At 44.4% G+C, this 576,716-nt stretch overlaps 3 protein-coding genes, 1 non-coding gene and 2 pseudogenes across 12 annotated transcripts; 5 read left to right on the top strand and 1 right to left on the bottom strand.

Moving 5' to 3' along the window:
- The first annotated feature begins 37,293 nt into the window (after nt 1-37,293).
- Nucleotides 37,294-37,723, top strand: LOC133072800 (baculoviral IAP repeat-containing protein 5-like; annotated as a pseudogene).
- A 24,106-nt stretch (nt 37,724-61,829) lies between these two features.
- Nucleotides 61,830-61,934, top strand: LOC133073163 (U6 spliceosomal RNA). Its single transcript, XR_009696872.1, has one exon. It is a non-coding gene; the product is annotated as a U6 spliceosomal RNA (small nuclear RNA).
- A 28,413-nt stretch (nt 61,935-90,347) lies between these two features.
- Nucleotides 90,348-121,481, top strand: SYPL1 (synaptophysin like 1). The gene is made up of 5 exons (XM_061165229.1): nt 90,348-90,522; nt 112,578-112,699; nt 113,897-114,104; nt 118,066-118,254; nt 120,073-121,481. The coding sequence occupies exons 1-5, from the start codon at nt 90,454-90,456 to the stop codon at nt 120,196-120,198; spliced, it is 714 nt and encodes a 237-aa protein (XP_061021212.1). The 5' UTR covers nt 90,348-90,453; the 3' UTR covers nt 120,199-121,481.
- A 51,791-nt stretch (nt 121,482-173,272) lies between these two features.
- CDHR3 (cadherin related family member 3) lies at nt 173,273-225,465 on the bottom strand. The gene is made up of 18 exons (XM_061166529.1): nt 225,223-225,465; nt 218,809-218,974; nt 215,379-215,476; nt 204,460-204,554; nt 203,608-203,712; nt 198,250-198,398; nt 197,309-197,498; nt 190,945-191,116; nt 189,602-189,704; nt 188,383-188,481; nt 186,711-186,937; nt 184,585-184,756; nt 182,792-183,042; nt 180,624-180,805; nt 178,520-178,533; nt 177,035-177,066; nt 175,306-175,354; nt 173,273-173,577 (listed from the first exon to the last, which is right to left on the bottom strand). Exons 1-18 carry the CDS (start codon nt 225,454-225,456, stop codon nt 173,273-173,275), a joined length of 2,643 nt encoding a protein of 880 aa, XP_061022512.1. The 5' UTR covers nt 225,457-225,465.
- A 17,182-nt stretch (nt 225,466-242,647) lies between these two features.
- LOC133072211 (GTP-binding nuclear protein Ran-like) lies at nt 242,648-243,637 on the top strand (annotated as a pseudogene).
- Nucleotides 243,638-314,443: 70,806 nt separating this feature from the next.
- Nucleotides 314,444-566,723, top strand: ATXN7L1 (ataxin 7 like 1). 9 transcript variants are annotated; one of them, XM_061165220.1, is made up of 13 exons: nt 314,444-314,652; nt 315,185-315,253; nt 410,768-410,872; nt 517,829-518,051; nt 535,397-535,680; nt 538,869-538,951; nt 539,827-540,083; nt 549,383-549,578; nt 553,197-553,318; nt 554,780-555,085; nt 557,515-558,454; nt 561,546-561,620; nt 563,247-566,723. In XM_061165220.1, exons 1-13 carry the CDS (start codon nt 314,472-314,474, stop codon nt 563,283-563,285), a joined length of 2,880 nt encoding a protein of 959 aa, XP_061021203.1. In that variant the 5' UTR covers nt 314,444-314,471; the 3' UTR covers nt 563,286-566,723. The 9 variants fall into 9 exon arrangements, with proteins under 9 accessions (XP_061021203.1, XP_061021202.1, XP_061021204.1 ...); XM_061165219.1 differs by having other exon boundaries at nt 563,244-566,723; XM_061165221.1 differs by lacking the exon at nt 315,185-315,253 and having other exon boundaries at nt 563,244-566,723.
- The last annotated feature ends 9,993 nt before the right edge of the window (nt 566,724-576,716 follow it).

Genomic DNA, 576,716 nt, shown 5'->3' with positions numbered 1-576,716 from the left:
CACAAGCAAGAAAAGACAGTGTTCTCTGCACTGAAATTAGTATTCTCGTGGAGCAGGAAAAGCGAGGGGTGAGGAGCCAGTGAGATGGGTAGAGAGAATAAAAGGCACGAGGAAAGATACAGAAAGGCAGGACAAAGGGAAGTAAAACTGGTGTGCGTGTGTGTGCACGCACACACACACACGAGCACAAAGATGGGGCAGAAAGGAAGAGAAAAGAGAAAGGAGGAAGATACAGGAAGGCAGATATTCATGACCATGACAACATTTTCTAAGGCAAGAGATAATTCAAGCCAAATCAATTAATAAATCCTAGATTAAGAAAAAAATGTTTTAATCTAGGCAAAGGGTTAATAGTGCAACATGCAAATGCTCTTACATATTGACAAGAATACAAACAACACAATAGAGACAGAAAGAGAAAATCCAAATAGCCAAGTCATGAAAAGATGTGGGAGTTCACAAGTGGTTGGGGAAATGCAGATGGTTATTTTATATCCAAGCAGCTGGCAAAAATCAAAAAACCACTTACTTATGGCTAAGTAGGATGAAGGAGAAGTGATTTCTTTAAATCTGCATGATAAAAATATCAATTGTCAAAGAACTTTGAAAAGCTATCTTACACCATCTAACAAAATTTACCTACCATCATTTAGTCCAACTGTTCTATTGCCTGGGACTAGATGCCCTAGAGATAAAATCCCCTGTACATAATGACATATGTTCAAGAATGTTCACTGCTACATTGCTCATGGTAACAAAAACACTGGTAACAAAGAGGAAGTCCATAAACAGGGTACTGTTGAATAATGTTAATACATCCCGCCAGCTTAATATGCCTTAAACATCAATCAAGGAGAATGAATAAAAGCCTTACCACAGTTGGATTGCAGAGACTGAGTGTTGTTGGATAAACTACAGTAAGACAAAATGTCTATAATATTGCTCCATTTTTGTAAAGCATAAACATTGATAGAAACTCTTCTGTCTGTGTGTCCATGTGTTTGTGTTTACATGTGTGTAGAGAGTTGGCATAGAGTCAGCACACACTGATAGAGCCACTGGTATTTCAGCTGGTGTTTATTCTCATTGGTTGCTACTGTGCTTATTTGTGCTACATATTTTGAATGTCACTCATACATGTATGTGATCATGTTATTGCATATAAGTACACAAGAAATACGGGGCTTCCCAGGTGGCTCAGTGGTAAAGAAACTGCCTGCAATGCAGGAGACACAGATTCAATCCCTGGGTTGGGAAGTTCCCCTGGAGTAGGAAATGGCAACCCACTCCAGTATTCTTGCTTGGAAAATCCCATGGACAGAAGTATCTTGTGGGCTACAGTCTGTGGGGTTGCAAAGAGTCAGACACGACTTAGTGACTGAGCATACATATAAGAAATATGGAGAACATACAAATAGGAACATTCTAAAGTGTTAACATGAATTATGTGGGAAGGAAAACAGGGCTTTGGTGGGATGGGGGAAGAAGGGTAGACAATCTAATAAGGAAAAGAAAAATAAAGAGAGTAGTTTAAAAAAAATGTGTAGCATGATCATAATTATGTTATCTACTGATGTAAAATTACATGCATATATGTTTTCATGTATACACACTTTCCTAAAATATAATTATTAAGAGTTTACACAAGTTGATTATTTTTGGAATAATGTTGTTTAACAAACCAAATCCCAGAGAAGCTACACAGGCTTAAGAATCCTGCCAGAAGAGGGAGTGAGAAGTGTGGAGTAGGTAAACCCATACAGGCAGAAGTAAACCTCTGATGAAACACGACCAACAAGCTCTAGACCCCACCTGAATGCAACAAGTAAAGGCTTAAAGAGGTATCTGCTTACTGCAAATGCAAAAGCAGAAATGAGGAACCCCAGGATCAAGGAAACATGTCATCACCAAAAACTCCAGTCACCCTCAATTAGTGAGACTCTACGACAAATGATGCTGGGAAATCAGGACAGCTACACGTAAAAAAAAACAATTAGATCATTCTTTAACATGATACACAAAAATGAGCTCAAAATGGATTAAAGACCTAAATATGTGATCGGACACTATAAAACTCCTACAGAAAAACACAGGCATGACATTCTGGGACATAAATCAAAGGATATCTTTTTTATCTCTTTCTTAGAATAAAGGAAATGTAAACAAAAATAAATAAATGGGACCCACTTAAATGCATTTCAACAGCAAAGGAAAACTTAAACAAAATGAAAAGACAACTGACAGACAGGGAGAAAATACTCCCAAATGATGTGATCAGCAAGGGATGAGTCTCAGAAGCTGACAGACGAGTCACAGCACTAAACAGCATGAAAACAAGCAACCCAATCACAAAATGGCACAAAATCTAAATAGATTTCTTTTCCCCAAAGAAGACATACACATGGTCAAGAGGCATATGAAAAGATGTTTAAGATCACTATCAAACAAATGCAAGTCAAAATTACAATGACATGGGATATCACACCAATTTAAATGGCTGTCACCAAAAAACCAACAAAAAGTAAATGCTGGAGACAGAGAGCAGAAAATCCTCCTACAGTGCTGGTGAAAGTTTAAACTGCTGCAGCCACGCTGGAGATCAGCATGGAGACTTCTGACAAAAAACTAAAAATAGACTGTCACATGACCACACACTTTCACTCCGCAGACTTAACCGTGAGGCAAAACAACACACGCAAACCAATGTTCACTACAGAACTGCTTCCGAAAGTCAAGACATGGAAACACTTATATATCAAAAGATGAATGGAAAGATGTGGTACACATACACAAAACAAACTTACTCAGAAATAAAAATGAAGGAGAGAATGTCATTTGTACCAACATGCCAGGACACAGCCGAGATCACATTAAGGGAAGGAACTCAGACACAGAGAATGTGAAAACCAACGTGGTGTTCCAGATGAGGAACCATCAGCGAGGGGAATCCATCAGGACTTCGGAATGATCAAAGACTGAAGCCTTACTCACAACAGCCACGACATGGAAGCAGCCATAACATCCATCCACAGAGAGTGGACCAGGAAAATGTGGCACATGTCTAAGAGGGAATGCTATTCACCCACTAAAAAGAAGGAAAATATGTCATTGGCAGCTAGCAGGACAGACCCACATATTGTCATACTGAGCAAAATAAGGTAGGTGTAAAAAGCAATTATTTCCAAGGTCCACAGCATCTCCGTGGACCTGAATGAAGTTACTGTTCCGATAACTGCACACAATATGGAGCATCCAATCTCGTCCAATACAACAGAGACATTCATTTGGCACATAAATAGAAAGCCTACTGGATTCTGCTGAAGGCCAGATGACCTGGGCTGGGGTCCCCTGCTTGCACCCCTAACAGCCTTGGGACCCAAGGCTGCATGGTCATGAGACTGACGGAGCTGAGAAACTTCTGCCTGAAACTGAGCCCCCCGGACCTGTCATGCTTCTCCCCACTGGATGAAGCCACAATCTCCCGATGGGGGTCCGCCCCCCAAAGCTAAAGCAAGTCTGGTGCACCCAAACGATGGGGACCCTGTGGCTAGAAGAGCTCTCTAAAGATAGAGTCTCCACCTCTCCTAGGGCGGGGTTCCCACCTCCAGCCTCCTTCCTAAAGACTTGCCCCACCTCCGGATGACAGCACCAAAGCCAGGCAAAATTCCAGGGCTTGGGACTGGTGGGAAGCGGGGCAGGGGAGGGTGAAGGCTAAGTGGGGAGAAGACATTCACGGAGGCCCAGGTGCCCCTTGAGCACACAGGGAAGTGACCCAGTGCTGCCGCCTTGTGGCCATTTCTGGTAACAACAACTTGAAAACCCCTGCCTCTGGGAATTTCAAACTCAAAGGACTGTGGAGCTAGAAATGACTCCAGCCCTCAAAGATTGGCCTGGGGTGAGCCATCCAATCACAATTCGAAACAGGGCACGCTTTCCAGAAATAAATCTCAAAGGGTAAACTTAACAAACCTCGTACATGGGGGTGGGGGGGACTCCATCAGATAAAATACTCCTCTCCATGGCTCATTCCCTAGAAAACTGCAAATCAAAGCGGCAAAGAATAAGCTCGAAGCTCATACAAAAGCCATTATCAAAACGGCTGCAAACAATGAAACCAAGAGAGGACCTGGATAAAAGGGAACACTCCTGTGCCTCTGCTGGGAGAAATGAATAGGTAAGAGCTACAGGGGAGAACAGCATAGAGGGTCCATCTAATCCTAAAGACAGAGAGAGCTCCTGATCCTGCAATCCCCAGTTAGGCTCATATATGGAGGCTTATCAAGGGAGAAAAGTCTAATTGAGAAAGACACAGGCACCGCAAAGTTCACTGCAGCCCTACTTAGAACAGCCATGACAAGGAAGCGACCATGATGTGCATCCACAGTGAATGGACCAGGAACACGGGGGACACACACAGGATGGAACGCTACTCAGCCTAAAAAGAACGAAAATATGCCATCTGCAGCCACGTGGATGGACCCAGAGACCAACATATTATGGAACTAAGACAGATGGAAAAAACAATATAGCCAATGACATGCCTTATATGTGGCATCCAAAAAGAAATCATACAAATGAACATATTTACAAAACCGAGACAGACTCACACACATACAGAATGAACTTATGATTGCCATGGGGGAAGGATGGGGGGTGGGGGGAGGCAGGATCCTTAGGGAGCTGGCATCGACAGTACGCATGGCTCTATTCAAAATAAATAACCAGCACGGTCGTACCGTGGAGCACACTGAATTCTGATTGACGTCATGTGGCCACATGGGGGGAGGGCTGTTTTTGGGAGAAGGGATGCACATATACGGAAGACTGAGAACCTCGCGATCCACATGGAAAGAACACCACAATGTCAACTGGCTATTTTCCAAAACAAAAAAAAAAAATTGGAAACAACACCCAACAACTTATTATTACCTTCGAGCCCACAGGATGGGCACCATCAACACTGGGGAAAACCAGGAAACCTGCAGAGGGCCTGGGAAAAGGGGACAGTCTTCTGCCTCCCCTGGGAACGTCAATCAGTTAACACCCACTGTAAAGAACAGCAGACCAGGGCCTGAGAATCCTCAAGAAAGAGATGGCCTAAGATCTGGAGCACACATCCTTGGGCCTGTTGCCAGAGGAAACTACACTTGAAAAAGACACGTGCACCCCAACCTTCATGGCAGCACTGCTTCCGAGAGCCAGACCACGGAAGCAACCAACAGGGAAACAGACACAGGCCTGGACAACACGACGTGGTACAGACGCACACGGGAAAGGCACAAGCCACCCAAACAGAAGGAGAGAATGCCGCTGGCAGCCACAGAGAAGGACCTAGGGAGGAGCCCAGGAAGCAAAGCCAGTCAGACAGAGGAAGACCAATATCATACGGTATCCCTTCCAGGAGGAAGCTCAAAATTCAATCACATCGACTCACTGAGAAAAGAGACACCGACTCACACACTGAAAACCCACTGGGAGTTCCAACTGGAGAAACCTCAGAGGGGAATCCGTCAGGAGTCTGAATAGACACACTCACATATGGATATAAAAACAGGCCTCCACGAGGCCCTACAGGAGAGGACGGGGAACCCTACCCATCGCCCTGTACAACCCAGACAGATGGGCAAAGCACCAGAAATGACTACATATACAACTCTGTGGACCTGAATTAAGTTGCTATTCCCATAACCACACACAACATGGAGAATCCACTCTGGTCCAGTTAAAAAAGAAACACTGACTTCGCACATAAAATGAAAAGCCTACTGGATTCAACTGAGGCCTCGGTGACCTAGGCTGGGGCCGCATGCCTGCACTCCTAGTAGGCTCGAGACCCAAGGCTGCACCGGTCCTGGGACCAGGGAGCTGAGAAACTTGTGCCTGAAACTGAGCCCCCCATTGGACCTCTCGTGTTTGTCCCCTCGAGATGAAACCACAATCTCCAGATGGGGCCCCGCCCTCCAGGGCTAAATCAAGTCTTCAAACTATACTTCAAAATGACACATGCACCCCAACCTTCACGGCAGCACTAATTCCAAAAGACAAAACATGGAAGCCACCAACAGGGTAACTGACATAGGCCTGGACAACATGATGTAGTACATATGTACAAGGGAAAGGCACAAGCCATCCAAAAAGGAGGAAAGAATGTCATTTGCAATGACAAAGGAGGACCTCGGGAGGACGCCAGGCAGCCACACACTAGAAGCTAAGGCAAGTCTAGTGCATCCAAACGATGGTGGACCCTGCGGTGGAAGAGCTCTGAAAGTCATGGGGTCTCCACCTCTCTCAGGGGCAGGGATCCCAACTCCAGTCTCCTTCCTAAAGACTCGTCCCACTGCAGGATGATAGCACCCTGAAGCAGACAACATTCCAGGGCTTGGAATTGGAGAGAAGTCGGGTAGGGGAGGGTGAAGGGTAACAGGGAGAAGACGACTTCCACGGAGGCCCAGGTGCCCCTTGAGCACACATGGAGATGACCCAGTGCTGCCACTGTGTGGCCATTTCTGGTAACAGCAACCTGCAACCCCCTGCCTCTGGGAACTTCTAATTCTCACCGCCTGTGGGAAGACTCCAGCTCTCAAAGATTGGCCTGAGGTGGGTCATCCAATAACAATTTGAAACAGCACTGGCTTTCCAGAAGCCAGTCGCAAAGGTAATTTGACACACCCCATACATGAAAAAAAAACACTTCATCACATAAAATGGTCTTCTCCAGAGCTCATCATTCAAAAACTGCAAATCAAAGTGGCAAAGAGGTATCACCTGAAAGCCCACGTAATGGCCATAATCAAAACGGCTTCAATGAATGCAAGAGAGGACCTGGAAAAAACGGAACCCTCCTGTGCCTCTGCAGTACGTAGGTAACAGCCACAGTGGAGAAAGCAGAGAGGGTCCTTCCGATCCTAAAGACACAGACAGCTTCTGATCCGGCAATCCCCCGACTGGGCTCATATATGGAGGCTCATCAAAGGAGAAAAGTCTATTTGAAAAAGGCACAGGCACCACAGAGTTCTCTGCAGTCCTACTTACAACAGCCACAGCGTGGAGGCAACTGTAATGTCCATCAACACACAAATGGACCAGGAACAAGGGGGACACATATATGAGGGGATGCTACTCAGCCATTAAAAAGGATGAAAATATGCCATTTGCAGGCACGTGGATGGACCCAGAGACTGACATATCGAGGGAACTAAGAAAAGGGAAAAAGCAATATATCCGATGACATCCCTTATATGTGGCACCCAAAAAGAAATCATACAAATGAACACATTTACAGAACCGAGACCAACTCATAGATATCCAGCATGAACTTAAGGTTGCCTTGGGGGGGAAATGGGGTGGTCGGGGTGGGGACCGGATCACTAGGGAGGTGGCTCAACGTGTACATGCACCTCTGTGTAAAATAAATGTCCAACAAGGTCTTACTGGGAAGCACGGAGAACTCTGCTCGACATCATGTGGCAGTTGGATGGGAGGGCAGTTTTGCCAAAAGGTATGCACGTGTAAGGACGGGTGAGAACCTCTGCTGTCCACCTGGAATGACCACAACACTGTCAACTGGCTATTCTCCAATACAAAAAAATTTGGAAACAACACCCAACAACTCAGTATCACGTTTGCCACACAGGATGGGCACCATCCACATGTGGGCAGACCAGGGCCCTGCAGAGGGCCGGGAAAAGGGAAGCCGCCCCTGCCTCCACCGGGAATGTCAGTCAGGTAACAACCTGTAAGGAACAGCAGAGAGGGGCCTAAGAAAACTCAGACAGCGATGGCCTAAGATCTGTTGGGCCATCTGTTGGGCCTGTTGCCAAGGAAACTACACTTTAAAAAGACACGTGCATACCAACCTTCATGTCAGCACTAGTTCCAAGAGCCAGACCACAGAAGCCACCAACAGGGAAACAGACACAGGCCTGGACAACATGACGTGGTACAAACATACACGGGAAAGGCACAAGTCATCTGAAAAGGAGGAAGGAACGCCACGGGCAGCGACAAAGAAGGACCTAGCGAGGACCCCAGGAAGCCAAGCCAGTCAGACAGAGGAAGACCAATATCATACGGTATCACTTCTGGGAAGAAGCTCAAAATTCTTTCACATCGACTCATTGAGATGAGACACCGACTCACACACTGAAAACCCAATGGGATTTCTGACAGACAAACCTCAGAGGGGATTCCATCAGGAATCTGGATCATCACAGACACACACACACACTGATCTAAAACAAGGGCTCCATGAGGACCTACAGGAGAGGACTAGGAACCCTACTCACACCTCTGGACAACCCAGACAAATGGGCAAAGTGCCCAAAAGACTACACGTACATCTCTGTGGACCTGAATCAAGTTGTTGTCCAAGAACCACACATAACATGGAGTATCCACCATGCCTCCTAAGTCACTTCAGTCGTGTCTGACTCTCTGCAACCCTATGAACGGTAGGCTGACAGGCTTCTCTGTCCATCAGATACTCCAAGCAGGAATACTGGAGAGAATTGCCATTTCCTTCTCCAGAAGGTCTTCTCAACCCAGGGTTCGAACCCATCTATGGACCAATACAAAAGAAACATTCATTTGGCACAGAAAATGGAAAGTCTACTGGATTCTGTTGAGACCTCAGTGACCCTGGGCTGAGGTCTCATGCCTGCAATCCTACTAGCCATGAGACCCAGGGCTGAATGATCCTGGGGCTGAGGGAGCTGAGAAGCTGGTGCCTGAAACTGAGCCCCCACTGGGCCTGTCGTGTTTGTTCTCTCAGGTTGAAACCACAGTCTCCAGCTGGGGGCCTGCCCTCCAGAGGTAAAGTAAGTCTAGTGTACCCAACTGATGGTGGAACATGTGGTGGAAAAGCTCTGAAAAGTCATGGGGGGGTCCACCTCTTCCAGGGGCAGGGTTCCCACCTCCAGGCTCCTTCCTAAAATCTCATCCCACTGCAGGATAACAGCACCCTCAGCCAGGAAAAATCCCAGGGCTTTGGACTGGTGGGAAGCGGGGCAGAGGAGGATAAGGGTAAAGGTCGAAGAGGACATTCATTGAGGCCCCAGTGCCCCTAGAACACACACGGGAATGACCCAGTGCTGCCGCCTTGTGGCAGTGTTTGGTAATAACAACTCACAATGTCTGCAACAGGGAACTTCAAACTCTCAAGGCCTGTGGGACTGGAAGTAACCACAACCCTCAACAACTGGTTCGAGGTGGGTCATCAAATAACAATTTGAAACAGGACAGGCCTTCCAGAAGCCTGTCTCAAACAAATTGAGACACATACCTCATATAAATTACACACACCTCGTATATGGGGGAAAAAAAATCCATTACATAAAATGGTCCACTCTATGGCTCATTCTTAGAAAACTGTGAATCAAAGTGGCAAACAGGTATTCCCACAAAATGGCCATCATCAAAACAGCTGAAAACAATGAATGCAAGAGAGGACCTGGAAAAAAATGGAACCCTCCTGTGCCTCTGCTGGGAGAAATCCATGGAAAACAGCATAGAGGGTCCTTCCAATCCTAAAGACAGTGATAGCTTCTGTCCCAGCAATCCCCCTACTGGGATAATACATGGAGGCTTATAAATAAATGTAGAAAAACTACTTGAGAAAAACACAGAACCACAAAGTTCACAACAGCCCTGCTGAAAACAGTCACGACACAGAAGCAACCACCACGTCCCTCAGCAAATGAATGGACTGGGGAGATAGGAGGCGCGTATACAAGGCAATGTTACTCAGCCACTAAAGAGAGTGAAAATATGCCATCTGCAGCCCTGTGGAGGGATCTAAACATTGTCCTACTGAGCAAAGTGAGGCAGATGGGAAAAGCAATATATCTGACGACATCCCTTGTATGCAGCATTAAAGAGAAATCATACAAATGAACACATTTACAAAACCTCGACAGACTCACAGACATCCAGAATGAAATAATGTTTGCTACATGGGATTAAAGTGGGGGCTGGGAGGCTGCATCATTAGAGCGTTGGCGTTGATGTGTACACATGGCTCTATTTAAAATAAATGACCAGCAAGGTCCTACAGTGGAACACAGGGAACTCTGCTTGTCATCATGTGGCAGGCTGGTTTTGTGGAGAAGGGATGCACATATATGGATGGCTGAGGCCCTCTACAGTCCAGGGGGAATGAGCACCACAATGTCAATTGGAAATTTTCCAACAGGAAAATTGAAAACAAACTCTTACAACTCAGTATCACTTTGCAGCTGACAGGATAGGTTCATCAACACATGGACAAACGACAAAACCTGCAGAGAGACTGGGAAGAGGGAACCCAAAAATGCCTCCACTGCAAATGTCAACTGGTTACCAGCCACTGTAAAGAACAAGGGAGCGGGGCATGAGACATCAGGACAGCCATGGCCTAAGTAAGGTCTGGCATCCCCATCCGTGGGCTGCTGCCGAGGAAACTATACTTGAAAAAGACACCTGCACCCCAATCTTATGGCAGCAGCACTTCCAAGAGACAAAATATGGAAGCAACCAACGGGGAAGTCAGCACGTGCATGGACAACAGCACGTGGCGCATACACACAAGGGGAAGGCACAAAGCCATCCGCAGAGGAGCAGAGAATGCCGTCGGCAGCAACACAGGAGGACCTAGGGAGGAGCCCGGGAAGCCAAGCCAGGCAGACGGAGGAAGACCGGTATTATACGCATCACTTCCAGGAGGAAGCTCAAAATTCATTCACATCGACTCACTGAGAAAACAGACACCAACTCACATGCTGAAAACCCACTTAGTGTTCCGACCAGAGAAACCTCAGACAGGAATCCGTCAGGAGTTTGGTTCATCACAGACACACTCACAGACAGACATAAAAACAGGCCTCCACGAGGACCTACAGGAGAGGACGGGGAACCCCACCCATCACCCTGTACAACCCAGACAGACAGGCAAAGTGCCTGAAAAGACTACATATACAACTCTGTGGACTTGAATCAAGCTGCTGTTCACATAACTACATACAACATGGAGAATCCACCCTAGGCCATACAAAAGAGACATTCATTTGGCACATAAATGGAAAGCCTACTGGCTTCTGCTGAGGCCTCAGTGACCCCATGCTGGGGTTCCATGCCTGCACCCCTAGTAGCCTTGGGACCCAAGGCTGCACGTATCTGGGGCGAAGAGAGCTGAGAAGCTTGTGTCAGAAACTGAGCCCATTGGACCTGTCATGCGTGTCCTCTCAGGATGGAACCACAATCTACAGACAGAGGCCCGCCCTCCAGAGCTAAAACAAGTCTACTGCACCCAAACAATGGTGGACCCTGTGGCTGAAAGAGCTCTGAAAAGTCATGGGGTCGCCACTCTCCCAAGGACAGGGTTCCCACCCCCAAGCCTCCTTCCTAAAGACTCACCCCGCTGCGGGATGACAGCACCCTCCGCTGGACAATAGCCCAGCGGGAAGTGGGGAAAGCGAGGGTGAAGGGTAATGGGGAGACTTTCACTGAGGCCCAGGTGCCCCTGGAGTGCACAGGGGCATGGCCCAGTGCTGCCGCCTTGTGGCCATTCCTGGTAACAACAACTTCAAAACCCCACCTGCTGGGAACTTGAAACTCAAAAAAAGCCTTGGGGCTGGAAAGGACGCCAAACCTTAACGACTGGCCAGAGGTGGTTCATCGAATAACCATTTGAAACAAGACAGGCTTTCCAGACGACAATCTCAAAGGGTAAATTTCACACACCTCATACATTAAAAAAGAAAAAAGAAAAACTCCATCACATAAAAATCCTCTTCATGACTAATCCTTAGAAAATAGTAAATCTAACAGGAAACATATATCACCTCGAGGCCCACACAATGGTCATAATCAAAATGGTTCCAAACAATGAATGCAAGAGAGGACCTGAATAAGGGAACCCTCCTATGCCTCTGCTAGGAGAAGTAAATAGGTAACAGCCACCGTGAAGAAGAGCATAGAGGGGCCTTCCAATCCTAGAGACAGAGATAGCTTCTGATCCTACAATCCCCTGATTAGCTTCATATACAGAGGCTTAGCAATGGACAAAAGTCTAATTGAGAAAGACACAGGCACCTCATGGGTGACATGTATACAAGGGAATGTTTCTCAGCCATTAAGAACAATGAAAATATGCCACTTGCAGCTTCATGGATGGACCCAGATATTGTCATGCAGATTGAAGTAAGGCTGACAGAAAATAGCAATATATCCGATGATATCTCTCATATGCAGCATCAAAAAGAAATCACATAAATGAGCATATTTACAAAACAGAGACAAAATCATACACATCCAGAATGATGTTATGATTGCCACGGCAGAATAATAGAGGCAGGGGGCTGGCTGTCATAGGTGGGCAGTCAGATTCGTTAGGGAGTTGGCATTGACGTGAATACACAGCTCTATTTTAAAAATGACCAGCAAGGTCCTCCTGGGGAGCACAGGGACTCAGCTCAGCGTCATATGGCAGACTGAACAGGAGGGCAGTCTGGGGGGAAAGGGAGGCGCAGATACGGACGGCTGAGGCCCTCCACAGTCCACCTGAAATGACCAGCACAACGTCAATGGGCTATTTTCCAAAACATAATAAAAGTTGGAAACACCACCCAAAAACTCTATCAGCTATGAGCACACAGGATGGGTACCATCAACAAGCGGGCAAACCTGAAACCCTGAGGAGGACCTTGGATAAGGGAGCCCTCTTCTGCCTCCCCTGGGAAAATCAGCTGGTTAACAGCCACTGTGAAGAACAGCAGAGTGGGGCCTGAGAAGCTCAAGACAGCCATGTCCTGAGCTCAGGCACGCCCATCCTTGGGCCTGTTGCCAGAAGAAGCTATACTTGAAAAGACACGTGCACCCCAACTTTCACAGCAGCACTGTTTCCAAGAGCCAGACCACGGGAGCAACCAGAAGGGAAACTGACACAGGCCTGGACAACATGACGTAGTACAAACATACGAGAGCAAGGCACAAGTCACCCAGAAAGGAGGAGGAACGCCATTGGCAGCGGCAAAGAGGGACCTAGCGAGGACCCCAGGACGCCAAGCCAGTCAGACAGAGGAGGACCAATATCATACGGTATCACTTCCAGGAGGAAGCTCAAAATTCATTCACATCGACTAAGAAAACAGACACTGACTCACACCCTGAAAACCCACTTGGTGTTCTGACAGGCAAACCTCAGAGGGGAATCCATCATGAGTTTGGTTCATCACAAACACACTCACATAAGGATACAAAAACAGGCCTCCAGGAGGACCTACAGGAGAGAGCGGGGAACCCTACTCACCCAGATAGATGACCAAAGCACCCGAAAAGGTTATATGTACGTCTCTGTAGAGCTGAATCAAGTTGCTGCTCAATAACCACACACAACATGGAGTATCCACAATGCCTGCTAAGTCACTTCAGTCGCGTCTGACTCTCTGCGACTCTATGGACTGTAGGCTGATAGGCTTCATGTCCATCAGATACTCCAGGCAGGAATACTCGAGTAGGTTGCCATTTCCTTCTCCAGAGGGTCCTCCCAACCCAGGGTGTGAACCTGAGTCTATGGACCAATACAAAAGAAACATTCATTTGGCCACACAAAATGGAAAGCCTACTGGATTCTTCTGAGACTTCAGTGACCGCGGGCTGAGGTCCCATGTCTACACCCCTAGTGGCCTTGAGGCTCAAAGCTGCACAGTCCTGAGGCTGAGGGAGCTGAGAAGCCGGTGCCTGAAACTGAGCCCCCACTGGACCTGTCGTGTTTATCCCCTCGGGGTGAAACCACAAACTCCAGACAGGGATCCTTCCTCTAGAGCTAAAGTGAGTCAAGTGGACCCTGTGACTGGAGGAGCTCTGAAAAGTCATGGGGGGTCCACCACTCCCAGGGGCAGGGTTCCCACCCCCCAGCCTCCTTCCTAAAATCTCGCCCCCCTGGATTACAGAGCCCCCATTGGACCTTTCGTGCTTGTCACCTTGGGATGAAACCGCAATCTCCAGATGGTGGCCTGACCTCAAGAGCTAAACCAAGTCTAATGCACCCAGAGGATGGTGGACCCTGCAGTGGAAGAGCTCTGAAAAGTCCTGGGGGCTCCACCTCTCCCAGGGCAGGGTTGCCATCTCCAGCCTCCTTCCTAAAAAGTTGCCCCACTTCCGGATGACAGCACCCAAGTCAGGTAAAATTTCAGGACTTGGGATCGGTGGAAAGTGGGGCAGGGGTGGGGGAAGGGTAATGGTGAAGAGGACATTCAGTGAGGCCCCAGTGCCCTTGAGCACACATGGGAATGACCTAGTGCTGCCGCCTTGTGGCCGTTTCTGGTAACAACAACTTCAAAATGCCTGCAACAATCCACTTCAAGCTCACAAGGCCAGTGGGACTGGAAGTGACTGTGACCCTCAACAATTGGCCGGAGGTGGGTCATTGAATAACAATTAGAAACAGGGCAGGCTTTCCAGAAGCCAGTCTCAAGGGGTAAATTACACAAGGGGTAAATTACACAAGGGGTAAATTACTTCGTACATGGAAGTTAAAAAAAAAAAAGTCCATCACATAAAATGGTCCACTCTTTGGCTAAGTCTTAGAAAATTGTGAATCAAAGCGGCAAACAGGTATGCCCGCACAATGGCCATCATCAAAACGACTGCCAACAATGAATGCAAGAGAGAACCTGGAAGAATATGGAACCCTCCTATGCCTTTGCTGGATAAGTCTGTGGAGACCAGCACAAAGGGTCCTTCCAAACATATAGACAGGGAGAGCTTCTGATTCAGCAATCCCCCTACTGGGCTAATAAATGGAGCCTTATAAATGGAGGAAACTGTAACTGAGATACACAGGTGCATCGCAACGTTCACTGCAGTCCTGCGTACAATAGCCACAAAATGGAAGCAACAATAATGTTATCAAAGGATGAATTGACCAGGAAGATATGGGACACATATGCAACAGAATGTTACAGAGTCATTAAAAAGAAAGAAAATTTGCCATTTGCAGCCATGTGGATGCACCTAGAGATTCTCCTCCTGAGAAAAATAAGGCAGATGGGAAAAGCAATATATCCAATGACATCCCTTGTATGCATCATCCAAAAAGAAATGATACAAATGAACATAATTACAAAACCAAGACAGACTCACAGACATGCAAAATGAACTTACGGTTTCCACAGGGGAATAACTGGGGTTGGGGGGACAGGCAGTATTGTTAGTGAGTTGGCATCAAATGCACACAGCTCTATTTAAAGTAAATGACCAATGAGGTCCTACTGTGGAGCACGGGGAACTTGGTCTCATCATGTCCCAGACTGGATGGGAGGGCAGATCTGGGGAGAAGGGATGCATGTGTATGAAAATGGAAAGCCTACTGGATTCTGCTGAGACCTCGGTGACCCCGGGCTGAAGTCCCATGCCTGCACCCCTATCAGCCTTGAGAGCCAAGGCTGCAAGTCCTGGGGCTAGGGAAGCTGAGAAGCTGATGCCAGAAACTGGGCACCCACTGGACCTGTCCTGTTTGTCCCCTCGGGATGAAACCGCAGTCTCCACACGGTGGCCTGACCTTAGGAGCTAAACCAAGTCTAGTGCACCCAAAGAATGGTGGACCCTGCAGTGGAAGAGCTCTGAAAAGTCCTGGGGGCTCTACCTCTCCCACGGCGGGGTTGCCACCTCCAGCCTCCTTCCTAAAGACTTGCCCCACTTCCGATGACAGCACCCAAGTCAGGCAATATTTCAGGGCTTGGGATCGGTGGGAAGTGGGGCAGGGGAGGGTGAAGGGTAACAGGGGGAGAAGACTTTCACGGAGGCCCAGGCGTCCCTTGAGCACACATGGGAATGACCCAGTGCTGCCGCGTTGTGGCCATTTCTGGTAACAACAACTTGAAAACCCCTGCCTCCTGGCACTTCAAATTCTCAAGGCCTGTGAGGCAGGAAAAGACTCCAGCCCTCAAAGACTGGCCTGATGTGGGTCATTGAATAACAATTTGAAACAGCACGGGCTTTCCAGAAGCCAATTTCAAAGGTGAAGTTTTTTTCATACATGAAGAAAAAAATTTCACCACATAAAATGGCTCTCTCCAGGGCTCATCACTGGAAAACTGCAAATCAAAGCGACAAAGAGGTATCACCTGAAAGCCCACGTAATGGCCATAATCAAAACGGCTGTAAACAATGAATGCAAGAGAGGACCTGGAAAAAACGGAACCCTCCTGTGCCTCTGCAGTACGTAGGTAACAGCCACAGTGGAGAAAGCAGAGAGGGTCCTTCCGATCCTAAAGACACAGACAGCTTCTGATCCGGCAATCCCCCGACTGGGCTCGTATATGGAGGCTCATCAAAGGAGAAAAGTCTATTTGAAAAAGGCACAGGCACCACAGAGTTCTCTGCAGTCCTACTTACAACAGCCACAGCCTGGAGGCAACCATAATGTCCATCGACACATGAATGGACCAGGAACAAGGGGGACACATATATGAGGGGATGCTACTCAGCCATTAAAAAGGATGAAAAGATCCCATTTGCAGGCACATGAATGGATCCAGAGTCTGACATACCGAGGGAACTAAGGGAAAAAGCAATATATCCGATGACATCCCTTATATGTGGCACCCAAAAAGAAATCATACAAATGAACATATTTACAAAATCAAGACAGACTCACAGATATCCAGAATGAACTTAAGGTTGCCACAGGGGAATAAACTGGAAAGGCAGGAGGAGGAGGGAACAGGTGGGATCCTTGGGGAGTTGGCACCAACGTGTACACATGGCTCTATTTAAAATAAATGGCCAACAAGGTCTTCCTGTGAAGCACAGAGAACTCTGCTCGACATTATGTGGCAGCTGGATGGGAGGGCAGTTTTGCGAAAAGGTACGCACGGGTATGGATGGCCAAGGCCCTCTGCGGTCCATCTGTATCTGCTGCCACAATGTCAATTGGCTATTCTCCAATAAAAAATAAAAATTGGAAACAACACCCAACAACTCGGTATCACGTTTGCGCACACAGGATGGGCACCATCCACATGTGGGCAGACCAGGGCCCTGCAGAGGGCCGGGAAAAGGGAAGCCGCCTCTGCCTCCACCGGGAATGTCAGTCAGGTAACAACCTGTAAGGAACAGCAGAGAGGGGCCTAAGGAACCTCAAGACAGCAATGGCCTAAGATCTGGAGCACATATCCTTGGGCCTGTTGCCAAGGAAACTACACTTTAAAAAGACACGTGCATACCAACCCTCACGGCAGCACTAGTTCCAAGAGCCAGACCACAGAAGCCACCAACAGGGAAACAGACACAGGCCTGGACAACATGACGTGATACAAACATACACAGGAAAGGCACAAGTCATCCAAAAAGGAGGAAGGAACGCCACGGGCAGCGACAAAGAAGGACCTAGCGAGGACCCCAGGAAGCCAAGCCAGTCAGACAGAGGAAGACCAATATCATACGGTATCACTTCTGGGAAGAAGCTCAAAATTCTTTCACATCAACTCATTGAGAAAAGAGACACCGACTCACACACTGAAAACCCAGTGGGATTTCTGACAGATAAACCCCAGAGGGGATTCCATCAGGAGTCTGGATCATCACAGACACACTCACATACTGATCTAAAACAAGGTCTCCATGAGGACCCACAGGAGAGGACTAGGAACCCTACTCACACCTCTGGACAACCCAGACAGATGGGCAAAGTGCCCAAAAGACTACACGTACATCTCTGTGGACCTGAATCAAGTTGTTGTCCAAGAACCACACATAACATGGAGTATCCACCATGCCTACTAAGTCACTTCAGTCGTGTCTGACTCTTTGTGACCTTATGGACTGTAGGCTGACAGGCTTCTCTGTCCATCAGATACTCCAGGCAGGAATACTGGAGAGGGCTGCCATTTCATTCTCCAGAAGGTCTACCCAACCCAGGGTTTGAACCCATCTACAGACCAATACAAAAGATACATTCATTTGGCACAGAAAATAGAAAGCCTACTGGATTCTGCTGATGCCTCTGTGACCCCAGGCTGGGGTCCCATGCTTGCACCCCTAATAGCCTCGAGACCCAAGGCTGAATGGTCCTGGGACTGAGAAGCTGGTGCCTGAAACTGAGCACCCATTGGACCTGTCCTGTTTGTCCCCTCAGGATGAAACCACAATCTCCAGACAGTGGCCTGACCTCAGGGGCTAAACCAAGTCTAATGCACCCAAAGGACGGTGGACCCTGCGGTGGAAGAGCTCTGAAAAGTCCTGGGGGCTCCACCTCTCCCAGGGTGGGATTGCCACCTCCAGCCTCCTTCCTAAAGACTTCCCCAAGGCAGGACAACAGCACCCTCAGCTGGACAATATTCCAGGGCTTGGGATTGGTGGAAAGTGGGGCAGGGGAGGGTGAAGGGTAACTGGGAGAAGATGACTTTCACGGAGGCCCAGGTGCCCCTTGAGCACACATGGGGGTGACCCAGTGCTGCTGCCTTTTGGTCATTTCTGGGAACAAAAACTTGAAAACCTCTCAGTTCAGTTCAGTCACTAAGTCATGTCCGACTCTGCGACCCCATGGACTGCAGCATGCCAGGCCTCCCTGACCATCACCAACTCCCAGAGTTTACTCAAACTCATGTCCACTGAATTGGTGATGCCACCCTGCCATATCATCCTCTGTCGTCCCCTTCTCCTCCCACCTTCAATCTTTCCCAACATCAGGGTCTTTTCAGATGAGTCAGTTCTTTGCATCAGGTGGCCAAAGTATTGGCGTTTCAGCTTCAACATCAGTCCTTCCAATGAATATTCAGGACTGATTTCTTTTAGGATGGACCGGTTGGATCTCCAAGGGACTCTCAAGAGTCTTCTCCAACACCAGAGTTCAAAAGCATCAATTCCGCAGCGCTCAGCTTTCTTTATAGTCCAACTCTCACATCCATACATGACTACTGGTAAAACCATAACCTTGACTAGACGGACCTTTGTTGGCAAAGTAATGTCTCTGCTTTTTAATATGCTGTCTAGGTTGAGCATAACTTTTCTTCCAAGGAGCAAGTGTCTTTTAATTTCATGGCTGCAGTCACAATCTGCAGTGATTTTGGAGCCCCCCAAAATAAAGTCTGTCACTGTTTGCATTGTTTCCCCATCTGTTTGCCATGAAGTGATGGGACCAGATGCTGTGATCTTAGTTTTCTGAATGTTGAGCTTTAAGCCAACTTTTTCACTCTCCTCTTTCACTTTCATCAAGAGGCTCTTTAGTTCTTCGCTTTCTGCCATAAGGGTGGTGTCATCTGCATATCTGAGGTTATTATTTCTCCCTGACTCCTGAAAATTCAAACTCACAATGCCTGTGGGGCAGGAAAAGACTCCTCCAACCCTCAATTGGCCTGAGGTGGGTCATTGAATAACAATTTGAAACAGCACAAGCTTTCCAGAAGCCAATATCAAAGGGTAAATTTCACACATCTCATACATGAAAAAATAAAGAAACTTCATCACAGAAAATGTTTCTCTCCAGGGCTCATCATTCGAAAACTGCGTATCAAAGTGGCAAAGAAGGATCACCTCAAAGCCTACAGTGGCCATCATCAAAATGGCTGCAATAATGAATGCAAGAGAATACCTGGAAAAAAGGGAACCGTCCTATGCCTCTGCAGTAAATAGTTAAGAGTCACAGCAGAGAATAGCATAGAGGGGCCGTCTAATCCTAGAGACAGAGATAGCTTCTGATCCCACAATCACCCAACTGGGCTCATATATGGAGGCTTATCCAGGGAGAAAAGTCTAACTGAGAAAGACACAGGCACCAGAAAGTTCACTGCAGCCCTACTTACAATAGCCATGACAAGGAAGCAACCATAACGTCCATCAATACATGAATGGACCAGGAACGTGGGGAACACACATATTTGGGAATGCTACTCAGCCGTTAAAAAGAATGAAAATATGCCATCTGCAGTCACGTGGATGGACCCAGAGACTGACATACGGAGGGAATTAAGAAAAGGAGAAAATCAATATATTCGATGACATCCCTTATATGTGGCATCCAAAAAGAAATCATACAAATTAACATATTTACAAAACCAAGACAGACTCACAGATATCCAGAATGAACTTAAGGTTGCCACATGGGAATAAACTGGAAGGGAGTGGGGAGGTTTGGCGGGCAGAATCCTTGAGGATTTGGCATCGACGTGTACACACGGCTCTATTTAAAATAAATGACCGACAAGGTCTTACTGTGGAGCACAGAGAACTCTGCTCAATGTCATAAGGCAGCCTGGATGGGAGGGCAGTTTTGGGAAAAGGGATGCACATATATGGACGGCCAAGTGCCTCTGCGGTCCACCTGGGTCTGCCACCACAATGTCAACTGGCTATTCTCCAATACAAAATAAAAATTGGAAACAACACCCAGCAATCGGTATTACCTCCCAGCCGACAGGATGGACACCATCAACAAGTGGGCAAACCAGGAACCCTGCAGAGGGCTGGGAAAAGGGAACCCTCTTCTGCCTCCACTGGCAATGTCAGTTAGTTAACAACCTCTCTAAAGAAAAGCAGAGAGGGGCCTGAGAAACCTCAAGACAGCCATGGCCTAAGATCTGGAGCACACATCCTTGGGCCTGTTACCGAGGAAGATACACTTGAAAAGACACGTGCACCCCAACCTTCACGGCAGCACTGCTTCCGAGAGCCAGACCACAGAAGCCACCAACAGGGAAATCGACACAGGCCGGGACAACATGACGTGGTACAGACACACACGGGAAAGGCACAAGTCATCCAAACAAATGGAAAGGATGCCACTGGCAGCGACAAAAAAGTACCTAGCGAGGAGTCCAGGAAGCCAAGCCCATCAGACAGAGGAAGACCAATATCATACGGCATCACTTCCAGGAGGAAGCCCAAAATTCAATCACATCGACTCACTGAGGAAAGAGACACCGATTCACACACTGAAAACCCACTTGGTGTTCCAACTGGAGAAACCTCAGAGGGGAATCCGTCAGGAGTTTGGATCATCACAGACATACGGATATAAAAACAGGCCTCCACGAGGACCTACTGATAAGGACAGGGAACCCTACTCATCTTCCCGTACAACCCAGCCAGACGGGCAAACCCGGAAAGACGACATACACATCTCTGTGGACCTGAAGTTGTGTTCCCATGACCTCACACATCATTGAGACTCTACCCTAAGCCATACAAAAGAAACATTGATTCGGCACATAAATGGAAAGCCTACTCCCTTCTGCTGAGGCTCATTGACCTGGGCTGGGGTCCCACGCCTGCACCCCTAGCAGCCTTGGGACCCAGGGCTGCATGGTATTAGGCTGAGGGAGCTGAGAAGCTTGTGCCGGGAACTGAGCCCTCACTGGGCCTGTCACGTTCGTCCCCTGGAATGGAACCAGAGTTTCCAAATGAGGGTCCGCCCTCCAGAGCTAAAACAAGTCTAGTGCACCCAAAGGACAGTAGCCCCTGTGGCTGGAAGAGCTCTGAAAAGTCATGGGACCTCCACCTCTCTCGGGGCAGGGTTGTCACCTCCAACCTCCTTCCTAAAGATTCACCGCAGATTGGGATGACAGCAGCCTCAGCCGGGCAAAATCCCATGGTTTGGGATTGGTGGGAAGCGGGGGAGAGGAGGGTGAAGGGTAACTGGGAGAAGACGAGTTTCACGGAGGCCCGGGTGCCCCTTGAGCACACATGGGAATGACCCAGTGCTGCCACCGTGTGGCCATTTCTGGTAACAACTTCAAAACCCATGCCTCTGGAAACTTCCAACACACATTCTCTGGGGCTGGAATTGACTCTAGCACTCAATGACTGGCCTGAGGTGGGTCATCAAATAACAATTTGAAGCAGGGCAGGCTTTCCAGAAGCCATTCTCAAAGGGTAAATTTCACAAACCTCGTACATGGGGAGGAAATAAAAGAACTCCATCAGATAAAATACTCCTCTCCATGGCTCATCCCTAGAAAACTGCAAATCAAAGAGGTGTCACCTCAAAGACCACACACTGGCCATCATCAAAATGGCTGCAAACAATGAATGCAAGAGAGGACCTGGGAGAAAGGGAAACCTCCTGTGCCTCTGCAATAAATAGGTAACAGCCACCGTGGAGAACAGCAGAGGGTCCTTCCAATCCTAAAGACAAAGAGAGCTTCTGATCCAGCAATCCCCCGATTATTCTGATATATAAGGAGGTTTATTGACTGAGAGATGTCTATTTGAGAAAGACACAGGGACCGCAAAGTTCACTGCAGCCCTACTTACAACAGCCACAACATGGTAACAACCATAATGTCCATCGACAGAGAATGGACCAGGAACAAGGAGGACACGAAGACGAGGGAATGCTACTCAGCCATTAAAAAGAATGAAAATATGCCATTTGCAGCCACGTGGATGGACCCAGAGACTGACCTACTGAGGGAACAAAGACAGACAAAGAAAAAACAAGATATCCGATGATAGGCCTTACATGTGTGGCATCCAAAAAGAAATCATACAAGTGAACATATTTACAAAACTGAGACAGACTCACATACATACACAATTTTGCCGGCTGAGGCTGCTGTAACCCCATTCTGTGGCAAATCTTTAGGAAGGAGGCTGGAGGTGGCATCCCCGCCCCGGGAGAGATGGAGACTCCATGACTTTTCAGAGCTCTTCCAGCCACAGGGACCACTGTGCTTTGGGGGCACTAGACTTGTACACATACACAAACGTAAGTTCATTCACTAGAATGAACTTATGGTTGCCACAGGGGAATAACGGTGCATGAGGGGAGGCAGGATCCTTAGGGAGCTGGCATCGACTATACATATCAGTTCAGTTCAGTTCACCTGCTCAGTCGTGTCCTACTCTTTGCAAACCTGTGGACTGCAGCACGCCAGGCCTCCCTGTCCATCACCAAGTCCCAAAGTTTACTCAAACTCATGTCCATTGAGTCAGTGATGCCATCCAACCATCTCATCCTCTGTCATCCCCTTCTCCTCCCACCTTCAATCTTCCCCAGCATCAGGGTCTCTTCAAATGAGTCAGTTCTTTGCATCAGGTGGCCAAAGTATTGGAGTGTCAGCTTCAACATCAATCCTTCCAATGAATATTCAAGACTGATTTCCTTTAGGATAAACTGGTTGGATCTCCTTGCAGTCAAAGGGACTCTCGAGAGTCTCCTCCAACACCACAGTTCAAAAGCATCAATTTTTCGGCACTCAGCTTTCTTTATAGTCCAACTCTCACATCCATACATGACTACTGGTAAAACCATAGCCTTGACTAGATGGACCTTTGTTGGCACAGTAATGTCTCTGCTTTTTAATATGCTATCTAGGTTGGTCATAACTTTTCTTCCAAGGAGCAAGTGTCTTTTAATTTCATGGCTGCAGTCACCATCTGCAGTGATTTTTGAGATCCCAAAAATAAGGTCTGTCACTGTTTCCACTGTTTTCCGATCTATTTGCCATGAGTGATGGGACCAGATGCCATGATCTTAGTTTTCTGAATGTTGAGCTTTAAGCCAACTTTTTCACTGTCCTCTTTCACTTTCATCAAGAGGCTTTTTAGTTCTTCTTCACTGTCTGTCATAAGTGTGGTGTCATCTGCATACCTGAGGTTATTGATATTTCTCCTGGCAATCTTGATTCCAGCTTGTACTTCATCCAGCCCAGAGTTTCTCATGATGTACTCTGCATATAAGTTAAATAAGCAGGGTGACAATATACAACCTTGACCTACTCCTTTTCCTATTTGGAACCAGTCTGTTATTCCATGTCCAGTTCTAACTGTTGCTTCCTGACCCGTAACAGATTTCTCAAGAGGCAGCTCAGGTGGTCTGGTATTCCCATCTTTTTCAGAATTTTCCATAGGTTGTTGTGTTTCACACAGTCAACGGCTTTGGCATAGTTGATAAAGCAGAAGTAGATATTTTTCTGGAAATCTCTTGCTTTTTCTGCGATACAACAGATGTTGGCAATTTGATCTCTGGTTCCCCTGCCTTTTCTAAATCAAGCTTGAACATTTGGAAGTTCATGGTTCACATATTGCTGAAGCCTGGCTTGAAGAGTTTTAAGCACTACTTTACTAGCATGTGAGATGAGTGCAATTGTGCAGTAGTTTGAACATTCTTTGGCATTGCCTTTCTTTGGGATTGGAATGAAAACTGATCTTTTCCAGTCCTGTGGCCACTGCTGAGTTTTCCATATTTGCTGGCATATTGAGTGCAGCACTTTCACAGCATCATCTTTTAGGCTTTGAAATAGCTCAACTGGAATTCCATCACCTCCACTAGTTTTGTTCATAGTGATGCTTCCTAAGGCCCACTTGACTTTGCATTCCAGGATGTCTGGCTCTAGGTTGGTGATCACACCATCATGATTATCTGGGTCATGAAGATCTTTTTTGTATATATAGTTTTGTGTATTCTTGCCACCTGTTCTTAATATCTTCTGCTTCTATTAGGTCCATAACATTTCTGTCCTTTATTGTGCCCATCTTTGCATGAAATGTTCCCTTGGTATCTCTAATTTTCTTGAAGAGATCTCTAGTCTTTCCTATTCTATTGTTTTCCTCTATTTCTTTTCATTGATCACTGAGAAAGGCTTTCTTATCTCTCCTTACTATTCTTTGGAACTCTGCATTCAAATGGTGTATCTTTCCTTTTCTCTGCCTTTTGCTTCTTTTCTTTTCACAGCTATTTGTAAGGCCTCCTCAGACAACCAGTTTGCCTTTTTGCATTTCTTTTTCTTGGGGATGGCCTTGATCCCTGCCTCCTGTACAATGTCATGGACCTCTATCCATAGTTCATCGGGCACTCTGTCTACCAGATCTAATCCCTTGAATCTATTTCTCACTTCCACTGTATAATCATAAGGGATTTGATCTAGGTCATACCTGAATGGTCTAGTGGTTTTCCCTACTTTCTTCAGTTTAAGTCTGAATTTGGCAATAAGGAGTTCATGGTCTGAGCCTCAGTCATCTCCTGGTCTTATTTTTGCTGGCTGTATAGAACTTCTCCATCTTTGGCTGCAAAGAATACAATCAGTCTGATTTCGGTGTTGACCATCTGGTGATGTCCATGTGCAGAGTCTTCTCTGTGTTGTTGGAAGAGGGTGTTTGCTATGACCAGTGTGTTCTCTTGGTAAAACTCTATTAACCTTTGCCCTGCTTCATTCCGTACTCCAAGGCCAAATTTGCCTGTTACTCCAGGTATTTCTTGACTTCCTACTTTTGCATTCCAGTCCCCTATAATGAGAAGGACACCTTTTTTTGGTGTGAGTTATAGAAGGTCTGTAGGACGGTACACATGGCTCTATTCAAAATAAAAGACCAACTCGGCCCTACTGGGGAGCACACCACACTCTGTCTGATGTCATAGGGCAGCCTGGAGGGGAGGGCCGTTTTGCGGAGAAGGGGTCCACATATATGAAAGGCTGAGGCCCTCTCGATCCACATAGAAAGACCACCATAATGTCAATTGGCTATGTTCCAAAACAAAATAAAAATTGGAAACAACACCCAACAACTCATTATCACCTTCAAGCCCACAGGATGGGTCATATTAACATGTGGACAAACCAGGAATCCTGCAGAGGGCCTGGGAAAAGGGACCGCTCTTCAGCATCCCCTGGGAATGTCAGTTGGTTAACACCCACTGTAAAGAACAGCAGAGCAGTGCTTGAAAAAACTGAAGACTCCGACAGCCTAAGATCTGGCCCCCCCATCTTTGGGCCTGTCACCAGATGAAGCTATACTTGAAAAAGACACATGTACCCCAACCTTCATGGCTGCACTAGCTCCAAGAGACAAAACATGGAGGCAACCGAGAGGGAAATTGACACATGTATGGACAACATCATGTGGTACATATTTACAAGCAAAAGGCACAAAGCCACCCAAAAAGAAGGAAAGAATGCCATTTGCGATGACAAAGGAGGACCGAGCAAGGGTCATAGGAAGCCAAGACACGTTTATATTGTAACCAGCTTTGTACGTGTGTGAGTCATGAATAAAATTTTCTTGAGAACTTTTTATAGCCTTCAGTTTCCATATAGATAGACAGATTTAGAAAAAGCAACCCAAAAAAGGAATCTGGGAGGTCAGAATGTGTCTTTTTACAGCAACATCCCCTGAAAATGCCAGCAAATACAAAGTCCACCCCTGCCAGGGCCGTGCTTCAAAGGGCGGACACTGATACATAGAAAGTGACCAACTTAGGAGGAAAAAGAAAACCTACTGTAAGTCCCTGCTGTGGTTCCAACTAGCTGTACCTAAGATCTGTGGACCTAATGCTTCTCCATGTCACATTAGTGTAATGACACAGAGTCAATCAGCAGTCAGTGGTCAAGGGATCAGCAGGTTGGGGGGGGGGGGAGGGCAGCTACAAGGGACTACTTGCCAAAAAAGGTCTCTTCAGGCAAAGCTATGGTTTTTCCAGTAGTCATGTATTGATGGGAGAGTTGGCCCATAAAGGGGGCTGAGTGCCAAAGAATTCTAAATTGTGGTGCTGGAGAAGACTCTTGAGAGTCCCTTGGTTTGCAAGGAGATCAAACCAGTCAATCCTAACGGAAATCAACCCTGAATATTCACTCAAGGACAGATGCTGAAACTAAAGCTCCAATACTTTGGCGACCTGATGCAAAGAGCTGACTCACTGGAAAAGACCCTGATTCTGGGAAAGATTGAAAGCAGGAGGAGAAGGAGATGACAGAGGATGAAATGGTTCTATGGCATCACCGACTCAATGGACATGAGTTTGAGCAAACTCCAGGAAATAGGAAGCCTGGCGTGCTGCAGAAATGGGGCCCCAATTAGTCGCACACCACCGAGCAACTGAACAACAATAACAACAATCAAAATGACAAGGGTATATCACCTTCCTCCTGTTTGTTTGGTATACATCTAATTGTGTGCCATGGATAGATGCAGGAGAGGGCCGGGAGCAAAGGGAACCCTCCTTTGCCTCTGCTAACAATGCAGTCTCATAATAGGCACTGCAGAAAACAGGATGGAGGTTCCTTAAAAACCTAAAAACAAAGGTACTGTATGATCCAGCAAGCTCACTGTTGGGCATGTATCTGGTGGAAACTGTAACTGGAAAAGTCACATGTACCCCTAGTTTATGCAGCACCATTCACCATAGCCCAGGGATGGAAGCATTCATAATATCCATACACACATTAACGGTTAAAGAAGCTGTGTTATATACATACAAGAGACAACTAGTCATAAAAAAGAAATAAGTAATGTCATTTGCATTTACATGATGGGACCCAGAAATTATCATACTAAGTGATGTAAGTGAAACATAGAAAGTTAAGTACGGTATCCTGGTTGATTAATGATAGCCTATAACTTTTTGCTAGATACTATCACAGGGAGATATGTATTCCCTTTTGTTAAAATGCGGTATAATTCATCTGACAGGATGATACCTTTTAGAGGCGTATAATGTGCATATTGCTTTTCACATAAATGTGAAATGGTTTTAGATTTAGAAGACATAGAATCATATCAGAACATAATTACTGAAAAAAAATGGTTATGAAAACAGACAAATCAAGGGCAAATTAATCATTTACTATTATAAGTGCTTGAGAAATCTTCATTTTCTTCCTCAGATACTGGGAAATTTAAAGTGTCTACTGGTATTAAATTAAACTAACTGGTATTAAATTAAGTAAAGTGTCTACTGGTATTAAATTAACAGTTCCAAGTCTGGCCCCAGTATTAGTGAATATCCATCAGACCAGAGGCAGTAAATGGAATAATACCTATTATTCAGGAATTCTGTGAAAAAAGATTTATAATTCCTTGTATCAATGCTGTAATATTCAATTTTCCTGTTAAGAAAGCCAAATGGAAAAAATTGTAGGCCTGAGATCTATAAATAATTTTCTGACTCCTCTCCACCCTGTGATTCCTGCTTATTCTCACACTCTGTTCTCAGCCCTTCCAGCAGACACCAATGTTTTTCATCAGACACTATATATTTCTAGGTAGTGTGTTCTTTAATATTCCAGTAGAAAAAGAAAGCCACCAACTCTTCACCTTCACATGGGAAGATGCCCAATATACCTGGCTGGTTATATTACAGTTCAGTTCAGTTCAGTCGCTCAGTTGTGTCTGACTCTTTGCGACCCCATGAATCGCAGCACGCCAGGCCTCCCTGTCCATCACCAACTCCCGGAGTTCACCCAAACTCATGTGCATCGAGTCGGTGATATCATCCAGCCATCTCATCCCTCTGTCGTCCCCTTCTCCTCCTGCCCCCAATCCCTCCCAGCATCAGGGTCTTTTCCAATGAGTCAACTCTTTGCATGAAGTGGCCAAAGTATTGGAGTTTCAGCCTCAGCATCAGTCCTTCCAATGAACACCCATGACTGATCTCCTTTAGGATGAACTTGGTTGGATCTCCTTGCAGTTCAAGGGACTCTCAAGAGTCTTCTCCAACACCACAGTTCAAAAGCATCAATTTTTCAGCACTCAGATTTCTTCACAACCCAACTCTCACATCCATACACGACCACTGGAAAAACCATAGCCTTGACTAGATGGACTTCTGTTGGCAAAGTAATGTCTCTGCTTTTTAATATGCTATCTAGGTTGGTCATAACTTTCCTTCCAAGGAGTAAGCGTCTTTTAATTTCATGGCTGCAGTCACCATCTGCAGTGATTTTGGAGCCCAAAAAAATAAAGTCAGCCACTGTTTCCACTGTTTCCCCATCTATTTGCCATGAAGTGATGGACCCAGATGATATGATCTTCATTTTCTGAATGTTGAGCGTTAACCCAACTTTTTCACTCTCCTCTTTCACTTTCATCAAGAGGCTTTTTAGTTCCTCTTCACTTTCTGCCATAAGGGTGGTGTCATCTGCCTATCTGAGGTTATTGATATTTCTCCCAGCAATCTTGATTCCAGCTTGTGCTTCATCCAGCCCAGAGTTTCTCATGATGTACTCTGTATATAAGTTAAATAAGCAGGGTGACAATATATAGCCTTGATGTACTCCTTTTCCTATTTGGAACCAGTCTGTTGTTCCATGTCCAGTTCTAACTGTTGCTTCCTGACCTGCATACAGGTTTCTCAAGAGGCAAGTCAGGTGGTCTAGTATGCCCATCTCTTTCAGAATTTTCCACAGTTTATTGTGATCCATACAGTCAAAGGCTTTGGCATAGTCAATAAAGCAGAAATAATGTTTTTCTGGAACTCTCTTGCTTTTTCGATGATCCAGTGGATGTTGACAATTTGATCTCTGGTTCCTCTGCCTTTTCTAAAACCAGCTTGAACATCTGGAAGTTTATGGTTCATGTACTGCTAAAGACTGGCTTGGAGAATTTTGAGCATTACTTTACTAGCATGTGAGATGAGTTCAATGGTAGTTTGAGTATTCTTTGGCATTGCCTTTCTTTGGGATTGGAATGAAAACTGACCTTTTCTAGTCCTGTGGCCACTGCTGATGGTAGGTATTGCGAGAGGGCATCAGAGGGCAGATACACTTAAACCAAAGTCACAGAAAACTAGCCAATCTGATCACATGGACCACAGCCTTGTCTAACTCAATGAAAATAAGCCATGCCGTGTGGGGCCACCCAACACAGATGGGTCCTGGTGGAGAGGTCTGACAGAATGTGGTCCACTGGAGAAGGGAATGGCAAACCACTTCAGTATTCTTGCCTTGAGAACCCCATGAACAGTATGAAAAGGCAAAATGATAGGATACTGAAAGAGGAACTCCCCAGGTTGGTAGGTGCCCAGTATGCTACAGGAGATCAGTGGAGAAATAACTCCAGAAAGAATGAAGGAATGGAGCCAAAGCAAACATGTGGATGTGATTGGTGATAGAAGCAAGATCCGATGCTGTAAAGAGCAATATTGAATAGGAACATGGAATGTTAGGTCCATGAATCAAGGCAAATTGGAAGAAGTGAAACAGGAGATGGCAAACGTGAACGTCGACATTCTAGGAATCAGCAAACTAAAATGGACTGGAATGGGTGAATTTAACTCAGATGACCATTATATCTACTACTGTGGGCAGGAATCCCTTAGAAGAAATGGAGTAGCCATCATGGTCAACAAGAGAGTCCGAAATGCAGTACTTGGATGCAATCTCAAAAACAACAGAATGATCTCTGTTCGTTTCCAAGGCAAACTATTCAATATCACGGTTATACTACAAGGCTATACTAAAAACCCTACTTATTTGTCTCAGACACTTAAAGCTGATTTGGCTGAGGTACAACTTTCCTAGTGGTTCTGCTTTATTTCCATACATTTCCGTACATAGATGATTTACTCCTGTGTTCCAGAACTGAGCAGCAAGACTGCCAAGGAGACACTATCCATCCATTGCAACTGTTAGCTTCTAAGCAGCATAAGACTTTCGAAGACAAACTACCATTCTGCTAACCAGTTGTGAAATAAATATGCAGGTCACTTAATATTAAAGAAGGAATATTGATTGATTCTGAAAGAATTAAAGGAATCCCAGTTTTATCACTCCCCTAAGCAAACAACTGAGAGGATTTCTAGGTCTAACCAGACAGTGCAGGAATTGGGTACCTAGTTTTTCCCACATTGCCCAACCTCTGTACACATTATTAAAGACTGACCAGCCAGACCCAACTGAATGGACAGAGGGAGAAAAGTTATAAATGGTTTAAAATCTGCGTTAGCTCAGGCTTTAACATTAGGCCATCCTAACTATACATGGTCATTTTTCCTCTTGGTGCATGAAGACAGAGGAAACACCTGGGTATATTAACTCAGAGCCATGGTGACCAGAATTGACCCATAGGATATTATTGTCAGGAGTTAGATTCGATGACAAGAAGGTACCCACCCTGTGTGAGGGTTATTTCAGCAACATCTCTCTTATGCAAAGCTACTAAAGAACTTATAATGGTCTCCATAAAAGATCTCCTCTATTTATGTTCCTCACTCAGTTGACTCTCAATACTCAACACTATTCTGTGAGTGAGTCGCTTTCCTTTTATGAAGTACTGTTCCTCTTGTCACCCGATAACATTTTGGCTAATTTTTTTCAACTGGAGGAAAATTGCTTTACAAAGTTGTATTGGTTTCTGCCATACAACAATGCAAACCAGCCATAATTATACATGTATCACCTCCCTCTCGAGTCTCCCTCCTCTCCCCCTGCCCCCATCCCATCCCTCAAGGTCATCACATAGTGCCATGCTTTGGCTTGATATAATAGTCTTAATCCCACAACTTTGCTTCCAGGGCATCAAGATGACAACAACATGGCTGCATCATGCTGACTGAGTATTTTCTTACTCCTAGGACTGATTCAAAAGAATGTTAACTATCTTCTCACTCCTAGGACAGGTTCACAAGAAGTTCCCACTGATAAAGCTGATTTAATTTGGTTTAAGATGGATCCTTTTCAAACAATGAAGAAGGACATTATCAAACTGGGTATGCAGTAACTTCAACAGCAGAAATAATTGAAAGTTCTTACCTACCAGCCATCAAATCAGCCCAACAAGTTGAACTGACTGCATTGAGTAGGGTTTGTCAATTAGCCAAAGATCAAGAAGCCAATATTTATACTGATAGCCTCTACGGCTTCAGAGTAGTGCATGATTTTGGAATGCTATAGATACTTCTTAGCTCTTCTAATCAGCTTATAAAGAATAAACAGCTAGAGATGGATGAAACTGTAGCTTATTATACAGAGTGAAGTAAGTCAGAAAGTGAAACATCGATATAATATATTAACGCATATATACAGGATTTAGAAAGATGACAACGATGATCCTGTATGCAAGGCAGCAAAAGAGACACAGATGTAAAGAACAAACTTCTGGTCTCTGTGGGAGAAGGCCAGGGTGGGATGATTTGAGAGAATAGCATTGAAATATGTATATTAACATATGCAAAACAGATGACCAGTGCAAGTTTGATGCATGAAGCAGGGCACTCAAAGCCGGTGCTCTGGGACAACCAAAGGGATGGGGTGGGGAGGGAGGTGGGAGAGGGGTTCACGATGGGGGACACATGTGCACCTGTGGTCAATTCATGTTGATGCATGGCAAAAACCATCATAATATTGTAAAGCAATTATTCTCCAATTAAAACGAATTAATTTTTTTAAAAAAGAATAGACAGCTAGTCTCCAAACCATGAGACTCCATTCAATTGCCCAAACAGCTGGCCATCGTTAAAACACCTGGACGTTCCAAATCTGACTCGACAGAAGCCAAAGGGAGTCAACTGGCTGATGCAAAATCAAACAAGCTGTCTTAAGTCTGTTCTCTCCTAATTTTGAGTATGTCCTCTGCTCAAACATAACTCTGATGAAACTGTTAAGAAATTTCTTTTGCAGGCTGAAGAATTAGCTTCAGAAAATGAAAAGCAGGCCTGTAAGAAAAAAAGGTATATTTTGATCCCATCTCACAATTATGGTTCAGATCAGATAAGAGGTTTATAGTACCCATAAGTGTTCAATTGGGGTTCCCAGGTGGCTCAGTGGTGAAGAATCTGCTGCAGTGCAGGAGATTTGAGTTTGATCCCTAGGTCAGGAAGATCCCCTGGCGAAGGAAATGGCAATTCGCTCTAGTATTCTTGCCTGGGAAATCCCATGGACAGAGGAGCCTGACGGGCTACAGTCCATGGGGTCATAAAAGAGTCGGATACCACTTAGTGACTAAACAACAACACAGTGTTTAATTACCTTTACTCCAATATGTTCATTTCCTGATCCATTGGGCATCTTAAAAATTATATTATGTGGAAAACAATACATCTGGAACCCTTCATCCACTATAGCTTGTAAGATTTATGACCAATGCTTTATCTATCCTAAATATAATCCTGGTAAGCCCTTTCAGTGGAGGTGATGGAATTCCAGTTGAGCTATTTCAAATCCTGAAAGACGACACTGTGAAAGTGCTGCACTCAATATGCCAGCAAATATGGAAAACTCAGCAGTGGCCACAGGACTGGAAAAGGTCAGTTTTCATCCCAATCCCAAAGAAAGGCAATGCCAAAGAATGTCAAACTACTGCACAATTGCACTCACCTCACACACTAGTAAAGTAATGCTTAAAATTCTCCAAGCCAGGCTTCAGCAATACGTGAACCATGAACTTCCAGATGTTCAAGCTGGTTTTAGAAAAGGCAGAGGAATCAGAGATCAAATTGCCAACATCTGACAGATCATCAAAAAAGCAAGAGAGTTCCAGAAAAACATCTATTTCTGCTTTATTGACTATGCCAAAGACTTTGACTGTGTGGATCACAATAAACTGGAAAATTCTGAAAGAGATGGCATACCAGACCAGCTGACCTGCCTCTTGAGAAACCTATATGCAGGTCAGGAAGCAACAGTTAGAACTGGACAGGGAACAACAGACTGGTTCCAAATAGGAAAAGGAGTATGTCAAGGTTGTATATTGTCACTCTGCTTATTTAACTTATATGCACAGTACATCATGAGAAACTCTGGGCTGGAAGAAGCACAAGCTGGAATTAAGATTGCCAGGAGAAATATCAATAACCTCAGATATGCAGATGACACCACCCTTATGGCAGAAAGTGAAGAGCCTCTTGATGAAAGTGAAAGAGGAGAGTGAAAAAGTTGGCTTAAAGCTCAACATTCAGAAAACTAAGATCATGGCATCCAGTCCCATCTCTCCATGGCAGGTAGATGGGGAAACAGTGGAAACAGTGGCTGATTTTATTTTGGGGGGGCTCCAATATCACTGCAGATGCTGACTGCAGTCATGAAATTAAAAGACAGTTACTCCTTGGAAGGAAAGTTATGACCAACCTAGATAGCATATTAAAAAGCAGAGACAAAAAAAATAAAAAGCAGAGACATTACTTTGCCAACAAAAGTCCATCTAGTCAAGGCTATGGTGGTCATGTATGGATGTGAGAGTTGGATTGTGAAGAAATCTGAGTGCCGAAAAATTGATGCTTTTGAACTGTGGTGTTGGAGAAGACTCTTGAGCATCCCTTTGACTGCAAGGGGACCCAACCAGTCCATCCTAAAGGAGATCAGTCCTGGGTGTTCATTGGAAGGACTGATGCTGAGGCTGAAACTCCAATACTTTGGCCACCTGATGTGAAGAGCTGACTAATTGGAAAAGACCCTGATGCTGGGAAAGATTGAGAGCAGGAGGAGAAGGGGACAACAGAGGATGAGATGGTTGGATGCCATCATCGACTCGATGGACATGGGTTTGGGTGGACTCCAGGAGTTGGTGATGGACAGGGATGCCTGGCGTGCTGCGGTTCATGGGGTCGCAAAGAGTCAGACACGACTGAGCCACTGAAATGAACTGAAGCCCTTTCATGGCTGTCAAGGCCACTTTCCCCTCCCAAAGGAACCCTTTCAAGTTTGGCAACTGGATTTTACACAGGTGCTTTCCTCTCAAGTCTACAAACACATCCTGGTAATGGTAGACACATCTTTCACACTGGATGGAAGTGTTGCCTTGCAGAAGAGCAACGGCCTTAACAGTAGGCAAATTACTATTGAAAAGAACAGTTCCAGATTGAGGGATTCCTTTGAGCTGCATAGTGGCCAGGAAACCTATTTTACTGGACCAGTCATTAAATCTACTTGTAGATTTGGCTGATAATGCAGCATTTTCACTGTGCCAATCACCCGCAGGCCTCAGGATTAATAGAAAGATCCAACAGCACAATTAAAACACAGTTGCCTAAACTTTCAGAGGCTTTTCATCTTCCATGGCCAAAAGTCCTTCCCTTGGCACTCTTCAACCTTAGTTCTACCTGCTTTGGTCAGCACTGTGTCCTTTTGAAATAATTACTAGACAACCTATGCATCTAGATGCAGGTACTATTGAACCAACGCTTCTTAAATGTGATATTCTACATTACTGTCAAGGACACATCAAAACTCTTGACTAAAATGACAAATTAGTAACTGATTCCTTCCATAGTGAGCTCCAGTGAGAAATAGACTTTAAGGACCCTGGAGATTTTGTCCATGGGAAAAGACATAAAATAAAAGACTCTTTACAACCATGTTAGAAAAAGGACCATATCAGGTATTGTTAGCAAATCCCTGTGCTGCAAAACTTCAAGGCTGTGGGATTCACATTTCTCACCTCAAAAAGGCCTCCCCTCCTGAATGGACTGCAACTCCTATTTCTGATAGCTGGCTTTGACTAAGAAAGGCCCCACCGAGTCAGAACAAGAAGATGACAGCAATGGTATACAGCTAATCCAAGACTTGAGGCCGGGTCTGTAATACTTATCTTACTAGCTCCAATTATCTCTCTGTCAAAGTGTCTGTCTCCATCAAAATTGAAAGTTATTGTTCTATTTCTGGCTATGATTTTGTGCCAATGCTTAAGATGGAATGAAAACTCTTTAGTAAAACTACCACAAAGCTACTGGGGGCAATTAACTGTTTGTCATCAAATTCCTCGGTCAATACAAGGCCAATTTAAATCCCTTGGGATTCCTGTCATTGACTTCTCAGTGTTTCCAATGTTGGAGAAGACTCTTGAGAGTCCCTTAGACTGCAAGGAGATCAAGCCAGTCAATCTGAAAGGAAATCAGTTTTGAATATTAATTGGAAGTACCGATGCTGAAGCTCCAAAACTTTGGCCACCTGATGAAGAGAACTGACTCATTGGAAAAGACCCTGATGCTGGGAAAGACTGAAGGCAGGAAAAGAAGGGGACGAAAGAGGACAAGATGGTTGGATGGCATCATCAACTCAATGGACATGAGTTTGAGCAAGCTCCGGGAGTTGGTGACAGACAGGGAAGCCTGGCATCCTGCAGCCATGAGGTCGCAAAGAGTCAGACACTACCGAGTGACTGAACTGAACTGAATGTTACCACTTACTCAGATCAGTCTCCCTCTGGCCTAACCTTTCAGGTTCAAATTTCCAGCACATTAATATGTCCATCCCTTTTCTGAATTATATTCAGTTCTTAGAGACCAGACACAACTTACCCTAGGAACCCTTGCTCTGTCCCTTAGTTGGTTAATAGACGTATTAAATTAAAAAAAAAACAACAACCATAAGTCACTGATGCCAGCAACCCCCGCCATGTCAAATATCATACAGACAGCTTTTGGAAAGCCTGCAAGAGGGAGATCTGTGGTTTAATATTATGCTAATACATAACATTTGTGCTATTGCTCACACTACTTGTTACACTTTTGTCAGCACCTCTAAAGAGGTTGACAGATGCCTGGGAAAATTTTTCCAAAGAGCAAAATAGTTACAAGATGTAAGAAACACTGCCCTTTTAAATGACCTATTTAGTTGACTCCCCTCAGGACTAGGCAACTTGTTCCTCTGCCTCACAGACAGTTGTTATTTTCATAATATGTGTTATCATCCTTTTCCTGGCTATCAAATTACTCATGACATGTATCACTGCTTGCTTTAAATCTACTGTCAAAAGCACATGTACAATGATTGTACAAATTGAGATGACTGAACAAATGCATAATCTATAAAACTTTTCTCCATCAATATATTTATATGCTTATTTACTGCATTTAATTAATTTACTATGATTATATATATACACATACAAAGCCCCGCTCGTAGCTCAGTTGGTAAAGAATCTGCCTGCAATGCAGGAGACCTGGGTTCAGTTTCTGGGTTGGGAAGATCCCCTGGAGAAGGAAATGGCAACCCACTCCAGTTTTCTTGCCTGGAGAACCCCATGGACAGAGCAGCCTGGTGGGCTACAGTCCACAGGGTCGCAAGAGTTAGACACGACTTAGCGACTAAATCACCACCATACACATACATAATGTTTAGTGAATTAAACTGAATTTTAACATGAATTTAAAATGAATTCAAATGAATTGAAACTGCTGATCACATCTATAATTCTATACAAGATAGTGGACATGCACAATGCACGTATAAGATAAAATTGGCCTAAGTCCTCTTGGATACCTTAGGATTGACTATAAGCCCTTGCCAAGCACTCTACTAGCATAACCCTCCAAAAGGAAAGAAAGAACTCATTTTCAAGGCCCAGCACTGAGGGACATGATCCAGGGCAGGTAAGGAACCATCCGGGTAACAAGGGACCAAATAGTTGATCACCTAATGTTTTCTATGTAAAGATTTATGATCAAAAGGGGGAAGATGAAGAGGAAAAATCATAAATCTTTTTCTATGGTAGGACAATCAAATAAAGACAAAAAGAAAAAAATAATGACATGGGCCTTTTGTGGTAGGCCTTTCCCAATGTGCAGTGTACATCTACAAGACCTCCTCAAAACAGGAGGATGCCCCGACATGCCTCGAAGAGGCCGTCAACCGCTGGATTTGAATCGAGGCATCAACTGGAGGTGGTGGGATGGGCACCCGGTGGTTGCCCCCGGCCTAGGAGCTCTACCTCAAGAACCACTGCATCCCCACACTTAAGAGCTGGCCCTTCTTAGAGGGCTGCGCCTGCATCTCAGAGCAGATGGCCACGGCAGGCTTCATCCACCATCCTGCTGAGAACAAGCCTGACTTGGCTCCGTGTTTCTCCTGCTTCAAGGAGTTGGAAGGCTGGGAGCCAGATGACGACCCTATAGAAGAACATAAAAAGCATTCATCTAGCTGTACTTTCCTTTCTGTCAAGAGGCAGTTTGAAGAATTAACCCTCGGTGAATTTTTGAAACTAGATAAAGAAAGAATCAAGAACAAAATCGCAAAGGAAAACCAACAATAAACAGAAAGAATTTGAAGAAACTGCAAAGAAAGTCCGCTGTGCCAGTGAGCAGCTGGCTGCCTTGGAGTGACACCTCCCCGTCCCTGCCGCACAGAGACACAGACACGTCGTTTCCGGGGCACACCCCTCAGCCTTACCAGTCCTTCCCTGGGGCCTCTTAACTGTGCCTTAGGAAAGGAGAACATCAACAGTTTGAAATTCGAATATTTAAACTGTATTTTTCCTTTTTTTTTTCTTGAAGTTGGTGCCAGGGGCTACTTCTGTTATATAGCAAAACCTCTTTGGGGGAAACTTTAAAAAAAAAAAAAAAAAAGCACGGCTTTTTTATGTTGTTTTCAGTCTTGCAAGATCATAAATGCAATGATGTATGAGTTTCAGCCCCAGCACAGACTAAGCAAAGAATTGGAGCAGCTGTATAAAAGGTGTGCGGAACACCCCCTCTGGCCGTGACTTCTGCCCTCTAGTGGGATGCTTGCCTTGTGGGCTTGGTTAGGCTTGCTGCCTATTGAATTAGAGCTGCAGTTTCCTCACCAGTGATCGGGGGTCTCAGAGACTGTGTTGCCTCAGCTGGCTTTTTTTTTTTTTTTTTGTGGCAACAGGATTTTCATGTAAAGAGGAATTGGGACAAAGCCCTCAGCCCCTCCTAAGATTCTGCAGTGTTGTTTTCTTATCTCGTTTGAATTATTATTTTGCATAACAGGATAAACTACAATTAAAAGTGAGCACAACAAAAGAGACACAGATGTAAAGAACAGACTTTCGGACTCTGTGAGAGAAGGCGAGGGTGGGAGGATTTGAGAGAATAGCATTGAAACATGTATATTATCATATGTGAAATAGATCGCCAGTCCAGGTTTGATGCATGAGACAAGGCACTCAGGGCTGGTGCACTGGGATGACCCTGAGGGATGGGATGGGGAGGAGGAGGGAGGGGGGTTCAGGATGGGAAACACATGTACACCCACGGCTGATTCATGTCAATGTATGGCAAAAACTACCACAATATTATAAATTAATTAGCCTCCAATTAAAATAAATTAAAAAAAGAGTGAGCACAAAGCCTTTCTTAGTCATTGGGGACAGCAGTAGATACTTTAGGTGGATTTGGAGACAAAGTAAGATAGCAGGAAATATCTGGCAGAAACTGTCCTGGAATTGCTGCATGGTTAGCCGGCCCTAGTGAGCAGGGGGGCACACACCGGCCGCTCCTCTGTGAGGACAATGCAGTGGCCGGAACCCCTTCTGAACGGCTCAGTTCAAAACTGTGGGGACTTGGTGGGCTGTGCAGGCGACCAGTTAGCCCTGATTGGCCGTGTCTCCGTTGCTCCACATCTGTGCTATGCTCTCCACAGCATCGCCTCCTCCACAGCGGTCCCCTCCTCTCTTCCCCGAGGTCGGCTCACACTGAGGCCTGATCTTCAGATTAGATAGATTTGATCTTACCCTCCTCCGTGAAGTAAAGCTGAGGGTGGATTGTTACTGTCCTATTGAAACCTCTAAGGGTCATCTTGGTAGTTGCTGAAGAATAAAAATTATTTCATTCCAAACAAACGAACAACAACAACAACAAAAAAAAAAAAAAAAACAGGAGGAGGAAATCAACCTTTGAGAAAAATTGGTCCCTTTCTTCAGATGCCAGCACTGTAATCCTAAAATTATCAACATTTCCTTTCCATCTCATACAGGGGTCACATTGACCAAAGGCTTGTTCTGTATCAATACATACATAACTGACTTAAAAAAAAAACTTTGATGAACTGTGTGAACAATGGTTAACCTATCAATATGACACACAAATTCTTTGTCTCAAAAATGTATAAAATTGCATCTCTACCTCCTGATTAATCAAACAGTTCTCAGAGCTTCTGAGAATGTTTCCTGGGTTATAACCCCCAGTTTGGCTCAAATAAAATTCTCTTTTCTTTTTTCTTAGCTTGACTGTTATATGATTTTTTCGTTGACACACTCTATACATTCATGTGTATAGATATATCTAAGATATATTATTAGATTTTTAAAATCTAAGTTCAGAAAAATGATCAAATAATACAAAGTGGCAAAGAAAACCATAACCCAGTCAATAAATATGGAAACATGCTCAATCTCAGTAATAATTGGGTGTCTCTTATTATAACAGCCATAAAATACCATTTCACCCTCACAAAACTGACAAAGTTACTTCTGATAATATCAAGAGTTGGCAAAAATATGGAACAGCAGGAACTCTTACACATTAGCAATAATATAATGCAAAAGTTATAAAGAACCCTGCCTCTTGGGGCTTCTGAGTGACGGAAATACAGATGGTGATTTGGAAATAATAAAATTTTTTTCTTTTTTGATAAAGATGTAATAATGCAGACCACATAACAGAATATGAATTTTAATAAAGTACTTGAAAGGGGCTTTTATTGCACCCTTGTGGACTATATGAAGCCATGTGGGGTTGACAATTAGAACAATTAGGAGCATCCATAGCCAACTAAACAAACAAAGAGATCAGGCTGATTATCAGCCAAAGTGGGTCTAGAATGAGCTCACTCAACGCCTTGGGGGACAGGATGGATGGCATGTTCACCCAACGGATGAACTCTCCACCCAACAACAGTGCACATCCAGCTGATTTGCTGGACAAAGGAAAAGATTCAAAAGCACTGGGCACAAACAACAAAGAATGTTATAAGCATCAGTGTTCAATAGCTGAGTTCAGAATAGTAACAATGTGACTATCAGCAGTTCACATAAAACAGAATTGGGAGACTTTTTGTTCATTATAAGATCAACTTGAATCAATGGTATGATGTGGCAACACTTGCCCTCCTCCCCACCAAAAAAACATGTGTTGCAGACTAAACTATATTATTATAAGTGTTCAGAACAGAGTGAGCTGATTAATCATTATCTGAAGTGCCAAGTTCAGATTTTGTTTCTACATTTGAAGAACAGTGGAAATAGTAATCCTGTTGATGATGTAGCAGTTATTTACTATGTCCCAGGGGCTAACTACACACACACATACACACACACACACAATACTGCAAGTTCTGTGCCACTTAATAGTTACATTATGAGGCAGGTACTAAAATTTCTATTTTAGAAACTAGAGCTCAGAGAGGCCAAGTCTGCACCACAGGTACACAGTCAAGCCAGGACTGAAGCCCAGGTCTCTAAATGTAAAGCCCTGACCCTCACCTATGACATCCTACCACTCTCAGCTGCAAGGTGGCCAGAGACAGGTCTAGTCGCTGAGGAATGTTCCAGCAGTGAGGACACTGGGAACAGAATTTTATCAGACACTCTCAACATGTGGCACATGCCTATGTGGTAAGATTTCTGGAGTTGAACCAGTCACTGGGCAGAGGAGGCTGCTACAAACTAATCAGCAGCTGGTCGTGAAGACAGAAGATGAAAACTATGACCACTTGAATAGTCACATGATGGCTATTCACAGATCACAGTCAAATAACCCGACATCTTGTGGAGACACTGACCATCACTGCCTCATCTAAGTCATCTGTGTCCTCTGTTTCACCACCTAGACTTGAGTCAAGGTTTGCCTGTGGCCAGGAATGAGCCAACAGAACTCGAAGGTCACTTTGGCCTAAGCTACAATTCAGAAAGGCTCCAAGTGGGGAGTTGAATCCTCCAGGTAGAATTACTATTCAGATGTTTCCAAACCACCAGAGGTAGCAGCGTCAGAAATAATTATGCTAAATGCTCCAGCAAGAAGTGACTTAGGTCAGTTTCATAAGACTGAATTCCAGGAATTTCCTTTTATCCATTGCAAGGGGGAAAGTCACTTCCTCTTGGAGGGGGCTGGGCCATGAGCCTGGAGCTACCAGCTGCCACCTCATGAAGAAGATCTGCTTGGTAACAGGGGCCTCACTCACAGAGAAGACCATTGTGTGGGGCTAGACAGAGAATCCTAGGGTGAGTGACATCTGTATTTATTATCTATTTTTCTATAGACCCCCCCAATTACTCCCAGTTACCCCAACACACGTTTAATGTATTTTTATCTCACAGTAGCTGTGGGTCAGGAACACAGGGGCGCTTTGCTAGGTGATTCTGACTCAGGGTCTCACACAAGGCTTCAGTCAACATGTTGACCAGGAATAGAGTCTTCTCAAGGCCCCAGTAGGGGAAAGGCTGCACTCACACGGCTGTCCTAAGTCTCAGAAGACCCACTTACAAGCTAGCTCACGTGGCTGATGACAGGCCTCAGGTTCTTACTGGTTCTAGGGCTGAAACATCCATTTCTCGCCACCTGGGCCTCCCCACAGGGCTACCCACAACATGGCAGCTTGAGTCACCCAGTCAGAGTACTCTGGGAAAAAACGAGTGAGCAATTGCAAACAAGGCAGAAGTCAGTCCTTTCCTGCCCTCATCTGGGAAATGACATCCTGTCACTTTTGCCATGTTCTCTTTGAAGCAAGTCTCTAGGTCCAACCTTACACTCAAGAGAAAGGGATTACAGAGGGCAAGAATACTAGGAGGCAAGAACCACTGGGAACCACTTTAGACACTACCTGATACACCACTTGAGCCCCTGGAGTCAGCCATGCTGGAAGCCAGATCACTTCTTGTCTTTTCAGTTATGAGAGCAAATATAACCTTCCTTTGCTGAAATCAATTTGAGTTGGGTTTCTGTCATGTCATGTGTAACCCATGGAGTCCTTCACTAATACATTAATACACACTCTGAAAGCAAACACCATCATCAATAAAACCAGAGTGGCAAGGGTGAGGTCAACAGAACAAGCTTTTTCTGGAGTGGACAAATAAGCCGACCAGAATTCTTAAATGTCCTGTATGATCCTGGATGATATTTTTGGATTTTTTCTGCCTGGATTTATTCTAGCATTTCTGAGATTCTGCTCAGCTAATTTAGCAAGCCCGTGTCAGTGTGAGAGCATGCCAAACTCGGAATTTTACTGCCAAAAATGACAGTGAATAGAATTAGACCATGAGGAGTGCAATTAGTTTGACATGCTATTAACACCCCAACGTGAACAGAGAAGGAAAAGCTTGAGAAAAAGTATAAAGTTAAAATAAAGTTTAATTCAGTTAATGGCAATGATAAAATAAAATTACTACCTCAAATTTTTTTGTTTGCCATAACAACTGAATGAAAATAATAACATACAAATGATGTGAAATTTGATAAAGACTTGTATAATTTTAGCAGGAAGACAATCTATCATGTTTCTCTTGCCAATCAACCATAGTGAAACTTGAGAACATTCCTCTACACCCATCCTTAAAAATGGATCCTGCCTAGCACCCAATCATGGGAGATGATGTCATTTGTCTTCCAGACAGTAACCATGAGAGAAAAAAAAAAAGCCAGATAAATTGGTTTCCTTTAGAAAATATATCGCCTGTGTAGCATTGCCTAAAATACACTATTTTTTTAAGAAAAACATCAGTAATGATGTTTTCAATATAGAATATTTCACAGTGGTGTTCCACCTCCCTCCAAGTCAGATGTCAAACCCAAATGGGCTTCAGACTCATCAGGGGGCTTGTTAAAACCCAAATGGCTGGGCCCTGACTCTATAGAGCTTCTGATTGCGTTGGTCTGGGGTAAGGGTCTAGAATCTTTTTTTTTTTTTTGCCTGCACCACATGGTTTGTAGATTTTAGTTCCTCAACCAGGGAACAAACCCAGGCCTTCAGCAGTGACACCACTGGAGTCCTAACCACTGGACTTCCCAGAAATTCCCTAGAATCTGCATTTCTAACAAGCTCTCGGGTGCGATGGCTGCTGCTGCTTGGAGACCACACCCCGAGAACTGTGTTCCAGTGGCAAAGGAGCTCAGTCCTGCAGAGACTCCCAAGCTCCTCTGGTTGGTTCCTGCAGCCTCCAGAACTCTGCCCTCTCTCTCGGGCATTGCTATTTTCCCACCCAACTCCTTCTCTCTTCACATCTGCCATTTCTCCTAGACTTCAAGACAGACAACCCATGCCGCTACCAGCTTCCTCCAAGAATTCCAGATTTCCCAGTTTCACTTCAAAAAGTGTGTGGGCTGTGAGTGGGTATCACCTCATCTCTTGCTTACAGAGCAACAAAACTGGAAGCTGAATACTGATAGAGCTCAAAATATTAGCCACAGAGTAGGATTCTAAATGATTTATTATATAGCCTAAGAGGACGTTATTACCAAAAAGATACTGCATTAATTCAATTAAGTTCCCAGTTGGTTTTTTTTTTTTTTTAGTGTACTAAACAATTGTTCGGGAAAAGTGAATAAATTCAAACAAATGAGATTTCAGTGCCACTCAGGGACAATGATTTCTTAAATTATATCTTTTTCTTCTTTGTTCAAACAATTTGTGTTTAGACAGAGTCTAGGCATGTATTCAGACTTCAAGGGGAAAATATATTCAAAACAGATGAAAGAGTTTAGGAGTTGCACAACAAAGAAATGCCATCCAATTTTATATATGTCAGTCTAAGAAAATTTGAAGCTGTCATCGACTATAACTGAAAGAACAGAAAAAAACGTTTAAAGAAATTCTACGTTTCTTGGCCTTTATTCACCAAACTGCTAAAGCAAATTGTTTTCCAGAACCGCTCAGAACAGACGATGCCAGAGAGTGGTTTTCAAAGAGTTTCTAATGAAAACGAGCTGTATTTATTCTCACCTCCATGTGAAATGGAGTTGGTCTGTTGGGTTTATTGTTTTGTCTTCACTTTTCTCGCATTTAAGACTCCTCCTTTCTGATGAAGAGTTAAATGGGACGACTGAAAGCCACTCCGATAGGAACCGCTGTATTTTCCACTCTGTATAAAGTACTTCACACATGGTTAAACATTCCAACTTAATGGTATATAACTTCGGTCTCATCAGTGAACACTCACCTATTCATTCATTCAGACACGTACTAGGTAACTGCTAGGTATGGGAGACACAAACCTAATGATATACAGCCCCTGCCTTGAGCCCACAGTCTAAAGGTCTAGGCTGAAGCTCTAGACTCGGGAGGCAAAGCGTGTGGGTATCTGCCACTGTTTATGGGAGGTCCTGGTGGCTCAGTTGGTAAAGAATCTGCCTGCAATGCAGGAGACCCAGGTTCAACCCCAGTGTTGGGAAGATCCCCTGGAGAAGGAAACGGCTACCCACTCCAGTCTTCTTGCCTGGAGTATTCCATGGACAGAGGAGCCTGGCAGACTACAGTCCATGGGGACTCACAAAGAGTCAGACACGACTGAGCGACCAACACTTTCCATTTCATTTCATGCCATCACTCCAGGCTGTGTAGGCCAAGAAGCTAGAAAAGGCTGGAACCTGAAGGAAGGCCAACATTTAGGAAGTCAGAGACAACAGAGGGGTGAGAGAGGGAACCAGAGTATGGTGAGGTGCAGGGGTTATGTCATGGAAGCCAAAGGAGCTGTTTCTAGGAGGGAAAATGCAAAAATGTGACAATGCGCAAATGCTGGGTGGAGGCCCAGTGAGAGAGACCTGAAAGAGTTGTTGGGATTCCAAGTTTGCTGATGGCTTTAGTAGAGGTGGTATCAGGAGAGAGACAGGCGAAGCTCATTGCTGGGACTGAGGAGCAGATGTAAATGAGGTAAAGGCGACAAGCAGGGAGAAATTCTTCCCATATAGAAGAGAGGGCATGCCTTTCTGGTGTGAGAAAGTGTTCCTCTTTAATAGGGAAGGGCAGGGGAGAATTTACCATGAATCGAACAAGAGAATCTTAAGCTTCAGGTCCCTCATCAGTATGGGCCCGCCACCCCACCAGGCCCTGGGAGGGACCCTAAGGTAGGCGGACCTGAGAGATACTACAGGTTTGGTTCCGGACCACCTCAATAAAGTGAGTATCAAATAAAGCAAGTCACATGAATTTTTTTGGTTTCCTAGTGCATATAAAAGTTGTTTATACTATACAATAGTCTATTAAATGTACAATAGCATTAAGTCTAAAGAAACAACACACGTATCTTAATAAAAAATACTTTATTTAAAAATGCTAACCATCATCTGAGCCTTTAATGAGTAGTAATCTTCTTGCTGGTAATCTTGTGGCTGGTCTTGCCTCGATGTTGATGGCTCTGCGCTCCTGACCCAATTACCTCCCAAGAGCCCCACCTCCAAATACCAAGACCATGATGATTAGATTTCAACATCTGAATTTGGAAGGAGGGCACACAAACATTCAATCCATAGCACCATCCTTCTGCTCTCTCTCACAAAATGATACTAGAAAATCTTTCATATGTGAAGATGTGCTCAAAGAGTGTGTGCATGCTAAGTCACTTCAGTCGTGCCCGACTCTGTGCAACCCTGGAGACTGCAGCCCACCAGGCTCCTCTGTCCATGGGATTCTCCAGGCAAGAATACTGGAGTGGGTTGCCAGTCCCTTCTCACTGAAAGGCTCTGACCATCTAGAAGGGAAGCTGGCACCGAGCATGTAGGTGGAGGCTGCATGCCCTTGGGCACAGCAAAAGGAAGCAGGCTTCCCAGGAGCACTGGTCACCAGATTTCCAGTCCCTCCAAGACCCAGGGCCAGGGGAAGCTGTAACCAAGCAGGATGCTATGGGGCCACCTCTGCTGCAGCTCCTCTCTGAAATACCCAGAAAACAGGATTTGATGCACATTTCCTGAGTAGTTTTGCAGAAGTGAAAACTCCCCACCAAATGAAAGATGTTAACTACTTGACCTGAGACACAGCCCCAGGCCTCCGGGAGCCTAAGGACCGACCCCTGTGATACTATCCTGTTCACTCACCATTACCCAACCAGAGAATCGTGCACGAGCTGATCACATATCCTGTGACCGCCCCACCCCCATCTGACTTGTAAAAATGCTTTGCCAAAACCCTTCGGGGAGCTAAGGACTTTTTAAGGCATAAGCCAACCATTGCTTTCCATTACCCTACAACAAACCTTTCTCTGTTCCAAACTCTGACATCTCAGTTTGCATGGCCTCACTGTGCACTGGACTCACACAATTGTGCTAACAGAGCCAGCTGGGGTCAGTAGATCCTGTAAGAAGTTAACAGCTCTTGCCTGTATAGTGGGTGAGTAGTATTTTGAATATTTTCCCTGGAAGTCAAAGGACCTAGGGTTAGAGAGAAAGAGAAACCTGACGTGGTGGAGGCACTGCTCCTGTGGACTTAGGGATTTAGCTACATGTCCATCAGTTCTATTTGCTGCAAGAGTGTAAGCTCCTTTAGGTCAGCAAGCTTGGCCATCAGTGTCATATCTGCATAAAAACAGAAAATTATAAACTTAGGGGCCTTGATTCAACTTGATCAAGATTATAGTTGAAATCAGAGGCTACATATTTCAAAAATGGTTAAGGAACTTCAAGAAGATGAAGATACTATTATTATCACACATGTTTGAGAATACAAGCCCAGAGTGAGTCTAGAAGACACCAAAAAACATAAATCCTAGCCAAGATGGAGTTAAGGCTCTTTGAAGCCAAATCATAAAATTGGGTTGTTTGCCACAAGCATTCTTGTGAAATTCTATTGTAGCTGCAATGATTTACTGTTACAGAACCCTTAATTTAGAGACTGTGACACTTGTTCAACTTTTTGGGTAGAAAATTGAATTTACTCATTGTACATTTATTATGGACAATTTGGTTTACCATAAATCTTGTCTTATTTATCCTATTATCTATGACTTATATGATCTCATTACAATTAACCAAGGTAGCACTATAAAAGTGGTGTAGATTCACTTGGGCTTAGAAAGAACAACACAAACTTTTCCTCCCCATGTAAGTCATGCAAGTTCTTTTGTGTGTGTGTTTATTTCGTTTTCAATAATGATAATGAAATAGTTGTTGGAATACAGTGGAGGACATTTTCTTCCAGGCTGGATCCTAGTATCTAGAAGAGTGTGCGGTACTTGTAAGCATTCAGTAAGTGCTTGTTGACTGACTTATTTGCTGACTTCTCATTAACACTGAGGAAAAGGATCTGTTAGAAGAGGTATCAACTGGACATCAAGACATTAGAGGAGGACTTTCCTTGGGTTCTCTGAAGTAATTTTTATTAATTTGCTTCAAATATTTCTTTAAATAACTGTACATTCTTTAAATACATAATTTAATATTATGAAGGAGGCTGAATCCAGTCAGAAATGAGATGCAATCATGAAACATATCCTTTAAAACCCTTGTTTCAAAAAAAAAAAACAACCCTTGTTTCAACAACTGCATCCAGCATACAGGCAGTTAATCACTATCATACACATGCAGTAATTCAGGAGGCCACTAGAGGGCAAAGAGGGCCAGAGAGTTATTGAAAACTAAGGAAGTGCACATGAACCACAGCCCTGTCTAACTCAATGAAACTATGAGCCATGCCATGTAGGGCCACCCAAGACAGACGGGTCATGACGGAGAGTTCTGACAAAATGTGGTCCACTGGAGAAGGGAATGGCAAACCACTTCAGTACTCTTGTCTTGAGAACCCCATGAACAGTATGAAAAGGTAAAAAGATAAGACACTGAAAGATGAACTCCCCAGGTCGGTAGGTGCCCAACATGCTACTGGAGATCAGTGGAGAAATAACTCCAGAAAGACTGAAGAGAAGGAGTCAAAGCAAAAACAATACCCAGCTGTGGATGTGACGTAATAGAAGCAAGGTCTGATGCTGTAAAGGGCAATATTGCATAGGAACCTGGAATGTTAGGTCCATGAATCAAGGCAAATTGGAAGTGGTCAAACAGGAGATGGCAAGAGTGAATGTCAACATTTTTAGGAAACAGTGAACTAAAATGGACTGGACTGGGTGAATTTAACTCAGATGACCATTATATCACAGCAATCCAAGTCTATGCCGCGACCATTAATGCTAAAGAAGCTGAAGCTGAATGGTTCTATGAAGACCTACAAGACCTTCTAGAACTAACACCCAAAAAAGATGTCCTTTTCATTATAGGGGACTGGAATGCCAAAGTAAGAAGTCAAGAAATACCTGGAGTAACAGGCAAATTTGGCCTTGGAGTACGGAATGAAGCAGGGCAAAGGCTAATAGAGTTTTGCCAAGAGAACGCACTGGTCATAGCAAACACCCTCTTCCAACAACACAGAGAAGACTTTGTGTTCTATTTGTAAGAAGACTTACCCATAGACATCACCAGATGGTCAACAACAAAATCAGATTGATTATATTCTTTGCAACCAAAGATGGAGAAGCTCTCTACAGTCAGCAGAAATAAGACCAGGAGATGACTATGGCTCAGATCATGAACTCCTTATTACCAAAATCAGACTTAAATTGAAGAAATTAGGGAAAACCACTAGACCACTCAGGTATGACCTAAATCAAATCCCTTATGATTATACAATGGAAGTGAGAAATAGATTCAAGGAATTAGATCTGATAGACACAGTGCCTGAAGAACTAGGGACAGAGGTTCATGACACTGTACAGGAGACAGGGATCAAGACCATCCCCAAGAAAAAGAAATTCAAAAAGGCAAAATGGTTGTCTAAGGAGGCCTTACAAATAGCTGTGAAAAGAATAGAAGTGAAAAGCAAAGGAGAAAAGGAAAGATATACCCATTTGAATGCAGAGTTCCAAAGAATAGCAAGGAGAGATAAGAAAGGCTTCCTCAGTGATCAGTGCAAAGAAATAGAGGAAAACAACAGAATAGGAAAGACTAGAGATCTCTTCAAGAAAATTAGAGATACCAAGGGAATATTTCATGCAAAGATGGGCACAAAAAAAGGACAGAAATGGTATGGACCCAAAAGAAGCAGAAGATATTAAGAAGAGGAGGCAAGAATGCACAAAAAAAGATCTATACAAAAAAAGATCTTCATGACCCAGATAATCACAGTGGTGTGATCACTCACCTAGAGACAGACATCCTGGAGTGCAAAGTCAAGTGGGCCTTAGGAAGCATCATTACGAACAAAGCTAGTGAAGGTGATGGAATTCCAGTTGAGCTATTTCAAATCCTAAAATATGATGCTGTGAATGTGCTGCACTCAATATGCCAGCAAATTTGGGAAACTCAGCAGTGGCCACAGGACTGGAAAAGGTCAGTTTTCATTCCAATCCCAAAGAAAGGCAATGCCAAAGAAGGCTCAAACTACGGCACAATTGCATTCATCTCACATGCCAGTAAAGCAATGCTCAAAATTCTCCAAGCCAGGCTTCAACAGTAGGTGAACCGTGAACTTCCAGATGTTCAAGCTAGTTTTAGAAAAGGCAGAGGAACCAGAGATCAAATTGCCAACATCCGTTGGATCAGCGAGAAAGCAAGAGAGTTCCATCTATTTCTGCTTTATTGACTATGCCAAAGCCTTTGACTGTGTGGATCACAACAAACTGTGGAAAATTCTTCAAGAGATGAGAATACCAGACCACCTGACCTGCCTCTTGAGAAACCTGTATGCAGGTCAGGAAGCAACAGTTAGAACTGGACATGGAACAACAGACTGGTTCCAAATCAGGAGAGGAGTACATTAAGGCTGTATGTTGTCAGCCTGCTTATTTAACTTATATGCAGAGTACATCATGAGAAATCCTGGGCTGGATGAAGCACAAGCTGGAATCAAGACTGCTGGGAGAAATATCAATAACCTCGGTTATACAGATGACACCACCCTTACGGCAGAAACTGAAGAAGAACTAAGAGCCTCTTGATGCAAGTGAAAGAGGAGAGTGAAAAAGTTGGGTTAAAACTCAACATTCAGAAAACTAAGATCATGGCATCTTATCCCATCACTTCATGGCAAATAGATGGGAAAACGGTGGAAACAGTATCAGACTTTATTTCTTGGGTCTCCAAAATCACTGCAGATGGTGAATGCAGCCAAGAAGTTAAAAGATGCTTACTCCTTGGAAGAAAAGTTATGACCAACCTAGACAGCATATTAAAAAGCAGAGACGTTACTTTGCCAACAAAGGTCCGTCTAGTCAAAGCTATGGTTTTTCCAGTAGGCATGTATGGATGTGAGATTTGCACTATAAAGAAAGCTGAGCACCAAAGAATTGATGCTTTTGAACTGTGGTGTTGGAGAAGACTCTTGAGAGTTCCTTGGACTGCAAGGAGATACAACCAGTCCACCTAAAGGAAATCAGTCCCGAACATTCATTGGAAGGACTGATGATGAAAATGCAACTCCAATACTTTGGCTACCTGATGTGAAGAACTGACTTATTTGAAAAGACCCTGATGCTGGGAAAGATTGAAGGTGGGAGGAGAAGGGGATGACAGAGGATGAGTGGCTGGATGGCATCACAGACTCAATGGACGTGAGTTTGAGTAAACTCTGGGAGTTGGTTATGGACAGGAAGGCCTGGTGTGATACAGTCCATGGGGTTGCAAAGAGTTGGACATGACTGAGTGACTGAACTGAACTGAAGGAAGAAGTGAGGGGGTTGGAATAACCCATTTCCTATTGAAGCGGGTTTGTGTGAGCCAATGGGCAGAGGCAAGAACATTATTCACAAGAACTGATGAAGGCTAAGCTGGGAAATTTTAAATCCAAAGCAGTAAAGAGAAATTATAAGGTAGAAAACACTTAAAAGGCATGAATGCAAGGGTCAGAAAACAATAGTGTTACTAGAAATGTTAAGTGTAGGACTGAAAACATCAAGGGCCATGGAGAATAGGCAAAAACAAGGTCAGAAACCACTAGAATTTAAGGCCCCAAGTGCACAAAGCAGAGCGCACATTTCTGGATCTGGGTCTGAGTGAAGAACTGACTTGAACCTCCTGTAGTTACTATACATTCCTCAACTGTGTCCTTTGGTAAAGAAAAAGATTTTAGGTTGTTAGGATTCTTCTAACGTCCAGTACTGCTCATCACCCTGGAAGTCAGTAGTCATTGTGTAATCTTAAACTTTCTCTACACCTTCGTTACCTCATCTGTTAAATGGACATCATAACAGCCCAAGGTAGCTGTGTTTCCTAAGCAGGATTCAACAGAGACTTCATATTATGGAAGACAGTAATTTAAGGTTGATCCAGACAAAGAATATCAAGCAATTCTGTTGTCAAGCTGCATAGTTTACAATGCACTCAACCAGTCAGCCTTGAAGTTATACAGTTCTTGACAAAATTTGGTTGTTGGGTCATAGAGGAGACACAGATTTTCCTTTATTTCAAATTTTTCACACAAACTGAGACTTTGATTTTTTATTACACTATATAAATTTTTTCATTAAATTTTAAATTAACAGACTGGTTCCAAATAGGAAAAGGAGTATGTCAAGGCTGCATATTGTCACCCTGATTATTTAACTTATATGCAGAGTACATCATGAGAAACACTGGGCTGGAAGAAGCACAAGCTGGAATCAAGATTGCCAGGAGAAATATCAATAACCTCAGATAGGCAGATGATACCACCCTTATGACAGAAAGTGAAGAGAACTAAAAAGCCTTTTGATGAAAGTACAAGAGGAGAGTGAAAAAGTTGGCTTAAAGCTTAACATTCAGAAAAGTAAGATCATGGCATCTGGTCCCATCACCTCATGGGAAATAGATGGGGAGACAGTGGAACAGTGTCAGACTTTATTTTTTTGGGCTCCAAAATCACTGCAGATGGTGACTGCAGCCAAGAAATTAAAATACGCTTATTCCTTGGAAGGAAAGTTATGACCAACCTAGACAGCATATTAAAAAGCAGAGACATTACTTTGCCAACAACGGTCTGTCTGGTCAAGACCATAGTTTTTCCAGTGGTCATGTATGGATGTGAGAGTCGGACTATGAAGAAAGCTGAGCGCCAAAAAACTGATGCTTTTGAACTGTGGTGTTGGAGAAGACTCTGGAGAGTCCCTTGGACTGCAAGGAGATGCAACCAGTCCATCCTAAAGGAGATCAGTCCTGGGTGTTCATTGGAAGGACTAATGCTGAAGCTGAAACTCCAATACTTTGGCCACCTCATGCGAAGAGTTGACTCGTTGGAAAAGACCCTGATGCTGGGAGGGATTGGGGGCAGGAGGAGAAGGGGACGACAGAGGATGAGATGGCTGGATGGCATCACCAACTCGATGGGCATGAGTTTGAGCAAACTCCAGGAGTTTGTGATGGACAGGGAGGCCTGGCGTGCTGTGATTCATGGGGTCGCAAAGAGTCGGACACGACTGAGCGACTGAACTGAACTACTAATTAAATGGAGTCTTGGACAAAAAGAATCTAGAGTAGAATTTGATAAATATTTTATCTGTCGGCTACTGCAGTGTAAAAACACCCAAAACTCAGTGATTAAAAACAGAAACCATTTGTTAATTCCCACCTATCTGCCAGTCGGCTGGGGAGCTGGCTAATCTAGGCCAGGCTTGCCTAGAAGGTTCTACTGGTCTCATCTGGGTTCACTCACACATCTAGTAGTTAGCTAGGGGTCAAATAATCTAGGCTAAATTTAACTGAGATGTCCCTATCTTTTCAGCTTCCTCTGGTGATTATCAAGCTAGGCGGGGCACATCCCATTCATGGAAATAGCAGAAACACAAGAGAAAGAGTGAAAATAGACATACACGAGGCCCAGTCGTGGAACCGGAGCTCCAGCACTTCTTCCTCATTCCATTAGCCAAGCAAAATTACACAGTCAAGTCCAGATTCAAGGATGTGGAAATAGTCTGCTAACATAAGTCTTTTTTTTATGTCTCCCACAACTAGAAGGTGCATATGCTAAGATCCCCTAAATGTCCAACAACAGACAAATGAGTAAACAATATGTGATACACGTATACAAAGGAACACTACTCAGCCATAAAAAAGAATGAAATCATGCCATTTGCAGTAACACAAATGAACCTAGAGACTATCATACCAAGTGAAATTAGTCAGAGAGAGAAAGACAAATACCATATTATGATATCACTTTATATGTGGAATCTAAAACGGGATATAAATGAACTTATCTACAAAAGAAAGAGAGTCACAGATGTAGAGAACAGACTTGTGGCTGCTAAGGAAGTGGGGTAAGGAGGGAGCTTGGGACTAGCAGATGCAAAATGTTATATACAGGATGCATAAACACCAAGGTCCTACTGTATAGCACAGGGAACTATACTCGATATCCTGGGATAAATCATGACGGAAAAGGATATGAAAAAGAATGTACATACATGTATAAGTAAATTACTGTACAACACTGTAAGTAAACTATAGTTCAATAAAATAAATTAAAAAGAAAAGTATAGGGATCCAATCTGTCTTGTTCCCATTTTACTGGTGAGGAAACTGAGACACAGAGAGGTCACATAGGTATGAAGTGGTAAAGCCAGGATTTGAGCTAAAATAGTCTGCCCTTCAAGTGCATGCTATTAACCACTCCATTATATCATCTCTCCTAAAAGATGCAAATAATTAACAATATAGAAGATTCTGGGCCCTAAATTAGACCTAAACACTAAAAGCGTTTGACTGTGTGGCGCACAATAAACTGTGGAAAATTCTTCAAGAGATGAGAATACCAGACCACCTGACCTGCCTCTTGAGAAACCTGTATGCAGGTCAGGAAGCAACAGTTAGAACTGGACATGGAACAACAGACTGGTTCCAAATAGGAAAAGGAGTACGTCAAGGCTGTATATTGTCACTCTGCTTATTTAACTTATATGCAGAGTACATCATGAGAAACAGCCGGACACGACTGAGTGACTGAACTGAACTATAATGCTTTTTTTCTGAAGCCAAAATGTCTCCATGAAGCAACAAATCACTGCATTTATTATTGGGTCAGCTGATAACACAGAAGGAAAGTGTTAAGAAAACTGAATTTGTTAGATAGGCTAGACAATCCAGTCAACAACCCAGAAAGGGCTGTTTCATCCTGTCCATCTTCCTCTTCCCAGCAGGGCTGTGTGTCACTCTTACCAGGAACAGAACAGTTAGCTGTGATTTTTAGTCTTCAGAGACTATTTCTACAACCACCTATGGAAATTCTGTCCATGTTTCATAAATCCATCAGCAAGTTTCCTTACTGTTAGACCTAAACTGTTCGATTTAATTGCACTATGACTTGGATCAGCTCTGTAAAGTTTAGATCAAGGGTTGCAAACTGGCAGACTGTGGGCTCAAACCAGCCTACAGACATACTTTGTTTTGCCTGCACTGACAAAGATATTTCAATAGTTGCCAACATTTAAAAATAGGGATCTTCATATTAAAAATCCAGCTCTTGTTGAATTAAATTTTCTAAAAGGGTTTGCTTATAATCAGAATTGTCTCGTGTTTGAAAGTTTGCCAGTCACTTATAAAACCTTCTGAACTTGGTGTTTTTTTGAAGAAAAACTTATGATGTTAACTACCAATTCAATTTATTTCTACATTTCTATGAATGTAGTTATTTAGACTGTCTTCAAATATAATGACAAAAAGTTGTCCATAATATCCTTTTATTATCACAATCTGTACATATCTATAGTCATTTTTCTCTTTTCATTCCTATTATTGTTGACCTATAGCTTTTCTTTTTCGTATGGGATAAATTTTACCTGAACTGAACCAATTTTTTGTTTTTATTATCTCTATTGTTTCTTTATTTGCTATGTATAATTATTGAATTAAGCTCTTTTCATTTCTAAACTGCTATTTTTCACTGGGTATGATATGCTAGATTTATTCTTAAATTTTTGAAGCTGGACTCTTAGCTCCTTGATGTTGATCCTTTCTTTTCTGATATAAGCTATTGATTTCTGAGTATAATTTTAACTGTACCTCACAAGTCTGGTGCTTTCAGTTTTCAGTGCTAAATAATTTTAAATTTACATTATGATTTTTTTTTCTTTGACCCATGAGTTGTAGTGGGTTTGGCAAACTAGCATTCATCATCCATGCCAAACCTCTTTCGAGTTGCCTTCCAACCCTCCAGAGCATGGACAGATAAAGCTTCATATGTCAGTCTCCCATACTTCATGTTCAGACTCCCTGAATGTGAATTAGGTTCTTTCACTGGATGCACCTACCCATGGATTGAAAGAAGGAAAAGGAGTAAATATCATCAGGACGATCTTTTAAGATGGTGACATGGAAGGATCCTGAGCACCACCTCCCACCCTACCGCCCCCTGGACACATGGAGCAACGCCCTCTGAAAGAAATTTGGAATCTACCTAAGCAACTGCAGGCTTCCCTGGTGACTCAGAAGTAAAGAATCCACCTGCAATTCAGGAGACACAAGTTTGATGCCTGGATTGGGAAGGCAACCCTCTCCAGTATTCTTGCCTGGCAAATCCCATGGACAGAGGAGTCTGGCGGGATACAGTCCATGGGGTCACAAAAGAGTCAGACATGACTTACTGACTAAACCACCACCACATAAGCAACTCCTCCTCACTGGGCAAACAAGAAAATAGCCACATCAAAACATGCAGGAAGGGCTGAGACACACTCCCATCATAAACCCTGCAACAGTGCCGTGCCATACAATTGGAAAGAACCCCTAACTCCCAGCTTCTCCCTGAGGAGTGAAGAGTTTGGAACCCATATTGAAAGTCTCCCACCTAACGGACAGGTCCCCCAAAATACTTAGCTCTGAAAGCCAACCAACAAGGTTTGCATGCATGAAACCCGCAAGACTACAGCCAGCAAAGCAGCTATTATTAAAGGTGCAAGCACTCACCACGGCTATGCCCTCAGGGATTAGGGCAGAAAGAGCTGGCAGAAAGAGCCATCTCCCCATCTTTCCCTGAAAGGGGTCTAATTTGCAGACTTCAAAAGCTGCTGCCTGAGCGTCAGACTTCTAACTCTGCACACATCTGTGATTATCAACAGAGATCATGTGAAACCTCCCCTGTCCTTTCCCCTTGCCCACTTCAGGTCACCAGTAGCTCCCTGCAAGGAGTTTGTATACAAGTCTGGTGCCCCGGTTTTTGCTGCCACTGCCTGAGAAACAGCTCCCCAGATCGCCAGTCTCTCACAGCAATGGGGATTGATTCAGGAGTCCCGGAGATCTATAGCAAATTAGAGGTTTACAATGGACTCAGAAGTACTCTTCCAGGCCTGTACATCCAGGCCCAGGGCAGAAGAACAAACAAAAATGCCTGTTTCACAGTTTCTCCGTGGAAGGGGACTAACTACTTATTTTCTAAGCTGTTGCCTGAAGGTCCAGCTTCCAACTGACCTGCATCTAGGTACTGACTGCAGTCTTCCCTTTGGAATACTTAAAAGTCTTGACACATCCTTAACTAGTAGGAGCCACTAGGAATAAAGAAGGAAATTTGGACAGTCTCAAAGGTTTGAGACACAACCAGGGGCAAAGGCCAGGCCGCTTGACAAGGTTCACCTCCTACATAAAACTACTCTATCAAGACTGGGAAAAGTCCAGTCTTGAAGTCCTAACCCTGGTTGTCCAGTGGTTAGGACTCCACGATTCCACTGCAGGAGGCACAGCTTCCATCCCTGGTTGGGGAACTATGAATAAGATCCTGTATGTCACTCGGTGCGGCCAAAAATACCCAAAACAAAGCCCCCAAACCAAATGACAAGTCAAGTGGCCAAGGCTCTTCCACCAATAAATTTTACAGAAAAGAATGGAGGGGGAACCTGTAGATTAAAAGTGATGTGACATACCACATAAACTTCCAAATGGCAGATACTACTAAATGACGGTGTCTAGATTTATACACTGACATGACAAACTAGAAAGAAAGGAGACATATGTGAGGAAGTAATTACTATAGAAAGCAGTTGTGTTTGGATGTTTGTTCACACAAGGTGGATATTCACTTTGGAATAATTCATTAAGCTAGACTTTTGTAGTTTTGTGCATCAGGTTTCATTTCACAATAAAAAGATAAAATGGAAGGGGGGAATGATTCCTATTTCAAAACATGATCTTATTGCATAGCATTTATTGATCCAACCCCACATGAACTATTTGCTAGATCTCAGGATTAGTCTCTAAGAAACCTAAAACAATCTCATTCCACTATTTTACAAACACATGGATACATAAATAAACATAAACTATTTTATTCTTGTGTATATATATCTGGATGTGTGTATCTATATAGTTAAGAGTAACAATAAGTAGACTCAGTTTATCAACCATGAATATCAAATAATACCTGAATATGGAATAAAGAGGGAAAAGAGAAGTACATTCCCACAATAGAGTATATCACAGTCTGGTACTCTATTCTCTGGACACACCTGACCACTCTCCAGTTCCAAAAGTCCGTTCCTCCATTCTCTCCTCTGCGGAGACCTTGTGCCTATAGTTCATTGTCATTGGAACACTCCCCTCTTCACAACCTAGGTGCATTTGCTGCTTGTCCAAGACCTCTCTGATCTCTAACTGAACCTGAGTGCTCCCTTATCTGAGTCCCATCATGGTCTGGTACTCTCTCATGCAATTTATTTTGAATTGCCTGGTTTTGTAATTGCCTCTCCTCCTCTTAGATCATGTGATTATAAACTCACTGCAAACAGAAACTGTATAACTCATTCTATGTGTCCCTTTAAGAATGAGCACAATATCTTCTACAGTATCACCATCAATAAGCTTTTTTTTTTTTAGTACAAGAAATTTACTATCTTTTTCCTTGGTTGATAGTTCAGCTAAAAAGCAACTGTCTTCACCAGTAGCTTGTTAACACTGAAGATGCCCATTCTGTGTTAACATAGCACTGATTTTACTTAGTGTTCAGTAGTAAGTCACAAAAGTCTGTAACCTGTATGTCAGTTTCTCATAGTCCAAAACAAAGTTATCAGGAATTCACCAAAACCTCTAGGAAGCTGTTACCTCCAGTGGTGCTGGCAGCAACCTTCCAGCAGAGGGCAGAAGAGGGCTGAGAGAAGGGCAGTGACCTGCTGGAAGGCTCCAGCACGCCTTTGTGAGCTGAGTGAGGGACGTGGACCCAGGTGGTTTAGTTGCTAAGTCGTGTCCACCTCTTGCTACTCCATGGACTGTAGCCCACCAGGCTCCTCTGTCCATGGGGTTTTCCAGGCAAGAATGCTGCACTGGGTTGCCATTTCCTTCTCCAGGGCATCTTCCCGACCCAAGGATCAAACCCTGGTCTCCTGCAATTGCAAGCAAATTCTTTACCAACTAAGCTACCAGGACATGGACCCAGGGGAATCTCCCATTTCAAGGCAGAAGTTTTCCAGAGCTAGAGAACAAGCAATGCTAGAATGCCCCCACGAGCCTCTTAGATCTCAAAGCAGTCATAGACCTGATGTGATCTGTACTTTTTCAAAGTTAGACTAAGAGGGATGCAGACTGGGTGGGGGTATAATAGAGGGCTCGGTTTCCTCTTATGTAACATCCTGAAGCAACCCTCTTGCAGACTCAAAATCTGCCTCCTGGGAAACCACCCCGCTTCTAAATGCTGCCTTTGCCTGGGAATTCCTCCCAGGGGCAGTTTCCCCCATGCTAAGAATGGGACCAGCTCTTAAAGCAGGCTTATGTTTCCTTCCATGGACTGCCCTCTGCCTTACCTAATTCTGGTCAGCAGGTTCTCTGCAGTTACAGGCTGTCCCATCCGGGCTTTGAAAGAAACCATTATTTTCAGGCCCAAATAATGTGTATTAGCACAATTTTTCCATATTTCAAGGAGTACATATTTAGAAGAGAGATTCTGCGACAGTTCTACCTTAAGCATTTGTCGTACAAGATGAGCTTTTTTTATAAGAAGTCCATCTCTAGTCATTGGGGGTCCCTGGGTCTCACTGCTCAAGGTTTACCCCACCCCACAGAAAAGTAGAGGGTTCCTTCTAGAAACTGCAATGCCAAGCATATCTGCAACTTTGGTGGTGGTTTAGTCACTAAGTCGTGTCTGACCCTTGCAACCCCATGGACTGTAGCCCTGCCAGGCTCCTCTGTCCATGGGATTTTCCAAGCAAGAATACTGGAGCAGGTTGCCAGTTCTTTCTCCAGAGGATCTTCCTGACCCAGGGATCGAATCCGCGTCTCCCACATTACAGGTGGATTCTTTACCACTGAGTCACCAAGGAAGCCATCTGCAACTTTAGCCACTGTCAAAAGAATTTCAGGGGCCCAACCATTTGTGGACAGAGGGGACAGGGGCATGACAAATAAGAACCTTCTGCTCCTGTGCTGGCTCTCCTTGATCATCTGTATTGAGACCTGCCGCACTCTGCTCTGAGGGTGAACATGGGGAGGACCCTGGCTGACCAAGTGCAGCAAAAGAACCATCTTGTTGAGCAGAGTTCCCAGGACACTGTTTTAACACCTTCCAGTTTTTCAAAAGTCTACCTTGATCCTGAAGTCTCTGGAACACTATGAAGTGTGGACTTTGCTGTGAAAAGCAGAGCTTTTAGAATATCTGAGATGGATCTAGCTTCTCCCCCTCTTTAGCAACAGACCTCAGGGCAATGTGCCAGGTTGTTTATAAAAATAAGTACATAAATAAAACAACTATTTATTTATGTGTATGTAAATAAATTAGCTAACTACTCTGAACCTCTTGTGAAGATCGGATGATTACAGTATAGTGTGTGCCCAGTCATGTCCGACTCTTTGTGACCCCATGGGCTGTAGCCCACCAGGCTCCTCTGTCCATGGGATTTCTTAGGCAAGAATACTGGAGTGGGTTGCCATTTCCTCCTCCAGGGGATTCTTCTGGCCCAGGGACCAAATCCGAGTCTCTAGCATCTCCTGCATTGGCAGGCAGGTTCTTTACCAACTTTGCTACCTCTGAGCCTCTTGTGCAGATCAGATGTCACTAAAGACAAGTACAAGCTTTGGGGTGAGGCCTCTTGGAAGCCGTGTCTGTCCCTCCCCTCATCCAGTCCCAGCTTAAACAGGGACACCATGGCTGAAGGTCCAGCCCTGGTCTTGTGAGCCCAGTAGTGGGGCAGAGACAAGAAGAGCTTGGTCACTGAGGACCTCTGCAGCCACCATACCAGCCCTGCTCTTCCCTCCATCTGTTACTTGAGAAAAAATGAACCCCTAATTTTCTTGGGCAGCCCCTGCTGTAAACTGCAGAAGGCAACACTGACTGATGTTACACAAACATCACCACCAGACACTGAGGACAACTAGATAAAAGATGCCCACTTGTGTTTCCCCAATCCAGACAGAATCTTCCGGCTTTATTTTCCCATATTGCATGCAAACAACCTTAGCCACAACCTTTAAGGTTTAGGTGGGGGGCGGGGTTTCACGCTAAAACTAGAAGGAGGCCCACATTTAGCAGCTGGTCAGAGGCCAACATGTGGAAGTAAACCTGTAACAGGTGTGTAAGTATGATACTTGTTACATGTATAATATGAGTGACGCTTGATCCCAAATACTGATTCTAATAGAAACCCATTAATCTACCCCCATTCCTGACAAGTGAAAGGAAACATCCTAATGATGTGCCTTCTCCTTTTATTCTAATTATAAAAGTAATATAAAAACTCAAACAACTAGAAAAATCTGCAGATACAAATGCAGAAAACAGAGGGACATAAAAAGCACAAATAATTCCAACCAGAGACGATAACTTTTATGCCATGGAAATAACCTCTTGAACCTTTTGAGACAGACAATTGCCCACACATGCATTTACTGTTAGATGGGATCAGAGCAGAGGTGTAACTGTGCCATTGTACTTGTGTGATTATGTAACGAACCCCTGCTCAGCGCATCGCAAACATATTTCCATTTTAGTGCAACAAGTGCAGCTGCCTCTGTCCAGGTACTGGACCTAGAACTGTGCCTCCTATACAGCTACCTCCCTGTTTCTAGAAGGGCTTCCGAGGTAGTGGTAGCCTTCGGGGAATGGCCCCGAAGCCAGGACAGCCAAAGCCACTTCTCTGGCAAGCTTTGGGGGAGGGGCAGGCTGGCTGCCCCCGGGCGTCCCCCGACCCAGCCATTGGACTGGCCCAGGATCACATCTCTCCTCTCCTCCGGGCCCTCAGCCCCCTCCAGTGAGCTCCAGGGCATTATACAAACATATATACATACATGCAGACACAAACACACACTCATTCACTCCTCCCTGTCTTTCTCTCTGTCTCTGTCTCACTGCTAGCCAGTCTCCCACAGATATCATACTGCTCTGTTCCACGGGGCTCTTTCATTTTCGTTCCCTAGTTTTCAGCCAAGAATATAAACCATTTTTCCCCTCTGTACTGCTGAGGGTCAGATGATATTAGACCATCCTGCTGCTGACTGCGCAGAGGAAAGCCCTCTGCATCTAGAAATCCAGGAGGAATGTCCATCTGCCATCTTCCCGGTGGGCCTCAAAGCCATGGGAGGGAAGAGGAATTCTTCTCAAGAATAATGGCAGGCTCACTTCAGCAGCACATATACTAACATTGGAACAGTACAGAGAAGATTAGCATGCTCCTTGTGCAAGGATGACACACAAATTTGTGAAACATTCCATATTTTTATGGAAGCAACCTAGATGTCCACTGACAGATGAATGGATAAAGAAGTCGTGGTACAGATATACAATGGAATACTACTCAGTCATTAAAAGGAATGCATTTGAGTCACTTCTAATGAGGTGGATGAACCTAGAGCCCATTATACAGAGTGAAGTAAGTCATAAAGATAAAAACAAATATCATATATTAACACATATTTATGGATACTAGAAGGATGGTACTCACAAATCTGTGTGCAGAGCTGCAATGGAGATGAAGACATAGAGAACGGACTTATGGACAAGGCTGGGGGAGAAGCGGGAGAGGGTGAGACGAATGGAGAGAGTAGCATGGATGTATACACGCTATCAGATGTAAATAGATAGCCAGTGGGAATTCATTGTACAACTCAGGAACTCAAACTGCAGCTCTGTAATAACCTAAGGGGTGGAAATGGTGGGAGGTAGGAGAGAGACTCGAGAAGGAAGCAACCTATGTACACCTATGGTTAATTCATGTTGATATATCACAGAAATCAAACCGATGTTGTAAACCAATCATCAATCAATTAAAAATAAATAAATATTAAAAGGAAAAAAAGAAGAAGAATGGTTAACATTTACCAAGCACTCACTCTACGCCCGGAACTTTTCATATATTATCTCATGTAACTCTCACGAACACCCATGATGTAGGTAGTACTATTATCCCATTCTACTGACGAGGATGGACTTCTCAGGTGATGCTAGAGGTAAAGAACATGCCTGCCAAGAGAAGCAGGTGGGTTCGATTCCTGGGTCGGGAAGATCCCCTAGAGGAGGGCATGGCAACCCACTCCAGTATTCTTGCCTGGAGAATCCCATGGACAGAGCAGGCTGGCAAGCTACAATCCATAGGGTCGCAAAGAGTTGGACATGACTGAAGTGACTTAGCATGGATACAAATTGAGGATGGGTAAATTAACTAACCATTCCAACATCGCAAGAGTTGGACATGACTGAAGTGACTTAGCATGCATACAAATTGAGGATGGGTAAATTAACTAACCATTCCAACATCACATGACTAGTAGTTGGTATACCCGAGAACTGAACCCCCAAACCTGACTTCAGAGCTCGTTCTCTCTCCAGGGTGCAGTCCCCAGAGGAGGATGACCTCTTTGTCAGCTATCCATTTCTAGAGGTCATGACTTGTCCTAAAAATTCACCAGCTATTTCAAATTCAATTTCTATACTTCAGCCTGCTCTGAGAAGTAGAATTTAGCAACTGTGGGGATTCCAAACACCGAACTTGCATGAGCTCAAACCAGATCTTTATTTAAGCCATGGATAGCAAATTCTTTGGAAAGGACCAACTAGGAATTTAGATAAATCACTTCTGAACACATAGCCCAGGAAAGACTAATAACCCCACGATCCTTATTCCAAAAGGGAAGTTCAGGTGTGAGGCTTGTATAAAGTGTCAAAATCTGAGCCAAGGCATTCCTGAAGTAATACAGAGGAAGAACTTGAACAGCTGGATGTCAAGGTTTAGTATAAAGGTACTAAGAAACATATTGGTACAAGAATAGAAAAATAGAGCACTGTGTATACTGGAGATCTCTCAAGCCACACATGTAGGGACTCTTGGCTCAGGATGGAGGTAGCTCATGGGGAAGGACCATGTTTTAACATTTATTATTTTGTTTAGTTGTGGCTATGCTGGGTCTTTGTTGCTGTACAGGTTTTTCTCTAGTTGTGGAGCTTCTCAATGCAGTGGCTTCTCGTGTTGTGGAGCACAGGCTCTGAGGCATGCAGGCTTCATTAGTTGTGGCACGTGGGCTCAGGAGTTGCAGCTCTTGGGCTCCAGAGTGCAGGCTCAATAGCTGTGGCACAGAGGTTCGTTGCCGTCGGCATGTGGGGTCTTCCTGGATCACAGATTGAACCCTGCGTCTCCTGCTCTGGCAGGTGGACTCTTTACCACTGAGCCACCGGGGAAGCCCAGGACCATTTTTTAATAAACCTGATGTTGGAGGGAAGAAATGAAGCCTTTCCTGTATCTCACACCACATGTAAAAACATTTCCCAGAGGACTTCACATCCAATGACTAAAGGCAACTGAGGAGAAAATCTAGAAGAATATCTTTTAGACCTCAGGTTATGAAAAGTTCCTTAAACAGGTCATAGATATATAGATATACTGATAAACTGGACATTACAGATAAGAACATAAGCTCACCAAAAGACATTCTTATAAAAGTGAAAAGGCACACCACCAAGTGGGAGAAGATATTTTCAACTGTTGACATAGAATGTCACCTGCCATATCAGTAGGGCTATCAAGCCATCAGCCACTACCACTGCCTAAACGGTGCACCCTTAGGGGATACAGGATGGGAGAAAAAAAAACACAGGATATCGGCCCTAGATAGTTAAGGTTCTTATTAAAAAAAAAAAAAAAAAAAAAAGGTATCAGTGAGCCTGGACTCTTGAATCTTCCCCAACACAGAAAAGTACTAAATTCATTAACTTGAGATGTCTATTTTTGATTAACAGAAATCTTTTGATGTTCTGACTACCTGGTTTTTCTTGCAAACACCCCTAAATATCCTGATTCCTCCCTTACCTCTTTGAAACAGTCCCTCAGAGCTATCTGAGACATTGCCTTCTGGCCTAAAGAAGTCCTCAGTTTTTCCACCCAATAAAAGATAATTCTCAACTCTTTGGTTGTGTATTTTTTTTTCAGTTGATACATCTCATACCAACAATAAGGCACTCCCACATTTCAGTAAGAAAAAGAGAAACACCAGAGTAGAAAAATAGACCAGAGAATTGAATAGGCACATCACCAGAGAAGAAATCTAAATGGCCAACAAATATATGGAAAGGTGTTCAGTCTTACTGGAAATCCAACAGAGGTGAATTAAAACCACAATTAGACTAGTTTAATCAAGCCTTTACACCTAACTTCCAATTTACAAAAAGTATGAGAGAAGAAGAGATGAGACACCAAGAGGGAACATCAGACAAATGCAGAATGTGATGTTTCTTCAAGACAACTGGCCTGGTTAGTGTCATCAAAACAAAAGAGACTAAATATATACTAACCAGGTGCAAAGTATTTGAATGGATCCTTATTCTTTTTAATGAGATATAAAAAACATTTTTGGGTCAATTGAGGACATTTCAATATGGACTAAATATTGTATGATACTATGTAATTATTGTTACTTCTCTTGGTTATTGTGTTTAAACAGTAAAATATCCATCTTCTTAAGACTGTCATATTTAAGAGTGAGTGTTATCATAATTTTTATATTATTCACATACACAAAATAGGTAAAGAATAAATATGCCAAAATAATTACTGACTTAATGGTAGGTATGTGGGTGTTCTGTGTATATTATTCCTTGTACATTTGAAATTTGTAATAAACATTGAGTTAATCTGATAATAAGTTTAGGCTAGAAAAAATCTCATGTCCACATACAGTTATATACCAATGCACACCAAAATAAAAACTAAACTTGCAAAGACTAGCATTACCAAGTATTGGCGAGAACGTGAGGTGCTGAGACCTCCCACACACAGCTGATGGGAGTATAAATCAACAGAATCACCTTGTCATCATCCAGTAAATTTAAAGGAACATTAACCTATGACTTGGTCATTCTACCTCAAGGTATCCAGCCTTCTTAAATGTGTGTACTTGAATACACGGAGACACAGATGAGAATGCTCAGAGCTGATGTAGTGATAAAATCCCCAAACAGGTAAGAAGACAGGTGGATGTGCAAACACCTGTTGACTGCCCAAATACTATACTAGAGTGACAATTAACTACAGCTGTGTGCAACAATGTGCCAGACCCGCACACACACAGTGTTGATAAAAGCAGCCAGACACAAAGAACACATGCTGCATGGGTCCACTTCTGCACACGTAGAGACTCTGACAGAAAAAACGCAAACAACATTGTCCATGGACGTCTATTTACATAGTCAAATTTTAAAGGAAAGCAAAGACGTGACTGACCACAAAAGTTGGGACAGCAATGATCTCTGAAAGGGGGAACTGCAGCGGAGAAGGGATATATAGAAGGGATTGGGGCGGGGTGGGGATAGCAGTGTTTTACTTCTTGACCTGATACATTTACTTTGCAGAAAAATTAAATTGTGTATTATGTTCTATATACTTTTCTCTATGACTGCTATAGCTCACAATGAAGAGATTTAAAATAAATGGCAAAAACTATCTGTAGAAAAATTAAAACCTGGCCCCACATCCCTCAGTGTTATTGGGCAGGACTCCTCTGAACCATGTTTACCTGGGGGAAAATGGCATCTGAAATGAAACCATAGGTCTCTGGGCTCCTCCACGGAAAGCCTTTCCACTGACCTTGCTGAAGAGGGAATGGTTAGCTGTCACCAGACTTTGAGCTTTGGTGTCCAGGAAATAAGCTAAATTTTTTCTTTCAGAATTGTGCCCATCCTACCAGAGAGGTAATTCTCATTCCTCCAGTCTGTACACTCTGTAAGAGAGAATGAAAATCTCCCATATTTGTTACACCCAGGACCTGAAGCCCAAGCAGAACATAGAAGACATCACCACATGGCAGAGGGTGGGGTGCTCAGAGCAAGGTAGTCCTGCCTGGACACTGGGCACCGGGGGTACAGTGACAGGGGCACAGAGCTGGATAACAGATCCGGACCTCCAGCCCAGGCCAGGCACATCATCCATGCTCCCAGAAGGAAAGCTTCTCCATTTCTGTGCCCTTGGAGGTTTTCCTTAATCATTCATTATTACAGAATTTCATTCAGCTGTGAGTAACAGAGCCCAACAGAACCAGGTGAGGTTTTCACTTTCTTTTATTTAACAGTCAATCTTCAGGTAAGTGGTGGTTGGTGTAGAGTCAATGATTGGGGGAGGAGGGGATACCACTACTATCTTCTAGACTTTCTTCATGGCCCCAAACCAGGGCCAGCAATAGGATATATGATGCCTTTGTGTAAGGTACAAACAGTTATCCTACTGAGCAGATGAAGAGTAACAGGATGCACTCACCCCCAGACAGTTTATTGAAAGACACCCCACTAACAAAATTGGGTTTTATAGCTGTACCTACCAGACTCACCAAGGTAATCAAGACATCTCCAATGAACCTCAGGAGTTTTTCATACAGTAATGAAATCTGCATTATATGACGCCTAGAACCTAAATCCTGAAATTAAAAGGACCATCAGCCCAAACTCACACTGACTGCTGGAAATTAAATATTCAGAGGTTCATTTACTGGCAAAATCTAGGCAATCCATCAGACAGGCTCAGAAGATTCATTCTTAAGTTGGGAGTATGGGGAGAGGGGAATGTGGCAGGTGTCCCCTCAGACGCAGGTGCCAAGTTCAATGGCATGGCAGTTTCAGAGCCTGTGGATATGTACCATAGCATGTGCAGGCCCCAGGTAACAAAACTGTTAGCTCTGCTGTGGCATTCACTTTTACACTTTGGTCAGCATCCCTTGATAATAGGAAAAAACAAAAAAAAATCAAGGGGTGGATAGTGGTTTTCATTGCATACAGGTGGAAATGGGGGTGAGGTGGTGGGGGACGGTGTGTGCACAGCAGGTTAGCATTTGAATAAGCATTCTTCCTACATACAACCTGACCACACCAAAGCCTTAATGGGGAAAGATCTGCAAAACAGGCACAGCAACTGCATTTATAAAGTATGAATCAAACTCTGACCTTTATAGCTGCCAGATCATCTACACAAGTTGCAAATTCAGGAAAGTGCATGATATTTTCTCTCCCAAATCTACATCAGTCCCTAAAAAGGACCTCAGAGAAGCCTTGTCTGGGTCTGTTTCTGAAAATCAAAAGACCACCCTCTCTGATTAGATTTTACCCTACTTTAAAAGTTAGGTAAGAATGTTGCTATTTGTTTCATGTTGCCAGAAGAGAGGGAACAGAGACAAGAAACCTCAAACAGCTGCAGCAGGCAGCAGACCATCAGCATCATGGCTGCATCAGGCCTCCCCCAGTCTCATCAGACCAGCCAAGATGGCCTAACCTAGAAGAACACCATGCATGCAGTCGGGTGTACCTATCACTAAGCCTGGGGAACCACTGCTTTTATAGCAAGCAAGTCTGCTCTTTGTCTACTAGGAGACAATATCTTGACTCCCAATGTTAACAACTACATAAACAACCCTGAGAAATGGCTGAAGTAATAGACTGGCCAGATTTTTGCATTCTGGGCACACACAGCCCAGGGTGTGAGCCCAAGAAGACCAGGGAGGACCCTGTCTCCCAACAGTGACCACCTCTGTGGCTAGAAAGTCAAGCCCCCTAATTAATAGCCCCCCTGGAACCTCATGATGCAAGGGAAAGTAGCAATTCCCAAAAGAGAACGTGCAGGCATAAACAAACGCAAAAACAACAGAATCAGATGTGGTCCTACCTTAACCACAGTCCTCTTGCATGCACACTGCAGATGCCGTCAGGAAATGGAGTGTCCACTGCTGTATTTTGGCCGTGAGTCTCTCCAGGAAAACCCTCTGTCAAGCCCTTCGCTCCTACTAAGCTGTGGGAATGGCCTTGCTGCGGCCTCCAGGGGCCGTAGAGGAGTGAGCGCTGCCACTAGAGTCTTCGAAGTGCTCAAATACGACGTGAGAAGCCACAGGCGTCCACCCAGGGAAGTGGGAGCACCGACCTTTATCTTTGGGTTGCAGTACATCAGGGCTGACCAAAACAGCATTCCTATCATCCAGGGTTTGGACGCCTTTCAAAGAGCAACTTCAGCCGTTTTATTGCCGAGTCTCTCGATCTCCAAATTAAACTCAGACGCTGTGCGTGGCTGGGGGCCGGGCGGAGGGCAAGGGGCTGGACAGAAGGCGAGGGGCGGGGGCCCAGGGCGAGGCAGGGGGCAGAAGGCTTCCGCGGCTCAGCTCCAGGTGGCCCGCACTCTGCACTGATTGTGCGCGGTCTCACCAGGCCTAGCTCGTTTGCAGCACGCTGCCCTAAGGACGTTTCTCTCCTGGGAAATTTCTTAGCCTCTGTGGGCCGCCAATGCAGGAGACACGGGTTTGATCCCTGCACCGCACGATCCTCTGGAGGAGGAAATGGCAACCCACTCCAGTATTCCCATGGACAGAGGAGGCTGGCAGGCCAAGTCCATGGGGCTGCAAAGAGTCATGACTGAGTGACTGAGAACGCAGGCGCACACGCAATGACTCAGGCTGGTACCTTACAGATTATGAGAGTTGCCAAAATGTGACAGGGGTGGACTTTATTTAGGTTCAAATTCAGCCACGTTAGTGTATAGAAACAATTTCAAAGTTTCAGAACATAATAATCTCTCTTGTTCTGCCTTCCTTTTTGCTTCCCCTCCTTTATCAGCTCTTACTGATTCTCTTTTCTCTTTCCTACTTGAAATGGCTGAAACCAAAGAGGAAGGGGTAGGGAGGTGCTGTCAGAGTTGGAAACTGTCAGGACTAGTGGAAACAAACCATTTCAGTTTCTTTCCCAATTGCCACCTCAACTCTTGAATTTTAAAAATTTCCTCTGGGGAAATTTAAACATTTCAGCAAAGATTCCCACAGCCCCCAAGATGATACGCAGCATCTTGGCAGCCCTCTAGCAGTGGAGGGAACTAACACCCAAAAAAAGATGTCCTTTTCATTATAGGGGACTGAAATGCAAAAGTAAGAAGTCAAGAAACACCTGGAGTAACAGGCAAATTTGGCCTTAGAGTACGGAATGAAGCAGGGCAAAGGCTAGTAGAGATTTGCCAAGAAAACTCACTGGTCATAGCAAACAGCCTCTTCCAACAGCACAAGAGAAGACTCCACACATGGACATCACCAGATGGTCAACACCGAAATCAGATTGATTATATTCTTTACAGCCAAAGATGGAGAAGCTCTATACAGTCAGCAAAAAAAAAAAAAAAAAAGACTGGGAGGTGACTGTGGCTCAGATCATGAACTCCTTATTGCCAAATTCAGTCTTAAATTGAATAAAGCAGGGAAAACCACTAGACCATTCAGGTAAGACCTAAATCAAATCCCTTATGACTATACAGTGGAAGTGAGAAATAGATTTAAGGGACTAGATCTGCTAGAGTGCCTGATGAACTGTGGACAGAGGTTCGTGATATTGGTCACAAAGGTCAGTTTTCATTCCAATTCCAAAGAAAGGCAATCCCAAAGAATACTCAAACTACCGCACAATTGCACTCATCTCACACGCTAGTAAAGTAATGCTCAAAATTCTCCAAGCCAGCCTTCAGCAATATGTGAACCGAGAACTTCCAGATGTTCAAGCTGGTTTTAGGAGAGGCAGAGGAACCAGAGATCAAATTGCCAATATCCGCTGGATCATCAAAAAAGCAAGAGAGTTCCAGAAAGACATCTATTTCTGCTTTATTGACTATGCCAAAGCCTTTGACTGTGTGGATCACAATAAACTGTGGAAAATTCTGAAAGAGATGGGCATATCAGACCACCTGACCTGCCTCTTGAGAAACCTATATGCAGGTCAGGAAGCAGTGGTTAGAACTGGACATGGAACAACAGACTGGTTCCAAATAGGAAAAGGAGTACGTCAAGGCTGTATACTGTAACCCTGCTTATTTAACTTATATGCAGAATACATCATGAGAAACATTGGGCTGGAAGAAGCACAAGCTGGAATCAAGATTGCCAGGAGAAATATCAATAACCTCAGATATGCAAATGACACCATCCTTATGGCAGAAAGTGAAGAGGAACTAAAAAGCCTCTTGATGAAAGTGAAAGAGGAGAGTGAAAAAGTTGGCTTAAAGCTCAACATTCAGAAAACTAAGATCATGGCACCTGGTCCCATCACCTCATGGGAAATAGATGGGGAAACAGTGTCAGACTTTATATTTTGGGGCTCCAAAATCATTGCAGATGGTGATTGCAGCCATGAAATTAAAAGACGCTTAATCCTTGGAAGGAAAGTTATGACCAACCTAGATAGCATATTTAAAAGCAGAGACATTACTTTGCCAACCAAGGTCTGTCTAGTCAAGGTTATGGTTTTTCGAGTGGTCATGTATGGATGTGAGAGTTGGACTGTGAAGAAAGCTGAGTGCTGAAGAATTGATGCTTTTGAACTGCGGTGTTGGAGAAGACTCTTGAGAGGTCTTGGACTGCAAGGAGATCTAACCAGTCCATCCTAAAGGAGATCAGTCCTGGGTGTTCATTGGAAGGACTGATGCTGAAGCTGAAACTCCAATACTTTGGCCACCTCATGGGAAGAGTTGACTCACTGGAAAAGACCCTGATGCTGGGAGGGATTGAGGGCAGGAGGATAAGGGGACAACAGAGGATGAGATGGCTGGATGGCATCACCACTTGATGGACATGAGTTTGAGTAAACTCCAGGAGTTGGTGATGGACAGGGAGGCCTGGAGTGCTGTGATTCATGGGGTTGCAAGGAGTCAGACACAACTGAGGGACTGAACTGAACTGAACTGAGCAGTGGAGGCCTCCTCACTGTTCTTGTTACCTGTGCTGAGGGGCGGGAGGCAAGTAGCAGACAGTGGACACTGCTGAGCGTGTGGTGTTGGACATGGACTTCAGGTGACCAGTTTCACTCACACTCACTTCTCTGTGTCCTTGTGACCAATGGATTAGATTTCTAAGAGAGCTAGCAAAGATTAAGTACATATGAAAGAAAGAAAGGCCAAGCATGGCCTCCTGAGCGCAATGAATGAGCTATTCTCCAAATTCTAGCCCAGTTCTTGAGCTGGGATGGCACGCCAGTCTGCCTTTCATTACCACACACAGTGATCGATACTGGCTTCCTAAAACAGGGATCAGCTTCCCCGCATTTCCATACAGGGTCAGATAAGGATTTTAGGCTTTTGGACTCTATGGTCTCTGTGACAGTTACTCAACTCTGCCACTGGAGTGGGAAAGTGGCTACAGACAATCCATAATCAAGTGTCCCAATAAAACTTTATTTATAAAAATATCCTGCAGCAGGCAGGATAAGGCCTTCCCGCCATAGTTTGCCAACCTGCCCCATCTAGCAACCACTGGCCACTGTGTTGTAATGGAGTATCAAGGTGCCTCTAGGCTCAGGGGGAGGGTTGTAATCAATTAGCTTTGTTTGCATAGATGCTGTAAGGAGAGTAACAGGTTCTAGATCAATTGTCTACGAAGTAGGCTGTGCTCACCCCGGGATGTGTATAACTTGATTCATTGAGCTATGTGAAAAGAATTAGAATTTCTATTTATTTTTATATTGTCTGTTTTCATATTAGATGGTTGATTTTGGTCTATTTCACCATGGATCCACGGAATTTGCAGTGAGTCAGTCCTATATAATGTGCTAATTAGAAGTCAGACTTACAAATCTCTGAGGAGAGTGGTATAACACATGTGCCCTCAGGTGGCAAGACCTGCCCACTGCCTCTCCCTGCTGGTCTGCTCTGAGCTCTGTGTGTTTTAGGAATTCACCCACGAGGAAAGCAGTGGTTCCTAATTCCTCGAAGACAGTTTTTTTGGGGGGTGTATGGTGGACTTACCACGCTAGAGGAGTCAGTCTTAAAACTGATCATTGGGCTCAGCTACAGGTCAGATCTCAAAGAAAGGGAACACACCATCACCCCTGACCCTGCACATACACATACTTCGTTCACAAGAGCATTGAACAAGCTGTGCTTCCGTGGCTTTTGGTTGTCTCCCTCTTCCTTGGTAATCAGACCTGCCATGGACAGGCGAACAGATTGTACACTGCACAAGGGGCCCATAGGTAAAGTGGTATCATTCAGAGAGTAAATATGGTAGACATATTTATTATGTCAACTTTCTGATGGATGAAAGTGTTGGTCGCTCAGTCCTATCCAACTCTTTGCGACTGCAGCTCGCCAGGCTCCTCTGTCCATGGAATTCTCCAGGCAAGAATACTAGAATGATTGCCATTTCCTACTCCAGGAGATCTTCCCCACCCAGGTATCGAACCCGGGTCTCCTGCATCTCAGGCAGATTGTTGACCATATGAGCTAGCAGGGAAGCAGCATCTTATTCTAACATTACGACAGTTTCTGCCCAAAGGCAGTGCTATGGTTAGCAGCAGCCATAGCTATATGACACTTCTAGTAGGTAAAGAATAGAGAGGAAGGGAAATACACAGAATACAATAGATTAAAACTCTTCTGAGGCAGAAGTATCTTGTGAGTAGCCTTTACAGTGGGGCAGGGGTCGGGGGGGGGGGTGGACCTTTTCAGAATGAGCCGGAGTTTGAGTGTCATGAGCACAAGTCTCCATGGGTCTGCCCTCAAAAGTCACCCCTGATGGTGACTGGAAGAGAAGGGGCAAAAGCACAGACATTATTTCTTTCCTCATTCTGACTGCTCCCCTTTCACACAGAAAAGAGCCCAAAGAGGCAGTCAAAGCAGAGAGCTGTGTCTTGATGTTAACCCCATAGAAGCAAGTGACCAAGTGAGACTCTCTGGAGAAAAGGCCCAGCTGCTCCTTGGTATCCCTTCTCCTTTCTCCTGGTAATAGCTCCTACTTCCCATTTGGGAAATAAAATCTGCCCCTTGTGCGAAGTCTCCAGAATCGTCCAACAAAACACCCTGCCTTGTACTGGCCAGAGGAGTGCTGACGTGATTCCACTAGGCCAGTAGGGCCTCCCCAGTCCTCTCTGTAGTGAGTAATGTTACATGTCAACTTGACTGGGCCATGGGCTGCCCAGATGTTTGGCCAGATATGATTCTGGGTGTTTCTGCAAGGGTCTTTTGGGGTGAGGTTAACATTTCAAACAGTTGGAGTAAAACAAATTGCTCTCATATGTAGGTGAGACTCCTCCTGAATAGAACTAAACAAAAAGACCATCCATCCCCATGTAACAGACAGTTCCCCAGCTTCATCTCCAACATCGCTCTTCCTGCCTAACAGTCCTTGCACTGAAACATCAGCTCTACCTGAGTCCTCAACTCCGACCTGCCAGCCACCCTGCAGACTGGTTGCCAGCCTCCGTAATCATGTGAGTCAATTCCTTATTGTAAGTCAATCTCTCTTTGTTTCTAGATAGATAGATCCTATTGGTTCTGTTTTCCTCTAAAAAACTCTAGTACTCTTTCCCCCTGTATTTTGTTGCATATGTACAGGCACTCAAAAACATAAATATATTTGGACAGCACTCATTCCAACAATGATAGGACTGTCAGGGACTGAGGTCCTGCTACCTAAACCCCTCCAGAGATATTCTCATTTTTATCTTTTTCAAAAACTGATTCTCAGTCTTGCTAACAATTCTTTGAACCAGCCTGTATCTTTTTTAGTTCCACAAACCTTCACCTACTATATGCAATGGTCAGTGCCTACTATATACTCAAGGTACTCTCCTAATGAGGAAGCAGCAGTGAACAAGCTGGCCTCTGTGCTCATGGAACTTATTTTCTGATAAACCTTTTTCTTCTTAAGTAGGTGAACTCTCATTAAAGAATTGGTTTCTGTTGCTTGCCACCAAAGAATCTTAAGTGATACTAACTTTCACCCTCCAGAGAATGCTAGCTCCACCCCTTCTCTGGGTCACTTTGCATAAGCCAGATACTAGTCCTCCAGAAGAAGTCAGAGGAAAAGATCTCGGCTCTGTGCAGTTCTTGAAAGACACTTCTCTGTTATCACCCCAAAGAAAAACCTGAGAACCAACCAGTGGACTTGTCTAAGGTACTCATTTTAGGATAGTAAATGGCTTAGCTGGAACACTACATCAGAGTGACTTCTCAACCGGATGCCCTCCATTGAAACCATCTTCTCTCCCACTCAGGGCCTGAGCATACACCGCAATGAGCATTACATTGCTTGTGCCTCATTAGCACTTGTTTCAGGTTTAATCTTCTTTGCCAGAAGGTTTTTTAATGCCCTCCCCCAAGGCCCACAGGATTTATTCTGGGATTAAACAGGAGACAAGATGAGAGAAGCTGATCAAAGTGGCCAGGCATAGCTTTCTCCTCAGGTAGCAACAGACAGTTATTAAATGCAACTGCAACTCTATTGTGCAATGAGTAAACATGCAGTTTGCTTCACTGTGGGGGGTCCATGACTATGGCTGGGAATTGTCACAGTTGAGTTTAGCACTTCCTGCAAACTTTGGAGCCAGCTTGCATAATGCAGTGGCTAAAGAACATGATTCCAGTCGAACAGAACATGTTCGCGCTTAAAAAAGGACTCGGTCACATAACAACTCGTACATAAACCATGAGGCTGCGGAACCAAATGAAATAATAGTCGCCCAGGGCTCCTGCGCACCTGCCCTAGTCACTCAGAGCCTGCACTCCCTGGGTATTGCCAGCACACGGCAACCAACCCTGCCCTGAAGTTAAATGGCAAAAATAAACACACGTACTGACCCAGTTAAACCAAGAAACACGAGTGCACCTTTAAGCAGGCAGCAATTCAGGTGGCCTCTCCAGTCCAGGCCTCCTTGGGGATTTAGCTCTGTGTTCTAAGAGAATTAACTGTTGTAGATCCAGTGGCTTGAAAGCTGAGACTGAGTTAGGTGTGAATTCCACCCTCTTTGATGAGTTTTCACCACACATGCACCTGTGATGCTCTGAACAGAACACACCGAACTTGGAGCCCCTGACTCCTTCTAAACAGATAACCCACTGCTCAGGCTGGCAAAGAGGTAAGAATTACAAAAGAAAGATTTGGGCTTCCATACCAGAAAACACACAAAAACAGGATCATGGGTCTAATTGGAAAGGCCGTCCCAGAAAAAGAAAAGAATTCTCACACCTGGTGTAAAACTAAGCCACCAGTACAGCAGATACTGTGATATGCTGCCAGAAAAAAGGATGTAGGTGAACCAAAAGAAAAGAGGTTCCCTCCAACCCCACCACCCCGCCCTGCCCTCAGCAGTCCTCTGGCCTTGGAAAATTGCTTCTCCTCCTTGTGCCTCTCTTCCCTTCTTTAAACTTGGTCTGCAACACTTCTTTCCTTTTCAAACTCTCCAAAACAGTGGAAAGTTTAATTGGAGGCTGTGTCAGTTCTTTGTTTCTGGTTGTGAAATTCTAGAGCAGTAATACCCTCAGTACTTCAATCACCTGGGGAGTTTGTAAGAATTACAAGTACCTGGGATTACAATACCAAAGATTCTTGAGTGCTGGGTCCAAGGCACAGGTAGATTTTATTTTTTAAAGTGTTATTTTAATATTTATTTATTTATTTATTTTTTACTGTCCTGGGTCTTTGTTGCTGAACTTTTCTCTAGTTGTGGCAAGCAGGGGCTACAGTCTAGCTGCGAGGCGCAGGCTTTCTCATTGTGGTGGCTTCTCTTGTTGCAGAGTATAGCCTCTAGACATGCAGCCTCCATAACTGCAGCATGTGGGTTCAGTAGTTGTGGCCCGCAGGCTGCAGAGTGCAGGCTCAGTAGTTGCCCCATGGCATGTGAGATCTTTCTGGACCAGGGATCAAACCTGTGTCCTCTGCATTGCAGGGTGGATTCTTAACCATTGGACCACCAGGGTAGCCTAGCACAGGTAGATTTTAAAAGCCCCCCCCACTAGGTGATTGCAATGTACAGTCAGGGTTGAGAACCATGAGCCATGACGGGGAGCAGAGGTACTCTACTGCATCCCTATGGGATGGAGGCAGATGGAAAACACGCGGGTGCTCCCACCTCCTCCACATCTGCAAAGGATTTCCTTTCATGGGGTTGGACAGATTGTTTCATTCCCAGATTTTCTCTCACCAACTTCTCCCACCCTTCTGCCAGCATTGTTCAGCAAAGGAGTAAGCTAAATTCCTCCGAAAGGGGACTGGAAACTTTTCATGGTTTTTAACTGGAGCAACCTCCTAAGTTACGTTTAAGGGTATTACGGCCTTTACCTCCAAGAAGTTTATCTTTCAGGGTTTATTCAGCACTGGAACATTTGAAGAAATGGCAGCTCACCCCAGTATTCTTGCCTGGAGAGCCCTATGGACAGAGGAGCCTGGTGGGCTACAGTCCATGGGGTCACAGAGAGTCAGACACGACTGAGCGATTTAGCACAGCACAGGAGCATTTGTAACCGGCCAGAGGTCCTGCAGTCCTTAGTCTGTTTTACTGTGCTCACAGCAGGCTGCTGCCTTCACACCTGGCTGGGGATATCCCAGCCTCTGCTGAGCCATAGGTCCTTAGCAAGGGGTGTGTGTGGGCATGCATGCTCAGTCGATTTATTCATGTCCAACTCTTTGTGACACTGTGGACTGTAGCCCGATAGGCTCTTCTGTCCTTGGGTTTCTCCAGGCAAGAATGCTGAAGTGGGTTGCCGTGCTCGTCTAGATCTTCTGACCCAGGGATCAAACCCGAGTCTCTGGCTTCGCCGGCAGATTCTTTACACATTGAGCACCTGGGAAGCAAACTCCCCGCCCCATCCACCTCTGTGTGTGTGTGTGTGTGTGTTACTAGTCACTTAGTCATGTCCAACTTCTGTGATCCTATGGACTATAGCCCACCAGACTCCTCTGTCCATGGAATTCTCCAGGCAAGAATACTACAAAATACAAACAATTCAGTGTAGAGGATCCGCAGTAAGTCCCTTAGTGGGGACTTAATGCCTCAGCATACACTGGTCAGCCCCATTTTCCTGTCTGCTCTACATCTCATCAATTATGATAAGAACAAGTCCTAGAGGACCCATGGTTCATTCTGTATTCTCCATCAGCCTGTAGTTCAGTTCTTTGCCCTTGAAAGCACCCCCTTTACTCCTGCTCTGTTGAATCAAACATTTGGAAGGAGCTGGAAGCCTTGAAAGATGCAGCAAGGTCATAGAGTGTAGTGATTAAGAGCTGGGGAATCAAACAGGTCTGGGGTTAAAGCCTGCCTCCATCACTTACTAGCTATGCACCTGGAATAACAGACCTAACCTCTCTGAGCATCAGTTTACTCAACTGTAAAATTAGTTTAATTATAAAGTCTGTATCCTAGGATTGGTACAAGGATTAAATAAGATGTACCTGCATCCTGGGACTACCTGAAATGTCAGCCACCATTACCACTCTTCTTGGTAATAATGCCAGAGTGAGGGGTGCATGGTGGACAAGAGGCATCTCCAAGAATCAATGTGAACTGTGGAGCAAACAGGACTTAGGTGAGAAAACCTGAGTTTAGACCCATTCCCTTTCTCTATGATTTTAGACAAATCACATCATCTCTTTAAGCTTCTGTTTCCCCAGTTGCAAAATTGTGATAATAATAATATTGACTACCTCACAAGGTGATTGGAAGTTTACTAAATGCAACAACACGTGTAAATGTGCTTTGCAAACCACAAGTAACCATATAATATTAGTAATTATTATCCACATGCAATTCTTAACATTTTCTGGGTCTAGTCCTAATAATTGACAAAAGGAATAAATGGATTTTCTAAAATTAGAAATGGGAGAAAATGAGGTTCAACTCTCATGTCTTAGGAAAGTCCAGGCCGAAACGTGAGCCCTAAAGAGAGTAAGGAGTGTGATTAAAAGGAGTTTCTGTGCTGGGCTAACTTCACTTTTGAATGAGTCCTTCCTTTAATTCTGCAAGTGCCCACTGTTTACTTACCATATTATCTCATGATGCCTTGTGAGACCTCCTAACATTAGTTGTTAAAATTATTGATTATCGTAAGAGATGACCTTCACAAAAGATGACCTCACACCACAGGGCAAAAACAAAAAGGGCAGAAAACATCACAGTGTATGTTTCTTCTCTTGAGGAGCCTTTTTTCCTGGCTCTCAGGTTTTTAAATGTTTAACTTTTTTTTTTTAATACTGTGTTTTGGTTGACACTTTTTTTTTTTAATGAGTTCCCCCACCTCTGCTGACTATAACCTACACTATTTTCCACTTCCCTGGTGGCTCAGCTGGTTAAGAATCCACCTGCAATGTGGGAGACCTGGGTTCGATCACTGGGTTGAGAAGATCCCCTGGAGAAGGGAACGGCTACCCACGCCAGGATTCTGACCTGGAGAATTTCATGGACTGTCTAGTCCATGGGGTCGCAAAGAGTTGGACACCACTGTGCGACTTTCACTTTCACCTTCACCATAAATAAACATTTCTAATTTGAAAGTTAAAGGCAGGGAGCAGCTATGCCAGCAACAGAAGGGGAATTCAAGATCCAAATGTATCTTGCCACCTATAACAGGTCCTGACGGCTGCTATCAAAGTGGTCCTCCAGTGCATTGGTCTTTCAGGAACGATCAGAATTCAGCTAAAGGAAAAAATTCCAGTAGTAGAATGCTAGGCTCCAGAGGGCCCAAGAGGTATTATAGGAACAGGCAGAAGGTAATACTGGGGTCAGTCACATGAGGTCTTCAAATGACTTCCTACCCCTTGCCCATTGCCCACTAGAGAGAAACTGGGGTCAAATGGATCTGTGGACATTGGACTATGCTAACTGGGAGGGGGAGGCTAAAGGGGAAGTTGCGAAGAGCATTCAGGAGTGCCATGCCTCCAGAATTTTTTGCATGTTTATAGAGACCTTGGGGTTAATTCCCAGGGAAGAGAGGCAACCTTGCAATTAGGAGTGTTCTCCATCCTCATAAAGACTCTGAGAAGGAGTGTCTCAGAGTTGGAGCATGTATAAAATATGCATTAATGATAAGAAGAGCCCTTTTTGAGAGCTTCCAGCCCCAAGTAACTTTGTTTTACCCACAGATTAGAAAAGAAATTAAGAACAAGAAAGGAAAATTTTAAGTTTCTCCAAGCTACAAACTTAAAACCTCTGCTTCCTCAATACTACATTTCACCAGCAAGAGAGCAGTGCGTGTTCATTTTAATTGGTGCCAAGTATTCAAACACAAGAACCTATGGAGGTGTTATGAAAGACACTGCACTTTGTTGTATAAAACAGGCAAACCAGAAAATGGATTTTCTTAAGTAAACAGAAAGCAAAGGAGAGCCTGAATTCAAACAATATCCATCAGTTACCAAGAGGTCTGGCTGACCTAGAAACCAGGTTTGAGGGGTTCTAGATATGGAAAGGAATGACCAGGTGGACAGGTGACCAGGGTAGCAAGTCATTTTCACATCCCTAAAGTGAACTGGAAATCTGCCATTGGTCCCCATGCCCAACTCTTGCCACACTGATGAAAGGTGCCTTCATCCTGCTGGGGCCAGCTCTGCCCCCTAAGTAAATACTGAACAAATATTTGAAGAGTATCATTTAAAGGAGGTGGCAAATTATTCAGCTGCTTGAAGCACTCATTATTGTTTGGAATGCCTCTTGAAACTCTACAGCTTTTTAAACCAAGAGCACAGAGGAAAGGTGATATAGCACCAGGATTGTTGATGTTGGAAAGGGGGTAAAAATTATCTTTACTCCTTCACCCCTCACACAAGTGCCCAGTACCCTTTGGCTGCCTGTGGTCAGGAAAGGCTGACATGGCACAGGAGAAAAAATTGCAAAATGAAGCTGGGCCTTTTCTTGCACCCAGTATTGTCTCAATTATGCTTGATGCCATGAGGCAGGACCAAAGGGAATATACTTTTTTTTTTTTTTTTAGGACTTCTTAGGTGCCAAAGATTCTGCTCATTGCATTAGCTCTTTCGAATTCTCACAACAACTCTTGGGAGAAGTTACCACTTTTTCCATATTCCATATGAGGCTCAAGGAAAGTTAAGAAATTTATCCAAATTCACACAGGATTCAAACCTAGGTCTGACAAGCTCCTGCTCATACAAGACAGTCTTATTTACCTTTTAGACTTTGTTTGTGTCATTCTGGCCTGGGCCCTTGGCCACCAGTTCTGGGTCAGTTGCCTCCACATCCCAAGAACTTACACCAACTGGGCTCAACCAAAGTCCTGTCTAGAGTGTCAGGACCTAACCCGTGCTACTGTAGGGCATTTGGGCCAGGAAGCCACATGGCCTGAGATTTTGGCTTCTCCCATCACTTCTGGACTTAGCTAAAAAAGCAGACTGATTTCCTGGAAATCTGGTTTTCCTGACTGCCACCACAGGAGGCCAGAGAAGCAACCCAGAAGTGGTTACCTTCTGGGAAGCCAGGGAAAGTTACCTTCCCATTGGAGAGACCCAAGCTGACAATTTTCCTCTACCTCCTCTCTCCCAAGGACTGCTCCAGGCACCTTCTCTCTGAACATCCTCCCTAAAGACTTCCCATGTAGCTAAACAGACACACCTATGAACTCACAGGCCCTGGGTCTTTAGAGCTGTTTGTGAAAACATCCCTGGTATCACTTACCATTCTTCCCTGACTCCCTTCACTTTTCCCTCACCATCATTGCTCTAAGATGGCACTTTCTAAGTAAAGCACCAGCTTCAGGCTATATCCTAAGGAACCCAGGCTTTCTGGTTTTGTTTTCACTTAGCTATGTGTTTATTTCATTGTTCTTAATAATGTGATCAGTAGCTACAAGCCTACCATTCAAAACAAGTGCTAGAACCTTGACATAACCTTCATCTAACCACGTGGCTTCCCATCCCATTCCCCGTCTTTCCCTATACAACTATAACCATGATCCAGAATTCCTTCACTTTTTAAAATATATAGTTTTATTGCATCTATATATTTTTATATAAAGTATACTCATATTTTTTCTCAACTCTATAAAAATTATGTCATATTGTATACATTTTGAGCATTTGCTTTATTCACTTAACATTTTGTTTCATTGCTAGCATTTATCCCCATTGTTGAGAACTACTGTAGTTCATGTGTTTTTATTGCCATGAAATATTCAGTTGTGTAAATAAATCATAGTTCATCTATTTGCTGTCCTATTGATGGGCATTTGAGTTGTTTACATGTTTTCTCATTGTGATTAGTGCAACTATGAACATTCTTTCACACGTCTCCTGCTGTATATCTGCTTGAGTCTCCCTCGGGTCCATCCCACAGAGTGAATTAATTGTTGGGTCATGTGTATATGAAAATTCAACTGTAGAAGATAATGCCAAAGTGTTTTCCAAATTAGCTACACAAATTTGTGTCCTTTCTATCACACCAAGAGTGTTCTCTGAAATTCACTTTTTATAGGCCCCCTTGTTCTGATAACTGCCAAAAATAAGAATTGCTGTGACAAGGAAATGTTTCATGTCTCCTCTGGGTATTTGCATTTTTAAAGAGAATACTTAGAGAGGCAGTGTTTTAATCCAAAGCAATAGATTTCTCTGACTAAATATTTCAGGGCATCTGTCTCTATACGCTATATCAGATTTACTCATTCAATGCTTCACTGGAATGCTTGAATTCTGTGTCTGTGTGAGGGCTGAAGACCAACTAGTGGGACCTGCTTTCAAACATATTAATGTCTGCTATGTGAGAAAAATAAGTAGGCTAATTATATTGGACTTGGATGCCATCTTGGTCTTCCTATCTCCATCACATTTTCTCAGGTAAGTAAGGTATTTCTGATTGACATTTCAATCTTAATTACCAGACCACTAGGGAAGTCCCTTGAAAATATATTTTTGTTTACTATTTTTTCTTTCAGCTTATCTTTCCTTTTAGAATGTAAACTCTCTGAGGACAAGAATATCTTATTCCGCTTTATATGACTAAAATTTACCAAAGTACCTGGTCCATACAGGTAATCAATAAATATTGGAAGGAACAGGTCTGTCTTCACACCTCTCTTTCTTCTCAAATGATTGGCAAGCATCGAAATTAAATATGATAAGAAAATTCAGTCTTCCCTAAACTAAATTGTGAAGAAATCCAAGTTTGCTTTATTTCTGCTTTCCCATTTTCCTTTTCTTCAACACTGAGCAGTTTCTCCCCATGCTTCCCAGGCATTCAGAATCCCTTTTGAATCTTCTTGGCAGCCAGGACCTTTTTCCTTTAGTTAAGACTATCCTCCTATGATGGTGTCCCAGATTCCAAGATTATTCCTTATTGCCTACCTTCCAATTAACACTCCCACTTTTCTCACTGCCAGGAGGAAAAATAATCAGATAATTTTCTGTTGAAGTATTATGCTGTAATAGACCACTTAATGCAGTAATTCTCCAGGGTTGGGTGGTTAGTGTTGTCCTTGTTCTCTTAGGATTATACCTTGATAACAAAATCAAAGTCGATAAATTCCTAGGCTTCTCATCATTTGGTCATTCCAGGAAATGAAAAAAAAAAGAAGACAAACAAGAAACCAGAAGAGTTTATCTAAAAACAAACAAAAACCTTGCTTTTACTGCAAGGAAAATAACAATAATCACAGAAATTGTTTCAGAAAGCAAAGACCAATTTATCTAGCTTGTGAGAAAATTACAAGTGATACTTGCTTTAAAAAAAAACTGGGGAGCATAAAATATACAAACTGATGAAGCATAAAGAATGATCACAAGTAGGTTCTCCAAAAGAATCCTTTAAATGGCCAACTCTTAAAGTTATTTAAAGTAAAATTCCATTTACAAAAACTTATCTTTACAATTAACTTTTTAGGAAACAAGCTACTGGATAAAACACTTTCTTTTGCCTCCTAGAGAAATTATAAATAAACTTACATTGCCATCATTCCATCAGCATCACATTTTTCAAGGTCAGCTCCTACTCAGGTCTTTATTTTCCCTTTTGTATCACTTAAGAAGATTGGTTTTTGTTGTTGATAAGAGGACAGACTTCCTGGGCATGTCTTGGTCAACACTGACAGTGGTCATTTGGGTGATCTGTTCTCTCTTAATAAATGCCACAGTGTCACTCAGAATATCATGGTGGTCCTGATACAAAATCAACAGGGCGAGAATCAGGAGGGACGTGCTTTCATGCATTTCTTTGGGTTTTCTATGTTAGGTACAGGAAGTTCAGATCCTAAGGCAAACCTGTCCAGCTTGCTAAAGTAAAAGCACTTCATCTGCTCAGTTTACTGTCCCATATCTATCACACCCTGTTCTCTCCCTGGCAGGAAGGCAGTTCTCTGCACTTGCAAACAGAATAAACAAACTATCCATAGAGAACTAGTGGGCATTTTTATTTTTATTTTCCACCTGATTTCAAGAGAGTAAAATCTTAGGTTGGTCCAAAATTAAAAGCAGTTTCAGATCATGTATTTTAAATTGTTATAACTAGGCTCAAACATATCTTTATTAATCAAAATAGGAGCCATTACAATCAACACGTTTTTGCCAATGAGAAATAAGTTCATTTATTCCTGTAGCATAAAAATCCATTCTTCAGGACTTGATGAACTCTTGGAAAGCACTTCCTGCCTTCTGCTGGTTGTGGAAGCGTTTTCCCTGCAAAATGTTGTCCAGATGCTTAAAGAACTGGTCAGGTGAATATGGCAGATGAGGCAAAACTCTGTAGCCCCAATTCATTCAACTTTTGAAACGCTGGTTGTGCAACATGTGGTTGGGCATTGTTATGGAGAAGAACTGGACCCATTCTATTGACCAATTGCAGTTTTTAGTGCATCTCATCAATTTGCTGAGCATACTTCTCAGATGGAATGGTTTTGCCAGGATTCAGAAAGCTGTAGTGGATCATACAGGCAGCAGACCACCAAACAGTGACCATGACCTTTTTCTAGTACAAGATTAACTTTGGGAAGTGTTTTGGATCTTCTCAGTCCACTGAACTGGTCATTATCAGTTGTCATATACAATCCACTTTTCATTGCAGGTCACAATCCGATTGAGAAATGATTCATTGTTGTTGCGTAGAATAAGAGAAGACAACACTTCAAAACAATGAATTTTTTGATTTTGGGGTCAGCTCATGAGGTGCCCATTTATCGAGCTTTTTCACTTTTGCAATTTGCTTCAAATGCCAAATGACTGTAGAATTCAACACTGAGTTCTTTGGCAACTTCCTGTGGAGTTTTAAGAGGACCAGCTTTGATGATGTTTTCAATTGGTCATTGTCAACTTCCAATGGCCAGCCACTATGTCAAGGCTCTCGTCTCCTTTGCAAAACTCCTTGAACCACCACTGCACTGTATGTTTTTTGGCAGTTCCTGGGTCAAAAGCATTGTTGATGTTGTGAGTTGTCTCTGCTGCTATACGACCCATTTTGAACTTGAATAAAAAATCGCTTGCATTTGCTTTTTGTCTAACATCATTTCTATAGTCTAAAATAAATATAAAATAAACAGCAAGTGATGTCATTAGCAAAAAAAAAGCAAGAAATGTGCATTAAAATGATATATAACATAACCACATTTAAGAATTATTCCAATATCAAAGGGCAAAGTTCAATAATACAAAACTGCAATTACTTTTGCACTAACCTAATACAATACTAAACTTGAGATCTCTGTGTAAAACGTAGATGGCAATCTGCTTTACAGGGAGACAATAAAACAAGGAAGTTTTAAAAATAACTAATTATGATAAAAAATGAATCAGAATTGGACTCTAAAATCTCCATATCCACCATGTTCCATAGCCTAGTCTACCTCTTCCCCTCCATCTCTGGATATGATTCTGGAACCAGCTTATGACATCTTCATGTTTGTCTTCATTCCCAAGTCCTGATTTGTCAGAACTACTTCAATGTTAATCAACATACATAAAGTTGGTACCTTACAAATATTCCCATTAAACAGAAGTAAGTCAAAGGAAATCAAATGGTAATGCTCCAGGAAAATTTGTAGATCTGACAAAGCTAGGGCAGGAACCAGTGGTTTGTGCATCTAGTTAGTCAGTTCAGTTGCTCAGTCATGTCTGACTCTTTGCGACCCCATGAACTGCAGCACCTCAGGCCTCCCTGTCCATCACCAACTCCCAGAGTCCACCAAACCCATGTTTATTGAGTCGGTGATGCCATCCAACCATCTCATCCTCTGTTGTCTGCTTCTCCTCCTGCCCTCAATCTTTCCCAGCATCAGGGTCTTTTCCAATGAGTCAGCTCTTCGCATCAGGTGGCCAAAGTATTGGAATTTCAGTTTCAACATCAGTCCCTCCAATGAACACCCAGGACTGATCTCCTTTAGGATGGACTGGTTGGATCTCCTTGCAGTCCAAAGGACTCTCAAGAGTCTTCTCCAACACCACAGTTCAACTGATGAAAGCATCAATTCTTCGGTGCTCAGCTTTCTTTATAGTCCAACTCTCACATCCATACACGACCACTGGAAAAACCATAGCCTTGACTAGACAGACCTTTGTTGGCAAAGTAATGTCTCTGCCTTTTAATATGTTGTCTAGGTTGGTCATAACTTTCCTTCCAAGGAGTAAGCATCTTTTAATTTCATGGCCGCAATCACCATCTGCAGTGATTTTGGAGCCCAGAAAAATAAAGTCAGTCACTGTTTCCACTGTTTTCCCATCTATTTGCCATGAAGTGATGTGCATCTAGATGTTATGCTTTTGTTGTTGGCAGTATTGTGCTGCTGGTGCCAACCTGGTATCTACTCCTGCTTACTGTCACCACATCTGGAATCTGAAATCTCATGACCGACAGGTTTAGAAAAGATCAGCTGTCTCGAACCTACCCGCTAAGGATCTTCCATCTTCTATACTACTCCTATAGTGATTTTTCTAAATGGAAATCTGACCATGTGCCTCAAAACAACTCACTGCCAGAGAATAAAGTCCAAACTCCTAGCCAGGCATATAAAACCCTTCCTCCACACTGCTCCTCCTACTCAAAGCATCAGACATAAATCTGAGGTATTTGGTGCTCCAAGAGAACTCCTTTCTCCTCTGCCACCACGCCCCACCTTCTGCTGCACTTCTGAAGAAAACCCTCTCATCCACCTTTGGAACTTGCTTCATACCTCTCAGGCTTCAGTGCTATATCACTTCCTCTACAAGGCCTTTCCTGATAGGCTTTCTTTCCTCTGAGCTTCCCTCTCAGTAAAATGAGTATCCTAATTGCTGTACCTTCCCTTAACTCCAGGGTCACATGGAAGAAATGACAACAAACAGTCTCTGAAAAATGCAGAACACTGCATAAACTCCAGGTTGTGTTATTATAAAAGTTATAATACAATAAGCCTTTTTTCTTCAGGAACCTAATAATAGTACTTGTGATGATTATTATGAAATTAGCCTCCACAAAGTAAAATGTTTCCTGTTTATTTCTTAAACGTGAGCTAAACTAAAAATGGGAATGAGAACTGTGCTTACGTCAGCCACAAATAGATTAAAATTGGACCCATACAGAGAGGATTAGCATGACCTTTAAGGCTTCCCTGATAGCTCAGCTGGTAAGGAAACCACCTGCAATGCAGGAGACCCTGGTTCAATTCCTGGGTTGGGAAGATCCGCTGGAGAAGGGATAGGCTACCCACTCCAGTATTCTTGGGCTTTCCTGTGGCTCAGCTGGTAAAGAATCGGCCTGCAATGAGGAAGACCTGGGTTTGATCCCTGGGTTGGGAAGATTCCCTGGAGAAGCAAACAACTCCAGTATTCTGGCCTGAAGAATTCCAAAGGATCGCAAACAGTCAGACACGACTGAGCGATTTTCACTTTTGCCCCACATGATTTTCAGTATTTTAGGGTTATTGTATTTTTTATTTTGCAACCTTTCTGTAAATCTAAAATTATAGTTGAAATTTAAAAATACTTCAGTTTAATTATTTTTAGATTAATTTACTAGGTCCACTGAGTCAGTCTATTGTATAATTTAGACAAATTTAGAGTGATTTCTGTATTTTTCTAAAATGACTGTAGAATTCATCAGTGAAAAGAAAAGAGCTGTGTCTAAACCCAAAACTCAGACTTTAAACTCATGGGTATTAAACACTATCAGATAAAAACTTAAAAAAAAAAAAAAGGACAAATATTGGTTGGGAATGAGTTATAGTCTCATCTTACCAATAAAATGATCAGGACTCTGTACTGCCATTGAGAAAAGCAAAGCAATGTTACAGTTAGCCAATGATAAGATTTCCCTAAACACAGCTTCCTCCTGACCTCTTATAAATCCTTAAATCCCAATGTCATAACCTGGCACATGCTTTATAAACAGCAAAGAGAGTGAAAAGATAACAAGTTATGTAGGTAACTTAGCCATAATTATACTACTATAGGTAAGTCTCCACAATACTACCTCAGACAGGGAAGTTTTGCTTTACAAGTATTATTTTCCATAATGAACCTGGTAGAGAGGAGAGTGTGTTGTGCCCAGAACTTCTGGGTCTTTCCTCAGATTCCAAGAACAAATCAGAATATGACCAATGTTATAGTCAATGTTAAACAGTTATCTGAACATTCTTCTCAGATTTTGAACAGCTGTGCCTTCAGTGAGATGCTGTTTAAAGACTCTTGTCTTTTGAGCATTCAAAAAATTCACAACTATCTGGTTGCCTAATTAGATTGTACTTGCTCTGCCAGCCACTCCCAGCTCCTTCTTAGGGGAGTGGGAGCTCCTCTGAACTCAGCTGACTGGCAGAAGCAGTGCTGGACTATATATCACCGATGGCAACAGCAGTAGCTCACTTCCCCTTGGTTTTGCACAGAGAATGTAAATGAGTTCTGATAAATGACCAGATACTATTCTTCTGTGACCTCTATCTTTTAAAAGTTAGTGGCACGTGGCCAAGCAAGAGAGAACTTAATACTCAAGGCACATTCTCTTAGCACCAATGGCTTCCTGAAGAGAAACAACCATGCCTTCCATTAGTGGGCATGAACCAGAAGCAGAAGAGAGAGCAAAAAATAAAAAAACAAGAGGCAGAAGAGAGGAAATAGAAAGTTAAACTTAGAGGCTGAGAAAGGGCCACGTCAATTCCAATTTCTGAAACCTTCAAAAAAGGCATGGGGGAGGGGGGTGGGTGGATACAGAAATGCCCAAACTGGCTTACTACATTACAGTATATTTTTTATTTACATGAACAAATAAAGCTGCGAAGTGAGCATCGTTCTGACTTGTCAGTGTATATCTGATTTGGAAATAACATGAGAGTCTAATTTGAATCTTTGTGAATATGAAGCCCAAGCCAAACAGCACTACTAGCCACAACCCAACTCCAGGGCAAACCCCAAAACCTCAACAGAGTGGGAGTAAAAGTTTAGAAAAACAAACTAAAGAGAATACTATGAGAAGAGTAGCAAGGAAGCCAGTATGGAGATCACTACCATGGGAATCCCATAACTGGGTGCCAGTAGAAAATTTTTTATTTTATTTTATTTTTTTAATATTTCCCCCCCCCCTTTATTTTTATTAATTGGATAGAAAATTTTTTTAAAGGGGGTGGGGAGCAGGAGGACCTGAGGTATTACTTACAGTGGTCTCAGGAGTACTGGGTACTAATGCATGGTCACCTTCCACTGATTCTGCCCTAAGGAGCATCTCTGAAGCCTTCTTGTTTGGTAAGAGGAATCTGCAGTCATTCACTAGGTATCCACTGAATATAAGGCACTGTGCAGGGATTGAAGAATGGAAGTCAGGATCAAAAGAATAAGATGTCTCTGTGGACCGGGAAATTGAAATATGTTCTCTGCATTCTCTGGGAAACAAACAAGGAGGTAAATAGGTCTCAAATGAGAAAGGGTTAACTTCTTAGAAAAAGGTCAGTAACACTTGAATAACTTCAATGGCAAGGAACCTGCTGACTCATAGATAAGTGCCTGGAACATCAGTATACGTAGGTCAATACTTGGAAGCTGGTAAATTGAGATTCCATTGTGCCAGATTCCTTTTTTCCGTATTTGGGGTACATGATGTTAGTCCCCTTACCATACACGCCAAAAGGCCAGCATTTCATCTCCAAGAACTTCCGAGATACTAGGGAAGCCAAAAAGATCATTTCTTCGGGACTCCGATAACTGGGTGCCAGAAGGAAGGTGTCACCTAGGCGACTCTCGAATGGGGAGCAGCAATTAGCCTTCTGTAGGGACTCCAAGAGCGCCCCACGTAGAAAACTTGACTGACAGGATAGGTGAGGTGGGTAAATGGGATAGAAGAAGCCTGTCGGACCGAGCCTTTTTCTGTTAGGCATAACCTTTTTTGTACATCGTTCAACCATGACTCCAATGGTAAGTTTGAAAATAAACAATTTCCGTAAGAATGTTTGATCAATCACGCTTCTGGGAGAGACCCTGTACAGCGTGGTCGCTCGAAGTCCGTTGTTCTGCAGTAACTTTCCATCATTTTAATAAAAGGTCTCTAACACCGCCTTGAATCGCGCCTTCATTTGTGTCAATGCTGTAAACCTAGCTAAAACATTGGGAAGCGTGACGGGAAGCCAGGGTAATAAAGCTGCTGGGCCAAAGCCGTAGGTTTCCGCTGGGTGGCTTTCGCGGCGCGAGGCAGCGGCCCCAGCTACGCGGGCGCGGACTGAGCGCGCGCATGCGCGGCAGGAATCCGAGCGCGGAGCTGGACTTGCGCGAAGGGGGCGCGGCGCACGCAGCATGGCGTCCAACATCTACTTGGTTCGCCAGCGGATCAGCCGGGTGGGTCAGGTACGGCTCGGGGAGGCACCGCCCCTTCCCTGCCCGCGTCCGCCCTCGCCTCCCGCGCCCGCCCCTCCCCGTCTCCGCCCCAGCGCCTCGGCAAGCGGCTCAACCGCCGCCGCCCCGCCCCGCGGCCTCCCAGGCCCGCCTCCCGGAGCCGCCCCTCCTGCCCTTCCTCGCGGCCGTGGAGCTCTGTCTGGTCGGTCCCCCTCCTCCTCCGCCCCGCCGTCCTAACACTCTTTCCCTCCTTCCCTCAGAGGATGTCCTCCTTCCAGCTCAACCTCAGCCCGCTCAAGGAGCCTCTCGGCTTCATCAAAGTCCTCGAGTGGGTGAGTGCAGCCTGCGCCGGCGAGGCTGGGAATCGCGTTGCCGCGCCCGCTCCGGTTCCTGCGCCCCTTCCGGCGCCCTCTGCCAGGAGACTGGGAGCTCTGGGAACTGGGGCGCAGCCCGCCCCGCATGGGCCGCGAAGCCGCCTTTGCCCCCGGGGATGGGCCCGGACGGCATTGGACGCGCGGGGAGGGGAAGTGAGGCCGAGGCCTAGGCCCGCGCGGGGCGGGGACGCTGCGCTCGGCGTTGAATCACGAGTCCCTCGGCTGCCTCCGTCCCAGGCGGAGCCCCCCCACCCCCACCCCTACACACACCGAAGCTCTCCTCTGGGTGTCCCCGGGAGAGTGGGGGTTCAAATTTCTCTTTGGCTTCACAGCTTTCCGCAAGGGAAGAGAAAACTTCCTGTTGCGGTCTAACCGAAACCCGGCGGGCTGGAGTCGCGCTCAGGCCGGCAGACGCTGCTTCTGCGCCTCTAGTAGAAGGGGCCAGCCAGTGCACGTCTGTCCCCTGCGGACTCGAGGCCGCGCTCCTTCGCAAGTTGGTGTGCCTTCTCCAAGTGATTTGACGAGCTCTTCGGTCTTAATATGCTTTTAAGATTGACTCCAAGTTAAAAAGGATAAAAATAAACTGGGACAGGGAAGCGGGCAGAGGTGGGGGGCAAAATGCGTTTTTAGTCTGATCCACTGAAACTAAACACACGTTATGAGTCGCAAGTTGGAAACACAAGTTAGGAATCCAGTTTGTTTTAGGTATTTCGCAGCAGCATCCTGCAGTCAGCTTTCAGTCCTTCCCTGGGGACACTCTCAATCATTAACATCAAAGCAGATTTATTGCTTCGACCTTGGTAATGATCTCTTTGGAGGGCTTAGTGAATACACCAGGCACTGCCTTCAGAGTTAGTGGCCTAGTACATATTCCAGTGCTGGTTTTCAGGCCCGTATTAATAGGCAGCTGGCATCTGTTCAGCGTGCAGGCAAGTTGCTTTTGTAGCCAGCAGTATTTACATCCGTAACTCCTCAACCCCGTATGTTAGTGATAAAGTGGTGAAGAGAAAGAACTTAGATTTCCTGTTTTAAATAACCTGCGGAGGTAACACAGAAACTCAGATTCTCTAATGAGTGCTCTATCTGATTTCCTTCCTACACCCAAAGTTTCCTGTTTCCCCCAAAGTTTTAGTTGGTGTTTTCTGAAAACTGTGCTAATTTCACACAAACTTTTACGTTAAAAACACCTAAATGTACGTATTTAGGGTTCTATAAATATCTGTCCAGATTTAAATACAAAGAGAATTCTATTTGAGTATATAAAAATTTTACATTACAAGAGGAGAAACACATTGAACTGGGCTAATCAAATACCAAGTTTAAGGAAAAAAATCTTACACCTAGTAGTTTAGTCTTCTTGAGGATTATAATTAAAATTATAATTAATTTAAAATTTCAGTTAAATGAAGTTAGTTTATATTTGCTTACATTATTCATCAGTCTTTTTTGAAACAACTTTTTTTCTTAATATTTTAAAATACTAGTGGTAAGTTTATTAGTGATCATTGGTCTGACATTTTTGAAAGATACCCTTTTTAAGCTTAGGAAAATACTACTTTCAGTTTGAACAACTCATTATTACACAGAGACTCTTTCATGAAAAGAGTATTCATTGTTGATGAAGTAGAGAATTCTTTATTCAACAAATATTTGAGTATGTATTATATATCAGTGCTGTGCTGAGCACTAACAAACGGTGAATAAAACGTGTTTTTTTCCCTCACGACCTAATAAAAGACATGAAAACAAATATAAATATGCTGTATGACCAATACTATAATAAAGGTATAGGTTAAGTGTAGTAGGTGAAAGGAAGGAGAAATCAAGTTGCTTGGAGGTGTAGAGAGGATTTCATAGATTAAAGAACTTGTTCACTTGGGGAATGGGTGGGGAATGGCTTTCTAGGTAAAGAGGAGCTTATGTTCATTGGTGTGAAAAGTTGAAGCAGCAGAGCCCTATTTGAGAACTTAAGTAGTTGAGGTTGACTGCAGTCTTTACTGGAAGGGAGATGGCAGTTTGAGATGATTCTGAAAGGTTTCAAAGGGTTTGCAGAATAGTTTGGAGTTTTTTTGTATGAGCCAGTGGTTCTTAACCCTTTGGGATAACCTTGGATAATCTAGGCCCTTAAGAAAATGCATACATGCGGGTACAGAATTGTGTGTTGTTTGTTCTACAGCTTCCACCTAAGACCAGAATTCCTATTGTGTGTAGTGGATTCATTCATTCAAGAGTAAATAAGCAAGTGGATAATATAATTAGATTTGCCTTTTAGAAATTTTTATCTGTCAGCAGTGTAGGGGATGAATTGAAAAGGAAAGGCCATAATTGAAGAAAGGGAAATCTATTGTTTGAAGTATAATGAAGGCCTAAAACTAATCGCAGTGGAATTAGAAAGCAAGAGGTTTAGAAATTAGAATATATTTGTGTGTTTGTGTGTGTTTAGTCGCTAAGTCTTGTCCATCTCTGACCCCATGAACTATAGCCCACCAGACTCCTCTGTCCGTCGGGTTTTTCAGGCAAGAATATTGGAGTGGGTTGCCATTTTCTTTTCCGGGTGATCTTTCCCACCCAGGGACTGAACCCACATCTCCTAGATGGTAGGTGAATTCTTTTTTTTGTTAACTCTTCCTCAATTTTATTATTTAATTAGAGGCCAGTTACTTTACAATATTGTGGTTGTTTTTGCCATACTTTGACATGAATCAGCCACGGGTGCACGTGTCCCCCCATCCTGAACCTGCCGCCTACCTTTCTCCCCACCCACCCCTCTGGGTTGTCCCAGAGCACAGGCTTTGAGTGCCCTGATTCATGCATCGAACTTGCACTGGTCATCTGTTTTATATATGGTAATACATGTGTTTCAGTGCTGTTCTCTCAAATCATGCTACCCTTGCCTTCTCCCACATAGTCCAAAAGTGTTCTTGTTAAAGCCGTGTCTCTTTTGCTGTCTTTCTTGCATATAGGGTCATTGTTACCATCTTTCTAAATTCCATATATGTGAGTTAATATACTGTATTGGTGTTTCTCTTTCTGTCTCACTTCAGTCTGTATAATAGGCTCCAGTTTCATCCACCTCATTAGAACTGACTCAAATACATTCTTTTTTATAACTGAGTAATATTCCATTGTGTGTATGTACCACAACTTCCTTATCCATAAGTCTGCCAGTGGACATCTAGGTTGCTTCCATGCCCTAGCTGTTGTGAACAGTGGGCAGGCGAATTCTTTACTGCTGAGTTACCAGGGCTTCCCAGGAATATATGTGTAGGATGAAGAAAAGGCAGGGCTCTGAGATGACTGCCATGCTTCTGACTTGGAGTAGTAGTGGCACATCTATCTAAGACAGATCACTAAGGAAAAGCCACAGATTTTAGGTAGAAGGTCAATAAGGTTTTAGATATATTAAGCTTGTGGTCTCTTTAGAGCATGTAAGTGGTGGTACCCTGTAGATATATATAGGTCTAGAATTTAAAAGAAATACGGGCTGGAGATTCAGCAAATATTTGATTGCAAAGGAAAAGGGAATAGTTAGGAGACAGGAGAGAAATAACCTCACTGTTAAGAGACATTTCAAGAAAAGAGAGATATTTCAAGAAAAGAGTACTCAGCAATATTCGGTGCAATGTGAAAGAAAGTGAAGTCACTTATTCATGTCCGACTCTTTGCAACCCCATGGACTGTAGCCCACCAGGCTCCTCCGTCCATGGAGTTTTCCAGGCAAGAATACTGGAGTGGGTTGCCATTTTCTTCTCCAGGAAATCTTCCCAACCTAGGGATTGAACCCGGGTCTCTCACATTGTAAGCAGATGCTTTACCGTCTGAGCCACCAGGGAAGCAGATTAGGTGCAACAGGTTAAGTAAAATAATTACTAAAATGCCATCTCTTGATTTTGGTAATCAGTAGGCTTTATTAAGAGCAGTTTTGGTAAAGTCAGAAACCAGATGGTAGTAGGCCAAATGGATGTATGTAAGAAAGAGAATACAGTGAGAGTAGACCACTATTTGACTGTGAAGATGGGAGAGAATGAAAGTGTTAGTCACTCAATCATGTCCGACTCTTTGCGACCTCCTGTAGCCTGGCAGGCTCCTCTATCGATAGAATTCTCCAGGCAAGAATACTGGAGTGGGTTACCACTCCCTACTCCAGGGGCTCTTCTGGACCCAGGGATTGAGCCTAGGTCTCCAGGATTGCAGGCAAGATTCTTTACCATCTGAGCCAGCAGGAAAGCCTGGGTGGAAACCTATTTTAAAGGTGGGAAAGATTGAATGTGTGTGTACACTGTGGAGAAGAGACTTTTGAATAGAAGGTTTAAAACAGAAGCTGAGAGGGATAAGACAAAGTTCTAGAAGAGAAAGGCCCATAGCAGAAATTTTTTAATGTGTTTTGAATGAATTGTTGAAGTTTCATAAGGTGTTGAAAGATGTATGGGTTGCTTCTAAAAATAGTAAATTTACAAACAAATCTAAAATCTAGATAAAGGCTGTTTATTATAAATATTACTATCAGAATAATTCTCCAACTCAGTTTATGTTTAACAAGATTCTAGAAGATGTTAGACTAAGATGCAATCTGATAGTATGTAACTTTCAAGGAATTACAAATCTGAAGGCCTCAGAGACATGAAGGCAAGTGCCCAGTAAATATTTATTGACAGGATAAAAATCCAGTTGCCAAAGCAGAAGCATTTCTACTTTGCTTCTAAACTGCAGCTACCATGCATATATATATATATATATATATATATATATATATAATATATATATATATATATGTATGTATGTATCAATTTGTTTAAACAGCATACTTTCAGAAATATGTGCTAGTTTATATAGAATAATCATCCCAAGTAGACTAGTAAGATTTTTGCAAACAGAACCATGTTTTATTGTAATTTTGTAGTTTATAATGTAGCACAGAGGAACACCACAGAAAATACAGGTTGTGTTACAGAGTACAGGGGATGAGGCATACTTAGACTGATGTTTGTTTCTTCCATTTGCTTAATATTTAAATTTTTAGGCTATCAGTCTATGACACTGACTGCTTTTTAAGAAACTTATCTTTCTCTTAACCTTGCCATTTGTGTTCACTTTTTTCCTCTGTTGTGGAAAGGAAAATAAAAAGGATTTCAAATGGTATTTTGTGCCTAACAGATCTCTCTGTACATGTAAAACTTGTAATAGACTGACTGACTTACCCCATGCCTTTGCTCTCTGTTTCTTCTACCTGGAATCCTCTCAATATTTACTTTGAACACTCTCATGGGATATACAAGATGTTTTTTCCATAGACTATATATATATTTATGTTGTGTGTGTATATATATATATATATATATATATATATGTACATATATATAGTCAATGCTTTTAGAATGCACAAACATATACACATATGCACCTACCTCACACAAATAACAATCTCTGATAAAACATTAAAGGGGACTTTAAGGTAACAGAGCAATGCTTTCTTATAATAAAGTGTTCTCAAACACTGGTCTCAGAACCCCTTTAAACACCTAAATATTGAGCACCCCAAAGAACTTTTGTGTATATAAGTTATATCAGTTAGTATTTACCATATTAGAAATTTAAGCTGAGATTAAAAAAAATTTTTTTATTTTAAAATAATCACTTGAAAGTTAGATTACATCAGTGACAACAAATGCTGCTGGTTTTTCTTAAAGTGAAAGGCTTATTTTATTCATTTAAAAAAAAAAAGGTCTGACAGATATCTGAGTCAGAATAACTATATTTTGTCTATTACTCATTCTTTCAAGTAAAAATAGTATTCAACGAAAAAAGTGATTATTTCAGGGAACAACTCAGTTGCTTAAATGCTCTCCCTGGAGACAACCATTGTATTTCGGTATGCAGTAAAAGTGATTTTTGTTTGTTCATTTGTGACTGAAGTACTATAGTTAATTTACAGTGTTGTTTTAGTTTCTGGTGTACAGCAAAGTGATTCAGTTATACATACATATATTCTTCTTCATCTCCATTGTAGTTTATTACAGTATATTTTAGTTCCCCATGCTGTACAGTGGGACCTTGTTGTCTGTGTTTCCTATAGTAGTGTGTATCTGCTAATCCCAAACTCCTAATTTATTTCTCCCTGCCTCTTCTTTGGTAACTATAAGTTTGTTTTCTATGGCTGTGAGTCTCTCTCTGTTTTTTGTGTTTATTTGTATCATACTTTTAGATTCCCCATATAAGTGATAACTTATGATATTTGTCTGTCTCTTTCTGACTGGCTTCATTTAGTCTGATAATCTCTAGGTCTATCCAAGTTGCTGCAAATGGCATTATTTCATTCTTTTTTATGGCTGAGTAGAATTCCATTCTCTTTATAGACTACATCTTTATCCATTCATCTGTCAATGAACACTTACGTTGCTTCCATATCTTGGCTGTGTAAATGGTGCTGCTACGAGCATTGGAGCATTTTCAAATTCCAGTTTTCTCCAGGTACATACTCAGGAGTGGGATTGCCAGATCATATGGCAACTCTGTTTTTAGTTTTTTAAAGAACCTCCGTGCTGTTTTCTATGACTGCACCAGTTTACATTCCCACCAATAATATAAAAGGATTGCCTTTTCTCCACATTGTCTCCAGCATTTATTATTTGTAGACTTTTTGATGACTGCCATTCTGACTGGTGTGAGGTGATACTACATTATTTGCAGTTCCCTGATAATTAGTGAAGCTGAACACCTTGTCAGGTATCTATTGGCCATCTGTATGTCTTCTTTGGAGAAATGTCTATTTAGGTCTTCTGCCCATTTTTGATTAGTTTATTTTTTGTTATGGAGTTGTGTGAGCAGTTCGTATATTTTGGAAATTAAACCCTTGTCACTTGCATCGTTTGCAAATATTTACTCACAGTTCTTGGCTTGTCTTTCCAGTAGTAAAAGTATTTGCACATCTTGTTTCATCCCACAGAATTTTAAGAAGACTCAAGAGTCAGGATTTAATAAAAGTAATAATTTTTCTGTTTCATCAAAGACACTTTCAAGTAAAACTGGCTTTTTTCATTAACTGCAAGTGCATGGCAACGAACTAACAGTTTGATGCTGTTAGTTCTTACTGAACTAATGATGCTTCATTCTTACTGAAGCCTAGCAGTTTTATCCATCAGTGCTTTTGTGTCGATCAGCACAAATGTCAACATAGGGTAAAGAGCAAATGATGTTGTAATAATACTGTGAAAATATTTTTGACCTCATAGACCCCTTGAAAGAGTCTTGGGTACTCCGTGGGATCCACAGACCACACACACTGAGAATTGCTTTTCTAATACAGGGTAATTGTCGTTGGGGACCAGCAATGGAACAGAAATACGGGTGGGAGAAGGACTATTCTTGGATCTGGGAAATAAATCTGAGAAAAAGCTTCAACCTATTTTTTGGATTTATGACTTCCATGGATAGAATACTTAAAGTACTAACAAAGACCTGAATCAGTCTACCTGCTTAAGGTCTGGATTTGTGATAACTTGAGTATTCTCCTATGTTAGTAGTTTGGGGTCCCAAAATATAGATACAGTGTTTGCAAAGTAGGGAATTAGAAATGACTATAAAACTTCTGGGCAGGGAGATTACTTATAAAACCACTAGACCAAGATGGGAAAAGGGGGAAATAACATACTCAAGTTGAGCCTGTATCAAATGTCCTGAAACACATGAAGAAAACTAGTTCACTTAAAAGCTCAGATTATATCAGTGGTAACAGATACTCAGTTTTCTGTGAAGTGACAGACTCATTTCAAGACAGCCATCCAGATCAAGAGTCGGAATACTGATTCACTCCAAAAGACATAAAAATAATAGAACAGTCTGAAATTATTTTAAAATAGGTATATTTTGGTTCCTCGGAGATTTCTAGTTCCATATTCAGCGAAAAAATTGTCTAAGAATAAAGGTGACATAGAGATGTTTTCAACATGTAGTAATTAAGAGTTAGCAAAAAGCATCTAGCTATTTATTTCAACAGGAACTCAGGTTTACTTCTCATAGCTCAAATTCTTACGGTTTATGGAAACCACTAGGAGGCTACTGAGAACTTTCTGTGATTATACTTTTCAAATAGACGGAAATAATAGAAAAGTTAAATTGAAGCACTTTGAAACTGACTTTACTGCTCAGTGCACAGTGGAAATAAACTGAAATAGCAACATCAGTAACAAAATGTTTCTTAAAAATTAATATCTTTAATAAATGCTTCAGACCTTGACTTAGAAAAATCAGTACCTTGGCTCTGGGCATCTAATCTGGCTGACTGTAAAAGCAGACATGCTATGATAGTTCATCTAAAGTACTGAATGGTCATTTGATTTAGTAAAACAGCATGCATTGATTTTGGACATAAACCCTCATTTACTGTATACTTTTAGGTCTATTTCTGAAGATTTCAATTATGTAATTTTCCTGAACAGGTCAATCATGAAATAGCAGAGAGGACCCTGCAACTAAAAACATGTAAAAGATATCCATAAATTAGATGAGTACCAATGTTCGCCAGTAGAATCTTCTGTGAGCTGTGCAGTGTCTGGAAGTAGGAGCTGGAACTGGGACTCTGGCTGATTATCATTATAAATTTTTATACACAAAGCCCCAGATGCATGTTTTACTGTTATTATCTTAAGGCATATTATATACTCTTGTTAAATTTCATTCAAATTAAAAAAACAACCCTTATTTCAGGTATTTGTCTAATAATTTTTTTCTCTCAACTTTTTCTGATTAAGTAGAATCTTTTTTTAACCTGGTCATGTGGCTGATGAATCCAATTCACAAAGAGTATTAGTGCTCTTGGACATGAGTTTTTGTATTGTCACTGAGTAGTTTCCATGAAGACATTTTTAAGCCACCAGTCCATGTTGTGAAGCTTGGTTTGGTTAAAAGTAAATAATTTATTCTATAAAGTCACTTAGCCATGAACACTCACATTATGATACATGAACTCTGAATTAGAAGAATAGCTGATGGTATCACTCTCTGTCCTATGTTATGGGCCTCCTTTACCTTCAGGATACCCCACATACTGTCCCAACATCTGACTCTGACATACAGGCCCAACATGGGTTTCAGCAGTATGTTAAATTTAATGAAGCTTTACTTCCTGTTTAAGTCTAAGAGTAGATATAAATAGACACATTTTCTTCTTGTACACCAGTTAAATTGAGTACTCCAGTCTACTTTAGAGAGTCATATTCTAAATATCTAAATCAGTGAGGTGTCTGTCATGTCTCTAATGTGGGTCCAGTGGGCAGAGAGGTAAGTGGAACTTCAGACTGTCCTCGTAAATATGGGACCTTTTGACCTGAACAGAAGCTTGCTCTCATCCTGTGCCTGGATTCTTGGCCATTGCAAGTGGAATTTCATGTCAGCGGTTTCAGTCATTCTTAATGGGGTAGAGTGGGGGTGGGGGTGGGATTAGTTTCCTAAGTGGCAAGGAAGTGTAAATCAGCATACCACTGCTACTCATTTTAGACGAGAAGTACAAACTGAAATGCTTATTGGAACCCCTCATAAAGTAAAGGAGCATAGCAAGCTGTTTGGAAGAAGAAAGAATAATATAATTCATTGATTGCTGGTAACTAACATGCATTCAGAGGGGTGGAAAGATGATAGAAAGTGACAGCAACCTGGAAAGCATATACCATTTCTTAAGTGTCATCTGTCACTCATTTCCATGGGACTGTCACTTTATGGGAATATAGGTCTGATGTTGCCATAACTTTCATTTCCCCATTCCCATGCGGAAATCAAATTTTTGTGTGCAGCACACTGATAATAAAATACTGACAACAGAGTCACATTTTTCATGAATACTGGGAAGACCATAAATCTGTTTTCAGGTCAAGTTTCACCCGTGGGCTGCCAGAATATAAGTTCTAATTGAAATCAAAGTATTAGTATAATACAGGGAAAGGTGAGATGGTTGGATAGCTTACCCTCAGATTGTTTGTATTTCATTTAGTAAAAAGTGTGTACCTCATCCCTTTTTTCCCATAAGATAAAGACCAAAATGGCAAACATGATCTATTTATGGCAAACATAAATCTATTTATCCTCATAACAAAATGACAAACTTGAAATGATATGTAAGACTTGAAATATGGTTTTATTTGTACATTATTGAGTATTGATTTTTTTTCCCCCTTTAGTTAAGCAGTTATTTAGTGAGCATTTAGTGTATGTCAGGCCTTCTGCTGGGTAAGTGTTGTGGTCCTTTAAAGGACCAGAACCTGGTGGTCCGGAATCAACGATAAGAAGGTGAAGGAGAGAAAGAAGCTAATATTCCCTGGTTTACGCAGAGAACCAATAAAACCCTAGAAGAGGGCTTGCACCACTCACGAAGGCACAGGGCGTCCTCTCGAGGAGGTCTTGGAAGCCCGGGCAGCAGGAGAGTGAGCTTGGCGGGTTTCCACGCTCCAGAGAATTAGCCAGAGGGCGGGAGAGAGAGAAAGAAAGATACAGGGACCTAAGCCGCTGTTGGAGCAAGGGTGCTTTAATGATCTTTCTGTGAGTATATATAGGCTGTTTTACAAGGAATTTCTTTTGACAATGATAAAGATCAGAAAACCAAACATACAGCAACCATTATCAAGGGAACAAGGGATTAACAATGGTCATAAGGTCAGGAGACAATCCACAACTCAAGAAAGAGGATTGAGACTATGCAGTGTTGTTGTAAGGAGAATGTTTACTGAAGGAGATTCATGCATGTATTTAATCCTATGACCTCAGTCCTGGGAGCAGCGTGCCGTTCCACTTGTTCCTATTGCCAGGAGCTGATAAGGAACAGAGGATTTATGAGAAACAGCATGCAGGAATCCTCCTGTTAAACGTTCCCTGACAATTCCCCCTTATTTATTTATTTGTAAAAAGGGTCTTGACCATTTGAGTTTGTTTAGTTTTAACAATTTTTGCATAAAGGCAACAGTAAACAACAAATATAACTATCAATACAATCACCAAAGTTATAGTTCCAGACCGGATGCTGTGAGTAATGCTCTGAAACCCTCCGCATGGGTCTAGCCCAGATAATTGATCAGCTAGTTGTTCAGCTAAAGTGTCCAAATTAGTGGAAGAGGGCAGACTTTCAGAAAAGGTTTCAAAGATTTCTTCTCATAATAATTGTACATTCAGAGAGGCATTATCTTGTATGTTTAATAAATGAAATTTGATTTGTTCCCAGTTGTAGGCACTATGATTGAATTGAGCCAGAGGAACACAAAATTGAGTAGAATTCCAATCACATTTTAGTATCACTTGTTTTTGTACATCTATTAATTGATCTCCAACCCATTGGATGGCTGTTTTTAATTTCTGAATTTTAACTTAAACTTTATCTCTCTGAGCCTGAGTGGCCCACATAGTATGAGCATCTTTAGTCCAATTTTGAATAAAGTTTTGTGTTTGAAGTTTGTAAAGCAATGTCTGCGACAGCAGCAGTGATGCAAATGGCTATTAACCCCCAAAATGTCAAGAATTAACCATCCAATGAATTGCTTAGATCGTTGGAATAATTTAGTGAGTAACCGGGAAGCAAGTCCTGTCATGGGACCCTCTTCTCAGGGTCGTTGGGGATCTACTGGTAACCATAAACTATGTCAAGATCGAAGAATTGAAAGGGATTTGTTTTTTAGAGAAATAGAGGAATTAAGAGAAGTATACAGGTCACAGAACGTAAAGTCTATTAAATTGTAAATTTTCTATAGCTGTAACAAAAGGAAGGGGAACCCAAGCTTGTATAAAATATATGATCATAACAGAAGGAATAATTACTATGATTATAACTGGTCTCTGTGAAATATCTAGTCCAAGTTTCAAGTTTTTCAGTACTTGCAGCAAGTTTTCAGATGTTTCATTGTTTAGGCCCAGTTCGTTTATTGAGGATGATTTGAGGGTGACAAAGTGCCATTTTGCCGTCAAGCCAGCCAAGGAGTCCTTTTCATGGAAGTGTTTCATTGAACTGTTGGTAATCTTCTATGCTACTTGAGTAACATAATCATGTATAGTACTGTTAATATCATCTGAGCAGTTAGATAGCCATGTACCATGGGGTCCCCAATCAACAATGGTGTAATTGACCACAAACATTAATTTCCCTGATTTAGCTTGACATCTATCTCAATAAACAGGAGTATATTTAAAGTCTTTATAAGTAAACCCCTTTTCCTAGAGTTTTGGTAGTATTGACATGGTTTTCATAAAAGGACAGGGCAGTAAACAGTCCAACCAATATGTGGAAGTTCATTTTTGGAGGCAGGACGAAAGCCCATGTTTGTCAACTAACATTAATACATAATTTTGTTGGGCCCATGTATAAAGGAAGGATTTCATCGCCTAGAGACATGTTAATTAGTCTTCATTCTTCCTTGGGATGAGAGGGCCCCTCCAAGCTCCAAGGAGGGGGCATATGTGTTGAGTCATTAGTGGATACGATTGGTCCTATATCTGCCCATTCTACAACCTACAATAAAAGGGGGGTTAAGTATATAAGCCCAGTAAGTGTGATCAATCAAGTCAGCCCGAGCGGGGGAAGCAAAAGCAAGCACAGCAAGCATAGCGACAAAAATATTTTCAGGATTCTGAGGCATTCCCTGTTGAGAAATCAGATTTTCAGCTTGATTAGAGTAAGGGTTTTTATCTGTCCCCAAGTAGGGAGATCGTACGGTCGATGACGTCGAGTGTGGTGTTTTTTGGAAATTTTTAAAGCCGCCATGGCTTGTACTGGAATTTCTTCCTCCTGGGGTTTTTGTTGTTTCGTCTCTAGTTTGAATGCTGGAGGCCCCCTTAGGTCGAATCTTCCGAAGAAGAAGCCATGTGAGTTCGTTGGATCCATCTGGAGAAATACAGGCATACCCCTTTCCCTGTAAGATTAGTTTCCTAGATTTCCATTGATTAGTTAACCCGTCTTGATACCAAATGGGCAGAGGAAGGGAGGTGGTGTTCAATGCCTCGAAATGTTTTTCTGCTTTTAATATCTCCTTGCGGTAAGTTTAAAAAATTTAAAACAAATAAAGCTATATTAACAATAGTTATAGGCTTAAAGAATGTATTGTGTTGGAATCTAGTAAAGTCTGCTCTAGATAAGGAAGATAGAAGTGTTCCTGTGTAGGTAAACACTGAAAACCCTGAATAAGGACAAATGCAAAGATACAACAGTCTGCCAAGGGAGAGGTAAAGGCAATAATCTTAAAAACAATAAGCTACGGTACAGTGTGCCATTTATTTACTAATTTTTGTCCTAAGTGGGAAACTAGTTTTTATTATTTTGGGTTTTTTTGTTTCTTTTTTTTTAAATGAGCAAGATACACAAGAAAAATGCCTGTAACAGAAGTAATGAACTTAAGTCTGTGGCAGCCAAGGAGTCATAATATTTCTACCACAAGGAATCGGACAGGGCCTTAATGGATGAGCTTGTTTGAGATGCAGGGTGGGGACAGAGGGGGAAATCCTGGCAGAAAAAACACATACATTCAAGACATAAATACTTGATGTGTTTCAGGAACAGTAAGTATACAGTGCAATAGGACAGAATTGTATAGGCCCTTGCACGGAGTACAGCATTATAAATCCAGAAAGATAATGTTGAGGCTATGCCTCTCAGCCCTGCCTCTTATGCCAAATTAAGAACTTTGGGCTTTATATGTTTTCTTTATGTAAATTTATATCTGGAAAGCCATTCAGGAAATCTCTTAACAATGGGAATGACATGACCAGATTTTGATTTTGTATCAGTATGACGTCACTCTAAACAGCTCTATACCATAGAAACACAGTGCAGACTACAAATGCCAGTCATAGAGTAATTTTAAGCATTCTACTAGCCACATTAAAAAAGTAAGAAACAGGGGAGGTTAATTTTAATAATACATTTTGTTTAACCCAGTATATCCAAAATATTATTGTTTCAACAAGTAATCAGTATAAACAGTTATTGATGAGATATTTTACATTCTTTTTTTCATACTAACTCTTCATAAACCATAGTATATTTTACATGTACAACCATCTCAGGTCAGGCTAGCCATTTTTAAAGTGCTCAGTAGCCACATGTGGCTTATGGCACCTTAATGGACACTGCAACTCTAGAGCCCACAGTAAAAGATGGATGGCATTGAGAATGCGTGTAAAAGTGAGGAGTCTGTTGGGTTAGTCCAAGGGAAAAATGGTGAGGGCTTGAACAAAGATAGTGGCAGGAGTGATGTACACAAGAAGTGTTACTCGCTCATTCGTGCCCAACTCTTTGTGACCCCATGGACTGTAGCCCACGAGGCTCCTCTGTCCCTGGAATTCTCCAGGCAAGAATATTGGAATGGGTAGCCATTCCCTTCTCCAGGTAAACAGAGCTTTTAAAAGAATGACATTAGGTTTCTACAGTTCATCCTTGTTGACATAGGTAGCTACAGTTGTATGGCTTCATTGCTGTGTAAGTTCTCATGGTAAGTACTGTATACCAATATATTTTGTCTGCTTTCTTGTTGCTTCCCCTCTCCCCATATTCTGATATTATAAACAATATTACTGTGAACGTTCTTACACTTGTCATGCAGTATGCATGAGCAAGAGTCTGTCCTAGATCTGTATGTTAGTAAATACTAACCATTTGTAACATTTTTGCAAATACTTTCTAATGGTTTGTAGTGTCCCCCAAATCAGATGATTCAAGGGAGTGAGAAATGAAGACAAAAATTGTAGTCTCTTTATTACCTAATCTCATAAAGGACATCCCATTCCTTCTACCGTATTCTGTTCACTAGAAGCAAGTCACTGTTCTATCCACATTTAAGTGGGGTCAGTTCAGTTCAGTTCAGTCTCTCAGTTGTTTCCAACTCATTGCAACCCCATGAATCGCAGCATGCCAGGCCTCCCTGTCATCACCAACTCCTGGAGTTTACTCAAACTCATGTCCATCGAGTCAGTGATGCCATCAAGCCATCTCATCCTCTGTCGTCCCCTTATCCTCCTGCCCCCAATTCCTGCTAGCATCAAGGTCTTTTCCAATGAGTCAACTCTTCACATGAGGTGGCCAAAGTATTGGAGTTTCAGCTTCAGCATCAGTCCTTCCAATGAACACCCAGGACTGATCGCCTTTAGGATGGACTGGTTAGATCTCCTTGCAGTCCAAGGGACTCTCAAGAGTCTTCTCCAACACCACAGTTCAAAAGCATCAATTCTTCGGACCTCAGCTTTCTTCACAGTCCAACTCTCACATCCATACATGACCACTGGAAAAACCATAACCTTGACTAGACGGACCTTTGTTGGCAAAGTAATGTCTCTGCTTTTTAATATGCTGTCTAGGTTGGTCATAACTTTCCTTCCAAGGAGTAAGTGTCTTTTAATTTCATGGCTGCAGTCACCATCTGCAGTGATTTTGGAGCCCAAAAAAATAAAGTCTGACACTGCTTCCACTGTTTCCCCATCTATTTCCCCTGAAGTGATGGGACCAGATGCCATGATCTTAGTTTTTTGAATGTTGAGTTTTAACCCAACTTTTTCACTCTCCTCTTTCACTTTCATCAAGAGGCTTTATAGTTCCTCTTCACTTTCTGCCATAAGGGTGGTGTCATCTGCATATCTGAGGTTATTGATATTTCTCCTGACAATCTTGATTCCAGCTTGTGCTTCTTCCAGCCCAATGTTTCTCATGATGTATTCTGCATAGAAGTTAAATAAGCAGGGTTACAGTATACAGCCTTGACGTACTCCTTTTCCTATTTGGAACCAGTCTGTTGGTCCATGTCCAATTCTAACTGTTGCTTCCTGACCTGCACATAGGTTTCTCAAGAGGTGGGTCAGGTGGTCTGGTATTCCCATCCGTTTCAGAATTTTCCACAGTTTATTGTGATCCACATAGTCAAAGGCTTTGGCATAGTCAATAAAGCAGAAATAGATGTTTTTCTGGAACTCTCTTGCTTTTTCGACGATCCAGCGGATATTGGCAATTTGATCTCTGGTTCCTCTGCCTTTCCTAAAACCAGCTTGAACATCTGGAAGTTCTCGGTTTATGTATTGCTGAAGCCTGACTTGGAGAATTTTGAGCATTACCTTACTAGCGTGTGAGATGAGTGCAATTGTGCGGTAGTTTGAGCATTCTTTGGGGTTGCCTTTCTTTGGGACTGGAATGAAAACTGACCTTTTCTAGTCCTGTGGCCACTGCTGAGTTTTCCAAATTTGTTGGCATATTGAGTGCAGCACTTTCACAGCATCATCTTTCAGGATTTGAAATAGCTCAACTGGAATTCCATCACCTCCACTAGCTTTGTTCGTAGTGATGCTTTCTAAGGCCCACTTGACTTCACATTCCAGGATGTCTGGCTCTAGGTGAGTGATCACACCATTGTGATTATCTGGCTCATGAAGATCTTCTTTGTACAGTTCTTCTGTGTATTCTTGCCACCTCTTCTTAATATCTTCTGCTTCTGTTAGGTCCATACCATTTCTGTCCTTTATTGAGCCCATCTTTGCATAAAATGTTCCCTTGGTATCTAATTTTTTTGAAGAGATCTCTGGTCTTTCCCATTCTGTTGTTTTGCTCTATTTCTTTGCATTGACTGCTGAGGAAGGCTTTCTTATCTCTCCTGGCTATTCTTTGAAACTCTGCATTCAAATGGGAATATCTTTCCTTTTCTCCTTTGCTTTTTGCTTCTCTTCGTTTCATAGCTATTTGTAAGGCCTCCTCAGACAACCAGTTTGCCTTTTTGCATTTCTTTTCCATGGGGATGGTCTTGATCCTTGACTGCTGTACAGTGTCACGAACCTCCGTCCATAGTTCATCAGGCTCTCTGTCTATCAGATCTGGTCCCTTAAATCTTTCTCACTTCCACTGTATAGTCATAAGGGATTTGATTTAGGTCATACCTGAATGGTCTAGTGGTTTCCCCTACTTTCTTCAGTTTAAGTCTGAATTTGGCAATAAGGAGTTCATGATCTGAGCCACAATCAGCTCCCGATCTTGTTTTTACTGACTGTATAGGGCTTCTCCATCTTTGGCTGCAAAGAATATAATCAATCTGATTTCGGTGTTGACCATCTGGTGATGTCCATGTGTAGAGTCTTCTAGAGCCCTGTAAAGCCAGCTCTGTTAGGTATAATTTGTCTCTACACACTAGTCTGCTTCTGGCCTCTTTATTCTGTTGATTGAGTTGTGTGTGTCCTGTTTCTTTTTTCTAATTCAAAATATGGATATATACCCAGGACTCATTTCCTGGCCTTGTGTTCTCACTGTATATTCATATATATTTATGCTGAAATAGTATTCTTCTTTCTTAATTTTTTAACTTAACTAAAGATACCAAACTATGTGTGGACATTATTACCAGACTCTTCTTATCTATAACTAAATTCCTTTTCATATATCTCTTTCTTCATGGGAAAAAAATTCGTTGGATAGTTATGATCCTGATTATGGGTGGCCTGATTCAAGGCCCTGGATTAATCCATGGGAGGCATTATGTCAGTGTTCAACAGTATAGGATAGGTTTTGATATCAAACTTGCACTGAATTCCATCTATTTGCTAGATGTGTGTGACCTTGAGCAAAACAGTGCCTGCTGTCTTTGAGTTTACATTGTAGAGAAAAATGGACAAATAATGAAGTACTGTCAGGCACTGTTCATTACAGTGGAGGAAAAATAGATCAGTACAAATAAAGAGAACTGATAGCGTAGAGTGGGAAGGGCACTGTTATTTAACATAGTATGGTTAGGAAAAGGCTTTTCTGATAAGGTCACATTGGAACCAGGGAGCTGTGAAGTAGGAAGCTAACTATGTATTCCAAGCAGAGGGAATAGTCAGTACAAAGGAGTTTATCCCATGTCTTTAAAGAATAACAGGGAGAACATTTGTGTAAAGAGGTTTGGCAAGGGAAAAAGTAGCTACATGAGATCAGAAGTGTTAAAGGAGGAAAGGATCTTGTAGACCATTATGTAAACGTTGTATTTGGAGAGAATTCAGAAGCCAGTGGAGAGTTTTGAGCAGATGATAAAGTTTTCTGCCTTATATTTTTAAAAGATGGCCCTGGCTGATGTGGAAAATAGATTGAAGAAGAGGCAGGGACTGAAGTAAGAGGATCAAATTAGAAGACTGTTAGCATATAATTCAGGCAAGAAGTAATAGTGGCTTAGATGAGGATGTTGTGATGATGGTGGGAAAAGTTATCAAGTTCTGAATATATTTCATAAATGAGCCATCAGCATTCGCTGAAGGATTGAGCTTTTGGTTACCCCCAAGATATGGGGGTTTTTTTTGTTTTGTTTTGTAGAAAATTCATGAGATACAAATAGAAAAAGAAATTATCTTTTGTCTTCTTTTCAGAGGTGACCACTTAAAATTATGATGCATATCCTTTTTAGTTTTTATTATGTTATATCTGCACAGATATAGACTTGTGCACAATGCGTTGTTTAAACAAACTTTATATGTAATGAACCCTTTTCTCTATCATTAGACATTGCCCAGCATTTTAATGACTGCATACTCTTCTCTTGTGGGAGTGAGTTACAGTTTATTTGACTCCCTGTCAATATTTAGTATGCTTTCAGGTTTTTCCCTGTTTGGATAGCATTTAAGAAAGCATCCGTACATTTCTTTAAGTATATGTATGATAAGGAAAACAAATCTCCAACTACTTTTTGAGACCTGGAAATAGCCACAAGTGAGGCCTTATAAGCTCATGAAATAATATTTCTGCTTATAGTTTCTTGGCTTTATAGTTACCCTCGGGTTTCAATTTATCCCCTTTTGATTTTGATACTAATAGATCAGACTCTTTGAATTTCATACTAATATTTAGTAGGTACACTGTAATAGGAGCAAATGTGTTGTTACATGGGCTGTTATACTAATTTCTATATTATACTCAGGAAAATAAAATCACATCTGTTGAGAGGTTGCAGCTGCTGCTGCTAAGTCGCTTCAGTTGTGTCCGACTCTGTGCAACCCCATAGAGGGCAGCTCACCAGGCTCCTCTGTCCCTGGGATTCTCCAGGCAAGAATACTGGAGTGGGTTGCCATTTCCTTCTCCAATGCATGAAAGTGAAAGTGAAGTAGCTCAGTCGTGTCTGACTCTTCGCTGCCCCATGGACTGTAGCCTACCAGGCCCCTCCGTCCATGGGATTTTCCAGGCAAGAGTACTGGAGTGGGGTGCCATTGCCTTCTCCGCAGCATGTGCTACTATATGCTAAATACTATATTGAGTCTTAAATTCAACTTTCACAATAATTCTATGCAGTAAATACTATCACTACTGCCTTTTTCCTTTTTATTTTTTTAAACATTTTAGAAAACTGAAGCTTGGTAGGGTGAAGGCAGTATAAAATCCTGGTTAAAAACAAACTCTGAAGCCAGACTGCCCAGGTTTGAATCTTGACTTAGCAATTATTGGCTCTGTAACCTTGGGAAGTTACTAACTTCTTTGTGCTGCGTTTCTTTTTTAATGGACATTACTTTTCTTGTTATGAGTACAAAATAATGACACAATTAAAGTGTTTCTCACATTATGACAATCTGGATTCTCATCTTCCCCTCATAGCAAGGAATACAGTTTCCCTCCAATATCCTAAACTATTTCTAAGGACCCCACACTTGCTTTGCCTTGCTTTGTTGAATTCTTCCTTTCTGCTAGCATGGCTAACATGGCCAGCTTCTTTTCTCATTATTAAAATTTTTTTTACCTAAGTCTACAAATAACAAATGCTGGAGAGGGTGTAGAGAAAACGGAACCTTCTTACACTGTTGGTAGGAATATAAATTGGTGCTGCCATTATGGAAAACAGTGCGGAGGTTTCCTGAGTTGCTGTGTGACCCAGCAATCTCACTGCTGGGCATTTATCTGGATAAAACTATAATTCAAAAAGACGCGTGCACCCTCGTCTTCACAGCAGCACTGTTCATAATAGCCAAGACGTGGAAACAACCTACATATCCATCAACAGATGAATGGATAAAGAAGACGTGGTATAAACGTACAGTGGAGCACTACTCAGCTATAAAAAAGAATGAAATGCCATTAACAGTAACATGGATAGATCTAAAGATTGTCATACTGAGTAAAGTAAGTCAGACAAAGACAAATATCATATGATATAATTTCTAAGTGGACTCTAAAATATGACACAAATGAACCTATCGATGAAACAGAAACAGACTCAAAGAGAACAGACTTGCAGTTGCCGAGGGAGGGAAAGAAGTCTGGAGTTAGCAGTTGCAAACTATTATACATGGAATGGGTAAACAAGGTTCTATTATATAGCACAGGTAACTAAAATCAATATTCTCTGATAAACCATAATGGAAAATACGGGAAAAAAATTTATATATATAACTGAGTCACTTTGCTGTAAAGCAGAAATTGTAAGTCAACTATATCTCAAGTTAAAACAATTTTTAAAAATTCCTTATCTTAAAAGTATGGTCCCCAGTTTCCAGAATGTGATTAGTAAGTATCATTTCTCATTCAAGGAACTAAGTTTCCCTGGAGATAATAGACTGGCTGAATCCACAATTAAGGCAGGAAATGTACAAACTTATCCTGAAATATTGTGTCCAGAAAACAAGTAAACTATCAAAAACTATAAGGGTCAAGGGGGAGAAAAAGGAAAGCCACTTGAGACTACCATTAGCTAAATACAAGACAATTTGAGTATTAAAAAAATAAAGGCAAACAGTTGGAAAACATAAAATATATGAAACCTAATTTACAATAATGCTAAAAATAATCCAGTTGTTACATCCAGAAGATATTAAGAAACTAGTTTACTATTCTAAAAATTGGTAAAGAAAAATAAAGAACTAGGCATTTATACTGTTTGCCTCCTATGAACCATACCTCAGGTTAACCAAAATGATTATGTGACAAAGTTCTGCACAGGAGAATTCCAGGTAACAAAGAAATGACAGAATGCTACATTTCCCAACCTCTAATAAAATAATGGAACCAAGTCATGACCATCAATAGCTGCTAAAACCACTAGAGGAAAGTCTAATGGAGAAATTAAAGGATAGATCAGGCTGACAATACCTGAACCCACTAATTCATCTTAACATCATAACAAGAGAGCCAACTGAAAATTGGCATTCTCACAAATAAACGAGACAAAACAAGTGAAGAAAAGAAAACACAAACCAGAGTTTAATCTAGCCTCTTTAGAAAATACAGATAGAGGAATTATGCCACACAACACCATATGGAAATCTCTGTAAGACAAATGGCCTAGTTTCTTCAATAATAAATGAGAAAGAAGTGTGGGGCTATGGAGAGAAATCCATGACTTAACAAATTTTATATTAAACAAATGTAATGTGCAGACTCTGAAAAAAATACTTAGGATTAAAAAATATGAATCAGCTTGGGAAATTTGAACTCATGACTTGCTATTAAGAAATCATTGGGACTTCCCCCTGTTCCAGTAGTTAAGAATCTGGCTTGCAATGCAGGGGCATGGGTTCAATCCCTGGTCAGGGAACTAAGATCCCACACGTCACAGAGCAACTAAGCCAGCGGGCCACCACTACTGAAGCCTGCATGCCACAAGAGAGTCCGTTCACTGCAATGAAAGATTCCACACGATGTGACTCAGACCTGACAGAGCCAAATAACAAATGAAAAAAAGAAAGAAAGGAAGTATTAGTTGTCATGGAGTGATAATGGTATCATGGTTTTGGGGTGAGATGAAGGGTCTGTTGTTTCAGAGACAAACCAAAACAGTCACAGAAGAAATTATATAATATAAGCAGTGTATATAGGAAGGTAACAGACACAATAAGGTCTGCCTGTGTTCATAATTAAGTTGGTGACTAGTGCATGAAGCTGGGAGGTCAGAGAGGTTGCAGATACATTTTTAAATATTTTTCACCATCTTCATTTGTAAATAATTCTAAGAATGTTAGTGAGCCAATTTTTAATAGTCATTAATAGCCACTGTATTTAAGATTTTAATCACCTATGTTTAGGTAGAGTAATGCTTCTTTCTTTTCTTTCTTTGGTCTTTGTGTAGATTGCTTCTATCTTTGCTTTTGCTACCTGTGGAGGTTTTAAGGGCAAAACAGAAATTCAAGTGTCTTGTGATAAAGGTGCTGAGAATAAAACGATTACAGCTACTTTTGGTTATCCATTCAGGTAAGTTTGCTTTTGGGGTTTAACAACTCTTTTCACTCATTAAGATTTCCCAACAACTTATTGATCTTGGGAGTTGGACATTTTTAATTTCATGCTCATTTGTAAATAGTGATCATTGCTACTGAAAGTATGGTGTGTGGACCAGTGCCTATCTGCAGACTGTTTTCCTGAACTGTGATGAAATAAATACGGAAAATGACAGTAAGCATTCAGAAACTTTTATATGACATTGCCTTGACACTTTTATTCTGTCATCCCACAGTGGATTGGAAATTTCAAAAGAAGACTGCTCTGTTACCTTAGTTTGAGAAGCCATGTTGTAGAAGCAAACACAGCTTATGAAAAATCCAACTTTCTCATGTATTTACAGTTACTAATGTGCAATGTATAGCTTTAAGACATGGATTTATATAAAGTGAAGAGTTCCTGTGTTTCAGCAGCATAAAACTTTACTTTCTGAATATTTATGGCTATTTTGTTCTGTTTGACCTCAGTATTCATTAAATGTTTACTCCATCTGCCCTGTGTTTAAGTGAGGGTGTGAATCTTTCCCCACTTACTGACTACTTTACTTAATTCTCTAGACTCAGTTTTTCTGTTCAGTGAATTTAAACCATTTAAGGTTGCTTTGATGATTAAATAAAATCTTACATTAAAGATATGTCAGATAGCAGGTGCTTGGTAATCAATCTTTGCCTCTCTATCTCTCAGTCCTTCTCTTATAAAGTTATAGCATCTTTAGTGATAAGTGCTTTTGTGATTTATAGATAGAGAAAATTAAAGACTTTGTGGAGTTAGCTAATTAGTGAGAGTTAAAATGTGAATCATTATAATTGACTCTCCTGGTGCTAGTCACACAGACTCTGCCTCCTAGAATGGAATACAGTTTCTCAAATTGTAAACCATTTTGTAACAGTGCTATTAATCTGCTAAGTTTTTGTTACAGGAAGATATTATCTGGGTGTGAAAGTGTTTAATTCAGTCTGTATTCAGTCTATCATAAGTCAAGTATCAGGTGTAATATATGATTTATATACATATGAAAATTTTAATTTACTTAAATATTTGAATTTTTCACTTTTTAAAAAAGGAAAGTGTTTATTTGGGGAGTATATTTTACTTAAACATTCTGCCTATGTGTTTCTGTTAGAAGAGTCCAAGTAATTCATAAATTTGTTTGTGCCTTTTTTTAAATAGGTTGAATGAGGCATCATTTCAGGCACCTCAAGGTGTAAATGTCTGTCGTGTAGATTGGAAAAATTATGTCCTTATTGGAGATTACTCCTCTTCCGCGCAGTTCTATGTTACTTTTGCAGTCTTTGTCTTCCTGTACTGCATTGCTGCTCTTCTGCTTTATGTTGGTTACACAAACCTGTATCGTGATAATCGAAAGCTTCCCATGACTGTAAGTAATCACTTTCTTTTTATACAAAAATAATTTATGTAGGTATATATTACACTTGAATTTAAATATGGATTTTCTTACACTGGGAAAAAAAAACTCTTGGCATAAACCAGTTTCAACATGTCTTGACTTCTGCCACGAGTTTATGCTGGCTCTTGTCATGTTTAACCCAATTCTTGTAGCCTGTTTGCAACACTTCCTCTGTACTCCTTATACAGAGAGAGGTTTGTTTGTATCTAACTCTATTTTAACCTGGAAAGAACTCGAATATGGGACAAAGCATATTAGGTTGCAAATAGCAGGGAAATTAAATAGAAATTAATGTATTTGATTTGAAGAATTGCTAACAGTGCTAGTAGTCTCATAACTGTTTTCCTGTTTTTTATCTTTTTTCTCTTTTCTCAGAGACATCCCCTTTATGCCTGACACCTGGTCTATATTCTTAAATTCTTTAAATTCTGACCAAGGTAATTCTATAAAAATTATAGAATTTGGCATTAGTGGCATTCATGAGCTAATTCTGAATCTTTAAGATGGCAACAAAGGATTTGGATTTGAAGTCCTAATACCTTTTTTGGCTTAAGGGTCTACTGAGCTAGAAATAAAAATAATCTCTTGAGATTTAGTTAGTAGAATTCCCCTAGATTATTGGTGGCAAATCCAGAGATAAACTGTAGTTTTAAAGTGGACCTCCACTACCAAAGAATAACTACGAAGTCCATATTGGTGTTACTGCTTTGAAGGGACAACAGAGATGTTTTCCTGATACTGGTCATTTATATCCTAAGAAAACAGTAACTGCTCACATCTACTTATTATTTGTGAAGTTACTTTAAAGGATAGGTCAAATTATTGAATAACAGGTTTTATTTATCTACTTATTTATTTTTAATTTTTGCTGCCTGGATCATAAGAATGCAGATGGTAAGTAAGTAATAAAACAGTATTTTATCCATCATATTTATTTCATTTCATGTATCTGAGAAGAAATTCTCAAACCTGATATTTTTATAAAACATTTCTTGGTTGTTAAGTGACTTTCAAAAGATAGACATCAGCCATTTTAATTTGCAATACTTAATAGAAATTTCATGTTAGTAATCTGTAACTTCTGTGGACTTTTCAAGCCTTATTTATATTTTGTTAAAGTTCTTTATAGATTAAATTCTAAATGAAGATATTTCTTGCCATCCTGTCATTATCCCAACAAATTTTAAGTTAAATCTAGCAATGAATCTTTTATTTCTCTTATTTTGTTTATTAAGCCTTAAAAATAATGAAGTTTTTTTTTTCACTTATTTTTATTAGTTGGAGGCTAATTACAATATTGTAGTGGTTTTTGCCATACATTGACATGAATCAGCCATGGATTTACATGTGTTCCCCATCCCGATCCCCTCTCCCGCCTCCCTCCCCATCCCATCCCTCTGGGTCTTCCCAGTGCACCAGCCCCGAGCACTTGTCTCATGCATCCAACCTGGGCTGGTGATCTGTTTCACATCTTGATATATGACAGTTTTTAGAGCAGCATTCAAATCTGCTTTGGAGGAGGCTTTTTCTGCCTAATAAAACTATAAAACTGATTTAGTTGTATCATTCAGAAAAGTCAAAAATAATTTTCCACCTCAGAGTGATCATATAGAGAAATAATAATGGTCCTATGGAGACATAATCCAGAATTAGTTCCGTAAGTGGTTTTTTGTTCGTACAGTGTATGATGGATACTTCTTATTTGTAAAAGTCCAGCTTCTAAATTAAATTTTGGATTTTACTTTAACCATATAAATGTAAAAAAAAATTTTTGTGATGCCTAAAATTTTAACTATGGCCAAACATGACATGAATTATTTTTTAAGTACCATTTTTTAATGACTTGTGCTGTTTCATCAGTGTTCTCAATTCTCTGCTAAGATATCTCTAGGAGAATTTCAATTGTGACATTTTAAAATCAAATTTAGTTTTTAAATAAATTCAGCACATTTTTGTGCTAAATAGTGAGAGCTTAAGGGTTCTAGGCTGTGTGGAGGATCAGAAATACCATAAAATGAAACCAAACAAAGATAGGGTATCCCAAATCCTAAAGCTCTGTTATGAATTATGTCCTTCTTACTGGTAGCACGAGGGCTGCCACAGGCATGTTGTGCATTGCATAATTCCAGGTGGCACTGTTCATGTAGAACTAGCTAGAGTCCTGAGTCACACACATGGACTGTCTTCAGAGGCCTCATTTCTCCCACTTCCCCTCATTCTAAGATTACTTCATGCATCATTGTCCGAAAAGCACCTGCTTTTGAAATGTAAAAATGTCATCCTAAGCCTTTAATAGCTTGGACATAAAGAGCATAATCAGGAAAAAAAATTACGGCTTTTTGATTAGGAATTTGGAAGGAAGAAACCTTAAAATTAAGATTTGACATCTATTGGTCAAAATGATGAACTTCAGCCCAGAGAGAATTTAACATGTGATAATCTCATAATAATTATCAGCTCTTTCTAACAAGTGCTTAGAAAACATTTGCCACAGCACAAAATACAGCAGAGTACAGCAGCAAAAAGGGGAGTACTCCCACAGTGCAAAATGCTTAATATTTCTATTCTTTTCTCTTTGATACACATTTTTTAAAGAGCAGTAGCAGTGGAGAGCTTAAATGCAAATACTGTGCCACATGCTTGTAAGATGAGGCATTGTTTTAGTTCGCTAATGCAAGGCGTTTATTCAGTGCCAGCTTGACTAGGTGGACAAGCTATATATAACAGTTTCTATATCTCATATGTGATCACTGGTATTTATCTGAGATAAATGACTAAAAGGTCACTGGCAAAAGTAATTTAAAACTAACCAGACTTATTAAAAAAAAAAAAATCCTGTGATAAGCTCCAAAACCCATTTCTGAGATTGGAGAGATTTTTGCTGCAGATAGTGAGAACTCATAGTCTTGAGCATACCTGAATGCTCAGAATACATCATTAAAAGATACAAATCTTACATTGTTCCCACTTCGGTTGTTAATGTAAAGGAAGACCAAAGGAGATGGAAACTTACACTTTATACTATCCAAATACATACTTTAAAAAAGCGTTACTTAGATTTTTATAGCCAGTACTAGTCGACAGAGTTCTAGTTCCCCAGCAAAATAGATTATGGAGAGTAAAATTTTTTCTTACTAGTTCAATAAGAAATTATCCAAAATATTAAAAAATTAACTTCTATTCTTGAACTGTAATAAGTAGTAAACACTTAGTAGAAAACTGGTAGTGACAGGGTGTTTTGAGAGAGATTTTGTTGTTGTTCTTAATATAATGAGCATTCTTAAAATTTTGTAGTCATGAATTTAAAAGGAGACAAGTCATCCTGGATGTGTGCTTTTCACCATCTCGCTGTTCATATCATAGAGCATTAGATTTAACTAAAATTAGAGGTTTGCCAGAACAATATGAGAAAGCAGGGGAGGATAAGGGAATTGGGAGTATATGTAAGAGATTATAATGAAGAACCTTAGAATCTAAGTTGAGGGAAATGGAGATCAGATTGTAGATCTCAGTGGGGTCAAAGGAGTTTTAAGGTTGGGGTGCCAAAGAGAATGAGCTAGAAAGAGAGGTAATATTTGAGAGGGGTGATTAAAGCAGAGATTATGGAGGTATACAGTTATTGGTGATAAGAGTCTGATATTTGATCCCAAGAGGGAGAGGCTTAGCTTAGTTAGATAAGATTGTGATGAGGGCTTTATAAAACTTTGATTTCTCCATGTAAAAATCTTAGACTTTTCAGAAGATGACTGCTGTAGCGCAGGCACTGGCCTGACAATAGTAAACAGCAGTGTTTGCTATGTTGATTGTGGCCTTTTTTTATAAAGTATGTCATTTCTCAGGACTGAGAGTTCAACATGATTTCCTTGGTGGCGGATTTGAAATTTTGTATCTTTAAGTATTTATTATTAATTCATATTTGTTTTTGCTTTAGGACTTTGTAATTACTATTGTTGCAACTTTTTTGTGGTTGGTGAGCACTTCAGCCTGGGCTAAAGCTCTTACAGATATTAAAACAGCTACCGGTCCCAGCATTGTCCAGGAGCTTAAGCCTTGTAGTGTTCAAGGAAAGTTGTGCCAGTTCGTCTCTGTAACGAGTATGGGGTCCCTAAATGTATCTGTGGTGAGTATGCAGTGTTTATAAAATAATTTATTTCACTTACTAGAAAAACCTTACAGTGACTTAAGAAAACAATAGTTTTAATAAATCCCTGGATGAATATGTTGATCTTATCTTTACCAAGCTTATCAGAATCCTAGTTATCATATAGTCTTTATAACAGCAAAAAAAAGTTTGTGCAGAAAATTATTACTTGTAAACAAGCTTAGACAAGATCATGGTTACGTTTTTATTAACATTAACTAGGCAAGACTTTGACCCTAAAGGCGCTAATATAACATTTTTTAAGACTGTGTGCTAAGGTCATTACACATATGTCAATTCTGATAGGAATGTGGGAAGTGGTGTTACTATCTTCGTTTACAACTGGCAAAGAATATAGCTTGTATGTTAAGTCACTTAAGGTGACAGGGCTAGTAAGTTGGCAAAGCCAAGGTTTGAACCAGATCTGACTTCTGTTGTTACTGTTTAGTCCCTAAGTCATGTCTGACTCTTTGTGACCACATGAACTGTCCTCTGTCCATGGACATTAGCCCTTTCTCTAATTTGATTTGCTCTGGGTCTTTGAAAATAGTACTTTCATAGTTCCTTAAATAATCCTAAAATTTTGGCCTCTAAATTTAAATATTATTTTGTATGGTATTTTATCCAAATACAGATATATTATTAATATAATGAGGGTATTACTTTTAAGGAGGTTTCATGTCTTTTCAAGAAAGTATTTTTCCAGTGGATAAAGTTGGTCTTGCCTTATAAAGCAATTTGGCCAAATTTTTGTTTTAAAAGTCTTTTTTTTTTTTCCCATATATATTGATGGTGAGCTGAGATAGTTTCAGAAGTGTTTTTATACCCAAATAATACAAAAAATAGAAGAAAGCAGTTTGGGGCTTCCCTGGCAGCTCATTGGTAAAGAGCCCACTTGCCAGTGCGGGAGACGCAGGTTCCATCCCTGGGTGGGGAAGGACCCCTGGAGGAGGAAACGGCAGCCCGGTCCAGTGTTCTTGCCGGGAAATGCCATGGACAGAGGAGCCTGGCGGGCTACAGCCTGTGGCGTGGCGGAACTCGACTTAGCGACTAAACAACAGCAGCACAAATATGATAGTACCCAAGCTTTTTACCTTACTCTTACCTCATAGGTCACTGCTATTCTTGTCTTCATTTAAAAAAACAAAAATACTGTGAAAATAGGGTATCTTCAGTTCCTTCATCTCTGAGACTTTGAACTTTCAGATTTGTACCTGAGAAGGCTGATTTCTTTTAGGTTGATTATTACAGGATGTGACATAACGTTTTCTTCTATGACTTCTTTTCTCTTGTGGCTGCAGCTGTGGAAGCAGAGGTAATGGTAGGAGGGGGATGAAGTAGGGAAGTAGGAAAAGGTGCACAAAGGATGTTTATAACCACTCAGAGGGGAGAAAGTAAAACCCCTCCTAGTGAAGGAACCGTGGATTCCTGTTGTTCTCTTCACCTGAAGCCACTAGAGTCTAAATATAAAGTAGTAAAAGGAAGGTCTTACTTTTCTCAAACAAATTTAATTCCTTTTTTTAATTGGTAATAATGCACATGTAAAAACAAATATCTTTTAGTCATGATTTGATATGTTACAGATTTAGAGATTTCACTGGGAATAAGGCATTATATATCCAAATCGGGCATTGACATACAGAGTCTTCCTTTTTTATTCCACTTGATGTATAGTTCAGACTTCAAGTGAAATGATGGTATATGGCCTGGAAATATTAGATATTTATAGGAAAACTAAGATAGGTATGAAATTTTAATAGTATACTAGATTTTCATGTTTGTTTTTCTCTTTCTTAGATCTTTGGCTTTCTGAATATGATACTTTGGGGAGGAAATGCATGGTTTGTGTACAAGGAGACCAGCTTTCACAGTCCATCAAATACTACTTCTCAAGGAGGTATTCCTCCTCCAACTGGAATATAATTGAAGGGAGAAGTACACTGTATGAAATAAATGTCTGTACTATGACCTGTTGCCAACACCTTGAGAAGCATTTTTTGTTTCTAATAAAAGTAATGGCTTTTTCAGTAAATTGGTGGGTTTAAAATTTTGCTGCTTTTTTACATAAAGCTTGTGCCTTTCCTAGAAATTTAAGATGTAAATGTATTCTCACATGTGAATTTGAAAATTCAGGGGCCTATTATGAGATGATACACATTTTTAAATGAACGGTTATTTCTTCACTAAGTTGTTTTCCTTCCGAAGTGTTTACACCTTAAGCCTTAACATATATCTTCACTCAGAAAAGAGTTTTATTGTCCTATCATAATAGGAAGAAAATCTGTTTTGGAATATACACTACTGTAAGTTTGTACAGATCATATTCCCAAGACCTGTCTTTGTTTAAAAAAGTCTTGATTACATAAATCATATTTAGAAAAAACATTTAGTTAACAGTTTATATCTGAACATTGTTTATATGTTATGAAAAATGCTTAATTACAAAGACCGATGTATGTTTTATTTCTGTTTTTCTAAATGACCTACAGTACTTGGTAGGTGTACTAAAATTGTTTGGGGAGTGGGGTTTAGAGATTTCTAATAGATGTAGAGTTAATTTGATAATTCTCTCGCATGAGGTGTAAGCTTCCATATGCTGGTTATTTAATAGATTTGCTACATAAGTGAAGCATGGTTCACCTAGATACTTTGATATGTATGGGCATTACTCCTAGTGATATTTGTTTGCTGTCTTTTGTTGCTTATGCTCCTTCAGTGCAGGCTGAGACCTAGTCTCCTGCAAGTAGAGTTAAATAATCTATCTTTTTTTGCAGACCCTATTCATAGGATAAAAAAAATTAAGATTGCCTTTTACTTTTGAAACATTTATATTCAATGAAGTTGCTGTCTTGAGTTTAGTATTGATATTGTGAAAATGAATGCAATTTGGATTTCACATTTCTTAATGTTTGTTCTTATTTCATAAATGGATAATTAAGGAATTATGCGTTGTAAAGAAGGAACCTAAGTGAGCTATATTATGGGTGTGCTGTCTTTGCTCACACATTTGGGTAGCTTCTGGAATATAGGGCTTATTCACGTTTTGCTTCCTAATCTTTCTGTTGTACAGGGCCAGATCTCCTCTTAGCCACATGATTGTTTTTATGTGAAGCACATCTTACTATTGCCTTATTTTGGTTGCTTTTGTTCACAAGAATTGTTAATATGAGAATGTGTATCCACCCTAATAAAGAAGTTAAAATAAAGAGTGCACTGATTGTTATATTATAAAGAAACTTTCATCTTAAAGGCATGAGCAGTATAAAATAGAATTGATTTACAAAGCAAGAAACAGAATATTACAGTAGTTTTGTTTATTTAATGTTTGGCAAGGAATAAAAAATGCTTTGGAGACCCTGGTTCTATTTTTCTTTCAATCTCATTTTTTAAATGCTTATTTGTAACTTTCAGGTTGAGTTTTACTGATAAACCTTTTCTAATTGACTGTCCAGTTGGCAGCAAAGATTCTTAATTAAAAGTATATGCTTTGGAGCCAAACTGCCTGAATTTGAATCTTGGCTTCACCACCTACTAGCTCATTGTTGGCTCAGTCTTGTCTGATGTTTGCGACCCCATGGACTGTAGCCTGCCAGGCACCTCTGTCAACGGGATTATCCCAGCGAGAATACTGGAGTAGGTTGCCATTTCCTACTCCAGGGGATCTTTCCAACCCAGGGATTGAACCCCCGTGTCTTGCAGCTCCTGCATTGGCAGGCAGATTCTTTACCTTTAGGCAAATTACTTACCTCTGTGCGCCTCAGCTTGCTTATCTGAAAAATGAGAATAAGAATGCTGACCTCAAAGAGTTTTAAGCTAATGGCATTAAATGTTAATAAAGAATGAGATCATAGATCTAGGAAAAAGTCCATTCTGTTGCCTTTCACTCTCTGATTTTGAGTCAGTGTTACAGGGTTAAGATTTTTAGGATAATTTCCAGGACAGAAGCAATAAAAGCTTTGCCTTACCAGGTGATAGGTTGCAAAGAACTTTTTATAAACAGCATTATTACCAATGTTTTTGTGAATTGAAGTCACTTGAATAAAGATATGCTATAAATGTTAAGGTCAGTTGCTTGCTATATACTTTGTTTCACGTTTAATTGAAAACTTTAAAGTCATGTAGCATTTAAGATAAGTATGGGCTTTCCAGATGGCTCAGACGGTAAAGAATCTGCCTGCAGCACTGGAGACCTGGGTTCGATCCCTAGGTTCGATCCCTAGGTTGGGTCAGGAAGATCCCCTGGAGAAGGGAATGGCAACCCACTCCAATATACTTGCCTGGAAAATACCGTGGACGGAGGAGCCTGGCTGGCTGAGGTCCATGGGGTTGCAAAGAGTCGGACATAACTGAGCGACTAACACTTTAAGATAAGCATAAGAAATAGTATAGAACCAAGTTTCTACCACTAAGGAAAACAAATATTAACATTTTGTTTTATTTATGTCAGATTTGGTTTTGTCTTTTGAAGGAAATAAAGCATTATAGATACAGCCTTTTCCTTGCTGAAGTAGATTTTTCTTTTCACTATTACAGATAGCACTGAAATATTTTTGCAAAATATGTGAAGGCTTCTCTAGGATATACCACTAGAAGTAGAGTAGTTGGCATGTGAAGTGTTCACGTTTTCAGTTATAACTTAGGTAGTAAAAATTGTTCAGTAAGGTGCGAGTGTGGTGTCAGTTTAGTCTCCCACTAACAATATGTAAGAGTCCCTGTTGCCTGTATTCTTGCCCTTGCTTGATGCTTGATGTTGTTGGACTGTTGCCATTCTAATGGGTTTGCAATACTGTCTGATATTTTTGAATTTGTATTTCTCAGATTGCGATTGAGGTTGGCTGTCCTTTCCTGTGTTTATTGGTCACTTAGGTTTGCTCTGTATTGCCTGTTCATATCCTTTGCCAATTTTTCTATTTTGTCTTTTTCCTATTGATGTGAGGTGCTCTTTATTCTGGATACTAATCCTTTGACATTTATGTAGATTGCAACTGTCTTCTTCCTGTCCGTAGCTTGTATTTTCACTTTGTGATTTGTCATACAAAAGTTTGTCTTAATACTGACTTAACTGTCTTCATGGTGGTACTTTTTGTGTCTTAAAAGCCCTTCTCACTATCATAAAGATATTCACCCCTCTTTTCTTCAGAATATGTTAGTTTTGTTTTTCACTTTTAGGTCTTTAAACCATTGGGAGTATACTTTTGTATATAGTATAAGGTAGGGATCTAATTTTGATTTTTTAAATACTCCCAATTTTCATGGTACTTATTTAAAAGTTCATCTTTTGTTCCCTCTGTCGTATATCATTTCTGTATTATTTGTAGCTCTTACCAATCCATGTCAGCCCTGTCACCCTTTAATTATGTAACTTTACAGAAAGAATTGCCATCTGAGAGGATGAGTGCCAAAGCACCATCATTGTTATTCACAGTGGTCTTGACTGTCTTGAGCCCTGTACCCTTTCATATAAATTTTAGGATGAGCTGGTCAAGTTCCTAAAAACCTTTGGGGTTTCAGTTGAAAAAACTTGCATTGAATATATATATATCAGTTTTGGAGAATTGTCATATTTATAAAATTATTTATGAGCACAATCTATGTCTCCTTTTATGTCCTTCAATAAAGTTATAATTTTCTGCGTAAAGATTTAGATTGACATTTGTATCTTGTAGCCCTGGTTACTATTGTACATAGTAACACTTAAGTTATGTTCTAAATTAAATTGTAATTTTTATTGCTGGTGTACAGGATTTCTGTATTATTTATTGACTTTATTCATTTTTCTACAAGGCAGTATTTCTAAATCATGTGTATGTGTGTGTGTGTGTATGCTCAGTTGCTAAGTCTTGTCCGACTCTTGCAATCTAATGGACTGTAGCCCGCCAGGCTCCTCTGTCCATGGAATTTTCCTGGCAAAAATACTGGATCAGGTTGCCATTTCCTGCTCCAGGGATCTTCCCCACCCAGGGATTGAACCTACGTCTCTTGCATCCCCTGCATCTACAGGCACGTTCTTTTACCCCTCACCACCTCTAAACCTCTTTGGTAATTTTAATAATTTGTAGGTTCCTCTGTTTTTTATATAGATAATTATATCATCTGCAAACTGATAGTTTTGTTTTTTCATTATGTTTGGAAATTAGAGTAAATCTTTATTATCTTTAATCATAGTTACATTATACTTGTCATTGGAGTCTATGAAAAATAGAAAATATGCTTATTTGAAAATACAGTTGCTGCCATTTTGCTTCAGTAAACCACCACAGATTTACACCGCCTTGTATATTGGTCATTCTAGTGATATGTAAAATTTGGTCAATATTAATAGTTCTTACATTGTGGAACAGACAAATAAATGGAAAAGAGTTACCAGTTAAAATTAAAGTGATTAATACTATTATATAATTTACAATATTATCATACAGAATCTATTTCCTACTGTTCGAATTTGGATTTTACTTGTATAAGAACAGTAATTACAAGTGAAACCTTACTTGCTAGTCAAATTTGAAAAATTTAGCTGTTCAGTTTTTTTTTTTTTTTTTTTCTTTGCTGTGCCACACAGCATATAGAATCTAGCTCCTTGACCAGGGATTGATCCCACACCCTTGCAATGGAAGCAGGGAATCGTAACCAGTGGTCTCATGCTCCATGATAATTGCTCTTACCCATCTATTCCCCAGCAGTTAATGATCTTTGTTTCTGTTAGTTTACATTTTTTAAAGTTGTATATAAATAGAGTCATAGAATAAGTCTTCTTGTTGGACTTCTTTCACTCAGCATAATTATTTTCAGATCTGTGTTGCATATATCAATAACTCATTCCTTTTTATAGCTATTACACACAATGTGTGGATATACCACATACGGTTTATACCTTCACCTGCTGGTAGATACTTGGGCTGTTGCCAGTTTGGGGCTGATAGAAATAAAGTTGCTGTGAACATTTATATAAAAGTCTTTGTATGAATATGTTTCTCTTGGGTACATAGCTCAGTGTGGATGGGATAGCAGAATCATGTGGTAGAAACACTTAATTTTCTAAGAAACCACCAAGGTGGTTGTGCCATTTTAAATTCTCACCAATAGTGTATGATAGTTCAGTTACTTCACATCTTCATCAACACTTGGTATGGTCAGTCTTTTTATTTTAGTCATTCCAATAGGTGTGTATATCTTTGTGATTCTAATTTGCAATTCTGTAATGGCTAATGTGGGCTTTCCTGGTGGCTCAGTGGTAAAGAACCCGCCTGACAATGCAAGAGCTGCAGGTTCAATCCCTGGGTCGGGAAGATTCCCTGGAGAAGGAACTGGCAACCCGCTCCAGTATTCTTGCCTGGGAAATCCCATGGATGGATAGAGCCTGACAGGCTACAGTCCATGGGGTCGCAAAGAGTCAGGCATGACTGAGTGACTGAGCACACAGTCTTTTTTACAGCATGTGTTGGTCTGTCATCAGAACTGAGAAGGGAGCTATATGACTATAGGAGAGATCTCAGATAAATAAAAAGGGCCTTCATCACAATATCATTCTCAAGGTCCTGGGAAATGCTTTGGTTTTCCTTGTCTCCATTACACTTCATTCTCTTAGCTCCATAACCACACACTAGACCTATTTACCCTAATTGCTCCTTCTCTGAAGTCTTTCTTACCCTAATTTTAGTAATTTCACTGCATCTGTTCTCTGATCTTATCAGAACTGCTGGTCAGTCTTCTCACGTTCTGGTCATGTCTTCTGATTTTACTTTCTTCCCTACCTAGCTACTCCTCTCATGCCAGCATTCGCAACTTCCTTGCCTCGCAGAAGCCCAACCACAGATCATTCTTTCAGCTTTCTCTGTCCCTACATTAAGACTGGACATATTGCTTGACAAAACCACTCAGCTGTGCAGATTGATCTTACTCTTGAAAGTGAAAGTCACCCAGTCGTGTCCGACTCTTTGCGACCCCACAGACTATATAGTCCATGGTATTCTCTCCTCCAGAATACTGGAGTGGGTAGCCTATCCCTTCTCCAGCAGATCTTCCCAACCCAGGAATAGAACCGGGGTCTCCTGCATTGCAGGCGGTTTCTTTACCAACTGAGCCACTAGGAAAGCCCAATCTTCCTCTTAAATGTCTGAAATTTTACCAGGTCTCCTTGACAACCTTTCCTGGGCAGCTCTCCCATTCTTCACCATTTGTATGCATTTCCTGAGCCTTCTATAACAGATTACTACAAACTTGATAGCAGGTCATTACAGACACATCAGTATAACACCCAGCCCTGAAATATACCATCTTACAAATAGTGACTTAGAATAAAAGGAAGTGTCAGAAGTCAATGGATTATAAAAGCATCATTCAATAACTGGTATTGAGAAAATTGGATATTCAGGGGAAAAGCAAGTTAGAGTCTCAACATTACTCCCCTAAATAAATTTCAAATGGATTTAAAAAATTAAATGCCCAACATTTAAAGGAGAAACACAAAATGGCTAATAACATTCCTGGAAAACAATTTATCCAATAAATATTGATCAGCTAAATGCTGAGCACTCTGCTAAAGAGTTATACTGGATATACTGGATATACTGGATATTCAGTTATACTGGATATACTCTGGATATACTGTTCCTGCAGTTGAGCCCATATTCTGGGCTATTTCACAATATATACTAGAGTCTTGAAATTGCAAAAGGTAAAATGTTTTCTCACTCTAGAGTCATTTATATAAAAATGCAGGCATAACAAATAGCACCAGCACTTAACAACCAGTTAGGACCTTGAGTTTACATTCTACCATGAACATTTTCATATTTCTGGTCCTGCTAATTCCACTTTGAGCATCTTAAATGAAATTGTCAGTGACGTGGTTTCTACTCTTCCCTTCCTGACAGCAGGGAAGTCTTGGATTAGGCCCAGAACGGAACACAGATCAGCAAGTACATGAGGTTGATCTATGGGTTAAGGAACTTGCAGCTTTTTTGCAGTGTTCTTATTTGTTTTTATAACTTCACAGAAGGGTTTAAGACATTTGTGATAACTGGCCTAACTGCTCATCTTCGTTTCTGGGCAACATCCCCAATATACGGCAGAGCCTCCTCATTACCAACCAATAGCCATTCTAACTTTCTATGAACAGAACACCATTTGCCCTTTGCCACCAGTTAAAAGACTATATATTTCCCAGCTCTCTTGCAGCTGTATGTAGCTTGATGGCTAAGTTCTGGCCAACTGATTGGAAACAGAATGTTGTGTGATAAAAATGCTTTAAAAAGGTGGGAGGGGGGAACTTCCACGGTGGTCCAGTGCCTAGGACTCTGCACTCCCAATGCAGGGGACCTGAGTTCAATCCCTGGTTAGGGAAATAGATCACACAGGCTACAACTAAGACCTGGTAGCCAAGTAAATAATATACTTAAAAAGTGTGTGTGACTGCAAACATTTCATTAGAATCCAATCTTAAATAAAACCACTACAGCAAAAACCGTGCTCAGTAGGAAAACATTGGAAGTTTTCTTTTGAAAACCAGAAAAAATTTCATTTTAGCACTCTATAGAGACCCTACACAGCACCATAACTCAAGAAAAATAATTTGAAACACATAATGGTTGAAAATGAAGAAATAAAACTGTCATTATGCAGATAATATGATTGTCTATATAGAACTCCTCCAAGAAATCTAAAAATAAATGATTAGACATTCAATATGATGAACACAAAAAATACAGTTTCTATACACCAGACACAAACAGAAAGCATTTTTAAATATTAATATTGATTTACAATACCATAAAACTATGAAGTTCAAAGGGAAAAAATCTAACAAAAGATGTGCAAAATTTATACATAGAAAAATCATAAAATTTTAGAGACAAGACCAAGGATAACCCAGATACAACTGAAGAAGGAAAATAATGAGGAAAGGGGCATAGCTTTGCAGATAAAATGGTTTATTATAAAGTTAGAGTAATTTAAAAACTGTGGTATTGGTTCAGGACTATACCAGCAAACTGTCCGAGGGATAAAATATAGAGTCCAGAATTAAATTTGCTTACTTGAAATTTTAAGTCACACTGGAAGTAGTGCGAAAAGGAAACACTAATAAACAAATGGGACCAAAAAACTGAAAGGAGACCTTACTTCATATACAATAATCCAATCTAGAAGCATTAAGAGCTTAAATATCTGAAGCAAACTCTAACTTTTAGAAGAAAATATAAGTGAATATCTTTCTGATATAAGTATGATAATCATAAAAGATGACATTAGCAAATTCAGACATGAAAATGAGCCATCAAAACATGTGAAAAGATACTTTCAAGAAAATAAAAGCTACAACTTGGAAGAAGTTATTACAGCACAATTACTATGCAGAATAAAGACTTCTACAGACAAATTAAAAAAATAAACTAATAGAAAACTGCGCAGAAAATTCAAACAGATGTTTCACAGAAAAGGAAATAGAGCTAAGAAACATTTGAGAAATGTAAATGAAAACCTTACAGAAATACAGTTTACAACTATTGATAAAAGTTAGGGAGTCTGATAAACCAAGTTTGAAGGCTATATGAATCAATGTGATCATGTTGCTGGTAAGAGTATAAATATAACCACCTTGGAAAATTGTCATTGATCTATAAAGTTGTTCATGCTTTCAGTTCAGTTCAGTTCAGTTGCTCAGTCGTGTCCGACTCTTTGCAACCTCATGAAATGCAACATGCCAAGCCTCCCTGTCCATCACCCGGAGTCTACCCAAACCCATGTCCATCGAGTCAGTGATGCCATCCAACCATCTCATCCTCTGTTGTCCCCTTCTCCTCCCGCCCCCAATCCTTCCCAGCATTAGGGTCTTTTCCAATGAGTCAACTCTTTGCATGAGGTGGCCAAAGTATTGGAGTTTCAGCTTCAACATCAGTCCTTCCAGTGAACACCCAGGACTGATCGCCTTTAGGATGGACTGGTTGGATCTCCTTGCAGTCCAAGGAACTCTCAAGAGTCTTCTCCAACATCACAGTTCAAAAGCATCAATTCTTCGGCACTCAGCTTTCTTTATAGTCCAACTCTCACATCCACACATGACCACTGGAAAAACCATAGCCTTGACTAGATGGACCTTTGTTGGCAAAGTAATGTCTCTGCTTTTTAATATGCTGTCTAGGTTGGTCATAACTTTCCTTCCAAGGAGTAAGCGTCTTTTAATTTCATGGCTGCAATTACCATCTGCAGTGATTTTGAAGCCCCCCAAAAATAAAGTCTGACACTGTTTCCACTGTCTCCCCATCTATTTCCCATGAAGTGATGGGACCAGATGCCATGATCTTAGTTTTCTGAATGTTGAACTTTAAGCCAACTTTTTCACTCTCCTTCACTTTCATCAAGAGACTTTTTAGTTCCTCTTCACTTTCTGCTATAAGGGTGGTATCGTCTGCATATCTGAGGTTATTGATATTTCTCCTGGCAATCTTGATTCCAGCTTGTGCTTCTTCCAGCCCAGTGTTTCTCATGATGTACTCTGCATATAAGTTCATGCTTTAAGACTCAGTAATTCCATATCTAGGTATATACCCAAAAGAAAAAATAGCACCTGTGTAATATGAAATAGAGAGGAGACTATTCATAGCAGAAAAGTTTGTTTTAGAAAAAGAAATGGAAACAACCCAAGTATCTATTGGCAGGAGAAAACAGAATTTGGTAGAGTCATATAATGAACTATAACAGAGGTGAAAATAATGAACTACAGTTCTACTAACTACATGAATATCTCAGAAACAATGTTGAATGAAAAGAACAGGCTACAGAAAAGAAAGTATAATGTGACACTCATTTTATTAACCAAGCAAATAGGATTATGTACTATTTATATATATATGCATATTGATAAAACTCATTTTAAAAAGCAAAAGAATGACAAACACCAAATTTAGGTGAGCAGTAACCTATGTGAGAGGCAGAAGTCAGGGACGGAGAGGGAAGATGGACAAGGGAAGATGGTGGTGAAGTTATTGGCTAGGTGTTATTTTCAGCAGGTGTTCATTAGCAAATAACAATGTAAAATAAAGCCATGCAGGGAGCAGTGATGAGAGTGTGTCATGAATCAAGACTTTTTATTAATTGTATTTTGTGCACTTGAAATTTTTTTTTTAAATGCTGTGAAAAGTTTAAAAGAAATTGTCCTTAATCCCACTATACCAGTGCAGCAAGCAACTCCTCTTAAAAGTCTCAGTTAATGACCTAGAACTTGCCTTTATGACTTTCCAATGAAGTGTGAAGTGTTGCTGTTCTTGTCAACAAACTGTCAAGCCACCTGTGCCACTTCCAGCGGCTCTTAGGTCAAGGGAATAATTTGGAAAGAAAAAAGGTGTCAGCTAAGGCTCCTCGGGAACCACGTCTAGTGTATTTTAAAAATCTGGTTTCAAAAGCCTCATTTAAATTCTAGTATTTCTAGTATTTAAATTGTAGTATTTCGAAGTCAATGTTTATTTTAAGTGTCAGCGTTTTGGGTCACATCATAACCCACTTTGTACTTCTGTGTGAGTCATGATTAAAATTTTCTTGAGAACTTTGTATAGCCCTCAGTTTCCATACAGATAGATTTAGAAAGAGCAACCCAAAAAGGAATCCGGGAGGCTAGAATGTGTATTTTTTTGAGCAGCATCCCCTGAAAATGCCAGCAAATACGAAGTCCACCCCTGCCAGGGCCATGCTTCATAGGGTGGACACTGATACATGGAAAGTAACCAACTTAGGAGAAAAAAGAAAACCCACTATTTAAGTCCCTGCTGTGATTCCAACTAGCTGCACCTAAGATCTGTGCACCTAATACTTCTCCATGTCATGTTAGTGTAATGACATGGAATCAATTAGCAGTCAGTGGTCAAGGGATCAGCAGGTTGGGGGGCAGCTACAAGGGACTACTTGCCGACAAAGGTCTGTATAGGCAAAGCTATGGTTTTTTCAGTAGTCATATACTGATGGGAGAGTTGGACCATAATGATGGCTGAGTGCCGAAGAATTGACAGTTTTGAATTGTGGTGCTGGAGAAGACTCTTGAGAGTCCCTTGGTTTGCAAGGAGATCAAACCAGTCAATCCTAAAGGAAATCAACCCTGAATATTCACTGGAAGGACTGAGCTGAAATTAAAACTCCAATACTTTGGCCACCTGATGCAAAGAGTTGACTCACTGGAAAAGACCCTGATGCTAGGAAAGATTAAAGGCAGCAGGAGAAGGGGGCGACAAAGGATGAGCTGATTGAACGGCATCATCGACTCAATAGACATGAGTCTGAGCAAACTCAGGGAGGTAGTGAAGGACAGAGGTTGCAGTCCATGGAGTTGCTAAGAGTCAGACATGAACTGAACTTAGTGACTGAACCACAACAGGGGACCACTGGGATGCATGGAGTACCTTTCTAGTACTTGGGGCACGACTTTACTATTTATAATGACCACGGAGTTTAGAGTTATTTTTGCAATTTCTGACAGAAATCATCAAATCATATTTGATGTCAAATCCCTAATTAGGAATGTAACTCCCAAGTTTATAACCCTGATCTCATGATATAAAATATAACCCACCAGGCAGAAACACGTTTTATCATGATCTATGTGATGGTTCCGAGAAAATTTTTATAGCAACAACTGAGGATTGCCCCTCATTGAAATATTAATTACATCATTGGTGTATTTACACTATAAATGTTTTCCTAAAATGGTGCCCTATGAACCAATACTTGTCCCCATTATTTCACATTATCATTTCAAAGCACGTTATCTTTCTGCTTGAATCACCCTTTGAGGTGGCACCTCCAAAATGTCAGCTCAGAGTTTCTCTGCCCTTCAGCCTCTGTGATGAGTGAATTAATGATCTGTAAATAAATCCTTAAATGTCCTAAGGAATCTGCCATTTGAAAGAATCCTAGTAGAAACCAAAAAATCCTTCTGAAATGCAAAGTAGTCTTCTCCTTAATGAACTGGCCTTAAGTGGGCTTTCCGGAGGGGAGCAAACCCCCAACAGAGCCCCTGCCTTCCTTTTGGTGGTTCTTATTGTCTTTTGGGGGAGAGACCAGGAAGAAGCAGAAAATCTTTATCTCATTTTTTTTTTTTTTTTCAAGAAGAGTAGGAGGAAGATCGAAAATAGTTAGGTCTGGCGGCTTAATCTGGGTTGCCTGTTTTTGCCAGCAATCTGTAAAATGTGTTTTTCAAGGATAAGAAGTTTGGGCCCTGGGCCAAAGCTCATGCCTGTCATCGACAGGAAGATAAACGATCTCTTTAACCCACTGCTATACTCCATCTACCCTTGTACTTGATCATTAACACGATGCCTGCTGCAGGCCCAGAGCTGCCCAGAGTTGATCCTTCTCTTTTTCTAGGCAGGACCTTCATGTTCCCAGTTAGGTGGGCATGACAGGGCCTCCTTCCCTTTGTGGGTGAAATGCCAAACCAGCACCCATCCCTAGAACTGGTATTTAGCTTCTCGTATTGCCTAAGAGGCTCAGGAAGGGAACTTGAAATATTCTTATTTTCTAATGCCCACAAAGGTTATGTCCCAAGAGGTTGGAAGAACATACACAAGGTTCTTACAAGGTCCCAGTGGCTGCCAACCACCGACCACCGAGAGTCTCTGGGGCAAGAATCCTGGTGGAGTCTGGGCTTCACGCATGGAGCTGGAGCGGAACGGCACCCAACTCTGCAGAGTCTTAAGGGGATGTCTGCTCAATTGTGTTTCCTGTAAATTTACCACATTAGTGCTAAGGGCAGAGCTCAGAGCAGAAGGTTCAGGCATGAAAAAGGGGTGGGGTTGACAACATGACAGAGGCTTGATCCCTTCCTCCTCGCCCTCTCCTGCCTTTCCTGATCAACTGAAAAAAAAAAAGAGCACACGTAAATGTTGAGAATTGTGTTATTTGGAGGTCTTCCTGAGAACTCCAAGCCCAGGAGGCAGTCTCTCAGATAGGTAGCTCTCAGGGATTGCTCCCAAGAGGTAAGGGAGGAGCCAAGATATATAGTTCAGTCAGTTCAGTCACTCAGTCATGTCTGACTCTTTGCGACTCCATGGACTGCAGCATGCCAGGCTTCCCTGTCCATCACCAACTCCCAAAGCTTGCTCAAACTCATGTCCATTGAGTTGGTGATGCCATCCAATCATCGCATCCTCTGTTGTCCCCTTCTCCTTCCTGCCTTCAATCTTTCCCAGCATCAGGGTCTTTTCCAATGAGTCAGCTCTTTCGCATCAGGTGGCCAAAGTATTGGAGTTTCAGCTTCAGCATCAGTCCTTCCTTCAGGACTGATCTCCTTTAGAATTGACTGGTTTGATCTCCTTGCAGTCCAAAGGACACTCAAGAGTGTCCTCCAACTCCACAGTTCAAAAGCATCAATAGGAGTTTTGCAACAAAGATCAGGTAACTTGGACTTGAAAAGCTGACTATTAAAGAAAATCAGGTATCACATGTTAATGAATTTTCGGAGAAGGCAATGGCACCCCACTCCAGTACTCTTGCCTGGAAAATCCCATGGATGGAGGAGCCTGGTGGGCTGCAATCCATGGGGTCTCAAGAGTTGAACACTACTGAGCGACTTCCCTTTCACTTTTCACTTTCATGCAATGGAGAAGGAAATGGCAACCCACTCCAGTGTTCTTGCCTGGAGAATCCCAGGGACGGCGGAAGGAGCCTGGTGGGCTGCTGTCTATGGGGTTGCATAGCAGCAGCATGTTAATGAAATTAGTGCCTTTCTTCCTATGGAAGATCCAAGAGTTCACTGGAATCATCCTTTTGATATGCGCCTTAGCTATCTAGGGCCAGTATCCCATGCTTCTCTATCCTGAATCCCCCAGGGTGCATTGCTGGGGGGTGACTGGAGTGGCTGAGGGCTTGGCAGTGGGCAGCCCATTAGTCTTTGTCCTGAGTTCCCTCAGGGCTCACTGTCTACTGTAGTGGCTTAACGGCTGCAACTTCCTTTGTTTATTGATGTGGCAGGCAACATTTTTCAATCGCACCCCTCCTCACCAGGAGGGCTGTTTCCTCGGGGGTGAAGAAAGAGGAGGGGGTCCAGCTCCTTCAGGCTCGGCACAGGTGCCTGGGCACACATGAGATTTCCCTCCGCCCGTGCCCCACCCTTCTTCAAGCTTCTGACTTCCTCCTTCCCCATCCAGACCAAGTGGACAGGCCTGGACAAGAGGTGAGAGAAAGACAGAGGCTCTCTGGTCGGGAAGCAGGGGAAGCGACTGGGGGTGGGGTGGGGGCTACAGCCAGGAACTAAGTCACCTGCTCACCCTAGGTTCCACATATCCTGCTTCTCAAACTGGGGTCTGAGTGTGAGGAGGACAGGACCACGGTGCAGCTGGGGGCTGGGCTGCGATGGGAGGGATAAGAGCAGCTATGGAATCAAAATGGTATCATCTCCTCAATCTCACTCACAGATTTGGAAAGGAAATGTTGGGTGTTTGTTTGTTTGTTTGTTTTTAATTTGTAACATTACTTTTTAAATGAAGACAAACCTTTCTTTCTGAAGTTGGGTCCAGCTAAGCACCATCATTTGTAACTAAAGAGCAAAACCCAAAATAGACCCCACCCCCCCAGCCTACAGCCTCCATTCACTTAATGCCTCTCTCACCAGGTGCTCCTCAGACTCCCCCGGTGTGCCCGAAAGGGACGGTACATTTCTTCCCTCAGCAAGCTCAAAGTCTAGGGATGTGGGGACAAGTTCATGGGTGCTGTCAGTGTGAGAGGCTGGGCTCTGACGGGTGACCTGGGAGAAAGCTAGAAAGAAGGGTAGTAAAGCACCAGACTGGGGTGAGGAGCAAGCTCTCTACCAAGCGGTTACAGCCCCCTGCTCAGGTCCCCTGCGCTCTCGGGCCCCCATTTCATCACCTCTCAGATAAAGGAGTTGAGGCACCTGATGTGTCTTGCTGGCTTGATATGTCTGCGATTCCTTTCACACACACCTCTGCCAAGCTTTCTGCTCTCCAGCCCAGCCTGAGCGCAGTGGTGGTGGGATGGGTGGGCATCATCCTGACTCCAGAAACCAAAGACAGCCATGGCCGGACCCAGGGTTCCCTGTGTTGCCTGGTGAATGGGAGTAGTCTGTGGTAGCACTGGTCCTGAAATCTTGTCAACTGGGTGTGGGAGCAGGCCTGGTGGAATCCAGGGTGTGTTCTCCCTAGAGGAGCCAGACTTGATTCTGGCTGCAGAGGAGCTGAGGATTTGTTCTGGTAGAGTGAACACCACAATCACCCTGCCGCAGAGCTCATGCCCCCTACACCCCCCAACCCTGCAGCCCTCTCATCCCATTCATTGGTTGCTAGGCAGTACCTGAAAGGAAGTTCACCTCATGTGGGCAGGCAGCCAAGGGTGCATTTGTAGGGAATTCCATTCTGCCTTATTCCACCAAAAAACACTCAATGTTATTGCATAAATGTGAGACTTGGGAGCTCCTGCCTCAGAAACAAACTTGTCCTCCCTGTATGCAGTGCCTTTTCAAGACCAATATTTACATCCTCCTGAGGAATTCCCGCCCCCCAGTCAAGATATAGCCTCAGAGGTCTCCTCCTGTCTATCTCGTTTGGGCTTTCTTTGTGTACGTGTCTGCCGGGGCTTAAGAGTACAGTTCTGCTGTTCATCTGTGCACATGTCACTTTCCCCAGCAGACAGACCCAGAGCAGATTCTCAGGAGTAGCAACTGTTCAGGGCAGGGCTTCCATCACCTCTGCCAACACCAAAGTTCTGTGCAGTCACTTCCAAAGGCTCTTTTCTTAGCTTTCCTCATTTTATTGTTACGGTCTCAACTCTTTCCATGACAGTTTGCTTACTTATTTTGACCTCATTACTGAATGTTGGTGATGAGTCATCTGTGGTCTGAAAAATACAGTGAAAAAATGCTGATATTGTTGCCTACTATGATTTCTGGGGATAATGACACAGGGGCCTCATGTCTTCCACCAACATCTATGAATTGTGTCAGGCTAACACAGGAGATCAACCCGGAATATTCACAGGAAGGACTGATGCTGAAGCTCCAGTATTTTGGTCACATGATGCGAACAGATGACTTATTGGAAAAGTCCCTGATGCTGGGAAAGATTGAGGGCAGAAGGAGAAGAGGGCATCAGAGGATGAGATGGCTGGACAGCATCACTGATGCAATGAACCTGAACTTGGGCAAACTCTGGGAGATGGCGAGGAACAGAAAGTCCTGCTGTGCTGCAGTCCGTGGGGTCGCAAAGAGTCAGACATGACTGGGTGACTAAACAAGAACAACAACAAGATAGCCTTGGCAACTGGCAGGCCCAAGGAGCACCAGACAGGAACTCAATTCACAGTGACCCTGGGTAATGTCGCTTTACCGCAATTGTTTCTGTTTTATTGATGAGCAGGGCAGTTTGGGAGAACACACCGGTGGTCTGCAGCAATTATTTTCATACACTTATGAAGACTTTTAAACTTCCCAAAGACCAGGGCTGGGGAGGGAGGTTGAACCAGGATGTATGATGGGGTCCCATGTAATTGGAGAGTGGCATTGAGCTACCTACAGCCTGTGGCCCGAAGTCAGGGAGATGATTTTTCTTTATCATAAATGGAAAAGGTTTTCATTTCTGTGTAATCATGCCCATGCTATAAAGCATCCATCACTAGGATTCAAAAGAAAGAGGTAACCTCCTAATTTCTGCTTAAAGAACTTCTCAGGTCCTTGATTCCTGGTGACCATATGACATTCTCAAGACCCTGTTTCCCTTCTAAGCCCCTTCCCAGACATTTCTGATCTCTCAGGCAACTCCACTGAAATGCTGAGAGATTTCTAATGCTAGACTTCTCAGGCAACCCCAGAGATTTCAGAAGTGAAGGAAAATTCTCATTGAGTAAGCCCTTGTTATGTGACAGGTATTTGTGAGGGAGTTTACATCCGTTTCCTTATTTAATTTTCACAGCAACACAGTGTGAAGCATAGTGTCATTCCCCTTTGACAGAGGAAGAAACAGATGTGCAGAGAGGTTAATCAACTTGCCCTAAGTCACACAGCAGGATCAAAATTTGATCTCAGATAGTTTAACTCTTTCACCTCCAGCATACTGTGCTTTAGAGACTGGGTAAACATGAGCATAAACATGTGAGGGACAGGGAGGCCTGGCGTGCTGCAGTCCATGAGGTCATAAAGAGTTGGACATGACTTAGCAACTGAACAACAGACATGAGCAGACCTCCAAGCCTGGCTCACACTGTCTCTAGGTTCTAAAAAGTGTTATCTTTCAAATGACTCTGGAATTCCACTGCCTTTAACTTTCTTGTATGGAAAATAATCACAGATTTGAGGCTAAATTAACCAATCCAGAGTCACATGTTAAAAAGTTAATGGTGACACCAGTGACTTGTGGTGGCTTCCAGAAATCTGCAGACCAAAGGGCAACTACTTAAAGGCATGGAAATTCCTCTTACACTACTTAACTCTCAGAGGTACCCTGGGCAGGGGGTTAGACACCCTAACAGGGGGTTATTTACCCTGTTACCTCACCCTTCACGAATGAAGGAAGCTGGAGTCCTTGGGGCCTGGAAGAACCTCAAGAGAACTGCCCAACTACCAGGAAGGTGCCAAGGAGCACAGCCCAGCTCAGGGCAGGGCAGCCTCTGGCTGAGAGCCGACAGGAGTGTCAGGGGAGTGTCAGAGCCTGTATAATTGCATTCTTCCTAATTTCTGAGGACAGTGAATCACTCTCCCTTCCTGTTTACCTAGAAGAGCTTATGTAGATAAAATCCTCCAGAGAAAGTCATAGAAAGTCACTTAAGAAAGCAAGAGATTTATAAATGAAACTTCCACATGAAGTTTGCATGGAATAATTTGCAGTTGGCACGGGGCACTTGGAGGTTGGGAGAAGCCTTCTAGTGAGGTGAGCAAACAACTCACAGATCATTCCAGAAAGGGGCCCTGCTCACCCCCAGTACACTGGAGTTCATGTAGGAATGGCCAGCCCTGGAGGCATGGGAAGCAGCCGGGGGACACAGGTGAATGAGCTTTAGACCCAGCTTGCTTTAGACTCAGCTCTCAGACCTCAGAGAGTTCCAGATCAAGTTGCCTCTAAGTCACCCATGTCACCATGGCCAGCGAGGCCTTGTCCCTGGGCACTCGACCAAGGAGACCCCCCTTCACTGGAGGTGTCAGACTGACAGACAAGCTGAAGAAGAGCCTATGGTGTCTTCCCTGGACAGACACCTTCCATGCCCTCTGCCTGCCTCTTGTTTGTATAAAAGTTGTACTCTCCCAGGTTGCCTCTGAGTCACAAAAGCCTGGCTCAAGAATTAATGATTGAAAGGATGTGAACATGTAGTGACAGAGGCAGCAATCGGGCCAGGAAAACTGGTAACAGATTAAATAGTAAATCAGCCACGTGGCAGTCACAGAATCTCTAGTTCCTCGCCGAAGTACCTGTGCTGTGCTGCGCTTAGTTGCTCAGCTCTGTCCAACTCTTTGCGACCCCATGGACTCTAGCCCGCGAGGCTTCTTGGTCTATGGGGATTCTCCAGGCAAGAGTACTTGAGTGGGTTGCCATGCCCTCCTCCAGGGGATCGTCCCAACCCAGGAATTGAACCAGGGTCTCCTGCATTGCAGGTGGATTCTTACCAGCTAAGTTACCAGGGAAGCCTGAAGTACCTAAATAACAGTATCTGATGCACATTTCCTGAGTTGTTTTACAGATGCTAAACCTCCTACCAAATGGAAGAAGTTAACTACATGATGACCATAATCACGTAGTCCCCAGACCAGCTGAAGCCTGAGGATTGGTAATACCAACCCCTGTGACGCTACCCTGTTACCTCACAATCAGAGAGTTGTGCTGTTGGCTAATCACATACCCTCTGACACATGGCCCTGCCCCCACCTTGCCTTTAAAACTGCTTCCCTGAAACCAGTCTGAGGGTTTTGGGATTTTTGAGCATTAGTTGCGCAGGACTCCCTGTCTGATACCTTACAATAAAACGCTACACTTTCCCATCACCACAACCTGGTGTCAGTAAAGCCAACTCAGTGTAGGTGATCGGACGCACGTTTGGCTCAGTAATGCTGCTTGCTTTCTGAACAAAGGGCAGGAGGCTGGGACTGGGGAAAAGGCGCCTCATGAGGGCAGCGGCTACAGAAGAGTGGATTCTAGCAGCTGCTGGATGAGAAGGGCCCAGATGGCCATCCCCAGAGAAAAAGGCGGCTCCCAAGAGTCCTCGCCTCCAGGCCAACCAAATGGTGGGCAAGGCACCCGGGAGCAAGCTGCTGACTCTGGCAGCCCTGAGCAGTCTTCTATTCTACAAAAAAAGGAAAGGGAAGGGAATAGCTCAGAACGCTGGCCTGGTTCCCAGAAGCCGGGTCCTCTGGAAAGCGAAAACAGCTGGTCAGGCGGACAGCGGGCTTGTCCAGCGCAGATGTGCGCAGACTCCGGAGAAGGGGGCGGAGCGCAGGCTCGAGGCCCTTCGCGGCGCGGCCGCGCCCACCACGCCCCCTCAAGCCTTGCCTCGCCAGTGGTGGGCGGACCGAGAGCCCTGGGCTGGGAGTTCGAGAGCTGGCTCAGCTCACTCGCTTCATCACCCGAGCATGAGTCGGTGACTCACGGGCTCCAGGCCCGCGCCTCGGAGAGGTTTGGCAGGGAGAACCCACACCTCCCTCCTAGCGGAGCTTCCAGGGCACCCTGGGCCTCGCGGCCCTCGCGGTTGAGGGCGCAGAGAAACGCGCCCCCTGCAGGACCCCTGCAGTCCCCCTAGTTTTGTCCCACGCCGGGGAAGCCACGTTTTGCCTGTTGCACGGTTGGTTCACGTCCTCAGCAGTTCCTGGACCAACAGGTACTTAAGCAGTGTTTACTGTCTGATTAATAATAAGCCCTGTCAGAGGAGGCTTTGGGGCCCACGAATCTCGGCTCCCATTTGGAGCTGTGGGGCCCAGTTGGATGCCTCTGCCGCTCCAAGGCTTGGCTTTCTTGGATGTAAAATGTGGCTAATACTTCACAGAGCGGATGGGTGCGTTAAACAAAGTAACATATGGCAAGCAGGAGGAGGCCCGATAAATGAGAGTTCTCTTTTTCTGAGCAACTGGAATCCTTGATCACTTCCCTCCAGAGGGAGAGTGTGAAGCCGGCTGAGCCTGTCGGGGCAGGAGCCTTCCTGGTTTTAGGGTCACATCTGTCACCACCAGGAGAGCGGGGCACATCTGCTGAGCTACTGAGCTTACCGAGAGCCCTTATGCTGCGGCTGTGGCCTCGAAGGAGGTGACAGGGTGTGTCCAGGGCCCTGTTTAAACACAGCGTGGTGTGACCCCGCCCTCTGGAAGGGCCTCCCCGCAACCCGGTCCTTTAGCATCTGTTCTCTCCACTGCTCACCCCGCTCCTCCCACCTCCCCAGCTTCGCACCTGTTGTTGGCCCTGAGGAGGAAGGGGAGGGGTGCATCTAACCAGTAATGGTTCTGAAACAGAGCTGAGGGTTTTTAATGTGAGTGGCTGGTTCCAGGGAGTGGGAATTTTAACCCCTGCTTGACCTAAATCTATACAAGCCTCACAGCTATTCCTTCTGGTGGAATTCTGTGTTTCAGTGGCTGTAAGAAGATGGTTGTGCCTGTCACTTGACAGTACAGAGCGCACTCGGGTACACTTTCCTGAGATCCTCACCACAAATCTTAAGGCAGGTAGGAAAGGAGTCCTTTGCCCCATTTTACAGACAAAAGCATTGAGTCCCAGAGATGCTGAGCATCTTGCCCAAGATCACACAGCTTATTACTGAAAGGATGGGCACTCATTCCCCCTAGACTTGGTGCTCTCCTTATAACAGGCCAGACAGAAGAGAGCCATTGTCCAGCCTCATGTATTGAGTTTGGGAAGATATTTTGCATACACACACACACACAAACACACGTGTGTGTTTCTTTCCTGGGTTCAGCTTCCTGTCACTGTGGGCAGGGAAGGGACATGGGAGGTTATCCCTGACTCTTATTCTACAGACCTCACTTTAAGAAAACAGTAGGTAGGGGCTGCAGGCCTTGTGGCATCTCTGGAGTCTGAGAACACCTTTACTCTTGCCCCAGGCACCTTCAGGCTGTCCCCAGGCCCCAGGGCTTGCTTAGGGCCTGTTTCGCTGAGGTCCTGGGCTGGAAAGCCTCAGGAGGCACCTCTGACCTGTTTTCTCTCTCAGGCTGGTGGGGGCGGGGCCTGAGCCCCCCTTCCTCCCCACCCCAGAGGCTAAAAAGCAGGCAGCCGCTGCCAGGACCAGTGCCTTCTGCACAGAAGGAAAAGTGGTCATTTCAGAATCACTTGAGAACTCCTTTTATCACGTTACGTTCAGAAGCCATGCACCCACTCCCAGCTGCCGTGTAGTCCAGGGGTGTCCCCCTCACTGTGGTGCTGTCCAGAGGCTCCTGTGTGAGCACTGAACAGGGTCAGGGCAGAACCAGGAGGCGTAAGAACAAAGACAGCAGAGCCCCAGCACTTATATTCAAATCCCAACTCCCTTTCTTAGTTAGCAGTTGGGTAATCTTAGGAAGCTCCTGAATCTCCCCACATGCCAGATTCTCCATTTGTGGATGGTAATAACACCTACCATGTGGGTTGTTATGCAGTTTAAATGAGGTAATAGGTGTAAATCACTGGTTGCAATGCCCATTTAGAGTGGTTGTTCAAACCATGTTCACTGACACTCAGTGGCCAGTGAAGTTAACTCTTTTCATGGCGGTGATGCCTGGCACGTAGAAATCTTCAGGGCTGCTTACCACGCTTCCCAGGTCATGGGTTTCACTTTTAATTTTATGTCGTATCTCCCTAATTGGAATATCATTTCTTTGAGGGCAGGAATTTGTGTGATTACTTTGTTCACTGATATATCCTCAGTGCTTAGAAGACTATCCGGTGCCTGATAAAAACTTGGCTTCTTGAATAAAAGAAAAAAAAGAGAGAGAGAGGGACTGGGAAGGAAGGAAGTAAATCTCCTTAGGCATATGGTTGACAAAGATGGTCCTTGTCCTGGACAGACAAAGGACAGATCAAAGATCTACCTGGCCTGCTGTGTTTATAATGACCATGCTGAACGATGGCAACCACAGTGGTTTGGGCTGGCTTGGAACACACACGGGATGGGTCCTGAAGGAGTGAGAGGGGCTGGGATTCAGAGGTCCAAGAACAGAGCAGGAGGAGAGCCACCCAGGACCATGGCCATCCCTCAGTCACACCTGACTAAAGGTCTCACCATGCTGAGAGCATTGAGTTTGGAAGTGGCACCCAACCCCACTGTTTAGTGTTTATTTGTTGGACACATCATTATGCAAAAGCTCACCGTAGTAGGCTAAGCTGCATCTGGTTCTCACTCTCAATGTGGGTTCTGTTCTTTCAGGATATTCATTTAGCTGCCTATTTAGTCCTTAAAGGCTGACCAGGTGGGTCATAGAGGATCTTGCTGTGATTTATGTCGGAGAGTGTTTTGCCTATGTTCTCCTCTAGGAGTTTTATAGTTTCTGGTCTTACATTTAGATCTTTAATCCATTTTGAGTTTATTTTTGTGTATGGTGTTAGAAAGTGTTCTAGTTTCATTCTTTTACAAGTGGTTTCCCAGTTTTCCCAGCACCACTTGTTAAAGAGGTTGTCTTTTTTCCATTGTATATCCTTGCCTCCTTTGTCAAAGATAAGGTGTCCATAAGTTCGTGGATTTATCTCTGGGCTTTCTATTCTGTTCCATTGATCTATATTTCTGTCTTTGTGCCAGTACCATACTGTCTTGATGACTGTGGCTTTGTAGTAGAGTCTGAAGTCAGGCAGGTTGATTCCTCCAGTTCCATTCTTCTTTCTCAAGATTACTTTGGCTATTCGAGGTTTTTTGTATTTCCATACAAATTGTGAAATGCTTTGGTCTAGTTCTGTGAAAAATACCGTTGGTATCTTGATAGGGATTGTGTTGAATCTATAGATTGCTTTGGGTAGAATAGCCATTTTGACAATATTGATTCTTCCAATCCATGAACACGGTATGTTTCTCCATCTGTTTGTGTCCTCTTTGATTTCTTTCATCAGTGTTTTATAGTTTTCTATGTATAGGTCTTTTGTTTCTTTAGGTAGATATACTCCTAAGTATTTTATTCTTTTTGTTGCAATGGTGAATGGTATTGTTTCCTTAATTTCTCTTTCTGTTTTTTCATTGTTAGTATATAGGAATGCAAGGGATTTCTGTGTGTTAATTTTATATCCTGCAACTTTACTATATTCATTGATTAGCTCTAGTAATTTTCTGGTAGAGTCTTTAGGGTTTTCTATGTAGAGGATCATGTCATCTGCAAACAGTGAGAGTTTCACTTCTTCTTTTCCTATCTGGATTCCTTTTACTTCTTTTTCTGCTCTGATTGCTGTGGCCAAAACTTCCAACACTATGTTGAATAGTAGTGGTGAGAGTGGGCACCCTTGTCTTGTTCCTGATTTCAGGGGAAATGCTTTCAATTTTTCACCATTGAGGGTGATGCTTGCTGTGGGTTTGTCATATATAGCTTTTATTATGTTGAGGTATGTTCCTTCTATTCCTGCTTTTTGGAGAGTTTTAATCATAAATGAGTGTTGAATTTTGTCAAAGGCTTTCTTTGCATCTATTGAGATAATCATATGGTTTTTATCTTTCAATTTGTTAATATGGTGTATTACATTGATTGATTTGCGGATATTAAAGAATCCTTGCATTCCTGGGATAAAGCCCACTTGGTCATGGTGTATGATTTTTTTAATATGTTGTTGGATTCTGTTTGCTAGAATTTTGTTAAGGATTTTTGCATCTATGTTCATCAGTGATATTGGCCTGTAGTTTTCTTTTTCTGTGGCATCTTTGTCTGGTTTTGGAATTAGGGTGATGGTGGCCTCATAGAATGAGTTTGGAAGCTTACCTTCATCTGCAATTTTCTGGAAGAGTTTGAGTAAGATAGGTGTTAGCTCTTCTCTAAATTTTTGGTAGAATTCAGCTGTGAAGCCATCTGGTCCTGGGCTTTTGTTTGCTGGAAGATTTCTGATTACAGTTTCGATTTCCTTGCTTGTGATGGGTCTGTTAAGATCTTCTATTTCTTCCTGGTTCAGTTTTGGAAAGTTATACTTTTCTAAGAATTTGTCCATTTCATCCAAGTTGTCCATTTTATTGGCATAGAGCTGCTGGTAGTAGTCTCTTATGATCCTTTGTATTTCACTGTTGTCTGTTGTGATCTCTCCATTTTCATTTCTAATTTTGTTAATTTAGTTCTTCTCTCTTTGTTTCTTAATGAGTCTTGCTAATGGTTTGTCAATTTTGTTTATTTTTTCAAAAAACCAGCTTTTAGCTTTGTTGATTTTTGCTATGGTCTCTTTAGTTTCTTTTGCATTTATTTCTGCCCTGATTTTTAAGATTTCTTTCCTTCTGCTAACCCTGGGGTTCTTCATTTCTTCCTTCTCTAGTTGCTTTAGGTGTAGAGTTAGGTTATTTATTTGTTTTTTTTTCTTGTTTCTTGATGTAAGCCTATAATGCTATGAACCTTCCCCTTAGCACAGAAATACAAAACAGAGTTTTGAACTCTGTGGGAGAATGTGAGGGTGGGATATTTCAAAAGAACAGCATGTATACTATCTATGGTGAAACAGATCACCAGCCCAGGTGGGATGCATGAGACAAGTGCTCGGGCCTGGTGCACTGGGAAGACCCAGAGGAATCGGGTGGAGAGGGAGGTGGGAGGGGGGATCGGGATGGGGAATACGTGTAAATCTATGGCTGATTCATATCAATGTATGACAAAACCCACTGAAATGTTGTGAAGTAATTAGCCTCCAACTAATAAAATAAAAAAAAAAGAATATTGCTCTGAAAAAAAAAAAAAAGTATTTGTTTCACTATTACCTAAATTTTAGAAAAGTTTTGGAAAAGGCTCAATACCAGCACTTCCTAAAGAATATATCTTACTAATTATGAATTTAGCTGCAACATCATGACTGCCGAGTGAATACAGAATTTAGAAGTGCAATCTCGTCCAGAATGCTAGAATCATACTAATAATTAGTGATCCTTATATTATTAGGTTGGTGCAAACATAATTGCGATTTTTGCATTGTTGAAATTTGCCATTTGATATTGGAATGCACTATAAAATAAATGTGGTTATGTTATATATCAAAAAAAAAAAAAAAGGCTGACCAGGAAAGGTTTCCAGGTTAAGCCCCAAAGGAAATGTTCAATCGAGGTTCTGGAGTGGGCAGACCAAGGGACCAGTGGTTGGGTGTGGGGCCTCCTCACGCCAGCCCAAGTCTGCACGCGCTGTTTGTCACACGTGGCTTCTGCTTCAGCCAATGGCAAGGCAGTGCTGTCCACGAGGAAGGAGAGGGGGTTACAGCTGAGGATTACAGTCAGTTACCAAGTCAGAAGTTGGTCTGCCCATGTGGGCACAATATAGTCAATCTACTGACATGGGGTTGTGGTGAAGGAAAGTGCACTATTAACTGCAGGGCCAAGCAAGAAGTCAAGGCAGCTGGAGCTTAAAGGGCCTGAACTCCCATCAGGGTTTTTAAAAATAGGGTGAGGGAGAGGGTTGCAGGGTGTGTGATCAGTTCGTGGACATTCTTCTGCTTGGTGGTGAGGTAATCAGGAGTCAATACCATCAACCTGGTTCCAGTCAGTCTGGAGGGCTCTTCCTGCTTGTGGACAGCATACAGTAGTTAACTTCATCCACTTGGTGGAGATTTCAGTATAGCGCAAAGGACTTGGCTCAGAAGATTATCTATAGCCCTTGGGGAGGAACTAAAGGTCCTTGACTTTGCTTAATGGCTGAACTATTATTATTTTGTCTTGCTTGGCTGTTTTCTGTCTGCATTTTCTCACTTCACTGGCTAAATTTAGTCCTTAAAACTTGGGGAAGGCCTGGGAGGCCAATGTTTTTCTTCAGATAGGAGGCAGTAGGGGACATGAGGAGGGTTCTGCCACAGGAAATCCACATAGGGTCTTACTTGGTTACAAGGGAGCCCCTCTTTTACCTGGACTTGGTCTAGAAGGTGCAAATTTTCAGCATACTTGTTGCTGTTCAGCCACTCGGTTGTGTCCGACTCTTTGTGACCCCATGGACTGCAGCAACCCAGGCTTCCCTGTCCTTCACCATCTCCCAACTCCCAAAGCTTGCTCAAACTCATGTCCACTGAGTTGGTGACGCCATCCAACCATCTCATCCTCTGTCGTCCCCTTCTCCTCCTACCTTCAATAAACCAGCATCAGGGTCTTTTCCAGTTAGTCAGCTCTTCCATCAGGTAGCCAAAGTATTGGAGCTTCAGCTTCAGCATCAGTCCTTCCAATGAATATTCTAGGTTGATTTCCTTTAGGATGGACTGGTTGGATCTCCTTGCAGTCCAAGGGACTCTCAAGAGTCTTCTTCAACACCACAGTTCAGAAGCATCAGTTCTTCAGTGGTCAGCCTTCTTTATGATCCAACTCTCACATCAGTACACGACTACTGGAAAAACCATAGCTTTGACTAGATGGACCTTTGTCCGTAAAGGTCAGTCCTTTATGACCTTTGTCGGTAAAAATGTCTCTGCTTTTTAATATGCTGTCTAGGTTCGTCATAGCTTTTCTTCCAAGGAGCAAGTGTCTTTTCATTTCAGCATATTTACCTTATCATAAATAGTCTGAAGTCCCCATGGTCTTGTGAGATGATGGGGACTTATTATCTGTCTTAATTTCAGACTGAAAAGATGTTTTTGCCACCCAGGTGACCAAGGTGAGACCTGAGAGAAGAGCCAAGGGAAGATGCTGAGAATGAGGTCTGGGGCGGGGAGGGGATCTGCCTGAGACTGGGGGGTCTTCACCCCTACTGGTAGGGACAGGAAGGAAAAGGACAGGTGTCCCACTCAGACTCTACAGGACCCGGCAGGTCAGGGCCCCTTTCCCCTGAGAAAGGCCCAGGGTCACTGAGAACCATCTGAGGCGAGTTCTCCAGACCTGGAGCCCTTCATGCCTCACCCCAGGAGCTGGACCTCATTACGGTCTTGGTTTGCATTTTTCTGGGTACTGACAAGGTTGGCATCTCCATGTTTACTTAGCTCTGTGTTTTTCCTCTTCTGTAAAATGACCATCATTTTTGCCTGTTTTTCTACTAACTGTTGGTCCCTTTCAGACCCTTTCCACATGGCTTGGAGTACCAGACTTCATATATTCTTGATTTGAATCCTTTGTCACTTATGTGTGCATATGTTTTCCTGGTTTGTGGCTTATTTTTTGAGTTTCTTTAAAGCGCCTGTGGTGGGCTGAGGTTCTCAAATTTAAAGTAGTTGAAATTATTCATCTTTAATTTTATGGCTTTTGATTTTGTGTGTGTGTGACTACTCCTACCCCATGAGACGCATTTCCATTCTCTTCTGGTCAGAGATGGCATCCACAGGATGCTGCCGCTGTTTAGGGACCTGGCCCGGGTTCCAGGTGGGATGCCAGGAGGATCACCAGGTCAGGGCACCATCTTCACAGTGCCAGTGCTGTCAGCTGCACGGCAACAAGCACTGAGCACAAACTGCTGCTGCTCTGTGCCAGCCCGACCTCTGCTCTAGGTCAGTACAAAAGGTGCCAGTGAACCCGAGGCTGCAGGAGTCCACGCGGAGGTGAGGGCATCACATCCAACTGGTGGTTCTCAGTATACTGCAAGCAGCACAGAGCTGTCTGCTCACCACATGCCAGGATCTGCCAGGGACCATCTCACAGCTAATGATAGATTCCTCCTGTCAGGGCCACAAAGCAGTGCTTTGTGATGCCGTGGTAGCCTGCATCCTCCCAGGGCAGGGCTCCAGGCCGAGCTGGTCGGCCCAGGCCACCATGGACAATGGAGCTACAGTGGAATCTGGGCAAGCAGAGTGGTCAGTGTGAGGAATGGCAACAACAGGCAACCTCTGGCAGTGGCCAAGTCCACACACGCCTCCCAAGGTGGATGGGAGGGCAGGGCGTGTCTCAACAGTCACCTGGGCAACTTGAACCTGGTCAAGCTCGGCCAGCACCCAGGCAGGGTCCGCAGACACCACAACTTGATTTTCCTGTTCTTAGTCTCCCACATTCTCCAGGAGGCCCTTGATAAATAATGAGTCACTCTGGTCCCTGGGCCTGCGTCTAGAGGACATGCATAGGCAGTGAAGTGGAGAGAAGCTGATAGAAGCCCTTGAAAGGAACCCCAATCCTCAGCTCGCCTTTCTACTCCAGGTTTGGTTGGAATGGTCCCTAGGGAACTGCCCACCTGCAGGTTTAACCACCCGAGGCTGATGCTTGGGTTTTCTGAAGCTCAGCTCTCAGGCAAGAAGGGGGAAGTCCGGTTTTGAGAAGGGATACCAGTAAATGTGGTATTTAAATTGGTGTTTTAAAACACCAATAGCAAATACAGTGGTATCAGGAGATTTTTTTTAAAGCAAGATGCTTAATTGAAAATTTGCATCTTCCCAGTCAGAAGAGTGAGCCTTGGTCTCTGTGGTTCCACCTGAGTGGTCCCACGGCTTGAGTCTCATTTCTGCCTCCACGCTCTGCCTGCTGCCTGCCACAACTTCCTCCCCAGGCATCCATCCCTTGGCCACCCCTGGTCACCACACTTTCACACACGGTCTCCCCTCTCTGTCCATGGACTATGATTCCAACAGTTTGTGTATAAAGATTTCCATTTAGCTCAAAATATTTGACAGACAACCTCCCATTATAATAGATTCATATGGAATCCAATATATATTAGTATTAGACTAATTATATATTAGACTTAGATATATACAGAGAGAACATCCAGTAGGTGAGAAACTCTGTAATGATCAAAGCGACTATGAATTCAGTAACCACAGTAAGTGATATTTTATTTATCCAATGAACATGTAGGCACCTCTGAAAATCAGCAGTGCATAGGTGTGCAAGCTTTATTGTTTACTCAGGGGAAAAGCAGTGGAGAGTCTGCAGACCCCTCACAAAAGCTCTAGTTTCTTGAAGGAGACCCCATATCCTCAAGCCTGGAGCTTCAGAGCATTCTCTTGATTCCACCACTAAGAGAGAACAGGGCTTATAGACCCAGGTCTAGATCCAGCGCATGTGTAGCTAAGTTGCTTCAGTTGTGTCCTACTCTTTGCGACCCTATGGACTGTAGCCTGCCACAGGATTCTCCAGGCAAGAATACTAGAGTGGGTTGCCGTGCCCTCCTCCAGGGGATCTCCCTGACCAAGGGATCTAACCCTCAGTTCTTCTGTCTCCTGTTTTGGCAGGTGGGTCCTTTACCACCAGAGTCACTGGATCCAGGGTACCTGGTTAAGTGTGGATCTGGCCCAGGCTGGCTGAGCCCGAGCAAATTCTCAGCAAGTCTGATCCTGGAAGGACAACTGAGGTCCTTTGGAGGTTGGAGTCAGAGGTTCTTTACCCTTTTGGGTGATAGACCCCTTGGAATTTTCCCTGAAAAGTGCTTTTTGCAATTCAAGAAATTCTCAGAATCCTGGAGTCCCTCCATAGGTACCATGGACCCCATGTGGCAACTGATTGGATTGGGAGAGCTCAAAAATTCTTTAATTTCTAAGACTCTTTTATGATTCCGTGATGCTTACTGGACTTCAATTCCCTGGCAGAACCTTTCTGGAGGAGTGTTTGCCTCCTCCTCTGCTATCAGCATGTGTGGTCAACCATGACTGTGAGGGGTGTCATGGTGCCACCTCGTGCTTCTGTTTTGAAACTGCACCTTTTTTGGGACCAAGCTCAAGACCCCCACTGTCCACCCTCCACCCCCAATTCTCTGACCTCATTTCCTCCCATTCTGATACTGGACTAATTTTTTTCTGGCTTCAGGGCCTTTGCATTGACAGTCCTCACTGCCTATAGGTGTGCTTTTGAAGCTATTTATGCAAATATAGTTAGTACTGTCATATAACAAATCATGAAAAAAGGGAGTTTTTGTGAAGCTAATTTTATTCTCATTTGACCTCACATTGAGAAAATATCACATGAGCATATTAAAGAATATTTTGGAATTTGAGGGGGCTTTGAGAAAAGGCTAATAAAAATTATAGAGGGTATATTAGTCAGCTCTCATTAAGTTTTGCTTCAATAACAACCTCAAAATCTCAGTGACATGCAGCCACAAAAATCTTTACAACTGAAGTTACTTTTTTTTTACTGAGAGTCAGCTATGGCTTTGCTTTCTGAGACTTCTTCATTGCAGATTGGAGGAGTTAATGAACAGCAGGGCAATCTCTCACTTTTACCCCCTTCAAGGAGAAAGTGATACTGAATGAAGTAGCCCAGAGCCCTCCTCTCCCCCTTGCCCCCCATTAACAGCCATTATGAGGAAAGGAATGCTCAGAATTATGGTGTAGAACCTTCCTCTGACTATGGGGATACTAGGGTCTGCCTTCCCAGAGCAGGACTGAAGCTGTCACTGCCCCAAAGCAGGAATGGGCTGCAGCCTTGGGTAAGGGACTGGTGGCCTGGGCCCTGGAGTCTTTATGCTGCCAGGCAGGACCCGGAAGTGCCCAAGGTTGCACAGTCCCTAAACCTTTCTACTACAATGCTACAGTAGGGGAGTAAGAGAGCTTCTGGGTGCTGGAAGAGGGCCTCGGGCAAAGGCAATGAGAAGGAAGAAAGAAGACTCATAAGGAAAGCATAGGCCAGGAGGAAAGAGGGGAGGACACGGAAGATATGGGGGGTGTGGCAGGCCTCTCCAAGACAGCTCGGAACAGGCCTGCACAGCCAGCCTCAGCAGCTCTCTCCTTCGAGGAAGCACCATTTGCCAGCAGTTAACCCTAAACCTCATTCTGATCCCTCACCTGAACCTCTTCCCACAGGTGAAGGGATGTTGGAACAGCCCACCTGGAACATAGATGGGTGGTTTGTGTTCTTCCTTTGAAAGATCTCTTTTCTCAGCCACAGGAAAACAAGTTTCAAAGTGGATTGGGAAAGAGGGGTGGGGTGCAGATATGGAAAGAATGAGGAGGGAACAGATGGTGCCTGCTAAGACAACCAGATTTTTCCCCCCAGTTAATCTGGGAATGACCTAATTTACATAGCATTTGCATAAATTTCCATTTCAAATTATAGCTGTCCTAACTTCAAGTATACAGGAGAAAATAAATGAGATCAGGCAATCTACTGTAATTGAACTCAAGCTGACTTCTGTGAAAGACAGGTCAAGCTTTCAAAGCCTGGCAGATGAGAGGAAGGAATTTTGTGGCTGTCCATTAGCAGAAGGGGGCCTGGAGAAAGCCTCTCCACCTCTCAAATTAGGCAGAGTTACCACGGGTCCATGGTCAGGTCAGAGATGTGAGGAGATGAGGAAATTCAACCTCTTCTCCCTCTTCCGCTGTGGGACCATCCTGGGAAGAAACAACATTAGAAATGGAGCAGAAAAAGCAGAGACCCTGTCCCAAAGTCAAGGTGGTGGCCTGGGGCCCTGCCCCCTCCAGGCCCAGCAGGCTCGACAGTTGTATGGAAAGTGGGTGTTGCTTCTGCTCATCCCCGACATCTGTCTGGATCCTTTGCTCTCCATCCACTCATTCTTAACTTCCACCACATTCCAAATGCCATCACACACCCTCACAGACACACTAACTCCATGAGTGCACAGAACACACACATGCCCTAGGGGTACTGAAACGTCAGTCACTTTCACACACAAAGCTTGTCCCAGGTCGGAGAGGAATCAGGTTGGCTCCACCCACTAGACGTACAGTCTTTCTGTCTCTGTCTCTCTCTCCATCTGGGATTACATCAGATCTGGGGAAGTGGCAGGGCAGTGAGCTCTGAGGGCAGATTAGATGAGGACAGAGCCATAGCTGGAGGCTAGGATGGTATCGTGGGGATGTGTTGGCTGCTGCAGAAGAAACTCCCACCGTGATGAGGGGAGGCCAGCCAGTGCCCTCAGTAAAGGTCACTGTGTCTGCTGACAACTCCTGAGGACTGAACTCTGCGTCTTCAGGGTCTGCATCCCCCCTCACCCCGCTGATTTCTCTGCACAGAGCCTCCCCCTCAGTTTCCACGCCCTTCTGCCCTGAGAACACGGTGGGGGAAGCCTTGAGCCTGAAACAGCTTTGGTCAAGAAGATTCCCTAGAGAAGGAAATGGCAACCCACTCCAGTATTCTTGCCTGGAGAATCCTGTGGACAGAGGAGCCTAGTGGGCTACAGTCCATAGGGTTGCAAAAAGTTGGACAGGACTGAAGCGACTTAGAACAGCACAGCGAGTATAACATACACAACAAAATCTTGGCACAAACAATAATATAAAATATCTCATGAGTAACTTTAAAACCTTAATTATAAGTTAAAGTGATAATATTTTGGATATATTGGGTTAAATAAAGTGCCTTATTAAAATGAATTTCACCTGCTTCTACCTTTTGTGGCCCCTAGAGACTTTAAAATTACATATGTGGCTTCTACTCTGAAGTTGAAGCCAGAGATGCTCCCTCATGGCAGCTGCCTCGAGACAGAGCACAGAACAGCTTGGCTCCTGGCGGTGACAGGGAGTTTGAAGAGAGGAGGTGTTAAAGTCCAGGGAGAGGGGAAAGACGTTTATTAATATTTCCCAAAAAATTGACTTTGCCATATATTTTGTTGGGAAGGCATGACCCAGAGACCATACAAGCCCAAAGAAAAATTTAAAAAAAGACCAGAGAAAAGTGTTGCTAGTAACAGCAAGACAACTGGGAAGAGAAAGGGCAAGGGGAGAGGTCTGAGTCTAGTGCTGGCCGATTTTTCAAAGGCTAAGCTTCTTGAGTTCTGGCCCCAGCCTTCCCTGGGCCAGGCTGTGCGGTGCCGGAGGGCAGCAGGGGCCCCTGGTCAGTGCTGGGGTTGGGATGATGCTCCTGCCAGCCAAGGAGAGGCTCAGAGGCAGCCTCAGTAAAGCCAGGTTATCTCATCCAGCTTCTCCTTTCAAGGCCCTTCACCAGCAAAACCATGTCTTTGGGGGTCATCTCATAGCATAAGAAATACCACACGTTAAGCCAGGGGCCGAGGCCCCATAGTAAATATTTTAGGCTTTGCAGGCCAAGCTCTAGTCTGCCATGTTAGCACAAAAGTTACCCCAGATGATATTCAAACGGATGAGTGTGGCTGAGATCCAACAAATACAGACACTGAAATTTGAATTTCATGTAATTTTCATGTGTCGGGAAATTTTTCTTCTTTTGATTTTTTTTTTTCATTTAAAATAATTCCTAGCTCATGGGTCTATAAAAACAGGCAGAGGGCTAGATCTGGCTGGTAGGCCATACTTTGTTCTAAGCAAACTCCAAAGCAGAAGGTTGGGTCCTCATCAATGCAAATTAAGGGTAGATTGATTTGATTTATAGAGGAATCTAAGGAGAATATTCCTTGAATGTGTGCATTTAAAGTAAGCTTTGATTGTAACTTTTTCCTGACACGAAGTGTTACCTTCCTTCCTTTCCCTTCTTTGGTGTTTTTTAAATGGATATTTGTCATCCTTTCAGTTCAGTTCAGTCGCTCAGCTGTGTCCGACTCTTTGCGACCCCATGAATCGCAGCACGCCAGGCCTCCCTGTCCATCACCAACTCCCGGAGTTTACTCAAACTCATGTCCATCGAGTCGGTGATGCCATCCAGCCATCTCATCCTCTGTCGTCCCCTTCTCCTCCTGCCCCCAATCCCTCCCAGCATCAGGGTCTTTTCCAGTGAGTCAACTCTTCGCATGAGGTGGCCAAAGTATTGGAGTTTCAGCTTCAGCATAAGTGTGCTGCAAAACTTAGGACCAGCGTTTTTGGATAGAATAGGATAGGGTAGGATAGAATAGCATAAGAGAGAATAAAATATCAGAATTCATCATACATAGTAAAGTTTGATAATGGAACATTTTGCAGCTGTGAGTATATTCATGTGCATATACTTATATATGTATATGTGTACTGGATTGTAATGCTAGAGATGTTTTTTATAGTGGATCTTGGTTAAAAAGTCGAGAGCTTGCCTTGATGAGTATTGGGGAAAAGAGAGGTTGAATTTCCAGTCCTCCTGGATCATCCTCAGGATCTGGCATTTCTCTCTCCACCCCGTGCCCCTCGGGGTTCCTTTGCTGATGCACCCTGAGAACCACAGGTCACAGGTCCTCACAGTGATGCACTGGCAGACAGGGTACTGAGATGAGGAAGGCATAGACCACACCTCACTGTCATTTTCATAGCCCACCACACCATCAGCTAGTTCACCCTGCACCTTGAAAACAGTGGCTGGTGTGTAAGAGAAGCTTGGCAGATGTGTGTTGCCTGAATGAGTGACCAAATCCAGACAGCAGGGTTGCAGGTCCAAGCACTCTGAGATGTGAGGAAGCTCAGTGCAATTGGGGAACCGAAAGAAACTCAGTGAAAGTGACCTCAGTGGCTGTTCTGCCAGCTACCCCTCCTGCCTGAGGTTACAGAGACTGCTCATCAGGGCATAGAAGATTTTGGGGCAGACCACTCCTCCCTCACTTTTTCAGTTGTTGTTCATTCGCTCAGTTGTGTCTGACTCTTTATGACCCAATGGACTGCAGCATGCCTGTCCTTCACCATCTCTTGGAGCTTGCTCAAACTCATGTGCGTTGAGTTGGTGATACCATCCAACCATCTCATCCTCTGTTGTCCCCTTCTCCTCCTGCCTTCAATCTTTCCCAGCATGAGGGTCTTTTCAAATGAGTCAGCTCTTCGCATCAGGTGGCCAAAGTATTGGAGCTTCAGCTTCAGTATCAGTTCTTCCAATGAATATTCAGGACTGATTTCCTTTAGGATGGACTGGTTGGATCTCCTTGCAGTCCACGGGACTCTCAAGAGTCTTCTGCAACACCACAGTTCAAAAGCATCAATTCTTCGGCAGTCAGCCTTCTTTTATCGTCCAACGCTCACATTCATACATGACTACTGGAAAAACCATAGCTTTGACTATATGGACCTTTGTTGGCAAGTAGTGTCTCTGCTTTTTAATAGGCTGTCTAGGTTTGTCATAGCTTTTCTTCCAAGGAGCTTATAATTTCATGCTGCAGTCACCATCTGCAGTGATTTTGGAGCCCAAGAAAATAAAGTCTGTCACTGTTTCCATTGTTTCCCCATGTTTTTGCCATGAAGTGATGGGACAGGAGGCCATGATCTTAGTTTTTTGTATGTTGAGTTTTAAGCCAGATTTTTCACTCTCCTCTTTCACCTTCATTAAGAGGCTCTTTCCGTCCTCTTCACTTTCTGTCATAAGGGTGGTGTCATCTGCATATCTGAGGTTATTGATATTTCTCCTGGCAATCTTGATTCCAGCTTGTGCTTCATCCAGCCTGCCATTTCACATGATGTACACTGCAAATAAGTTAAATAAGCAGGGTGACAATATATAGCCTTGATGTACCCCTTTCTCAGTTTGAACCAGTCCGTTGTTCTATGTCCAGTTCTAACTGTTGCTTCTTGACCTTCATACAGGTTTCTCAGGAGACAGGTAAGGTGGTCTGGTATTCCCATCTCTTTAAGGATGTTCCACAGTTTGTTTTAATCCACTCAGTCAAAGGCTTTAGCATAGTCAATGAAGCAGAAGTAGGTGTTTTTCTGGAATTCTCTTGCTTTTTCTATGACTCAACGGATGTTGGCAACTTGATCTCTGGTTCCTCTGCCTTTTCTAAATCCAGCTTAAACATCTGGAATTTTTGGTTCACATACTGTTGAAGCCTAGCTTGGAGAATTTTGAGCATTGCTTTGCTAGCATGTCAAATGAGTGCAATTGTATGGTAGTTTCATTATTCTTTGGCTTTGCCCTTCTTTGGGATTTGAATGGAAACTGACTTTTTCAGTCCTGTGGCCACTGCTGAGTTTTCCAAATTTGCTGTTATATTGAGTACAGCACTTTAACAGCATCATCTTTTAGGATTTGAAATAACTTATTTCCCCAGGGCCATGAGCTCACCTGAAGACAGGGCCATCTTGTTACTCAGTGAGAAATGCTAGTTATCTCAAAGACTTCAGAAAAATCCCAGCAACCCTGTAGAATTGTCCATTTCTGGGAGACTTTGAGAGTCATAAATCAGGCAGTGATCGGCTGGGTGTTGAGGTCAAGCAAGGCTGGGCTTGTGGGAGAGACAGACGAAGAGGACTGTCCCGGGGGCTTCACCATAAGCAGCCGCAACTCCTTCCCTTGTGCAGTCACCACTTAAAGAAATTCTTCCCCACAGCTCCCTGGAGACTCCGGCCCTTTGGCCCTGTGCTTCCAGGCTTGCGGTGGCATTAAAAGTGCCGCTCCTTGTCACTAGGCTCTTGTGGTTCTAAGTGTGGTGGAGGCCGCTCTGAGGAGTGACTAGGTCCCTCATCCTGGGGTCCTGCCACGTGGGTCCTGTCTGAATTCCTGCCCTCAGAAACTGGATTTGAGGCAATCCCATAACATAGGTTAAGGAAAATTGGGGAGAAGGAAAGCTCAAGAGGCCAAAGGAGAGCCCCAAGACGCAGGCAGACATTGTCACATTCCCCCATCCTGTTATCATTCCTGGTATCAGGGTGAATGGGCCCACAGGGTTCACCAAGTCGATGAAGAAACACACATGCTCCTGGGCACCAGGCAGAGGAGATGTGCAGGGTGTACCTGGGGTGCTGTGATGCCTCCTGGGGAGGGGGGGAAGGGTGGTGGTAGAGAGGAAGCCTCCATCTGCATGAACATGAGCTTGGGTGCAGCCCCTCCTGCTGGGAGAGGAGGCTTGGTACCAGCTAGCTGACCAACCCCGCAATGCGGAGAGAGCTTCCAGGGACTCATTCCAGGGCTCCTGCCCTTTGCACTGTGACCTGCGAGCAGCTGCACACTCATTAGCATTCATGTCTGCCTCTGGCACAGCCCACTGAGCACCAGCCAGCTGGCTGAGACCCTGCGTGTGCAAAGAGAGTCTGTGTTGTTCAAGATTTTGGATAGTCTTGCATGTGTACGGATGGCCTCAGCTGTAACTACTGCTCACACCAAGAGCTGAGACTGTGTGACTGGACTCACACCAGTCTCTGCAATGTGAACTTGGATTAGACCCAGAGAAGGCAGAGCAGGAGACAGAGCAGGCTTTCCCTTGCTGCTCTCACAGTCAGAGATTTGGTTGTGACATTTCGTTCTGTGTTGTTCTATCATTTTATTTTCTTGAGGTGAAACAAACATCTGGTGCACAGATCTTCATACATTTTAAATGCTTCTCCCAGCCTCTGCACTGTTGTAACGCCGCCCCTTTCCTTCCCGCATGTTCATTTGAATATGAACTTAATGGACGCTAAATAAGTCAGCAGAGTTGCTATTTTTCGAGTGGTTGAGCAGATGTGTTTCTGAGGAAATATGCTTGTATGGGCAACCTCACCTTCTCCACCCAGACAGACCACAGGCGCAGCCAGCCTCTGGTACCCAGGAGAGTGCTCCAGCCACCTATCTGGGGGAATTGAAAGTGTAAATGGCACCCAGCCCCCTCCGTAAAGTTTCCTCTTCCCCCCCACCCCCTCCCTTCCTCTGTATGCTAAGGACCGTGGGGCTCTTCAGTGAGGAAAGGACGGCCCCTGCCCTCTAGTGGTACCGACCAGTCCAGTCCTGAAAAAATCATCTGTGTTCAACAGACTTGATGGATTAAGAGCAGGGATCCATCTTTCAAGTTCCACCCCAAGTTCCAGCACTTTAGGAGATTCCCAGAAAAGCAGGACAGGCCAGGGAATGCTCCGGGTTGACTCATCCTTGGGTTGAAAAATTCTTGCCTAAGGTCTGACATGCCCAGTCTAGGACTTGAGAAGACTCATGGAGGTTCTTGAGGGCAGCTAACAGCTGGAGCAATCACCCAGGCTGGCTTTGTCCCCTCTCCCCGACAAAGGACTGTTGCTGAAGCTGTGTTGTGATGGAACCAGGTGTGTGTGTGTGTGTGTGTGTGTGTGTGTCTGTGTGTGTGTCTGTGTGTGTGTGTGTCTGTGTTGCTCAGTTGTGTCTGACTCTTTGAAACCCCATGGACTATAGCCTTCCAGGCTCCTCTGTGTTCATGGGATTTTTTTTTTCAGGCAACAATGTTGGAGTGGGTTGCCATTTTCCTCCTCCAGGGAATCTTCCCAACCCAGGGATAGAACCCGCGTCTCCTTCATCTCCTGAATTGCAGGCAGATTCTTTACCTGCTGAGCAGTCAGGGAAGCCACATGGAACCTGGGCTCAGACACAAAGCAGCCTCAAGCTGGGCATGGGCTTTCAGGGTGTCTGTCTTCCCAGCCAGGCGAGGGTTCCCAGTCTTATGTGCAGCTTGATGTGGGAGAGAGACAGACGTCCCAGACAGCGAGCCTGGCCCTGCTTGCTCCTATTAACTCAGTCATCTAGCCTTCTGGACTTTCCTCTCCTTATCTACATGGCAGAGGGGTTGAAGCAGCTGACCTCAAAGCTTTTCACATATTTAAAACCCCACGGGGAATTTTCTCTCCTCTAAACTCTGCCCACCCCACAGGATTGTTCTGTGACTGGCCCAAGGTGCATCAAAGCCCTGCAAACTGCAAAGCGCTGGACACATCAGCCTTTCTAGGGACGATGATTCTGGGAGCCCTGTTTGGTCCAGAAATCCTCCCAGATACTGTTCTTAGTGGATTTGCCAGACTCTTAGATCAGCGATTTAACAAAAGCCTGGCTGAGCCCGGATTAGGTTTCTCGGAGCCAGGACCTGGGGGGCCTGTCCAGTTGAGCCACTTTCTCAGAGCCACGTGACTTTCACAGGCCAGGAGGCAGGCGGGGTGTCTGTCCCCTGCTCTGGAGTCCTGTGCGCAGGGACATCGAGCAGCAGTGAACCTAAAAGGAACGCCCGACTGAAGAGTTGGGCCCACCAGGATTCAACACACTTCCCACACAGTGAGGGGCCCCAGTCCAGACTTGCAGGTTCCAAGTTGGCTGTCATCCTGGGCATCTTCTCTGGAACCCATGACATTGCTCCCAGGGAAGCAGGAGGACCAGAGCTCTGAGAACCCTGTAGTGGCTGCTATGATGTATGATGTTTCTGTCACCTTTACCTAGAAGGGCTTCTCAACGTGCAGGCAGCCCCAGAAGGTTTCTAGGGGAAGTTCTGGTGTTTCCTTGGAAAATTCCACTTAGCTGGACAAAAAATAAAACAAAAACAGCAGGGTGTTTACTGCTTACATGTACAAGATCTTGTTTAACTTACACACTTCTCCATGGGGCAGACTTACAGCATCATCATCCCCATCTTACAGGATAGGAAATGGAGCACAGAAATGTTAAATGACTTACTCAAGGTCACAAATGTTTGACCCCAAGTATATCCAATATCAGAGTGCATGCCTTTAACCACTAAGCCACATCTCCTCCAGAGTGGGAATAAGTCACCTTGGTTTGTCCGTGTAGACCAGAGGCCACTTTTGACTTGAGATACTGTTTGGCAGCCAAGGTGAAAAGAGTCCTCCTTGGTGAATTAAATACACAATGAACAAAGACCCCACAACTTTGGAGAAATGAGCTACTAAGGCAACTTCAGATATAGCTAATTCCTTGCTTTTTTTTTTACTGATGGTTTACTGATGGTGTTCTAGACCTTGAAGCAGTCAGTCCAGGGGAAGAGGGTGCACCCCTGGTTTAATACCTTAGCCTAACCAGGGTCAGTGTCAGGCCAGGGGAAACTCCATGTTGAAGTAGGGGGGGCTCTGGTGCAGCCCACCCTTCTCACCAGATTCCTTTCCGTTGCCAAGCCTGCTAGTTACAGATTTTTTTTACTAAGAAGGGAGGTAGCCTAGTATTTTTCAATTTGCTGAAAACTCACACAGTGAGTTAATGCTAGAGATTGCAATATTCCATATGTGTGACTGATCAGAGATGGGCCTCCCAGGTATGAACCTTTTGTTATTTTGAAAGCCCTTTGGCTCAAAGCTGGATGTTCTGGAGTTCGCCTGAGTGGGCCGATGCAGTACCACAGACTAAGCTAGGAACAAGTGGGATGCCAGAACTTGGGTATTCACAGTCTTCTCCCAGGGACGGGGGAAATAAGCCATCATCAGGCTAGGGAAAGGAGTTGAGAACGTTCACATCTCTAAAGGCACTCGACCCACAATGAGGGTAGCAGCTGGGAGCTCTGTGCCAAGGGAAAGGGGTGTTTGAATCCAGGCTCTCTCCTCAGAGTTTCTCAAACCCAGTTAACCCTTTGGCTTATAGGAAAATAGAGCTGACAACTTTCAGAGACAGCCAGTACGTGTGATGCAGCAAGAATAGAGGTACTGAACCTGAAGCCAGTTCTTCACAGTTATTATTAGCATCTACATCCCTCATCATTATGATTTTATTCTGTTATTTATAGGACAGGAGAAGGTACCAGACACATTGATCATGGGAGTGATCAAACACACCATTCCTGGCTAAGAACACTGCCATGGTCATAGCCTCCAAGGAGAGACACGTCCCCAAGGCATTGCTCATCCAGACTTTGCCGTGTTTTGACCACACCATCCTTTGGCCATGTGTGATTGGACAGAAGAGGATGCTTGGCCCAGGACCTCCATGCATGGGCTGACTGGTATTGTCAGACGTGGTCCAGCTGGATCAAAAATCATTCAAGTTACATCGTTCTCTCTTTGGGAGTTGATTTTGGAAATAAAGAGAAAACAAGCCAGCTGGTAGCGGGACAAGAATCATGGAGATACACTTAGAAGAGGGGTGTGAAGATTGTCATCGCTGAGTCACCCTGATGCTGGAAATCCAGGACCAATGGTTCTGAACCCAAATGCATGTGCACACGGGCTGGCAGCTCCCCTCACAGGTGGGTACCATATTGTGTTCAAGGTGGAGGATGTACTTTTTGTTGTAACTGAAGGTATATGTTGTTACAACAGTGCACCTCAGACAGAATGTTGAGAGAGGTGCTTCAACATGTAGAATGGGAGAATCCTAAATGGGCACCTTGTATGGGAGAGGTGTGAGAGGTAGAGCGTACTGACAAGCACGGTCCGAGGAACCTCGTGTTTCCCAGGGTGTGTGCAAACTTGGTTTTGTGAGTACAGAGCAGAGCACAGTTGGGGCCATAGCAGTTATCCTCAAACGAAAACACAGGCTTGAAGAGTAATCAAGTGAATGATATAAGTGGGGATGTAATTTAATCCCTTTGAAGCCTTGCCAAAAATTCTAGTGTTTGAACGTGCACCATGGAATTAGTCAGGACCCTTTTGGTTTTAAGTGACAGAGACTGAACTCAAATTAACTTACAAGGGAATTCATGGCTCATATAATTGAAAAACGTAAAGGATGGAACTGACTTTGGTCCTGGCTGGATCCAAATGTGCAGTATCATTGGAAATTAGGGGCTTCCCTGGTAGTTCAGTTGGTAAAGAATCTGCCTGCAGTGCAAGAGACCCAGGTTCAGTCACTGGGTCAGGAAGATCCCCTGGAGAAGAAAATGGCAACCCACTCCAGTATTCTTGCCTGGAAAATCCCAAGGACAGAGGAGCCGGGCAGGCTAGTCCGTGGGGTCGCAAGAGTCAGACATTCCTTAGTGACTAAACCATTGGAAATTAGTATCTATCTCTTACTCTTGGCTTTCCTCCAATAGGCTTTATTCTTTTGGTTGGCATCAACTCCCACACCTGACATGGTGGCAAGCACTGGCTTCATGTTTCATGCTTACCTCCCCTCAGCCGAGCAGCCTCAGCAGAATAAGGGTAATTCCCTAGCAATATAGCACAAGTTCCAGGGATGGCTCTCATTGGTTCACCTTGGGACATGTATCCATCCCTGAACCAATCACTGAGGCCAGGGAAAAGCAGCAATCTAACTGGCCTGGCCTGAGTCCTGTGCCGCAACTTTGGATCTAGGGCAAGATGTCAGAACTACCAGAAGACAGGGCTTAAATTAACAATAGAAAAATGGTTGTCCCTGGAGACATGTTGAATAGGTGGTCACACCAGATATCCACCTCGGCCCCAAACAAAGTAATTGACTACAATCTCTCTGAGGGAATGATCCTTGAATTCCTGACATGAACCTTCTTGAATGCTGAATGACTTTCTGATTCCAATATCCATGAAAACGAACGACAATTTAATGGCAGATTTATCTATCAGGGTTCTTATTAACAAACAACTAACTCACTCTAGTATTCTTACCTGGAAAATCCCATGGACAGAGGAGCCTGGTGGGCTACAGTCCATGGGGTCGCAAAGAGTTGGACACGACTGAGCCCTGAACAACAACTCACTCTACTTTGTTTAAATAGAAGAACAATGTATGAGAGGCTATTAGTGGCTCACAGACTCTCTGGCAGAGTTAGAGAAGGGGGCTTGAGGCTCTGCAGCCGTAAACCCTGGTCCAGTCACAGGTTTGATCCCACTGCCCCTGGCTCCTGTTACTGAGAGTTATCTCTGCCCTGCCATCTCTGGGGGCTCCACGCTCCCTGCCACTCTCCTCCCCCATCACAAAGATGCAGGCCCGTGTGGCAGCTGCTCCCTTGCTTTTTTACTCTTCGATTTAAGTTTCAAATTGCTGCATCCAACTGGCAGCGCCCGGGTCACATGTCTGTGTCTGAGCTGCAGAAGTGATTTGGGAAACTGAGTTCTGATCTCCATCCCAGTAAGGCAATGACCCAACCGTGGCCTATTTCAGTAACTTAGGAAGGCTATTCAGATGATGCTGGGCTGGCACCAATATGACCCCCATCCACTACACCACACTCCAAATATTCAGGTCTTCTGCATCTTCTGGGTTCTGGAGGGATCACACGATGGGGCTAATGCTCTTTGTTTCCACAAGTGGCTTCCCAGTAGATCTGTGAGTATCTGATTTTTGTGACCAATGGAACCCAGTTAACATGGGTAATTTAGCAATGTAATTTAGGTAAAATTTAGCTTGGAGATAAGTGTTTCCTTGCCAGCAAGATTGGATTGCCAGAGCTCATGGTTTCTTCATCAAAAAGAAAGCCTTCAGTGGGTCTCTTGATGGTCCCTGTAAAACACGGCCTCATGGAGCCCTCCCAGGAGTGCCAGCCCACAGACATTTAATAGGCCTTTTCACAGAGCTCTACAAGTGCCACCCTGGGCTACTATTTAACCACAGACCATCCTCAGCCATTGACAAGAAGCTGAGTTGCCAGGCAAGGGTCTTCTTGGCCTGATAAATTCCCCCTGGAGTCTAGAATCCTATAGCAGCACTTGCCAGGAAATTGGATTATCTGACCCCCCTCCTGTGCCCTTCATTGCTTGATCAGGAACTGAAGTCATTCAATTAAGAGAGAGTTTTTGAGCATTAACTATGTCCCAGGCATTGTACTAACACTGGACATACTCTGCCCCCAGGGAGCCTTCAGACAAGTAAATTAGCCAAAGCTCAAATGGCGCGAAGGGAAGCAAGCAAGGGGATGAAAATGTTCAAGTGCCATTATTCAGAAAGAGATGCTTAGTTTTCATTTTTAAGCAGACTTATTGATCAGAGTAATGATGGAAGCCAAGGTCTTTGACCTAATGTAGAAGCATAATCATTATATTTTCCCAACACGTGATCTAACAAAGAAATGTCTGGAATTGGTGAATTCATTTATGTAAGAGTCTTCTAAAGGTAATGCCATTAAATACAATCAGTTAGATTTAATAGATGAAAAGAATTAAACCAGAATAAATAATGACCACATCAGAAAATCTAGCTGTTGCAGTCAATTGAATATACACAACTGACTATAGTAGGAAGTCCGGTCTTTGACTCCTGGGAACGCGTTTAATTCCTCTCAGAATACTGACATATTCCACAAAGCAAAATATGGCCTTTGACAGCTAGGGAGAAGAGGAAGTTTCTGCTCTAGACCCAGAATACTCTCTTCACTAGACCACAGGCCTCATCGTTTCCACGGAGGCAGCAGGTGCCCTCAGCGACCACTAGGTGTCGCTGTGAACCTGTGAGAACGCGGCCTCACGCTGCAGGCACATTTCAGCTGGGTCTGTTTTCAATCAACACGTTGTCAGTTTTTCTACCCGAGGCCCCAGGGGTGTGCTAGGAATTTTTATTTCCTGAGAAATCCTGTGATTCAGCTGCCCTTTGTTGGCCCTGCGCGAGAGAATGAAGGCTGTGCTTGCTCTAGCAGCTCCCCTGGCAGCGGGCTCCCAGGCAAGGGTCTTCAGGCCGCCAGCCACCTCTCCTCTCTCTCTCTGCTCTTCATCGTTTGCTTCAGCCTGGTGTCCCCCTCCCTTTTTGCCTCTTCACTTCCCTTGTTAGCTTTCTCACCTGGTTCTCAGTGACGCTAATGAGCCCTCAGTTGCTCCATGGGAAGGGCCCCATCCTGGAAGAATGGTCCAAGCCCTGGTGAATTTCAAGACATCCAAACAAGCTCCAGCATAAACTAGCTTGTACATTCTGTCCTCACCTTCCTCTTCTGATTCTACACTCAGCCTTTCCCCTTCTAAAGCAACCCCAAGATTAAGGCAGTGTTGGGGTGGGAGCAACAGGAGACTAAGCGGAATTCCAGACCCTTAGTCCAGCATGAAGATGCTTAGAAGCCACCTTCTTTCAGATAGCCACCAGCTCTCAGACCCCACCTGCCTCTGCCACTTTCTAGCTCTGAAACCTCTGGGAGGTAACTCACTCTTTCTGATCCTCAATTCTTCATAGGTAAGTGAGAAGAGTACCTCCAGATGGTTATATTAAAAAAAGTTATAAATACAAAGGACTCCATGAAATGTTGCACAAAGCATTCTATAAATGCAAAGTGATTTTTATTATCATACGGACACTTAGACACATCAGCATACACTCAAACAAACATTCTCTGGAACCTGTGGCTCGATGGTGTGCTAAGGGAACAAAATCCAGAGGTATTTATTCGGAGATTCTAATCCTCTCTCTACTTAAGTGATAAAGTTCTTCTGAGTCCAGCTGGGAGATGTCTTCATCAACAGCCATAGTTTTGCTTGGCAAAATGCCCTGATCACTGCCCTGTGGTCTTCAAGGAAAAGGCCACTCATGGGTGGAGGTGGCCACTCCCTCCTTCAGGTTTGGTAGGGCTGTCCTGGTTTCTAGCAACCACACTGCTGCTGTGGGTTTTTGTGGGTGGCCACAAGGTGGAATCCCGACTGTGGGCGCCCTGTGGCTGCTCTCTGCAGGGCCTGTGACCTCATACTCTGAAAAGCTTGGGGGTAGTTGTAGAGAGGACCCGGTATATTAGAGGTGGTTTCTGGACCACTCAGAGGAGGCCAAGTGGCAAAAAGAGCCCCTGCTGACCAACATACATAACTGCTGCCCCTGCACCTTGGGGAGGAGGAGGCTGTTTCTGAGTGAACCAGATCTTGATTTAATGTCTTTGGAAAGCACTTGAATACTCGTAACCAAGATGAGACTGCTTTTGTTGAGCAGCTGACTGGTAGGGAATGTGTGTAGAACTGAGGAAAGAATAGACCATGTCTTTCACACAGCCCAAAGCTGCATGTGCTGGGCTTCCAGGGCTGAAGGAAGCCAGTGGCTATTTCAGATCCCAGCTCAAGCTAGATGGGAGAGGACGCTCTCAGAGCACGTCTGCTGGTCCAGAAGCTGGTAGTGATGCTGCCTGTGAGAGGGTTGATTTCTGCAGCTGTGAGAAGCCTTGGTCTGTCAGGGAAGAGATACTTGGTCAGAGGATCCGTCTGAGGGTTCAGTTATCTGACACCTTTCTACGCCAGAACACAAATCAAAGGACATAACTGAGCCCTTCAGCATAGGCTCCGAGGAGGCACACCCAGGTTGGTGTCCTGGCTCTGTGACCTCTGGGCAAGGTCCCTTATCTCTCCATCCCTCAGCTTTCTCATTAAAATGCAGCTCACCAGGCTATCCTCAGAGTGCAATGAGGATTTGGAGTTCATGTAACTAGTGTACCCAGCCCATGTTAGACACACGGTTGCAATCCGGTTTGTCCAGACCTGTCTGCAGACTGCTCAGGTGCAGAGGAAGCTCAGTGAGGTCAACCAGCACTCCAGACCATGGGCTTCCTCCTCATGCCAGACCTTGACAGTGTCTGGGAAGGGCTGACACTATCGCATCCTGGGTCAAAGGACAATAAAACATTTTAAAACATTTGTGTATTTTAAAAGTTTGTGACAGCTTAGTGGATTGCTGGTGAGAATGTAAAATAGTGCAAGACACTCTTTGAAAAAGAGTGTCTTGGATTCTCAAAAAGGTCAATATAGAAATATCATATGACCTAGCATTTCCACTCCTAGGTATGTAACCAAGAGAAATTACAGAGTGTGTCCATACAAGAACTTGTACACTAACATCCAGTGCACATTATTCATAATAGCCACAAGGTGGAAGTAACCCAAATGTCCATCAGTTGATGAGTAAATAAATAAAATGTGGTATACTCATGCAACAGAACATTATTCAGCCATAAAAAGGAATAAAGCCCTGATATCTGCTACAACATAGATAATTCTTGAAAACATGCGAAGTGAAATAAGCCAGATAATACAAAAGGACATATATGATATGTTTTCTATTCATATGAAATAGCCATAGAAACAGACAGTAGGTTAGTGGGTGTTAGGGCTTGGGGAGTTAGATAGTGGTGATGGTTTCACAACTCTGTGAATATACTTGGAAACCACTGAATTTATTGGTATGTGAATTAAATCACAAAACCAATAAAATTGTTACCAAATAAAAAAGACAGCTTAGCATATCATTTGGAGGGTGTTCTGACTGTGGGAGAACAGATGAGATGGGCAGTACAGGGAATGGAGGAGCTCTTGTGAGCCTCATCTATAAATCAGATTAACCAGCCTCCCTCCCTCAGCCACAGATTGTTCCTGGCCCTGCAGGAACCACAAGGCTTCTGAGTGCACTGGGGCCCCACAGGGACAGCGGGATGCTCTCGTCCAAGCACTGGGCCTGCCTCACTTAGCAGGCACCACACAGGAAAACTGCAAAGCTCACCAGCATGCTTAACACTTGCCAGGATCATGTTCTCCCAACCCAAAATCAGGGCGGATAATTATGGTTCACACTCACAGGAATGGTAGGAGATACCATTTTAAGTAGTGACTGTCTCCAAAAATCCCATCTTGAGGCTCCAGTTTTCCAGGACACACTCACCTCCTTATTTCCTTCTAAACTGATTTGTTAAGAATTTAGACTCTCTTGGAAGTCACAGGCCACAGTTTTTTTTGTACAACTCAGGTCTCCTGATAAAAGGCTTTTAATCAGAACTGTACTTTTTAGATTGTGAGCTAATCTAATGCATGGCATAGATGAATAAGGTACCTGCGACCTTTTCCACAGCAGGGCACTGAGTTCAGACTGAGAAAACGCCATCCAAGTCTGTTTGCTCTGCGTCTAGGAAGCCTGTTTGGAATCTTGACAGGATTCAGTTCAATGCATAGAAACACTGAAGGCTTCTGTCTCACAGTATGCTCGTGTGTGCACACACACGCACACACACACACCCCCCAACACCACCACCACCATCACCACCATCACCACTCCAGACAGCAGTAACAGTGGATTTCACAGCCTGGTCAGGGGGCAGTTGCATTCAGGAAGCATTGTTTGGTGTTATGTGAAATAACTGTATTTGGAAGCGTACACTGAGGGAGTGGCTAGACCCTGAAGGGGCACCTTTATTTAAGATGGGAATTGGCCCAGGAGAACTCAGAGCTTCTTTCATAGCTGAAGTACTCCTTCCAAAAGGTTCTTCAGGTTTCCATGTGCCCACCACCCTGAACCAAGCCACTGCCATCTCATACCTGGATTAATCCAAAAGCCACCTCATTGGCCTCTCTACTTCCACCCCTGCTCCCTGCCTCCCTCAAGTGAATTCTCAAATCAGCACTCTGAGAGATGATTTAAAACAGAAAATATGTTGCACCCCTAACCCTGCCATGTCTCCTCATCACATTGAGAGCAAAAGCCAAAATCTTTACCATGTTTTACAAAGCCCTACATGATGAGCATCGCATCCCTCACTGCCTCATCATACGCTCCACAGACCTCACATCCCCAACCCCACCCCCAGATACACTCCCACTTGCCCACAGACACCTGTGCAAAGGCGTTTCCTCCAGTCCTCCGGTCCTAGTGTTCATCCCTGTTCCTCCAGCTAATCTTCAACCTGGTTTTCCCTTTGCGCTGTCTGCCTGGGGTCTCTTACCAGTTACCTGCATGACTCTTTGCCCGCTTCCACTGCTTGCCTCTCACCTAACCATGGGGCCTTCCTTGACCACACTATTTAAAGCAGCCATGCCCACCCTTCATAACCCTGACCTTGTTCATAGTTCTCAATAGCTTTTACCACCATTAAAATATCATATATTTATACATAAAGGATATATATACCTATGATATGTGAATACATATGAGATATGCATACATGTGATATATATGTACATGTGTATAACCTGTTTATCATTTCTATGGAAATAAACAAAGGCTAACTATATGAGAAAAGCATAGCATATTTATTTGTACTTACTATAGTAAGCAAGTCAGCCACCATCACTCTTGTTTTGGCAGAGACTCTAAGGCGGGCAGAGGAATGGGAAAGCTTTGCAGTGGAACAAAGAGGAGGCTCGGGGTGCTCTGATTGGAGGCTGTCAGCCTGGGGAAGCTGTCGGCGGGCTCACTGGAGGGAGTATATCCTATGGCGTATGTTTAGTTTTCTCTGGCTGGTCCTAAGTTAGAAGTGGAGATAAAAATTAGGGAACCTGACTGTTATTAATCAAGTCCTGACCATTTGGGGCTGATTGTTACAGAAGTTATTGTTTAGCTTCCTGGATTGTTACTAGAAACAGCCATTCAGCTTCCTGCAAGTCTGACTTATGGCAGGCTGGCTTCCCAGGCTGTTTATTGTAGATAAGGGGGTTTGTTTCCTGAGCAGGTTGCTGCAGGTTGTGTGGGCCCAAGTTCTGTTTTTATATATGGTTAGGTCATTGTCCATTTGAATATTCAGTCTCTCATCCCTCACTAGAATGTAAACACTAGGAACGTTGTTTTATTTACTGCTCTCTCCCCGGAGCCTAGAACAGTGCCTGGAACCTAATCGGCACTCAATAACTGTTTGTTGATCACCATCGTGTTTGTGTAAATCTAGTTAGAGAAGTGGTACTCTGCTACATGACTCAGGTCATAAACCAGCTGCCAGCTTGCTTAATTCTATCCATTTCTACAAATGTTTGTTGAATACTTGCCATGCCTCCAGAAGGCTCCATATTGGCTGTGGTTATTCACCCCAGGTGACACCGGACAAGCACTGGCTGAAAACTGATTGACAACCAAGATTCTGAATGCCTTAGCCTTCGCTCAACATTCTCTTCTTTCCCACTGTGGACTCACAGCTAGCTCTAAGAGTCCTTCAGCGTCCGGGTCATCCCTCACACTTTCAGAAACTGCCGTGGCCCCATCTGCTTTCTCCCACACCCACTACCCACAAAACTCATTTATTTCACATGCAGTGCCTGCAGGGTGGCTGCTGTCTTTTCAAAGAACTGGTTATCATCTCAGTTGGCTTATTCCTTTGAGCAGGAGCCACATCTCACCTCCCATACACATAGTGGGGTCTTGGTGATCTGAGTCTACCCCCCATTCCCCACCCCATCCTGTGGTTGACCTTTTCCCTGGGCTCAGGATATGTCCATCCTCCACATAAGGAAGTCACACCTGACTCAGAGCTGCCATCCAGAGGTTATAAGCAGTACGCTGTTCAGATAACCCAAGACTGGGGCCCCTCCTTGGGCATCTCAAGTATTTTCTAATAAAGGCTCCCTATTAATTTTTTTTTTTTTTTTTTTTGGCCAAGCTGAGCAACATGCAGGATCTTAATTGACCAGGGATTGAACCCGTGTTCCCTGCGTTGGGAATGTGAAGTCTTAACCACTAGACCACCAGACAAGTCCCCACATTAATTTTTTAAAAAATATTTAAGTGATTCTGAAATATACCTTCTTCCAAAAAGGAAATTTCAGACTTAGGTTAATTTATCTTTCAAATAGAACACTCAAGGAACCAAGAAACAGACTAGGATGGGAGAGCAAATAGAATCTTTAAGGAAGCGTCACAGCAGGCTGCCTGCAGCCACAGCAGGCAGAGTGTAAGCTCCACAAGGACAGGGCCCTGAGGCTGCTGTGTTGACAAAGAGTCAACACCTGGCACACAGTATTCGCTCTGTAAACATTTACTGAATGAATGGGAGGTGTAAACACACACATTAAGTTTGAAATGAGAAATGCCAAGTTTCAATAGCCATCATTTTCTAGATTCACTCATTTGGTTGCTTTAATTTTCTCAGCCATTACAAAACACATTACACAAAAAGGCAAACGATAGATCTACAGACGTGACGTGAAGTGAAGTCGTTCAGTTGTGTCTGACTCTTTGCGACCCCATCGACTGTAGCCTATCAGGCTTCTCCGTCCATGGGATTTTCCAGGCAAGGGTACTGGAGTGGGTTGCCATTTCCTTCTCCCTACAGACGTGAGAGAGGGCTATAAAGAGTGTAAGCATCATTGCCCAGTTTTTCTTCACATATGCTCTGAACAGAAGGGGACAGCGATGCAGACCCTGCTTCCTACTGAGCATGAAGGAAAGCTCCAACTTCAGAATTCACCATGGGCTTCCACGTCCCTCAGTGGATCCCTCTGTGGCCTGATCTCTGAACATGTTTGCTTTAATTTTTAATGACTCAGAATCAGCTGAGTCAACATTAGGTAAAATAAATTTCTATGTGATTAAGTCCTTGGGAGAGAAATGTGAGAGAACTTTTACATGGTTCCCAATACAGAAGGAAATGGCAACCCACTCCAGTATTCTTGCCTGGAGAATACCAGGGATGGAGGAGCCTGATGGGCTGCCGTCTATGGGGTTGCACAGAGTTGGACACGACTGATGCAACTTAGCAGCAGCAGCAGCAGCAATGGTCCCTGGCTTGATTTTACTCAGGTAATTTATTTTTCAAACCTGGTTTAAATGACCTAGCCCTGGACCTGAGACTTCTATTGCCCCTAATCGAATAGTCCAGTAAGCAAATGAGAAAGGCAGTTTCTCTTGGCAGAAATTTCCTGGTACTATGCCTGACCCATGTCTTGGGCTCCTCAGTGTTCACATCTTGGGGCTTGAAAGACAATCTACTCTTCCTGCCCATCACCAGGGAAAGAAATGACTCTTCAAGCAGATCCTAGGCTTCGAGAGGTCCCTCCCTGTGCCTAACTTAAATCTCTCTTTCTGTCCGAGAAGCACGATCCCCTCTTGCCCTGTCATCATGGGAGAAGGGAGAACAGCTGTTCACCACCCTCCTTTTAATCATCCTTAATGGGCTCGTAAACAGTTATCAGGCACCCCCTTCAGCCTTTTCGGAGCTTCATTTTACTTACATTGAGGCTGAGAGCTTCTGAGGAAGGCCTTTTACTCGGGGCTCCACAGACTTGCCGAGTCTTAAATGGGTAATCAGCCACTTCACCCATTTTAACCTCCACAAATGAGCAGCTCTGCCTTCTTTGCAAAATTTAAACCTATTCAAGGGAGTTCCCTGGCAACCAACCCTTATTAATAAATTACACTTGCTCTCGGCCAGGACGGGGCATTTTCTAAATGTTTCTCTTTCTTGAGAAGTCACACCAATGACAGCAGGCACACAATAAACAGTGCAGCTGCTCCCTCCCAACTTCTGCGTTTGCAGGAGGGATCCTGGCTGCCTCCCACAGGCCATCCTGGGCCTGCGGGAGTTCTCATCTGATACCCCAGCCGGGAAAGAGGGTACTGCTCCTGCGGACTCTCATCTAGTCCTTTCTTGTGGTCACAGCAGCTCGGGAGCAGGACATGGAGTGAAGGTGAGGATTGCTCGGCCTCCACCAGGCACACACTGAAAATTTCCACTTCCTGTTCCACCACAGGGAGGCTTTCTGTTTGGGTCATTGCTTGTGCCCACGGTGAATGTCTCATCTGTGTGAAGAGCTAGGGCTTCCTGCTGTGTCTCTACTCTGAGTCCTATGGTCTCCCTCAAGAGGAGGTGGAGAAAGAGCTGGGCAGGTAGGTTGCAGGGTTGATGTTGTTTTAGCTTTGCAAAAAGGAGTGGCTTTATTCAAGAGAAATTTTCACCAGGATGGCTAAAATGAAAAGGACTGACAAAACCAAGTGTTGACCAGGGAGGAAAGCAATCAGAGCCCTCCATCATTGCTGGTGGAAGTGTGAACTGGAGCCACCAACTTCAGACTTCTCAGATTCCAGCAATGGCTCTGGCCATCCCACTCCTAGAAATAGGCTCAGAAGAAACAAATGTTTGTGCTGCCAAAAGATGTGGAAAAGGAAGTTCACTGTGCTATAACCTATAATAGTAAAAACAAAACAGAACAACAACAACAACAACAAACTGGGAGCAGCCCCCTCAATATAGGATGGATAAATGACATGTGATAGATTCCCTCAATGGGATAAGATACACAGTGAAGAGACCTGGATGGTTACACACAGACATGATGCTTAGTAAAAGGAGCCAGACACAAAAGAGTGTGTTCTGTGTAATCCTTTTTATAGGAAATTCCAAAAAGGCAAAAGTAATTTATGACAATAAAGACCCGAATAGTGGTTGCCTCTGGCAGGAGTCTACATGGTATCAAGCTGAGTGCCTTAGATCTGTGCGTTTTATTGCATTATCAGTTTTACCTTAATGAGAAAGAATTAAAGGTATCTAGTGTGTTTTCTTCTTTCCAGATGAACAACTTTTTATTTATTCATCCTTTTTTCCCCCACTGCTCTGCCTCTTTAGAAAAAGATTAGAGGTGACTTACAATGGTGTTGAACTGTATTTATCAGTGAAGAAATCTGGGAGACACCAAAATTAAGGCAGGGGAAAAAAAAAAGGTGGAACCAGATGGGAGGGTAGCCCTAAGAATTTAGGCGGCAGGTCTCCTGCACTTTCTAAGGGCGAATGGAATGAAGGCAGCTTCCTAGAGTCAATATGAAGAAGAAACACTAGTCCACATTCAAGTTAACAGTCCAGCTGATCAGAGGCACAGATGATTTGAGCAAAACCACTCCTGAAGTTTGTCAAACATTCTTTCTGGGACCCTGGATCCCCTACATTTTCTGCTTGCCATCCTGCCCTCGAAGAATGTAGGGTGAAGCAGCATCCAGACAGTCAAGTTCGCTTGCTTTGTTGCCCAGTTCACTTCTCTGGGTGCCGTTTGGGGGATGCCCCTCTCGTAACGGCTGGGTTTCTGTTCTTTGGGGTGCTCGGCATGCTGTCCTGGCTCCTAGGCCCCAGACCTGCATCCTCAGCCTGGACTTTGCTGCTCAGACCACCTCTTTCCTTGTCGGCGCTCCTTGGTGGCCTGGTCCCTTCCCGAGGGACAGGTCTTCTTGGAGCAGCTCCCTGGGGGCTGGACTCTTTCCATTTTGGCATTTGGGTTAAGGAGTCTTTCCACTTTCTGGTTCCAGTCTCTGAGTTGAATTCATATATTGCCCCAGTAACTAGGGGGAAAAAGAAATACACAACCAATATATAAACAAAGGAATCCAAGTGCTTCTCTGCTCCCCTCTCTCCACTCAGCTCTCATCTCAGCTAGAAAGAAGGAAAGCGGGCTTGTGAAAAACACCACGCTTCACCAGCCTGCCCTTTCCAAGAGCTGAGCTGCGTGGCTCTGACCACACGGGTTGCAAATCTTAGTGCTTCCCTAGAAAGAAAGGTTTAAGAGAGTCTCTTCCCCAGTGGCTCAGATGGTAAAGAATCTGCCTGCAGTACAGCAGACCCAGATTTTATCCCTGGGTCGGGAAAATCCCCTGGAAAAGGACATGGCAAGCCCTTGCCATGAGAAGGGCAACATTCTTGTCTGGAGAATCCCTGGACAGAGGAGCCTGGTGGGCTACAGTCCATGGGGTTGCAAAGAGTCGGACACGACTGAGCGACTACCACTTTGACACTTTCACAAGGTCACCTCAATGGCAGGACTAGAGGCCACAGAAGCCCGGAACTCTATGGGAGCTTCAGATAAATTAGTAATTACCCATTACTTTCTGATTTGTTTGTTTAAAAAGACTCCCTGAATCTCTGCTATAAGCAGGAACCCACCAAGTAAGAAAAGAAACTTTGATTTTTATTTACGTTATGTTAGCAGAGATTTACAGACACAGACCCACAAATCTGGCCCCTGTTGAGATGATGCAAGGGAGCCATTTTTATCATGTCAGTGCCAGAAGACGCTAATTGGTGTTTGTTCACGTTAGTCCAGTTGGCTCATTTCTGCCTTTTTCGTTCTCTCAAAAACACAGACGCAGGAGAACAGCCTTGGCCCTTCCTGGCTTTTGCCCCAGAAGATCTAGTTTCCAGCGTGCCCCTGCTCCTGCAGCAAGAGTGGCCTCTCAGGCAGAGGATCCCACCAGCACTTATGCTAATGTGGGCACATTATGGTAACAAGTACCTAATAATAGAGGGAAATTTAATTCCAGCAGCAGCAGCAGCCTCCCCTGGAGAGGAGCCATCCTCCTTCCGAGGAGGACCGAGCTGAGCCGTTCACATGTGAGGGTGGCAGGAAGCCAACACACTTGCCTCCCGAATTTGGTTTCCTTCCCTTTATTCACGTCTATAATTGAGCCTTTGTAAGTGAAGGGATGTGTGTAAAGGAGCTAAATTTGGAGCTGATTTCATGGGGGTGATGAGAGCTCTGGAGGCCAGCTTTACCTTATGTTCATCTTGCCGACCAAGAAGGAATTCTTGGCCCTGATCAAGGGAAAAAAGAAGCCAAGCTTGCCATTTCTCCATATCTCTCATTACCAACAGGATGGTGTTAGAAGCATTCAGAAAGGATGGGAGGAGCGGGGACGAGGGTGGGGGAAGATGGAGTCCCAGTAAGCAGAAAGAAAAAAAAAGTGGGTTATTGAATTCACAAATTCCCTGAGTTGGTTTGTGATTCAGGAAAGGGAGGCTAGACAGAGGCATGGTCCTTGATGGGGAGCCTCTAGGTGGAAACCTTCTGAGGCCTCACACGTGATCATATGCTTGAACATCAGCCAGCCAGCTCTGCTTTGAGCTGATCTCATTTAATAGGGAAGCCTGGAAGGGTCAGCATTGTGTAGGCACCACAACCACGTGGATTGACAGACTTGAGTGAAGAGCAGGACATCGGATAGGGTCCTCCATGACTCTATCAGCCTGGAATATGAAGAGCCCACTGATAGGCAGCTCTGCCTTGTAATAATTACCTGGATCAGTGGCTTCTCCATCAAAGACTGTGTTCATCTGGATTGTTTCCTAAGGAAAAGAGACAGTTTCAAGCACAGCTCTACACTCCTCCTCCCAGGCGAGGCTGCTCTTCCTTACAGCCCAGATTCCTCACCCAGGGCCTACCTGACATTTATTTATTCCATAGGTGCCATGCTAGGTGCAGGGGACGCAGCAGTGGAGAGGCAGGGGTGGTTACTGCTTGCATTCAAGCAGGAGCCTTTGACAAAGAGGTATTGCAATATACAGTGACGAAGACTATGATAAGAGAATATAGGATACTATGGGGTCGTGGGGCAGGGGGTGGGAAGAAGCCATTTAATGCAGACTTGGGGGTAGGAAAGCATCCTGAGTAAATTCTATCTAAACTGCACAGAAGGAAGAGCAGAAATGCCATGCAACACTGGCCAAGGTCGACATCATCCAAGATCTGCCAGGCAGACGTTATACGCAGGACAGGCACAGAGCTGAGGCCAGTGCAACTTTGCATCTGGAGCTGGCCTGCCTCACCTAAGCCTGGGGCTCCAGGCCTTTTTCTTCCTCAGATCTGTACTCCGAGCTGCCCTCCAGGATCTGACCTCTGCCCCATAGAGACACCCCCGCCCCTCACATAGTGCCCTTCCATGAAGCCATTCTTCAGCAGGCTCACAAGGATGGTGTTTGGAGTTTAGTGGGCCTTCCACCCCCGTTTTCATCACATAAGCCATTACCTACTCACTTGCCCACAGCTCCCTGCTGTGAAAAGAGAAGGGATGGAGATTGTATGGCTTTCATCCATTTGATCAGCTCAGAAGCTTCACTTTTTACAGTCTTGGGAATTGATTTATTTAATCGATGAATTTCATTGTACATAGTTCTCAGTCTCTGTGTGGTATCACAATAAGATCCAGGAGACAGGGGATCACCTCTTCCTTCTGTTTGTACACAGACTGGTACTTATAAGCACTTAGGGGACGGGTCTGAAACAGTACTTCCTCCTCGTCCTGCGTATCATTTCCCAAAACTCATGGGTCTTGGGTCATAACAGAGTCCTGTTATCAGGGGCTAGTGAAACCTGGAGTGGTCACCTTCAAAAATCTGTCACTTCCCATGAGGTGCATCAGATCAGTGAAAGAAAAACAAAGAGGTCAGGTGAAGAGGCAACTCCCTAGCTATCTTGTAACGCTTTGCATTTGCATGACTCTTCACAGTTTCCACAACATTTCCCCACCTGTTATCTCATTCCACCGAAGAGGAATCTAAAGCTTAAAGAGGCTGAGGGATCCCCGAGCTCAAGGTCACGTGGCCAAGCAGAGAGAGCCATTCGCAACCCCATGCACTACTCTTTTTCTATCACTTTCCCCACACGATTGTGGAAAAGCGAAGCAGAACTAAATCCCACTGAAGGCTGAAGCACCGGTTCTGGTCTTTAAGTTCCTCCCCACCTCCCCCAACTCACTCTGCTGGAGAAGTGGTGTGGATAATAAACACCACTATTCAATATTTATGAAATCCAGTTCTTCTGCAAATATATCAGCAGACAAGTTCAGTGGAGGGAGCAAATTCTATCAGGAACTTGTCACACAGCAGTCAGTTCCAGTGGCCACGTACAGGCATCTCCCCGAATGATAAACACTCCCACGGGGCTGTGGCAGGGCTGCCTGGGAGGAGGACGGGGGCCTACCACCCCACCCTCCCCCCACCAGGTATCCAGGGGTCAGCCGTCCTTACCACCATGACCTCTCTCTTTGTGTTCTTCATTTCTGCAGGGAAGAGGACAGAAGTTAAGCTTCTTGGACACTAAATCGACCTTAAAATTCTACCTCCACCATGCGATCTCATCTTCTCTGAGCTTAGTATTGTAGGCACAACAAAGAATCTTCTGTCCTTAGACATGTTTGTTGACAGCCTTCCATCTTCTCAGAAACACACACACATCATACACAAGTAAAACAATTTTAAATTTCTTTTTCCATGTTATTGTTTTTACTAGAAATTAACTTTTAATGGCTTTGTTTGTGCGTGCTAAGTCGCTTTAGTTGTGTCTGACTCTTTGTGACTCTATGGACTGTAGCCAGCCAGGCTCCTTTGTCCATGAGACTTTCCAGGCAAGAATACTGGAGTAGGTTGCCATGCCTTTCTCTAGGGGATCTTCCCAACCGAGGGATCGAAACCAGGTCTCCTGCATTGCAGGCAGATTCTTTACCGCCTGAGCCATCAGGGAAGCCTAGTGCCATTGGGAAGCCCAAAATGGCTTTATAGGTAAATAAGGAATTTGAGGTTGCTACATTTGTTGTGTGAGGATTCTTTGCATCCTTATGTCCTTTTAAAAAAGTAACTAGGATGAGAGATAGTTTGTGAAAACTCTTATTTGTTACAACTATCTCTTTTGATATGATCACTAACTACTACAGTCGAATTTCTAACCCTGTTTAGACATCCCTTGTGCATGTCAGATACATGCACCAATGGCTGGAGTGGTCAGAGCAACCATTTATCAGAAACATTCTTTCCCATTCTTTGTCCCGTCCCTCCCCATAGCTTGGATTCTCCCTGAGGCCACAGCTTTGGTGGCAGTGGTGACCTCTCCTCAGATGGACTTTGCTCTAGTCGCCAATGCCCTGAAATCACTCAGGTTTCCCAGCGCATCTGACTGCACCCAGCCCTCATTTCTAACTAGCCCAACCTAAATAACATGAGAAAATGACCAAATCCATTACAATCTGAGGATAAAGTATCATTTATCCTTAAAAAGAGAGACATTGGTCTAACATGGAGCAGCGGTGCATAGATTCTGTGTTTAACCCACAGAGAATTCTCCATTCCTGCCGCGCTTGGTGGGGAACAGACTTTTAGATGCTATTGTTGAACTGACTGGAGGAGACTCAGTAAGGAACAGGCAGGGCCAAGTGAGAGATCCGAGTGGGCCAAAGGCCCCTTGCAGCCTGCCCTGCCCTCCCCTCCCTCCAGCTGCGTGTTTCATTTCATCCACAGATGATGTGGCAGGAAACCCACCAAGACAGGACTATGCCCTGATCTTCCACTAAGTTGGAGTGCTTTTATGTATTAGATTGGCTGAAAAGTTCGTTTGGTTTTTTCCACAAGATGTTATAGAACAAACCTGGATGAACTTTTTGGCCAACCCAAGAGTACAACAGAGCCAGCAAAAAAAAAAAAACAAGAGCAACAAACAAAGGTAACTGGCATCATACATACCTACTTTCTTCACCCTGTGAGGGGAGAAAGGATGGACAAGAATTAACCTGAGAGTATTCTGCCCTGGTTTACACATGACAACATGGAAGCCTTTGGGCAACTGTTTCCCCCGGGCTTCAGAGGGTGATTAAGAGAAGGACCAGGGCTGGGGACTAAAGTGAAGACTGGACTCCCAGCCCTGCTTCATCACTATTGGGTTGGGACTAAGGAGGTTCTGAGAATTTGATGAGCTTGAAAACTACTGCTTTCTAGAACTTCAGGGACTCTATTTTCTCTGACACACTGCGGGAGGGCCATGACCACCCCATCAGAGGGCCGGGCCATTCTTCCTGGCTGAGCTTCTTCCCCGGCAGCCATCTGACCAGAAGGGGTGGCTCACCCCAGGAAGTTTCGACTACTAGGAGTTAAAGTTTGGCTTTCTGTAACATGAAGAGCTGGACACTTGGATCTTAAGACCCTTCCCATGAAAATCTTGAATTCCATAGTTCTGTGATCTTAATTTTATTCTTTGTTACTGGACAAATGTTGGTTGCCATATGACACAACAAATTGCCAGAGAGGCCAGGTCTGAGTCTGAATCACCAGCTAGTTTTTCCTTTTTAAGTCAATCTTGTTGAAAACAATATTTCAAATGTAAATGAAAGCAACCAGGTTCAGGGTGCATATTTACCCACAAATTGCATGTGAGTTGCAGTGTCTTTGGGATTACTTCCTTTAAGAATTCCTGCCCAAATCCCAGTGCAGAGCACCACCATCCTTACAAGCTTAAGCATCACTCTTTTGGAGCCAGTTTTTTTTTTCTCAAATCAATTTGTGAGTAGAGTCCAAATAAAAATGCCTTTTTTAATTTCAGCAGATGCTCAGGGATTTCTTACCTTGAAGTCAAGGTTGCCAATAGCAACGAACGTCCCCAATAAATATGGCAAAATGCAATGCACATCTTTATGCTAATACCTTATACTTTTATACATTCTTTCATCCATAGACTTAAAATTATTTGACAGTACTAGTTAATCTTCAAAATACCTTTAAAAGATGCATGAATCTTATCACCCCTTCTTTTTGCCAGTGAGAAATTCCAAAATTGGAGGTTCCAATACCACAAGATACTTGAGTGTAGAGCTAAACTTGGAATCTAAAGTCCTGTACTCACTGGGACTCGGCCATGAAAAATCACGCAACAGGATTTTAAAAACTAGTGTATTTATGCATTTACTCGACGTCAGGAACAGTGCTAAGTGCTTCCTTTGCGTTTGCTCATTTAATTGTTTGGTTTTCAAATAAAGAAATTGAGGTTCACAGAGGTTGTCATTGCTTAAAACCATGTACCCAGAAAATGGTAGAGCCAAGATTTGAACCCTAGCCTTATCTGACTGCAAAGCACAGGCTGAGAAACCCTTGTGTTCTCATTGTAAGAGCTACTGAGACTCAAGAAACTGGCTCTGGAGAATCTTATAACAATTCAGTGCTTTCTGCACTTCACTCTAGTACCTCCCTTTAGCTGGTAATAGACACTCTGTAGAGCATCACTGAAAGAGGCATATTAGTGAGCAGGCGAGGGTCCAAGGGAGAAGAGGCAGACCTGTGTTTACAGCCCTCAAGAGGGAGGGGTCAGGGCCACGTGCAAAAGAACAATGATTACTTAGTCACCCCAAAGCCCAGTCGAGTCGCTGGAGCCAAAAGCTTAATTCCCTTATTAGTTTCTCGTGCTTCCTCTAATTCCATCCCATTCTTTAAATATTCCACAAATAACAGCACAGCATATTCCACTACTACTCATGACTGGCCTTGTTTCTGAAGCTTTTATCCAGGACAAGGTTACCAAGAAGTTGAAACCCCAATTTCACTGAGAACACATCAAGGACAGGCAGGTGCCAGGGAAAAGCGACGGAAGGGTTTTCTGGTCTGGCAGTTGGTGAAGGAGGTCCACCAGGACAAGGAGAGCTGGATGCCTTCTCCATATCTGTTTGCTTCCTTCATTCCAGACACCTCCTCTACCTTGTGGAGAAATCCGAACTGTCTACCTTTTCTTCCCCAGACATCACCAGAAGCAGTGTCCTCTGAAAGGAAATGATGGAAGGAACCCAGCCCACTGGCAACTTACAGAGGTTTCTTGTGCTTTGCAGTCTTGCAGGGACAGTGTCTGTGGATGGCTTTGGCCAGCAGGACGATCGTGGACACCAGAAGACCCAGAAGCAACATGGAGCCCAAAGTGATGACAAAAGGCACATACCACGCAGATGGAGAATACACGTTCTTCCTCAGGATCTGGTAGGTGATCCTTGGCTTAAATGATAGGAGCAGGAGAGTGAGTGGAGGCTGGTGGTGTCTTTGACTTCAGCACCCTCTCATGTTGGGTGGCTGAGTGTTCATTCTGCTGTTTGTTCTTGCTCTAAATATCTGATATCTGTGTGCTCATCATTCTAGCTGCTTTAACCCACCACCTTATTTATAGTCTTGCCATACATCATCCAAGGAATTCCAGTATTCTTGCCTGGAAAGTTCTATGGACAGAGGAGCCTGGAGGGCTACAGTCCATGGGGTCGCAAGAGTCAGACATGACTTACCAACTAAACCACCATACCTCATCCATTAGACCAAAGCCCAGAAAATGTAGGGAACTGGGAAGCAACTCTAGGCTTAATTTCATTCACTCTCTTCCCCTTTGCCAAAGATAAAAATTCCATCGGCATTTTTTTTCCCTCCCAAATCATGGCATAATCTAGGGACTAATATAGCCATTGTCTTTCCCTGGGAAGGCATGAGCCATGAAAGTTGTTTTTTTGTTTTTAATACTTTGTAGGCTTCTCAGTGTTCACTCACTACCAGCTGCATTGCCAGCTGAGCAGGCTCTTATCACAGTGAGACCTCAAGTTCAGTGTTTGCTTCCCAGAGAGGGAGACAGATAACACACAAGTTATAGAGATTTCCAGATGGGGGATGTCACAACTGGGTTGTATAATAAGTCCCAGAAAGATGGCGGTTCCTTATTCAGAGGCACCAACTGGCTCCTACCATCACTGAAAATCCTTGAGGTCACCTAATGCCTCCATTCATTGGAAGGAGAGGAGAAGAACATTGAGCAGCTCTTGGTAAGACTTTGAGAAGCAGAATTTGAACACTTATCATAGGTTGCTTTCTGAGGTTCTGATTCCTTCTGGTGTACTCCAATTGTGGGGCTGCTGGCCAAGGGCACAACTTTTACTCGGAGTAGGAGGAAAGGGGACAAATGAGTCTGTATGAATGGAAGCCAGTTGATCAAGGAGTCAGGGGTGATAATCCTCTTGTCAGATTCTAAGACTCTCCCCTCTTTTATCACACTGTTTCTATTGTGGCACCTGCTTATTTTCTTCCTACTGTTTAGGACAATTTGTAGTTACTTTATTAATTTGCATCCCTGCTTGTAATCCGTCTCCCCCCCTAAATCAGAGGTGCTCAAACTTTAGTGCAATCAAAAGGCTTATTGAAAGCACAGATTTCTGGACTCCATCTGCAGAGTTTCTCATCCAGTATACCTGGGGATGTGAAATTCCAGATTTCAGTATTCTTCCCTGGAGGTCATAGTGATGATCATGGTCGGGGGAGGTATAACTTTAATGTTCTGAGGTGGGCTGAAGAATTTTCTCTTCTAACAAATTTTCAGATGATGGTGATGTTGCTAGTCTGGGGACTACACTTAGAACCACTGACCTATACTAGTAATGTAAGCTCCATGAGAGCAGAGATCATTTTTGACTTATTTACCAAAGTGCTTGGTGTATTATAGGTATTAAATTCGTATCTGCAGATTGAATGAATGGAATTATTTTGGAGTGGAGGTGGGGAGTAGAGTACAGTTTGGCAAATAATGACTCTTCAAAAGAAGTAGAGAAGAGCATCTGGCAGCTTAGCTGCTCTCATGGACAGTGATTCTCAATGGCTCTTAGGAGCAAGCAGAGGGGCTTGTGAAGGCAGCAACATGTCCATGAATATTGGCTCCTTTGTCACAAGGACTCTGGATGGTCAATACCTGATCTCTCACAAGTCTGCATAAATGCACATCCTTCTTTATCAGATTAGGAAAAGTTAATGGTGCTATAAGCCCAAGGTCTCACCCAGATCTTTTTCTACCACCCAGTGACTAATCCTATCCAGTTCATGGTTGGTGGTCCTGTCAGTATCCTAACATTTCAACTCTTTTCAGTCCATCCCATATTTCTCCTAGGTCAGAGGGCCCCACCAATATCAATCACAGGGGATGTATCTGAGAAGTCCAGCTCCCAGAGCCCTTACCTTGGGAGTTGTGGGGATAATCTTGGTTGGGTGAGGAATGACACTAATACTCAGTGACACAGTCCCGGTTTCAACAAGAGCCCCAGCCCTCTTCCTGCCGGACAGCAAGTTGTCATCGGTTATGTAGACAAGCAGTTTGTAGTTCCAGATCTCATCAAGCCCACTAGCATAATCAAAGCGAGTCGCCAGGATCAGGCTTGTAACATTGGACCCAGCGTTGGGAGAGAAAGTGAAATGACTGTTGATGTTGCCTAAATGAGATTTGATGCAAGGATTTTGGGAAAAGGAAGAAAAGAGCATGAGAAATAAAGGTTTAAAAGAAAACCCCATCCAGTCTTTTTCCTTAAACATCCACACAGCAGATGTAGATTGTTTCTGATGTACCAGGGAGGGGGGTCAATGATAGAATATGGTCCTTAACTGCTCCAGAGATTTCATGAGTGAAATCTGGTGGTGTTGCTCACAACCAGTGTGGCTGCAATGAAAACAAGAGCAGAAAAGAGCACCAGCCCATGTGTCTCAGGAGAATGGCCGCCATCCTGCTGAGCGTCAGGCAGAAACCTAACAATCCCGGTGCGGTCAGTGATCACAGTCGGCATTCGTTTAGTGTAACTCACACTCAGACCAGTCAGTGGGCAGCAAGAAGGAAGGGGGGCCACGGTCCCTAGCCATAGGCCAAATTCACTCCACACCTCTCATGGAGCATGGCTGGTCACACCGGTGACAGATGACCCTGGAGTCCCCAGAAGGAAGGTGCCGCCTGCTCAGGCAGGGACCACAGTCCCCATGTCTGCCTCCCTCCCCCCTCCCTTGGTGGGGGCCGCAGGCTCACAGTTTCAGGAGCCCGGAGCAGAGAGGCTGCCCCTCCCAAGCAGCCCTTGCTCATTCCTCTGGTGGCTCTGGACTCGTTACCGTTACCGACTGAAAACCAGTAAATGGAGCAAGGGATGATGCAATTGTTACTCCCTTAGCAGCGAAGTGCCCCGTTGTAAAGACCTGGAGGGTTCTCAGTGTGGATTATTTCCATCTCTGGCAGTTGCAGTTGCTGTCTCCAGGCAGGCTCTGCCCCTGGTGACACAGCCTGCTCAAGAGGCTTCCTGCTGCTTGAGTTCCTGCTCTGCCAGGGCTCAGCGGGTGGCCGAGCTGGATTTTTACTCTCTCACGTGAAATTGCTCTGCTTGTTTGGGTTTAAATCTCTGGCCCCAGCACTTCATTAGATGAGCTATTTTGGTCTCATTTCCACTGAGGGGTGCTCTTTTTTCTCTCTCCCACAATGGTATATTTTTAAAGAGAGAAAATGAATGGAGCAGAAGAGAATTCCTGAGGACACGTTTCAAAATGCATTTAATCTATTTCATCTATTATTATCCAGAGAGAGGTTTGGGATCCCCTGCCCCCACTACAAGCTTGCAGCAAAAGAGCTGGGGGAGGAGTTGAACTAAAATATTTTTTTAACTACACTAATCTGATTCATGAATCATGAGACAGGCTGGGAATGGGAGGGCGGGGAGTCACCATCAAAGGGATTCACCCTTCCTTGGGCCTTTGGGCAGCTAAGTATGGGAGTCTGGGAAGAATTAGGTGAGAAGGGGAAGCCAAGGCAGGAAAGAGGGGTTCCAGAACCATTAGACTCCTCATCCCTGCTTTCCTCATTCAAGACAACCCTCCCCTCACACAGTGCCAGACCAGTATGTGAACTCTGACTCCCACCCCTTCTACCTATACAGCTGCTGCAGCCTCCAGCACCAGGAGCCCGCAGCAAGGATCCAGGAACACTGACATCAATTTCATACCTGTGCCAATGGAGTAACGAAAAGACCTAGGGCTGGAATCAAGGTCAGTACATGTGAGCTTGAAGTTGTGAATATTTGTGCCAACTTTCAGATCCACTGGGATGGCCAGGAAATATGAGTTTGGGGTACAAATTGGTTTTTCGTCATTTTCTTCAACGATGTTCACAGTAACCTAGAGCAGCAAGAAAGTGGCCTTGTGAAGTAGTTATCATTTAGTCCTTACTGTGTACCAGGCACTGGGCTGTGTGCTTTTTGTGAATTAGTGAGGTTTAACCTCACCCAAGATAGATAATATGATTATTCCCACTTAATAGATGGGACAACTGAGGCTTAGGGAGATTAGGTAATTGACCTAAGGTTATTCATTCAGTTGGTGAGTGGTGGAACTGGGATATGAACTCAGGTCTACCCTACTCCAAGTCCTATGTTATTAACTTTATTGTGTGTGTATGTGTACATGTATGTGTGCATGATAGACATAATAATGTATTTGCACACCTCTCACACACATGCATCTAGACACATGCACTCATCCCCAGATGACGCTGAGTTGTTTCTTCAGTAACAATGATGGATCTGTGGTGACCCTCCTGTGCTTCCTTGCTTGCTGCCTCTGTGAGTTGGAAGTTCTGTCTTTAACTTTGGAAGATAAAGCAATGGCTCTCAGCACTGGTTCTACTTGTCTGGCCCACTCCAGACCAAATGAATTAGACTCTCTGGAAGTTGGTGCCCAGGCCTGTTTTTTACGTTCCCCAGCTGATTCTAACACACAGTCAGGGTTGAGAACCACTGGGATAGAAGGAGGTGACCCAGCTTAGCCAGGCTCTCATCTGTAACCCAGGCTATCAGCCCTGCGCTGAGCTGGTGGTGCTGGCAGGCCACAAGCTGGGGCCAGCCTGTTCTCTTTCATCACCATCTTTTATGCCTGGTGAATTGGAGTATGGGCTGGGATGCCTGCCAGCACAGAACATTGAATGTCAGCCCTGAAAGGGACTTATGTGATCATCACCCTTTTTAAAAGCTTATGAATTTTTGAGTCATATTCATTCTACCTTTGAAATTTGGGGATTTCAGCTATTTCTGAGCCTGGGAATAAATTGAAATGTTCTCTCTAGTTAGCTCCCAAAGTGGACTCCATTCATTCCTCTCAAAAACCCAACCTAATAAACACAACAATTACCTTCAACTAAGCACATCTTTTCCTTAGCTAGCAACGCTGAGCCTCACACATCGTTAAAAACATTGTCCCACTAATTCAAAGCAAGTCATCAGAGGAACTGGACTATTCAGGCATTGGGTTATGAGGTGATTCTCCAGGTGAGAGAGAGAACCAGGGTACAAAGGTAAGCATTGCTCAGACCCCCTTGGAAAATTGGGATCAAAGTTGAGAAATGAACTCTGCCTCCTGACTCTGAACCAGTCATTCTCTCTATCACATAGGGATGCCTGCTGCTAGCTGAGTTCATTTTGCCTTATGCTTTTTCACTTTATTAACGGGAAAGACCAAGAAATATTTCCCTCTTCGTGGCCCTCATAGTATCCTCAAATAGTCCTAAACACTGTTAGCACAGATCGCTTAAACCCAGGCTCCTCAAAGTATGGCTGCATAGGCACCACTTGGAAGCATGTCAGAAATATAGGTTCTCAGGCCCTACTCAGACCTCCTGACTCAGAAATGCATGTAACCATATCCTCAACATCAGAGGTGGCAAAGCAGTATAGCCCCATGTCTAGCCAGACTTTTCTTTTAAGACCTAGCCCACCTGCTGTGATGGGGTGGGGTAGGAATAGGGGAAGACTTCGAATACTTGGGGGTGATGCACAGCACCAGCCTACCACAAAGCAAGGGGAGATTTAAGAGCAACGGAAGGAAGCTTGTCCCCCAGGGCCGCCTTCCATCTCAGTGCTTCTCCCAGTCACACACAAACGTGGGCTTACAGATGTCAGTCTTTATTTCCTGGCACTCCTGTGTATGTCTGATTGTGCTGTCTGGGGATACCATTAGCCATTTCCTGCAGGAGGTGCCCTTTTAAGATTCTTTATTGCTACAGCCACACCTGGAGGGTGCCAGGGAGACCCAAAGTCAACCACTTGGACGCATGTGAATGCACCACAGCCCCACTTACAGTGACTGAGCTGCTGTCCTCGCTGTTGGTGGCCTGGATTCTGAGAATATAGACAGGGATTGTTTCATAGTCTGCTTTAGTCACCAGCTGCAGTTCTCCCGTTTGGGGATTAATCCAAAATATATTTGGGTACTGCTGGCTGGCCCCTCCAGCAGAGATGGAGTATGTGATGCGGCTCTGGGGGAAGTCTTTATCTGCCGCTTGCACTCGTCCAACCCGGGTTCTAGCTGGAAGAATAAAGTACCTGTGATTACTCCTGGGAATAATATCTGAGATTAGTCCTGCTTCAAGGGTGAGGGGAGGAACCAGGAGCAGACATTCTCAGTGCCATGGGCCGACAGACTTTTGGAGGCCTCTTTGCTGTTCAAACTCTGTGTGTTTTACATCTTCAATTCTATTACATTCAAATTACATTAATGACACCCACTAGGAAACTGGCCATGTGATTCAAGCAGTACTGTGAAGTGTAAAAGACAATCCATGCCTTTATATAGACTCCAAGTATGCCAATTATTATATGATCATAACACTGGAAAGAACATCTTCCCATATACATCTTTTTGCAGCAGTGTTGTCTTTTTTATTTTTCCGATTTTCTCTAATGAGCCTGGGGTTCTCTTACAAGCAAAATAAAAACTAATTTTTAAGGGTTTAGCCACAGGATGATTAGAATATTTTTGATTTTTAAATCCTGTTCCATTTGGCTTATTTTACAAGTCTTGTTGGTGGGGCTGCTGGAAGTCTGTCTTGCTAGTTTTGTAGAAGTTCTTCCTCATAAATTGCACTCCTCAAGGGCAGAATTTTCTCTTATTCAAATACATAGGCTGGCACTACGTGCTTGACCCAAAACAGGTGATTAACAATTATATCAGGATCTGTAAATTCATAAAAAGCCCATTCCTGTTGCATTTGTTACTCATTGGGTAAAGCATAAGGAACTAAAAGCATTTTCTTGAGATCCTCTGCTTGTGTTTTGTTTAAAATGTATTGTCAGGAAATGGAGCTCATCATAAAGAGGGAGAATGAAATGAAGAAGAGATGATTTTAGAGGCAGAGTTTTGGGTTTGTTTGGTTTTTAGTATAGAAGTAGCCACAATCAAAGGCTGTGATAAACTCTGATTATTGTAGAGTTAACAGTGTTCTCTTCAAACTGTGAGAGACAGGGAGAAACTCAGCCTGATTGGAAGGAGCCTGCAGAAATCGAGGAGTCCTAAAGGGTGGGAAAAAAGAGGCCTCCAGGGAATCCTGCAAAGGAGAGAGAAAGCATCTTTATTTTGTTTGTAAATGAGAGAAATCTAGAAATGGGAAGGCTTCTATTTTTAAATCTCAATTCTGAGTAAGCTGGATAAAAATCACAGTGGAGACCAAGGGAAAACTTAGGCTGCAAAAAGAGAGGATTAGCAGAATCAGGCACCCAGACAAAGAGGCAATCAGGGGGTTCAGAGAAATGCAGTTTAGTCAACAGTTTTTAAAATCTAGATTTCACTTGAAGGGCTCCTCCACAGTGAGGACAATTTAAAAAGCAGTAAGAGATGCAGTAAACAGGAATCAGTGGTGATTTGCTGTGCATAATACTGCCAGGGCCCCTGGCAGGGAGCCTCCCTCTGCCCAAGTGCCTCCATATGAACGGGTCCCTCAAGGGCCCTGCAGTCCTACCTTGTAGGTTACTTACGTGGGCTCAGTTCTGACACAGCAAATACATAGGACGGACTATCAAAGACAAGAGGAAACTCATTTTCTGGGCTTGTTAAGATATAAATGTAGATGTTATCTATAAGTGGAAATAGGAAAAACATTAAGTCACAATACAGGCATCCCTTGATCTGTTGCACTTTATTGTAGTTTGTAGATAACTGCATTTTTTGCAAATTGAAGATTGTGGCAACCCTATGTCAAGCAAGTTGAAAAATATGGCACTGTTTTTCTAATACAGCATTTGCTCAGTTTCATGTCTCTGTGTCACATTTTGATATTTCTTGCAGTATTTCAAACTTCTTCATCATTATTATATTGTTATGGTAATCTGTGATCAGTTGGTAACTTTGATGTTACCATTGCAAAAAGATTATGACTCACTAAAGGTTCAGGTGATGGTTAGCATTTTTAAACAATAAAGTGTTTTTAATTAAAGTATGTTCATTACTTAAAATTTTTTATTATTATTATTTTGGCTGTACCATGCAGCTTATGGGATCTTAGTTCCCCCACCAGGGGTCAAACTCATGCCCCCTGCATTGGAGGTGCAGAGTCTTAACCATCTGACTCCCAGGGAAACTCCTGTACATTATTTTTTCAGATGTAAAGCTATTGCACACTTAACAAACTATAGCATAGTGTAAATATAACTTTTATATGCACTGGGAAACCAAAAAAGCTCATGTGACCCGCTCTGTTGCTTTGTGCCAAGTCAAAGAGTTTGAATGGGAACTTGACAACTATGAGGAGACACAGATATGGGGCTTTCAGTAAGGAAGTAATATGATGACATTTGTATTTCCTGAAAATCACTGTCAGAAATGTAATGGGTGCGTTGGAAATGGGCAAGACTAAAGGCGGGCAGAAAAACTCTTAAAAGACTCTTAGCATTGTAATTCAGTTACAGAAGAGGAGGTTCTGCATCAGAGCAGTACCAGTAGGATGGAGATGGGGTACAGTGGAGGGGGAGGCACCACATCTTTGAGATTTTAGCAGGTGACACAGAAGAAAGGATTTGGAGACTGATCTTGGTGAAGGACAAGAGGAGACTGGTCTAATTCTCAAGTGTTGGGGGTGTTGGAAGTCTCCTTTTGAATACCAATACATCCCCAGCCCAGACGAAGCATGGTCTAGCACAGTTTAGTCACTGCAATTTAAGGAAGATGCTTTATGAAATAAATCAAAATGATACTTGCTTTTATAGTAAGGAGCAGCAACATCCTGTACCTGAATTATCATGGTGTATTTATTGCCGGCTGCTAGATTACTTGGATTTTCATAATCTAGATCACCAATCAACTAGATTAAAACAGAGAGATCAGATTACACAGAATAAACAATCCTTTTAGTTGAACTGACATTTTCATATACTGTTGGTGTACATGTAAATTGCAAAACCTTTCTGAAAAGCATTCTGCCCATAGAAGGAGCTTTAAAAAGTTATGCCCATACCCTTGCTCACTACTACAGGACTTATTTGATAGAATTTATTAAGAGACAGAATCCACCTTTAAAGATGTTCATCAAGCACTATTGTCCAGCATAGGCTCAAGACTTCAAGTAAATTGAAGAGAAAGGTGATACAGAATCCTACATGCAGGGTTATTTCCATCATTTAGGATACTTACAGATATATGTATAGACTATAATAAAATCTATGCACAGGGAAGCAGACAAGAAGGAAACATATCAACATGTTAATAGTGCTTATTACTGAATATGCTTTCCTGTGTTTCCTAGTATAGTGAACATGTATTAATTTCTTAAACAGAAAAAAAAAAAGAAGTTATTTTTTGTTGGTGTGATGCATAAAATTGGTATAACTCTTGAGGATGGGGGTAAAGAAGGGGGTAGATGAGATTATGGCTGGTGGGCTGCTTATTCTTCCTGAGATAACTATGATGCAAAGACCACCTCCCCCATCAAGACCACTCCCTTTAAGACCCCCACCTCCCCTGCCCTTCTGTCTTTCTCTTTCTTTGTCCCCACACTGTCCAGTGGGAACCTTGTTGTGAAAGATCTCACATAGCTCACTGAGACCCGCCTTTCATGCCCATGTTCTTCCATTTCTGTATTGGCCCCCGTGAAGATACTCCTCTTTTTCTTGTCCTCCTTTGGGTCTCCCATGGTCCTACAGTGTGGAATTTAGCAAGACACACTCATGACCCCAGGCCCTGCTCTCTCTCAACTCACACCTCGATGGCCAGGAAGGAGCCCTGAAACAAACAAAAGTGCTTGAGCCCAGAGGGAACAGAGGTGACTGGAGGCAGCTAACCAGACTCACAGGCTGCAAACTGCGAGCCATGCAAGAGAGAATCCAATCCTTAGCACCCCAGGCATAGCCATGCATAACAATTCCTGGAACTTGGGTAAAATAAAGAACAAATGGGGAAAACAGAGTCACTGTCAGTATGTCAGTCACAGTCAGCCGGAGAGGAAGTTACCTCGGAAATTTCTCTCTGTGGGGCAGCAGGAGCACTATGCATGTTAGACCAACCTCCCCAATGCCCTTTCGATGATGCAATGCCCATTAACTGACCACGATTTTCCCAGAGCCAGCTGGATCCTGTAAAAACCTACTGCCGCTCCCCACTCCAGATGGCGTGGTGAAGTTGAATTGGTTGTTTGGTGCTTTGCTGTCATCATCAAAGCAGAACTTGTTCAGGTCCAGAAGCAACGTCCCCCTGGCTGCTCTCTCAGGCACCATAATGCTGGCAAAAAGACACGATTCAGTATTTTCCCCAACAAATGGTGACTTAGTGTTCCTTCTAACATAGGCCTTAGGCTAGACAGCCTGACTTTCATTTCAACTGAAAGCAAGTCTGTGGTTCAGGCAGTACCCGCCCAACTGGTGTCCCCACTCTGCCCTTGCCTCCTTTCAGAAGATTCTCAGCACAGCAGCCGGAGGGAGCCTGTGAAAAATGTTGTCAGATCATGCCACTTCTCTGCTCCTAAATCCCAAAAGGCTCCTTATTTCACTCCAAGTCCTAACTCCGATCTATAGTATCTTTCATGGTGTGTGCCCGCCCCTCACCCCTACCCCTTACCTGTCTGAGCTCATCCACTAACTCTTCTTGTTCATTGTCCTTCTGCCCTGGCCTCCCTATGCTCCTGGACACTCCCTGGGCCCTGGCCTCAGGGCCACTGCAGTTACTATGCAATGCTCCTCCCACAAATGTGCACACTGCTAGCTCTTTCTCTTTCTTTAGTCTTAAATCAAACGGCACCTTCTCAGGAGGCACCCTGGCTACCCCATCTAAAATGTCAACGCCCCTTGCCCATTGCTCCCTCTCCCCTTCCCCGCTCTACGTTTAATGCTTGGCACTTATCTTTTTTCAATACACTTATATAGTTTACTTACTTATCCTGTCTATCACCTGTCCCATTCCCCCAACCCCTGGCTCCAAGAATGTAAGCTCCACAAGGGTGAAGATCTTTATCTGCTTTGTTCTAGGCATGCTCAGGAAATATTTGTTGAATGAATGAATGAATGGTAGCTTACGGGACTAGTACAGGAGTGAAGAAGAATATAAGAGAAATATAAATTCTGTCCCTGTCTGCAGGAGTTGATAATCTGATTGGGGGAGATCCCTGTACCCCTCCACCCCTCCACACCCATGCTTAGAAGATTAGAAATTCCTCTACTTGTGTTCTCATGACTTCAAAGGCATGGAAGGTCCTCCTGACACCTTAGCATCATTCATTCAATAGAGGCTTATTAAGGGTGGAATTCTGGGTCCAAATCTCAGTTCACTCCGGGACCGATGCAAATATTAATAACACGCAAATGAGTAAAACTGCCGCCAAACTCAGAGCCATCTGGTCAAGCCCAGCTTGGAGTGGAAGACTCCAAGGAAGTGTGGTTAACACCTCTAGGCTTCAGTTCATTGAGTGTCTTCACGTGTCTCCAGGTTTCAGTTTTTCCATCTAGAAAATGGACTTGTCAGTTAGCTTCTGCTACATAACAAACCAGCCCAAAACCTAGGGTTTAAAACAATGGGCACTTTTTCTTTCTTACAACACTAATGGTTATCCATTTGCTTTTGGTTCTAGTCCTGCTTGGCTGGTCTCTCCAGTCACTGACAGCTTGCTTGGGGCTGATGCTCCTGGAAAGCCTCACTCACACCTCTGGTGGGAAGGTGGGTGGTCTCTGCATTGTATTGTCTCTCATTCTCCAGGAGGCTAGGCTGGGCTCTTCTCATGGAGATCTCAGGAAGTGCTACTTCCAAAAGTTGCAAGAGAGGGCAAGTCCCAATGCGTACACACTTTTCAAGCACCTGCCATGCCATGTTTGTGAATACTCTGATGGCCAAAGCAATTCACCTGGTTAAGTCCAGATTCAAGGAGTAGAAGGAGATACCCATCTCTCAGTGGGAAGGATGGCAAAATCACAATGCAAAACAGCCTGTGTATAGGCAGAGAGGAATTTGTATAAGTGCTGTTTCTTTTTCCTTTTCTTTTTTTCTTTTTTCTGTACCTACCACAATCATGTTTTGCCTTGGGCAGAATTTCTTACAAAAATATATTGTGGCTGTTATGAGAATGTGCCTGGAAGACCTTCAGCTGAGGGAACATAATGAACCACAGATCCTAGCTGCCGGGCTCTGAAACCCATTGCTGGATTTGCAGTGAGGTCATGTGCCAATGACAGGGCAGGACAGAGATACTAAGACAGACTCATTCCTGTCCTGTGACAGCTGACTTTGGCTCCAGGACTCCCCATTGCCCTAGCCAAGTTCATGGACTGCATAGCTGACTAGAACATTCTCACCCACGCATCCTCCCTCGTTCCTTTACTCAGGTCAGACTTGCATCATGATCTGATGGCTCTTGCAGCCTAGCCTAGCTCTGTCACCATCTTCTCCCATAGGCATTTCCACTAATAAAAGCCTTGAGCCTTTAATCCTGTCTTGGCATCTTGTTCTCAGAGCATCAGCACGTGTTAAATTCTCTAATCCTCTGTACTATCACTTCTCTCTTCACCAAATTATGCTGCTTTCTACCTTCAACGTTAGCTCTTCGTGGCAGCTAAAATGGGCTCAGCAAACATGGAGCCAAGGGTGACGGCATGGATGGTCTTAGGCTGCTGAAGATAACTGGGTTTGCTTCCGGGAAAGTGGTCTTTCTCGCAGGTGTAACTACATTTCCATGATGCCACTATGGGCAAAGATCGCCTCTGTGTCTCATCCAGATAGGAGTCCCAGCATCTCTGCTCCTATCTTGATTGTTTGATGTCCTGGATGCTTAGAACAGATACTGTCTGTTAAATACTAACTCTATGCATCCTACCAGACTTTAAAAACTCTGTCTCTTAATCTCTCATCACCAAGAGGTTTGTATTCTTGTACCCATTTTACAGATGAAGAATGACTGGTTCAGAGTAGTTTCAAGACCTATCCCAGAAAGCTGATACATCTAGGCAGCATCCTCTATTGTCGGTGTAAAGAGTCACAGTACATTTTACTTTAGGTTCCATCAGTGACCCTCCAGGCCCCAAAGGGTTCAGGAATATGAGCTCTGATTACAAGTCTGCAGAAGCCAGGAGGTTGCAATCATGCAAAGACTCTCAGGTCCTGAAGCCAGACATTTCACACCCTCCAAAAAAGGCCTTCACATTCAGTTGCTTATGGCCACTTGGCATGTTCTTTTCATTCTCCCCTGCCACTTGGTATTTTTCCCCTAAACTCATGACTTGGAACACCACTCCCCCTCATTCATCACTCCCTGCCTCAAAGGCAGGCTGCCCTCACTCCCAGTCATCTGACCACGGTTCCTTCCCCACGCAGAGGTGACAGGCCCAGCCGCCTTATGAGTCGTCGACCTCCTCCGCCTACGGCTCACAAACAGCTTGCCAAGCGCTTTCAGCCAAGCGCCTGACAATTTACAACCAGAGTGGGGCTGTCACGGCGCCTTTGATGCCTCCATCGGGGCCATGGGCTCATTCATCACCAGCCTGGGAAAGCCGCAGGGGCTGTTTCTATCTCTAGGCTGCCCAGACCCACGGGGGTGGCGGGAAACACAGCACAAAGCCACCTGCCTCTTTGGATCCACTGGGCAGCTTGGCACCCTCCCACCCTCTTCTACCTGAGTTCCCAAACTCCACTGCAGGGTCCATGCCAAGATCCCTGAAGAAGGAATGCACATTTAGGGGTGAGGCTGTCAGAGCCTGTGGCAACACTGGATCTGTCGTTTGGTTCAATTTTGATCTGATGGTGTTTTTCCACTCTGGTGTGATGGGAATGGAGAAGATGCCAAGCATGGGAGGATGGTGGGTGATGCGGGCCAGGGTTTCCCAGTCCCTGAAGTGTGCAAATGAGGCTGGGCTTTGGGAGTAAAAACTTCAACTTCCAGGATGGCAGAAGAAGGAGCCCTTTTGTTGGCCCTCCTCATGCTCTAGCTTTCGAGGAGAGACTGCAGGTTATGCCCACTGGAAACTCCTGGAACCTTGTTTGGAGTTACCTTTAGTAAAAAATACAGTTAGCTCAGTTCCTGGCTGGTGTTGACCTTCAAGGCTCATTTGGAGAGAAGATTATCAAGAGGAGGACTCTGCATGGGCTTGTCTGGACAGTCTAGGATATTCAAAATGTGATTTTTACCAGCTAATATGGAATGCAGTCTGCAAACTGCCATCTCACACATCAGGGGACTCTGTACTGCAGGAAGCCACAGGACACAATTATCAGAAATGCATTGAGGGGAGAAAATTGACCAGGAAGATTGGAGGTAGCACAGCCTCTCCAGTCATTGATAATCAGAGTTCTTACTCTTCAACCATCTTCCCCCATCTCTCTGGGCAGGAGAACAAAGGAGAAAGCAGGAGGGTCTAGAAGAGCAGGGCATGAGGAAGAGAATTTCCCAATATGCACTGGAGCTACCCAGTAGCCCTAGCATAGATTTATATTCACAAAGAAAGTGAGAGTGTAAAGTTTATGGATCATCTCTACTGCGTTCCAGGGACCATACTTCTCTTAACAGAGGTGGGTTTGATTTATGTAGAAAATGGTGTGGAAGTCCAGTCCTAACTATCCAAGACAACTGTTCCCACCCACCAAACATTCTGCGGTTGGGGTTGGGATAGGAACTTATCACATGTTCAAGGCTATGATAGGATAGGATTGATTTGATAGGAACCTCAGCAAGAAGCAGATGGCAAATTAGGATAATTCTGGGAGGTTTAGTAAAGGAACTGTTACAGTGTGTACACAGGGTACATGAAAACCTCAAAGGATGGTGCGGTATCTCAGGCTAGGAAGAATGGACCTCCCTTTCCACTCCTAGGCTGGGAGCAGCCAGAGGGAGTAGTTCCTAAAACCAGAACCAGGGACAGAAAGTGCTGTGTGCAGGGGGCTGCCTTATAGGATCGGAGGCCTTCAGGAGGTGAAGGGGCTCACTGAGCTAACCAACGGGAGGAATCTGGAGGATAAATACCCTGACTTCTATCTCCCCCCTCATTCCAGGGCTTCCCATGAGCCAACTGGAAGCTGCAAGGCAAGGGAGCAGTTGATATCCATGGAAGTCAGCCACCTGGTAAACAGAGTAGGGTGGGGAAGGCTGGATTTGAAGAGGCAAATAGAGTCCAGAACAGGGTTTAACTGTTTTGATATCAGACTCAAAGCCACTTGATTCTTAGCATTATGCTGGGCATACCAATGAGGAAAATAGGGGAACATTGAGAAGCATAATACAGGAGTTTGTATTTCTATTGCTTACCCGAGACAGTCTTTGTCCAGGGTCCTTTGTCCTTTGCACAACCACACTAAGTATTGGGACTGTGTCCAAAGTCACCTAGAGCTTAAACGTGAACCTCAAAACCAGTCGTACATAAAGTCAGAGTGAGATTCTCTCAATGGGGACATCTGAAAGGGAGACCATCTTTGGTGTTCAGCCTTGCTCCAGACACAGGACACTCCCTCAGCAAGGGTCACGGCCCTCCCAACTCCAGGAGGGACTACCTTCAGACTCCCAAGGAATGGGAGACTTTCTATTAAGAAAGCAGAGATGAAGCTAATCTGGGAAGCTACTCATCTTGTGGTATTTAGACAAAATAGTGGAAAGACAGTTGTTGCCGCTGTTGTTCAGTTGCTCAGTCGTGTCTGACTCTTTGCAACCCCATGGCCTACAGAACGCCAGGCCTCCCTGCCCCTCACTATCTCTTGGAGTTTGCCCAAGTTCATGTCCATTGAGTCGGTGATGCTATCTAACCATCTCATTCTCTGCTGCCCAGAAAGACGGTACTGTTTTCCAAAAGGCATATTAACCCAAAATCACAAGGGACTTTATTTTAAAATAATGGTGAGTAGATTGTGAGACAAAAAACAGGTCAAAATATCCAAAAGAACTTGTATCCCACTTGCATCTGCCTTTCCCCTCTTCTCTGCTGCCTTTTGTTTACAGGCAATTAAGTTGTGTAAAGCGAATTAGATGCTTTGTTTTAAGTAAATACTTGGTTTGATTTATTCATATTACCGATGGCGTGCTTCTCTGGGAGCTCCTGGCTACTGGTCCTAAGTCTGAATTATCTATTATAACCGCTAACCCACAGTACGGTCTTGCCATGAGTCCGAATAAATAAAGAAAAGGCACAGTCCAGAGAGGGTCTGACAAGTCCTGTGGACCTGTCCCCAACAAAGATGAACATGTTGTAGAGGAAAGCAAATTAAAAATATTTTTTAACAGAGTAAGGAAATGGAGAAGGGAGATACAAAGAAGAAAGAAAATGGAAGAAGGAAGAAAAAATGATGAGGAAGGAAAATCTCTTACCAAAAGAGACAGTTCAAATCAACTTATTTTACTGAGCATGTCTCCAGTGCCCATGATCCTTCAGTCCCCGCCAGACTATAGCAGAGGAGCCAAGGGCCCCTAAAAGGGGTGACGTGTCTGTACATGTCTCAGAAGGCAAATACCTGAAGGTGAGCTTGGTGCATGTCGAGGGGTTGTCATTAATGTCTTCCACAATGAAGGTTATCTGCTTGCGATTCTCTTGACCCCCGGAGGGTCTATCCTTCACCAGAACCTCCAGAGATATGATGGGATTTTGTCTTAATTCACCTGCATCTCGGTCTATCCTGCGCGCCACTTGGATGGTCCCAGTCACTGAGAAAGCAAAGGTCAGAACATGGCTCTCTGGAGAGAAATGAAGAGTCAGAGACAGATGAAGACTTGGAGTAAATTGGAAAAGAACGTTCTGATATGAGGACTGGCTTACAAAGAGAATATCCTCTATACACATACAAAAAACAAAAACAAAAAACACTCATGTAAGTTCCTGTCTTGGACATTGATTGGTCTGGGTTCTCTGTTTAGGAGGCTTCAGGGTTAAATAAAATGCCTTATTAAAATGAATTTCACCTGTTTCTACTTTTTGTGGCCTCTAGAGACTTTAAAATTACAAATCTGGCTTCTATTCTGTTTCTTTTGGACAGTGCTGGTCTGGGTTCTCTGTTTAGGAGGCTTCAGGGTACCCTCACGATAGTGAACTCATTTGCCCCTAGACACCCACCTGCCTCAAAGGGGGAGTAGTGATTCAGCTGTCACACAGGACCCCATTCAGTGACCCCAACCCCTAGGTCAGCTGCTCTTAGTACACCTATTATAGGAAATTCCTTGCTGGCCCAGTCGTTAGGGCTCTGTGCTTTCACTGCTGAGGGCCTGGGTTCAATCCCTGGTCAGGGAACTAAGACCCAGCAAGCCATGAGGTGCAGCCAAAAAAATATACTTATTACTCCAGTAACTTACAGTAGTCTATAAATTTCAAGGCATGCCCCAGACCAAAAGAGAAAATATTTGTAAAACAAGCCAAATGGCTGAATTAAAGAATGCACAAGGATGTATGTGTTTGACTTACACTGATTGATCATGAAATAGCTGTTGACAGTAGTGATGCTGTAGAGAAGGAAGTAGGTAAAACCTTTATCATCAGGGTCCTCCGCTGTGATATGGGCCACGATGATTCCTGGACTCAGCTCCTCGGGAATCGTGTACGTGTGTGTCAGGCTGGAACAGAATTTCAGCAGACACAGCTAATTTTCAGAGGCACAGGAGGGTGGAGTCTGGGAGGTGGGTATTTTGGTTCAAGCTAAATATAGCGCTGAGCTGTTGGAATTGCATCAACGTTGTTTGGGAGGGAGAACTCAGCAGCTGAAAAGAGGGGTGACTGCCTTTTGTGTTTCCAAAGATCATGTCCCTGTGGATGCAAAGAAGTCATCACGCTGTGACGGCAACAATTTATATCGGCTTCGGTCCCTGCCTCCACGCAGGCCTGATGCCATTTCAGATCAGTCTCAGCATTCACGTCTTTTAAAATAAGGATCGTTGGCCTGTCCAGCTATCTTCTCTTCTCCCAATATGTGTGCAGAAGGCCTCTAAATTCTTTTGAAAATCCCTCTGGACACAATATGAAGAGCTATGGTTTCCTGACACCCATCCCATAGCTGCTGCTAGAGGTTCACAATAAATTGTGAACATTCTCTGTTCTAGTGCCTCTGCTCACTTTTTAGTTCTTTTTGGTTTTTTTTTTACGCTGAGGAGGCAGAATTCATGCGCAGAACATGTATGCTTGTCCAAGTTGTGTTAACCATGAGGTCAGTTCTCTGAAGGGAGAAATGAGCCCCTCGCCAGAAGCCAAGGTCAGCACACTGCCCTCCAAGGATGACTTCTTACAAGGTAACCCCAAATTACCAACTTACCCACCTTCCTCAGACTTCCATTGCCTTGCAACAAGACAGATAGGTTTGAAGTTTTAACTGCACGACTTGGTAATTGAGTAATTTTGCATGTACCAAGGGAGGCTTATTGTTTAAAATAACTCTGCAGAAAGTCCTTTTGTGGAGGGAAAATCACTTCTGTGGGGCAAATAGTCATCTCTAATTTCCCGGTCTCCTAAATTTGGGTTTTCCCACGCGGGAGCTTCTTTAAGAGGGGAATACTATAGCCCGTATCTAAAGGATTGAATTCATTTCATGAGCTCAGAATGCCTCTGTGGTTTCGTGCCATCATCTGCAGGGCCAGAGGGAGGAGAAAAGGGAAGGGACTTCTGGGGGAGTCAGAGGCAGGCCCTCCCTGGCCAGGCTTCTCCCCGGATCCTGGGCCTGCCCTCACTTGTGGGGTGACCCCCTGAAGGCTCACTCCACTGTTGGGGGACAGTAATCTTGTTCAGGCCAAGAGGCCACCCCAGGGCTCTGGACCTCTCACCACTGGTGGTCCCACAGAAGCTACCCCATTTATTGGCTGGACACAGCTCATTCTTCAGGAAACTGTGCCACCCACTGGGGTCCAGGGATGGACAAAGTTGGTGTGGCCATGGAAGCAGGGGTGGCAGGAACCAACAGCAGAGACAGAGGGGAGAGGGATTTGGCTCTGGCTTCTCAGGCTGCACTAAGTCCTTATTCCACTGTGTGAGAGCCCCTGTTTCTAACATGTTGGATTTTTTGGGGGGGGATGCTACATTGAGGGGGTTCTGTTAACTTCCAACAAAGAGGTCGCTAAGACAACCATGCTACCTTCACAGCCTCACCCTTGCTACCCCAAATGTGGTCCCTTCCTTTCTAACCAGCTTCCTGAGGATGCAGCGTCTATAAACAGACCTCCAACCCCTCCAGACCAATGAACTAGGATCCACATTTTCAAAGATGCCCAGGGAATGTGTATGCACTTTAAAGTTTGAGAAAGACCACCTGTGTAAGGAACTGGGCTTCCCAGGTGGTGCTAGGGGTAAAGAACCTGCCTGCCAGTGCAGGAGACATAAGGGTCGTGGGTTCAATCCCTGGGTCAGGAAGATCCCCTGGAGGAGGGCATGGCAAGCCACTCCAGCATTCTTGCTGGAGAATCCCATGGAAAGAGGAGCCTGGCAGGCTACAGTCCATAGGGTTGCAAAGAATTGGACACAACTGAAGTGACTTAGAACGGACGCATTGTAAGGGATCACTAGAGGTAAAAGCTACAGGTTCCCAGCCTCTCATAGAACAGACAGAAGACACCTTAGGAGAGAAATCCCCTTCCTCCCAACCTCCTTTTTTTTTTTTTTTTCTAAGACAGTGGTTCTCAGCCGCAGGTGATTCTGTTGTTTGTCACACCTAGAGGAGCAGGCTTCTAGTGGCATGTAGTGAGTAGAGACTAGGGATGCTGCTAAACAACCTGTGATGCCCAGGACAGCCCCACCACAGAAAGTATCCTTCTTGACATGTCAGGAGTGCAGCTGCTTAAGACCCTGTTCTGTGGGCTTATCTAGGCCATGCTGGGTGCTCCAGGAACTCAGGTCCCATGAGGAGGACTGATTAGGCTATTGGTGAAGTATCAATTACCCAGATATAACATCCTTTCCTTGGCTGACTTGATATTGAGCCTGGCAGAAGGTAAAATCTGTGGTTTATTTGGCTTGAGGATCCAAGGCCCAAGTGTGTATAAAATATCACTTAACTTAGAAGTGTCACCCTGAGACCACAGTAGAGATCTGTTCAAATGCGCTAAAACCAGGACCCGGGCAGTTCCCCAACAGGGGAAGCTCTGATATTACCACTCCCCATACTCTTCTATTATGCTGGCTCACCAGAGCCTGGGCCCATGGCCACACTCAGGGGAAAGGCTGTGAATCTGGGATGACCTGAGATGGTGTCTGTTAAGCCTCTGAAGTGTGTCTACACTATCTGGCATGAGGTTGAAACGGACTGTGCAAGACCACCCTGCCCGACTCGAAAACAAGGATCTCTGCAAAAATATAGAGCACTCTGCCTGCGATGTAGACGGTGAATGTAAGTCAGGTACTCTTATACTCAGCTGCCCAGCTTTCATAATGGCAGCATCCTGGAGTTCATGTCGCGAGTCCAGGAAACACTGAGACATTTGTCACCATCCAGGAATACAATGGTGAGACATCTTCAACAACAGAAATAGTACTTGCATTGATTGTGTTCATTGCAGAACCTTAACAAATAGTCAAGAGAGGAGAGTTGCTTCCACATTTTGGATTTCTACTTCATACTCAACCTCAGTCTACTCAAGTCCATTTGAGGAATTAATTGTGTTAATACTAAACTAAATAACTTATGTTTAGTCCCAAGTTTCCAGTAGTCATGAATGGATATGAGAGTTGGACCATAAAGAAGGCTCAGCACCAGAGAATTGATGCCTTTGAACTGTGGTGCTGAAGAAGACTCTTGAAAGTCCCTTGGACAGCAAGGAGATCCAACCAGTCAATCCTAAAGGAACTGAACCCTGAACATTCATTGGAAGGACTGCTGCTGAAGCTGAAGCTCCAACACTTTCACCACCTAAGGTGAAGAGCTGACTCATTGGAAAAGACCCTGATGCTGGGAAAGATTGAGGGTAGGAGGAGAAGGGGGCTGCAAAGGACGAGATGATTGGATGGCATCATCAACTGAATGGACATGAGTTTGAGCAAACTCAGGGTAACAGTGAAGGACAGGGAAGCCTGGTGTGCTACAGTCCATGGAGTCACAAAGAGTCAGACATGACTGAGCAACTGAACAACAACAAATGTTTAGTCCTAGCACTGATTTGGGGGAAAAGAAGTATCATGGTTCAAGGGAACCAGGAAACCAGGAAACCCTCAAAGTCAGTATCTAGTTTGAAACTGAGCAAACCTGTTGAAGGAGGAGATGGCTGAGGGACTAGGTTGGCACTAACTGAGCAGTCACCCTCCCCCCAGTCCTTCTAGATCACAAGCTCTTGCAGACCCATCCCTACCAACATCCAGGGGAATACTCTGAAAGAAAGTCGCCTATTTTTTCAAAAAAATGTTTAGACAGTCACATAGTTCATGTTTCCTGTCTGGGATGGAGCCTAACAGGTTCATCTCTCAAACTGAAAGTGAGAGCTAGAGTGCCAGAGCCATCTCTGGGGGCCTCAACAAATAGCCAAGGTCATGTTCTCTTTCTGAAGAGGTGAACTGCTTTATTTTGAAAGATATAGTTTAAATCAGATGGCCTATAAGTTCTGCCCCATGGGTGAACTTGATAGTCTGCTTTCCTACCTCACAGTAGGAGAGGTCAGCTCCAGCCCCACCAACATCACCTTCCTCTGGGGATCACTGATGAATCCGCCTTGCCATGTTGGCCAACACTTGAGACCGAATCCAGGCTGGGATGTCACAACTATTTATAAGCTGCCCGTACTGCGCTCCTGCAGGAGCCTGTCAGCAGGAATGTACTGAGTCATCCTTCTGAGCTTAACCTGGCAACAGGCATGGATGGGAAGTATTTCATGGGAGTATCTCTGCTGCTGTTCCCTTCACATTGACACCCAGCATCTGGGCTATAGACTGTGATAATATCCAGAAGTTTCACAACTGTGGTGTGTTTTGCCAAAAGGCACTCAATCAGCCTGTGAGTGGCTTTAATACCTCAATCTCAGAATACTTTGCAAGCATTCTACATAGTTCTGGGGCCCAGTGACTTTTTGTTGGTGGGATCTCCTGAGCTGAATTTATTCCATGAATACAGTGAACTGAGGCAGGGCATTTTGCCAGTTTCCTTATGGTGGTTTTTGAGCCTGGCTCAGAAACTGGGGCAGGCAGAATTTCGTAACCAGGAAGTCAGGCTGTTTGCAGAGTCATATGCTAGCTCAGAATCCCACCTCCCTCTCCTAAATCCTCCTATGGGTGACAGGCTCTGGTCTCCCTTTTGTGCCTACACTACTGCCGGGCACACTCCCACAGGGTGTCTCCACCAGATTCATTCCTCATGTCAACTGGATGGAGTAGCTGCCAGACACAGGTCCTGGACCCATCACAGCAGGAAGAAACTCAGAGCACCCAGCAGTGAGCAGATCCCTTAGGCATCATCAAAACAGCCCTTCCTTCAGTCAGAGACAATGATATTCCAAGAGGAGGGAAAGTGGACTGATGACATTCTCTAGGATTGTGCTGTTACTAACGGTGAGTGCTTTATCCTATGAGTACCTCATATTTACCTTCTACATGTGCCCATTGGCAGGCCTTGCACAAGGCCAAGGTGTGTGGCCCCCACCTCCTCCCCAGCATACCCAGAATCCCATGGTGCACGTGTCTGTGGAGGCAGGGGGAGCTGAGATGGAAGGAGGAAGTCCAGAGGCCCAGGTAAAGTACCCTGATGGTCAGGAGCCTCTTACCTCTCCTCCCAGCGGAGCGAGGGGCAGCCCTCCCCCTGGGATGGAATGAGTCTGAAGAGACTTGGCCACTTGAGACCCCTCCCCATGCCCCGAGGCCTACCTGGTGAAGCGTGGGATCTCATCATTGATGTTCACGATATTCACGTGCAGCTCCGTGGATGCTCTGAGTCCTTGACTATCTCTCACTTCCACGATGAGATGATAACTGTCAGGAAATAGCCCAAGTCAGGGAGGGAGTCAAGCTTTGCTGACACCTCCACAAATGAGGTGGAGAGAGTGGGGAAAGTGTCTTTCCCCTTTCTGGCCACCCCTTCTCCATATGCCCCTGCAGAGTTAGATCTTCTTTCCTCATCTCTAAGACCCTTCCATTTCTCATCCTTTAGTTATTATCCATGGCCACCATCTCACGGTCGCCACATTGCATACTCTGTCCTCATCCTTCCCAACGACATCCCAGCAAAGTGCCTAGTACACCTACGTAAGGAAACCAAGGCTGCTGCAGATTAAGTAACTAGACCTGCTTTTCACACCTGGTGCAGAGCCCAGAGCCAAACATGGTTGACCCCAAGACCTCTGTGTTTTTATCCTTGAACCCTGGCCTCTCCTCACCTCCTTCCTCAGAGGCCTGCTTGCCTCCACCGTTTTGCTCTAATGTCCGTGGACAGCTCCAATGGCTGTCTCCCTGGAGCCAGAAGGGCATCCAAGGCAATCCTCCAGATGCCCCAGGGGCCCTCTCCCACACCTTCATCCCTGTGGTCCAGAGAGGAGGGTTTTGGACAGGGAAGGAGGCCTTCTGGATAATGGCCTTGATCCCAATCCCTCTTTGGAGCTCACTACCCTCTGAACCTGGCAGCAAGGCCACAAAACACTCAGGGCCTCCCTGGCTGCACCAGGCCTGCTCTTGGACCCTCAGATAAAAGGTACTTCAAGTAAGGTCATTGGCAACGGCTACCTGCTGTGTCCTGCTTCAAAGTCAAATTCTGTTGTGGAGAAGAGGGTCCCATTAGCAGACATTCTGAAATTCTTTGAAGGGGAAATCAGGAGATACTAAAAAAACAAGGGAAAAAGTATAACTAAGCACACCTATGCAGCTTTCCCCAGGAAGTGAGGTTGTTCACTTCCCATTTTATATTCATGGCCCGTGGAACCTTTTTGATGCAACAGGATGAAGGTCCAAATGGGCAGTTCTCTGGCTTAATGGTTCGTGATTCAAGAAAACTCTGGATCAGTTGGTCTGAGCCTTTGACCCTGATCGGCAGTGCGCTGAGAAGCTGGTTACTGGATCCTACTTCAATTACAGAAAATGCACATAAACAGCCCCCTGCTTCTGAGTCCAGCATCCTTATCCTCACCACCATATTCTCACTTCTAGCTTTGATTCAATGTCTTGGCTTTAACCAACACTATTTCAACACAGCTCCCATGTATTAGGAAATAGGACAATCCTAAAGGAAATCAACCCTAATATTCATTGGAAAGACTGATGCTGAAGCTCCAATAGTTTGGCTACCTGATGTGAAGAACTGATTCATTGGAAAAAACCTTGATGCTGGGAAAGACTGCAGGCAAAAGGAGAAGAGGGGACAGCAGAGAATGAGATGGTTAGATAGCATCACCTAGTCAATGGACCTGAATTTGAGCAGATTCCGGGAGATAGTGGAGGACAGGGGGGCCTGGCATTCTGCAATCCATGGGGTTACAAAGAGTCAGACATGACTTAGCAACTGAACAACAATAACAAAGCAAATATGATTCAGTCTCTTCCCTTAAAAGAACTTGGGACATGATGTGGTACAAAAATGTTCACAAGCATTGTTCATTGAAATGATGGCAGGGAAAAGACAAGAAACAAGTGGGAGAGAAAATAACCTTAGCAGGTACTGGTGTCCAAGTTGGAAGCTAGCTTGGACTCTTTAACATTCGATCACAGGGCTGTGGCAACTGGTCAAGTCTTTGTACAAGTTGGGGAGTTGAGAGCCTGTCCTCCTTGGTTCCCAGTGCTCAGCCCAGCTCTCTTGAGGGCCCCCTGCCCAGCACCACTTGCTCTGATAGTGACACAGGCTTATTTGTTCGTCCTACTAAGAGCCAGCCCGTAGGAGGCCCACCCCGTCCATCCATGGGTGCTCATCAGGATCATGGAGTCCCTTCCTTGCTCCCATGATGGAATCAAGAAGTGGGAGAAGGCCCTGGATCAGAAGAGCTGAGTCCAAGTTCTGGATCTCACCTCAGGACCTGGGACAATTCCATTCCTTGCCTGTACTTTAGGGATGGGACCACCAACACATGTTATGGTGAGGATTAAATCAAAAGCACACTGTATAATGAAGAGGGCTGCAGCAACATGTGAGGCTTGCATATTTATAGCCATTTATTCCAAAGGGCTTTAAGAGTAGAAGCTGTCATTATTTGCAACTAGGATGAGAGATGATCCCTGATCAGATCAGAAGTGGAGGTTTTGCGACCAGAGTCCCAGCCCCTGAAGTCTAGAATCAAAGGAAACGCTAGACAAGCTTTCCAACCCAGTGATTTGCTGTGCTGTGATCACAGCTGAGCTCCCCGTAGAGAAGAGAGAATGCACAGAAAAGAGATGAAAGCTCTCCTTTGGGGCCAATATAAGATTTTAAAATCATTTTTTAAGTGCTTACTTTCCATTTATTATTTAATAACATTTTCTAGCTGTAATGAACATATTTTTAACACAAAAATTGGGAAAGACAGAAAAGTTTAAAAAAGAAAATATTAATCACCTATAAAATCTCATCATTTTCATGAATAGCCTTCTGTTCTTCTCTATGTAAACATACACTCTCCAAAACAAATTGAGATGATGTTCTAACCAAAATCATAATATTTTGTTCTTTTTATTTAGAACTTGAGCATTTGCCCATATTCTTGTCTTATTTTACAGCCTGGTTGGTTAATGATGATACAACATTCTACTGTAACGGCTTGTTTTATGGTCTTCCTTGCTGGTTACTTAAGTGCTTCCAACCCATTGTTAAGAGGAAATATTCGGGCAATGCCAAGGACTGCCCTTCTCCCAGCTCCCACCACATTCCCTCTCCAAACTGTATGAACATCTTGGCAGCACTCAAAGATGTGATGCTTATCCCAAGCCCCCCACTGATTGACTGGCGGGGCCTGCAGCTGGCAACATGTGGAGCAGTTCTGGCTCTGTGAGCAGAGCCTTTCCTGTGGAGGATCCTCACATATCCACGTATCAGAGGTCCAAGTTGAAGGTGCTGGAATGGTAGGGTTCAGAGCCTGATAAGGCATTTAGTATATGCACCTGAATCAGTTGGCCTTTTCGCATGTGTTTTAAAATGCTCTAGGAGACAGGTCCCCAAATCTGGTTGTTTTCCAGACAGTTGAAGTCTTGGGATGCGGAGATGACAGACAGCCCTACTCTGCTGAAGATGATGGTCAACCAAAGGAACATACAAAGAAGATTTGGGCCAGGTGCTCTAGGAGAGATGAATGTAGGATATGATGGGACACAGAGAGAAGACGCTTAGATCCGTCTGGAATGTGAGTCACAGGTTGGAGCCGTTGAGTCATGAAGTGGCTGTGGCTCCAGACTGGAGCCAGACTGCTGAGTCTGAATCTTGGTTCTACCATTTTCCAGCTGTGAGAGCTTGTGCAACGAAGAGGAATACTAAGGCATGCCCCATGGAGTGATCACGTAAAGTTCTAGAACAGGGCCCAGCCGCGATAAGCCCTCCATGTATGTTAACTACTACTGTCCAATTAGAATGTGGGATCCATGAGGGAAAGGGCTTCATTTTATTCACTGCTCTATCCCTGTGCCTAACACCTAGTAGATGCTCAATAAATACTGGTTAACTATTGGGACTTTATTCTAGCCTTTTCCCATCTGAGACCAGCATTCCCACCTTAAAGAATCTGACAAAACAAAAGGACAACAACCACAAAAATCTTGCCAGCCTTTATAAAAAAAAATTCTGTTTCGATTTGGTAATGCTAGACTGGGGTATGAAATCTCCAGTTATGCCTCCTGTCTCAGCAAGGAAGAAAAAAATCAACAGCAACAGACAGAAAAGGTGGAGAGCTGGAGAATTAGAACATGGGGAATTTCTTTTAAATTTTTATTAAGAGGCTGATTTCCTGGAATCCTGATTTTTTTTTCTTATAGAGCCAGGCTAATTTCCTTTATCCCTGAACTTACGAGCTTGTGTTAATGGGAATAGCAGTTTTGTACTTAGAAAGGAGATGATATCCATAGACTAAAAATATTGTGTCATGTGGCCATTTGCCAGCGACTCAGCAAAGCTTTCTGTAAAACCTGGCATTCTCTCCCCTTTTAAAAGGCTTGTTTAATCAAAGCTGCTCCCTTGATATTCATTCTTGGAAAACAGAAATTAAATAGAATGAAAAGCAGCGGCAGCCCCTCTCTGCTCCAGCACTGGCTAAGAAAAGTCCTGAGTAATCAGATCAATTTGGTGAACAAATGCTTGTCAGACAAGCTCTCTAGCCTCCCTGCAGGGAATATTCCTTTACTGCCACCCCAGGTTTCTCTATTTGCAGCCCCTTGGCAACAGCATTTTGCTCATGGACACAGAGCTTCAGGGTGGAGGACGTTGAGCGGGTTTCCTGCCCCATTCATCCTTTATTGTGCCACCAGTTCCAGGAGGAAGGAGGATGTGACAGAGCTGGCCCAGTTTCCTGAAATGTCAGGCTCCCCTGGGAGGATGCGCCACCTCCGGGCTGGCTCCCCCGCTGCAGTTGACGTCATGGGTGAATAATGATTCAACCTGTGCTGGTTTGCAGCCCTCGGTTGCTTCCAGGCCTGCAGTGGAATCATGCAACAAGAATTCAGCCTCCCAGCTCATAGGAACACAGCAGGCAGTTTCCAGGGGCCAGGTTTCCAGAGGGAAAGCAGGACCCTTATTCCTTCCAAGTCCAAAGAGCGCCAGTAACTTCACCAGCCACTGAGAGCATGCCTCCAAACCCACCCAGAAGGTCCAGACACAGCAGCATCTTCCTACTGAGCCTGGGCAAGTTGTAAATATGACATCACAGTCCAATTATTTTTCAGTGCAAGCTGAATATTTTATAAAAGCCCCATTCCTCTCTTTTCACCCTTCCTCCCCAAACCAGCTCAGAGGTAGGAGGTGGGGGATGCAAGTGGGAGGGAAGGGTACCTAGGAGAAAAGAACAACTATCATAAAATAAAAACCCCAGTTCAAGCCCTTAACTCAGCTGGACTCGGCTTGTGTATGTATTATCATGAGGGTGAGCTAGGTGGGTTGTAGACAAGTATTTGTTTTTAAGGTGAGCCACATGTATAAATGCAAAATGCTATAGATATATCATCCTTTACTGAGAAAGCTGCAAACCTTCCTTTCTTCTGTCAGTCTTTTCCCCTAATCAGCCCTGGGTCCTGTTCTTTGATTCAGGCTTCACTAATCATAAGGACAACAATCCCCTTCTCTTCAAGGAAGTATCTCTCCTGATGTATGAATAGTCATCAGTGGTGGTGTATTTGGAGTAGGAATTATCCAATAGCACTGCTTTTTCCTTTCTTGAGCAGTCTCACAAGAACCTGGGGTGTAAGGCATTTTGCAAAGACTTCCAGTGGTGACTTCTGAGTTAGGCAGATGCCTGGGCGGGGGGGGGGCAGTGAATGGGATGTATGTGTGTGTGCACCTGTTGGGGTGGACATCCCTGGGGAAACAGGAAGGGCAGTATCACTCAGGAAAGAAAGGGGCAGGACACCAAGGACAATTTGCCAGAACGGGGTAGAAGGGGATGAGCGGGATCCCTTCGTTCTCACTGGCATTACCTGGCCCCAGCAAGGGCCTCCGTTCCTTCCCTCATCAGGAAATAGAATGCTGCTCAAGGCATCTTAAAAGTCCCATCCAGTGGGACCAGCAGGCATCTGACAAAAGTTGCTACCACTTTTCAGAGCCATGAGCGAGATGGAAGCGGAGAGAGAACTGCCTCCCCTGTTGCCTCTCCCGGTAGCCCAGCTGGTAGCGAAGTTATGGCTCTTTTGAATTCATCCTTTGTCTGCCCTGGTGAAGACAAAGCACATTTCACTTTATGCAGAAGTCCTTCCCTAATGGAAAGGCCAAGAGAAAGCCCCTTAATGGAGGAATTGCTGCACTAGATCACTTTGCCTCCAGCTGTGAAACTGATTAACGTTCTTTGAGTCTCTGAGGAGGCTTTGCTGCAGTCACGGTGGCCATTTCCAAGAAGCAGGGGGCGGGACTGTGGGAGTTGGGTGGGAGGGAGTGGGGCCCATAGAGCCTCCTTCAGGAGGTGGAGAAAGGGCAGGAAGAAATGCCAATGAATATAATTATCCACATAGGGACTATTCTGCATGTCTTTGTGTTCTAATGCTTGCCTGTGAGCCTGCTCCACTTGCACCCATCACAACACAGAAGGTGCATGGGCAGGGAAGCAAGTACTGGGTGTCAGCCACACCATCCAGCACAGAAGCCACCAACCATGGGCACCTGTAATCACACAGCATTTGCACTGTGGCTGGTCCAAGAAAATGAGCTGTAAGTGTAAAATACACAAGTGTGAAGACATACTATGAAAGAAGGGTGTGAAATATGAATCATTTTTATGTTGGTTATATGTTGAAAGGATAATAGTTTGGATATATTGAGGTCAACTACACTAAAATGAATTTCACTTGTATTATTTCACCTTTTTCATTGGGCTGCTAGAACATTTAAACACACAGCACTCATTTCTGGCTGACAGTCCAGCTCTATTGGGCAGTGCAGGTCCAAACAATGTGCAACCATATACTTTAAACCTTTCTTTAAAACAGAGGGAGCAAGAACCACCATATGACCCAGCAACCCCACTGCTAGGCCTATACCCAGAGAAAACCATAATTCAAAAAGACGCATGCCCCTCCATGTTCACTCAGGAACATGTTCACTCAGCACTCCACGTTCACTCAGCACTCCATGTTCACTCAGCACTATTTCCAATAGCCAGAACCTGGAAGCAAGCTAAACATCCATCAACAAAGAATAACACAAAGGATAAAGAAGATGTGGTACAGTGGACTGGTACTTAGCCATAAAAAGGAACGAAATCGGGTTATTTGTAGAGATATGGATGCACCTATAGAGTGTTACAGGGCTTCCCTGGTGGCTCAGAGGGTAAAGCGTCTACCTACAATGCGGGAGGCCCAGGTTCAATCCCTGGATCAGGAAGATCCCCTGGAGAAGGAAATGGCAACCCACTGCAGTACTCTTGTCTGGAAAAATCCCATGGACGGAGAAGCCTGGTAGGCTACAGTCCATGGGGTCACAGAGTCAGACATGACTGAGCAACTTCACTTCACTATAGAGTATTATGCAGACTGAAGTCAGAAAGAGAAAAACAAATATATATTAATGCATATATGTGGAATTTAGAAAAATGGTATGTGTGTGCATGCTCACTAGTGTCTAGTTCTTTGCGACTTTATGGATTGTAGCCCGCCAGGCTCCTCTGTCCATGAGATTATCCAGGCAAGAATTCTGGAGTGGGTTGCCATTTCCTCCTCCAGGGGATCTTCCCAACCCAGGGATCAAACCCACATCTTTTGCATCTCCTGCATTGGCAGGTGGATTCTTTACCACTGAGCCACCCAGGAAGCCTGATTTGCAGAGCAGAAATAGAGATACAGATGTAGAGAGTAAATGTGTGGATGCCAAGGGGGAGAGGTGGTGTGGGAGGAATTGGGAGACCGGGATTGATGTGCGTGGATGTTAGAACGCTTCAGTAATTGGGATTGGCATATATACACTATTGACACTATATATAAAGTGGGTACCTAGTGAGAACCTACTGTATCGCCCAGGGAACTCTTAATACGCTGTGGTGACCTAAATGGGAAGGAAATCCAGAGAAGAGAGGATATATGTGTATGTATAGCTGGTTCATTTTGCTTAACAATAGAAACTAACACAACACTGTAAAGCAACTCTACTCCAGTCAAAATTAATTAAAAATAAAAATAAATTTAAACTTTAAAAACAAATAAATAAAAGGAGGGGAGCAAATGCAGTGGTTTTTCTATTAGCCTCAGTTTTACAGAGTCTGTGACGGACACAGTTTCACTTTATTAAAGTTGGCTAAGGGTGGAGATTTGTTGTAAATATCTACCCTTGGGGTTGGGGGTTCTGGAGCTGCACTAGAACTAGCTTTTTATTCATCCTTCCTCTTCTAGTTGCTGCCACCAGCAAGGTGACTGCTGGATCCTGGAACCCACCAGGTAAGATGAAAGGTACACACCAAGCTCAGGTGGCTTCCTGCACATGCGTTGGTGTTTTCTTTACGTCTGTGCTTGTTTACTCAGGCCAGTGGTTCTCAAAGGGCAGAGGGCATCAAAATCAGCTGGGAAGTTTGTGTTCCGATTCAGCATTCCAGCAGAGGCTGGGAATCTGCATTTTTTGAAGCATCCTAAGTATGTCCACATGTAGGGCTGGAAGCACTGAGAAATACTCCTTGTTGCCAGCCTTTCTGACCAGACCAGTCACACAAGGTATCTGGCAAATATGCAGGTTTCCAGGCCCATCCCAGACCCAGAGAGTCCAAAACTCCAAGGGAGAGACCTGGGAAGTGTGGGAAATAGTATCTTAAAGCAGTGAAATATGTCAGACAGAGAAAGACTCATATTGGATGATGTCACTTATGTGTGGAATTGAAAAAATACAAAAAACTAGTGAGTATAACAAAAAAGAAGCAGATTCACAGATATAGAGAACAAACTAGTGGTTACCAGTGGAAAGAGGAAAGTGGCGGGGGGGGGGGGGTAGAAATATAGGGGGAGGGACTTAAGAGGTACAATATTAGATATTAAATAAGCTACAAGGATGTATTGTACAACATGGGGAATATAGCTGATATTTTATAATGCCTCTAAATGGAGTAAAGCCTTTAAAAATTGTGATTCACTATATTGGACACCTGTAACATATACTATTGTACATCAACTATATTTCAATTAAAATAAAAAAAGCAGCAGTTCTTAACCCTGGGTTTGCAAGAGCTCACTCAGGGTGGAGGATCAGGGTTAGAAAACCCGATGCCTGGGGCCACACCCAAGATCAGTCACATCAGACTCCTCAGGGGTGGGACCCAGATCTTTGTGCTTTTGAAAGTTCCTCTGGTGGTTTCAATTTACTGCCAAGGTTGAGAAGCACAGGTTTGGTCAATAGGAAATTAACCCATCTCCTTTCTCCTTGTAGGAAGCAAACTATGTCATTTAGTACCCTCAAGCGGCCAGAATAAAATGTCTGTATACAAAGGTCACGGCGTATTACTTCCTAGACTGTTATTACCTTTTGCTAGTCTGAGAAAGTTTCCTTTTAGATTGTGTTCACTGCTCCTGCGGGCTGGCTGTGACTTTCCGTGCAGCTGTTAGCCCCAGCACAGGTGTTAAATACTTCATTAACAATTTCTGCTGCAGTGCCCCATCCCCAAACAAGCCTAAACTCACTGTAGAAGCCACAGTTGCAGCTACCCGGTTCTAAGCCCCTGCAACTGCTCTCTGAAATCTTTGGATGGCATTACATGTTCTTTTAAGGGAGCAATACTCATTGTATTGGGCTTCCACAGTGGCTCAGTGGTAAAAAGAAAAAATCTACCTATAATATAGGAGATGTGGGTTTGATCCCTGGGTTGGGAAGATTCCCTGAAGGAGGCCATGGCAACCTACTCCAGTATTCTTGCCTCAAGAATCCCAGGACAGAGGAGCCTGGGGGTCTACAGTTCATAGGGTCACAGAGAGTCAGGCACGGCTAAAGTGACTTAGCATGCATGCACCTGTTGTATTTGCTCCCAACCTTGGCTACCTTCCTTCTTATAAAAGGGTAATGACCTGACTTAGGACATACATTTGAGGGGGCCATGACCTTGTTCCTCTGCCTAATTTTGGGAAGATATATTTTTAAAAAATGGAGATTTAAAAATAAATCTTTTTTTTCACAGCTGAGATTCCTTCCACTCTGCCCCCCACTGCCTCTTGTACAAACTTTATAGTAATAATTTTATTGAATTATCATTATTTCTTGTGTGCATGAATGTCTCCCACCTAGACTATAAACCTCTTGAGGTACAAAGATGTATCTTATCCATCTTTGTCTGCAGAGCAGCTAATAGGAAGCCTGACACATAGTGGATTCTTGCTAAATATTGAGATGAACCAAATGTAAAAGTGAGGTACTATGCTTTGGGTTGCTGATGTAATCTCTATACAAAAATCCCCTTTTCCCTGGTCACTACCAAGCAACAGTTGCATAGGACATGGTTCTGGCCGGTGAGAAGTAAGCAGAAGATCTCTGGGTAGGGTTTCCAGGAGAGTCTTGGTTTTTCCACCAAAAAAGGGGACAAATTAAGTTGGCCTGCCCCGTTTACCCTGTATCCCTTCCTGCTTTCTTTTTTTCTTTTTCTTCCTGCCTGGAACTCAGAGGTAAAGCCTGGAGGTACAGCAGCCATACTGTAATAAGGAGGTGAACAAAAGGAGAACAAAGCCAGCATGCACTGGATAGAACAGCAGAAAAATAGGAAGAACCCAGATTTCTAAGGGTGGCAGCTATGCCAGCCCTGGACTGCTTGCATGCCTGCCTCTGGTCTTCTTCAGAAAACTAATCCCATATTCACCCCTGTGGTTAAATTTTCCGTTACTTTCAGACACATTTGTAACTTATATAACAAATGTGTTATTAATAAGTATACATTAAAGCACCTGATATTGCTCTTAACATATAGTAGGAACCCATTAAGAATTTGAATATGAATCACTTATTCATGCAAATAGAATCTAGGATGAATGATTGGGTTGGTTGGTTGTTTTCTTGTCAAAAGGATTGTCTTCTAATGATAACAAACTAATAACCTTAAAACAGTTTTGTTGCAAACCCTGTAGAACCATATTCTGTTGGACCTGGAGTTCATTCCCAAAGGTCTCTTCTTCCTGTTAGAGAAAGTAGTCTTGCTGAAGCTGTAAATCATGCAGTGAATGCAGAACAGCCTCCTTGTATTGCCAGTTTCCCAGGTGTCATATTTCAAGTATTCGCTTCTCGGTAAGGCAGGTTTTCCAAGGTGAGTCAGGTGGCATTAGCGTTGGTTCTGTCCTCTCCAGCCTGGGTTGCCTGGCTGCAGTGGGTACATAAGGCCCTGCTGGTGGGTAGAACTGGGAGCTGAGGCATCCCTGCTCAGGAATAAACTAAGAAGCCTCTTGGCCTGAGGGTGAGTGGTTAGAAGAGCCCCATTGGCAGACCCCAAGGTAGAGATCAGCTGTCTCAGACTGAACCGTGAGGCAGTGAGGCAACGCATCAGGACTCAGTCTCCTGCTTTCCTTTGTGGAAGTCCTCCTTTACTTTGGAATTCCTGGGGAACCCTTAGAATTTTCTTTTAAAACTGGCTTCAAGCAGTTTAGCTTCATCCCTTGAAAAGGAAGTGTTATTGCCTGCCTTTGAGGTATACATTTCATGTTTATTTTCAGAATAATATAGCTGTTTTTTTATTACCTTGGAATTTAAAAATGCTGAGCAATTTCAATACACCAGGCTAAGTGACTTTCCGTGCATTATCTAATACTAATAATCTCCTTACTGTGGTACGTGTTATTCTATTATTCTTCCATTTTACAGATGGAGATATTGAAGGTCAGAGAGGTTAAGAACTTGTCCAAGACCACACAGAACCATAGATCCAATGTGGGATGTCTGTCTCCAGAGACCGCTCACCCATTCCAGCCTCCCCAGTGCTCTGTGCCTGGAGGTGGACAGCACTTTCCTCCCATTGCCACCTCCTAGCCCGCCCCACTGAGACTCCGGGTTCCTGCGTCAAAGGCCATACAGAAAAGCTGCTTTTCCATTTAATAAGGAAACTTACACTGAGGGGTAGGTTTTGACTTGTGTCTTCTGGATCGAAGGCCTCCATCTGGTAAACAAATCCGGGCTTTGTTCCTTCCACTATGTAGAGATCTAGACCTGTACCAGTGTCCAAAGGGGAATAAGAAATATTTTATTAGGTAAAGCAAAGGAGGAATTCCAAAACCAGGACAGCCATTCACAGTCAAAGGGAGCCAAGCGTATTGGTGTTGTGGGAAAGAAGACAGCTGTGATAAAGGCTGTGAGTAAGACCACTGGCCAGTTTGTAGGGGTGGATCCATAATAAAGAGCTAGGGTTGGCCACGCTGGTGTCAAGTCTTTGCGTGTCTCCCAGGCTGAGGGGTGACTAGGGGGAAGGAAGTCATAAGGGTAGAGAAGTGGAAAGTACCCTAGGTGGGAATTTCCAGTGTGAGGCTGCTCCCATGCCGGATCTACTTTCGTGTGTCCTTTCCTCTTAAACTGAACCAAGGTCACCCCTCAAGTGCACTTAGCATCTCAGCAGAAAGTCGCTGAAATGAGAGGCCTCATAGTGGAACACAGAGAAGATGTGGAAAGGGAGAGAGAGGGCTGTAGGGGCTCAGGAAAAGGGACCAGAGATGGATGTCGTCTACGTCAGAGTTCTGGGCGGGCAGCAGGAGGGCAGGCAGGGTCACTGGGCACCGCCAGCCCTGCCTGCGGGGCTGCCATGCTCCGCTCCCATGTCTTCTTTCTGAGAACCTTTCTGAGACGTGACTAAGAATTTTAACATTAACTCACTCTTTTGGAGACACTGTGCCGAGGACTTATATATGTTTTCTCCTTTCATCTTCATAACAGCCCTATAAAGTAGATGTTGTAATAATTATCTCCACTTTACAAACAGGGAAACAGGCTTAGAGGAGTTGTGGGGTTGTCTCAGCTGGTAAAGAATAGAATCACAATTCAGTAATAAAAAATGAATAAAATATGTGAATGTTAGTGAGCAATGTTATGGGAAAAAATCAGGGAAAGGACTGTGGTGAGTTGGATTGCCCTATTGCTCTATTGATAAATAGAGGGCTTCCGGAAGGTTCACTGACATTAGTGTCAAGATTCTTAAAGGAGGAGACATAGAGAAGAAGGGGAAGGAGCAGATGAAACGGTAGATGCAAAGATGCCAGTGTAGAGTGTGCCTGGGGTATACATAGGTGGGTGAAGAGTTGTGTGGGAGAGGAGATGGGGATTGGTAGGGGCTCATCAGATCTTCTGGGGCCTTAAGGAGACTCTGACTCTCGATGTTGAATAGGATCCCTCTGGCTGCAGGGCAGGGAAGCCAGTTAGGTGGGCACTGCCATGACCCAGGTGAGCCATGGTGGAGATGCTGGGGAGGGGCTGGGTTTTGCATAGACTTAGAACCTGGTAGGATTTCCTAATGGATTTGATGTTGGGTGTGAAAGACAGAGGGGAGTTAACGATAACTGTGAGGTTTGGGCCCACAAAACTAGAAGGATGGAGTTGCCATTAACTGAAATATGGAAGATGAGAGAAGCAGATTTGGGCTGAGATGGTAGGAAGAGGGGCTTCCCAGGTGGCTCAGATAGTAAAGAACCCACCTGCCGAGCAGGAGACTCGGGTTCAATCCCTGAGTTGGGAAGATCCCCTGGGGTAGAAATGGCTACCCACTCCAGTATTCTTGCCTAGACAATCCCATGGACAGAGGCAGCCTGGTGGGCTACAGTCCATGAGGTCCCAAAGAGTGGAACACAACTTAGCTGCTAAACAAAAATAACAAATGACAGTGGAGCGGGAGATGGAATGGGAGTCAAGTGGTCTGGGGGCACATTTCAGTTTAGATTCCAGCACCAGTTCCAGTGTGTGTGTGAGTTTGTGTGTGTAGGGGGCTTCCCACACCACCAAGCAATTCTTTAAAACTGTCTGGGTGTCCCACAGTCCAACTCATTCAGACACTGTCTACCCAGAGTTAGTATCAGACTTCACGGGTGCAGGGCTCCACCCTACAAGACAGCCCCCCGCCACCTTCAGATGCCAGAGGTCTAGGTGGGTCCCTCTGCTTCTGACCAACCAGGTCTAGATTGGAGGTTCCCACAGTCCCCTCCTCAAGTTGGAATAATTTGCTATAGGGGTGTGCTGTAGTGAACTCAAGGAAACATTTACTTACTAGATTGTTGGTTTCTTATGAAAGGATATAAGTCAGGATCAGACAGATGAAAGAGACGCATAGGGCACAGTGTAGGAAAGGGGCAGAGAGTTTCCACACCCTCTCCCCAGGTTCCACATATTCACCAAGCTCTCCGAACCCCTTTCGGGCTTTTATGGAGGCTTCATTGCTTAGGCCACTGTGAAATCATTGGCCACTGCTGACTGAGCTCAGGTTAACTCCATCTCCTGCCTCTACCCCCTCTCCACTGTTCAACCCTCACTGTTCTGATCACATGGTTGTTTCTCCCGGTGGGAAGCCCCCATCCTTAGATGGGGTCCAAAAGTTACCTGGTTAATATAACAAAAGACACCTTTATCACTCTCATTTCTTAGGATATTCCAAGAGTTTTAGGATTTCTGTGTCAGGAGGGAAAGAAGACCAAATATATATTTCTTACTATAAATCACAACATCACAGATACCGATTAGACATCCAAATGGAGATGTCGGGTAAGACAGTTTCTATTCGAGTCAAGAGTTCAAGGGAGAAGCTGGTGTGGCAGCTTCCTAATTATCTCGGAGCACAAATCTTACATGTGTGTGATGTGATTGAGTTTCTAGCTGCTTTGTCCAGAGGATAGTAGAATGCTAGGTTGAAGTTTAGCCATCTTACTTGATTTTATTATTAACATGCTATACTAAAGCAGATTCCTATGAAAAGACCTCAAGGTTGTTTGTATAAAATATAATGTTGATAGGTTAATAAAGATGACTGGAAAACAACCCCCCAAAACAAACAAACAAACAAAAATAACGATGGACTTGGGAGTTGTCAGTGCGTACATGGTCTTTGAAGCCAAGAGTTTAGGGGAGATCACACAGGAAGTTACCTTATGCTCCAGTACCCTATACTGTGTCTACTTTATAGCAGATGCCGGATACACAGTCCCCTGGAGGCATCGGCATCCATGGGGAGGGTGAACCATGTAAGTCAGCGGCCGATACCCAGTGCTAAGCCTGAAACGGTCTCAGCCCAGATTCCTCCAGAATGATCCACTTGCGGTCCCTGAGCTCCAGCTCCCTCCCCAGGATCAGGAGAGGCCCACGCCATGGATGGCTAGGGCTTTGTAAATTACTGGGTGTTATTGGGAGTCCTGGGCTGGAGGACATTTCATTTATTCCCTGTTCATTAAGCAGCTGCCTTTTCCAGAGAAACATCTGTTTGTTTATTTACTTTTCTGTTTTTCTCCATCCCCCAGGGTCCAGCCTGATGCCGTTGTCTGGACTGCATTGCACACCCCAGTGTGTCTCACCTTTTGCCAAGTTGCCCTGAAACTCAGGCGGCTCATTCACATCTGTCACCTGGACCGTCAGGACCTGCAGGTCAGTGACAGCCATGTCATCCTTCACATAAATCTGCAAGTCAAATATGTGTGGTCCTGCTTCAAAATCTAATTGTTCCATCCCAGTGGTGACAACCTAAAAGCAAATGCAGAAGTCATAGGAACCATGTGTTAAGAAAAGATCTGTTTTGTGTGTATACATTTTGCAAATGGATATTAACTAGCAAGGAGGCAACCAGCATCCTGAAAACCGTCTTTCCTTGACTGTCAGGGGAATGGGTTGTTTTGCCTGAGTCCTTTCTACATAAACCCCATGACACTGCACTAAAAGGACTCCTGTGTGTGAAGCCGCTCTTCACAGGAAGACAGACATTCAGGAGACATCCTGGTTCCATCTGCTGGAGATGGAAAGCGTGAAAGCTTTAAAGCCTGTCACTATTTGGGGTAGGCTTCTAGGCAAGTCCCTTAGCTACCCTGCATACAGTTTGATTTTCTCATGTTTAAGAGTAAGATGCCTCACTTCCCTGGGATAGCTGTTAGGTTGCCTCTTCACTCATTTCTCCCTTCTAGTTTTCCAAGGCCATATCTAAAACTAAACAAGAGGAGAAGGATAAATCTGCAGAAATAGGAAATGATACTTATTTATATCAACAGCCTCTTTGGGTTTGGGGGTGTATTTCCACACATTCTCCCACTGATGGAAACGTGTGCTCTGCACAAATGTTCTGGAGATGTGGGAGGGGCACCAAGAACCAGGGCCAGAGACATATCACTGGACTCTAGTCTGTGGCCAGCAGGAACCTCGGCGGTGCGTAGTGGGAGGGCCCTGCTGAGGTTACCTGGAGGCCAGGCTGTGACCCCTCACATCAATGTGCACATCCCTGCCACCAGCTTAGCTGTGGCGCTCCAAGAAAGCCCACAGCCCTTTGCACATCAAGGACTAAATTTCATCAATGTCTTTAATTATGTCTCAATTAATAACCTTTCGGTTATTAGTGCAACTGGGGCCAGGCAAGGAGGCCTTCAGTATTCTCTGTTGAGAAGAACACTTAGCTCCAATCCAGTTTCCATCACTGGACTTCCGTGTGACCTTGGAAACATTACTTGAGCTTTCCCCGATTCCGTTTCCACATGACTGTCATTCGGTAAATAAGTCTCACCCTAGTTAAACAGCTGGAGTATAATACAAAATATGAAAACAAAGAACTAGATCAGGGTACTATGGAGAGTCAGGGAGAAAACATTCATTGTGAGATGTGTTTAGTCAAGGAGGGCTTCATGGAGGAGGTGGTGGGCGTCATGTTTGACTTTGCATAAATCTGGATTGATTATGAGAGGGGAGGATGGTCACAGATGTGAATGAACCCATGCTGTGGAGGGAGCACGTATGGAGGAGGGTTGAAAGAGACAATCATAGTACTCCTGTCACCACCTACAAGCAGGGCCAGCCTAGGCACCACACAAGTGGCGATAAGCTGCCTCTCTGCTTGGGACATGGGCAGTGAGAGGCAGCATAACACGGAGGTCAAATGCTTAGACCCTGGAGCCAGACTGGCTTTAAAGCCCAGCCTTCCCGTGGCTTAACCTTGCTGTGCCTCAGTTTCCCTAGCTGTAAAGTGGGGATACTGACGGCATCTGCTTCCTAGGGTTGTTGTGAGGATTCCACGAGCTAATCTATGGGTTACTTAGATCACTGTCTGGGGCTGAGTGAGCACCCAGCAAATGCTGCCTTTTATTGTCATCAGATGCTGAAAACTGTTCAGTGAATGGGTGCCCATCAGAGCTGCTCCCCCATCACAACGATCTACTCTGCTTCCTGACTTACCCCCTAGCTTCCAGCTAAGCCTGGAGCCCTCTTCTGAATCCCATGCTTCCAGACCCTTCACCATAGTGTTCCCTATTGACACCTGCCCTTCTCCTTGGGACTGGCTCAGTCATCCTAGAGGAAGGAACTAGAATAGTCAAGGGTCTCAAATGTTGTCTCTTGGAACCAGAGGAATTGGGTTGCTGCCAATACATGGAAAAGTTGATTTTGTTGTTTTCTTTATCAGCATCCTTCAATAGCTCAGCAGGTAGAGCAGAGGACTGTAACTTAAGGATGTGGACATCCTTAAGTTGCTGGTTTGATTCTGGATCAAAGGAAATGCCTTGGTCGGTTGTTTGTCAGCAGAGTAGTGCAGCAGGAGCATGCTGGGCCCATAACCCAGAGGTCGATGGATCAAAACCATCCTCAGCTAAGTTTCCTCTTCTGGAGAAAGGAATGGCTACCCACTCCAGTATTCTTGCCTGGAGAATTCCAGAGACAGAGGAGCCTGGTGGGCTATAGTCCATGGGCTGCAAAGAGTCGGAAATGGCTGAGTGACTAACACCAGCATTGATTAAATGTTCATGTGCCAGGCTCTTGCCAAGCTGTTTTGTGGAGTATTTTATTTAATCATCACAACAACTAGGTTGTAGGTTGGGAAAACTTCCCCTATTTCATGCATCAGGAGACCAGGGCAGGGAGGGGAGACAATTCCGAGAGTCATGGCTGAGAGTGGTAGAGTACCCTCCCCACCTTTTAAGAAAAGTATTTATTTGCCTGTGCCAGGCCTTAGTTGTGGTGCGTGGGATCTTTAATTGTGCTATGTGTAATCTTTAATTGCAGCATGCGAACTCTTAGTTGCAACATGTGGGGTCTAATTTCCTGCTCAGGGATCAAACCCATGCTCCCTGGGTTGCATGGAGTCTTAGCCACTGGACCACCAGGGAATTCCCTGGTGGAGCCTCTTTGATGATGGGCTATCTAGCTGCAGAGTTTTGGTAAAAGACGATAAGTTTGGTTTGAGGTTTAAGGTTGTTTTGGACAAGACTGAGCAAACCTAAAGTGTCCACAGTTCTCATGACAGCAGATGAGGACAAAGGGGTATCAAGCTCAGAGGTGTGCTAATGGCAGGGGAGCAGTTGCGGCTGCCACGTGACCTCAGAGAGTGCCTGCTCTAGCAGTTCAGCTGTCACACGTCCCTGACTCCTGGGAACTTTCCTTCCCAGTGCTGCTCCAGGAGGCAACCCCAGCGATGAGCCTCAGGCATCCCTCCTGCTGGGCAATAATGAGGCAGTGCAGAGTGGGAGTGATGAACAGGGGTTCTTGGGGCCAGCCTGCCTGATCTCAGAGTCTGCCACCAATTAGCTATGTGAACTTGGGCAAGTTGCCCAACCTCTCTACGCCTCAGTTTCCCCACCTTTAACATGCAAATAATAATAGCATAGCACTTCATAGTGTTGTTATGAGGATTAAATGAGTGAATTCACAGAAATATTTAGGGGAATTCCTGACATATGTTAAGTGTTCCATAAATGTGAGTTATTGTCACCATCATCATTAATCCTCCTCATACCCCTCACATGCCTCCATCATTAATCTTCCTCACCCCCAGAGTCTCAGCAGCTGTGTCCAAAAGCAGGGTGGCCTAGCCTCTGGCATGACTGGAGGTCACCCTTAGGAAGTCCTCCATGACTGAGTCCCAAGGCCAAGAGTGACAGACCTCTGGGCTGGAGACCCCAGAACCTCATGGCTAGGTGACCCTGCAGAGTGTCCAGGAGGAGTCAGGTTCTGCCACGGAGATGGCATCGTCATGTTCTGTAGGAACAGCCCTTGTGAGCAGCTTGGGTTGGAGAATAGGATCTTCCTGGAGGGGATGGTTGATGATATTGGGTAGTTTCTGGGGAGAAGCAACCAGTCCTTAAGAACGTGTGAACTCGTGGCCCATCCTAGTACCAACACAAGGTCCCGGGTAGCTGCAGGCTGTGGTGCCAGGAGGGCACCAAGATTGGGACCAAAGGCTGAACGCGTGAGCCCAGATCAGTGGAGTGGCTGAGAAATTCTCCATCTGTAGAGGTCAGGAGCAGGATGGAATTCCTCCTTGACCGACAACCCTGTTTGAATCACATGGGATGTGGAAAGAGGAGATATGACAGTGAAAGATTGGGATGCTTATGCAAACAGTAATTGCTGTGCATGGCAATTGGAGGGGACAGAGCCTGAGACTGGGAGTGGAAAAACCTGAGTCAAGTTCTTATTTCATCCTTTCTGGCTCTGTGATATTGGACAAATCAGTTAACCTTGCTGTCTCATTGTGATCTTATTTATAAAATAGGGATTTACAATTTTAATAGTGATAATATCAGTGTTAGCAGTAGCAATAAGAGATCAGGATGTGAATGTGCTTTAAAACCTCTGCAAATCTGAAATAGTTTGGTCATCCTCATAATTAAAGGCAATAGACTGCAAGAGGCTAAGAATGAGGGCTCTCAAGTGGAAATAACCCAAACATCTGTCAACTGATAAACAAATAGAGAAAATGTGGTATATCCATATAGTGGAGTATCATTCAGCCATTAAAAGGGATGAAGTACTGATCCATGCTACAACATGTGTGACCTTTGAAACTTTATGCTTAAGTGAAAGAAAGTGAAGTCTCTCAGTTGTATCCGACTCTTTGGGACCCCGTGGACTATAGCCTACCAGGCTCCTCCATCCATCCATGGGATTTTCCAGGCAGGAGTACTACAGTGCGTTGCCATTTCCTTCTCCAGGGGGATCTTCCCGACCCAGGGATCGAACCCGGGTCTCCCACATTGTAGCCAGACGATTTTACCGTCTGAGTCACCAGGGAAGTCAGTCATTAAGTGGAAGAAGCCAGTCATTAAAAAAACAAATACAATATGATCCCATTCATATGAAGGGACCAGAATGGGCAAATTCATTAAGACAGAAAATAGGTTAGTGGGAGTGACTGCTAATGGATTTGGGGTTTCGTTTTTGGGGGATGCAAATGTTCTAAAACTGGATTGTGGTGATGGTCTGTGAATAGAGTAAAAACCACTGAACTGTATACTTGCTTCTTTTTTTGTATACTTTCAGTGGATGAATTACATGCTATGTGTATTATATCTCAATAGAGCTGTTTAAAAAAAAAAACAAACCAGTGCGAGCTCTAAAGCCAGACTGCCTGCCTTCCAGTGTCAGCACAGCAATAGATGTGCAACACAGGGCAAGTTATTTCACCTCTACTAAATTTTTCCTCATTTCCCCTATCTGTGCAAACGGGGCGATCATACAAATAAAATCATTGGATTGCTGTGAATGTTACAAAAGAGTACATGTCAAGTCCTTTCTGCAGTGTGCAGTGTATACTATGTGCTCTGTACGTGTAAACAACTGGCAAGGCTTGGAGGCACAGATGAGCAGCAGCTGTTAAAGATGAACCAGATGTCAAGGGAGCAGGTCTACAGGCAGGGAAGTCACAGAAACGGCATCTGGGCCCCAGGAATGTGCGCTGGATGCTGAGGTGGAGGTTGCCTAAATGTGTGCTCCTTGCGTGCCAGAGGGCCCACCCCTGGGGTGCGGAGAACACAACATGCTGGGTTCTGGCCCCCAGTCTATGGGCCCCACAGGTGTGTTCTGAGCCCAGATATGCACACTTTTTGAAAGTTCCCCTAGCGACTCTAATCATCAGCTGGGTTTAAGAACACCTTATATGTTTCTCAAAGAGGCAACCAAGCTCAGACCAAGAAGGCCCACTGGGTGCCCCTAGAACCCAGAACAATGGCAGGCGGGAGCTGGGGCAGGGCTGATGATGACTATAGAAGGTCCTTGTGCCCACTGAGGAATGAGGTAAATGTGGGGGAAAATGCACTTCAACAGGATCCAGACACCTAGACCCTAAAGACATCCTTAGAAGGCCTTCGAGGTTGTCAGTGGAAAACGTGCAATTAGCAAGTTCATCCTGCCTCAGGAGAAGTGACAACTTTGGGAAAGACCAGACAAACTAGAAAACAGAGCCGCAGTGGTGTAGCTCTTGAATGTGATTGAGTCTGAATTGTCCAAGAGGAAACATTCATGCAGTATGGATAGACATCCAGACTTATATTTTTATTAAGGGTGTGTTCTTCCATATGAAATATTTTCTCATAAATTTCCTACTGAAAAATCACAGAATCATAGAAAAGAAGAATCACCAGGTACTAGCTCATCAGGGTCTGGTTTCTAAGGAGATCATTACACAAACTATTCCACCCGAAGAACTCGGCTACCATTGGCACTCCTAACACCTGCTATCATATGAGGGTGGTTGGCAATAAGAAATGAGCCTTTTATTTGTAACAAATTGAACATACTGTTCATTTGGACTGGATTAAATGGAGGGGGAAAAGGTCCAAAAGCTACAGAGGCATCTAGCACAGAGGGCTCTAGAATGCCCCGAACAGAATGTCCAGATCTCACAAGAAGGAAGATTAAAGAAGGAAAAGAGGAAGAAATGACCACTGATCCAGAATTCCACCCATACCATCTGCAGGACCCTTCTTTGTGAGCAGCTCCCTTGGGAATAAGGTGGTGCTTACCTCAAAGTCAGTGTCCGACAGCCAGTTCACCCTGAAGCCCCGAGTGAGGGGACTGGAGTTGATTATCAGAGGGAACCCTGGGACCACAGGTGACAGTGATGCTGATAAATTCACAGAAAACTTGTGCACTGAAGTCTCAGGTGGAGAATTCTCTGCTACTTTGCTCATAGCGGGTAAGTGGATTAGGTGTAGTGCCTGTCCACCTGCAGATATAAAAAGGATGCAAAACGACATGAGCACAAAGCTTTGTGCTGAAAACAAGGACTTGGCAGCTTGGTCTGTGGCTTCAACTCGTAGCTCAGGGCGAAGCTGGAACCCGGTCACTCCCCAAGAATGAAGACTCTTGCCAAGAGCTGGAAATGGGAATGTGAGATATTCTCGGAGCCAAGAAAACAGCCACCACTATACAACCACAAAATCTGCTTCTGTCATTCTGGAAATAAAGCTGCTGTTTTGCCTCTTACCTCTCTGCTTCCCTTCGTGTTTCTCCCAGCTTGTGTGGAGAGCCAGGGAGAGGGAAACATGATATCTTAGAACATAGACCACCCCCACCTTGAGGGACCCAGTCTGGCCACAGCATCCTCTGTCTTACAAAGACCAGGGAGCCTCCAAGAGTTTATTTGCCTTCTCTCTGTCAGTGTTAGATACAGAGAACACTGAGAATTGCATGTGCTTGACTGGAGAACTCCAAAATCACACCAGCTCTCCCCACATCCCTAAGTATAATCTCATGGACAGTGACTTGTTATCATGAGATGCTGAGGGCATCGTGCAGAGCCTTAATTGGTACATTGTGCGCAATAGAGTAACTCCTATTTCAAAGAGAAGGACGTGAGAGACTCAGGGCAAGCCTGTGGATTACCTTGGGCTGCATCACAGACAGGGAATTTTATGATGTCAGAGAAAATGTGTTATTTTTTGCTACCAGGAAAGCTTTGGGATGGTCTAAGTTCTCTTTGACACTCTAGAGGATTTTGCCAGCACAGAGGACAGGAGTGGGTTGTGATCCTTATGCTTCTATAACAACACTACTGTAGGGGCTGAATAGTGCCCCCTCCCCCAATTCATGTCTGCCCAGAACCTTAGAATGTACCTTATTTGCAAATAGAGTCTTTGTAGATGGAATTATCTACATCTAGTTAGTTATCTATCTAATTATTATCTAATTATCTAGTTAAGAGGAGGTCTTGCTGGATTAGGGTGAGCCCCAAATCTAGTGACTGGTGTCCTTGTAAGAACAGGACAGGACATAAAGATACACACAGAAGGAAGAAGCATCATTAGGACAGAGGTAGAAACCATAGCACCAGGACCCAGGGACCCCACAGAGACTGAGACAGAACTGTGTTTGAGTGTCTCCTGTGGAGGGACGGGTCAGCAGTGGACTGCCGCAGGGGCGGGGGCTCTGGGTGCAGCAGACTTGGGTATGGTATAAGTCCTCTTGGAGGAGGTCACCATTAACCCCACCACAGAGCTGCCAGAACTTACACAGGAGTGGGAAATAGACTCTTCGAGGTCACAAACAGAACCTTGTGCACCAGGACCCAGGAGAAAGAAGCAGTGACCCCACAAGAGACTGACTCAGACTTGCCCGTGAGTGTCCAGGCGTCTCCAGTGGAGGCGTGGGTCGGTGGTGGCCTGCTGCAGGTGGGGGGCACTGAGTGCAGCAGTGCGTGCATGAGATCTTTGGAGGGAGGTCACCATTATCTTCATTACCTCCACCATAGTTTGGCCCCAGTAAATAGCAGAGAGGGAACACAGCTCCACCCATCAACAGAAAATTGGATTAAAGATTTACTGAGCATGGCCTCGCCCATCAGAATAAGACCCAGTTTCCCCCTCAGTCAGTCTCTCCCATCAGGAAGTTTCCATAAGCCTCTTATCCTTCTCCATCAGAGGGCAGGCAGACTGAAAAGCACAATCACAGAAAACTATCCAATCTAATCACATGGACCACAGCCTTGTCTAACTCAGTGAAACTGTGAGCCATGCCATGTAGGGCCACCCAAGACAGATGGGTCATGGTGCAGAGTTCTGACAAAACATGGTCCACTGGAGAAGGGAATGGCAAACCACTTTAGTATTCTTGCCTTGAGAACCCCATGAACAGTATGAAGAGGCAAAAAGATAGGACACTGAAAGATGAACTCCCATCTGGGTCAATAGGTACCCAATATGCTACTGGAGATCAGTGGAGAAATGACTCCAGAAAGAAGGAAGAGACGGAGCCAAAGCAAAAACAACACCCAGCTGTGGATGTGACTGGTGATGGAAGCAAATTCCGATGTTGTAAAGAGCAATATTGCATAGGAACCTGGAATGTTAGGTCCATGAATCAAGGCAAATTGGAAGTAGTCAAACAGGAGACGGCAAGAGTGAACGTCAACATTTTAGGAATCAGCGAACTAAAACGTACTGGAGTGGTTGAATTTAACTCAGATGACCATTATATCTACTACTGTGGGCAAGAATACCTTAGAAGAAATGGAGTAGCCACGCTAGTCAACAAAAGAGTCCGAAATGCAGTACTTGGATGCAATCTCAAAAATGACAGAATGATCTCTGTTTGTTTCCAAGACAAACCATTCAATATCACAGTAATCCAAGTCTATGCGCTGACCAGTAATGCTGAAGAAGCTGAAGTTGAACAGTTCTATGAAGACCTACAAGACCTTCTAGAATTAACGCCCCAAAAAGATGTCCTTTTCATTTTAGGGGACTAGAATGCAAAAGTAGGAAATCAAGAAACACCTGGAGTAACAGGCAGATTTGGCCTTGGAGTACAGAATGAAGCAGGGCAAAGGCTAATAGAGTTTTGCCAAGAGAACGCACTGGTCATAGCAAATACCCTCTTCCAACAACAAAAGAGAAGACTCTACACATGGACATCACCAGATGGTCAATACCAAAATCAGATTGATTATATTTTTTGCAGCCAAAGATGGAGAAGCTCTATACAGACCGTTATCTGACTATGGCTCAGATCATGAACTCCTTATTGCCAAATTCAGACTTAAATTGAAGAAAGTAGAGAAAACCACTAGACCACTCATATATGATGTAAATCAAATCCCCTATGATTATACAGTGCAAGTGAGAAATAGATTCAAGTGTCTAGATCTGATAGACAGAGGTAGACAGAACTATGGACAGAGGTTCATGACATTGTACAGGAGACAGGGATCAAGACCATCCTCAAGAAAAAGAAATGCAAAAAGGCAAAATGGTTGTCTGAGGAGGCCTTACAAACAGCTGTGAAAAGAAGAGAAGCGAAAAGCAAGGAGAAAAGGGAAAATATACCCATCTGAATGCAAATTTCCAAAGTATAGCCAGGAGAGATAAGAAAGCCTTCCTCAGTGATCAGTGCAAAGAAATAGAGGAAAACAGCAGAATGGGAAAGACCAGAGATCTCTTCGAGGAAATTAGAGATACCAAGGGACCATTTCATGCAAAGATGGGCTCAATAAAGGACAGAAATGGTATGGACCTAACAAAAGCAAAAGATATTAAGAAGAGGTGGCAAGAATACACAGAAGAACTGTACAAAAAAGATCTTCATGACCCAAATAATCACAACAGTGTGATCACTCACCTAGAGCCAGACATCCTGGAAGTGGGCCTTAGGAAGCATCACTACAAACAAAGCTAGTGGATGTGATGGAATTCCAGTTGAACTATTTCAAATCCTGAAAGATGATGTCGTGAAAGTGCTGCACTCAATATGCCAGCAAATTTGGAAAACTCATCAGTGGCCACAGGACTGGAAAAGATCAGTTTTCATTCCAATCCCAAAGAAAGGCAATACCAAAGAATGCTCAAACTACTGCACAATTGCACTCATCTCACACGCTAGTAACATAATGCTCAAAATTCCCCAAGCCAGGCTTCAACAACATGTGAACCGTGAGCTTCCAGATATTCAAGCTGGATTTAGAAAAGGCAGAGGAAACAGAGAGCAAATTGCCAACATTCATTGGATCATCGAAAAAGCAAGAGAGTTCCAGAAAAACATCTATTTCTGCTTTATTGACTATGCCAAAACGTTTGACTATGTGGATCACAACAAATTGTGGAAAATTTTGAAAGAGATGGAAATACCACCTGACCTGCCTCTTGAGAAACCTGTGTCAGATCAGGAAGCGACAGTTAGAATTGGACATGGAACAACACACTGGTTCCAAATGGGGAAAGCAGTACGTCAAGGCTATATATTGCCACCCTGCTAATTTAACTTACATAAAGAGTACATCATGAGAAACGCTGTGCTGGAAGAAGCACAAGCTGGAATCAAGATTGCCGGGAGAAATATCAATAACCTCAGATATGCAGATGACACCACCCTTATGGCAGAAACTGAAGAAGTACTAAAAGCCTCTTGATGAAAGTGAAAGAGTAGAGTGAAAAAGTTGGCTTAAAGCTCAACATTCAGAAAACTAAGATCATGGCATCCGGTCCCATCACTTCATGGCAAATAGATGGGGAAACAGTGGCTGACTTTATTCTTCTGGGCTCCAAAATCACTGCAGATGGTGACTGCAGCCATGGAATTACTCCTTGGAAGAAAAGTTATGACCAACCTAGACAGCATATTAAAACACAGAGACATTACTTTGTCAACAAAGGTCCATCTAGTCAAGGCTATGTTTTTTCTAGTAGTCATGTATGGATGTGAGAGTTGGACTATGAAGAAAGCTGAGTGCCGAAGAATTGATGGTTTTGAACTGTGGTGTTGGAGAAGATTCTTGAGTCCCTTGGGCAGCATGGATATCCGACCAGTCCATCCTAGAGGAAATCAGTCCTGAATATTCATTGGAAGGACTGATGTTGAAGCTGAAACTCCAATACTTTGGCCACCTGATGTGAAGAGCTGACTCATTTGAAAAGACCCTGATGCTGGAAAGATGAAGGCAGGAAGAGAAGGGGATGACAGAGGATCAGATGGTTGGATGGCATCACTGACTCAATGGACATGAGTTTGAGTAAACTCTGGGAGTTGGTGATGGACAGGGAGGCCTGGTGTGCTGTGGTTCATGGGGTCACAAAGAGTCAGACATGAGTGAGTGACTGAACTGAACTGAACTGAGAAACCATAGTGATGCAGCTACAAACCAAGGCATTGCAAACAACCCCCAGAAGTCAGGATGTAGGTGTGGAGAAGCATCTCTCTCAGAGACTCTAGAAGGAACCAACCCTGTTGATACCTTGATTTCAGATTTCTGGGTTCCTGAATTGTGAGAGAATAAATTTCTGCTGCGTTAAACTATTCAGTTTGTGGTAATTTGTTATAGCAGCCCTGGGAATCTGATACAATTACCACTTATTCAATGTTCCAAATAAGTGCATCCTGTAAAATGCTTTCCCTTATTTACTCCTCAAAACAAGCCTTTTGGATAAACATTAGTGTCATCATTTTACAGATGAGGAAACTGAGCTGAAGCACACACAGTGAATAATAAGTAACAAAGTCAAAGTTTACACCAAGGTCACCTTCTCAGTCAGCTTCCAACCTTGGCCACCATTAACCTTTGGGGACAAAGTCCCTAGATTGGGAGGAGGTACAGGCGGGACAGATCTACAGGGTGGAAAGATCTGAAAGCTGCAGAATTTCTAGAAGCAAACAAGCCATGGGAAAACATTGGCTTTTATAAGAGAATGTTTTACTTCAGATTTGAGGGAGGGGAGGCAGAGGAGCAGGTGGAAATGCACGAAAAATTGAAATATAAACACATTCATTGATACAAGCATTCCTAAATCTAAAATCATCTGATTTCGTTTAGAGACTGAAATGCATTATGCATAAGTTATTTTTTGCTGGCAGAATTATCTGGTTTTATGGACAAGGACTATGCAAGGACTCAGAAATATCAAAACAGCTGAGGTTTAGGGTGATGTGAAAACAAATGGATTTTTTTAATCTATTAACATTGACTTTAATATTATAGCATTCTTGTGATTAAAAAAACCCAGCAGCAATATAGTATGTCTAGAGTATTTAGAGGCAAAAATTTCCCCAAAATAGTTTTTCAAAATGAGCAAAATAATCAATTGCTGTGGTGGGTTGGGTTTTGTGGTTATAATTCATCAAGCCCTCTTTTCCCACCATTGGAGTCTCCAGAACACCGCCCTGCCCAGCCAAGTTGTTCACAAGAGTGTTCCTTTCCGGCTCAGCAGGGAAAGACAGTCATGAGCAAAAGGAAAGACTGGCAGTTTGTTTCCAAGGACCCTACCTGATCTTGCTGCAGTGATTTGTGCCTCTCTAACCAACAAGGAAGGAGGCTTCTATGTATATGTTTAAGCAAAGATGTAACTCATTAGATTTTTCTCATGAACAGCCCAGGTTAGGGCTTCCCTGGTGGCTCAGTGGTAAAGAATCCTTTTGCCAGTGCAGGAGACTCAGGTTCAATCCCTGATCCAGGAAGATCCCACATGCCATGGGAGCAACTACGCCTGTGCACCACACCTATTGAGTCTGTGCTCTAGAGTCCAGGAGCCACAACTACTGAAGTCCATGTGCCCAAGAGCCTGTACTCTGCAACAAGAGAAGCTCCTGCAATGAGAAGACCTCACTCTGCAAGCAGAGAATAGCCCCTGCTTGCCACAACTAGAGAAAAGCCTGCGCAGTGACAAAAACCCAGCACAGTCAACAATAAATTAAATTTTGGAAAAAATTGGCAAGCTTTCTCTGTAAAGAGCTTGATAATAAATATTTTAAAAAGAGAGAGAGAAAAGCCCAGGGTAAGGTAGTGCACAGCCCAAAGGAACAGACTAAAACCAGTAACCACTCACTTTCACTGAGCACCTATGCACCAGGCATCGTGCTAGTATGCCTGATTTCACCTGCTCCAACCATGGTCCCTGGAAGTAGATATTACTGCCACCACTTCACACCCCTGAGACTACACACCCAGTAAGTGGCCATGAGGGCCCTGGTTCACTCATCTGGGTCTGTAGATAGCAGACTGCGTGTCTCTACTATAGGCTTTTGATCCATGCTTGTCAGATGACCCTGCACGTGAGATGAATTGTGGATATTCTGTAACCTGGTAACAGCATAGCAAGATGGTGCTGGGGCTGGTAAGAAATTGGACTTTCCACCCAGACGTTAGATTTGGGTGATGTGACATCTAAGAGGCCTTTTAGGGGAACAGCATGAGGAACAGTGCTGGAGTATTAGCTTGGTACGGTCTCAGCTATGAGAGGCTTTGCTAAGCCCTACTCAGAGGTTCCCACAACCTCAACCTCAACAGGGAGACTACCACAGCCACCAACCTTGCTGTGGTAAACTGGAGAGATTGCTCACCAAATATCCCCAGCAGATAGCCTCTACTTTGCTTTGTGGGAAGTGTATCCCTTGATCTTGTTGCATTAATCATAACTTTGATAAACTCTGGGTTTGAGAGGCTAATTCTAGAGAAGAACCAGTCTTCCAATCCAAGGCATCTGACTCCAAGGGCAGGGCTCCTTTTCATGGTTCCATGCTGCCTCCTTATACTTACAGGGCTTGCCCTGGTCTCTTCCTCAAGTGGTCCCACTTCCTCACGGTGGTGAGGGAAGTATTGGGGAGGGAAAAGTGGATCTATCCAGTGACATTCAGGCACTTTGTGTTGGAAACTGTCTTGATAAAGCCGGACTGTGTCTGTGAATATTTCTGCGGACATTCTTGCTGGACCTGTTCTGCTCTTCATCTGGTGGTCTTTCCTCCCAGGAAAAGGTTATGTGTGCCAGGGTTGTATAGTTGAATCCTAAAAACTTTGAGGCAGACACTCCAGGGACATTGATAAGTCAAGTGGCCAAGCTGGGATATCCCAAGTCTTAGTCCAACACTCAGTTCCTCCAGTTTCTTTGCTATTAAAAGTAGTGGTTCAGTTCAGTTCAGTCTCTCAGTCGTGTCCTACTCTTTGCCACTCCATGAACCGCAGCATGCCAGGCCTCCCTGTCCATCACCAACTCCCAGAGTCCACCCAAACCCATGTCCGTTGAGTCGGTGATGCCATCCAGCCATCTCATCCTCTGCCGTCCCCTTCTCCTCCTGCCCCCCAATCTTTCCCAATATCAGCGTCTTTTCAAGTGAATTAGCTCTTCACATCAGGTGGCCAAAGTACTGGAGTTTCAGCTTCAGTATCAGTCCTTCCAATGAACACCCAGGACTGATCTCCTTTACGATGGACTGGTTGGGTCTCCTTGCAGTCCAAGGGACTCTCAAGAGTCTTCTCCAACACCACAGTTCAAAAGCATCAATTCTTCAGCAGTCAGCTTTCTTCATAGTCCAACTCTCACATCTATACATGACCACTGGAAAAACCATAGCCTTGACTAGATGGACCTTTGTTGACAAAGTAATGTCTCTGCATTTTAATAAGCTGTCTAGGTTGGTCATAACTTTCCTTCCAAGGAGTAAGCATCTTTTAATTTCATGGCTGTAGTCACCATCTGCAGTGATTTTGGAGCCCAGAAGAATAAAGTCAGCCACTGTTTCCACTGTTTCCCCATCTATTTGCCATGAAGTGATGGGACCGGATGCCATGATCTTAGTTTTCTGAATGTTGAGCTTTAAGCCAACTTTTTCACTCTCCTCTTTCACTTTCATCAAGAGGCTCTTTAGCTCCTCTTCACTTTCTGCCATAAGGGTGGTGTCATCTGCATATCTGAGGTTATTGATATTTTTCCCAGCAATCTTGATTCCAGCTTGTGCTTCTTCCAGCCCAGCATTTCTCATGATGTACTCTGCATATAAGTTAAATAAGCAGGGTGACAATATACAACCTTGACGTACTCCTTTTCCTATTTGGAACCAGTGTGGTGTTCCATGTCCAGTTCTAACTGTTGCTTCCTGACCTGCATGCAGGTTTCTCAAGAGGCAGGTCAGATGGTCTGGTATTCCCATCTGTTTCAGAATTTTCCACAGTTTGTTGTAATCCACACAGTCAAAGGCTTTGGCATAGTCAATAAAGCAGAAATAGATGTTTTTCTGGAACTCTCTTTTTCGAAGATCCAGTGGATGTTGGAAATTTGATTGTGTTAGCAGTATTAATAGTAATAACCTGGCAAGGGTCCACACTCTAAAAATAGAGCAATTAATATGGTATGGAATTCACCAAATATTCAATTTTTTCATTCTACAGATAAGCTTAAAGGATGTGTCCAAATGCACTCTGCTAATCAGGCCTTCCCTGGCAGAGGAATGGCCAGGAACCAGGGACCATCTCTCCCTAAGACATGATGCACTTTCCTTCCAAACTTTCTCTGGTGGTCCGAGTGCTGGAGATCAAGAAAGAGGCTTTAATAGAATTTGACTTACACATGCATCTTAATTAAGAAGCAGATTAGAAGTGCTTGATGGGTACACTTTGAAAAAGAAAAGGCACACAAAATGATTATCAGTTACTAAGCCCACTGAAACATCTTGCCTATGACTGAGAGCTTGGATGGATGATGGGTTTGCTTGTTTCCAAATAAGTGAATTCACTGCCTTGCCAGAAAGGGTCCAAGGAGGCCCCCTCCGTGGAGCCCATGTTGGGATAATGAAGGCCTCTGTAGCCTCCGTTCCAGGGGAGGAAGCTGGTCACCTGGGTCTCTGACTCCAGAGGTGAGGAGGTGTTTCAGGAAGTGTGGGGAGATTCCTTCTTCTCCCTCAGGGGATGCAGCTGCTCTGACTTAACTACTGTTTTCAGTGCACAGGGCAGTACTCATCTGAGGCTGTCACTCAATACATGCCTCTTCCTTCTAGTAACTAATCAAAATCGTAGTGAAAGAATCCAGAGGAATGTTGTGAAAAGGGCAAGAGAATTGGAGTCAGAGCCAATCTGAGTTTTGCTGCTACTTGACTGTGTGGCCTTGGGCTGGTCCCTCAAGTTCTTTGGGCCTTATGTCCACTCTGTCTCTCAGGACTGTGGGGCTACCCTACAGTGGCCATGAAACACTTGCAGTTGCTCAATTGTTCAAGGAGATGCACAGGACCCGAACGAGAATGTTTCCACATCCACAGTTGATTACAGAAAATAGAGATGGTATAGCAGTTACATTAAAGTAAAGATGTGCATCCCAGCTGAATGCTGTCTCATAGCAAGAGGACAGGAGAGGCCCAGAGCCAGCAGCCTCCTGCTATCTTCTTTTCCTAAGGCCATAGCTAAGTGCACTTGCTCAGACCAGAAACCACCAGCTACGTCACTGATACCGTGGAAACAGTGAATCCAAATTAGAGTCTCTGCTGGAACTGTTGGTATTGAATATTTCGCTGGTCCTGTAGGCACCATCCTGTTACATAACTAGCCCCAACAGCAGAGCCCTCTGAGGGGCTCACCAGGACCAGGGGCAAATCATCAATCTCACCCTCATCAATGAACATTGCTTTTAGGCCGCTGCAGACCATCCCCAACCTCCAGGGACCCATGGTTACAATGCACTGCTATTAGTCAGTGGGCTCCATGCCTTGAACAAGAGTTTGTTGTGTGCAGGAACTTTAGCAAAGCCACTCAGACTAATTCCCGTCCTACTGGAATTCACTCTCATGGGTACCATATAAGAAAATGCATATGCTCAGTTTACTATAAAACATTATAGAATGTTGTTGTTTTAGTGTATGCAACATCTTCCTGTGTCTTTCATTTTCACAATGTTATACCTTCCTGGATGAGATGCTCACTCACCCACTTTGGGGGGCTGATTCACGCCCCCCGAAGGCTAATGGAAGGTAGGACACAGAAGAAAAGGTGGCGAGTCTTCTAATGATTCTGTAAATGACACTACGTCATCATTAGCAAGAGAGGGAGGTGTTTGTCTTGGAGCATCACTCTGGTTCAGGCCTGAGGAGGGCGGGTTTCTTGCCAACATCTAACTCTATGAAGATGGAAAAGCAGACAGATTCCAGTAACTTGAGTGCTTCAGCGGGAGTGAGGGAATGACAACCAGGTTCCCTTGGAAAAGGAAGAGGGGAGTGGGGCTGAGAGGAGGGATGGCCTTTGCTTTTCTGAGGTTGTCTTAATAGGAAAGAGACATGGTAGAAAAGAGGAAACTTTTTGTAACATTCTTTGGATCCCATGTATAGGATTAATCACCCACAGAAAGACTTTCTGGAAATGGACTATATCTTCCTGCCTTTTCAAATGATGAGAGCATTAAGAAGGATGTACACCTAGTCCTCAAGGAGTGTAAGACACTGAGCCTTGGGCCTCTTTTGATTTCCTGACTCGCCCATCTGGGGGCCAGGCCCAGATGGCAGACTTGTGGATCACCCTAGAGAGATCAAGATGACCTCACATGTGGTGCTCGGTGGACAAAACTCAGGTCAACGGGCCTGATACCTTTTTTGTGTTCCTGTGGATCTTCTAACTACCGAGGAGAGCCTTCTCTCTTTAAACACCCTGGCATTTTTCATTTCCATGAGACTCAGACAAAAGCTAGTTCCCTGGAGGCTTTCTCAAAGTGGAGACAGCCTCAGTATGCAGTGGATTTAAATACACTGAGGGGCCTTTGCTAAGTCTTCCATCTCCCAGGAGTGACACATGTTCCTTTGGTACTGATGGAGCCAGAGACTTTCACCCCAACTCTTTCTTGTGCTACAGCTGAGAGTCTTGTGGAGTTTATGTTCTTTTGGGCCTTGCTTTCTAAGTTGTTGCTTGAAAGGGACACTTTAGCATCCCAAAGAGAAAATGTTTTCTTTCCCTCATCTTAATAGGAGGTGAAAAAGACAGACGCCAACCTCACTGCCAATATTAAGCAGGCAGAGGATCTAAATTTCTGCATTTAGGGGATATCAGTAAATGCAGAGGGAAAAAAACAGGCCCCCAAAGGGATAATGATCAACAACAACAAAAATGTATTAGATACCCTGATGTACTGGTACTCAGAGACCACAGAGGAGTAAGAAATATGAAAACTGTTATTGTAGGGCTGGCATTCCAGTTGAGGATTCCAGGACAGACTTTTATAACTCCTGCTACTTTTCATTGAGCACTTATTCTGTGTTAGGTACTGTACGAAACCCTTGACACCCATTCCACGTGTAGGCAAGAGAAGTTCCAGGGTATAACAGAAAGAGCACCCACTAAGAGCTAGGGCAATCTGAGAAGGCTCCATGGAGGAGGTGGGGCTTGCCTGGACCTGGAGGATACACACCGGTTAGACCAAAGGAGAGGAACAGAATACTGGAAAATGTTACTTCGTCTGTGATTACTTTGGTGATGCCTGTTTCCAATCTGCTGAAGGCAGGTACTGTGACTGCTCCCCTCCCCCAATCCTCTGTGACCCTGGTGTTTTTGAGATCAAGGGTAAGGGGTAGGTTTTCAGACTCACCTAAGAAGGTGAGAGAGGAGTAGTCTGCATCACAGCAGGCCTTCCAAAAAATTGTATTTGACCTGTGGAAGCAAAAGTGCAGTACAGTGTGTGGTCTTTTGGGGGGGGGGGGAGGGATTAGAATGTGGTTTTTATTTTAAAATCTCAAGTATTTCTTGCAGATTTTTGTCTGTTGTGATCTCTTCATTTTCATTTCTAATTTTGTTAATTTGGTTCTTCTCTCTTTGTTTCTTAATGAGTCTTGCTAATGGTTTGTCAATTTTGTTTATTTTTTCAAAAAACCAGCTTTTAGCTTTGTTGATTTTTGCTATGGTCTCTTTAGTTTCTTTTGCATTTATTTCTGCCCTGATTTTTAAGATTTCTTTCCTTCTGCTAACCCTGGGGTTCTTCATTTCTTCCTTCTCTAATTGCTTTAGGTGTAGAGTTAGGTTATTTATTTGGTTTTTTTCCTGTTTCTTGATGTAAGCCTGTAATGCTATGAACCTTCCCCTTAGCACTGCTTTTACAGTGTCCCATAGGTTTTGGGTTGTTGTGTTTTCATTTTCATTCATTTCTATACATATTTTGATTTCTTTTTTGATTTCTTCTATGATTTGTTGGTAATTCAGAAGCGTGTTATTTAGCCTCCATATGTTTGAAGTTTTAACAATTTTTTCCCTGTAATTGAGATCTAATCTTACTGCACTGTGGTCAGAAAAGATGACTGGAATGATTTCAATTTTTTTGAATTTTCCAAGACCAGATTTATGGCCCAGGATGTGATCTATTCTGGAGAAGGTTCCGTGTGCACTTGAGAAAAAGGTGAAGTTGATTGTTTTGGGGTGAAATGTCCTATAGATATCAATTAGGTCTAGCTGGTCCATTGTGTCATTTAAGGTTTGTGTTTCCTTGTTAATTTTCTGTTTAGTTGATCTATCCATAGTTGTGAGTGGGGTATTAAAGTCTCCCACTATTATTGTGTTACTATTAATTTCCTCTTTCATACTCGTTAGCGTTTGCCGTACATATTGCGGTGCTCCTATGTTGGGTGCATATATATTTATAATTGTTATATCTTCTTTTTTGATTGATCCTTTGATCATTATGTAGTGTCCTTCTTTGTCTCTTTTCACTTCCTTTATTTGAAAGTCTATTTTATCTGATATGAGTATTGTGACTCCTGCTTTCTTTTGGTCTCCGTTTGCATGAAATATTTTTTTCCAGCCCTTCACTTTTAGTCTGTATGTGTCTCTTGTTTTGAGGTGGGTCTCTTGTAGACAGCATATATAGGGGTCTTGTTTTTGTATCCATTCAGCCAATCTTTGTCTTTTGGTTGGGGCATTCAACCCATTTACATTTAGGGTAATTATTGATAGGTGTGGTCCCATTGCCATTTACTTTGTTGTTTTGGGTTCACGTTTATACAACCTTTCTGCATTTCCTGTCTAGAGAAGATCCTTTAGCATTTGTTGAAGAGCTGGTTTGGTGGTGCTGAATTCTCTCAGCTTTTGCTTATCTGTAAAGCTTTTGAATTCTCCTTCATATCTGAATGAGATCCTTGCTGGATACAGTAATCTAGCTTGTAGGTTATTCTCTTTCATTACTTTCAGTACGTCCTGCCATTCCCTTCTGGCCTGGAGGGTTTCTATTGATAGATCAGCTGTTATCCTTATGGGAATCCCTTTGTGTGTTATTTGTTGTTTTTCCCTTGCTGCTTTTAATATTTGTTCTTTGTGTTTGATCTTTGTTAATTTGATTAATATGTGTCTTGGGGTGTTTCGCCTTGGGTTTATCCTGTTTGGGACTCTCTGGGTTTCTTGGACTTGGGTGGCTATTTCCTTCCCCATTTTAGGGAAGTTTTCAGCTATTATCTCCTCGAGTATTTTCTCATGGCCTTTCTTTTTGTCTTCTTCTTCTGGAACTCCTATGATTCGAATGTTGGGGCATTTCACAGTGTCCCAGAGGTCCCTGAGGTTGTCCTCATTTCTTTTGATCCTTTTTTCTTTTTTCCTCTCTGCTTCATTTATTTCCACCATTTTATCTTCTACCTCACTTATCCTATCTTCTGCCTCCGTTATTCTACTCTTGGTTCCCTCCAAAGTGTTTTTGATCTCATTCATTGCATTATTCATTTGTAATTGACTCTTTTTTATTTCTTCTAGGTCTTTATTAAACAGTTCTTGAATCTTTTCAATCTTTGTTTCCAGGCTATTTATCTGTAACTCCATTTTGTTTTCAAGATTTTGGATCATTTTTATTATCATTATTCTAAATTCTTTTTCAGGTAGATTCCCTATCTCCTCCTCTTTTGTTTGACTTGGTGGGCATTTTTCATGTTCCTTTACCTGTTGGGTATTTCTTTGCCTTTTCATCTTGTTTAGTTAGATTGCTGTATCTGGAGTGGGCTTTCTGTATTCTGGAGGTCTGTGGTTCCTTTTTGTTGTGGAGGATTAACCCAGTGGGTGGGGTTAGACGATTGGCTTGTCGAGATTTCCTGGTTAGGGAAGCTTGCGTCAGTGTTCTGGTGCGTGGAACTTGATTTCTTCTCTTTGGAGAGCAATGGAGTGCCCAGTAATGAGTTTTGAGATGGGTCTATGTGTTAGGTGTGACCTTGGGCAGCCTGTATGTTGATGTTCAGGGCTATGTTCCTGCGTTGCTGGAGAATTTGCGTGGTATGTCCTGCTCTAAAACTTATTGGCTCTTGTGTGGTGGTTGGTTTCAGTGTAGGTATGGAGGCTTTTGGACAGTCACTTATTACTTAAAGTTCCTTGTAGTCAGGAGTTTTCTGGTGTTCTCAGGTTTTGGGCTTAAGTCTCCTGCCTCTGGATTTCAGTTTTATTCTTCCTGTAGTCTCAGGACTTCTGCAACTACACAGCCCTGATAAGAAAACTTCTAGGTTAATGGCTAAAAGATTCTCCCCCGTTAGGGACACCCAGAGAGGTTCACAGAGTCACATGAAGAAGAGGAGAGGGAGGAGGGAGATAGAGATGAACAGGAGGAGAAAAAGGGGGACTCAAGAGGAGAGAGACAGATCTACGCAGCTGTCTGTTCCCAGAGTGTTCTCTGTAGCCCAGTCACCTACAAAGATTCACAGAATTGGATTGGGAAGAGAAGGGGAAAGGAGGAAATAGAGGTGTTCTGAGGTAGAAAACAGAGAGTCAAGATTGGGAGAGAATAATCTTCGGTTTAAAAATAGGGCTTCTCTTTTTTTTTTTTGTAAGGTTATAGTGTATTGAAAATGAAAATTAAGGAGTAGTAGAGGAGTACTAGAGGACTTTAAAAGAAATAAGAGAAAAAGAAAAATAGAAGAGAAAAAGGAAAGAAAAAAAAAGGAAAGAAAAAGAAAAAAAAAAAAAGAAAAAAAAATTTTTTTTTTCCCCCTAATTAAAAAATCGTAAAAGTCTATGGAAATGAAAGTGAAGGAGTAATGGGGGGAGTAATAGGGGATTTTAAAGGAAAATAAAAGAGAAAAAAGAAAAAAGAAAAAAAAAGAAAAAAATTTAAAAAAAAGAAAAAAAAAGAAAAAAAAAAAAGAGAAAAAAGTAAAATTATATCTAGGAGTTTCTCTGGAGCTGTTGCGGTCAGTGTGGGTTCGGCTCAGTTTCAGATAGCTCCTCGTTCCAGCTTACGCTTCTCGATATCTACAGGCTCCTCCGGTGTAGTCAATGTTTCCTAGAGGGATTTTAATCTGTTGCACCAGTCCCTTCTGAAGCGGTTCCCTTTGTTTATTTGGCTTCTGTTTGCCGGTCTCTTCAGAGCCTCATTTCCGCCCTGACACAGGCGGGCGGAGGTGGACTCTTATTCAGGCAGCTAGTTCCGTCGCTCCGCGGGGAGGGGCTGGCGCTGCCGGGAGGGGCTGTCGCTGTGGTGACGGGCTGGCGCCGCGGGGATGGGCTGGCGCTGCCGGGAGGGGCTGGCGCTGCTCTCTCCATCTGCGCTGCTCAGGCTCCCGGCTGTTCTATATGGAGCGCGCCCCGCGCTGCGCGAGGTTCCAGCCCTCGGGTGTTCCACAAAAGCGCGGAAGGAAAAGCTGCGCCTGCTCTCTGTGCCTTCCCCGTCAGAGCGGTCCAGGCAGCCAGGGGCTTGGTGGGCGCACTCTCCCCAGGTGTGGCGCGCCCCCTCCCTTCCGCGGACCCAGTCTCAGTTTCCGCTGGCGCCAGTCGGGTGCGCGCGCCTTCTGCCCTTCGCGTCCCCAGCCCCAGTCCCCGCCCGCGCCGGTCGGGTGCCTGCGCCCTGTGTCTCGCCGCGACCTTCCCCTCCCCCCTGCCTCCTGCCTCCGCGGAGCTGGGCCGGTCCGCAGCCTGCGAGCTCCTCTCTGGACCCTCTCGGTCTCTTTGTTCTGCGAACGGCCGGCAGTGTGTTCGGGCCGGTTAATTTACTCTCTCTCCTTTGGTCTCCCACAGTTCATGTTGGCAACTCACAGAAGCTCCCTCCGATTGTCCTCAGGGCACTCAGGCCCGGACCCTACCCCAAGCAATGCTGCCTAAGAGCTCCCGGGACGGATCTCCGTCCTTAGCTCTTTTGTCTCACTTTTTATCTTTTATATTTTGTCCTACCTCCTTTCGAAGACAATGGGCTGCTTTTCTGGGCGCCTGATGACCTCAGCTAGCGATCAGAAGTTGTTTTGCGAAGTTTGCTCTGCGTTCAGTTATTCTTTTGATGAATTTGTAGGCGAGAAAGTGGTCTCCCCGTCCTACTCCTCCGCCATCTTGGCTCCTCCCCTTTCTTGCAGATTTTTGTGATCTGTTTCTTTCACACATCTGATGAGACGATTCCAAATGATAATGTTTCAGTATGAGATGCTGGGTTTTTCTAACCTCACTCTTCTCCTAATGACAATAAACGTCACCTATTAACTCAAATGATTATGGTCCTAAAAGCCTCTATTTCTGGGAAAATCTCCAATGTTTAATTCAGGTAAGAGTCTGTGCAGCTAAAGGCCCAACTTCACACTCACAGTTCCTCCTGCCCTCTAAAAGTTCAAGGTTAAAGAGTTCAGTATTATTAGGAGACTCGTGATTTATTTTTCTATTAACAGATCAAAGGGGAAAAATCAAATAGTCTTCTTTATAGATCTTGAGAAAAAATCTGATTTAAAAATCCATTTTGGGCTCAGTCAGACGGGCGCAGAGACGCTTCGGGAAGTAACATCGCAATGGCTGCCCAAGGAGAGCCCCAAGTTCAGTTCAAACTTGTATTGGTTGGTGATGGTGGTACTGGAAAAACTACATTTGTGAAATGTCATCTGACTGGTGAATTTGAGAAGTATGTAGCTACCTTGAATGTTGAGGTCCATCCTCTTGTGTTCCATACCAACAGAGGACTGATTAAGTTCAATGTATGGTATACAGCTGGTCAGAAGAAATTTTGGACAGAGAGATGGCTATTATCTACAAGCTCAATGTGCCATTATAATGTTTGATGTAACATCAAGAGTTACTTACAAGAATGTGCCTAACTGGCATAGAGATCTGGTACGAGTGTGTGAGGACATCCCAATTGTGTTGTGTGGCAGCAAAGTAGATATTAAGGACAGAAAGGTTAAGGCAAAGTCAGTTGTCTTCCACCAAAAGAAGAAGCTTCAGTACTATGACATTTCTGCCAAAAGTAGCTACAACTTTGAAAAGCCCTTCCTTTGGCTTGCTAGGAAACTGATTGGAGACTCTAACTTAGAGTTTGTCACCATGCCTGCTCTTGCCCCGCCAGAAGTGGTCATGAACCCAGCCTTGGCAGCACAGTATGAGCCGATTTAGAGGTTGCTCAGACAACTTCTCTCCCGGATGGAGATGATGACCTGTGAGAAAGTGAAGCTGGGGCCCAGCGTCGGAAGTCTGGTTTTATAGGCAGCTGTCCTGTGATGTCAGTGGTGCAGCGTGTTTGCCAATTTATTATATAGCTAAGCAGAACATGTGCTTAATCTTTGGATGCTGAAGGAAATGGATGGGCTTTGAAGTGAATGTGGCAGTTTAAAAAAAAATACCTTCATTTTTTGGACCTGCATATTTAAGTGTTTTGTAACACAGTTGTTTCCTCCTTGAGTTTCAAATATAAGACTGCTATAGTCACATGACAATATTGAGATGTGGAATCTTGCTTGTTACTGTCATTCCCATTCCTTTTCGTTTAAAATCAGAATAAAGTTGTATTTCAAATATCTAAGCAAGTGAACTCATCTTTTATTTAAATGAGCATTTTAAAACCATTAACAGGGAAAGTTGCACCATGTTACTACTTGAATTGCCTTTGCTATTACCACTTAATTTGAAGTCAGTTAGGTTAAATGCTCCTAATTTTCTGTATACATGAATTATTTCACACAAATGTAATAACAAGTCAACAGTATTGTATTTGATAAGTTGTTAAAAGGTGTAAATAATATCAATAGCTAGGCTAAATAACACCTACCCCACCTGCCTTTGGGCTTAGGTAGTGTCACCTAGAGATGAGATTTATGTTACCTGTCAAAGGTGACATTTGCTTCAGATGTTTCAAACAGGTAAGAATTATCTTTGCATTTTATGGCAAAAGTGACCATTTTATAATGTAGAACTTGTCAAAGTCCAATGAATTCATACAAATGGTTACAGGAACTTAGGGACATCTCATTTGTTAAAAGTGAATATAATTGTGCGTTTACTTTTTTGTTTTTTGATGTTACATATTTAATGTAAAGTTGGTATTCTAGGAAGATGTTCCATGTTTACCTGCTGTTAAGTACTCCCAAGCTTTAAAGGTTATCAAAGATTAAAGATTTCATTGGCTATATCACAGTTTTGATGATTTTTCTCCCCCCAAAGAATTTTTCTGGGCAGTGCAAGAATACCACAGGATGCTGCAGCATAAAAGAAGATCTTAGGTAAGCTTCTCAGTGATGTGAACCGAATGCTAAACTTTCAATAGATTAACCACTTATATTGTATGGTTTCCACATGTAAACATTAATTGGGTCTGTCTTGCCTAAGTTTGATCTCACTGATACCATACTGTAGCAATTAGAAATCAAGACAAGCTATTTTGCTCTTGTAAATACTACTGTACTATAGTTCCGTTTACCAAAGTGCTTTAAAGAAATGTCCAATTATCCTTGAATGACTACTTTCCTACCTAAAAGCAGGGAAGGATCCCTTTTAAGTATATGGAAAAATGGACTATAAAGGGTAAAATTGGATATATTTAAATTTGTTAAAATGATGAATAAATATTAATAGATTCATTTTAAAAAAATCCATTTTGGGATTTCTCTGGTGGTCCAGTGGTTAACACTCTGAGTTTCCAATGCAGGGATCATGGGTTTGATCCCTGGTCAGGCAACTAAGATCCTATATGCCAAGTAGCTAAATTTAAAAAAATAAAAATCCATTTTTATTTATAAGCAAATAGCCTAAATAAGAATAAAAGCTATCTCCTTAACATAAAAAACATTTCTATTTCATACCAAAAGTTAACATGATGCTTTATGGAGAACAAGACAAGAGTGTACATTCTTATCATTATTTAACAACAGTCTGAAGGTATAGGGCCTGTAGTTGAATAAGAGAAAGAAAAGAGATATAAGAAAATAATGAAGGAAAAGTATAAACATTTATTATTTTCAAACCTGGAGAATCCATGAAAATCAACAGAAACATCATTACAAATAAGATAATTCATTAACAGAATTCCATACATTATATAAGGATCAATTAAAAGTTAAAAGTCAAAAGAAGATTTCATTTGCAAATGCTAAAAAATAAAAAGAACTAGAAATATAATCAAAATGTGCAAGATCCACATGAAGGAAATCTCAAAATACTCATGAGAAAATGAAGAGCTGAACATGTTTCTAGAACCCTGTTCTTGAATAGGAAGACTCAGTGTCATACATAATCAGTAACATTTACTAAGCATTTACTAGATAACAGACACTCCTCTAAGCGTTTTACTGTATAACTCATCAAAGATGTAAATTACCCCTAAATTAATCTGCAAATTTAATATGATTGAATTCCATACATTATGCATATACTACCTATTCAAAAATAAGATTTAATTTAAAAAGCTCAATTTCAATAATCCAAGCTGACAACATTGAAAAATCATCCAAGATTCCTGAAGCTGTTGAATAAGGAGGAGGGAGTGCCAGGAACATGAGGTGAATCTTTGCCTTCTATCAGAAATTTTCTTCTCTCAGGACTAAGACGCTAGCCCCTCTGTACCTCAGTTTCCGCACAGGGTGACTTGGGAACCTCAGCTTGCCGCTAGAGAGCTCCAGAGTAAGGCCGGAATCTGCGCAAAGACTAGCTGACATACACACAAAGCTCTGCCAGGAAAGTTCTTTCCCCAGCTTTCGGTCTTGAAAGGACTACACAGACCAAGAGGGGAGGTGAAACAGTCTATATGAACATCAATTAGATGGGGCTTCTGGGGTACCCTCTTCTCCAGATATCCCACCCCAGCTTCACAAGTCTCCCTGATGCTGACAGTCCCACACTTGAACGGGCCCCCCCAGGGGCAATTTCTTCCTTCGGGGACTTTATCACACAATGATATTGAGCAAACTGAGTGGGCCAAGTCAGGTGGTGAAACGGAGCTCCTACCTGACAGGGCACCCAGGAGAAGCGGGAAGAAGACGACCTCCTGCATCTTTGATAGTTCACTTCTGCGTATGCTTCTAGCGCATCTTCCAGAGCCTGAACCCCACGTTATTACACCTGGGGTCTATTCTAGGTGCTGCTCACCTTCTGCTCCTGGCTTTGTTGCCACTCAAGAAATCAAACAGAGGCTTTGGTGTCACTAAGGGAGACTCCAAACACCACAGGACTGTTTGTTCTCTGATTACCTGCTTCTGTGATGGCATGGTACCAAGAGGTCAGCCAACCAGCTGATGGGGTCAGCTCAGAGCCCATCTTGAAAATCCATGTCCAAGGTGCGTCTGCACAGAGAGCCCCAGAAGAGAAGTCAAAAGAGCAACGGAAGAGCAGAGACACTGAGGTGATGTGAAGAGCTGAACACAGCAGTGTCATCCCTGACAGGCTCAGTTGTCCTGTCACCAGGCACCTTGCCATCCACAGAAACAGGTAGGAAGTTAGAATTTTTCTGCTGTTCTGAATTGATGAGTCAGACTCAGGTTTGGAGACTAAAGCATTCATTCCAAAGAGAGGAGCCAAGAGCTCGGGCCAGACCCCTCCTCAAGGCAGACTCCGTCCACGCCCCACCCCCCCCAACTCCCCCTCCCACCCCAGCAGCCCTCAAAGACGTCTGTGGAGGAAGATTTTGGTGGAAGCTTGAATGCACAGGGAAGTGATGTGGCCCATCCCTGGGCTGCATTGCCCTGTGCCATGCTTCCATGCCCTATACAGCCCTGTGGGAGTCTACAAGCCCTGGTGAGACGCATCTGGAGTCCAGCATCCACTCAGACAAGGAGCAGTGGCCGTGCAGAGGGAGGATGGGGGTGGAGCAGCCTGTTCCCTCAACGTGGTGCAGTAGGAAGACCGTGGACACGGTGGAAGGAAGCGGGACTTGGACCCTCTCTTCTGTTCCTTTCACTCAAGAAATACCTGCTGGGGGAGGGGTGCCCACCCAGCAGCCCAAGGTTGGTGACAAGAGACGGGTGGGGCCACCAGGGACATGAGCCGTTGGGAGATCCTCAGGAGCTCTGAAGACTACATGTGCCCCACTAGTGAACCAGCATCTGGATGCACAGAGGTCAGCCCTGGCCAGGTAGTCTGTGAGAGCCCCGAAAACTGCCACAACAGATTGAGAGAGAGAGCACGGAAGGCCAGCTCAGGAGCCATGCCTGTCCGCTGTCCTCTCCCTCCTCCCCAGGCAGAGAAACCAGACAACACCCCACACCCAGGGGCCAGTGCTGCAGCAGGGTAGAGGCTGAAAACAAAATTGAAGTTGCATTTGAGATGGAAGCTGTGAAAGCTATCAAGGACGATGACTAACTGAAAGTGAACAGGAAATAAGCTGTTAAGAAACAAGAAAAAGAGATGTAACAGAGGCAGATGAAAAACAATGACTGGAGGAAACAAAACCGTTTCTGTTTATATGCCCCTGGATTGAGACTTCTAGATAAACCAGTTACAGCTGCTCCTAGGCACAAGGAAAGTAAGGCTCAGAGAGGATGTGTAACTTGCCCATTATGTCCAAATCTTCACCAAGCCCTTTCTAGCCTCCTCAGTGCCACCTGCAGCCTTTTTTTCCAGTTTGGCTGCCACCACTGGGGCTTAGGGGCTTCCCTTGTGGCTCAGCTGGTAAAGAATCCATCTGCAATGCAGTTTGATCTCTGAGTTGGGAAGATCCCCTTTAGAAGGGGAAGGGTATCCACTCCAGTGTTCTGGCCTAGAGAGTTCCATGGACTGTATAGTCCATGGGGTCGCAAAGAGTCAGACACGACTGAGTGACTTTCACTTTCACCGGGGCCTACTCAGGTCCTGGCCTCTGACTGGGATTGTCTCCATAGCATCCAATGCATCCTGTAGGAAGCCCTCAGGTTATTTCCCCAAAAGTACAATTTTGATCCCTCATTTTTCCCTTGAGAAAAGTCAACTTTTCCCATATAAAGCAGGAAGTGAGATTTGGAATATAATGTCAGTCTGTAGGTAGGTTTCTGTCTAAAACAGGTAAATGGCAAGGAAAACATAGGTTTTGTTGTGTGAGCTTAGGCAGATTACCTACCCTTTCAGAATCTCAGTCCCGCTTCTACAAATCAGGAAGAATAATACCTGTGATGCAGTATTATTGCGAATAGTCCATGAGCTAATGAAGTGAAAGAAACTGGGCCATAGTATGTGTTCTAGCAATACTGTATTTTTCCTAATAGGGCTATAGTAAAAGCTGCAACATAGTAGGTAGGCAATAAACGTGGGCTGAAAAAAAAGATGACTAAACAGTTGCCAAGTTACCAATTCTCACCTCTCAGTTTTTCCTGTCATATTAGTTACTGTAAATAATCCATTTCATTATGCATAATTAAAGCTGAAGTGATGCCTCAGATTAAGTTATGGAAGACGTCAGAATAATTAAGGCTTTGAATGAAAGAAACTCACATCTGTTTAATTTTCAGCCTGACTGCACAGCGTTCTTCATGTTGCCTTGTTTTCACCAGGAATAGGGGAATTTCCCGTTCCCTCCCTTCCCTGGTCCCGGGATCACAAGGGTCAGATTTTGGAATTTGCTATGGGTTTTTTTTCCTCCTGTAATGATAACATCTATTTCTAGCCCTTAAGGTTGTTTCTGCCATTATCATGTTATATTGTCCATTTGTCGGCTCACGTCTCCTGAAATCATATGGTCCAGGCATCTAGGACTCAGCTGGGCCAGAATCACACAGGCTGAACAGGACCCTGAGGCCCCCTGCTCTCTTGTTCTGACCTCTGAGATCCTAAGTCCTGGTTCCACCCAGGTCTCAGTCTGGTGAGATGAATTGGGCAGGCACCCCTCTGGGGTCACATGGAAGACCTGGGGAGACTTCCACATCATGTCTGGCCCAGCAATGGTTCAGACACAAAAAGTCCCTGAAGGGACTTTCCTGGGATCCAGCTACTGCAAGTGTCTAATTTGCTAGCAAAGGCGTTGTGTTCTAAAGATTCGTCAAACTGGAACTTGGAACATACTTTCCTGCAGATGGATGACTTGCCACCTACAAACCTTTACATTATCTATAATGTACTTGATACACAAAACGCTATAGACTTCAGACCAGAAGTGGAAGCACTGCTGTGAATGTTTGAAAAGTCCAGCTCCTCCAGTAGGTCTGTGGGCAGAGAAGCCAGCAAGCGTGGCCACCTTAATGTCTGCGGGGAAGCTCTGTCCATGGTTCCCATTCACCCAGTGCTGGAAAACTGGGGACTTCCGGGATCCAAACCCTGGGACAGGACCCCCAGGTCAAAGCATTCAGGTGCCCCTGCCTCACAGGCCCCTCTTGGGCGGAGAGTTCTCAGGGCCCAGCACACACTCTCAGCAGCGGCGGCCATGCTGATGGCAGGAACGGGAAGCAGTCGACAGGGGGCTTCCCTGCGTAGCTGCCATACCAGCATGCACACAGCCCCGGCACCCCACTCCCAGGGTCATCTCACACATCTGTCTCCCGTCAGTCCTAGCATGCCTTTCCAGGCCAGAGAAGCTCTTAAACTTTATTGCATCCTGATTGCTTCACATGTAACACTGAGCCAGATACATGGCTGGTGCTCAAAATATTGTGGACTTACTGAATTTACTTTCTACTCCTTTGCCCTGTGCCTTTCTCTCCCCTACCCAGAACACCCATCCAGTGAGAGCCCCTCAGCTCTGATGGGGAAGGAAATTAAATTGAGCACCCTTCCCTACTTCTGGAACCTCAGGGGCACTCACTCCCAGACTGGCCATGAGGATCCCGGCGGGGGGGCGGGTAGGCGGCCTCTGAAGCTGAGCCTCAGTAGCAAAGGAAAAATAATTTCCCTCTGCTCTCTGAGTCCTCAGCTGAGACCCCAGTAATAAAAGACAGATTAGCAAGAAAAAAAACAAACAGAAGTTTGAATATGTATACTTCATGGATACACGGGCCTCCCTTGGTGGCTCAGCAGGAGACAATGCAGGAGACATTGTGGGTTCAATCCCTGGGTTGGAAAGATCCCCTGGAGAAGGAAATGGCAACCCACTCCAATTCCATGGACAGAGGAGCCTGGTGGCTAGAGTCCATAAGGTCGCAAAGAGTCGGACACAACTGAGCAACTAAACAACAACATGGATACACAGGAGATAGCCAGGAAAAAATTAGTGATTTCCAGGATAGCTTAGAATTCAAGACTAAACACCATCTTAATAGGGAAATAGAAGGAGGGGTACATGATCTTAGGGGGAAGAAAATTATTTTTAGGAAAGATTTTTAGGGCCCTTAGAAGAATAGAGAGAAGGTATGATGGTTTTTGACAGAGTTTGTCTGGATGTGGTGTCCACCTCTAGGCAAAACACCACATCTGTTTTCAATTTGCATTTCTCATCTCATGAGTGAGGTTGAGCATCTTTCCCCAATATTAAGGAATCAATACTGCTTCCTTTTCTGTAAATTTTCTGTTCATTTCTACCATTTTTCTACTGAATTTTTGATACATCTCTTGCTGGCTTGTGGGAAGTCTTGCTATGTTAAGGAAATTAACACTTTGTCTGTACTAGGCATTGCACATATTTCCCCAGTTTACTATTTGATTTTTTACTTTGTTTATAGGAATTTAGGCCATGTAAAAAAATTTTCATTCTTACATAGTCAGATTTATCACTTGTGTTCCATGGCTAAGTAGCACAAAAAATCTCTCTGAGATAATTTTTTAAATTTCATGTGTTCTTCTAGTGCTTTGCTATGGTCTGCATGTTTGTGTCTCCCTAAAATTCATATGCTGACATCCTGTTGCTCAATGTGATAATATTAGGAGGAGGTGCCTTTGGAAGGTGATTCACTCATGAGGATGGAGCTCCCATGGAAGGCATTAGTGGCCTTATCAATGAGACCCCACAGTGGCCCCAGAGGACTAGCTCCCCCTTCCTCCAAGTGAAGATACACTGGAAAGAAGGTCATCACCTGACCATGCTGGCACCCTGATCTCAGACTTTCAGCCTCCAGAACTGTGAGAAATACATTTTTGTTGTTTATAAGCCATCTGGTTTGTGGCATTTTGTTATAGCAGCCTGCATGGACTAAAGCATACATTTATCATTTTATTTTCCACTGGAGGCCTCTGACCTATTTGGAGTCATCCCTTCAGCTGTGAGGTGGGATCCAGTGGGAACTTCCCTGTCCAGCAGCTGTCTCAGAGTTCTCTTTAACCAGCTGAGCCAAAGCCCTCCTGGTTGGCTCCACAATTTGAGGACAATAGAATACTTTTTTCCTACATCTCCAAAGGGTGCTGATGCTTGAGACAGAATTGTTAAGTCAAGAAAATGCCTTTGGAAGCTCTGATCCAGAAGATCATGGTCAGGAAGAAAGAGCAGCTTCTGCCAAGAGATGCCAAATGCACATATGCAGGACTCTACCTGTGTATGAAGGTGTTACCAGCAAATGAGAATTTCTGTCTAGAATTTTCATTTAAACTGAGTTAGAAAATTTAATCTAGCTATTTTCAGATACACCCAGTCAACTTCACTGCCTTCCTAGCCAGTCTGGTTTGATAGACAAGTCACAATCAAGATTTTCTTCTCCTACTTTCTCCTTATCCCTGAAGCGGACACTAATGTCTGGCTGCTTTCACATTTTTCAACATGGTGCTGAGAGCTTGGGAAGGGGGGGGCGGTGGCTGGATCCTTACTTTTTGGTGCTCTGATGGCCTGCTGCTTCAGGTGAACCCCATCCTTTCCAGTCTCCAAAACAACCTCCCAGATCTCCTGCAGTCCTGTCCATGGGCTGCATCCTTTGGATGGAAGTGGTGTCTTCTTGTTCTGGTCTCAAGGCCCCATGGGTCTGCTCTCCTCTGGATATCTTTTCTTTCTCAGGAGTCTTGCATATTTTCTGATGACCACCCACACCCCTTTAAGAACACAGGGAACTCAGGACAGCCTCTGGCCTTATATGTCATGCCGTCATTTCTACCCCATTGTTGACACAGAACAGTGGAAGCAAGCTTACAATTGCCCTGCACTTCCTCCATCAAACAGAACACAGGTCCCTTCTACTCTCAGATCTCCAAACTTACAAGGATTTCCTTGCATATCTCCAGCAGACACACCTACACCTGTGAGCTGGCTGATGTAGGGAGGATTGAAAGGACGCACGATTTCTGTGCTGCATCTAACTCTTTTTAACTCTTCAACCCTCCTCTATTTGGGTTGAAGGCTTTATTTGTTGGCTTGGAAGTGGGGAGAATGTGGTTGGAGAGAAAGCAGGAAGAAATGGGTGCTGCTTGCTCATCTCTTACTTCAGTTTTCTTCTGTCTATATTTGGATGGGCTTCCCAGGTGGTTCAGTGGGTAAAGAATCTACCTGCAATGGAGGAGGTGGAGATGCAGGAGACATGGGTTCAATACCTGGGTCAAGAAGATCCCCTGGAGGAGGGCATGGTTCTCCAGTGGGAGGGCATCCCACTCTAGTATTCTCGCCTGGATAATCCCATGGGCAGAGGAGCCTCATAGGCTACAGTCCATAGGGTCTCAAGGAGTCGAGCACAACTGAAGTGACTAAGTACACATGCCTGCCTACCTAGATAATGGATTCTGAAGCCAAGGAGTTTGTGTCTTTGTTTTCTATTTCTGCACTGTTTGGATTATTGGAAACTAGGGCTGCCATGACAAAGTACCACAAACCAGGTGGCTTTAACAGCAGAAATTTATCTTTCATCCCAGAGACCAGAAGTCTGAGGTCAAGATGCCAGCACAATTGGTTCCTTTTGGAGGCCCTGAGGAAGAATCGGTTCCATGTTTCTCTCCTGGTTCCTGGTGGTTTGTTGGCATCACCCTGATATCTGTCTTCATCTTTTTATAGCATGGTCTCTGTGTGCATGTCTGTCTCTGTATCCAAATTTTCCTTTTCGTGAGAATGCCAGGGACTTCCCTGGTGGTCCAGAGGTTAAGAATCCACCTGGCGGCTGGCAGCGCAGGGGACACGGGTCCCATCCCTGCTCCAGGAAAATCCTCACACACAGTTCTCTAAAGAAACTTGACTGATACTAATACAGTACCAGGGATTAGAATTTCAACACACCTTTTGGAGGAACACAGTTCAACCTGCAATAGAAACTATTCAGGGTACAAGTGAACGGTGTGTAGAACTGGGTTGAGGGGCTTATTGCACTAATATTATACATGCGCTGTGCTCCAGGTCTGCTGTCATTGTCAATGGCACTACTTTACATTCCCACCAGCGATGTGTGAGGGTTCCAATTTCTCCATATCCTCCAATTTCTTAATCTATAGGTTTCCCCTCTGCCTCTTTTGACTCTTGTAAGTCATTATTTGTTTATTAAACTGGGTCATATTTCTTATGGGTATTCCCACAGTCTACATTCTAATGATTATATTCCCATGCATTGTTTAAAATGTTTATGTTTTTGCTGTATTTCCTGTTAACTATCCCATCCCAGGCAATGCACCCCCAACTGCACTCTGGCCTTGTACCCCCACAAGAACATCAAGCCCTTTCTGTCCCAGGGCCTTTGCACTCACTCTTTCCTCTGTCTGGAACATCCATCTCCTCCGCTGGCCCCGTGACTGACTCTTTGTCAACATGCAGGTCTCCAGTTAAATGTCCCTCTTCTAAGAGACCTTCCCTGACCACCCACTCCTGATCACTCTTCCTCCAAGCCCCCTCATCCCATTCATCCATGGGGCTGACCACAGTTTTCACTGTGTATTTCTTCATGAGGCTATTTATTTACAGCCAATCAGACTGTGAGTGTCATGAAGCAGGGCCCACATCTGTTTTGTTTCTGACTGCAGTCCAGTATGGGTCACAGCACCATTAACTTGTTAAACCAATGAATGAATCAACACAGGAATGTTGGATATGAGCTCAAACAAGTGGCAGGATTCTGTGTATCAATCCAATCCCTAGATCCCAGACAGAGGCTATTACAGAGAAGACAGTCATAAATGAACCACCCATTGTAAGCAAAGGAATCAATTAAAGCCCTGTTTACATTTCTTTGTCAAACATAATCACCTAGTGTTTGAATTAAGGTCAGGCTCATTGGTTACAGCCTCAACTGAATGTCAAAAATTGATATGGATTCTACAAGCTTCAGTTGCTTGATTCCCAGGTGGAGGGCCTAGCCTTCCTTATCCAGATGTGAAGAACTAGGAGGTACTGGTCCCTCTCAGGTTGGCTCTGTAGCATCCAGAGAAGTTCTGCATCTTTTCCCATCACAAGATAGGTGGGGGCAGAGCAGGAGGCCCATCGACTTGGACTTAACCTGGAACCCTGCTCCTCTATTTACATGGTTTGTGACTGGGCAGGTCACTTAAACCCCTGACTCTGCTTACTCATCTACAAGGTAAAAATAATAGTACTTTCTTCCTTGCAGAGCTCATTGGGAGAATCAAAGGGTGCATCTGTGTGAAGCATCAAATTCTGGACACATTGCAGCTTCTTAGACACAGTATTGCATCCCACAGAGAGGCACTGAGTACTACATAGTTGCCAAGATTTTTAGGAAGATCTCTCCACTTACTGATGCTTTCCACTACACCCCCATCATAAAGGAAGGAAGGAAGGAAAGAAAGGAAGAGAAGGGGAGAGGAAAGGAAGGAAGGCAGGCAGGCAGGAAGTTTTTCCTTCAGGTTAAAAATTACTACCCTTTACAAAATCCCTATAAACAAGACCTTCATTGATAAATTTTCCAGCTACTGTCATTGTTCACGTACTTTAAATCTTTTCTTGAAGTAGCAGGGTATACATTATCAAAAAATTATAAATGAGACTTGCACTGCACTTATAAGTTGCAGTAACCAAATTTATAGTGATGGAAACAGAAACCTTATATCACAGCTATCTCCATAACAAAAGTGAGCATTCATACAGTGCCTTCTATGTGCTAGACAACGCTCGACATATTTACTATATATTAACTCATTTAGTCCCTACAACACCACTGTGGGACAGCTGTACTAATATTATCCTCCTTTTTACTCGATGAGGAAACCAAGGCACAGAGAAGTTCAGTAAGGAGCCCAGTGTTACAAATCCGGGAAGTGATGGAGCCAGGATTCAAGCCCAGGCAATTCTGCTCCAGAGCCTGGGTCCCCAGTCACTGTACTGGTAGCCTGTCTCCGATTATTGGACTACAGAGAACACTCACACAGACAGAAAACACACAAATAGAACAGTGCCCCCTTGCTCCTAGCACTTCTCTATTAATCCTATCCCTGTATTCATTGGGAAAAAAAAATAGCTGTGTGGGAGGGGTGTATGGGAAGAACCTACAGACCTGAGGATTATATCTGGTTTGGTTTGGTTCTTTCTTTTGTTCATTTGTTGTTTGCTGCTATAGCAAGAAGTCCTGCTGGACTCACTTCATAACTCACTGAACTGGGGGGACAGGGAGGGGCTCCATTGTGGGGAAGGAAAGGAAGGTGTTTCTGGGATCTGGGTGCTTATGACTCTCAGCGGGGGACAGGCTCTTCAGTATTTTCAGCTCAGGGTGTTTTCGTCTCCCTAATGGGCACCAGCACCTGCTAGCGAAGCAGTCAGCTTGCCTGTGGGGAAAAAAAAGGACGGGATGAATGAATGCTCTGTGCTTTGTTTGGGGGAGAGAAGAAGAGCCCCAACCCTTGATGGATCCCTAGGGCAAAGACCTGAGAAGAGGGGCTGTGATACTGAGTGGGCTAGCACCAGTGTCTCTGCAACGAGAGCCCCCCTAAAGACAATGGGTAACCCGAGACCAACAGGGCCCCTTTCCCACTGCAGAGCTCTAGGGCAAAGCTGGCCCATGGAACCACCCACAAACCTAGACTGAGGCCTGGGGCAGCAGCCTGAGAGCTCAGAGGCCCTGGCCTCTCATGGGTGGAGGTCTCCTGGGCTTCATGGCAAGGGGCCCCATCACACAGGTCTGGACCCCTTGACACTTAACCAGTGCAGCTAGACTCTGGTAAAACTGAAAAGAAGAAAGGTTTTATTCAATGCCCTCAGTTTTGGATGTTTCTCCAACAGATTTCCAGGAGAGAATATTTTTTTTCTTTTTTTTTTTTCACATGTGTTCACCATCCTGAACCTCCCTCCCACCTCCCTCCCCATCCCATCCCTCTGGGTCATCCGAGTGCACGCAGGAGAGAATATTCCAGCAAACAATTATTCCTGGAAGTCGGTGAGTTCTCCAGCCATATGAAATTGAGAGGAGAGGGGGAGGGGGATCAGGCTAATAAAGGTTTTTACTCAGATTTTCTCTATTCCTACCCTAGCAAAGCGGTCTGAGAAAGAACAATAGCTTTTTCTCTTTAAGTGTTTCTGAGGTTTTGAATTTGGCAGGGTCCTTTCTGCCTGAGTTGTATGCACTTTTTCTGCATTTCCTCTTCATGGGGATAAAGACTCTGCCCCCATTAAGGGGATATGAAGCAAGGGAAAAAGATGTGGGGAATGAGGGAGCCCACTGAGCCCACGCAGGGGGTGCCCTGTCTCTGCCCTTGGCAGAAGTGCCTGCTTCCACCAAGCCGGACCCAGGGCTCTCTTTGCGTCATGGCTTTGCCTGCTTAAGGGTGATTGGCTGATTTGATTAGCTGACACACTAGTGTCCTGGGAAATTCTAAGTGATGCAAACAAGCATGAAAGGAAACACAGAACAAGCTGAGGTTTCTATGTACCCAGGCTAGAGGACAGCTCTGCTTTCATGCATCAGTTCCCCTGGGTTGGTAATTAATGCTGGGATCTTGTTAGAGCGGAGGCCAAGGCCAGAGTTTCCTTGGAGAGTCTTCTATAGAAGGGTTGGTTGTGAGCTACTTGACTCACAGCCTTTGACGATACGTATCTGCGGGGGATGGACTGCACCATTCTAGCCATGGCAGCAACCCAAGTAGAAAGTGGCCATCACTGAGGAAGAGTCAATTCAGAGCTCCTTGGGTTCTAACCAGAAAGGTGGTATTTGTGGCAGATGAGGTTTCAGGGAATGATAACAAGAAGACATTTCTTTTTGAGACAGATTGAGGAAGACACATTATGTGTGTGTTTAAATACTGTAATCTGAATACATGGCCTTTTGCAGTAACTGTTGGATTGGCTTAATCAGTTACCTATGGTGTGCGTGTGTGTACCTGTGTGTGTGTGTATGTGTAAGTACGACTAGGGTGGACCTGCCAGAGACTCCCCATTTCTATCCTCTTCTTGAGGAATTTGTCCTTCCATGGACCCTAGAAGGAGGAGTCAATCTACCTTGTTTATATAGGTGACTGGACCACAGTGTTCAACCAACTCAGGGGACACTAGGTCATTGTTGGGGCTTTGCCTGTCATATTTTCTCTTTTTTTTTCCTCTCTCAAAACATTGACTTAAGAGACATGGAGGTGGTCCAATGATGATGGTTATGTCAAATCAAGACAGGGGAAGTGTGCCAATGAGTAGGTGGAAAGGCAAAGAGAAGCTGGAAACAGCAGCAGACACACAGAGGAGAGCCGGAAGCCCCAGGAGAGAGGCAGGGACAGCTTGAGATGCCAGCACCCCAGCTCCACTCCAAGGGGTCTAGAGAGTCTTCATTGCCAGCCTCAGTATCTGGAGGTTGTGTCGAATCCTTATGTCCTGACAGTGAAAGTGAAAGTGATGTCGCTCAGTCATGTCCGACTCTGCGACCCCATGGACTGTAGCCTACCAGGTTCCTCCATCCATGGGATTTTCCAGGCAAGAATACTGGAGTGGGTTGCCATTTCCTTCTCCAGGGGATCTTCCCGACCCAGGGATTGAACCCCGGTCTCCCACATTGTAGGCAGACGCTTTACCATCTGAACCCCTGTTAAACTCAACTAGTCTGAGTAGCTTCTGTTCCTTGCAACTAAATAGTCCCTAAGACGATGTGATTGGGCAAGATGAGGGAATAGATGTCTAAGACCCCCAAAGATAAGCGTATTGCAAAGAGAGTTGTCAGGATGTCTGTGATTTACTTTGAAATACTTCAGCAAGTAGGGTCAGTCATATTGTGTGTGTGCTGGTTTGTTTAAGCTTTAAGTTTCTACTCTAAGGACCATCAGTTGCTCTAATGGAAAATTCCACTCCAGAATAATCAGCTAGGATTTTATCAGAAAAGCCACATTCCAGAAGCCACTACCTTGAATGCTTCTGTGATCGTTTCTCACTGACTATTTATGGCTTTGTTCATTAGCATAGTGAATGTGAGCAATGGATTTTTATTGTCGAAATTAGTTCATTGTTAGTAAGATGAACATTAGAAGTGGACTCCTGTTGGTGAAATTAAAGATATTCAAGATGGGTGGATTGGCTAAAATAGTATTGCTATGTACCATTCTTTCCTGTTTTGTGAGCAGCATGGCTCATGGCCACAGAGACATGTGGCCCAGGAAGGGCTCACTGCCTGGCTATAGGTGGTACAGTCAGCAGATTCTGTCAGCCACCCACGCCCTCACTTGTGGAAAGCCGTCTTGCCCAAAGCCACTCTTCCTGGGGCAGCCCTGATCCAGTGACCGAGACAGGTGGGGGATAAAGCCCCAGCCATTCTGACCAAATGCCAGATAGCCCTGACAGGCAATCATCAGTCCTGAGCTCAGCACTGGTTGGTTGAGGCCTCATGGGATGTGCATTGTTGTTCAACTTTTCCCTCTGCCTAGTCTTCCTTTTTTCTGGAAAAATTATTTATTTTTTAAAATCTTAATTGGAGTATAGTTGCTTTACAATGTTGGGTGAAGTGATATGCAGTTTCTGCTGTATAGCAAAGTAAATCAGTTATCATATACATATATCCACTCTTTTTTAGTTTTTTTTTCCCATCTAGGCCATTACAGAGTACTGAGTAGAGTTCCCTGTGCTATGCAGTAGGTCCTTATTAGTTATTTATTTTATATACAGTAGCATATACACATCAATCCCAATGTCCCAATTTATCCACCCCGTTCCCCCTCCTTTTTAAAAACTTTTTTACTCAAATTCTTGTAACTGAAGCAGATTCGAACAGAGAAGTTATTATTAATAAGTAGATAATAATAATTATTAGGTTTATAGTATATTAAGTTATTAGCATTGACTTAAAGCTAATAACCTTTTGGTTTGTAGCTTGTAAATCTCCATCAATTTGGAAATAAATACCTAATTATATCATACTTTTGATAAATAGTAAGAGAAAACAAGGGTCAGTGAAGCTTGAATTGACATTCAATTATTTTAAACTTTTTTCTAAGCAGAACGAGCTGGTCATATATATGAACTGGTTGCATTCATTTCTGATGATGGATCCTTCCCGTTCCTTTTATAGGGTTTGATCCCTAACAAACATTTGGCACCCAGAACTCTGTCTTGGCCCCTGCTCCCAGAGAACCTGATTGATGACAAATAGGGAAGAGGACACCACCGAGATGGATAGCCCTGTATTAGGGTGCTGGGGCTGCCAGAACAAAGCACCACAGACTGGGCAGCTTCAATGATACATATTTACTGTCTCATGGTTCTGGAAGCTAGAAATCCAAAAATGAAGATGTTGGCAAGGTTGGCCCTTCTGAGGCCTGTGAGGAAGAGATCTGTTCCAGGCCTCTCCCTGACTTGTAGAAGGCTGTCTTCTCCCTGTGTCTCTTCACACTATCTTTCCTCAATACATATTTGTGTCCGTATCCAAAATTCTGTCTGCGACCTTACCAGGAACATCATTAGCATTCATATTTCTGGCAACATTCTGTTCATGATGATGTATGTATTTTCTAAGACAATAGGAACTTTCTCTACAGCTCTCCTCTTTGAGTTCTTAGCCAGAATCTCTTTTAATGTCCATGTTTCTATTGGCAATCCCTTCAAGGGATACAAAAATCCCTAGGCTTTTTGTATCATGCACTTCAAATCTGTCCAACCCCTACTTTTACCCAATTCCAAAGTCATTTCCACGTTTTTAGGTATTCTCTACCCCCACTTCCTAGTACCAAAATCTCTATTAGCCAGGGCTCTCCAGAGAAACAGAATTAATAGGAGATACAGTGGTAGTGTTAGTCTCTCCGTCATGCCCGACTCTTTGCAACCCCACGGACTGTAGCCCGCGAGGCTCCTCTGTCCATGGGATTCTCCAGCAAAGAATACTGGAGGGGATTGCCATTCCCTTGTCCAGAAGATCTTTCAGACCCAGGGGTCAAACCCAGGTCTTCTGCATTGCAGGCAGTTTCTTTACCAACTGAGATACAGGGAAGATCCTAATAGGAGATATATCTATGCATATAGATATCATATATATATATATATGCTATATGTATATAGATATACAACCTAGATAGTATATTAAAAAGCAGAGACATTACTTTGCCAACAAAGATCTGTCTAGTCAAGGCTATGGTTTTTCCAGTGGTCATGTTTGGATGTGAGAATTGGACTGTGAAGAAAGCTGAGCGCCAAAGAATTGATGCTTTTGAACTGTGGTGTTGGAGAAGACTCTTGAGAGTCCCTTGCACTGCAAGGAGACCCAACCAGTCCATCGTAAAGGAGATCAGTCCTGGGTGTTCATTGGAGGGACTGATGCTGAAGCTGAAACTCCGATACTTTGGCCACCTCATGCGAAGAGTTGACTCATTGGAAAAGACCCTGATGCTGGGAAGGATTGGGGGCAGGAGGAGAAGGGGATGACAGAGGATGAGATGGCTGGATGGCATCACCGACTCAATGGGCATGAGTTTGAGTAATCTCCAGCAGTTGGTGATGGACAGGGAGGCTTGGAGTGCTGCAATTCATGGGGTCGCAAAGAGTCGGACATGACTGAGTGACTGAACTGAACTGAACTGAACTGATAGATAGATGTATCATATAGATAGAGAAAAAGAGAGAGAGATTGAGATTTATTTTAAGGAACTGACTCACTTGAATGGGGAGAGTAGCAAGTCCAAAGCCCAGAGGACTGGTTGGCAGACTAGTAATTCAGATAAGAATTATCGTTGCAACTATTGAGTTAACTGGTGAATCTGAGGGCTGGAAACTCAGGCAGAATCTCTGGAGTCAGAATTTCTTCTTCAGTGGTGTGTCTCAGTCTTTGCTCTTAAGGCCTTCAGCTGATTGGATGAGGCCCACCCCCATTGTGGAGGGTAATTGGCTTTATTCAAAGTTTACTAATATAAGTGTTAATCACATCTTTTTTTTAAAAATGCCTTCATAATAACATCCAGACTGGTGTTTGACCAAGCAGCTGGGCACCATACCCAGCCAGACCGATACATAAAATTAACCACCATAATGTACTCTTAGGGATGGTAACTGAGGCTTGTTCCCAGGCAACCCAGCTACTGGGTCTTGTGAAGAGGAGCTCTGGCCACCTGCTGCTGAGTCTCAGTGTAACAGAAGCCTGCCTCTGGTGAGGTTATGCCTCTGTCTCAAGTGACCTTCACACGAGAGGTGGCCATAAGAGCTCCGAGGACAGAGGGCTGGGTCTCCACTGAGCTTACCAAACAATTTGTGAAACTATTTGAACCTGTGAATAGAAACTGCTTAATAAATTTCTGTATGCATGACCAAATTTGGTATAAGATTTGCTTCCTTTCCCAACTGGGAGCTTAGTTGTAGGGTAAATAATTTACTCTCATTTACATCAATCTTCTTTTAATAGCTATTGTCAACTAGTAAGACCCCAAGAGCTGTGCATCCTGACCTGACTGACTCAGACCAGTTCACAATAATGGAGACACGTGGTTTCCTTTTAGCTCGGGGCCTCTCACATGACTCACCCCTCATTTCGTTCACGTCTGTCTGTTAAAATGTCAGTCCTTCCTAGCAGCCTTCCTTGATGAATCAAACTCCATCAGTCAGTGGAAACAAACATACACACTCTCACACATGTCTGTCACTACAAATTCTGCCTTGCTGTTCTTATTAGCACTTATCAAACCTGAATTATATTTAGCAATGTGTTTATTTGTTTATTTGTTTTTATCCTCCTCCAGCATGTAAGATTCATTAGGGCAGATACCACGCTCACTGCTATAAACCTAGAGCATGGAACCACATGGGCATATGTTAGAAGTTAATCATTAGGTGTTGGTTAAACACATGAATGGACCTTTGGAAAAAAAAAAATCTACCATTGGAAGGTGGCAGCCATGGAGTCCTGGGGGCTTTAAGGCACAAAATGAATCATTTAAAACAAGCGACTGGCTATCAGTCCTGTAACTCTGCCTTGCCACCCTCTTCCCTAGTCATTCTCATGCTCTTGAGCATCTGGATATCCAGTCTTTTACATAAGCTCACCTCAATTCAATTTCTAGTCCCTAAGAAACTGTTCATCTGACCAGTCCAACTATATGAAAAACTCAGCAAATGATGTTTCTACGTCAAGTGATGTGTTTTGACTCTTCATGGGTCAGCTCATGTGCCTCAGCAGAGACACTGAAATACAGGGACAGGTTGCTAATTAGAAGGACAGGGCCTGGGGGTGGGGCTGGTTGCTAAGCCAAAAGAATGTGATAAATAAATTGATAATGCAAACTAAACTCAGGAGGACATTTTCAGTCCACAAGGAAGGACACTGTTTTCAAATATTGCTCAAGTAGATAAGAAGCAACTATTTATCTAGCCAAAACTTGATATGTCAAATACAAATCATTCTTCATTAAAGCAATTCTGGTAAGTTTCTTTACCAGGCAGCAGGTTGCTAGTCAGGTTGTAGCACATATTTGCAAAAAAAAGGAAAGATCTATGTCTAACTAGATCACTCCTCCCAGAAATGGTTTGAATAAAGTTTTCATTTTCAGCACCAACAAAAATAGCAACATATGTAACCCAACTGAGCTTCCCAGGTGGCTCAGTGGTAAAGAATCCACCTGTCAAACAGGAGAGGTGGGTTCAATCCCTAGGTTGGGAAGATCCCCTGGAGAAAGAGATGGCAACCCACTCCTGTATTCTTGCCTGGGAAATCCCATGGATAGAGGAGTAGTGATGATGGTGGTAGTGATGGAGGTGGTGGTGGTGGTGGTGATGGTGGTGGTGATGGTAGTAATGGTGATGGTAGTGATGATGGTGGTGGTGATGGTGATGGTAGTGATAATGGTGATGGTGGTATTATAGTAGTGATGGAGGTGGTGGTGGTGATGATAGTAATGGTGATGTTGGTGGTGATGGTAGTGATAATGGTGATGGTGGCATTATAGTGGTGATGGTAGTAATGGTGATGGTGGTGGTGATGGTGGTGATAATGGTGATGGTGGTGGTGATGATAGTGATAATGGTGATGGTGGTATTATAGTAGTGATGGAGGTGGTGGTGGTGATGGTAATAATGGTGATGGTGGTGGTGATGGTGGTGATAATGGTGATGGTGGTATTATAGTGGTGATGATAGTGATGGTGATGGTAGTGATAATGATGGTGGTATTATAGTAGTGATAGAGGTGGTGGTGGTGATGGTAGTGCTGGTGATGGTGGTGGTGATGGTAGTGCTGGTGATGGTGATGGTGGTGGTGATGGTAGTGCTGGTGATGGTGATGGTGGTGGTGATGGTAGTGCTGGTGATGGTGATGGTGGTGGTGATGGTAGTGTTGGTGATGGTGATGGTGGTGGTGATGGTAGTGCTGGTGGTGGTGGTGGTGGTGATGGTGATGGTAGTGATCGTGGTAGCAGTAACAGCTAATACCACTGGGCCTTTACTATGGACCACAGGCCCTGAGAAATGAACTGTTGAGGATCTCCCTCCCACCAGACATAGCTTTAGTCTTCTCATCTCCACAAGTTCAGGACTGTTGAGTGTGTTGGGATTGGCAGCGGTGAGGATTGACCTTCAGGTCTTCGTCTTTGTGAAGTTTAGATTTGGAGAAATGTTGCCATCTAGTGCCCCACAGGAGTCTTAACTCTTTAAGCCAGTAAACCAGCCTCCCTCTGCCTCATTCCACCCACCCTCCCAAATAAGAGGTCAGGTACACCCCAGTCCTGGTGAGCATTGCCCCCATACCTACAGTAGGAACCATGGGAATGTTTCCAGCATTTTTTTTAAAAAATCACTTTTCCTGTATAAAATGTACAGAATAAGAGCTGGGCAGAGGCAAAGGAACAACAAGAGAATTAAAATGAATATTGAGCTAATTTTACCATGTATAGCATATTAAATTCAGTGAGGAATAGGGGAAAGACATTAGGAGAGTTCTAGATACAACAGTGAAATAAGTGAAGGGAGTCATTGGTCTGGCTTTCCCTTTTCTTTGGGTCTCCTCCCTCCTGAACCTGTCAGATTTTTCCAGGCTCACCTACCTATAAACCTTCCTCCCCTCACCCACCTAAAGCCCCTCATCTGTTCTCTCAAGGTCGTATTCTTTCTTTCTGCAGTGGTGATAGTTTAGTTGCTAAGTCATGTCTGACTCTTGCGACCCCATGGACTGTAGTCCACGAGCCCCTCTGTCCGTGGGACTTTCCAGGCAAGAATACTGGAATGGGTTTCCATTTCCTACTTCAGGGGAACTTCCTGACCCAGGGATCGAACCTGAGTCTCCTTCATTGCAAGCAGATTCTTGACCAACTGAGCCACTAGGGAAGACCTTCTTTCTGCAGTTCAGTTCAGTTCAGTCACTTAGTCGTGTCTGACTCTTTGCGACCACATGGATTGCAGCATGCCAGGCTTCCCTGTCCATCACCAACTCCTGGAGCTTGCTCAAACTCGTGTCCCTTGAGTTGGTGATGCCATCCAACCGTCTCAGCCTCTGCCGTCCCCTTCTCCTCCTGCCTTCAGTCTTTCCCAGCATCAGGGTCTTTTCTAATGAGTCAGTTCTTCGCATCAGGTGGTAGTGACAGTAGCTAAATCCATCAGCTGCTTCTGCTTTTGTTTCTTGCCCTCTCCTGTCAGGTAAAAGAGGTATATTTTTAATGGAAACTTTCAATGACAATGATAATTAGCTATTCCACAGAGTGGCAAGTGGTCAGCCAGGCTGGTGGGGAAGATGCTTTAACAGGAGGCATCTATAGGACCTCTCCCTCCCTCCCCGGGCCTGTCTTTCATGGTGTTTGTATACCGACTTAAATTTACATCTTCGTTTGCATATCTAACACCAGCCACCCCAGCTAGTCTCTGAGCTCCACTGGGATGGGGGCCAGGTCTGTTTTGTTTACTGCTAAATGCTCAGAGTTTAGTACAGTGCCTGGCACATAGAGCACTCTGACGAGTGCTGGGGAGAAAAGCCTCTAGAGTGATATTCAGGGAAGTGAGTGGAGACTGAGAAGCGGGGCCTATGACCCCGGCACTGCCTGGTCAGAAGGGATGCAGCCTCATGATTCTCAAATCGTTTAACCCTGAGCCCCTGATTCACCTGAAGTCTTAAGCTGGAGCTCCCCACTCCTTCTGGAAGCCAGCATTGTTCACTATCTCCTGCCCCTTTCCACTGGGCCCAGCCAAGCCTCCAAAAGGCACCAGGCAGCACAGTTTGAAAGCAACGGACTCAATCCCTTCATTTTACAGAGAAAGAAACCCATGGAAAGCAGAGAAAAGTGGAAAGGTGTCAAAGGTAAGAGACAGAAGACCAAAAAAACAAAAAGTGTATGTCAGAGAAAGAATCTACTTGGTCATATTTTCCTTGACAGTTCTTCACTGTAATTCAAGAACACCCATATAAGATCTGCTCTCCCACATCCAGGGATTCACTGTGAGAAGCATTCAGCCTGGCCTGGAAACAAAGGAGGCCTGGAGAGAGTGTCAGGGGCTTGACAGTAGAAGAGGAACGCAGAGGCCAGTGGAGATGGCTTTGAGGATCCTGGTGATTAAGAGGGTGTGTAAAGGGCCCATCTGGGAAATAGCGGCCACGTTGAGACATTAAGGACAAAGGCTTTTTTGTCCTTTGCCACCCGTGAGGCAGTGCTTTTCTGAGCAGCTCTAATTATAAATCCCTGTCCCGCTAAGATGGGTAAACTTGGCAGCATATGAGATCTGCCTTGTGTCTTAACTATTTCTCAGTTGGTTTAGGTTTGGCAAAACCCCAAGTGCATTTTGCCAAGCACTCTTTCCCTTAATTTCTAATCCCCTGAGTGGCTTAAGGGAAATTTCATCCATATGTTTCTGAGTCATTTACTGTGAACTCATCTTTGGTAAAAGAAATATGTTCCCAAGCCAGCACAGTCTAGAGAACAGCAAATTTTTCAGGCTGAAACAGGTCATGCTTTCTTTGGGAAGAATTTCCTGAATTTTTCTTCAGTGCAAGTAGGAGGGAAGGAGAGCAATATTTCCTATTCTCGTAGTTCTTCCCCTACCTGCATGTCCTTTCTTAAGGTTTAGCTGAAAACCTCCTCTATTTTCTGGGAAGCTGGTAAATGCCATATTTGCATTTGGATCAAAACAAACTCTATAGATTTGTCACTTTCAACACATATTCTTTTTAACCTACATTAGAAAAGAAACAAGTGATTATTGAACATATATACTACATGGCAGGTATAGTTCAGCATCCTGGTGAGATAGACATGACTCTCATATACAGGAATCTGAGGTGAAAAAATATTAAGTTAATTAGACAAGGAATAGATTTAATAAAAGGCAAAGTCAGAATTCAAATCTAGGGCTGTCAGTTTCCCAAGTTCACGTTCCTTCCACCTGTCTATGCTTGTTTTCTGCATGGAGAGAAGGCCCAGCACGTTCTAGTTGATAATCATTGTGAAGCTAATGATGAATTCTGGCCAGATATTTTTGGTGAAGTCAACAGAGACTAGAATTGGCATTATTGCAAAATAGTTATCTTCTATTCTATTGCCTCAGGAGAATTTGGGACTTGCCTTACTCACTGTGGGGAGATGTCATACATAGAAATTCTGAGCCTTGATCACACTACTATATATACATTAGATAATCAACAAAGATCTACTGTATAGCACAGGGAACTCTACTCAATAGTCTGTAATAATCTATATGGGAAAACAGTCTGAAAGAGTGGATATATATATATGTATGTATATATATATAACCAAATCACTTTGCTATACACCTGAAACTAAACATTGTAAATCCACTATACACCAATATAAAATAAAATTAAATTAAAAAAATAAATTTTCAGTCTAGGAAGTGAACTCTTCTGTATTACTAATATCCAAGTTATAATTCTCAGTTTACAGAAGTTACAGGTAATCAAGGAACATGTTAAGCAATACCATGAGGATGCAATGAGCATAATCCAGAATACTGAACATTCTATAAGACAGTTCAGTTTCTTCAATAAGTGGCTATGGGGAAAAGAGGGCAAGGAAACTTTATATTAGAAAATACAAGAGACATTTCAACAGAATTCAATATGTGGATCTTATTTGGATGCTGATTTGAGCAAACCAAGAATAAAAAGAAATCATGAGATAATCAGGGAAATCTGAGTATGCCTGAATATTTTATATTAATAAATTATTGCTCTGTTTAGATGTGATGAGGGCTTTATGTTTATACTAGAAAAAAGAAAGACCTTATCTCTTAGAGATACTACTTAAGTATTTACAGATAAAACTTAATGTTGCCTTGAACTTGTTTTAAAGTAATTTGGAGTGGGATGGGGGATGTTGGGAATGGGATGGGGGACAGATTAAAGGAGACTGGCCACCTTTGAACAAGGATTGAAGCTGGGTAATAGGTACAAGGGGTTTAATATATTAGTCAGACAAATGTTTATATGTTTGAAGGTGTCCATAATTTTAAAATTATTATGGTTATAATGATCAAAGTTATACTAATTAATTTAAAATTTCCCCTTTTCTCCCACATTTGTGTCTTAATCTTTACAACAACTCTATGAGGTCTCAGATGAACATGCTATGGGTTTTTGTGGTGGTAGCAGTGATTTAAAAGGAGAAAAGAAAGAAGGGAAAGAAACAAGGAAGGAAAGAAAGAAGGGAAAGAAACAAGGAAGGAAGGAAGGAAAGAAAGAAGGGAGAGAGGGAGGAAGGAAGGGAAAGAGGAGCAAAGAAAAGGAAATGGAAGGGAAGAGAACAGAAGAAAAGCTGAGCCAATGGAGGAGAAGGGAAGTCATTTTTTGGCAGAGAGAATCCATTTTCTGCAGATTCAAGTCCCCAGAAGCACAGAATTCATGTGCATTCCCTCTTGGCCTCCTGCCTCTCTGACATCCTGATTGAAGAGCTGGATTGTAGGTGTGGGTCTGGGTGCCAGAATTCTTCAAAGGTAAAGGAGCACTTCACCTTGGCTTTTGTCCCTGACTCCATGGAGTTTCCCTTAATGTTGACATTTTAAAGCTGCTCTCAATAACCTGCACCATGAAGTATATTGGACAGCAAAGGGCAGACATACTTGTGAGACTCTTTAAAAACAAAACAAAACTTCCAGATATTTTGTCTCCTGGATGAAGTTACTGAAGAAGCAATTTTTAGTAATATTAGGTTTAGTAATGTTAATGGTAAAGTAAATGTATGCTCCCTGTCCAGTACTACATGAAAACGAGAGTAAGAACTTTACATTCAGTTATATAACATCACATGCTTTCTTTTTGAATGGACATCCTCTTTTTAAAAATTTTTATTGGAGTATAGTTGATTTACAATGTTGTGCTACTTTCAAGTGTGCAGTAAAGTGAATCAGTTATCTATAAACATATATCCACTCTTTTTAAAAATGTTTTTTAGATTCCTTTCCCATATAGGCCATTACAGAGTATGGAATAGAGTTCTCTGTGCCTTACAGCAGGTTCTTATTAGTTATCTGTTTCATATACAGTTGTGAGTAAGTGCATGCTAAGTCACTGGTCATGTCCGGCTCTTCGTGACTGTGTGGGCTGTTACCCACCAGGCTCCTCTCCCATGGGATTCTCCAAACAAATTGTGTGTCTGTGTCAGTCCCAATCTCCCAACTTATCCCTCTTTCCACCCTAGTCCCCTGGTAACTTAGTTTTTTTTTCTACTTTTATGGACACTTTCTAATATGCATAAAAAGAACTCATAGGGGAAAAAAAAGAGCTCACAGGTTGATCTGCTCCTGTGATGTTCAACTCCAACCGTTGTCAGTAACCATCTTGTTTCATCTATGCCTTTGTTCCCTCACCCCAATGGATTATTTAAAAACAAATTCCAGGGACTTCCCTGGTGGTCCAATGGCTAAGGTTTCAGACTCCCAATGCAGGGGGCCTGGGTTCAATCCCTGGTCAGGGAACTAGATCCTGCATGCTGCAACTAAGAATTTGCATGCTGCAGCTAAAGATCCCATGTGCTACAACTAAGACCTGGCTCAGCCAAATAAATGAATAATTAAATAAACAAATATTTTTAAAAAAACCACAAATTCCAAGCATCCTTATCATATCATCTGCTGAAGTTCTGTAGGATTCTCTTCTTTTTATTTCAGATAAATGGGATTAACTGACAAGCCTCAGATGGATTTGCAGAGTGAAGAGTCCACCCAGAGATAACCAGTCTTGCAGTTATGGAGGTAGAAGACGGGGATAGCAGTTTGTGGAGGCTTCAAGGAAGAAGGGCAGCAGGTACTACATAAACAGAACTTCAGATTAGAACCCTAGAGCCCTGCCTGAGGGCTGCAGTTTCAGGGAAGGGACTTCCATATCCAATACTCAGAAACAGGGTCTCACTTTGAAGTAAAATGTATAGATTTTATGATGTCAGTTTTATGTCTTCAGAATCTCTTTATGGCTTGCTTTTTAGTTATTAGTAGCTAAGTCCTGGATAGTTAAGGTTGCTGAGTAGGTGATACATTACTTCTGTATTGCTCATAGCTGTTGGACACAAGCTCAAGAAAGAACCTAAAGCAAGCCTCAGTGTTTCCAAGAGATAAGAAAATATTAGCAAGGCACAGGTGATGAGTAATAAGTAGTCTAAAACTATAGACACATCATGGTAAAAGTATCTTCCTGGATATCTCTGGGTCTTGGTTGGAGATGGTTGAAAATGGTAATAGTATTTGTTTAAAGTATGTTTTATTCAGAAAAAAAAGAGACACAGAAGTTATCCTTAGTAAGAATGTATTCAATTACATCAAAATCAGTAAGCCTGGAAGTGAAAAGATGCTCATCCAATGAAGTAGATGAAAGATGCACTTTCCAAAACACAACATAAAACCTTTGCATACCGATAAGAGAACAAGGTTAGGGGGTTCAACTCCCCAGACATTTGCTGCAAATCTCAGTGGTCCACAGAAAGAGCAGATGGTTACCTTTTCAGTCATCTTCCTGAAAAGTCCTTGCTCAGCAAGGACTTTTTATGCATATTAGAAAGCTGACCCTGTGTTTTGAATTTATTTTGACCAACAAAGACATGTATTAGGTGTGCTGGAAATGAGAGCCATCTTAGGTGAGAAGTTCCTGATGTTCTGGGGTTCTGTGTTAGAGGAGATTGGAATGCATGATGCCTGCAGACAAGGGGTCTGGGTGTTAGGAAAGAAGGTTTTCAAACTACAGAGAAAAGATAGAAGACGTTTTATAAACTGAGGCCCCATAGCATTGACTCTCAACCCTTACTGTGTAAATCATCTGGGGAACTTTTAACTCATTGAATTTTCCTGATTGAGGAATGTTACATGAATTGAATGTATAAATATAAATATACCACATTTAAGACCCTACTTTGAAAGTGAATTTGGACAAATGCACATGCTTTGTAATCCATACCACTATCAAGATACAAGACAATTCTAGCACCCTAGAACAACCCCTCATGAGCTTCCCAGAACCCCTCTTCGTGGAAGCAACCTCTGTTTCCAATCCCTTTCTCCTTATCTTGTGCATATTCTAGAACTTCATATAAATGGAATCATATAGTAGGTACTTTGTGTGTTTGTGGATTCTTTCACTTAGCATGATGATTTTTAAGGCTACCCATGTGGTCACTTGAATCAGTAGTTTTTTCCTTTTCTGTTGATGAATTGTATCTTATTGTGTAAATATACCACTACGTGTTCATCCATTCTGTAGTTGAGGGACACTTGGATTGTTTCCTGTTTGGGGCTATTCTTAATGAAGCTGCTAAGTCTTTTCATGTTCATGTGTTTTTACTTTTCTTGGATGAAAACCTTGACGTAGTATTGTTGTCATTGGGTAGGTCTATCTTTCACTTTATAAGAACCTGCCAGACCAATTTCCAAAGTGGTCACATCATTTTATTCTCCCAGATGAAATGAGTGAGACAGTGAGTCCTACTTGCTCTGCAGTTTTCATTATTCTTTTAATTTTAGCCATTAGTGGGTATCTCATTTTGGTCTTAATTTGCATTTCCCTGATGTCTAATGATGTTGAACACCTTTTCGTGTACTTATTGGCTGTTTATATTTTTCCCTTTGTAAAGTGCCTAGTCAAACTTTTAGGCCAGTTTCTCAACTGAGCTGTTTGTGTGTTATTACTGAGTTGTAGAAATTGCTTAGATATGTTAAATACAAGTCCTTTGTCAGAAACAGGTGTGGCAAAAATTTTCTCCTCGTCTGTGACTTGTTTATTCTTTGTATTAGTAGTATACTTTAATGGGCAGAAGTTTTTCATTTTAATGAAGATCATTTTAACATTTTAAAAAATGATTATCTGGGTAACCTAAAAAAAAAAATACCCATGCCTGGGCCCTACCCCAGAGATTTGGTTCAACTTGTCTGTGTTGACAACTCATTGGAAATGACCCCAATGCTGGGAAACATTGAAGTCAAAAGGATAAGATGGTGGCAGAGGATGAGGTAGTTAGATAGCATCACCGACTCATGGACATGAATCTGAGCAAACTCTGGGACATAGTGAAGGACAGGAAAGGCTAGCATGTCGCGGTCCATGGTGTCACTGAATCAGACACCACTTAGCTATTTAACAACCACCACAACAGTCTGTGTTGGCATCAAGCATCAGTTCTTTTTAAAGATTGCTTCAGTGTTTCCATGGTGCAGCCAGGGTTGAGAACCCCAGAACCAAAGGGAAATATGATCTGAAGTAGAGAGGGCTCTAAAAAATGAAATTCTGAAAATATGATAAGGCATGATTCCAATTAATGTCAAGGAGTTACCTAAAATCCCCAGTGTATAAGCACAGGGAATGTTTATAATGAGGAGGTAGAGAAAGAAAGTAAGGACAAGACAGAAGGGGCTATGGTGCTGTTACAGCTCTGGTCTCAGGCCTGTGAGATGTTCAGAGAGCAAAAAATGGACCTTGGAAAATTGCATTTGGGGCAAGAAGATGAATAAGAAAGGCAACCTCCTGGGGTAGCTGGGGAAACCTGATGGGAGTGCCCAGGTGGGGTTTTACTTTTGCCCTTGCCATCTGGAAACAGAGTCTCCAACACCAGTAAAATGGAACACAGGTGGTTACAAGGGAGCAGTAGCTGAAGACAGGTGAAAAGGTGATGGAGCCCTGGGCAGCTCTAAGTGAGTTCAGGTCTCCCAGCCCCATGAATCATAGTCCTGGGAATGGGAGGACCTTAAGAGGTAGCTGAGGAATCATGCTGTAGTCTCTGAAAATCACGGAGTGAGGAAACAGTACCAGAAAACCCAAGATGAGAAAATGCTCCAAGTTTAAAAAAATAGGGCTGTCAGAAACCATCAGGTCATGGCAGTGTCCAGCATTTGCCCTGGAAATGTCCCCATAAAAGACTGGGCAGCCCCAGGCAGTGGTCCAGGGAACTCAAACCATCCTGCACTCCCACCCCCACACACAAAGCAGCTTTGACTTCAAATCCAGTTGACAAGACTCTCCTCTTGGGATAAACCCTGTGAACATGGGCCCTGGCCCAGACCTGCTTCACTACATTATTATATGAGTGGTAATCTTGTCATTAATTATTTACACTTATTGAGCACCTACTATATGCTAGGCTAGTATTTCTCAAGTTCTAAAACTCCTGAGTTCTCAAGAACACATGTTCAGTCCAGCCAGAGGTTCAAAGACTTCCATTTGAAAAGCACTGGATTAAAAGCTAAGAGCCAGAAGATGGATACTTAACTGTTGTACAGCTACCAGTGGGATATCGTTCAGCACTAAAACAAAATGAGCTTTGGAGACACAAAAAGACTTCAGAGAACCTTCAGTTCATGTTACTAAGTAAAAGAAACCAACCTGAAAAGACTACATACTGTATGATTCCAATTATATGACAATCTAAAAAAGACGAAACTATAGAGATGGTAAAAGGATCAGTGGTTGCCAGAGGTACAGGAAGTGGGAGGAGGGGATAAATATGCAGAGCTCAGAGGATTTTTAGAGAAGTGAAACTATTCTATCTGATCCTATAATGGTGAATGCATGCCATGGTACATTTGCCCAAACCCATAGCATGTGCCATACCATAAGTGAACCCTAATGTGAACTGTGGACTTTGGATGATGGTGACGTGTCGGTGTCAGTTCATTGATTATCACAAATGTACCCTCGAGTGGAGGGATATTGATGGTGGGGGAGACTCTGCATGTGTACAACATGGAGCGTAAGGGAACTTTGTACATTGCGCTCAGTTTTTCTCTGAACCTGAAACTTCTCTAAGCAATACTGTCCAAGTTTAAGCGAATTAAAAAGTTAAGAACAGAAAATAAAATTCCGTAGAGACCATCTGGATCCCTCAAAGCATACCCATGCAACCAGTTGAAGAAATAGAGTGTGAGATGTTTTGTATGCATTATTTCTAATTCTTAAAATCACCTGCAGGATACATATTACTATTTTTCTAATTTTAGAGATGATTTAAGTAGGACAGGTTTAAGTAAATTGACCTGAATCACATTGCATATAACTAGGAAGACAGGATTAAACTCAAGCCTTCCACGTGAATGAAAAACTCATGCTCTTGTCTGTGGCTCCTCGCCGCCTCCTACGGTGAGCTTCATTTTTCTGCTGTGAACTTCCCTGGCTTCAGATCCATCTCAGGCCTTTCTCAGCTTGACTTTGTTCACATGGTTCTCCCTTCACCCCATCTGTATTGCTGCCAGGACCCTTGACCCCTATTAGCCCAGTTATCAGTCTTAATTCCCAGCCCTGCTGACCAAAGGCTTGCCAACCTCATTCTAAGGTATCCAGCTCTCTTACCCAGCACTATTCCCATCTCCAGCTTTGATTCTACCCTTACCCTCACATGTATACCCAACCTCGCCCAGCCCAGCCCAGAAGTAGGAATCCAGGCCTCATCCTGGTTCAAGGTCCAATCATAGCAGTTTGAGGCATGAAATGGAAGAACCCATGGCCACCTTCTGTTGCAATTAGAAGAGACCAAGTCTTCATCACTTCCAGGATGTGAAGCTGTCATATTGTCTAAGATCACTTAGAGACCAACATGGGATACTGTCTATGAATCGTGAGGTGCTTTGCTTTGTAAAGAGGTGCTTATAGTCCCATTTCTGGTGCCATTTGGAATAAATGGGTGTAATGTCAATACCTTGATTGGTAGTTCTCAAGGAACAGAAGAAGAGCAAGAGTCATTGACTTCCTCAAAAAGTGAAAAATGTGAGTCCAATTTCATCTCCCAATGAAAAGGAAAAACCAGTCTGGTACTTTGAGTTTAAGAGTAAATGACATGATATTTACTGAGCTGAATTTTAAAGAGTGAAGTTACAGTAAAGGAGGGTCAGAGTGCCTTTGTAGGAAATGGGGAAGGTAAAAGAGTGCAAATAAGTGGGGGACCCCACCCACGTGACAACCCAAGCCTGGCCAGGATACAACAGCTCATCCAGGAGAGGATGTGCACCTATGGAGACTCGGCTGCCCTCTGACAAGTGGACCCTTAGATATACCTCAGCTTCCTGCAAACCACTAGCATAAATTTCCTTTGAAAACCATAATTACAAATAATCCCTCCCCACTAGGAACATATGACAGATTCCGTTTTGAGAGATGAGCTAGGTCTTAAACAGACCTGGTGACAGAGGGTGATGTCAGGATGCTATGGCTGGTGAAGGGAACAGAGGAGAGGTGCAGCCTTTGTTATTTTTTAATTGGAAGAAGATGTTATTTCAGGCAGAAAGACATTTAAGAAGTGCCATTAATTGTTTGCTGCTGTCACTGATGAGAAGAAGGAGAACAGGCAGGGAGTAGGGTTGTAAAATTAACCATCTTCAAAAATTGAGGAGTTCCTAAGCCTAGTGGGAAGCAGGTTAGAGTATTTAATATCAATAAAGTACTAGTTATAATGACAAGCACTTTCCTAGACATCGTAACCACCTCTGGGTTATAATACTGGGATACTAGCTTTTTCTGTAAATGTGCACCAAACCATGTGCGTAGCTGGATAAATTGATCTCCTGCATATTTTTTACTACTATTTTGAAATTTATGTAGACACTATTATAATTAATAAAATACATACATAATTATTTAAAGCTTTACTGAACTCAAAGCAGCTTTTCATCACCAAGAACTGCTCCAATCGATGGGTACCAAAAGACAGTGCTGTCATCTGGGTGTGCACAAACATTTTCCTGCTTAAGAGAGTGAAAACTAAGCTCAAGCCTTTTGGAAGGGTCTATTGGTGTTCATTTCCCTCCCGTGCACTTTGCAAATAGCTTTTCCACGCTTTACATTGAGCTGGCTCCTCAGGTGAGGACCGGAAATGAGATGGGCGTGCAAAGAGAGGTGGGAGGAAAAGAGCAATGATTTAGCTTCTTCTCTTTTGTGGTATGGGGAGGTCCACTTCCCACCAAGTAAAAACCTTCATACGTTTTGCCAGCCAGAGGAGCTCTCTGAGACTGCCAACATAAAGTGTAATTTCATTTATTTTTTTAAATCCTCTCCTATTAGAAAACCTAAGAATTATTGGGAAGAGGGATTGCCTGAATTATTCATTACCTCAAAAAGTAATCATTGATTTTCTACAATGTACAAGGTTTGTAAACTGCCCTCCAGCAATTTACAAAATAGTAGGGATGCTACCAGAAAAGGAACAAGGAAGCAATGTTTTACATACCAAGAAGTCAGACACAGTAATTTATTAACTTACATTAAATTAGATTATAGCTCTGTAATTTGCAAACCTCTTTCAAATTATGAAATTCATTGCTGGCAAGTTGTTGAAAATGATACACCCAAACCCCAGGGTAGCAGTGTAAATTGATACAATCCTTTAACAAAGCAATTTGAAGGTGCAATCAAGAGTCTCAAAATGTTCAGATCCCTTGGGACTTCCTTAGTGGTCCAGTAGTTAAAACTCTGCCTTCCAGTGTAGCAGGCACAGATTCCATGCCAGCTAGGGGAATCAAGGTCCTACATGCCATGGTACATAGCCAAGAACTGAAAAAAAATGTTTTGACCCCTTGATCCTGTTATCTCTGGGAATTTAAGTAAACAAGCCAAAGGAATTTGAAAGTTACATGCAGAAATATTTTCATTGAGCACAATTTCTAATATTAAAATTTTGGAAGCCATCAAGGGCTTAACAATAGAGAAGTATTAGATTATAGTAGGGCTACTCAATTAAATAATTAAATAATACGTAGCTATTAGAATGTCAGTAATGGAGAACAGTAGAAACATGAGAAAATGCAGAAGATAAAGTACTGAGTGAAGAAAACAATATAAAATTGTATCTATGACTTAATTATAGTTGAATAAAAATATACTTTCTGTATTACCTACCAATAGGGACTGAACAGAAACATGAAAAAATCTGAATTATTTTATTTTTAGGAATTTATGTGTGAATTTTATCTATTTTTATCTTAGAATATACATTTGCTGTAGAGCTTGATATACTAAAGAAAGTCTGAACGTGAGTACAGAAGGGACTCCTACCAGACTCACCATCTCTTCCACTTGTATAGTAAAGACTCAAGAGACCATTGTCACTAATTCCACACCTAAACCTCAGGAGGGAGGAGAATATTGAACCTATAGTACAAGATGCTGCAGTGTAGGATTTTCCCGCAAGTAAGGCAATGGGTCTCTCTTTTTGTCTAAAAGGGGATGCAAAGAAATTCATGTTGACCATTCAGTGTCTGACACTGTTATAACTGAGAAAGTAGCCTGTTTCACAAAAGCCTCCCCAAAACCTTATGAAATGTGTTCTTTCCATTGTTGTTGTTCAGTCGCTAAGTCATGTCTGACTCTTTGCTACCCCATGGACAGCAACCTGCCAGGCTCCTCTGTACTTCCCTCATCTCCATTGAGTCAGTGATGCTATCCAACCATCTCATCCTCCATTACCCCGTTTTCCTTCTGCCTTCAATCTTTCCCAGCATCAGTCTTTTCCAATGAGTTGGTTCTTTGCATCAGGTGGCCAAAGTGAAGGTGGCACTTCAGCTTCAGCATCAGTCCTTCCAATGATTTCTTTTAGGATTGACTGGTTTGATATCCTTACGTCCAAGGGACTCTCAAGAGTCTTCTCAAACACCACCGTTTGAAAGCATCAGTTCTTTGGTTCTCAATCTTCTTTATGGTCCAACTCTCACATTCTTACATGACTACTGGAAAAACCATAGCTTTGTCTATATAGACCTTTGTCGACAAAGTGAGTCTCTGCTTTTTAGTACACTGTCTAGGTTTGTCAGAGCTCTCTTCCCAAGGAGCAAGCATCGTTTAATTTCATGGCTGCAGTCACCATCCACAGTGATTTTGGAGTCCAAGAAAATAAAATCTGCCACTGTTTCCACTTTCCCCCTTCTATTTGCCATGAGATGATGGGACTGGATGCCATAATCTTAAGTTTTTTGAATGTTGAGTTTCATGCCAGCTTTTTCATTCTCTTCTTTCACCTTTATCAAGAAGCTCTTTAGTTCCTGTTTGCTTTCTGCCATTAGAGTGGAATCATTTGCATGTCTAAGGTTGTTGATATTTCTCCTGGCAATCTTGATTCTTTCGATAGGAGAAAACAAAAGCTCAGAGAGATTATGTGATTTGCCCAAGGTCACACAGCTAGTTGGTAGTGAAGCCGAGTTTCAAACTGATTCAAAGCCATTTCATTCTACTCTCCATACAGTTTCCAAGGCAGTTAGGGGAAAGATGAAGGTGTGTTTTCTGTGCGGAAATTCAGGCCAGTTTGCACATAGGTCATCAGCCCATTTGGCCCTTGCGATATCAGGCTAGTGTTCTCAATCCTGATTCTATGTTAGAATCACCTAGGGGTGAACTTTAAAATTTTTGATGCCTAGACCTCACCTCCAGAAATTTTTATTTAATCAGTCTTAGGTACAGTTAGGACAAGGGAATGGTACAAAAACTCCCGCAGTGATTCTTCAGGCAATAGGGGCTGAGAACCACTGATGTAGGTCTTTGCCTTTCCAACTTTTATCCTGGAAACCTATCCACTGGCCCCACAATTTGAGTCGGAATACTCCATCTCCATTCGCTCTTTTCGTTTTTCATTGTGGTGACATACACGTAACGTACAGCTCACCATCTTAACCATTTTAAAGTGTACAGTTTGGTGGTAGTAAGTGCATTCACAATGCTGTGCCACCATCATCACTGTCCAGTTCAGAACTTTCTCATCTTCCCAAATGGAAACCCAATCGGCAGTCCCTCCCCATTCCTTCCTACCTCCAGCTCCTGGCAACCACCAATTTGCTTCCTATCTCTAAGAATTTGCTTGTTCTGGGACACTCCCTATAAATGGAATTAGGTCATATGTGTACTGATGTGACTACCTTCTTTCATTTAGCAAGTTTTAAAGGGTCATCATGTTGTAACAGACTTAGTACTTCATTCTTTTCTTGGTTGAACAATATTCTGCTGTACTTGTAGATCCCATTTAGCTTATCCATTCATCTGTTGATGGACATTTGTGCTGTTTTCATCTCTTCACATCCATTGACTCCTCTCCCCAAATCTGAAGTTCCTGACAGCACACCTTTGCAGAAAGATGAACTGGAGAAGAAGAGCTTTATAAGTTCACAATGGGCTCCGAAGTAGGCTTGTGGTTCTCAAAGTGTGATCTCCAACCATCTGCATCAGTATCATCTAGGAGCTTGCTAGAAATGCAAATTCTCCATCCCTGCCCCAGACCTTGTGAATCAGAATCTCTGGGGGTACATAGGTATAAAACTCTGTTTTAATAAGACCTCCAGGGGACTCAGACACAGGCTGGAGTAACTGATACTGGAATGGCATTTCAACTTGAGGCATTTCTGCTACCTTCACTCAGGTCAAGTGGGCTCACATTCCAAATGAAACCCCTTTGGAGCAGTGTGGTCCAGCCCTGGGCAGCCTCCCTGGTGGATCAGTAATCTTCCCCTGTGTGTCAAGATCCAGGTTGTTAGTGTCCCTGAGATCAGCTGGTGCACAAGATGAGGTTGACACGACACCCTCCAGTTATCACAGCTCTCTGTAATAAACAAACACATGTCGTAAGAAATAGACTTCATTAGAGAGCTGCAGCCTAGCAGTTTACATTGTTGAGTGTCTCATTCGAGGAGAAGCACAGTCAACAGGTTCACTTCAGAGATTCAGAAAACAGTTGGCAGGGTCTCTACAGTCATTGGTCTGCTTCCTCCCTCACCTGTGAGGGTCCTGCCCTTCCCAGCAGCCTGGACTCCTGCTCAGCCCACAGTCTCATGGGTCGTGTGTCTTGCCACCTCTGTGCTCTCGCTCAGCCTGTCCTCCTTCCTGGGGCCACCTCCTCCTGATGTTCCACTCATCAAAGCTGGTGCATCTCTCACTACGCCATCAGCCTTTCACTTCCTGTTCTGAAAGCCAGGTGAGGGCATCCCAGCTCACTGCCATCTCTTTTCCACCCTTATTTTTGTTACCACCCTTCCTTACCTAATTGTACTGTGTGGCCATCTTCTGTTTGGGGTCTTAGGTCTTAGTTTTGAGGTTTATAGTAAAATTGAACAGAGTACAGAGATTTCTTTTATGCCCTTTGCCCCTTTCACACACATAGCCTCCCCCACTATCAACACCTCCACTAGAGTGGTACATTTGTTACAATCAGTGAAGCCAAACTGACACATCATCATCACCCAAAGTCCACACTTTACATTAGGGTTCACTCTTGGTGTGGTCCATCTTACTGGGTTTGGACAAATGTATAATGATATGTATCAACCATTGTAGTATCACACAGAATAGCTTCACTGCCTTGAAAATCCCCTGTGCCCCGCCCATTCATCCCTCTCTCCTCCCAACTCCTAACAAACACAGATCTTTTTATTTCCTCTATAATTTTGCCTTTTCCAGAATGTTATATAGTTGGAACCACACAGTAGCCTTTTCAGATCATCTTCTTTCACTTAGTAAAATGCATTTAAGTTTCCTCCATGTCTTTTCAATGGCTTGAAAGCTCATTCTGGTCATTTTTATTCTATTATTATGTTGTGTTTCCTTTGTAAAAGTTTAATTCACAACTACTGTGGAAGCTTTGATATATATGATGTAGCAAGGGTTAAATGTAGCAGCATTTAACCATGACTGTGGCCACTTTCACATTTTAGGACCTAAATTATCTTTCAGTGAAGAAACATACTACGTGAGCCTTGATGAGACTCTGGGTGAGAAAGGCAAGCTCTGGGCATGGCCTGGAAGGTTAAGGAGAAAAATGGGAAATGAGCTCGGTTCTGCTTTGTAGGAAAGTGACTGGAATTCAGGAGTTGGAGGAAGCAGTTCATTGGCCTGATTGCAGCTCATAGGGAGCAGCAAGCCCACGAAGATAGAAACAGCCAGGGCCTTAAGGAAATATGGCACGTGATTTCCATAAGGGGCAGGATGTTTGCTTGTACTGTGCTGTGCTCCAGTATCTCTACACTAGACCAAATTTCAAGTCCAGTTGGGCTGCCTATTCAACCTAAGGCACAAAGGAGAAGAGAACTGGGGTTCGGTGCAGCAGCAAGTGACCTGGGCAGGAAAAGGGGAGTCACTGCCAGTACCTGACATCCCTGGATGGAGGTGGTGGGCTGAGCAGGAGACAAGTAGGCCCCAGACACAATCTCGGAGGTTGTGATTGTGAAACTCCTGATGAAGGCATGGCTGTCACAGAAGGGGAGATGGACTCTGCTGACTAGTCTGGATCACAAGAAGATGAGCCCAGAAGGCTGGACCACTCAGAGTCCTGCCTGTGTTACAATTATAGCCACGTAATGTCTACCACGCAAAAATAGCTCAAGGCTCTATTTGGCCTTTCCGGGGCTTCCATGGTGGCTCAGGTGAAGAATCCCCCTGTAATGTGGGAGACCTGGGTTCGATTCCCTGGGTTGGGAAGATCCCCGGGGGGAGGGCGTGGCAACCCACTCCAGTATTCTTGCCTGGAAAATCCCCATGGACAGAGGAGCCTGGCAGGCTACAGTCTTGGGGTTGCAAAGAGTCGGATACGACTGAGCGACTAACCACACACACAATGTCTATCATGCAAAAATAGCACAATACTCTATTTGGCCTTTCTGGATCATTCTGCTGTGATGGTGGCTACATGAGGGGAGAGAAGGAATTTGAAAACGTTTTCTTCCAGATAGTTTAGGGAGTCCAATATATAGGCAGAAATCCTAATGAAATGAATATGACTGAATATCCTGTGGGTACCGCACACAGTCGTTTACCCACAACGTTCTGACCCCCCTCGCCGCTTATCCGAGATTTGTGTTACCTGCAGCCAATGGTAGTCCAAAAAATATTAAGTGAAAGAGTCCAGAAAGAAACAATTCATAAGTTTTCGTAAGTTTTAAATTGTGAAAAACTTACTGCACCCTTTTGAATAGCATGATGAAACCTCAAACCATCCGCTTCTGTCCTGCCCTGGCCGTGAATCATCCCTTTGTCCAGCCAATCCACTTCTTAGTCACTCAGGAGCCATTTTAGCTATCAGACTGATTACCGTGGTGTTGCAGTGCTTGCGTTCAAGTGACCTGTATTTTACTGAATCCTGGACCCAAAGCACAAGAGTAGTGATGCTGATAACTCGGGTATGCCAAAGATGTAAGTGCTTCCTTTCACTGAAAAGGTGAACATTCTCTACTCAAAAAGGAAAGAAAAAATATATGCTGAGGATGCTCAGATCTTTGGTAACAATGAATCTTCTATCCATGAAACTGTAAAGATGGAAAAAAGGAATTTGTGCCTGTTTTGACGTTGCAAAACAAGTTACAGCCACAGTGGTTGGTAAGTGCTTAGTTAAGATGGAAAAGGCATTAAATTTACTCAGTAAGATATTTTGAAAGAGAAGGACAGATCATGTTCATTAACTTTTATTACAGTATATTGTTATAATTGTCCTATTTTATTACTGGTTACTATTACTCTCTTACTATACCTAATTTATAAATTAAACTTTATCATAGTTATATCTGTGTAGGAAAACCATAGTACAGTATATATAGGGTTCAGTACTATATGTGGTTTCAGGCATCCACTGGGGATCTTGGAATGTATCCCCCATGTATTCCTTTTTTTTAAAAAAAAATAGCCCAAACAGGAATCTAACCGCTTTGATACTTTTTCAGACTAAACTTGTTATAGCTGTGATACACATGGCTATAACTTTGGGGTCTTCAGTCACGCTTGTGTCTGTGCACTAGTAGAAGGTGCTTTTCTGAGACCATCTGGTCCTGCTCCCCTGCTTGCCCTCCTTTTACTGAGCACCTTCAGTTAAGCCCTTGAATGAGTCTATTGGTCCTATCCTGTCTTAGCTGGTGGGGAAAGCCATTCCACACTAACTGGCCCTGCAAAGCACCTGCCTCTCAGGAACTCGATAGGATTTAGACCTTTTCTTGAACTCACTGCTGCCTAAGATTCAACAAGGACCATCCCAAGGAGGTTGAGTCCAGCTGGTTTTCCAGAGCAACAGAGGGGCACAGGCCCCAGAACCTGCCTGCCTGGGTGTGAAGGCTGGCTACAGATCATGAGCTCAGTAACCTTAGCAGTTTTCACAACCTGTTTTCTGAGCCTCAGTTTACTCAACTGCAAAAATGGGATGATCCTATGATGAATCCTGTGGTTCATCCCTTTTTGTATTTGTGAGACTAAATGAGGACAGAGCGCTCAGGACTCTCACTGGCCTGTGTAATGCTCAGTAAGCATGAGCTATTGTTACCCCTGGTTAAATCACAACAGCCCAGAGTGCCTTGCCTGAACTCTATAACACCGGCTCTCAGTAGAATGCTTACTGTTGGATTATGCTGTGGCTTGTTGCCATTAGCCTCTATTAAGGGACAGCCAGTGGCACTTGTCACTAGGTTTACTCTAAAGTTGTTGAAGACACTGTTTATAACATTGCAGTGTTCTCTTTAGAAGGACTCAAGAGAGAGATCTTTCCATCTAAGCCTGGGAAGCCGCCTCTCCAGATAGAGCACGTGGTCTTCCTCTTATGAGCGCTGCGAATGATTTAGCAGTCGCGTCTCTCCTCTCACTGGTCCTGAAAAAGCACGACTTGGCGATGGGTATTTTTGTACAGGCCTCACATCTGGCTTCATTTTATGACCCTGCCCTTTGTTTTCCTTACACAGCATCATTCTCCACTTGGTAATAACAATGACAATCCACTGAGCACCTCCTGTGGACCAGCCTTGCAATGGGCACTTTATGTGTACTGTCAGTGATTGCTGGGTTCCACCAGGAAGACGTCATTTCTAATTGAAAGATTAAAAATGTGGACAGATGATGCTGGGGGTGGGGGACATCTGTCCAGTCCCTGGGGAGGGGAGTTGGGAGAGTGGGAACCCCAGCCTCACTGTCACACAAGCCTAACTGATGCTCTTCCCTGGCATGGGAGACATTTCTATCTGCTGTCATAAATCCTTTGGGAAATAAGATATCGTATCAGTCAATCAATCAATCACATTTAAAATGATGGCTTACCTTGCTAGTTCTCTTATTTAACTGATGGTCTTTAGTTGTGGTATCTAATGCTTCAAAACCTCCCAAGGTCCCAGGACACTCAGATCGACTACCCTGGGGTGAAATAAAGAAGAGATTAGGAAGCAGCAAAAGCACTGAATTCTGCTCCTGATGCCAGAGATATAATTTGTTGATTTCAGATGCTGCTTTCCTCATTCCCCTCCAAGCCCCAGAAGCAACCCAAGGACTGACGGCGTGTGCATCCTGCGCCAGGCTGCTAGTTAGTTGTTCCAGATTAGTTACATCTTCACATGTGGTCCTTGGTTACCTCATGTGAAGTGTAGGGTCAGGAGATGTTCCTCCTGCATGTCCCTGGATGAGGTAGCATGACATGGCTGATAAAACTCAAGCTCTAGAGTCCCTTGCATGCTTTTGAATTCAGTACTACTACTTCTCACTGTGCCTCATTTTCCTTATCTGTAAAATAGTAATCATAATACTACCAAAACTGCCTCCTGGGGAGGTACTGTAGGATACTAGTTAAGAACACAGAACCCAATGAGCTTAGTTTGAATCCAGGCTCTAACACCAGTTGAATGATCCAGAGCAAGTTACTGAAACTTACTGAGCCATTTTTCATCTGTAAAATGAAGATGCTGATAGTTATTGATAGTTACTGATAGTTGCTGATAGTTACTGCTTGAGTACTGAGTACTGCTTGAGTACTGAGTACTGCTTGAGTACTGAGGACTAACAGAAATTAGTATTTATACATCCACGCATGCCAAGTCCTTTTATTGTGTCTGACTCTTTTCGACCCCATGGACTACAGCCCACCAGGCTCCTCTGTCCACGGGATTCTCCAGGCAAGAATTCTGGAGTGGGCTGCCCTGCCCTCCTCCAGGGGGTCTTTCCGACCCAGGGATCAAACCCAAGTCTCCTGTTCCCTGCACTGGCAGACAGGAAGCATTGCGCCACCATAGCACCAGCACCACCAGGGAAGCCCAGATTAGTGTTGATAAAATAATTTAAACTATGCCTGTTACATGGTTAGCACCACACTGACTGTTAGCAGTACTTTTACTATCCATGCAAAGTGCTTAGAGGGACTGGCAGGTGATGTTAGCTCTCATCCCCTCCCTGATTATTAAGACTCAATGGAAAGCAGCACTCTGGGAAAATGTGGTCTCCAGGATGTGCAAGGACCGCTCTTTGTGTGGGAAACTGCATACAAATTCTCCCAGCTCCTCTGGCTTTGCCAAAACAAGAAGGGAAGACCGGAGGAGGGTGAGGACAAACCATCTTAGATGCAACCAGATGAAGTTTTCTCAGCTCAAGACACAGAGCCTCACCTTTGAATTTCAGTCTAAATAATCCCACAAGCTCAACTCTAAGCAGTATGCAGACAAGTGAGCTCCAAGACCTAAGGACTGAAGGTATGTTTCTGATGTAAAATCACATGAACAAATAGAGTCTACTCTTGTTCTTTTTCTTAATGATTCAGCCTGGGAACAGAGGTCGACTTTAAGCAGGTGAGAGATTGTGGCCTGGGGATCTACACCAGCCTTTCTCCCCTCCCCACTCCCAATGCCTCATCTCCTCTTTGCCCTCCTGCATCATCTCTCATTGTCACACCTTCAGGCACAGAAAGTTACCTTAGCAAATTAGAGCTGACGTCAGAAATAGACACAGGGAGTTTACTGAGGAGAATTCCTAAGAAGAGAAAATAAACTGCAGAAAAGATACTGGAGTTACACATTAGGACCCATAATATGATAAAGCCACCATACCAGCCCTAGATTGCCTATCTCTAAATTTTTCTTATATAGGTGAGAGATATACTTTTATCTTATTATAGCCAATATATTAGTAGCTTTTCCATCAAATAGAGTAAATCAATTCTAACAGATGGACCCAGACTTTTGCTGACAGTCATCTTGCAACTATAAAGGCAGACGTGGAATAAAACTGATACCATGGGTAGCAGAGCAGAAACAAAAAGAAACTGGATCTTTTAATACATCATGGAGCTGCTGGGTCAAGCTTTTCCTGATGCTAAATTTATCATGGGACATTACAGTTCTATGAATCAATAAATTCACTTTTTTTTTTTAAAGCTAGAGTTGCAGGTTTTGCAACTTGTAGCTGAAAGCATCCTAGTGGATACATGTTTAATGCTTTGTAGGAGATAACACTCCAGTATTCTTGCCAGGAAAACCCCATGGACAGAGGAGCCTGACAGGCTGCAGTCCATGGGGTTGCAAAGGGTCAGACATGACTGAAGTGACTGAGCACACATACACACAGGAGATAACACAGTAGCACAGTATTTCATTTCCAAAGAAAGCAGTATAAGCAGACGTGCATTTAAAATGCATCTGGGCTTTTTTTTTATAGTAGAGTCGTCAAACAAATAAGCCTGAATGATTTTTTAAGTCACTTAACATTTATTGAATCCGTACTAATGGACCAGGTAAATTATTGTTCATCCCTACAGCAGTACTAAATGGCAGAAATTATTCTTCTAGTTTAACAAATGAAGAAGTGAAGGCCCAGAGGTTTAAGTTAGTTGCCCAAGGTCTTCTAACTAATAAGGAGCCAGCTGGGACCAGAACCCAGGCCTGCAAAGGTCTCACACCCATGACCTTTGCACTTCACAGAGCCCTGGACATAGATCCCTTCTAGACCTAATATTCTGCATCTCGTATTTTTAAATCTTTGCCTTTGGGAACCTCACAACAAGGGCTAATTTGAAGAGCATTTGTATCAGTCTCATGGAGAGGGACTTGCAGCTGGGGGACCCAGCATCCCTTCCTGGTTGAACATACACTGGTCCCCTCTCTTTCTGGCCCCATCTTGCCCTCTCTCACTGTCTGGTGCTGTCTGAAGAATGCACATTTGGCCACGTGAACTATTTCTTCTCCTTTGGGACTGGACAGAGTGTTGAGTGCACCTGTCCCAGCTCCAGCTCATTGTCTGTCTCTTCTACTCCTTGGCTCAAAGTCTGAATTTCCTTTTCATTTAAGACTTAGAGTTGGACGTTATGCTCCAAAATGACTTTGGCAACAGCTGATTAGTGCTGATATGGTGCATCCAGACTGAATGTATCTGACATCCAATTCACACTGGGTCTTCAGGCCCATTTTTTACCTTGAAAGGACGCACTGGAGATTTTGTTTATTTATTTTTTATTTTGGCTTCCCAGGTGGTGCCACTGGTAAAGAACATACCTACCAATGCAGGAGACGTAAGAGATGTGGGTTCTATCCCTAGGTTGGGATAGAACCCTCCTCCTCTGGAGGAGGCCATGGCAACTCACACCAGTGTTCTCGCCTGGAGAATCCCATGGACAGAGGAGTCTGGTGGGCTACAGTCCATGGGGTCACAAGAGTTGGACACGACTGAAGCAACTTAGCATGCAGACACACACATATGCCTTGTGAGATCTTAGTGTCGCAAACAAGGCTTGAACCTGGGCCTATGGCAGTAAAAGCACCAAGTCCTAACCACTGGACTGCCTGGGAATTCCTGAGTTTTGTTTAATTTTAAACATGTTTGCTTAAGTTGAAGCATATCATGTTCATTTGCTGACATGATGTAATTCTGTATAAGCAAATGCTGACTCCACATGTGAAATCATATGAGGTGGACAGCCTGTGACTCTGTGCTTTTGAGAAATGATCCCCTTTCTGTAACATATTTTTAAATATCTCAAAGTAAAAAATAAGCCAGATAAAATTTCCTTCCCTTGGCCAAATTGGTATATTTTTAAAATAAGTCACTTCCTAATCACCAAATGAAGTAATATCAGTGAAAGTGACATGTTAAAGTGAAAGTGAAAGTGAAGTTGCTCAGTCGAGTCCTACTCTTTGCGACCCGGTGGACTGTAGCCCACCAGGCTCCTCTGTCCACGGGATTCTCCAGGCAAGAATACTGGATTGGGTTGCCATTTCCTTCTCCAGGGGATCTTCCCAACATGTTAAAGAATATACAAATATCAGTCACTGACATTTCTTTGAATACTTAATGACATTTTGTCTTCCCAGACAAGTCGAAGTCTCGAGTTTTTCTATACCTAAACTTCTGGAGTAGGATTTATCATGGAACTCTCACCATATAAAACAATATCCAAGCAAGTTTCCTAATTCTCTTGAGTGTTTAACACGCCCATGATCCACATAAGAGCTACACTGTGTATACGTGCTAAGTCGCTTCAGTCGTGTCTGACTCTTCGCTACCCCATGGACTGTAGCCTGCCAGGCTCGTCTGTCCATGTTATTCTCCAGGCAAGAATACTGGAGTGGATTGCCATGCCCTCCTCCAGGGGACCTTCCTGACCCAGGGATTGCACCTGGGTCTCTTACGTCTCCTGCACTGGCAGGTGTGTTCTTTACCACTAGCACCATCTGGAAAGCCCAGGAGCTTCACTAGTAGCCAATAAAAGAAGCAATGTACTTCTTTCTGCATCCAGGAAATAGATATTTCCCAATAAGCAACTTAAAAGCCAGATATTCTGTCTTAAATATATTTTATATGCCCATACAACATCTAGCAGAGTAGTGTTAAAATAGTATAAGTTCAAGAGAATGAGGCAACAAGCCACAGACTGGAAAAAAATATTTTCAAAAGAAAAATCTGATAAAGGACTGTTATCCAAAACAAGACTTATAAAACTCATCAATAAGAAATCAAACAACCCAATTAAAAAATGGGCAAAAGTCAAGTAGAATTTTGATGGCTCTAATATTTTTTAGTGTGAATGCTCCAACAGTGACATGTATCTTGTCCCTGTTGCCATGTTTTGGGACCCTTTCTTCAAGGACCCCAACAAGATGATGTTCTGCGAAGTCTACAAGTACCGAAAGCCAGTGGAGACCAATTTAAGGTACACTCCACTACAGGTGGTGACTGCAGCCGTGAAATTAAAACATGCTTGCTCCTTGGAAGAAAAGTTATGACCAACCTAGACAGCTTATTAAAAAGCAGAGACATTACCTTGCCAACAAAGGTCCGTCTAGTCAAAGCTATGTTTTTTCCAGTAGTCATGTATGGGTGTGAGAGCTGAACTATAAAGAAAGCTGAGCTCTGAAGAATTGATGCTTTTGAACTGTGGTGTTGGAGAGGACTCTGGAGAGTCCCTTGGACATCAAAGAGATCCAACCAGTCCATCCTGAAGGAAAGCAGTCCTTTAATGTTCATTGGAAGGACTGATGCTGAAGCTGAAACTCCAGTACTTTGGCCACCTGATACAAAGAACTGACTCATTTGAAAAGACCCTGATGCTGGCAAAGATTGAAGGTGAGAGGAGAAGGGGATGACAATAATATAATAAGATAATTATAATTATATCATATATAATTATAATTAATATTAATTATAGAATTATAATTAATATTAATTACATAATTATAATTAATATTAATTATATATATTCTTATCATATAATCCAGCAATTGTGCTCCTTGGTATTTACCCAAATGAATTGAAGACTTATTTCCACACAAAAACTTGCACATGGATGTTTATAGCAGCTTTATTCATAAACTTCCAAAAGTTGGAAGCAACCAAAGTGTCCTTCAATTAGGTGAAGGGATTAATAGGCTCTGGTACATCTGGTCAGTGGAATATTATTCAGCACTTAAAAGAAATGAGCTATGAAGACACACAAAGTCATTACTAAATGAAAGAAGCCAATCTGAGAAGGCTGTGTATTGCATGATTCCAACTACATGGCATTCTGGGAAAGGCAAATCTATAGAGACATTAAAAAGATCTGTGGTTGCCAGGGGCTAGGAGGTGTGAGGGGTGAATATGCAGAGCACAGAGGATTTTTAGGTCAGTGAAACTATTCTGTATGATACTATAAATTGTGTATGATACCACCACTACATGGTGGGTCCATGTCCTTATAGAGCTGTCCAAACCTGTAGAATGGACAACATCAGGGTGAACCCTGATGTAAAGCACGGATCTTGGGCAGCAGTGATGAGTCACTTTAGGTTCATGGACCGTAACACATGCACCTCTTCTGGTGGGGGATGTTGACAGTGGGGCAGGCTATGCATGTATTGGGGTAGCAGGTATATGGGAACTCTGAGCTTTCTGCTAAATTTTGCTATGAACCTCAAACTAAACTAACTTTAAAAAATAAAATAATGTCAGTTTCACCAGGTAATAGAAAAGGTTCAGCCAAAGCCAATCCTGACTAGCTGCTGTATGCCTCCATTATCCTGGAGGGTGGGAGCAGAGGCTTGGCTTTCTGAAATGCATTTCCACTGGACACAGCCATGGAAATAGACTACAGAAGTTTCTGTAACCCTGGAAACACAAAGCCAGATATATCATTTCAGTCTAAAGGGCAGATTCTAAATAGCCCCAGTGCTATCAAACGCCATTGTTAATGCCACATGCGGAGTTCTCACACCACACACGCCATTTGTGGGAGGTGTGGCAGGAAAGTCCATAGAAAAAGATCAGTACCTCTGGTCTGAAATGAAATAAGTGTGGGAGAACGTTTCATGGAAATTATTTCTCTTCTAAAACTGAAAAATGTATTTTCTTGCCAGTCAGAAAGGCCCTTTACAACTACTGTCAGCTAAAAGACTAAAAGAAAACAACCCCACAGGGAAAATAATTTTCCTGTGCTTCAAATGTTCTGAGGAAGTTTGTGAACATCAACATGAAAGTGAACTGAAACAGCTTACACACCAAGCTATGCACTGAAGTTTGGAGGTTCATATTAAAAAGAAAATAAGCAGATGGTCTAGCACACACAACCCTCCCCCATTTAGAAGCTCTACCAAGACCAAAACTTACAATTTGGCGTTCTTTGAAAGCACCTTGAAATGCATTTAGTAGAAACTGCCAGCCAGTGCAAGGAATCTCTTTTTAAAATATAAACCATCTTGCCACCTCTGCTTAGCAAGAGGGAATTTGATGTTCTCTAAAATTCGCCATTCCACTGGTAAGACATTTTTGTTTGTTAACAAACCTGCTTCCATCTAACTCCCAAACACTGGACTGTGCCCTGCTCTAGAATCAGAGAATAAGAATAACCTTCTTCCTGGTTCTAGCCCTTACCAGCTGTTTCCCTCAGCAAATCACTGAATTCCTCTGTGTTTCATCCTATGAAAGGGAGATGATAAGTGCACCTATCTCCTAAGGCGGAAATGAGGCTGAAATATTAGCACAATGCTTGACTTATGAGTAGCACTCCATAATTATTAGCTATTATTATAATGAGCTGTTGTACACAACAACCCTTCTAACAGCTATGAAACAGTGATTCCATCATTAGGTTTGCAAGGAATAGAGACATTTCAGATGACCTTAGGCAGTGACTGACAACCTTTCTGTAAATTGCTAGATTTGGGGGCGACACACTTCAAGGGTTTAAATGACACCCACAGTCATCCTGGGATTCACCTGGTCCCCTTCTGCATCACTACTATTTGGGTGTGATCTTACTTGCCCCGGGCTTCCCTGGTGGCTCAGCCGGTAAAGAATCTGCCTGCAATATGGGAGACCTGGGTTTGATCCCTGGGTTGGAAAGATCCCCTGGACAAGGGAAATGCTACCCACTCCAGTACTCTGGCCTGAAGAATTTCATGGACTGTATATTCCATGGGGTCGCAAAGAGCCAGACACAACTTGAGCAACTTTCACCTTCACTTTACTTTCCACACAGACCAGGTTTTCACATGTTCTCATTTCTCTGGCACCAGCTTGCCAGGAGGGTCTACCTTGGTCCCCTGACCTCTGATCTGCGGCAAGTTGGACTTTGACTGTGCACCACCTCATAGTGGTGCTCAGGTTAGCAATCTTTCTTTATGAAATTTTGCATGACAAAGGAGATGATTTTTTAAAAGTCTTACATGTTGCCAAAATTTGGCAGCACCCTCAGAAAGAGTTTGAGGCCATGCAATAAACCACCGCATATCAATTGAGAAACACTGTCCTAAGCCGTGGGGTTTATTTGAGCACTAACTAGGAAACAGAGGAGTCCAGCATCTCTACCGCAGAGCCAGGCCTTACAGAGACTAGAGCTCAGTCCAGAAGCTAGAAGGTTGCTTAGGATACAGCATGGATCTAACAACTGGGTTATAACAGTAAATAAAATTGCCATCTGTTGAGCTCTTAATATGGGCCAGGCACTATGCCAGGCATTTTACAAGTGTTAGCTATCTTTTTTAAAAATCTGTTTAAATTGTGGAATAAAATACTCTTCGATTAAAGTGTTCACAACAAATGTACAGCATAATGAACAAATGCAAAGCAAACACTTGTATTACTACCTGCTCAGTGAAGAAATTGAATACCTCCAAGCATTGCAGAATCCCCCTCCCCTTGGTACCTCCTTCTGGTCTCAGAGCCCTCCCCTCCCCCAGAAGTAACCAGTATTCAGATTTTTATGATAATAATTGTATTACTTTTGTTTATAGTTTGCTCAACAATATATTGCTATATAATATAAACTGCATTATATAGCTTTAGGTTTAGTTTTGCCTATTTTAAATTAGGATCATATGCTGTATATTATTTCTCTGGTTCAACATTGTATTTATAAGATTTATTCATGCTGTTCCCTGTAGCATAAACCATTAGTTTTCAGTGTTGTATAGTATTCCATCTGTGACTATATCACAATGTACTTATTTATTCTACAATTGATGGATATTTGTGTTGGTTCCATCAAAGTTATGGACATGGTTGTGTACATATGTTCCAGTGTACATGGAAAGTTCCTCTTAGATATGTATTTCCAAGAATAGAATTGTTCAATCATGGAATGTGCATATTTTCAGTTATATTAGATAAATGCCAAAGCAGTTCCCAAATAGTTACACTAATTTATTGATACATTCCCACCAACAACAGGAAATATGAACTTCCTGTTGCTCCATATCCTTACCAACACTTGGTATTATCAAGCTGATGTGTGTGTATAGTATTTATTTGTAATTTTAATGCCTGGTTATTAAACTTCAAATACATTGACTTATACTTCATACATTCATTCTTGCTACTTTTGCTCAGCATTGCATTTATAGGTTTCATCTGTATTGTTTCAGGCAGAACCTCACTGTATTTCCCTTGTTGTCATTAAGGTTGATCATATTTTCATATATTTTAAAACTATGTTAATATCTTCTTTGCATAAGAGCTTGTTTGAATCTTTTTCTTATTTTTCGGTGGTGGGGGTATTGGTTGTGTTTTTCTTATTGATTTGTAGATGTTTTCTTCAACTTTTAGTTCTGGATACTGGCTCTCTAGTCATTTTATGTGTTGCAGAAATCACCCTTTCTCATGTGTATCTGTTGAATCTTCACAGCAAGCCCAATAAGTAAATACTACGGTGTCATTTTATAGTTGAGGGAAGACAGCAGAGCCTTTGAGAAGTTTAGTGACTTGTTCAAGGTCACCCAGCTAGCTAATAAGCATCAGAGCTGGGAAATCAAACCTAGATCTGCTCAGCTGGAAAGCTGGCCCTTAACCACCAGGCTGAGCTCAGGGTCTAGGGCCACCAGCACCCCTGTACTGCTCTACAGGTCTTCAGCCACTTCTCCACTGGCTTTTCTCTTCTCTCTTCCTTCCTTCCTCCCAACTTTGGCTTACTCATGACTTTCCCTTCCTGCCCTTTGGCATGACCTTTCTTCTGTTCCCCAGGTCCAAATGTTTCCCCTCACCTGGCTTCTTCTTCAGACTCTCTGAAGGTGGTCTCACTGGCTCCATCTGGCACTGTCCCCTTCATGGGCAGACTCATGTGGATCATGTCATGGCCACAACTCAGGTGTTCTCCCAGTCCAGTTGGCCGTGGCCAGCAGGCAAAATCACATGGTCCCTGGCCTTGGATGGAGCTGTGGCCTAGTGGCTTCTCCCCAAAGCAGTTCTGTCCTCTGAATCTTCACTTTTTAGGCTGATCATCATCCGGACCCTTGAAATCTCATCATCCTGATGACAACTCCCATCTAACCCATTCTACACAGCTGGGAGTCTTCTGGGATACCACCTTCTTCCACACACCCCATCCAAGCCCATCCAAGCATCAGTGCCTATGTATTCTGTGACCTAGATCACTCTCAAATCTACCCACTTCTCCCCATGCCTATCCTCCACCTTAGTCCAGTGTCTACCCTAGTCCTGCCTGGCCAGCGTTGGTTGCCCCTCATACCACCTTTGCCTAGTTAATTTCCTATCTCAGCAGTTCACAGAGGTCACCTGTGTACTCCACATTCTTACCACATCCTTACCTATGCTCCACAGGGATGTGTAGGGATGATCGACACATCCCTGCCTGACTGTTAGTCTTAGCTGTAGGCCAAAAATGGTTCATGTAAACAATAAGACATTATCTTCTGCCTATCACACAGGCAAAGATTAAAATTACTGATAATATTCCATGCTGTTGAGGCTGCAAGAAAGCATGCATTCTGATTTGTGCTCTCATTCAGGTATAACATCAGTAGTAAGAAATATGATAGCAACTTATTTAAAATTTTTCATATCCTTTTAGTCAGTGTTTTCACTTCTCTGAGTTTATCTTTTTTTAAAAAAAAAGTCTTTTTGGCTCTACCATGTGGCTTGTGGGATCTTAGTTCCCTGCAGGGATCGAACATTGAACCCCAGCCCTCAGCAGTGAAAACATGAAGTCCTAGCTACTGGACCACCAGGGAATTCCTGAATTTATCCTTTAGAAATAAATACACCATTATGTAAAAGGATGTGCAGAATAATTTTCTTTGCAACATTGTTTACTATAGTGACAAAGTGGAAATAATATACATATCTATCAATAAGACACTAGCTACACTGTGGTACATTCATAAAACAGTGTTACCCAACCGTTTAGAAGAATGAGATTTCTTTGTATTCATGTGGGAAAATGTCTAAATACATTATGCTAAAACAACAACAACAACAACAAAAGTATGGTTCCCTTTTTATGCTTTTTAAAAATATTACATGTACATATCTATTTTAAATTTATTTATTTTAACTGGAGGCTAATTACTTTACAGTATTGTAGTGGCTTTTGTCACACATTGACATGACAATGACAATGACAATGTCCCCCATCCTGAACCCGCCTCCCACCTCCCTCCCATCCCATCCTCAGGGTCATCCCAGTGCACCAGCCCTGAGCACCCTGTCTCATGCATAGAACCTGGACTGGCGATCCATTCCACATATGGTAATATATATATTTCAATGCCATTCTCTCAAATCATCCCACCCTTGCCTTCTCCCACAGGGTTCAAAATTCTGTATATTTTTAAAAGTTGGAGGAAAGTGCAGAAGCCTATTGACAGTGGCTATCTCTGGGGAAAGAGGATGAGTTTGTTGGTGGGGTGGGGGGGCTTCTTTTCTGTGTCATATATTTCTGTAACATTTGATTTTGCTATTTTTTTTACTATAAAATACTTTGTAACCTGAAGAAATCTAATACAGAGAAAAAGATAATAATTACATCATTAAGTCTACATTGTGTCTTCTTCTCCCTAGAATATAAGCTGTCTGAGGCCAGCAAATGCTTCTTTCCTATTCAGTACTATTTCCCCACAGTCAAGTCAGTGCCAAGCACATAGTATGTTCTCATTAAACATGTATCAGTGGAATGACTAAATGAATGATGAACTGTTTCTATGATCCTGTAAACTGTGGTACCCACTTGGAACTCTAGAAGCAGCCTATGGCTACCTCTTCTCTTGAACTGTACTCCATACTTCAAAAACTTCAAAGGTGCTTCCCCTTTTTACAAAAGCCCCAAAAGGTTCTTTGCTGGTGTTGAGCTTTAGGACCTTCACACAAGTACTGCACTCAAGCTGGGTTCCCCCTCTTGATTTAGGCAAATAGTTTTTTTGAGTTCCAAGTCAAGGGTCTTTGGAGTTTTGTTCACACTTGTCAAGGTACTGTAAAATTCAATCCCTGACGTCAAACCCAAGGCAAGGCCTATTAGCTTCATATTACCCACACACTTGATAAATATACTTATGCGTTTACTTCCAGTTTAGTTACAAAGAAAGAAAACTGTACAGGTCAGGGCCTCCAACAGAACTCTGCAACTCTCCATAAGAGAAGTCTCTCTATGTTGACTTGTAGGAATCTGATCTTTCTGGGCAATCTTTTCCCAGATTAAATTTAAGCTTATTAAGCTCTTTTCTACCTCAGAGTCTTTGCATTTCCAGCACACTCCACCTGGAAAGCTTTCTCTAGATGGCAACTCCTTTTAGATATCCAGGACTCCCCTCTAAGGTTATCTCATCAGAAAGATCTTCCTACTACCCAGTTGAAAATATCCCCTTCCCAAATCCTCATTATTCTAACTTTGTTTTCTACAAAGCACTTAACAATAACTAAAGTTACCTTTTTAATGTATTTTGTTTACCTCTCTATTACCTGTTCCATCCCCCTCCCCAGTGTCCATGGGGACATTGTCAGCTTATTTATATTCTATCCCCTATGCCTTGAACACTGCAGTTCAGTTAATTATGTGCTGAGTGAATGATAAAAAAGAGCTGGTCAGGTATCTGAATTGATATCTGCCTGAATTGTCGTCTAGACCCATGTTTATCTATAAGGATGTTGTATTGCTATCCTGTATTAGTTAAATGTTAGTCGCTCAGTCATGTCCGACTCTTTGTGACCCCATGTGACCCCATGGACTATAGCCTGCCAGTTGTCTTTGACTCTTTGTGACCCCATGTGACCCCACAGACTGCAGCCTGCCAGGATCCTCCATCCATGGGATTTTCCAGGCAAGAATACTGGAGTGGGTTGCCACTTCCTTCTCCAGGGGATCTTCCCAACCCAGGGATTGAACCCGGGTCTGACGCATTGCAGGCAGACTCTTTACTGTCTGAACCACCAGGGAAGCCCTGATAGCTCAGCTGGTAAAAAATCTGCCTGCAATGCAGGAGACCCTGGTTCAATTACTGGGTTGGGAAAACCCCTGGAGAGGGGGTAGGCTACCCACTCCAGTATTCTGGGCTTCCTTTGTGGCTAAGCTGGGAAAGAATCAGCCCATAATGCAGGAGACCTGGGTTCAATCTCTGGGTTGGGACGATCCCCTGGAGAAGGGAACGGCTACTCACTCCAGTATTCTGGAGTATGTCTGGAGAATTACATGGACTGTATAGTCTATAGTGTTGCAAAGAGTCAGACACAACTGAACGACTTTCACTTTCTTTCATTAGTATCCTGAGACTGCCATAACAAATTATCACAAGTTTGGGGATTTAAAACAACGAAAATGTATTCTTTTACAATTCTGGGAGCAGAAGTCCAACATAAGTTTCACTTTGATTTCACCAAAATCAAGGTGTGAAGAAGGTCACACTCCCAGCAGAGATTCTAGGACAGAATGTGTCCCTTGCTCCTTCCAGCTTCAGGTGGCTGCCAGGGTTCCTTGGCTTGTGGCTCCATTACTGCCATCTTCAAGGCCGGCATCTTCAACTCTTTCTCTGCTCCATCTCTACATTGCCTTCTCCCCTGTGTGTGTCATTGTAAAATCTCTCTCGGCCTCCATATTAAAAGGATGGATGTGATGGCATTTACAGCCCAACTGGATAATTCAGGATAATCTTTCCAATTCAAGATGCTTAACCTAATCACTTTTGAACTGTGGTGTCGCAGAGTCGGACACAACTAAGTGACTGAACTGAACTGGATCTAATCACAGCTGCAAAGTAGGTTGACCATATATTACCATAGGTAGTACATTCATACATTTCAGGGATTAGGATCTGATATCTTCAGGGGACCATTCAACCTCTTGCAGATGTCATTAGTGACCCTATGAAATGTCTTTGCAAAAATCGAGACAGATTGTATATGCAGGATTCCTCTTTCCCACTTCTCTGGTACTGCCTGCCACAGAGGAAAGCTCATTCCATGTTTCTTGAATGAACAAGTGCACAGAAGATGTGGTTCTGCTCTACACCTCTCCACCCCAGGCCCCTATCACTGGCTTCCCCAGTTCACAGACTGTTGAGAAGCCAGAATGGGTTTGGAAGATGAGTAATCTCCTCCTAAGTGATCTCCATCTGACACACTGCTGATCTCCATTGGGAAGGATGTATGGTTATCAAATGGATTGCAAGACTAAAATTATTTACAAATGAGCCTTGCCCACTAGGAAGGGTTTGGGCTTTGCTCCTATTTGATTTTTCTCCCTCCCCAGCACTCAGAGGAGGGTTGTGTTGTAGACAAATTTGTTCTTTGGCTTTTGTGTTGCTGAATATGATATGGAGAGCGGATGTATAGCTGAAGCACTTTGCTGTATAGCAGAAATGAACAGAACATTGTAAATCAACCATACTTCAAATAAAAAAAAAGTATGGGGAGAGGGAGATCAAATGGCACTGACTAGGCAGAAGGAAAATTGGTTATCTTCCCCTGATTGAGGGGGCCCCTGATGTACTTCTTGCAGAAGTGTAGTACCTGGGGAAGGGGTCAGTTAAATCCATAATTGGGTCATTCCACAGTGAAAAAAAAAAAATTAAAAAAAACTACTTTCAAATCCCTGGTCTGGTCCCCTGGGTGGCATCATAAACCTGATTCCTTGGTGACAGAGCAAGTTTTCTATAGTTATTGCATGGATTACTATTTACTAATTCCTTGACAAAACCAGAGAGTAAAGACCTACTGGGGTGGGACCATGGTCCCCCTTCCCAGACTCCTACCATGATTAGGGGTTCTCTTGAGAAGCCATCAGATCAGCTGGTGGGGTTTGATGCCCTGAAGTGGCAGCTGGCCTGGGCCCTGGAGGCCCCACTGCTGAGCAACAGGGGTAAAGCTCCAACAGCCGAGAACAAAGGGAGGTTGCCCTTTCTCAGCATCTTGGTGGTGGTGATCATGGATCTTACACTCAACCCTCACTGGTGCTCAAGGCCTCCCTCCCCCACCCTGCAGGAGGAGGGCCTTAGATGAAAGAGGGGTGGAGATGAAGACACCCAAGAGAACTTCCGTGAGGTCTGTGAGTGGGAGAGACCCTCTCCTCTCCCAAGAAGAAACAATGAGAGGGCCAAACAGGCACAGGGAGGGCCAAGGAAAAAGCAAGATGCTCAGGCCTAACTTGAGAGATGAAGAAGGGGTCTTTGAAGTCACATGGGGTTCAGCCCAGCACACCAGTGTGGAAGCCTGGATACAAGGTCAGCCACAATGGTCCTAGCTAGAACTAGAGTCCCCTATAACTATAGGGAATTCCCTATAGCTCAGATAGTAAAGAATCTGCCTGCAGTGCAGGAGACCCAGGTTCGATCCCTGGGTGGGGGAAGATCCCCTGGAGAAGGAAATGGCAATCTATTCCAGTATTCTTGCCTGGAGAATTCCATGGACAGAGGAGCCTGGCAGTTTACAGTCCATCAGGTCGCAAAGAGTTGGACACAACTAAGCAACGAACATACCTGCACACAGAACTGGGAATGCATTTGCTTGGAGTGCCCTCCTTACCACAGAAGGGTAACTCTGTCATGAAGCCCAGGGACAGCATTCCATGGAAAGCTGCTTGCTTCGGGGTACCTATGACTGGCTGTGGCATCCTCTTGACTGTGTATTAGAACCTTGGGTTGGTGCCATAGTTCCTGAGAACACATACGTGCAGTTATAAAGCATATTAATAAGACAGTGATTCACTAGGCAGAAATCTAAACAAACTAGTCCCTTCTAACTCCCATTACAACTTTTCATGAAGGGAGGCATACATGTTTTATGGTTGAGGAGAAGAATGCATATCACTAGTTCTTACTTGCAGTGACTTATCTGTGAATTTGTAAAGTGATTAAACCCCTTCTTGGAGATATACTGAACCATAGCAACAAAAAGTATGCCTCATCTATCTACAATGTCTGCCCTATAAAGTTTGAAACAGGAACTCAAGGGGTTTGAAAGCATCAGAAAAAATAAAAAAATTTATCAGGTTAATATTGCTGAAAATTTAGTCCTTTAAAAAAGTACATGAAAATATAAAGGGAAAGACTGGGGAACCCCCTCAGTGGTCCAGTGGCTCAGACTCCACGCTTCCAATGCCAGGGGCCTGGGTTTAATCCCTGGTCAAGAAACTATATCCCACATGTCGTAACTAAGAGTCTGCATGCTGCAACTAAAGATCTTAAAAAATAAATATATTTTTTTAAAAAAAGGGAAAGACTAATAGGTATAACTGTACAAAAAGTACACATCTGAATCTACACATATCCATGCACAGATAAAAACCTACCATACACAAAGTTAAAAGACAAATAGTAAGAAAAAAATCTTACAACTAACTTCTAACACAAAAGGTTACTTTGTTTAAAATACAAAGAACTTTCACACTTCAATAAGTTAAATGTAAACACTCTAATAGAAAAATGAGCAATTTCCAGAGTCCAGGAACCACAACTCCTGAGCCCTGAGTGCTGCAGCTCCCAAAGCCCACACACCCTAGAGTCTGTGCTCCGCGGCAAGAGAAGCCACTACAACGAGAAGCCTGCACACTGCAATGAGGAGTAGCTTCCACTCACTGTAGCTAGAGAAAGGCAGTGGGCAGTAATAAAGATCCAGAGCAGCCAAAAATAAAGAGTCAGACATGACGAGTGACTTTCACTTTCATTAGAATACTCTGCTGTCTTTAAAAGTGATTATTTTAAAGTGTCATTTTATTTTAAAATGTCAGTACATCTACATCTATCTATATTGTTTATATTATTATATAGTTCTAAATATATAATTTTATATAATAGCATATATATATTTGGAATGCTACTCCAAGTAAAGTGGCTTGGTTTGGAGATTGGGGAGCGAAAAATATATAAATATATGTCAAATCAGTAGATACAATTATGCATCTGTATCCAACTATTAACACTTATTTCTAGATTTATGATAATTTATCTTACTTATGTTGTTTTCTTCTGAGTTTTTTGCAAAGACTGCTTTATATGTGAGGAAAACAAATTTCAAAAAGACAGACTGAACATGTGGACAAATATCCTTAAACTTGAAGCATCCTTTTGAGCCACTGAGGATTCACAGAATAAGCAAAAAAAAAGACCAAAGTGGCTCATTTAGAATTAGGATAGCCATACAATTTATTACCAAACCAGGACACTTTTGAGACTAAAAGGGGGAGTCTATTAATAATTTTGCATAATTTGGAACTCCTTAGGCAAGCTCAGACTTTCAGCCAGGCTTCTTAGACTGGAAGGTCTGTGGAATTTGTCTTTGAAGACGACCCAGTATTGGAGTGTTAAAGATAAGCCACTAACAGAGACTGCCCTTTTATCAGTACAATTGGGTACACTTTCTAAACATGCTGGCCAGATGGCTAGTGAAGTGAAAGTCATTCAGATGGCTAGAGAACCTTGAAAAGTTCAGGAATCTCACCTAGTTAGCGCATTTGGATCAACAGAGCCCTAATTTTAGAAATTTGTTCTTGATTAAATGGTATTTCTCCAAGAAATATGCCACTTGACTAAGAACACAGTATTATTACCCACATTCTCTGGTACTATGGATTTTAATCTTGGAATTTAACTTGGTGTAACAGTTTTAAATCCCTCCTGATTCCAAATCCACTCTTGCCTTTGCCTGTTTTCTACTAAGCTCTGTTTTAAGGAACTATTATCTGTACTTAAGGCACGTACTTAAGCCCCTATCCATCACTCTGTTCCCTTCTGGCTATTTCTATCTCCCAGTCTTTCAGGGCCCAGCTCAAATTCTTCCTCTCTCCTAAGCTCTCTCCACCATCACAGTAACCTGTCCTTTAAGGCACCTAGGCATTTATTATCTGCACATCAGATCAGCCCCTTCTCACAGGCTATTCTGTTCTCCAGTTACTGACTGTACCTACACTGCCCTCAAACCAGATTGTAAGCTCCTCGTGGGCACAATTACATTCTGTGCGACCTGGCATGTGGCCAAAGTCAGTCTGTCAGCTTCTCTTACTCCCAATCATAAAATGACGGTTGTAATTCCTTTATAAACTCCACCTCCCACCCCAACTTGGGTGGTTGCTAGACATTATAAGAGATGATTAGTTTGATTAGCCAAAGTCTCAAATGCCAGGGTGTTTGCATAGATGGAAAAATTGCCTTCTCAAGTGAGGCAACTAGTGAGATCTTTCTTCCCTTAAAGCAGCATGAAATGACACCGTACAGATTCATAACAAAGGTAGACTGGGGCAGTTCTGTCCTAGAGAAGTGTCTGCATGTTAAAGATGGTTCTGTAGGAACAAAGAATGAAAGTTCGAACAGGCTCTGTTAACACCTGCAATACTATCAACTCCCATCTTACAATATTTTACTTGTATTTTAATTCTCCCTGTACAGGGCCAACATGGAGCCCATCAGTTGATCAATGCTCCAACATCTGCCCTGGCCTCCTAAAGTCCAGCATCTGCCATTACTTGGCATCGATCACAAACGAGGCAACACACGTTGCTAATCAATCAAGGGTCAATCCATAATTGAAACGATATTCTTTGCACTCCTGCTGCCAAATTTATTAAACTGATATACATGTCAATGTCTCTTCCTCCAGCCTTTAGATGACTTAATCTACACCTGAAATGTGAACAACCAAATTTAGATACCAAGATCAGTTTATTTATTCCAACATCATTTTACTTATTCCAACACTCAAGTCACTACATTTCTCATATGTGAGAGTCTTCTTGGGAAGTCTGCCAACTCAAATGAATTCACTGTAACCTGCCTCACTCTATAATACTTTATAATTACACAACTGTGGTCAGCAAGGGAAGGTGACCTCTGTTCAAGCAAAATGTAAAACTCCCAGTTGAACTGTTAACATAGATAAAGAGGGACCAACAACCCCTTTCCTTCTGCTATTCATCTGGCATCTTAGTGAGCATTAGGAAAAGATACACTTTCTCCAAGAAAATTTTCTTTCCATCTGTTACAAAATAATCTTTGTATTTCTGATTTTGTTAGAAGGCACTTCAGTGCCATTCGCCAAGAAGACTGTCACAATAAATCAATGATGTCTGTGATGTGAATGCTGGTCCCTTAAAAGTGGTGCAACTTGGGCTTCCCTGGTGGCTCAGTGGTAATGAGTCTGCCTATGAATGAAGGAGACACAGGGTCGATCCCTGGTCTGGGAAGGTCCCACATGCTGCCAGCTGAGCCTGTGAGCCACAGCTACTGAACCTGAGCTCCAGAGCTCAGGCAGCTCAACTACTGAAGCACGCACAGCGAGAGCCTATGCTCCCCAACAAAAGAAGTCACACCACAATTAGAGAGTAGCCCCCACTTGTCACAACTAGAGAAAAACCCACACAGCAATGAAGACCTCACACAGCCAAAAATAAATACATAAATGATTTCTTTTTAAGTGGCCCAACTGTGCAGTGTACAACCTATGCAGTAGCCCTGGCCAGGGGTTTGATAACTTCAGTGAAAAGGAGTTGTGCTTTATTTTACTTCCCCTCTGCACCTCAATTTCATCACCTGTAAATTGGGAATAATAAGAGCTACCTAGCATGGGCGTCAGTGCCGATCAGTGCTGACATTAGAACAGAGAAGCATTCCCTGTTCCCATTAGAACAGGGAAGCAATGATCTGTAAAGGATTGTGAGAATAAGAAAGAGATGAGCACATTACTCGATTATTGCCTAAAAACTGTATCCCAAGGTAGAATGCTTACATTTTCTTTTATTCTACAAACATAATTCATCCAGTAACAAAACTTGACTTTCACATATTGAAAGTGAAAAGACCTGAGTTTTGGGGTTTTTTTGGTAGCAATGATAGCTCTCATAGCCCCTACCCTTGCTAGGTGTCTGTGTGATGAAAGAAGCCCACGATGACAAATAGTTGACGAGGGTTGGGTGTTCATTCTGTGGAAACAAAAAAGAAAAAAGGGAAAATTGGAAATCGATGGTCCTGTATCAGTGTTTCTGGACCCCCTCACTATCATCTGGGGTTGGATAAATCTTCATTGTTGGGGAGATGTCTGTGCATCTTATGGTAGGATGTTTACCAGCATCCCTGGCCTGTATCTATGAGATGCCCCTCCCTGTCACAACAACCAAAAACGTCTCCAGACATCGCCAAATGTCCTTGGGGTGAGGCGGGGCAGAAAAGGCAGAGGCAGCAAAATGGTCCCTCATTGAGAAATACTGGCCTACTTGGAAATTTAAATTTATAGCCTTAGAATCATTCTTGAGAAGTAGTCATCTATGAGCAACTTGGCCTCCAAACAACGGGGACTTTGTTTGAGCAAACCTGGGCTTAGCTCTGAGTTCTGCAACGATTGTTTTATGACCTTAAAGACGCTAGGCTTCTGTTTCCTGTCATATAAATATAATCCAAACCTTGGCCTCTCATTTTCAGGATTTCCTCCTTTGGAGGCCCAGGCTGGAGGTGTTATGGATTGATGGGTGTTGACCTGAGACATCGCAGCCCAGGCATCCCCCTGCTCACTTGGTACCTGCCCACCTCCCCGAGTCGGGGCTGCCATCTCCTCTGTAACGGTGCTGTTACCACACAGGGCTGGCATGAAGTGACGCTAGTAACTTGCAACTTTACTACTGTGGCTCCCGTGTAAGTATAAGCCCATTACCTAATTTCTCACAAAACAGTTACCTGAGACCAGGTCATTTAAAAACTTGAGGAAAGCAAGAGAATGACAGCACACAATACCTTACAGATGGAAGGATACTGGTTGAAGGATTCCAGAGTCACGCCTAGGTCGTCCCAGATGGGTTCTTCTACTGGATGCTACCTGGCCTGCCCCCAGCCTCTGAAAGGCTCTCACCCACCTCATTCCTACCACCCAGGGGACCGACAGAGAACTGCCATGTGGGAAGCACAGGGGCCCAGTGCTTGTCTCAGGCCTGCTCCCTCCCTCTTCCCCAATCTTCACTTCCCGGGGCTTTTTCTTCCTCTCCCAGGAAGAATGACAGATGGGAATATCCACATAGAGGCTCACCCCCTACTCAGAGAGGCTGGCCTTTTCAGAATACCTGAAAGACCATCTCTCAACTTGTTTCCCTAAGTCTGAGATACGTGGTTTGGAAAATCACCTTGGGGGATACTTTCACCAAAAATCCAAACTGGCTGTTGCCACTGGGTCCACATTTGTGGTTCCCTGTGAGAAGGAAGTGAGGCCAGGTTTCCAGTGATTTTCTTGATCTGGCCCAGTCTCCATCATGAGATGTGGTATGACAAATGCTGAAGTCCTAATCCCAAAGGTGACAGTGTTAGGAGATGGGACTTTGGGAAGTGACGAGGTCATGAAGGTGGAGCCTTCATGACTGGGATTAATGCCCTTATCAGAGAGACCCTAGAGAACGAGCGCACCCCTTCTGCCAGGTGGGTACATGGTGAAAAGGTGCCATCTATGAAGCAGGAAGCCCTCGTTGAATATCAAATCTGCCTGCACCGACCCTGAACCTCCAGCCTCCAGAACTGTGAGAAATAAAGTTCTGTTGTTTTTAAGCCATTTAGTCTGTGATATCTTGTTACAACAACTCAAATGGACTAAGACAGAGTACCCTAAATACATAATGGCAAAGAAACATTTTTTTCCTAAAAGACAGCAAAACATATTATGAAACGTGTGTGTGTGTGCTCAATCAGTCCTGTCTGACCCTTTGCGACCCCATGGACTGTAACCCTCCCCTAGGAAGACTGACAGATTCCTCTGTCCATGGGATTATCCCGGTGAAAATACTGGAGTGGGTTGCCATTTCCTCCTCCAAGGGATCGAACCAAGGGATCGAAACCTCATTTCCTGCGGCTCCTGCATTGGCAGGTGGATTCTTTACCAATGAACCACCTGGGAAGCCCATATGTTATCAAACAAGAGTAATTAAAAGATGAATTGGTCAAAAAAATGGGCAGAAGACCTAAACAGACATTTCTTCAAAGAAGACATACAGATAGCCAACAGGCACATGAATAGATGCTCAACACTGCTAATTATTATAGAAAAGGGAATTAAAACTACATCCAGGTACCACTTCACATCAGTCAGAATGACCATCATCAAAAATTCCTCAAATAATAAGGGGGTGTGGCGAAAAGGGAACCTTCCTACACTATCGGTAGAAATGTAAATTGGTGCAGCCACTATGAAAAACAGTATGGAGTTCCTTAAAAGACTAAAAGGAGAATTACCACATGATCTTGCAATTCCACTCCTGGGTATATATCTAGAAAAGATGAAAACTCTAATTTGAAAAGATTCATGTACGCCAGTGTTCATAACAGTACTATTTACAATAGCCATGACATGGAAGTAACCTAATGTCATCAACAGGTGAATGGATAAAAAAAGATGTGGTATATATCCATGATGGAATACTATTCAGCCATAAAAAAGAATGAAATAATGCCATCTGAAGCAACATGGATGGACCTAGAGACCATCATACTTAAGTGAAGTAAGAGGAAGACAAATATCATATTATATCACATATATGTGGAATCTAAGAAATGATACAAATGAACTTATTTACAAAACAGAAACAGACTCACAGACATAGAAAACAAATTTATGGTTACCAATGGGGAGAGGGATAAATAGGACTTGGGGATTAACAGAGACAAACTACTATATATAAAACAGATAAGCAACAGGGGCCTACTGTATCATACAAGGAATTATATTCAATATCTTGTGCATACTAAGTCACTTCATTCATGTCCAACTCTTTGTGACCCCATGGACTGCAACCCACAGGGCTCCTCTGTCCATGGGATTCTCCAGGCAAGAATACTGGAGTGGGTTGCCATGCCCTTCTCCAGGGATATTCAATATCTTGTAATAAACTATAATGAAAAGGAATCTGAAAAAGAAAATCTGTGTTTAAACATATATATATATATATATATATATATATATATATCTGAATCACTTTGCTATATACCTGAAACTAACACAACATTCAAAATCAACTATATTTCAATGGAAAAAAAAGAGGAATTGGTGCTGGAAAAGATGGTTTAAGCAGTGGAACAGAAAAGAGCTCAAAAACATACCCATATATTTGGGAAGTGAGTATGTGATGGATTCACTATAGCAAAGATAAACAATTCAATATATGCCTGAGAAAATTGGTAACTGTTAGGAAAAATATCAAAAATTAATTTTTTATTTTATATCATTAACCAAAAATATATAAGACCTAAGTGTTAAAAAAAAAAAAAACCACCTTATTAGGCATTAAAAAATACACAAAAAACCTTGAGGAAGAGAAGTTCTTTTTAAGCAAGACACAAAAAAGGAAAAGGCCTCATGGACAAGTCTGATACATCTGACTACATTCAAATGAAAACAACAAGTGTACTGGAAAAGAAGATATAAATAAGATTAAGAGAAGAAAAGCAACAAGCTGGAAAATTACATTATTTTCAAACAGACAAAAGACCTAAATCTAGAATGTATAGAGAATTCTTACAAATAAATAGAAAGATCTATGAAAATACCAATAACAAATCATTAAAAGATAGAACAATTTACAGAGTGAAAATACAATGGACATAAGAACAAATGCTCAAAAACATACTAGAAATGAGGGAAACACAAATTAAATAAGCTATTTTTACCATAATATTGGCAAAAATTAAAATGTTTGAAAATGTTGATTGTTAATTAGGGCAGGAGGAAATAGGTACAGTCAGCTAATTCAGAAGACAATTTGGCAGAACTATTAAAATTCAAAATGTACATGCCTGGCAATTCTACTTTCGGGTAGAAATACCTTCTCATGTGCTCAGAAAGCATATATAAAAGTAAAGATGTTGATCACCCTATTTTTTATAAAATCAGAAATCTAAATGTCCACCAATAGGATAATAGACTCTGGAACATTTTATGAGCTATTAAGGAGCAGTTTAAATGAATGAGGGATTTCTATATATAATGACATGCAACAGTATGTGTGAAAAAAGAAAGTTATAGAAGAAGAATACAGTATCCAGAGAATGGTTTGTTGCACCTGTCAATCTTGTTTATGCTCATGCAAGGCTTCTTCCTCAACCAGGGATAAATATATATATATATATATATGTATATATGCACATACATACATAGATGTGTATGTATCCCTGCAAAATGATGCTGTTGATGTTTTAAAAATAGAAAAGAACACAGCAATATCATCTAGACTTGTAATGCTAAATCTGTACAGGAGGTAAATGTATCAAAAAATTGTATGAAAAAATGCCTTCAGAGCTAGGGGTATAGTAGTGATCTGGGGACATTTGAAGGGGTTAATCAAAGGGAATTTTCCCCTTGTCTGTATTGTCTTACCATCTTGTGAGAACACGTTTATACATGATTTTTTTTAATTCAATATTCTTTCACAAAAGAAATTTTTTCTTAGGAAAAAAAATAATCTGCAGAGACCCCAGTCCATTTATTATTAAGACAACTATTTACATTGTCATGCAAAGACTGTTTCATCTCCACCCACACTTTGGATTTTGCAGTTCTTGTGCATCACAAAATGATCTTTCTAGGGTCTTCCCAGAACAAAGGGATATTTACCCTGTCCTGAAGTCCAGGTCAGGATGGAATTTCAGGCAAAAGATGTTTCAGACAGTAGTCTCCACTAACTGATGCAGGGCAGCTGCTGCTGCTGCTAAGTCACTTCAGTCGTGTCCGACTCTGTGTGACCCCATAGACGGCAGCCCACCAGGCTCTCCCCCATTCAAATGAAAAAGAGCTTTAGTGTCCTTTTTAAGGAGAAGGACATTGTCAGAAGCAAGCATAGGAGCCCTCCTAGTGTCAGAGGTTCAGCCTGTTTCTGACTGGCAGCTGTTGTCCACAGGATGCTCTGCAACTAAAATAATAATTGTAGTGAACATTTATAATTGTCCACTGTGTGCCAGGCCCTACAGTGGGGGATCAGTACGCAGACTCTCGCTTAATCCTCACAACCATCTGAAGAGAAAAGCTTTAGTACCCATTTAACAGATGAAGAAACTGAGGGTCAGATGGATTAAGAAAGCTTCTCAAACACATGACTAAAATGCAATTCTAATTCCTGTCTGCTGATCTCAAGCCTGTGCTCTGGCCTCCAACTGTACTGCTTCCTCTACTATATTACTGGCAGTCTGGATGGAGTGAGTGGACTTTGCTTCAATTAATTTGTGTACATTAATGTTAAATCTGTATTTATTTATATTTAGGTGAAGGGCTCAAAGTGATTTCTAGAACAAGGCTAAAGAGATGCTATCTTTTTTCCTGCTCAACCCCTGAGAAAGAGTAGTGGTTAGGTATGCAGCTGGCTTTACCACACACCAGGAAGCAGAGGTCACCTTAGCCTGTAGCATTAGAGCTGGTCCGGGGAGCCCTGGGCTTCTCTGGTGGCTCAGTGATAAAGAATCTGCCTGCCAATGCAGGAGACTTGGGTTCAAGTCTGCGCCAAGACTTCCTGTGCCAGGAAGATCCCCTGGAGAAGGGAATGGCAACGCACTCCAGTATTCTTGCCTGGGAAATTCCATGGACAGAGGAGCCTGGCGGGCTGCAGTCCATGGGGTTGCAAGGAGTAGTATATGACAACGACTAGACAACAAAAACAAGGGAGTCCCAAGTGATCAAAGTCACAGTTGAATATGCCAGAGGATTCAAGGCAGTTCTACTTGAGACAATACAATATGTTGGCTTTTTTGCCCCAGACAGAACACAGATTTCATGTTTTTGTAGTATTATTTATTAACAGAGTCTGTGTTTATTCAGACCTGGCATGACTAGGGTCTTATATTGAAACTAATAACAAAAAGCCTTGAATTGCTGTTTCCTTTCCTATTCCTGGTGCTACTGGGAATCTTTTATCCCAGTCTTATTTGATCCACCATCATGCAGGAGGCGGGGAAGAGGCAGGCAATCTAATCTAACAAGGCAAGTAAGATGGCACACCTGCCCTCCAGATGCAGGGAGCTTTTATAAAAGGTAACAATCTATGTAACAAACTTCCCCCCAAATTATAATTCTCAGAGAGAGAGGGTTAGGAAAATAGAGAGCAGAGTGGCAGATGGGATAGATGGATTCAATTAAGGCAAAGAACATCAAACAATTCCAGGGATGCCTCGTTTTAATGGAACATGTCATTTTCTCTTTGTCGCCTCCAGGTAACTCCCAACAACGGTCTAGGTAGAAAGTAGGGTGTGCACACAGCACCTCGACCCCAGCAGGAGTTTAATATCCTCAAATGAGAGCGCTAATATTCCCTCTTCTTTTCAATAATGTGCTGAAACAGCACATGAATCAGACTAAGTGAATGCAGGCTCTGTATTTGTTGCACATTTCCCCAGAACCAGGTGTTATTCAAATTAAATAGGTATTTTCCATTGTCATCTCCATTTAATTGATTTCTTTATTTGGTCTGTGGGATAGTCTCCTTTTTAATTAAACCAACCACTGTCATTTTTCTGAGAAAGATAATAAAACAATAAAAATATTTACACCCCTTTTATCTTCCTTAAACATTAATCATGCAGGAAGAAGGTGTTACACCTTTGCTAGACAGTTTTATCACATAGACATTATACTAACATGCTTTAAATTACTGTTTTGCAGGTCAATTTATTCCTATTAAGGATGTGTAAGGTTCTTGTTGTCACTAAAGAAAATTTGTGACTATTTACTACCAAAAGAAATTCAAGTCTGCAATAAATTTGCTATATACACAGTTGGTATGTAAGTACAGACGTGTATATAAATATATATATGCACCATACTGACCCTAATACTACTCCCAACTGACCTCAATTTTCATCTAAAGTCAAGTGTAAAAGTCTAGTAGTTGATGAGCAAGGCTTTCTTCATTCTCTGGCTCCCAGCATTGTAATTTAATTGACGGCCATGTTATCCACAGTTACAAAGTCATAGATGGGTTACGGTTATTGTTATCTCTATAGTCAGAGAAACTACGGAAGGCTTAGAGTGGAAACTACAATTACACCTGGTAATTCTAACTGCAATCATGTATACATGTTCTATCAGTGAAACATGGCAATGGCATCCAAAGCCTTGTTTTGGAGAGATGTCAAATCATTTTGAGATTCCAGCCCATACTTTACTATGCTGCAAACTAAAATCCTCCCAGCTAGAAGGGAATAATATTTGGGTTGTCATACCATCTTCAGAGAGCTGGGCAGAAATAACTTGAGAAGTTCAGCTAGAGTAGTAAAGTAATGTTAAAGTAGTGAACATGGCTTTGTTTCTCCCGCACCTTAGATGCCCTGACATTTCCTGATGACATACAAGCTTTTGTTTTTTTTCTTTTTTGAGTGACTTAAAGTCACTCCCAGAAGAGACAGAATTTTCTGGAAGCTCAAGTCTCTGACTCTCAGCCCCTGGGCTTGAGTCCCTTAATCACTGTACCTTCCACATACCTCAAGGAGAGTAGGGTTGTAACAGCCATCATTGTGGTGGCATCGCTGTCAGTAAAGAATTTTCCCAATAGTTACACAATGACCTTAGGGTTAGAGATCTCTCTATGAAGTAATGATTGAGTTTAAATAGCAAAAACTCGAGTACCCAAAGGATAAAGATAAAATACCAAACTCAGCATGCAGGAGATACCAGTGTAAACCAGTTGCACAAAGCTGGCAAAAAATTTAGAAAAACAAATGGTATACAATTCACAGCAGACTCAAAAGAGGAACAGGGAACACTGCTCAGACGTCTTCCTTTGTTAAATGTATTTTTCTAGTAAGTTTTTTGTTATTGTATCACTTTACACCCAAACCATTCTGTATTAGTTATGTATTGCTATGTAACAAGTTACCCCAAAACTTAATAATTGAAAATGACAAGCACTAATGATCTCACAGTTTATGTGGATTGGGAATACAGGCTTGACTTAGCTGGGAGCCTCTGCCTCGAGGTCTTTCACAGTTGAGGCCTGGGGCTGTGAACTCAAGGCTTGACTGGAAAAGGATACACTTCCAGACTCACTTGGCTGTTGACAGGATTCAGCACCTCACCGTCTACTGAACAAAGAGCCTCAGTTCCTCACCGACTGTCGGCCAGAAGCCTCCTCTGTTCCCTGCCACATGCACCTCTCCAAAGAGTACCTCACGACACAGCTATAGCCTTCCCTAAGAGCAAGTCAATGAGAACAAGCGTGAGCGAGACAGAAGCCACAGTCTTTTTGTAACCTAACCTCTGAAGGGACATCACTCTACCAAATTCTGTTGGTTAGAAACAAGTCACTAGGTCCAGCCTACACAGTAGGACATGCACACTAAGATGTGGAGATCACTGGGGTCATCCGAGAGGCTGCCTACCACCTTTGCATATACAATGAGGAATAAACACCAAAATGGGAAGAATATTGGAAAGCTACAGGGGAAGAGGAAAATGTTCCGAGATCCCATTACTTCTACTTCTGAGTGCTCTCGTTCTCTCTTTCTCCGTTTCCCCAAATCCAGTCATGCAACACACCCTCAGATGAGGCACCTTACTTCACAGTGTCTCTCATTCCTGCTCTCTCTTCTCCATATGCAAGGGACCACCAAAGTTCAGGCTTTTGTTTCTTCCACCGTTCACTATTCATAGTGCAGCACTACTTTTCTCACCAGCTTCTCTAGTCCAACACATCCTGGATACCAAGGCCAGAAAGTAATCTTTCTAAGTCATACTTTCTATTTATCCTTTTACTACAGAAAGCCCTTTAGTGGCTCCCCATTGTCAACAAAACCTAAATTCTTTAGGCTGCCATAAGATGCCTTTCATAATTTGACCCAAGCCTGAATACAAACTCATCACTCTCAAATCCCAAATAATAACCCATCATCTCAGGTAAACCACACTCAACACCCAAACACACCACACTTGCTCAGCTTGAAGCCTCTGCTGACACCATTACTCCCCCTTCCCTTGGCAAGACCGATCTTCACCTTACCATTATAAATTCTCTCCCATTTCCAAAGTGCAGAGCAGAGTAGTTTCCTCTGTGCCTAATCTTCTCTGTGACACATTTTCTGATCACTTCAAACTAGATTTCAGATAGGCACATCTGTGCCTCCCACAGATAGGCACATCTCTGAAAGGCCACACCACTCACTGACCTGGCCAGTCATTGGGTACATGGCTTGTTTTTCCAAGAAGCTGGTAAGTTTCACACCTTCCTTCTTCCACAGAGGCCATCAGATTGCATCATCACCAGAACTAGCCTGGGTCTCACTTCTCTTGCTCTGCTGGGGATGGTAGTCCATGACAAGCAATAATTGTTGAAAAGATGGATGGATGGATGGAAATGTCAAGCATGGTGTCTGACATATGAGATCAGTAAGTAAAAAAAAAATCTGCTAACACTCTCAGTCTTTCAAATGAGAATCTCCACTCAGTGACACCTTAGTCATTTAGTGGTTCCTATGTAGGAACCCTTCTAAAGAGAGCAAAGGCAAATGAAATTTATTTGGGTCTGACCAAAAACAAGCCCATTCACACCAACATCACAACTGAAGATCAACTGGAATCTCCTCCTTCATCGCCCATCCTGATCCTGGCTTTGAGATACAGGATGCCAAGTGCAGGGACATTAGATGACAGAGCCAGAGCAGACTTCAGGACAGAGAAACTTCAAATCCGTGAGCTTCAGTCACGGGGCAGAAATAGGCTGTGAGAACTAAAAGGGTGCTGGGGGAAAAGAGGGAAATATGTCGATTGTGCAGTAGAGTCCATATATTTTAGGTAATTCCTAGAAAATGAAAAAAAATATTTTTTTTTTTAAAATGAGAGATACCAGAAGACCTTTTAACACCTTTGCTGCCAACCCCTGGGGGAGGAGGGAGGAAGCGGTCGGAATCTCAATGAAAGCATCAAATGTCCAAAATCCAGAGGAAATTTAACGCTTCCTCTCTATTAATAGCTGGCCAGAGCAGTTAAGCCTGAAGTGAATTCTCCCAAGAATTGAATCCCTCATTGCCTGCGCTAATCCGGGAGACCCTCATCTCAAAGGAGGAAGTGCTGGAAACGGCTCCAGGGGCTTGGTCCGCTAAGCAGCATCTTCGGAGAGTGGGTGAGTCCTCACTCCCACTACCGTGGATGTGGAGCAAAGTGTGCGCAGTGGTTCTCCGAGAGCCGGAGGCTCGCATTGCAACGCCCCGCAGCCTGAGATGGGAAGGCAGCTCCTCTAGCTCCAAACTCACCTGCTTTTAGAACCACTTCCACCTACCCATTGCTCTCAGCTCCCAAAGGCATCCGCAGAGTCCTCCACCACCCAAGGTCCACCGAGAAAGAGAAGAAAAGGTGGAGGGAGTGGTGTCTGGGAAGAGAGGTCACCGGGGTCTCCTCCCTTGAGGTGGTCGTCGGGGGAGGGGAGTTGCTCGGCCCCTCTCCACTAAGCGGCAGGGATCCTCTCGGGGGCGCCTCACCGTGGGCGACGGGAACCGGCGAGGGCAGGACGCGCTGGAAGGGCTGCACGCAAAAACTTTCTGTCCTGGAGCGCAATTCTGCGGGGAAGACCACCCCTCCCACGGCCCCAGGTCGCGCCTCTCCCAGGTCGCCCTCAACCCCCTCGCACACGGCTGGCCCCTAGGACCCCGGCTAGCGGGCGCCGGGGGCCGGCGGCGCCGCAGCATCCTCACGCCCCACGCTGCATCCTCTGGTTGCAGCGCTCAGCCCCGCCCCCGGCGGCGGGCGTGCTGGCGGCAGGCGTGCGGGCGCCGGGCCTCCGGGCGCCTCTCTGCTGCCCCTGGCGGCCGCGGATGCCGAGAGCCGAGCCGAGCCCGGCCGGGCGCTGAACGCCGGCTCCTCCTCCTTGCTCTCTCCTCCTCCTCCGCCTCCCTCCTCCCATCCCTCCCTCCCTCCCTCCCCCTTTCAGAACACTCAATGTCGGAACGTTCCGAAGATGACGTCGGAGCGTTCTCGAATCCCGTGTCTCTCGGCTGCTGCTGCCGAAGGAACAGGGAAAAAGCAACAAGAAGGAAGAGCAATGGCGACACTGGATCGCAAAGTGCCCAGTCCGGAGGCGTTTCTGGGCAAACCCTGGTCCTCCTGGATCGACGCCGCCAAATTACACTGCTCCGACAGTAAGAACCCCACCGCCTCCTCCTCCTTTTATTACCCTGTAACCTTTCCATTCACCTAGAGCCACTGGGAAAAAGTGTGTGTGTGGAGAGAGAGTGGCCCCCGGTGTCCTCCATGCTTCTCCCTCTCTCCAAATAAATACACACAGAGACAGATCATCAGTGCACAGAGAGAGGCCCTGCTGCCAGGGCTGTCTGTCTGTCTGTCTGTCTGTCTGTCTGTGCCCTCTCCCCGTGGCAGCCCGCGGGGTGGGCTTTCACAGCCCCACGGTGTATCCGTTTAAAAGGCTACTCTGTTGCTGCTTGCATAGTTTTTTTTTTTTTTTTGGTACCTATATGGGCCAGGTAGATGGAAATCCTGACTTGGGAGGAAATGTTGCATTGTCAATTTTTGAAAGATTTTCATATCCAGTATTTATATCGATCTGTTTGCAAATAAACACTCTCCCTTCCCCCCTTGACTTTGCCTCCCCCCCCTTTTTTTTCCTCTCTTTTTTTCCTTATTTTCTTTTTTCCTTTTCTTTTTCATCTGCAGATGTAGATTTAGAAGAGGCTGGAAAAGAGGGTGGAAAAAGCAGGGAGGTTATGAGGCTTAATAAAGAAGGTAAGTGGAGCTACTGGCATTTTAGTGTTAGCATGTGTGGCAGAATCTTCACAGGATTTCGACTATAATGTGAATTGTTCTGCTGGGTACAGAGTGACTAAGGCTTGTCAAAAATTGAGCACGCCCAGGTGACTACTGCTTCATGTTAACTTCTTTCAAAGTACAAATGCAACTGGGGGGTAGAGGGGTCGAGACTATTGAAGGCAGAAGTTTCCTGCACTTCAGCTGGAGTCCACATTTGGACCTTCTGATACATATCTGCTGTTCACCTTTGGAGCATTATTTCCAAATGGTGGGGGGTGGAAATCTTTGAAATGAAGAGCAGGGCTCCACTCAAAGCGTCCCAGCCTTCCTTGTGGGTAAATACACAACAGTTTAATGAACCCCACGTGGTCAGTCATCCCAGCAGCTACTTCTCCACTGAAAGCCATGGTACATGGCAAACCTTTGCAGCAAGTTATGTTTGGCCCACTTTGCGTTTGGTCACAGATTGTAATGTGGTGAGCAGGGTTAGGGGCATCTGTGTATATAGCCTCCAGCCGGTCACCCATCTCTGTTCCCCCAGCGTGGAAATACAGTACCTAAAATGGAACACAGTGAGTAGCTAGGTCATCCCAGACAGAGGCAGGTGAGTGAAGCCACAGCCTGCTGGAACCGGGCATCAAACACACATGGCCATCATGAATAAATCATGGCCCATGCACGTTTGCAAGCCTGCCATGTGTAACTGTGGCCTATGGGCTTCACACGGAGCAACTCCAGAGACCACTTTCTGTTGAACGAATGGATGGGTTCAATCGAATTGTGATTTACTAACTGGTGTCTTGTAAATGTGGTTGACTGAAATTGGAGGTGGGAGGAAGTGCAGGGGTGCAGAAGAGGTTGGCGGGAAGTGTTGAAAGCGTTCAGCCATAACTAGGCCATAGGAGCCTGGCTCATCCAAAATGAATGGAGAAAAAGGCCATTAGATGCCAAAGGATGGTTTCCCTCATAAAACGCGTTGTCACCCTGGTAGGCAGCCGAAACCTGCTTGGAAAGATGGAACTTGTTTTGTGGATCACACCTCAGACAGTTGGTTTTCTGTGCCTAATTGTTTCCTGACCATCCAGTGAGAGAATTCGTGCTTCAGAAAAAAAATGACATGGAGGTTAAAATGCATGCATATTCAAGGACAGCTCTCTAGCATAATGTTTCTGCTAATTAAGCACTTTGATTGGAAACGAAACCGTATTCTAAAGATGTTTGCCTCTAAATATCTTAGTGTGATCTTGACATGTGTCTTTAGGATGCACAAGGGAATGATGTCAAGTGGCCTTCTTACAAGTGGCAGCTTATTTGTGCTCAGTGTCCATGTGTGTTGGCATTGGAAAGTATCACTGGTAATTGTTTTTCTTCACAGACAAACTCTTGACACCTTTAAAAGCTTATGGAACTCAGTTATCAGACCAGTGGCAATGAAGAGGTTTCCAGAAAAGATGAGCTTGTGAAAACCTTTAAAGTTGAATAACGGTCATGGTATAGCCCAGAATTGGCACCTCTTAGGCCTGTTTGATAGATTATGACTATAACACACAAAAATACTCTGCACCCTCCCCCAGGCTTCTATTTCAGAAGACCCTTATTTTCAGATTCTCTTTGCCTCATGAGAAATAGATTCTTTTAAGGAAAAAAAAAAAAAAATGTAAAGCTCTTCTTTCCTTAGAAGCCACAAGTGGTACATCTTGCTTATTATATTCTTTCACCTGTAAAGATACAAAGGTTTAGCTCCTAACTATGTTCATTTGTATTATGGAGCCCCACTTTTCAGTGTAACTGTGAGATTGCTCAGTTTACCAAATAGCCATGTATGGGCTAAAATCTCTTTGTTTGTGGGCCTGGTGGAGCAGGCCTGGGTTAGCAGTTCATGGAGTTCTCCTGGGGTGTGCACACAGTTTTTTTCATGGATAGATTGTGTGTGTATATATATACATGAACTGTATTTCTCCTTCCCGTGGTGAGGAATTTAACGATTTAGCTGAGACTTGGTATCAGGGTATTTGGTTGCCAAAGTCCCCAGAAACACTGGTTACTTTCGTCTTGCCATTGGCCTTCTTGCTGGAATCATTGTGTGGGAAGTCCCAGGTACCTGATTGTGGGTGGATCTTTGCAGGACACAACGTGGCCTGGGTGTGACTGTGTTTCTCCATGTGGTGAGCATACATAGATGGACCAGGATATCATCAGTAGTAAGCAGGTCTTGAGGCTGTGCTTTAATAGCAATTAATAGGTGAATTTAGGAATTCCAATTAAGAAATGAAGGTATATGATTTAGATTTTGATGTGAATTTTTTTATTGTAAAATAAATATAAAATTTATCATTTTAACCATTTTAAAGTCTCACAATTCAGTGATACTAAGTATAGTCACAGTGTTGTACAACTCTCAACACTGTTCATTTCCTGAGCTTTTTCATCATCTCAGCCAGAAACCCTGTCTCCATTGTATTAATATAATAATTTTCTATTTCCCCTCTCCTGGGGCTGAGCTCTGGAAACCTGTATTCTGTTTTCTGTCTTTATGAAGTTGTCTATTCTAGATACTATATATTTCCAATATATGACCCTTTTTGTCCATCTTCTTTCACTTAGCATCATATTTTCATGGTTTATTCATGAGGCAGTATGTTTCAGAATTTCATTCCTTTTTATGGCTGAATAATATTCCACTGTATGTATATATCATGTTTTGTTTATCATCCATTTGTTAATGGACATTTAGCTTATTTCCACCTTTTTACTATTGTGAATAATGCTGCTGTGAACATTGTGATATGATATTTTTTATGGACTAAACTCTGGGGGAAAAGCCAGTCTGGAAAAATTAAAAAAGAATCATTTTATCTTCTGCCTCCATCTGGCCACAGCTTCAGAAGGAAGGAAGGACTTGCAGACTTTTGAACAACCTGACTATTGTAATATAGTTCCTTCTCCATTCCTTGAATCTTTTTCTACTTCAATACTCCACCTATATCAGTATGAAATGTTAGCTGAATGATTTGAGATTTCTGTAATAAAGTCTTCACATTCATGTTACTGTTTATCCAAAGTTAGCTATAATTATGTCAAGAGGAATTTGGCAAATGCTTTTTTTTTTTTTTTTGGCAAATACTTTTGAACCTTGCCAGATCATCACCTGGGTTCAGAAGGCATAGTTATTTCTGTGCTTGAATGTAGTCATGTGGGGTTATATTGAGGGCAGACTGAAGGGTGACGGGAGCAGGAGAGAGGGCTTTGAATCCGCTTTCTAATTCCAGTGTGTGACCTTGGGAACCTCACTTTCCTTGTTTGGGCCTGCTCTGTTTCTTGTAAAGTAAGGGAGTGGTTTTTAAAATCTCCTCTGGTCCTTCTGAGACCTATGAACTTAAGTTTCTTTATTGAATGTACCTACATTTGAGATGCAGTCATACTACACAGAATGTTTAACGGCAGGCAGCCAGTGCAGGACATGTGGGTTCAGTCCCTCGGTCAGGAGGCTCCCGTGGAGGAGGAAATGGCAGCTCGGCCCAGTATTCTCGCTGGGGAAATCCCATGGACAGCAGGCTGGTGGGCTACGGTCCGTGGGGTTGCAAAGAGTCGTACACAACTTGGTGACTAAACAACAACAAAAAGCAAGCCTTCACATTAGAAATATCTTAAACTATAAATACCGGACTTATTTTCTCTTTTTATAAGCTCTTGGTGCCAAACATCACTGCATCTTGTACACAAGCCTAATTGTCCTGCAAATAGTTTGTCAGTGGTGTGTGGTCTTTAAGACTCTGAGAAAACTAAGGGTCTGTGACCAAAACCCAGGGTGATGTGTTCCCCATAGTGGAGAGGGGATAGACCTGGATCTGAGGCACTAAGATTTCCTCAAAGGGAGGGTCCCAGAAACCTGATTAGCCTAATCTAAGATGTGAGCTGCCATTATGATAGAAAATTCCAAGGAAGGCCAATTCATCTAGTTAACCTTTTAAAATAATTTTCTTTCTCTAGCTTCATAGATTTATTGGAAGACATTTTTCTAAGCTAATTGGGGAAAACTTCATGATTTAGAAAGACGCCTCTCTTTTCTAATTGCCTCACCTAAACTTTTTATTTTTTAAAGAATGTACATTTATAAATAAGGACCAGGTGTGTATGGCTCATCGATGTCCTGAACTATACATCAAGTTGCCCAAAAAGTTCAGAGATAATAGCAGGGTTGTTGTGAGGATTAACTGAGATAATAAAAAAGAGTTTAGCACATAGTAAGTGCTTAATGAATTTGTGCCTTTCTTATTTTTTAGATGTTATTAAGATTATCATCATCATATGTTAATGAAGCTAGTTCTAGAAAATTTTATTATTAGAATTAATGAGGATTTTTAACTAACCAGTGATGAATGGAAAAGATATACCCAATCAGAAATTTTATTTCTAGAGTAAACCATGTTATCATAATTTTATAACGCTGAAGACTTTTTGAAAGCTGATTTCTGTGATATCCATGCTTTTGATGGAGTACAGTTGATATGTAGTCATTGATAAGTTTTATCAAGTGCTAGATAAAATTACTTTGGCAGTTTGGGACTTATGGCTGAGAAGAGTTTGCAGAGTTCTTTCTGGGGACCAGGATGTTTTTAAAAATATTTTTTAAATGATTGATAAGTTGTTTGATCAGTAAGGATAGAAAGTCCTCAATGAATCATTGTTTGGGTCCTTTGGAGGCCTACCTTTGTTACTTCAGGCATGTTTCTGTGCATCAGTATTGCCAGGTGTTTTGATTTGATGTAGGTAAACTTGTCGAATGCTTCCAATCTGAAAACTGTTCTGGGGCCAGTAAGATCTTGCTGTGACTGTGCTGTGATTGTGAGAGTTTGGTGTTCTGCTAATGCTGGTGGAGTTAGGCTGGAGCACAGGAGGAAGCAGGGAACATGGGAGCGTGTTCAACTCAAGTTTAAGAATTTTTCAGTTATAGCTGGATGGGGCAAAAAGATGGCAATTGATCAGATCAGAATGAAGGGTTCTTTGAATCCAAGTCAGGGAAGCTAGCAGCAAGTGGTTGAGATTTATGGGAAACTGTGGACTGGTCCCCTTTATCATTTTATAGACAACTCTGTTATCTATGCTAATAGGCAATGGGAAGACACCCAGTCCACAGATTACACTGATAAACCTCATTTTCACCATTAATTTCAACTTCTTTCTCCATTAAGCCTACCTTCCTCCCCTTTTGCTAATAAGCAGCAACATTTGTTCACTTTGGCATTTCATTATCATCTCTCTTCTTTTGCCCAGTGCTTGGGATGAAAGGACAGAAGTGGAGTGGCCTCGATGTGATAGGGAGGGAAGATGAAAAGGAGGAGAAGACTTGGAGAATGAATCAACTTCACAGTTTCATCCAGCTGATAGAGAAGGGGGAGCTCCACGACCAAGATGGCGAAGCTGAGAGGGCATTTTCAACACCATCTAGTTTTGAAAATACAGAGCCTCTAAAATAAGCATCTTTTTATACATACAAGTATTTCTATGCACTTGAGTTCTTCTGTGGAGAAAGTGTGGCTCTAGCTCCTCCCAAAATAGGAAGTTAGGCAGGTTGGGCACACTTTGAAACACTGCATGTGATCTTGCTGCCTAAGCCCAGTTACCCTGTGCTGGGTCCTCATCATGTCAGTCTACAGGAATGATGCTTTTATAGCTGGAGGATGTAAACTGTTTTTCTCTCTCATTCAAATTTTTCTTATTTTTTTCAATAATGTTCATATGTTACACAGTTGAGAGGGATATGCAGTGAAAAAGAAAGTCTCTCTTTTACCCTTGTCCCCAGTTGTTTGTGTATCCTTTTCAAGATCATCTATGTGCATTCAAGTAGATACATGGATAGTTTTTCCTGCCTGCTTTACCCACGTGGCCGATAATATCCTATAAGTATTGCATAGTATCTTGCCATTTCCATTTATCTTAGGTAGTGGTCCACATCAGAGGCCGTTCAGCCTGCCTCTCTCTCTTTTGTGCCTGCATAGTGGGAAGATGGGGCTTCCCTGGTGACTCAGTGGTAAAGAATTTGCCTGCCCCTACAGGCGATGTGGGTTTAATTCCTGGGTCGGAAAGATCCCCTGGAGAAGGAAATGGCAACCCACTCCAGTGTTCCCTTGTGGCTCAGCTGGTAAAAGAATCTGCCTGCAATTTGGGAGACCTGTGTTCGATCCCTGGGTTGGGAAGATCACCTGGAGAAGGGAAATACTACCCACTCCAGTGTTGCCTGGAGAATTCCATGGACGGAGGAGTTTGGCGGGCTACTATCCATGGGGTTGCAAAAGAGTCAGACACAACTTAGTGACTAAACAACAGCATAGTGGGAGGGTAGTTTAAGCCTCTGGGTGTCTTGCTTAGTTTTTATTTGTTGGTTGATTTGTACTGATTTTTGGGTGCATCGGGTCTTAGTTGTGGCACGCAGGACTTTTGTGGGTCGCGCGGCATCTTTTTGCTAGCAGCACGTAGGCTCAGTAGTTGAAGTGAGCGGGCTTCTCTCTAGTTGTGGCGTGTGTCCTAGTATTAATAATTGTGGCATATAGGCTTAGTTGCCGCACAGCATGTGTGATATTCGTTCCCTGACTAGGGATCAAACCCATGTTCCCTGCATTAGAAGGTGGATTCTTAACCACTGAACGACCGGGGAAATCCCTTGGTTAGTTTTTCGTACCTGCTTCTGCTCTCTTGGCCTCCGTCATGCCTTTGGGACCGGGTGACAGTGGGCCGACACTAGGCTGGGCCTGGGGGGGGCAGCGGTGAACGAGCACGAGCCCCTCCCTCATGACGCTCCCATCCTAGCAGCCGAGGCAAACGTTAAAAAAGTCATGGCGACCATGATGAGTGCTCAGAAAGGGAAAACTGGGGTACTATTGGAAAGCATGATGGGGGGCCTAATTTAGGTTCAGGGCTCAGGGTGTGTATTCCTGAAGAAATGTTATTTATGCCAAAACCTGGAGAATGAATATGCAGAGCTGGGCGGGACAGATTTAAAAGAAACAACGGGTGTGCAGGCCCAAAATGTGAGAGAATATGGAATGCTCTAGAAACTAAAAAGTCTGTCACTGGCGTGATGATAGCGAAGCAGAGAGTGGTACAGAGTTTCCCAGCAGGGACTCTACTTCTTTGTGGCAGAGCACTGTCCTGGGGTGTTGTTGGATGTTTAGCAGCATCCTTAGCCTCTACCACTGGATTCCAGTGGCACCTCCCCTTCCCCTGAGTTGAAAAAGCCAAAAATGTCTCCAGACATTGCCAAAGATCCCAGGAGTGGGCTGGGATGGTGCCAAATCACCCTGATAAGAGAACCGCTGGTGTAACGTGAGGCTGGAAAGGTAAGAACACAAGAGAAACAGACTCAGCAATATTCTGCTACTATCTGTCCATGTCTTAGGCCCAAGTTCCCCGTGAGCGGCCTTACTGAATCCTCAGCAGGCAGGTGTGGAGCTGTGACTATTGCCTCCAGGGGGCTACATTTGGAATCATCTAAATGGAGAAGACTCCACCCCTCACAGAGCTTTCCTCCAAATTTCCAAGATGACCCCTCTGAAACTTCATGTCCATAGTAAATGGTGACAGCACTGAGATTCATGTTCAGCTCAGCCCTCCCTCACTGTGGGTGGAGGAGACCCGAAGCCACCAATTCTGATAATGATGGCATTTATTGTGTGGGGGCCCCTGATGTCAAATGCAGCATGGTGAAGCAATAGGATTTCAGTTTATATTTAAAGTCAGACTGGAAATACAACTGGCATTCTGTGCAGTTGATTACCCCTGGGATTTGTCTGAAATGGGGATGCACATGATGGAGAGCAGAGCGGCTGGCTGCAGGATTTCCACGTTAAGGATTAGAGAATAGGGAGAGCAGTGGAGGATCTGATTCCTCAGGGCTCTGGCCCACGTGCCAAGTGGTCTGCGGTGTTATTTGGGACTGGAAGGCCACGTTCACTCTAGCCAGTGGCTCACAGGGGCCTGCTTGCTCCACTCCAGAAGTGATTTAAGAAAGTTAGAAAAATTGGGGTTTTGCCTGGTTTTCTGTGTACATCGTGTTTATATCCTCTGGGCTCACCTTTCATTCCTGACGTTTTGTTTCTTTCATGACATCCTTTGGAAGTAGACATAAAATGGTAACAGCAGACACACCAAGACCCTGCCCTTATCAACCCCTTTTTACCCAAGGACCACAACCCCTGAGGTGGCCAGTGTTCACATCTGGAAACTCGGATCATTTGGTGGCTGCTCCAGAAGTGACATCACCAAGATGGTGATGCAGGTCGTTCCCAACTTTACCCCTCCCCTCAAGAACAACTACCAGCTGTTTGTAGACAAGGCACCGCTGAGAAAATCCTCGGACATGGAAGTGAGGCTGGAGCACGCCCCTGTGCCAGAGAGCAAGACAGATGACTTCAGAAGGGTCAGAGGAGTAGCTGCCCACAACTATATGGCCCTCCCCAGGCCAGCAGCACCTTGAGAAGAGGCTGCCCCTCTCCGCCTCCCCCAGTGTTGTGGGTCACGTCTTGGGGGCCCCCACACCTGTCTTGCCGCATAGGGACTACAGGGGAAATCTCCAGGGCTTGACCACTGGGAATCTAATCATGCCTGCAGTAATTGAAGGTAGCCATAATGGAAAGGGAGAGGGTTGGTCAATGGGTTGACCTTTTTCCAAACTGTAGAAACTGAATGTCAAGGGCTGACTTCCTTGTGTCTCTCTCTCCTAAAATTCTTGGTACGATGTTGTGCCGAGGATGGGCTCCCAGATAATGCTGGCTGGCTGGCTCTCTTATTCTTTCCTGTGGCAGAGCTCAGATTGGCCACATCAGCCGAATGGACCTGGGTTTGGACCTGGAGGCACTTGAACTAATGATGAGAGTCTAGGGAAGTGCTTCCCGCAAGGGAGCTGAGGCCAAGGACTGTTACTGTTCCGGTGTTAGTCTTGGCTATGCAGTTGCTGCTAAGTCAAGCTGGGATTCTACTGTGGGGAAAGCTTTTGTTTTTGTATGGATGCTTTATCCTTGTACCTGTGGTTTCATAACATAATTCTGCTTGCCAATTTTAGGGATCGGGTGCTTAAAGAAAAAAGTAAACCAAGTAAATACTCTCTAGGACAGGACAGAGTAAAACCAGGAAAAGATAAAAGTGACTCACTGACAGCCTCTTTGAACACAGAAGCAGTTATCAACAAACCTGCTCTGTGAAGCTAATTGTGATTCTCTGAATATGAACAGTTCAAGGACACCTTCTGCTGGGGGACGGTGAGAGTGGAGGAGCTCTGTGACCCTGCCCCTGTACGCCAATAGGTCATGGAGTCCCAGGTTGGGGGTGGGGAGATAGGACATCCAAACTGATGACACTAACCAGGGTATGGAAGATGGTTGAGACACATGCTTAGTTTGCTCGTGTCAGACCGAGGTGATGTCTAGTTCTTTTTAGGAGCGTAGTGGCCACAAAAGGACAAATATTGTATGATTCCACTTATGCAGGTTTCCTAAAAGAATTAAATCCATTGAGAACAAGAGTAGAGAACATTGAGAACAAGGTTACCAGGGACTGGGGAGGGGGAATTCTCTACTGAGAGTCTGTTTAATGGGTATAGAGTTCCAGTTGGGAAAAATGAAAAAGTTCTGATAGATTGATGGTGGTGACAGTGAACCAAACACTTAAAAATGGCTAAAATGATAAAATTTTAGGTATATTTTATTGCAAATATACATTGATGTTGCAGACTCAGAAGCTTCAATGGAGCATTATTTAAATTTGGACCTAGCCACTTACAAGCTGTGTAGTAAGATAACTTTTCTGAGCCTCAGTTTCATCATTTTCAGAATAGGAGTAATACCAGCTCTTAGGGTTGATGTGAAAATACATGAAGTACTATCTGGCATACATTAGGTGCTCAGTAATGTAAGCTTTTGTTATGATGGTTGTCACTTTTACCAGATACTTGGGGCCTTTTCCTTGCCTTACACGAGCTGCCACTTCCAAGGGGCAGACAGCATCCTTACTGCTCCAGGAGTGTGCCTGGGCTCACTGGGCATCTTTAGTCAATATTTTATCCCTGGTGCTTTAAGGATTCCAGGAATAAAAACAAGAGGAGTTGGACCCATGTTCCTGTGCTGTGAGTTTTCAAGGGTGAGTCAGTTTCAGTTTTCCAAAGTATGGCCCTTTTGGGGACCCTGTGTTGAAATCACCTAGGTACTTAACTTAGCATCCCAGGTTGCAGTGACACTGAGTCAGAAGCGCTCGGCCTAGAGCACAGGAGTGTGCATTTTAACAAGCTTCCCCGGTGGCTCTGATATTTACTGAACTTCGGTTACAGGAAGTAGCTCTTGACCCTGCCCACCTTGAGAATCCTTTGTGAAGCTCTTAAAAATCTAAGACACCAGGACCACTCCAAGACACTTGGTTTCCATAGGCTCAGTTTAGGGGGTTCTGGGGGGCTGCTTACATGTTTTAAAAATCGATGATGGTGTTTATGTGTTTTTAAAAATAACAATCCTAGCTTCCATTTACTGGGTATTGAGTAGATACCAGACATAGAACTAAATGTGCATTTTTCTCATGTAATCCTCATGACATTCTGTGAGACAATTCCTGTTATCATTCTCGTGTTAGAGATTAGGATACAGGCTCAGAGAGGTTAAGTGATTTACCCAAGGTGATACAGTGAGGAAGAAGAACTGGGATTTGAACTGAGAGGCAGGAAGATTCCAGAGACAGTACTCTTTTTTTTTTCTTTAATTTTTGTCTGCACCATATGCCATGTGAGATCTGTCCCTTGACCAGGGATCAAGCCTGTTACCCCCTGCCTTGGAAGCACAGTCTTAACCGCTGGACCTCCAGGAAAGTCCCCCGGAGATAGTACTCTTAAGCACTGTGTCCTATTGTTGCTCTAGGAGCAGGGTTGAACTAAGGTGAGGCCAGCGGGGCATCCAGGACACACATTTACAGATGCCCACGCAGGCTCCTGCAAGTGCAGAGCGAGGGCCTCCTTAAATGTGGCAGCCTGAGCACCTCACTTGCCTCACCCTAATACCAGCCCTGCCTCACTCTAGTACCAGCCCTGCCTCAAAAGGCATGATCTTTAAACAAAATGGTTATGTTTTCCTTCCCCCTCATGTGTGTGAGCCAGTGGCCTGCTGATGGAGCCCCAGGTCTTCCCCTCAGTGAAATGCTTTTTCATCCCAAAGCCCCAGCTCTGGGGCCTCTGTGGTCAGAGCCCTGGCCTCGGGGATATCTCAGGAGCTGACTCAAACTGTTCCTTTTTGGGAGAAGGTGTTAGCAAAGATGGTTGCCAAGCAACTCCAGGGGCATCTATCTACAGTGATGATTTCTCTCTCTTTTTTTCCTCCTTTTGAACATTTTCTCGGCCGCTTTTCAGTTTCCCTCTTGGCATTGGGATTGTTAGTAATTTCATGAAGGGTGTGCTCCTTCGGATGATGGAATGGAGACTCCTTTTCACTGCCCGCCAGTTAGAGATGTCCTTTTGATGGACAGTGCACCTGCTAAGTGGGTGTGAAAGACCTTCGCCTTCTTCAGCTATAGAGATACCCTAGCTGTGACTGGCTGAAGGGCAGTGACAAAGAAGAGTCTGTGACTGGAGTGGCCGAGAGAGACACAGAATGCATCTCCCATATGCAGGCACGGCCACGTGGTGATGTTCAGGTCTGTGATTCTGGCTTTCAGCTACTCCCCATTAACTAGGGCATTTTGCGTTTGGTGGGGGCCTGGCTGATCCTAGAGGGAACTGGAGTTTCTCTCTCTCTCAGTGGTTTTACATGTGTTTCCTCTTCAGCACAGTCCCTCCCAGTCAGTTCCCTCATCAGTGTGGGGTTTCAAGTGACCTTTGATGGGCCCCAGTCACTTGGTCTGCTGGCCAGTGTTTCGATCTTGGCCTCCCGGAGAGGCCAAGAGCTCGTTGGCTGGAGGACCTTTCCCACACGACAGAATCTGCTGCAGACTGTCAGGAAGAAAGGGAAATGTTGGGAAAGTGAAACAAGTCACGTTTGAGTGAGGCTGGCTCCATTCTTCCCACCCACCAGCGTCAGCCCAGTGAGCCCTGTCCTCAGACTCCAGGCTTCTGTTCTTTGGCACTATACCCTTGACCTTGACCGTTGTGTCCCTCCTCGCCATCTTTTGCAGAAGCAGGGCAAATGGACTCAAGAGAGCCCTGCCACTTTCAGAGGCTCAGACCAAACACTTACTGGCAGAAGACCTTTAAAAAGAGAGCTGGCTCTGTTTTGTGCAAATCCAATATAGAATAATCCAGCCTTAGACTGGGAGGCTGTTTGCTTTCCAAATGAGATTATTAGGGATTTCATTAGATAGGAGACTGCCCTCAAGCGTTTGGGACACCTTATTTTCTTTTCCAAAGTTTTGGTGATGCCTACTTTTCCACCTGTCCTGCTGGCCCCCGCTCCTGGCTTTCCCCTCCCTCCAGGGTTTGCTCTGTTGGGAGCCCGCCCTGCTCCTTGCTCACCCCTCTGGTGTGCTGTATTAGACAGCCCCTCACAGAGGTTCTCACTGAACCCCCAACCCCCCAGACACAGTGCAAGTGCACAGCTTTCTTTATATCTTCCCTTAGCCACTGTCTTGAGAAAGACCCTCCCTCCCTTCCTCTTACCCTCCTGCTCCCTCTGTAGGAGCAGCCCTCTACCCACTCCATTCCCTCCACTCCCTCTGCCCCCACCAGAGGCAAGCCTCAGTTTTTATAATAGCTGCTTAATTGGCCTCCCTGTCTCCATCTTCCCAGCATACCAATTCAAAATTAATCTCCCGAAAAGTCACATTTTATCAGGCTGTTCCTGGAGTGAAAACCTATCATCACTTCCCCCATCGACTGCAGTTAATGCAGTGTTCCGGGTCCCCTGTGCCTCAGTCCCTTCAAATCCTGACAGGTGGTTTGCCCCTTACCAGCCCGTCCCTTCCTCGTGCTCATCTTTGGTCTTTGCCTCCCTTTCTGCTGCAGGGCCCAGGCCCCATTCCTTCTGCAGAAGCTCCCCAGCCTCATGGGCTGTGCTGCCTGCCCTGCCTCTGGACACCGTGCTGCTGGCCACACCCGTCATGCACTTCAGCCCCCGCACCTTACACTTTGTGGCCATTCTGTTGCTCACCTGATATATTATTTTCACAACTGCATCCATGATAATCTGGTGGATGTCAGGGTGAGGGAGAAGGGACCACATCTTCCCCTTTTCTTCCCTGAGTTGTTTTCAACTAAAAAGAATGCTTCAATTCAGCTAGACATCCAGTTTGGTTTTCAGGTATGTGTCTTGATAGACCTGCATTTTCATTTCTTTTCTTTTTCTTTTTTATTTAATGTGGTAAAATACAAATAATATAAGATTTATCAGTTTAATCATTTTTAAGGGTACAGTTCCCTGATAGCTCAGTTGGTAAAGAATCCACCGGCATTGCAGGAGACCTGGTTCAATTCCTGGGTTGGGAAGATGCCCTGGAGAAGAGATAGGCTACCCACTCCAGTATGCTTGGGCTTCCCTGGTGGCTCAGCTGGTAAAGAATCCGCCTGCAATGCAGGAGACCTGGGTTTGATTCCTGGGTTGGGAAGATCCCCTGGAGAAGGGAATGGCTACTCACTCCAGTATTCTGGCCTGGAGAATTCCATGGACTGTATTGTCCATGGGGTCACAAAGAGTCGGACACAACTGAGTGACTTTCACTTTCAGGAGTGTTAAGTACATTTTCATTGTCCTGCAACTAATCCCCCAAACTTTTGTCATCTCATAAAACTGAAGCTCTGTATCCTTTAAACAACTCTACATTTATATTTTCCTCTTTAGAAGCCATCTGGAGATGATCCGTGAGTCTCTGTGGTTTAATACCTGATTTTTTGACGTTGTTACAATTCCGAGAACTGGCAAGCCTCCTGAAGTTTCTGCTCAGGTGGCTCTTTGGAGCCACATGGCAAAAAGGTTCAGCTCAGCACAGGGTGTTGCAGCCCCAGGATCCTCCATGGGGTCCTGCGTCAGTGATGAAAATTTACTGGAAGAGTGCTATGGTTTGGCTCATAGACACCTTTAAGCAGCATAAAGTTTCTTGGTTCAGATTTGGTGGTAAACCCCACCACTTGCACCCTTGTTTCTTTTTTACCCCACCATCTTAATGTTAAAATTAAAAATTTTCACACATATGAAAAAAGTTGAAATAATAGCACCATGGGCATTCACATATGCATCCCTTAGAGTTAAAAATCAGTTCACATTTAATCTGATTTTTTTATAAAGATATATATATATATTTATATATTTCTGTACCCTTTGGAAATCAGTTGTTGACATCATGACACTTCACCTCTAAATATTTATTATCTTGACACATTTGATTGTGTAACCTTGAGCTACTTACTTAAGTTCTCAGAGCCTCATCTTATATAAATATGTATGTGTGTTCTTGCTGAACCATTTGGAAGTAAGTTGCAGACGGCATGACACTTCACCCTAAATACTTCAGCTTGCGTCTCCTAAGGGCTTCCCAGGTGGCACTAGTGGTAAAGAACCTGCCTGCCAACGCAGGAAACCTAATGAAACGTGGGTTCGATCTCTGGGTCAGGAAGATCCCCTGGAGGAGGGCATGGCAACCCACTCCAGTATTCTTGCCCGGAGAACCCCATGGACAGAGGAGCCTGGTGGGCTATAGTCCATGGGGTCGCAGAGTCAGACACAACTGAAGCACACATGCATGTATCTCCTAAAAATAAAAGCATTCTCTGACATAAGCATAATACCAGAATCACATTTAGAAAACTAGTGGTAATCCCCTAATAGCATCTACTACTTGGTTTGTATTCAAATTTCCCCTGTCGTCCCCCCGATAAAAAAAAAGTTTATAGTTGCTTTATTTCTGAATATATTTTTAAAATATATACCCAGGATCCTATCAAGTTTCATGAATTACATTTGGTTTCTATACCTCTTTAGTCAGTTTAAATCTAGGGACCCATGGATGTATGTGTATATATGTATAGATATATGTGTGTATTTCTATGTATATGTATGTGTGTATATCTATATATATGTGTGTGTATATATATATAACATTGCTGTTTAAATTGCTCCCCATTCTGATCTGTCTGATCACTTCCTCATTGTTTCATTTACCTTCTTTTTCTATGATCTGGTTACCCTATATACCAGAAGTAAGAGCTAAAGCCTCAGATTTAGGCTCAACATTTTGGCGAAAATATGTCCAGATGATTCTAAATGCTTCATTGAACATTTCAGCAGGGATCCATGATGTCAGGTGTCCCATTATTAGATATTGATCACTTGGAAAGGTGGTGACCACCTCTCTCTATCTCAAAGATATGTTTTCTACCTACAGTTAGCATGCCATTCTGTGGGTGATGCTTTGGCACCAACTGACAACCCTGGTCCCCAAAAAGAAATTTCTTAGAACCATCTTGGCCTACATTGATGATCCTTGCTGGATCAGTTGTTTCTTGGGGAGTTGTAGAGTGGTCATTTTCAAATTCCATCATTCTGGGAATTCCCTGGTGGTCCAGTGGTTAGCAGTCCACACTTCTGTTGCCAAGGGTGTGGGTTCAGTCACTGGTCTGGGAACCGAGATCCTATTAGCCACATGATGTGGCCAAAAAAATAAAAAATAAATTTTGTCATTCTGATCTAAATTTACTGGCTGACATTCATATATAAAGAAGAGCTCTTTCTCATTAGTAAAGATGAACTATTAAGTTCCTTCTAAAAAGGCAGAGTTACTTTCTCCCCTCTAATTAACACTTTTCAGAGTAAGAAGTTGAATATCCATGGCTTGAGCTAAGGAGGAGCAAAGGCAAGGACTGGGCATATTTCAGCAAGATGCACGTATAGTGTGAAAACCCATAATCAATGGAAAATTCTAGATATATAGAGTGAGTTTGTATGCAAATCTCAGAAGTAAAGTGTGACCACATCTTGGTAGAGTATGAGTTTAAAAGCATTGAGAAACGTTTTCCCACACACTCAAGTGATCCTCTTCTTTAATTTGGGGAAGGAAGAGGATAATTACATTTAAAATAATCCCTCTCCTACCTTCCAGCAGGAGCCCAGCATTTAGCCTGGGTTCAGTGAACTGCTGAAGGTAATTGTGTGATGCTGCTCAGGTTCTGTATCTAAAACAGTGCTTCCTACAGCACCTGTTTCCTCGAAAGTGACCAACCACCCAGGCACTGGGTCGGGGGCAGGGATGGGGGGAGGCATGCAGAATGCACAGGTGCACTAGCCCTGGCCCCTGACCTCCAGAAACTCAGGACTGAAATTAATTCACTTTGTGAATGTGGCTTGAATGCGTGGAGCCCAGGGAACGAAGAGATTTTATCAGTCTGCGGCCTGCACAACCTTTGACTTGGGGGCAGAGACTCTTTGGTTTGTGTGTCTATCTAGAGCACAGGTAAGGATGTGTAATTGGTGGCCAGTTAGTGTTTGAGGAATGAGTGAGTGAATGACTGAGTGCTTCATCACAGATGGCTAGAATGGCTAGACCTAGTGAGGGCTGTGAGTTCCTCCAGAAAGTCATTTTTGGAAAAAGGAGTTAGGATGAATCCTGGATCTTCCATTAACACTGAAGAGAAACAGTTCATAATATATTCCCATGGCACACCTCCATGGTACCCTGTACAATTCCATTCTTTTAATGGCATTTCAAGGAAACAGGTGCCATTTTTGTTTGGTAATGTTTGTGTATGTATTGCTCTTCATTGTGCTGGGAGTAGGGTCAATCTCTCTCTGTTAGGTCTCACTGCCCTGGAAGTTAATCAGGAAATTCTTTTCTATCACAATCAACGTTGTGCTAGCAAATACTTAACAGCTCGCTCTCTAAACAGATTTTCACGTGTACATGTGTAGGTTTATTATACGTTTTACTGACAAAAGGGGGTTTAGCATACAGTTTACAAATCATACAATATTTAATAGTCTTTACGGTAAATTTCATACCATTAGTTGATTCTCACAGAATGCTTTTGTTGATTTTTGCCAAAATCTTATCCCGCTGGCCAACCTAAGTTTGAAATTGATAACAAGTGTTGATCTGATGTAAGTGCTAGTTGGTACTTTCATTTAAGTCAGGAAGATGAAAGCGAAAGAACAAAGATGTACATGGGAACTTTGCTCGATCGTTGGTGACAACAGCGACTTCCTTGCTGAACTGGATAATAGTTCTCAAGTACCAAGAGAATATGGTCTCATTTTTGTGTGCTTTTCAAATACAGCTATCAACATGATATACTTTTTCTCTCTTTTTTATTGAAGTATAGTTGATTTACAGTGTTGTGTTAATTACTGTTCTACAGCAAAGTAACTCAGTTATATACACATATATATGTATATATATATATTCTTTTTCATATTCTTTTCCATTTTGGTTTATCATGTGCTATACAGTAAGACCTTGTTTATTCTGTATACCAGTTTTGCATCTGCTAATCTCAGACTCCCAATTCATCCCTCTCTCACCCTCTCCCTCTTGGCAGCCTCCAGCATATTCTTTATCAACATAATATACTTTTAAATTTGCATCTCTAAAGTTGTCTGCATCACCTTCTTAAACTAGGTAATCAAATAAAACCCTGATTTGTAGCATTTGATGGTTTCTGTGATGTAAGCTCTCATATCACTGCATTTCACATCAGTATGTTGTCACTGAACTGAGTTGGGAAGAGGTGCACATTTGAGCCCTTATATAGGATTTCTTCTGTGCAGATACAGTAAATGTAAATAAAGAGCAGCAGTTAGCAAACTATGGTCTATCAGTGAAATCCTTGTCACCTGTCTTTGTAAATAAAGTTTTATTGGAGCATAGCCATGTTCATTCATTCATCTCTTGTCTTAGGTTACTTTTGCACTCACCACCATGGTTGAGTGAGATGGCTGAGACAGAGACCCTCAGAACCTAAAATATTTACTACCTGGACCTTTCTACAAAAAGTTCTCAACCTCTGCCCAAAGCATAGATAATAGTGAAATGTAACAAGATAAATAGAAGTGGTTTGTTTTGAGTATTTATTCTCTTTTAAAAAATAGCACATTTAATTTTAGCTTATGTAATTTTTAATAATTTCTTAATTGGCTCACCAAATTCCTGAAAATTTAATAATTTGCTTTTACAAGCCTGTATAGGCCAGTCCCAGCTCACTATTGCAACACTTTGAGAGTTTCAGCTTATAGGGTCAAAAATGAAGCTCTCACTATTAGGAAGAAGCAGCTGACAACACCAGACTGGAGGGGGAACCGCGATGAGAAGGACTGGAACTACTTGAAGCTGTGGTCTCATTGTCCACAAAAATCAGAAGAAAGCAGTTTTGAGGTTAGTTTTCATATATTGTTGTTGTTGTTTTTCCCTCTTAGGGTCTGGGGTTTGTTTTGGTTTCTCAAATGAATTTTCTTCAGGATTAATTTAAAAATTCAATACAGCTTGTGTTTCTGACCAAATTTTGTGTGCATCTGTCTCGAGTACACTTAGGCCCTGACAGGCGCCCAGCAGCTTTCAGAACTCCCACAGATGTTCTGTGTCCGGAGAAAGGAGGACTTCCTCTTGTTGGCTGTGAGCAAGAGGTGAGGTGGTCCCACCAGTTGCCTTGTGCAGGGGTTTTCCTTGCCACCACTTCCTGCTGGGTGCCTTTGAATGGATTACAGATGGTTAGGAAAAAGACTTCTTGGCACAGTGAGAGGACCAGTCTCCAGTGCTTTGTGGGGAAGGATTTATAACAGGATGGTAGTTGATGCTGACCCAGAATGGGCCTGGCTGCCCAGCCTTCTTAGAGAAATCAGCTGCCTATGAGTGGAGGGAAGGACAGGGAAAAGGGGATGTTTCCATTCATGTGGCACCTTTCATCCAGGGTGGGCTTAGCTGGCCAAGGGGCCAAAGGTGTTAGGCCCCTGTGGAGGTGTTGTACCTGGAGATTAAGTACTGGGGTCACGTTCTTGGTGTGTCAAGCTCTTATGGGAAGGATCAATATAGCAAATCCTCATATCTTTTAAAAGTGAGGTAAAGACAGATGCAGCTGTTGCCTTTTTTTTTTTTAAGTCACAGTCTAGAGCACATTTAATTTTTAAACTTTTAAAAATATACCTAGCATAAAGTGTACTCTTTTAACCATTTTAAAGTATTCAACTCTGTGGCGCTTAAGTACATACAAAGTGTTGTGCAGCCATCACCACTATCTATTTCCAGAAATTTTCCAGCATCCCAAACAAATTTTGTATCCATTCAATGATAACTCCCCATTCCCCCCAACCTCAATCCTGGAAACCTCTACCCTACCTTTTGTTTCTGTGAATTTGCCTATTCTAGGTACTACTACAGGTAAGTGGAGTTGTATGTATTTGTCTTTTGTGACTGGCTTGTTTCACGTAGCATCATGTCCTCAAAGTTCATCCATATTGTTGCATGTGTCAGAATTTCCTTCTTTTTATGGCCAAATAATATTTCACTGTGTGTATGTAACACCGTTTGTTTGTCCATTTATCCATTGAGGGACCCTGGGCTGTTGGCCCCTTTGGGCCACCATGACTTGCGCTGCTCTGGATGTGGTGTCAGATTGGAGTCAGACAGAGGCCTGGAGAGAATCGGTTTGTCTGGGATGATTCCTCTCAACTCAGGTGCAGCTGCCTATCAGAGCTACCAGGAATACGTGTGCATGAGGCCACGTTTAGGAGTGCTGGCCGAGGGCTCAGAGGAGCTGTGGCATCCTGTGGGCTGCATCTGCTCCAGTGTTTTATCATCCAAGAGAGCCCTACCAGAGCAGAGAATCTGAGAGGCCAGATTGCACGTGACCTCCAGCGCTTCCTGGGTGTGAGGAGGCACTTGCTGGGCAGAGGCTGGTGCAGAGGGTTCCTGGGATTGGGTCTCCCTCTGCCTGAAGTCAGGATGACCTTGGGCAGTTATAGGAGCAGGGTCTGGCAAGCTTCATCTGTGAGAGAGAGGGTAAGACTATAAGGTTCCCAGAGCACAGAGCCAGCACAGTGCGGTGGGGAGAGGCTAGGGACAGTGTCTGTCCATCCCAGCTGCTAGGACTAAATACCAGACTGGGTGTCTTACAAACAACATTCATTTCTCACAGTTCTAGAGCCCAGAAGTCCAAGATCAGGGCGCCAGCATGGTCAGGGACTGGTCAGAACCCTCTTCCAGTTCATAGACTTCCCATTATGTTGCCACCTGGAGGAAGAGGCTGTGGAGCTCTTTGGGGTCTGCTGCTGCTGCTGCTAAGTCGCTTCAGTCATGCCCGACTCTGTGCGACCCCATAGATGGCAGCCCACCAGGCTCCCCCATCCCTGGGATTCTCCAGGCAAGAACACTGGAGTGGGTTGCCATTTCCTTCTCCAATACATGAAAGTGAAAAGTGAAAGTGAAGTCACTCAGTTGTGCCCGACTCTTAGCAACCCCATGGACTACAGCCTACCAGGCTCCTCAGTCCGTGGGATTCTCCAGGCAAGAGTACTGGAGTGGGGTGCCGTTGCCTTCTCCCTTTGGGATCTAAGAGCTCTCATCTCATTCATGTTGGCTTCTCCCTCATGACCTGACCCCCCCCAAAGGCCCCACCCACAAAACTGTCACATTAGGAGTTGGGACATGTGATTCCATGAGATTCCAACATGTGAATGTGGGGGATCACAAACATTCAGACCTTAGCCAGCCAGCCGCTGGGGGTGGAGTTTGGATGGCATGTGGGCCAGTAGAGCAGACTTGACGGATCAGAGCCTAGGGGAAGATGGTGCTGAAACTTCAGAGAACAAGGGGGAATGGTCCAGAGACTTTGGGAGGGAGAAATCAGGCAGGCATCTTGCGGACAGTGGCCTCAAGTGAATGGCTGCATTCTTTCAGACCAAAGATAGTGGTGGGATTTTATTACTTTCCTTTATGAAATTCTGGAGCACTGTGTGCAGAACCTCTGCTAAGAGTGCAGGAGGGATGCAGAACAGGTATTCTGATTTGTCATGTATAAAGCCCTCCAGTGGTGTGAAGACTGATGCAGGGTGAAGGCGTATTTTGTGTGTGTCTACTTTTCCTCAGGAGGGGTTCTGGGGCTTTCCTGAAATCCCCCCTCCAAGCTATGGTACTCTCTGCCCCTTTCAAAACAAGAGAGAGGGTAAGACTCTAAGGTTCCCAGAGCACAGAGCTGGCACAGTGTATTGGGGAGAGGCGGAGAGAGGCTGCAGATCTTTGACTTTGCAAAGGTGTTTAAAGAAATGTATAGCTTGTGGGAGAAACACACACATGCCCAGATATAACCATGGGGTGAGCTCCAGGGCACGGGGATCCAGGCAAGCGAGTGATGTGTGTGTTGCTTTAAGCGCTGAATTGTGGTTTTAGGGTTTATGACATTTTAAAATCTTCTCTGAGGAAAAGCCCTCCCTGGGATGGGGTGGAGGGCTCCAGAGAAGCCTGAGTAGTGGAACCACTTTAAAATCTAGCCCTGCTAACGTGATTTGTGGGGGCTTCCTAGGTGGCTCGGCGGTAAAGAATCTGCCTGCCAATGCCGGAGACGCAGGTTCAAAACTTGGGTTGGGAAAATCAGTACTTGGGTTGGGACGATCCGCCCTGGAGAAGGAAATGACAACCCACTCCAGTACTTTTACCTGGGAAATCCCACGTTCAGAGGAGCCTGGCAGACTGCAGTCCAAGGAGTCGCAAAGAGTCGGACACAGCTAGACTAGCGACTAAATACCAGCCACAGCATGATTTGTATGCAGGCTTTTTACTTGGAGACAGACAGAGATACAGAGGGAGACAGATAACACGGCATACTAGATGAAGAAGCCACCTTTGAATCTCGTCCCTGGGTACAGCTGATACTAGTAGAGGAGCTTGTCGGTGGAGAAGGAAAAACACAGACTTTGCCGGCAGATCTTAGATTGCATCTGGGCTCGCCTGCCTGCTTGCTGTGTGGTTTGCAAGCTACCCACTTCTCTGTGCCTCAGCTTGCTCATTTTGACTACAGTCTTGGTCCCAGGGAGTCAGGGATAATGCAAGAGCTGACACACCACTGATGGTCGGGAAAGGACTGCTGTTCCTATAGCCTGGCGGAGGGGGTGGGTCTAAGAAGTTCAGTGGTTTCCACAGGTTAACTGCTCGATTGTGCAGGAATTGTAGGGTGAGCAAAAATAGACCAGAATTTGAGAGCCAAGGGGAGGGGGTGTTGTGGGAAGGTAAGTTTGGAAGCTTCTAGGTGGGGAGATGAGTTAGAAGGAAGCGGGCAACAGGAAGGAGTAAGAACTGAAGCATTTGGGGGCAGATACCTGCTTTCTGCCTCTCCTTCGACTTTCCTTCTCTCTGGGCTGTGACTTTATCTGGTCCTCCAGCTCAGCCTGCACCCCTGGGCTCCTTGGGTGGGCCTGCGCAGAGACTGGCTGGGCAGCTCCTGAGAGGGGCTGTCCTGCAGCAGAGGATTGCTTTACGAAGGGGCAGGCCTCTTGGGTCCCGAGTGGGTCAGGAATGTTAGCTGGCAGAAGTCCCATGCTTGCTGTGTGTCTTCATAACTGAAAGCTTAGGGGTCAGTGCCAGGCCTCTGGAGTGAGACCTGGGCTCGGGGCAGTCCTGGGAGGTCTCGTCACCCCTCAGAGCCTCATTTTCCCATCTGTAAAATGGATGACTACAGGAACCTCACAGGGGTGTTGAGAAGATTAAATGAAGGGAACTTACGGCACTTAGCTTAATCCACAGCCTGTCTTAAGTGCTCAGTAAACATCTCCTTACATTGCCATTGAGTATCCCCCAGAGGAAGGGCTGAGGGGAGGTTATTGTTTAAAATGAGGCACATGCCTTGGCTGTGTTCTGGATGCTGGACTTTATAGCATAAGGAAGTACCATCATGGCCCTTGAACTTGGGCCTTAAGAGGAGAGCCAGCAATATGCAAACCTGACACACCTTTCAGAACATCAGTTCTTGGAACATCAGTTCCAAGATTGCTAGGGTAAAGTATTACTTTTTTACCATTATATTTTATAGGGGGAAATAACCTGCCAGTTAAACTAAAGCCACTATTGATTCTAAGGCTCCATTCAGATTTTAAAGATGTTAACAATGTGGAGGAGAGGAAAGTACAGCTTAGAATTAATGAAATGTAGTAGGACAAAAATAGCATGTAAAGTAAAATTTACATTAATTTTTAAGATAAAGCATGAACGTTTATGAAACATGGAAAGTTCTTGGTATGGCCCCAGCATGTGAAAGTATGTGTGAATTTGCCTCCACAGTCAGGGTGACTGAGTTTAAAGGGTTGAGAGGGGAGAGGAGTGGCTGGGTTTGATCTCCTTGTAAGTTTAGATGGGAAGTGGGGAGTTGAGGGGAAGTAACTCCAGACTCCAGAGTACTTGTTGTCATCCTCGGGCCTGAACATCCTCAGGGAGTCATTGTGTGTGTTCACCTCACTTAAGGGGGAAAATCTGCATGCAACACTTTGAGGAGGCGGGACCGTCATGAAAGCAGGCAAACAACCACATACGTCAACAGAGCTGGAAACCACAGAGCACTTCCACCCAGTGAGAGGGACTGCTTCCTGTGACCCCCAGGCCAGCGCCTCTCCCAGCGGGCTCCTGGCCCTGATGTTTGGCGCAGATTCTAGGGGACAAGCAGCCTTGCATCTTGCCCTTAAAAACTGGTGGCATGTCTCAGGCGGGTGAGAAGGAATCTGGCTGAGCCACCTCCTTTCTGCAGGGACCTTTGCTCCGCACATCACCAGGTGGAGACCGGCCCCTGGGCAGTGCTGGTGTTGGCAGGTGTTGGAGGTGGCTCCTGCCACCTCCTTGCCAGGGAAGGGGGTCGCACCTCCAGGGCCTGTGGAGACTCACAGTAGACTGGAAATCATAGTGTCACCAACTTCAGAAGAGCATTTCTCTCCACAGGAGTGCTGGGCTCTGGGGCTTGGAGAGGAGGCAGGTCTGCAGGTGGGGGAATGGAGGTGCTAAGGGACCCCCTGATTCCCTGAGCTGGTGATTAGTGTAGGAGGAGGAACCGGAGAGGAGCAGGAAGCAGCGGCCTGGCCTGAGAACACTCTCTGGGTTGTAGGAGGAAGGGACTTGAATGTAGGAGCATGGACATTTAGCCGGTTCTCTAGGCTGGGCACTGAATGGTCATTCGTGGATGGGCCTTATTAGTATTCCATTGTATAAATATACCATTCAGAGGCACACTGAATGGGCCTCTATGAGTAAATTAATGAAAAAACATTTTTTTCATGATGTAAAAGTGATACAAGATCACTGTACAAAATACACACCAACAGAAAAGAAAAAGAAAAGTTAGCCTATAATTCTGTCACCTAGAATTATCAAGTGTTGGTCTTTTTTTAAAATAATTTTTAAAATGAGATAATTTCATACTGTTTTGATTATGGTGAGCGTCTTTCCTAGCTATTAAGTATTCCATTGTGTATGTGTTCCATAATTTATTTAACCAATTTCCTGTCATGGGATATATTGGTTGTTTTCAGTTTTTTGTTATTAAAAATAATATTGCAACCAATAAATGTATGTCTTTGTAGTCAAATTTTTGTACACATTCATGATTATTTCCATAGTATAAGTCTTTGGAAGAGGAATGCTAAGACCATTGGTATGCTATTTTTGAGACTTTTGATATCCATTGCTAAATTACCATCTAGAAATATTGTACCAATTAACACTCCCATCAGGAGTATATAAGACTGGCTTCTTTCTGAACTTTGGCCAGTACCTCATAAAAGATTTTCAAATATTTATTTAATAAGTTCAAATGTTATCTTTCTTTAATTTGCACTCTCATGAGCACTAAGGAGGGTGAAGATTTTTCATGTGTTTGTTAGCCACGTGTGTCCTTGTATGAGTTGTTTCTTCATTGTCTTTGCTTAGTTTTCTGTTGGCCTCTTAATCTTTTAATTGTTGATTTGCAAGACTGCTGTATATATTAAAGCTAATTTACTATATCTGTTATTTATATGTGAATCATATGATTTTTAGGAAATCTTAATAGCTTCAAAATTGTGTGACTCTCTGATCTAGCCTGATGAGCCAAATAGCTAGGAAAATAGAAATTCCCAGGTAATTCCCAAGCCACATGGTAGGTGTTGTTGAATGCTGACAAGGGCCACTAGTATTAATAATTATGCTGACAAGAGAGAACTAAGAATAAGAGCTATTACTTACTGAACAACTATTATTTAACAGGCACTTTGCATGTATTAGCCTTTTAATCCTATCATCCTGCAGAGCTGAGCAAACTGGAGCAGAGAAAAATTAAGTACCTCGCTTGAGCTTATACAGCTGAATGGCAGAGTCTGGATTTGAACCTAAATCTGCCCATCTCTGCTACCCAGGCTTTCTGTTCTACCAAGCTAACTGTCATTCTCAGGGTAAACCATGCATTTAGGAGTCAAGACTTCCTCAGCTACTTCCACAAAGTGTAGCAGGTTGGAAATATGTGGTAACTGGTCTTTAGAGATGCCCTTGCAGTGAACATGCCTCAGTGTAGTCTGCTCTCTGCTACACTTGGCTGACCCTATGATTCATGTGTGTGTGTGTGTGTGTCTGTTAATAATATCTTTATTGAGATATAATTCATATACCATAAAAATCACCCCTTTAAAGTATAGAAGTTCATGTTTTTGTCATATTCATATAATTATGCAAACACCACTACCTAATTCCAGAACATTTTGATCACCACACAAAGAAACCCCAAACTCCTTGACCACCACACAAAGAAACCCCATACACCGTTCCCTCCTCCCAGTCCCGGCAACCACCACTCTGCTTTGTGTCTTTATGGGTCTGTTTATTCTAGACATTTTATATAATTGGAGTTATACCCTATGTGACCCTTTGTGTCTGGTTTCTTTCACTTAGCATAATGCTCTTACAGTTTGTCCACGTTGTCACATAAATCAGTACTTCATTCCTTTGTATGGCTTAATAGTATTCCGTTGTATAAATATACCACATTCTGTTTATCCATTCATCAGCTGTTTTTTCTTTTTCCATCTTTTGGCTGTTATAAATTGTCCTGGTTTGAAATTGTGTACATGTTTTTGTGTGAGCATATTTTTTCATTCTCTTGGGTATATATCTAGGAGTGGAATTGCTGGATTATATGACATCTCTTTGCTTAACTTTTTGAGGAACTGCCAAGTTATTTTCCAAAGCAGCTGCATCATTTTATCTTCCCACCAGAAACGTATGAGGGTTCCAATTTCTCCATATCCTTGCCAACATTTGTTATTGTCTGTCTTTTTTATTATAGCCATGCCAGTGGGTGTGAAGTAGTATCACATTGTTGTTTTGATTTTCATTTCCTTGATGACTGGTCATGTTGAGCATCTTTTGATGCACTCATTGGCACATGTTGGCAGTATTTTTTGGAGAAATGTTTTAAAAAATTTTTGCCCGGTTTTTAATTACGTGTTTTTTAAAAATTAGGTTCTAAGAATTCTTAATATATTCTTGATATAAGTCCCTTATCAGGTATATGATTTGTAAATATTTTTTCCCATTCTATGAGTTGTCTTTTTGCTTTCTTGATGGTATCCTTATAAGCACAAAAACTTTTAGGCAGTTTCCTGGCAGTCCAGTGGCTAGGTCTTAGTGCTTTCCCTGCTGTGCATGGCCCAGGTTCAGTCCCTGGTCAGGAAATTACGATCCCACAAGTTGCAGTGTCCCATGAAAACTTTTTTTAAAAAAATTAAATAGTTTAAAAACTTTAAATTTTTATCTTATCATGTTTATTGAGTATTTCTCTTATTGCATGTGTTTTTGGTGTCATATCTAAGAAATTGTTATCTAATCTCAGGTCACAAAGATTTACTCTTATGTTTTCTTCTAAGAGTTTTATGGTTTTAGGTCCTAGTTTAGATCTCTGATCTATTTTAAGGGTTTTTTTTTTTTTTTTAGAATATGATGTGAAGCAGGGGCCCAAAGTCAGTCTCCTTCATGTGGTTTTCTAGTTGTCCCAGCACCATTTGTTGAAAAGACTGTTCTTTTCCCCCTTTGAATTGTCTTAGAACTCTTGTTAAAAATTCAGCAGACCATAGAGGTAAATGCTTATTTCTGGACCCTGAGCTCTATCTCACCTATGTATATGTCTATCCTTATGCCCATGCCACACTATCTTGATTACTGTAATAGGTTTTGAAACAAGGACATATGAATCCTCCAACTTCATGCATTTTCAAGATTGTTTCAGCTTGAAACAGTGTGGGTCCCTTGAATTGCCATATGAATTTTAGGAGCAGCTTGTTAATTAACTGCAAAAAGGTAGCTAGAATGCTTACAGGGATTGTGTCGAATCTGTAGATCAGTTTAGTAAGTATGATTATGTTTACAATATCATGTTTTCCAGTACATGAACACAAGATGTCTTTCCACGTATTTAGATCCAATTTATGTCAGTTATGTTGTTTGTAGTTTTCAGTATACAAGTTTTGTACCTCTTTGGCTTAATTTATTCATATTTTATTTTTAATGCTTTTGAAAATGTAAGTTTTTCATTTCATTTTCGGGTTGTTCATTGCTAGTATATAGAAATACAGTTGATTCTTTTATACTGTTCTTTTATCTTGCAACTTGCTAAACTTTTTGTTCTAATAGTTTGGCATGTTGTTTGTGTGTATGTATTCTTTAGGATTTTCTATATATTTGTGTCATCTGCAAATAGAGATTGTTTTTCTTTTTCTTTTCCCATCCGATGCCTTTTATTTCTCTTTCTTGCCTGACTGTCCCGGCTAGAATCTCTAATATAGTATTGAATAGAAGTAACAAGAGTAGACATCCTTGTCTTGTTCCTGATCTTGGAAAGAAAGCTTTCAAGTCTTTCACCATTAAGTGTGATATTAGCTGTGGGCTTTTTATAAACACCCTTAACAAGTTGAGGAATTTTCTTTTATTCCTACTTTATTGAGTGTTTTATCATGAAAGGGTGTTGGATTTCACAAAATGCTTTCTTTGCATCCATTGAGATGGTCATGTGGTTTTGTTCTTTATTCTATTAATATGTATTACATGGATAGCTTTTCATATATTGATCCACTCTTGTATTCTTCACATAAATTCCACTGGTTCATGGCATGTAATCTTTTTATCTGTTGCTGAATTTAGTTTGTTAGTATTTTATCGAGGATTTTTACATCTATATTCATAAGCGATTTGATCTGTGGTTTTCTTTTCTTATGATGTCTTTGTCTGGGAGGGTAATACTGGCCTTGTGGAATTGGGAAGAGTTCCCTGTGACTCACTTTTGACCAACAGAAGTAATACTGTGTGACAGCTGAACCTAGGTCATAGGAGCCTTACAACTTCTGCCTGAGTTTCTTGAAACATTAACTGTTGGAACGCTCCCTCTTGGAAACAAGTTGCCATGCTGTGAGAAGCCCAGGCGCTTTGGCACTCCTCCAGTGGGCATCCCTAGCTAAGCTTCCAGCTGATGGCCAGTAGTATGGACCAGCTGTGTAAATGATCCATCTAGAGCATCCAGTCCAGTAGTCCAGTAGATATGACTACTCAGCTAAAATCTCAGCTAAAAATCTAAGGAAAAACTGCTTACCTGAGTCTTCTCAGTCCACAGAGCTGTGAGAGAGATAACAAACTGTGGTTCTAAACCACAGCTTCTGGGAGTAGTTTATTGCACAGTGACAGGATAGAGCAGGAACCCACCGACTTCAGCCTGACTCCGTCAGCCACACCTATCTGCAAGAATTGTGGGCGCACACAGTGGTGCTCTTCTCTCTCCTGTTTCTGAGAAGGCCCAGGAAAATGATGAAATGGCTAGACCACTGAAAAGAAATGGCAGCATGGGGCCAGGGACACCCATGTTTGAGGTAACTATTCTTCACCATGATGGCCAGTGGCCTGTTTTCAGAAAGGCCCTTCCTTTCCCAGCTGCAGTCTGCCTTTGCTTTTGGTAGAGAGGCTCAAAACTCACAGCGCTCATGTATCAGTCACCCTGGGGCCACTTTGCTGCCCCTGTGCCATAGGAGGGCCTTGCTTCAATGAGTGCCCTGCCCTGAATTTGGCTGGCGTTTCAGGCCATCTGCTCCCTTAGCTTCTGAGATGGATCTGTCGTGAGGCGTTTATCCTTAGCTCCCCAGCTTTTCTCAGGCTTGAGATTGGTTTCCTAGCTGAGCGTCTCAGAGCCTCTTAGTAATTAATCCCCCTTCAAGCCCTTGAAGAAAGTTGGGCTGCCATTCTAAAGGTGGCAGCAGTGGAGAAAGCGTACAAAAACAGATGAGCCCCAATAATCAGCAAGAGGAACAGAGCAGGATGGGCCCATGATGGATATGATAGCTTTTGTGGGTCTGTGCAAATTCCCAAGTCCCTCCCTACCCCTAGAGGCCACCAGTTGCTTGCTGCACATAGTAACCTGTGCACTGGTATTAGGTTCCCCTGCTGCCATCCTCTGTGTGAGTCAGCTCTGTACATGTCCACCAAGCCCACCCCTTCATCTAAGAAGAGGGCCCAAGACTTCATAGCTTTTATCTTAATCACCACAATATCAAGACCATAAACGTGTGCTACACATAAAAAAATGCTCAACATCATTAGTCATTAGGGAAATGCAAATCAAAACTGCAGTGAGTTATCACTTCATATCACTAGGATGGCTATAATATATATATTGGAGGGGAAAAAGGAAAATTGTAAGTGTTGACCAGGAAATGGAGAAACTGAAACCCTTATACATTTCTGCTCAGAATATAAAATGGCATAGACATTTTATATGGCTATGGAAAGCAGTTTGGCTGTTCCTTGAAAGGCTAAGGATAGTGTTACCATATGATCCAGAAGTTCCACTCCTAGGTATATACCCAAGTTCACACAAAAACTTATACTCCAGTGTTCATAGAAGCACTGTTTACAATAGCCAAAAGGTGGGAATAACCCAAATGTCCACCAACTGATGAATGGATCAGCAGAGTGTTGTATATCCTCCAGTGGAATATTATTGAGCCATAAAAGGGAATGAAGTACTGACATATTACAATATGGATGCACCTTGAAAACATTGCGCCAAGTGAAAGAAGCCAGAAGCAAAGTACCACGTATGTGTTGCCATGGGTTAGGGAACAAGGAGAATGTGGAAGTACAGGGTTTCTTCTTGGGGTGGTGAGTATCCTGGAATTAGATGATGATATCCTGAAGGAGATAAGTCCTGGGTGTTCATTGGAAGGACTGATGCTGAAACTGAAACTCCAATACTTTGGCCACCTCATGCAAAGAGTTGACTCACTGGAAAAGACCCTGATGCTGGGAGGGATTGGGGGCAGGAGGAGAAGGGGACGACAGAGGATGAGACGGCTGGATGGCATCACCGACTCGATGGGCATGAGTTTGAGTAAACTCCGGGAGTTGGTGATGGACAGGGAGGCCTGGTGTGCTGCAATTCATGGGGTTGCAAAGAGTCGGACACGACTGAGTGACTGGACTGAACTGAACTGAATGGTTGTATTCACAGCACTGTGAATACACTAAAGAACCAGCGAATTGTGTATTTAAAATGGTTCAAATGATAAATTTTATGTTATATGAATTTTATCTCAATAATACATTTCAAAAGACAGATACCCTCTGCTTTAATAGTTATTGCTGTAGGATGATGGTATGCATTGTTTTCCTTGTAGAGGCCCTTTCCCAGGAAGGGTAAGGCGCCTCCTGGAGAGTAGGCGCTTCCCTGAGTAGCTTGATTTAGCATGAAGAGTGTGGCCGAGGAGCCAAAGAATTCTAATTTCCCGCCTCACATTCCAGCCAGGCAACCTCAGGCAAGTTCCTCAGCCTGCCAGCAGTGTGTCTGAGTCACCTCTGAAGTGGAGATCTTTCTTTAACAAATGCTTATAAAGTGCTCACTCTGTGCTAAGCATTAGTGTTAAGTCCCATTTCCCATCCAGAGGTGCTGAGGCATGAGGAAGTAGAATCTGTTGTTATTGTTCAGTTGCTAAGTTGTGTCTGACTTTTTGTGACCCATGGACTGCAGCACACCAGACTTCCCTGTCTTTCACTATCTCCCAGAGTTTGCTCAAATTCATATATGCATTGAGTTTGATGATGCCATCCAACCATCTCATCCTCTTTTGTCCCCTTCTCCTGCCTTCCATCTTTCCCAGCATCAGGGTCTTTTCCAGTGAGTTGGCTCTTTGCATCAAGTGGCCAAAGTATTGAAGTTTTAGCTTCAGCGTCAGTCCTTCCAATGAATGAATTATTCAGAGTTAGTTTCTTTTAGGATTGACTGGTTTTATCCCCTGGCTATCCAAGGGACTCTCAAGAGTCTGCTCCAGCACCACAGTTTGAAAGCATCAATTTGTCGGCACTCAGCGTTCTTTATGGTCCAGCTCTCACAACTGTACATGACTACTGGAAAAACTATAGCCTTGACTAGACGGACCTTTGTTGGCAAAGTGATGTCTCTGCTTTTTAATACGCTGTCTAGGTTTGTCATAGCTTTTCTTCCAGAGAGCAAGCATCTCTCTTCCAAGGAGCAAGCACGGATATAGAATACTTATCCAAAGTCAGAGAGCCAGTGAATAGCAGATCTGGGTTTCAGCCCAGGCATCCGCCACAGAAACTGTGCTCTCATGCTCTCCTTCCAGGCGTTGGTAACCGCCCCACCTCCCACGTCGTAGTAGGGATCTAATGCAGTTAATGCACTGGGAAATCCTCTTATAAATATAAGCGCTGTAGCGTTACTCCTGCCTTAGATGTTAGCAGTTAGAATTACAGGAAAAACACGGGGGCTCCTCTGCCCCAGCGACCTGTCCTGGTCCCACCCTCAATGCATTTCTTCTGGACTTCACCAAAGAAATTAGGATTGTCAGCTCATGTCCAGCTTTAGTCATAGAGAAATATCCCAGAGGAGTTTTGGGGAAAACTCCAAGATTGCCCTAGTCCACAGGGCCAGACTTGGGCTGGGGGCTGCTGCAGATAGAGGCGGACCAGATGGATCCTGGAATTCCTGCTACCAGCTGAGGCAGATCAGCCTGAAAAGGGGACCTCACCTCCAGTCAGCTCTTTGTGGTTTGTATTTGGAAAGGTGGCCATGCAGAGGATCACACAGAGAGTATATCCCTTCTTGGGGCTTCTAGTTCTGGAGCCCCTGGAGATGCCGGGTAGGACAGGAAGGCTCTATGGCCCCACATTTGACCCTTGGGTGGATGAGAGGTTTGGAAGCAGGGGGTTGTGTGGGAGGCAGGATGCATGTTCTTGGAGAAGGTATAAAAGTTAGGACCGGAAGCCAGAATGTTGCTCAGATTCTAGCAGAGGTGACTCTGAGGATCAAGGAAGTTCAGAAAATGTGTCAGAGAGGGCTGGAGTGTTGGCAGATTGGATGGAGATGTTCAGCACACCAGGCTTTTTAACCTAGATGCAGGCACACAGGCCCCAGGCAGGCCTTCCTGCCTGCAGCCAGCCGGAAGCCCTTCAGCTCTGGCTCCTCCTCCTCTTCTCTCCCACATCCACACCCTCATTCTCTGGAACCTTCATAGCAGCCTCCTAACCAGTCTTCTTCCTCCTAGTTACTGCCTCTCACCAGTCTAGTCTTAACCATCTCTGGAATAATTTTTCCAAAATTCAGAGCTGATCGTCACTCTGCTGAGACACCCCTGGCCCCCAGCCATAGGCATGATTAATGAAGTTCTTGTCTTATTTCCTAGCGCATTTCAAGTGGTTCTGTTAATGCCATCTTTGTATCCTGACATTGTTTCTTATTCACATCTTTCTTCCCTGGGCTCCTTTAAGAGAGGGCGGGTGTCTCACGTGGGCACGCTCTGTGGTGCAGTGGTAAAGAATCTGCCTGCCAATGCAGGAGATGCGGGAGATGTGGGTTCGATCTCTGAGTCGGGAAGGTCCCCTGGAGTAGAAAATGGAAACCTATTCCAATATTCTCCTGGAAAATTCCTTGGACAGAGGAGTCTGGTGAGCTATAGCCCATGGGGTCCCAAAGAGTCAGACACGACTGAGCACACTCGCACGTATCTTATGTACATTCTTCTTTCCCATGCCTGGCACGTGGTAGGTGCTTAATAGGTGTATTTTCCTGTGTAGATGTATTTTCACAGGCTATCTTAGTGTGGGGAGGACATGTAGACTCTTTAGTGTTCTCTGTCCTGCATAGAAGACTGGACTTAAGGCTGCCAGTGGGGTGTTGAGATTTGGGGGGAGGGGTGTAAGGAGAAGACTCATCTCCTTCTGCCCTGCGCTCAAATTGACTAACAGCTGCCATTCAGATGCCCCAGATGGACTGTCCGTTAGAGGCCAAATGGCCAAAACAGACTTCTACGTGCTAATCAGGTACCGTCTGGAACCCAGTCCAAACGCAGAAGTTGCCAGTAATTATACTCATGTGCCCAACAGACTGAAAGTGAGGTCCAGTGAAGAGTGTTGGGCTGAGGCTCGGAAATCCCCATGTTGGATTTGGAGTGCTTAGGCCAAGGAGAAATGCCAAGCCACAGGCAACCATCTTCTAGGTTCAAGTTTTGACATTCATTCTAAGTGCACAAAATCCAGACGCTTCATTTTTATTTTCTCTTACTCCTTTTTTTTTTTTTTGCATACAGCAGCAACAGCTTCCTAAAAACCTCCCTCAGCTGAGCTGCTGCCCGTAACAGCATGCCATTTGGCCCTTGGAAAAGGCAAAAACCCTCTGCATCTGTATCTAGAACACCCACAGTCGAACATGTCAGATGTCATTGGCTCGTCTGCCTGGTTGCTTTGTAGGGGTGCCTCCCCCCAGGCTGGCTTTCCTGAAGTTGGGCAATTCGAAGAGTTCTTCAGCAGTTTGGTCTAATGTGACAGATGCTTGTTTGAGCAGGCATTACCCTTCATGAAGAAATGGCTTCCTTTGCGTTTCTGCTGCAAGTAAGTAGCAGAGTCTGGTCAGAGTCTCTCTTGCATGAGTGGATAGGAAGCAGAACTGTGCCCCACTAACCCTTCAGATGGGGCAAGTGGGTTGATAATGGCTCATTCCTGAATTCCAGAGACCTAGCTGGTTTGGTTCTCAGGGATCCAGGAGTCCAGGTCATGGCTCCATGTCCCAGGGCTCTTGCTCCGGTGCCAGACTCAGAGAGTAATTAGAAGGATGTGGAATCTGCAGGGGGAAATTGTTGCCGCCCCCAGGCCCTTTTTATTGTCTGCAGATTGAGCAGGGGCTGATCTAGGTGGCATAGAGACCAGTTTTATTACATGGTCTCCCAGCGGCTGCTCCTGGTCCAGATCTCACAGCATCTAAGCATGTAACAGATCTATCTGTGAGGGTGACTCCCCTGGTACCAAAACGGCTGACATCCCTGGGGGCGTGGACTGCACGGCAGCTGTTTCTCCTGATTTCCAAGGATCCTGTCAAGTGCCTCTGAGTGTGTGAGATTCTGGCTGAAAGTGAATGATTGAGATGCTTTTTTTCCATTAAATCATCTCCCTTCTGGAATAGGTGTTTTCCTAACAAACCTTATGCAAATAGCTGTGAAAAGGAGGAAGTGGTGAAATGTCGAGTGTTGTTGGCTCCTGGCAGCTGTCTCAGCCATAGCCTTCTGATTTTCTACCCAGAAAAAAAGAAGAAAAAGAAGAAGAAAGAAAGGCAGGCAGACCACCAGCCCTCAGTGTGGCAGCGGGCAGACACAGCCAGGAGGCCTGTGTGGATCCTCATCTGCTACTTGGAGGGCAGGATTATGCTCAAACACTGAGCCATTATGGGTCTCTAGCATCACATATTGTGCTTTATTGTCTACACAGCCACTGTAAGTTATTGATTTGCAAATGGGCAGCATTCCTTTCCAACTCTCTTGAAGGAGGCTGTGGAGGGAAGCTATTTTCCGAGGGAGAAGACTTGGTTCATTCTTTGCAAACACATTTCCTGTGTAGCCCGGCTCCTGCTTTTAGGACCTGTGCCATAGAGAGAGGGTGAGAGGATGCTCTGGTGTCGTGTGCATTGATGAGGAAGGCGAGCACTTGGCACTTGTCCCCAGGGGCCCAGTGTGCCTGCCTTTGGTCCCATGGAAGCTGCACATTTGCCATTGGGCTTGCTGTGTGAGCAGGAAAGTGTGGCCAGAGACTGGTGCCTGTGGCTGAGTCTGCCTTCCAAGGAGACTATAAATAAGATCCACAGGGAGTCGTTACATCCCTGGGCCTACTTTCTTTTGTGGATTCTTCTTCCATGCATCCTTCCTTCTCTACATTTCATGGAGCTCTATTCTTGGCCCCCCTCTCACTGGTGCTGAAGAGAGGGGTCTGGGGGAGAAGGGGCAAGGTGGTGTCATTGTTCCACACACCCTTCTCAAACAGTTGTGGGGTATCTTTTCAGTCTCCATCTTTCATGTTTCTAGGATGCCCGCAGTTTTACAATTCTGACATCTCTAGAGCTGAGATGCATCTTAAAAATTCATGCTGTATTGTAGTTTAACTGGTCAGTTAGTTTTTTCTTGGTGGTGGTAGTTTAGTTGGTAAATTGTGTCCTACTCTTTTGCGACCCTATGGACTGTAGCCCACCAGGCTCCTCTGTCCATGGGATTTCCCTGGCAAGAATACTGGAGTGGGTTGCCATTTCCTCCTCCAGGGGATCTACCTGACCCAGGGCTCTAACCTGCATCTCCTGCATTGCAAGCAGTCTCTTGTATTGCAGGCAGGTTCTTTACCACTGAACCACCAGGGATTTCCCAGTTTTTTCTTCCTAGTACATAAAATACTTTGTAGATTTGAAGTAACAGGGAGTAATTAGAAGAAGGCCAGTCCATGGTCTGGTGAATGCCTTCAGTTCAGTTCAGTTCAGTTCAGTTCAGTCGCTCAGTCGTGTCCGACTCTTTGCGACCCCATGAATCGTAGCACGCCAGGCCTCCCTGTCCATCACCAACTCCCGGAATTTACTCAAACTCATGCCCATCGAGTTGGTGATGCCATCCAGCCATCTCATCCTCTGTCGTCCCCTTCTCCTCCTGCCCCCAATCCCTCCCAGCATCAGGGTCTTTTCCAATGAGTCAAGATAACCTCAAATCCACAGATATGCTTCGAGTATCTGTTCAGGGCCTGGTGTCCAGCTGGCAGAGGCGTGGCAGCCAGTGAAGCACTTTCTTTTAGGGGTTTTTATACTGCCTAATCATGTTTGCCACCTGTCTCTGGGTAATTCACTTTTCCTTCACCTCTCCTCTGGAAGCATCACCCTCTGCAGTGCACACAGGGCCTTGTTGCCCTACCATTTACATGCTGATATTCCATTTTTCTTCCTAGTGCTTTCTCCTGGGCTTGTAACACATTCAGCTTATTTTTTAAGTTGCTTTTCTCATCCTCAGATTCATTTTTGGTTGTTTGAGTGACCCTGCAGCTCTTGTGTGATTCAGGGCTTAACATCCTCCTGGTAGAATAGGACTTCCAGCTAAATATATTACCTCTTCCACGCGACAGAAACATGCATTATTTACTGGCAGTCATTTGCCCTGTTGTCTGTGTCATCTGGAAACTGATTAGTGATCCAAGAGCAGTGCTGGTGAGATTGAGACCTGCTGCAATTCCAGACCATTGGAAGCTCTTGTTTCTGTTGACGTACATGAGGCTCAAGAATATTTCTTTGCTGCCCCTCAAGGTCTGTGCCCTAAACACATTCCGTTCACTGGAGGGTTCAAGTTCCCTGTGGGCTTCATCTCTGAACCCTCACCCCACACTCCTCTTCCTCAAGTCTGGAGGGTCTGGGCTCTGCCCCCTTGGTGTCACTGCCCTTCTCCTAATTTATTCTGGGGATGCAGCCTGTGTCGGGCCTTCCTTCCCTTGTCCCCTTGCTCACTGGATCACATCACCTCAGAAGGAAGCTTCTTCTCAGACATTTACTTAAGACCTCTTTCCCTTCTGCCTTCATCGCTTAGTTCATGACTAAGGAAAGTTCTGAGGGTTCCCCCTCCCCCACCCCCACAGCTCTTCTTCCTTCTTTAAAAACAAAAATTAAAAGTGGGAAATAGGGGTACCACTGGCCCTACTTCCTTAGAAAGATTTTTTTTTTTTTTTAAGAAAAATTACAGCCTCTGTAACCAGCCCTGTGAAAAGTCCCTTTCATGATCTCTGTCCGTAGTGTTTTACTGCCCTTTATGAAAATCAGATCTAATTTGATTTCATGAAGGATCAGAAAAAGATCTTGCTGGCCAGAATAGAAACTGCGTCCATCTTAGTGGGAAATATACCCCAAGTTCTAAACAAGAATTCACAAGTGAACCTGTGGAACAAAACGTGTTTGTGAGGTAAGAACTACTTTTCCAGTGAATTTTAAGCCTGAAATGCCAGTATACTGAAGTCTTAGCCAGAACACTGACATACTAAATCCAAATAGAGGTCTCAAAGAACAGTCCCCACCAACTTTGTCCCCCTTTCCTCTGGGAACTACCTTTTCTTGAAAGTTATAACTGTTTAAAGAAATCCACAACAACCCACAGTCCCTAGGGGCATGGAGTAAAGAAGGCAACCTCCCCTCCCCCTGTGCCGCCCTGAGGATACGGAGGCCCCTCCCTCTGTTCTGCCTCTTGCTCACTGCTTCTCTTAGCATCCAATTTCCCTGGTGGCTTAAAGGGTAAAGAATCTGCCTGTAATGTGGGAGACCCAGGTTTGATCCCTGGGTTCGGAAGATCTCCAAGGGAATGGCTACCCACCCACTCCAGCATTCTTACATGGAGAGTCCATGGACAGAGGTCTATGGGGTTGCAAAGAGTAGGACACGACCGAACGCCTAACACTTAGCAACCAACCTAATCATCTTCCCACCATAGTTCATGTCTCTTCACCTCACTGTTCAAAGGTCCCAGAATGTTGCATTATTTGACTGAACCATGATTTCTTCAGTGAGTCCCACAGACCTCCTTTAACCCTAGAAAGACTGGTCCTAGGTTTGCAGTGACATCCTGGGTTTCAGGGAGACCTCAGTCCTTGCCTTCTGTCTGCAGCCCTTCCTCGCCATAGGTGATGAAGAGGCAGCCTCAGATTTTCCACAAAGAAAAGAATCTCTCACTGTTTTTCCCCAATAATGGCAGAATTAGATTTGGTCCTACATTCTTTTAATATAATCCAAGTGATTTTCTCCCGTGCCTACAGTATGCTGTGCCTAGTGATGGAGACAGAGTAACACAGTTGTTCTCCCTTAAGCATCCTACAGACTCTCCAAATAATAAGAATATCTCTCTTCAGTGTGTGCCTTTCAAGAAGGTTGTTGGATAAAAAAAAAAAAAGAAGGCTGTTGGCAGTATGTGTGTATCAGGATTCTAAAATGTAACGACATTTGACCCTAGTGAGTGTCCTTCTGGGAATGTACACTGAGCATATAAACATAATTAGGCACACAGATGTATAGACAAGGATTTTCATTACCCTGTTGTTGATGAAAGTTAAAATTTAAAGATGGTCTCCATGTCCAAAGATAGAAGACTGGTTCAGTAAGTTGTGGTACGTCCACCCGGTGGCATCCTATACCACCATTTGAAACTGTGCTTTCAAAGACAGTAATGATATGGGAAAATACAATAAGATATTCAGTGAACCATGGAGGATACAAACTGTAATCGATATGTTCCCAAATTATTTTCTCCAGCCTTTCATCATGAAAATTTTCAAATGTATAGTGTAACTGTATTTTCCAGTGCACTCTCCCTTGCTAGTTCTGCTATTAATAATTTATTATATTTGCTTTATCATATATATAATAAGTATATATATTTGATATATATATATCCATCTGTCTTCCATCTACCCATCCAATAAGTCATCTTATTTTTTTTATGCATTTCAAAGTAAGTTGCAGACATTAGTACACTTTCCTATCAGTACTTCAACATATATACTGTTATTACTGTTCAATATTGGTTTATAAGTTTTCATTGAAGGGAAAATTTACATACAATGAAATACACAGACCTTAAGTGTACAGTTATTGAATTTCCACAAATGCATATTCAAATCCCTATCAAGATATAGAACATTACCAATTATGTTGATTATTGTTCTTACTAAACACACATGCTAATTTGTGTATATGTTTATAGCTATGCAGTAGGATTCTAGAGATGATTTTATTTTCTTCAGTATATTCTTTATTTTCCAAATGCTATACAATACATACATGTATTTATTCTTCTGTTCAACAGGTATTTATTGATCATGTGTATGTGACAGGCTATGCATTAAATACAGGGCAGTCAGTGGCTCACAAAACTGCAAAACTCCCAGCCTTATGGAACTTACAGTCTGCTAGGGGAGAGAGTCAATGAATCAAAGGTAATACAGCAAGGAGATGGCGAGTGAGTGATGGGGTGTGGCAGGGGATAATGCTTGATCAGAGATTTGAATGATGTGACCAGAGAAACAGATAAGAGTCCAGGGGGAGAGGGCTCAGCAGATGCAAAGGTCCTGAGGCAGGAAAGGAGAATTGCTGTAATGGCTGGAAGAAACTGAGTGAGATGGAATGTGATAGGAGGTGCTGCTAGAGTGGGAGGCAGGAGCCCAGCCATATGGGGTCTTGAAGGTTATACAGGGAGTTAGGGTTTTATCTAATGCTGAGAGAAGCTGTTGGAGGGTAGTTATCAGGGGAGCAACTTGATCTGACTTCAGTTTTTAACAGCTCTGTCTGCTCCGTGCAGAGTCAGCTCTAGTGAGGTGAAGCCAGTAGGGAGGCTTGCCCTGGGGGTAGCGAGTGAATGTGATTGGCCATGGACACATCCAGGACATCTTGGAGCTGACCCTACCTCCTGAGGTCTTAAAGGTGGAATTGTGGGGGACAGAAAGGAATCCAGGTTGATGCTTAGTATTTTGGTCCAAGCAGCTGGGGTGCATGATGGGGGCGTAACTGATATGGGTGGACCTGTGGGGAGACGAGAAGTCAAGAGTTCTGTTTTGGACATGCTGAGTGCAGGTTGCAAGCTTCATTTTCACACCCTTGAGAGTCAAGCAGACAGGGGCTCAATGAGCATGGGGGAGGGGTGGCCGGAGCTTTTCTGTGGGATTTTCTTGGTTAACAGATGGTACAGGACCATGTGCAACCCCCTTGGGGGTGGATGGGTTTCAGAATTCAGCTCTATTCAGGTTTTAGAAAAATAATCAACTAATGCTCCCATTGAGGTCTGGGCCATCCTGTAATCAAACACACTGGTAGATCTGCAGCAAGTTATAATAATATTTACACTTCAGTAAAGAAATAGACTAGAAAGAGCATCACGTCAGTTGGGATCTGGTATTTTCATAGAAGATGTTTTGGCACCAAAGTTATGTAAAAACTTTTTGTAGAGCTTTTTGGTTTCAGAATTGCAGAGAGGGTATTGTGGGCCAGTATGTACAATTTTGAAGTTTGGACACATACCTCCTTGGACAACCCAGGAAGTGAGGTGAAAACAGAAAAAGAGAGGTCGAATCAGAGGCTCAGGCTGTGCAGAAAGAGGAAAAGCCAGAGGGTATGTCCTCCCAGTGTTTCCAGAAGAAGTGATGGGTCCTGTCATATGCTGCTGAGGAGCAGAGGTAGAAAAGGATTAACTAGTAGACTTGACCAATTGGAGACTGTGGATGACTTTGACAGGGGAATGATGCAGTGGGAGTGAATTTCGGTGTCAAGTGGGCTGAAAAAGAGCACACAGACCTGTTTTTGTCCAAGAAGGCCAGAGGGTGCATTTTAAAAATTCTTGATTCCTTTATTCATTCATTACCAGATAATTATTGAGCACAGACACAGCACTAAGGATACATTGTGAATAAGACAGGCAAAGCCCCTGTCCCGTATAGGAGGGAGACAGACAATAAATAAGCAAATGAGATAATCCCCAGGTAGTAAAATCTACTCTGAAAGAAATGTGACAGGGTGATGTGGTGGGAAGGGTGGATAGGGGAGGCTACAGCTAACCTCTGTGCTGAGGCCTAAATGGTTAGAAAAAGAAAATTGAAACACATCCAGTGTGCTAAGAGTAAGAAAGTGGCCCTGGGCATGGTGGCCTTTGTTCAGGACAGGTGGAGGATCTTTTCCTAGTCAGGTGGAGGTACTCAGGGAGGACCTTGACCAGGAGGTGATACTTGCATACAAAGGGGATGGCTGGTCCCTCTTGCAGAAAAGGGGGTCAGGAGCAGACTGATCCAGGGCTGAGGATACCCGCCAGGGAGAGCTAGAGGGCCAGGTTGGGAAACTTAGGAGAAAGCTGTGGATGGACTGCTGGGCCCAGGATGTGGTTTTCGTCTTCTAGCCCATGGACCTTCTGCTGTGATCACAGAGATCTGCCAGAAAATGACAAAAGAAAGTGTTAGTCACTCAGTCGTGTCTGACTCTTTGCAACCCCACGGATTATAGCCCACCAGGCTCCTCTGTCCGTGGAATTCTCCCAGCAAGAATACTGGAGTAGGTTGCCATTTCCTTCTCCAGGGCATCTTCACGACCCAAGGCTCAAACCCAGGTCTTCTGTATTACAGGCAGATTCTTTACCATCTGAGCCACTAGGAAAGCCCCCAGGAAAAACCCTGGTAAAGTACGTGCTAAATATTTTCAAGATTTAGCCCTGCAGCCAGGGGAACAAGTTAAAAAGTTATTGCAGAGAAAGAAAAAAATCCACTTCAGTGTTGTCAGTAAAAATTTTTCCTTTGATTAACAAGTCTTGGCCTAGCATCACAAATTTTTATTTTTATCAGAACCAAACTATACATTTTGCAGGGAAAATCAGCAGTCTCCTCCCTTTCCTTGATTTCTGTTCCCCAGATGCAAATACCTCCAGAATACTTCTCACTATTTTTTGTGATATTTTCTTCTATAATGTAGAATATATAACTGGCTTTCCTTGCCATTTCTATATATTTTTAAGTTTAATATTATCTAATAACTCCCTGGTGGCTCAGAGGATAAAGCGTCTGCCTGCAATGCAGGAGACCTGGGTTCGATTCCTGGATTGGGAAGATCCCCTGGAGAAGGAAATGGCAACCCACTCCAATATTCTTGCCTGGAGAATCCCATGGACAGAGAAGCCTGGTGGGCTATAGTCCATGGGGTCACAGAGAGTTGGATATGACTGAGCAACCAACACATACAAATATAACTCACAGCTTAGTTGCCTCAGATCAGTTCAGTCGCTCAGTTATGTTCGAGTCTTTGTGACCCCATGGACTGCAGCACACCAGGCTTCCCTGTCCATCACCAGCTCCCGGAGCTTGCTCAAACTCATATCCATCAAGTCAGTGATGCCATCCAACCATCTTATCCTCTGTTGTCCCCTTCTCCTCCTGCCTTCAGTCTTTCCTAGCATCTGGGTCTTTTTCAATGGGTCAGTTCTTCACATCAAGTGACCAAAGTATTGGAGTTTCAGCTTTAATATCAGTCCTTCCAATGAACACCCAGGACTGGTCTCCTTTAGGATGGACTGGTTGGATCTCCTTGCAGTGCAAGGGACTCTCAAGAGTCTTCCCCAACACCACAGTTCAAAAACATTGATTCTTTGGTGCTCAGCTTTCTTTATAGTGCAACTCTCACATCCATACATGACTACTGGAAAAACCACAGCTTTGACTAGATGGACCTTTGTTGGCAAAGTAATGTCTCTACTGTTTAATGGGCTATCTAGGTTGGTCATAGCTTTTCTTCCAAGGAGCAAGCATCTTTTAATTTCATGGTTGCAGTCACCATCTGCAGTGATTTTGGAGCCCAAAAAGATAAAGTCTGTCATTGTTTCCATTGTTTTCCCATCTATTTGCCATGAAATGATGGAACTGGATGCCATGATCTTAGTTTTTTGAATGTTGAGTTTTAAGCCAACTTTTTCACTCTCCTCTTTCACTTTAGTCAAGAGGCTCTTTAGTTCTTCTTTGCTTTCTGCCATAAGGGTGGTGTCATCTGCATATCTGAGGTAATTGATATTTCTCCTGGCTATCTTAATTCCAGTCTGTGCTTCATCCAGCCCAGCATTTTGCATGATGTACTCTGCATATAAGTTAAACAAGCAGGGTGACAATATACTCCTTTCCCAATTTGGAACTAGTCTGTTGTTCCATGTCTGGTTCTAACTGTTGCTTCTTCATCTGCATACAGATTTCTCAGGAGGCAGGTAAGGTGGTCTGGTATTCCCATCTCTTTAAGAATTTTCCACAGTTTGTTGTGGAAACAAACACAGAGGCTTTGGCGTAGTCAATAAAGCAGAAGTAGGTATTTTTCTGGCACTCTTGCTTTTCCGATGATCCAACGGATGTTGGCAATTTAATCTCTGGTTCCTAGTGTACTGGGAGCCACCTAGTGTACTATTATTTCATGTCCTTTCTTAAACAGCTCCTTGATTTCTGTAGTCTTTAGCCACAGAGGCAGATTATGAGGTTGTACAGACTTTCCAGCAAACTTCCTGTCTCCACCCCTCAGTACTGTTTTCAGTGTAACCTGTGCCTCCAATTCTGGGCCTTCCTGGGCCCTTGGAGCTTAAATCTACCTGAGTCTACCTCCCACTGCACCCCACCCCACCCAGAGGCTGAGGTTTACTAAGTCCTTGAAGGAAATGGCAACCCACTCCAGTACTCTTGCCTAGAAAATTCCATGGATGGAGGAGTCTGGTGGGCTACAGTACATGGGGTCACAAAGAGTTGGACATGACTGAGCCACTTCACTTTCACTTTTGCTGTTTGTCCAACTGCTCTCTAGCTACATCCAAAAGTTTGTTGGTATCTTGGGTCTACTGTTATCTCCTCTCTTACTCACATTATTCAAATTAAATTTGCTGTCATTTTAGTAGGACTTTAGGAGAGAGTAGAGTTAAGCATAGTGATCAATCTGCCACATTTAACCAAATGTCTTCCAGAACATTTTTCATACTTCCTGGCTCATGACCTTCCCTTAATGGATGTTGGGAAATGTTCCTTACATAATGATTTTGTCCACCTGTTGCTCAGTTCAGTCCACAGAGTTGGACATTGGGAATTTGGATGCACCATTACCACAAGCACTTGCTTTCCAGAAGGCATTCTAGTTATTTATTTATTTTTGACTGCAGTGAGTCTTCATTGCTGTATGGGCTTTTCTCTAGTTGCAGAGAGCAGGGGCTTTTCTCTGGTTGCGGTGCGTGAGCTTCTCATGATGGCCTCTCTTGTTGCAGAGCACAGGCTCTAGAGCGTGTGGGCTTCAGTAGTTGTGGTGCACAGGCTTGGTTGCCCAGTAGCATGTGCAGTCTTCCTAGACCAAGGATTGAACCCATGTTCCCTGCATTGGTAAGACGGTTCTAACCACTGGACCACCAGAGAAGTCCTCCTGCTGTTGTTCAGTCGCTCGGTCGTGTCTGACTCTGCGACCCCATGAATCGCAACACGCCAGGCCTCCCTGTCCATCACCAGCTCCTGGAATTTACTCAAACTCATGTCCATTGAGTCAGTGATGCCATCTAGCCATCTCATCCTCTGTCGTCCCCTTCTCCTGCCCCCAATCCCTCCCAGCATCAGGGTCTTTTCCAATGAGTCACTCTTCACATGAGGTGGCCAAAGTATTGGAGTTTCAGCTTTAACATCAGTCCCTCCAATAAACACCCAGGACTGATCTCCTTTAGGATGGACTGGTTGGATCTCCTTGCAGTCCAAGGGACTCTCAAGAGTCTTCTCCAGCACCACAGTTCAAAAGCATCAATTCTTCGGCACTCAGCTTTCTTCACAGTCCAACTCTCACATCCATACATGACCACTAGAAAAACCATGGCCTTGACTAGGTGGACCTTTGTTGGCAAAGCAATGTCTCTGCTTTTTAATATGCTATCTAGGTTGGTCATAACTTTCCTTCCAAGGAGTCCTAGAGGTCATTCTAAATCCCTCCTGATTTCCCCGATCAGTTTAGGAGACCTTCTGAATGGACCTCAGTGCCTCAGCCTTTCTCCTTGCAGTGATGAGACTACATGGTATTCACAATTATTCAGTTACTTGGAAACATTAAAACTTCCTGCTACCAAGCTGGTGAAAGGAGCAAAGCGTTGAGTAGGCAGGCTGGAGCTTGACCACTGCCCAGCTGTGTGACAGTGCACAACTTCCTCTCCCTCTCTGATCCTCTTCTCTGTCCCTGTGATATGATAAGAGTGGGCTGGAGGACCTCGTTTCTTAGAGCCCTCCATAGAAAACACAGGAAGAAGAACTTTTCTGGTTGAAGGAGAGTGGCCCTGGGGTGAACTCCAAAATACTTCGGAGGCAACTCAGGGCTCCTTGGGAGCCTGGATAGAGGAGCACTGGACTTGAAGACGTTTCTGAAGCCTCAATGGTACAGCTCTGTGAACCTTGCCCTTTAAAATGTCCACCCTGCAATAGTCAGTCATAAAGCACTATTTGCAAGTGGGGATGACAGGACATGCAGCCCCCTCCGGTCTCTGCGGCCAGTGGACGTGTCGGGCATGGCATACACTGTCCTAATCTCCGTTTCCCTGTGTGGAGGCGGGAATGTTGGTTCTCACTGTCTCTTAGAGAAGGCACAGATTTGTTGATTTATGGGCTAAGAGCTCTGGGATGGGAATCCTCCCAACACGGGCTCCGTAAGAATACAGGAATTTATTTTCCCACATTGTTTGCTTTTGATTTACTGTTTTGATGTAGGACTGCTTTATGACTCAGATGTTATCTTCTGTTGCCAAATCACACATTAGGTATGTATAACGTTTCCCACGCGGTGACATCTTATCCCCTTCCACAGTCATCACTGGTCACACCCTACACCCCACTTCCCCACCTGGGGTGTGGGGGAGAAGAAGGTAAAAACCCTGCTAGTCACAAATCAAAGCATGTCTCAGGCATAGGGCTGTGGTTTTTAAAGTCGTCATCTTTGTGATATTGTTTGCAGAATAAGGTGATTTTTCTGAAACCAATCTTAAGCAAAAGCCTGATCAATAAAACTGATAAAATGGAGCCCCAGCTTAAGTTAACGAGTGGAATGAGGAGGGCTAAAGACCCCCATGGCAACCCCCCACCCCCTCCTCTAGCTCTGGGGACAGACCCTGGTGTCACTTCTGCCTCTGATACTTGGGACGAGTGAGTCCACCTCCCAGAGCCTTCCCTTCCTCATCTGTAAAGTGGAGCCTTAGCCTCCAACTAATAAAAATAAATGAAAAAAATAAATAAATAAAGTGGGGCCGCAGCTACCAGCCTTGACTGAGGCTCTTGGGAGGACCTCAGCAACAAGGATTCTTCTAGTGAACGCCTCCTTAGAATCCGTGTACCAGAGCGGGGCACCTCCGCTCCCCCACAGCCTTCCTGAGAAGAAGGTTTTAGAAAAGCTGTCTCTGCCTCAGCCTCATGCAGCAGTTTCTAATAACTGGATATTCCCTTCTTTCCAGAGAAGGTCCTTGTAGGGTCATTGTAACATCAGTTGTTAAGTGCCTGTGATTTTGCTTGGAATGTAAACAACATTCTGTCTTTGGCCCGATCTGAAAGGAAGTTTGAGTGTTTTCCACTCTAGAGGAAATAGTCTTACTTTGGTAAGTGCATTTCGATCATTTGCATGAAGTCTACAATTTTGGTCAGTGTTGAAGAAGGGGGAGCTGGCAGTGGTATGGATTTCTCAGTGAGTGTGGATTTGTGGGTGTTTTGTCTCTGATCTTTAAAATAATTAAATTGTCACAAAATCCTGCAGGTGTTTCTCTTCCCTCCTCCACATGGGCCCATAGGAACTTTGTCTCTATGTTTTCACTTCGCTAGTCGAGGACCAACCTGTCAAAGATATTGATCGCTTTCTCCAACACCTATCAAAGATTGATCGCTTTCTCCAAGTTGGGGATCTGAAGCTACATATTTGCTCATCTTTCCTTGTGAAAAAGCAAATAAGACTGTTTGGTATTAAAATTCTCTTTTCATTTACTGTGTCAAAGGCATTATCCCATGAAGACATAATTTGAAAAGTATCTTCATAGAAAATAATTTTCATTGTGTAAGCCACAAATACCCTTGCCAACAGAACCCGTGTGTTTCTCTGGTAGAAATCGATGATGTTCACAACCTCTCATCTCCCTCAGTGAGTGTCCTAACTTCTACACCCTGTGCTTTTCCTCCCACCTGCTCCTTCTTCCCTTTGGGCTCTGCCTCTGATTAACTGAAGGATATGGAGATAGCTTCAGCCTTCTCTCCTGTAAAATGGGAGTAACAGTGTTCCTCCCTGAAAAGGTTGTTGAATGGGTCAGATGTGATATTGCATATAAAGTGCTTAGCACAGTATTTGACACTTAGGATGTGTGTGATACACAGCTCTAGTGGTTTTTTTGTCTTCAGTATTTTCTCAAATCTCATGTGCAGATTCACCAGTCTCACTGGCCACATTTACACCTGAGAGTTTTTTATATTCTCCTTATCCAAGTCTTTCCATGGAATTCAGAGCAAGTGCAGTCTTGTCCAAGGTGCTCATGTGCCAAGTATTTCTAGTTCATGGTCAGCTTATGTAACTCCAAACCTTGGTCTTCAAACAAGTTAGCCTCCCTGTTGTCCAGGGATGGGAAGTGTTGATGTCACCTGATTCTCTTACTTATCAGCAGGGCTCTGCTGGGATCTGGTACCAAGTTCCTTGACTACTTGTATGTTGAAAATGTAATGTATGCCTTCCGCCAGCCCCAATCCTAAACAATCCAGCCCCAGTCCTAAGCCTTGCAGAAAGAAGCCATATGACAGTGCTCTTAAGAGCCTGGGTTTGAAGTCAGACTGCCTTGGGGTCAGAACTGACCCCACCACCTACTCACTGATCTTGGAGAAGTTACACACTTTTTGTGTGCCTGTTTCCTCATCTGTCAAATAGTAATAATACTGCTTTATTATGAGAGGTCTGCATTTCTGAAATCCCAGCACTCTGAAAACTGAAAGTTTTTTCCCAAAGCTTGAGGCACCCTCATATGGCATCAAAATCTGACCAGAACTGACATATGGCTGTTTATTATACTCTTTAGCTAAGTTAGTATGATTATTCTTGTGTTTCACTGCAGAAATATTGCTGGTTTTGGTGATAGAATGTAACCCCAGATTCTGCTAGGGTCTTAAGTTATATGTACCTGTTACTTTGCTAAAATCTGATAAATTCTGATTTAGGAAGCTCAGTGAGCCAAGAGTTTGGGATAAGGTATTGAGGATCTATAGAAGCTACTTTGTGGGGTTGTTGGAAAAATTAAACAAGGGATTTTGCATGAAGCTCTTAGGATGGTCACTGGACTGGAAGTACTCAAACATTAGCTATTATCAAAGACATGAAAGAACACTATGTCCTTAAGTATGAATGGTTTATTTTACCTCCATAAAAATGTTTATTTTTTATTGAACGGTTCAATGTTTAATGAAAGACATAAAAATGAACTGTACTGCCTGGACATGAAGAAAGTACACTGTTTATTTTGCAAAGAGATTTGGAATCCAACAAGAGAAGGCAGTTTAAACAAATATGGATGCCACTATGACTGTCAGATTTTTCTCTGTACTCTTGATCACCAGGGTTTACTTTCACTGGCAGAAACAGTGTTCTCAATCTTCCTTTTCCATCTCTCCTTCTGTCTGCGTGTGTCTGGCATAGTTTGGAATGGAGTCCAGGGTGGCCTTGCTCTGAGATGCTGTGTTTCTGGGAAATCCTTACCTCAGTCCCTTTTCAAACCTTTGTCTTCCCTGTCAGACTCTGTCAGTTCTTTGAAACTTTGGGAACTCATCCTACTTCTCTATTTCCAAAGGCAGAGGATTTTTAAATCTCTTGGTAAAACATTACACTTTCTATCTTTCTCATCTCTTTTATCTCCATGTTTTTGCCAAAATCATTGACCCCCTAAGACTTCTTTATGCATATAAGTCCCTTGGTCCTATTCCTTCACTTCTATAATCTAACTTAGACCTTGTTTGGTCTAAGTTTGATTCTTGTCTGTTTGATTATTGTGGCTTTATTTTTTCTTAGTGATCAGGTTGTGTTCTCTTCTTTGACCGGCCTATTTTTTCTTGCATGTTGTATTCCTCTACAAAATAGCTACAGTTTATATTCCTCTGTTTTTCTGTAAGCTACAAGCCTCTCTCATTGCAAGTTCTTCACAAATCTTTCACTTTGGGTGTATTTTTTTTTTCTTTTAATGTCATATAATGTCATTTTCTTGGTTATCCATTTTGAATACAGCAGTGTGTACATGATCTTCCCAGACTCCCTCACTGTCCCTTCCCCCAAGCAGCCATAAGTTTGTTGTCTAAGTCTGTGAGTCTGTAAGTTCATTTGTATCATTTCTTTTTAGATTCCACATGTAAGGAATATCATATGATATTTCTCCTTCTCTGTCTGACATACTTCACTCAGCATGACACTCTATAGGTCTATCATGTTGATGCATGTGGCATTATTTCATTCATAAAGTACTATTTCTTAACACCAGTGCTAATTAACATTAGGTGCAGTCCAGGAACTCAAGCTTGGATGACACCATCCACATTGGAAGAAACCTAAATTTGCACCTTAGAACTATGCAGTCATGGAAATGTAGAGTTGGGAAGGACCCCAACTCCTCCTTTTATGGGGATCATTTGAGGCCAAGAGATCATTAGATGTCATGCTCAACAGTACACAGTTGTCTGTTGACAGACCTCAAACCAGAACCCAGGTCTCTAGGCTGATGTTCTTACTAAATGTTTTAATGTCCTTTTTTCTTTTCTAAGTAATAAATGCACAATTTCAACCACAAATAACACTAAAAAACTTAGTCAAAGAGCAGTCTCTTGCACCATCCCTCTCAACTCCTACTCTTGTCCCCCTGGAGGGAACTGCTCTTCCCTCTTTTTAGCTGTTTCTTTTGCCTTGTATCTCTATGAAACACACTCATGAATACTTCTTTATTTATCAGTTTTAGGTATTTCAGAGAGTTTCTGTGAACCTGCAGTTACAGAAGGGAGGTGGTTGGTCCCCAAATTCTTCCACTCCAGTTTCCTTCCCCCATCCCTTCCCTATGACTTTGTCACAGCCCAAAGGGGTGTGAGGGTCTGAGATTATATTAAGCTTGTGTAAATATCCAGTATCTAAATCTATTTAGTTCCTTAGTCATATAACACATTTAGAAAATGAGGGGCACCATGTGATCTAAATTTATTTAGTTTCTGAGTTTCAGATGTGAGTAATGGGAGTTCAGATAATGAGAAACTGATCCCCCCCCAAAAAAATATCCAAATGTATTTACTTCCAGAGGATGGAGAGTAAGGACGTGAAGAGTGAGGGTCATCTGTATTTTTCACTGCAAAGTCCAGGAGTATGTACCTCCCTGTATCTTTAAAGTAGATGTTATTGTTGTTGTTCAGTCGTCAAGTTGTGTCCAACTCCTTGTGACAACCCCATGGACTGCAGCATGCCAGCTTACCTGTCCTTCACTGTCTCCCAGAATTTGCTCAGAGACATGTCTGTTGTGTTGATGATGCCATCCAACCATCTCATCCTCTGTTGCCCCCTTCTCCTCCTGCACTGCATCAGGGTCTTTTCCAGTGAGTCAGCTCTTCACATCAGGTGGCCAAAGTATTGGAGCCTCAGCTTCAATATTCCAGTGAATATTCTAGTCAATATTCCTGTGAATATGCAGGGTTTATTTCCTTTAGTATTGACTGGTTTCATCTCCTTGCTGACTCTCAAGAGCCTTCAGCACCACAGTTGGAAAACATCATTCTTTAGCACTCAGCCTTTTTTATGGTTCAACTCTCACATCTGTACATGACTACTGGAAAAACCATAGCTTTGACCAGATGGACCTTTGTTGGCAAAGTGATGGCTCTGCTTTTTAATGTGCTGTCTATTAAAGTATGTGTATTTACTACATATTCATTTATCAGTATTACATTGATATTTACACTTCCTGTCATAGATAAGTTTCTTCTTGTCCTGATGATTGCTTTATAGGTTTTTACTTGCGTTCTTTTCTATACATATCCTTTGTTTTGCCTCTGAGATTGGACATGTCCCATCAATATTTTTTCCCCAACTAGCCAGACATCAGATGACCCATCATTTCCCTTGTATTATCTGGAGCCCATTGGACACATGGCCTGTTGGGCACTCCTGGGGACTCCCTTCCCCATTGTCCAGGCAAGTCCAGTCACTACTGACCTGGTCCCCTTACTTGATTTGCTCCCTTTGCTAGAACACCCCTTCTAGGTATGTTCCACGTGGCAGGTAAGTATTTTGAGTCCTTGAAATATGGAAATGTCTTTAATCTGCCTTCATACTTAATTAAAAAATTGGTAGCTGTGGAATATTTGAAATTGGAAATAATCATTACTAAAAATTTTAAGGTCATTTTTATTTTGTCTTCCACTTCTCATGTCATTCATAATATTAGGTTCCAGTCCTTCGTGTGTGGCCTGTTTTACTCCCTGAAAGTTTTTAAGATCTTCTCTTTGTCATTTAATCTGAAACTTCTTGATAATGTGCCGTGGAAGAGTTCAAAATTCCATTGCTTAAGCAGGCGCTGTGAGGGTGAGCCCTTTTAATTTGGAAATGCATGATCTTCAGTTCTGGAAAATGTTTTTGTATTGTTTTTTGATCATTTCCTCTTCCACATTTACTTTGTTCTCTTTTTCTGGAATTCCTGTTTGTCAGATATTGGACCATAGTGATTCAAAGACTATCAGTTTCTATGAAATATTTGCCTTTTGTTTTGCTCACAGGAGAGTTGTTATACTTTATCTTGCAAACCATTCATTGAAATTTTTCTTTCACTTGTTCAGTCACTCAGTCACATCTGACTCTCCGTGACCCCATGGACTGCAGCACGCCAGGCTTCCCTGTCCTTCACTATCTCCTAGAGCTTGTTCTAACTCATGTCCATTGAGTCGGTGATGCCGTCCAACCATCTGGTTCTCTGTGCTTCTCCTCCTGCCCTCAGTCTTTCCCAGCATCAGGGTCTTTTCCAGTGAGTTGGCTCTTCACATCAGGTGACCAAAGTATTGGAGCTTCAGCTTCAGCATCAGTCCTTCCAATGAATTTTCAGGGTTGATTTCCTTAGAATTGACTGATTTGATCTCCTTGCAGTCTTTCTCTTATTTTATTTTTAATTTCCCAGAGTTCTTGATTGTATTCTACTTGTTCCCTCTTCATTGCATCCTGGTTTTGGTTTATCTCTGATGTTACTTAATGACAGCTTTTCTGGATTTTTCTTCTACTCATTGTGTGGTTTCCACATTCCTCTTACTCTTGGCAGATATCAGTCTCTTTCCTTTTGGTGGTTTTATTCAAAAGTCTGCTAATCCTTGGTCATTTGTATTTAAGAGTGAGGCATGGTGGCTCAGACATTCTGGGTGTGTGTGTCAGTTGAGGTTTTGACTGGTGGCCTGCTATGTAGGGGGAGTACATTGCAAATTCACTGTTTTTGGAGGATTCTCAGTTTTCAATGGGTAGAAACCTTTTCTTGAAGTCCATTCTGTTTTTTTTCATTTTTTCAGAGGTGAATCCTGCTCTTTCCTGCCCATAGGGTGCTTCAAGAGCAGACAGGGGACTGGGACCAAACTCATTGTAACTTTTTTTTGGCCACCCTGCATGACATACAGGATCTAAGTTGTTCGACCAGGGATCAAACCCGTACTCCCTGCAGTGGAAGCCCAGTCTTAACCACTGGACAGCCAGAGAAGTCTCAGGCATCATGCCTTTTAGTGTAGCCGTTCTCCATCCATCTGTTACCCTGATCCTTCACCAAGCCTCCTGTCCCCTAGCCTGGAGTCTCTTCCAGTCCATTTCCCTAAAAAACACATCCTTAGACTTTCATATAGCTGCCATCTGCTCACCTCGCTACTGATGTATAGTCTCCAGCTCCCAAGGCTTCCAAGGGCTATGACCCAGGCAGACCCACTCACTTTGCCTCCATCTCCCTTCCTAGACATTTAGGACACTACTTCCTCCACTTGTTTTGTTCCAAAAGCATTACTAATGTGTTGCTATCTACCATTTTCACTGTCTGGTGTTCATGTTTTTCCTTCACTTTAGGAGTCATGCTGGGAGTATCTTGGTTGAGAGAATAGAAGGAGGGGTAACCTATCCATCATTCATTCAGTCAATTAGCAAACAGTGATCTTCTGCCCTCTGGGTTGTGGGACCACTAGACATAGAGCAGTGAGTAAAACATAAATTCCCTCTTTCTTAAGCTACCAATACTGTGTTTACTGAAAATGTCATACTCTTAAATAGCCCCAAATAGCAATTGTAGTGACGTAAACTTTAAGAAGCTTGGGCTTGCTCTGCTTTAAGAACCCATGTGCAACTACCTGGGGACCCCTTTTTTGTTTGTAATTGGTTACAAATGATGCTGGAAACTTGGGGTGGCTCTCCTGGCTGAGCTGGAAACCACCTATTTGCACATCAGAGGAATCCTTTCAGCAAGATGATTTGTATCAGCCTTAGACTTTGTAGGAGATAGAAAACACTTTCTGTGACTTTATAAAATCAAGGTTATCGCTTCACCAAGCCATGGTGCAATCTGAAGAATACATACCATTAAAACTTCCTGACCAAAAGTCACCAATATTTGTAAAAGAAATAGAAAGGAGCAGAATGATCTGTTGATTCCCAGTATTAGTAAGACTCTTCCTCAAACTGTTTTAATCCTGCAGTCTTATCAGTTAAAACTTTTAAAGCCAGCACCCTAACATGTGTATTTAATTATAAATTATATGCTTTTATTATGCCATAATTATAATTCATAATTTATTAGGAGTATTATGAGACAAACAGATAAAAAAATTTTAAGTTAAAAGTGTTAGCTAAAAATAACTAGAATTGCTGTGAACCTAAAACTGCACTTTAAAAAATCAAGTATTAATTTTAAAAAGAAGAAAAAAATAAAGTTAGAAGTTTCCCCTCCCTGGTGGATCACAATGGGCATCTGATTCTCACTTAGGAACAACCTGCCGAGAGGGTGGCAGTGAGGCCTTGGTGATCCATCTACCGCTACTTAGCCAGGGGATATTGGGCAGTACACTTGGATTCTGGGCCTCAGTTTCCTCCTCTGTGAAGTAGTAATAAAAATATAATAAAAAATACTGTCCTGCAATTTCAAGTCTTCCTCACAGGGTGGTTGGGCAAGTGATGGGCTGACATATCTGAGGATATTCTGTAAACTGTAGAGTACTCAATATATAAACCCAGTTATGTGACCAGTTGGCTTCCACATGTCCCCACCCCCTTCCACCACCACCTGTGCTTTTCCACCATCCAGAAAGCCTTCCTGCCAGTTACAAGCAGTAATGGGGCAAGAGACGCAGTGAAAATGTCCTACTCTTACTTAAAGAGTCAAACAGGGCTTCCGTGGTGGTGCAGTGGATAAGAATCAGCCCACCAATGCAGGGGACATGGGTTCAATTCCTGATCCGGGAAGATTCCACATGCTGTGGGGCAACTAAGCCCATGCACACAACTGCTGAGCTTGTGCACCACAACTACTAAAGCCCACACGCCTGGAGCCTGTGCTCTGCAACGAGAGAAGCCAGCACAATGAGAAGCCCATGCACTGCAATGCAGGGTAGCCCCCGCTTGCCACAACTAGAGAAGACCCCCACGCAGCAACAAAGACCCAGCACAACCAAAAATAAAAATAAGTTAATAAATTAATTTTAAAAAATAAAATAGACAAAAATAAAAGGCAACCCCTAGCCCAGATCCTGCACTGATGAGTCAATGGCATCCTGTCCAGTCAAAAAAGAGCACATTTTCCCCAGCGGTTCCAAGGGTGTTGTGGTCTGCTTACTGTAGACATTATAGATTTGGCAGAAGTCAGTCTGTCATTGAGAAGCAGGGGCAGTGTCCATGAGACTAGAATCTCAGTGTGTCCAGGTCAAGTAGAAAGAGAAGGGCTGCATGGCCTCAGTTCGGTGGCTCTGTGAGCTGCCTAGTCGCAAGTCTCTGAGTCACTGGAAGGTGTGTGGGGCTTACACGTTTGGAGTACATGCAATGCCACAGCATAGCAAAACTGAATCTCTGGCTTCGAGCAAAGTAGAGGATTCATTATGCAGGTGGACAGTGGGATGCTCGAGTACCAGTTCCTATAAGCACCATGAGAACTGTGGCAGTGATGACAGTTAACCACTCTGAGCCCTGACTTCCTCTCTCCCAGCCTGCACATGCGTGACCTCACCCAGTCCTCACTGTCTCCTTTTCCATTTTGCAGATAGGGAAGCTGAAGGTGAACAGGATTAAATAACCTGTCCATAGTCATAGTGGAGCCACAGTTCACACCCGGCTCCTTCTGTCTCTAGAGCCCATGTCCTCAACACTCTATTCTTACTCTGAAAGAGGAGTTGTATGTTTTTACCACTGAGAACAGCTCACCTCTCTCAGATATCCATGTAACCCATCTTTTATGGAGTAATAAGAGGGCCAAAACTAGAAAGACCTGGAAATCTTCCAGTCTAGCCACTTCTTGGGCTAGATAGAAGCTGGGATAGAATCCCAGGCTCCCACCACCTGACACAGATCTTAAAGCAGCAGCAGGTAATGTGTTGGCAGATTATAGCCAAGTCTTCCAAGGTCATGGAGGGAAGTTTACAATAAAAAACCCAACCCTCCTCTTTTGCCCAAAGCTGGAAAACAAATGGGAAAGTGTTAGCCCTTTGCATCCACAGCCCACCAGAAGGCAGCCATATGTTTGAGCTTTCGCAGACTGAGAACCACAGCTGTTATCCATCCAAGTGGTGGTCCAGCTTCACCGAGGGGCCAGCTGAGCCTTGAAGGTCCCATTCCAATTCCAGCACCTTCCCCCACTGCCCAGGGTGGGCCCTCACTTCATACCCATCCACTCATGTTCTTGCTTCATTCCTCAAAAAGCTTTGCTCCTCAGGAAGACTCTAAGCTATCAGTCATCTATACCCACTTATGAACTGTAGGCCAGTATGTTACTTCCCAGTACATTTGGGCCAGGAAGTAATGTATTTTCTTGAATATTAGTTTGAAAGGCTTTGTTTCTATTTCTGTGACCTACAATATCACATCTGTGTCAATATCAGATGTGATAGAGGACATTCGAATGGGACACAACTATTTTTAAAAATTTTCAACAACAAATTACTGTTTTTACTTTTATTTTAAACTACTTTTATTGTGAAATATCCACCACAAATGCAGGAGACTTCATAAGACAAATTCACAAATTTATATTAGGCCAATGCTTGTGTCACTACCACCTGTGTTGAGAGAGAACTTTTATAGTCATTTAAATGCATTTGTGTCCCCACTCATCTTTCCCACCCCACAAGAGTAACCTCAATCCTGAAGTTGAAAAACCAAGTTAAATTTAATGTGCAAGGTTGGCCACCCTTGTGTTCAGTGGTAAGGGATGAATATAGACATTGTCTTTTCCAGCTGCAGTGTTTTGAGATCCTAATTGGCTCCAATACCCCAGTTTGGGGGTAAAACATTTACCCTTGTGTACAGTATATTGGGCTTCCCTCATAGCTCAGTTGGTAAAGAATCTGCCTGCAGTGCAGGAGACCCGGGTTCAATTCCTGGGTAAGGAAGATCCCTTGGAGGAGGAAATGACAACCCACTCCAGTATTCTTGCCTGGAGAATCCCATGGGCAGAGGAGCCTGGCAGGCTACAGTCCATGGGGTCGCAAGAGTCGGGCACGACTTAGCAACTAAACCACCACCACAGTATGAGTTATTTTATGCGGCTTTATCCTAATACATGCTGGCCTCAATGCATGCTGCAGACTTGCTTAGAAGCACCGAACCTTTGGGAAATCCTCCTTTTCTGAAAGTTGGTAAGACGATTTGTTGAACTAAAGCTGTGTTATGCAGCCTTGAATTTGGGCCATTCCAGAGTCAAACCAGGGCTTCCCTGGTGGCTGAGACAGTAAAGAATCTGCGTGCAATGCAGGAGACCCAGATTCAAACCCTGGGTCAGAAAGATACACTGAAGAAGGCAATGGCAACCCACTCCGGTATTCTTGCCTGGACAGTTCCATGGACAGAGGAGTTTGGTGGGCTATAGTCCATGGGGTCACAAGGAGTCGGACACGATTGAGTGACTGACACACAGAGTCAAACAAACTTCAGAGATGAGTTTTCCTCCATCTTGAGCGTTCTAAGACTGCTTTTGCTGCTTCTGAAGCAATTCCAAGAGAAGGATTTTAGCCCAGGTAGCTTGTGCGATTTCAGGTCTGGCATCTGGCCCTCACCTCGGATGCCTTTGAAATGTCTATGAAGCTTCAGTCATTTTCTCACGGTTTCACCTGAGATACCAAGTGTTTGTTCTATTTTATGTTATTTAAACTTTTTATTTGGAAACTATTTCAAGTTGCAGAAAAATTTCAAGAACCATGGTACAAAGAATACCCTACAGCTTTTACACAAATCCAGCTACCGTTCACATTTTGCCTTATGTGCTTTATTATTTTCTTTTAAGATGGATAGATAGATACAAACACACATCCATAAATGACAGAAATATATAGTCACATGTAATATTCTTCTGAACTGTTTGAGGGAAAGTGAATTCTTCATAGTACTTTACTGGCTAGAGTATCACTGTGTCTAAAAAGGGGACTGTTCTCTCATGTAGCCTCAGTGCAGTTATCAACTTCAAAACACACAACATCCAAGCATCTAATGGAATCAGAAGAAACCACCGAACAGCAGTGATTTCTTTTCTTCTGCACACTGAGCCATAGACGTCCATTCTCACGTGGTGTGCGAATAGCAATCTGCGTATCTGATTGTTTCAGTCTTATTAAAATTGCCTTCTCCTGTATCAACAATAGGTAGAAGGTGCATATTGACATTTCTGTTTCCAATCAAATGTTTGTTTACTTTTTGCCTTCATTAGGGTCTCTAAATACATCAGAGAAGTAGTAAAACAAATACTCCATTCCCAGGTCTTGGAAATGAAAGAGTAAACACCAGTGTAATTTAACACTTTCCTGATTCGGTGGGGAAATGGTGCTTTTTTCTGTCTATAGCCCTTAAAGAGGCTGAGCTCTCAGTTAAATGAAATGTCATTCACACCCTCTTCGCCCGGCTTCCCCTTGCTGATTGACTTTCACCATGAACTCTGGCAGCTGGGGTAAAATACTGATAAGTGGCCGGTGCCTGTTCTCCCTTGATTGTTTTCTAAACTCGGAGCTCACTGTTTGTGACACCTGTCATCAGCTGCATCTCACCCAGCTCCCCACACCCTGTGGGTTTCCTAGAGTTCTTGGCTTCTCCTGCCTAAGAAGCAGACATTCCAAAACATTCCTGAACATTCTGGCTCACAGCTGGAGGCAAGTCTCAGCAGACTTATTTCCCAACCAGAGACCTCCACTTGGGCTGAGGACAGATGTGAGGATGAGAGTGATTTGGGACAACTCAGTGCTTGAACCCCTCCCTGAGGGATATGTAACATCCCTGTGCCCCAGGCCTGAGAAAGAAGTATGGCTTTACAAGAATGCTGTGCTTGGAAGTTTCCAGCAACTGGAAAAATCACATTTCTGGGTTCTGAATCAGAACCATTTCACAGTAAGAATTTTGTCGTATTTCCTCTATGTTCTTCTCTACCTTAATCTCCCTCATATTGAGTTGCTTTGTCACTCCATTTTCCCTTTGAAAAGCTTTCTTATATAAAAATTTCAAGGGAATACATTACTTTTTTAAAACTCAGTTTAATCAGAGCTGTATTAAAAAACATGTTCTAAGAGTCAGCAAGTGCCTTTTTCCAGCCCCTTTCCAGCTCCCTGAGACCCATTCCCCAGCACAACCTCTTTAAAATGTTTTAGCTATTTCTTCTGGTATTGACCTCCACAAAGTGATTTTTTTTTCTTTTTTGGTCATGCTGTGCAACTTGTGGGATCTTAGTTCCATGACCAGGGATCAAACTCTTGCCCCCTGAAGTGGAAGTGTAGAGTCCTAACCACTGGATCAGAAGTGAATTCCCATGACCTCCATAAATTAGATGCTGATGCTGAATTTCCTGATGTATAGGTTTTACGTGTTGCTTACTGACTTCCTCTTAAAGGAATTAGGCCCCTTGGCATCACCCACCCTCACCTCCCCTCCCCATCTTCCCAGGAGAGTTATGCATAAAGTGGGTTGGAACCTGTGGTCAGACTTTACAGTATTATGATTATTTCAGTGTTGTTCACTAGAGAACCATCTATACTGGAATTATGCTTTTCTTATATAGTTTTTTATCCCCCTCAGAGTTAATAATTGCCTTTAAAAATTGCTTAGTTTACTACATACCTGCTGCATGTTCTTCCCCAATGCCCCTGTAGAGCTATCAAATGCCTTCTAGTACCATTTGCCAAATGCTCACAAGCAGCATATAATCTCTCAGTTCAACCCTATCCTGCTGCTCCTGAATCCTCCATCTTCCTGCTCCATCTATGCTTGTCACCATCTAGGCATTCTCCAGTGACTTCACCATGCCTCTGTGTCTTGGATTCTTGTTTTTCTTAGACACCATGTCTACCTCTTTCTTCTTTATGTCTTTATTTGGTGAGAGCACATCCTCCAACAGCTTTCTGAGAAAGGGTGCACAGGAAGCAAAATTTTTTGAGGCTACATAGATTTGAAACTGAGTTTTTCCTCCTTCAACTTGAATGATGGTTCGTGGGTATAAAATTTTCAGTTGGAAATGATTTCCCCTCCAAATTCTGAAGGTAACACTCCACTGCCTCCCAGCTTCTGGTGTTGCTAATGAAAAGTCTGGTGCCATTCTGAATCCTTAATGTGACCAGTCTTATCTTTGGAAGTGTCTGATATCTCCTCTTCAGCTTCACAGCAGCCTGCCCTGGATTTTTATTTCCTTTTCTCCCAATTAGGGCTTCCCTGATAGCTCAGTTGGTAAAGAATCTGCCTGCAATACAGTAGGAGATCCTGGGTTGGAAAGATCCTCTGGAGAAAGGAAAGGCTACCCACTCCAGTATTCTGGCCTGGAGAATTCCATGGACAGTCCATGGGGTTGCAAAGAGTCAGACACCACTGAGTGACTTTCACTTTCACTTTTCTTCCAATTAACTAACTCTTTCCCTTCTTCCTTCCTCCTCCCTCCTTCCCTCCCTCCCTCCTATTCCTCCCTTTCCTTTTGGCCCATTGCTTGAGTTGGCCATTCATTGGAAGCTTTTGATCTGAAGATGCCTTTCTTTGATCCTATTATGTGTTTATATTCCAAATAATTCCTTTGATAGTTTCCCTGTTCCTTCTGGAACTCCCTGTTAGTTAATGTGGGCCAACCTAGACTGACCTCTGAGTCCTTACCTTTACCTTTTGTTCTTATTCCCTGTCCTTTTATGAGTCTGTTCTACCTTCTGGACTGTTTGCTTGACTTTAGTCTCCAATATTTTCCGCAGAATTTTTTATTTCAGTTGACATCTTTTTAACTTCTAGGAGTTTTTTCTGTTCTGATTCTCTTTTCAGAGTACCTTTGCTTTCTGGATGCAATGTCTTACATCACTGGTGACATTAAATATAGGATTACACACACACACACACACACACACTCTCTCTCTTTCTCTGTTTTCTTATTCTTCCTCAATTGGTTGTTTTCTTTGAGTTCTACTTTCCCGGTGATTTTTGTCTGACTTTTTCACTTGGGAAGGCTTTTCTCAAATGTCTGGTGATTCTTATAAACAGGGAGTTAGTTCATCTCCCCCAAAGGACACTGGACCATTCTCTTCTCCTGCATGGGAAGCATAAGCCACAGAGGGTGGTGTTCAGGACACAGACTTTCCTGCTGTTTCCTGCTGTCCCACAGACTTGCACTTCGTTCCTTGTTTTCATCCAGTACCATCCTGCACTGACAGGAACCTGCCTGGAGCAGTCTCTCCTGAGAATAAGGCTCTCATTTCCTTGACAGTGCTGAGGCAGAGATGGGGGAATGGTAGAGGAAACCCCTAGTAGAAGAAACAAGTCCAGCCTCTCTATTCAGCCTCCAAGCAGCCTGCAGGGTGCTGAAGTGCACAGGTATGAAGTGCCGATGTACAGTGTTTGCAGTTTATGACTCCCAGATGGTCTTACACCTGCCCCTTCTTCCTTTCTTTACTCCATAATGCCTGGTTTTCCAGGCACAAATGAACAGTTTTCAGAATGTCGGAGAGAAAGGGAATGAGCACTACTACATACCTCTAAGAATGGTTTCTCTCCTTCCCCTGAAGAGAGGAAAGTGAGGTGGGGATGGAAGCATGGGAAAACATACAGGCCCTGCCACCCCCAAGGACTGGCCCCTTCCACAGCCCTGCACTCCTCCCAACAAGGATTCTGTTCCTGGTCTGTCCCCAGTAAATTGATCTTTAGTAACAGCCCTGTGAACTGATTGTTCTGGACTGGCAATTTCTGTGAAACACAGTAATAAATACAAAGCCCAGGAAGAAGCTGTTCAGAACATTCTCTTCTTTTAAAGAAGAATTTATTTTTATATCACACTTTCTGTATCTTATCTGAATGTCTAGCCATGAGGATGTGAGAGACAACTTAAAACATGTCTTTTAAACTATGCAGGTAGCTGCAACTCTCTCTTACTTCTTCTGTTTCCCTCTCTTATACATTTTTTTTTAATCCTTCCTCATATGGATTTGAAAGGATTTCTAAGCCCTAGAGTCAATGAGTCCCTGAAATGAGGAAGCAAGAAGAAAAGACAAGCAGCGCACCTGAAGGTCAAGCCATAATAAAAGTAATAATAAAATGCTTATTAATGACCTGTAAGTGTATGTAAATATAATCTGGTAGCCAAATATATATGGGCATCTTAGCCTCCCATTCCTCATATTCTCAGATTTAGACCCTGAAAAAATCTTACAAGAAAACACTGAACTGATAGTTTCTCCTCCCCCAACCCCTTCGAGAACAACATCATCATCACAGTCACCCTCACCGTCTCAAGTATAGTGGAGGCAACAATAAGTTTATTGAGTTTTCGCAAGTTTTCTGGTATCAGCTTGGTTCTTGGTCTTGCTGTGGATGATGGTTGTAAGCTGAGTGAGAGAATAAACACCAGACAGCCAGGGAAGGCCCCTGGGCAGAAAGCGTATGCTGAAGGGCAGGACGTGGGCACCCAGTGGTGATGGGAGACTCCAGGATATGGCCAGGGCTGCTGTGCGGTCGGTCCACCTCAGGAGGATTTCCTGAGGACAGTGTCTGGGAAAAGCAGCTTTTATATAAAATGAAATTAGGGACGAGAAGATTGAGGCCAGAGAGTCATTAAGAAGAAAGATTTTCTAAGTGGACAATTTACTAATATCTCCATAGTTTTAATTAAAAAAACCTTTATTGAAGTGTAGTTGACTTGCAGTGTTATGCCACTCTCTGCTGTGTAGCAAAGTAACTCAGTTATATACATATACTGAGTTCTTTTTTTTTACTATTCTTGTCCATTATGGTTTATCACAGGATACTGAATATAGTTCCCTGTGCTTTACATTAGGACCTTGTTGTCTAACTTTAAATGCTCATTCACTGAGTCAAAATTAATGTCAACCCAGTTAAATTGGACTTAATGGTATTTTTATGACATTGACAGTGTATTATGCTATGGCTTATAAATACATGTTAACTTTAAAAAACTTGGTAAGATCTTCTGAGAAATGCTTTATTAGGGAAATGTATGCTGCTTTAACCTAATAAAGCAATTTACAAGTTTCTTTTTAATATTTGCAGACTGTGAAGGGTGGGATTTATATCTAGTAAAAGGAAATTAGAGTTCAAGATAGATGGAGAAATTATCAGAGAAGACCCAGCTCTTTTCAGTTCAGATGTGAGGTCCAGAAAATTATGTTCTAAGATACTAAAAAAAGATGAGATGGAATTGCTTTTGGTGAACTTGGCAGAATCAGAGAAAAGGAGAAGACTCAGAAGACTGAAAGTAGTTGATTTTTTTTTCTGGTTTTCCGAAAAGAAAAGAAAATTAATCCCAGAACTGATAGACCGAGGGAGATTCTAGACTGTGCTGTTTAAATGGCAGTCTGTGAATACTGGAAGAGAAGGCAGTAATCAGCAGGAGCCAAACTGGGTTTACTAGAAACTGCACACGCCAGATAAAGACCATTTCCCAACTGAGAGGCTTCTGGGCTGAGAAGTCAGGGAATATTATAGACACAGTCTCCCTGCTTTTAGCAAGTCTTTTAACCAAGGTCTCTCCTGAATGTATATGGATGAGAGGACAATCTTGCTCTAAAAATCATGCAAGTAGATAGATCTGTGGCAGATGAAAGGTTGTACCTGTCTGTAAGTCGATGAGGGTGGGGATGTTTATTTTGTTCTCTGATACTTAGAACAATGCCGGTCACATAATGGATGCTTAATAAATATCTGTTGAACAAGTGGGCTACTACTAAGCCAGGGAGACCACTCCAGGGAATGTTACAGGATTCTTTCCTGCGTTCACTCTACTGAGTGTCCTGTAGAACACCTACTCTGTGTTCTGTAGAAGCACCTACTTTGCTTGAGTAGAAATCCCACGGACAGAGGAGCTTGGAGAGCTACAGTTCATGGGGTTGCAGAGTCAGACACAATTTAGCAATTAAGCAACAACAGTAACAAAGCTATTGATAATGTATTCATGAAAGTCTGTAGAGAGCAGAAAGAAAAACCCCCAAATGAGTATTTTTCCAAGTTTTTTTGAGATATACTTGATATGTAACTTTGTATTAGTTTAAGATATACACTATAATGGTTTATGTATGTACTTTGACATTATCGCAATAAGTTCAGTTAACATCTGTCACCTCATATAGTTATAATTTTTTGTGTGTTGAGAGCTTTTAAGATCTACTGTCCTAGTAACTTTCAAGTATACAGTACAGTATTGTTAACTCTAGTCACTCTGCTGTATATTGCGCCCCAGAACTGATTCATCTTATTCCCGGAAGTTTGTGTCTTTTGACCACCTTCACCCAGTTCGCCCACCCTCCACCTCTTTCGTCATAACCATCTGCCTGTTCTCTGTGAAAACTAGTATTTAAACTGACAGAACTAAGACCTCAAATATTCTTACTGGTCTGAGTTGAATCAATCAAGTTAAACACGCATATGAGTAAATCTTATTCATGAGACTTAAAAATCAACTGAACATGTATATGTGGGGGAGATAGAGCTTAACAAACATTTAAAAGTTCATATGTTTTAATTGACTCTAAAGTTAGTGTTAATAGAGGTTATGACATGATTGCCCATTTCAAAAATCTGTGTATTTAGTCATTAATTTCAGCAAATGTTTATTGAATATCTGCTCTGGGCCAGGTGCTATGCCAAGGAGCAGGCTGCACGTGCAAAGACAGACATTCCATAAGCCCTGTAATATAAGGCAAGACCTGGTGTAGGCTTCCAGGAGCCCATGCCGTTGGCAGTTCCTCCTGCCTCACTGACTGGCACCATTTCAGATTCCTCTGCTAGTTTCCACTTCTCCCCAATCCCTCAGTTTTGTTTTGTTTTTATAGTTTGGGTTTTTTTTTCTATATATTTTTTTTTGGCTAAGCCAAGAGGCATGTGCAATCTTAGTTCCCCAACCAGGGATCGAACACACACCCCCTGCTTTGGAAGCACAGAGTCCTAACTACTGGTCCACCAAGGAAGTCCCCGTGCCCAATCCCTCAACTTTGGATTACCCCAGGCTGAGTCCTCCGCTGTCTTCTCATCTCCAACTACTTTTATCCCTTAGTGATCTCATCCAGACTCATGACTTTGAATTCCATTTGCAGATATCTCCCAGATTTCTACCAACAGCCCAGGCTTCTCTCCTGAGCTCGAGACTCATTATATCCCAATGTCTGCTTGGCCCCTTCATGTTTAACATATAAAACAATTCTTAGCCTTCCCCTATCCATTAATTTTCTAGAGCTACCATGGCAAAGTACCAGCAACTGGATGGCTTAAAACGGCAGAAATATGTTCTCTCATAATTCTGGGTATAAGTCTGAAACCAGGGTGTTGACAGGACTAGACTCTCTCTGAAGGTTCTAGAGTAGAAACTGTAACAGGCTTGTCTCTTAAGCTTCAGGTGTTACCAACGACCCTTGGCTTTCTTGCAGACACACCGCTCTAATCTCTGCCTCCTTTGTCACTTGACATTCTCTCTATGTCTTCATGTCATCTTCCCTCTGTGCCCGTCTGTCTCTTCTCATAAAGACACCAATCATAATGAACCAGGATCCTCCCTAATGATCTCAACTTGTTAACTTCTCTAAAGACCCTATTTCCAAATAAGATGACATTCAGACACACGGAGTGTAGGACTTTGACATATCTTTGGGATCTACAGTTCAACCTGTAACAACCACTGACTTGCTACATCTACAGCCTTCTCATCTCAGCTGATAGCCACTTCACTCTTCTAGTTTCTGTGGATAAAATCGCTGCTGTCATCCTTTGCTCTTTTTCTTTCACCCAACACCCAAGTCCACCAGGAAACACTGCTTAGGGTTTACCTACCTTAGGGTTAGGTCCAGAGCCAACCATCCACTTCTCCCACCTCCACTTCTGCTGCCCTCACCTGAGCCACCGTCACCCAGGTTACTACAAAAACCAGACATTCAGAGCATGGCACTCCTCTGCTCAAGACCTTACACTGGCTTCCACGTCACCCATAGTCACCACTGGCATCCTTGTGCCACCCACTTCCCAGTGCCAGCCTCCCATGCCATTCCTGGCTTCATCACCTTCTATTCTGGCCCTTGTTTGCTCCTCTGCAACCACAGTGGCCTTCCTGCTCTTCTTACATCCTGGGTTCACCCAACTTCAGGACCTTTGCACTGACTCTTCCCTCTGCCTGGATCAAGGGCTCCTAGATTTCTTCCTGCCTTATGATTGACTCCTTCGCCTTCTTCAAGTCTTTGTGCAAATATTATCTTCTCAATGACATGCTTTTTTAAAAAAATTATTATTAATTGAAAGGTGATTAAAATATTGCATTGGTTTCTGTCATATATCAACATGAATCAGCCATAGGTATACATATGTCCCCTCCCTCTTAACCCTCCCTCCCACCTCCCATCCCATCCCAGCCCTCTAGGTTGTCACAGAGCCCTGTTTTGAGTTCCCTGAGTTATATAGCAAATCCCCACTGTCTGTTTTACATATGGTAGTGTATGTGTTTCCATACTTCTCTCCATTGTCCCACCCTCTCTTTCTTCCTGCCCCAGTGCCGTGTCCATAAGTCTCTTCTCTATGTCTGCATCTCCACTGCTGCCCTGCAAATAGGTTCATCAGTGCCATCTTTCTAGATTCCACATATATGAGTTAGTATACAATATTTGTTTTTCTCTTTCTGACTTACTTCACTCTATGTAACAGGCTCTAGATTCATCCTCCTCGTTAGCACTGACTCAAATGTCGACGACATGCTTTTTAAAGTTCCGACTAACCTTCCCACCAGCATTCCTGATCCCCTATCTGCTCGTGAATTTTCTGTACTACTCTCCTTCTGCGTGTGTGTGTGTGTGTGTTAGTCACTCAGTCGTGTCTGCCTCTTTGTGACCCCATGGACTGTAGCCCACCAGGCTCTTCTGTCCATGGAATTCTCCAGACAAGAATACTGGAGTGCGTTGCCATTCTCTTCTCCAGCTCCTCCTACATACTGTGTGCTGTTTGAAGTATTTATTGTTTATTCTTTGTCCCCACCCCCACCCCCGATAGGACATAATCTCCATGAGGTAGGGTCTTGGTTTTGTTCACTTTTGTTTGCTGAGTGCCTGGAGCAGGGTGTAGAGTCAGAATTGAACCCAGATCCCTCTGGCTCCAAGACCTCCTCTCTTCAGTCTGTGAAAGACCACTTCCAACTACCCAAGGATGAATCCTTTAGACAGCCATTTATTCTCCCTCTCCCATCTATTGCTCTCATCCTCAGGGACTTCAGTATCTCTGTAAGCCTGTTTGCCTAACATAGAAAGTTTAAAGTGTTATAGAAATAATGCCATGTTTATTATGTTCACACCAGGTGAGCTTGGGTACCTTATTTCACCCCCTGTGCATCAGAAAGAGATCATAGTGGTACTGTAGTTCACAGGAGTGAATCTTTTGTAAAGATTACATAAGTTAATATATGTAAGTACTTGCCATGCAAACCATGGGTACCATGTCAGCATTACTGTAAGAATGTAATATGTTTGAGCCTTGAGGACATTATGCTAAGTGAAACAAACCACAGAAGGACACACACTGCATGGTTCCACTCCTGAGAGGTATGTAATGTAATCAACTCTTAGAAACAGAGAGTAACGTGGTGTTTGCCAGGGGCTGGGCAGGGAGGAAATAGCCAGTTGCCATTCAGTGGGTATAGAGTTTCAGTCCTGCAAGATAAAAAAGTTCTAGAGGTCAGCTGTACAATATTGTGCTTATTGTCAATGGTGCTATATACACAAAAATTTGTTAAGAGAGTGGGTCTCATGTAATTTCCTTATTTGGCCACAATAAAAAGAACAAGTCATTAGTCACTAGCCTACTCTTCTTTATTGAATTTTCTCCAGGTTAAGGAAGACCTCCCAGCTTGTTTATGGCAGGCGGGGACAAAAATCCAGCCTCTGACTCTGAGTCTTTGTCCCACCCAAAATTAGGCATCAACCCTATCTGTCAAATCCCAGCGGATTAATGGGCCATGCTCTACGGTCCACACCCCCTTGGGAGAAAATGCCTCACATTTTGGCACCAAAAAGTTCTTCTATGCCCCATAGATTGGGCAATGAGAAATAAATAATCCAGTCAGTGATGTTCTTGATGGGTGGCTAGGGCTTCACAAACAGGAGGAGTAAACAAAAGAACCATCTTTGTTTCAAGCATCATTAGAACTAGCAAAGCCTCAAAGTCATTTTTCAAATTGGTGGGCGGCCCCCAGCATCTGTCCCCACCTGGAAGGGGCACTTGGTCTATAGAAGCAGCAAAAATAATTGCATCTTCCATGACACTTGGGTAGAAGCTCCTGTCCTAATTAATTCTTGCCTCCTCCTTCCTTTATAAATATGCCTGGGCAAAGTGACATCCTAGCATTTCTGTTGTTGTTTTTTTTCTCTTCTTAACAAGGAATTCTCTCTTCTCAGGCATTTTAGGTGTTGATTTTCTCATGTCCTAGAGATGCTTCTAATTAGCCCATGCTTCCTCCCCGTAATAGTTTACCACCAGACTGGGTTCAGACTGGAGGAGGGAGTGATTTGATCTCCTTATCAAAGTGTCAGTGATCAGGTTAGCTTTCTTAGCTACTCATTCATTTTTATGCCTCTCCAGAAACAAACAGCAGGCTCCTTGCTAAGCAGAGCTGGAGATGATAGGGTTTTGCAGAGTCTCCCAAAAGAGCTCCTCCAGTGCCTTTTGATGAAATGCTGTCTCGAAGCCTTTGCAACAGCGCTCACTAAAGAGATGATCTCCTTTTTTTTCTCATCAGTGGAAAAACACGAGGCTGGGAACTGTATGGCAGAAGCATGCTATTGTGTCACCTTGTCCCCAAATAACCTGGCACCTGCCAGGAGCTGCCTGCTGATTGGGACTGGGCCCACCATGCATCCCAGAGGAAAAGTACACAGGAAAAACTGTCCCTTTTCCCACTCCCTCCAGGCCAAAGGGGATGATGTATTCTTGAGTGGTTTTTCCATTGCTGAAGGAGTCAGCAGAGATCCTAGAATTAACCTCCACTGCTTCAGAGCTGGAAGGAAAGCTGCTTTGGACCTTTTTTTCAGGACTTGTATCAGTTAGCTTTTGCTGTGGAACAAACTACCCTAAAACTTGATAGCTTAAGAAAATAAGCATCATTTATCATGATTCTGTGGGTCAACAGGGTACTTCTCCCAGTGTGGACAGCTCAGCTAAGGCTAGATGGTCTAGGGTGGCCTCACTCACCTGTCTGGTGGTTGGGTGGTGGATTGATCTAGAGCAGCCTGGATGGGACCAGCTCATCCTATTCTACAGAAGGCCAGTCTGGCCTTCTTCAAGTGAGGTGTCAGGGTTCCAAAGAGCAGCAGGAGAGGGCAGACAAACCCCCAGGGCACAAGTGCTTTATCTCTGTTTGTGTCATGTTTGCCACTGTCTCCTTGGCCAAGGCAAGTTGTATGACCAGCTCCAGAATCAAGGTGGGAGGTGAACGCCCAGGGGCATGGATCTGCAGGAGAGTAAACACACTGGGGATCATTCCTGCAAGGATCTGCCCCAAGAGTGGCCCATCAAAGGGGTGTCCTTTTCTGTCCCTGTATGGAGTGTGCAGGGCGGCTGTTTTGAGGAAGATGCGAATGTAGGTGTTTAGTGGAGTTTGAACCACTAGTCACTTTGACCCACTGTGACTATAGGCTGGTGGTGACTTCACTTCTCAAAGGCTCAGTTTCTTCACCAATAAACTGGGCCTGAGTGAGCCTCCTTTACCAGCTCCTTCAGAAGTTTGAGGCGGTCTATGAAGTAGCACAGTGTCTGGCATGCAGTTGGCATCTGGTGCTAGCTGCTATCACTAAGAACAGTTTGGGGTACTCATGGTTGCAGGTTGGGCAGAGAAGGGGTGAGGCTTCCCATATACAGGAGGCGTGGCTGTGTGGTTAACTGTTGGAGGCCAGGCGAAGACCATGGAAGGACATAGAAGTCTCTCCTTGCCTCTTGCAGACTCAAGCCTTATTCAAATATGTGTGGTTTAAAATCAAAACAAGCCAATCACCCTTGCTTGGTTGATCATGTCCCAGCAGTGGTCACCTGGCTTCCACACCCCGCCTTGTGCCCAAAATAGCTTTTGGTTCTCATTATCAGAGGCATCAGACACTTTACAGCATTTTCTTACTTGAGATATACGTGCATGGACTCTGTTGCCTGCATCCTCGGTGTCTTGTCGTGGCTCACCACCTGCCCCTCTGAGCACCCCTTCTCAGCGTCCTGCACCAGCTACTTCCCCTCCTCTTTTCTTTTCCTGGTCGGCGTTCTCCACATTCCATCTTTAGTCCTGCTGTGAGCAGCATCATTTCACAGGCTGACCCCCACCATGTCCCCTTGTAACTGTGTGCTCACGATTGTCTTAGTCTTTCTCTGGCCCCATCTTGTCTATTAACCTGCCAATCAGTTGCTCAAACTCAATAGATTACAAAATAAATATAACCGCCCCATCTGTCTTCATCCTTCAGGCTGCCAGACAAAATACCATAGACTGAGTGTCTCAAACAGCAGAAATATTATTTCTCACAGTTCCAGAGGCTGGAAGTCCAAGATCAGAGTGTAAGCATGGTTGGAGCAAGGCACTCTTCCTGGCTTGCAGACAGCTGTGTCCTCACGTGGCAGACAGAGAGCTAGTTCTGGTGTCTCTTCCTCTTCTTATAAGGGCACTAATCCTGTCCCAAGGGCTGCATCCTCATGACCATATCTAAACCTAATTGTCTTCCAAAAGCCCCATCTCTAAATACCATCACACAGAGAGAGGTTAGGCCTTCAGTAGGCCTTCAGTATGTGAATTTGGGGAGACCTCATTCAGTCGGCAGCACCATGCATATATGCCCTCCTGCTGTATTTTTTAAAAACAAATAAATAGTTTTATTGTATTAATAACATGAATTGACTTGTGTATTGTAACATTATTGTTTGTTTTTGGCTGTGCTGGGTCTTCATTGTTGTGCACAGGCTTTCTCCATTTGTGGTGAGCAGGGGCTACTTCTAGTGGTGCACAGGCTTCTCATTGTGGTGGCTTCTCTTGTTGCAGAGCATGGGCTCTAGGTTATGTGGGCTTCAGTAGTTCTGGTGCATGGGCTTAGTTACTCCATGGTATGTAGAATCTTCCTGGCCCAGGGATCAAACTCATGTCCCCTGCATTGGTAAGCAGATTCTTAGCCACTGGACCACCAGGGAAGTCCCCTCCTTTTATATTCTTATCCACTTTCCCCTCTTCCCAGTATTCCAGGCCAGAAAGCTGCAGGTCATTTCCACAGTGGGTCAGTGCTACCTCCCTCCTGGGTCCTTCATCCTCTCCCTCCCTGCAGCCACTGCCCCCAGGTCATATACTAGTACCCTCCTCAAAGCAGCCTCCTCACCTTCAGGCTTGTTCCAGCAAGCTCAGTATTGCCTCCAAAACACCCACTCCATCTCTGCTCTCCACATTCTTCTCACACATATGCACATACAGGAAGATCTGACCTCCCCACCTCTGTGGCCCCATCTCCTGCCCTTCTTCCTGGCATCCTTGTCTTTGCCACCATCACTTACCTGGGTTTCCCTGAACAGGCCATGCCCTCTCACTCCTCTGCTTCCCCTCTGCCTGGGGTGCTCATCCACCCTAGCCTGCCTGGGGCCTCCTGCTCATCTGTCAGGACCCACCTCTGTTGTCATCCTGAGAAACCCCCCTTCCCATCTCCCACACTCCACCCCCGCTGCAGCCCAGCTCTCCTTCCTTTGTCCTCTGTACATGCCTGTTGACCATGTGTCATAGTGAATCATTGGCCACCTTCCCTTCATGACTAGGAGCTCCTTGAGGGCAGGAATTAATTCATTTCTCTGAATCCCTGTGCCTGACATTTAGCAATGGCAAGAAGTAAGTGCTGAATGAATGAATGAATGAATGAATGGGTACATAAGCTGAAGAGGGCAGTTGTTGTTGGTGGGCCCGACAGTCCCCTCTTTCCTGCACTGAACCACCACAGGTGCCGTCAGCTTCCAACACACACACAGGAGGTATGGTGTCCCCCTTCCTGCCTCCAGCACCAGGGGCCCCTGCCAAGATCTTCTCTGCCCACAGAAACCACCCTCTGAAAGCAGCCTCAGCCCGAGTTCACTGCTCCCTCCCCCAGCTCCCTTTACCCTTTCTGCCTGTTCTGCTTGGTTCTCATATCACTTCATGCTGTCCTATTCTCTAATTGTCTGGCACGGCTTAGCCCTTTATTATACCAGTACATTCTACTGTCTGGCTCATTCATTGTTTTGAGAGCATACGTTGTCCTAGCTGCACCCTTGTGTGGACGGTACTTCTGACTAAATCAGTCTCTGGACATTTGCTAATTGCTGCTCCACAGGTCTTTGCTTATAACCCACCTGTTCCTGTCATTTCCACGCTGGTCTCCTTTCCTACTAGCTGCCGTCCTCTTTACAAAGGCAGAAAAGCCTAGGAGGGAAGAGTCAGCAGACCCATGTTCACATGTCAGCTCCACCGTTTCCAAGCTGTGAGTCTGGCAGCAAATAGCTTCCCCTCTTTGAGCTTCTGTTTCCTTATCTAGACAATGGAGAGACCATCGCCCCTGCAGGGCTACTGTGAGAATTAAATGAAACAATCAGTGTAAAGCACTTAGCGCATTGCCTAGCAGGGAATAAATAAATAATAGTAAATGTTGGCTGCTGTGATGGATGTTGTTTTCAATATTATTTTATCAGTAAATCTTTCCCTGAAGATTCTGGCATAGCCCAGACCCTGGCTGGCACATAGCAGAGCAGGTTAGCATGCTGATGGTTTCATGGGGCCGCCCTGGAAGTTCTACCCCTTACTCATTGGAATGCGAGGCTCATTTCCCCTGGAAATGAGGAGGGAGTGGGGGCAATTCCACTCCTCTCCAACAAGGACTCCCCTCTTCTCTGAACTTAATGCTGTTCTGCATCTTGTCTTGGTACAAGATGGGGTGTGCTGGCTCTTACTCAGACACGCAACTGCCTGGGACAGCCAGGCACAGAAGGGCCCCCAGCTGCTTCATCAGGCTTTTGTCAAGATAAGACAGCCAGGCCCTTCCTGGCCATTCACATTAGGGGTTTACGGTTGTCTTTTCCTGGTTTTGAGTTGGCTCTCGCTTGTCTTGAAGGGCTTTTCCTGGCACGTTCATGAGGGGAAGGCAGCCTGGGGACCTGACAGGTCATCCAGGGGCTACAGGAGGCTGAGGCCACACCTGTCCAGCCCCAGGGGCGTGGTGGGACCCAGGTACCCTGCCTGAGGGCTGCCTTCTTCCTCCTCATCTTCCTTTAACCCCCAGAGTTCTGGGTAAGGGCGGAGCTGACACCCAAAAAGGGTAACACCCATCCCTCGGCTGTGGTGGTTCCTTCCTGAGCTGCCTTCTGTGGTTGGCTGGTGGCCACTCAACTGGGCCAGAGAGGGGACAATATTCAGGTCCCTTCTCTGTTTGCTGGAGAGGCAGGTCAGCAGATAATTCTCACCCCCAGGCTTTCCCTTTCCCTTCTCAGCTTATAACTGGTGCAAGTGTGTAAGATTATAGGCTGTTTTATGGGATGTAACCTTTGGGGGAGTCTCGCCTCGGACGGGGTTGAACAGTTATGTCAGAATCGCCTGCGAAGCTTTGTTCCAAAATACAGATTTCTGGGACTCCTAGAATTTCTAATTCAGTCTGGCTTTAAGCCAGGAATGTACCTTAAAATCCGAGAGATTGTGCCATTCACCGAGATGTAAAACCACATACCTGGCCCCACCGTATGACTGGCTGGGGCAGGAGCTGGGGGGTGCTCTGGGGACCTAGAGAGGTCTCATGCAGTGATGAGCGAGTAATGGAGGTCTGAAGCCCCTGATACTGCTTGGGCCCTGCCATCTTCTTAGCAGTAGTCAGGGCCTGGGCTGGATGGGCTCAGGGTCACTGGGGTGACGGCCCACACTGGGACACTGACTTAGGGGCCCCAGTAGGCCACGGTGTTGGGGGAGGTAAGGAAGGAGCCAAAGCAGAGAAGAGAGGCTATTCTACCATTCCTGGAAAAGGTCTGCGGTTTGAATGAATCAGCCCGCTCCCTGGCCACCCGGGACAATGTCTGGGGCACCTCTACAACCCACCATTGCTGGTCGTGTGTGACCTGTACTGGGGTCTGGTTAAAGGTCCACGTGGAAGTTGACTGGACGGTAGCCCAACTGGGTCAATTTGACTCAAAAGCAGAGTTGGGAGAAGGTCTAAGCTTACCAAGCCCTGGTACAAAGCACATCGTCTTCGGATCCGAGAGTTTGGCCCTTCTGGAAAGATGAGATTGTCCCAAGAGCCCTGGCCCTGCCCTGGAAGTTTACACTAGGAAGTCTCTAGAACACAAACAAGCACAAACCCCACGGAAACAGGCTGTGCATCTAGATCGAAAGCAGCATTTAAACCAGGAAAACAGAGCTCTGTGAGCTCTAGACAGTCCTGGGAGGGGCAGGCTGTGCTGGGTGCTCTAGGGAGCCTCCTTTCACCAGGAATTGAGGACCCAGAGCCGCAGGCGCTTTGAGAAAGCATCCTCCTAAAACTGTTCTCCCTGGCATTTGTGACAGGGAGGCTGGTCACAGGCCTGCGGGGGCTGGAGGAGAAGGCCGCATGGCCACACTGGTGCCGGTAGTGTTCCAGGAAGGCGGGATCTATTTTTTTCTGGGAAGTGAGAAGCAGTTTAATGGTACTATGAAAAAGCTTCCCCAGGCATGCAGGCCTTAAGTAAATAAAAGCACAAAAATAGATTTTTTCAGACCGTGTCCTTCCAGAGCATAGTAGGATTTCCTGAGAAATTGGATTGAATTCTCCCTGACTCACCTGACTGCTGAGTGGAGGAATTCAGAGGGAAAATGTGTTTCCCACAGCCGTATCTGCTGAAATGGGGCTGATGGCAGGGCTTACGGTTCTCAACAGGTGATCTTTTGAAAAATAGCTGGGAGTGTCTGAATAGCAGGCTGGGGGTTGGGGCTGAAGCTTAGTTGAGCCACCGCTACACCTGAACCCCTACTCTCAGAATGAGAAGTAGCTTTATCATTGAATTTCTGCCCTGCCTGCATTTGTAGATTGGTTTCCTGCAGGTATGGAGAGCACTGGGCAGCCCTCAGGAGAACAGGGGTGTTTTTCCAACGGTGATGAGGGGTTGACCCTGAAGTGTCCACACCCTGACCCCACTTCATTTGAATGTTACTACTGCAACCTGCTGTATGGCCAGCTAACTGCTCTATGACCACAGAGCGCAAAACAGGTTTTCTTCTGGGCCGAGCTATGAGAACTAAGACACCAAAATAGTATTAGCATCTTTCTTACATGGGTTTTCAGAAACCAGGCTTCAACTGGCCCCAAACCATTCAAGGACCTAAATATAGTGCCCTAAACCACAGTGGATAGAGTTTGGGTTCCAGCATGGAACTTTATTATGGGTGAGAACCAGTGGTGTACTGGCTTTCTGAGCAAATTTAAGAGCCCTGATTTGTAGACTTTTTTTTTTTTGTGCTCAGTCGTGTCTGACTCTGCCACACTATACTCTTACTGTAGTGACTTTCAGATGACCAGTGTAAAGTCACTAAATGTGGAGTTGGGAGGAAAGTCACACAGTTGGCTGCAGTCCACTACTGAACTATGTCTCTGACTCGAAGATTCAAAAAGCTTACAAGGAGAGATTCCTAAGAGGGGTACCCTGGACCACATGCCAGGGGTACCGCTGTGGCCCCACCCCTCTATGTACAGAAAACTCCTCCCCCTGGGCCAGCAGAACCTTTCAACCAGCAAGAGGAACCATATCACCCGGCTGACACTAGAGGTACTGATGAGTGTCTGCGTGTTAGTGTTTTCTGTGATAGAACAGTGACTGGTCACATTGTTTAGATTTACTGGCTTTATCTCATCCCTTGAGGAGCCTGTTAAAACTGCATCCTCCTGTGACTTCCCTGATGGTCCAGTGGTTAAGGCCCTACGCTGCCAGTGCAGGAGCTGTTCAGTTGCTAAGTCATCTCCAACTCTTTGAGACCTCATGAACTGCAGCATGCCAGGCTTCGCTGTCCTTCACATGTCCTGGAGTCTGCTCAAACTCATGTCCATTGAATCGGTGATGCTGTTCACCCATCTCTTCCTCTTGTTGCCCCCTTCTCCTCCTGCCCTCAATTTTTCCCAGCATCAGGGTCTTTTCCAATGAGTCAGCTCTTTGCATCATATAGCTAAAGTATTGGAGCTTCAGTTTCAGTATCAGTCCTTCCAATGAATATTCAGGATTGATTTCCTTTAGGATTGACTGGTTTGATCTCCTTGCAGTCCAAAGTACTGTCAATAGTCTTCTCCAACACCACAGTTCAAAGGCATCAGTTTTTTGGCGCTAAGCCTTCCTTATGCCCCAACTCTCACATCCATACATGTCTACTGGAAAAACCATAGCTTTAACTAGATAGACCTTTGTTGGCAAAGTGATATCTTTGCTTTTTAATATGCTGTTTAGGTTTGTCATAGCTTTTTTTCTAAGGAGCAAGCATTTTAATTTCATGGTTGCAGTCACCGTCCACAGTGATTTGGGAGCCCAAGAAAATAAAATCTGCCACTATTGGCCATTGTTTTCTCATCTATTTGCCATGAAGTGATAGGATGGATGCCATGATCTTAGTATTTTGAATGTTGAGTTTTAAGTCAGCTTTTTCATGCCAGTGCAGGGTACATGGGTTCAGTCCCTAGTGGGAGAACTAAGATCCCACGTGCAGTAGCCAAAAGATAAATTTCTTTCTTTCTTTTTTTTAACTGCATCCTCCTGAGCTCCACCCCTAGAGAATCTCACTCCACAGACCTGTCATAGGGTCCAGTCATCTACATTCAGGTGCCAAATTGCACATAATATTCACACTTTTAAAAACCCTCAGCTATTCTTTGGGCTGCCCTGGTGGCCCAGTGGTAAAGAATCTGCCTGTCAATGTAAGAGTTGCAGGTTCAGTCCCTGGGTCAGGAGGATACCTTGGAGAAGGAAATGGCAACCCGCTCCAGTATTCTTACCAGGGAAATCCCATGGACAGAGGAGCCTGGTGGGCTACAGTCCCTGGTGTTGCAATGGAGTCAGACACAATTTAGTAACTACACAATAATCACTGCTGTTTACTCACCTTGTGGCTTTGATGACTGAAAGCTCAAGGTCTGGTGGCTTTCAACATAATGATTTCATTCTTGACCCTCACTGTTTTGCTCCAGTCAAACAGGGTTGTTTTCTTAAAGTCCTGCTATGCAAAATTAGATTCTAGATCATAGTAACAGCTAACACTTATTGAGAGCTTTCCAAGCACTAGACATCAAAAGTGTGTTGCCCATCTCATACTGACAGTCATCTTATTATTACCATCCCCATTTTCAGATGAGGAAACTGAGACCCAGAGGAATTTTTCAAGGTAAAATTCCAGACAAGCTGATTTTAGAACCTACTTTGTAAACATGACACTGAGCTGTTTGTAGAATAATGTTCCTCTGCAAGTCTTTGTCTTTTGACCTAACTAGTTCAAGCTGAAGTTCAGTTCAATTTCTTGGGCATTTGTGTGCCTGTAAGGTTCTGGCATTGTCTTGTGCATGAATACTAAGTTGCTTCAGTTGTGTTCAACTCTTTGTGACCCTATTGACTGTAGCCTGCCAGGCTACTCTTTTCATGGGGATTCTCCAATCAAGAATCCTGGAGTGGGTTGCCAAGCCCTTCTCCAGGGGATCTTCCTGACTGAGGGATGGAAGCCACATCTCTTTCCTCTCCTGTGTTGGCAGGCAGGTTCTTTACCACTGGCACCACCTTGGGCATCTGAGTACCTTTAAGATGCTGGCACTGGCATAAGTTACCTCATTGAATCCTCCCAGCAACATTGTGAGGAAGATGTGACTACTGTATTCGAGATGAGGAAAGACAAACCCAGAGAGCCTCTGTGGCTTGCCCAGGTTGCACAGCAAGCTCGGGGTGGAGCAGGAGTTAGTAGCTCATCCCCTAGCCCCGCAGCCACCCCTCTGTCTACTAGGTGGCTCTTTAGAGTGAGGCGGTTGAGGCATTGGCACTCTTTTAAGTATTTGAGCGTGTTTCTGACAGCCTTAATATTTAACATTTAAATGTCTGAGATAGTATATAAAACGTTAGCATACAAATGGGAGAAGATAAGTGTATCTGTCAGCACCAGGTAGACTGGGCTAAGTGTGACCTTAAATGCAAAGGACTCTGCAGATACTGAGAAAGGGTTACTGTGGCTGTGGGAACTGGAGAAGGCTCCCTGGAGGAGGTTGCACTAATGCTGGCCTGGAAGGATGTGTAGGACGTTGGTGAGTGTGGAGGGAGGGGCAGTGCTGGAGGAGGATGTGGTGGAAGCTGAACCTGGGACTCAGGGGTGGTGGGGCTGGATCCCAGAGCCTCCGGAAGCTCCCTGAGAATCTGTGCCTTTTCTCCTTGGGTGCAGAACTAACTTCATGCTTGATTTGTGATGGAAGACGTGACTTTTCTCCTCCGGCTGATTGATCCTATTTTCCATTACATTAAAATAGCTTTCTGTAATCCTCTCCATGGTGGATATTTTTCTTCCTGGGCCTCTGTGCTCAGAAGGCCGACAGCTTTCAGCAGCAGCCCATCTGAGGAGTTGCCAGGTGTATATGACTGGTTGTAGAAGCCTAGATTTGATGGAAGCACAAACACCTCTTTTCGTTTTCTGAGAGCGAAGGTCCTTTCTGTCCCTCACTAGCATTGGTACATGAGTGGCGGTTCCAGCTGGAGTGGCTCTAGCTCTCCTGTTTGCCCCCCTTTCACAGGGGAATGCCTTGGGATATCTGTCAACAGCTTCCTACAGCCTGACCGTCCCAGCGGTCTGAGTGCTTTGGACACTGACTCCTGGGTACATTAAGCAATTCCTGCCACTGCCCTCTGGCTATGCCAAGTGGACGCGTCTCATAACAGAGCCAAATGGCACGTTTACCTCAGAGCTCTGGCGGCATCATCTCGGTGGTGGTTGTAATCATTGGAGGGCGCACGCAGGAGTCCATAGCCTTGACAAATGGCCTCAGGAAAAAAAAAGTCACCATTTCTCTGCCAGTTACAGATAAACCATGACCAGAGCCAGTTCTCCTTTGCACTCAGAGCCGCTGACAAGTGCCACAGGATCCAGGGGTCTCTCGTTATAGACCTTCAGAATAGGAGTCAACTCAGCACTGCCGTGGGACTCACCGAGATCCCCAGGCACTGGGATGGCCTCACGTTCCTGGCCACAGTCTCACAGATTCTGAGTTAGTCCCTCTTCTTCATCCCCAAATCTGCAAGCAGAATATTGACGGAACCCCCACCCCACCCTGGAGCTGAACAGAGGCTGGCATGTCTGGGGTGGGAGTCTTCTTGACCCTGCGCCCCCACTGCATGTTCAGATGGCATTTGTAGCAATACCTAAATAGCTGAGGCCTGCCTTGGGGGCAGTCTCATGGAGGCCTCTGTTTGTGTCTTTTCAAATGTTCACAAGGCGCTGCTGGTAGGCTGCTTCACAGACTCGAGATCCACAACACGTCATCTAAGAAATCACCCAGGTCGCTGTGCTGGGAAGGGTGGAGCATCTCTGTGGTGGATGTGCCTGGCCCTACCAGTCAGTTTTTAAATTAATCTCCAAAAAGTGATGGAAAGCCTGATGGGAAGTGCTGCTTGCATCGTTGTTCTGGTTTTAGCAGGGCTGTGAAAGCCCCTGGTGGGCATGGTTTGGCTCCCACAGACAGCTAAGGACCCCAGCCACATTCTATCCCATTGCTCTGAGCTCTTGGTCTTGTTTTCCTCAAGATGGAATGAAAGCCTCTGGGCCCATAAATCTCAAGAAACAAGATGGCAGACGTAGGTGTGCCTCAGAGCAGCCTCTTTTGAAGTCTACAGTCTATTCAGATTTCAGACAGAAAGCTGAATTCAAGGAGCACTTCGATTCATACTTCCACTTTGCTCCTGCCCCATGAACAGAACTGTGCTGAAGAAGAGAGACACGGGCTGTGTGTGAAGCGTAGTCCTTGTTCTTATGCAGTTCACAGTGCAGCCCCTGAAAACCAGCTGATGTGTTTTGCTATTGTCTAAGTTCTTTTTTTCTTCTTTTCATTTAGTTTTGTAAAGCCATATCTCACTCTTGTCACTCAAAAATGTAGCATTCAAAACCATAAAACAGCCTGAGACTGAGTTAAGTCCATCTCAGAACCCCACAGTGCTCAAAACTAGAATGCTTTCTAAGATAGGAGGAGAGATGATAGAGATAGTAGATAGATACGATAGACGGATAGGTATGACACAGAGGTAGGTGAGATGAGAGACAGGGATAGAATAGCTATGATGGATCAAGATAGATGATTACTTCAATTTCATTTTTACTTTATATTGAGGTATCGTTGATTTACAATATTGTGTTAGTTTCAGATGTACAGCAAAGTGGTTCAGTTTTATGTATATTCATTCTTTCTCAGATTCTTTTCTCACATGGCTTATTACAGAATATTGAGTAGAGTTCCCTGTGCTATACAGTAGGTTCTTGTCAAGCTAGATGATTGATAGAAGTGATTGAGATAGATGCTATCATCTGTATAGATACCATCTCTGTGAGTAGGTGGTAGATAGTAAGTAGGTAGACAGTAAGTAGGTGGTAGTAGTAAGATAGATAGCCAGTCTTCACTAACTCCTCTTAAAAATAAATCACTCAGATTTTATGCTCTATTTACCTTTCCCAGGGATTTCCCTTGTAACATAGGTGTGGCATCCTCCCCCATTCGTCTCCTGACACGCTCCCTGATGGACCAGCCATCATAACTGAGGAGCCGGAAGGAAACTAAGGGATGTGTTAGTCCATCCTTCAGACTCAGCTTGCCACAAGGAAGTGGACCATCCTATTCTAAAAGACAGGAAAGGAAGTGTTTTCATTGATTTCCCTTGACCCATTTAAGTTGTTCTTAACAGCATTGTTCTATTCAATCTGGAAATTCTCTTTGACCATAACATGTCTTAAAAGGAACAGCATCACTTCCTTATCCCCAAACCCACTGTTTCTTCCCTGAAATATGGTACCTACCTCCCCGTCACTCAGATCTCTCTTGGGTGGGTGTGGGAAGAGGGAAGACATTACAGACTATGGCGGGAGACCCTACCTGGACTCTGGAGATGCCCCGGGATGGAGGTGGAAGGAGTCACCCCTAAATCCTCTGGAAACCAGCTTTACACACTCAAGCTGTTAACATTCTCTGGTGAGGGAGGCCCAGGAGAGGAAACACCTATTCCACAGAAACAAAGCAAGGCCTGCTGAAGAAGTCTTAAGGGAAAAAGCCCAGGGAGGCCTCCTGACTTTATGAAAACAAATATCATCTTAACTGTAGTTCTCAAGTGGACAGTAATATGGGTATAAAGATTTAAGTGAGCATTTAAGCTTGTAAGTGACTCAGGCAGGAGAACCTGGGAGGGAAGGGAGCCTGTGGTGACATGTGACCTTTCCAGAGCATCGTACGCCCCTCCACTTGTCTGGTCTTTAAGTGTCACTAGGCAGGAAAGCCCAGGGAGGGACTAGAATTTTCCCCAATGTGTTGATGCTTCTCTTCTCTCTCTAATTGAATTGTAGTGAACTAAACAGTCTCGGACTTCCCAGGTGGTGCTAGTGGTAAAGAACCTACCTGCCAGAGCACGAGACATAAGAGATGCAGGTTCGATCCCTGGGCCAGATCCCCTGGAGGAGGGCACAGCAACCCACTCCAGTATTCATGCCTGGAGGAGAATGTCTCCCACGGACAGATCCTGGCAGGCCACAGCCTATATCAGGTCACAAAGAGTCGGACACGACTGAAGTGACTTGGCACACCTGTAAACAGTCTTGACTTCCAGGTCCTTGTTGAACATGCTGTACCCATCCTGTCCCTGACACAGAACTTCTCCCTGGCTGGGCCAGGGCATGGGGGCTGACTTCGTGAGGGACTAATGGGGATGTCCTCCCCATGCAGCTTATCTGTAAGCCCAAGCAACCTTTGCTCTAAGAAGTGCTTTAGCCAGGTTACTGTTTCAGGACTCAGCATCCCACCAAAATGGTTACATGTTCCTCATCTGTCTTTTGGGCCGGAGGTGGGGATGTCAGGCCAGAAGCCAGCAGCCTGCTAGGCTGAAACGATGGACAAGTTTGCTGGACAGGGAGGAGCCTGGGTGTCCTGCAGCTGCTCGAGAGAGGGAGAACTAGGGCTGACTGGACCCCTGGGAACATTTTTAGGGGCTGATTGTTGGCATTGAAGTCTAAGCCAGAGGTAGGCACAGGGGAGCCCTTTGTGCTGTGGTTGTCTTGACCACCAGGGTCTTCACTGCCTAGCAGCTCGTCACATCCTCTACCAGGCTGGGCTTAGATGGCTCTTTGTGCCTTGGGCTGAGCCTGGCTGCTGCGCTGATCCAGAGCTGAAACGGGAAAGGTGGGAGGAATCTGGAGCTTTGAGGCCCTGTATTACCCACTGTCCTGATGTCCCCAGGGTGAGGGAGCACCCCTGTGCCCATCCCAAACTCTGTCTTTGGGGGGGCCAGTGCTGTGGGTGGGGTGGGGAGTAGCTGTGGTTTGTTGGAGAAGGAAGGAGCTAGCCTTCATGAGCCTAGGATGGTAGGGACAGGAATCAACCACTCTACACAATGAAGAGGATGTGATGGTTGGATGACATCATCGACTCAATGAGCAAACTCCAGGAGGTAGTGAAGGACAGAGGAACCTGGTGGGGTGCAGTCCATGGAGTCGCAAAGAGTGGGACATGACTAAGTGACTAAACAACAACACAACAGTGGCCACCCCGCGCATGCCTCCTTCTTAGCTTCATGTAGTACTTGTCTTCCATAGAGCTCCAAGAATGAACAAATAGATGTAATTGTTAACCTCATGATCTTAGTTAGCAGCATGGATATTAGGACAACTTATTGTCTTTTACAACTTGCCCCTTTGACAGAAGAGAAAATGAAGGAATATGGGAAGTAAATTAACTTCTTGGGAACTTCAGCCTTGTTAGCTTATTCAGTTCAGTTCAGTTCAGTCGCTCAGTCGTGTCCGACTCTGTGACCCCATGAACCGCAGCACGCTAGGCCTCCCTGTCCATCACCAACTCCCGGAGTCCACCCAAACCCATGTCCATTGAGTCGGTGATGCCATCCAACCATCTCATCCTCTGTCATCCCCTTCTCCTCCTGCCCTCAATCTTTCCCAGCATCAGGGTCTTTTCAAATGAGTCAGCTCTTCGCATCAGGTGGCCAAAGTATTGGAATTCCAGCTTCAACATCGGTCCCTCCAATGAACACTGAGGACTGATCTTTAGAATGGACTGGTTGGATCTCCTTGCTGTCCAAGGGACTCTCAAGAGTCTTCTGCAACACCACAGTTCAAAAGCATCAATTCTTCAGCGCTCAGCTTTCTTTATAGTTCAACTCTCACATCCATACATGCCTACTGGAAAAACCATAGCCTTGACTAGATGGACCTTTGTTGACAAAGTAAATCTCTGCTTTTTAATATGCTGTCTAGGTTGGTCATAACTTTCTTTCTAAGGAGCAAGCATCTTTTAATTTCATGGCTGTAGTCACCCTCTGCATGATTTTGGAGCCCAGAAAAATAAAGTCAGCCACTGTTTCCACTGTTTCCCCATCTATTTGCCATGAAGTGATGGGACCGGATGCCATGATCTTAGTTTTCTGAATGTTGAGCTTTAAACCAACTTTTTCACTCTCCTCTTTCACTTTCATCAAGAGGCTTTTTAGTTCCTCTTCACTCTCTGCCATAAGGGTGGTGTCATCTGCATATCTGAGGTTATTGATACTTCTCCCGGCAATCTTGATTCCAGCTTGTGCTTGCTCCAGCCCAGCGTTTCTCATGGTGTACTCTGCATATAAGTTAAATAAAGAGGGTGACAATATACAGCCTTGACGTACTGCTTTTCCTATTTGGAACCAGTCTGTTGTTCCATGTCCAGTTCTAACTGTTGCTTCCTGACCTGCATACAGGTTTCTCAAGAGGCAGGTCAGGTGGTCTGGTATTCCCATCTGTTTCAGAATTTTCCACAGTTTGTTGTGATCCACACAGCCAAAGGCTTTGGCATAGTCAATAAAGCAGAAATAGATGTTTTTCTGGAACTCTCTGGCTTTTTTGATGATACAGCGCAGCGCAATTGTGCAGCAGTTTGAGCATTCTTTGGTATTGCCTTTCTTTGGGATTGGAATGAAAACTACCTTTTCCAGTCCTGCAGCCACTGCTGAGTTTTCCAAATATGCTGACATATTGAGTGCAGCACTTTCACAGCATCATCTTTTAAGATTTGAAATAGCTCAACTGGAATTCCATCACCCCCACTAGCTTTGTTCATAGTGATGCTTCCTAAGGCCTGCCTGACTTCACATTCCAGAATGTCCCTCTAACTCTGGGACCCTGTGCAGCCTGCTGGCCTTGATACCCCATGAGAGCATGGCTGTAAAGGCCCTCCTCCTGTGGAGGGAGGGATGGGCTGTCTTTCGTGGCCATGTGGACTGGCTGGGATTTGCAGGGTTGGGGTGAGAGAAGTGGGAGCAGGGGTGGAGCTTGGGGTTGGGATTGGGAGGGGTCAGTTCAGGCAGCAGAGTGGGGAGCTTCTACCTGCTGTGGGCCTCACTCCTAACTCCAGCCTTGCCAGGATGTGCCACGTGGCCTAGCCTCAGCAAGAAGAGACTGGAGCTTTTGAGTCCTTGGTTTGTAAGAGAAGGCCCTGTGCCTGCCACTTGCACCCACCCTCCTTGATGCTGAAAGCTGGCCGGCACTGCGCACTGCTTGCTTTTCTAGTCCTCCTGTTTCAGTTTCCATTTCCAGATTTCATTGTTTCTGAAGCCTGCAGTCAGGCCGTGGGTTTTCAGAAATCTGAAAGATGGAAAGTGACTGCTTTTTTTTTTTTTTTTTAATTTTCCTCAAGGGAAGTTCAATACTCTGCTGGGGGAGTGTCAGGTGTCAGGTCAGAGGTCACTGCTTTGAAGGCCCCCAAATTATTTTGTTCTGTGACTTTAAGGAGAGTTTGGAGTTGGGGGACACCCAGAATCACGCAGCCATAAGAGCAAAGGAGAAAAGTTCCCCCCGCCTCACACTTTGCATTTGACACGAGTGATTAAAATGCAGCTGAAAACTCTACTAGCAGAGAGAAAAGACACATTAATAAAAACTGGATAATGAGCATATTAAGATTAACGAGAGAAAGGAAGGCTTTTAGGACCAGCTTCTCCCACCATGAAAGGTACTTCTCCTGAGTGGCATCTCTGTCTAAATGTGAATCCACTTGGAGGCAGCCATGTGTGTCCTTGAGTCAGAGTTACTGTTCTTCCCAATAACCTCCCCTGTCTTGAGTTTATGTAATTGGAAGCCTACAAATCAAAACCGCTGCCAGCCAAGCTCATCTTTTTGATAGTTTTCCAAGGGAGTCCAGTGGCACTGGCTCTCCAGCCATCATCACAGGGCTGGCACATCCATAGTTCACACTATGGTCTGTGGGTCCATTCCATTACCCTCCATGGGCAGAGGCTCACACTTTTCTTCCTGCAGAAGATTTGGTGTGTTGAAGTCACATAATCTGTTTTTTTTCATTATGTTGTGTTTTTTTAGAGTCAATTCAAAAGGGAAACTTAATTTTAAAAGTATATGAAACTACTGTTATACTAGAGTCATATGCTACCTTGACATTTTCATAATTTCTATAGCAACCGGGGTGGTTTCAGAACCCTGGAAAAGACTTTGGGGGAAACCTGAGGCCATTTTCTGGGGCCTTTTTTTTTTTTTCCAAGAAATTAAAATTCAGAGTTGTTTACTTTGCTGTCTTCCTTTTCCCTGCTGTGGGATCTTCTGAGCGAGCCCAGGCATCACTGCTGAAGCTGCCCACCCCCACCCCCCCCCACCAGCCCCCAGCCTTCAAAGCCAGTTTGCTTCTAGCTGCTTCTGTGTGCAGCCTTTGCTTAACTTGGCCTTCCCACTTGCAAAAGGAAGGAATCCCTCTTTCTTAAGTGTTTTATCTTTTGAACTCTCACCAGTTGTTGCTTTGTAATACCCAGGTCTTGAGCTTTGGAAGGTTCCAGGGGCAAATTCAAAAGTGCACAGAATCTAGTGTGATCCTGCAGCCACAAAACCAGCTGTCTTCCCATCATAGAAACAAATCCTGTACAAACAGCTAATTGGACATGTCACCCTGCCTCTTCCTTTACTTCAGCCATTTTCACTAAGTGAATATTGGGTATAAAGGAAAATTTATACACAACTTTGCTTGTCTGAAGTGTCCCCTCAGAAGGCCATTTGTAAAATGCTGCTCCTCCTATTCTGCCAATTTCTTTCTTTCTTTTTTAAATTTTATTTGTTTATTTATTTGGCTGCATCAGGTCTTTGTTGTGGCATGCAGGATCTTTAGTTGTGGCATGCAAACTCTTAGTGGCTGTGTGTGAGATCTAGTTCTCTGACCAGGGATGTAACCTGGGCCCCCTGCATTGGGAGCATGGAGTCTTAGGCACTGGACCACCAGGCAAGTCCTGCCAATTTCTTTTTCAGTATTGACTTAAGAAACAGGTCATTAACTACACCAGGAAATCAGTTACTTTTCTACCTTTGTAGCAACCGTTATGGTGTCCTAAGCTGTGTCTCTTCTTCCTCCCGAGCTGGGCTCTGTCCCTTCCATCCCTCCCCTGCCATCTGGGAGTGGGAGGGGGCAGAAAGGTGAGGAGGGGGTGGGTGTTTGGGGGAGTTGAAGCTGTGAGAGCCAGAAAAGACCCGTGGGGAATCTAAGTGCTGTCAGGAGGCAGACCCAGGATGCCAGGAAGCTGGTAACATGAATGTCATTGTCAGTTGACTTCTACAGATGAGAATTCCACCAGAAGTTAAGGAAGAGAAAAAGTAAAGGACTGCTTGCTATAAGTGAAAGTGAAAGTTGCTCAGTTGTATCCGACTCTTTGCGACCCCATGAACTAGGGCCTGCCAGGTTCCTCTGTCCATGGAATTCTCCAGGCAAGAATACTGGAGTGGGTAGCCATTGCCTTCTCCAAGGGGCCCAAACCAGAGATCGAACCCAGGTCTCCTACATAGCAGGCAGATTCTTTACCATCTCAGCCACCAGGGAAGCCACTGAGAATAACCTGTGTGTGATCCATGTATAAGTGGCATTAATTTGATAGTCTGAGCCTAATCTGTGAATAAGCTCCAGGAGTAACCCTTAAAGAGTAAGCATTATATTGTCAGACATTGAAAAGAACTTAATTCTCCACTCCCTCATCGCCACTCCCCCACCCCCAGCCCCCTTATCACCACCAGAGCTGAACAAATTGTAGCCTTTTTGTGCTCATTTGATACAGAAAATGATCAGTATGTTTACCTGTCTCTGTTGTGCATATGCTTTGGGGCTAATGATCAATACCATTATCATGATTTTATATTAACATATTAATTTCCTCTCAAGTTCACAGAAGCCTTTCAGCATCCAGTGTGGTAGATGACAAATATAATTTTCTCCATTTCGATAGCTAGGGAAATTGATCCAGGGAAGAGTGATGCCAGAGTAGATGCTAGTCGGTGGTGTGCTGGTGTTTTCACAGCCAGCTCTCCAAGAGAAGCAGCCCTGATTTGTAATGGATGCTGATTCCCGTGGTGTAAATACTCCCGCCTTGGCTGATTCAGGCCACTGACATGCCTCACTGAATACAGACTCGGGAAGAAATAAAATCAGCTCCTGTGAGCTGCAGCGTACAACTGTCACTAACGATTCAGTTCATGGCCTCAGACTCCCAGGTGAGCACTGAAGACCAGCTCTGACCTCTGTAAACCCCCAGTTAACTCTCAGGTTCAGCTCAACCCCTAACTCACTGGATTGCCTTGGAGAGTGATTTTCAAACTTTGAGTTGTGACCCATTAAAGGATTATGAAATTAATTTCAAGAGCTCAGCATGTTTTTTTAATGAAGTAGAATAGAATAAAATAAAAAGAAATGAGTAGACCAGGAGATATGAGAGTATAATGTATGAGTTTGATAGATGATGGATGGACGGATAGATATAACAGGTATGTATATGTGTATGGGGGCCTCCCAGGTGGTGCTAGTGGTAAAGAACCCACCTGCCAATGAAGGAGAACTAAGATCCCTGGGTCAAGAAGATCCCCTGAAGGAGGAAATGTCAACCCACTCCAGTATTCTTGCCTGGAAAGTCCCATGGACAGAGAAGCCTGGCGGGCTACAGTCCATGGGGTCACAAAGAGTCAGACATGACTAAAGTAGCTTAACACAGCACATATGTATATAATGGGTTGGGGTGAAAAACCAAAAAATACTTACCTAGAATCAAGAGTATACCTGTTTCCCCATCTGCAAAATGAAGCTGTGGATCTTGCTCTTACCCTGCCGATGATCAGACCAGGAGGATAATTAAGATCACTTCTGTGACAGTGCCATGGTGGTGCTATCTGATGTATCTGATCAACAGTTGATTCATTTGCAGGGACAAAATGGCAAAAAACAGACAGGCATGGATTTGTGGTAGGGAAATAATTAAACATGGGGAAATAACTGAACACTGTGATGGGCAAAGCCCCATCATCTTTGTGCATGTTTTCTTGGGGCTTGACCACTGCCTAGAGAGAGCCCTCCCAGTAGCTTGCAACCCTCATCTATCCACACATGTGTGTGATGGTGCCGTGCACATAGAGGGAATTCTATAGATCGGAGGGACCTTGCCATTTCCCCAGGAGGTCAGCTGTGAATGGTACTGAAGAAGAGTCAAAGAATGTGCTGCCTGGAGCAAAGACTCTCCCACTGGAGGGAGAAGGAATTCGTTTTGAAAAATAGGGGAGAAGACCTTGAGTAAAGCTTTCTCTACACTCTTTTCCAAATCCCTGGAGGAAGAAAATAAAAGGCCAGGAAAATTTTACAAGCCTTCACAGCAACTCCATGAGGCAAGAAACGCAAGCCCCGTTTTATGGATGGGAAACAGTTGCTCAGAAGGGTTGGGCACCTTCCCTGAGGTTACACAGCACAGGGCCCTGAGCTCAACACCCTCCTTCTGACCCCAGGCCTGTGCAAGTGCCAGAGGCTCCGTAGAGCCCGTTAGTCCTCTGTGTAAGCCTTCCACCCCTCAAACTGTTTTCTTCGTTGTTAAAATGGGATCTTGCTCTTATGAAAGACCTTTGGCTAAGATGGGAGCATGGACTATAGAGCAGGGGTCTCTTCCTGCTTTACAGATCACTGCCATGGGATCTCTTAGCTTTATTTCCTTGCCTGGAAAGTGGAATGATGGCAACTTTGTGGGTTAATTATGAGGATTACCTGAGATAATGTTATCAGATAGCAAAGTCTAGAAGGATGTATCTTAACATGCTAACAAGTGGTTATTCCCGAGGTGGTGTCATTACAGGTGGTTTCACTCTTGCATTTTTTTCCCATCTTTGTTCAGTGGTACACTGGTAAATGTTTAACAATGTGGCTTGCTGAAAAAAAGAAAAAAACCTGACCTGTAGTGCCCCTTTCCATGGTGTAAATACTCCATGAGGTCTGATTTCAAGCTACCCCCTTGATCTCACGGAACACGTTAGGAGACTTGCACAGTTGGCTCTCAAAAGGTGGTACGAGCCCATATCAACACACCACCATTTTTAACTGTGTGCTGAAAGTTCTGTTTGGGTGGTAAATTGAGAGGGAGAGTTAATTAATAGTGTATCCAACATGATGCCAGGCATAGTGATTTCCAGTGCTCCCTGGCCTTCCTCCCTCATCTCCAAACAGACGGCACACTGACCAAAATGGCCTGGCCCCTGGAAGTGGTGGTCTTCTGAGAAGCCACAGGGTTTATCCTGCTCCCGTCTGGCAGACTCTCAGAACCCAGGAAGCCTGTTGAGGAGATTCTGAGGTCCGATCACTAAGGAATAAGCAAGCAGGTCAGCAGGTCCTCTCAGTTTCCACAGGAGACATGGTTTAAGCAGACACAATTGAAACTGCCCTGCAGGAAACCAGGAACAGCCCCAGTGAAGTGAAGGGCCCAGAGTAGGACACCCTCAGCGTGGCCAGGCTGTGCCCAGCCTAACACTGACCCAGAGATGTGGGAGAGTGGCGGGGGGCGAGGGGCGCCACAGCTTCCTGAAGGAATGCTGAAGTGGAACAGCGGCCAGAGGCCTGACGGACCTTGGACAGGTCATCGGGGCCCCTGACAGGTCAAGAGCCATGTTCCCCACCCCCCACCTCTCAGCCTCCTTGCCGCACTCAGTTTCTGGCACAGAGTAGGTGCTCAGGCAAGTTTGCAGCTGCTTTTTTTGTTTTTTAAATTAATGCGTTTCTTTCATTCCCTTATAGCCTGATCTATTGCAGACAGACTGTAAGGCAGCCCAGGAAATGCTGTTGAATAAATAAATGTTTTAGCCCTTGCCAGCTCCTGGTTTCACATGTTCCTGGATAGAAAATGTGACTAAATCTAAATGAGATGCAAAGTGTTAATAAAGGCTGCCAGTGATTTTTTTTTTTTTAATTTCTTCTGGCTTTTCTGTATTTTTCAAATGTATCTTCAAAACACATGTATCACTTTTGTTATTTTTAAAAAAAGAATATATATTATAAAAATATTCTGTAAGTTGAAAGTAAAGCAAGAGTGGTGTCAGCAGTGTGGGGCTGGGAGTGTCCTCCATGTGCCGGACGCTGTGTGGGCCCCGCCTGGGCTTCTGTCACAGCTGGGTTCTCTCTCAGCCTTGCTTGTCACAGGCCTCCTCCTACCAGGCGCTGACTAATAACACTCCCCTCCGGTAACGTCTTAGTCAGAGTGGAAACAGAGGCGAGTCCTAGAGGGGAAATGACAGGCCACGCCTGGAGCCGCAGATGCTGCAGAGACTCCGTGCGCCTGTGCCCCAGCCTGGCCCGCATCCCGCCACGGGCGCGCAGGGTCCTCGCGCCAGTGAGGGCCCGTCTCACCCTTCCAGTCCAGCCTCCCCTGGAGCAGGGGTCTTGGCTCCTGGCCATATGACCAATGTGTCGATTCCATTTCCTTCTAAGTATCCGGGCTGCACTGGAAGCATGCGTTGGGTTATAAATGAGCCGTCCTAACATCAGGAGGAACTCAGCTTCTCTGTGGCCTCCCCCTGCAGCTAGGAGAACGATGGTGTGTCTGATGGTTTTCGGTAAAAACACAGGTTGAGTCTAGAAAATGACGGCGTGCGGGTGGGGAGAGGAAACTCAGATGTGTGAGGCAAAGCACTTTCATGAAGGCTGTGTCTTTTATTTCCTCTGTCCACCCCGTTCTCAGTGGTCCTGGAGCCAGTCAGCTAAGGAAAGGCAGAGGGAGTGCCCTTCAGGGCTCTATCTCCACCCAGCGGCCCACGAGGAGGCTCTGACCGCTGGTTTCCTCCAAACTGATCTCCCTACTTCCCACCCCATCTTTACTGAGATATGATTCATGTATCATACAATTTACTCATTTAAAGCATACAGTTCAGTGGTTTGTAATATAGTCACAGCTTTGTGCAACCATCACCGCTATCAATCTGGGAATGTTTGTATCATCTGCAAAAGAAACCTGTAAACCTTTAGCAGTTCTCCTCCAGTTCCCTCCAGCCCTTCCCCCAGCCCAAGGCAAACACTAATCTCCTCTCTCTGTGGCTTTGACTCTTCTGGACGGTTCATATAAAGGGGATCATATAATATGTGGCCTTTTGTGACTGGCTCCTTTCACTTAGCATATGTTTTTAAGGTTCATCCATACTTGTGGTGGGGCTTCCCAGGTGGTTCAGTCGGTAAAGAATCATCCTGCCAATGGAAAAGACACAGGAGACGTGAATTTGATCTCTGGGTTGGGAAGATCCCCTGGAGGAGGGCATGGCAACCTACTCAAGTATTTTTGCTTGGAGAATCCCATGGACAGAGAAGCCTGGCAGGCTCAGTCCATAGAGTCGCAGAGAGTGGGACAGGACTGAAGTAACTGAATATTCATGCACGCATATTATAGCAGGCATCAGTACTTCACTTCTTTTTATGGCCAAATAATATCCCATTGTGTGAATATATCACATTTCATCTATGCGTTCAACAGTTGATGGGTATCAGGGTTGCTTCAACATTTTAGGAATCAGCGAACTAAAATGGACTGGAAGGGTGAATTTAACTCAGATGACCATATCTACTACTGTGGGCAAGAATCCCTTAGAAGAAATGGCGTAGCCATCATAGTCAACAAAAGAGTCTGAAATGCAGTACTTGGATGCAATCTCAAAAATGACAGAATGATTTATCTCTGTTCATTTCCAAGGAAAACCATTCAATATCATAGTAATCCAAGTCTATGCCCTGACCAGTAATGCTGAAGAAGCTGAACGGTTCTATGAAGACCTGCAAGACCTTTTAGAACTAACGCTCAAAAAAGATGTCTTTTTCATTATAGGGGACTGGAATGCAAAAGGAGGAAGTCAAGAAACACCTGGAGTAACAGGCAAATTTGGCCTTGGGGTACAGAATGAAGCAGGGCAAAGGCTAATAGAGTTTTGTCAAGAGAACGCACTGGTCATAGCAAACACCCTCTTCCAACAACACAAGAGAAGACTCTACACATGGACATCACCAGGTGGTCAATACCAAAATCAGATTCATTATATTCTTTGCAGTCAAAGATAGAGAAGCTCTATACAGTCAGCAAGAACAAGACTGGGAGTTGACTGTGGCTTTGATCATGAACTCCTTATTGCCAAATTCAGACTTAAATTGAAGAAAGTAGGGAAAACCACTAGACCATTCAGGTATGACCTAAATCAAATCCTTTACGATTATACAGTGGAAGTGAGAGATAGATTCAAGGGACTAGATCTGATAAAGTGCCTGAAGAACTATGGACGGAGGTTGATGACCTTGTACAGGAGACAGGGATCAGGACCATCCCCAAGAAAAAGAAATGCAAAAAGGCAAAATGGCTGTCTGAGGAGGCCTTACAAATAGCTGTGAAAAGAAGAGAAGCGAAAAGCAAAGGAGAAAAGGAAAGATATACCCATTTGAATGCAGAGTTCCAAAGAATAGTAAGGAGAGATAAGAAAACCTTCCTCAGTGATCAGTGTAAAGAAATAGAGGAAAACAATAGAATGGGAAAGACTAGAGATCTTTTCAAGAAAACTAGAAATACCAAGGGAACATTTCACACAAAGATGGGCTCTTATTGAGGACAGAAATGGTATGGACCTAACAGAAGCAGAAGATATTAAGAAGAGGTGGCAAGAATACACAGAAGAACTATACAAAAAAGATCTTCATGACCCAGATGATCACGATGGTATGATCACTCACCTAGAGCCAGACATCCTGGAATGTGAAGTCAAGTGGGCCTTAGGAAGCATCATTATGAACAAAGCTAGTGGAGGTGATGGAATTCCAGTTGAGCTGTTTCAAATCCTAAAAGATGATGCTGTGAATGTGCTGCATTCAATATGCTAGCAAATTTGGAAAACTCAGCAGTGGTCACAGGACTGGAAAAGTTCAGTTTTCATTCCAATCCCAAAGAAAGGCAATGCCAAAGACTGCTCAAAGTACTGCACAATTGCACTCATCTCACACGCTAGTAAAGTAATGCTCAAAATTCTCCAAGCCGGGCTTCAGCAATATGTGAACCGTGAACTTCCAGATGTTCAAACTGGTTTTAGAAAAGTCAGAGGAACCAGAGATCAAATTGGTAATATTCGCTGGATCATCGAAAAAGCCAGAGAGTTCCAGAAAAACATCTATTTCCTTTTTGACTATGCCAAAGCCTTTGGCTGTGTGGATCACAACAAACTGTGGAAAATTCTGAAAGAGATGGGGATACCAGACTACCTGACCTACTTCTTGAGAAACCTGTATGCAGGTCAGGAAGCAACAGTTAGAACTGGACATGGAACAACAGACTGGTTCCAAATAGGAAAAGGAGTACATCAAGGCTGTATATTGTCACCCTCTTTATTTAACTTATATGCAGAGTACATCATGAGAGACGCTGGGCTGGAGGAAGCACAAGCTGGAATGAAGATTGGGAGAAGAAATATCAATAATCTCAGATATGCAGATGACACCACCCTTATGGCAGAAAGTGAAGAAGAACTAAAGAGCCTCTTGATGAAAGTGATGAAAGTGAAAGAGGAGAGTGAAAAAGTTGGCTTAAAACTCAACATTCAGAAAACTAAGATCATGGCATCCGGTCCCATCACTTCATGGCAAATAGATGGGGAAACAGTGGAAACAGTGGCTGACTTTATTTTTCTGGGCTCCAAAATCACTGCTGATGGTGGTTGCAGCCATGAAATTAAAAGATGCTTGCTCCTTAGAAAGAAAGTTATGACCAACCTAGACAGCATATTAAAACACAGAGACATTACTTTGTCAACAAAGGTCCGTCTAGTCAAGGCTATAGTTTTTCCATTAGTCACGTATGGCTGTAAGAGTTGGACTATAAAGAAAGCTGAGCGCCGAAGAATTGATGTTTTTGAACTGTGGTGTTGGAGAGGACTCTTGAGAGTCCCTTTGACTGCAAGGAGATCCAACCAGTCCATCCTAAAGGAGATCAGTCCTCAGTGTTCATTGGAAGGACTGATGTTGAAGCTGAAACTCCAATACTTTGGCCACCTGATGCGAAGAGCTGACTCATTTGAAAAGACCCTGATGCTGGGAAAGATTGAAGGCAGGAGGAGAAGAGGACGACAGAGGATGAGATGTTTGGATGGCATCACCGACTCAATGGAGATGAGTTTGAGTAGATTCCGGGAGTTGGTGATAGACGGGGAGGCCTGGCTTGCTGTGGTCCATGGGGTCGTGAAGAGTCAGATGCGACTGAGTGACTGAACTGAACTGAACTGGGTTGCTTCCACCCATGGGCTTTTATGAGTAATACTACAGTGACCATGCATGAACAGGTTTTTGTGTGGACATATGTATGCTGTTGTGTCTCATAGGCCACATAACTGATCTTTCAACAGTATGTATTTGATTCTGTCACCACTTTGCTTAAAAACCTTCAGTAGCTTCCCATTGTTCCTAAAGTCAGGTTCAAAATCTATATGTGTGTGTGTGTATGTGTGTTAGTTGCTCAGTCATGTCTGACTCTTTGCAACCCTACGAACTGTAGTCCACCAGGCTCCTCTGTCCAGGGGTATTCTCCATGTTGATCCACAAAGCTTATACCTTCCGGGCTCCCCTCTTGTTCTTCTGTTTCAGCCAAGAACTTCCTCCAACACACAGAATCTCCTTCCATGGTGGACTTCAAACTCCCCCTCTCTCCCCTGACCTTTTCTTTCTCTAATCCCTCCTCGGGGAAGCCTCTCCAATGCTTCAGTCAAGGTTAGGTCAGCCTGCCACGTGCTTTTCGTGGGACCCTGTTGCTCCCCTCCTCAGTGGGTACCACAGACACACCCACATGATGACCTGTGTGAATCTGGTCAGTGCTTCTCTTTTCTGCTCAGCAGAGTAGGGCCCTTGTTCTTGCTCACCAGTTAGTCCTGGCACCCAGCATGGTTGGTGCCCAGCACACTTAAGAACTCGGTAAATATATCCCAAGTAAAGAATGGATTAAAAAAAAAAAAAAAAGAATGGATAATGATGGCAGCCAGCAAGCCACTTGTCTGGACACTTCCTTTTCCCCTGGCGTTTTCTGCAGGTGATGGGGGACCCAGGCAGCTGCCGAAACCAGGATGACTCCTTTTTCTCTCTCCAGCCCTCCTCATCCTGTCACTCACCAGAGAGGCCTCTGCTTATGTTGAAATGGGTTTGGGTGAACTTCCCCCTCATCCTAAAATAACTGGAGCCTCTCTGGGTCCCAGTGAACCCTGGGGCCCTCTTTAAGGACAGAGTGGCTCTCTGTGGCGTTTGATTCTGAGCAGCCCAAATGCCGTGGACTAAGCCTTCAGTGGTAGCCATCCGTTTGCAAGGAAAATGAGGAGGGATTCTTGGAGGCATGGGCTTCTCTGAGAGTAAGGAGCTGCATTTGGACAAGCTGCATTCCCTTTCCTAAAGATGATTGCCTTTCTGCCGGTCTTGTTTGAAAACCTGTCCTGGAGGACTTTCCAAGAAGAAATAGTCCACCTTCTAAGACTTGGTTGCTTTTTCAAAACAACCTGTTTTCCTTTCCCCCCACAGATATGCACTTGTTTGGCCACTACCCAGCACACGACGACTTCTACCTCGTGGTGTGCAGCGCCTGTAACCAGGTCGTCAAGCCGCAGGTCTTCCAGTCCCACTGCGGTAAGTGGACTCCTGCACTGGCCGACGTCCACCATTCCAGAGGAGCCCTGCCCTGTGGTCTGGTCCTGGGTCTGTCTGAGCCCACGGCCCTGGGTGAATCCCCCTGGGGTTCTACCTCGGCTTCCAAGCCGACTGCCTTAGGGGTAGTCAGGGGTAGTCCTCCTGCCAAAATGTTCGGTGCTGTGGGGACACCGGACAGAAAATGTCCCATTGTTTAGGTAGATGGGTGGTGGTCTTTGCAGGGGACAAAGGGGAGGGACAGCAGTGGCTTGAGGAGCCACTCCTGCCGCCTCACAGCCAGATGTTTGGTTCTTCCGAGAGAGAGAGGGGGGCCAGGGCAGCCCACCGTGGGGGCCACTGGGGTGCCAGCCCTCAGGAAATGCAAACAAAGCCACGAGTTCAGCTTCTCCTCTTCCAAGAATGCTGCTTGTTTTTTTAAAAAAAGGAAAAAAACAGGCAAGTTTGGGAACTTGCTTTCCCTCTGTCTTTACATCCTTGGTGTGAAACCCTTCAGCAGTTCCACAGCAAACGCTGGCCTCCTTCAGTGCTGGTGCCTTGGGCACACCACAGTTAACGTCCACGCGGCTGCTCCCCTAGGAGCAGATAAACAGCTACCAACCTGAGGGTAGGAAGTGACTTAACCTGAGTGGAGGTTTCCGTCTCTTCAAACGGGGTGTTGTTGGACCAGCCGATTTCCAAAGCTGTAATGTGCTCTGAGTTCCAGAACAGTAGTTCCCAATCTTTTGGTTTAAAGTCTCCTCCCTTTTGTCGAACATAAATTCCGAATGCCCTTCTTTAGTGTTAAATTTCAAAGTGCATTAGACATTATGCCTAAAAAAAAGTCAAAGCAATTATAATATCAAATACACTTTCACAAATTACATATTTCTCCTTTCTTACACTCAGGATTTCTTCTTTTCCCCTAGCCCTTCAGTTATCACCATTCTGTAATAAATAGGTATAAAATAAAAGGAGATGAGCTTATCTAATCTCACCAGTAGAGGTACTTGGGACTATTGAATAGTTATATATATCGTAATATCAGTTACCAATATGTATATATGTATATGACATTTGCATAGTGGTGTGTTTATGTATATAGCCTGCGTCTGTGTGTGTACTGTAGTTGTGTTTAGTGTTTATAATACGTAGAAAGAAGAATCCAGGCTTCTGAGACTTTCTGACCTGCATGGGCACAGAGGCTCCTAGTGAGTGCCATACAAAGAGCTCCTGGCTCTCATTGAGAGGGCAGGTCTTCTGCCCCTCCTGGCAGCCACCTCTGTGACTTGGGGCTACTTCCTAAATGTCTCAGGCTTTGGTTTCCTTGTCTCTTCCACGAGTGATGACTTCTGTGGGCGCTTCCCACTCTCACGTTTTCATTTCTGGCAGATAGAGCATAAAAGGAGCAAGTCGTGTGCTGGGCACTCACTGACCTTCTTGCTAGATGCCCTGTAGCAGATGACCCTCCCGTCCGCCAGGAGGAGAGAAAAGGCCACACCTGTCCCGGGCAGATTGTCAGAGGCGCGGTGCTGACCTTACCAGCTGAGGTGACAAGCAGGGGAGTCAGTAGCAGAGCAGGTGAAGAAGATCCCACAGCTGGCCGGTCAGGGAGCAACCATGGAAGCTCTGTGCTCCCTGCTCCTGTTTGTCTCACGAAGATGCAGGAAGGGATCGCCATTCATTCATTCCTAGGATGTGCCGCTGTTCTGGGTGCTGGGGTACAGCAGTGAACGAGATGAGGAAAAATCCCAGAAGCCGTCAAAACCTTCCCTGGGAACTTAATTCACTGGCAGGGTTTCTGATGGAAATAACCTAAATGGGACCCGGGACCCCCACTGTGCCCTGCAGAATTCCTCCCAAGGCAAGACCCCACATAGCCAGTGAAGGAGACCTCTAGGGCTAGGGCTTGGCTCCCTTGACACGTGCCTCCCTCTATCCTGGGCCTTTTGGTTCAAGAGCAAGTCAAGCTTAGGGGCACAGCTGAGGGTTTTGTAGCCATCTGCTCTGAGCAATGGCAGTAAATTAGTTTGGGGGTTTGGGGTTATGGATCTCATCACCTGAAACCCAGTCTTCTTGGGCTTGCTGAAGCAGCTGACAAGCAGTGGTAGGACACGACCACAGCTCAGCAAATGGAGGCCCTTAAGCCTCCCTCGTCTGTCAGGTACATATCCCACAGATTCTCACCCGCATTTATCAAGGGCAGGAGAATGCAAGGCAGAGCTCAGAACCAGGGCAACACTTAAGGGGCAAGGAGGATTTCTTAGCTGCCCTAAGAGTTCCTCCTATAGTATCACAGTATTTCTTTTCTTGCTCTTTACCTCCCATGACTAGCCTTGCTGTAATCAACAAGTTAATGAGAATGGCTTTGCACAAGGTTTCAGGGACTGTACTAGATGCTTTCTTTATCTTTGAACATGTAATCCTCTCAACGCCCCCCGCTAAGTAGGTACCAATATGACTTCCAGTTTGAACTTGAGGAAGCAAAGGCTTAGGTTGCTTTGCCCAGGGTCTCCAAACTAAGCAGGTGTAGAGCCTGATTTTGAATGCAGGCAGCGTAGCTCCTGAGTGAGGGAAGTGCGTGTTGCCTGGCTTGCATAGCCATTGTCCCTCACTTCCTCCCTGTGTGGCTCCCAGGCCCCTCTGTCCTAGCCCAAACTCCAAGGCCTGAACCCACTTGACTGCCAGGGAGCACATCATAATACCTGGCTTCAGATTCGATCATGTTAGCTGCCGAGTTTTCTCTCAAATGGAATCTCGTCTATAGAACCTCAGGATGAATACAGATGCCCAGCAGAGCCACGGGGGTTGAAATCAGGGTGAGGGCTCAAGTGCCACTTTCCTGGCCTACTAAGCCACCAGGGTTCCTTAGAGCAGCATTTGAAGTTTGTTATAATGGAGAGAGCATGGGCTTTGGAGGCAGACAGAGCACTTCACATGACTTCCCCATTAACTACATGACCTCAGGCTGGTGGCCTCCACCTGGTCTATAAAATGAGTGCTCTGCCTGCCACAGGGGTTTTGGTACGAAATGACTGGTGAGAGGCGCTTTCCTGTGGTACACCCAGAGCATGGGTTCATTTCTCTTCTCCCCATGGCATCTCCGCATGGCCTCTAGCTGGACATGGCTTGTCTCTCTTCATATTCACAGAACGCCTCCCCGGCTCCTGCCTTGCACTTCAGTTACCTGTGGGCTGTCTCAGCTACACCCACCAGCTTCGAGGATCCTTTCGGGACCAGGGATGTATTAATAATACCTTTTCAGCTCTGTATTCCTAGCACCCAGAAATGAATTCATCATCACTAGCCCTGGCCCTGGGAAGCAGAGTTGAGGTGCAGTGGAAGGGACACAGCCCAGGGGCCAGGTCCCAGTTCAGCCTTACCCAGCCCTAAGACCCCAGACTCTTCACCTTTTTAAGTGACAGGGGACTGGGCTATGTGTTCTCTTGGAAACTTGCTTATTCTCAGTGCCTGGGATTTGGTGCCTGATTTTAAGGATCACAGCCTATTCAGAGAGATGGGTGCATGGCAGCCTTCAAGATTTCAGTAGCCTGGGTAAGTTAAATGGAAGAAGTGTGTGTGTATGTGTGTGTGTGTGTATTTAGGCAGTTGGTTCTGAGGACTTTGGAGGTTGATGGTAATGTGAAACAGTGAAAGCGATTATGGAAAAAATCGTGAATTTTGGAGTCAAACAGACCTGGGTTCCTAGCTGTGAGACCTCAGGCTAATTACATGACCTTTCTGGGCCTCATTTTCCTCTAAAATGAAGGCGATAGTTCCTGCCTTGCAGAGTTACTGTGAGGAACAGAGATAAAGTAGTTTCCTGGCACATAGTAAGGAAATAAAGAAAGGGTAGCTATTATTGTCAATAAAGTGTGGCTATTTTTTTTATTACGTTGAATGTTTCTTATGAAAAATGGGAAAACCAATTCAGTCAAGTGCTTCCTGCCTTCGTTTCTCACCCTGTCTCGGGGGATGTGCGCGTGGAGGTCAGCCTGCGGACTCTGGCCTGTGATTCATCTTCGGCTTCCCACACTCTTGGAGGCAAGACTTGTTGGCCTGAGGATGATTACATTGCCAGGAGTTCTGAGGATCCCCCTTTACGAATATGGTTTATATTTGTGTCCACTCCTTTGGAAACACCGTGAAGCTCCCTGTTATCTCTCTGGGGTCCCTGCCCAGGTCGAGGCAGCCTTGGCCACCTCCCCCCCACTCCCAGGACTGGCTGCTTTCCTGTTATTCCTGACTTTGTGCCCCAAGCTTGTGTCCTAGATGTAAAAAGCAGGCATGTGTTCATTGCTCAGGAGAACCTCTGCCTGGCTGGCGGGGGCGCTCTCCAGGGCGGGGGCGCTCTCCAGGTCACGGGCTTGGCTGGGCCACTCCACCTGTGTGGGCCCCTTAGGACTGTTTCCTCTATATAGCAGCCCTTTAGATGCTTTTTAAACCTCTGCCCAGGAGATTACGGTTTTGAGGGATTGGTTTGTTTCTAAAGTCTCTTAGGTGAGTTGATGATGTTACTTAGGCATTAAGATAGAAAAGAGGGAAACAGAAAAAGCCTCTCCTTGGGTGAACTGATCCCACTCAGCCAACATCCTTACCCTTCATAGCTGTCCAGCCCAAGTTGTGACTTGATACACTAACATGATATGGGAGCCGCGTGGTTGGGAATTGCGTCTCTGGGGTGAGTCTTCTTAGGTTCAACTTCCAGCTCCACTTGTTAGCTGTGTGACCTTGAGTAGGTTACTTTGCCTGTCTGTGCTTCAGTCTCCTATTCTTAGAATGGGATTGTAGTTTTTCTCCTGAGATTGTTTTGATGATTAAAGGAGCTCACTTGTGGAAAGTACTTTTAGCACAGTGGTAGAACAAAGTTTGCTTTTAAAAAAAAGAAAAAAAAGAAAGAGTTATGCTTTCATTAACCAAGTGATAAGCTACAGAGATTTATAATGAAGTCTTGTCCAAAGGATATTCATTTATGATTACTGTGCAGTGTGAGGGTGATCTTGCTCACTTTGTCTGCGTCAGTACTGTGGGTCCCAACCTCAGTGCAAAGAGAGTGCCGTTTCTTCCGAAGAGTCCTCTGTGTATGTTGTGTGTGTGTGTGTGTGTGTGTGTGTGTATGTGTATGGGGTCCCATTTGTGTGCATAAGCCTGTATATAAGCTCAAAACTAGAAGGTTCGAGGTACCTACAATGGAAAAATATTTTTATTACATTTAGAAGTTCCATATATTTAATCAATTTGAAATATTGTAAGTAAAGGGAAAGATAATAAGTGGATTCTAGCTGTGGCTTTGTAATTGGGTTGGACATTTATGAAGTTGTATGATTCGCCTAAATGAAAGGAGTATGATTTTTTCTGTCCTTATCTCCTAATATATTTACATAATAAGGTACCATAAAGAATAGTTTCTCAACAGCAGCACAGTTAACATTTAGGCTGGAAAATTCTGTTATGGGGGCGTCCTCTGTATTGTAGGATATTGAACAACCTCCCTAACTTTTATCCAATAGATGCGAGTAGCTGCCCCCACCCCCAGTCATGACAGTGAAAACAGTGTCCCCTAGGGGACAAAATGACCCCGAGGTGAAAGCCACTGCTGTGAATTTTAATATCTCCACTTGCCTTGTAGTGTTCTGTGCTTTTCTGTATTCAGGTTTTCCTCCCCATTCAAATACGTGTGTGTGCATGGGCACACCAAGCCCTGAAATCAGTTCTCTGGAACCACACAGTAGCGTGTGGAAAGTTTACTAGTTCAGCCTCCAATGAGCTGGTCATCAGGATGATTTCCGCATCACAGTCATATTCAAAGCATAAAGCAAGATAGATTGCTCAAGTCCATAAAATGCAGTACTTCCCACCTCAAAATAAAAAAAACAGGGAAAAAGTGGCAAAAGAAATAACACATTTGTATACAAAGATCCTTCAGAATTTTTCAGCCACTTTTGGTGCTCACTGTCCAAGCAGAGAACCATACAGCCCTACACCCCAACCATCAGACAGATATTCCTTGGATGTCACTGCTACTTAAATATATATTAGAACCTAAAAGCCTAGATGTCATTCAAAAGACAAGATAGGATTAGTTTTTTCCCTTCTTAGAGAGGCCCTTTTAGTCCCTTTTCTGATTATATTTTTGAATGCCCTTCAAGTAGCTCTTTTGCATGTTGATGGTGATGCAGTGGAATTTAATGAACTGTGAGCTAAAGCAGAGGGGCTGAGCCACAAAATAAATGAGTGGCAGCAACTGGCTCCTGGAGGCTGGCACCTCCATCCCTTGCGTGCACATGCAGATGCCGCTGCTGGGTGGGGACCAAGAGCAGCAGAGCCCAGCAGTGCCACACATGGAAGCCTCATTAATGAGGTTTCAGGGTTTCCTGCAATTGTTCTCTTTATTTCGTCTATCTCCGGGTGACCTCTAGTTGAGGAGGAAACAAACCATTGGTGCTTTTGAGCCCTAGAGAACTGGAGTCCCTCCCAATGTCAGTGCCCCTGGGCTTCCAGGGTATCATCACTGGCTAATTATCCTGCCAGAACTGCCTTTCCGAAGGTGTAGATTGCCACAGAGCAGGACTGAAGTTTTTGGTCAATTAAGTGGGATTTGTTTGTTGAGATTAAATTTCTGTTGTTAATGTGAGTTGTTTTTTTTTATGAACTAGATTATTTACACTAGAGACAAATAAAATAATTAAAGGAAATTGGTCAGATTGAACATATTCTTTGTCAAGTTCAGCAGTATTAACTAAGACTTGACAAGATCAAGTGAATCTGTGCAAACTTGATTTTGTTAGTGAGATTCTTTTTTTAACCTTAATTTGATTAATGTATCCCTGATCTAAAATTAACTCCTGGCTTGATGTATCTTTGGGGTTCCTTACAGTCAGAAACAATGTCTGTGGTTGTTTCTTCTTATTTCATCTTTCCATACTCCCCCGTAAAGTGTAACCATAAGACAGATACTAAGGAAATTCCTACAGTTGATTCTAAGAAGATCCCAAAGCAAAACTAATCATGGACTAACAAATGGTGATACCTTATATCAAGAATTACAACTGAAAAAATCTACAACAAAGTAGGACCTCATTTTGCACCCCTTCAAATGTTTATATTTTTGAACTTGCTGCTGCTCAAATTAGAATTAAACGTATATCTAGAATATAGCAGGTTGATCTGGTCCCAAACCCTAGCTTTTCTTCTTATCTGTTAATGGAAGATGAAAAGTACCAATAACAATTATTGAGCACGTATATATGCTAGGAATTTTTTTTTTACTTAATCCTACTGCCACCCTAAGGTGCTCCCACTATTCCTGTCTCACACCCTAGGACAGGGAGACTCAGAGGATTTAATAAATTTCCCCAAGAGCTTGCTGATGTGAGTGGCAGAACTAGGATTCCAGCCTATGCCTGACTCTTGATCACTCTACTGATTTAATGTTTTGGATCTCAAACTCCCTGCAATAGCATAACTGAACTTCCATATGGAAAGGTTGTTTTGGTCCCCTGTAGGATGCTGGAGCCTAAATGCAGGTGCTTAGGGGCACCTGAGTTCCCTATCTCTCATTTTTCTAACTTACACTTCTGATCATCTGCTTGTTGGCATAGGTAAAGAACTTGGGCACAGTTTTGAGGGAAATCACAATGGAAGAATAAACTGATTACAGTCCATATGTTGAGAGATGGCATTTGGATAGACCTTTAAATATCAAAAAGTAAAAAGAAACAAGCTTATTGGAGAGGTGGAATGGGTACCACCATCAGTTCTGCCTATAGTTTCTTGTTCATCCCCAACAAATGAGCAATCCATGTGATCCCCACCCCCACCACCAAAACAGTAGATAATTTCCTCTAAATTCAATGGAATTCCCCTTTCTTGCACATTTCTGTGAATCAGGTAAATTTTACAAGTAGACAAATAGCAGATGTAATGATTCAGCTCAAATTTAGAGATAGATTAAGAGGATCTTCATAGTTTTAGTATTATTGAATTCATTTTTACTTGAAAGAAAAAACCCCTCTTCTTATATCTCATTCAAGCCTGTTTCTTGAAGGCTGAATCTCTTGGGTTACCTTCTTCAGAGTCACATAGCTTTGATTCATTCATTTATTTGAAAAATGTTTATTGAGCACCTACTATATGCCAGGCATTGTTCTAGTGCTGCAGATAAACAGTGGTGAACAAGACTAGAGTGTGACTTCTATGAAGCCTGCGTTCTGATAGTTTAAATAATGTAGGTGAAAATGAGATCAAGCCATAGGAAGAGCACATCAGGTGAGGTGTTTTGAGGGCTTCAGAGAGGTGAGCGAGGGCAGTCCTGCAGAGCGCTGTAGGGCAGAGCCCAGCGTTTGGGCTTCATTCTGGGTTTGGTGAGAAGACACGGGAGGACCCTGCATGAGGGGAAGACATAGTCTGACTTCTGTTTTCAGAAGGTCACTCTGGCTGCTTGGAGTCTGGGAGACCTTGAAGGGACTGAGGCATAGTTGTGCAGGCGGATAGTGAAGGGTAAACGTGAGATCTATTTTGGAAATGTAGCTGACAGCATCTGCTGATGGATTACACTGTAAAAGGGAAGGTCAACATTTAGAGTTAGTTAGAAGGGGAATGGCCAGTGACCTATAGGAAAAGCAACAGAAGATGACAACATGGGAGCCAAGAGCAGAAAGTGTTTGTAGAGCCAATCAAATGTCAAGTGGTTGAGCGAGAAGAGGAAAGGTCACTAGATTTCCACCAAAGGATGCTGTTGGCCTCAACAATAGCCATTTCAATATCTTGGGATTTCTTTTTTCCAAGTATAGGTGATTTTATTTTTATATCACTGCTAAACCTCTTTTTAAGCTAGTGACACCCCAAGTGTTTTTCCACATTTCTGCTGAGCTCAGCTACTACCCAGCTTAATTGTCAGCTGGTCCCCGTGCCCTTTGCATCCCACCAGTCACTGTACCACAGTCACCTGTGAGCTCTAGGTACTCAGCTCCCGAGGGCTGAGACTGTGTCTTCTGCATCCCTGCGTCCCAGGCCAGAGACATTTCCTGACTTGGTGCACGGACAGCAAGAAGGAAGGACTCCTCTAATCCCAACTCAAGTGCTCTTGGCTCTCCCCACTTCACCAGCATTAGCATGTATGACAGCTACTGCAAATGCCTGTTTACTTATCCACCCCCACTGCACGCACAGGCACAGGCCCAGACTAGGAGTTTAGAGGAGCCCTTTCGAAGTGCTCACCATTGTGTTCCCGAAGTTAACACGATGAATGCTGGATCTACAGTTGGTACTCAAAACACTTTTTAAACAATGCATTTTGGAAGGAAGGAGGGAAAAATCCTGGAAGGAAAACTTACTTCCAAGTTGGGAATAAGCCAAATTCCACAGGTAATCGAACACATGCTTTTAGAAGATGTTGCTCCTTGAAAGAGAAGGACTGTCTCTGTTCGGATGCAGCTGATGCAGGGGAACCGTCCTGCCTCACTTTGCTCTGGAGAGGCTGCTGCTTTGATCCCTGACCACAGCTGAGTTCTGGAAGGCTGTCACTGTAACATGACCCCAGGCTTCTGACTCATCTCTGGCTCGTCCTCTTGTATGGGCTGCTCATTCCATTCCTCAGAGCTGTATCAACTGAGGAAAATTAGGGGAACAGCCATCGCTTTATTTAAATGCAAGCGAAGAATGTTGCCAGTGCTGATTCCAAAGGTCATTTTGGAATGGCCCCCACCTGGGGCAGTGAGCAGAGCAGCAGTGTTTCCTCCCTGGGGTAGTCCATCGCTGAGAGCTGGGGCTTGGGTGCACACACACGCCTGGGAAAGACTGTGTGCCAGATTCCTCTTTGGAGGTTCTCAGCGCCTGTTAGCCCGTCAGAGCACCCAGAGGTCTCGCAGTAAAAGCAAAAATGCATCCCTTTTGCTTTTGAGTCCCATCGCTCTTAATTTATCTGAATTTACCGACATGTACTGAGTGACAATAATAATAACAATAATGAACATTTTTGTTAGTAATGTGGTCCCAGATACAAGCCTACTCCATCCATGGCCCAAACAGAAAAACAAACATCTTTTCCAATCCTGGAGGAGAAATTGGCTGTGGAAATTCTCCTATCCCGAAACTGTGTCTACTGTACTTTATGAGTGGAAGGGTTTTCAAAGGTGGTTTTGATTCTCCTTTATTTTCACCTCTCTCCCTGATGCTAGAACCCAGTTCCCATCCAACCTGCCATTCCACCATCAGTTTACCTTTTGGAGGGGCATCAGGAGTATTTGCTCAAGGAGCTGATTCTGAGTGCTTTGCCTGGGGTCACTGTGAGGTCCCTCCCAAAGTGTCACATATAGGAGTGTATGGGCTTGCCTTGGGGACGCTGGGGCCGAGTGGGGGGGTGTCTCTAAAGAAGGTTCCAAACTCTATTGTCTGTGAAGTCAAAGTGCTTCTTCCTATGTCTTGTGTATATTTACCATGGCAGGTTTTCTTCTCTTCTGGAAAAGGTGCTATTAAGTTGATGTGGCCTCTTACAATCGATGGCACCCTGGAATCAAGGAAATACTGTAGTGAAGAGTCTGCCCAGGACTGCTCTTTCTTGGGAATGGGCACTTCTGGAAAACAAGTGCACTTTGGGGAATGCTGCATAGAGGCACATGGGAAATAAATACGTCCGAGAGAAAATGTAAATTGAAGGGAGTAAATGATGAAAGATTAAGTAAACAGTTCACTGTGATGAATCTTACTTCACATGGAATGAATAATCGTGTTTGGTCTTTTTTTCCCCCCAGAGAAAGTGACTCTAGTCTTTATTTTAGAAAACTGGAACTACTGATTTCTGTCTAAGGTTTGCTTCCTAACTAACCCTGTTATTTGTTTATTAGCATCATAGATGCTTTGCTTTTCTCTCACAGGAATTATTTCTTCAAAGTCCTGAGGCCTCTTTCTAGGATGAATGTGGCTTCCCTTGTGTGGTGGCTGTGATTTTCTGCTTGCCTCGCTAGGTGGCTGTCCCCACCCCATATGTCGTTCTCTTAAACGTGCCTGCCTCCCCCAGGAGCCCTGCTGCGCCATCCCCAGTAGAGTGCTTTGACACTAGCCCTGACTGACCCCCTAACTCAAGGACCCACCTGTCAACTCTGAGGCATCTTCTGATGGTGGCACTCTCTCCGAGTGCTTGTGAAACAAGTTACTGGTGCATTAAAAGAGGCAAGACCTGGACAGCAGTTTGGAAAACCTTATGCCACTTTTTCAGCTTCCCCTGTCATACTCTTACCACTATGACACTCACCCTAGGTTTGGGGAGCCTCCGCCCTGACAGTGAGCCTTTGCCTCAGGTCCTCTGTAAAGTGGGGCGGTGTTGATGATGTTTGAGAGGGGCTGGGAGACCAGTGAGGAGGCTGAGGACAGGAGGGGGAGTTCCCCTGAGAGCTGCCCCGACTCTGACTGGTCATATTTGTGAGCCAGGAAACCACTGAGCTATTTTGATCACCACAGGTGCCCCTAGCAGAGGCAGAAGAGCTGCGGTCCTCTCTTTTATTTTCTTATTGTTCCAACTCCCCGACCCCCACCAGCCCACAGAACTTGCAGACCTGTGGTCAGTGTGACTTGACCAGTATCACCCCATCCCACATTCTGTTCTTTTTAGGTTGTTTGGTGTTTTTCTTTCTAATATTTCTTTCATCATTCAGCCAGTGCTGGAATTGGGTTGAACTGGCCGCACAGTCCAGAGGAAGTGGTTGTTTTGGGGTTGGTTTCGGTGGACTTCTCAGGGGGACCACACTCTATCCCAGGGATGTGCCCCTAGACCTATCTGTTTTGTGTGTGTCTCCTATGCAGCTTTCCCCAGTCATTTCTCAGAAGGTCCCATATCCACTGTTCACTAGGAATTTGCTCAGTTCCAGGACTCTCTTAATTGTAAGATGCCACATCGATTGAACAGCACCTTTCCCCAGGTGACTGGAGCCCTTCTAGGACAGTCTTTGCATCCAGCCAGTAGTTGTTAACTGGGCTAGTCTCCTGGGCTAGCCCCAGGAGATGGGCATGGTATGGTGGAACAGGGCACAGTCTGGGGAACGAGCCAACAGCAGCTTCTGGGGCTGTATGACTAGGTCATAATTAACCCAGGCACATCCCTTCTTTTCTTCCTGGAGTCAGGTACTTCACGTTCCCTTTGGTTTAGAATTTAGTTCAAAGTACAAAATAATGAAGCTATAATGGCTTGGGGAGTTTCCTGTTTCTGGTGATACCCCTGACAAATGTCATATAAATAAACCTGGTCCCAGATCAACTAGGCCACATGTAGAAAAAAAATCACACCATTGCCAAGTAGTAATTGAGGAGTGTGGTTTTAGTTTCCGAATGTAAAGTTTGGTGAGGGGGCCTTACTATTTTTATTTTTGATTTCTAGTTTAATTTGTGATAACCAGGGAAAGTTATGTTATCCTTATAAGGGTAAGGCAGGGTAAGGCCATAAGGTTTAACATATGTTAAACTTATTTTAAAAAGTAAGTTTTATAACTTAGGATACCTCCTCTGTGATTACACTGGCATTTTTTTTTAATGTCATACGTGATTGGAAAATTTGTATAACCTCACTTTTATGTGCAGGGTTCCATATATTCATTGTTTATTTTGTTCTTCAAATCTTGTATATCCTCTGCATTTTTGTCTGCTTGGTCTGTAATTTCTGAGAAGGGAGTTTTAAGTCTCTTATGCTTATATGTCAGTCTCTCCTGAAACTCTAACACTTTTTGCTGTACAGTTTTGAGGCTGTGCTATTGGATGTTGTTGTTTAATCGCTAAGTCATGTCTGACTCTTTGCAACCCCATGGACTTCAGCACGCTAGGCTTTCCTCTTTTTCACTATCTCCTGGAGCTTGCTCAGACTCATGTCCATTGAATCAGTGATGCCATCCAACCATCTCATCCTCTGTCACCCTCTTTTTCCTGCCCTCAATCTTTCCCAGCATCAAGGTCTTTTCCAACGGATCGGCTCTCTGCCTCAGGTGGCCAAAGTATTGGAGCTTCAGTTTCAGCATCTGTCCTTCCAGTGAACATTCAGGGTTGATTTCTTTTAGGATTGACTGGTTTGATCTCTTTGCTGTCCAAGGATACATATAAGTTTATGACTCAAGTCATTTTAGTGATGGATTATTCATCCCTATTAATGCTTTTGTCTTAGGTCCTATTTTTATCTGATTAACATTGCTACCTAATTTTCTTTTGGTCAGTATGCATTTGCCTTATCTCTTTCCAGTCTTTTATTCTCAACTTTCCATTTTGTTTTAGGTGTCTCTCTTGTAAGCAGTATATAGGTGGCTTTTTAAAAAATCCAATCTGACAGTGTCTTTTCATAGATGAGTTTTATCCATTTACATTTATCGTGAGTACTTTATATATTTGGACTTATCTCTGTCTTTCAATTTGTGTTCTGTGTACCTTGCATTTTATTTGCTTTTGTTCTCCTTTCTTGCCTTCCATTATATTAGAGAAGTTTTCTTAACATTCAACATTTTCCCCTCTGCTAGTTTGGTCACAATAGATTTTCTTTTATCTCTTAGTCTATTTAAATCTATTTAGTGACTACCATTAAGTATTTAACATGCATACCAAATGATAACTTTTTTCTCATACAGTTGTTCAGGATCTGTGTCTTCTCAAACAACACAGATTTTTACATACTTAAAGTCAACTGGTAATTACAACAAAGAATTGAAATCCTGGCTCAAAACACTGCCACGTGTTCTCAGCCTCCTGACTCACAAGAGGATTAGAGGCATCCTGACTGATTAATAAAGCATGAATTTTTGCTAATTCACTCTGTTTTATACCCTGGGGTGTTTTGGGTCATCTATCTAGTTCAGAGTGATACATTCATTCCCAGCTCATAAAAATCTCTCAAGTTCCTGAAAATGTTCTGAAGTAGGATTAGACCAAAGAGAGCTCAGAATCCTACAGCCCAGTGTTAGTACCTGTTCCCATAAATCCCATTTGTCACATGTAATGATTTCCAGTGTGAAAATCAAGAGGTTCCTCCCTGTTAACACCTGCTTACTTATCCCCTGATGCCCAAAATTTAATGTGCATGTGAGCCCCCTGGGGGTTTCTTGCTACCATGCAGATTCTAATTTGTGTTTCTAACATGCTCCCAGGTGATGCTGATGCTTTTGGTCCATGGACCATACTTTGAGGAGCGAGTGTTTGGAGAATGAAATGTAGTTAGTAAAAGGGGCTTTGGCTCCAGGTCTGTGTTCCTTGATACTTCACAGAACAGCAGATTTCAGAAGCATTTTCTGTGAAGTGGTAGTATTCAGGATCATTTTAACCATAAAGATCACCGTAAGGCCTTGCAGAGCCCTGCCTACCCCTGCTCTGGCCCAGAGTTCATTCAGGCCCATGTAAAGTCCCTCTTAACACCATCCCTCTGCAGGTCAGCACAGCACGTGCTCTCAGGCTTGTCATTCTGTCATTTAGGTGTGACTGTCTGAGTCAGTGCCCTGAGGAAGAGCCTGCCTGGGGCCAGGGGCAGGCTTCCTGGTAATTTATGTCTAAGACAAGCTTTTAATAGAGATACACTTTTAAACAGTAACCAGGAAAAAGATTCTCTCTTTTCAACGGGTATCCATTTATAGGACTCAGCTGTTGAAGCTCAAGGGTAGCATTAGGCTTAAGTTTAATCTTCTGTATACCGTAATTTACAGCGCTGAGTAAAGCATTGTACGTACAACTATTTCAGTCATTTGCTGTGATAAACAGCTATTGCTCTTGGCAGAACAGAAACGCCATCTCTGTTTTCCACTTATGAATATTGAATGGTCTCAGGCAGGCTTTTGCTATAAGTTTTTAAAGGGGAAATCCCCACTGATCACATCTCCTCAGTGGCTCCAAATGCCATTTCCCTGCTGTGTGCCCTAGTCAGTGCTCGATTTGGACCACAGTTCTGCGGCACACGTGTGTTCCTGGTGAATGTTACACGGGGCACGCCCAGCAGCTCCAGGCCCCAGTCCTGCTGAAGGCTGCAGTTTTGCACGGAATGCCTCGAGCTGTTAGGTAGAAGATTTAGCTAGTGGCAGGAAGCCACCAACAGGGATCAGGGAGATATATTAGAGGCGATAATCTGACGCAGGAAAAATAGAAGGGGTGTGATTCTGTTGGATTCCTGATGGTGAGAAAATGGTGTCAGCTAGGGAAATTGAAACTAATAGGAGACGGGGGAATGCCCAGGTTATAAATCTCTAGGGATAAACTCTTTAGGAGCACAGACACACATATGCCTTCCTCCAGACCTCCCTTAGTTCTGATGCTGTGTTCCCTGCCAGCTGGGAGGATGCAGAATGTATATTCAAATACGATGCTCAGGTCCACTGACTCGCTTGACCCAGAAATTCAAGTCCAAGTCGGCTGGTTACCCTAGACTTAGGCTCCCAGAAATACCCCCCGTTTCTTTCCCGTGGACAAACTTTCTGCATTGGAGGAACTGAAATCTTTAGATTGGCATCCTTTGGTGTGTCTCATGTGTGTGAGTCTCCACTGGGTCCTATAAGTACTCCAAGTATTGCACTGGATGATGAGATAAGGACTCAAGGGCGAACGTGAGCAGAGATGGTGAACAAGTGAAATGGTGTGCTCTTGCCTGCTTCTGAATCCTGTGACGGAGACGGTCTTCTGCAGTCACATTCCCAAATGCCACTTCTCAGCAGTATCTCTAGAAGGTGATTCCTTTGAAAACAGAGATGAGAGGCTTCTGTTCTCACTACCGCCTTTTAAGGGTGATCATGTATCTTTAGAAACAGCTACAGCATCTTGCCATTTATGAAGCAGCCTCTCCTAGTGTGCTCATTTTGATTTGAGTAACAGTTCAGTAAGGTGGACTGGTGGGGGCTGGCTTCCCAGGTTTGGAAGCTCAAAGAAGTTTAGCCACTTCCCTAACATCACATATCTCACCTCAATGCATTTGTCATGAACAGAGACCCCAGTGAGAAAAATACACAGAGGCCACCAAATAGTTTGTCCACAATTGGAGACAAATTCACCTTTTATGAACCTGACAGTCTTTGTATTTCTAATTCCCGGCTCCAGGCAATGAACACATCTTCTGACTCTCTTATATCTCTTTCACTTGAGATCTGAGCTTCCTCTAATAACTATTTGAAAAACAATCTTAACAGTGTTGACTCCAAAGAAATGTTATTCAGCCTACCTATAGGTTATGATATGCCTTTTCATTTCTTGGCCTGAAGATTCCTTCAGAACAAAGTCACGGTCATTTCAGCAGACGTTGAAGGCAGTTAGTTGGTTGTGATCTGCATGCAAATAAATCCATTCAGCATTCTGATTAGTTATAACGGGTGATGAGAGAATTGTACAGACCAAAAACTCCACATAAGTGTTTCATGCATGTAAACCTACTAATGAAAATGGGTTTTGGCAAAAATCTGAGCATTGATGTTCCTGCCACTGGACCTCAGAATTGCTTGTTAGTATTCTGGGACCTGGAGTGCAGACACAGATACAGTACAACTTGGTCTTGAGGGCATCTCTCATCTCCTGGCCTTCGATAACTTTGTTAAACAGGAAGATGAAAGGAAGCAGTCTGGAGAGAGGATGATACGTTAAGTGGCTTAAGAGACCTGGCAGTTTAGGACTCCTTGGCAACCTTGCTGTGACCTCCCACCTCTCCTTGCCCATCTGTGAAATGGGCATGGTGACTATGCACCAGGATTATTATTCAAGATGATAATCTTGAAACATCTTGGCATGTGACTCATGCTATAAATACACCTCGCTGCCATGTGGAAAATAGGAGTTTTTAGCTGAAATGTATAATGAGGTGAGGCAGAGGGCATCAGTCACTGGCAGCAGGAGGATTGCCAGAGGTGGGAGGTGTGCGGGAATGAGGCAGATGCTTACCTAAAGAAGGAGAACAGAGAGAAGCATGAAGCATCTGGGGCAATGTGGTGGAATGTTCAAAACAAACACAAAATAGATGTTTGGACGTCTGGCCTGGATTTTGAAAGCAGTCAGGGGGTTGGAGATGAGCCTCTATCTTTTCACATTGCAGGCTCTGTGTTCCTGCTTCTGGCACACACTGCACTCCAGAGGCCTTATCTAACCAGTCCCCATGTGGGGCTCAGCTGCTGAATTTGAAGGCTGGTTGTGTTGGAGATGCAGGGAGGGGTTAGAAACAGCCAGACCCTGCAGCCAAGCTGTATGGGCATGACTGTGACTCTGCCACTGACCAGCTAGGTGACCTTCAGCTGACGTCTCCGTCTCATCGTGTCTTAGTTTCCCCATCTACAGAATGCAAGTAATATTAGTACCTGTCTCAAAGATTGTCAGGAGGACTGTCAGGGCGCCTAACATCTGTAAATGTAAGCATAGTGAGGCACTTCTCCAGCCTTGCGAATTCTAGCACATGGCAGAGAAGAAACACAAACTAGATGGGTTAAGGAATGTTCACCTCCAGAGAACTGAGTGTGTCAACCATGAATTATGTGGTCATTCTCAGAGAGGAAGTATCTACTGGAACAGAGGAAGAAGGGTCACAGCCAGAACGATGTCCCACCTTGGTTGGACCACCAGCTATATGCCGAGCAGATGGTGGAGGACTCGTTTTGCTCAGGTCTTGAAACCCCAGTGCATCTCTTCCCTGCTCCCAGGGAAGTTGGACGCTTGGTAGGGGTGGGAGTAGGAGGGGTCTGTATCCACAAAAGCAAATTCCAGTGGCCACTATCCCAGAAATTTTTATCTCCTTATCTTACACGTATCAGTCTTTCCCAGTCATTTGCTGATACTGTATCTCTGCTCTGGAATCCTGCAAAATCATTCCCCTGTTATCTGTCTGCCTCAACATGGGGGAAAAAACCCTCTCATCTGGAACTCTTGTCTAATGTCTGCCATCCTGCCTCACAGCAACGTGTGGGCAGGTCTGCTCTATGCCACACACATCTTCAGAATGACTAGATTTCAGGTGTTCAGAGCCAGTGTCTTTAAATCCACTGGTGAAAGGAGACAGCAATCATCTGCCGGTTGGTGTTTGCCAAGATGTGGCCTCATAACAGGTTGAAGTGATGGCTGCTGGCATGAAACCTGGTTCCCCCTGGGCGTACACCCAGCCTGAACAGCTCCTTTAAAACCAGAAGCAATTTGTCATCTTTTGATTCTCTTCCAGCACTGTCCCTGTCACAGGTAGATAAATGAGGTGGCATATGGGTGTCCAAACGCAGGATCATCTAATCCCAGCGGTTTCCTGCAGAGCCAGCACTCCGTGAGCGTGGAAAACTCAGTGGGGTGGTCCCCAGCTTCTGGGTTGTGACCATAAGCACGTTGCTTTTCCCCTGCATGTGCCGTTTATATGCATGAAATGCTTTCTCAGAATCTCTCAGCCTCCAGTGTGCCATCGATAGATGCGTTCCTCATTTCAGAATTCTGAAATAAATCACACATTTGTCAACTCAACATCTCATGTCTGTAGTTCCACTGAATGCCACTAATCAAATCAGTGCCTCGGCAGAAGCCAACAGGCACCCCTGAATTAGAACTAAGGGTTGGACTTGATGTTCTAAAAAGCCTTGATTAGAGAAAGCCAATGGGAATGGAGGATGTGTTTGGGTTCACCTTGAGATGCATGCTCTGTATGTGACTTGAAAGATACCCACACAGTTTTCTACACAGCCCACATGGACTTTAGATTTTCTCAATTGCATAAAAATAAAGTCACTAGGTTATTCCCAAGAATACAGTAGGTAGAAAAGGTCTCCTGATGCCTCTGGGTTGCCCTATGGGTGAGCTGTGACACCCAGTAGATGAAGGCTGGGCCAGTGTGGTGAGTGAACTTTGGCTGACCAGGGAAGGCCTTGTGCTTGCACCAAGGGGCTGACTGTGTTGCTGGTCCTGCCAGACAGCTTTGATTTCTTCTGTGGCCACACTCTTCATCCCTATAGGAGCCAGAGTATCTGAGCCCAGGCTTGGCTGGATTAACTCAAGTTCATCCCTAACCACAGGGAGGATATCTGTCCCAATCATGTTTCACTGAATCCTTGAGCATAACTGAAGCAGCCTAAGACAGGAGCAGATGTGGAGCATCTTCTCAAAGCTGGATCTGCTCACTGTGGAGCAGATTCTCACACAGGCCACTGGAGCTGGTGACCAGAAGGAGTTTATGGCCAGCTCCTCAGTATCCATGGTTCTGAAGGGGAAACTAGCATGAACTGTAACATTTAAAATTTCTTCCACAGAAGAAATCAAAGCTGTTTGGCAGACCAGCGACACAGTCAGCCCCTTGGTACAAGCGCAAGGCCTGCCCTGGACCAGCCAATTGAGTTTTAGCCAGTGGTTCATACTAGCTGTCTTCTAGAACCCCGTGGGGCTTAGACTACAGCACACTGTGATTGTCGTGGGGTTAAAAGATGGGTCTGGGTTCCTGTTCCTGCCTCTTCAGCGTCTGTTCTGCATCTACAGACTGTGTGTTTGCTGCATCTACTTGATAAGGTTGGGGAGGAACAAATGAATTAACAAATGTTGGCAGTACAATAGACACAGTTCTAAGGCTGAGTAAGGCGTCTTACTTACACTTACAGAAAAGGGGAAGGAAGTGTGATTTCATGGAAGACGATAGAACAGAATAGCTTTCTCATTAAAAGACAGGCACGAAAAAAAAAAAAAAAAGACAGGCACGAAACTAAGTGAATCTTTAAGGTAATTCTGCATTTCATTCATGGTGAAATCACATAATCTTTTTTTTAAGCTAAAAAAGGCTGAGCCAGCTGTACATGATATATTAAACCCACACATTTACTTACTTTAGAAAAGTTCCTATTTTGAGATGATCATTCCCGGGGGGGGGGGGAGGGGGGGGAACAATTTTGGTGTGCCTCCTGTCCATTGAAAAGGCTCTTTACATGTAAAGAGTGGTTTCCATTCCTTGAATCAGTGTCTCTGAATTCTGCTCTCTTCTCAAGCTATGTCACAAAGCCAGGGAAGGGAGGACTGCAAAATCCTTGAGGAAGGAGTGCCTTCTAATTCCTCTTTGTTGCCTCAGAGTATCTGGCAAATAGTAGGCACTCAATCAGTGTCTTATGAATGAATGAATGATTGAAATATTTAATCCTTTAAATCATTGATATTCAGCCTTTAGCCATCAGAATTGTTCACTCGGGGGGTGAGAGGGGGTTGTTAAAAATAGAGGTGCCTGGGCTCCACCCCCAGAGCTTTTTGACTCAGTGGATCTGGGGTGGGGCCCAAGATCTTGTATTTCCACCAAGCCTGCAGGTGATGCTACTGCTGTTGCCCAAGGGGCTATACTTTGAGAACCACTGCTTTGAGGGCCATTCTACTTTTCTGGTGGTGCTAGTAGTAAAGAACCCACCTGCCAATGAAGAGACATAAGAGACGTGGGTTTGATCCCTGGGTTGGGAAGATCCCACGGAGGAGGGCACAGCAACCCAATCCAGTATTCTTGCCTGGAGAATCCCATGGACAGAGGAGCCTGGCAGGCTACAGTCCATGGGGTCGCAAAGAGTCGGACACAACTGAAGTGACTTAGCATGCATGCACCACTTTTCCAAGTCTTCCAAAAGATTGATATTTATAACTGTTTGACCTTGCCCTGTAGAACTGAGATATAAAATTGATGGGATTTGATCAGATAGAAGAGCTGCCTGAACTTTTTTTAAATCAAAAACTACTTTCTGTCCCTTGTACAATTATGAGAGAAGCAAGAATTGAATTGCTTCCTCCTTCATGGCTGTAACAGAACACAGCCAGCCAGGGTGGGGGTAGAGAGGCGCACCTTGCAACATTTAAGCCACATTGCGTCTCCATCCCGTTCTGGAATCCACACTCGGTGTCAGATGCGCTTAACTGTAAAGTTGAGATGAGATGTGACCTTTTGCGGAAGCTGCAGTTGAGCAGAAAGGGTACAGGAGAGGTGTATATGATACATAAGGGAACACGTTATTTTGCAGTCTTTTCCTGCTGCCTGTCAGCCTGAGTGAAGTCATTAAGCCCCACTGGGTTCAGAAACAAGAAGGAGTTTCATGGCCTGAGGAAGGCTGCTCTCTGCAGAGAGTCATTCTTCTAGTTCCAGATGCCACTTTGGATGGCAGGCCAGGAGCTAGAATTCCAAACCCAGGCTTGAGGGGGCTCCTCCCTTGCATCCCCCTTTTGTGGGGAAAGAGCTTTTGAGACCGTGAGGACACACAGTAAAGGCCAGGGATGGGCCAGTAGAGGTGCCAGAGGGATACCAGACCCCCTGAATTCAAAAAACACCAAGATGGAACCCGAGAGGGCAACTGAAGGAAGGGAGAGGACCAAGGCCTCCCTTGAGCTTGAGGTACTGAGAGCGTTTAGTGGCCTATTGCTACATAACAAATGACCCCAACATTTAGCATCTTAAAACTACCAGTATTTATGGTCAAGATGTGGAAGTGGCTTAATTGGGTGGTTCTGGCTCAGAGTCTCTCTTGAGGTTGCCACCAAGCTGTCGTCCAGAACTGCTGTCATCTGAAGGCTTGGTGGTGTGAGCAGACCCACTTTCCAGGTGGCTCAGTCACCCGGCTGTTGGCCGGAGGCCTCGGTCCCTCGCTCACAATACCTTAGGCCTCCCCCTCGGGCTGCTGACAGTGCAGAGGCTCACTGTCCTCAGAACCAGCAACCTGAGGACAAGGAAGGGGAGTCAAAATGCCATTGATGAGCTCATCACAGAAGTGACTCACTGTCAGTCACTCCTGTTTGATGCCATCCTTTAGGAACGCGTCACGACGCCCAGCCCACGTGTGAAGGGAGGGTGGTGAGGCTCCTCCTCCTGAAGGAGCGCCACCACAAAGAGAAAGCCCCATTCATCCTCCTCTTGCTGGGCTCAGGAGAGCACCAGGGTGATTGCTAAAGGGCCTTTGCTGAAAGGAGGTGGGAGCTGTTCAAAGGACCCCAGAGCTGGCTCTGGGGGTTTTGTCTGACTGAGTTGAGGACAGGTGGTGGGGGAGGGGAAGAGGCGTTCGAAACTCTCTGCGGGCTTTGACCCCGCAGTCCTGTAGGCGCCATGCGGGCCCTTTCTTTCTCGCTTAGAAAGGAATGAAGCCACCTCTGAGTCCCAAGGCTCAGGCTTGGTTCCAGAGAAGAGGCAGGAGGGGCTGGCTGCTTAGAACCAACTCTGTACTGATGAGAGAACGATACATGGCACGCTGTGTCTCCTTCTAGATTGTCTCCAGCCAGGTCCCCGGAAGGGGAAGAACAGGGGTCTCAGGCTGCAGTGGTGTTCTGGAATAAAGAGCAGCTTCTGAGCTGTACCTCTCAGGAATGATATTTGGGGGGCAGAGGGTGTTATGTAGCAGGAGGGGGGGAAACCTTCTTCCTTTTTATTGAAGTGATCCCACTCAGGATAATGGCTCAGTACCACCAGGCATGACAGCAGACAGACCTTTGTGGCTATGGCTCCTGGGTACCACACAGATAACCTCCCATGGGGATGAGGACAGATGCTTATGTGGCCACCCCAGCTCCGTAAGTGGATTCCGCTTAGCTGTCTGCTCTTGAGGATGCCGAACCGTTGGTGGTCATATTGTACTATGTCTCTTCTTATCTTCCCCATCATCCCCAGGGAATAAGCTAATCAAACTTGCTGATGATTTTACACTGAGAAGGAGATAGCTAATAACTTGGATGACAAGTATTAGAATACAATGTGATGTGGATAAATTGGGTCCATGTATTAAGGGCTATAAAATGAGATTCCATCAAGGCATGAATAATGGTGCCTGTGGAAAGAATTAATCAAATACCCCATTAAAAGGTATAGGAATTCTGGTCAGATAGCCCCTGTTTAATTACACTCCTGCCCCCCGCCCCTACTTCATTCCCCTGAAGCTGCTTTCTACTAGGAGATATATGGAAAAGAGTTGAAAGGAAAGAATAGAAAAATGGGGACATACATTTTGATAGAACGAGATCACAAAGACAGATTTAAAGTAACCAGTGTTTAATTTAGGGGGAAAAAAGGCAATTGGCATGAATAATCATTTACAAATGTAATTTCCAAAGGAGCCCTGTTGATACCATTCAGCAAATGCCAACAAAGCATTTACTTTCTAAAGGGAGAAAGCAAGACAAGAGAAATGAAGGCATCTTCAGGAATGGACCAGAGGACATCCAAGCCATAGAGAAGAAGCAGGTGTGAAATGAATGATACAGAAGATAGACTCAACTTCTGAAAGATCTCAGAGAACTGGCATTGTCTGGAGAAGGCTTCCTGGAAGAGGAGACTCCTGCCGAGCCCCAAAGTGTGGACAAGCTTCCATGTACTGCAAATTCGTGAGCACATTCTGGTGACAGGGTTTAGGGAGAAAATGGGCTGGAGCAGAACAGGGGGCACCCATGGGATTCCTCTCTCCATGTCCACCACCACCACCACCCTGGTCCAAGCTATCATCACCTCTCGCCTGGACAACTGCAAAAGCCCGCCAGCTGTTTTTCCCTGCTTCCACTCTTGTTCCTCTGCAATTCATTCTGCACACAGAAATGAGAACCAGAAAAGTTAATCATATCATTTTCCTACCTTCTGTCTCCCCATTGCACTGAAGCTAAAAGTAAAAATCATTATCATGGCTACAAAGTCTTGTGTGGTCTGAACTACATCCCGTGCCGGGCTCCCTTTCAGTCTCTCTGTGCCAGTCCAACTGGCCTTCAAAATCTCAGCACGCTGGGTATTCCTGCCAGGGGGCCCTTGCCCATGCTTTTCCTTCTCTGTGTATGATTTTCTTTCATCCCCTCTTCCTGAAACTGACTCATCCTTCAGAATGCATTTTAATGATTACCTCCTCTTAGAAGACTTCCTGATTGTTGTAACTTGGTCCACTCTCCCTCATACCTTAAAAACAAATGTTTGTGGTGTGAACTTACAACTCATGTCTCCCCTGCTAGGCCATAATGGGCTTCCCAATCCACCTGCCAATGCAGGAGACGCAGGTGCAATCCCTGGATCGAGAAGATCCCATGGAGAAGGAAATGGCAATCCACTCCAGTATTCTTGCCTGGGAAATCCCATGGACAGGGTAGCTTGGCAGGCTGCAGTCCATGGAGTTGTAAAAGAGTCGGACACGACTTAGCAACTAAATAATAACAGCTGGGCCACAAGCTTTGTGAGAGTAGGAACCCAGATTTTGCATTCCCCAGAGCCTATCACAGTTTTAATAACTAGGCATTGAATAGGTATCATGACATGTCATTAGGAATAATGAGACTAGTTTAGAAATTCTACTTGACCAGTCAGTATGTAAGAGAGTACCATTGTGAATTACTGGCAAGAAAAACCTGAATTCATGTCCAGACTCTGCCACCTGCTGGCTATGCTGGTATGAATAAATCCCAGATCCTTGCAGAGCCTGTTTCTTCCTCTAAAGTGGAGGTACTAACAGGCACCTCACATGGTTGTAGCAAGAAATTAATAAAATAATATAAAAACATTTTCAACTGTAAAACCAGGCATAAAGATGCCCTATCATTTTGCTCATGCCTGGTATCTTGGGTCATTAAACATCTGTAAGATGGATGGATGGATGGATGGGTGAACAGATTATCAGTTATAGAGCCAGCACAAGAGCCAAGAAGAGAACCTGGCATAAGGACAGCATGCTGGAAGCCAGAAGAGGAAAGAGAATTTTTCAAAAAGTAGGAGTCTTTTGATAGCCCAGAATATCACATACCGTAGAGCAGGCAAGAAGAAGGCGGGCGGGGTGGGGGGGGTGGGGGGGGGTGGGGGGGTGGGGGGGGCGGGGAATCATTTACTTTGAGTAGAAGGAAGTCAGTGATGACCTGAGGGTGTGTCTTCCTCACCTCTTTCTTATTGTTGGTGCTTTCAGTGACATGCCTTATTTATAAATCACTCTACTGATTTTTAATCTTTTGGGGGGAAATCAAATTGATTCGCATACGCAGCAGAGCTGGCCAGATTACCCCAGCTGCTGCTAGCAGGTGCTGACAAGTGAAGAAGTGAACGTCAGAGGATAAGAAAAACACTAAACACTTACTTTAATAAGGCCTAGAAAACATTAGTATTTAATAAATTGCCATGGATAACCTGGTTTCCGTTTCAAGGGTTGTTTCACTTTTCACTCCCTGCCTTCCAGTCAGAATAGGGCTGTATATGTAGGCAGGGACCAATGGTGTGAGCTCTGACAGCAATTGCTCATTCCTATGTGCATTTTCTGTCCCTGTGACCACACTTCACTTCCTACCACAACCATCCATGCAGAGTAAGTCACTCTAAAACACACACACACACACACACACACACACACACACACACACACACACACACACACACACACACGCTAGCTGAGTTCCTGTCCTTTTGATTGGCTGCTTCTGCATCGTGGTAGGCCTTGGGCTCACCTTCCTGCCAGGCCCTGATCCAGCCAGTCTGTTTGTCCAGAAATAAAGGATAAGATTGCCAGTGCTTCAGACAGAAGAGTGTGATGGCTCACAGCCCAGCTGTTTCATCTAGGGCCCACTGTCTCCTAGCTTAGATCTCAAGTGTAGAAGATGGCTTTAATCATGCTTCCTCGGAGAGGTGGTGTGAAGATTAAATGCCATAAGGCATGTAACATGCTTAGGTTGAGCCCAGCCCAGCCTTAGAAGTGAGTTAATAGAAACCCAGAAGTCATGATAGATTTAACCCCTTTTCCAAGATCTCCTCTATCTTTGAGCATCACTATTGAGCCCCAGGGCCTAGCTGCCCTTGAGGAATTTCCCATGGTGGGTATTTCATCCAGTGAATAGCTCTTAGAGGCTGGAATTGGAAATCCTGAGGAGTGCATGAAGGGATTTTTGGATCAGGGCTGGGGTGGGAATGGGGCAGGGCCAAGAAAAGGGTTCAGGAAAGAACTCTGTGGAGTTCCTAGTGATACAGAGATGAGGCCTGGAAGAGAAGCAGAAGGCAGCCAGGAAGGCAAGCAGTTAGACCGGAAACATCTGAGTAACACTGTCACAGAGCCCAAGCAGGAAGGCTGTCCAAGGAGTTTCAGACATTCTAGAAAGGTAAACTAGACAATAACTAAGCAAAAAAAGTTTTTGAATCATATTTGCCTTTTCAATGAATTCAGATTAATTTGATTTGGGGAATTTTAAAGACACACATTGTAATCATTGGAAATACCCTGGAGCGTTGTAAAGACCAGGGTTGGAAATCACTTTACCCTCTATATGCTAAGAGTAGAAATCAATCTTGCAAGCAGATTTTTAAAACTCCTGAGCCCGGGAAAGAAATGAACCTGGCTGTCAAATCTACACTAAGTCCTGCTCCTGATTATCTCCTCCCACCCCCCACCCCCCCCACCCCCCGCCACCCTCTGGCTCCTTCTCTGCACTGTTGGCAGGGAGGATACACATTCCTGATTTCTTTCACAAATACAGTTCCTAAAAGAACCAAAGGAAGCATGGGGAATATAGAACCAGAATAGAACCAGAATGGGATCAGTTAAGTCCGCTGCCTAATTTCTTTTGTTAACCACCGCCCCCCGCCGCCCCACCGCCTGATGTCGTTCAGGCCCCTTTTGTGGCTTTACAACCAACACTGTAGCGAAGTTTCAAAGGCCAATTGGGTTTGAAGAGTACCTTGACTTTTTTTGTTGTTATTGTTATCTCTCGTCTTTTAAAAAAAAAATTGTTGAAGTATAGTCAATTTACAATGTTGTGTTAGTTTCAGGCATACAGTAAAGTGATTCAGTTATACACACATAAATATAAATATATTCTTTTTATTTTTGCATTCTCTTCTGTTACAGGTTATCATAAGACCTTGAGTTTAATTCCCTGTGCTGTACCGCGGGTCCTTTTTGGTTATCTGTTTTATCTATAGTAGTGTGTGTATTTTAAGAGTGCCTTGACTGTTAAATTTTTTATTATATCCATCAGTTTGGGAGCTTTTTTTTTCCTGTGCAAATCAAAACAGTCCCCATACATATTTAATTTTAAGCGTTAAAAATCCTCCCATCTCCATGTATGACCCCATTCATTTCTTTTCTCCATTGTGTGGGTGCCATAGCCCTGGAGCATATAATTTAGGGTCCTGGACTTATTGGGGGTGTTTGGAGGTCACCGTTAAGTGGATACACTTCTTTATTAAGTCAATATTTGATAAAGCCTTTTGAAAATGCTAAGTATGTTCGTGGGACTGCCTGCTAAGATGAGAGAAAAGAAAAAAATTTAAAGCTTGCTTTTATTGCTCCAAACCGTAAGTAAATGGCCAGATCTATCTTCCTTTCATCTATCATTTATATTTATTACATTTGGTGAGTCTGGTTAGTGGTTTAGATTCCTTAGGTTTTTACTACATCCAGATTCCTATTATGCAGTCGTCTCTGATAAAACCTAATGGGATACAACCCTGGACCCTGGAGCATAACGTGATGCCAGACCCCATTGCAAATGTGTTTCCTACTAAAGCAAACTATAGTGGAAAATATTAAAGAGAAACATTCCCCGGTCACTTCCAGTTGCAAAAAAAAAACTTCATAAATCACTAGTTCCACAGAGAGCTCCCCCCAGATCATGTTTTTTTTCTCCCTGCCTCATTACCTCTATTTGAGAGCTCCCTTTCCCCACACACTCCTGAGAAAGCGATTATGGTGGTTTGTGCCCTCCTTAAAAACATGGCTTGTGTACCAGTTGTTTTTTTTAATGGGAAGTTATTTGCATTAAGAAATCATGCACTTGGATGTGTTGGCATGCACCAAGGGCAAAACCCAGACAGTAAGAAACTGCAGATTAGATGGCCTGAGTTTTAAACAGATAAATGATAAAGGAAATAGATGGAAGGAAGTGGTCACTTAAAAGTAGCATAAAAGATGTCTAAAAAATGGGTAAAACTAAGTGACAGTGTCTAAGGATACACAGCAGGGTGATAAAACCATAAACAAACACATGGAAACAAACACGAAGTGGAAGGAGGGAGGAGCTGTGATTAGGATAGGGATAGGATAGATGTGTGGAGGGACCCTGGGGGCTGGCGAGGTTCTTTTCCTCCGCCTGGTGTCCAGAGGGTGTTTGCCCATTTGTTTTGTGCAGGACTGAGTGTTTGCACGTTATTTTACAGAACAGAGTTTTCATTTAATGAGTCTGCTTGGGGTTCACATTACCCATAGTCTTTAAGGAATTTGACTTTGGCTTATAATAAAATATGTCTTACTTTCTCACAAAGAGGAATACCACAATTCCACCTGGAAAGGCACCAGTGGAGTTGTCTGGCAGTTCTGTCAAAATCGAAAAGGAAAAGAAGATCTATCGGTAGAGATTTTATGGGTTCTGGCTCCTGAAGACCTCCTGGTCTTTCTTTTTCCCCTCCTTTTATTTCTACAGTTAATGACCTAGCTCTTTGCTTTTCATCGTGGGTTGTGCTATGCTTAGTCTCTCAGTCGTGTCCTACTCTTTGCGACCTCATGGACTGTAGCCCACCAGGCTCCTCTGTCCATGGGGCTTCTCCAGGCAAATATACTGGAGTTGGTTGCCATCCCCTCCTCCAGGGGATCTTCCCAACCCAGGAATCAAACCCAGGTCTCCTGCATTGCAGGCGGATGCTTTACTGTCTTAAGCTGTCATGGGTTACATACCCACAAACCTTACTCACCTAAAACAAAACGTAGAACCCTGGTGACAGCCACGTTGCTCCTGCCCTCACTCCTCCCTGATCTGGGGTCATCTTTAAAGACCACAGCGGGGAATTCCCTGGTGGTCCAGAGTGGTAAGGACTCTAGACTTTCACTGCTCAGGGTCTGGGTTTAATCCTTGGTCAGGGACCTAAGATCCCACAAGCCTCACCAGAGTAGCCAATAAAGAACATGGGGTTTGCTTACTTTACTCACCCCAGCTGTTAGTCCCCCACGTTCTCCCCCTCTGTGGTCCCTGCAAATACCAGTCTGAAGTGGTCACCCTACTGTGATTTTAGGGTGACCTCTGACAGACCTGTTCCTCCAGTTGGGATGTCATTCCTGAACCTCAAGGCTTTCACCAAGGCATTTGCCATCTTAGTTTGAACAAGTTAGATGAGAGTTCATTTCAATAGAGGGTGAAGTCATAAAGAACAGGACTCTGGAATCCTGAGGTGGGCGCCTTGTAAGGGAAGACCTGAAAGAGAGCTGGGAGTTTACCTTTTCTTTTTTTCTCTTCTCAGCAGATCTGGCCTCAACGTGTTGATATTCTTTAGCTTCAATCTAGAATCTCACTAAAACCCAACATTTACACCTGTCTCTGGGGCAGCTTCGTGAAGCTAGTTGTCCAGCGCCGTCAGTGCGGAAGCCTGAGTCCAGCCTGTTGGGAATGAGGAGGGTGGGTCAGCTCCTTGAGGGCAGGGGCCTCGTCCGGGTTTGCTCCGCATTCAATTCTCAGCCTCCAGCACAGGGCTTGGCACAGAGTAGATGCTCAGTAAAAACCTGATGAGCTGGGCTTCCCAGGTGGTTCAGTGGTAAAGTATCCACCTGCCAGTGCAGGAGACATGGGTTCGATATTTGATTCCAGAAGATTCCACATGCTGTGAGGTGTGCGGTGGAGCCCAGTCTGTGCGCTGCAACTGCTGAGCCTGTTCCCTACAGCCCGGAAGCCACAACTGCTGAAGCCTGGCGCACCTAGAGCCTGTGCTCCGCAACAAGGAAAGCCACTGCAGTGAGAAGCCAGTGCTCTGCAAGTAAAGAGTAGCCCCTGCTCACCGCAACTAGAGAAAGTCCACGAAGCAACAAATACCCAACACAGCTGAAAATAAATTAAATAAATATTTTAAAAATTAAAAAGCAAAACACACTTGATGAACAAATGAATAAACAAGGGATCAGGCCAACCAAACAGCTTGCAGCAGCAGAGGGAGCACAGGTGGGCAATGAGAAAGTCACTCTGATCACTGCAGGCTTCTGGGGACATCACTTTCCTGGTCACCTCCACCCCTGAGCATCTCCTCATCCGTGGCCTAGGGTTGACCCCCTCTGCTCTGTGCCTCCCTGTCTTCAACAAGAAAATCGGCCAGTATCTCGTTTCTGAGAAGTGACAGCTCTTAGCACATTTCTCCCACTGGCTCAGCACTTTGAGGTCACAGAAGTATTTTCCCACACATTGTCTAAATTCATGTTGTCTAAAATCCCATGAAGTAGGTAACTCCCACTTTATAGAGGAGGAAACTGAGGCTGAGAGGATTAAAATGACGTTTGAGGGGCAGGGCTATGCCTAGAACCTGGAGCTTTGGCTCCCCACGCCCAGTGTCCTTTCTGCTGCACTGCCCTTAGCACTGGTGCAGATCCACATGACGGGGGATCTGGAGTCAGCCCTTGCCCTCAGGGAGCTTAAAGCCTAATGCCAGCACAGAAATATCTACCTTAAATAATAAACATGGTTCAGTCAAAATACGTAGCACTGCTTGATCCTTCTCCAGTTTCACTTCACACAGATTCTGTGAAAGGTTATTTCACTGTTATGTCTTAGAAAGGTTCTCTCTGTGTAAACTTACTGAGTATAGACTGGGGTGGCCCAGCAGTCTTCACTATCTGCTCTGGGAAGGAGGGGGAGAGCATAAATAATAGAAACCCAAAGGAAATCCCAGAGACCTTATTTAACCATTGGTGTTATTCTCACACTTCAGTGGATCTCGTTAGAAATAACCACATCATAGATAGAAGAAGGAAAACAAAGATCTAAATAATCCATAATCTAGAGAACTGTTCCATGACACAAGTATTGTAGCAGAGTTAACACTACTGCCTTGCACAAACAAATGTCTGTGCTCTGGGGCTTTCTTCCCTCTAACTTCTCTTACATCTCTTCTGATACTGTCTGTGACTGCATGAGGGAGGCAGGGCTGGTACTGAGGCTTAGAAGCATTGACTTCTAAGCCAGTGACTTGCCCAAGGCTCTTCCACTAGTTAGTAATATGGGAGGAATTTGAACCCACGCTCTTCTCAGCCCCCACCTCTTTTCCTACTTCCTTTCCTGCAGTGACCCCTCTTGGGCTCCTTTGTCAGCCATCCTTAAGAAGGACCCAGCAGGAATTCCCTACTGGCCTAGTGTTAGGACTCCAGGCTTTCATTGCCGTGGCCCAGGTTCAGTCCCTGGTCTTGCAGCGGCAGCTCGATGACTCATGTGCTCATGGCACTGGCTCTTGCCAACACTGGCTCATGTTACAGTGGTTAAGTGTTCACTGACCACTTTGCAGTGTTATAATCATTTAATCTATGCCTAGGAGGAAGAGATACTTTATTTAGAAGCTTAACAGTGAAAACCTCTGAGACTCCAGTTCACTATGATTACTTTGGGATGATCTCAGGATCTGCCCACTATGCTCCTGATCCACTTAGACTGGAAAGATAACTAAGAAAGGCTTGTCCAAGATGCGCGCAGCCAAGGTGCTGAGGACGGTTGTGGCTAGGTTCAAGAAGGGAAGGCAGACAGATGCCAGAAGGCAGGATAAGGAGAAAAACATTTTAGGACCTTCAGAAAAATAACCAGGTCTTTTAATGCTCCTCTTAGGGCAAAACAAGAGTAAAATTGATCTGTTATCCTGGGTTGGGGATAGCACTGAGGTTCACACCAGTCTGTCGGCTTTGACTGCATATTAGGGCAACCTGGGCAGCTTTCACATATCCTGTTGGCAGGTTAAAACTGGCATCAGTTTTTTAAAACTCCACTTTGGTTTCAGTGTGCAACCAAGCTTGAGATCCAGTGATCAGATGGGTGGTAGTGGCTTTTCAGGTGTTGACCTGGCTGGTTGTTGTTCAGTCAGTCAGTCGTGTCCGACTCTTTGCAACCCCATGGACTGCAGCACGCCAGGCTTCCCTGTCCTTTCCATCTCCCAGAGCTTGCTCAAACCATGTCCTCTGAGTTGGTGGCACCATCCAACCATTTTGTCCTCTTCTTCTCCTGCCTTCAATCTTTCCCAGCATCAGGGTCTTTTCTAGTGAGTCAGCTCTTCACAACAGGTGGCCAAAGTATTACAGCTTCAGCTTCAACGTCAGTCCTTCCAATGAATATTCAGGACTGATTTCCTTTAGGATTGACTGGTTTGATCTCCTTGCAGTCCAGGGGACTCTCAAGAGTCTTTTCCAACACCACAGTTCAAAACCATCAATTCTTAGGCCCTCAGCCTTTTTTATGGTCCAACTCTCATATCTATACACAACTGTAGGAAAAATCATAGCTTTGACTATACAGACCTGGCTAGATTAAACTACATTTCCCAGAATTCCCTATCCTGTGGGTTGCTCATTGGCTGGGCCATGGAGAGATAATGGAGATCTGGAGTAAGAAGGAGCAGCAGCAGCCGTTTTGTACCACTTGCACTGTTGCCAGTCGGCTGCTCACCTCGCTGGTGGGCAGAGGCCAGACCTGCAGTTGCTCCACCTTCCCCGGATCCTCATTCAGCCTCTCCGACTCCTGGGCCAAGTCTGTGTGTTTAGTTTCTTGAAGGGCTCAGGCTTCTGTGGGAACATGCATAACATGGAAGTCAAAGGTATAAAGAATGGACAGAAGTTTCAGTTCATCCTCATGGGGTTCCATTTAAAGCTTATGAGCTCCAAATTGTTCTTGGTCTCTGCCACTTTCTGTCCTCTTTTCCTCCTATCTCCTGCCCTGTGGACTTCACACTCCATCATCAGATGCAAAAGCAACAGCCTTATAGAGGCCTTTTAAATAGCAGTTGCTGTTGCAAAAGGTCAAATACTTGGAATAGACCCATAGATATACAGGTACATATACCTGTATGTTCAGATCCATTCTTGTAGGTTGCTTCTTGGATCAAATGCTGACTAATACAGGTGGCTTTCAGAATTGAGGATTAAGGGATTGTCTGTATCCACAGAGAGAGATCCTGTTTAAGAAGGAGATGCCCATGGCTCTGACTGAAGAGGAAGGCAGGTTTGACAGCTCCCTGTCTCCACCGCCAACCCCTGGGTGACATCTCAGGGGTGATTTGGAAACCTTCAGTAGATTGGTAGTATCCAGGCCTGGTGGTATGTGGGAAACCCCTGGAGAGATCTTAAACGTGCAAATTCTTGGGCTTCACTTCACATTTAGGAATCAGAATCTTGAAGGATTGGGGCTGAACATGAGAATTTGTTGTTGTTGTTAGAATATAGTTGCTCTTGGGGGCTTCCCAGGTGGTGCTAGTGGTAAAGAATCCACCTGCCAATGCAGGAGACACAAGAGATGCGGGTTCGATCCCTGGGTCAGGAATATCCCCTAAAGGAGGAAATGGCAACCCACTCCAGTATTCTTGCCTGGAAAATCCCATGGACAGAGGAACCTGGTGAGCTGTAGTCCATGGGATCACAAAGAGTCAGACTGAGCACTTGTCAGCAGCAGCATAGTTGTTTTAAATGTGTCAGATTTAAAAAGCTTCCTTTACCCAAGCTTTTCTGGGGTGCTGGTAGCTTCTGTTTCTTGATCTGAGTGCTGGTTACATGAGGGTGTTTTGTACATCCAAAGTACGAATCACAGGTGACATGTCTGTGATTTGTAGTGTCTCTTGTATGCATGTTATACCTCAATTAAATAAAATAAGCCCTACCTTCCCCTCCCTCATAATTCCATATTCCAGTGACTGACCAAAATTCAGAACCACTGGACTAACTGATTCCTTATATCCTTCATAGCAGTACTCAGAGAAGAGAAACATAAAAAAAAAAAAAAAAAAAATCCAGCAGTTGGGGAATAGTCAAGATGCATCTACAACCCTAATGATACAGTTCCCTGCAGTTATTGCAGCCCTGAAGAGGAATATGAAACAGTGGGGCAACGGGCCAGCTGGCAGTGATAGGAGTAAGTGGCAGGGGGCGTGAGAGAGGGCAGTCAGGAACATCACCTTGGAGCCAGACCATAGAAAGCTTTGGACACCAACTGAGAAAAAAGGAAAAACCACTTTCAGAGTGAGTGCTTTATTTTAAGGAGCAGTGAGGGGCCTCTTACAGATTTTGAGGATGCTGATTGATAAAGGTGGCATTTTTGAAAGTACAATTGTAAATATAAAATTATATCATCCGTCATATTTAACTGCTCACAAAGACATTGTTCAAAACGCAAACTGGTGGATGACAGAGCGGGCCCTGCAGCTGGGAATTGGGACTTTATCTTCCTTTGGTGTAAAGACAGACTTTTCCATCTCAGCTTCTTTCTGAAGTGTCTATAATCTATATACTATTCTGGCCTGCAATTAAATAGAAAACAATTTTGTTAAAAATAAAGTCCCAGGTCTCCCATTTGAAGGCCTAGGAGGTTCCTATGGGGCATGGCTGTTATAGATACAGTAAGATTTTGTAATCATAGTGCAGGGAGAAACCTCACCGGTTGATTCATTTTTTAGGCGATATGTCCAACAGTGGTTCTCAACAGGGAGTTTGGATTTGGGCGAGGGGGATTCAGAGGTGACAACAGAGAACTGGATTGAATTACAATTATCTCTGGGGCTTTTTGAAATAAAGAAGTGCAGGCCCTACCTACACCCCCATGAATGGGTCTGCCACTCCTTCAGTCTGAGTCCACCAGCCTGTATCTTCTCTAATATCCAGGGATGGAGTTTAGACAACCTCTTTTTGTCACCCTTTTCTGAGTGTGACAACTTTGTATACCTTTGATTCTCACCCGCCCCCACCCAGGAAAAGATAGCCTCAAAGTCTCGAACTGAGTTTTCAAAATAAGGGCAGAATTAGACCTTAAAAGCAAGTACCGGTTGAGAAAATAAAAAAACAAAAAAAAAAAAAAAAAAGAAAATCAAACCATAGACACATCACCAGACTCCTTTTGAAAGACACATTTTCTTCCTCATTTTCATTTACAGTATTTTCATTTTATCTTTTCTTCCACTCAATTCTGTGCCCTTCATAGCAGAATTCAGAGAAGTAACCATACCCTAAGCTCTATTTGGAGGACAATCTGAAAACTCTTTGATTCCACAGGGAATCCTCTCTGAAACCCAACATATTCTTAAACACCCCTCTACCAACTCCCTGGCATGTGCAAAGGGCGTGCACAGACCTACCTTCACATTAGTTTCTGCTAAAATAGTTAGCAAGACAGATCTAACAAGGAGAACAGTACCATGGGGCATTCCCCAGTGAGAGGCTGTTTCCTAGGCGTCCACGTTGTTTCCTTCCTTCCTCTCCTGCAGCGTGAGAATCCCTGTCCAGTGTCCACGAGTTGCCTCTCCCGCTCCCATCCCCATCCCCACCTCAGGGCCTTTCCCCAGACTTGCTGAGAACTCTTCTCCGCCATTTTTTCGTTCCAGCATTTTTCAGGAAAGGGAAGCTTACTTTAATTGGCCTGCCCTGCATTCCCCTTGGTCTCCCAGGGTGGGCCCAGCTCTGGGGACATGGAGGCAGCTCTGCCCACGCCCGGCTCCAGGTTATCTTGCATTTACTCATGTGTGGCAGTGCCCAGAGTGCTTCACTTGGCCAGTCAAAGCTGGCAGAGGCACAGGATGCAAAAGCTGCAAGCCCCAGACTGGAGGAGGAAGCCTCTGAAGGCAGGAGGGTGAGCCTAAGTTCTCCAGCCCAGTCATCGCCAGGCTCAGGTAGCCTGGAGGATATGTCGCTGGGTCATTGTCTGGCCAGAGGATTCCTGAGACATCAGGATTATGTCTCCATGGATCTCAGAAGCATTGCATCTGTCTGTCTGTTTATGTGGTCCAACCAGCACCATCTGATCAGAACAGAACCAGATTGCTGAAGCTGGAGAGGCCTCCAAGGTAACAGATCAGGCCTCCACATCCTCTTGTCACACCACGACTCACTGAGGCCATGCAGGTGATTTGCCCAGGGTCCCTCAGGTAGGAAGAGTGCCGGGCCACTCTCAAAGGTATTCCAAGTCCAAGCCCAGCATTCCGCACCTGCCCCTTGCCGCTTCTCACAAATGGAAGCTAAGTCTGTTGTGACTGTGTCTTCTCATAATTATTTTATGATCACGACTATGGGTGGCCAAGACATTAACAGGTCCAACAGAGAGTCACAAGACCCTCAGACCTAGAAAAGTCATGGACCCACCCAGGCTGGGCTTTGGGGTTGGGAGATATTGATGTGTTTTATATATATGTGTGTGTACTGTGCTAAGTCACTTCAGTCTTGTCAGATTCTGCAACCCAGTGGACTGTAGCCTGCCAGGCTCCTCTCTGTCCATGGGACTGTCCAGGCAAGAATACTGGAGTGGGTTGCCATGACCTCCTCCAGGGGATCTTACGAACCCAGAGACCAAACCTACATCTCTTAAGTCTCCTGCATTGGCAGGCAAGTTCTTTACCACTGGTGTCACCTGAGAAGCCCTTGTTTTATGTTTGCCTTTGTTTCTTCTTTCTTAGTCCTCTTCTCAGTTACTTTTTATTTTGGTCTCTAAGGGGCTTTTGCATATGAAGAATTTTTCTGAGAACTGCGACTGTAGGTACAAGATGTAATGTCTCTTAACCTGGGTTTTGATAAGCTATACTGTATTGTTACAATGGAAAAAGTCATATCCTAAGTTATGTATTGTATGTATGGAATTTGTATACCATGATATTATATTTGTAATATATATGTTTGACATACTGATAGACGTATCCTTTATACTTTGGGGGAGGAAATGTGGATTTAATTACAGGGAGACTTTTTTTTAGATATAATTGTTATAACATTGTATTGCTTTAGGTATATAATATAATGATTAGATATATGTATGTATATTTTTTTAATTCATCCAATCAGTAGTGCACGTACCTACTGAAAAGTTCAGGCAGCACCAAAAGGCCCCCCACTGAGGCCACAGCTGTTAAATCCTCCCAAAGATGGGCAAGCATAGATGTGCTTATTTCTTTTTCTTGTTTAATGAATGACTGTATATTATATGCATCGTTCTGCTCCTTACCTTTCCAACATAATGGGTTCATTCATTACTTTAATAAATATGTACTGAGCTCCTGTTATGTGCCAAGCAGTGGCTGGAATTCAGGGAAACTAAATAGATTCACAGCCTCTAAGAACTTTTTAGGGGATAGAAACAGTAAACAAATAAGCATATGATGGCAGGAGAAGAAAAGTCAGTGTGGGAAAGGGAAGGGGGTGCTCTTGTACACGAGCTAGTCAGGGAAGGCCTGTCTGAAGAGGCTTGAGGCCAGGCCCAGTGTGAAGTCAGAGCGTTGTGGACACTTGGCAGAAGGACTGTGGGCAAAGCGGGCAGTGGGGGAAGACCCTGAAGCTGGAGCAACTGAGCTGGTGATGCTCCTGGACAACAAAGGGCTGGGTGCCTGAGCTGCTGGGAGTTAAACATCCTGAGAAGGGAACCAGACCACATAAGGAGGCTCAGTCAGCTAAACTCATGTAAGTACTTGGGTTTGATTCTGAGATGGAAGTTCTTGGACAGCTTTTAGATGGGAAGAGACAGGCTTACTGTGGTTGCTGGGTAGGGAACACCCAGTAGAAAGGGGAAGGGTAGGATCAGATACCATCAGAAGGTGCCTGGGGAAATTCAGGCGAGAAATCATGGTGGCCTGGGTCAGACTGGTGGTGGTGACACTGGGGAAAAGTACGTTCTGGAGGTCTTTGGGAGCGTGCTTCCCAGGTGTTTCAGTGGTAAAGAATCCGCTTGCCAGTGCAGGAGACACAGGAGACTCGGGTTCGATCTCTGGATCAGGAAGATTCCCCTGGAGAAGGGAACGGCAACCCATTCCAGTATTCTTGCTGAAAAATGCCAGGGCTAGAGCCCATGAGGTTGAAAAGAGTTGAACATGATAGCCATGCACACACATGGGTGGATCGTCTGTGAGGTGTCAGAGAGCTTCAGGAGGCTATGGTGGCCCCTGGATTTGAGCCTGGACAGTGGGTGAATGGTGGTATTGGATGGAGATAAGGAAGAGCAGGGAGTTGGAGGAAGCAATCTAGCACCTGGCTGTGGATGCATTTGTTACATTAGATGTGCCAGTTCAATGGGCAGGAGTTGGCAGATGGCTGGATATAGGATTGTGGACTTCAGACAGAGGTCAGGGTCAGAGAGATGAGTCTGAGGCTTATTAGCATATAGGTGGTCCATAGAGCCCTGGGGACAGATGAAATTAGAGCAGCTGCCCAACATTTTTCATTCCATGGTTCCTCTGCAATAGACAGAGAGATGGACCTGGACCCCTTTCCTGACAGGGCCCCAGCCATTGCCCCAAAGGCCGAGGGGATCAGTGTCCTGTCACAGCTGTCACTCCTTTGCAGTTGAATGCAGTGTGGTCACACAGTGTGAAGGAGAAGAAGGAACTCTGGGCTGGGGTCAGGACCTGGGCTCCGGGGTCAGCTCAGGCACTGTCAGCTGCGTGATGACCAGCCAAAGGCCCTCCTGGGTCCTGGGCTCATCACCTGGAGGGACTGAACCAGGTGATCTCGGGATCCATCCAGCTGTAACGTGGTTTTCCTGTAAGTCTACCAGTATGAAGAGTAAAAAGAATTCCCATACACCACTCACATTAAAAAAAAAAAATACACATTATAAGGACATTTGTACAGTGAAAGGGAAACCATGCAATCAATTGTGGAATGCTGCTGTTTGGGGCAAGGACGGCGATTTCAAACTTAAGAGAAAAGTTGCAACAATAGTTCAAACACTCCTCCTCATATGTGTGTGTGTGTACCCATTTTTATATTTTTAATTTATTATACATGTTTGAACAGTTTGAGAGTAAGTTGCAAATATCATGTCCCTTTTCCCCTAAATATTTCAATGTGTATTTCCTAGAAACAAAGATATTCTCTTAGGTAACGGTAGTAAGTTATCAAAATCAGGAAACTAATACCCTTGATATGGACGTGATTCAAATTTTGCCAGTTACACTGTATAGCAAAAAAAAAAAAGTTGGAAATCTAGGATGACCTGTGCCTTTAGTTAGCATGCCTAACTCAGGAACCATACTTCAGTCTGCCATCCACAGCCTTGACCCTTGTGAGGACTCAAAGTCATGTGTTTTGTAAAATGCTCTTTTGATTTGGTTTGCCTGATGCTTCCTCATGGTTAGATTCAGGTTTTGCATTTGGGAGTGGCAGGCTCTTTAAAGGGGTGAAATCTGAGTCCTTAAAGGGAGTGAGATCTGAGTTGGGCCAAGGATGAACAGAAATCAGAACAGCCCTTTGAGTAGGTACCTGATGTCTCAGAAGCCTGAATGGGATATGAAAGAGAATATTCACCTGGTGTGGACACAGTGTGTGTGAAATACATTCTGAGCTAACATTTTGGCAAGAGAGGGAACCCTCTCCCCAGGAGACTTATTCTCCCCTGTTATTATGAGTGTCTGATAAATCGTTGCTTCTATATAAGGACTGCATGAGCAGTGACCTGAGGGCCAGTGATGGTTCTCATGTTTTACAAATGGGAGACCTGAGGCCCAGGGAGCACGTGCATTTAGGGGCCTCCACACTCATGCCCTTTCTACTCAGCTGTGCTATTTCAAAAGAGTGTTTTCTCCAACAACCTTTGCTTGGCTTTGCTCAAAACAAGGATTCAATAAAGACTCTAGCTCCATTTTCCACTCATGTCAATGACTGATACTTGATTAGCGTTCAGGATTGCTGTCATCGGCATAATTTGCACAGATGCAGAGACCAATTTTGTTGTTACTGAGGTGGAAAGATCGATTTCCTCAGAAGTTATCAGGGTTAGAGGGAACCAGTAATCACCGGGGTGTCTCGCTGGCTGATTCTGAAAGGAAGCTTTGTTGCCTCTGGCAATGTGAGCTTTTATGGTGATGAGCCAGGAGGCTGGGAGTTGGAAGGCCCAAGTGCGTTGTATGTGCACCGCCTGGCTCCTGCACCACGGCCGTGTGACACGGCGCAGCGGTCAGCCTCCGAAGTAAAGAAACCTCAGCCACCATTGCTGCCTTCTCAGTGCTGCCCTGAGGGGCATGTGGGGCCTTGTAGAGATCACCTTGATCACTGCCTCCTTACCCAGCCGAGGATTCCTGAAGAGAAGACTTCCTTGCAGTCTGAACCACTGAGCGAGGCTGCCCCGCCCATCCTCGGTGGAGCAGCTGACGTGCTGGGTTCAAGTCCAGCTCTGCAGCAGACTGCCTAACCACTTCCAGGATCAGTGTGCTGAGTTCCTGGCCCCAGATCCTGGCACAGATATGCAGTCGTCATTGGTTTTTCCTCTTCTCCATCCTGCACTTGCTGTCGATTTTCTTCTCCACACACTGTGTTCCTGCTCCTCCTTACATTGTGCTCCTGCTCCTCCTTTCCCCTCTTGGACTCCCTCAGTCAAAGCAAGAGTTACTGTTCCGTGCCAGAATATAAATCACATGGGCTTCCCTGGTGGCTCAGGGGCAGATAATCCACCTGCAATGTAGGAGATGCAGGTTCAGTCCCTAGGTCAGGAAGATCCCCTGAAGGAGGGCATGGCAGCCCACTCCAGTAGTCCTGTCTGGGTACAAAGAGTCGGACACGACTAAAGCAACTGAGCACGCACGCATAAACATACAGTGGTGGGGAAGCTGAGTCCCTTCATCTGTGACTAGGAAAGTAAAAAACCCCAACAAATCCTGGTTTGCAAAGCAGTGAGCTTGGCCTTGGGAGACTGGCACTTCATCATTTTAGCTGGAGGATCAGGGCTGGATGCTGGACTGGGTGTGGGTGTGCCAAGATGGGGAGGGGCGAACAGTGGACACTGGAAGGCTTCCACTAGGGGTAGCTGTGGGTTCACCAGCCAGTGACCTGTTTCGTTGGAGGGACCAGATTGTATTTATGTATATGGGATGTGGGGTATCTATTTTGATTCAAATGAGGATAACTTTCCTGGAAGTAAGAATATGGAAAAAATAAACAGTCTGAACATTTGCATGAATGGTTATGAATATGAACTAGGTTACAAATATAAGTATTTAGGATAGCAACAGAATGAACCCTCAGCAAGTGGTAGTCATTTTTTGTGGTGTTTAAGGGCATGGATTCTGGAGCAAAAATCCTAGGTTTACATCCCAGCTCCAGCATTTCTAGTTGTACAGCCTTGGGGAAGTTATTTCACCTCTCTGTGTCTCGGTTTCTTTGTCTATAAAATGGGCATAATCATAGTACCTACATGGTAGGATTGTTGTGTCAATTAAATGAATTCATTTACATGAGACACTTAGAAAAGTGCGTGGCAGATATTATCTACTATGTGAGAGTTATTATCTGTTGTACTGATGAGAAAGTCAGTGGGAAAATTGGATTTTGCTTGTATCCAGGCATATTTTGAGAACACCAAAGAAGAGGTTGGTAATCCTGGACTTAGAACACAAACTATATCTCCAGGCCAGGTTTGTATACCAGACACGGGCACACGTGGGACAGTGCATGCTTCCTCTTCTAAAGCCTTGGATCTCCAGGACAGACATTTGGATCTCTTTGCTGCCATACATGATGACGTGTTCTTTGAATAAGGATCTTCACATTCACTGTGTTAGTTTCTTAGGGCAGCTGTAACAAAGTACCACAAAAGAAATAGATGGTCTCACAGTTCTGGAAGCCAGATGACTGAGATAAGGTGTCAGCAAGCTTGGTTCCTTCCATGGGCTGATTCTGTTCCAAGGCTCTTCCCAGCTCTTGGTGGTTTGTGAACAGCCATTGACCTTTCTCTGCATGTGGGTGCATCACCCTGATCTTTCCTTCATCTTCCCATTGTGTTCTCCCTCTGTGTATCTGTCTCTGTTCAAATTTCCCTTCTGCAGGACACTGTTGTGTTAGATTAGGTCCCACCCTAATGACCTTGTCTTAATTTGATCATCTGCAAAGAGCCTATTTCCAAATAAGGTTATATTCATAAGTACTGGGGCTTCCCTGATAGCTCAGTTGGTAAAGAATCCGCCTGTAGTGTAGGAGACCCTGGTTTGATTCCTGGGTCAGGAGGATCCCCTGGAGAAGGGATAGGCTACCCATTCCAGTATTCTTGGGCTTCTCTTGTGGCTCAACTGGTAAAGAATCCGCCTGCAATGAGGGAGACCTGGGTTCGATCCCTGGCTTGGTAAGATCCCCTGGAGAAGAGAAAGGCTATCCACTCCAGTATTCTGGCTTAGAGAATTTCATGGACCGTATAGTCCATGGGGTCGCAAAGAGTGGGACACGACTGAGTGACTTTCACTTCACTTCAGGTCACTTCACTTCATAAGTACTGGGGGTTGAGACTTCAGCATCATTTAAGGGGATACAACCCAACCCCTTACATTCACAGTCCATTAAGCCCTCATGTCTGAATTGCGGAAACTGCTTTCCAGCTGGCTGATCCATTACCCTCTCCTCTCATCCCCTCTCACTTGCCACAAAGGGAGGGAAAACTCCATTTTCACCACAAGGCATCTATTGCGTTCCTAACACTGTGATCTGAAAACAGCGTCGAGCTCAAATGGATCAGAATCAAACACCATCGGCACCATGTTGAAAGCCCAGCCTGTACTATGTTGCAGGCTGGGGTGTGACCTGGTTCTGGGTAAAGACTTCATTTTGTGTGAGGGACTCTACATTGGCCCAGGGCTCCCTGGCTGAAGTTCAGTGTGGGAATGATTAGAGGGGCCGTCAGGGATCTTTTGAGTTTTCTCTGGGCTCTATTCCAGTACCCAGAGGCCCTCACAGTGCAGTAGTATTAGCTTTGGGAAGTGCGTATCATCTCTGACCTGCTGCTGCCCAGCTGTGTGAACTTGGACCTGCCTCTCTGGAGATTAGTGTTCTCCTTAGTCCACTGGGGAAGTTGGATTCACAATAAAGCTCACTTTATCTTATTTAATCCTCACAGCAAACTGCTAAAACAGGTGTTGGTATCTCCATTTCACAGATAAGAAACCTCTTAATTAGGAAATTAAAGACCCACATTTTTATAATAAATGACCCTGCCTCTTTTTTTTTCTTTTCTATCATGATTTATCACGGGATTGAATATAGTTCCCTGTGCTATATGAAAGGTCCTTGTTAATTCATTCTATATATCTTAGTTTGCATTTGCTAATCCCAAATTCCCAATTCCTCCCTCCTCCACCCTCCCTTCCCCTTGGCAACCAGAAGCTTGTTCTCTGTGTCTACAAGTCTGTTTCTGTGTCATGGATAAGTTTCATTTATGTCATATTTTAAATTCCATATAAGTGATATTATATGGTGTTTATCTTTCTCTTTTTGACTTACTTTGCTTAGTATAGTGATCTCTAGTCCATCCATGTTGCTGCAAATAGCATTATTTCATTCTTTTTTATGATTGAGTGAGTATTCAGTTCAGTTCAGTTCAGTCGCTCAGTCGTATCCGACTCTTTGTGACCCCATGAACTGCAGTATGCCAGGCCTCCCTGTCCATCACCAACTCCTGGAGTCCACCTAAACCCATGTGCATCGAGTTGGTGATGCCATCCAACCATCTCATCCTCTGTCATCCCCTTCTCCTCCTGCCCTCAATCTTTCCCAGCATCAGGGTCTTTTCAAATGAGTCAGTTCTTCGCATCAGGTGGCCAAAGTATTGGAGTTTCAGCTTCAACATCAGTCCTTCCAATGAACACCCAGGACTGACGCTGAAGCTCCAGTATTATGGCCATCGGATGCGAACAGACAACTCATTGGAAAAGTCCCTGATGCTGGGAAAGATTGAGGGCAGAAGGAGTAGAGGGTGTCAGAGGATGAGATGGCTGGACAGCATCACTGATGCAATGAGCATGAACTTGGGCAGACTCCAGGAGATGGTGAGGGACAGGGAGGCCTGGCATGCTACAGTCCATGGGGTCGCAAAGAGTCAGACACGACTGAAGTGACTGAGCACGTACACACACACACACACACACACACACACACACACACACATATATAGTCCAAATATATATTTTATATATGTATACACATATATGTATATATATGTACATGCATGCATGCTCAGTCGTGTCCAACTCTTTGTGACCCTCTGGACTGTAGCCCACCAGGCTTCTCCTAGGATATATATATATATATATATATATATATATATCCTAGGGATCTCCATGAAAAGCCCTTCTTACTGTGAGTTACAAAGTATAGTGCAGACAAAAAATGTTTCAACTGCCCTATATTGGCATATAAGTACATTGCTTCAGAACATGAAATAAAATGCTACTCCTCTAAGGGCATAGAATGTTAGAGCAAGAGACCTAGAGGTCATCTGGTCCACAGATCTCCAAAACTGGTGCCCTGCAGCTGCACGAGGATCCCCTAGGAAATTTGTTAAAAATGCAAAATCCTCAGACCCAGCCCCACAAAGTAACATTCACTTGACCCAAGAATGTGTATTTTCTGATTCTGAGTTTTGGGAACCGCCAATCTAATCCAATCTATGGAGAAGGCAATGGCACCCCAATCCAGTACTCTTGCCTGGAAAATCCCATGGACGGAGGAGCCTGGTAGGCTGCAGTCCATGTGGTCGTGAAGAGTCGGACATGACTGAGCGACTTCACTTTCACTTTTCACTTTTATGCATTGGAGAAGGAAATGGCAACCTGCTCCAGTGTTCTTGCCTGGAGAATCCCAGGGATGGGGTCGCACAGAGTCAGACACGACTGAAGTGACTTAGCAGCAGCAGCAGCAGCAGCAGCAGCAGCAATGTAATCTACTTTCTTGATTTGACATTGAGCTGTGTGCCCAAGGTCATATAGCTCATTAGTGGCAGAGCTGTGATTCTCTGCCCCTTGCCCTCCTCCATCTTTCCATTCCACAGGTCTCAAGGGAAGGCCTAAGCTGAGGTCCTAACGTGGAATGCTTGCAGTAGAATTACCTGCAAAGATTTTTAAAAATATGGGTGTCCTAGCCCACCCCAAACCAATTAAATGAAAACCTCTGGGGATGACCCTGAGCACCTGGCCTTCTGAGATGCCTCTCAGACTTTAATCTGCATGTGCCTTCTCCTACCCCCTGCCCCCAGGGCCCTGTTACAGTGCAGACTCTGCTTAAGGTCTGTGTGAGGCTTTGAGATTCTGTATTTCAAAACAGGTTCTCCTGTTGCTGGTCTGGGAACCAAGTTTTGTGTAGCAGGACCTTAAGGTATGGTCCCAGGTCCCCAGGAACCTGCAGACTTCTTCACCTCTGCCAGCATCTCCCTTGCCTGCCTCACTTTATACTCTGTGGGTTTGCATTTGCTTTCCCTTCAGCAGGCTTTCCCCTGTGGCTCAGCTGGTAAAGAATCCGCCTACAGTGTGAGAGACCTGGGTTCGACCCCTGGGCTGGGAAGATCCCCTGGAGAAGGGAATGGCTACCCACTCCAGTGTTCTGGCCTGGAGAATTCCATGGTCTGTATAGTCCATTGGAAGGACTGATGCTGAAGCTGAAGCTCCAATACTTTGGCCACCTGATGCAAAGAACTGACTCATTGGAAAAGACCCTAATGCTGGGAAAAATTGAAGGCGGGAGGAGAAGGGAATGACAGAGGATGAGATGGTTGGATGGCATCACCGACTCAATGGACATGAGTTTGAGTGAACTCCAGGAGTTGGTGATGGACAGGGAAGCCTGGCATGCTGCAGTCCATGGGGTCACAAAGAGCTGGACATGACTGAGTGACTTTCACTTTCTTTCTCTTCAGCAGTGATTTTCCACTGTGTCATTTATCAAAAGTTGGCCTCCCTACCCACACTTTGAAGTATATCAACAGCAAGGACCATGGTTTTCAATTCTTCCCCCTTGCCCTTCCCAGCCCATCCATCTAGGCCTGCACTCTTCTCTGCAGATTCCTGATAAAGGTGGCCATGTCATCACCAGCTCTGGCTTAACATCCATCCAGCAAATAGTGAGGGCGCATCTAAAGGAACAGTAAGCCCACACCCACAGCCTATCCTGGGAGGGCTTGCCATCCTGCAAGGGAGGGAAGGCATGTGCCTACGTTGCTACGACTTAAGCCTGCTGAGAGGTATGGGTACTGTGCAGTGGGGTTAAGAGCACGGAGCCAGATGACTGGGGTTCAAATCCCAAGTCTGCTGCTAATTGTGCAGACTTGGACAGTTTACTGAGCCTCAGTTTTCCTAGTTATAAAATAGGCACAAGAATAGCACATAATTTGTACAGTTGTTTTGAGGGTTAAATGAGTTAACAAATATATAAAGTGCTGGCCCTCATGGTAAGCTATATGTCAGTGCCGGTATAATTTAGTTGTAGGCGGAGAGAATGGAGAATAGTATCATGGCATGCTAGAGCCTGAAGATAGTCCATTCCTGGTGGTGGGAACAGCATGGGCAAAGGCCCAGAGGCAGACATACAAAGACATCAAGAACCAGGAGTTTGTTCTGACTCAGACTACAGGGGTGCCTGCAGGGAGCAGTAGCTGATGGGCTTAGACAGTCAGCTGAGGCCAGGTGGTGGAAATCCTTGAAGGCCACACCGGGGAGTTAAGATTTTATTCTGGAAGCAATAGAGAGCCAGTCCTGGAAGACCTTTTAATATAACTTTTCCTATAAAAATCACAGAATGTGTCTCAGTTCTGAGCAGAATGTCACAACCACTCCCCTCTCTCAGGTATTGCAGTTAATTTTCTTCATACCTCCTCTTGTCTACCTCACAGTGTTGATCCAGGCTTTTCTCATGGTCTGAGTGAACATTCAGGACAATTAAATGACCTTCAGCCAGGTCACCATAAGGGTCACATAGCGAGGAACACATATAATCATTGGGGCTCACAGCCCAAAACTTCTGGACCACTCTGCCCGGTGGGATCTTGTCACCTCCCAGCCACAGAACTCTTAAAAGACCATATTCCCTCGTTAAGAGCTTTGAGCAGGACCCTGCAGCTCCCATAGGGTTGTTTTTCCTTCTCCCTCCTCCTCCCCAAGGATAATATACTCAAATGGTAGGCTGACTCTTTCTCCCTCTCTCTCTCTCTCTATCTCACACACACACACACACACACACACACACACACACGTGGGTAGGCAGCAGAGAGAGATGCCTGCTACTCTATGATACAGTTGCAAGTTGCCTAACTTCTCTGTAAACCCAGAAGTGAGTTCGTCAGTAACATGAAGGTCATAGGAGTCCATATTGCGTTGAGTTGTCATGAAGGTTAAATGAATTAGTACAAGTAAAGCAGAACTGTGTGTCTCAGCACAGGGTCAATGATCAACAAGCCTTAGCTATTATTATTATAATGGAGGAAATTGGAAGGGCTCATGGTCTGCCACATTACAGTGAGAAAGAAAATATAATTACCAATTTGGAAAGGAGTAAAAGGATTATAAAAGGCATTGTATGTGAAAATTTGTGACAATAAATTTGAAAATCAAGAGGAAATGGGGAATTACCTAGCAAAATAAAAATTATCAAAATTGCCCCCAAAGAGGAAGAACACCTGAATAGACCAATAACCACAGAACACTTTAGATAGAGTTCATTAAAGAGATACCCATTTTAAAAAGCCTTCATGGTCTTATAACTGGATATGTCTAGTTCAAAAACCAGGTATTGCCTTTCTTATTCAAACTATTTCTGCCCCTAGAATAAGATGAAAATTTCCCTTGATTCGTTTTACGAAGCCAGCATGACCTGAATATTCAAGCCTAAAAAGCACAAATCTCTTCTATCTCAAAAGCTTTGAGGTAAAAGATGACCCTAACAAAGAAAGACAGGGAAGAAAGCAAGATTTGGTGTGCGTGACATGCCCTCGCTTTGGCAGTAGATCTGCACCTGGAGGCATGGAAGCATCACCTGAGCAGCCTCACCGAGCCCCACTCCTGAGATCCTGACCTTATTAGTCTGGGGAAGGGCCGGGCCATGGTAACGTTTTCCAGCTTCCCAGAGCCACTGCTTAAGGAAACTGGAGATCCTGTTAAGTGCACAAGCCTGATTTATCGCTCTTAAACCAGCTGAGTCAGGCAGCAGTTCCAGGAGAGACTTCCCACCAATCCTTTCATGTGACCAGAGCTACAACAAGCCGCCATTGGCTACAGACATACCAAGCCTCCCTCAAAGCCCAGGGGATTCCACAGAGCTGCATGTGTCCTGTGCTCAAAGACCAAAGGCCTGGTCAGGAACAAGACCGCTCATATTTGTGGGTTCTGAGCCAGCAACTTTGCCTGCTGCAAAGGAAGGCCAAGAGAGCCCACAGAGAGTTTTACTCTCTGGAATTCAGGGGGATTTTAATGACAAACCTGTTCATGATTGTGCTGGAGGGTGATTGAGCTTACGCGGTGAGCGGCCCTGTGAATAAATAGCAGTGTGGGCACACCGTCAGTCCACATTTTTAGCTCCCCTCCTTAGTCCATTCCCAGTTCCTGGGTTCAGCACCAGCATGCACAGCACTGTGACCGCCTATGACTGAAGCCTCCTCAAACCACCCTGTAAGCATCACAGAAGGGGGCGGAATGTCCTGCATTCTGTTCTTCCAGTAGTTGGGTTCCCTGACCAGGGACTCTAGGGTCCCTTCCAACCACCTATCCTGCTCAGAGATGACCCTGTTAGTTTTATATCTGTCTTCAGCCCCAGTCTCCTGTATAAATCTTGTTCCTATCCCTTGCTTCATTGAATAATAATAATTAATAATAAGGCAACTTGAACCATCCTCACCATAACACAATATAAAAAAGGAACAAATGAGTAGATTGCTGGCTTAGGTTTGGATAATTAATCTAGGAGCAGTGCAGACTATCTTCCTCTGTATACCTCCATCCACAGCAGGAAATCCCACTGGGCTTCTTGGAGTCACAGCACTATTAAGCAAAGGGAGAAAGAGACAAAAGATGCCAAGAACTGGTGGTGAAATGGGACAGTATCTGGTGTTTGCTTTATAGTATTCCCTTAAAGGAACAGTTGGGAGGTAGGAGTAGATGATATAGGATTGGCAAAATATTAATTGTTGAAACAGAGTGGTGGGCACATGGGCATTTGTTATAGCATTCTTTATGTGTGTTTGAATTTCTTCTATAAGAACAGAAGAGAATAGGAGAGAAAACGTGTTGACAGGAGTGAGTTCCATCAGCCCATAACTGGCAGAAGATTCCTTACACTGAATGGGGAAAGTCCAAAAAGAGGGACTGGACTCTTGGTGCAGAGCAGTTGGTAGTGCCTATTCAATTCAGTCCTGACCAACTCGTTGTGACCCCATGGACGGCAGCATGGCAGGCCTCCCTGTCCATCGCCAACTCCCAGAGTTTACTCACACTCACATCCTTTGAGTTGGTGATGCCATCCAGCCATCTCATCCTCTTTTGTCCCCTTCTCCTCCCACCTTCAGTCTGTCCCAGCATCAGGGTCTTTTCAAATGAGTCAATACTTTGCATCAGGTGGGCCAAGTATTGGAGTTTCAGCTTCAAAATCTGTCCTCCCAATGAATAGTCAGGACTGATTTCCTTTAGGATGAACTAATTGGATCTCCTTGCAGTCCAAGGGACTCTCAAGAGTCTTCTCCAGCACCACAGTTCAAAAGGATCAATTCTTCAATGCTCAGCTTTCTTCATAGTCCAACTCTCACATCCATACATGACTACTGGAAAAGCCATAGCTTTGACAAGACAGACTTTTGTTGGCAAAGTAATGTCTCTGCTTTTTAATATGCTGTCTAGATTGGTCATAACTTTTCTTCCAAGGAACAAGCATTTTTTAATTTCATGGCTTAGTCACCATCTGCAGTGATTTTGGAGCCCAAAAAATAAAGTCTGTCACTGTTTCCACCGTTTCCCCATCTATTTGCCATGAAGTGATGGGACCAGATGCCATGATCTTACTTTTCTGAATGTTGAGTTTTAAGCCAACTTTTTCACTCTTCTCTTTCACTTTAATCAAGAGGGTCTTTAGTTCTTCTTTGCTTTCTGCCATAAGGGTGGTGTCATCTGCATATCTGAGGTTCTTGATATTTCTCCCGGCAGTCTTGATTCCAACTTGTGCTTCCTCCAGCCCAGCGTTTCTCATGATGTACTCTGCATGTAAGTTAAATAAGCAAGGTGACTATATACAGCCTTGACGTACTCCTTTCCCTGTTTGGAATCATTCTGTTGTTCCATGTCTAGTTCTAACTGTTGCTTCCTGACCTGCATACAGATTTCTCAAGAGGCAGGTCAGGTGGTCTGGTATTCCCGTGTCATGAAGAATTTTCCACAGTTTGTTGTGATCCACACAGTCAAAGGCTTTGGCATAGTCAAAAAAGCAGAAATAGATGTTTTTCTGGAACTCTATGGCTTTTTCGATGATCCAGCAGATGTTGGCAATTTGATCTCTGGTTTCTCTGCCTTTTCTAAATCCAGCTTGAACATCTGGAAGTTCACGTACTGTTGAAGCCTGGCTTGGAGAATTTTGAGCATTACTTTACTAGTGTGTGAGATGAGTACAATTGTGTGGTAGTTTGAGCATTCTTTGGCATTGCCTTTCTTTGGGATTGGAATGAAAACTGACCTTTTCCAGTCCTTTGGCCACTGCTGAGTTTTCCAAATTTGCTGGCATATTGAATGCAGCACTTTCACAGCATCATCTTTTAGGATTTGAAACAGCTCAACTGGAATTCCATCTCCTCCACTAGCTTCATTCATAATGATGCTTCCTAAGGCCCACTTGACTTCACATTCCAGGATGTCTGGCTCTAGGTGAGTGATCATACCATCGTGATCATCTGGGTCATGAAGATCTTTTTTGTATAGTTCTTCTGTGTATTCTTGCCACCTCTTCTTAATATCTTCTGCTTCTGTTAGGTCCACACCATTTCTGTCCTTTATTGAGCCCATCTTTACATGTAACATTCCCTTGGTATTTCTACTTTTCTTGAAGAGATCTCTAATCTTTCCCATTCTGTTGTTTTCCTCTATTTCTTTACACTGATCACTGAGGAAGGTTTTCTTATCTCTCCTTGCTATTCTTTGGAACTCTGCATTCAAATGGTATATCTTTCCCTTTCTCCTTTGCTTTTCACTTCTCTTCTTTTACAGCTATTTGTAAGGCCTCCTCAGACAGCCATTTTGCCTTTTTGCATTTCTTTTTCTTGGGGATGGTCTTGATTCCTGTCTCCTGTACAATGTCACGAGCCTCTGTCCATAGTTCTTCAGGCACTCTATCAGATCTAATCCCTTGGATCTATTTGTCACTTCCACTGTGTAATTGTAAGGGATTTGATTTAGGTCATAACCTAAATGGTCTAGTGGTTTTCCCTACTTTCTTCAATTTAAGTCTGAATTTGGCAATAAGGAGTTCATGATCAGAGCCACAGTCAACTCCCAGTCTTGTTCTTGCTGACTGTATAGAGCTTCTCTATCTTTGACTGCAAAGAATATAATGAATCTGATTTTGGTATTGACCACCTGGTGATGTCCATGTGTAGAGTCTTCTCTTGTGTTGTTGGAAGAGGGTGTTTGCTATGACCAGTGCGTTCTCTTGGCAAAATTCTATTAGCCTTTGCCCTGCTTCATTCTGTACTCCAAGGCCAAATTTGCCTGTTACTCCAGGTGTTTCTTGACTTCCTCCTTTTGCATTCCAGTCCCCTATAATGAAAAGGACATCTTTTTTGGGTGTTAGTTCTAAAAGGTCTTGCAGGTCTTCATAGAACCGTTCAGCTTCTTCAGCATTACTGGTCAGGGCACAGACTTGGATTACTATGATATTGAATGGTTTTCCTTGGAAATGAACAGAGATAAATCATTCTGTCATTTTTGAGATTGCATCCAAGTACTGCATTTCAGACTCTTTTGTTGACTATGATGGCTACTCCATTTCTTCTAAGGGATTCTTGCCCACAGTAGTAGATATAATGGTCATCTGAGTTAAATTCAGCCATTCCAGTCTATTTTAGTTCACTGATTCCTAAAATGTCAGTGTTCACTCTTGCCATCTCCTGTTTGACCACTTCCAATTTGCCCTGATTCATGGACTTAACATTCCAGGTTCCTATGCAGTATTGCTCTTTACAGCATCAAACTTTCCTTCTATTACGTCACATCCACAACTGGGTGTTGTTTTTGCTTTGGCTCTGTCTCTTCATTCTTTCTGGAGTTACTTCTCCACTGATCTCCAGTAGCATATTGGGCACTTACCGACGGGGAGTTCATCTTTCAATGTCCTATCTTTTTGCCTTTTCATACTGTTCATGGGGTTTTCAAGGCAAGAATACTGAAGTGGTTTGCCATTCCCTTCTCCAGTGGACCACATTTTGTCAGAACTCTTCACCATGACCCATCCATTTTGGGTGGCCCTACACAGCATGGCTATAATTATAGTTTCATTGGGTTAGCCAACCAATCTGATCACCAATCCATGTGATCAGATTGGTTAGTTTTCTGTGATTGTGGTTTTCAGTCTGTCTGCCCTCTGCTGGAGAAGGATAAGAGGTATATGGAAGCTTCCTGATGGGAGAGACTGACTGAAGGGAAAACTGGGTCTTTTCCAATGGAGTGGGGGGATGTGCTCAGTAAATCTTTAATCCAATTTTCTGTTGATGGGTGGAGCTGTATTCCCTCCCTTTTATTTACCTGGGGCCAAACTATGGTGCACTGGAGAATCCCATGGAGGGAGGAGCCTGGTAGGCTACAGTCCATGGGGTTGAAAAGAGTCGAACACGTTTGAGCGAGCGACTTCTTCACTTTCAAACTGTGGTGCACTAATGAAGATAATGGTGACCTCCTTCAAAAGGTCCCATGCATGCACTGCTAGTGGACTGTATGTATGTACTGTAGTGCCTGTTACAACCCTGAATATTAATTGGAAGGACTGATGCTGAAGCTGAAGCTCCAATACTTTGGCCACCTGATACGAAGAGCCAACTCATTGGAAAAGACCCCAATGCTGGGAATGATTGAGGGCATGAAGAGAAGGGGGCAATAGGATCAGATGGCTAGATGGCATCATCAACTCAATGGACATGAGTTTGAGCAAACTCCATGAGTTAGGGAGCCTTGCATGCTGAAGTCCATGGAGTCGCAAAGAGTCAGACACAACTGAGCAACTAAACAACAACAAATTACAGTGCTCAGCACTGTGTCTGGCTCAGATAAAGCACTCTCTGAACAGGAGTCAGCAGATCCCACTGTTATTATTGTAGATGTTGTTAGTGTATCCCAGGACATGGGGGTCTAGGGGGGAAGAGGCTGAGGAAAATAGAATGTATTCAAGGTATTTAATTTGAAACTGTTTTATTTAGCCTTTATAGGTGAGATCACAGAGGAAGGTTGAGTCTTTGTTTTCATAGAATAAATTTGCCAGCTCTGTCTGAAAACTTCCACCTTTTCAGTTAATGCTGACAATGTCATGTACCCTATCAGGAAGAGAGAACATAAATATGATAGTAGGAAATTCCAGAGCAATGGAGAAATCCAGTCGTGGCTCATATGTATCCTCTCTGCTTGCTCTGTCACCTCCTTACTTTGTCTCATATTCTCTCCTCTCCTTCCCACTCCAGCCCCATCTCTCTGCTTATTCACTTTGATTAGACTCTATAAGACTTACAATATCTTCCCTTTGAAAAGGGCCTGGTCAATGCTGTTTATATGTCAACATTTAAGAATGACTTTCATTTACTAACAGGCTCCATCTTCCCTGGTGGCTCAGACGGTAAAATGCAGGAGACCCAGGTTCGATCCCTGGGTCAGGAAGATCCCCTGGAGAAGGAAATGGCAACCCACTCCAGTACTCTTGCCTGGAAAATCCCATGGATGGAGAAGCGTGGTAGGCTACAATCCATGGGGTCGCAAAGAGTCAGACATGACCAAGCGACTTCTCTTTCTTTCTTTCTTTTTCTTCTAAGAAACTCCAGAGCCAGCCAAGTCAAGATATTTTTTAAAAAATATAAAAGAAGACTGAGAGTTCTAAAGCATCAGAACAGCACACAATAGACAACAGCCCACCAGCTGGAGGGCCCAAGGGTGGGAAGAGCCGGCACATACTTGATTCAGATGCTAACCAAAGATTACTGGTGGTCCGCTTAATCTGCAAAGGAGTACCTCAACAGGAGTCAGACTGCCTCTCCTGAATTTTGTTTAACCATGGAATTTTTGAGTGATGGCAGGTTGGCCCCTCCAGCCACAGCAGCTGCTCAGGCTGTGAGGCCCATTGAGAAGTGATCTGAGTGAAGGGTTCAGTTTGACGGTTTTTTTGGTTTTGTTTGTTTGGGTTTTAGTTTTGTTTTTAGCATTTACTGGCTGAGAATCCCTTCCATGTGTCTGGGTCTTCCTGGTGCAGAAAGCACATTTATTTTTGGATCATTTCATTTGACATTCCCAGCAGTGGTGAGAGGGAGGCTGTCCAGGAGTCTCAAACCCTTGTTTACAGATGAGGAAACTAATACTCAGAGAATTATGATTTTCCAGGGTCAAATAATTAGTACATGGCAGAGTTACAACTGAATTATCCAATTCTCTGCTATTAGGAGGGTTAACAATCCAGAGATAAAGACAACGTGATATACTTAATATTGCTTAGCCATGCAGTGTCTGACCCTTAGCAGGGCCTCAAAAGGATTGGAAGGGTAGATAGATGTGTAAATGAGTGAATGGAGCTCCTGGAAGTTGGAAAGTGGGTCTTTTTCACCTTTGTACCCCTGGTGCCTCTAATATGCTTTGATATACAGGACCCACTTAATAAATATTTGTTGAATGAACAGTCCACTTAGGTATGCCATATACTTTCGTACCAAGACAAGAGTTTGTGAAGAAGGTTAACTTTCTGAAGCTTTAAAGAATAGAAGAGGCTGGACTTCTCTGGCGGTACAGTGGATAAGAATCTACCTGCCAGTGCAGAGGACGCAGGTTCGATCCCTTGTCCGAGAAGATTCCACATGCTGCCGGCAACTGAAGCCCATGTGCTGCAACTACTGGAGCGCAAGTGCTCTAGGGACAGAGAGCCCCAACTAATGAGACCTGTGCTGCAACTCCTGAAGCCTGTGCACACAACTAGAGTGGCCTCTGCTTGCTGCAGAGGAAACCCATGCTCAGCAACAAAGACCTAATGCAACCAAAAAAATTATTAAAAAAAAAGAAAAGAGTAGAAGGGGCTGAGAAATGCAGTGTGACTGTAATTATTATTATTTATTGACATATTATTTACCACACTTTGATGTAAAAAGACCTCCCATTCATTCACGTATTTCTTTAACAGATATTACTGAGAGCCTGCTGAGTACTCAGTTCTGTTCTAGGTATTAGTGATATAACAGTAAACAAAAAAAGGTAGTCTCTGCTCTCATCAAAATCACCTTCTGTTTGTGAATGACAGATAACAAGCAACTAAATAGACAACATTATTAATACTTGGAAAATTAAGCAAGCGAGGAAAGAAGAGAGTGGTGCTGAAGGGGTTGCTATTTTCTCCATGAAGGTCTCTCTGATACTGTGATATTTGAGCAGAGACCCGAAAGAAGTGGTGGGGGTGAGTCGTGAGGTGTTCCAGGGGAAAAGCATTTCAGGCAGAGGAAACAGACAGTGCAAAGGCGCTGAGTCTGCTTAGAGGGTTTGAGGAATACCTTGGAGGCTCATGTGACTGGAAGGGAGTAAACGAGACAGACAGTTCCGAGAGATTAAAGGACTTTGAGAAGAAGAGCCATGGTCTCCCCAAACCTTCCTTGATTTAGCTCACCCCTTATTGCCTGCATCTAAACCAGCAACATGGCATGAGTACCAGGGCAAACAGATAGACAAGAGCTACACACGAGACTGCAGTGACCCTATGCCCACCGAACACTGGCTCCAGTTTGCTCACATTGACTACAGATGCTCATTCTAGGCCAACGGTATCCATGGCTTGCCAAGACCTCAGTGGCCATGGTTGAGTGCTGTGAGGGCCTTGGGGGTCAAGTACACCACGCCGTTTAATCAAACTGCAAATTCAGGCCAGCCATAGTCTCAGGCGGTTGGCCTCCTAGTCCTAAAATCTCTCAGGTTTAAAATTCTGTGATCTAACCTTGTAAATTTTAAATCTGTACTTAGATTTTTACTTTTTTTTTTTCCAATAAAGAATAGGAAGGAATGTGTACATTAAACAAACACTCTTTTTTTCCAATAGACTTTATTTTTAGGACAGTTTTAGACTTTTAAAAAATATTGCAAAGATAATTTAGAGTTCTCACATACTCCTCAGCCAGTTTCCTCTATTATTGACATTTTACATTAGTATGATATACTTTGCAATTATTGAACCAGTACTGATCCACTATTATTAACTAAAGTCCATAGTTCATCCAGATTTCCTTCATCTTCTCTAATGTCTTTCTGTTCTAGGACACCACATTGCATTCTGTCTCCTTAGGCTCCTCTTGGCTGTGAGCTTTCCTTGCTCGGTAACTTTAAGAGTTGTTTTTTGTTTTTGTTTTTAATATGTATTTTCTTTTAATTTATTTGGCTCCACTGAGTCTTAGTTGCAGCACTTCAGTCTATGTTGAGGCATCATGCAGGATCTTTCAGTGCAGCATGTGGGATCTAGTTCCCTGACCAGAAATCAAGCCCGGGCCCCTGCATTGGGAGTGTGGTGTCTTAACCACTGGACCACCAGGGAAGTTGCAGCCTTGAGAGTTTTGAGGAGTACTGATTAGGGAGTTTTAGGAAGGCTCTCTGTAGAAATTTGTCTGGTATTTTTTCTCATGATTAGACTTGGGCTGTGGGTCTTGGGGCTCAAGATCACAGAGGTCCCCTTTCCTCGCCTCATTAGCATCACACTGTCATCATGGTTTATCACTGTGACATTGCCCGGGTCACCTGGCTGAGGAGTGTTTGTCAGGTTTCTCCACTGTCCCCTTTTATATACAGTACTCTGTGGAAGGAAGTCCACACTTAAGGAATAGAAAGTGTGCTCTCCTTCCTTAGAATTAGCCATTTCTCCAGGGAGTCCTGGTTCTTTCGATTGAAGAATGATATCAGAACCCAATATCCATTGCTACTGAAGCATTGTTGTTTCTTGGCCCTCTCAACTGACAGAGCAAGAAAAAAAAAAGAATATATATGTATATGTATATATACATATACACACTAACCTGTGTATAAATATGTACCTGTAGATATTTCTATATGTGTGTGATAAGTGACCCTATGGAATGTAGCCCGACGGGCTCCTCTGTCCATGGAATTCCCCAGGCAAGAATACTAGAGTGGGTTGCCATGCCCTCCACTAGGGATGGGACCTATGTTTCCAGCACCTCCTGCATTGGCAGGCAGGTTCTTTACCACTAGCAGCTCCTGGGAAGCCCATTTCTCTATGTAACCATCTGTATTTATGTTAAGGTAGAAACATGAGTTCATACTCATGTCTCCAACTCTAATCTATTACCATATGGATTTTTCTAGCCTCCTCCCCTTACTTATCTGTACAAAGGTCTCCATGGGAAACAGCTCTGTCAGTGAGAGTGCAGTGCTGAAGTTCCTCCAGTCTTACAGATTCCATTCATTTCCAAAGCTACTTAGGTCAGCGCTTCTCCCCAGTCCTCTTCAGTGGGGTGGTTTTATATGTTTGTAATACAGTTAGTCTCTCGTCACCATATGCATTCCTTCCTGAGATCTTAAGGGCACACTTTTTAATTTACATTTTATGTCAGATAATAAGTCAATTTATTTTAGATAATAAATTTATAGAGAAAAATCACCATGAGAAACAAAGTAGTCCCGTCATACTTTCTCATTTTCCCAGGGTTGTTTTTTTTTTTAAGTAATTTTCACGTTATATAAGTAATACATTAATACAAGTTAAAGTCCCCTTTAATACTCTTCCAAGCCCAATTCCTCTCCTAGTGGTAAACACTATTCTTCATCTGAGATGTGATGTATCTGTGCATGCTTTTCTCTCGCACTTGTAGCTGCATATATATACTGATAGAAAATGACTAATATTGCTATATATGTTTGAACATAAATGGTATCATACATGACTTCTACAACTTGATATTCTCCAGACAATTCATCTTGGTTGTTTTTCAAGTCTGTGTATGGCTTTGTGCCTCCTGAATTTCATTGCATAGAATGGACATGTTGATTACAATCCTGGGATTTTCCTCCTGCTATTACCAGCTATGCTGCAGGAACAGTCTTGTACATATGCAGTGTTTCCCCAGGAATTGCTGGGGCATAGAGATGCACATTTTAATTGTAACAGCTACTGTCAAATTACCATCAGCATATTCAAGCTAGAAAAAAAATCTTGTCCTATATTATGTGACTGAGAGGAGAGAGAAGAGGATCCAATTGCTAGTTTTTAATTTGTCTTAATGTTTCTCCCTGGAGAATAGTAACTATGGGGTAAGACCTATTGTGTGTTATTTAAAAGAACCTCATGCTGTGATGATTTCAAGCATTTCTAAAATGTTAATAGTTAATTTATTAGAAGAGGGGCAGTGTGGTAGAGTGGTCTGTCCACTCTCAGACACTGATTCTAAATAGACACTGCAGCAGTTGTATGAATCTGCAGGAGCTCCTTATTTGCTTGACAGGGGCCTGGGATGCCACAGTCACAGAAGGACCACAATGGCAGATACAAGGTGAGATTCTTCCTGGCCTCTCACAGGCTCCTGATGAGTAGGAAGTTCATGAGTTTATTCGTTCAGCCTTCATGGGCTAAGAGCTGGGCACTGGGATGCCTTTTTGCCTTCCAGTTACTCAGACAGATTGGAAACGCCCAGAATGCCTCTGAAGAGGTAACCACTGCATCTCTGAACCTTCCTTTCCTGTTTGAGTGTATGTCGGACACCAGGCAAGAAGCCTGGCACGGAGGGGACAGAGGTGAGGGTGGCATGCCGCTGCCATGGGCTTGCTCACTGCAGCTCCGTCAGCTGTTACATTGACCCCCAGCTCTGTCTTGGATTGCTTCCACTAAATGGCAAGTGAGACACTTTTATGCTATCTACAGGACTGGGGGTGTGTTAAGCATCCTAAAATAATGTGAACAGTGGATTCAATCCTTCTGCACGTGCCAGATGTGCATTCCTCCCAGAGGCACTCTCACAGCCTTCTTTGCGCTCCTGGAATTATTTCCTGGATGATTGGAAGTTAGTATGGATGTGTGCAAGCTAATAACATGCTGTGCTGTCAGTTCATCAGAAATGGAAAAATTAAATTAAAAAGTTGCTCACCTTGTTCCCATTCTGATTAATCAGAACCAGGTATGTGCATGACATTCAAAGAGCAGATTGCTCCAAAGAGGGTGCACTCACACAACTTATCAACCGTGGGAAGGCAGAGATGGTGCCATCTCAGGATGAGGTGAGGAAGGATTCAAACAGATATATATATTTTTTAAGGTTTATGGAGCATCTTTCATCGCACACTAATTATTAGGCACATATTCTCCCAATAGTCCTGTAATTTGCCACAACTGACTCCAGAGTGGGGAGGGCAGAGATGGACAGGATCTGGTTGTTTCCACTTGGAGTTCTTTCCTAGTTTTTCTCAGAGCAAAGGGGATTTCTCTTATTTGATCAATGGTCAAACAGTAAACTCTCTTTTCTCCTCAGCATTGTATTCTGGATCTGGTTTGTCCTGTGTAGTGGACTGAACTGTGCACCCTAAAAAATAAGCACAAGCCCTACCCACCCCCTGCCTATGAATGTGACCTGATTTGGAAATAGCTTCTGCAAAAATAATTGAGTTAAGATGAGGTTGTATTGGATTAAGGTGGGCAGTAACCTCAAGAGAAAGGAGAGAAAGGTTTGGAAAGAGGCACACGGGGAAGAAGGCCATGTGAACCCAGAGGCAAGAGATTGAAGTGGGGCAGGTGACAGCACGAACAGAGACAGGGAACAGATTCTCCCTCAGATTTTCCATAGGGAATCAACCCTGCCAGCAATTTGCTTTCGGAACTCTGGCCAATTGGAAAGAATAAATTCCTGTTGCTTTAAGACAGTTTACCACACAAAGTTTGTGGTACTTTGTTCCAGCAGTAGAAAACTAATACACCCTGTGTTTTGGTTCTCTTGAAAGAGGAGGTTTTAAACCCAGATATTCTGTTCCCATCAAAGAAAGACCCAGTCCGTCATTAAGCAATGACTTTCACTTCCAAAATCTAGCCTATTTGGCAAGTACTGCTTCTCCTGTTCCTCCTGGCTTTGCAGCAAAGTCAAGTGCCAATGGGACAATTTTTTTTTTTTTAATCTTTTTAATTCTGTTTTGTTTTTTTTTTTAACTTAAAAAAAAATCCAAAACAACTGACCCATTTATCCTACCCCTTGCCTCTGTTTTCTGTATTTATGAGTTCGAGGTATATGTGTGTATACATATTTATATTTAGTCCCCTACATAGAGAAATCATATGGCATTTCTCTTTGATTTATTTCACTGAGCATAATGCCCTCAAGGTCCATCCATGTTGTTGCAAATAGCAAGATTTCATTCTTTTTAAAATTTAAAAAAAAAAAAATGACTCTTTAGTTGCAGCCTGTGGACTTGGTTGCCCCATGGCACGTGGGATCCTAGTTCCCTGACCAAGGGTCAAACCTATGTTCCTTGCATTGCAAGACAGATTTTTGACCTCTGGACTACCAGGGAAATCCCTCATTCTTTTTTATGCTGCACAGTATTCTGTTATGTGTGTGTGTGTGTGTGTGTGTGTGTGTGTGTGTGTGTGTGTGTATAAATATATACACACTGAAGTTTCCTTATCCATTTATCCATTGATGGATACTAAGAATTGTTTCCATATCTTAGCTATTGTAAATAATGCTGCAGGGAAATGTGCGTGTATCTTTTCAAGTTAGTGTTTTTGTTTTGTTCAGATAAATACCCAGAATTAGAATTACTGCATCATATGGTAGTTCTGTTTTTTAATTTTTTGAGGCACCTCCATACTGTTTTCCATAGTGGATGCATCAGCAGCACACAAAGCTTCCCTTTTCTCCACATCCTCACCAGCACTTGTTGTTATCTTTTTGATAACAGTCATTCTAACAGATATGATATCTCATTATGGTTTTAATTTGCATTTCACTGGTGATAAATGAGGTAGAGCTTCCTTTCATGTACCTGTTGCCTATATGTATGTCTTCTTTTGAGAAATGTCAGTTCAGATCCTCTGTCCATTTTGTAACCAGATTATATGTTTTTCTGCTATTGGGTTGTATGCATTCTTAATGTATTTTGGACATTAACCCATTATCATATGCATATGATTTGAAAATATTTTCCCCATTCAGCAAGTTGCCTTTTTATTCTCTTAATTATTTCCTTTGCTTGTGGGCAGCTTTTTGGATTGATGTGATCCCATTTGTTTATTTTTGCCTTTGTTGCTTTTGCTTTTGGTGTCAGATTGCAAAAAGCCATCTCCAAAAGCTGTGTCAAGGAGCTCACTGTCGATAGTTTCTTCTGCAGGTTCTGTGGTGTCAGGAATAACATTCAAATCTTTAATCCATTTGAGTTGATTTTTGTAGATAGTGTAAGATGTGGTCCCATTTCATTCTTTTGCATATTGCTGTCTAGTTGTCCCAATACCATTTGTTAAAAATAATTTCACTTACTTATTTTTGGCTGTGCTGGGTCTTCACTGCTGTGAGGGCTTTTCTCTAGTTACCGCAAGTGGTGGCTACTCTCTAGTTGTGGTTCCTGGCCTTCTCGTTGCTATGGCTTCTCTTATGGCAGAGGACTAGCTCTAAGGTGTGTGGACTTCAGTAGTTGTGGCTCCTGGGATCTAGAGCCACAAGTTCAATAGTTGTGACACACAAGCTTAGTTGCCCCACAGCATGTGGGACTCTTCTTGGACCAGGGATTAAACCTGTGTCTAATGCATTGGTATGTGGATTCTTTACCACTGAGCCACTAGGAAAGCACTGCAACACCATTTATTAAAGAGACTATCTATTCCCTATTGTATCTCCTTGGCCCCTTTGTTATAAATTAGTTGACTATGTATGCATGGATTTATTTCTAGGCTCTCTCTATTATGTTCCACTGAGCTATGTAATTTTTATACTAATACCACACTGCTTTAATTACTATAGCTTTGTATTATAGTTTAAAATTAATGAGCCTCCCCTGTTCGTTCTTCCTTCTCAAGGTTAGTTTGGCTCTTCAGCTTCTTTTATGGTTTTATACAAATATTAGGACTGTTTGTTCTGTTTCTGTAATGCCATTGTATTTTGATATGGATTGCATTGAATCTGTAGATTGCTTTTCATTTTCAGTCGCTCAGTCGTGTCTGACTCTTTGCAACCCCATGGACTTAGCCTGCCAGGCTCCTCTGTCAGTGGGATTTTCCAGGCAAGATAGATTGTTTTGGGTGGTATGGACATTTTTATTTTTTATTTACTTATTTGGCTGTGCTGGGTCTTAGTTGCAGCACACAAGATCTTCTATCTTTGTTGCAGCTTTCAGGATCTTAGTTGTGGCATGTGATCTCTTAGTTGCAGCATGTGGGATCTAGTTCCCTGACTAGGGATCAAACCCTGGCACCCTACATTGGGAGCATGAAGTCCTAGCCACTGAACCACCAAAGAAGTCCTGGTATGGACATTTTCTTTATAATTTTAATTATGTTATTTATTTTTGGCTGTGCTGAGTCTTTGTTGCTGCATAGGCTTTTCTCTAGTTGTGACAAGCTGAGGCTACTCTCAAGTTGCAGTGGCTTCTCTTGTTGTGGAGCATGAACTCTGGGGCACATAGGCTTCAATAGTTGCAGCACATGGGCTCAGTATGGACATTTTAACAATATGAATTCTTCCAGTCCATGAACATGGAATATCTATTTATTTGCGTTTTCTTCCATTTCTTTCACTTAAGTCTTATTATTTTCAATATTTAAGTCTTTCTCTTCCTTGCTTAATTTATCCCTAGATTTTTTATTCATTTAGATGCAATTTGTCAATGCAATTGTTTTATTAATTTCTCTTTCTGATAGTGTATTATTCGTGTATAGAAACACAACAGATTTTTGTGTATTGATCCTGCAACTTTACTAAATTTATTAGTTCTAAGAGTTTTTGTGTCCACGTGGCCACTGAAGTACTCTGCTGGCAGCCGATAGAATAACTCAGTGGTGGAATGGACACATGAAGCCTATTAGTTCTGACCCCATGGCCCAGCTAAACAGTTCAGCATAGTGGAGCTGCAGCTTGAAGGTGGAGCTAGAATCTACAAACAGGCCAAACAGAAAGAGTCTTGACCTCCTCACTCTGCAGTGTTCACAGGGAGGAGGCTACAGTGCCGGGGGCCGTCCCAGTTTGTGCCAACCTGGGACACAATGGCTTTGCCACAAAGCAAAACATGTAGGCTTGCACATACAAGGTCCAGGACTTGGGCGGGCAGCACAGTCCTAGGTTCTCTGTGGCCTCTTTCCCTCAGGCTGGTGTTTTCCTTCAAAGGATCCATTGAATCTTCCATTTAAAAAAAATCATAAAATTGTGTGATTTTAGAGCTGCAAAAGAACTGAGGTTTGATTTAGTTCAGTTTCCTACTCCATTTTATTTATAATAGTGCTGTCTGCCATTTGTTGAATAATAATACCAAATATTTATTGAATGCGTACTGTGTGCCTGGAAATTTTCTAAGTGCACTGTGTATGTTAACATATTTGGCAATCACAGCAGAGCTTTGCCGAAGGACTGTAATTATTCCCAGCGTGTCGATGAGGAAACTGAGGTGCAGGGCATAAAGGAACTTGCAGTAAGACCAACAACTGGCAAGTGGCAGGATCAGAATTTACACCCAGGTTTGTGTAACCCTGAGCCCTCTTAGCCCCCTGTTGCGCAGAGACCCCAACACAAAATTATATAACTCACTTCATGCAGCCAAAGAACAAGAGTATCAAGACCTGGGGCCCCAATGCTAGAAAACAGGAAGTAGTTCTGTATCTTCTTAATATAGACGCAACCCCAAACATGTGTGCATGTGCAGGCATATGCATGCACGGTCTTGCTCTCTTAGTCTTCCAGCTCTGCCTTCCTAGTGTTTGAGGATAGTCCAGTGTCCGTGGCTGGATTAAAATGCATTTTGAAGTCACTATGAAGTGACTTCATTTGTATGATGAATGTCACCCAGGGCATGTGTGGGTGTCTGCTCTCTCTCCAGGGCCAACTGAGTGCCCAGCAGCCAGAGAAAGAATGGGGCAGGAAGACCACTACTTTCTGAAGCCGCATCCTGGCCCTGCCATGCAGCACCTGGAGGCTTGGGTTGTTGTGGTCGTTGCTGTCCGTGCTATTGGGTGGGTAGAGGGTCTCCTTGCTGAGGATTTCTGCAGGGTCAGAACCCGGGCAGAGAAGCCATGTGTGAAGGAAACGTTTCCGTAGCCCAAGGTCCCAGGAGAATGAAAAGGCCACAGGGAGGAAGTGAAACAAGTGGCTTTGCCAAGTGGAGGGAACCAGGGCTGTCTGTGGTGGCCTCACCAGAGTTGGCTTTGACTCTGACAGGTGGGCAGCACCCTGGGACTCCCCAGTGGATGCCCAAAAGACACCGGCTCCTTTGAGGCAAAGAGAAGGTGCCTGGATGCTAACTCAGAAAAGGGCTGTGTTGACTCTACCCATTCAAGTCTGCACTCTGCATATTAGTGAATTAACCACCTGCACTGAGGATAACTGCCCAGAGAAGGAACTCTGCTCCAAGGGCTGTACCAAGATCAAGATGTCAGGCTTCCTGAGTGGTGTTCAGGCTGTTTGAAGAAGTGGATTCCAGGTTTCAGACTCCAGCCCACACCTCCAGGTTTCTTATGGCTTAAGAATTCAATTCTTAATTCAACTACATTTCAGCTTTGGTAGTTATAGGGCCAGAGGACATTTAAGAGGTTATCTAGTCACCCTGGCTTTTGGAAGACTCCAGAATTTGGGACACAGTTGAAGAGGGGCTCCTTTCCTAGTCTCCCCGGCAGCCCAGTCTTTGAGCATATTCTTGGCCAGACCTTTTATGGTGGCTCCCTTTGTTCACTACTGCTTGCTGAAAAGCAGAAATCTACTTCAAAAAGCACTGTGCACTCCTTATGTAATTGGCTTTTCTGTCACTTGTGGGGTTTTAGTTTGTCCTTTGTCTGTGAAGCTGCCAAATCCTAACTCTTCCCGTCTCCACCATAAGTTCCAGGTATACCCCTGATTTAAATACATATCAGATTTGCCCAAAATGTAGTCTCAACATTCCTAGACTTAGTCCTCCTTTCTGAGAAGGTCTGGACTGCTGACCAGTATCCACTGTACCTGCTCCTGCTCCAGGTTGAGCAGAAGCCCTGGGCTACCTCTCTGGTGTGTCTGTTTTGGCCATAAGCATCTTGGTTGTAGACATCTTTGCCACAGGCACTTTCATTGCAAACATTTTCACTGCATAACTCATTGGCTGTGATAGCAATATTAAATAACAGAAACTAAAAGAGAAACATTAAAAAACCCACAGTGAAACAAAAAATGAGAATTAACAAAAACAAATTAAAGTCTTTATTGTGAAATACAAAATATTTGAATACATTTTTTTTTCTTTATTTTTGGCTGCACTGGGTCTTCATTGCTACACAGGCTTTTCTCTAGTTGCAGCCAGTGCGGAGCTACTCTCTAGCTATGGTGCATGGACTTCTCATTGTGGTGGCTTCTCTTATTGGAGCACAGGCCGTAGGCACTCAGGCTTCAGCACTTGAAGAGGAGGGCTCAGAAGTTGCACCTCGTGAGCTCGAGAGCATGTCATCATTTGTGATGCATGAGCTTAGTTGGTCCAACTAAGTTAGTGAGGTTTCCGTGTGGAAACCTCACGGATCAGGGGTGGAATCCATGTCCTCTACATTGGCAGGCAGATTCTTATCCACCGTACCACCAGGGAAATCCCTGAATACATTTTAAATGTGTGTAGATTCATGGAAATATGGCACAAGTATCTGATTTTATTTTGTGGGTTGTACATAAACACTTATCTTCCAAGTCTTTCATTCGCTTTATTTTATTTTAATATTTATTTATTTAGTTGTGCCAAGCCATAGTTGCAGCTCTCTGGATCTTTATTTGTGGCATACGAATTCTTAGTTGCAGCATGTGGAATTTAGTTCCCTGACCAGGCATCAAACCTGGGGCCCCCTGCACTGGAAGTGCAGAGTCTTAGCCACTGGACCACCAGGGAAGTCCCTTAGCAGTATTTTATACTTTGTTGTTGTTGATTATGCTCCTCATTCAGCATCACGTTTTTTCTTTTTCACTATAATTTCTTCCTTCATTGAGCGAGGTGTCAGTTTCTAAATACTAGGATGCACATTGGTGACTGAGCTGTGTGTTGCATTGTGAAAACCTCTCCACCATTGTGTATTCTTGGTATATTGTCACTTATCCCTTGACAGACATTCCAGAGTTCTACAGGAAACGTGGGTTCAACTCTGTGCCTTCAAATCACTGGAGGATTTTGCAAACTGATATGTTATCATTTTCTAGTAGTCTATAGTCAGGTTTGCCCTCTTTTATTTCACACTTTCCCATAAGTTTTATCACCGTATTTTCTATTGAGTCAATATACACAGTGCTTCTCATTCACCATTTTAAGACCACATGTCTACTGTTCACTGTATAGACCATTATGAGAGCTAAGATATATGCAATGTAAGAATAGGAGTCCTGCATCAGTGGAGAAGTGAAACCGAACTGTCAGACTAAACTGTCAGCCAATTATTTTATCTTCTAAGGCAAGATTGCCTTACGGCCAATTAGTTCTACAGTGAAAATGCAGCAAAGATGCTTACAGAGAATGTTCCTAGCTCCCTTCTCTAGGGTTCAGTTATTGCCATGGGGCGCTTTTGAATCCTAACCTAGGGAACCAAGAGACAAGGTGGTGCCTGAGTTTAGGAAACTAGAACAACCCAAAGCCCTAGGTGGCAATTTTGTATGTGGAAGCTCTTTAACCTATAAGGCCTTCACAGTTGCCTGGGTTAATGACTGTAAAAACTACCCATGTCCTTGGAGGGAGCCTCTCAAGTCTTCAGAGGTGGGGGAGGGTCTATCCCATGGGTGCTCACAGACTGAATGTGGGAGAAGGGTATTCCCCAGAGCAAAATCAAGGTCTGTTAGTGGAAGAAGAAATGGGATGGGGTGGGGGAATGAATTCCGAAAAGGCCCAAATGCCAAACATTCTCCCTAGCTAGCCACTCCTTTTTGTCTTTCCTTAGCTTCCTTTCACTCATCTGACTTCAACTTCTGATTACCAAAGAAAAGAAGAATCTCTCTGTTGTAGTGGGGAGTGCTCATGGCCTGGTGACTGTTATAGCTTGGTCTGTATTATAGTCTCGCTCATTCTGAAAGCTGGAGGTAACATGGAAACACTGTAGGCAACCTCTCACCTGGCCTCCGTTCATCATCTGTCTGTGATGTCTTTCATACCTGGAGCTGGTGCTTCTTTGCTCAATCTGGAGACTCCCGTGAGATAAACCCTTTCTCCCCATTAGCATTCCTGTGCTGCAGCCTTCCTTCTGCTCTGGACTTCCTGTTCTATTTTTGAACGGTCAGAGCCCGGACACATGCCCTGGCAGACTCAGAGCCCATGTGACTGGTAAGCATCCAGCCTGAATACCTGCCCTGCACTGAGTGCCCTGGGTTTGCCCAAGTGCAAGGTGGTTGCTCGCCTCCCATCAGTTGTCACCCTCCACCCTCCCAACCTGGCTGGCCACATTTTCTCCTCCTGCTGTCAGCTGCTGAAATGCAAACTGTGTGTGAAGAGGTGTTTCCTTGCCTGGGAGATTCCAGAGTTTACAGGTCTGTGCTCTGCCTCTCTGGGGTGCCCTCAGCAACCGCACCAAAAGGTGACTGAGGCCCTGCCTCTTGGGAACAGTGAGTCGAGCTCACAGTGTTGGAGCTTCCTTAAATCTTCTTCAGTCCTGTCCGCCCAGAGGGTGGAGGCGGATTCCAATTTCTATGGGTTTTTCTGATCACTTCGCACATGCCAGGTGGCACACAGGAACCCAGAATTTGGGCCACAGACTTTCTGTCTCTAATCCAAACAAGAACCTCTGCAAAATGTACTGCACTTCCTGTGGGTTCTCGAGCTGGACCCATGTGTGTAGGTGCCCACGTGAATGTTCTTCCATGTGAGTGGTGTCCTGCTACAGATTACCTGGGAGAGCATGGGGGCGACCAAGCTTGGGGACAGGACTCACTCTAAGAGGTCAGCTTGTCATTGTGTCTAGGTCTGGTGCTTTGTTGTTGCTGCTGTTGTTTTAAAAGGGGTGCTATGCTTAGTCACTCAGTCGTGTCTGACTCTTTAAGACCCCATGGACTGTAGCCCGCCAGGCTCCTCTGTCCATGGGGATTCTCCAGGCAAGAATTCTGGAGTAGATTGCCATACCCTCCTCCAGGGGATCTTCTCAACCCAGGGATCGAACCCAGGTCTCCTACATTGTAGGCCGATTCTTTACCATCTGAGCCACCAAGGAAGCCCAAGAATACTGGAGTGGGTAGCCTATCCCTTCTCCAGGGCAACTTCCTCACCCAGGAATCAAACCGGGGTCTCCTGCATTTCAGGCAGATTCTTTACTAGGTGAGCTACCTAGAAAAGGGAAAAGTTTCAAAATGAGAGTTGTGGGATCAGCTTGGGTAATAAAGAATTTTTTTATCAGATTTAAACTTTACCTCCCCCCATGTCCTTTCTTTCACCATGAAAAGATTTTTAATGCATGATGACATTAACCATTTCATGGTTTTAAATCTTACAAAGAAAGAATTATTATTTTCAACTCCTGATTTTCAGTTACTTATATTCTTAATATTATAAAAAATCTTAGAGATTAATGACAAAAGACGTATACTAAAGAATGGATATGAATATGCAGTTCATAAAAACAAATTCAGGTGACCAAGCATGAAAAATGTTCAACCTCACTGATAAATATTAAACCAATGTTTTTCACTTATGAAAATGGCAAAAGTTGAGAAATTAATAGTACCCAGTGTTAGTGATAAAGAAAGGAAACAGACTCTATGGAGCTGATGGATATGTAAGTAGGGGCTCCCTTTCTGCCAGGCCTTTGACTGCATGTATCACGGGCTTGCAATTAAAATTTCTTCTTCTAGGAATTTATATGAAAACATATATACATATGGAAATGTGTGTAAGCACTTACTTAAAGGACATTCACTACAGAATTATCTATAATAGTAAAAAAAATTGGAACCAGTAGGAATGTCAAACAGTAAAGGCTGTTAGACTATGAAGTAGACCTCTAAAAATGTTTTTTAATATTTCATGACAAAGAAATTTCATGATAGGAAAAAAAGAGCATTTAACAGGGAAGCCCAGTAGATTTTACAGAAAAACCCAAATGATGTTTTTGGCCAACACAATATAAAGTGCTCAGTACAGTCATATTTTTAAAAAATATGCATGTACTCATATCTTTAAACAAAAAAGTATAGTAATTATGGCTAATTTTTATTTTCTTCCTCATTCATACCTGAATTTTCTGAATTCCTTATTACATACTCAGAGCGTGTATAATTAGATTTTTTTGTCTTAATGAACAGAGAACTTGATAGCAGTGCCAGAGTTAAGGTACCTGAGAACCTACTTTGATTTTGGAGTTTTAAGGATTTGGATTTTTTCTGGACCAAAATCTAAAAGGATCAGAAAAGAATTGAGCTCTCCTGCAAAGCAGAGTAACTACCTTCATAAAGATCCCCAAATCCTGAAGGGAATAAGGAAAAAATGAGGTCTGTTCAGGTTTTCATTTTGTCACCCGGACCCATTCATTGAGAATATGAAGGCTAACTACTTACATGTGACAGTGGGATTTTAATTTATGTAATGGAGCTAGTATTATTATTATTTCTTTATCTTTAAAATAAAAAGCCTTTAAATTCTACTTGTATCCCCTTCTCCTAATTGAAAAGCATACTTGATGGTGGTTTAGAGATGGCATCATTGTTCCCTGAGGCTCCCTTCTTCCTCTCCCACATCCTGTTTTTCCTCCTTCCTCCTTTTTGGGGAAAGGAGGGATCCCTTTTCCTTACCTGTGCCTTAAGCCTGCTGGTGTCTGGTTGGGATGCCCCAGCCCCAGCAGAGATATGAGGGCTACAGGGCTGGAGATGGCTGGTTTGGCCCAGAAAGGACTGGGGTCACCGTTGCAGTATTTGGCCTGTGCTTGGAGCTGGGTTTTTTTTGCCATCATTATATCTGCTCCACCTCTGGGATGTGGATTTGTGTATGTTTTTTGATAGACATGCCAGTGGTGACAGTTACTTCTGGCATGCCAGGTTATTCAGGTAATAGAGATGAAAACAGGGCCAGTGCTTAAATGTGAATTTCTGCCATTCTCAAGGGAGCACTTCCTTCCCCACCATCCCTGGAATTGGAACCCTCAACAATATTGGGAACCTGGGCTCCACATGGGTGTTAATATAATGCCTTTAAGCATTGTTTAGATAGCTCACCTCTCTAGTTATCCAAGACCATAGCACCCAGGATTAAGATCAAGATTAAGGATTCAGTTATCCTTAATCATTCTAAAAACTAGTCTCAGTTTGGTCACCAAAGGGATTCAGGATTCATACTTTGGTAAAGTGAAAGTCGCTCAGTCGTGTCCAACTCTTTGTGACCCCATGGACTGTACAGTCCATGGAATTCTCCAGGCCAGAATACTGGAGTGGGTAGCCTTTCCCTTCTCCAGGGGATCTTCCCAACCCAGGGATCGAACCCAGGTCTCCTGAATTGCAAGTGGATTCTTTATCAGCTTAGCCACAAAAGAAAGCCCAGGAATACTGGAGTGGGTAGCCTATCCCTTCTCCAGTGCATCTTCCTGACCCAGGAATCAAACCAGGGTCCCCTGCATGCAGGCGGATTCTTTACCAGCTGAACTACCAGGGGAGCCATACTGCTGTAAAGCATGATGCAAAAGGGCATACATTTTAGAAGATTGGGAAGCTCTGAGGAACCCCTGGGGCTGCCCATCACAGAGCATTTCCTGGGTTTAGATATGGGGTGGTGTACTTTATCTAGTTATCTCACCCAGGTGACCACATGAACTCTAGAAGGTAGATATGACATTCCATTCTCCACGTGAGGAATAAAGGAGGCTTAGAGAAATTGTTATTTGTCCAAAGTTTCCAAACTGACACCTGCTGCTGGACCCAGGTTTTGAACCCGTGCCTGTTCCTCCTGGCATACCAGGCTGGCTCATGGAGCATTGGGCTAAGCCGAGAAATCTATAGTTAGAGTTTCACTTGTGGAGTTACTATCAGCCCGGGCTGGGAAATAAGTTTCCATCAGGTTTGCTTCTGACACAGGCTTCTCAGACTTCGGCATGCAGCAGGTTGGCCGGGAGAGCTCGTAAAGTGCAAATCTGGGGTCGGTGAGACGGTTTGCTGTCGGTGGTGCTGGTGCTCAGGGCACACGCCCAAGGCCTCCACCTGGAATAACACCGCCCTCCGTATGGAGGCAGGCAAAGGCTCTTGGGTGCAGAATTTGGATTTAAGTTCTGATCCTGCCAATTAGAAGGTGACTTGGGCAAGCTGCTCACCCTCTCTGGACTTGCTTACTCATCTTGAAAATAAGGATTTAAATGGCAGCTACTTCCTAGAGTTGTGAGGATTAGATGAGATAAGCCATGTGAAGTACTTACAATCAATAGTTCTTAATCAGGATTTGCTTTTATTAGTAGCACATGGAGCCACAAAGTCCTGGGATGAAGGAAAGTGCTGCAGCCTTTGAGTCAAAAGGTGTGAGATCCTATCTAGGTCTCTTCTGTAAGCCCCAAGTCTCCCTGGGGGAGGGGAGGTCTGCAGAGCCCTCATTTGCCTCTGGGTGGAAGGGTTGATGTGTACCTGGATAGTTTCTTGCTGTGGGGATCAGTAAGTTGCTCGGATCCCAGGGTTTACCCTCGAAGGCCTCTGGGACTTCCTGACAGGTGTCCTGAGGATGTGCATGTGACCTCCAGGGCCCACATCAGACAGCTTAGATAGCATGCAGTTAGCATGTGCCGTTGGCCCTCTGGAGTCCTACCCTTCCGCCCTTGGGCCTTGAGTCACCCTTATGGCCACTGTGCCTGCTGCAGTTTAAGGGCCTCAGTTTCTGCTTCCTTTTCATTGCAGCTGTTTATTAAATTTCTATCTAGGATGCTCCATGATCTCATATCATTTGGAAAGGAAGACAGAAGCACTGGCTCTTGTCTTCAGGGTCTCCTCTGCAGTGGCTTCAGCCCCTTCGCCCATTTCATTCCTATAGCACCTTGGGCTCTGGAGCAGTCAGATGTGTACAGCGCAGTCACTCTCCTCAGAGTCCGGCTGCAGCACCCTGTTCTGTGACAGGAGCACAGTAATTTAGAGCTTTCCTGCACTAAGGGTGGTTCCTGGGTCAGCCACATCAGCATCACCAGGCCCCATCCCTGGCTGTTTGAAGATGTACGTTTTTTTATAATTCAGATATGGTAAGGCCAACAGATCAGGAGATAACTGCCACTGAAAAGGCACTTTGTTACTCACAGTCCCCAAGAGCCGTGGCATGCTATGTCACACAGGGTCACATGGGGAAGCACCTGGGTCAGTCAGGAGGCAGAGGTTGTGGGGAAAACATGAGCAAGGGCCTTTATTTTAGTTTCCATGGAGAGGAACAGGTGAAGCAGAGTAAGCAAGCTTAGGATTGGCTAGACTGAATAATTGAAGCAGGCTCTGGGGTGCAGGGGCTGCCTCCAGTTGTCTGGTACCTGACCCTGGGGTGATCAGGGCAGGGGAATAATGGCCTGGGGCATAGGAGTTGGTTGTGAGAGGAGAGAGGAAGGAGCTTTGGATTTGTCAGTTTGCATAGTAAGAGTGCACCTGCAGGTGAGTCCTTTCCTATCTCTAGAAATTGACCAGCCAGCATCAGTAAGGCCTTAAGACGTCAGAGCATCAGAAATACAGAAAAATAAAAAGGCATGACTACTGTACTGACCCACAGAATGAGAATCTGTATTTTAACAAGACCCCCTACGGCTTGAGACGCACTCACATAGGACACTCTGACATTTTGAACTCGGTTCCCTAAGAGCAGCAGATGTCCTAAGCCATTCTCTGTACAAGTAGTAATGATGACTTTGGGTTTGTGAGACGAGGTACCTTAAGACAAGGCTGACGTCATGAATAGAAGGCTATGAGAAGACTCTCCAAAAACATTAGCAGTGCCTGCCACTTCCTGGGCTTATGCTTAATAATATTCTTTCGATTGTCAATAAGGGTTTTTGTAGCAGCCACAGATACTGTACAAACAGATATGGTATTACCTTCCATAACAGAGCTTATTTAAAAGGAGGGAACTTACTACCCAATCAGTGGATGGAGATAAAAACCAGTATTTTTATTCCATTTTTACACTGGAAAAACTGGTCATTAAAATTTCCAATGAAAGCCTGGCTTTCCACACCCTCAAATGAGTAATACCTCAGTTCCTTTTCATGGGGCATTAGTCTCTTTGGAGTGACCAGTTATCTCTTCAGGTGACCAGTTGTTGTCATTGCTGTTCATTTGCTCAGTCGTGTCCAACTCTGCGCAATCCCATAGACTGCAACATACCAGGCTTCCCTATCCTTCACTGTATCCCAGAGTTTGTTCAGACTTCTGTCCGTTGAGTCGATGATGCCATCCAACCCTCTCATTCTCTGTTGCTGCCTTCTCCTCCTGCCCTCAGTCTTTCCTAGCATCAGGGTCTTTTCCAGTGAGTCGACTCTTCACATCAGATAGCCAAAGTTTGGGGACTTCAGCTTCAGCATCAGTCCTTCCAATGAATATTCAGGGTTGATTTCCTTTAGGATGGACTGGTTTGATCTCCTTATAGTCCAAGGGACTCTGAAGAGTTTTCTCCAGTACCACAATTTGAAAACATCAGTTCTTTGGCGCTCAGCCTTCTTTATGGTCCAGCTCTCACATCCATACATGACTACTGGAAAAACCATAGCAGGTAACCAGTACAACTGACATTTGTCATCACACCCAGAAACCCTTCTGGAAGGAGCTCTGATGGGCCTACTCCGCTTGGAGAAGAGGCAGTGAGTGTATCAGGAAAGAACAGAGCCAGGTGTGGGTGCTGCTTAGAGTCGCAGTGCTTGGGCATGAAGAAACCTTTGAAATCGTTGAGTCAGATCCTGCATTTTAAAGATGAGGACTCTGAGGCCAAGACGGTAGCAGAAGGCTCTGTGACTCCTCGATGCAGGGACAGGGCAGGACCCAGGCTCCAGGGTCCAGGCCAGCATCCCTAGCACATGCCGTGGAGTTTTCCCCTCCTCCCTGCACCACTTTTGCAGAGTGCCTCCTGGCTTCTAGATCAGAGCCCAGACAGACACTTCATGCCCAGTCTGGTGGTGCTGACAATGCAGCTGGTGTTTTATTTCTCCGATTTATTTATTTATACCCAGCCTTGTTGCAGAAGGATTTAGGGCTGCTTGTAAAGTTGCAAACAATAGAGTGAGATAAAGTAAATTTAACACAAGTGAGAAAGATAAGACAGAGGAATAAGTAGCCTCTCGGCAGCATTGCCCATTGCCACCCTGCTAGGGCTGTTGACCGTACAGCTGTTAAATGGGCGCAGTTGGCCCTGAGTCTTGTGTCCCTGGCTCTCCTGCCTGGCACCTTGGCAGAGCTTTCTCCCTGGCTGGCTTTAGAACCTTTCCCCTGTCGTGATCGAGATGCCCTTGAAGGTCACTCTGAGGGACTGGGAAGTTCTCCGCAGCGGGTAACATTTGCAGAATGTGGCACAGCGGTGATGGTGAGGGTGGCAGGGCGGCTATTGGGTTGTCAGTGCTCTGTTAAGACTAGGCAGGGGAGGAGAGCTCGCTGGTACGTGAAATCTTCCAACCCTTAGGGCTCTCCAGAATCAGTGGCCTTCTTGGTCCCTTTGTTTCTCGCATCCCTGCAAGCTGAGAGGAGGATGCTGAGTGCAGCTGGGGTTCAGAGCTGTTGCCCAGGCTTTTCCCCACTCCCTGCTTGTCCCTTGTCCCTTTTGCACTCTTTTGACCTCTGTTCAAGCTCCCATCTGTCGGTTCTGTGAGGCCAACTCCCTCACTGCCCCGACATCTTCATTTAGGGCCCCCAGGCATCCTCCTTGATCTCAGGACTTCTGCTTTCTCCCACAGACAGGCTGTGGTCTGAGTATCCCCTGTTCTTAGGTGCGCTGACTCCCAGGTCCTTGTCCCCACCCATCCTTAGTTTGGGTGGCCTCTGCAGTCCCTTCCAAGATTCTCCTCCTGCAAAGTGAATGAAAGCTAAGAACACAGGGAATCCCAGTACTCACAGTTCTCTCAGCCCTAGGAATGCTCGGAACTGTGTCGTTATCATTGCTTGGATCAGAGGCGCTAAATCCTCTGCAGTGCATGGGACGATTCCACCCAGGGAGGACTTGTCCCACCAAAAATGCCAGGTGCATCCCTGCTGATAAACACTGATAAGAATTCAGAGAAGCCTAAATATTTGCAGTTGTACAGTAGCATCAGGAGAGCCACACTGCAGATTTCTTGGTTTGTGCCCAAGAGTTTAGTGGGAGGAAATCACTAACTTATTTTTATCTACACAGTGCGCAGAAGGTATTACATTCTGAAGGGTCAGGCTATGCTGGGAATTGTTTATTTCATTAGGCTGAAGTCCTACGGTTGGCTCAACCTGTGCTGGCCTGCATCTGGGACCTGCTAATTTCTTGGCTTAGATGGGCACTCGGAGCCAGCGAGAGCCCCGTGAGCTGCCAGTGCAGCCTGTCACGTGGGTGCTGTCAGATCACCCCAAACCCCTGACAGGAGGCCAGTGGCTGGCCCAGCATCAGAGAGTGGGATCTGGCTGCAGTGGGAAAATCTTTTCAGAGGTTTTATTCTGTAACAGGCAAAGGAGTCGAGGACTCAGAGTTAAATGGTCTAATGCCCCTCATAAACCCACCATCATTCCCTTAGGCTTCAAAAATGATTTTTGAGCCCACTGGCTAGGAGAGGTAATTAAAGTTAGCTAGCCCTCAGACCTCTGGAAACTGGTGGCCTGCTGATCCCTGTGTTTTCTTGCGCTTCACCGTGGGTTGGCTAATTATTTCCTGATTTATCCATTTATTATCTAACACACTTTGAGTGCCTGCTGCAGGCCAGTACTAAGGCAAGGTCTTGACTTCTTGGCTTTTTCTGGCGCAGTGGAAGAGGGAGGCGGGTCCATCAGTGATTCGAGAGCCAGGTGCTAGGTGCTGAGGTGTGGGCAGCGTGCCGGGAGCATGGAGGAGGGACTCCTGAGACCTGGCAGGGGTACAGGGTGACTGGGCACTCCAGGGTATCCCAAATGTGGCCATGTCTGAACTGGGTCTTGAAAAAAAACCCACAGAGTTAGCCAAGGGGAAGAACAGAAGGGTGGACAAGCATTCCAGGGAGAGAACGCTGTGCACCAACTCCCAGAGATAGGAAACAAAGATTGTCTGTGGTCCAGTGGTTGAGGGGCAGAGTGCCGCAGGGGTAGGGATAAGCCTAGCACCTGGGGACCCTGGAGACCAGGGGAGCTGAGATAGATTCTCCTGTAGCTCAAAGGCATGAGAGGCCATTAGACATCCCCTCAGTGCCACGTGTCAATCAAAATAATTAAAAGCAGAAGAACTGGAAAGCTGGTTCATATATCCCAACATCCATTCAGCTTTTTCCCCAAGAAGAAACTTTTGATAAAATAAGGTGAAGTGCCAAAAAGATGTGTGTTCAATAAGATGACATAAAGTAAGTAGAGTAAAAGTAGGTTAAAAAAGAAAAAGAAAAGGGAGAGAAAAGTAAAGAAAAAAAAAAACAATTCTGCAGAACTGAGTGATGGCCAGCTGTGGGTAGCAGTGACTACTTGAAGCCAGACAGTCCTGAGTTCAGGTCTGACTTTACTAACTTTGACCTCTCTCAAAGAGAGAGTTTTGACCTCTCTGGACTTTATTTCCTCATCTGAACACTGGGATAATAATACCAATCTCATCACATTTTCTGTGAGGATTAATGTAATCCCAGTGGTTTTTACCACTAGTTTATTTATTGCTTTTTAAAGTATTAACTTAACCCAGGGCAAGCAGTAGATTATGGTTTTTGAGGATTAGTTGTCATTCATGGAATAAAGAACAGTCACAGCTTAAAGCTAGTAAAATAGATTCTAGAAATGGCAGAATTTCTATTCATTTATTTATTCATTGGATAAATATCCATCACACACTTTTTTATTTTTATTTTTTGGCTGCATTGCATCTTCATTGTAGCACACAGGTGTCTCTAGTTGTGGCATGCAAGCTTCTCTAATTGCAGCAGATGAGATCTTAGTTCCCCAACCAGAGATAGAACCCTGGGTTCCCTGCATTGGAGGTGCAGAGTCTTATCCCCTAGACTACGGAGAAAGTCCCCCATCACACACTTTCTATGAGCAAGCACTGTGTGAGGCTAAGGACTGGAATAGTGAACAAGACACACCTGGTCTTTGCTTTCAGGAAGCTCCTAATCTGGTGAAGAGGACCAGGTATTTAGGGATCCTGTGCTGAAGCTGGTGTGAGCCTCCACTAGCGGCTTGTTTGTTTGGACTGACCTGGGCCGGTTTGGCCATGCAACAGTTGCCCCTGTAGAAGGTTGAGGTGGTGAAGCACAGCCTCACCACCAGGTGGTAATGAATGCTTGAATGCAAGTGTTAGACTGAAGTCTGCTGCAGAGACAGACATTTACCAAATCAAGTAGGGAGAAAGCAGTTTGACCAACTTATTTGGTGAACTTGATGAAGTCCCAGCCCTCTCTCTGTTGGGCTGTTCCAGCCATACCTCAGAGAAAAGGTTCGCTCAAGGCAGCTGCAGAGGTATTCCAGAGATAGGACTTGTTTCCCTGTGTCAGCTTCATGCTGTCATCAACCTTCCTACTCTGACAGCTGCACTCAGGGCAGCCTCCAGGACCCTGTTTACGCAACGGTGGGGATGTCACTAAACGTTTTTTGCCAGGCTGCATACCCCGAACACCAATAAGAACCCATTTCTAGCATTCCTTATACTAAATCACAAGTTTCACGAACACTAGCCCATTTTTTTTATGTTCAGAATGTTTATCCAGATAGCCAAAGGACTTGTAGTCAGTGTGGGAATGTGACCTTAGGTTAATGCCAGTTGACAAATCCAGACTTTGTATTCTTCATAGCCTGTGAGCTGATTACCCCTCGAGGTAGCAGCCAAGACCAACTGGTTCATACACAATAAAACACCAGCTACGGACTCTTTTTCTCTTGCGTTTGTTTACATACTCAAGTGCTTTAAAGTAAATTAGACATGTAACCATATTCCATTTCTCTCTCCTATTCAAAAGGTATCATAGGGAACGCTAGATTATATCTAAAGTGACTATAAAGCCTAGTTTGCCTGGGAGAGTCACAGTTTGTACCTGATGCCCTGCGTTCAGTTCAGTCGCTCAGTCGTGTCCGACTCTTTGCGACCCCATGAACTGCAACATGCCGGGCCTCCCTATCCATCACCAACTCCCGGAGTCCGCCCAAACCCATATCCATCGAGTCGGTGATGCCAGCCAACCATCTCATCCTCTGTCGTCCTCTTCTCCTCCTGCCTTCAATCTTTTCCAGCATCAGGGTCTTTTCAAATGAGTCAGCTCTTCGCATCAGGTGGCGAAAGTTATGGAGTTTCAGCTTCAACATCAGTCCTTCCAATGAACACCCAGGACTGATCTCCTTTAGGATGGACTGGTTGGATCTCCTTGCTGTCCAAGGGACTCTCAAGAGTCTTCTCCAACACCACAGTTCAAAAGCATCAATTCTTCAATGCTCAGCTTTCTTTGTAGTCCAACTCTCACATCCATACATGACTACTGGAAAAACCATAGCCTTGACTAGAAGGATCTTTGTTGACAAAATAATATCTCTGCTTTTTAATATGCTGCCTGGGTTGGTCATAACTTTTCTTCCAAGGAATAAGCATCTTTTAATTTCATGGCTGCAATCACCATCTGCAGTGATTTTGGAGCCCCCAAAAATAAAGTCAGCCACTGTTTCCACTGTTTCCCCATCTATTTCCCATGAAGTGATGGGACCGGATGCCATGATCTTCATTTTCTAAATGTTGAGCTTTAAGCCAACTTTTTCACTCTCCTCTTTCACGTTCATCAAGAGGCTCTTTAGTTCTTCTTCACTTTCTACCATAAGGGTGGTGCCATCTGCATATCTGAGGTGATTGATATTGCTCCCAGCAATCTTGATTCCAGCTTGTGCTTCCTCCAGCCCAGCGTTTCTCATGATGTACTCTGCATATGAGTTAAATAAGCAGGGTGACAATATACAGCCTTGATGTGCTCCTTTCCCTATTTGGAACCAGTCTGTTGTTCCATGTCCAGTTCTCACTGTTGCTTCCTGACCTGCATATAGGTTTCTCAAGAGGCAGGTCAGGTGGTCTGGTATTCCCATGTCTTGAAGAATTTTCCACAGCTTATTGTGATCCACACAGTCAAAGGTTTTGGCATAGTCAATAAAGCAGAAATAGATGTTTTTCTGAAACTCTCTTGCTTTTTCGATGATCCAGCAGATATTAGCAATTTGATCTCTGGTTCCTCTGCCTTTTCTAAAACCAGCTTGAACATCTGGAAGTTCTCAGTTCACATATTGCTGAAGCCTGGCTTGGAGAATTTTGAGCCTCACTTTGCTAGCGTGTGAGATGAGTACAATTGTGCAGTAGTTTGAGCATTCTTTGGCATTGCCTTTCTTTGAGATTAGAATGAAAACTAACCTTTTCCAGTCCTTTGGCCACTGCTGAGTTTTCCAAATTTGTTGACATATTGAGCGCAGCACTTTCAGAGCATCATCTTTTAGGATTTGAAATAGCTCAACTGGAATTCCATCACCTCCGTTAGCTTTGTCCATAGATGCCCTGAAGCCTGTGCTTAAATGCACCTCTTTTCACTTTCAGAGTTGTCCGGTTAGGATAATAGGTATATGGTTACTTTGCTTCTGGAAAGAATGCAATGGCACAGAACATGGAGAATAAACCCAAGAGAATGGTTTGAATCCTTTCTCTAGTAGTGTTGTTATTATTGTTCAGTCACTATGTTGTGTCTACTCTACAATCCTGTGGACTGCAGCACACCAGGCTTCCCTGTCTTTCACCATCTCCTGGAGTTTGCTCAAGCTCATATCCATTGAGTCAGTGGTGTCATCCAACCATCTCATTCTCTGTCATCCCCTTCTCCTCCTGCCTTCAATCTTTCCCAGCATCAGGGTCTTTTCCAGTGAGTTGGCTCTTTGCATCAGGTGGCCAAAGTATTGGAGCTTCAGCTTCAGCATCAGTCCTTCCAATGAATGTTCAGGGTTGATTTCCTTTAGGATGGACTGGTTTGATCTCCTTGCTGTCCAAGGGACTCTCAAGAATCTTCTCCAGCATCACAGTTCGAAAGCCTCCCCTTGATACATCTTATTTTCCTCATTTGTCAACTTGAGAATAGTACATTTGCTTGCCCTTCCTCCTAGTCATTTTGGGGGGCGATATTCCTTGGATGTGAATACACTTTGTAGAGAGAACACAAATTTGGGATTGTTCCTGTCCTTAAACCCAACATCAGTTTATGCTTTGAATGGACTCTGTCTTGGAAGAAAATTAGCTTCAGAATCTAAATGGTGTCAGTTCTTTCCTTGTCTTCCTAGAGAATGGATAGACCTGGTAGCCTGCATCTGCCAGGGAGGTAACTAGTTTCAGCATTTACATTTCCCCTTAACTCCATCAGAGAAGAGAACATGACCCTTTAAAGTAAAACCATAAGCCCTTCCTTTGCCTTCATATGCATTAATGTAACGAATTCTCCAATAAAGATTCAACTTACCCTTTTATGTATGAATAGGACTCTTTTAAAAGTTTGAAAAGACGTCATAACTCATGAGAAGTGAGTGTGCCTCAGCTTGAGTGTGCCACCCTGTGGATGCATACATGGATATAGTGAGTGTTCCCCGGGGAGCAGTCACTTACAAGATGAAAATGGGGTGAGTGCCACAAACAGAAGTACTTTTTTGCATAATAATGTACAATTTTATTTTTTCAAAGTGAAAATGCTTTTTTCTTATTATAAAAGTGATACATTTTAAAAACCACCACATTTTAGGAAATAAAAGTAAATATTTCCGTGTAAAACGTTCCATCTTTTTTCGATGCGTATGTGTTTACATATGTGTTGTACATGTGTACCTCTTTGCATATATTTTATATTTTAAAAAATAAAAGTGGAATCCTATTGTAGGCATTGTCTTGATATCTTTTTTTTCTGTCTGCAATTATTGTGGACATATTTCAGTAAGTATAGATCTACATCATCATTTTTATAGCTTCCCAGCAATTCCATGGAATAGATGTGCCAATAGTTTATGTAACCAGTGCCTGATTGCTTGTTATCTAGGTTTCTTTAGGGGCACAGTATCTACCCCCTCTGCTGTAATTATTTAAAATCAATTTAAGATATCTACACACACATACACACGCACCTTACTTCAAAATTTCACTAGGAGACAATTCATAAACCTGTTAGTGTATCATCTTTGGTTTAGGTGGGAAGACTCCTGAGAGTTGAAGCGTAGTCTGGGAGGAGCTGTAAATTACAGGGCAAAGGGCATTTCAGAGTCGAGATCAAGATATTGCACTGTTACAAACTGCCTGAAGTAGGGTCAGTTACTCTAGGGACTACTTCCTCATACACTGGAGCCCAGAGCTGGTCATTCCCAAAGCTACATTACTGCTGGGAGCCTCTGTCATTTAATAGCCCTTCTAGCTTGAAGCCCAGTGATCAGAATATTCCTTTCAAAGGAGAAACACTCATGTTCACATGTGGGTGAACAAATCCAGTAACATCTCAGTGTCATGAACCTTGCCACTGAGCAAGACTCCCGGGAGCCCCACCAGGAACTCCAGCACATAAGAATACCTCAGCCTATGAGGCATCCATGGGACACCCCTCAGGCTTTCATGGAGCAACACTTTACACTGTGTTTACACAAGCATGCTGGATGGTCTGATTTCCAGGTTTGGCAAATTAGAACTCTGTGAGTAGGACTGTGGAGGCAGGCCCTGACTGAGTAAAAGTGGCAGCAGATGCAGGAGGAAAGTAAAAGCCAGGGACTGCCCTGGTGGTCCAGTGGATTCAGGGTCCACCTGCCAGTGCAGGGGTCTCGGGTTCCATCCGTGGTCGGGGAACTAAGATTCCCACTTGCCATGGCAACAAGAGAAACCCACACGCCACCACTCAAGAAGCCCCCTAACACCACAACTAGAGAAAAGCCCTTGCACCACAGTGAAGACCCAGTGCAGCCAAAAAAGAAAAAAAGGCTACAAGTGGGGACGCTGAAGCCCTTTTTGTGTAGGGACAGAAACCCTGTGTACTTTCTCAGTGTTTGTATGCCACAGGTGCCTCTTGTGATGGTGGAGGTGATCACTTTAACCATCCCTGACCAACATTTGAAACCGTGGCATAGAAGAGAGGAGAAAATATTCAAGTGGTTTTTACTTAGTAAAGATAAATCTTACAACCTTTGAAGTTTTTGTGCATATCTAGGTTGTTGCCATGTAAAATTCATTTCTTGAGATGGATCAGGGTCAAAAAGTCTGAAAGCTATGGTAGGCCCTGATATCACCATTTTGTAGCAAAGTATAGAAATGAATGCCCTTAACAGTGACCTTGAGTTATTAAAAAAAAAAAGATCAAATAATGTTCAAAGTATATACCATTTAAGAGAACAGAGTACAAGAGAATGAAGACCTTTGGAAAGATTCCTATTACAAAGTAGCTGTGATTTTTTTTGAAGATTTAGTATTTTTAATCTTAAGTGGAAAGCCTTTCTACCTTCTCTCTAACTTGAACCATAATACAACTTTTAAAAATGCCAAATTTGACTTGGGGTGGGGGAAGAAACCTAAAAAAACAATAATAAAATACTGTACTTTTAAAAAATTAATTAATGGAAACAAAATTAATTGAACACCAAATTTCATACATACTTAACAAAAAGATATTCACCTTCAAGTATATCTCATAAGGTATTCATCTATCTGTGGTTCACATTAAGTGGAACTTCATTCATTTAAAACCTGTATTAAAAGGCATAGCAAGACTTCCATACTCTGGCCGGACATTGGCTTACAAAGATAAGCAAGACTCTGAACAAGTCCTCAAGGAACGTGAAGTCTAGTAGTCCAGACTGCAGTCAACCCACATTGACTGACCTTCAGTATAAAGTCATTTTTCAAATTATGGTGTCGTATCAGCTAAGGCTGGTTGACACTGACTATCTTCTGAAGAATCTAGGGTCTGTGGTCCCATATGTGCAATCCTGTCTCTGCAGCTCTGGTCATGAGTTCACGTTACCAAGGGTTACGCCAAAAGCCAGGTCCAGGTATGACCAGGCAGGCTGGCCCAGTCCCTGTGAACCCAGGTAACAGGGCAAAAGGGAAGAGTGTCCAGCTGAGCCACAGGTCCTGACCTGGAAGTCTGCAGGGCAGCATCAGGGAATTAAGTGAGGCCTGCATCCGACAGCAGCCACAAGTTACTGCCATGCTAACTTTGCTCCTCTGTTTCTCCTGAAAGCTCAGGCCTGTCTTTTTCTTGACCCACTCTCCACATATGCAGCTTCCCAGGTGGTGCTAGTGGTAAAGAACTTGCCTGCCAGTGCAGGAGATATAAGGGATATGGGTTGGATCCCTGGGTCAGGAAGATCCCCTGGAGAAGGGCATGGCAACCCACTCCAGTATTCTTGCCTGGAGAATCCCCATGGACAGAGAAACCTGGTAGGCTATACAGTCCACAGGGTCACAAAGAGTTGGACACGACTAAAGCAACTTAGCAACCTAGCCACATATGCAGGCCATATTTTTAAGACCTTACTTGGTCCTGCCCAGGTTCCTTCTGTGTGTGTGTACTCTGATGCAGTGCCCTTCAGTGGAGGGGGTCTGAAAGCCCAGAGCATGGGCAGCAGACCTCAGCTTTGTCTCCTTCACTGCTGTCCTCCTCCAAACTGGATGTACTGTCCTTACCAGCCTTCCCAAAATCCCCGTATCCGTAAGCAGAGCACTGTTTGGCTGGTCTGTGATAGAACTGCCTTTGTTAAACACACCAGTAACAGCTACAACAAACTAATGCTAATAATTCTGCATCCCTCTATTAGCCCACTTTTGCTAATTTTACCGATTTAGTGGCCATGCCCCTCAGATTTTCAGGAGTTCTACTTTTTAATAGCCTATCCTGTCTTCCCTAAATATGCCAGTGCTTGTCAAACCCTGTGTCCTACTTTTGGGTTTAAAAAAAAAAAAAAAAGGTCTCTGTGCTCAGAGGAGTTGCAAGGTTCATGGAAATATTCTCCTCACTTTCTGTCATGTAAGCCAGTGAATTTTCCTGCTGATACTGTTCTGATTTACCCAGGCCCCATATGCTTTTCAGGCAGCATGGATGCAAATGTCCTGTGGTTACCAAAACAACCTCAAATAAACTGGTGGGAAGTGCCACCTGTGCATCACATCTAACCATAGAGCTTCTCCCACCAACACCAGCATGCGGATTTGATGAGACTTCACAACCTTGACTGCCTTAGTGATATTCAACATGAAGTCCACCATAGCACCCAGCTTCCCTGCTGGTTGCATTTTCAGAGAGAAAGAAGGGGGAGAGGTAGATTCACAAAGTGGCAGCAAAACGTTCTAGGACTTCCTAATCATCCCCTCCTGACCTCTCCCCCTCTGCAGTCGATGTTCAGCGTCTCTGTTCGTGGCCCTGAGTGCTTAAATTCATCCCCATTCACTCCTACAAACCCTGTGGCAAACTCATTACTATAACTTCTCAAAGAAAATGCCCCAAACCTACGAATGAACCCACTCACATGTATCACAGGATAGTAATGTCACCCCCTATCAAGCTGGGAGTGTGTCCACTTGGCACAGACAAGGAATATGACAGTGGGATCCTTCATTTGGTCCATTTTTTCCATCAACCTCTGTAACAAAAGAACCTAGCAAAAGCGTAACCTTGAAACACACGTTGGAGACGAGATGCAGGCAGATCCCTTCTGCATGCGAGACAGCACACCTTGGAGATGCAGGTGGCATCATGTACAGCTTGCCAGGCCTGCTGGGGCATCTGCTCTGGCCTCTGGTGGCTGCTTAGACTGGGATTAGGTCAGGAGCCAGGGGTTAGCAGCTGGGTGTGCTAATGAAATCAAAGGAGGACAGGGTGCAGACGAGGTGGAGGTGGTGGCTCTGCATTGAAATAGTAGCTCTGGAATGCAGACTTCCAGAGCTCTCCCCACAGTGTGGAGAGGAACCCTCCCTGTTAGAGAGTTGCAATCTAAGAACTGAAAAACCGTGAAGATGGGAGTTTGAGAAAATCAGGGAAGATGATGTGCTTTTTTAATAAGACAGCTTTACTGGCCTTTTCAGTTCTATCATTATGTGTTCTGGAACGTGATAGAGGCAAGCAAGGAGGACTGGGTTAGGAGTTAGGAGACCTGATGTTGTTGATGATTTGCAGTTGTGGCCTTGGTCATGATTTGTAGCCTCTCCAGAAATCTCAGTTACTTGTCTGTGAAAATGAAAATAATTGCAGATAATAAAGCACCACACCAGCACAGCTGAGTCTGAGCACAGCACGGCTGAGACCGAGGTTTCTCTGAGCCTTCGTTTTCCTCCTTGTTAAATGGGGATAATCATACTGGCCCTGTAATTGTAGTGAGTGAGGAAGAGGACAAGTAAACTTTGGAGTTCTAAGTGAGAGGCCAATCTCACAATTCTGGGGTCGCTTTAAGAAGTCAGTTGTCAATCTAGGGCCGGCTGCTGTAGTGAGCCTCTCGTTGCCCCACCTGACCCTTCTCTCCAGGGAGCCCCTTCCCTCCTCCCCTCCCCTCCCCTCCCCCAACCTCTTCCTCCCCTCGGCCTTCCTTTGTCTGGGAGGCTCCAAGCTGCCTATGCTGTTGTCTTGATCCATCAGGCAACTGCTGTGTTTCAGATCCCAGTGAAATATGTCTGTGTAGTTTGTAAGAAAATGTGGGTTCCTTTGGGAGGAAGGGGTCAGCCGTTACGTGGGTGTGCATACCCTCCACCACTGCACTGGAGATCCCTAGAACCAGAGGAACAACATGTACTCTCCAGAATCAACATGAACCTAGCCCATGGTTAAAATAGTTTTTATAAACAACCTGTTTCTACCTACTCGTTAGTTTTCACTAAACCTCTGGAGTGGGAAAGGGGCAACATTTTATTCTTCAATTCAGAGGCAGATGAGAGAGAGATGAAGAAGAAGGTGGGGCAGGGGTTAGATTTGAATCCATTCAGCAATTTCAAAATTCTCATTCTTACATTCGCACCCCAATTATCTTGGAATTCACTTTTCTCAAATCCTCAGATAATTCTAAAATTTGATCTGGTCAATTGTGTTGGTGTAAGAATGAGATAGGGCTTAATGCATTCTGGGAAAGAAATGAAAAACTTTGTTAAATATGTGATTTAAGCATTCCTTTTTATTTTATCTTGCCAAATGAAAATACTTTATTCACTGTCACCTGTAAGAGAATCCAGATTCCAGGCTGGATGAGGGAGGAAGGTTGGCCCCAGCAACCCTGACCTCAAAGAGAAAAGGGAAGCCTTTCTCGGGACCAGGTGAGAAGCAGCCCAGGGATGCAGTCCCTCCATTCACTTCCTACGTGGCTCAGTCACTTGCTTCCTCTGTGGCTCGGTGGCCTTGCTGCACCAGGCAGGGAACTTGGAAGTCCCGTTCCCTGTCTCAAAACTTCCGCTCAGCACACCCCTTTTTTCTCCTTCGGGATTTGCCAACGTCCAAATTCCAGTGCTTGTATAAGTCACCCCAGATGTGTACCAAGGTCTCAGCATTTGCAGAATCTCTGTGTCAATCTCTTAAGTTAAAGATGCTTCAAGGAAGCACCCAGTTCCTTCTGCTAATAACCGCAGTTTGTCATGTGACACCTGCCCCTCCTCCCCATTCTCTCTGTAAACCCCCCACCCACCCCACCTTTGAACTGTCCTTTATCTGCCAAACATCTCCATTTCCTTCAAGGTGGTAATCTTCTGCTTTTGTTATTTAAGTTTGGTTGTCTTCTTAATTGTTACCCAATTGGTCTGGGGCTTGCATAAACAGTTAACAAAAACACGGCGCACGAGGCAGCCGTTTCACTTTCTGGGCTTGTTGTTCTTGGCACTGGGTCAGTTCTATGAACTTCTGGTGTCCAACTGGTAGGACCTGAAACTCTGTGTTTAACAAGTGCCTGTAGTCAAAACAGTTGGCGTGTGCAAGCTCGGATAGCTGGTACTGACTGCAGCCGGCCAGCCGTTGGGTCCTGGGACGTGCGGAACCCTGGACCCCCAGTCACGGTGCTCTGTTTGAGGGCCGGGCTTTTGTTATTTAGTTTGGGAGGAGGGGGGGGTCTTCTTTTTTTTTTTTTTTTTTCTTTTTCTTTTCTGTGATGACATCTGCTAATATGGATCGCTTCAGGTTCCAAAAGTACAACGTGTTTACAGTCGTCGTAGAATCAGATTAAGTTGGCAGCCCGAGTCTCGCTGTAAGTGGTTTTAGTTTACATTTCTTCTTCTAGCAGGATGTTTTGCATAAATTTTGCTGATCCTGGGTTATTTATAGACTTTTTTGAAAAAAAAGAAAAAACGGGGATGCCTGAGAGTTTTCTGTTCTAACTGTGGAAAGTGAAATCCGTTTCTGCAGCTAGAGAAACGGCCGGGCATGTGCAGCAGAAGGTTATTTTAGCTCTTGAAAATTAATTTCTCCGAGAGGTCACTTGATAACATTCCGGAGCGTCCTCTCCAGCTGCCGACATCAGATTCCCTGATGATTGTCTTAGGATGTGTTGTTTTCTTTTGGTTGGTCACAAATGGAGTAAAATGAAAGTAATGATGCCATTTCCTCTGGGACGCTCTGGGAGAGTGGATGCAGTGATTGGGTATTGTTTCAAACGTCCGAAATAGGTTCCTGGTGGTTGTTTTGTCCAACCCTGGGGAGCAGTGCAGCCAGCCCAGAGCGGGGCGGTGGGACTGGGGGAGGGGCTGAGGAAGTCAGCTGCTGGAAAGTGAGTTTCCAGTTTGTCCTCACCTAAATGACAGTAGTACTCAGGGGTTTATAGTACTAAAATGATAATAATAATATTGAACGGTAAGACGGCATGTCAGCTAATGCATGATCTGTTTGATTTTTCTGGCCCCGGTGGCGGTGTCTTTGGGGACCGCGTTAGTGTTTGAATGAGAACTAAGGCTGGGCATGTTCAAAATCACTAAGGCAGCATTAGCACTCTATGAAAGGGCTTCCCATAATATTTACTAGAGCAGTTGGCTAAAAATTGCTCTGCTTTGCCCACCGAGTGGCTGTGTAATTAGCTCCTGAGAGTGTACCTTGAGCACCTCCCATCTCGGTGTCTGTGCTCCCAAAATTTGCATGGGTAAGTAGCATGTCCATCAGCGTAATGAGTGTGAAGTCCCCGTCTAATGGTCCAGGAGAACGTGGCAAATGAGACACTTCATTGTGCCTCTGGTTAAATATTTTAAACCAAACAAATCGAAAGGGAGGGAGAAAACATCTGGGCCTTGTGAAAGGCCTTCTAAGTAGGAAGTCTGTCCTGATCCAGGTACATGGGTCCTTCTCAGACAGGTCCAAATCTCCCACTGCTCCGCACCCCAGCATCGCCAACTTACACAGGAAATGAAAATGGACGGGTGAAGTGGAAATTTCCAAGGTAGTGACTGTGACATAGGCCAAGACGTGACATGGTTCTCACTGCCCAGGGCTGCCATCAGGGGATTCTTTTTCTCCTCCACGTTGCTCTCATCTGTGTGAAGAGCTGACTCATTGGAAAAGACCCCAGTGCTGGGAAAGATTGAGGGCAAAAGGAGAAGGGGGCGGCAGAAGATGAGATGGTTAGATAGCATCACTTACTCAGTGGACATGAAGCCGAGCAAACTGTGGAGAGTGTGGAGATCAGGAAAGCCTGGAGTGCTGTGGTCCATGGGGTCACAAAGAGTCAGACATGCCTTAAGAGACTGAATAACAACAACAACAATATACAAGCGAGGTTATTTGTATTTTGTGTCATTTTTTGGTCTCCTCTAACCTGGCAGACAGGAGAAGGCAATGGCACCCCACTCCAGTACTCTTGCCTGGAAAATCCCATGGACGGAGGGGCCTGGTGGGCTGCAGTCCATGGGGTCCCTGGGAGTCGGACATGACTGAGCGACTTCACTTTCACTTTTCACTTCCATGCATTGGAGAAGGAAATGGCAACCCACTCCAGTATTCTTGCCTGGAGAATCCCAGGGACGGGGAAGCCTGGTGGGCTGCCGTCTGTAGGGTTGCAGAGAGTCAGACACGACTGAAGCGACTTAGCAACAGCAGCAGCAGAACCTGGCAGAGAATAAGGATGAGACTTGCTATTCGTCTCCTACGGTTTAGAGCATGCCCTGTGCTTTCTCATGATAGCCCCACTGAGCAGGAGAGGGACAGGTCAGGCCCTTTGGTCCCAGTATAAAGATGTGGGCTTAGCCTGGATGGTGAAGCTGGGGAGCCAGAGCTCCAGCCCACGCATATCCATCTTTCATCCACCTTCTCATTCATTGCCCCATCTGAACTAGGTGAACTGGCTGCAACGCAGAGATTAAGAAACTCTTTGTTCTGATTTGATTCCAGTCTGCCTTTATGGATGGGACCCTGTTATACTCCCTATTTCCTCCTCCTGTCTGTCAGGCTGGAGTGGAATTGGAAACCCACCTTTGAAGGCCTTAGGTTGGAGGTGTCTCAGATTGTGTGCTTCTCAGCCTGCAGTGATTATGGGTGCCCCCTCCCTACTGTATAGATAATCTCATGGCCTGAGTGAATGAAGAACCTTGAAGGGAACCCACAGGCGTTTGTGTTGGAGAGGTTGGCAGTGAATACTGAGAAGTTTCCCAGCCATCCTCGCCCTTTGGCTTTTGCATTTGAATTGGCCAAACCCTCACATCCCACCATCCTTGGGAAAAGGAAGGTGCTTTATGGCAGTTCAGCTGTTCTGTGCTGGAAGACCTGCCTCCTGGCAGCCTGAGTGCATCTATAGGTTTTCCCTTGGCCTAACCGGCAGCTTTCTGCCAGTGGGAATGGTATCTTGGAGAGATTTCTAGTAGTAATAATCATAATACTCTTCTTTTATGTTTGCATAGCCTGACTCAACTTTTAAACCTCTTTTACATGCCTCATCTCATGGACTCCTCCCTATAGCCTTGAAGGGCAGATATTTTTAACCTCAGAACACAGAGGTTCTGGAAGGAGGGAGCCAGTATTCAGACTCCAGCTTTTGGACGCCAGTGCTCCTTGTATTGGTTTCAGCTGCCTAATATCTATAGTTGGTTGCCAAAAAGGAGGGCAGTCTGGGAATTGGAAAACCCGGTTTTCTCCTTTCACTGTATTTCTTGTCAGTTATAAAGGCATATTTGATTGTTCACTGTGTGAAGCTCTGATAAGAGCTTTACACTTAGTCTTTCAACTGCTGGTAGCAGAAGGGCTGTTTTTAGCCCCATTTGTTAGTCATCTGTGGGATCTGTACCAATGAAGATGAAGATGTGTGGACCAGGTGACATACCTGCCCTAAATGGCAGATGGATCAGCAGAGTCACACCTCTAGAGTGCTGTTCACAGGTTGCTGTCACCCCAAGGGATGTATTATGTTGCTCACTTGGCCCTGTCCTCCTCTTCCATGTTATAAATGAGGATTTAGAAGAAGAATAGTCTTAGTGGCAGGATTATCCAATTTTTCAAGATTGGAGAGATTTAGGAGGAAGAACAATTACATTAATGAGTCAGAGTCCAGAAAGATCTCCAAAGGTCAGAGCAGTGGACTGACTCCAACAAGATGACATTTTTAAAGGACACCTGTGGATAAGCAGCTTGGCAGTGAAGAGTATGAAATAAGACTTAAGGGTGATGTGACTGTTAGAAATAAAAAATATAGCTTGAGTGCCTGGTGGACTTAACAGGAGAACAATATATACAACAGACAGATGGGAGCTGCCCACCTATAATGGTCTCCCTTCTGAGTGGCAGTTTAGGAAGGACGTGGGAGCCAAAGAGGACCCAGAGATCAGGAGAAGAGTGAAAATGACCTTTTGTGAGGAATGATTTTAGAAGATGTCTGAGAGTATTTAGCCTGGAGAAGGAGATTTCAGGGAACAAAGGATTTGGCAAAGTGTCCAGGGAAGGGGAACTGGACCAGTTTGGGGTGACCCCCATGGGACAGAAATGGAATTAATACTCAGGTGTTAACATTCAGGCAGAGGGGAGACTGTCCAGCGGCGGTGCTGCCTGGCCTGGGAGAGCCCAGGGCCTGTGCTGGAGAAGCCAGGCTGGGCAGCCCCATGGCTGCCACTCCAAGGAGGTGATGCCAGCCCTGGAAGGGGCCAGCAGAGGTAGCAGAGAATGTTTACCTGTGGGTTTCTTCTAGCTCTGGAGGTGGGGGGTGGGGGGAGTCTGTGACTATGTCCCAACGTCAAGGTCTAAGACCCGAGTCCCTTTGGTGGAAATAATGGCTGTGTCAGGGACGAGGGGGCTGGCAGAGGGAAGCTGTGCCTCAGCCTTCCACCTGTAAATAGAAGGGCATCATGCCTGGTAGGGGAAGGGGGGACTGGGTATTGTTTAAGACAAATTAACACTTCTTTGTGGACCTGAATTGTCTGTCTTAGAGTGAGTGCCTATCTGCTATCCTACTGGCCTCCTTAGTTATCTTAAGTTAAAAATTACTTCCTTTAAGTGATTCCAAGAAGAGTTTTAAAGGTAACTCTCAGTGATTCTGAAACTGGTTGTTCTGTGTGTAGATTGTCTTGGCCCTTACTTTCAGCAGAACTTTGGGGTTTTTTGTTTTTGAGGTTAAATCCATATAACATAATACTAACCATTTTAAAGTGAACAGTTTGGTGGCATTGAGTACATTTACAATGTTGTGCAACCACTGCTTCTATCTGGTTCCAAATGTTTCATCACTCCAGAGTAAAACTGCATACCCATTCAGCAGTTATTCTACTCCCTAGCCCCCCGCCTCAGTCCCTGGCAACCTCCAGTCTGCTTTCTGCGTCTGTGGATTTGCCTATTCCAGACATTTCCTATAAATAGAATGCATATAATACATGAGCTCTGTACCTGGCTTCTTTAATTTGCATAGGGTTTTCTGGGTTCATTCATATGGTAGCATGTATCAGTTCTTCATTTCTTGTTATGGTTGAATAACAGTAAGATGGTGGCTCAGAGGTTAAAGCGTCTGCCTGCAATGCGGGAGACCTGGGTTCGATCCCTGGGTCGGGAAGATCCCCTGGAGAAGGAAATGGCAACCCACTCCAGTATTCTTGCCTGGAGAATCCCATGGACAGAGGAGCCTGGTGGGCTACAGTCCATGTGGTCGCAAAGATTCGGACACGACTGAGCGACTTCACTTCACTTCACTTCAGCAGTGAGAGACTTTATTTTGGGGGGCTCCAAAATCACTGCAGATGGTGACTGCAGCCATGAAAGATGCTTGCTCCTTGGAAGAAAAGTTATGACCAATCTAGACAGCATATTAAAAAACAGAGATGTTAACTTTGCCAACAAAGGTCCATCTAGTCAAAGCTATGGTTTTTCCAGTAGTCACGTATAGATGTGAGAGTTGGACTATAAAGAAAACTGAGCACCGAAGAATTGATGCTTTTGAACTGTGGTGTTGGAGAAGACTCTTGAGAGTCCCTTGGACAGCAAGGAGATCCAACCAGTCCATCCTAAAGGAAATCAGTCTTTTAATGTACATTGGAAGGACTGATGCTGAAGCTGAAACTCCAATACTTGGCCCACCTGATGCGAAGAACTGACTCATTTGAAAAGACCCTGATGCTGGGAAAGATTGAAGGTGGAAGAAGGGGACAACAGAGGATGAGATGGTTGGATGGCATCACTGACTTGATAGACATGAATTTGAATAAGCTCCGGGAGTTTGTGATGGACAGGGAAGCCTGCATGCTGCAGTCCATGGGGTCGCAAAGAGTCAGACACAACTGAGCAGCTGAACTAAACTGATTATGTATATACCGCAATTTATTTATTCATCCACTGATGGACATTTAGGTTGTTTGAGCCATTCGGCTCTTGCTAATAGTGCTGCAATGAGCCTTCACATACAGGAATTTGTTTGAGTACCTGGTTTCATTTCTTCTGGGTTTGTACTCTAGGAGAAGAATTCCTGAATCGTATGGTGATTCCATGTGCAACTTTTTGAGGAATCACCACACTGTTTTCCATAGAGGCTGTACCATTTTACATTCCCAGAGATTGTGCCCAGTGGTTCCAATTTCTCCACATCCTCACCAACGCTTGTTATTTTCCGTTTTGGGGTTTTTTGGTTGTTGTTTTTATATACATAGTCATTCTAGTATGTGTGAAGTGGTATCTCATTGTGGTTTTGATTTGAATTTCCCTGATGACTAATGATGTTGATCATCTTTTCATGTGATTATTGACCGTATGTGTATCTTCTTTGGAAAAATGTGTGTTCAGATCCCTTGCCCATTTTTAAACTGGGCTGAGCCTGCTCGTTTATATATATAAAATTTTATTTTTTATTTTTGGCTGTGCCGGGCCTTTGTTGCTGTGAGGGCTTTTCTCTAGTTGCAGCAAGCAAGGGCTACTCGCTAGTCATGATGCATGGGCTTCCCACTGCGGTGGCTTCCTTTGTTGCTGAATATGGGCTCTAGAGCACAGGCTCAATAGTTGTGGCGCACGGGCTTCTCAGCATGTGGGACCTTCCCAGATCAGGGATCAAACCCGTGTCTCTTGCATTGGCAGTCAGATTCTTTCCCACTGAACCACCAGAGAAGCCCAGCCTTCCTGTTTGTGTGTTTAGAATTAAGGTTCTAAACTTGCTGCTCCTCAGGTGCCAGAGTAGTATATATGTTGCATCTTCTTTTTTCCTTTTTTGGCCTCCCCACTTGGCATGCAGGATCTTAGTTCCCCAACCAGGGATTGAACCTGCACCCCCTGCAGTGGAAGGACAGTCTTAACTGCTTTATTGCCAGGGAAGTCCCCATCTTCTTTTTCTTTTTTAAAAGCATATTTGTTTATTTCTTTGTCTGTGCCAGATCTTAGTTGCCACACGTGGGATTGTCGATCTTGTTTGCAGTATGCAGGTTCTTTTAGTTGTGACATGTGGAATATTTAGTTGGTGCGTGTGAACTCTTAGCTGGGGCATGTGGGATTTAGTTCCCTTACCAGGGATCAAGCCCAGGCTCCCTGCCTTGGGAGTTTGGAGTCTTAGCAACTGAACGACCAGGGAAGTCCCCATCTTATCTGTTTCCTGAAAAGCTAGGCCACCTACTTATTATCTGGTACCTGAGATGAGGAGAGAGAACAGGATGAGAGAGGCAGGGAAAGTATACCAGAAGGAGCAGAGGGTTCTGGGAGAGAGCAGCCCCATGGAAGCTGTGACATCTCTGTCCTCCAGGTCTTCCTGGAACTCTCAGCAGACCGTAGGAAAGTTATTCACAGATGTTTCTGGAAAGACTCAGGCTCCCAGGCCATGGGGCCTACCCTTTCATCTGTGTTTCTTCTGGGTATTGCAACATCTAGCAGGCCTCCTCCTGACAGTCCCCTGAGTGGGGGGAGTGTGCCTGTGAGCCCTTGACCCACTGGCCTAGGGTCTGGAGGACAAGGCTCACAGGGTTACTCTTGGGAGCAGCCTGTCTCCAGCCCCCTCCAGTGGGGCTGGGTTAGGTGGGTGGTCAGACCACACTCCCTGATTCCCACTGGCTCCATACCAAAGAAATGGAATTATAGAAGCCTGTCCCGCCTCCTCAAGCAGCACAGCCCTCTCCAGCCAGAAGCAGGTTTTCCTATATTCTGGGAAGAAACTCTGCAAGAAGAGAAAAGGAAGCCTAAAGTTAGAGACCCAAAATCATGTTCTCCTACAATAATTCTCCTATGGGAGACTCTCTCTCTCTGGCTTTGGTTTTATGGTCAAGCCGCTGGAGACAGTCCCAACCTGAGTTGGCCTTACAAAGGCCAAGTCAGCTCTACCCAGCTTATGTGTCTGAGATGATGCTGTCTTCCCACAGTCTGAAATTCTCCAGTAGAGGCATACTTCTGCATCTTGGAAAGCTTTTGTGTCTTAAAGGTTTGTTTTTACGTCTTGCTAAAAGGGGTATACTCTTGTGCCAGGGTTAACTTAAGATTAATAGGCAAGTTTTACAAAGAAATGTTGCAAGCAACACAGGAGAGATCCTAGTAGAAGATAAAAATACCTAAAACACACTATACTGCTCTTTTTCTTTTTTAATGGAGGTAAAATTCACATAACAAAGTTAATCATCTTAAAGCCCTGAATTGTGGTTGAGTGGTTCAGTGTTGTGCATCCATCACCTCTACCTGACTTCAAAATGTTTTTACCACCCCTAAAGGAGACCCTGTACCCCTTAAGCAATCACTCCCTGCTCCCTGCTTCCGCAGCCCCTGGCAATCACTAATATGCTTTCTGTCTCTATGGATTTACCTATGCTGGGTATTTTGTATCAGTGGAATCATACAACATGTGACATTCGGGGATCCATTGTCTTTTTTAGACATCCCCTCCCCCTGTCTCCCAAATCCACTGTCTCCTGCCAAGATCAAGGAATAAACTTTCTAAATATAAAGAATGAATAAAAACTCTCCACTTGAATTCACAGTAAAAATGTCCAAAAGTGTTTTTGGACAAAAATACAGAAGTATTTTTCGATCTTTATAATGACGTCTCTCCAAAGCATAGTGCTGGGTATTGCAGTGGACTCTGCCCGTGAGGACAGACAGGCCCTGAGGGAAAGGAGAGCGGAAAGGCCTGAGGTTCCTGCAGGCGCGGGGACCAGGCCAGGCCAGGCCAGGGGCCCACGCAACCTGCAGGGGCCATCGTGCAGTGGAGCTGCAGGAGGGACCCGGCCCTTCCCACCCAGTGGCTGCTCCGATCCTCCTCTGAGGACGCTGCCTCCTCCGACCACACCTCCTGTGTGTGCTGCTCAGGCAAACCCAAGTTCATCTGCCAAATTCAGGATACAGCCCTGGCCATTCCGGGCTTTTCTTTCTGCCTTTCCCTAATCGCATCTGGGCGTGCTCTCTTAAAGGGGAAGTCGTGCGTTCTGACTGGCCAGGGCCCTCAGCCAGGAGGCAGGAAACAGCTCCCACAGTCGCGCTGCCCAGCGTGTCAGTGGCTCAGCCTCCTTACCCAAATGGCCAGGCTGTCTCCCCTGGATGTGTAAGTGTGAGCGCAGGGCACACTTGCCACACAGGATGGCATGGGGCCAGGCCCAGGTCACAGCGGGCGGAGCGTGCTGTCAGCCTGCGATCCATTTAGCAAGTCCGAGGTTGAGCTTAGACGGTGCTCCTGGGCTGCGGGCTGGCGCTGGGACAGGGCTGAGGCATGGAGTGGGGAGAGGAGCTGCCTGAGAAAGAGGTCAGGAGTAGGAGGCTGGGTTGGGGACCAGTCTATTTTGGACAGGCCTTCTGGAGGCGCCAGCCTCGGGGCCTGGGGAGGAATAGAGTGGAAAATTTTCTAGTACACCTCTCCTAGCCCCAGGAAGCAGTGACACTGAACCTCACCAGTCCATCACCCCCACTTGTCTGCATTTATGTGCAGCTCCAACCACACTTGATACATTTATCTACTTGCCACTGATTTTTCTTGGTAAAACACCACTTTTTTTATATGCAAACGGTGTTAAGAAATGTTTCGGGTCTCTTGCACTCCACGTTAAAAATTACTGGAAACTGGCGGCCTGTGTTTTTCCTTCTTTGCTGTTCGTGGATGGTCCTGGGTTCAGTGTGTGTGCACAGCAGGCCCCGAGTCCATATTGGCGGCCGGCTCGCTGGCGGACTAGCCGGTGCCCGAGCATGGTTGGCAACACACCTGGCCTGGTGTCTAGCGGGTCTGGTTTCCCGTGTGCCCAGGAAAACCAAGGGAGGGCTCCTGCCCCCATGCATAGCCAGGGACTAACTCAGTGCCACAAGCAAGTGGCTCAAGACAGTGAAATAGACCCTTGCTGTGTTTTAGACTCCTTTCTACCCTTGGGTTTTGTTTGTATGGTGATGATGTTTGATCTTAAATCATGTAAAAAAAAAACAAACAAACACACTTTTCACTGAAATAATTCAGACCTTCTGCTCCTTCAAAAAAAAGGGGAGCAGAGGGAAACAGAAAAGGGCTGGAGGGGGGAGAAACAAGCGGTGTCTCTGCGCGCGTACATTGACAGGGCAAAGCCACACCCTGTGCAAGACAACTTCCTGTTTGCCACTGCCAACTGCCACTCCAAGGAGAAGAGAAATGGTTCCGTTATTAGTGGCTGCTGCAGGACCACGACAGCCTGTGGGTGAGTGGTTCTGAGTGACGCCGCGGGCTTAGCAGTGAGTTGGGACTTTGCACCTTCTGTTGTAGAGACTGTGGCCTGCACTTTTGAAACTGAAGGTTGGTACAGATAGGAATCAAGCAGCCCTGGCCTCTCCTTATTCAGCCTGTGTTTTTAAACAGTGTGCCCCCAGAGCATTCTTATAAACGGAATAGTTTTAATTCAGGGGGCAGGGAGAAGGTGGAGAACTGCTCTCCTAGGAAACCTACTTCTTGTGTTTTTTTTTTTTTTAAGTCTTCATTTCCAGGTATTAGGGGATTCGTATGAAGTTCCTACTGTGAGTTGTCACCAGGGCAACCACCTTCCATGTATTATCAATCCTTACAGGCTCATTTCTTCAACAGCAAATGCAGTGCATGTCGGGGCCAGTCCCTGGGCTGAATGTCAGGGACAAGAGAGGGCACAAGACACCTGCCCTTGATGCATCCAGTGACAGGACCCCTGGACCGGTGAACCAGCAGTTACAACATGGGGCATGTGCTCAGGTGGGGCCCTCAAGGTGCTCTGGGGCACCTGCCCTGTCGTAACCGTATGACATGGGCATTATTGTCCCCACTGTATAGGTAGGGAAACTGGGGCCCAGGGGGTTAAGTTCTTTGCCCGAGTCACAGCTAATGAGTGACAGAGCTGGGATTTGAGCCCAGATCTTTCTGAATCCAAAGACAGCAGTGTTTGGTCCACATTTCCAATGACTCCCGAAGCTTGTGCAGAATAAGAGAATCACCTTGGAATCTTTTTTAAAATACAGGTTTGGAGGCCCTGGCCTTGCTCTCCCAAGAAGAGGAGGTCTGGGTGGCACTGAGCGGTCTCAGGTGGATGGTGGCCTAGGCACTTTGCCAGCCTCTCACCTTGGGATCCTCCGGCCCTTCCTTGAGGCGTGGACCACGCATGCCTGAGATCGGGGCCAGGGCTTTCAGTGTGCTTAGCCAGGGCAGCTGGGTAAAGGCCACTGACGTTGCCTCAAGACAGTCTTGGGAAGATTCAGCCCAGCTGTTGAGGTATCTTAGACATTGGGAATCCCCCTGTCCTTGGGTCTTCCCGCCAGAGATACCCCAGCTTTGCCCAGTGTCCGGCTGCCTGCCGCTCCTATCCCCTTGGTGTCCCTGGGGCAGGGATGATATCAGTTGCTCCATCTTAAGGGAGAATCCAACAGCTTATCACAAAGCTGGAAGCCCCTAGTTTTCCCCTGAGCTGTGGTGGCACTGTTACACTCATGTGACTTGCACAGTGGGTATGTTGGTGGATGGGGCAGAGATCACCCTGATGGAGGAGTGAATACCATACCGGTGGGACTTCTTGTCAACCCCTCCACTACTGTATTGGCTCTGGACACATGGGAGCAGCTGGGGCAGTAAAAGGTGAGGATGACAGCTCTGTCCCCAGGGGCAGATGGGTATACACTGGCCTTAAGTTCTTCAGCCCACCTCCTGTGGGAACCCTGTTTGCTACTCTCAGGATGACCAGGTGGTGGTCAGCCTGGATCTGGAGATTGTCTCCTCTTCCTGAGGGAACCCTCGGGCCGTGGCAGTGTCTGTCTTATCACTACCATTGTATTTCAGTGCCAAAGAGATGCTAGGGGAAAAAAAAAAATGAGTGAATGAATGAGTGAACAAATGAGGTGTGACTTTAACATATGCTTTTCTCTCCTTCCTCCTGTTGAATTTGCAGCTGTTTTCTTCCCTTTTGGCCTCTCTGGTTAAGAATGTATTAGTGTTTGTTGTTGTTGTGTGTGTGTTTTTTTTTCTTGTGTGGATTTAAAAAACAAGCTTAACAAAATCAGAGCCATCCTATATCTTCCCTTTTTTCCTCGTCTATCTATGTTATGTATCTGTATATATAGTAACAGATATATGGATACATATCTGTTTATATTCCACTGCTTCCCTCCTAGTTCAGCTGATAAAGAACCTACCTGCAATGCAGGACACCCTGGTTCTATTCCTGGGTTGGGAAGATGCCCTGGAGAAGGGATAGGCTACCCACTCCAGTATTCTTGGGTTTCCCTGGTGGTTCAGCTGGTAAAGAATCCACCTGCAATGCAGGAGACCTGAGTTCAGTCCCTGGGTTGGGAAGATACCCTGGAGAAGGGAAAGGCTACCCACTCCAGTATTCTGGCCTGGAGAATTCCATGACTGTGTGGCCCATGGGGTCACAGAGTCGGACACAACTGAGAGACTTTCACTTTCACTTTTCATCTCTCTCTCTCTCTCTCTCTCTCTCTGTGTGTATATATATATATATATATATATATATATATGTATATATATATATAATGTTTCTTGTTTTTATAAAGTAATGTTTAGTGTTTGCAGATATTGGTGATATTTTTTATTTTCTTGTGAATTTGGGTAATACTGTCTCACACATTTCCTTAGGTTGAGATAACCCTCATACCTGTCCTTTTCAGTTATTTTATCATAGATCCGGTAGATTGTGGTTTTTTTTTTTTTTTTTTTTTTTTTACTGTTCTAAACAGTGCTGCTGAGACTATCTTTGAACTTTTCTTGGGGGAGGATATTTCCTTGAGGTCTATTTTCCAGACTAAAATTGCCAGGTTACCAGATCAGATGCTGTGAATGCTTTTTAACTGTGTCGTCAGCACGAGGTTGCTCTCGAGAGAACTGTCGTCCCTTGGAAGTACCCCCAGCAGTGTGTACATGTGTTTGTTCCCCCACTGGTCTACACTGCTGGGGGCGGTGCTGGTGGGGGTTTCTCTTTCAGCTTGGCTAAGTGTCTAGTGAGCGTATCCTTGGTGGCTGATGGAAATACTTCAGGGCTCTGGAAAGTCCCTGGGACTCCCCAAATCCTACCCAGCAGTGCTTGATGCCAGAAATGTACACCTGAGTATACATAACTAATAGAGGAGAGGTGAAAGGGGGATGCTACTGAGAGGGAGAGGTAAAAAGTATCCCAAGTTATTTCTGACTTCAGTGTTGTATGCCAGGCCAGCTCTGAAAATGGGAGATGCTTTGTCAAGACTCTTCCGAGAGGTTGGATGGCTTAAGTGCGGAGAAGAGAGGGCATCCCAGAGGTACAAAAGGCATTGGTTCTGGGACTAGGCAGGCCTGGGCTCTCCTTCCAACTGCCAAGGTCAGTGTGACCTTGGTCTTGTTTCATAATCTCATTAAGCTTTAATTTCCCCATCTGTAATAAGGAGGCTAACAGTATCCACTTTGAGGGGTTGTTGGGTAGATTATACATGAACTTGTAGATGTAAAAGCAGCTTGCTCAGTGCCTGACACAGGGTAGGCACCCCAAAGCACTGCTCCTCTTCCTAACTGAGTGAATGGGCACAGGGGAACCAGATGGCCGAGAAACAAATGCAGCACTTTAGGGGGATTTGAGAGTTGGGCTGACGTGAGCAGTATAGGCCCTGGCCCACAATGCCTTTTGTCAAAGTGCCCCAACTGATGCGCATTGCCTGGCTGGGTAGCAAGTGAAGAGAGGTAAAGAAGATCTAGTCTAAGCTAACTGGTGAACTGGTGACAGGCACCCCCGCTTGAAGGAACACCTCCCAGCCACGCAGGCCCTGACAGCTTTTTAAAGAGCCTGCCCCCGCCCCCTGCCTCGACCTGAGGATGGACGGGGCTCCCGGGCAGCTCACAAGCACTCCCGGCACAGCTGCTTGGCACCGTTCTGTCTGCCACTCTCCGCCTGCCTCGTCACTTGACTTTCCTGTGTCTTCATTTCCTCCCCACTGAGGAAGGCTGATTCAATATCCCCCTTCTAACCACCCCGGCACACTATATTTAGTGCCCTGCTACAACTGTGGCAGATGAGACCACAAGCTCACATGTTGACACCCTGCTCTCCACTTCCGAGTCTTCATAGACTTCCGACGGGTTTCCCAAATGCAGCCTGCCTCGGTGTCCACAGCTGTAAACTGGGGATACCTGCCCCGCCGCCTCACCGAGTGGTCACAGGATACAGCCAGGTGGCTCCTGCTGACTCCCCCGGCTGAAGTCGGCTCTGCCCCTCACGCTCCAGCTTCAGTTTACTTTTGGAAGTTTAGAGGTGGCTTTTATGGAAAGCATCCTGACTCCAGCTACTAAAGCAGATAGAATCCCTTGAGAAAATAGAACCCAGCAAATAATTTGCCAAACACCTGCTCTCAGACGTGGGGGCCGAGAGGGACTCGGCACTGTCCGAGGAGCAAGCCAAGGTCCCTCAGACCAAGGGACCTTACACAGGCGTGTCGGGCCACAAGTGACTGTGGTGTGTGCGCACACTCTGTTGGGGGTCTGGGGGGAATTGATCCCTTAAACACCATATTGGAAAGTTCCCAATGAGTTCTTTCTAAAACTGATACAGGGAACCACACTGGGTGTTGGCAGCTGGTTTGGCCATTCATGAGGCGTCTGTGCTAAGGTTTTAAATGCAGGACATTGATGCTCTGAGTATAAAAATATCTCAGTGAATAAGCCTAGGGGGAGGGGAGGGTTTAGAATTTTTACTGAAGTAGAATCGCCTGAGAACCTGGTAGACTTTTCCCAGTGGAGAGTACAGGGAGAGAATTGTGGAGACACCAGGACTCCTCACATAGTGTCTACCAGCCCCCTGCTCATCTGGTCTCTGAGATGGCACCTGGATGGTGGCACCTAACCATACAGTGAAGCAGGTGGTCTTAGAACAGTCGGTGACAGAGACAGGGCTCCGAATTTCCTGTGATGGAAATGCAAAACAGTAAAAGGATTTGTTTTTTTATTTCCTTGGTCCCAGGGTCCCCAACTCTTCGGGGTTGAGGTCTCAGGCTGTGGCTGGCTGATACCTTAAAAGCTGCCAATTAGGTGTTCCCCCCTGCCCCGGGGCAGTCAGGTGCCCTGCTGAAATGCCCATATGCACTGGGGAGGAGAGGTATGTCCAGCAGCCCTCCAGGTGCTCCCTGCCCACTGCAGCATCTACCAGGACTCAAGGTGACAGAGGCCAGCCTCTGAAGACATCCCCAGGTGTAATGTTTCCTAGCTCCATGAACTCAGTCAGCTGGTCTCTCTGATCTCAGTTTCTTCTTCTATAGAACTGGTATAATAATTGTACATCTCTCAGAGTGTTGTAAGAACTCAGTACTATAAGAGAATCCAAGTGTTTCATAGAGTTCTTCTTTCATATAATTCTTTCCATTGGCACATGGAAAAACCTTAGTAAGTTATTATTATTTTTGGTCAAAGGACAAAAAGGGTAAGAGCAGAGGTTGGTCCAGCATCAGCCGCTGAGACTGTTATTGATGTAGTGGACACTTAATTCTGCATGAGTATCTTGACAGTGATTTCCTGTTTTCACTTTGGTAGGTAACTGGTACTCACAGTCAGCCTCAGCACAATAGATTGGTTTGGTCTTTCTGTTCCGCAATCTAGAAAGAAATGTGTTTTAAGAACTATAGCCTTTTTCACTTTGGGAACGACACCTCAAAGAAATAATCCTCAATGACTTTTTAACTAAATTGTAAAAAAAAAAAAGGAGAAAGAAAGAAAAAAAAAAGTCAGACAGGAAGTAGTAAGAGAAAAACTAAGTAGTCTACAACATGTCAGTGATTACAAGTATTCTCCAGGCAAGAATACTGGAGTGGGTAGCCATTCCCTTCTCCAGGGGATCTTCCTGACCCAGGGATCAAACCCAGGTCTCCTGCATTGTGGCAAGATTCTTTATTGTCTGAGCCACCAGGGAAGCCCTAATTAAATATTACCTAACCATTTAAAATGACATATATATGGGAATTAGAAACATATAAGTAGAATAATGTAAGTTGAAGAAGAATAATCCAAGGTATCAATTGATTAGTTTTGTTGATGCATCTATAAATATTAACAAAGAATGAGAAAATTTGGAGGAAAAGGATTTTTTTCTCTGAGATTTATCAATAGAATATTTTAATAGTGGGTAAAAAATGCAATGTTCTTTAAACTGTTTCTGGGCAAAGCAAATGTAATTAGAATAATTATAGGGATCCACCTGAGGCAATCCTTTGACCAAAACGAGGATGGGGGGTGAAGGGTAGGGGTGGGGATGAGTAAACCCAAAGTAGGTGAGTTTTTGTATCAGAATGATTGTGATGTAAATATAGAACACTTCACCCAGAGATGTTCCACCTGCCTGGCAACATCTTTCTACAAGAAACTAAGACTGTCTTTCCCATCACCAGCCTACCCACTTCTCCAACAAGGTTGTCACAGACTAGAGAAACAGATTGGATAGGTATTACATCTTTCTGAAAAATCTACTCAAAAATCTACTCTGCCCTACCCAAACATCAGTGCTACCCATTTTCAAAAGTTTACCCAAGTGAAGTAAGTGTGATGCTTATCTTCTAAACAAAGCTCCAATCACTTTGACACTGTTTCCCCACTTACATAGGCTTTGTCACCTGCACTGTGGCTGGTAAGCTCCTTCTCAAAGCTGAGGGGACAGAAGTACAGGTCTATTTGTGGAATACCTTGAAGATGTGACAGATTTAATTCCGTCTGATCAACACGGAACAGTTTTGCAAATAGGAAATACTGCTTCAGTCTCTTTATTATGATACAGAAATCTCCCAGTTAAAATAAAAGGAGGGTGAAGGGCTATCTTCCAAATTTGATGAGTATTCTCTTGTATACAATTTGTTCTTTCAGTTGGCCATTCAAGAAAAAACTATATGGCTTCCCTCATGGCTCAGATAGTAAATAATCTGCCTGCAGTGTGGGAGACCCTGGGTTCAATCCCTGGGTCAGAAAGAGCCCCTGGAGAACGGAATATATATATGGACTGAGCATGCACACACACACACACACACACACACACTCACGCGTGTGTGCTCAGTCGCTTCAGTCGTGTCTGTTTGTGACCCTATGCACTATAGCCCACCAGGCTCCTCTGTCCATGAGATTCTCCAGGCAAGAATACTGGAGTGGCTTGCCATACTCAAACCCACATCTCCTGTGTCTCCTGCATTGCAGATGGGTTCTTTACCCACTGAGCCACCTGGAAAGCCTATATGTGTATTGTGTGTGTGTGTGTGTGTGTGTGTAAGCATTTTTCTCTCTTAGAGAAGAAAAAGGCTTATCCATTGGTTTAATTTTTCTGTAAGTTTAGTAGCATAATGTTTTGGCAGGGTCAGTAATTGTCATTCTCTGGGGGTGATCTTGTAATCACTGATCTGGCCCATTCATTTGTCCTTAAGGTCACTCTTCCTTCTGATTTATCTTGCTCACTTGTATTATTTCAGCTCTTAGTTTAACAGAATAAAAATTCTCTTCATTTTGAAGGTTTATCTCCCCCACCGGAACAGAGGAATATTTCTGCACATCCTTTCCCCCCACCCCTTCTGCCAGCTTGAGTACATGAGAGCAAATGAGTGAATAAAGTCTGCAGAAAAATCCAAAGCAGTAGTGGTGAAAATCAAGTCTTATTTTAGTTTTGGAAACTTCTGCCAATAGAAAAAATTGCTAAGCAAGACATTTCTGAGGGGCAGAAACAGCTATGAATTTGAAGTGCAAAGGCTTGGTTCTGGTCTCAACCCTGCAGACTGGTAACTGGTAACCTCTCTCACTGATAACCTCATCTGTCAACAAGCAGATCAAATGAGCTGACTTTTTAAGGTTCAGTTCTAACCTTCAGTGATTCTAAGTCCTGCACTTCCTAATTTCTTGGCTTTGCATCTTGGTCACAGTACACCCCATTTCCTGCCTTCCTGAGAAGCAGCTCAGTCCCTGCCCACAGCATAGAGGCCCCATTCCTCTCACGACCATTGGCCCTGACCTTGGCTAGTCACCTTGTGCTCCCTGGGTCTTCTTTGGCCAGTCAGCCATGAGGAGGGTGGAGATGGCTGGCTGCTTCCTGCATGTCTCACAGGGGTTGTAAAGGCCAGTACAATTTTACAAAAGATGAATTCCTCCAAGGAAGATCCCACCTGAGTTAAGATTCAATACTTTAGCTGTAATTATTGCTATAACATTCAGGAGTCACGAGAGATGGGAATTGAAGGAACAGGTGTAAGAGTGCCTTGTATTCATGATAATGGAGTGGAAAGAGGCCTTCAAGGCCATCGAGGGACCCACTTCATTTACAGACACAGGCATGGAAACTGAGCAAGTTTAGTAGTGAACTCCAGGTCATAAGCCTAATAATGTGATTTGGTTGGAGTTGGAGCCTGAATCTCCTGGCTTTCAACCCAGGGTCCTCTCTTTTACATCAACACAGAGGTCCTAAAACTCTTGGTTTCCAAATCCTTCAATGTGATGCCTCTGGGAACTGCACATGTATGCAAGGCCTCTTCTTGATTCTGTGAAGAAAGACTCCCCAGTAAAGTTACTCAGTGCAGGCAACCTGTGAACCCTGGTCAGGCAAAAAACACCCAACAATCAGATGATCCTCCAAAACCCACTTTCCCCTCCCAGTTCCCACTTCCTCAGAGGACTAGAGTCAGTCTGCTTGGAGACAGCTTGGCAGCCTGCTGGAACCAGGGAGCACAGAGAAACCCCAAAGACTTGTGCCTGGTAGTCAGAGTCAGTCTGGCTTTCTTTTCCTGGTCAGAGTACCTGGAATAGTGGCCAGAAATTTCCCCCTAATGAGAAAAGCCTGAGACTCAGGTTGGAAATGGAGGGACAGTGGGATCTGCCACCTTTGCCCTCATCTTGTTCATTATCGCACTCAACCCAGATGTCCAGCTTTTTGCTATCTGGTCTTTCGCATTAGCATATCTGTTATAATTTCATTTATTTTACACATAGTAATTAGGCACTAACTGTTACATATGTGGGACTCTGTAGTAGGTAAGAGGGAGCCAGAAGGGGCTTAGGATTTCAGAGGATTTGTCTTATGGGGGGTTCAGGATTCCTTCCTGTAATTGTGTACAGAATTTGGGGGCATTTTTCTTGGGAAGGGTCTTTAATGTTTGTCAAGTCTGTTACCCTCTCACAGATGGGAACCACTGTCGTGGGTGTGCACTAGAGCTCTGCCTCGGGTACCTGCTCTCCTGGTTAGCATCCTCATCCCACCCATCAAGTTGAGACCACAGCGACAGGGTGGACAGGTGGGGTGGGTCTGGTGTCCCTGAAACCCCCGGAAGCTGGACCTGGCTGCTCAAGTCCAGGCCCTGCTCCTGTGGATTCTGCCCCCACTGTTACATGCTTCTGCAAGTCCTCACATGGCCCCTGTGGCTCTGGGCCTCAGTGAGCCCTGGAGAGGCCACAGGGACATGTGGACAGATGCTTGGCCACCTCCCAGATCTAGAGGACCCTTTCATTCAGCCCTGCAGGTCCTCGTGATTTCAGTGCTCCCACTAGGGGTCTTCCCAAGTGGCACTAGTGGTAAAGAACCTGCCTGCCAGTGCAGGAGACATAAGAGATGCAGGTTCGATCCCTGAGTTGAGAAGATCCCCTGGAGAAGGGAATGGCAGCCCACTCCAGTATTCTTGCCTGGAGCATCCCATGGACAGGGGAGCCAGGCGGGCTACAGTCCATGGGGTTGCAAAAAGTCGGACATGACTGAAATGACTTAACATGCACTAGGGGTCAGGTTTGAGAAATTTCTGTTGGCACTCTTAAAAGTCTTACCCTCCTCACTGTCCTGAGGGACCCTGTGGCCTCTGAGTGGCTGTCTGAGGATGACCAGGGTTGTGTGGTTCTCTCACTGTGCCCAGGTAACATCTGGCGTCCCCTCTCTGTTCCCATCCGTGAAAATGATTTTGGAGGATTGCCCGGTAAATGCCTCCAGTGAGAACTGTGGTGTGAGTGCAGTGTGCCATTTGATACAGAAATTCAGAATCCCACTAGTTGGTGGGATAGAATGTCAAGCAAACTGTAGTCAGAACGGAGGCTCCAGGGGCCAACACTGCAAGATCAGCACTCTGCTCTCTGCCTGTTGTGTATACCAGCATGCATGTGACTCACTTGCTACAGATGACGTGCTGAGTTCTATTCTTTGTCCCCCTGTAGAGAGAAGACACGGTTCAATGTGTAGACCTTCTCCATCTCCGGCGTCTCCACCCTCCAATTCCAGGACATCACTAGTACAGGTGAAAACAAAAGCCTGTCTCAGCGGCCATAACTCTGCCAGCAGCTCCTCAAAGCCATTCAAAACGCCCAAAGACAATCTACTTACCTCCAGCAGCAAACAGCACACAATCTTTTCAGCGAAGGGATCAAGGGACAAACCATGGTGAGTGTCGGGTGGGTGCTGGCGGCTGGCTGACCGTCTCGCTGCTTGTCCCCATAACCACAGGACACAGTGCTTACCCATTGTCTTTGTTCCTGGGCATCCTGTCCAGGAATTTCGGGAAGTGGGGAGAGAAGGGACAGAAAACCATCGTGATGGGATAAGAAACCTAAACACTGGAGAGAACCGGGAACCTTAAAGGACTGTCTGCCTGACAGGGGGATTTTTCCCACTCCTGAGAGCTGAGGCAAGTTGTATCTAAGAAGAGAGTAAACACAGAAATACTCCTCAGTTATACGGTCACCTCTCAATTTTCTGCCCCAGTGAAGAGAAGTGTTGGTATAAATAATCAAAACCACAGCCAGTCCGCCCAGCAGGGAGTGAGGCCATGGCTCTGCCCAGGGCCCTGGAAGGCAGGCCTCCCCCACAGAGCCCCCATCACAGGCAGCCAGGTCTCCGCTCAGTGAAGTAACTGCCAACAGAGGCAGGTAATTGGGAGCTGACCACAGGAGGAAGAGAGGAAATCCAAAGAGAATGTCGCCTCTTTGATGGGGTGGGAGAGGGCTGGCTGCAGGTGACTGTGAAAAATCAGAGGCTTTTAATTCACTTTTTTTTATCTCCATCTTTACGGAAAAGTCAGGAAAGGTTACCTGTGGAATGGACAGATAGGAAACCAAACGGAAAACGAGGACAGGAAGCAGAAGATGAGTATCTTCAAATGCCAAGAGCCCTTAGGGACCGGCTTAGTACAGAGCCTCCAGCCTTATCTTGCTGGCCTGGTGAAGGCAGATGAGGGATAAGTATGGAGATTGTTCATCTATTTATTTAAAGAGGAAGAAGTCTTCTGTTAATTCATGCTAGTTAATTATACTTACGTTCATAGCTGGGAAAGCTGTGGACGAAAGTCATCATCAATTGGTTTGTCACTGCACGTGGGAAATTATGATGACTTTGTAAAGAGCTAATTGTGCCAGATCAACTGGGGAGCCTCTCACAACAGAGAAGAAGGGTTCAGACATGGCTGTCAAGAAGGGGAGTCACCTGTCATGCAGCCAGGGTTCACAGCCAGGCTTTGTTCTCTTCCGAGTGTTAGGATCTCCATGCTGTAGGATGTGACTGTAACTGGTTAGGGAAGACCTAGCCTATGAGGGATACTGGTGGCCTCTGGGCCTGCCTGCTGGTCGCGTGAGTGTCCCTCTTGTGGTGACCTCGGAGAGCACCTGAAAGGTTGTTTGCCAAGGCATCATCTGGTGTCCCGATGTAAGTGCTTCCTGAATCACTGCCTGTATACAGATCTCGCTGGTGACCTTGGGCAAGTGGCTCGATCTTTGTGTGCCTCAGTTTTCCTCATGTGTAAATGAGGAATGTGGTTAATGATATCTCTGCCCCATGGGATTTTGTCTATCCCTGTGAGGATGGGTTCCCTTGTGGCTCAGCTGGTAAAGAATCCACCTGCAATGCAAAAGACCTGGGATCAATCCCTGGGGTGGGAAGGTCCCCTGGAGAGTGGAGAAAGGCAAGGCTACCCACTCCAGTATTCTTGCCTGGAGAGGTCCATGGACTATGTAGTCCATGGGGTCGCAAAGAGTTGGACACAATTAAGTGACTTTCACGTTCATGAGGATGTAGTAATCTAAGTTCTTTAAAAGCAGCAGGTGTGATGTCTGGATTTGGGCACACATTCAATAAATATTTGATGATCATGTTATCATTATCACTATTGTCACATATGCCAAAGGACAGAACTCCTATAACCAGGGATACAGGTTGAGAAGAAAAATCTCCTGGTAAAAGTAGAGAAGTGGTTCTTCAGACTCAGACTGAAGTTGAAAATGGAAAAAGATAACCATTGATTCAGAGTCTAGAAATGAGCTCTAGAGCAACTAAATGAGGGAAACTGGGACAAGGCTCATGGGGAGTAAGTTGGGAGGAATCTTGGGGGTCACAGATCACAGTGTGGATGCTGTAAATGATAAACATGGTCCTAAAGGGCGAGACACAGCACAAAGGATTCTCCTAGGAAACAAGGCTTCAGGGGGACCACTGGCGTTAGATCAGCTACCACGTTTGGGTCACACCAACTAGCCTGCACTTACTAAGTCCTGCTCTGGGCAAGGCCCCTTCACCTAGAGACAGGAGGTGGTTTTGAGAGAATCTTAAAATACTAGACAGGGTCCAAAGAAAGGCAATCAAAAGGGTTGCAAGGAGAGAAATAGCCATTCTGAGAAAAGGACTCCAAAAACTACAGCACTGACCTTGTGTGAAGAGCAGAAAGGTCCTGGGTGACCTACCTGACTGCAAGTAGGTGGATATTCTAGACAGATCCAGGGATGCAGTACCAGTGAGGCTGAGCGTTGATTGCAGCAGCCTTCTGACTGCTCTCATCTCTGGTCAGTCCGTCCCCTGCCCACCAACGCCAGCGAGGTGTATCGGAGGCCTGGGAATAGTTGATTTGGCGGCTTCCAGGGCCTGTTTCAGTTCAGGAAGGCTTCCCTAGAGGGCTGTGTGGAAGAAGCACTGGCCAACAGACAAGAAAAGCCCGTTTAAGTCCCAGCTTGGCCACTAACATTCTGCATGACCCTGAACAAGTCACTTAAGTTCTCTAAGTCTTATTTTCAAGCCTGAATATTTTGTAATTTTTAATTCACAGTCCTCAAAACTTCTCTAAGTTTCTTAATCATCTACTGAGTTTGAGTTAGACTCTCAGCCCATTATATACCGTAGATCCCATTCCAGTGGGTGCCTGAAGTGAGGAGAAAGCAGAGGCAAGGCTGAGTCCCCCTTTAAAAGCCAAACACCTACCTCTAGAAGGAGGTTTATCTATAAACACCCTCTACAAACTGACTACAAACCCCTTAATCCAGTCGTGATCATTCGATACTATCCCCTTGCTCTAGCTTCTGCACCATGTCTCCCCTTGGTCCCTTTACCTAAAACATCCATCCATCTTTATTCAATTTAACATTTAATGAACACCTACTGTAACACTATGTCCCAGCTCTGTAATAGTCCCTAGGGATGTACAGGGCTTGTCACCTGTGGCACCTTTGTGCAAGCTTAAAAAAAAAAAAAAGCCTGGATACATCCCTGGACCAGAGAGCACAGTTGGCTAGTGACCATCATCCCTTACTCACTTCCTCAGCCTGACATCTAGTACAGAGCACAACCTGCACAACTGTACACTGTGCCTTGGTGATACAAAATTAAATAAGACACACTGTCCTAGGAAGTCTGTAAAAGGAAACATGAGCCAACACAGAGTACAGTGTGATAGGAGCTAAGACTTTGGTGGCACAGAAGAAGGGCACCTAACCCAGGCTGAGGACTCAGAAAAGGATTTTCAGAAGAGGCCATACTTGAGCTGAATTTAAAGAATAAATAGGAATTAAACTAGACAAAACTGGACTAGAATGGTAAATCTTATATTGATACAGGTATGTATGTATATGTATATATGTACACACACATACATATATAAATCTAACAATATATTTTTAACTCCAATTTTTTAAAATCCTTTTTTTTTTTAAGAAAATGGGGATGGTGTCCTAGGCAAAGGAAACAGAACATACAGACGTACTTGCTTGTCAGGAGAGGCAGGTGATGAAACTGAATAGGTGAATGAGGGCCAGATTATAAAATTCCTCTGTATGAGCTAAATTCGGGAGTTTGGGCTTCACCCTGAAAGCTGCATGGAGCTGTGAGAGGAGTGGTTTTAGGGTGTAGTAAGATCCCCATGGCAGCAGTACGAAGGGGGCTTGAGGGGCCACTCGGGAAGCAGCCGTAACAGTGAAAATGCTTTTGTATGACCCAGGTGGGGCGTGATGACAGCCTGGACCCAGACAGCAGTAGTGGACATGTGCGAAGGGAGCAGGTGAGAGGTACTGAGGAAAGCTCCATAGGACTTTGGGGCTGGTTGTGTTAGGGCTTGTAGTACAAAGGAGGAGTTTAGGGTAATGTTCCTGGCTTGAATAGCTGAGTGACTGGTCCTGCCACTTCCTCAAGAGAAGGACAGAAAGGATCAGAGTCTAGGGTGGGGAGGAAAGGAGGAGTTCAGCTAGGGAGTCAGTGGAGTTTGAAGTATCTGAGAAACATCTGCGTGGAGATGTCTGCTGGGTATTGAGTGTCTGGAACCAGAGATCGGGAAAGAAGCCTGGGCTGGGAATGGGGATTTGAGAGTTGTCAGTGTAGACATGGGCATTGAAGCAGTGATACAGATGGGATTTTCCCTAGCAAGATACGGGGCTTGAGAAGAGCAGGGGCCAAGGGCAGGGCCCTGGAGAATGGGGGCTGGGATGGCGGGAGGGGGGTCCCTTCTCTCCTGACTCAAACCCTCACTGCTCTTCACTGCATATCCCAGGGACCACCTTCTTCTCAAAGCCTTTCTCTTTCATTCTCTTCCTTGTTACCAGCCACTTGATATACTGGCATCTCCTTTGAATCCCCGCTGCACTTCATTTTTGCCTTACCCATGCCTCTGTGATGTTGTGGATGAGACCTCTGTATTCCTTCTGCTCCGTGGTAATTGCAGGACCTTTTACCCAGCAGCTTCTCACACTCAGCAAACACAGTACCCTTGTCAGTAAATATTTGTTGAAGTGAATGAAATGGATCTGACCATTGGAAAGGATCATAAGATTTCCATTCCTGGAGACAGTTAACCCTTTATCTAGAATTGTCTAGACTGGCACTATCCAATCATGTATAATGTGTACCACACATGTAATTTGAAATTTTCTAGTAGCCATGCCAAAAAAAGTGATAAGAAATAAGTGAAATTAATTTTGAACAATGTTTTATTAAACCTAATATAACCACAGTATTATCAATATATAATCAGTGAGAGAGTTCATTTTTTTTCCCCCAAACTTCAAAACCCTGTGTGTGTTTTACACTTAGAGCATATCTCAATTTGTACACTAAAATTTCATTGGAAATTCTTGCTCCATATTTAGATTGCATTTTAATAGATAACAATTATAAAATAGATTTGCATACCCAAGTTGTTCCAAAATATAATTAAAACATTTTCTAATAACTGAATCAAGTACCTATTTTTAAATTGTGAATTAAAGTTAAATAAAAGTTAACGTCAGATCCTCAGCCACATCTTAAGCCCCTCTCCTCTAGTTCCTCTTAAGTGCTCTATCAGATAGCACAGACCTGAACACCTCGGCCAGGTGACCCTGGGTGGGTCCCTCTGGTTCTTTGATTTACAGGTGTGTGAAGGTAACTTCTCAGATCTTTTTACTATTATGCTTCCTGACAGGAGTTGCTAAATTCCCAAATGGAAGGAACCCTCCTGCTTTCTCATATTCACCTGATGCTCCTGGGGGTGCTGTGGGAGCAGAGCCGGAGGACCTGGTTTGGTCATGCAGAGCATCCCCGGCCTGAGCTCTGTTCCCTGTTTCCAGGAGCTCTGCACCCAAAGGCCAAAGTGTAAGCTGTGCCTGTAGGTGGGGGCCATGGCTTTTAGATGAGGTTAACAGCAGGTTAGGGACGCCCTTTTCCAAGTAGCTCAAATTCACTTGTCTGGCCATACAACACCGCTCATAAGTTCAGGCCCACTTCCTGCCATCTCACATAAGGTTAAATGGTCCATGGGCTTGTTGTTTTCTCCCTTCTGTGCCTTGAGAGGTTAAAAAGCAACTGCATTAGAAGAGAGGAGGACACGGGGCATCCCTGAGCTATCACCTTTGTCCCCTCTGCCGGCAGCACTCAGGGTTTGCCCAGCACCCAGGCTCTCACAGCCCCTCTCCTCTGGTTCACCAGTGGGGACCACCCCTGGGGAAGCCAGAGGCCAGAGAATATCCTGCCTGAAATCCACAGAGCCCATAAAGGTGGAGGAAAGTGAGTAAAAGGGTTTTGCTCCCAGGTGGAAGTTAAGAGGGAATTCTGACTAGTTGGCTCTTTACTTATGTCTTTGTTCTGCCAGGGGACCAGCTTCTTGTGTCTGACTTTTCCACCTGCTGCCGCTTCAGCCTCCCTGGTCCAGCTTGATGGGCCGATGGGGGAGCTCAAATTTGCAAAGCCACTGATGTGGGTGGGAGCAGGGAGGAGGTTTTCCTCCCCTGCATGGCTTGTTGCCTTCTCTTTGGGCCTTATCAACCCACTCGTGTGTGCTGAATGCTAAATGTGCTCAGCTATTAAAAATGCAGGAGATGAGCCTGCTGCTCCAGAAGGAAAATGAGCCAGAGCAAAAGAAAAATCAGCAGGCTCTCAGTTTCCCTGCATGTGCCTGGCAGCGGGTCGGGGGGAGGGCCCCCCTCCTCAAGGAGGCAGGGCTCCTGCGGGTGCTTAGGATGGGAGGCGTGTCCTCCTGGGCAGTGGGGGCTGGGGGCTGGGGGCACTGTGGAAGCTCCGTGAATCAGGAAGTGATAACTGAGAGGCTCTGCCAGGCGCCCTGGGAGAAAGGCGGCTGGCTTATTGCTTTTGCTTGGCATTGGTGTGAACTGGGGGCAAGACCATAGCTCAGTATTGATAGCTCCCACAGGACGTAGGGAATCATCTCAGGATTTGGCTGAGGCTGGAGAATTCTAGAGACTCAAAGGACTGCAGGCCCTCCAGGTGACCTGACTCCTCTGACCACCCCAGATCCCACAGCCTGATTCTTGTAGTGGCCCTGCCCTGCTCAGAACTCTTCAATGGCTCTCAGGTGTTTGACTGCAGAAGTTTAACCCCTTTGGAGGTAGATATATGATCTGGCATTTCCCCACTTGTCTGACTACTACTGCCAGTGTTTTAACCCCTTCGTTTCATATTCCAGGTGTCCTGATCTCATTGAAGCTCCTCAGCATGCCTCCATCTGTTGGCGTGTGCTGTTTCGCCTAACAGCAGCAGCCTCCTTGCCTGTCCCTTTTTGTTGTTCAGTTGCTAAGTCGTGTCGGACTCTTTGGAATCCCGTGGACTGCAGCACACCAGGATTCCCTGTCCTTCACCATCTCCCAGAGTTTGCTGAAACTCATGTCTATTAAGTCTGTGATGCCTGACCCTACATATGCTTAAAGTCTCTGCATGAGTATTGCTTCCTCCATGAAGCCTTCCTGGACTTTTTATATGGATTGAGATGCTCCTTCTTCTAAGCTCTCATTAACACTCAAGATGCCAGTATAAGAGCTACCATCATACATGGTACTTATTTGCATCTTTAGCCTCCTTTGCCCTTTGCTGCATCCCCATTTTTTAGCATGGAATCTGGCGTCCAGCAGATGTTTCATAAACGAATATATGATGAGTGAGTGGATGAATGAAGGAGTCTGTGAAACTAGAACTGCTCCTATGCCTTCTTTTTCCTCACAGAGATTTTTCTGATGCTAAAGGAAACAGCAGGTATAAATAATGATCTTTTGAGTTCTTGAGGAGAAATCAGGGTGCCATGTGGAATTCTTTTTCCCTGTTACAATTATTAGAGTTAGGAATGGAGAACTAGGTCCTAAGTGATAAAAAGTGATAAAAAAAAAAAAACAAAAAACTAGGTCCTCTGTGCTCTGGCAAGAAGGGAAAGGTAATTTCTTTTAAGTTAGAGGCAACAATTACAGTCATACCAACAAACAGCTCCTGCATGTCAGGTCCCAGGTTGTTATAAAGAACACCCTGATCAGAAGGGAAGTGAAGAGGTGGCCTGGCATTCCACAGAAGTCCCTCCCTGGACTCCTGCTTACAGATCCAGCCCCTCACACAAGAGGTGGGTGGGGGGGCACATTCGGAGGCCAGTTTTTGCCCCTCGTGGTGCAGGTGTGGGTTTCAAGCAGGAAGGAGTGAGGCAGAGGATGAGGGGCGGAAAGCAGGTGGCCTGATGAAGTAGATGGAGGTTACTGTGATGAGCCACAGAAGAAAGAGTAGAAAGAGAAAGGGCAGGGTACGAGGATGGAAAGAGGGGCAGGTTAGAAGATGCAGGTGTCCAGAGGGCATAATATCTCTGCCAGGGCAGAAAGGCATCTGAAAATTAAACATCTAAGTGCTGCCTGTTCCCTCAGTTTCAGAAGAACAATGGACGGTTCCTTGGGTGTAAACTCAACTTATCTTGTCGAGTTACGGAAGTGCTCAAAAATAGGGGCTAGATGGCATTTCCCTGGCAATCCAGCGGTTAAAACTCCACTTCAGGGGATGAGGGTTTGATCCTTAGGGAACTAAGATCCTGCATGCCACGCAGTGTGGCCAAAAATAAATGAATAAATGTTAATAGGGACTAGAATCTAAGGAGTAAAATATACTCTAGGACAAACTGGGGAAGGAAAAGAAATGACATGTTGCAGGGGTAGGGGAGAGAGAGTCTGAGCCAAGAAGGTTAGTAACCATGGTCCCTCATGTCTGCAGAGGACATTGTTAGTTTTAGATGCCTCCATAGGCATCCGTGCCTCTGTGAGACTCCTCTGTGAGCCTCACGGCTGCTCGGTGATAAAATGAGGAAACAGACGTCCAAGGTGATGAAGAGTTAGGCCTGAGATGACACACACCAAGCCGGACGGGGGAGCTTTGTGAGGTGGAGCTGGAGCTATGGTAAAGAGCCCTGCCCTTAGAGCACCCTGAAGTCAAGCTCCCTTGCCACCCTTCACTTTGCTGAATTAGTGTCCTGGGCCAACCTTTCTAAGCCTTAGGTTCCTCATCTATAAATTGTGGCTGAGGAGGAAACATGAGCTCCCGTGTGTGGGCACAGCCACCACCCAGCACCTAGCAGTGCTTCGTGTGCGTGGCAAAGGTGAATGAGGTACTGTGTGTAAGGGATGGGGGGAAGTCAGCAACCCCCCCCCCCCCACCTTTGTCATCTCAGTGGCTCCTCTACCAAGAATAGAAACAGCTGGAGGCTGGTCCTTTCCTGAAGCAATTGTACTGGTGTAGAGCTGGTCCGCTTTGTATTGTGTTATATGATTTAACCTTCATTGCAAAGATTGGCTTATTCGTCAAACACTGATTGGGCCAAGTGCTAAATAGTATATATATCTCTGGGTAACTCTGCAGTGATGGATACATTTGGTCCAGCTCCCTGTCCTCAGGTAGCTCATGGTCTGGCCAGGTCCCAGAGTCATAGAACTAAAACCTTGTGGTCTTTGATGTGATGAGTGTGGCAGAAACATCAAGGAAGGCAGAGCCAGCGCTGAGAGAGGAGAGGACCCATCAATAGAGGAGAGGACCCGTCAACTGGATGAAGGCAGATGGGGGTGTGTTCACCCCATGAGGAAGGCGGGCACAGCAGCAGAAGGAACCGCCCACCCACCAAAAGGCCCAGAGCCAGGCAGACACACACAGTGTTCAAGGAGCGAGAGTTCCTGGAGGCTGTGGGAGAAGGTGCCAAGGGCGGGAGCCGTATGGGGCCAGCTGTGAGGGTGGACTTGGTCCGCGGGGCAATGGGAAGCCCGCAAAGCCCTCTAAGCAGGAGGATAGCAGGGTTAGATTTGCATTGGTGGAGACGACTTGAGCACAGAGAGAGGCTAGATGGAAGGTCTGATGATAGGATTTTGATCCAGGTTCTGGCAAGCAGTGAGGAGAGTGATGATGGGGCTTGAAGTAACGCAGAAAGGAGATGTTGATAGCGTAGAATTTTTTAAAAACACAAACTGTATTTAATTTGGGGCAAAGCATCTTCTGAGTTTGCTGTAGATCAGTGTGAAGACTCAACTCTTGAAGGTTTAAACAAAACGTGCTTGGCGTTCTGGATGGAGGTGGTTTGGTGTGGGACTGCCTGCCCAGTGCTGGATTCCAACACGGAGAAGGAGGAATAGGAAAGATGCTTCCTGGGGAAGTGCCCCTGTGAAGGAAGCTGGGAGCAGAGGCTGGAGCACTGACAGTAGCCAGGGATGCTATGCTCAGAACAAGCTTCCTGAAAGCAAAGGCTGGGGGCCTGAGCCCTGGTCCCTGCTCCCCTCCTTCCCTGGCAAGGGCACGGAAGATGTTCTTTGAAAGTCCTGCCTCTCCAAGTCAATGTTGGCCGCAGGGCTTGAGACAGGCGGTGAACGTGGTGGTGTGCTGTCTGTGGAAGGCCAGGCAGGGGCAGGCTGGATGGCTTTTAGCTCCAGCAGCGGGAGCTGGTGACCTCTGGCGGCTGCAGGCGGAAGCGCGGCCACTGGCCACTCCTGAGCAAAGCCTGGCTACTCCGGGGGCTCCATTCTGCCCTGCAGTGGTGCTCCCTCCAGAATCCGCTTGATTCCTGATCTCTGCCATCTCAGATCCTGCCTTCAAAGGCCCTTGATACCATTCATGCCTTGCTGTGAATTTCACTAGGTACTTATTTTCATTGTGAGGCTTCCCATTCTCATAAGTAGAAGGAAAGGCACTGAGCAGGTATGCTTGTTTGGTCTGGGCTTGTCTTAAATTTCTCTTTGACTTATCACCCGAGGCAGCACTCCTGCAGGCAGTCCGGTCTCCAGTGTACTCCTGAGACAGCCTGCCCAGCTTCGTGTACCCTACCGTGCCAGGACTCTGTTCTCCCTTCGTTGTCTTCCTCTCTCCTCTGATTGCTGATTTTTCCCATGGTCTTGCAGCATCACAGCTCCCCAGGAATGTCAGCACATTAAGTGCCCGTTGATCTCTCATTGGGTCTGGAGACTACCTCCTGAACTCCTTGCCTTGGGAACCCCTGCTTAACAGAAGTGCCAGAGACACTAACAAAGGCTGATGCTGGGACTTCTTGCTTCTAGGGAATCTGGAGCAGCCTAGAAGGGGGCACATGCAGTTCTTCTGGAGGAAGAAATCTTAGAGCCATCACAGAGATCCCCATTGCCTCACACGCTTCAGGGTTGCAGAAGACAACATGTTCATATGAGAGAAGACTGGAATTCCTCTCACTCTTGTAGAATATGTATCCATGTGCGAACTTTTACCACTAGTCCAGGCTTGGGCAATGCCTAGGATACTGGGATGGAGAAGCAGGTGGGATTGCAGCCTAGGATACTGGGACGGAGAAGCAGGTGGAATTGCAAAGCAGGGCTGAGGGCTCCTGGAAAAGGGTCGAGTCTGCAAAGGCTTCTTACTCAACTCTGTCTTTTCCCTTTGCCACCCCCAGGAAGTGGTCCTCCACTCTGGGTGAATATGGAGGGCCAGTCGCTCCCACCCAGCTTCTTTTCCTACCTTCTCCTCCTCCTCATCTACCCCCTCCCTCCATTATGGGACCAGAAGGCTCAAGAGGACAAAAAGTTCTGACAGTGACAATGACTTGCACACAGACATATACCCCTGGAGCATCAGGGTCCGTGGGGGTGGTGTCTCTCCTTCTTGTTTTAGCTACAGTTTATTGAGGGTCAACTATGTGCCCAGGGACTAAGCTAAGCACTTTATACATATTATCTCAGTTAATAACTTCAGATATCTATCATGACCTTCATTTTACTGATTAGGAAACTGAGGCCAGAGTAGTGAGGTTTTGAGATGAACCAGGCAGGGCAGCCTCATATGCCTGACTGGGCATTGCCCTCGAGGATGTCCCAATGAGGAGGCAAGGAGGTGCAAAAGCCAGCTTTCCAGGCCGGCTACCCTTCTTCTAATGCCCACAGAATTCAGATGGCTTTCCCACCAGAATGCATCTAGCAATAGAAAAGGCAGGATTCAGATCTAGGTTTGTCTGATTTCAAAACCTGTGTTCCTAACCATTATTCTAAACTCTCTTGCAACACCCTCCGCGTTCTGTGACTTTATTAGAATGGTGATAAGGCACAGACACCCAGTTCAGCCCTACTTGTCCTCCCTGATTTGATCTCACTTGCCTCTGACCACATTTACAATTTGTCAAAGTCAGCTTGTTCATTTCTCCCCACCTCCTAAGGGAAAATCCCACATCATTCTTCCCAATGACTAATCTCCTCTGCCCTCAACTGATGGACAAGGTCTCGGCTCGTCACCCAAGTCACTGATGAAGACGTTTTAATCTTCTTGGCCAGCGATGGGTGCCTCTGAGTTCCACTAGGTACTGCTCTGGGCCAGCACAAAATCTTACTAACCAATCTTTTTTCACCTTGGCTGCCAGGGTCCCTTATCCCCAACAGCTGTGTGGTCTGACCCCATTTTTCCAGCTTACGGAGGGTGTGTTATGTGGGAGGGCCTCCAAAACTGCAGAGGCCAGGAGAGATTATGCCTGGTGCTTCCTCTCTGCCCACCAGGCCTTGACACTCAGCCACAAAATAATATTAGATTAATCTGGTAGATTTCCTTATATCCTTTGCTCTGTGGTTAACTACCCTGTTTTCTTTTTTGCTTAAGGTATTTACAAATTGGCTTTCTGAAAGTTTTCCCAGTCTTTTTCCAGATTGAAAAAAAATACTATGTATTCATGCGCCAGGATTTATGTAGCTCCTCTTGTGTCTGTTATACCAAGGCAAGACTTTATAGCTCTGTTATTTAGGCTGATTCTTACTGATTGCCTGACTTCCAGACTTTAAGAATGTCCCACCTATTTCTTCAATTTTAAAAATCTAAATTTGACATCATGTCCTGATAGCAACCCCCAAAATGCATCCAAGAGAACCAAATAGAATTCCTTCTCTGCAGACCTTTTAAAATAGGGTCAGTTCGTCTGAATTTGGGATGACTTACCTACTGTCCTTGCTTGGAAGACAAGAGGCTGGGTGAGATGACCCTTTCAAGGATTGGCCAGTAAATCAGAGATGCTCAGAATTCTGCCAGACTAGAAGCACAGGTTCATGGGTCTTTATTGAAGGACTTGGTGGGAAGAAATCAGACAGCTGAGAACTCTCATCAGACATGTAACCCACAGCACGAATACCATATGTCCTCAGGCTCCTGCCTGTCAAATCCATCTTTCCCCTGTGCTGCTAAGTGGAGCAGGGCTGGCAATGATTTCTGCAGGCCTAAAGATTTTCTAAACCATTCTTACAAGGCTTATCTGTTGATGATGAAAGGATAAATCATGATTACCAAGAAAGCAGAGCTGGCAGGAGAGCAGCTGGCCTTGTGACACGTTGGTGGCCCTTGAAATGGCATGAGAAGATTCTCCATCTCTGCTCTTTTGCAGACATCACTGGGCAGGGAGAGGAACCTACTCAGGGCCAGGAGAACCATTTTTCTTAAAGTCAGAGGACCCTCCTTGGTCCAGAAAGGTAAATTCAGACAGGCCAAGTATCCAGGAAGAAGACACAGGCAGCTGAAGCAGCACTGATAGAGCCAGCAAGGAAGGTAAGGAAGGACTGTTCTCGACTATGGGATCCCTTCTAGGGAGCTGAGACAGAGATGCCGAGATAACAAGGAGATAAGTGCTCCCAGTAGTAATAGACACAGCAGGGGGACCAGCTGCAGCCCTGAGCTCCCTGAAAGAGTTCATCCCAAGCGAACAAAACAGGCATTATGAAAGCAGCAGGGAAAGAGCGGGGACTCCTTCCCTTTCAAACATTGCTCCTCAAAGAAAGGACATGGTGGACTGATAAATGCAGCTAATTGTGAGACCTGGGGAAGTGTGTAAGTGCACACCTTAAGACTGAAAGGGAAGGAACTTGAGGGTCTTTGCTTAACCTTAGGGAGAGCCAAGCAAACAGACTAATAAATTGCTTAGTCAGTCATCTGGGTATTGCCAACCCTCCACCCCACCCAACTCCTAGCACGAAGGTGTTGGAGAGCCTGTGATTTGACACAGAAAAGGAAAGAGATGCCCAAACTGTAACAGCAGGGATCAGAATCTTTGACTTCTTTCCAGATAAAAAAAAAAGTGAACCTGTTATTCAGGGTCTGTTGCCTAGGGCTGGAACACTACGTTTATTGGCTGGGAGAGGTGAGGGGAGTGAGAAGGGGGACAGTGAGAGAAAGGAGAAGATCGTCCTGAGATGACAGTGCCCAGGCAGTTGTCCTCCTCACACATACAGGGGCCTGTATGTATATGAAACAGGACCTGGGGCTCTCTATAGAGTCTTATGTTAGTCAGGTGTGAGAAAAGATGGAAACTTTGGAGTTGGTTTTCAAAATTGTGAGCCACCATCTTGCAATCATTTCCCTCTTTGTTCATCCATTTGGGATCTGGATGCTGTTGCCAGTAGGACTGAAGAAAGGAGACTGAATGGCTGGACTGATGGCTGGCATTTGTGCTGGGATGAAACTGGTGAGATTATCTAGGAAGAATCTGTACTTCTCTCTCTTTTTGCTCTCTCATTTCCCCTGAGGTTGTATTCGACCCTTCCCACTATCACTGAGCTGACTGCCTCCCAGTCTTCTCTTAATTCCCAGCAGAAGTACCATCTCAGCTCAGCTAAGAAGCAGATTGCCTTGAAGGGGAAGCTCAGAGCCTTTGGGGAAAGAAGGGATAATACAGAGAAAAGGATCAGGGATGGTCCTCAGGCTCTCGTCCTCTCTGCCTATAACTCTTCTCCATTAGCTAGGGGACAACCTTAGCATTCCTATCCCATCAATCAATCTCCCTTCTCTTTCTGCTGCCAAGTGGCAACTTACATGACTTCAGGGGCATTTACTTAGTGGCTCTGTTCCTTACTGACTCATCTGGTCTTTAGAGCTCTTTGAAACATTCTTGATCAGATTTTCTTCACTAACATCTCCCCATTCCAATCCCAGAGGACCGTGTATCAGCCTTCCCTTCTTCTTACTGCTGGGTGTTAGTTTCACATCCTATCTCTGGGCACTGGGGTTAAAGTCCAGCTGGAGTTCTGGAAGTGCTGGCATAGAGGGTATGAGTGGACCACGCTCACACAGTGGAGAGAATCTCAAACTAGGAGATCAGTCACACACGTTGGCCGGCCTGGCATTGTTCCGGTGGCTCAACCTGGTGCACGTGAGCTCGCGTGGCTGCCTTATGGGGCTCACTGGAGCTAGACGGTGACTTCAGGGAAGAAACGCAGGCTGTGCCATGAGCATCTGGGGACCACTTGAGTCCTTTTTTATGTTTATTTCAGTTGGCACAGTTGCTCTGGATCACCCTATCCTGATATCATCTTGGTCTGTTAAGCTCATGAGTACTCAGCATGTCACTTAGACCCGTCGTGAGGCAAGAGTGGATCTGGAACATGAAGGTCTTAGTTTCCTTTCCTGAACTCAATTGGCTTCACAGGGAAGTATATGGGAGGAGGCCACTCATGTGCTAGAGAATCTTCTCACCTGGCCACATGTCAACACTTGAAGTTTCCCTTTTTTTCTAAATAAGTAGAAGTCAACAGGTTAGAATAAGGGTGACACATCAACAAGAGCTTTTTAAGCAGGTTCTTATATTTTTTTTAAATCAGGATATTGGAGAATAAGCTACATGAGTTTTATAATTTGTGGGATTTTTTTCCCCTAGGTTGTGCATTTAAACTATGGTGAAACACACATAACAAAATTTTAGCCCGTCTCAGCCGTGTTTGATGTACAGTTCAGGAGTGTTAAGTGCAAACAGGCTTGCAGGACTGCAACTTAACACCCACTGAACAACAGCATCCCTGCAACCACCATTCTACTTTCAGTCTCCATGAACTTGAACTCTAGGTGCCTCGTGCAATTGGAATCATGGAGTAGTAATCTTTTTCTGACTTGCTTATTTCATTTAGCGTGATGTCATCAACCTTCATCCATGTGTCAGAATTTCCTTCGTTTCTAAGGCTGAACAGTATTCCACTCTGTGTATCAACCACATTTTGTTTACCCATTCATCCACCAGTGGACATTAAAGTTGCTTCCACCTTTTGGCCATTATGAATAATGCTGCTAAGAAGAGGTATACAAATACCTCTTCACCACCCTGCTTTCTGTAATTTGTACCTTTTAAAACTGAGTGAAGGAACGAGCCTGGAAGAAGTTAGTATCCCATAGCCTTACGTATTTTACCATTTAGAAGAAGTTGGGAATGCAGCACTAATTTCACCAGGAAAGCTCTTTTGCAGCTTCTTAGTGTGTTGACTTTTCAAGGGCTTCTTGTGCTGTTCTTCAGCCATAGGATGAGTGCTTTGAGAATTGCCATTAACTAGAAAGTGGTGGCAGTGTAGCTTTATCTCAGTGATTGAGACGCTGATCAAAGACAGAACTGTCAGTAACTTGGTATCTTACTTAAAACTGCTGTTGCAGTTTCCTCTCACGTGGGGCTTGAGGTCCCACCCCGTGCTTCCCCAGGCCAAAAAAGCACGTGGTCTTGGGGTGAAGTCTGAGGTTTGGGAGCAGTGTGCTTCACCACTGAGTGCCCTTCTCACTGGCAAAGGCCTATAAATAACATCCGGGATCCTGTTTCAAAGTCAGAAAAGGGGCAAGGGCTAGCCACAGCAACAAGGGCTGAGGGGGTTGCTGAAATAATTTCATGAACAAATTGATCAAAGAAATGATCTGCGAATGAATCTTGGAGAAGGGAGAACCAGCCAGCCGTGAGGATAGTTAAGACTCCTCCCCTGCAAAACCAGCATGTCTTTCATGCCCTTCATTGTCTGCAGGCATGTCTGAGCCCTAGTTTAGCCCATTTGGCATTCAGAGAGCTAAGTCAGCTACACTCTCAGCTCAGAGATGACTTGAGGGTGCTGAAGTGTTTGCATTCCACCCTCCTGCAAGGAGGAAAGGGAATCTAGTTCAAGAACTAAAGCAAAGCTTACTCATCTCATCTCATCCTTTCAGACCCGGAGACGGAGTCCTCCACTGCCCCCTAGACACAGGGTCTTCCAGCATGAAATGCACAGAAATTAAATGCATATCCATTACAGGAGAAATGGCAGGGAAGCAGGGCTAGAGTGACAGATTCTGAAGAGCAAACATATACCTTTGTGCTCTGTCTTCTTAAAATTCATCCTCTCACCTGCCAGCCTTGAGAATTGCCTATTTACATAACTAGCTGCCTAAAATGGAATATTAGATAATGTTCCATGGCGGCCCATCCCTGGGACATGAGTGATCCAGGAGTCCTCTGACAGCGCAGAGCATGGCCCGCTGGCCCGCAGCCCTGCCTCCATGTACTGTGAGCCTGTCAGCACTCCGAGCTGAGCAGATGTCAGGCCCGGTCGCCCGGGTGGGAGACCAGCCGAGCAGCGGGGGCGGGGACGTGATTCAGCACGCGGCTGCATGGCACACCGTCTGCAGGGACAGACTGCACCGCTTCCTGAGCTTCACAGCGGGCACCCTGTTCTGCCCAAGGTGCTGTCTTGGAGACTGCTAACAAAGGGGACTGAGGAATGGGGGAGTGACAGGATCTCTGGGGACAACTGATCCAGGAGGTAATCAGTCAGCACTGATGCCATCCCTGGCACCATGCCAGGCTCGCCTCGCCGTCGGTCTTTTCTGAGGCATGCATCTCCCTCCCATCAAAACTGGAATCCTGCTGCTCGCTTATAGGAGGAGTATAAATAAGTGATAAGGAAGTGTCCTGATAACGATAAGCAGGGATATCGTCTCAGCAGACCAGATGTATCAAAGAAGGCAATTGTGTGTGTGTTTGTTCATTTATTTTTCAGTGTTCCGGTTCCCGTAGTCAGTTTAGAGAAAATTCCTAACCTAGTGAAGGCAGATGGTGCCAATGTCAAAATGAACTCTACGACCACTCCTGCGGTCCCCTCCTGCTCCACCTCATCCTCTGCCGTCTCCACCCCGCCTGTCATTAAGCCAGTCTTGATGTCCAAGTCAGTGCCACCTTCCCCAGAGAAGATCTTAAATGGCAAAGGAATTTTGTCCACCACCATAGACAAGAAACACCAAAACGGCACCAAAAACAACAGCAAGCCTTACAGGAGACTTTCAGGTACGTGTCTGTGTTCTTTGTGTCTGGCTCATGATCAGACTACAGCTGAGTCGCGTCCAGAACTAGGGAGTGATGCGATCTTAATAATTGAGCAGGTCTGTTTCATTTTAAGGGGAACATGGAGTTTACCTACAAACAGGAACTCCCATCTCAAAATGCAGGGGAGAACTGATTCTCTTAATCCCGGGCCAGACTGATGATGGCTGGGCTGAGTTAGTTCAGCACTTAACGGGAGTTATCCTGGTGTTCCCAAGGCAGGGCGCTCTGCACCCCCACAGCATTCTGTGGGTTCGGAGGGTTTTGTCCTTGCTCTGACAGGATAAACCGCCCCTAGATTCTGAAAAGTCTCAGGGCTGTAGACTTGGACAGCCCACTGTGATATCTCCCGGTAGCTGAGGGCAGGCTTGGGACAGTCACATTGGTGCTGTCTGCCCATCTCCAACCTTTGGTCTCATTGGTTTCCAGGTTCATTCTGTGGTCTGGGGCTACAGATGCCTTTCCCACATAAGCAGACTGGAATTCCCACTTGGGAACACTCAGACTGGCATAGCAGAGGGGTCTGTCTGCAATCTACTTGGTTGTCAGAGTAGGCACTCAGGAGGTACCCAGAAAGGTACTGCACGTGGCCAGTCCGTAAGTCAGTGGTTGGCCCTTGGGTCCCCCAAGTGGATGGTATTTGCTTTGGGTTTGTTGTGAAAGGAAATCTGGCAGTTTTACTTTCTCCAAAAGATCAAGAAAAGCTATAAATTTTATAACTTCTTCACACACCCTGGGCATTTATCAGGTGTTAACCAGAAGAAAGAAAATATAGTTGACCCTTGAACAACGCAGGGATTAGTGGTGCCAACCCTCCATGCAGTTGAAAATCCCCATATGGTTTCTAGTAGGTCTTCTGTGTATGCGGTTCCTCGTATTCGCAGGTTCAACCAACCTCCAGTCGTGTAGTACTGCAGTATATACTACTAAAAAATATCCGTGCACAGTCCAAACCCAAGTTATTCAGGGGTCCACCATACAGAGAAAACTGCCCTGTGAGAGAGAAGCTGTGTCCTCTGGTGTGAGCATAATTTCTAAGTGCTCCCAAGAATTGTGGGTCATTTTTATTCTTTACTTTGTATTTATCTGTATTTCAGATTTTCTCTTATGTTTGTAACTTTTAAAAAGTCTGGGTCTGAAAAGTACCTTGCGCCCAAAGCATTCAAATGACACAGTTATATTACCCTGAAAATCTCTCCATGTCCTATTCAACCACTGTCCCACAAGAAAGGCAGAGCCTGGCCCTGTCTTTGAGGGTGGGGGCCTCTCTGTGTGGACAGAGCCCCATGCACCTAGCTCTCTTCCTGCAGAGAAAGGTCACTGTCACTCTGCAGAGGAGGTGGAGTCCCTGAACGAGCTGGTGGATCTGTCTGGGCGCAGTGAGGCTGGGCTCCCTCGTCCTGGCAGAAGCATGACTGTGGCTTCCAGCCGGCACCTTAATCTTAAGTTGTTTGGGGATTTTTTTGTGTGTGTTTGTTGGTTTTGCATTTTGTTGGTGGTTTTGTCTCATTGGGTCTTTTGCTTATTTCTCTCTCGCTTTCACATTTGGCAGCCAGCTCCTGCCCCCAGCCAAACAACCTGTTCAGTTCCAGGCCAACACGAGTGCTGGTGTGGATCTGGGTACAGGGCTGACTCCACCAGGCCCAAGGGAAGGAACTCTCACCAGGCGGCATGGGGCCTGGCGCCAAGACCCTCCTTGGTGGGCAGAGAGGGCTCATAAGAAGCAAACATCTCCAGGCCTAACAGTTTTCTCTTCTTAAAAAATGAAGCTTAAGAAAAGAAGACAAAAGCAAAAGAAAGGGGCAGGATGCATTTTGATAGCCAAGCAGGAGATCTGTCTTGGATATGAGAATGGTTTTATTGCAAACATCATCACCACTGTTGCAACCATCCCACAGCTCCCAAACCTTCTTCTAGAAATAGAATGCATTCATTTATTATGGTCAGATTTTACTCCAGCAAGTTCAGACAGTTTTTCAGGCAAGTTAACCTCTTTATAGCTTGCAGCCATTGGAGGCCCTGAAGGAGACATGCCTCCAAGTTTATACATGCCCCTCCACCCACCCATCCACCTCCCCACGCACCTGCACTGCTGCCCATCTCTGTGAATGCCCAGAAGAACCGTGTCATTCCTGCCCTGCAGGACTCAGGTGTTTGCTGGGTGTCTTCCGGAAATGGCACGGGCCATCAAGAGGTGGAACTGTAAAGCTTGCAGTGTCTTTAAGAGGTTGTCTCACAACCCTCCATTTTCTAGGGGAGGAAAACATTTTTGTAGCCCAGAAGGAAGAAGGATCCAAAATGAGCATAAAAAGAGTAAGTTCCCTAGAAGTCACCTCGACAGGGGCCATCAGGACTCCAGTGGGAAGGCAGGAGCTGGGGAAAGCCTGCTTCCCTCAACCATCCTTGGTGGCAAGGGGACCGCTTGCCCGGCTCACTCCTTTCTGGAGCACCAGGCTCCAGGCTGGGGGCAGAGCAACTGTGAGGCCAGCAGGCCCTGCCCTTTACACCTGCAGGTTCAGCCTCAGCGTAAAGCCCACACCTGCCCCTGTCTACATGTTCCTGAATCGGGGAAATCCAGGCAGCAAGGCTGCATGGGATGCCTTGTGCTGAGGACTTTCCAAAGCATGAGAGAGGCCGGTCACACTGACATGTCAAGGAATAATTTCCCACTCAAATGGCTCAAACTATTGAGCCATTTGTGGGAGGGCAGTGTGGGAGAGTGATGTATTCCTGGAGCTACCCCAGGGGAGAAAGTGGTCCCAGGGCCTTCTGGTGACTCTGCCCCGTCTGCAGCCAGCTTTGCCCAGAGGTGCCTGGGGAGACGGTTGGAGTGAAATAAAGCCTGAGAACCACGTGGCCCTTTTCCCTCTGCTGCCCACCCGCCCTCTCCCCTTGTGCATTCCCATCCCTACCACATCCCCACCAAAGCTGGACGTGGGAACTCTTGGGTTCAGAGAGAAGCGCCATCTTCCCCCAGCGGTTCTGGAAGCATTTTAGCAGCCGGTTGGAGGGAAAAAAAAACAACAAAACAGATTGCCTGACAATGTCTCACTTGTTGGTGCAAATGTGCATTTTTTAAAAAATGTAGTCTTAATGCCAAATCCTATTTAGTCTCCTTTTTTCTTATATTTTTTGTTTGTTTCTTAAACCAGAGAGAGAATTTGACCCAAATAAACACTGTGGAGTGTTGGATCCCGAGACAAAGAAACCTTGCACAAGATCCCTCACCTGCAAGGTATTTCTCTTTCCATAAAAAATACTTCCTGCTCTCGCTGGGGCCTTTGTCGAAATGTTTGCATGCCACTCTCTGCACACGGCAGGGTGTGGAGCCTCGACACGACCCCCAGCTGCTCTTTGTAAGGGAAATGCTTTCTTCTCTTCCATGGTAGCAGAGTGCCTGCCTCAAGCTGGCTGGCTTTTTAAGAAGGAGAAAAAAAAAAAAAAAATAGGCTTCCCCTGTTACTTGTGAGGCCAGACAGTAAATTGTATTTATAGGCACTCACAGGCGGTTCTAAACCCTGCTACGTTTTAATGTATGCAGGAGCAGCACGGCGGCGGCGGCGGCGGCGGCGGCAGCGCCCTGAAAGGCAGCCCCAGAGGGGAGGACGAGCCGCCGCGCCCCTGATCCGGCCGCAGCGGGGTGGCCGGGGGACAGCTGACCCGAAGCGGCCGCCCGTGGGTAGCCCCCAGCCCCGTATTTCATGCTGAACTGCTAGTGCCTCTCGGGATGGAGGCCGTGGCCCTCTCTGCTTGGTGTCTCTGTGTGTCTGGGCCAAAGCGAGCCTCCCACCTGCACCTGGATTAACTCCAGCGCGCCCTCACCGGTGCCTGTCGTCAGGGAGGTCCTCAGGGGTTCAGCGCTGAAGCTCGTCATCTTTGGCCATTTTTCGGAGGAAGCTTTGGCTCCTTAACGCCAGGAGCGTAGGGCACGGTTGCGTTTTGTGTGGTCTCTGCCTCTTCCCAGCCGCAGAACAGGAGCTGTTGCCTTGAAGTTGACTTTTCAAGCACCTCTAAATTCCCATGAATTGCAGTTTCTGAAATGGAGGGCCTGGGGAAGCAGGTTTATGTGCTGATCAAAGAGGCTGTGCTTTCCATCTCTCTTCTCCTTAGACTCACTCACTAAGCCATCGGAGGGCAGTCCCAGGCCGGAAGAAGCAATTTGACCTCCTCCTGGCGGAACACAAAGCCAAGTCCCGGGAAAAAGAAGTTAAAGATAAAGAGCATCTCCTGACTTCGGCAAGGGAAGTACTTCCCAATCCCCCCGGGCCGGCGCACGACTCACTGCCGGGACCTTCAGGGAGCTCGGGCCCAGAACCTAAAGTCGCGTCCCCTGCAAAATCCAGGCCACCCAACTCTGTGCTTCCTAGGTAAGTGCCCCCTCGGCGATGGAAGCCTTGAGTCCATGGCCAGTGACTGCCTGCCTGGGTCGAGTGTGGTCTGATCACCTGTGAAACGGGAGTCTTCATGGTCCTACCTAGGGAGGCGGTTGTGAGCTTGAAATGAGAGAATGGGTGTGAGGGGCTCAGTCCAGTGTCTGCCACGTAGTGTTCGGTGGATTTTATTGCTGTCACCATTGTCATGCTCACTGTGGTCATCGTTGCCATCACTGTCATACCTCATAACAGACCCAAATCCGACAGCATGTGTTTTCACAGAGCAAGAGTCAGCTGGAAATAAATACCTGAAAGTGACACTCAGCCACCAGGCAACTTCCTGGTTGGGGTTTGTTTGGTTTGGTGTTTTTTCTTTTTTTCAATAAGTAACTTTATTTAATTTATTTATCTGTTGGCCACACTGTGCAGCATGTGGGATCTTAGTTCCCTGACCAGGGATTGAACCTGTGCCGCCTGCATTAGAAGCACAGAGTTTTAACCACTGGACTACCAGGGAAATCCCGTGGTCGCCTGGGTTTTTAGATTAGAGGGAAGCCTTGTGGAGGGGAGGGGAGTCAGCACAGCAGCAGAGCCCATTTGTTACAATATTTTGTGAATTTTCCCCACAACTCTCCAGTGGTCAGGGTGGAGGGAAATTTGGTGTGATGGAGCTGTCTGTCCTTAAATTTCCCTTCACACCAAGAAAGCTCAGCCACTTCTTAGAGATTTTATTTGGTTGTCCTGGGAGGAAATGAAAGGATAGAAAACAGTGGGTACAACATTGTAAGTCAACTATACTTCAGTTTTCAAAAAAAAAGAAAAGAAAAGAAACCCACTTGGATTTAGAGTGATTTAAGATCCACATGTGTGTGCTTTGACAGCCAGTGGAGTGCCATATTGAGCCACAGACAATTTCCAGGTGATAAGACTGGGAACCCTAAATATTTGAGTGCTTGCTCCATAAGCAAGGTACTATGTTAGGTACTCTCAGGCAGGGGCACAGAGATTAGTGAAACTAGATCCTGCTTTTCAAGAATTTAGAGTTCAGAAGATAAGACTCAAATATCCACAACATCATGAAAGGGAAACATTAATAATACAATATAAGTGCAGATACTGGTAACCTCTGATGATTTTTAATGCACACACTGTGAGTCTCAAAGAGTAGTTGTCCAGTCAGTAAGCAGGCATGAAAAGAATGGAGTTATAGAAGAAGAGGATAGAATTTATTTTTAAAGTAAAAGCAAATATTTGATGACAGTTGTTACTGACCTACTAGGATGTCTTGTGCCTTCCACTTTGGCGCAAACCTGACCAGTTTGACAGCCAGAGGCCTCTTCTGGAATCACCAACCTTAGCCTCAGACATTTGGGAAGATGGAGTCAGACAGAGTCACCACCCACACATCCCCATCATCATAACCACTGTCGAGCCGTAGTCGTCATCCATTTACTTGCCACTTTCCTTTCCGCCCCTCATTTTGCAGGATCCTTTTATAATGACTTCTCACTGTAATGCCAGATGTTGGTGAAGGAGATTGCCCCTGCTTTAGAGTCTAGGAGACAGTTCTGCTGCAAACTTCTGGACAGAGCTTCAGTCTATATACACTAGCTTTCACACTTCTTGGTGGCAATGGAACTATTTTATTCCCATAAAACCTTTCATGGTACCTGATATAAAAGCAAACCTGCCTCCACCTGAAGCCATCTCAATCCTGCTTTCATCACACATGTACCCAGAACCCACTGCCCATCCAAGGGATCACCTCGGATTTAGGGAATCCCTGAGAGCTTCAGGGAACCCCACTTTGTATTTATTTTATTTACTTATTTCTGGCTGTGCTGGGTCTTCATTGCTGCGTGAGCTTTTCTCTAGTTGTAGCGAGTGAAGGCTACTCTCTAGTTGCGGTGTGTGGGGTTCTCATCGTGCTGGCTTCCCTTATTGTGGAGCAGGGGCCGTAGGGTGTGCGGGCTTCAGTAGTTGCAGTTCCCAGGCTCTAGAGCTCAGTCTGGATAGTTGTGGAACACAGACTTAGTTGCTTCATGGCGTGTGGGATCTCCCTGGACCAGGGATCAAACCCATGTCTCCTGCACTGGCAGGCGGATTCTTTACCACTGAGCCGCCAGGGAAGCCCCTGAAAATTCTCTTTTCTTATACATTGCTCCATCAATTTTGACCGATGCAGGCACTTCACACTCAAGCAGTGGTACCTGGCTTAGCAGTGAAACCAGGGACAGCTGTTAAAAAATGAAAACAGGCAACCTTAAGAGTTGCTTCTTTCTGTTTCTTTTTGTTTTAATTTTCAGGGGAATATTTGTCAATAGAGAAATGCCAGGTGTTTATTTTCTTTTAGGGAAACAGAAGAAAGAGAGAGGGTGAGGTTAATCAGCAGAAAGAATGTCTCTGAAAGGAAAGGGGAGGCCAAGGAGCACGTTACAAACGTTGGTAAGAGAATAGTTTTTGAGGATGCTTTTCAAGGCACCAGAAGACTCAGGGGTGAACTCTGTTCCAAAGTTAGTGGGAAATAACGTTCTCTTTCAATTGTTTTAGGTTCAAACAAGACCCCATGCTATCAGAGATCAAAAAGGCATGATCAGAAGTTAATGTACTCACCTAAGACTTAAAACCATTATTTCCCTCATACTGATGATATAATAGATATTTCAATCATACTCATTATCTGTAATTGACCAAAAGAATGACTCGTGAGTGGAATTATGGTAATCCCTTCCCAGTTGTGAATTTCTCTTGTAGGATATGCTAACAATGTGTGCATTTACTTCTTAAACATCATTTTGGTAACCTTGAAAATATTCCAGTTCTCATATTTTTGAGTTGCAACCCATTCTTGTAAGGGGTTTCTAAAAGAGGAACTTGAGCCTAGGATTAGAAGAGTAGAAGTCAGCTAGCAAGGGTTGGAATAGGATTGGATAGTGCAAGAATCGACTCCTTGTCTGCTGACTGAATGAACGTGGTCGTCTCTCAGCCTCTGTGGCCTCAAACTGCTCATCTGTCAAATGGAGCTAAGGAAAATTCAGTGACAGTATCAAGCTCATAATAAGCACTCAGTTGACGGTAGCTGGTAGGAAGGGCCATGGTAGTGAGTGGGAAAGCAGTGGGAGCCAGTGAAGGCCTAGGCAAGACCTGGTTTCCATTCACCCATCCTCCTGGCCTCTGTCCCTCGATCTGGGAGTCCTTGGATAACATACCTATATGCTCTACTTTCCTGCCCCCAACTCTAAGGGAACACCTTGCTTTCCCCACAGAGCCCAAGGGCTGTGGCTAACCAGGCCAACCAAAGCCATCAGGACTCTTTGGAAAGGCAGGGGGAGGTGCAGAGGGTTGAGCTGGGCTCTAACAAGACAGGCTTTGGCCCCCAGGAGGGACAAAAAGCTGTGGAGGTCAATGCTGACAAGGTCTGGGCACCTTCCCCTCTGTCTCATAAATGAACACATATCTCACCCTAAAGTATACAATGGCAAACACCAATGAATCTCAGACTGACAAAGGCAGCGGGGAAAGAGGCAGAAGGTCCTAGAAATCTGAGAAGGGGCAGAAGTGAGTCTGCAGTGAAAGCTACTTCAGTTCGTGACTCATTGATAGTATAATCACCGAAGTGGAAACCATTTCTCTCCTTGACTTAGGTTTGTCCCTGGGCTTTTCCTACCCATTTCTCAGTAGTTCAGGCTTTAAAGTCAAGCAGACAGACCAAGTCTCATTTCCACTTTTTATTAGCTTGGCAACCAGTGTCCTCATCTGAGAAATGTAGGTCATAGTTACACACGCCTAAGACAGTGGGTAGCTCTGATGAGAAAATATATGTGACGTGCCTACACATATCATGTGTGTGTGTGCTCAGTCGTGTCCCACTGTTTGTGACCCCATGGACTGTAACCCACCAGGCTCCTCTGTCCATGGAATTTTCCAGGCAAGAATACTGGATGAATTGCCATTTCCTACTCCAGGGGATCTTCCTGACCCAGGTATCGAACTGGCATCTCTTGTGTCTCCTGCATTGTCAGGCTGATTCTTTACCACTAGGGACTCAGTTAAGGTCAGTTTCCTCCGTGCTCTTCCCCAAAGCTGCTCCTGCTTCCTCAGAGCGGTGGGGGTGGGGACTTTAAGTTTCCCTGAGGCGACTTGGACAGGGACCATCATCATATGCACTGTCTTTAGACCAGACTGGTAAGTGGAGAGGGAAGGTGTGATGTAGTGCTGAGGAAGAAAGGTTGGACAGCAGTTTAACACACATGCAAGACTTTTTCCACACTTTCTCATGGCCAGTAGCCCTGTTTCCCTTCACCCTCACCAACCCTTGGCTTTTCAGAGACACAGGCTGCTTCCAGCACACTCCATCTCTCCCAGTTCCACCCTGGAGGGCAGCAGTCAGAGCTGGAAGGAGGTCTTGAAAGCATCCACTACTCCGTAATTGACAGGAGGGTGCCCGCACCCTGAGTGACACAGACCTGGAAAGGAAAAGATTCAGAGCCCCCTCTTCGTACACGGGCACACTTATGCCTGGCATCCTTCCTTCATGTTTCTCTCTTTGCTCTCAGAGCTGCTTCTGCTCTGGAACTCGCAGTTTTCATGCTCCATGAATCTCCATGATTCTCCTTCCCTCGCCTCCTCTCTTTTGTCTGGCAATTGGAATTTACTAATTTTTTTTTTCCTTTTTGGCCATGCTGCATGGCATGTGGGATCTTAGTTCCCTGACCAAGGATCAGACCCATGCTTCCTGCAGTGCAAGCATGGAGGTTTAACCCCTGGACCACCAGGGAAGTCCCGGAACTTACTACTGAGTGTTTCAACCACTCGAAAAGGGTTTTTTTCTTTTTAGAAATATATATATATTTTTAATTGTTAACTCTTTTATTTTTATTTATTTTATTTTTGACTGCGCTGGGTCTTTTTGTTGCTTCCAGAAGGCTTTCTGTAGTCACAGCAAGCCAGGGCTTCTCTTGTTGCTGAGCATGGGCTCTAGGCATGACAGCTTCAGTAGTTGGGGCATGTGGGTTCGGCAGTTGTGACTTGAAGGGCTTAGTTGCCCTTCGGCATGTGGGATCTTCCCTGACCAGGGATCAAATCTGTGTCCCGTGCATTGTGTAGGCAGATTCTTAATCACTAGACTACCATGGAAGCCCCCAGATTTTTTTTTTTTCCCTTAATGAAACTTAATTTTTTGGTGTTGGAGAAGACTCTTGAGAGTCCCTTGGAGTACACAAAGGTCAAACCAGTCCATCCTAAAGGAAATCAGCCCTGAATATTCATTGGAAGGACTGATGCTGAAGCTCTGATACTTTGGCCACCTGATGCAAAGAACTGACTCATTAGAAAGACCCTGATGCTGGGAAAGATTGAAGGCAGGAGGAGAAGGGGATGACAGAAGATGAGATGGTTTGATGGCATCACCGACTCAATGGACATGAGTTTGAGCAAGCTCTGAGAGCTGATGATGGACAGGGAACCCTGGCATGCTACAGTTCATGGGGTTGAAAAGAGCCGGACATGACTGAGCGGCTGAACTGAACTGAATATAGACATGTTGTTCAAAAACCAAATAGTCCTAAAAAAGAGTGAAAAACAGTAATTCCTGCCATCCTGAGGCTCACTTTACCCTTGCTGGGTTAGATCAGCCTTTTCCCGGGGCTCCTCGCTGCCTCCTTTCTTGGTTTGCTCCTTTATTCGACAAAGTGTTTTCTCCATTAGTGTCCTGTGAAAAGGGACATGGGAAGTCAATTTTTAGAATCCTTATAAATTAAAAAAAAAAGTTTTTATAAAATAAAATAAAAATGTTTTTATTCTACTCACACACAGCAGCAGCAGCACACTTAATGGATCATCTCCCTGAATATATAAGTGGGTTGAAAACTATTTCCCTACAGAATTTTGAGAGCAGTTTTTCCATTGACTTTTGGCATCAAAGATTTTTATTAAGAAGTTCAGTATCATTCTGATTCCATTTTTGATTTCTGAAGCATGGGGCTCTGAAAGTTCCCAGGGATCACCCTTGATATAGGTCTTTTTTCATTCATTGTACTGGGGACTCAGTAGATCCTTTAAATCTGGAAACACCTGCTTGTGGGATATTTTCTATTCCATCCTAAATAATTTTATTCCTGCTGTTAGCTTTATTCTCTTTAACCTCCTATTAGCTGGGTGTTGGACCTTTTGCTCTGATCTTTTCATTCTCTTACCCTTTTGTCCTATTTTTTTCTCAATCTCTTGTTCCACTGTCTAAAAGACTTTTTTTTACTTTACTTTTAAAACTATATATCAAATAATTTATGATTTGCTTGTTACATTTTAGGATCTGGTTCTGATTTTTACTTTTTCTTTCTTTTTTTGATGGCACCATGTGACATGCAGGACCCTCGTTCTCTGACTAGGGGAACATTGCCCTCTGCAATGGAAGTGTGGATTCTTAACCATTGGACTGCCAAGGAAGTCACCAGGATCCAATTCTTTTTATCTGATTGCTTTTTATAATATCCTACAAGATACCATCTTTTGCAGAAGTGATACCATTCTGATGTCCCTGAAGATAGGCTTCTTGGTTTTCTTTCTTTTTCTCTCTTATCTTCATTTCCCCCAGGTTTGTTTCACGTATGTGTTTATGTGTTTGATGCTTGGTTGGTCAGCCTAATGTTGGAGATTGTTTCAGGAATGTTGGGTGATTTCTAACCATTCATTTTAAAAGAAAGACTCTAATAAGCTGATTGGAGGTCTGTGTGTGGGACTGTCAACCATAAGATTATCACATCACCAGTCAGCCTTTTGTTGATATTTATGCAAAGTGTGGAAGCCTTTTCTCTGTGACCATTAAATTTCCCAAGGGAAGAATCCTGCCTGCTGATGTGCCGGGCAGTAGGCATTCCGGGAGTGCCAGTTAAGGATCTGACCAGGGACAGCCCACAGTCCCCTTTTTCTAGCCCTGTGCTCCCTCCTAGTCTCTGCTGGTGGCCCGCTGTCTGGAATCTCAGTTCATTTTCTCTGAGAGTTGATTGGAGGGGGAGCGGGCAGGTGGGGCAGTGCTAAAGTCATCTGGCTATGTGAGGAGTGATGACCTGTGGGTCCAACAACCCAGTATCAAGCCTTTCAGCTCTCCTGCTATTTTCAGTCCTCACCTCATCTGTGACTTTTGCAGCTCTAGCTGCTCATGGTGCCCTGCTTATTAGGGTTCTGTGGTAGCTCAGCTTCTTTCCCATTAGTTAACATTCTCCAGTTACAGTCTGTCTCCTAAAAACAGGGTAAAATCTCTTGTTCACACTTTTTGGGACACTTCAAGTGCAAGTAACAAAAAAACCTTGCTTACTAACCACTTCAGTAACTAGGAAATTTCTTACTGCTGGTGACAGGAAGTCCAGAGGTGAACGGGCACCAGTCCCCAGCGATCAGGGCTTGGCTGTCCTCTGCCCTTTTATTCCACCCTCTTCAGTCTTTCGGCTCCATCTTCAAAGTCTGTAGCAAGATGGCTGCAGCACATCCAGAAGAAACAAGGTCCAGATGAAGATGGAAACCAGCTTTTCTTTGCAAAGAAAAATCTTTTTTAGCGGCATTAAGGACCTTGTGGTGCAGCCATCACTACCATGCATCTCCAGAACTTTTTCATCTTTCAGTCCTGAAACTCTGTACCATTAAACACTCAAGTCCCCATTCCCAGCACCTGGTATAACCACCGTTCTACTTTCTGCCTCTGAATTTCACTGTGGTAGATACCTTGTTTAAGTGGAGTCATACAATAGTTGTCCTTTGTGACTGGCTTATTTCACTTAGCATAATGTCTTCAAGGTTCATCCATGCTGTAGCATATACCAGAATTTCCTTCCCTTTTGAGACTTAACTAATATTCCATTGTATGGACATACCATGTTTTGTTTATCCGTTCATCTATCAATTTTTTTTCCACCTTTGTGGCTTTGTTTTTATGTGATTGTGCTTTGGGGATCTGGTTTGAACTCAGGTATTTGACACCTAGAAAGATTTCAAAACAACAAAGTGTCCAAGGTGAAAATGAGGGAGAGAAGAGAGGTATATGAGTAAAAGCCCCTTCATGTTACTTGAAGGGGCAACTTTCAAAGCAGAATGCAGAAAACCTTTCTTTGTTTTTTTTTTTTTTTTTAAGATCCTGAGGATTTCCCTAGCAGTCCAGTGGTTAAGACTTTGCCTTCCAATGTAGGGACTGTGAGTTCAATCCCTGGTCATGCGGGAGCTAAGAATCCCACCCACCTGCCTCATGGCCAAAAAACCAAACCATAAAACAAACAATATTGTAACAAATTCCATAAAGTCTTTAAAAATGGCCCACATCAAAAAAAAAAAGAAAAAATCCTGATTTTTTTTTTTTTTCCCTCTAAAACTTCTTTTTCTCCCTGACTGTCTCCCTGGTCAATCAAAACAACTAACAACTAGCTTTGACCATTCTTCTGACTCTTCTGATGCGGAGGTGTGTTTTCTTTTGTTTCGCACTGCTTAGAAAGCCTTGGTACTGCCTCTTACTGCTTTTCTATAAGCTTAGCCATGACTGGGATGAGATCTGTTGGATTGTTTATACACATGGAATTAATTCGCTTTTTCATTGAGAAACATATTTCTTCAACACCTACTGTTGAGTCAGCCATGCCAATCTGTGGGTCTAGTGGCTTGTCAAAAATTAAATAGAAACATTCACCCTCAGAAGATACAATTAAACTACATGTGACTTGATATTAAGAAACAGGCTTGGCTTCAGGGTGAGGAAATTGTGGTCCCATCTGGGACAAAACATTTTTTCGTGTAGGTATGGGAACACCGTCATAAAGTCATAGTTCAGTAGCTGTGTTTGTAAGGCTGTCTTTTGTCATCACTGACATTTTGTTGACTGATTTGAGCTTGTTTATCTGGTTGATCTTCCCATCACCGTCTGCTTTCAGAGAGAAGCAACTGCAGGGCAAGTGTAAATTCCTTACATGCAAATGAATGAATAGTTGTAACTGAATTTATAGATGACTAGTTTTAAGTTGAATTAATTCTCTGCCACACGAGTTTGTTTTTTGTATTTTCTGTTCTGCTTACACTGTTGGAGTTTTCCCTGGTGCCCGCATTCAGGCAGGGCAGTCTCAGCTCCACCCGATCGCGTAGAGAGCTGGTCACTGCCTCCCCTCTCAGCCTGAATTTTTCCCTTGTGCAGGTCTGTCATCGACCTGCCTTCCTTAATGTATCGGGAAGGCTAATTGGTCTGATTCTGAGCTCCGTGAAACTGGGTGGGTCTGTTTCCCTCAGAAAAGTTTATTCTGTTTGCTTTCTCTTGCCCTTAGACCATCTTCTGCAAATAGCATAAGCAGCAGCACGTCTTCAAATCACAGTGGCTACACTCCGGAACCCCCTCTGCCCCCAGTTGGAGGTGACCTCGCCAGCCGACTGTCGAGTGATGAAGGGGAGATGGACGGAACCGATGAATCCGAGAAGCTATTAGACTGTCATTTCTCTGCCCACCACCCCAGACCTCTTGCGGTAGGCCTCTTTCTGTTTCCATCCCGGCATTTCTTTCTCCCCGCGCTTTGTGGTGTTTAGGGGACTGCATCCTCTGATAGCATCCTTCCTAAGCAGAGGCCTCCAGGACAGTGTTTTTTGAAAGGGCTTTCCCTGAGGTTGAATGATTGCCTTAGAAATCCCCTTGAAAATCACAGAAGGAAAGGTGAGGGCACCCAGCTGATCATAATCCTTTAAGCACCTGAGTATTTATGCTGCACCTTGAAGTGATAATGCTTGAGAAACGGTGTTCATAGAAGAGCACTGGGGAGCTGACCTTCCTGCCTTGCCCATCTGAAAAGCAGCCTCTGATTTCAAGAATCAGTCTGGTGCACCTGCTTTGGGAACTGTCTGTCTGAGCAATGTGCCAGGTGCCAGCCCTGGCTGGTTTTCTTCCCTGTTGGTTCTGAGTTTTATTGTTCTTAGTAGGTGTGACCATATGGCACAAAACTCGTGTGTGTGTGTGTGTGTGTGTGTGTGTGTGTGTGTGTGTGTGTGTGTGTATGTGTGTAGGAAAGAAGGAAGCATTTCATGTCAGCATGAAAGCAGGTTAATGAAAAGGTCAGTTTCTCCCCAGTTCCTTGGAAGAGTCCACTTTAACAATTCAGAAGGTCATTGAAATCCAGGTGGGAGGTATAAGGAAGCATCAGCTGGAAGCTTGTTTATGTTGGCCATGTGAGCACTTAAAAAAGGAATGTCTGGTGCTACCATCAACAGAGCCGAATTCAGGGAGGCCAGAAACATGGGACCCCATAGCTGCTTTGCTCTGGTCCCAGCGTGAAGCCTTCAAGGTTAGCTCTGACTGTCCTGGGATCGCATGAACTATGTAGGTGAAATCAACCCTGCATCAGGAGAGGGACTCCCTGCCCAGTTCTACCAGTGTGCTTCACCAACAGCTTGAGACTTAGCCTCTCGGCTAGTACAGAAACAGGGACGATTAGGAATGCCTCTGACTGTCAGTAATAGAAAACTCAAGTCATACCGTATGTGCGCATCAGCCATTTACTTGTCTCATGTAGCACGAATTCTAGAGGTGAGTGGTTCCAGGCTTGTTTCTGCATCTCTTCAGAGTCATATTGCAGAGGGAGAATTCCCCAACCCTTTTTGCCTTTCATGCACAGTCTGGATATGTCGGCTCCGGCTCCAACTCCAACGTCACATCCTCACCAAGTCACATTCTACAAAGTGGGGAAAGGGACCGACAGGAAGGGAGTCTTCCTCTAAGATGCTCTTATGTCATTTCTTAGGGAAGAAGATGTTCCCATGAGCCCTCCCAGCAGACCTTCTCTTCCATCCACCAGAAGTAGGTCACATGCCCACCCCTATACCAATCAGTGGCAGAGGATAGGCTTGTAGGAAACACAGGATGGGGCTTCCTAGGTGGCTCAGTGGTAAAGAAAATGCCTGCCAATGCAAGAAATGCAGGTTTGATCCCTGAATCGGGAAGATCCCCTGGAGAAGGAAATGTTAACCCATTCCAGTGTTTTTACCTGGAGAATCCCATGGATAGAGGAGCCTGGCGGGCTACAGTCCATGGGGTCGCAAAGAGTCGGACATGATTTAGCAACTAAAACAGCACACAGGATGAGCCCAGCCATGATTCATCCCAAGGTTCTGGGAAGAAACCCACCTTTCCTGCTCACTGCTCCATGACAGATATCAGGACAAAAGCATGGTTCTCTTAGCCAGGAAAAAACAGGGAGAGCTGAGGGGTGAGATGGTAGTTGATGAGCTTGGCAACTAGTAGGGTCTGCCACAGTGGCCCATGCTGCAAGGAGCTACAGCCCTGCCTGGGGCACCATATGCAATTAAGAACAGGAGCCTCTGGGGCGCTGAGCCTTGCATCTCTATTGAACTAGAGACGTAGGTAGCGCAGACAGTTAAGAGGCCTCCAGCTTCCAAGTCTGAAAGTGAGACAGGGCTCTCTACCAGAAGGCCAGACTCTGGAGCACATCAAGATCTCTGTCCAAATGACACGCTGCCAAGCTATAGTGGATTAGCTCAACTTGGAGCCTGGCAGATTTGTGTGCCCTTCATGTTTTGCTGATTTAAATGGAAAGGCCATGGATTTGTTTCTTTGCTTTGTCCTTTCTTTCATGGCCAACTGATACATTAAATCAATTTTTGTAATGAACCCTCATTTGGGGTGTCTTTAGCAAGGAGACGAAAGAAGAAAAAATGTCTGGACCTGGACCAGTGCCTATATGCTGTTGGGGACCAGCTTCCATGTGGGAGAACTCCCTTTGTATGTTTTCTGGCTTGGTCAGTAAGCACTTAATGTGCGGAAAAGAGTTTTTCATCAGGAGTACCAGATTTGATGGGTGGCAAGATTTTAGTGCAACCCCCACCCACCGACCCCCAAACATAAGCAGAAACAAAACAAAGGGAAGGTCTTGCATTTCCTCCTGAGAACTGTTCCAAAGACTGGTTCCAGGAAGCGTTTGTGGAATGAGTGCCAGCCCAGCACTGTGTCTGGGACGGAGTCCAGGGAGCTGCTGGGAGAGGCCTGGGGGAGGGAGAGGAGCTGCATTTGAGTTATAGAGTCACTTGCAGACTTGCCTGAGCTCTGACCAGCCAAATGTCACCTTCTTGCAATTCTGTCTGCTGGCCTTCTGGGTGTCCTAACATCATCATCAAATGACATTTATTAACCATCTAACTGCTCATGTTTCAGCCCTATGTTTAAAGTGTGAGTTCACTCTGAATACTTTGTAGGACCGTATCTCTGTAGTCCATCCTTTAGCCTAAATCCCTACTAGCCTCATATTGAGGAGGAAGAAGAAGAGAATGGGGGTCTCTGGCCTTTAGACACTTGTAGTCATCAAGACCACCACAGAAGCATTCTGTGTCACATAGAACAGCCACATAGCTGTTCCCTGGTGGAAGGTGCTGAAGTGTGTATAGGGGTTTGTGGGAGTTCCGAGTGGCAAGGTAAGTCAGACAAAGGCAACTGGAAAGGTGAGTCTTCATTCAGGCCCTGAGGGAGAGGAGAACTGGACACAGCCCAGAGAAGAGGGGAGAAGCGGCAGGAGAGTGAGCTCAGCAGCGGTGGCTGTGTCCCAGGCAGCCTGGCCGTGCTGATGGGAGGGGAGATGAGGCTGACACCAGGAGAGGAAGGGGTTCAGCCCCAGCTGGAAGGGAAGTATGGATAGGAAAGGTATGATCTCTCGACAGGAGAACCTTAGAACCAGCTGTTGCCATTACTGTGATGGGAAGCAGGGAAGCCTGGCTTCCTTGAGAAGATGGCGGATGTGACCGGCCCGTGGTGCTGAAAAACCGTCCTGGCTACCGTTGCTGTTGGTTTGTTTATTTTTTCAACTGAAAGTGCTGGCTCAGTCCCTAGGATAGAGGCGGTAACCCTCAGTGCCACAGACGATTGAATGTCACTATTGTTGACTCACCCTGTGAGGTTCTGCAGAAAATCTGGGAGCTCACACAGAAATATTTTTGGCTTCGGTACTATTTGCTTCTTTATTTTGAGGAAAACTATACCCCTGTGTGTTTTTATGTAAATGTTATTTGTCTCTGTGTGGCTTGTATTAGCTTATTAACCTGTAATCAAAGTTAAAAATGTGGTTTTTTTTTTTTTCCCCCTCACAGTTTTGCTCATTTGGGAGTCGCCTCATGGGACGAGGGTACTATGTGTTTGATAGAAGATGGGATCGTTTTCGATTCGCACTAAACTCCATGGTAGAAAAACACTTGAATTCACAGATGTGGAAGTAAGTGAGCAGTTTTTGTGCAATATGAGATGAGCTGCCCCACAACCCTCTGAACCCCAGTTTTCTAAATGAATGTCCCTCGTTGGCTTTTTGTTGAATGAAATGATTCTGAAATCAGAATTCATGATTAATTCTTGAACGTCAGCCCCCCTTGGTGGCTTGCCTGTAGTTTTTCAGAGACAACTACGATGTGTGGTATGTTTTATCTTCTTTGGAGATAACTTTTATGTTGGTGACCTTCTAACTAAATGGAAAGGTATAAGACCTTGTTTATTTAAGTGTTAAAGGGCCTTTTTGCCATGACTAAGACTATCTAAGGATATAAAAATATGCTTCTGTTTGTAATGTTAATGCTAGAAATTGATACTAAAACTTTCATAATGGTTATTGACCAATTTGCAATTGTTTAATGTCCTATGAAAAACTATGCAGCGTGGCCAAACAGGGCAGATCCAGGACCATGTTGCCAAGTTGGTTAAGCTTGTCTTTGGCCCTTCCCACATCCCTAGGACTCTCTCCTCACCTCTCTACATACTTCTCTCTACCCTAAACCGAACTTACGTCCCATTTCTCTATGGTCCTTTTATTTTCCAACACCTCTCGATGTATTTACATTTTAATAGATTCATAAAAAGGGAAAAAGCCTTCTTGACTTAGGGAAATGCAATGCTGTTGTACAGAGTGACACGCTAGGTCCTCTCAAAGCATAGCATCTAAGGAACTGCCATTCTGGACACTTGGTAATGCCAGGCTGACCCCCTGGCGATCTCCAGCCGCCCCCAACCCCTGCAAAGGTGACCTTTTAAGATCTCATAATCTGTAGAATCATGGATCCCTCAGCTCTAGGCCCAGATGGTCCAGGAAAGCCAACATCGAACCGCCCAGCCTGCCCAGCGAAGCCCAGGAAAGGCTGGGAAGGCATTCCCGAGAAACAGTACTAGGTCCTAGGGTAGGATGGGAAGAGCATTTGAAACCTGCCCACTCCCAGGTCGCCTCCTCTCTCCCAGACAGTGATGGCCCCTCAGGCCCTGTTCACCACGACGCCCTGAGAGCTTCCAGAACTTCTAGAAGTAAGCCCCACCGCGTGTGCCGTAAGCTCTCCACGCAGACTTAGGATGACACGCTGACACTTCTTGTGACATAGGAAAGGGCCACAAGAGAAGCTTATGGTTTCTTCTCACTTCAGTGACTGCCCAGTATGTCTCAAGGGCACCCGTTTTCTACCTGTGTCCTTTCTGAGCGGCACCCAATGGGCTGCATGCGGGGTTCCCGTACCCCTGGTGTCAGGCGACTGAAGCCTGTGCGCGGGTCCCCCAGCATGGCAGCTGGCCCTGGTGACCCGCAGCTTTGCTCTCCTGTGTTGTGGAAGTGTTAGTCCCGGACACGTGGAAGGAATGTGTTGATCTGTATTTCGCTGCCTGGTGTCCTGTCAGCTCAAGTCCATATTCCTTTCCTCCTCAGGCACAGAAACCCGAGCCACAGGGCATCAGGTCCCTCCCCCCTTTTCAGGACTTGCCTAACAAATCTGCTGTCACTGAGCAACATTGGGGCTGCCTGGGTGTCAACTCTGGAGAGCGTAGCACCCCGCTGCCCTCTCAACCTCGCTGCCCAAACCCCAGGCCCCGACGGGCCCGAACCTGGAGGGATGGCAGCCGATGGGGGCGTGGAAGACATTAGGAAGAAAAGGAACGGCCAAGACTCTTTTTTCTTTAACAAGCATTTAACTCTGCATCAGGAGACGCCAACACAGTATTCTCTTTCAGCCAGGTCAGCATCTGGATCTCCGTGCCAGCCGGCAGGGGAGGATGGGCACTGTAATTTATTCGCATCTGGGGGCTTTTGTATGGGACTTCCCTAGGCCAGCGTGCAAAGCTGCAACTGGGACACAGCCCACCAAGCTGAAATCCACTGCCATTTGGCACCTGAAAAGTACATGAACTGTCTAGCATGGGGGAAGGGGTTCCCGGGGACAGTGAGCTGCCACATGCCCCTCGCCCTGTTTCGCCCCCTGCCCCTTCGCCCCTCCTGCCTCTGCTGTCCACTTAAGATGAGTGGGGGGAGGAAGGGAAGAGGTAGAAGGTATGCAGAAAAATAGCGCCCATCCCACTGCTGAGTGTCAGCCAGGGCAGGCTGAGGACTTCAGCTCTGGTCAGCACAGGCTGAAACCTGAGTGTAGACTCTGTAATGGGGAAATGCCGGATCAGGACGCTCAGATGGATCCCACTTATGGTCATCGATTGGGGCCCTCTCTAAATGAGCCATCTGGTATTTGTAAATAACTTTTTATTACAAGTAACTGCCAGAACTCTGCCCATATGGACTCCTACCCATATTTTAGCTGGTACAAAACTTGAGTGAAGGAAAGATTGAGTGGGATGCCTGGAGAACCACAGGAGGCAGCAGCCAGCAGAGACAATGTGGTGTGCGGACATTGCACCCTCTGAGAAATGGGCCCTGGTGCTGTTAGAGAGGGGTGGTGCAGTGCCAGACAGTTCTAAGGGTGTGTTTAGGCCTTTCTCATCTGATTTATGGGAGTCCTTGGCTGGCATGCTTTGTTGTATTGCTGCTGAGAATTCATCCGCTCACCCATCCACCACCCACCCATCCATCCATTCATTCAGTCATTCATTCATTGCAACAAGTACTATTAATGGAGCCCTTGTTTAGTGTTGATAGCAGAGGCTTGAGAGAAAATAGATTTTTCAAACACCATTATGGCCACGCTGAGTTTGGCAACATTTTTCTCCTGTATTTGATCTCAGTCTGATGATTTCAAGGACACTGCACTTGTGTATTCGAGGATCCCCCTGGATCCCACCCTAGAGATAGAAGCCGTGGGCCTCACCAAATTGCAGGCAGAAAACGGAATCCTCGGGAGAGAGCAGGGCTAGGAGAGGCATGTCCTCCTCAGCGGGGCCTCTTTCCAGAGTTCCCTGCTGAAGGGAGGCACCGTCTCACACCTGCCCACCTTAAGTGCTGCTTTCCAAGAGGCAGAGCTAGTTCCTAACTTCTGGGGATCCCCAGCTACATGGAAAATGACTTCCAGTAGAAACAGGGAGGAGTGAGCAAGGTGAGAAACAGGAAAGAACCTGTTTGAAAATATGCCCCTGGCTCCTGAGATCAGTATCCTCTCTCCTGAGGTCTGTATCCTTTCCTGAAAAGTCAGGGACATGGTGACCCCGAGCCCCCATGCTCCTCCTGGTCTCCAGAGTAGTAGCAACATGAACCAAGGCCATGGCTTGGAAGCAGAAGCTGTTTCCATCATGAGTCAAAAGATGGAGTTTGCGGGGAGACTTCCAGGGTGACCCTCTACCTGCTGCTGGCCTGGGCTCCACAGAGTGTAGGAGGCAGAGAGTTTTTTCCCAGGTACCCCCACTCCAGCTTTCAAGAAGGACACCCCCCCCCCCCCCCATTCATGTGTTCTCCTGCATCTACCTTCAGAACAAACTAGAAATTCCCAATCCCCTTCTCTGGATCTATGAGGATTCTTCTACCTTCCCCACTTCTTTACCCGAGGACAGGAAGACCTGCTGAAGAACAGCCATACCCCAGTGATAGCTCCTGAGTGAGTGGGGAGGCGGAGCAAGGTGAAGAGGAACAAATGTCACAGCACCTCTCTACAGGGTAACCAGAGACTGTAGACAGCGCACGCAGGGGCAGACTGGCCTGTGAGGAGAGGGGTGACTCCAGTCAAGAGCAGGGTGTGGAGGCAGGGGGCACAGAGGCTGCAGGGGCATGGGGGATGTTCTGGCCCCCATGTGCAGTTGGCACAGCCCCATCCTCACCCTTCTTCAAGCCAGGACCTAAGTGTGAAATGACCACCTCTCTTTAAAAATCACCTTCATCACTGCCAGGGGCAAGAAAGCAGGGGGATACTGTTGGGGCAATTTCTATTCTAATTAACATTCTCCTTTTATTCGGGAACCCAAATCAGCCATTACCCAATAGCCAAGCATGGAGAAAAGGATCTGAAAACCTGAAAGTGATTAAAACTAGTTTGCCGGATGTTGCAATGGGGGGAAACCATAGGGAAGGGCCATAAATCAGATTTCGCCATCCTTCAAGGCTTCATTTTCCATAGTCTGGTTTCCACCAGGGTTTTCTCTGTAGCCCTGATGCTCACACTTAATCGAGCTTCTGGAGCAATGCAAAGCCTATTTCTCACTGTTTCTCTTTCACTCTTCTCTCACGTTTAGGAAGATCCCTCCTGCGGCAGATAGCCCCATGCCCTCGCCAGCAGCCCACCTCACCACCCCTGTTCCAGCATCCGTTTTACAGCCTTTCAGCAACCCCAGTGCTGTGTATCTTCCTTCAGCTCCCATCAGCTCGAGACTCACCTCTTCTTACATAATGACATCAGCCATGCTCTCAAATGCAGCTTTTGTGACATCGCCGGACCCGAGCGCCCTCATGTCACACACCACAGCTTTCCCTCATGTGGCCGCAACCCTCAGCATCATGGACTCAACCTTCAAGGCCCCACCCGCCGTGTCCCCGATACCAGCCGTCATCGCTTCCCCATCCCACAAGCCATCCAAAACCAAAACCAGCAAATCCTCAAAAGTCAAAGACCTGTCCGCCCGTAGCGACGAGTCTCCAAGTAACAAAAAGAGGAAGCCGCAGTCTTCGACTTCCTCCTCTTCCTCCTCATTACCCCTGCAGACATCCCTCGCCTCCCCATTGTCAGGGCCCCACAAAAAGAACTGTGTTTTGAATGCCAGTTCCGCTTTGAACTCCTATCAGGCGGCCCCTCCCTATAACAGTCTGTCTGTGCACAACTCAAACAATGGGGTGAGCCCACTCAGTGCCAAACTGGAGCCCTCAGGACGGACCTCGCTGCCTGGCGGCCCCACGGACCTAGTGAGACACGTGGGCTCTGGGGGCGGCAGCAGTGACTCCTGTCCCCTCTCTGTGCCCTCCCTTGCAGGGGACCTCTCTCTGGCCTCACACAATGCTGTGTCTTCTCTGCCCCTCTCTTTTGACAAATCAGAAGGAAAAAAGCGTAAGAACTCAAGTTCTAGTAGCAAAGCCTGTAAAATCACTAAAATGCCTGGAATGAATAGTGTTCACAGAAAGAACCCGCCCAGCCTTCTTGCTCCGGTGCCCGATCCTGTTAACAGCACCTCCTCTCGGCAGGTAAGGGACCCGTCCTTCCAGGAGCCTCCTGGCACTGCCCAGGGATGGGGGTGGGGGAAGCGGCAGTGCCCCCCGACTTAGCCAAGTGGTCCAAACAGGTGGCCCAGATAGGTAACACAAGCATGAGTCCCCTCCTTGATCTCCCTCTAGGTGATTCCACCCCTTGTTCTGAGAGAAGTTTATGTAACAAACACTTTCTACAGTACCCACTACGTGCTAGGTGCTATTCTGAGTCCTATATGAGTATCACCTCATTTAATCCTCACAACAGCCCAGCGCAGTTGATGCTGTTGTAATCACCACTTTACAGATGAGCAGACTAAGGCACAGAGAGATTCTGAGCTCCCCACCTCACTCTATTGTCAGTCTGGGTGATTTCACTGAAGAGTTCTGTTGCCAAGCAGTTTGATCTAGTGGCATCCCCTTAGGAAGAACCCGGGGCCTAGCAGGTTACGTGATGACCTGGGTCCCACCTTAGGGGGCTGCTATGCTTCTCACTTGACCAGGCTCCCTACTCCTAAGATAACTCTTTATTTCCTGAAGTAACACTGCAGCTCACACCACCTGGCACAGAAGTGTTCAAGGCCACTATACACAGATGAGGGTGTCGTGAGGGAAGTTGGGGGGATGGGATGTGGTCCATGAAGAACACATGTTTTTTCTCTGGAGCCCTGTTCTCATCTTCAAGTCTCCCCCTTCTTCTCCGGCCAGGATTGCTGTTTAGAAAACCCTCCCGTCCAACTCTGGTGTCATTTGCGTGTAGAGGAAGGAGCAGGAGGTAGGGAGGGGCTGCCTGGGCTCTCTGCGAGCTGAGTCCAGTGGGAGGGACCTCACAGGACAGTGTGCATGGATTGTAGCAGCAGCCCCAGGCTGACAGAATTCAGTGGGCCCCAGCCCTTTCTGGGAGTGAGGGCTTTGGAGGCATGAGAGGCAGTTGTTTAAAAGATGTTTTCATGGTTTTCATCATCTTTGTGTGAGACTTGTTAAAACCTCATGCAGAGAAACTCTTGAGGGGGATTCACAAAACACAAGCAAACATGCGAGAAAAGCAATTTTGGATCTCAAGGGCTAGACAAGCTGCAACCCAAGGCCAAGTCTGCAAGGGGTACATAGGTCCTCTCATCAGGGCCCAAACAGTTGCACACATCTGCAGTTGCAGGGGTGCTGGGGAGAGGGACCAGCACCCACCGGGCACCCCCACCCTGAATCTAATAACTGCTCGTTCTTGCCACCTCCAGGTCTCAGGATGGAGGGCAGATCCAGGGCTTCTTAAACTTGAATGTGCACATGAATCACCAGGGGATTCTCAATAAAGTGCACATTCTGAGTCAGCAGGTTTGGGGTGAATCCTGAGAGTCTGCATTTCTAACAGACACCAGGCATTGCCACTGCACTGGTGTGCTGGCCACAGACTGAGCAGCAAGGCTATAGTGCCACCTGTTTTCAATGAAGTTCTAGCAGCTAACTGTTACTTATGGCCTGGACTCTGGTCCAAGCCCTTCATATATTCTTTAATCTTCACCTGTTATTACCCCCATTTTACAGATGAGTAAACCAAGGCACAGGAAGGTTAAATAATGTGCCCAAAGTCACACAGCAAGTAAATTAGGGCTGGGATTTACACCCAGGCAGTTTGCCTCTGGAGTCTGGACTTTTCATCTCTGTCTCTATTGATGGAGTACTTCTGTATGGGTGGAGTGCCTCTATCTCAGGTAAATGTGGCACTGTTGATTCTTTGATGTGCAAGACTATATGAAATGTTTTGTAAGCATGCTGAATTAGTCAAAACCAGTGGTGAAAGGAGCAGACAAGCCTCCATCAGATAGAGTGCTCATCAGGAGGGAAATCAAAAGAGTGGATGAATATAACGGCTGCCTTGGAACCAGTCAGTGTTGGTTTTCTATTGCAGCTGATATCTGGGTGCTTGTCACCAGGCCATTAAGAAAAGGCTTTGTCCAGGGTCACCATCGGTGATTTCCCGGTGTTAGGGAAAGCCCTTCGGGAAGCCCTTGGGGAAATCTTAGGCCTTTGGGGAAATCTAAGCCCTTGGGGAAATCTTAGGCCTTTGGAATCTCTTAGGAGATTGGGCAAGATGTGGCATGAGGGTGAGAAATTCAAGGTAAAATATGATTTGGGGACCAATAGGGGATCTATGTAATTGTATCTGGTAGTTGTAAGGCCCCAGAATTTGCTGCGGAGATACTAAATTGAACAAAAAACAAGACTGTGAAGGTAAGCCTGCTGCTGCTGCTGCTGCTACTAAGTCGCTTCAGTCGTGTCCGACTCTGCGACCCCATAGACGGCAGCCCACCAGGCTCCCCTGTCCCTAGGATTCTCCAGGCGAGAACACTGGAGTGGGTTGCCATTTCCTTCTCCAATGCATGAAAGTGAAAAGTGAAAGTGAAGTCGCTCAGTCCTTTCTGACTCTTAGTGACCCCATGGACTGCAGCCTACTAGGCTCCTCCATTCATGGGATTTTCCAGGCAAGAGTACTGGAGTGGGGTGGCGTTGCCTTCTCCAGAAGGTAAGGCCGGTGTCTATGAAAAGGCGAGGGGCGCGGAACTCCTCCCCTGAGGACACCGCCCACCGTGAGCATGAAGGCCAAGCCCACACACCCCGGGGGCAAGTTAGGAAGGCCTGGGCTTAAGCTCCCACTGGAAGGCAAAGCTGATGCCTCTTGCCATATTTCTTAACAACGACGTGGAGTGTGCTGGGAAAACTTAGAAAAAACGCAAGCATTCATTCTCAGCCAGTCCAAGGGAGTCTGGGCCTGAAACGAAATGGGTCAGGAACTGCAGTCACAGGTGGGAAAACTGGGCCTCCTCCAGAAAACTTGCAGTCTGTGTGTCTGGGAAGTGGCTTGAGAGTTCCCCTCAATTTTCCCTCTGGGATGAGAGGGGCGTGGTGGAGGCCCCCTGAAACATACCCGTTTTTTCTGACGTTTAAGGTGGAAACACGAGTTCCACACCACAGGAGGAGAGCCTGCGAGGTACCGTGAAGCCTCCTCCTCTCCCCTCGCGACTCGTGGTATCCGGGAGTCTGTCCCAAGCTGACGCCCGTGTCTGAGGAAGGCTTCACTGGTGTCTTTCAGGTTGGGAAAAATAGCAGCCTAGCTTTGTCACAATCCAGTCCTTCAAGCATATCCAGCCCAGGACACAGCCGACCGGTAAGTTACTGGGGGGCAGAAGTCCATAGGGTCTTCAGCAGGGTGGAAAGAATGTGGGCTTTGGGGTTCACATCTCATCTCCGGTTAAGAAAATGGCTGCCCGGCGTCTAAAACTAGGCCTGCTGGTAATTGGTTGTGTGCCCTTGGGCAAGTTCCTTCATTTCTCTGTGCTTGAGTTTCCTCGTCTGTAAGATGGGCTCATTATAACCCCTATCTCATGCGGCTTTTGTGAGGATTAAATTAATTTATTGACATAAAGCCTCTACAAAATGCCTGAGCCCTAACACACACAAATGCTAGCTTTTACTGTTAGCAGTTGCATGATGTTGGGTGGATTACTTCTCTGAGTCACAGGTTTTTCATACGTTAAATGGCAAAATGGACACCTACCTTCTGAGGTCGCTGTGAAAGTTAAATAAGATGCTGTTGACTAACGGGCCTTACTCTTGGCAGACATCAGTCAGCACTTTCTTGAGGCTTCTGGTGAGCTGTAGTTATCATTCAGGATGTGGTTTCATGGTGGAACTGTTCAGGGTAGATTTAAGAGTTTTTTAATAAACTTGAGGTGTGTAAACAGTGTAGACGTGATTTTCTCCAGTGGAGTGTGTGCACGTCCTGGGGAGGCCAGGGAGGGTACATGATGGGAAAAAATATGTGCATGGCTGTTAACATTGTCTCAGGAGTGCCATATGTGTCATAGATACAGAGTTACAGTGTTCTTCTGCACTTTGGCCTTTGGCGTTTTCCTACAAACCTTGGGTGGAGTATGGGTGAAGGTTAATAGGGAACAGTTTTGTATCCTCAGATCAGGGAGTGCATCTCCAGCATTTTGAGTCACTTGTGGTGGGGTTTGCACTGAGCACCTGCAGCCCACCCTCTGTGCTAGGGTGAAGGCGGGGCTCCAGGAATCTGCCTGTTGACAGCAGGCCTCTGAACAGGTTGCAGGGTGTGCCTGGAGACTCCACTTTGACCCTTCACAGGCACCTGTGCAATCAACAGCTCTAGGCACACTAGCTGGGAACCCACAATGGGGTTTAACAGACAGCCTAACTGTAACAATAACACCAACACCTCTCTTTTGTTGAGCTCTTCCTCTGTAGGTGGTGTGCTCTGCCCCTCACATATATTACATACGTTTCAATCTTTTAACAAACTGGTCATGTTGGGGACAAAATGTCATTTTGCAAATGAAGGTGAAGGAACTTGAACCAAACCTGTATATTCAAAGCCTTTATGCTTAACCCAGCACTATACTTCTTCCTTGGGTAATTCTCCATGCTGTCTGTGGGTTAGTTAGGAAAAGATGGACAGAAAAACAAAACAAAAAGGGAGATAGATCAGCTGTCCCAGTCCTCCCTCCTGGAGGGAGCCCTGTGAATCTACGGGATTTGTCCATGTGCTTTCCTCCACAGCTGGGACCTTTGTGGCTACCTTCCATTTACCGAGTCCTTTACTTCAGTCACCTCATTTGCTCTTCACAACTGGCTTTTGCTGAATGCAAGAAGTGGCATGGTGTCCTTTTTATTATAGATGAGGAAATGAGGCTATCTTTTTGAACTCTTGTAGGTAACCCCAAATGTATGTTTTTGAAACAAGCTTTTTCTTTTTTCTTTTCTTTCCTAGAAGAACACAAACAGAACGGGCAGGATAAGGACTCTTCCATAACAAGACTCTGAAGCCACTTCCAAACCAATGCCTGGCCACGGGACCCCACCCCAGCCAGAGGAGGGAGGGGAGTGGGCAGTGGGGGAGTCTGTTTCCTATGCCCTACCTGTGGCTCTGGCCTTTCTTCTTTTTTTAATTGACCAATTTTTAGTTTTGAGGAAAAAAGAAAAAGGCAAAAGAACGTGAATTTGAGATTTACAGAAAACAAGTACCAGTGTTTTGTTTCCGTTCTTTGATTTGCCATGTGTATACCTTCTTCCAAGTTTGGAGTCACTCATCTAGCTTCTGATGCTGCTACTGCATCATTTTGTTCCAGCCACAAGAGCAGACATTGCAGAATGTCTGTTCCTGGTTGGCCTTGTCTGAAACTCTTGAACTTGAGCACATTCAGTGCTCCTTTCCTTGGGCTCTTCCATCTTTCCCTCCCGTCCCCGCCTACCTGCCACTCTCTGGGTCCCCCCTGGCCATCAGAGGAACAGGCTCTCATACCTCCCCTCTGGACCATGTGTTGATGGGGGAGGGGCTTTGCTGGGGAGCTGCCTGTGTTTAGGGAACAGAGAGCTGGAGGGTGGGCCACGTGTCCCCATCAGGTTTCTAGGGCAGCAGAATGGCAGGAACCAGATGCAGAATTGAGAACAGCAGCGTTTAATGATGGCGCTCACTCAGTACCGCTATGCAGCTATGCAGCTCACAGACGTACTGGGTTAGGGACGGGGCAGGAACGGACCTACAAGGTTGCAGGAAGAATGGTGTGGGGGTAGGAAAAGACATCCTCAAAAGATGGTGGGAATTGGGTAATTGTGATCATCTGAGCTTGTTAGGCCTCCATGCTACACAGTCCCTCCCAGAGCACCGTGTACAAGGGCACAAGGCCGAGGAAGTCACCGGGGGGAAGAATTCCAGGGAAAGGGGCACAAGACCTCAGGAAGCCACTCAGGAGGAGGAATGGTACCCAGGGCTGTGGACGTTCTCAAGCTGCCCTCTGGGGCTTGACAAGAGGAGAAAAGCCGGGCCAGAAGCAAGGGCTTGAGGGAAAGCTGCTGTGGAGGGTTAACTGCCAAACCCCTGTTAATAATAAATACTAGCATTGCCCACCCACCACCGTGCCCTTGGCCAGAGGCCCCCATTCCAGCACAGCCACCCAGGAAAGAATGGTAAGGCCACCACTCGTGGAGAAGAGACAGAAGGGAGAAGCCGGAGGCCTGCAGCTACAAAACTGTTCACACTGGAGTTCTGAAAGAAACAATACCATAAGCTCTAATTGGGAATTGTAATCAGGAAGGAGTTCCCCATATAAAATAGGTGTTCTGTGCTATGAATCATGTAACTTTGTGTACAGTATAATGGAAGAGATACTAGGAGTTTTTGCTTCATCCATAAGTCAGATATGAATGCCAGTTTTGCCGCTGGACGTAAACCCTCATCCCTAACCTAAAGTTTTCCTTTTCTTTCCCATTCCCTCCAAACCCAAAGATCAGACTACTGTTAAATTTCACCATATGATTGGATTTTGCAAAGACGGGAGGCAAACGGAGTGATTTGCATCAATGGAATTGCACTGACAGTGTTTCTTAATAGGATTACTAAAGTTTTTAATATAAAATGATTTTTTTAAAAATCAGGAGTTGATATTAGGTACTAGGACATTAGTTCAGATGAATTCATTTTTATTTCTACAGTGTTAAAAGTGCACTTATATGCTGGTTTATTTCCATCTTGGGAAAAAGAGACTGCAAATTGAAGGGAAGATTGTTACTTTTTCTTTTTTAAAAAAAAAAGGTTAAGGCAGATTTTAAGACTTATAAATGTTTAAGAAATTATAAACAAGGTTAGACCCTTTGAAAAAAGTTTAGAAGATATTCTTAAAGTAAATTTTTATAGTGTTAATTTTGTAATAATTTATGTTTTACTATATTACAGAGCTAACTGACCAGAATAGTTTCAGAAACAATATGAAACTTAGGAAAGTTGAAGCAATGTTTATATTTTTAAAATGTTCTTTGAATTATGTTTTTATTGTACATTTCTTCAGACTGAAAAGTATGTACATATCTTTGTTATTTTTGCACAATTTTCGTCTTGTTCAGTTTTAGAAGTCTGTTTTTTTTTTTTAATAATTTATTTTGAGTTGTAATACTTGCAGGAGTGAAAACAACAACAACAAAAAATCTCAGCAACAAAATAACCCTCTGATTTACAAACTCTTACACTCAAAGAGGGAAAACAAAGGTTGAGAGATTAAGTGGCTGCTTCTGAGAAATAATGTCTCGACAGGGACTAAAGGAGCGATTCAATGGATTTTAAACATTTTAGCTCTCTACATCTTGAATTGCAAGCTGGAATAAAGAGGCTCCCCACTGAATGCTGCTTACTTGGTGAAAGACTGGCTCTGACCAAGGTGAGGACATTTCTGGAAACTGAGCAAAAAGGGAAAACCCACGGTGTTTCTTCCTTCACAGTCAGCTACAGGTTTACTTTATAATGATGTATTCAAAACTCACAGCTTGAAAAATGGAATGCAAATAAAAGGTTTTCTTTCAGTTTGTTTGGATGGAGTTCAACTGGACCAGCCTATAAAGCATTTTTGGGGGAATATCCTTTGGGTACTTCTGTTCTGCACACCCCACTCAGCCCTCTCTCCTAGCCCCTTGACTGCACACACCCCCATCTGCCTGAAGATCTTGTGACTTGTCGCCAGCCGTAGAGGCTCGAAAGCTCTGGTTGTTAAAGCGTAACGCAATGCATAGACCTGTCAGCCATAAAAAAAAAAAGCGACCTGGATAACTTGTATGCCTTCTTTTGTATCAATGTACCAATTGTAAATAATGCTGATCAACCTTTGTAGAGAATAGTTTATACAGCATATTCTATTATTGCTGATTCTCAGTGAACTCTTGTTTTAAAAAAGGAAAAAAGAAATTTTCTATTTACACCTTCTATTTTGTTATGCTGTCAGCCCATGGCACTTTAACAAAACTCTGTGGGTTTTATGTAGCTGGTCAGTCATGGGGTATATTCAATAACTGTTGTTGCACAGAGGAGAATTTGCACCTGCTCATTTGTCCTTTCCTACTACCAATTTTAGAACCTTTTCCAGAAATTTTGAAGAAAGCATGTCCAAACATTCTAAACAAATGCCACACTTGTGGAGTGGGTTTCTTTTCTACGATCCATATTTTGTAACACTAAGTATTTTCCTTCTTTGTCCTGCACCTTTATGTATTAGCACTATCAGATAGAATTCATTCCATGCCTGTGATATTGTAAGCAGAATAAATGTCTAAAGTAGGTGTAAATAGTAAATTCTATGGCTTACAGTTTAAAAAGGAAAGAACAAACACGTATCTATTGATACTGCCGTGGTTCAGCACCAGGCCTGGAGACATTCTCCAGTGAGCGATTGTATTTTTTTTTTTTTTTTTTGCTTTTTTTTTTTTTTTTTTTGTAACATGGCTTTGTAAATAAAATAATTTATATGTTTGTAAATCAACGTCTTTGGGTTTTCATAAAATGTAGATTTAGGGTATTGTTTTTTATTCTTCTGGGTGTATGTGTCCTCAGCAGACGAGCCTTCCTGCTAGAACCCACATTTAAGGTGTAGAAGAGAGAGTTCATTCAGCAGATATTTATGGAGCATCCCATCTGTGGCTGCCTCTGAGCTAGGCACTCTGCTCAGTGATGAGAAACAGATACAGTCCCAGATGCTTTCTGAAGGCACCCAGGTAGGGGAGATGGTACATAAATACACGATGGAATGCGTAATTACAGATTGTGGCAAATGGTAGAAAGATTTGAGTTCTATGATAGAGAATAACAGGAGAAACCAATGTAAAATGGACTGAGGGGGTGGTTTGCAATCAGGGAGTTCCCTCTGAGAAAGTGAGCTGAAGACAGTGTCAGGGAGATAATCCCAGGCAGAGCTGGGCCACAGTGGGAAAAGTATGGTAGATTCTTGGAGCCTAAAGAAGACAGAACAGGGACAGAACACTGTGGATAGAACCGGGAAAGGGATGGGCAGGGCAGGAAAGGATGGACGGAAGTTATGGCAGGGTCACAAAAGGCCTCATAGTTTGGATTTATGTGCTTAGTTCAGTGGGAATCCTTTGAAGGGTTTTACGTAAGGGCATGATGTGATCTGATCTGTTGAAGGATCTCTAACTGCTGTGTAGAAAATCCATCAGAAGTTGTTGCAAGAGACCCAGTTAGACATTGTGTTCGTGTGGTTCCAGAATGGTGACAGTCTATATTAAAAAAAAGTGAATGGATTCAAGATCCATTTTCCATGTTAAATTGGTGAGACATGCTTAGGAGTTGGATGTGAGAGTAAGGAAAAGAATGACTCCCAGGTTTCTGGTAGAGCAGTTGTATTGGGTAGAGATGCCATTTCTTCAGAAGTAGAAAACCAGAGGAAGAACAGGGTTTAGGGAGGGGGCAAAAGAAACATTTCATGGAAATAAAGAATTATGTTTTGCATGTTTGTGTTTGTTCATGTGTGGTATTACCATGGAACTGCTAAGCTGCTGTGTCAAGAAGGCATGAGATAACACATGACGGGAGCTCTCAGCAGGGGTAAGTTGGAGGCATCAATTTGGGAGTCTTTGTTATATAGATGATATTTAGAGCCGCAGGTATATGTGTGATTACTTGAGAGAATGTAGGGGGAGAAGAGCAGGCATTTAGAGGTTGGGTGGGAACAGAAAAGCTCACAAAGAACCCAAAGAGGAAGCACTCACAAAGAGAAGAGAGAGAACCCAACAGGTAGTAGTTCCCTGGAAGCTAGGGCTATAGGATGCTTCATGCAAGGAAGAATCAACTGAGTTTACTGTTGCAAAATGGAAGAGAGAGATGGTATTGAGTCTGAGGTACTGCAACATGGAGGTCACTGGTGACTATTAATCTCCTAGGTCTGTCATAACAAATTGCTACAACTTGGTGGCCTAAAAGAACATGAATTCTTTCTCTCAGAGTTCTGATGACCAGAAGTTCAAAATCAAGCAGGGTTGCACTCCCTCAAAGGCTGTGGGGGAGATTCCTTCCCAGCCTCTTCTGGTTTCTAGTGATGGCTTGCAATCCTTGGCATTCCTTGGCTTGTAGACTCATCACTCCCATCTCTGCCTTCTTCACATGGCTTTCTGCTCTGATTCTCCCAGGTTTCAAGTCTCCTATGGCCTTTCTCTCTCTCTCTTTTTTTTTTTTTTCCTTTTTCATTTATTTTTATTAGTTGGAGGCTAATTCCTTTACAATATTGTAGTGGTTTTTGCCATACATTGACATGAATCAGCCATGGATTTACATGTGTTCCCCATCCCGATCCCCCCCTCCCACCTCCCTCCCCATCCGATCCCTCTGGGTCTTCCCAGTGCACCAACCCTTGTCTCATGCATCCAACCTGGGCTGGTGATCTCTTTCACCCTTGATAGTATACTTGTTTCAATGCTGTTCTCTCAGTGCAGCCCCCTCCCCCAGCCCCTGGCCTTTCTCTTATAAGGACATCTGTCCATGGACTTAAGACTCACCCTAAATCCTGGATGATACCCTCTCAAGATACTTAACATAGTTATGTCATTTTCCAAATAATTCATACTCAACAGGCTCTAAGGGTTACAACTTGGACACACAGTGACCATAGCAAAGCAGGTGTGATGAAGTGGAAGTGTCAGGAGACTGAAGGAAATTCAGTTGTGTAGACAAGTCTTAAGAAGGTTAGAAGGCCCAAGGGAGTGTTTAGATTTTGTTTCTTTTTGTTTCTTGTGTTTTTCAAGGGAGAAGCATCCAGATTGTGATTCATATGCTGCTGAGGCTGGGACAATAGAAGGGAGAGGTTGAAGAAGCAGAAAAAAGGGATGATTTTTTTTTTAAAGATTTTTTTGATATGGAGCATTTTCCAAAGTCATGGAATTTGTTACAATACTGCTTCTGTTTCTAGTTTTTGTTTTTTGGCCACGAGGCATGTAGGATTCCAGCTCCCCAAAAGGGGGTCAAATCCATAACCCCTTCATTGGAAGGTGAAGTCTTAACCACTGAACCGCCAGGGAAGTCCCAATTTTTTTTTAAAGGGAAGTGTTTGAAAAGGCAAGAGGAAAGTGAATTTGAACATGTGTGGAGGTATTGGCTTTTGTGGTGCATAAAGATCAGCCGAGACATATTAAAAATGTTAAGAGCTTATCTGTGCAAAAATGGGATTCAAGTCAGGCAGCACCAAATCAGAAGTGGTTAGGAGCTCCGCCAACAGGAGTTGGGGAGAGATTTTTATAAAGGGTGGAAGGAAAGTTTTGATTGGCTCTAGCTTAAAGCCTTGTTGGTTGGTTGTGATTGATTGTCACTAGCGTTTTGATTTTGTAACCTTGAGACATTTACAGACTTAGGTTCTGGTTTGCTTACATAGGCCCCTAGGGCATTAGAGCATTTCAGTCTAATGGCCTCTTTGTTTAATTAATTTAACAGTAGTTAGGGGGACACTTCCTCCAGGGAAAAGGGGAAGAAGTCAGCTTCTAGATTCACTGCTGGCAAGATGAAAGAATCCCCATCTGATGGCTTCCACTTTCTCAATGACCATGGGCAAGCCAGGTGTGCCTGAGATCTCAAAAGAAGCTTGAGAAGAGTAAAGAGAGAATGAAATAGTTACTAATGAAACTGGATTGCCACACAGTATTGACAGCATATTTATGATTCCTGATCAAAGCACAGCCCTAACATGGAGATGACAGTCTTGGAGAGTTGTCTGAGCACACCAAGGGCAGAGCAAGGCCCCTTGGAGTCAACACTCTCAGGCAAACCATGGCACGTTTCTTGTTTTGCCTCAGGCTAAAGTGTGAATATTTTTACTATTGTACACAAGAGGAAAAAAACAGAGGAAGCCCATTGACATTGCACAAAAAGGTATAATTGAATTATCCATAGCCACGAAATGTCATTGTAGTGCATCTAACACCAAAGACATCATTTATCCCTTGGTTCTGAGCTTTGTCTGTGACTGGCTATCCATCACTGATCTGGCCTGGGTGACTTCCAACTTCATACTGAAAGAAGCCTAGACATCCTGGAACTCTGAGAAGCCTCTCTCAAAGTTAGTCATAAGCTTGGAGAATCAATGTGAAAACAGGAAGTAATCTTTTTAAAATGTATTTATTTGACTGCTTTGGGTCTTGCATCATGTAGGAGCTTTTGTTGCAGTGTGCGTTCTACAGTGTGCAGGCTCCGTACTTGTGTCCTGCAGGCTTAAGTAGTTCCGGTGATCGGGCTTAGTTGCTCTGTGGATGTGGGATCTTAGTTCCCCAACCAGGAATGGAACTCGTGTCCCTGCCTTGCAAGGCAGAGTCTCAACCACGGGGCCACCAGGGAAGTCCTGGAAGTAATCTTGAAGATGCTCTAAAGCAAGGGAGGAAACTGAGAGACACAGGTCAAATGAAGTATCAAGAACACATAGCTGGGCTGACGGGCAAGCCTCTCCTCCCCTCAGTCTGATTCTCTTTCCATTGTTCCTTGCCTCCTGGAGAAATAAACACCTACAGACGTTTCTTCCTAAGCCACTGTAGATATTTCCATAAAGGTATTTTATCGTTCTGTGTATCTCCTAGTTGGTTTACCCAAGTCTCTGGAATTTTACAATACTATAGTATTTTTTCTCCTTTTTGATTTTTCCCATTAGTCAATAACTACTTGCCTAGTGGATTATTTCTTGGTTTCTGATCTGGGACTATTCCAGAACATCAGGTTTAAGGTATCCATGTCGCTGAGTGAAGTTCCCAGGAATGTATTTCAATAAGTTTATTTTCTCTTCATTACATCTTCATAAGTCGTTCAACTCAAAAAGTAAATGAGGAAGGTGTAAAGAAGCTGAACGCCTCTAACACCCAATCAGCCCCAGACAAGTCTGAATCATTGCAGAATCATGCTGGAAGCCAATAGTTCAGAGGTGCTGCATTCGTTGTGACAGTTAAAATCACAAATCTGATCTAAGGTCACTAACACTCGAAAAGGTCTCTCAATTTAAAAAAATTCTGTAACATTTTTGGGTAGCGCCTTTTGCCTTTAAACAGTTCAGCAAATTTTTAATCAAAGCAGCCGCAGCCTCACAAAAGCGTTTGCCTCTTCAGCTGCCTGGGCTGGCTGCTCGCTGGGAAGCTGCTGTGACAGCAGGAGCTCACATGCTCTGTGTTCGGGTTTTCGTTTTCTCTCCACCCACTTCACTTCCCTGTTGGATTTCCTAGCGGGTCTTATCACTAACCCCTTCCTCTACCCCCCATCCCAGGTCTCTCCAGTGTTTCTGAATAATCCAGATACATTGTAGGCGGACGCAGGGAGAGGGTAACATTTCTGGCACATTGTTGGAATAGGGGGAAGGCAGAGCCCCATAAAAGTGAAGAAAACGGAGAGGAAAACATGATTCTGGAGCTTTTCCTTTGGAAAGAAGAAGATGCATGTTTTTGTTTTAGTTTGCAGTTTTTACAAGTTTTTTCTGTCCAGCCCAATAAACCGAGAAGGTTTGGATCCGGACTAGACGCATAGCACTGCGCCTGACTGACTGCTGGGGGACACACTGCAGAGGGTACCTCTCGCGGGGCTCCCCTTCCAACACTTGGAGGATGTTCCCGTCAGGTCCGTGCTGTAGCCCGGCATTGTTCAACATTTTAATTAATGAATTGGCATTCAAAGTAACCTTGGTGAATTAAAGCCATGAATACAGACAGACAGGTTTATAGAATAGATGTTACCTTTGGGGGCACAGGGGAAGATTCTGATGCTAGAGATGTTCTGTATCTTGACCTGAATATAATCATGGGTGAAATATTTATCAGGTTGTGTACTTAAGATTTGCTCATTTTACCATGCACTAAAATGTAAAAGTTTACACACAGACAGAAAATGTAAAGGGCAAACTTGGAGCGATAATTGACTTTGCAGAAAGAAGAAAGTTAGCAGGTGGTTTGAGGAAAATACTAATAAGAAGCCCGTTTTCTCCCCAGATCCCCCAGAGGCAGTAGGCACCTCAGAGGAGGGGCACACAGTCAGTTGAAAATAGGGAAGAGGGGCTTGAAATCTCACATGAGGTTGTCACACCCCTCAAGCCCCCTTTACCTCCACATGCAGCCAAGTGGCTATTTTCTCTTCACTCCTAACAGGAGACTAGAGGGTTATTTTCTGGGAAAACTGAATTGGAAGCCAAGATTCAAGATCCACAGAGACCAGTCCAGCAGAGAAAGTTGTCTTGGGGTAGGATAGGGGATGAAATGAGGCAGAAGATTGTCTCTTCTCATCACAAATTGTAAAATTTTAGTTTGTGACAAAATTGTGTGTGTGTGTGTGTGTTGCTTTGATATTTTTAAATTTTAGGTAAGTATATTGTCAGGACGCCTACACAATGATGAAATATATGGGAGCCATTAGATGATCTCACTGTTGTGTGTCCAGAGTACAGAGTTTGGCTCTGGGCTTGGCAGCTTATAAACACTGGAATCAGGACCAGAGCAAAGTGGTCAAAGTAATCAAATATAGTTGATGGCAGTGAATAGTAGTGGAATACACTATCCTAGAGATGACTGAAAATGGAATGCCTGGGATGGCTTTAAAAACAATTCTCCTTCACAGAGGGACTTTCCCAAAGGTGATCTTGTGCTGGTAGAGTTTGGCATGGATTACCATGTGGGTTACATTGACATGCTGGTGCTCTTTCATTCAAGAAACATCTATATCTCATGTTTCCTTGGACTTCAAATTTATCTATAGGATCTTCTTAAAAGACTGCGTTATTCAGTGTTGTTTGGATCCTAAAACAGTAGCAATCATACTGTTGGCATACAATAGATGTTTGCTGAGTTAAATGCTGGAGGGGTGTGCTGATGGTAAATGTTGAACATCCAGCTTTAGGGGTGGCAGGGGAAGCATTTGCTGATTTCTGTGGTGTTAACACACCCACTATGAGTGAATTCAAGCTACCAGCACGACCTCTCTGAATGCAGAAGAGGAAAACGAGTGCATATGAGCCCCCGTGAGCCTGGGCAAGCCAGCTCTAGCGTACAGTGACTTTGGCCAATGCAGAAGACATACTCATGACCAGCAATACTATATCAATTCACATTAAACTATAAGAAATAATCTAATCCATTAGTCAGACCAACAAGGAGAATTTGCTATCAGTTGGAAATAACCAACATTCAAATCAACAATTTCTTACCATTTTTAAGTTTTGTTTTAAACTTATTCCTGCTTGAAAAGGGCACTCACTGAGGCAAAGTGGATGCCTTAGTTTCCAAAATAACATCCAAGCAATTGTCTCTCTTGTATAAGCAATCCCCACTCTGTGGGCTGTGCTCCAAATGTTTCATTTGGAACCTAGTATTTTCCTCCACTTAAATGTAAAATCAAGGGTGATTAGGTTGCAGGACAGCCCACAAAAGTCCATAGCTTCCACAATGCACCTGAAGTCTGATGTCAGTGCAGGGGTGTTATTTTGAGAAATGTGTCCTCAGTTCCAACTGGGGAAGACAGGATTGTATGCTGCCTGGCTGCTATCCCAGCCATGAGAGACCACTTCCTGCCACCCTGCCATCTGCCAACTGCCAGGAGAGTAAAGACTTCTGGCCTGTACCCTGAACAGACTTACAGCTCTAAGCCATACCTGCACTGCGCTGATATCAAGAAAACAGCTAAGAAGGACAGAATTCCCCTGACGGTGGTAGTGGTGGTAATGGTGGTGGTGGGAGGGGGAGGAGTGGTGAACTAGTAATATTACTGACTATGTGTTCCACACCTTTTCTCATTTAGTCCTTGCAATAATTCTATGAGGTTTGTAAGATTATTATCCCCATTTCACAGATGAGAAAACCACAGTTTAGAGAGGTCAAGTAATTTGATCAAAATCACACAGTTGGTAAATGAGGAAGCCTCTTGGTAAAGGGTCCTTCACTCCCCAAGTAAGCTGTGTAAACAGATCCTCTGAGGTCATCCTTCATACAAATAATTTAGAAGCTCAAAGAATGTTGTTCCTAAGTTCTGTTCTGGGCCTCAATTTGATGGACCTAATGAAAGCATAAAAAGAGCTAGTTGGTGTTTTGGGGGCTAAATTTAGGCTTAGGGTATAATATGACATTTGGAAATGCAGAAGTAGCCTCCCAAATGAAACGGAACAGAAAAAGGAAGAATTTGGGTAAAAACTGGTGAGCTCTGAATGAGGTCTCTACCTGAGTGAACAGTATTATATCAGTGCTAATGTCCTTGTTTAACAAAGACAATGTTCTACGGTTATATAAGACATTATCATTGGGAGGAGCTGCAGGAGGATACACTGGAACTTTTTGTACTACTTTGCAACTTCTTGTGAATCTTAACTACTTCAGAGTTTAAAAAAATGTTTTTGATGAAGTACTGTACAGGGTATACTAAAGCACCAGTTATCCCAATCTGCTCCTGGGACCCTTCATACCGTGGCCACGGTGTTGATACCTTCTACATTTTCATGTTTTGTAAAATGACTTTACATTACTGTTTCAAGATGTTTCTAGCATTTTTGGCTCTTTTTTAGGTCATTGAAGAAGGAGGAAAGCTCCTGAGTAGATAATTGAGGCACTATCACAGATAACTGAGCGTTACCATTTCACAAAGACTGTAAGTTTGAGACCTGAGTCCCACAGAACCCTGTTTACCTGTTAAATCATAGTTGTGAAGCTAAAACAGGCACCTGTGTTTGTCTCACCTGATGCAAAGATTAATCTGATGTCACTACTAGACCATGTTCTGGTGGGTTTTTTTTTTAAACTCTAAAAATGCAGCTCACCAATAAAGCAAGTTGGTGAAAATGAAATTATCAGGTTCTAAATTATGTTTCCCTTAATATTTGCATAAAAAATGTTAAATGCATAGTAGATACACCTTTAGCTCCTCCTACATTGACACACAGAACCAAGAATCTATAGCTCTTTTAAAGCTGCAACACAGAATCTGAAAGGTTAACCAAAAAAAAAAAACACTTCTAATAGGAAATGAAGTAGGAACTCCTGTGGACATAGGTTGTAGACTATATTTAGTCCTGATTTCCGCCTTCTCATTTTAACAGCACTATTAAGATAATAATAGCAAACATTCATGTAGCTCTTCCTACATGCCTGGCATCATTTTTATAAGAGCTTTACATATATTAACTCACTCCTGAAGACATCTTCTGTGAGGTAGATATACTGTCTCCATCCTGTCCTTGGGGAAACTGAGGCACAGAATTTAGGTGTTTGGCCCAAGACCAAAACTGGGTTTTAAAGTGAGACAGTCTGGCTCCAGGGATCCCTGCAGGACACTGCCTCACCACACACATGCTCAGAAAGTGGGTTTCATATGTTTTCTCCCTTTTCTTTAACAGCAATCAAAACTCCTAGATGAGACATCTATAACTTGTCCCTGATTGATACTGAAAATGGAGAGGAGTTAGCCCACATTCTGCCCTGGCCACTCATGTCCCCACACTATCCCTTTTATATATACCCTCCCCCAAACGGACACACTAGCCCTGAGCTTTAAGTCCAAGTTTACAGGCAGGTTGACAAGTCCATCCGCAACACCAAAGCCCAAGCTCTTTATGTTAATGGCTCATAAATGGAGTGACCACATATTAAGTTGACCCGGGACATTCCCAGTTTTATGGTTGAAAGCTTCATGGCCATGGACCTCCCCACACACATAGTTCTGGGCAAACCAGGACTGTTAGTTGGTCATTGTGTGCTCTAGAAGCACTTGGGAAACTATTAAAAAAAGTTATGATGCCTGAGGTAGCCCTCCACCCTTGTGCTCTGGCCCCCAAAGCAATTATATCAGTCTCTGGGGGGTGAGGGAGAAGACAGTGTATATTTTTTTTGTTTTTGTTTTTTGACACTGTATTTTTTAATGACTCCCTAGGAGTTTCTAGTGTTCTGGGTTGGTAGGGGATGTGGGACTCTACCAAGCATGAGCTGGGAGTGTTGAGGCTCTCAGGACTCCTGATCAACATTTTCCAGACCTTTAGCTCAATTCTCACCAGCTGCTGTAATGTGGGGTCTCAGTCCTGACTGTCCACTAGTATCTTTAATAACAAGAGGAGCCTTTAATAACAAGCAATTCAGGAATATAAAATGGCACAGCCACTTTGAGTAAACACTTTGGCAGTTTCTTAAAAAGGTAAACATACACCTACCATATGAAACAGTCATCCCACTCTTAGCTATTTACTCAAGAGAAATGAAATCCTCTGTTCACACAAAGATCTGTCCATGAATAGCCATTGCAGCTTTATTTGTAATAACTCCAAACTGAATGGAACCCAAATGTCCATCCACAGGTGAACAGATAAACAAATTGTAATATACGCATCCTATGGAATCGTACTCAGAAATGAAGAGGAATGAAATATTTATACATGCAACAACATGGGTGAATGAAAGACCAAAAAAAAAAAAAAAAAAGAATATA

Source organism: Dama dama, chromosome 18 (genome assembly GCF_033118175.1).
Source record: "Dama dama isolate Ldn47 chromosome 18, ASM3311817v1, whole genome shotgun sequence".
Lineage (NCBI taxonomy): Eukaryota > Metazoa > Chordata > Mammalia > Artiodactyla > Cervidae > Dama > Dama dama.
Note: the sequence above shows the minus strand (reverse complement) of the source record. Positions and strands in the feature narration are given on the sequence as shown.

Bases quoted from the DNA above. Each gene is read 5' to 3' on its own strand.
- SYPL1 (XM_061165229.1), top strand. From the start codon at position 90,454: ATGTCCTCCTTCCAGCTCAACCTCAGCCCGCTCAAGGAGCCTCTCGGC. The intron at 114,105-118,065 runs GTAAGTAATCAC...TTTTTGCTTTAG, and splicing joins ATCGAAAGCTTCCCATGACT to GACTTTGTAATTACTATTGT. The intron at 118,255-120,072 runs GTGAGTATGCAG...TCTCTTTCTTAG, and splicing joins GGTCCCTAAATGTATCTGTG to ATCTTTGGCTTTCTGAATAT.
- CDHR3 (XM_061166529.1), bottom strand. From the start codon at position 225,456: ATGTCGTTTTGCATCCTTTTTATATCTGCAGGTGGACAGGCACTACAC. The intron at 183,043-184,584 runs GTATGAAATTGA...AATCTCATTTAG, and splicing joins TCGTTACTCCATTGGCACAG to GCAACATCAACAGTCATTTC. The intron at 175,355-177,034 runs GTAAGGACGGCT...TCTTTTCCTTAG, and splicing joins CAAAGAGAGAGGTCATGGTG to GAAACAATCCAGATGAACAC.
- ATXN7L1 (XM_061165219.1), top strand. From the start codon at position 314,472: ATGACGTCGGAGCGTTCTCGAATCCCGTGTCTCTCGGCTGCTGCTGCC. The intron at 314,653-315,184 runs GTAAGAACCCCA...TTTCATCTGCAG, and splicing joins CAAATTACACTGCTCCGACA to ATGTAGATTTAGAAGAGGCT. The intron at 410,873-517,828 runs GTAAGTGGACTC...GTCCCCCTGTAG, and splicing joins GGTCTTCCAGTCCCACTGCG to AGAGAAGACACGGTTCAATG.